The sequence below is a fragment of the Protopterus annectens genome, chromosome 7.part0 (assembly GCF_019279795.1).
Source record: "Protopterus annectens isolate FY-2018-M chromosome 7.part0, PAN1.0, whole genome shotgun sequence".
In the NCBI taxonomy this organism is placed as follows: Eukaryota; Metazoa; Chordata; order Ceratodontiformes; family Protopteridae; genus Protopterus; species Protopterus annectens.
In genome coordinates this window covers 958,130,089-958,628,833 of record NC_056739.1, presented here as the reverse complement: position 1 = coordinate 958,628,833, position 498,745 = coordinate 958,130,089, and the positions used below count along the sequence as shown (strand labels likewise).

The following is a 498,745-nucleotide window of genomic DNA, read 5'->3' as shown; positions in this document are numbered from 1 at the left end:
ATCTATTGTTTGATTGTTAACAACACATTAAAGACTGCCTTTGGTCACCGAGCTGTGATTGAACAACACAATAAGCTCTTTCTCAAGAGGCTTTTACCTTCAGGAGAGTCATCAAAATCTTCATCTGGAGTGCACTCATCTGGGAAAAGTTCCACAGAGAAGCACAAGGGGAAACAAGAGTGGTAGACCCAAATAAAAGGGCACAGAGGGGAGGAAGCAATCCCCTGACCAGTTTCCTCCTTCATTGTTATCTTTGACTCCAACTACCAAACTTTCTAACCTTCATATCCTACAACTGCTCCAAATCTGACTCCAGTACAGTTTACTACTCCACCCTTACTGGAGTTGTGGTTTTCCCCAGTTCCAGTCTCTCGTAGACTGCATTTACTCTTTCTTCCTGACAGACCCATGAAGAAAACTTTAAGGCCACTCTCCATATTTTCTTCCTTAAGGTCCATTAAGTCTGCCAGAAGCCTGACAGAAGCTGATGAGGATAGAACAGTGAGAAAGTTCCTCAGGACCCGTACTCAGTTGAGAGTTCTCCCGGCTCCATCTACCATCTGTCCCATGAGATGTAGCCCTCTCTTTTGCCTATTGCTACTTCTACTCTAGTCTGATCTCTGCATTTGGGAACACTGGATCCAAGTTTTTCTGGGTTGTCTGTGTCGTATTCAGAGTTGTGGTTATCTTTGATTTCAGCATCTTCTGTAATCCAGCCAGCTCTGATTTCATTGGGGCCGAATGGATACTCGGGGCCAAAGCTTTGGCGCCAAATCTGAGAGTAAGGATTTTACTCTGAAGCTGTTGTAACCATCCTTCCCCTTGGAAAAGTGGTGCTGGAAAGCTCGGCTCCATCTTTAGTCTTGGAGCAGAGTCGGCATGGTGGCCTCAGTCATACTAATGGGGCAACTTCGCTTCCTACTGAGGTGGTCTTGGGTTCTCCCTCGAGTTCTGTCTTTGAGGCAGATGAGATAGCTCTTTCCAAGGCTGGAGACGAATCATCTCCATCCCTCTCAGGTCCATCCAATCCATAACTGATAGTCCTGGCACTCTACCCTACCGGGACACACCTCAGACTACCATGTCCTCTACAGGCGATAGGAGGTACTGCCAGCTGTGCCAGGAGAAGTAGGGCAATGGATGTGTAACATACACCAGCACAGCTAACAGGAACTATGTAAAGAATTATATATCATTTGTATACCAAACTGATTTGTACAGATGCTTGTGTTGAAAAATATATTTGTAAAGCTGCTTGTGTTAAAAATGTAAAAACAGTGTGCCCTGCTGAGCAGGAAAGAAATGTGCTTACATTATTGTAACTATTTAATTATATATATTGTAATAGATAATGCTGGAAGAGAAGGGGTTAATCTCAATCCGCCTGACTGAGAAACAGTGAGAAAATTAAATTGCTGGGCTTGGGCCATAAAGATGTTATGTCACAGTTTGGAATACAGCGAGACACAAAAAGTCTACTAGGAAGCTTCCTGCATTGCCAGTGGAGTGAACTAATTGCTACTGTGAAAGGATGGAGGTTTGAAATTGTTTTATGACTTCCGGGAGCTACAGCAGATCCTAGCAAGGCTCTGTGTGTTTGTATTATTGACACCTATGTGATAAATCCCGACTGCTTCTAGCAGTGGGGGTTGCATGGGAACCAGAAAGCAGACGATCAGGTGTATGTATTGTCATTCTGTACAGAAATAATGTCTTAATATTAGAGGAGACTGAAGTCTTAGGTGCTGTCCATTTCTTGGAACCTGACATAGAAGGATCCCTCACCTACTTCATCTTGTTTTGCTCTAGTAAGTGAAACAGGAAATAGTAACTCTTTAGGTTAGTCAGGAAAATATAGTCACAGAGAGGGTGCTGAAGGACTAGGCTTGGACACTCACCTGAGGACTTAATCCTACAGCTTTGCTAGTGGGGAGCCTTACTGGGGACCTTGGGAGAGACAGGGAGAGGAACCCAGGCCCCGGGCTGAGTGTGTTCACTGTGTGTTTTAAGGAAAATTGTGTTTGATGCAGAGAGGTCTGCATCTGGAAATACTGAGTGTATCTGCTTGGGTCTGCATCTGGATATACTAACTGTATCTGTTTGTAATCTCAAGTGAACTTCCCTCTCCAGTGTCAGTGGTGAGGATTTAGGCTCCTACTGGCCCAGAGTGGGGACGTCACAACTTCCATCACAAAAGATGTCTGGGTGAGGACAGTTATTACCAGAGGCTGTTATACTCCCATTCTGTATCCATCCCCACTATGAAAAAAAATTATAGGGTTCCACCCTCTGAAAGAAAAGCAGCACCATTAGAGATAAAAAAAAAAAAGCTGCTAGAGAAGTGAGTCATTCACAAGATCCCAACAGGCCAGCATGGGTTCAGACTTTATTCAAGATTCTTTTTAGTACCCAAGGCCAATTTTGTACTTCAGCCACTTGAATCAATGCGTAAAGCATGCAAAGTTCTGAATGGTCACAGTACAGTCCAACCTCTCTCTTTTAGGGAGGATGATTGGATGTGCTCGATAAACCTTCAGGACGTACTGCCACATCAAAGTGGACAGACACACCAGGAGGTTCCTTTACTTCCAGCTAGCAGACAGTCATTTTTAGTTCAGAGCCATGACTTTTGGCCTAACCACAGCCACCCCCCCCCCCCGGGTGTTCACAAATTTTATGGCAGTGGTTGGAGCTTATCTCCGACTGCAAGGGTTCCTGGTTTTCCCCTATCTAAACAATTGGCTCCTTACTACTCCTTTCAGGTCTCTGCTAGTCTGGGCCAGAAACTGTTTGCTTCAGCTATGCTTCCACCTAGGAATCGCAGTGAACCAGGACAAGTCACAGTTCTCCGCAGTACAGATTCTAGAGTTCATAGGAGCATACTTGGACACAACCGTTCATATTGCAACATTGCCAGACTACAGGTTATCCACTGTATAGTTTTAGGCATTACAACTCATTTTACACCACCTACGGGACTAGTTCTTTAACTCTGATTTTGATGGTAGCTTCCATTACTTTGTTCCCTTGACAAGGTATTATATGAGAATGTTAGAGAGGACACTAACGGTTCAGTGATCCCGTCAGATCCCAGCTCCTGATCTTTCCAGTCTGCTTAACAAAATTCTTCGGAATTCCTGTAATTTGTTGGATTCAATCTCCAGAGGTATTTCAGGGCCATGCCCTTGTTCCTCCTCTCCTACAGCCGCAGTGAACACCAATGCTTCCCAACTGGGGAGAGGTGGCATTAAATCGGGAAGATAGTCCAAGGCATGTGGTCCCCATCAGAGGCCAATCTTCACATCAGTGTCTTAGAGATGAAGGCAGAAGCCTCTCCTCTAGGGGTTATTTCTGTCCATACAGGTAACATGTCAGTAGTCTAGTACATCAACAAAAAAGGGAGAACACACTCCTACCTGATGGGTTGAGAAGTAATGAGTGTGTGGCAGTGGGTGATATCTTCCAACCACTTTTTGATATCAAGGCACGTACTGGGAAAGACCAACAGTCTAGTGGAGAGTTTGAGCAGATCTGTCCTCGCAGGTAGTCTCTCAATCCAGCAGTGACAACACAAATCTGTGCTGTGATTTTTATTTTTTTTTTTGCTTTTCCTGCCATTTCCAAATACAAGCAGGTTCTTTGCTCTTATTCCCCCAGAGTGGGAGTCTCCAAGAGACACTCTGATTCATGACTGGCCTCCCGGTCTGCTGTACACTTTCCTACTAACACTGCTAATTCTGAAATTTCTGTAGAAAGCAATGCAACAGAGCAAGACTGCAGTCCAAATTGTAGCTTGCTACAGACCCCACCATCATGCCCCAGGATTCCCATGCCTCATTTCTTGATACACTGGAAAATATTAGGGTACAACCCAACACCCTAGTAATGGGCGATTTCATCTACCCCACCATTAACTGGGAAAACTACTCATGTACCAACTCATTTGCTCAACGTTTTCTGGAATTCATAAATTCCAACACCTTGGATCAACTTGTTCACACCCCCATCAGGGGCAGCAATGTCCTGGACCTGGTCATTACCAACATGGGAGACTGGTGTTCCACACCAGAGGTCAATTCCTTGTTGGTCAGATCCAACCACAAGCTAATCACCCTAGACTTCCACATCCCGCCCCCACCTCCCATTAGGGAAACCACGGTAAAAAACTTCTCCAAAGCCAACTTTGCACTTCTTAAGACAAAAGTGGCAAACTTTACACCCATGCAGACAGACAGTAGAGGTACGACTGCTGAATCCTACACAAATGCACTTTATAAGCACTTACATGAGTGCATGGACCATGCTATCCCTAACAGAACCAAGATGCTATCCTCCAAAAAAAGGAAACCAATCTGGTGGTCCCCTGCCGTAAACAAACTCTACAACAGAAGAAAGAAACTGTTGCAAAAAAGAGCAAAATCCCATGACTGGAGGAACTTCCTGGTCAGCCTCAGTAAGAAGCTGAGATCCCTCATAAAATCCTACAAAGCTAGTTACAAAAACAAAATTGCCACTGACTATAAAGACAACTACAAAGCATTCTATAGCTATGTGAAGAATCTCAATGGCAACACTCAGATCTGCTCTGAGTTACAGCACAATGACACTAAATATACAGAACCAACTGATATTTCCGACATCCTGGCAGATAGATTCAGTGATAACTTTACCCCCCCCTCTCACCCCTTAGAGGGCCCATCTCTATACTGGAAGAATGCAAAGTTCCTATAATCACGGCTGCACAGGTAAAAAACACACTCTCCAAAGCCAAGAACACAGCATCCATGGGACCTGACAATATCCCAGGCTGCGTTTCACACGAACTACAGAACAAACTGGCACCCCATTTAAGTACCGTGTTCACTCATAGCCTCACCTCAGGCTTTGTGCCCACTGAATGGCGCACCACAGCAGTTATCCCACTTCACAAAGGCGGAGCCACAATGGACCCCGGGAACTACCGGCCCTTTAGCCTGATGAGCCTGGTCTGCAAGGCCCTGGAACGTATCATCATGGAACTCATAAACAAAGATATTGGTAATCTCCAAACTCTTGACCCCACCCAGTTCGGGTTTGTAAAAGGCAGATCATGTCTCCTAAACCTGATAGACTTCTTTGAAGCAGTCACCAAAGCCATAGATGAGAGTAAGGTGGTTCACATAGCCTGTCTAGATCTCGCCAAGGCCTTCAATACCATTCCCCACTCTGCAATTATGGATAAACTCACTAAACTAGGTATAAATTCCTATTTCACAAGATGGGTTGCCAACTGGCTCACGGACAGAACCCACACTGTGAAAGTAGCAGACTCCAAATCTGACTTCAGACAAGTGACAAGTGGAGTACCACAGGGTTCAGTCCTGGGTCCTCTCCTGTTTGGTATCTACTTCTCTGAAGTACAGGCTAACACAGAAGGTCTTTGGCTAACAAAGTTTGCAGATGACTGCAAACTAGGAGTCATAATCGAAACTCCTAACGATGTGGACATCCTACAAAAGGGCCTCACCGAGACAGATGCCTGGTGTCAAAGCCATGGCCTGAAGCGCAATACCAAAAAGTGCATTGTCATCCCCTTTGGTAAAAACTCTGTACCCATGAACTACCACATAGCTGGTAGTCTACTTAACACCAAAAGTATGATAAGGGACCTTGGGGCACAGGTGGACAGTAATCTCTCCTTTGATAATTACATCGCCACAGTGGTCAGGAAGTCCTTCTACATGGTGCACCTCATCAAAAAAGGTTTCTTATCCAGAATAAAAGAGGTCATTGTTCCCCTCTACTCAGACCCATTATAGAGTACAACGCCCCTTTTGGTATGTACCTCACAAGACATCGACAACAACTGGAAAGGCCACAGAAATACCTCACAAAGAGGATTACTGGCCTCAAACAGATGCCCTGTGCAGACTGTCTCAAAAAACTCCAGCTTTACTCCGTCGTATATCGCCTACTCAGAGTCTATCTCTGCCTAACATACAAAGCTATGTCAGACTCAGAGCTGTTGGACATGCTTCACTTAAAGAAATCCCAGTCCCTCCAAGCTGCACACTCTTGGGACCTAAACCTTGTTACCACAATAAACAGAACATGCTGGAGGGATAGATTCCTGTCCCAGAGACTTCCCATTCTGTGGAACAAACTACCTATCTATAACAAACATAGCTCCTCATTAACACTCTTCAAGAAAAATCTTGATGATTGGATAGGAAATAGGAAATTCACCCTTGGTATCACTTCTGTGGCTCTGCTCGACAGGGGCACAGGAAAATATTTTTCTTGGGTGGGGAAAGCCAGGGTACCTTTTTGGCTAGGCTTATATAGGCCCTAGGGCCAATAGCCTGGTACCTACCTATGAACCTATTACAGTCATTCTTATTGCCTCTTTCCAGCCTTGACAGATGTGGACTTGAAATGGATGGGGACTTTTCATTTTCAGTTGGAAAACCCGGCAACATATGCATTCCACTTCTTGAAAGCACAAGGTGAAGATCAAGAAGACCCGGCCCAAGGGATCATCTGATATCTCCAGACTGGCCAAGGCAACATTGAGGTGCATTAGCTGGAACAATATGGCCTCTACACAATATAGCTCCCTGTTCTGTTCACAGAACAACTACAGCAACTTGCATCCAAACCTGAAAACAAAAAAGCTGACTGTCTTTGTCTGGACATAAGACAAAATAAAAAATAGTTTACCCTCCCCCCAAGGTAAAATTATCTTGGAGGGATCAAGAGAGACCAACAAAGAAAAAAATTATCAGCAAAATGGAAAAGATATCACATTTAAGGAACAGATGCCATTGCCTGCTCGGACATCTACATTTATGGTAGGTACAAAACTGTACCTTTCCCTTTCTGTTGCCTCATCTTGTACACCTCCCCTTGGGTGCTGGATCCAAATCCAGATGATCTGTGTCATCCATCCAAAGTGCCTCATCCAGACATTCAAGCCCTAAACTAACTGCATGTTTTTTCCAGTTCCTCCCAAGTGGCCCATATTTATTCTTCTTCCCAGAAGCCATCCACTTGGAAAGTTTACAAAAGTAAATGGAAAATATTTTCCATTTGAGTTTTTCAAAGAAATGTAGATCCCATTTCGGCCTCTTATTCAGCGGTATTAGCATTTCCTGCTTCCGTTTTCCATAATAGAACTAGATATTGAACTTTCAGGGTTCAGCTAGTGACAATTTCAGACTTCTCTGTTGGATAGAATCACACTTCCATAGCCTCACTGAAGTTGTGCAAAGCTCTGACTGATACTTGGCCTCCCAGTCTCCTGTATGCCTTCCCATATTAGACCCCAACTCAAGGAACCTACTCCCTCTTGACTGTCTTGCTACAAGCCTTGACCCAAGCTCCATTTGAACATGCTGCCAATGTGGATTTCAAATTTCTGACTTGGAAAACCATTTCCTAGTAGCAGTTGCTTCAACTCGAAGGGTGTCAGAGCTCCAAGCTTTGTCTTGTCAACCTGCATATATTATCTTCCACAAGAACATGGTTTCTTTACGCACCAACCCCTCATTTTTACTTAAAGTAGCTAGCTACACAGACTTCACTCAAAGTATTAGTCTACCAGTCTTCTGTCCAAATTTTTTTTAATAAGGGAGAATGTATAATTTATATTTATTTTTTGGATGTGCACAGGCAGTTGTGTTTCCATCTTCATCGAACCATATCTTTCAGAAAGTCAGACCAATTCTTTGTTTTATTTTCTAAAGCCAAGATGGGTTAAAGCATTTCAAAGGTTATCGTATCTAGATGGCTGATTGGCTGTATCTCCCATGTATATAAACAGAATAGCCCGGCCTTACATAAACCCTGAAGTACACTCCACAAGATCTGCTTACACTTATGCAGCCTTCTTTGTTAAGGATTCTTTTGATTATATTTGCACTGCTGCCACCTGGTCCAATGTTCATACCTTCATATCCCATTTCAAACTGGATTTGTTTTCCAGAGATGCAGCATTTTTCTGTTCTACCATCCTCCGTAACATCCTTACATGGGACCACCTGTTGAGTTAAGTAACTAGGGACTCTGTCCCATCAGTGGAGGAGTGGACAGAAAAGACATCAGATACAAAAGTTATATACTTAACAGTAATAATGGATCTGTGCTGTCCATTTCTGTTCTTCCTCAACCCCCCCCCCCCCCCCCATCCATTTCATGAAAATGTTTTTCCTTTGGCTTCTTCTATGGCTGTACCCTGAGTTAAGGATCCTAAGTCTGGAAAAAGTGGCCGAAGTCTGATCAAAAGTCAGAAGGATGGAAATAGACAACACAGATATATCATTATGATAAGTGCATAACTTTTGTCTACGTGATATGCAAGCTAAGTATGAATGAACCACTTCCTTACAGCTGTGTAAAGTGATGATTCAGATTTGGGGAAATGACCTTTAGCAACTGGCATCTAATAAAACAGGCTTTTAGCTCCACCTAGCAGATGGTTTGAGCTGCAAATAACTAGAAGCTGAGTCTATAGATCTGTTAAGCTTGGATATCATTTCTCCCGGAAATGGATCTATTTGTCATATACCACAGATATCAAGTCAAATTATTTTGTACCTTTGTGCCGTACAAGACTGATTGAAAGACAGGTACTTCCTCCTTTCCATGAATTTGGAGCGTAGTGTATTCTTTACTCACTTTCCTTTAATTCACAAGGTTCTGTCCCAAGCAAAACAGAACACGACCAGTTTAATTTTAATAGCCACTTTCTAGTCAAAATAGCCTTGCTTTTCTCTATAAGTAAGCCGTGCAACCCATTCTCTGTGGCTAGTACTTCTGTATAATACTTCTTTACTGAAAAGCCTTGATTATGTCAGTTTCATAGTTGTATCTTGAGTTCTAATACCAGGTTCTTCAATTCAAAAATGTTAAATATCTTAAAGGAAGATGAAAACTTGATATGGAGAAGTAAAAAAAAAAAGATTTGTTATACATCACATATTGCCTTCCATTGACTGATGCTAAGATTATTTGACTATCTGAATGGTCTTTGATTCAGTATTTGTGGTTCTGCAATCTCTGCTTCTCTTCTGTTTTCCACAGAAATCACCATCACCTTCTGTTACTTATTTCATGACTGGTGTTCTTCACCTAAGACCACCCAAAGGGCATACCCCTTCTCATGGGATCCCTATTGTAATGTTGGAGCTCAGAAAGCCAAATGCCTACAAGCAGAAAAAAAAGAGACTGAAAATGCAGAAGAGTGAACCTTGAGCATCTCTTTTTTCCTTTAAACTTCATTTTTGCAGGGCAGCCCCTCTACACCACTTGATGTGGCAGGATATCGCTCCCACACCCCAAACATATATATAGTAACTCCAAGATCTCCGTACCTCGAAGAAAAGGTAATATTCTGAGCAGGGGCCATCTCAGACTTGGTATATGTAAGTCTGTTTTTTTGGCCATTCAGTGTCCATGCTTCAGGACTTGCTCTAGTAGGTCCTAGCTTTTTGTAGAACATTGAGTTCCAAGATTGTTGTGTAACCCATCTGACTTGTTCCATTTGTGTGTCTTGGAAGACAGAGCATTTCTTTATACTAACTTGTATCAGCAGTTGCTCTAAATTGGTGCTCTTACCCACCAGTTTTCGGTCTAATTTGCTAAAATAAGACGTATCTTTTTACATTAAGTGGATGTACACAAATAGATTTTGTGCCAGGAGGGTTAAGAATGAATTTCAGGAGGACTGATTGCCTTTTCTTTCACTGAGGAGAGAAATTGGGTATAGGACATATTTAAGTACATGGTTTGTTTTGTTGCAGTCCACAGAAATGTGGATGAAAATTTTGGTTACTGCACTGTTCAGTGCATTGCTGTTATGGATTGTGTGTGTCGTATGACTAATGCAAAATACCATGTTTCTTTAACAGTATATTAATAATGTCTTAGCTGATACAGCTCTGCTGCTTGTTCTCAATGATTTGGTGACCTGTATATTCTTTAGGGCTGGTTAGCATTATCTGGAGTCGTATGTCCTGTCATCTCCCACTATGAGGGTAAGTTTCGCATTAGGAATGTACCTGAATCATAGGAGTTACTGTTGCATTGTCCCTCCTGTAAGAAGATAGTATACAGTTGTGTTCAAGCATGCTTACCATAACAGTCAGTCTTTGATTAGAGATCAGTGTTTGATCCATTCCCATAGGAATGGTTTATATAGTGTGATTCATTTAAAAATAAAGATGTTAGGTTGTTATTTAAAGTACAGTGGTTTGCTATATCAGTAGATGTTCTTCTATTCACATGTTGCAGTATTCTATACAGTTGTTTTTTCTCCTCTTGCGTCCGGCCAGTATACATACATTTGCAGTCACTGCATAATGTGTGAGACATCTGACATGACTAGCAGAGCTTGGACCATAAAAGTGACATCTCTGCGCACCAGACTTTAGAACTTCTCTGCCACCTGTCGAATGTCAGGTGTTCTTGCCTTCCCGGCCGTCAGATCTTCGAAAAACTCAGATAAGTACCCCTTTGGGGAACTTTTAATTTAGTCATTGCATGTTATTGCTTTTTCATGTCATCCAGAAAGGGCAAGTGTAAGTGCGGCCATCAGATACCCCACATAAATGCCCATGTGCTCTGTCTGTTGTGTTTAGGGAAGTCGCATGACTACAAGGCCTGATCTATCTGCCAGGTCTTTGTACCCAAGACCTTACATAGCAGACTTCACATGCTCAATCTATATCTTGAGAACCAATGTCTGAAACAGCTAGCACTAGGTATGGAGGGACCTTCTGACTTGCCTGCTGAACCGCTGAAGAAAGGCCAAGAACGCAAGGCCTGCTACTGTCAATGCACCCCCGCCGTCCGATGCTCATCATGGGGCCAACATTGACCTGGATGAACACTTGGGTTCCACCGTTTTAGGTATAAGCAGGTACAGTAACGGAAGCCACAGAACCCTGTGTGGAAGGCACGTCTTGAGAGGCTTTGTGGATGCCAGTCTCTGATGCCGAGGGTGAACCAAGGCTCTCGGCAGACCAGCCAGAACTCTCCACTCCTTCGCAGTCATCCGGTCCCAGGCCATTTCCTGTACAGATGCCTGCTAGGCCTTCTCTTAGCTGTGTCTGTCATGAACTTTAACAACAAGACTTTTTGTAGCCAGGATGAAGAGTTTAACTCATCTGCTTCATAATTAAGCTGATGTGGTCTACCACCCACCCCATAGGGGTGGCTGAACTTCAGCCAACTGCATTTACAAGCAATTGTCCTGTCCCTCAAATTTGTAAAGTAAATCAGGAATCACTCCTAATTGTCTGATAAACAGTCCTTTGTATAGTGCCTGGTATGGTACAAGCAGTAGTGGGTGCACATGGTCTTTTCCCTTTACAAAGAGGCAAAGCACATCAGTGAGTGGACCAGAAATAGTCATCACTTCCCGGCAGGTCAAAGTCTGGATGAAATGAAGGTGCTGGCAGCCTCCAAGAGCTGTTACTTCAGCCCTCTCCAATAATTGTAGGTTCAGGAGCTACAGTGGATTTAAAAAGTGTACACACCCCTGTTAAAATGTCAGGTTTTTGTGATGTAAAAAATGAGACCACAATAAATTATTTCAAAACTTTTCTCACATTTAATGTGACCTATAACCTGTGCAATTCAATTGAAAAACAAACCAATCTGTTAGGGGAAAAAATATAAAAAATAAAAAACGTACAGTAAGCTGGTTGCATAAGTGTGGACACCCTTAAATTAATACTTTGTTGAAGCACCTTTTGATTTAATTACAGCACTCAGTCTTCTTCGGTAGGAGTCTATCAGCATGGCACATCTTGACTTGACAGTATTTGGTACTCTTCCTTGCAAAAGCACTCCAAATCTGTCAGATTGTGAGGGCATCTCTTGTGCACAGTCTACTTCAGGTCACCCCACAGATTTTCTATTGGATTTAGGTCCAGGCTGTGGCCGGGCCATTCTAAAACTTTAATTTTCTTCTGGTGAAGCCATTCTTTTGTTGATTTGGATGTGTGCTTGGGGTCATTGTCGTGTTGAAAGGTGAAATTCCTCTTCATCTTCAGCTTTCTAGTAGACGGTTGAAGGTTTTGGGCCAAAAGTGACTGGTGTTTGGAACTGTTTATAATTCCCTCCACCTTGGTTAAAGCCCCAGTTCCAGCTGAAGAAAAGCAACCCCATAGCATGATACTGCCACCACCATGCTTCACTGTGCGGATAGTGTTCTTTTGGTGATGCGAGGGGTTGTTTTTGCACCACACATACCTTTTGGAATTGTGGCCAAAAAGTTCAACCTTGGTCTCATCAAACCATAATACATTTTCCCACATGCTTTTGGGAGACTTGATGTATTGTTTTGCAAATTTTAGCCAGTCCTGGATGTTTTTCTTTGTAAGAAAAGGCTTCTGTCTTGCAACCTTACCCCAAAGTCCAGACATATGGAGAATACAGGAGATTATCACATGTAGTACACAACCAGTACTTGACAGAAATTCCTGCAGCTCCTTCAGTGTTGCTGTATGTCTCTTGGCAGCCTTCCTGACCAGTTTTCATCTTGTCTTTTCATCAATTTTGGAGGGATGTCTAATTCTTTGCAACATCCCTGTTGTCCCATATTTTCTCCACTTTTTGATGACGGTCTTCACTGTCTTCCTTGGTATATCCAATGCTGTGGAAATTCTTTGTACCCTTCTCCTGATTGATACCTTTCAACAATGAGATCCCATTGATGCTTTGTAAGCTGTCTGCGAACCATGGCTTTTGCTGTAGCAGGCAACTGAGTAAATGTCAGGAAATTCCTTCTAGGATAGCTGAACTTTATTTGGGGTTAATCAGAGTCTCTTTAATTGATGGTAGGTGTGTACCCAAGAAGACTGAATGCTGTAATTAAATCAAAAGGTGCTTCAGCAAAGTATTATTTTAAGGGTGTGCACACTTATGCAACTAGCTTATTGTACATTTTTTTATTTTTTTTTATATTTTTCCCCTAACAGATTTTTTTTGTTTTTCAATTGAATTGTACAGGTTATAGCTCACATTAAAGGTGGGAAAGTTTTGAAATTATTTATTGCAGTCTCATTTTTTTAGATCACAACAACCTGGCATTTTAACATGGGGTGTGTACAATTTTATATCCACTGTATGTCTAATTTAGATCTGACATTTACCTTCTCATCATTTTGGAAAAAGCAGTGTGTATTTTTTTAGTCAATGCAGCAGAGCAACTGGGGATTTTGTGGCAGAAGTATTCTGCTGCCTGTGGCAGGGAGTGTTCTGCATTCCTTTACTCATTTCTGCTGAATCCATACCTCTTCAGAAAGTTCAGGGAAGAAAGACCAAACTAATTGTAATTATTTCTTGATATCCTAAAATGTTGTATTTGTAGTCTTTCAATTAGTGCAGCATTATTCAAGTGACACACAGCTCCTATTACAGGGCCAGATCCCGTCTTAATACCTGCTCTTCCCACCGAATCCCCTGGCAGGAGCATCAAGTGACTAAGGCTGACAGAATGCCTTCCACTGTGCTAACTCATTGTAATGAATTTAAGAGGATCTCCATTTGTGCAGAATGGTACCCATTAGCTCACTCCAGTCCGTTTGATTTTAAGATTGAGATCCTGCCTGAAGTACCTGTTTGATTTGGACCTTATTTATTCCACTGTCAAAATGAATGTCAGCTATTTCTACCCATCTTGACCTTATGGGGTCAGGATTGTGTTCCATTACTTATTGGACAATATTTTTATGTGAGTGTTGATCTTGGCTCATCAATGAAGAACCTTTCTTCTTTATGAGATCTGAACTTTGAGTGAGTGATAGACTTGACTCTCTTTCATGGTTCAGTAACACTGAAATTTGTATCTTGGAAAATGGAATTTTTTTATGGCACTCACCTTGATTTTCAGAATCCTGGAGTCCTAGACCCTTTTGCTTATGGAACCATATTTGTTCTTTCACAAGGATAAGGTAGCCCTTTAGACCACCATGTGTTTCTTCCCAAAAGTAGTGTCTGAACTGTCCATAAACCATACCATTCATCTCCTCCTTTCTTCCCTGGGGAGAAAGTAAAGGAGTAGAAGAAAACGCCTTACTCCTTGGTCAGTATGCTGTGAACAATGGTTCTACCTGAAATAGTTGCACAAGTTTATGAGGACTGAACAGCAGTCCTCCTTTATTGCTCTTCCCTCCAGTGAGGGACTAGCTTGCAGTAACCAGACAAAACATTTGCAGATAAGTTGATAATAGCATTATCTTTTGTTGGCAGGAAACTCTCCACCTTTTGAAAAGTGGTGGGGTCAAATGTCACTATTCTCAACTTTTGACTACTTGTACTACTTGTTGACTGCTTTGTAGAAACCTTCATAAGTACTACGGCCTTAGTTGTGAGTCTGTGTAACAGACTTGTTGACATTTCTGTGCTTCAGCACTCAGTCTTCAAAACATTAAACTTTTGAGTGTCTTCTTTATCCATCCATGCTGGTAGGTTTACTAGTTGGGATCAGCCCTAATGTTGATTCATCAGCGAGGATCGCTGCTGTTAGGACATGTCAGTTTTGTAATTAACAACATACTGTTTCACTCATGTCGGATTATCTGCCAACCTTCTACATAATCATATGTCATTCAAGGGTTTATTTATGCCCAGATTCTTTACCTTTACAGGCCTATCAGTGCTCGAGATTAAGACTGTATGGTTTAAATCAATCAGAGAACCACTTCCTCCTCTAATCTTCTCCTGCCACAAGCAGTGTGGTAATGTGGCGCAGTGAACATGTCACTATATTCACTTCCTCCTAAGGTGTGTGTCTGCCATTGGCGTAAATTTTAGAGGACATACACTGCCAAATGCCCAAAGCCTCTGGATTTCAGTGGTTCACCAAAGATATTATGTACCTTCTTGAGAGAAAAGAGTGAAAGCTAAAGGCTGCTTCATCTTTGCTATCCCACCTGTCAACTCTGCTAGTGGTATGGGTTTGTTTCCATAATTGGATTGCCAGCAGTTTAGTCAGATAAGCCTCCCTTATGTCTAATGCCAGTTTGTTTCCTTTGTGTTTAAAGGAAATGTGTTTGTTCAGTGGATGACTTTGAACTGGCATGGTTTGAGTTTAGAAGCACCCATATAATCAGTTTGTAACATTGTATGCAGCAGCCTTGGTCATGCATGCCCCCGAATTAAGGTTGCTTCTGAGAAACAATTGCAAAACTGGAATTGAGGATAAACTTAATTGCTGACTCTCCAAGTTGCAGGTATGTGAATACAGTGTGGATGAATTTAGTGTTTCCTTGTATAGCTGTTTAGCTTCATGTAAAATGCAGTTTTGTTTTGTATTATATGTAGTAGAATCAGAAGCAACTGTTAAAATGCATAGTCACAGATTAAGTACGTCTGTCTTTGTTGAGTGTTTATCTTTGCACATAAATTTAATTTCCTTTTTCCAGCTTGTCATTGCACCTTGGCAATGAAGTGTTCGATGTCTATAAAGCTCCACTGCAAGGAGACCACAACCATCTCTTTATTAGACAGGGTACTGGTCTACAAGGGCAAGCTGTATTCAAGACAAAGTTAACCTTTAGGTAAGTACTTTTATCTGATTTTTCTGGATGATTATATCACTGACATGCTTTCCCTTTTAAAAATGTGTACTATAAACTAAAAATGCCTCTAAAACTTTGAAATAAAGATAGCATGCTGATTTTCTCATATAAATGTCATGCAGACCAGCAGGCAGAAGTTTGCATTTGTTGTAGTGCACATGCACAGTTAGTCTTGCTAGTATGAGTGTTGCATCTAGCGAACAGCATCAGTCATCCAGTGGCTGTTCACTTTAGATGTTGTCTCACTTTATCAAAAAAAACCACAGCAAGCGGAGCAGGAAGTCAGCTATTGAAGCAGTTTAATGAAGCACAAAACAGTGGTACCTCGGCTTTTCGCTTTCTACGGATAAAGTCATCCAAGCAACAGCCATACTTTTATACATCTAAACCCGTAATCAACCAATTAAACATTTAAAGAAATAAACATGAATTTAATTCCACAATCATATAAAAATATTGTAAAGAACATCACAATGCAATTTAGTAATATATTATTTACATGTTAAATACAAAATAAGTATGTTTTATACATCTTTATTTTACAACACTAATTTAATTACCTAAATTAACCTCTAAATTATGACTCCTAGGAGATAGTGTTCTAAAATTCAGAATAAACTTACTTTCCAAAACTAAGAGTTTCCTAACAATGTCACCCCCTTTATAAAGAAAAATCTCCCTCTTTTCTTCAAAGTTAAGTTAAAAAAAAAACTTTTCTTTAAGCAGCTGTTCGTCTCCCTTGATTTGCAGAATATCTGGTCTTACTGGGTTCCCCCCATCTCTGTGACCGCAGACACTGTCGCTTCTAACAACAATAAGTCATACCTGAAACAAGGGTGCATGTGAACAAAAAATCAAGGAAAGGTTTTGCTTAAAACTAATTTTGCAGAATATCCAGTTTTACCCCCCTCCCCAACTCTGTGGACACTATCCCTTCTAACAGAAAATCATACCCGAAACAACTCCTGTCAGTTCTAAAACAGGAAAAGACTTAAAAAAGATACTAAACACCATAAAATAAATGCTGCTTAACTGTATTTCATTTCAGGTATTTAAACCTTAACCTGATCCAGGGGGAGATTCTGTGCCACTAGTTCAAGAAGGGGTACTTAAGAGCAAAACAATAGTAGGAGTTCTCTGACTTATTTTGCTTGACTTGTGCCTAGCCTTAAAATAAATCCGTGTATAGTGCTGTATGAAGAAGTTATTACAGACTTAGAACTTTGAAAAACAAATGTACCTTTATTAAAGTTGCTGATTGTTTTTTGAAATATTCCCGTACTACATCTAGGATCTTAAGTATAATCTGTGCTGATCACTTGTACCCTCCACCCTCCCTCCTGGAATTAGTGCATTCAAGATTTTAAAAGTCCTGGATGCCATGTTTGATTCCCACTGCAGATGTTCATCTCCCCAGAGTATGTTCCTGTACAAGTAAGCTTAAATATTTAGATTGGTGTACATTCTGTAAGTCACACATTTTCCTGATAGATTTCTTCACTTTTTTTTTAAGAATAATTCTCTTTGTTTTATGTACTGCACTATATAACAATGCCATTAATAAGCATATTAAAATGAATATATTTGTATCCAATGTTATATGTTTAACACAAATGTCAAGTCATGTATATGTAAACCTTGTATTTGTAGTCATAATCATTGTTACATGTTAAATGTGGAGCTTTTCTCCCTGGGCCCCCGCTGAAAAAAGATTTTTGTCCATTCGTTCTTTACCGGTAATCAAATGTAAAATAAAAAATAAATAAATTTAATATTCAGCTGGACCTTAAACAGCAAACTTGTAACAAATCCTAAAACATTCCCCATCATGCTCTTTCACACTCTCCAAACTAACTAACCCACCAATCTTCTTAAACAAAGCAGCAAAACCAATATCATATCTAATATTAGAGAACAACATACCTGTGTATAATTCTAGATCCCTCCCCTACATTCACTAAGCATAATGATAAGATTTGGTAATAAAATATTGGTCAAGTCAAACTTTCTTAAAAAACATCACATTTACTCCCCTCTGAACACAAAACAATAGCAAAAACCTACTCACTCAGAAATTGTAATATGCTCTTCAGTTGTTATCGCTACACTACATTTTACATCTAATTCATACAGGCTACAAATGGCTGTGAATAAATTATGCATATTTGCATTACTTGCACCTAACCACATGCATCACTGTGACTTTGTTAAATGACTCACTGGCTTCCTGCGCAAAGCAGATTTCCTTCTCCGCTCATTGCTTTCCAGAATTATTGTACTGTGTCAGTGCCCACCAGTAATAATAAAACTACCATTCAGAGAGATCGGTCCTACTTTCTTAGAGGAACTTATAATATAGTGCTTTCTCCTTAGTTATGCTGTGAGGAAGGGATCTAAATTTGTAATCTGAAGAGGGAGGAATAGTCAACTGGTGACGAAAGGGAAAGATTAGATATTAATCGGCTTGAAAAGTAGAGATTCCTGTAAGATGAGGCTATGAGCTGTTAATGAACTGCTTTCCATAGTCCTGTGTTTGAATCTCTCTGCTTCCGTTGGTCTACTATTTAAGTAAGCAAGTTGACTCGGTGAGACTGTGCTCCCAGGCTAAACCTGAAAAAGATCCATGTGTATCATTACTGCTTCCCAGTAAGCAAATACAACCAGGTAAATAAATAAGTACAATTTCGCAAAGGATCCAAGCACTGTCAGATAAGGGTAAATTGTTAGATGTCCTTTTACATAAAATCATGTTGTTTGGACCCTTTTCCCAGGAAATATTTTAAAAATGGAATAAAGGGGGAACTACGGAATGACTTAAGCAGCTTTTACCCTCTACTTCCCAAATATGGTAGGAACTGCTGTATAAAATGGTGTTTAATCAATTTAAACAAAAGACAAACTTGGAGAGGCAGGGATAGGCAGCAAATGAGAGGGAGGAGAGGCAGAGACAGGCAGCAAATGAGAGGGAGGAGAGGCAAGTCTCCTCCCTTTCAAGAAAAGTACTGACTCTGCAGCCACCATCTGCATCCTCCTCCATATATCTTGTGATGGTTCATCTCCAGTTTCAGGGACAATTGGCTAACAGAGACGGTGTCCCTGGGCTACAGAATATAATTGAAAGCTTTTATTCCTTTTCTTGAGGATGGTTTCCCTTCTCGTGGATCAGATGAAAGTGGCAAAACGTATCCTTACCCAGTTAATGCAATGAGGAGTGGCAAAAGCATGTTCCAGAAAAGCAAGAAAATAGTTTTATTTCATGCTTTTCCTTTTACAGGAGGAGGATAGTCCCTAAAAAAACAGTATTAAAGATCAAATGCAGTGGTCTGTGCTGCTTTTCACCTCAATCTAATTTGACTAGCCATGTAATTTCTTATTTTCTGTCATGTTTTGTAAGGTTTTAAATTAAGCTGATAGCAGGCTATGTGGAAAGCATGATAGATGCAGCTTGTATGCCATCTGGAATGCACCCTGTAATGCATGTTTGATGGACAGCTGCAGAATTGCAGCTTTCGTATTTAAATGTTAACATTGCAAGAGTGTCCATTCTGAATTTACATTTGTTGTACTGCCGCATGCACTGCATATTAAAGAAACAAGGAGCAAAAAAAAAATATATATATACGTAATGGCCTACCTGGTTTCCTACTCTGACCGAGTACATGCACTTCTGAAAGGCGAACTGGGAAAGTTCTTGGGAAAGTTCTTGGGAAAGTGTAGCTAGAAATAAAAAAATTAATGAAGTATACAACACACCTTGTGTTACAGAAGGGTGGAAGCTGCTTCCACCTCCAAGAATGTGTAATCATGTAAAGCCCATCACAGCCTTACAACAGGAAGGGCAAGGTCATCAGGATTTTGTGTGTGTGTGTGCGGTGCACGCAAATTTTTAAAAAGTATTATTTCTTGCATAAAATTACTTTATCAGCTATTAACAATTGATCTGAGTAAGGATGAAGCAGAATGCAGATGCTGCATTCTATTTTACACCGTTGCACATGATCTTTAAAGTTATTAAGGCTGAACCAATTTCTGACAGTGATCAAGTACAAAATACTGGCCCTCTAGGTGCTTATCTCAGCCCTTGTTCCAGATATACTGTTGATGATACTGGGTCGCGGGAATGACTGCCTGCATGGTGCATGGACATCTTGTGAGATTTATAAAAAAAACGTTTTGTTTTCTTGCCCTTTGGTCTTTATGCAGCTCGCAAAGTATTTGCCACATGCTTAGCACCAGTGTTCATCCACCTGAGGTTCCAGAGAATTCAATTCATCCTTACCATGAATGATGACCTGATTCAAGGGAGGAGGTACACAGTTTTGACAAGCCTTGGATGCTTTCCAAACCTACCAAAATTAGACCCGGTACCAGAAACACCAAAGGTGTTTTAGAGAGGCTGTTTTGAATACATATATGTACAAGCTGTTCAAGACTCAGAAAGGAAGTAATTCACTGGAGGAGGTTTTTTTTTTCCAGACTTGGCCTAAAATAAAGTACCACCTCAGGTGCTTCTGTAGTCCTTAGGCTGTTTGTCAGCTTCCATTTTGGTAGTCATCCGGCCAGGCTGCACATGATAAAAATCAGGAGCTTACTTAAGAACTGTGTTGGAGCAGCTCTGTCATTGGGTTGTGCTACGTTACCCCTGATCTGCAACATCAAGAAGTAGCTCATCTGGTGGCTGTATCAGGTAATAAGCAGCCAGGTATTCCCTTTATAAAACCAGACGGCACCCTTACCATGGATACCTCAGACATGGTGGCTTACACCAACAACCTCAACGTACATGGTATCTGAAGCACATAACTGCAGTGAAATACGTAAATATATTAAAAAAAAAAAAAAAAAAAAGTATAAAACAGAGAGTTTTTGTTCTTAACCCCTCTGGCCTTCAAGAGAGTCTGGCACCTAGGAACACTGAAGGTGATTAAAGATAGCGCAATAGATTTGTGGTACACAGACTAGTAAGAGCTGCTCTTTTCTATCAGGAATGCAGACTAGCTATGATAGCTTGGGAAGCAGCCTCACATCTAGGTTGTACTGCCTTAAAGTACTGTTGCTAGCCGCAGTGACGATATAAACAGTAAGGGAGAAACTCTGTCCTAAAATCTTTGTTGAAAAGCTTTGATGTTATGGGAATAAGCTTTTACTATACAGTTTTCTAATATCCTGCACTGGATGTCTGACAAACATCCCTCAGGCAACCTTCATCTTAAGTGGCCTAAATATATGCTGGCAGTCCATAAATGGCGGAAGCCCCAAAAACTATTGACTTATTTGGCTTCACTAAACTAATAAGCTCAACCACCAGAATCAACAAAAGTGCCAACAAGCAGTCCTTGCTGGGCTCGATATTGACGAACAAACCCCATAATATAAAATCTTCTGGTTGCTTGCCAGATACTGTAAATGACCACCTTCCAAACTATGAAATCAGACAACAGCATGGGTTATCCAAACAAATAATCTATAAATAAATTTAACGAAGACACATTTATTACAGCCCTGTCCCACTACAACTGAAATGTATTAAAGTGCAATGCCCCAGATGAAGCAGTTACTCTTTCCTAAAAATATTAAATGATTTAGCACCAGTTGTGACAAGAAGGATAAAAGCTAATGCCGCACCATAGCTGACAAGAGTCCAAACAGCTCATGCTGCAAAGAGATAAAGCATGGAAAGAATGGTATAAGAATAAAACAACATGCCTACCAAAGTTTTAGATATCTCAGAAAACGTAACAAGATCTTTTTCAAATCTGACAAGAAATCATACTACACTCATTAACAAAAGCACCAAAACAACTCCAAGCTTTTTTGGTCCTCTCTAAATAAACCATCACACCCTGGCCATACCACAACACCCTAATCTTCTGCTTCAAACAAGAGAGAGTCCATCACCACTCAAGTTCATATTCATTTTATCAGTACTATTACTGTTCAATGACCACTTCCCTTCACCCCTCCAGCTTCTTTCTATTCTGGAAAGCAACACACTGTCTCTTAGTTTTCAGTCCATCCAAACTTCAACCATGAATAAATTATTAGCCAGATTAAAAGCAAAAACCTCAGCTGCCGATAACATTTCCACTGAGAAAATAGGTGCAGAAGCACTAGCCTTCTATTCTGATTACCCAGTCAGTAAATCCCAGCCATATGGAAAAAAAATCTTTATTATACCCTTTCACAAAGGGGGTACTTCAGCACAGTTAACAAACTGTAGACTTATTGCTATCCATTCACCCCTCTCAATAATCCTTGAGAAATGTATTCACTGTCAGCTTATGAAAAATACAACAAAATGCAACCTCCTCTCTAACTCCCAACATGGTTTCAGGCCCAACCAAAGTACTACTACCCTCCTCAATTTCACAACATAGTGAACCAGTACAGAAATGAAGGCAACCTTGTTCCTTCCCTTTTCCTTGACATTTTCAAAGCATTTGACACAGTGTCCCACCGAAAGCACCTTTCTGAACTTGCAGTTGTAGGTCTCACTTCCCTCTTGGCTTCACAGATATTCTTTGTGTTTCACTGTTGCAGTCCTGACAATTGGGATGTCCTGCTGTGAATGCCCACGGCCAGCCTGACTACCAGAGAAACATATTTTGCCTCCCAGGCTGGCAGACTCCTTAACTGATGTCAGTACACTCTGGTATAAAAGGAGCCAGCCTGCTTCATTACTTCAGTCTTTTCTTGCCACCGGAGCCCAAAGCAGATTTCAAGTGGGTTGGTTGGACCACGCTAGAGAGATGTCATCTGAAAGGTAAGTACCCCGTTGGGGAATTCCTTTCTTCTGATAAAGTTAATAATTGTCTCCAGTGTGGTAAACAAATTCCACACAGAGACTTCCATATTCTTTGTGTAACCTGCTTAGGCCCAGACAACGATGTCCCTGACGTTTCTCTACTAGGTTTAACACTAGAACTCTTCGGCATAGAGCAGAGTTTTTAGCTTGTTTTCTGAGGCAGGAATCTGTGCAATCACATAATGTGGCATCTGCTGGTTGTCCCAAGATTGATGTACCTAAGTACAAAAAAGATAAGAAACAAAAGCCTAGGTGCACAGATGATACTCATTCACCCCCTGACTTGTTTACTAGACTTGTGATTGTTGAGGAAAGTGAGGAGCTTTCGCAGCTCCCTTCGGCCTTTAATTCACTGACCCAGGCCTGTCAAGACCCATTTGGAGTCGGATATGCCTTTGGTCCAGTCAACGTCTACAGCTCATAAATTCAGCTCATTGGTTGGGTCCAAGACCACTCATTAGGCCACAGCACAGCTTCCGACGAGCAGCTGCTAACTGGAGACTCTTCATGGCCTAAGGCCATTTCAGTGCATCTACAATCTAGAGTCAGGCATCAGGGCGTCGGGCACTCCTAGGCCTAAGACCAATCCCACACCAAAGAAAAACATTGTGGCAGGGTTTTCACCTAGGTCTATGGACTCCCATTTTCAGGGACAAAAACAAGATTTGATCAGATTGGCTGAAGCCCTCATTAACATAAGGTTCAGATCGACTTCATGGGATGTCATCCCAGGGGAAAAGAAAAAGAGACACCCACCTTGAATTCTCCCTGATCCACTGCATTCAGAAGAAGAGTCTGATTTGGAGGACTCTGCATTTGAAGAAGGCCCCACTTACACCTCTTGTGAGGAATCAGATTCAGAGGAAATTCTGCCCTCTGCCTCTGTGCCTGAAGAACTCACCTTTGGAGAGACTCTTCATGCTATGAGGCAACATTTCCAGTGGGAAGCAGAATAATACCCACAGGCCAAAAAGAGAGTCAGGGAGTTTTTAGATCTCCCTGGGCACAAACCCCTAGCAATCCCACCTATCCTGGAAGTAGTGGAAGATGTTTTTCAGGATGCTTCCTTAAATCCTGACTCCCTCTCTCCTGCACCCAGAAAGCCTTACCATTGTACAGGGTCCAGGACTCACATAAATATCTATTTAAAAACCCAATTGCTGACCCTGAAGTGGTCACACCTGGCCCTAAGGGGTCTAAGACAAGTACCTCAAGGAACCCTTTACCTATTGACAAAGAAAGTAGAGCTCTTGATAGATTTAGAAAGAAAGTATACACTTCGGCTACTCTCAATATGAGGACCCTCAATTGTCATCATATGGTCAAATACCAGCAAACCATTCTTGACCAACTAAAATAAAAGCTGTCCAGTGTAGATGATAAAAACTTTTCTAAGGAAATTTTAGATCTGTGCCATTCCAGTTTTCATGTGGCAAAACACTCCCTTCACTGCATGTATGATGCCATGGAAGCCTCCTGCGGGGCAGCTGTCACTGGCACAGTGATCAGGAGACACACTTGGCTTAGGGAGCAACCACTCCCTGACCAGGTAAAAGCTAATCTCCTGAATGCCCCCCTTGATAAAGAATGCCTTTTTGGGCCTAAAGCTGAAGCAGTGCTCAAAAAGATGGAGGACAAGGCAAAATCTATGCAAACAGTAGAGGACTTTCTACAAGTGCAACCCCCCGCCAGGTTCACCGGGAAATTTTCCGGCCAAATATTGGTCCTTTCCCACCCAGTCTAGGAGCAAACAGAGCCTGAGAGGGACAAAACTCCCAGGACACCTGCCCCTGCCAGAGAGCAATTATGACTCTCCACTTCCACCCCCCACAATCCAACCCCAAAGCTAGGAGAAAGGCTGTCCTATTTCTATCAAAACTGAACCCATATTACCTCAGACCAGTGGGTTCTAAATATTATTACTTATGGTTACAAAATCACTTTCAAAGAGCCCTTAAAATTTTCAGGATACCCAGATGTACTCCAAAATCAAAAAACTCAGGCTGTAGATCAAATTCAAATTTTGTGTTCTCAGGATTCAGTGGAACTAGTTCCAGAAGATAAAAAATAGAAATGATTTTACTCAACACTCTTCGTGGTACCCAGAAAAGAAGGGTCTTGGTGTCCCATTCTGGACCTGTCCATCTTAAATCTTTTTCGCAGGGTAACAAAATTCAAAATGCTGACCCTACAGAAACTTCTCCCAATGTTAGCCCCTCAGGCATTCATGGTATAATTAGACCTAAAGGACACCTACCTTCTCAGCCTTATCTCAGAGATGCACAGAAGCTTTCTTTGCTTCAGAGCAAGCTCCAGTCACCAGTTTTTAGCTCTGTTCTTTGAACTGTCTACTGCACCAATGTTATCACACAGTGCCTAGCTCCTGCCATTGCTTACTGCAGGACCAAAGAGGTCCAGATTTAGCCCTGGTTGAATGATTGCCTAATATAGGCCTCAGATCTGTCACAGATTCTCAAAGACCTGAAATGTAAACAGGACCTCCTAACCCCCTTGGGGTTCATTCTAAACCTAAAGAAGTCCCTTCACTGTGCCATCCAAATAGATGGTTTTCCTAGGGGCACTTCTGGACTCTTCCTTCCAAAAGGCCTTCCTTCCCCAGATAAGGTCACCTTTTTGATCAGCTACTTCCAGAACTTACAGCTCAAACTGTGCATAACAGCCAGAGAATTCCTCAGAGGTCTGGAGTACATGGCATCCTGTATCTTCATGGTGTCACTAGCCAGGCTACACATGAAGCTTCGGTGGTATCTAAAGAATGTGTAGTGCCAGAGCACTTAGCCCCTGGACACCAGAGTGCACCTGATTCCTTGCCTCAAACAAGAGCTCATATGGTGGGTACAGGCTTGCACTCAGATTGGTGGCATATTCTACCCACAAGACCAAACCCTCACCACAGATGCCTCAGACATCTCATGGGGGAGCCCATACCCAACATTTCCAAACCCACAGGTTGTGGGATTCCCAGACCAAGAACAGGTACATAAATTGGAAAGAACCCATGGCAGTTCAAAAAGGCTTACCGGCCTTCTTTGAATCAAGCAATCCATCTACTTCTTTCCAATACTTAGAACAAGGGAGAAAGATTACTGCACTCCTGGATGTGCACAGAATGTTACATTTCTACCTAGACAGTACAAAATCCGTTAGGAAATCGGATCAGCTGTTCATACCCTTTGCCCCCATATCTGAAGGAAAACGAGCTTCTAAACAGACCATTTCCAAGTAGAGTTCTCATTGCGTTTCTTTCTGCTACAGCCATCATAGTAAAAAAGCCCCAGATTTGGTTAGACCTCTCTCTACCAGGGCCATGGCTACTTCTACACCCTTCCTTAATGGGGTCTCCACCAAAGACATTCTGGAAGCAACCACTTGGTCTTCTGTGCATACCTTCACAAAGCACTACCACCTGCCAGCTTTCTCTAAATCCAGAGCAGGCTTTGCCTCTGCAGTCCTGAGATGATTTTCTCCTCTCCTGGATCACCACCCACCCTCATTTAAGCTTTGGGAATCTTCCCAACTGTCAGGACTGCAACAGTGAAACACAAAGAACATAGTACAGTTGTGTACATTTAACATAAATGTAGATGTTCGAGTGCATTCAGTGTTGCAATTTTCTTTCTCTCCTTTCTACCCTCTGGCCTACCAGGTAAGCCTAGAATTTCCAAATATGATGACCTGGGATACTTTCCCCTGGCTATTCTGAGTTACGTACCCCCTTTCTTTATTCTCTTAGCTTAACTTGGGATTCCTCTTTCATGGGGCCAAGAAAATACTGAAGTGATTACGCAGTCTTGCTCCCTTTATACCTGAGTGCACAGATGTCAGTTAAAGCGTCCACCAGCATGGGAGGTGAAATAAGTTTCTCTGGTAATTGAGCTGGCCGAGTGCTTTCCACGGCAGGAAATCTCAATGGTCAAGACTGCAAGAGTGAATACACTCTAATGTCTACATTTATGTTAAGTGTACACAACTGTACTTTATTTATGCAGTCATCAGCAGGCAACTAAATGCCAACAAAACCTTTTAGCATTTCAACCAGTCTTTGTTGGTGTTCCCCAAGGGTCCGTACTTAGTCCCGTATTTTCATAAATTAACTTCATACCTCTACAACACTTGTCACTCGTACAGTATGCTGACGTTTCAACTCTTGTCTGCTCTGTCCCATCTATAAAAGAAATTACAAGAAATCACTCAAAAATCTTTCACTGACATTGAAAATATGGCTCAGAAATTCTAACTTGCTGCTTAATGCCAACAAAACCAAGTTTATGCTGTTTACTCCAAAACAATATCTTAACTAGGAATACATATTTCATATTACCTCAGGTGATAACACAAAAATAGAAACCATAAGCCAAACTAAACTACTTGGAGTCATAATAGATGACAACCTCAAATTTGATAACCACATACTTCAGTCCATCAAGAAAACTCACCAAAAAACTCAGCTCCCTCTGTAGGGCCAAACACTACCTAACAGATCCAAGCAAGGCTTGCCTTAGCAGCAGTATATACTCCCTTCTTTCTCTACTATATGCTTCCCCAATTCTTACAAATATCAACACAATGTATAGAACTAAACTAACCTCCTGCTACTACGAAGTAGCTAAATTTGCAACCCACTAACCCTTATAAAACACACCACTGCCTTGCATTAAAACAGTTAAACTGGCTTAAATTCTCAAACCAGTTGATACACTCATAGCTATTCATTGCCCACAACCTGTTGTACTCTCCAGATAAATGCCCAACTTTACAAAATACTCTACTGTACTATTCACCCACTAGCAGTAAACTTTTACTAAGTATCAGTAAATCATTCAACAATGCTGGAGACTCTGTCTGCTCCCATTATATGTCAGAACTCTAGAATGAAATCCCTATACAGTTAAAAAACATATAGAAAATTTAAATAGTTTCAAAACTTTGCTTAAACATCCCCTATGCTAGAGATGGCTCTGTTCTTCATGTTTACTTGGCTAGCTTTACTCAGATTACCTTTCTCCAACTCTTGCGGCCATTTTGCTTCCCAGTTTTTGTACCCTATCGCTCCTTCTCTTCCTCATACTGCACTCATTTCCTTCTCTCCCATCTCACCACTAACTACATTCCTCATCTGTCCATTTGTCTTCCTGTTTACTTCATAATTTCTCCTTTCATGTCTGTTGATACCATCATTTTTAAGCTACTTTACTGTTTGTATGTCTGTAAATTATTACTAACCTGAAAAACACCCTAGTTTGATCTTCTCCCTGCAACTATCATGCTATAAGCATATTGTTTTTTATTCAGTAGTTAGCCAATTTATGTTGATTTCTCTCATGTGTTAAAATGCTGTGTTCATGTAAGAAATATTTAAAAATCATGGAAATAATCTCATGTACAAATGTTTTTACCCTGCAAATGCATCATATAGAACTTAAATGGGGAGCTTTCCTCACTGGGGCTCTGCTGAAAATTGTTTTTACCCAATCAGACTTTTCTTGGTCAGCAAAGACAAATAAGTAAACAACCTCCCATATTCATTTTGCAGTCAGTTCCCTTGTGGATAATTCAGCTGCTTTCTGATTTTTCAAGTGGTCTCTCATCTAGGTGGTGGTACAGAAGATATTTCTTCACTGGGGAGGGCTTTGCTTGACCTGTTTACATCCCTGATCAGCATCACAAACCAAAATGTTTTCCGTCATCCCTCCTCTGGAGGGAGGGTCCCTGAGATGCTGTCATCCAGAAATGTCCCCCTTGGATTCTGCCCCCCCCATTACAGTATTCTTTCAGAAATCTATGCTAAGCAAGTCTAAGATCATTTTATAGCCCATACTGGCCTTGACAGGTATGGTGTCATCTTCTGGAGAAGTCTTCACTTCGGATTCTCTCTAGAACTGTTCTGACCTACCCCCATGACACTTCTCACCCAGACTTTCATCCCCTGTATTTAACTGCATTATTACTTGAGTGCAAGTAATAAAAAGGACTCCAAATCCTCACTTCTTCTAAGTGATCCAGTATTAAAAAAATGAGGCCAAGTACTTAAAATATATATTTTTCTGTATGGGTTATTTCCAAAGGTCTGTATCCTTTTACTGCTCTGGTGACAGCAATTGTAAACTGCATTTCATTGGTATTTGACACTGGTTTCTTTATTAAGGTACATCCAGAATCAGTTTCACACTTCCATCAACGTTCTAAGTCAGTGTCACTGGCTTTCTTGGGTGTTTGAAGGATATTTTACATAACACTTTCCTTTTCTGATAATTTGTAAAGGATCCTGTAACTCCTTTAACTTTGTTGTAGTGAAAGTTTGACTTTTCCACAGTTTGAAAAAGCTGTGGCTGCAGACATAAAGCTTGTAGTCTGAAAAACTCTTCTTAGTAGCCATTAATTCTGCTAGAAATTTTGGAATAGTAAGCCCTAGTGTGTTTAAGCCTTAGTACTTTGTAATTCATAAGAATGGAGTGCCTTTGTTTAATAATACATCATTTATGTCCATGGTGACCGCATTGATGAACAGTGGGCAGTGCCTGCCTTTTCCTGATTACTCTAGCAGAGGCAAGTACTTGCCCAATGACAACTCCTCTTTTACTTGTTGAGAACCAGATCTTTCAGAAAAGATTCAGAGTTGTTCATATTATTTTCTAAAAAGAATTGGGGTTTCCGAGTCTCCAAAATGACTTTCTCCGTGTGGTTTACTGATTTGTTGTGTTTTAGAAAAATGCGACAAACCTTTGTGGTTTATTCCTGGAGTTTACTCATCCAGGGCAGCTGCTCCTTCTCAAACCTTTAAGAATCATCCTTGGGTGGGGCTTATGCAGCAGCTGCATTGACTTCACTTAATACTTTTGCAAAGTAGTACACGCTAAATGTGGCTATTAGATCTAGGTTTTCCTTTGAGGGCAAAGTTATTAGGGGTATGTTGCCATGAGGATAGCTACCCAGGAAGGACTCTGTCCTTTTGGTTGAAGAGAATGAATCTCCTTATCTCAGATATAAAAGTTATATAGTTGCCTTAATGTTAGAACTGAATAAACAGGTCCATGCGCAACATACCCACTGCTCTTCACCCTTCCTCAGTGCATATGTGGCCTAGAGGAATGTTTGATGTAATGGGATCCTATCTCGCCTACATTCATAACTGATGGGTTAGGAGCCGATCCGTCGGCTCAGACTCAGCCACTATACACTAGAACGAAGTCTCACATTGGCTGGGCTACACCTTATCCCATAATGCACCACACCTGCTTCCCCAGATCTCATTTGCCGCTTTTCAAGCCGGACGTGGTCTCGACTTGGCTGGAGCTAAGTGATTTTTTCTTGACCTTTTGGTCGTTTTTGACTAGGGTTTCTGTCAGAATTTAAACAAACAGCTGTTTTAACAGCTTTGTGAGCGTTTGTGGTCAGCTTGGTGTGAAATTTAATTTTATTCATTTTCGTGCTACTAGTGGACTGGGCAAGGCCCGTTTTAAGTTAGAGGGCCTTTGCCCTTATTGTGTATTTATCAAGTTTTCTTTTAGTGTGACTGAAATAGTTTTCGGGCTAAGCCCGTTTAAGTTAGAGGGCTTTAGCCCACGTAGTTCCTTCTCTGTGTGTTTGATCTGTTGTGTCGGGCTAAGCCCGTTTAAGTTAGAGGGCTTTAGCCCATACATTTGTTATTTGTTTTTTCCTTGTGGTCAGTTACCTGTTTTTTCCTCTGAAAATGTCTAAAGAGCAAAAGTCAGGGTTCAAAAAGTGTGCAAAATGTAATTATAAAATGTCTATTACAGACAGCCATGCTGTCTGCGTGTACTGTTTAGGGCCTAAACATTTACAGGATACTTGCAGTGTGTGTCACGCTTTTTCCTCCAGGGTTCTCCAGGAGAGAAAAAACAAATTGATACTTAGGGGTTTGATTAAGCCTTCATTTGAAGAAGCTTTGGCTTCATCTCCAGCTTCAAAAAAGAAGAGATCGTCGGCTCCGACCAGTCCGTCGGGCCCGACATCCAAGAAGCATAGATCGTCGGCTCCGACCAGTCCGTCGGACCCGACAGCTAAGAAACAAGGGTCGACTTCTTCCTCGGCTCCAATGGCTTCGGAGCCGATGGCTGAAGGGTCTGCCTCGGTGCTTCTTTCCTCGGCTCCATTGGTGTCGGAGCCGCAGGTTAGTGCATCGAGAGGCCAATCACCTACCTCGGCTCCCTTGGTCTCGGAGCCGTTGGAGGTGTGCAGCTCAGACTCTTCCCCCTCGGCTCCAGAGCCTCCTTCGGCGCCGACACTGTTGCAAACGGTCCCGGTCTCGGCTCCGATAGTGCTGGAACCCTTTCGGAGCCGATCCCCTGCTTTGTCAGAGCCGAGACAGAAGTCTTCTCGGCCCCAATCTGTTTCCTCCAAATCCTCTAGGTTATCGGATTCGGATTTGGATAGGGTTATCCAGAGGCTGTTCCAGTCCCCAGCTTTTACTAAAATGATCTCGGCTCCAACCCTCGCGGCTTCGGAGCCGACTCCACATCCCATGCATTTGATTCCTCCTCCAACCCCCTTGGAGCCGTTGGAGTCGGTGCAGGTAGAACGGAGCAGAATCGTCCAGTCGGAGCAGGGACCCCCTCTGAGTTTCGCTGCTCCGACTTTCATTCCTACTCTGTCCTCGGTGTCAGGGTTTGGTACCGGATCTTCCTCGGCGGGGGCAGAGGTCAACACTGTGGAGCTCGCCTATTCGATGCCCAGTCTTCCCCTCGGAGCATCGGCCGCAGGTATTCCCGGTACCGCCGTGGTCTCTCAGCAAGTGCCCTCTGCAGAGTCTGGAGGTCCTGCTTTTGAGGCCATGAGGATGCACTGGCCATGACCTTGCCGATTCAGCAGGTTTCTACCTCACCGTCCCAAGTTTTGGGTACTGGTGCCTCTGGAGACATTCTTTCCCACGACAGTGGGGCCCCAGGGCCTGAGGATACCCCCTTGGGGGGTTCCCTTCTTCCGGGGGGTCCTTCTGAATCTGCTTCGGATGAACCCCCAAGGAAGAAACTGTGTAAGAGGAAGCATGTTGATTCCCAGGATGAATCCGTCACTTCAGATACTGACCTCGATGATGCGGAGGGGTCCCCTAAATCGTCCTCGGATGACGTCTCTTTCTCGGATATCCTTGAGATCTTGAGACAGAGAGGCGATTGGCAATCCAAAGCCTCTACCGCTGAGGAGTCAGTTTTCCTCAAGGCCTTCGGGGCCCAGCCCTCCTCCTTCTGGGTGTCTCCACCCTTCAACGAGTTATTGGACCTAATCTCTCGGAGGGTGTGGGAACATCCTGATACGGTGGAACCGGTGCCTGCCAGGCCCAATAAGTTTCTTTCAGCCCCTCCCCAGAAGGAATTCCTCACTAAAGGTGTTGCGGTTGATGCTATGGTGGTGGCATCTGCCACTCAGCAGGACGTGGCAGAGGCTTCAACGTCTCTTCATCCTCCTAATAAGGATTCTAGGAGCATGGATAGGTACAGGAAGCGTACCCTTTCTTCAGCGACCTTTACCATGCGGTCGCTGAACTATCTTTGCCATTTTACAAGGCTCCAAAGGGACCTCCTCAAGTAGTTAGGAGAGTCCCTTGCGGGTAACCTTCCTGAGGCGTTAGCACAGACCGTAAGCGCCCAGATGACTACCCTAACTTCTATTGTCAACTCGTCCATGAGGCTCATTTCCTATGCAGCCGAAGGGGCGAGTAGAGCAGCGGGTACAGGAGTGGCTCTTAGGAGACAAGCCTGGTTACGCTTGTGTCCACTCGCGGAGGCCTTTAAGTCTTCCTTCGCCGACGCCCCCTTTGATGGGTCTTCTTTGTTTGGACCCAAGGTGAAGGACACTCTTACTCAGTGTGAGCAGGAGGGCAAGACCTTGACTGCCGTTGGGGCCCGTTTTTCCGCTCCCTCTAGACCTTATCCCAAGGCCCAGAGAGGAGGGAAAATGTGGTTCAAGAAATCCCAAAAGGTTTTCTCTACTCCACCGAGTGATTCCCCCCTCCAGAGGCAGGGGGGGGGATTCAGGAAGACGCCGCCCTAGAGGTGGCAGAGGCCCCCGTAACTCTGGAGACCGCGACTCCTTTCGTGGTTCCTCCTACCCTCAATGTCCCTAGGATGTGGCCCGGCTATGCTTCTCTGTAGCCGGTCGTGGGTCGTTTTGCGAAGCACCCACAGGCTTGGGAATCGATAACCAAGGATCAGTGGGTGCTTCGCATTGTAACCGGAGGTTACCTCATCCCCTTTTTCAAGCCCCCTCCTCCTACAAGGAGAATCCCGGATGTGCCACCCAGTCAACGGGATCTGGCAGCCATAGAAGTTTCAAAGCTGCTAAGCAAAGGGGTCATCCAGCCCGTCCCCGCCGACCAGATCGGATCAGGAACTTACTCGAGATTATTTTTGGTGCCAAAAAAGACAGGCCCATTTTGGACCTCAGCCTTTTGAATCGTTTTGTAAAGAATTCCAAGTTCCGGATGGTCACCCTTCAGTCCATTCTCCAGTTATTGGAGAAGGATGTCTGGATGTGCTCCATAGACCTCAAGGACGCTTACTATCACATATTGATAAGTCAGGAGTCCAGGAGTCATTTACACTTCCGCCTAGGAACCAGTCATTTCCAGTTTCGTGCACTGCCCTTTGGTCTCACCACAGCCCCCAGGGTGTTTACCAAGTGTCTGGCAGTGGTGACAGCTCACTTGAGAAGTCTCGGATTCCAAGTGTTTCCCTATCTCGACGACTGGCTCCTCACTGCCACCTCCAAGCATCTACTGATTCAAGTGCTGATGGCCACAGTAACCTTGGGTCTCTTGCTAGGAATCACTTTCAATTGGGAAAAATCTGTGCTGCGGCCATCTCAGCGTATCACTTTTATAGGCGCAGAGTTAGACACAAAAAGGATGTGGGCATTTTTGCCATCAGAGAGAATTCAGGTGCTACAATCACAGGTTCTAAATTTGTTACCCAAATCTCGAGTTCCTGCCAGACAGATTCTTCAGTTATTGGGTTCGATGGCTGCAACTATCCTCCTAGTACCATTAGCCAGGCTGCACATGCGGGTGCTGCAATGGCTATTATCGGTTCAATGGTCATACCAAGAACTTCCCCTGAACCACTTAGTTCTGATTATGGACAGTTGTCATCGGGACCTCCGTTGGTGGCTATGTCTGTCCAACCTGGACCGGGGGCGTCCTTTCGCCCTTCAGCCCCCTGTTGCCACAGTGACCACGGACGCCTCCCAGATAGGGTGGGGGGGTCATTATCTGGACAGGTTTGTCCAAGGCACTTGGCAGGATTGAGAAGCGCACCTTCACATCAATATCCTGGAAATGAGAGCGGTGCTTCTGGTTTTACAAGCACTTCACCATGCTCTCCCCCAAGGTACTATTGCGATTCTATCCGACAACATGTCTGTAGTTTGGCACATAAACAAGCAGGGCGGAACCAGGTCCGACGTTTCTTAGTAGCCACGCACATTCCGGGAAAAGTCAGTATGATTGCAGACAGGCTCAGCAGGACTCTCCTGTTGCCCCACGAGTGGTCCCTCAACACAGAGTGGCTGCGCATATCTTCGCCAGATGGGGCCTCCCTTGTTGCGACTTGTTCGCCAGCCCCAACAATGCGAAGTGCAGAGAGTTCTTCACTCTGACACCCTCTCAGGGACAGTCTCCCAGGGACGCTCTAGCCCACAATTGGCCCCCGGGTCTGCTTTATGCCTTCCCCCCGATTCCCCTTCTCCCGAGGGTGATTCAGAAGGCTCTTCATGTCGGGTGTCACATGATTTTGGTCGCCCCACATTGGCCCCGTCAGGTTTGGTTCCCATTTCTCCAGAAGTATACGGTACAGGGCCCCTGGATTCTGGACCCAGTGCCAGATCTGTTATCCAATCCGTCGGGACTCTCTCATCCGTCCCTCCGGTCGCTGCGACTGGCTGCTTGGTTACTCCACTTCCATCCTTAGTTAGAGATCTTTCTCTTTCTTCGGAAGTGATGCACATCTTGTCTTCTTCCCACAAGCCGTCTACCATTAAGCTGTATTCCAGCAAATGGAAAAGGTTTGTTTGTTGGGCCCAGCAGCGAGGCATTGATCCTCTTACGGCCCCAGTTCCGCAGGTCTTGGAATTTCTAGCTTCATTGTTTCATTCTGGCTCTTCAGTCTCCACACTTAAAGTTCAACTGGCGGCTATATCTAATTTTCATGTTGCTATAGAGCCTTCTTTAATGGCTAACAGACTTTGCAAGTCCTTTCTTAAGGGAGCCTGGCTCCTCAGGCTTCCTATGGCTCATCCCGTGCCCCCTTGGGACTTAAATTTGGTTCTGGCCTCCTTAACTGCCCGTCCCTTTGAGCCGGCAGCCACTTGTGATGTTAAATTCCTGTCGTGGAAAACTGCTTTTCTAGTGGCAATAACTTCTGCTAAGCGTGTTTCAGAGCTTCAGGCTCTCTGTTCTTCCCCTCCTTATTTGATCTTTCACAAAGACAGAGTTTCCCTTAGATTGAATCCATCCTTTTTGCCTAAGGTAGCATCCCCTTTATGTATTCAGCAATCATTGGAGCTCCCAGTTTTCTTTCCAAATTTTTCTAATGGAGCAGAATATACCTTCCACCAGTTGGATGTTCACAGGCAACTGCGTTTTTACTTGGATAGGACCTCTCAGACTCGAAAATCTGACCAACTGTTTGTGTCTTTTGCGGAGAATAGGTTAGGTCTTCCAGTTGCCAAAGCCACCATTGCCAAATGGATTAAGGATTGCATCTCTTTCATTTATTCCCAGTCAGGCAGAGAGTTTCCTTTCCCAGTCAAAGCTCATTCTACCAGGGCTATGGCCACCTCTATAGCTTTTCATTCCAAAGTTTCAATAGATGATATTTGTGCGGCTGCTACTTGGTCTTCTCCGCACACCTTCATTTCTCATTACAAGCTTGATGTGGCTTCCCGAGGCAGAGCTTCATTTGGTTCCGCAGTTCTCAGGAGTGTGTTCCAGTGAGCCACCCGGGGTTTTAGGTGCTAGGGACGCTGTCCCATCAGTTATGAATGTAGGCGAGATAGGATCCCATTACATCTTTTAGTTATGTACTTACCATAACTTTGGATGTATGGGATCCATCTCGCCTACATTCATACATACCCACCCTCCTTCCCCCTACCTTTTGGATTTGGAGGAAACATTGGTCTTGCTGAGCTCTTCTCTGGAAGGGCTCTAGTTAGTTACAGTTATTGGTATGTGTTCTGTACCTGTGTGTATGTATGAAAGCGAACAAACAAGATCTGGGGAAGCAGGTGTGGTGCATTATGGGATAAGGTGTAGCCCAGCCAATGAGAGACTTCGTTCTAGTGTATAGTGGCCGAGTCGGAGCCGACGGATCGGCTCAGAACCCATCGGTTATGAATGTAGGCGAGATGGATCCCATACATCCAAAGTTATGGTAAGTACATAACTAAAAGTTATGATCTATTTGTTTCTGTCCCACATTAGCACGGCATAACTGAGACTGGAGCGAAGGCTTATTGACAGAGCATTATGGGTAACACTGGAGGAGCATCTAGCATGTGAAGGTTTCTGATGCTGAGCTAACTAAAGGTCTGTGACGTTAGTCCTGTTAGCTGATGAGGATGGACTTGCAGATCTAACATTATAGTAAGTACATGACATTTGTCTCTCCCTCCCCCTCCTACAGAATAAAAATGGAACATATCATCCTCTTAATGTCTTGAAGTCTGCTGACGTAACACAGAGACACCCTGGTACATCCAAACCTAAGCAGCCTTAATTTGATTGCCTAGGTGTTAGTTCATGATCCTTCATTGGGATCATTACCCACCACAGATTTTACAATAAGTATGTAAACTTAATGCTAGGGAGTCATTTGGGGCATATGGAAAAGGTTCTCCTCATGATCTCAATCTTCCCAGATCCCTCCAGAAAAAGTCACCAGTATAGCATGTCCACAGTTATGTGACCATCTTATTTAATGCAGGCAATGCGTAATGTGCTTTTAGGAAAAATACACCATCTCAAACATTTTGTTGACCCTTCACTTTCCATTTGTTCTGTGGTTCAATTGCTCCTCAAGGGTATACTGCACTCTATGAAACTGGTTTCTCTTGTCTTGAGCCCTGAGCTTTGTAACTGCAAAGCTAACACTATTGTCTCTGACCAGGCCAGTGACTGTACAGTGATATTTCTGTTTTAGAAAACTCTTCTTTCTGTCTGTCATCTGTGCTCACAAGGTCAGTGATTTACAATTCTCCTCCCCTCACAAGATCTCTGATCTGTAAACCCTTGTGACATTTGAGTCTTGCATTGATTTTTTTCAAGATACGGTGTTTTTAAGGACTAATCACTCCTTCATACCTGAAGTAGTCTCTGAATTAGGCTGTCCAACTGACAGTTTACTTTTTAAACTCAGAACAATGAGGAAAGATTGTTGTATTTATTAGATATGCATAGATAGATCAGATATTTTTAGCCAGAACCAAATATTTTTTTGAAAATCTGACCAGCTGTTTGCTTTTCTCTGTGGAAGAAAAGCAGATCAGTGTCAAAACAAACCCTTTCCAGTTGACTAGAAGATTACATTACTTTCTGCTGTGGTTACTATAGGGAAATGCTGCAACGTTAAGTCAGGTCTCATTGTTAAGACTGCGCTATTAGCTCCGCAGATTTCTTTAGAAGTATGTCAGAGCAGTGCATTGAAGAGGCATCTATATGGATCTCCATCCACCTCTACTCAAAACACTACAGGCTGTACTCCTTTTTTTTAGTACGCCAGGCTTTTGTACTTCTGTCCTACAGGGTAAGTTAGCTCCCTCATTCTAAGACAGTGGTCAGAATTACCACTGCTTTAAAGTAGGGCAGAAGCCTATTAGTAAAAAGAACAGCGAAGTCATTGCAGAGCAGAAAGGGCCCAGATAATATTCAACAGTCCAAATGGAGAGATGATAAAATTAGCAAGCAAAGACGAGTAGTATTGTTGAAGATGGATTAATCCTCAAGTCTTGTTGAGTACCTTCACAAGGTGGACCCTGTTTTTACAAACGCTTACCAAGATGACACTGATATATGGACAGTATTTTATACAGCCTATATCATGGACAAAAGTAGGTTAAAAAACAAAAAGACAGTTGGATGACAAGTCCTCAGATAAAAAAGTACCCAATCTGTTATGCACACTTGTGCCAGGACTGGAAACATTAACAGTGTAGAACCCTCAAGAAGTGAAAACATTCCTACAATGGGGTTAGGCCAGGCTCAGGGGGAGGATGGCCCATCTGTCCACAAAAAAATCACAAAAACTGACAGGCCAAAAAAGAGCCATAAAGATGATAGTGTGGACTATTGAGAGTAAGAAAGAAATGATGTATTGCTACTATCACGCAAGAAGCCCAAAATTTCCAGATAGCAGATGTTCAAAAAGATAAAGAGAAAAGTTAGAGGAAAGAAAAATAATTGCACAAGAAAAAACTGCTGAAAGCCTCAAATGCATATTTTTGCTCAATAATACAACAGATCCATGAAAACATTATGTAGATCAAGAAACTTTGTGCTTTTTGTGAAAAGAAGTGACTGAAGAAATGTGAAAAGATAAAGAACAAAACCTAGAGATTTTTGAAAGGTGTAAAAAAGAAACATGGACTTGAGAAAGAAAGAGAGATCTGATATGGTTCAGTATTTGTGCAAAGAAGAAAACCAAACTAATCAGTACAAAAAAGTAACTCCAAAGGTATGTGAAGGAAAATGCAGGCAAAGGTACCCAGATATGGAAATTTTCACCATGGAAAAATTAAGATCACAAAGGAAGGACATAGAACAGAAGATTAGTAAAGCAGAAGTTAAACAGATAGAAGCTGAAGTTGTGTAATACCTGTGAAGTGAAGGATTAAATGTAGAAAGTCTAACAAAGGTTATGCCACAGCACAGTGGTATAATGCGACCCAAAGTAAGGAGAAACAGGTGGAGCGGAAGACATTTGAAGAAGAAATATGGAAACTGGAAAGAAAAAGAGATTTAATATGGTACAGTATCAATGCAAAGGAGAAAGCAAAACTAACTGATATAAAAAAGTAGAACAAAAGGCATATGGTTATGGAAAATTTCACAATACAAAATATAAGAAAACAAAGGGGGGAAGTAGAAAAGAGGATTAGTAAAGGAGCAGATGAAATAGAAATCAAAGTGATGAATTACCTGCAAAGTGAAGGATTTAGTGTAAAAAATCCAGCTCTGGTAACGTCACAGCATGATGGAACAGTAAGTCCCCACATTAAGGAAAAACAGGTGGAATGAGAAGCATTTGATCACTTGCCATATGAAGATACTCGCCAACCCTTAGTAGGAAACCAGTACAAAAGTTCATTTGGAGTTGCGCATCAAGGGAAGGAGCAGGAAACAGTGGCAACTCTAATGCAGTAAATGTTGTGGACTGATAGGCTAGTGAGTGCCCAATATGAAAGAGCAACACATATGATGCAGGTTAAGAGAATATGTCACAGGAAGATGTTTTTGAACTTTCTGTAGAATGCTCACAGGAAAAGGAGAACAAAGAATGTGCCCTTAGTTTAGAAGAAAATGGTCTAAGGGAAGAGTTGATTGATTTAATAAAGGTAGATATATTAAGATTGATGAAAAAAATAGATTACAGAAAGTCAGTAGGACCCAAAATGTTAGAGGTCTGAACACAGTAATCAAGACTATTAACAGAAATTCACGTGATACAACAAAAGTAAATAGGATATATTCATGTGCAGCTAATTTAATAACACCACAAAAACACAGGGCAGTAAGGGAAAGGAAAGGAAGAAATCAAATGCCATCGTGGAAGTATCGAATAGAGAAAAGTATAAAGCAATTAAGACAGTAAATGTCACTGTTAGAATAGTATAGAGGAAATAGAGCGATAAAAATATTTAGAAAGAAGTGATAAAAGGCATCAGCACAGGCAGAAAAACTTGGAAAATATGCAGATAAATATAAAGGGAAAGTACAAAATAAGCAATTCATTGATGACACAAAAAAGTTTTATAGAGAACTGGGGAACAAAGCAAAAGGAATAGAAACACTACCAAAAGAAAAAAAAAAAAGAGGAAATAGACACATTTTGGAGAAATATTTGTGGAACATAACAAAGATGCTGAGTTTTATTTTATTTTATTTTATTTTATTTATTTATTTAAGTTTGATGACTGGGGAAGTCCACTGGGTCATAAAGAGCCCGTTTTCAGTGGAGGCCTGGGGAGAAAATCTCCAAATATTGCAAGTTACATATTACATCTTACAAAAGAATAACAGGGATTTGTACAGAACAATTAAAACATTTACAGAAATATAATACATTATGTAATAAGCTTTTAGTGAGTTAACATTTAAACATAAGGTTACTAGCCCTTTTGGAGGTTGGGTAAACTGAACATTTGCAGAAAAAGACATTTTTGTCAAATAAGCTCTTTGTAAGTAAACATTAAACAAGTAGCTACTAGCCCTTTGCAGGTGAGGTGGACCATTTTGCATGGAGAGAGTACAAGAAAACTGTATTATGGAAAGTATAGTACATTAGATAGCAGAGAGAAAATCAGTCCCTGGTAGGGCGAGACTGTTTTAGGTTGAGATGAAGCAATAGAATTGGTAAATGGTAATGATTTCAGTGCAGGGTAGAAAGAGATGGGGTGGAGAGGGGTTTATGTTGGAGCGTGACATGGGCATTCCCATTTGGCTGATAGATGAGAGAATAACTGAGATTTGAAATTGGTATGGTTTGGAAGGTTGCGAAGGTGGGGGTGGGGGAGCTCCACTGCTTGGCTAAGGAGTAGGACAGTAGTAGGTGGCCAGGAGGTCGTGCTGGTTTGTGGACCTGAAGGAGATTTTGGTTTGTGGATCTGAGTTGGCGGTTGGGTATATAGGGTTTTAAGGATGTAGTGAGAGATGGGCAGTTTGTGGGTTTAAAGATGAGCTTGTGGGCAATGGTGAGTTGTAGGTAACTGAGGTAGTTGGGAAGTTCAAGCCAGTTGAGGGTGAGGAGGGAGTGGCAGTGGTGGGATGAGTTTTTTGAATTGGTTGCAAATTTGCAGATTTTGTGGTAGCAGGACTCAAGTTTGGATCTTAAGCCGAGGTGGAGATGTGTGAACAGAGGGGCACTGTACATCTGGGAGGGGAACAGGAAGGTAAATGCCAGGGTTTGACAGGTAGAGGGGCTGAGGAAGCAGTTGTGTCTGTAGAGAAGACCTATCTTTTGGTGTTTTTTTTTATTACAGAGTGGATGTGGGTATCAAATTTTAGTTCATCATCAGTGAAGATGCCGAGAAGCTTGGTGGTGGAAACAATTTCAAGGGGAGTGTTGTTCTGGCTCTGTATGGCGAATGAGGTTTTGTCAATAATAGAGTTTTTGGTAGGGGAAAAGATCATTAGTTTGGTTTTGTTTGCATTTAGAGATAAGTGGTTGGACTGCTTCCAGGTTTTGGTTGTGGAGAAGGCTAATTGGATTTTTGCAAGGAGCTCAGATGGTGAGAAGGCTGAGCAGATGATAGTGGAGTCTGCATATTGGATGACATCTGACTCTGGGATGGAGTGGTGAAAGTTGTTAAAAAACAGGTTAAAGAGTAGAGGGCCAAGAACGGAACATTGAGAGATGCCTGTGCGTGTAGGGAGGAAGGGGGAGGTTGAAGGTTTCCATTGGACAGTTTGTTGGCAGTTGGACAGGTAGCTGGAAAACCAGGCTGTGGTGGTGGGAGAGAGATGCAGGGTGGAAAGCTGGGATATGAGTAGGGTGTGGGAGATGGTGTCAAAGGCTTTTGACAAATCTAGGAATAGTGTAGATACAAGTTTGCCTGAGTCTTGTTCAGTGTTGATGGTTTCCAGAAAGGAAACAAGGGCAGTTATAGTGGAGTGGCCAGGGTGGAAGCCGTGTTGGGTAGGAGAGAGGAGATTGTTTTGGGTTAGGTGGGTCATTAGTTGTACTTGGATGGTTTTCTCTAGAATTTTAGAAAGAGGGGAAAGGATGGCAATAGGCCTGAAGTTGGTGGTGTCAGTATTCTTGCCACCTTTGTGTAGGGGGATGATGTAGGCATGGCACCAGATGGAAGGGAATTGATAGAAAAAGTAAAAGAATCAGTAAGAAGTTCAGATGTACAGCATATGAAATGAGGTGAAGTAACAGCCAGAGAAATTGAAACAAAATTAAGAAAAACTCCTAATTGGAAAACCCCAGGCCTAGATGCAATACCTAACTTCTGGCTAAAATTATTAACAACATTAGGCAAAGATTTAGTCCTAAGTAAGAACAGACACCACCTTGGTTAACAATAGAAAAATGATACTCCTCCTTAAGAGTGAACCTGCAAACTATCCTAAAAACTGTAGATCAGTAACTTGCCTTTTGATGATGTATAAAGTATAGATGGGAATTGATGGTAAAAGTTTATAATCATTTGGGAGAAAACTCAGTTGTGGCAATGGAGCAAAAGGGTAACAAAAGAAGGTCATATAGAAAAAAGGATAATTTGTTGTTAAATAAGGTTATAATAGTGAATTGTGAAAAGGAGAAGAATCTAAGTATGACATGGATAGATTACAAAAAAGCATTCAACAGCATCCCACTTCATAGATAAAGGAGTGCTTACAGATGTACAAGATAACACTCTAAATTGATCAGTTACATTCCAGTGAACACAAAACAGTGGCAAATGACTCTGCAGCTAAGCCATGATAAAGGACAAATTGTTATCACAGGGATAAAAATTCAAAGGGGGTATTCCAGGGTGACTCTGTCACTCCTGCTCTTTTATCTTGTCCTTAACACATTGAGCTGTCTACTTAACAGACTATATCATAGGTACAGTTTGGCTCCCAGAAAACAGCAACGTGTAAAGACTTCTCATCTTTCTGTGGTTGTTTTAAAATTGTATAGTTCATCAGATGAGGAGCAAAACTGCAAGTGGTCAAAGTTTTCTTGGATGATGTAAGAATGTCATTTGGTCTTAGTAAATGTACAAAAGCAACCTTTCAAGCAGGAAAGCTGCTGCACCAAGGAAAATATCAATCTGGGACAAGAATGTGATAAAAAGGAACTTGAGAGGAGGGATTGTGTAAATGTTTAGGAATTGATGAAGGATCGACAATAAAACATGAACAAATGCAAACAAAACTCAGAAATATTTTAGAAGACTAAAATTAATAATGAAAACAGTCTTGACATCAAGGAACAAAGTCTAAGCTATTAACCAATATGCTCTTCCTGTTCTAACTTACAGTTTTGGGGTGATTGACTGGCCCCAAATGGTATTGGATCAATTGGACAGGAAAACAAGAAAAGTGCTTCACACTTAACAGATGATATTTAAAATCAGTGTGTATCAAGATTATATATTCCTTGTTCTGAAGGAAGTATGGGCCTCCTCAAAATTGATTGTAGGTCTGCAGTTATGGGACTGCATACTTAATCTGCTAACCTCACCAGATCCAAACATAGTGAAAGCTTTAAAACACAAAGAAAACAATTCCAAGATGACTTCCATGTTTAGTTTAGCAGAAGCATATTGGTGTCAAGCTGGAATGGAAATCAGACCAGAAGTAGACAAAAATCAGGCAGCAACTGAATATGCCAAAAAACAAAATAAAGGATGTAAGAAGGATCAGATGAGAATACAAGAAATGTGTAAAATGCGTAAATATAGTTGCAAGTTCAGAAAACTCCTAGAACAACCTCATGTCTGTCAGAATCTGACATAGGAAATGGTTAAGGAGAGGTGAATATAAACCAGAATATGAAAGGTTAATATTAGCAGCCTAAGATAGTGGACTACATACATGTTGGTTACAAAGTCCATTGAACATGTGGGAGAAACAGACAAATGCAGATTATGTAAAACAGAACTGGAAACAGTCACACATCTTGTTGCTGGGTGTGATGTACTAATGGCAGAAGCCTGTCTGCTGAAAGGCAGAATAATGTGACAAGACTGTTGCATTGGGGATTTTGCAAACATTACAAGCATTACAATATTGAAGTAGCTGAGCAGCATTGGAAACATGAGTCACAAAGCATTGTAGAGAATGATGTTTGTATTGCACTGGATCACCCATTACCAGCAGTCCAAAAAATATATGTGAAATAACCATGTAATCCATGGAAAGTCCATGTAAAAAAGACAAAAAGTCGAATCGATCATTGAAATCGGTACATCATGTGATTACACTGTCTTGTGTACAAAGAGAGAGAGACGGAGTTGTATAACACCAGTACTTGCGGGAAGAATCCAGGGCAATGTGGAAGAAGGATATCCAGACAGTTCCAATAGTATTAGGAGCAATGGGGCTCATAAAAAAAGAATTTACAGTAGTATTTAGATATGCTACTGATACGGTGGTGCAGCGGTAGCATTGTTGCCTCACAGCAAGAGGTTCTCCCGTTCGATTCTTGGCTGGAATGCGGGGAGTGCCTTCTGTGTGGAGTCTGCATGTCCTCCCCGCGGTTGGATGGGCGTTCGAAAGACATGCGTAAATGGGCGTGCCTTCGTTGAAGGTTGAACGTCGGGCTGGCACCTCGGCGTTCGTGAAAATCTACTGCCAATCATTAGTGGACCGGAGTTCTGCTGTGGCGACCCCTAACCAGGAAAAGCCGAAAGACCACAACAAATGATACATGTAACTCCGTAGAAATTGCCAGAGAAATTAGTTTTGAGCACATTGCAATGTACTATGAAGAGCATTTTTTGCTAATATCAAAGACTGAAGCAGTACTAATTTCACAAACTTTGATCTATTGCTGTCATGGTATTAGAGACCTAAAAGACTTTAAACTGACCAGACAGGGTCCGGATAATAGTCAGCATTATTTCTGGTTCCAAAGAAAATGAAGAATAACAGATCTGTGCTTGACCTCACCATTCTCAACTAGATTGTTTCCAAATACACTCTATCCTTTCTTGTCTCTTGGGAAGGACAGAATGTGCTCTTAAGACTTACAGGATGCTTCCCTATGCATCAGAATGCTCAAGGAGTTCAGGATGTTCTTTCAGTTCAGGATGATGACCATTTATTTTAGTTCAGGATATTCCAGTTCGGTTACATTGCAGCTACTGGAGTGTTTATTAAATGTATGGCCATGGTGTCCGTTCACCTCAGACTGTGTGGGATCAGATAATTATTTTATTGGGATGATTGGCTCCTAGCTGCTCCCACTCAGGAGTTGTTAACTTGCGTGAGGGAGTCTGTTCTTCATCCACTGTGGTCCTTGGAGTGCTCTGTGAATACTGGGAAGTCCCAGACAGAGCCATTGTAAACACTTGGTGCCATTGTTTGCCACTTAGTCTCTTGCACAGCCCGTCTTCCAAATCATGGGATAGTAATGCTTCATTCACAAATATACCTTCTTCCTTTCATTCAAATAGTTACCAGAACTCTCTATCTCAAAGTTTTAAGCTTAATGGCAGCAACAGTCTTCATGGTACCACTTACAAGTGGTCTCGGTGTTCAGATCCTATGTCAGCAATGGTAAAACTGTTTAGTGCCATCAAAGTCCGTCTTCTTGGATTCAACAAATAAATTTGGAGTACAGTTGCCTTCTACCCCCATTGTGACAGTCAGTAGTAGTCCTGATGCTTCTACCATGAGAGGTATTGTTTAAGGACTTCATCATAGAACAGCTCCAATCTGTATGTCACTGTAGTGGAAATGAGAGCAGTCATGTACTTGCTGTAGATGTTCTGAGACACTTGTGTCTAGGGTGAGATTAAGATCTACTTGGGACAATGTAGCAGTGGTTTGTTACTTCAGCATGCAGGGAGGGATGCAATCCTATCCCCTGTGTCATAAGGCTGTGGGGAGTGGGCAGTCTTGTCTTGACAGTTTATCTTATCAACCCATTTATCTAGGTAGGCCAGTTGTCTGGTAGATAGGTTCAATCATTATCTACTGATACTGCGCGAGTGATCTCTCTGGCTGTGTGTGTCAAAGTCTTATGCTAGTGGAGCCCAGGTGTGCTGCATCTTGCTTGCCTACCTGACCATCCTTCATCCATCCATAGATGCTGTAGTCCAAGAATGGCTTCCTAGGTATTCTGCACACTTTTTATCCTAAATTTCTTGAAGAATGACAGCCAGAGTAAGGCCAAAGCCATTCTTGTAACCCCATTTTAGCCACAACAAGTTTTGGTCCCCTCCCATGACTTGACCTGTTGATGAAGCCTCTCTACCAGATACCATTTGAGAGTCTCCTAACATATCTGCCTGGCAAGTCTAACCTAGACCATTTCTTCCTTTATACATGTTGATTTAAAAAATAAAAAGAATTCTTTGGCCAGAGACCCTGCTTACCCACCCAGGTGGAACAAATCTTAACCTCTGTCCAGAAGCATTCCACTAGGCTAACCTAGTGGAAGGCTAGCCTATGGCTAACCTATAGAAGATAACTTTTTTGCTGCAGTCTTCAAAATTCTGACAAAGAGCTAAGGTTTCTCTTCTGCCAAAGCACATCTGATACTGGTATTTAATTATGACCTGGGATTGAGTCACAATACATAATGTCAGTAAAGATCTTTAAGGCCTTTTTGAGAGGATCCTTGCTGTTGAGACCTCCTATAAGGGAATCTATAACCCCATGGGGTCTTAATTTCATATCGGAAAATTAATGTCCCTTCCTTCAGAACCAGTATCCAGATAAAAATTTATGTTTTTGATATAAGAAAATATAATTTTTGGTGGTAGTCACTACAGCCAGAAGTGTGTCACAGTTTCAGGCTTTATCCTTAAAACCTTCTCATCTTTCTTAAAAGAAAAAAAAAAGTGTGTCTCTGCATTCTGACCAGTCCTTTATACTTAAAGTAGCCTCTGAAACAAATTTTAACTAGTCAATTAATTTACATGGATTTTTTTTTTAGTGTTGTAACCATGACTAGTATGTGTTCCACTGTCTAGAAATATGCAACTTTTTGTAGCCTATGTTGCCAACAAAATTGATAAAAATGGCCTCTACAGTCAGTCACCCCGTCTTGGTGGCTGCTTTAATGTATTGTACTTGGTTATGAAAAATATAAAACAAAAAAAGAAATTGCAAGACAAAACCTACGAGATATTCACCAAGACTGGTAACTACTCCTTGAGCCTTCTTCAAAAATGTTTTCGTTGATGATCTTTGTGCTGCTGTAATATGGGCTTCTTTGATTACTTTTACTTGATACTATGAGCTGGGTGTGATTTCCAGGTATGTGCTGTTTTGGGTCTACTGTTATGCAGACTATCCTGTTTTGCTGCCACCCAAGCGAATGAGCTGAGGACTGTATCCTAAAATTGAAGTAGTTGGATTAGATCATGTAAGGTACAAATCTGTCTGTCTGCATCAACATATACCCACTTACCTTCTTCCATCCCTTACTGAGGTGGCCTAGAGGGATTTTTGGAGGAATGTTTTCTGTGGTATAAAATGTAACCATGTGCTGGTATGCTCGTGTCTTTTATGGGCTTGCAGGTCTGGTGCATCATCAGTTTGGAGAAGCAGAGAAATGCAGTGCATTATGGGAGGTGGGAAGGGTGTAGAGTCTGAGTAAGCTTAAAGGTGCCAAACTGCCTGATATCTGTGACAACTATTCCAAACATTGAAGTGGATAAACCTGGGTTGTGAAGCTGTATTACTATGACAAGTACATATATTTTTTGTATCCAGTCATTTTCTGGAGTAGACCCAACCACTAGAACCCTGTTTCAATCAATGACATATTGGACTAGTTTAAAATTTCTTGGTTACATTTGTGGGACCATACTCCTCAGTGGACCACCTCAGTATTCTTGCTCCTAATGTAAAGGACTTGCTTCCTGCCGGTGACTCAGTTCCCTTTGTTTGTTTGTACCAGTTGGATTTTCTGTTAAAATTTGTCATAAGAAAAGTACTAAGGTTTAATTGCAAAGGAAACGTCTGTCTTTCAGACCTTCAGATTATTTTTGTAGGAGTCAGATACAAAGTCAGAATTTTTTGTTTTCAGAGTGCTGTACAGTGTTATACGTATATTACATAAGAGAGTATGTTATGTTTTTATATTGCATAAGAGAGTATGTTAATGTTTTTATATTGGATAAGAGAGTATGTTAATGTTTTTATATTGGATAAGAGAGTATGTTAATGTTTTATGTGTGTCCTGCATAGTCTTCTGCTTTATGAAGTTATCCTTAGCTTCAGTGCTAGGGGTCTCCACTGATGGTCTGGCATCAACGTTGGCTCATTCTGATAGTAAAGGAAGCCTTGAGCAGAAGTATAAATCAAATTTTACTTTATGGCTTGTTATTGAAACCCCTCAAAGCATGAGATAAAATATATTTAATTTGCTTACTGTAATCACATTTTTCAAGTTTGGAATGGAAAAGCAATTTTGTGGTACATTTGATATGAAAACTAATAGTTTCTTTTCCTTCACAGACCACACTCTACAGACAGTGCCACTCACAGGAAGATGACACTGTCTCTTGCAGATAGGTGTTCCAAGACTCAGAAGATTCGCATTCTGCCAGTGGCTGGAAGAGACCCTGAATCTCAGCGCTCAGAGATGATCAAGGTAAGGATATTACAAGCTTGTTTTCATTGGCTTTTCTATTTTTTTTTCCTTTCTAAGAAAGGATAGTTTTCCTAATAGAGGTATTAGTTACTAGTAGTGCATGTTGTTATAAATTAAAGCAATCCATGTGGCAGAACTATCGCAACACATTAGTCATTTTTATAGTTTGTTGGCCTGCAAAGCATATTGGGAATAGGTTTCAGCCTCAAAAAAAAAAAAAAAAAAAATCACACCATGGATGCTGTTCTCCCGCTTACATTTTGCTACAGTGAACCAACACCTGATACTTTAGCAGTGGCGAATGTGGTGGGCTGTTCTTATAAAGTCTGCAACACCAGGATCCCTGTACATCTAAATGGAAATGTTGGTATACTGTTATTTTTTTTTTAATGTAGGAAAACAGTTCTGTTCTCTCTTATTGTCAGTCCACTCATCAATTCTAGGGGATGACAAGTCACCCAGTTTTGAAATTTCTAGTGTCAGGAAGCATTTTATATGATGATGTCCTTTTCATTCATTGCTCAACTGATCTGTTCAGATCCAAGTCTTGGCACTGACTCGGCCACTTCTACCAGATTTGGATGCAAAACTCTCAAGCTCCCCCCTTTACCCATAATGCCCCACCAACCTAAAATACCTCAGATCTCGTTTGCTGCCATTCAGCTTCAGACACTGGGAGGGGGGAACCTCAGATGGAAGAAGCTGGCCCATGGCAGAGGTGGCCCACAGAACCAGGGATTCCAGGGTTCATTCTCGGGCAAGTCTTACCGGCCATCCTGAAGGGAGGCCCAACTATTACCCCCTGGAGGTAGTCGGGGGGGGTGTTTGTCTCTGCACCAAGGAGCCTGGCTATCTATAACAAAAGATTCCTGGGTGCAGAGAATTATATACAGAGATTATATCATACCATTTTCCAAAATCCCCCCTACAAGAATGAAAAGAATCCCCAATGTTCCACCCAATCAGAGGAAGCAGCAGCATTCGAAATAGAAAAGCTGCTAGAAAAAAGTCATCCACAAGGTTCCCCAAGACCAGATAGGTTCCAGGACCTATTTAGGATTCTTCTTAGTGACAAAAAAGACAGAAGACTTGAGATAAATACTAGATCTCAGAAAACAAAATCAGTTCATGCAGTATTCAAGGTTCCGGATGGTCATGGTTCAGTCCATTTTAACTCTGCTGCGAAAGGACAATTGGATGTGCTAAATAGATCTACAGGATGTGTACTATCTCATCAAAATCAACATGCACTCCAGAAGATATCTGCTCTTCCGTCTGGACACCAGTCATTACTAGTTTAGAGAACTGTCCTGTGGTCTCACCACAGCCCCCAGAGTGTTTACCAAATGAATGGCAATGGTAGCTGCTGACTTGAGATTGCTGGGATTCTGAGTGTTTCTATACCTAGACGACTGGCTCATAACTGGCCCAACCAGGCATTTACTTCTACAGGCAAGGGGCTACTTGCTCCAGTTGTGCCTCTATCTAGGCGTCACAGTCAATTACAACAAATCACAACTTGCATCTAAACAGAATCTGGAGTTCATAGGTGTTTATCTGGGCACAGTCAATCGGATAGCCTCTCTTCTGCCTGCTCGAATCCAGTCATTCTGTTCTCAGGTCAGGAAAGTAGTAAAAAATTATTTTTTTCCAGCATAACTAATTTTTCAAAGCCTTGAGATCCATAGCAACTGCTGTCACCTTGATGTTCTTCGTGTTTCAATGTTGCAGTCATTACATTTGGGTTATCTGCGTGCAGGTAGCCCTCAGTTGGCTTGATTAACAAAGTCTTGGGTCCTGCGTCAGTTGCTGTCTCTTCTTCCATGACTTCAGGTTGTCAGGGGTATAAAACAAGCAGACATCATCATTACATCAGTCTTTCTTGCGGCGCGGTGCCCGCAGCAGAAGCAGTTCGCAAGTGCCGGTCAGCCGACTTCTGAAATTTTCATTTTCGAGTTTCAGAACCAAAGTCTTCAACTAAAAGCTAAGTACCCCGTTGGGGAAACTTTTTCTTGCTCTAAACTGATGTCAGTAAAAGTAAATAAATTGCATTTCTTGTGGAAGGCAAATACCTCATAAAGATTCTCATTCGTACTGTATTCCTTGCCTAGGCCCTGATCACGATGTACCTCACTGTCAGTTTTGTGCCTTATTTATGCTACAAATTATCCGTCATTGGTATATTTGCGCTGATAACATTTTTTGGTGATCGGTTCAATTATCCTATGTCTTCGGTAAGCCATCCGACTACCAACATTCCAAAGAAACGCAAAGATAAAGACAGAGACAGGCCGCCCAGTTCACCAGTACTCAGTGAGGCACTTTCGCAGCCCCTGATACCAGCTACTTCAGATTCACAGGCATCTACTGAGACCCATTCGGAGTCCGGTATGCAGCGAGATGCTTCAACTGTGGAACCTGCCGATGTCTCTACCTTGGATGGGTCCGGAGCCGCTGTGCAGGCACCGGTTTCTGAGGGTGTATTTAGGCCTACTGACTTGCATATTAAACCGGTGCCATCTTCCTCTTCAAGGCCTAAAACTCGAACCATGCCTAGAAAACTGATGCCCAGACTGCATGGTCAGGCCTCTATCATATGCCTAAAGAATAAATGATAAGAATGACTGAAGACCTTATTACTTTAATCAGGGGAAGACAACCTTCCCCCTCTAAGAGACCTAGGACTGAGTTTGCTTATGATACTTCTGACCAGGATTCTGAAATTTCTGTTTCCTCTGATGACCAGGATTTACCCTTATCTACCTATGATGATTTTGATGCTGAGGACTCTACTCCCTCTGCTTCCCCCCAGAGGATTTCTCTTTTGGTGAAACCTTGCATACTCTCAGGGAGCTTTTTCATTGGCAAAGTCAGGATTTCTCTGATTCTAAAAAGAGGCTTAGGGATTTCTTACTCCTGGCCCAGCACAGGCCTTTAGCTATCCCCCCTGTACTAGACATTGTTGATGATGCCTTTTTGGAATCTAGCTTGGCCCCTTACTCTTTACCTCCTGCTTCCAGAAAACCCGATAGATATTACAGGGGTTCCTGACTCTCACAAGTTCCTTTTTAAAAATCCTACTGCGGATCCTGAAATCATTTCACAGGGACCCAAGGGCATTAAAGCTACTACTGCCAAAATCCTACCCCCTCTGATAGAGACTCCAGGGTGCTGGATAGATGAGGTAAGAAGGTATACACTTTTGCAACTTTGGCCATTAGGGCCTTGAATTGCCAGATTCATATGTTAAAGTATCAGCTGCATATTATTGGATTGCTTAAACAGAAATTCATTTTGACTCCTGATTGTGCTGAAAATAAGGATTTACAGGATTTTATGCATTCTGCTGAACAAGTTGGTAAACACACATTGCAATGTGGTTTTGATTCACTAGAGGCGTCTTGCAGGGCTGCGGTAACTGGGTCTGTACTTAGAAGGCATGCTTGGCTTCCGGAGCAATCCTTGCCAGATCATGTTAAAGCAACATTACTGGATGCTCCCTTAAATCGGGGCCACCTGTTTGGCAACAAGGCAGAAGAAGTTCTTAAAAAGATGGAGGAAGAAGGTAAATCTATGCAAACTGTTAAAGACTTTTTACAAGTACAACCTCCAAGATTTAGTAGGCATGGGCCTTCTAAGAACTGGTCCTTTCCTGCCTCTTCCAGACCTTCTCAGTCCAAACCCAGATCCAACAGAGCACCCACGCTTCAGTCCCAGGGGACGCACAGGACTAAGCAGTGGGGGGCCTCCACTTCCAAATTTGAGGGTAATAAAACTCCCCCCTATGGTAAACTGTCTCAATTACTTTTTAAAACTTCCAAGCACTTCTCAAATGACTGCCCCCTTGGGGGGAAAGATTGCACTTCATGCAAAGAACTGGGGACTCATTACCCAGGACAAATGGGTTTTAATTATAGTGTCCCAAGGATACAGATTTCACTTCCACACGTTACCAACCCCAAGCGGTTTGCTGGATCTACCTCCAAAACAGTGGGCAGAGGTCCAAAAGCAATTACTCTCTTAAGCATAGTGGCTATTCAATTGGTACCAGAAGAGAAAAGGGGACAAGGTTTCTACTCAAGATTTTTCCTGATACCCAGAAACGACAATTCATGGCATCCTGTCTTGGACCTGCTTACTCTAAACAACTTTTTTGTGATTCCAAAATTCAAGATGCTGATAATCACCAATTGCTTCCTATGCTAAGCAAAGATGCCTGTTTGGCAACACTAAATTTAAAGAAACCATACCTGCACATCCCAATAAGGGAATCGTGAAGAAGATACCTATGCTTCAAAGTAGGCTACATGCACTATCAGTTCTCTGCACTGCCCAATGGCATATCTACTGCGCTCAGGGTACTCACAAAGTGCCTAGCTCCAGTCATTGTGGAGATGAGCACTATTGGCATATGTGAAAGGCTTAAGCAATGCTAATTTAATGAACTTAAATCATACCATGACTTAGGAAAGGGGTCCATTCCTGATACAGTATTAAAAACCCCAAACATTTGCAGAAATTAAAAAGAAATAGGAACGTAATCCTAAAGTGACAGAATATTCTGTCTTAGCTTCTGTTAGGATACGTGTCCTTTAATGCACCGTGAGGGTCTTTTAGTTGAACCTGGTTATTTTGCTGCAACTTTTCTGCAGTGCAGAATATCATTATAGCTGACATTTCGGTGCTTATAGCTTATTTTTTAAACCACTAAGCCAGAATAAGGCTAGATCATTTTGTATTAGTCCCTGAAGCATATGTGTGTGAGAATCAGCTAGAAGAGTATCATGCACAAATAGAACACAGTTAATGGTGGGAAGCTCATAAACAAGGAAATAATCTTGCTAAAGAGAGAAATTAGAAGTGGGCCAAACGCACATTCCTGTGGAACCTGACTTTAACTAACTAACTAATTCCTGAAAGTGTTTTTTTTTTTAACTGGTCCTTTAAAGTTCCTTTCAAAGAAGTATCCCATTAACAATTTTTTAACAACCCCCCCCCCCCCCACCCCGCCAAGTCCCGAGCTGACCAGCACTGAATGAAAAAAATTTATTCAGCTGCATTTTTTTTTTTTTTTAGGATTAGTGAGGAGGACAACATAAATAAGATTCCTGCCCATGCTTATGTAGCTCTGGTTAGTGATGGAGTATAAAGCATCTGTAATGCTACAAGTAGACATAAAACCTTGCTGGCATTAGGAGAGAGTTAAGTACTTCTCAGTGTGCTCTAGAATCTGTGAGTATATCAGTTTTCCAGTGTTTTATCCAAAGGGCATATTTTGGCAGTTGCACAGAAGTTTGCTGGAACTGGGGTTTGAAGCATTTGGCAGCAGTACGATATGTGGACCTTAGCTCCTGGTATTTATGAATATTTTAAAACATTAGCGGTGGTGTGGTTTTCTGTACACTTTAACCAGACTCCGTTCCCTTGCTGCAAGTTACTGCCTGAGGGAGGAATTGAACTGGGTCATAGTTGCTTAAATGGGAATAGCCTTTCATGTGCGGGCAGTAAGATGTAAAAGCTTGATGAGGTTGCTAGAGGATAGAATTCAGTAAAAACTGGACTCCAGTCCTCTGCATCAAGCTCCAGTGAGAGGACGGACTCAAAAGACAAGCAGTGGAGGAACCCTGTGCTTTCTAAAGGACCAAGTGGTCACTCAGTACATTTGGAAGAACCTGGAACTGAGTGCACCTGTACAGGATATTAGCTATAAATTACAGCAAGCAGAGTGCTACCTGAGTAAAGATAAGGTGCATTGGGCTAATTAAATATCTGGGTCATTTTTTTGAGTGAAAGATTTCTCTTTAGAGAAGCCCTTTGCCTTTTCCTGCCAAATGCAGCAAGTCTTAGTAGTACAGTTTTTCTCTTAATGGTAGTGGAGGAATAAATAGAAGACCAAGTTAGTCTTTGTGACAAGAGATTGATGGTAGCTTAAAGGTACGATGAGGAGGTGGAGTATAGGGACTGCAGTTTGTAATTTTAAGGGGTTCCACACTATTAGCTGAGTTAAGCACCCAGTTTAGTGTAGACGTCGAGAAAATATTGCTTTTATTGACTGTATGTGTGTGTGTGTGTGTGTGTGTGTGTGTGTGTGTGTGTGTGTGTGTGTGTGTATGTATATGTATATATATATATATATATATATATATATATATATATATATATGTAGCTTGACATTCTTATCTAGTTGTATGCCTGACCTGTTGTCATAGAATCTGTTTTAGTTGTTACTAGTGTAAGTTGAAATACAGCATCCAGTGTGGTCTTTTCTGGCTGACTTCAACCTATGTGTTATTGGATCTGACTCTGATCTGAGATCAGCCATTTCCCATAGAGTTTAGCCCCCCCCCCCAAGCTCCACCTTCACTACCCATAGTACCCTGCTCTCTCTACAAATACCCCATATTTCATTTGCCACCTTCCAGGAGAGCAGCTAGGTCTTGAGCTCCACTTTGGGTGTATCCTTTTTGGTGTGATTTCCTATTTTTCCTGTGACCTATTCCTCTATTCTGAGTTTATGGTTGTATTTTTGATAAGCAGACAGGTAGTGGTTAGGTTTGGTTAGTTTTAGGTAGTAGATAAATGTCTTTATTGACATGGTCAGTTCACACCATTCTTTCTATTCTGTGTGTGTTTGTGTTAGTGTAAAAGTAAAAAAAAATAATAATAAAAATAAAAAGAGGTTTGTCATAGATATCCATCTTTATAGTGATGATTTTCTATGATTACTGTTTGTTTTCCATAGGTAATGGTTTTAAAAAGTATGTGGTATGTAGTCACAAGCTGTTGTCACAGGATACAGAAGACCGATGCATTTACTGCCTCAGGGCTGCTCATTTGGAGACTTTGCTCCATTTATGACAGCTTCTGCTCTGGATTGTTAATGAGAGTAGGGCTAAGCTAGCCCTTAAGGATGTTTTGTCTTCCGGAGATGCTTCTTTCTCCTCTGCATCTGCTAATAAGTCAGACAGGAGTGATCTTTGTCAGAGGAGTGTTCTAAGGACCCCAGTGTGCTTAAAGGGGATCTCAAACGAGCGAATCCCCCTACTTCCAACCAACTGCATCTGAAGGTCTAAAGACCTTTAGCTTGTCTGGTTGCATCTGCACTCATTTTGGATCAGACTCCTCAGACCTCTTCCTCTTAGGAGCAGACTAGTGAGAAGAGTTTGTCCCAGGCACTTAGTGTCCTAAGCCATTTCCTGTCCAAAGGGGCATCTTCTGGCAGGGTTCACTGTCCCTTTTTGCTTTTACCCATAGGGATCCCCCCCCCACCGAGTCCATTCCCTTCTCTGCCCCCATCTGACCCTGTCCAGTTCGGGCCCTGTCCTTGGAGTCATATACCTGCAGGCACACCTCCTAGCCCTCTCTCTAGCTTCATTAGCTTGGTCGGTCCAGCCAGTCAAGAGTATTACACCCATAGATTTGCAGCAGCTGTTGCAGTCCTCCTTGCAGGCCCGGATGCAGCTAGGTCTGATTCTGTCAACCATAGGTCCTAGACCCAAGACCTTGGCTCAGACTAGTTCGTTTCCTCCCCATGCCTTGTGGCTCTGGGGTTTCCGGAGCTCGTTGCCTTATCACCATTGGGGTCTGGTCCAATGGCATGGCTGATTTTTGGCTCCCACCCTTACTTTGGCCTTCCCAACTCTGGCTGTCTTGGAGTTGAGCCTTCAGGGCCAGGGTTTCCAGGTCAGGGTCGACACTTCAGGTCTTTGAGTTCTGTTCCACTTAGCTGTCAATGGTTTGTCTCTGATCTCAGTGTCATGGGAGACAGGAGTGGCTCCTGAGTTTGATATTTCTTTGGAGTCTTTGGTTCCCCAGGCATGTGGACTCCAGGTGGCCACCTTCAGTCTCTGCCTTTGATGTAGTTGAAAGAATGCTCTCTGGTCAGGAGACCGAGTGGTTAGCGCCAACCGGCATTCCTCCCCCTTCTTTGTCTATGCCTGAGGACTCACACCAGCTTTCTCTAGGACAGCCCACACCAATAGACCTTCAGACCACCCTAAATTCAGGGCCCCCTGCCACTTCTACCTGCCCTCTGGACTCCCCCGTACAGGAGACTCATGACAAGAGGCGGTGCAAGAGGAAGCATGTGGATTATGCGGAGGAATCTCTCATTGAGGATGCAGACTTTGAAGAAGGAGAAAGGTCCCCAAAATGCCTCCCACAATGATCCCTCTCTTCATAGATTAATAGGCTCATAGGAGGTTACTAGGCTAGCGGCCCTAGAGCCTTTTACAAGTCTAGCCATGTTAATTCCAGGTATCGTCGTTTGTTCTTTTTGGACAGTTCGCAAAACGAATTTTTGAACAGAGCAGGTCTGTGATGAACACCGAATACCCCTGTCCATGAGGACATAAGTGCTACCCTAGAGGCAAATTTACGATCTTCCATCCAGTTGTCTAGGTTGCCATTGAATAGGGTCAGTGAGGAGCTCTATTTTATGTGAATAGGAAGACTATTCCAGAGAAGCAGCCATCTCTGGAAGACGTTATGTCTCTCTCCAGCATGTTCTGTTATTGTCACAACCTAGGCTAAAGACCCCTAGAGCAAGTGACTCTTGTGCCATTTGACTTGTGGATGTGCAGCCTGTCCATGTTGATCATGGTTTGGAGTCCCTGTATTTTCTTAGTGAGAGACCTCTGAGGTCTGTCCCAACTGCTGCAGGTGTCTGGTGAGGTACATACAAAATGGTGTGTTATACTCTATTAGTGGTCGGATGAGGGTCGAGTACAGTGGAGTTAAGCATCCCTTGACCTGGATGTTATGCCCTTGCTTATGAGGTGCTCTGCATAGAAGGTTTTCCTTACCAATGTGAATACTTGGTGGTCAAAGTTCAGATTGCTATCAACCTGTGTTCCCAAGTCTCATACCATTGGGTTGGAACTTGGGGTCATGCTATTGGTATTATAATTTGTAGGGAATTCCATTTTGCCAAAGGGAATAATAATGCATTTTTTTGCATTTAGTTTTAGACCATGGCTTTGGCACCAATCATTTGTTTGTGTTAGCCCTTCTTGTAATATGTTGACATCGTTGGGGGACTTAGTGATTGCTTCCAGTTTGTAATCATCAGTGAACTTGGTGAGCCAAAGGCAGTCTAGTTTCACCTGGACTATATAGAAATAGATGCCAAACAGAAAGGGGCCCAGCACAGACCTCTGTGGTACTCCACTGGTGATGGGTCTACTGGTGGAGGTGGAGTCATCAATTTTAACAATGTGTGTTCGTCGGTGAGCCAGTTGGCAACCCATCTAGTACCATAAGGGTTAATCCCTATCTGGAAGAGCTTCACAATAATGCCAGAGTGGGAAATTGTGTCAAAAGCCTTGGAAAGGTGAAGATAGGTTGTGTGCACTGTCTTACCTTCATCCATGGTTTTGGTGACATTCTCAAAGAAGTCCACCAGGTTTAATAAGCGTGATCTACCCTTAATGGAGCTAAACTGCGTTGGGTCCAGTGTTTGGAGGTTGCCTATGACCTTGTTGACAAGGTCCATGATAATTCTTTCCATGGCCTTGCAGATCATAGCCTCCTTTTGTGCAGGGAGATTACTGTTGCTGTTCTCCAGTCTGCAGGAACATAGCCAGTTCTCAAGCTATGATTAAAGAGAATGCTAAGTGGGTCCGCTAGGTCTTGTTTTAGATTGTTTATTAAACAACCTGGGATATTGTCTGGTCCCATTCAGGCTGTGTAATGAGGGGAGAGATGACCCGTTCTTTAAAGATATGAGGCAGAGGGCTGGTTTCAGGTATGTTTTGGGATATGGTGGGTGGGGATAGGAGTAGTGAAGATTGCTCTGAATCTGTCAGCTATTCAGGTTGGTGATATCCTCCAGTGTAGTGTGAGTGATTCCATCCACAGCCAGTTTGGCACATAGCTGGGCATTCCTTTTTAGACTTCAGACATAAAGAATGTCTTATGATTATCCTTGACTGTGGTTGTGATTTTAGTTTTCTAATTTGCTTTAGAAGACTTTACAAGATTTCTGATTTCCTTGTTTAGGCTTAGGAGGGAACTCTTCCTCTGCAGAGAGATATCCCTCCTGCTTTTGGACAACAATTTCTTTCTCTTGTAATATAATCTCTTTGTACTTGAAATCCACCACCGTGGCTTGTTTTTATGGGAAGGCCTGGTTTTGATCCGATCAGGTATAGCAGAGTTTATGCAGTCACATAAATGTTTGAAATATCATTGCTACACTGATGGCACACAGCTTTACCTCTCATTCCGTCAGGAATCTGTGCCTGCCCCTTACTTCCCTTTCTCACGATTAGGAATATATCTGCAGTTGACTTATCAGGAATGGGCTTAAACTCAGCACTTCTAAGATAGTAACTTTGATGGTCCATGCTACTTATAGAAACTTTTCTCCTTCTGGTTTGATTTAAAATATTTTTGTTGTGGTGAGTAAACTTGTATTTGTGTCAAAGGTACAATATTTCAGGCATGATTTTTGATGATGGCCTGACACTTGTGGACCACATTTCAGCCTTTGTTAAATGGTCGTGCTTCCACATGTACAATATCAACCCTATCAAGCACCTTATTCCTCCCACTGACATTCCTTCTGCTGCTCATGCTTTGTATACTGGCGTGCCTGATTCAGGGATTGCTTGACTATAATTGGTGCAAAATTCTGCTGTCCATTTACTTTCTGGGCTTACAAGATAGCATCACTTTGCACCAACACTGATGGACTTGCAGTGGCTTCCAGTTAAACTAAGGATTATTTGCAAGATTCTTGTTATGGCTTATCTTTCACTCCATGACCTTGGTCCAGTGTATTTACAGGATCTTTTGCACAGCTATAACCATGCCTATACTTTGCTGTCCAGTTCAACAAGGCCTCATCGTTGTTCCAAGCTACAACCCTCAGCTTTTGTAGTTGTCATTCCTTCAGCTGCCAAGGTCCTTTTTTATGGAACCTACTTCCTGGGTGGCTTTAAAACATGCTAACTTTAGCAAGCTTTAGAAGGGGCCTAAAAGTCCATTTGTTTGAGTTAGCTGATTCTTAAAGGAAAACTCCACCTTCACCTATAGTTTAACTCATCTCTGTCTTGCTTTTCTCCCTACAGTATGGTTCCAATTTTGTATAGGTACCAGAAACCGTATTGTACTTTATAAAACTTTCATTGCCTTGCTTTGATATCAGATGATGGGAAAGAGTGCCTACTTTTTCTTTTTTAAGCTGAGCTTCTCTCAGAATTTGCAGAGGAATTTGTCAATGCCTGTATGACATACCAGAGACGCACAGAAATCTGTAGTGAGGTACTCCTGACAGTCTTATACGGGTAATTATTTATGCTGATTTCAAGAGTTCAGCAGCTGCTGAAAAAAAGACAAAGTGCGTGAGCCTATTTTCCACTGCTGTTAATGCAGCTAGGAAAAGAATGTACACTGATTCACAGCTGTTTCCAATGTAGCCATGCCATTCATAGCAAAACAGAGCAATTAGATCAGTCGGTAGTTCAAAGGCAGTTGTCACCTCATTTTGACAAATTTACGTAAGCAGCATCACAGTATTGAAGTGCTAAACTTTAAGCTTTAAATGTTTTTTGTTTACTTTACATTTTAAGATGACTTAAATGTAGTATCAAAAATGTCTGTGACATTTAGAGAAAAGTCAGAAAATATTTTTCTTGTAATTATTGTAAAGTATCTACATGTTTACCATTTTCATGTCTTCCCATCACATTAAGACAAAATTACCCAAATCAAGACTTCTCTGCAACAAGTGAGATGGGTAGCAACTCTATCAACAAGGTGCACAGATATTGTTTACAGTAAGATCTTTTATGCTTTTTTGTGACATCCTTCCAGGATGCATATTTGGTGGACAGATCCTTGGGAAGAGACATCATCCACTGACTTTGAGCAAGTCCTTACACAAGTTGACTGCATAAGCATTTTCTAGTCAACAAAAGAAATGTAGCAGTTGACAGCAACGATGATGTATAGCTGAATTTACTTTAGCTTTCATGTGCTGTGTGCCTTTTCATTAAAACATTAAGAAGTGGAAATCTGTAGTACTTTATCTATCTGTCGGTCTGTATAAGTAAATAAATGAACAAATGAAAATAAAAAATGTTTCCATTGATGGCGGTAGGGACAGAATTACTTCCAAATCCTTTCCTTTCTTTTCCATTTGGACAAAGGCCTGCCATTTAGCTACTGTTTTGGCTGCAACTTATAACTCTTTAATATATTATAGGGCCAGTCAAGAAGTAAAAGGAGCAGTCCTGTTACAGACAGTGTATAGGATGACCGTGACTGACACTAATCCAATTGTATGTCAGTAGGATGGGAATACACCACTATTTCCTTATATGAGCAGACTTGAAGTGGATTATGGGAAAGAAAAAGGCTTGAAGGAAAACAAGAGCAGCTGATATGCCAAGCCCCACTGGCAACCATTTGGCAGAAAACATGTTACAATTCTGTAAGAAGCAGCCAGAGTTATTTTGAGGTATTAAAATAGTTCAGAAAACAAAGGTACAGTGAAAAAACAGATGTTTTAGTTAGAAGGTGGGTTTTTCCTTTAACCACTAATTAACTCCTGTTAATGTTGTTGTTTTGGTCGATTTGCATTTATTTTTATGGTGACTTTATATTGTTTTACAGTACCTGGGCTCAGTCACTTTAATAAATTTGAAGTTCACTCTTCTTCCTCCTTACCTGTCTCATCCAGTTCTTGGGCTGCTATCCAAACTTCAGAGTCCTAGGTTGTAGTAATGGCTGCATCCTTCTGCATCACCAAGCCAAGCTGCAGTAAATTAGTTAAATGATTCTAGGGAGTAAGAATTGATTTGTCCAGCACAACCACCTTCCTGTCCATCATACACAACCACCTTGGAGGTAGAGCAGACATAGGTCCCAGGGCCTGAAAAGGGGAATGAAGTTTGAAAATAATAGTACCAGCTGACTTAGAAAACACAGTTTGTTGTTTTTTAAAGGCAAAAACATAAATTATGTACACTAAGGATGAACTGTACAAACTAGCAACTAGCAGGATTTAATTGTTATCAGGGACCTTCTTAGATCCCAGAAGCTTGCTTTTAAACAGTGAATTCAGCTAAATGCATTTTGTTAAATGTATGCTGAGGTTATCTAGAAAACAACAACTTTAAAATGAAATATAGCCTTTCATCAGGCAACCTGATTAGGTTTGTCAGTTCACACTTCACAGTTCCAACTTGTTACTACATAGAATTAAAATAGACGGCAGGTGCGTAGTATAAGAAACAGGAATAGCTATATATATATATCAGCAGTTTAAACAATGTAAAAATACCAGGCAACAGCACGATCACCATCAGCAAGAAAACGTGTATGTACAGTCATGGAATGTAATTGCTTGCCTCCTTAAAAGGACTGGTAAGACACATAATGAAGTTGCAGTTTGGTTGGGTCACCCTATAATAATAGCTTCTGACAGCTCAGCACTCAGGAAAGTTATTGCTCGTCCTTCTCTAGTATAGATGACAAACAGGCAGGATAGTTCATTTATATGCTTTGTTACATAAAAACACATCAGGATGGATAGCAGCATTACAAAATATAAACAAAGTGATTAACCGATCGACTACACAGACATACATGCTTACATCTCAACAGCTTACTACAAAATGGCAGTCAGGCTCGCACTTGCTCAGTATTTATACACTTGTGCAAGCCCCTAGAAAGCTTCTTAAAGGTGTACATACACATTGATCTTAATTCTCCCTCTTAAGTAGATTGCCCTCAATGCGATAACATTGGAATGAGATGTGCAATAATATTGACATTAGAAACAAACACACTGTTCATGTCGAAGTTACCGTGTATTTGTAATATGGTTTGGAAATGCGACCTGATCTAGTAATATAGTAATCAGAACTGGGTTTAGCAACTGGGACAGTCTTCAGTAACCAACTCATGTCAGGAACTTCGGGATTCATCTCTGGAACAGGGATATTTACTGGAACATCCTCTGGACTGGAACGCTGGATAACTTACTCTGAAATAGTCTTTCTCACAGGCTATGTGCTGTGGTATAGGCTCGGACACCGGCATCAAATGTTTCTGATTCCGCCTAAACTCTCCTCCTTGTTATTCAACAACGTACGATCTCAGCTCTGGGCATACAATTTTCACGACTCCAGCACAATCATAACCTTTGCATGTTTGCATTCGGTCTTTCCTCCACATAATGGATTGAGCGGTTTGCTGGATTTATCGTAATAAGACTTCTGGGTTAGGCACTTTTTTAACAGATGGGCTTTCACTGATCTGTTATTCTTAGCACTTGGAGCCAATAAACTGCTACTTATTGGAAATGTAGTTCTGGTTTGTCTTGACAGAAGTCTGTGTGCAGGTGAACCAAAATGTTTATCACAAGGAATATTTCTGAGAGTCGAGAGATTTAGGAAAACATCACTGTTAGCTTGGTTCGACTTCTCTAGTAACTGGTTCGCACTTTGAACTGCACGTTCTGCCAAACCATTTGACTGTGGGTACTCAGGGCTACTCATAACATGGATAAAGTCCCACTCTTTGGCAAATCTTTTGAATTGTTGACTAGTAAACTGTGTACCATTATCAGAAATAACTTTGTGCGGACTACCATGGACTGCAAATTGATGCTTCATCTTAGTAATGACAATACTGGATGCTAGATTAGGAAGTAGGTCACTCTCAAACCAATTTGAATAAGAGTCTACTAACACCAAGTAATATTGACCATTCCATTCGAAAATGTCAGTGGCTGCTGTTAACCAAGGTAGTTCAGGAATCTGGTTTAGCTGAAATGGTTCCTTCTGTTGATGTGGCTTAGTACTATTACATACAGAACAAGATAAAAGTACTCTCTCGTTTTCTTGGGACTTAGAAGGCCAAAATGCTAGTCCTCTCACCCCTCTTTTTGTAGAGGCAGTTCCTGGGTGGCCACGACATAAGATAGCAATGTACTGTGGTTGCAAGGACTTTGGAACAATGACATTTAGACCTTTCAAAATGATACCATCATCAGACAAAATCTCATCTCTGTAAGGAAAATAAGGTTGCGTTTCTTGAGGTAAACTAGATTGCTTTGATGGCCATCCATGATTGATAAAGTGGTAGAGCTTTTGTAGAACAGGATCTGAGACTGTATGACTTCTAAGCTCATCAAGCCGTGTGAAAGAAAGATTTCTCACTTCCATGACTTCAAAGTCATGGTTCTCATTCTCATGCTGTTCAGTGATTACTACTGGGTGATCTGAATAAAGTATCAGCCAGGTAAAGAAGTTTGCCTTTCGTGTAGACAAGATTGAAATTCTACTTCTGCAATCTCAACATCATACATTGCAATCTGTCTGGAGCTATATGTATAGGCTTTCTCAAAACAGTGACTAGGGGTTGGTGGTCTGTATTGATTTGGATAGGTCTACCATAAATATAGTCATGGAACTTTGAACATGCAAACACAATTGCCAATAGTTCTTTCTCTATCTGCGCATACTGCTGTTCAGTTTGGGTTAGAGTTCTGAATGCATAAGCAACAGGTTGGCCCTCTTGAAGAATGACTGCACCAAGACCAAATTTCAAAACATCACAAGAGAGAGTAACTTGTTTGTGAACATCATAGTATCTGAAAGTTGGTGGACTTGCAATACTGTGTTTCAGGACATCAAATGTACTTTGGTGCTGTTCTGACCATGACCAGGATACATCTTTTTGTGTCAGCTCTGTAAACGGTGCTGTCAGTTTCTTATTAATATGTCGCAGTTTCGGAGATTTACGTTACTTAGAAATTTGTTGAGTGCCTTATGAATGCCTCGTTTCATATTTTGTGAATAAAAAATGGTTTGAGCAAGTTTTAATATCTGAAATTAGTTTCCAACCTGTTTTGCGAGTTATACATGCAGTAGGGATGATCCACTCATCTATATTCCTCCAGTCTTAACTGAATGCCTTCTCGGTCTGGAATCTTGGTTTCTGGATCCCATTCTGACACCATGTCACTCATCCCTCTCTGGTATAGATCACGAACAGGCAGGGTAGTTCGTTTGTATGCTTTATTACATAGAAACACATCAGGATGGATAGCAGCATTACAAAATGTAAACAAACTGAATAACTGACAGACTACACAGACATACATGCTTATAGCTCAACAGCTTACTACAAAATGGCAGTCAGGCTCACACGTGCTCAGTATTTATACACTTGGGCAAGTCCCTGTAAAGCTTCTTAAATGTATACATACATGTTGACCTACAAAAGTGGCACCTGAAATAGCAGGGAATGGACAGTTCTTGTCATACCACCGAGCTCCAGGAGCATTACTTATTAACACCTCTGTGCTATGGAATGTCACACATGTAGCGGCCTCCACACATCCTTGTATTCCACAGCAGTTTCTGAAAAATCAAGTTAAAATGCATTAAGTCAAACAAATTTAAATACCTTGTGAACAGTAAATGGCATTGAAAAGGTACACACAGCAATGCTACCTGTAATGCATTTTATATTGATAATGTGTACACTGATATTGTAGTACATTATGATACCTCTGAATTATTATTTCCTCTAAAAGTTTTACTAACAATTTTGGAAAGTTTACAGCACAGACATATTTTTTCAGCCTGACTTGAGCTTTCATGTTCAGGTTTAATGAGATATTTACATAAATATCAAAGATTGTTTATTTTTGTAATTAGCATAAGTAGCATTGAGTATTTCTCAAGATATACAGCTTAAAGTGCAAATATTAGTGACAGTTTTTGGCTTCCTCTAAGGTTTCACTTGATATAATGCAGTCATTTGTAAGTCACTTCCTTATGGAAATATTACGGGTCTACTTCAGACTAACAAATCAAAAGACTGAAAATTCAAAATACTGAGCACATTTTTAATGCGGCACCCCTCATTGTGGCCCCCCCCCCACACCTCTTACTAACTATATATACCAACTCCAAGATTGCACAGCAGTGGAGAAGGAGAAATTTCATCATTAAGTGTTTTGAATTTTCAGTCTTCTGAAGTAGACCCAAATATTACACATCTTTGTAATTGGGCTGCGGTGGTGCAACGGTTAGCATTATCACCTCACAGCAAGAGGTTCTCCGGTTCGATTCTTGGCTTGAGTGCCTTCTGTGCGGAGTCTGCATGTCCTCCCCGTGGTTGAGTGAATGTTAGACATGCAGGTAGGTGCATGAGTGTGTGGGTGTTCCTTCTTTGAAGGTTGGGCACCGGGCTGGCAGCTTGACACCGTAAAAATCCACTGCCAATCATTAGCGGACTGGTGATCTGCTGTGGCATCCCCTAACTGGGAAAAGCCGAAAGATATTTTTTTGTAATTACTAGCAGTGTATTTTACACATGGACAGCAGCAGTATTATTCTATATCCCATCTGACCTTTCACATAATGTCCCTCAGTAACACGGAGCACACTCCGTTATGAAAATGTGAATGTCCGGGTCTATATTATGTTACCGAAATTTATTTATAACGAGTACCATATCATCGACAAATAAATAACGAAGTATGTTTAAGTCAATTTAACTATTCAACAAAAATACTTATATCGAACTGTCATAGTTGGCCCAAATGAATTAACTCCAGCGTCTGACGTCAAAGCATACACAATGTATATGTGGAGTATAGATAATTTAATTTTACGTAAATTTATTAAGAGTAACACAAAGTTATTTTCCTTATGTAAACAATGCATCATTTTTAAAGTTTGTATTAAAGTGATAAATATTTAAAAAATATAGAAACATAATATGCGTAATATAAAAACGTAATATGCGTACAACGTTAAAACAGTGAGTCACATCATACTTAAATTGCAGTTTGAGCACACGGAAGGTAAATGTATGTGATTTGCAGATGCCATCATGGCAGCAATACCGCCGTCAGCTCCTGGTGTTATAGGTAATCCCTGTAAAACTGTTAGAGCTCAGAAAGATGGAGATGTTAATTGTTGATGGATATTTGTATAACCTAGAAAAGATGATAAAAGATAGGAAGTGCTGGTGTTGTAGACTGAAATATGGACAAAAATGCAAAGGCAGGGCTGTTACCACTCAGCAGGTAGAGGAGGAAATATTGTTAAAGTCTACTCTTCATGATCATGCTTCTGATGCATCAGAAGTAGAAATATGCAAAACATGTGAAAGGTAAAAAGAATGTGCAGGGATATGTAGAGACACACCTGCTTTACTAGTTGACGATGTGGTAGCACCTCTGTTCCAAGTGCTTTGACCTTGCCTACTAAACGGTCAATGTTACAACAAGTTAACAGAGTTAGACGAAAAAATCTGCTTACTCAGTGTAGACTGTCAACTCCGCTAAGCAGAATAAGTTTAATTGACTGTACATTGAAGCAGTCTACATTTATTCAAGAAAGAAAGGTAAGTGTACTCAACAATTTACATGTTTTGGTATTTTCTGCTAGGGAGAATTTGAGAGATCTTTGCTCTTGTGATATTTGGTTCATGGACAGTGTGTTTTTGACAAAAGGACAATTTTGCCGACAGTTGTATAGCATGCATGCCTTGCTGTCAGACAGTGGAAGTGTGTTCCTCTCGTGTATTGTCTCATGACAAAAAAAAATGTTTAAAACATATAATTTCATGTGGGAATGCATGTTTAACTTGCTGTCTAGTGTCCATTTATAGCTACAGTAAAGTACTTGCTATGTGATTTTGAGTTGGCTGCAGTAAAAAATATCGCAGCTAACTTTTGTAACATATCCTGCAAAGGTTGCCTGTTCCACTTTGCACAAAATGTATGGCGAAAAGTACAGTCGTTAGGTTTGTCAATACTGTACGGAAACTGTGTACAATTTCAACAGTCTCTTAAAAAGTTGATAGCACTATCCTTTGTTAAAGAAAGTGAGGTTGTGCCTGCATTTCAAGAGTTGTGTAAATCATTCCCATCTGAAGGAAAGGAATTACTGAATTACTTTTCAGACGTGTATGTTTTGGGGTGTGCACATAAACAGCTAACACGTTTGTCAACTACTCCTCATTTTCCACCTATTTAATTTTGGAATATTTACTGTTTAAATGAGATGGCGCTACCTCAAACTCAGAATTACGTAGGCCGGCCGGCATAGGAGAATTATATGTTTGCTTGGGAGAAGAATATCTGATATTCCAGCTGTCATTTCTGTTTTAGCTAGGGAACAAAATAGAGTGGATGACTTATGGTTGCAACTTATGTCAGGATGTCCACCTTCCCCAAGAAAAAGGAAAACCATAAAATGGCAGTATCGTTTACAGACACTGTTGCAGAAGAAAGGGGAATACAGTTTGCAGGATTTTATAACAACAGTAGTGATGCTACTGAAAATGTATGGTAATTATGTTGTAAAAGGCTTTATGCATCAAACACAGACCACTATTTCTTTGAATGTAAATAATAATATGTTTCTCACATATTGAGCACTAATGGGAATTTATAACAGGTTACAAATCATAGAAGTTTAAGCAGTTTATTATGATTTCTTTACTTTGCTTGTTTTGTTTTATGTGTGGAACACTAATGGGGAAGTTATAAACATGATGGTAATGTTTATTTAGGTTAGGGAGTTGTATTTACTTTTATTCACTTTACCTACACCAGGATCGCGATGTCGGCCAACCATTGCAGTTCGACATTATGCAGCTCAATATCTATGTGTTTCGCAAATATAGTAAATCGTTATTTATTTGTGATGTTCTGGTATTCGTTATAAATAGATTTCGGTAAGATAATATAGACCCAAATGTAGATATGAAAACTTGAATAATAAGTGACAAGAAATGATATCTCAACAGCAGGAAATCCTAGAACAACCATATTAGTATATATTTGTTAGTTATACATTCCCCTTTTTATGCTGCCTGGTAATCATTTTGGAGAACCAATTAGTTAAGAAAGCCAGCCTCAGAAAACATCAAGACACTTTAAGGAGCTTATGGGTGTTACTTGAATTTATTAAAAAAAGAGCCATAGTCATGAATGAATTAGCAGGGTGAGCAGCAGGTGAAACAGAAAAATATGTAGCACCCAGGTAAGGAGGTTAGCTCGAAAAGTACAGGACTAATTTCTGCTAGCATTGTATGGTTAGGACATAGACAGCACAATGAGACTGAGGTCTTTGTCACTGTCTACAATGTAAGAATGTAATAAAGGTATGAAAAGCAGTCTGTCTACAGCATAGTAATTCAATAAAGTTTTTTTCCTTTTTGAAAGGATTCATATGTGTTTACTTTTGGTCAGTTAATTGTTTATTTTACAGTGAGAAAATTGTTCATGAAAAGTCTTCTCCACTAAACTTTTCACATTTATTTATTTAAACAAAGTTATGGAGGGGAAACAGGTTTATCCAGCACTGAACTCCTTTCTTTCTACTATGCACAAATGCCTAGGCAAGGGTGCACACGCAGGTCCCTGGTGCTTTACCTCTGCTCAGTTACATAAGCAGGGAGTGAAAATTGATTTGTCCAGCAGTAGAGACCTTCTGTCCACCACACAGGATTACTTGATGGGATACACATGCAGGTTCCCAGAGTGCAATTAAATCCAGAACCAAATAATAACATTCAAAAGGAGTGCAAGAAAAATCCAGAGATACCCCACAGACTACTCTGTTTGGATCAGAAATTAATTCTTCTTCCTCTTTTGTGCAAGCAAATATGCAGTTTCAAAAATGTTCTATGTTTCACCAGAAAAGAGAGAACTTTTGATGTCCTTCAACGATGCATCTGCAGTCATAACATATGGGTTGTCCTGCCTCAGGCAGCCCTTTGGTCGGCCGGATTCCAAAGTCTGGGTCTGGCCTCGGCTGATGTCGCACTTTCCCCGACGTCAGAGCGTCTGGGGTATAAAAGCATCAGTCGATGCCATTTTCCTCAGTCTTTCTTGCCGCGCGGTGCCCGAAGCAGAAGCTGTTCACAAGTGCCGGTCGGTCAGATCCAGTGAATTCAGCTACCGAAGACTTCGAAAAAAGCTAAGTACCCCGTTGGGGACTCTTTCTTGCCTCAGCCGATGTCAGACAAAGTAAATAATTGTTTAACTTGTGGGAAACAAATACCTCATAAGGATTTCCATTCCTACTGCCTTCCTTGCTTAGGCCCAGACCACAACGTATCGGCCTGTTTAGCCTGTGCTTCCTTCAACTGACGAACTCTTAGACGTCGGTCGGAGTTTGCAGAGGAATTTTTTGGAGCTGCTTTTGCTTATAAAATGCCGTCTGAGACTCCGACTTCGCATATGGTGAAAAAAACGGAAGGAAAAGGACCGACACTCGCGGCCCGCGGTTTCGGCTGAAACCACGGCTAGGCCTACCGCGGGTGTCTCGGTTTTGGCCGAAACCGAGTCCTCGGAGATTCCTTCTTCCGAAACCATCGGAGATTCCTTCTTCCGAAACCATACATCCGACCACCGAGGCCCCGGCTGAGTCGGCTACAGAACTTCCTACCGAAACCAGTGTTCAGGACATGTCCGACACCATAACTTTGGACATTTCTACTCCTGCACGTGGGGCAGCTAGGCCCCCTGCTTCCATGTCCATTAAGTCCTTTTCAAGGGCTAAAGCTGCCAAACTATCTAAAGCTTTGCCTACCAAAACTACCTCCCAGAGGCCTTCCTCTAGTTCACAGATCCTCAGCCTTGCTGAGGACCTTATTTCCTTAATTAGGGGTTCACAACCTCACCCAGACAGGGCCTCTCACCCTCCTCCGGACAAAAGGCCCAGGACTGACCCCTCTGACCCACACTCTTCAGATGATTCCACGGATGGGTCTGAGTTGTCAGACCACCAAGAAGGGGCTTACTCACCTTATGAGGATTCAGATGCTGAGGAATCTATCCCTTCGGCCTCCCCTCCTGAAGAATTTTCCTTTGGTGAGACTCTACACTCCATGAGAGAGCATTTTCAATGGCAAGGTCAGGATTTCTCTGATTCTAGAAAAAGATTAAGGACCTTTTTGCATTTGCCTCAACGTAGGCCCTTAGCTATACCTCCTGTTCTGAATGTAATTGATGATGTGTACAATGATGTCAGTACAGCCCCTGATACTCTTCCTCCGGCCCCTGCCAAACCTGACAGATATTACAGGGTCCCGGATTCTCATTTCCATCTGTATAAAGCCCATTCTGCAGACCCAGAAACTATTTCTCAGGGCCCTAAAGGGGTTGCTGGCCGCTACTGCCAAAAATCCTCTACCCTCTGAAAGAGAGTCTAGAGCTTTAGAGAGATGGGGAAAGAAGGTGTATACTTCTGCAACTCTTTCTGTCAGGGCATTAAATTGTCAATTTCATATGATACAGTACCAAGAGTATTTGTTAGATGAACTGAATAAGAAACTTTCTTCTCCTGAACCCATAGACCGTAAATCCCTTCAGGATTTGGTACACAATTCACAACAGGTTAGTAATCATTTCTTAAAATGTGGCTATGATGCACTGGAGGCTTCATTTAGATCAGCTATGACTGGGGCAGTTATTCGTAGGCATGCCTGGCTGAAGGAACAATCTTTGCCAGACCATGTTAAAGCTAAACTCCTGGATGCTGCAATGGAGAAACAAAATTTATTTGGCTCCTCTGCTCAGGAGATCTTAAAAAAGGTTGAAGAAAAGGCAAAATCTGTGCAAACAGTTAAAGATTTCCTGCAAGTACAACCACGATTCAGCAGAAACTGGCCTACTAAGAATTGGTCCTTTCCAGACTCGGACAGAGCCCAGAGAGGCAGGAACAGGCGCCCTAGAGGCAGAGGTCAATCGAAGGGCTCCTACAGAGGCCGTCAGTGGCAGCCTGCCAACCAGAGGAGTAGTGCAACAGCAACAACAACAACCACTGCACCAGGACAGGCTCAATGACTTAACTCTGATTCCGCCTACCAGGGATCAACTGGAAGAACCCTTGGACGGAAAGCTGGCTTTATTCTCAAAAAAACTGGCATTATATTACAAAGGATACATGGACACTGCAAATAATAGACAAAGGATACAGGTTCCACTTCCACACTTTGCCAAAAAGAAGCGGAATGCCAAACCTTCCACCAAATCAGAGGGCAGAGGCTTTAAGACAGATCAACAATTTACTTCAGATGAAAGCTATAGAAAAGGTACCATGTTCAGAACAAGGCCAAGGATTTTACTCCAGACTATTCCTTGTACCAGGAAAAGAAAATCAATGGAGACCTATTCTCGACCTGTCCGCACTGAACACTTATCTCATTGTGCCAAAATTCAAGATGCTGACCCCACAGCAACTTCTTCCCATGTTGGGCAAGGAGTCTTGGCTGGTGACTCTAGATCTCAAGGAGGCATACCTGCACGTCCCTATTCGACCAAGTTGCAGAAGACACCTCAGATTTCTTGCAGGATCAGAGCATTATCAATTCTCAGCATTGCCCTTTGGCTTATCTACTGCGCCCAGAGTATTCACGAAATGCCTGGCATCAGTAATTGCACATTGCAGACTACAGGGAATTCAAATTTATCCATACCTGGACGACTGCCTAATACAAGCGGACAACAAGGGAAATTTGATAAAGGACTTGGCCTATGCCATACACCTGCTACAGACCTTGGGATACACAGTCAACATCCAAAAGTCAAGACTAGTACCATCCCAAAGGATAACTTTTTGGGTGCAGATCTGGACACAACCACCCAAATGGCCTTTCTCACAGAAGAAAAACAAAAACAACTTCCAGATTACTTCATGATTCTGACAAGACAAACTCAGCTTACTGCAAGGAAAATCCTGCAGGCCCTGGGCTACATGGCATCCTGCATAATTCTGATACCGCATGCCAGGCTGCATATGAGGAAATTACAATGGTACCTAAGGAGTGTATGGTCTCAACACAGTCACAGTTTAGAAACCATGATACCAATCATTCCATGCCTTCAAAAGGAATTCCTGTGGTGGGCTCAGGCCTGCCAGTCCAACAGAGGGTTGCCTTTCAACAAACCAAAAACAAGGCAGACCATCACCACGGACGCCTCAGACCGAGGATGGGGAGCACACATGGAGGGCAAATGTATCCAAGGCCTGTGGCCTCAAGGACAGCTAAGCATGCACATAAACCAAAAGGAAATGCTGGCAGTGATTGCTGCAATCGAGGCCTTCAAACCCTTCCTCCAACAAGGCCACCTGTTGATAAGGACAGGCAACACCACGGTCATGTGGTACATAAACAAGCAGGGAGGCACACACTCTTCCCCTCTATGCCGGATGGCTATGAATCTGTGGGAACTATGCCTGAATCTCAATATCCAACTACAGTCCCAATTCGTGCCAGGGAAAGAAAATACACTGGCGGACAGCTTAAGCAGAACTACCATGGATGCACACGAATGGATGCTGCACCCAGACATCTTCCAACTCATAGCAAAGACATGGGGAATGCCGGAGATAGATCTGTTCGCCTCCCCACTCAACCATCAACTGAAGACATTCTGCTCAAGGACATACCACCCACAAGCTTGGAGGGTGGACTCTCTCTCTATCAGCTGGAAAGCCCTAACAGTATATGCCTTCCCACCTCTCCCATTGATGTACAAGGTTCTACTGAAGATCAGGGAGGAACAGCCAAGAGTGATACTAATAGCTCCAGACTGGCCAAGGCAACACTGGTATCCATTACTGAGAAGCATGTCTCAGGCAAAATCATGGCCTCTCCCCCTATGGCCTCTTCTTCTGACGCAGAACAATTTCACGACCCTGCATCCCAACTTGAAAACATTGCAGCTAACTGCCTGGAAAATTCCTTAAATCCCAATCCAACTATTTTATCTCAGAGGGTGAAGGACATTATCTTGGAGGCTCGCAGGCCTTCCACAAGGAAGACATACTCAGCTAAATAGAAGAGATTTCTCATTTGGAGCACATCAAAAGGCTCAGATGTCACAGTGGCAAACATAACACATATCCTAGAATACTTAGCAGAATTGTTCCACAATGGCCTGTCCTATTCTTCCATTAAGATTCATGCTTCAACAATTTCAGCAGAATACAATGTGGATCCACCTATCTTCTCGCACCCTCTCCTCAGACAATTTCTGAGAGGGATCAAAAATATTAAACCTCCAAGAAGACCCCCCTCTACCTGCTTGGGATCTCAACTTTGTGCTGGAGAAACTGACACTTCCTCCTTTTGAACCAGCAGCATCGGCGGATCTACAGTTTCTGTCTTGGAAAACTGCATTCCTTCTGGCAATCACTTCAGCAAGAAGAGTATCTGAGTTACAAGCATTAATGGCAGTGCAGCCATTTCTTATTTTCCACCAGGACAGAGTTTCACTAAGAACCAATCCTACTTTTATGCCAAAGGTGGTATCTAGGGTATCCTTGAACCAAGCTATTCACTTGCCTACGTTCTTCCCTAATCCACAGAATAGAGGGGAAAAACTTTTGCACACCCTGGATATACACAGACAACTACGCTACTACTTGGACAGAACAAAAACTAGCAGAAAAACTGACCAACTTTTTGTAGCATATGCTACTGGGGTGCAAGGAAGAGCAATTTCCAAACAGACAATTTCAAAATGGATAGGAAATTGCATTCGATTTTGCTACTCCTTTCATGGAAAGGCAGTTCCTGAAAACATCAGGCCTCATTCCACAAGGGCCACGACCACCACTACAGCCTTCCTACGAGGGGTGGCTACCAAGGACATTTTAGAAGCTGCTACTTGGAGCTCCGTGCATACATTTGCCAAGCATTACAATCTACCTTTATACTCCAGATCCAGAGCAGGTTTTGCTACTGCAGTCCTGCAGGGGATCTTAACTACACCATCCTTTTCTTAGTACCTCCTCCCCCAGATTGGCTATGGTATTCTACCCATATGTTATGACTGCAGATGCATCCTTGAAGGACATAGTACAGTTTTGTACTTACCATAAATGTAGATGTCCGATAGGTATGCATCTGCAGTCAGGATTACCCTCCCTCCTACCCCTCTGTGGTATTCCTAGGGTACTTACCCCTCTTTTAGCTAGCTGGGGGAATCTGTTATGGTGTATTTGTTTGTTTATACATGTATATAATTTTGCAAATGTTTGGAACTTTTCAGCATTTATCCAAATTTAGCCTTCCTAGAGGGCACCTGGCATCTGGTGCAAGAAAAACTGAGGAAAATGGCGTCGGCTGATGCTTTTATACCCCAGACGCTCTGACGTCGGGGAAAGTGCGACATCAGCCGAGGCCAGACCCAGACTTTGGAATCTGGCCGATCGAAGGGCTGCCTGAGGCAGGACAACCCATATGTTATGACTGCAGATGCATACCTATCGGACATCTACATTTATGGTAGGTACAAAACTGTACTATTTGCGTTCCACAGACATTGCACAGCTGTACTTTCTGAATGAAATGACTGCATCTGACATTGAGCAGGAGACTGTATTTCATTGAAGATAAATCCATTTGTGTGCCACAGTTAAAGTGGTTTGACAGTACATGGACTCTGTGGGTTATCTCTAGATGGAAGAAAAAAAAAATTACAAAAATAAAATTGCTAGCTTTTGATGAAGTCCAATTGAATGTATAGGATGAAAGTGCTTAAACTTGCAATCAAGAATAATAGTTTATTTCCTGGTGTTCAGTTTCCAGTGTGCCTGTACTATGATATACATGTAGGTTCTTGGGTGTAATTTTGTTTAAAAGAAGACAGAGTGGGAATTAATTCATCCAGCACTTAACATGTTCCTGTCCACCTTGCACAAATGCCTAGATAAGGAGGGTGTATACACAGGTCCTTTGATGCTGCAGTTTTACACAGATATTTGTTTATTTAACTGAAGCTGTGAGGTGAAATTTGATTTGTCCGTCACTGAACTCCTTCCTGTCCACTAAACACAAACATCTAGGGGCTGTATATGTGGATTCCTAGGTTCCCTGCCAGTAGCACTCTGTGTTATTGGAGGGTGAGCTCTTACTTGGTTGATTTATTGGAAAGTGATGTTTGATAGTGCCTCAGCATAAGGAGTTGTATGCAGCATCAGGCCTTTACCAGAGCACCATCATAAGGTGAAGGAATTGGTGGGTAGACATTGACTCTGCCTTCCTATGGACAGGGACACCAAGATAGTCTTGCAGTCTACATTTGCTTTGTTCTCAGTCCTAGCCAACAAAGGCTTGCATTTTCCAGCAAGAGGCCTGGGTAGAGCCCCAGCATCTATTTTGAGGTTTGTGTCTCTGAATGTAAATACTATCTATCTATGTGACTGACTTGAAACTGTAGTTTTATTGGCCAAAAGGGGTCATTTCCAAAACTCCTTCATCTTCCTCTCTTAAAACCTAGTTGCCTCGTGGTTTTGGCGTCTTTTCAGGCTTGTTGGCTGTTGGTGAAGCACCCACCAAGAGGAGAAAACGCTGAGAGAAGAAAGGAGCCACTTTTGAGATTTTAAGTATTTTTCCTGTTTATTTGATAAGTTTTTCTGCATAGCTGCCTAGTTTGAGCATTTTCTGGCTTGTTAAACTTGATTTCTGCATTAGTAGCTGTATTTAGAGCACAACCAAAAGCTGTATACTGAATTTCCTGTTTGCACTTAATTTTAAAATCGTTTTTTCTCAAAACTTGCATATTTTCTGTCTTTGACCTAGCACTCTTGTGTGGGGTCATTTACTGCACTGTTATAACTTGATATTACTTGTGAACCTCTGCTATCTCTGAAAAAAAAAACAAAAAAATCTTCCTTTTTCCCACTTTTCTGAGATTTAAAAAAGTTCAAGTTACAGGCTTGCTGTTCTTCAACTGTTTTGTAAGTTTCTGTAAGGCCATTTTTGCTTGGGCTAAAGGAAAGTCTCTCTGTTGATCAGTGGCAGTGATAAACATTGAGCTGCTTCCCTGCCCCCCGTGGGAGTGGTTACTGACTTGAAACTGTAGTTTTATTGGCTGTTTTGGGTCAATTCCTGGCTCTTTCCAGCCCCTGCTATCAAGCATGCTTTAGAGTGCTTTAGCGCGGAGTTGCCACTAGAGCAGCATCGGGCAGCGCCGGTTTAACAAGGTTAAACTTTTTCTGGCTCCATAAAGTCTGTTCTTCATTTTTTACCTTAGAACTGCTCTACTAGTAATCTAAACAGTATATCCCTTAACTAAAAAGCGCAGCACTTGTTCCTAAAAGCTTTTACTCGTCTTAAAAGCATCTTCTTTTCAGGTTTAGCACTTCTGTATTATACAAAGTCCCTCACTAGCAAAACCCTCCCCAGGAGTACCCACTTCCTTACTAAGTCCTCTCTTATTCAGTTACACCCCTAACTTCTAAATTTCTCTAGCATGTCGAAGGGCCAGATGCTGGCGTCCTCTCCTGTCCAGTTGGTGAATTTGGGAATATTGAGGCAATGTTACAATTGCCTCATGTACACTGACAACCCTCTCCTCCTCCCACATAACACAAATGCTTGCGAGAGATGCAGCTATTTAGCCAAACTGGAGGCTGAGCTCTCTCAACTCAGGACTGGCAAGACCAGACAGGAGGAGAAGGCAACTACACACACCACAAAACCCGTCTCACATAAAGCTATCACAACAATGAATCAAACACATAAACACACAAAGTTATACTCGGAGGCTCTGAGCAAAAATTTACCTAAACAGCAGAGGCCTCCAAAGCAGACATCCAAGCAACTGCCGCCTCATGACACACCACAGGCAACACATAAGCCACAAAATCAGTGTGCAAAGCAGTCACAGCCCTTAAGGCCAAATACAACACCAAACATACTTGTCATAGGTGACTCCATAGTCAGACACACTGACGTCCCACTCACCAGGCTGAACAAGGAGAGAGTCACAGTAAGTTGCCTATCGGGCGCTAGAATCCGCCACGTAACACAAGCACTCGGGTCACTCCACAGCAAGTACAAATATGACACAGTCATTGTCCATGCTGGTGTGAACGACCTGAGACGTACCTCCCTGGACTACATGAAGAGAGACATAGAGGAGCTCTCTGATTATGTAGCCCAGGCAGGTATGACCCTGACCCTGAGCAGTATCCTTCCTTCAAGAATGATGCCACAACATAGAGACAAGATGATCAGCTTTAACAATTGGCTTAATTTCTGGTGTCATTCAAAGGGGATCCAGTGTCTGTCTGCCTGGGATGATATGCTTGACAAGCCACGCTGCTTCGCAAGGGACGGCTTGCACCTGTCACCCCTGGGATTCCGGATATTGGCTAAGGCTCTTGCCACCCCCATAGTGCTTTTTTAGGCAAGGCTCAAATTGTAAACCTACCACCCTAGAAAACAAAAATGGGAAGAAACTAAGGGTAATGCTGCTCAATGCCAGAAGTCTAAATCTCAAAATGCACGCTCTCGAGGCCCTTCTCAGTATGGAGAACATCGATGTCTGTGCTGTGACTGAAACCTGGTTCAAGGCTCCTGAAAGCACCCCGGCACTATCAGGTTTTACCTCATATCATGCGTTCCGGCCCCAAAACCCGGACCACACCACAAAAGGAGGAGGTGTATCCATATTCATCAAGGATACCCACACCTCCAGGTTGGTGGCAACACCTAAGCATCGGAAACCATCCAGGTGCAATTAACCATAGGCAAAACTGCTCTACAATTTGTAGCATGCTACAGGCCACCCTCTCAAACTCAGGAACCCCACACAGCCTTCCTGAAGACACTGGAGGGTATAAATGTATCTCCAAACACCATTATATTGGGTGACTTCAACTACCCGAATATAGACTGGGAACATTACTCAAGCCCCACCTTTCTAGCCCAAAGGTTCCTGGAGTTCATAAATTCAAATGCCATGGAACAACTAGTCACCGTTCCCACAAGAGGAGAAAATATACTAGATCTCATCATCACAAACATGGGGACAAAATGCTCCACACCGGAAGTATATCCCTCATTGGTGAGATCAGATCACAAACTTATCTCACTGGAAATCCACATCCCGCCCCCACCCCAAACAAAAAAGACCACAGTGAAGAACTTCTCTAAAGCAAGCTTCACACTACTCAAGACTGGTGTGGTATCCTTCAAGGCCCCCGAGCCAGTGGAAACCACAACCCAAGCTGCGAAAGCCCTTACAAATGCCTTCTACGAACACCTCCAGGACTGCATGGATCAGGCAATCCCAAATAAAACCAAGACTCTTTCCACCAAGGGCAAACGTCCAGTCTGGTGGACCCCAGCCATAAACAAACTTTACAATAAGAGGAGAAAGCTGTTACATGATAGAGCAAAATCCATAAAAGAGAAGACACCCTTGATCATTATTAGTAAAAAATACGAGCACTCATAAAATCATCCAAGGCCAAATTTGAGAGAAAAATTGCAATAGATTCAAAAGACAATCATAAGGCCTTCTTCAGCTATGTTAGAAACCTGGGTGGAAACTCCCAGATATGTGCAGAATTAGTCCAAAATGATACAAAATTCACTGAACCCACAGTCATTGCCAACATACTGGCAGACAGGTTCAGTGCAAACTTCACCCCTCTCCCCCCCAAAAGGAGAGAGAACTATCCCAGCGGAGTGTAGCCTCCCAGACATCTCTAATGCACAGGTGAAAGCTGCTCTCTCTAAAGCTAAAAACACAGCATCAATGGGACCGGATGGTGTCCCCGGCTGTGTGCTACACGAACTCAATGAGGAACTAAACCCACATATAAGGCAGCTGTTTAATCTTAGCCTTACCACAGGATACGTGCCCAAGGAGTGGCGTACGGCAACTGTGGTCCCACTCCACAAAGGCGGTACCTCTACGGACCCTGGAAATTACCGCCCCATAAGCTTAACAAGCCTGATCTGCAAAGCTATGGAGATGATCATAATGGAACTCATAAACAAAGACATAGGGGACTTGCAGACATTGGACCCGACCCAGTTTGGCTTTGTCAAGGGCAGATCATGCCTTTTGAACTTGGTCGACTTCTTCGAAACAGTCACCAAGGCCATTGATGAGGGAAAGGCAGTCCATACAGCCTACCTTGACCTTGCAAAAGCTTTCGACACAATACCCCACTCGGGTATTATAGAGAAACTTACCAGCTTAAATGTAAACCCATATGTCACAAGATGGGTTGCAAACTGGCTAAAGGAAAGAACCCACAGGGTTAGAGTTGCTGGCGCCATGTCAGACTCCAAGCCGGACACAAGTGGGGTCCCACAGGGCTCAGTCCGTGGGCCCCCTGTTGTTCGGCATCTACTTCTCAGAAGTACAGGCAAACACAGGAGGACTATGGCTGACAAAGTTTGCAGATGACTGCAAACTGGGCGCCATCGTGGAAAGTACATCGGACACAGATATCCTTCAGAGGGGTCTCACGGAAACTCATAACTGGTGCCAGAGCCATGGCCTAAAGTTAAATGCCAAAAAATGTATAGTCATACCCTTCGGGAAAAACAAGGTAACCCCAAGCTACCATATAGGTGGCAATCCATTAAGCACAGAAGAGGTTATCAGGGACCTGGGGACCCAGGTTGACAGTGGCCTTTCTTTTGACACTCACATTGCTAAAGTGGTTAGAAAGACCTTCTACATTGCCCACCTGATCATGAAGGGATTCACATCCAGATCAAGTGAGGCCATTGTTCCCTGTACTCTTCACTTATCAGACCAATGATCGAGTACAATGCCCCATTCGGGATGTATCTCACCCGACACCTGCAGCAATTGGAGAGACCCCAAAAGTTCCTCACCAAAAGGATAAAGGGACTCCAAAATCTGTCATATGCTGCCAGACTGAAGAAACTCCAGCTCTATTCAGTCGCATACCGCCTGCTCAGAGGTGACCTGTGCCTGACATACAAGGCCATGTCCAACCTGGAATTAATGGACATGCTCCACCTCAAAAAATCCAAATCTACCAGATCCACTAGAGCAAGCGACTTAAACCTTAGCACGGATATAAATAGGACATGCTGGAGGGATAGATTTGTCACCCAGAGACTCCCTACGCTGTGGAATAAAATCCCGGTCCATGTGAGGCAGAGCGGTGGATGGGAGATAGTAGGTTTACCCCGGGAATCATCTCTGTGTCACTGCTGGACAGAGGCACAACAAACTAATGGGCACAGTATTTTTTAACATAAGGGGTGGCGTAAGCCACAAAACTTTGGGCTAGGCTTATAAATGCCTTAGGGCAGATAGCCTAGTATAAACCTATGAACCTATGAACCTATGAACCTATGTCTCTGCCAACTGGAGCATATTACTGACTGTTTTATTTTCTGGAAAGCAGTCAGTCAAGTCACTAGACCAAACAGTTTGATATTGTGTGGGGCCTGGCGTTTCAAATATGGGAGTGCATTCTTACAGAATACGACTTGTTACCATTGCAGAGCCTGGTGTATGTCTCTCCTCTCCAGTGTACCAGTGCCTCATTGCACACTTGACTCGTGCATATGTTTGGCATCTTTGAGGATGCCCAGGTTGGATCTGAGTGGAGAGAGTTCCTCTCTGCATTCCAGGTGAACTCATAGACTCCAGGGACTATTATCTCTGAAACAGATAAGAACAGTGCTCCCCAAACAACACAACACAACACACATATAGCTACCTCCTGGATGAACCCTGCTTTGTAGAAATCCTAAAGCTCATAATGTCTGCCCTAATGCCTCCATTCTTTCTCCCCAGAGATATCTGAAAGATTGTCTCATGAAAAAAGAGGAAGACACCTGGGTAATCCCTCTATATTAAACTTTTCATTAAGGATGCCTTCTTTTGTGGAACCTGAAAACATCTGGATACTGCTCCCTTAACTCTTAAAAAGGCAGCTTTTCCCTGCTGTTTCTATCTGATTGGGGTGATATTTAGGCCAGGGTTATGTGGTCTTTTAGTTGCAGCAGATCAGCATAGCATTTTGATGGCTTGCTTTCCTGATGTGGAATCTAAAGTTTTCTGCAGATTGGTCAAGATTGTATTTCTTGTAGCATGGTAGAGTGCAAGTCCCTGTCCTTTTATGTATGCTTTAACCACCCAGATTCCAGTCCAGCCGTGTTTAACAGGTGCTGGAAATTCTTTTTGACCCTTACTGAGTCTTAGCTCAGACAGAAAACTGGTCAAGACCATTTCTGCAAATTTCACAGGAAGCTATCGTGGCTTGCTACAGCCTTGACTTTGCTGATACCTTCACAAGGCTAGCTGGCCCAGTTACATGCCTGCACAAGATAGAGAGGCCAAGACTGTCCTGTCTTAATGAGACATTCTGGATGGCCTTTGTTGCGGGATCCTCTGGTTGGACCTCACAACTGTGGATGGCTTCTGTGATAACTTGTCCTTCAGCCTTCCCCAACTTCTTCTAGATGTTCAAGCTCGATAGAAGAAATTCACCTGCAGACCAAGTATGGCCCTCAAGCATCATGCAGTTTTGCCTCTCCCAACTTTACTGATCAAGTTGCACAGTGAGTCACATCACCAGACCTGTAGCAATAGTCAGCAGTCATGACTACCAAATGTATCTTTCTGTGATGGAGGTTGTGGGATCCACACTCCCTGGACTCATCATGAAAGTCCAGTAGGTTGTTCATATGATTTAGGTTTTCTTCAATGAGTGGAACACTCTGGAGGTTTACCTTATTGCAACTCAGGAGAAAGCTTTTCTACCCCTCTTCTCCTCCATGTAACAGGGCAAGGCAGAGCTAGTGGCAGATGTATTTTTCTTCCCTTTGCAAGTGATAATCCTCCATCTTCCCACCATTGTATTTGATTCTTTGTCTCATAGCAAAATTGAGAGAAGAATCTTCACAGCTCATTCTTATCACCTTGTTGGCCAAGAAGGGCACAGTTTCAAGTTAAGTTTTCAGCAGTACAACAAACCCTCCCAGGAATCTGTTGGCATACAAGTAACCCTAACCCAAGGGCATGGCTGCTAGTTTGGATCTGTTGACTTCTCCTGACCCACTAGCCTGTATGTAGGTAATTGAACCCATAAGGAAGTGTTCCACCAAGTTAATGTATTTTTTTCCAAGCGGAAGTGAGTTTGTCATGTCGGTGGAGTGGTATTCTGTGTCAACTCAGTTGATCAGTAAGCAAGAGCTTTTGGCCTGTATTCTTTGGATTTCATTTAGTTCATGGTAGATTAGTAAGCCATTTTGTCCCATCATGACTTTCTCTGGAGGGTAGGACTGTGGCCTAGCCCTGTCCAGTTAAACAGGTTTCTGCATTTCTGTCTTCCTTTTAGGAACTCCATAAATTGATGGGATTTGAATTTCATGATTGAGATGCTTTCCCAAACACTTTTTAGGCTTTCTGGCTCAGCAACCTTGACATTCATCTCTTGGTAGGCTGTGTTCCTAGTGGCGATCACCTCTGCCTTGTAGAATCTTGGAGCTTCAGTCCCTCACCTCTAAGAAAGATTTTACAGTTTTTTTTTTATAAGGATTAGTCATCCCTAAGTTCTCACAAGTTTGTTTCTGAGAATGGTATCGGAAGACTGCTTAAACCTGTCCATCCATCTCTCACTTTTATTCGCTAGTAGACTCCATCCCCTTCATTCTTTGTAGTGTTACTCGAAATGAGTGCAGAAATTCCATAATATGGAACAGCTGTTTGTCTCAGTAGGAGGCAGGTAGAAGTGTTGACAGTTGCTAAGCAAACCCTCTTCAGATGGACTTTTAACTGTATTATGTTATCTGCTACCAAGCAGTAAGCTACCCACTGGGAAAATGTAGCTAACAGGCTGTGCCTTCTTCAAGGGTTTGCTTCAAAAATGTTTTAATTGTGGACATTTACACTGCAGCCAGTGAGCCAGTCAGTTTACACCTTCACCAAGCATTCTTCTTCTTTATACACATTGACTCTGGGACTTGGACCTCTTTTGGTTGCGCTCCACTGGGAGACTCTGTTTTCTTTTTCTTTGCCTTTTGGGGGGGTGAGTTCTGGCTTCTGTCTCTCTGTGGGGGGTTTACTGCCTGGGATTACTCACAGTTGTAGTGCCAAAGAGAAGGTTACTTGATGTTAGATGTTGCACATACCTTCTTACTAAATCAGTTGATCTGTGATGGGGCCCTCTTTGCTGGGTCTGTGTTACCTTTCTACTGTCCTCCCATGGTTGAATTCCCCTGAAAGTCAGGAAATTATGTATTTATGTATCATCTTCAAAGAGTATCTCTGTAACCGTAAATGATAGAATGTGATTTTGCCTACCTCTTGCTCCCCATTTGTACAAGCAGACTTGTGTCAGCTGTACGAGTATTCCTTTTGAGGACCAACTCTAGTAACACCTACCTTGTAAAGTGCATGCATAGATGTGCAAAAAACTCATTGATTATTGTCATGCACTTGCTTCACTGCTTGTTGCCTCAGTTATACTAGATCTGAAGCCGCAGTTAACTTCATTTGATCTTCAATCTGTGGGTACCGGATCCAAGCCGGCAACTTCATTAGCATCTGCTCAGAACTCCAAGCTCCTCCCCTTACCCATAATACACCACCACTACCCTCCATCCCCCAGATCTCATTTTCCGCGGCTAGCCTTAGCAGATCAGTCCGGATTGGGCATCTACTCCAGGTTCTTTTTGATGCCAAAGAAAACGGGGGACTTAAGGGCTATTCTGGACCTATCTACTCTGAACCTGTCAGTTGCCAAAGAAAAGTTCCAGATGGTTACCTTACAGTCCATCATGCTGTACCTGCGAGAGAGCTACTGAATGTGCTCGTTCGACCTACAGGATGCTTACTATCACATAAAGATGTACAAGAGCTCCAGGAGGTTCCTCCACTTCCGGCTAGGAGCCAATCATTATCAGTTCCAAGCCCTACGATTTGGTCTCACTACAGCCCCCAGGGTGTTCACCAAAGTGATGGCAGTACTAGCGGCTCACCTGAGGTTTCAGGGGATTCTGGTCTACCCTTACCTGGACGATTGGCTCCTTACTGCTTCCACCATGTGTCTTATTTTGTTGGACCAGAGATTATTTCCTAAAGCACGAACTCCAATTGGGAATTACAATCAACACAGCCAAATCTCTCCTGAATCCTGTCTAGGTGATAGAGTACATAGGGGCATGGATAGACATGCTGCAGACAAAAATCTTCCTGACCACGGAGAGAGTTCGAAACCTAAGGATGCATGTCGCCTTCATTTACCGTTCTCACCTTCCCTCAGCAGAATTGGTTTTGAGGGCCCTAGGTTCTATGGCAATGACCATAACACTTCTTCCTTGTTACATATGCGAGTACTACAGTGGACTCTAGCGGTGCAGTGGTCCCTGTTGGATCTTCCATTGTTGCATCCAATACACCTCAGCCGAGGCTGCAGGTCATCCCTTCTTTGGTGGATACATTCTTCGGAAATTCTGGAGGGACGACCTTTTGTTCCAGCTCCTGCCCAAGCCACATGGATGCCTCCCAGCTAGGGTGGGGGGCATTGTTCGGGAAAGATAGTCCAAGGCATGTTGTCCCCTATCGAGACCAGTTTGCATATAAACCTTCTAGAGATGAGGGTGGTCCTTTTTGTGTTGCAGGCCCTTTATGCCTTTCTACCTCTGGGAACCATTGCAGTCCAGTCAGACAACATGTCAGTGGTCTGGTGTATCAACAAACAGGGAGGGACCAAATCTTACCCCGTTTGTTGTGAGGCTATGCGAGTTTGGGAATGAGCGATCTCCACCGGTCGTTTTCTGATAGCAACGCATATTCCAGGACAGTCCAACATCCTGACGGACAGACTAAGCCAGACTATTCTGATGCCTTACGAGTGGTCTCTGATCTTCCTAGAGTGGGGTCGGCCTTGCTGCGATCTCTTTCCATCTCCTTCCAACGCAAAGTGCAGCGAATTCTTTGCTCTGAATCCCCTGCTAGAGGAGTCCCCCAAAGATGCTCTAGTCCATGCTTGGCCTCCCGGTCTTCTGTATGCTTATCCACCTGTATGCTTATCCACCTGTACCCCTTATCCGAAGTTTCTACAGAAAGTTTTTCAACTGGGGAGCAAAGTGATCCTCATTGCCCCATTTTGGCCTCACCAGGTATGGTTTCCCTTCCTTTGGTCTCATCTTCTAGCTCCACCTTGGATCTTGGATCCCATTAAGAATCTCATTTCACACCCCTTGAGGGTCCCTCCTCCAGATCTGGACAATCTGAGGGTCACAGCTTGGCTGTTTCAGTTCCCTTAATTGCTAGGAATCCTGGATTGTCTTCTTCAGTCAGGTCTGTTCTGGTGGCAGCTCATAAGTCGTACACCAGGAAAGTTTATCGTAGCAAATGGAAACATTTTTCCTTTTGGGCTTCTCCAAGGAGTTTAGATCCTTTCACAGCTACTGTTCTGGCTATTCTGGATTTTCTGACAAATATTTTTCAGCAAGGGGTTGGCTCGTCTACAATCAAGGTTCAACTAGCCGCCATTACTCATTTTCATGTGGGCGAGAATTCTACTTCTTTAGCCTCTTCCAGATTGTGTAAAGCTTTCATTAAAGGTACCTTCCCATTATGTCCTCCAGTCAGAGATCCCATTCCTCCATGGGACCTTACTATGGTTCTTCAAGCGTTGGTCGCTCCACCATTTGAACCTGCAGCAACCATGGACCTTAAGTTTTTGTCTTGGAAAACAGCATTTCTAGTGGCTGTCACCTCTGGTAAGAGGGTTTCAGAACTGCAAGCGTTGTCTGTCAAGGTTCCCTACATGATTTTCCATAAGGACAGGGTTTCCCTTCGCACAAATCCTTCCTTTCTCCCAAACGTAGCATCAGAGGTTAACATCAATCAAACTATCAGTTTACCTGTTTTCTTCCCGAATTTTATAAACAAAATGGAATACAAGCTGCACTTGTTAGATGTTCATAGACAGTTACAATTCTATTTACACAGGACTAGAACCTTTCGCAAATCTGACCAGTTGTTTGTGTCCTTTTCTAAACCTTTTTTAGGTAAACCTGTCTCCAAGGTTACTATTGCTAGGTGGATCTCCTTATGTATCCTTCATATCTACAAGGATAAAATGTTGTCTCCTCCGGGTCAGGTTAAAGCTCACTCGACTAGGTACATGGCTGCTTCTGCGGCCTTTTGCTTTAGTGTATCATTGGACGATATTTGATGTTCATCGTGTTACACTGCTGCAGTCATCACACTTGGGTTATCCTGCCGTCAGGTGGTCCCACAGTCGGTCAGAGTTCCAAAGTTTTGGTCCGGCGTCAGTGCTGTTGCTTCTTCCCTGACGTCAGTGTGCCAGGGGTATATAAGATGCAACCAACGCCATTTTCTTCAGTGTTTCTTGCCGCGCGGTGCCCGAAGCAGAAGCAGTTCGCAAGTGCCGGTCGGCCGACTCCTGAGATTTTCGAAGTCTAATTTCAGATCCGAAGTCTTCAATAAAGCTAAATACCCCATTGGGGAAACTTTTTTCTTGCCTCAGACCGATGTCAGAAAAATTTAATAATTGTATTTCTTGTGGAAAGCAAATACCTCATAAGGACTTCCACTCTTACTGTATTCCTTGCCTAGGCCCTGATCACGACGTCACTAGTTGTCGGTTTTGTGCTAGATTTAACAAACGTACTATTAAAAGGCGTTTTGAATTTGCATTGCACTACTTTGGCCGAAGGTTCAATTATACAATGCCGTCGAATCAGCTGACGACCGCAGTACCGAAGAAACGCAAGGATAAGGATAAAGACAGACATCCGAGGTCCAAAACCAACGATGAAGCCTCTTCTAGGCCATTCGCTGGTTCTCAGTGAGGCGCTTTCGCAGCCCCTGACACCCGCTACCTCAGAGCCACAGGCTGCCTCCGACTCCCACGTGGAAACAACTAGGCCTCTGGATACTCACGGTATTGGGCCTATGGAAACTAACCCCTCAGATGGGTCTGGAGCCGCTGAGCAGGCATCGGCTTTTGAGGGTGTTTTCAGACCTTCTCATCTTACCATTAAAACTACAGCCAAGACAAAAGTACCACTAAAGACAAAGAAAGAAGTACAGCATTCTCCTGGACAAGCCTCCATGCCTAAAAAACAGATGCTTAAAATGGCCGAAGACAGCATTACATTAATCAGGGGTTCCCATCCCCCTCCTGAGAAAAAGGCCTAGGCAGGATACAGACTATGATTCCTCTGATCAGGTTTCCATTTCCTCTGATTCCTCTTCAGACCAGGGGTACTCTCTACTCCCCTAAGAGGACTCTGATGTTGAAGAATCTATCCCTTCAGCCTCTCCTCCTGAGGATTATTCTTTTGGGGAAACTTTACATACCATGAGGGAGCATTTCCATTGGGAAAGTCAGGATTACTCAGAATCTAAGAAAAGGCTCAGAGATTTCTTTCTATTGCCTCAGCACAGACCCCTGGCTATTCCGCCTGTGCTAGATATTGTGGATGATGAGTTCTCTGAATCTAGCTTATCTCCTTATTCCTTGCCCCCTGCACCAGCCAAGCCAGATCGTTACTACAGAGTCCCTGACTCTCACAAGTTTCTTTATAAAAACCCTTCTGCAGATCCAGAAACTATTTCCCGGGGTCCAAAAGGGGTTAAGGCTTCCGTTGCAAAATATCCAGTACCCTCTGACAGAGATTCCAGAGCTTTGGATAGATGGGGGAAGAAAGTATACACATCTGCAACTTTAGCAGTAAGAGCTTTAAATTGCCAGTTTCACATGCTTAAGTACCAACAATATTTAATGGCTCAATTAAAACAGAAAATGCTTACAAGCTCAGAAGCTCCTGATTGTAAAGAAATGCAGGATTTAGTGCATGCAATTGAACAGGTGGGAAAACATACTCTGCAATGTCGTTTTGATTCTCTAGAGGCCTCTTGTAGAGCCGCAGTTACAGGTTCAGTGATTCAAAGGCATACCTGGTTAAAAGAACAGAGTTTACCTGATCATGTTAAGGCAAAATTATTGGATGCTCCTTTACAGCATGATACCTTGTTTGGTGCTAAGGCAGAAGAAGTGTTAAAGAAAATGGAGGATAAAGCTAAATCTATGCAAACAGTCAAGGATTGCTGACAGGTACAGCCACCTCGATTTAGCAGAAATTGGCCTACAAAAAATTGGTCCTTTCCAGTATCAGGCAGACCACAGAGAGGCAGATACAGATGCCCAAGAGGCAGATCTCAACCCCAAGGCTCAAACAAATGACGACAGTGGGGCACCTCAACCCCAAAAGGAGGTGAGGACAAGTCTCAACCTTACAGGAAACAGTCACAATGACTTTCCCCTTCGTACGCCAAGCACTTCCCTTTTGGAAGCCCCCTTGGGGGGAAAACTAGCACTTTTTTCTCAAAACTGGCAAACAATCACCCAAGACAAATGGGTTCTAAATATTGTGTCTCAAGGTTACAGGTTCCACTTTCATACTTTACCAAGGCTAAAAAGAATGCCAGACCTGCCACAAAATCAATGGGCAGAGGCACAGAAACAAATTTCAGCCCTCATGGACATGAGAGCTATTCAAAAAGTACCACAGCAGGAACAAGGACAAGGATTTTACTCAAGACTCTTCCTGGTCCCCAGAAAGGACAAGGCCTGGAGGCCCATATTAGATCTTTCAATTCTAAATAAGTACATGGATTTTCCGAAATTCAAAATGTTGACATTACAGCAGCTTCTACCCATGCTGGGCAAGAACGCTTGGCTTGTTACTCTGGACCTCAAAGAGGCATACCTGCATGTCCCTATCAGACAAAATTGCAGAAGATACCTCAGATTCAAAGCTGGTACAATGCACTACCAATCCTCTGCACTGCCCTTTGGCTTATCTACTGCACCCAGGGTCTTCACAAAGTGCCTGGCACCAGTAATTGCATTTTGCAGACAAAAAGGAATTCATATATATCCATACCTGGACGACTGCCTCATTCAAGCAGAGACAAAGGACATTCTTCTACAGCATCTAGCATTTGTAAAAAGGCTGCTAACTACTCTAGGGTACACAGTAAACGAAAAGAAGTCAAAACTAGTACTCTCACAACAGATTATATTCCTGGGTGCCAGCTTAAATACAATGGCCCAGATTGCTTACCTCACGCCAGACAAGCAGGTTCAGCTAACTCAATATTTTCAACTACTGGCAAAAAAGTCCCATCTCCCTGCAAGAAAAATTCTGCAGGCCCTGGGATTCGTGGCATCCTGCATACTACTAATACCATATGCCAGTCTGCATATGAGGAAACTACAATGGTACCTAAAAAGTGTTTGGACTCAGCACTCTCACAGTTTAGAAGCAGTAATACCACTGATTCCCTGCCTGCAACAGGAGTTTCGATGGTGGCAACAGGCATGTCACCTAAACAAGGGTCAGCCTTTCACCCTACCCACAGCCAGGCAGACTCTAACAACAGATGCTTCGGATTACGCCTGGGGAGCACAAATGGCAGGAAAATGCATTCAGGGCAAGTGGACCACAGACCAGATGCATCTTCACATCAATCAAAAAGAGATGTTGGCTGTGCAAAATGCCCTAACAGCCTTCAAGGACCTTCTGCATCCAGGACAATTACTGCTAAAGACAGACAACACCACAGTAATGTGGTACATAAACAAGCAAAAAGGCACTCATTCTTACCCCCTGTGCAGGCAAGCCATGACCTTGTGGAACACAGCTCTAACGTACCAAGTTCACCTGCAAGCACAATTCCTGCCAGGAAAGAAAAATACTCTGGCAGACGATCTAAGCAGAAGTATCATGGACCCCCATGAATGGAAATTGAATCCTTAAATCTTCAGCATGGTAACGCAAAAATGGGGATGCCCAGACATAGATCTTTTTGCCTCCCCACTGAATTGCCTACTACAAAAATTATGCACAAGGACTTATCACAAACAAGCATGGAAAGTGGATGCTCTTTTGTTAGCTGGAAGAACCTAAAAGTTTATGCCTTTCCGCCTCTGCCTCTCCTTTCAAAGGTACTCCTAAAAGCCAGACAAGAGAAACCACAGATGATTCTGATTGCTCCAGACTGGCCATGTCAGCACTGGTACCCTATCTTAAGGAACCTAGCACAAGGCCCACCATGGATTTTGCCTCAAATTCCACACCTTCTGACTCAACAGAACAATCCGATCCTGCACGGTCAGCTCAAAACCCTAAACCTGGTTGCATGCAGATTTATTAGTCAAACAGGCAACACCTCTCTAAAGCGGTTATGGATGTCATTTTGGAGGCCAGGAGGCCTAGCACCAGGAAAGCTTACTCAGAAAAATGGAAGAGATTCTGCACCTGGAACCAGGCTCAAAGCCTAGATCCTCTTGTTCCAAACATTCCTCAGATTTTACAATACTTAACTGAGATGCTGGACAGAGGCCTATCCTTCTCATCAATTAAGATCCACACCTCTGCCATTTCAACACATTATAACACGGATCCTCCTTTATTCTGTCATCCCTTGCTAAAGCAGTACCTCAGAGGAGCTACAAACATAAGACTGCCCCGGAGAGCACCAACACCAACCTGGACCTCAATTTTGTTTTAGAAAAACTGACCCTGCCACCTTTTGAGCCAGCCAGTACAGCCGATCAAAAATTTTTATCATGGAAAACAGCTCTGCTCTTGGCAGTAACTTCAGCACGAAGAGTCTCAGAGCTACAGGCATTAATGGCAGTGGAACCTTTTATAATTTTTCACCAGGACAGGGTTTCTTTAAGGACAAACCCTACTTTTATGCCAAAGGTGGTATCTAGTGTGGCTCTTAACCAAACCATCCATTTTCCAACTTTTTATCCAAACCCCCAGAATAAAGGGGAGAAACTTCTGCATTCTCTGGACATACACAGGCAGCTACGCTTCTACTTGGACAAAACAAAAGCTATCAGAAAAACTGAGCAACTGTTTCTAGCATATGTTGCAAGACCACAGGGCAAGGCTATCTCAAAGCAGACAATATCCAAATGGATAGGACACTGTATTTGTTACTGCTACACACATCATGGGAAATCAGTCCCAAATAGCATTAGGCCACATTCCACCAGGGCTACAGCCACTTCAGCGGTCTTTCTCAGAGGAGTACCTACCAAGGAAATTTTGGAGGGTGCAACTTGGAGTTCAGTGCGCACCTTTACCAAGCATTACCACCTGCCTCTTTACTCTAAATCTAGAGCAGTATTTGCCACTGCAGTTCTGTAGGGTCTCATAGCCAATCCTAACTCTTTATAGACCAGCCACGCAACCTTAGCTGTGGGATTCTACCCAAGTGTGATGACTGCAGCAGTGTAACACGATGAACATAGTACAGATGTCCTTCAAGAATGCAACTGCAGTCATAACATATGGGTTGTCCTGCCTCAGGCAGCCCTCGGTTGGCCGAATTCCAAAGTCTGGGTCCAGCGTCGGCTGGTGTCGCCTCCTCTCCGACGTCACAACGGCTGGAGTATAAAGGCACCGGCCGACGCACTCTTCCCCAGTCTTTCTTGCCGCGCGGTGCCCGAAGCAGAAGCAGTTCGCAAGTGCCGGTCGGTCAGCTCCTGTGTTTTCAGTACCGAAGTCATCAAAAAGCTAAGTACCCCGTTGGGAAACATTTTTTCTTGCCTCAGCCGATGTCAGAACAAATTGAGAAAGTTAATAATTGTTTGTCTTGTGGTAAACAAATACCTCATAAGGACTTCCACTCTTACTGTCTTCCTTGCCTGGGCCCAGACCACGACGTCTCGGCCTGTGCTGCCTGTGCTTGCTTTAATAAGCGCACTCTCAGGCGCCGGGCAGAATTTGCTGAAGACTTTTTTGGCGAATCCTTTGCGTATATCATGCCGTCGGATCAACCGACAGCTCAATCTTCCAAAAAACGGAAGGACTGGGACCGGCATCCTCGGCCCGCGTCCTCTACCGATACTACTCCTAGACCCTCCGCTAGTGCTTCGGTCCCTGCAGAAGCGATAATTCAGCCGCTCCAGGCCGACGACACAACGTTAACTAGTCCTTCGGTCCCGGAGACCTCTCTGGTGCCGGTTGTTGATTTTCCTCCGGATACCGAAGTTCATGATTTACCCGACACCATTCCGGTGGACAAGGTCACTCCTGCACGTGGGGCTTTTAGGCCTCCTGTATCTATGTCCATCAAGGCCTTTGCACGTGCTAAGGCCGCCAGCCAGGCCAAGGCCCATCCTAAACCTGCTGTCCAGGCCCCCTCTTCTGATAAACAGATTATGTCTCTTGCTGCAGACCTTATTTCCCTTATCAGGGGGTCTCAGCCTCACCCAGACAGAGGTTCTCAGCCTCCTGCAGGGAAAATGCCTAGAACTGAGCAGACTGAAAACCTCTCTTCAGATGAGGCCTCTGGGGATTCTGAGCATTCAGATATTCAAGAAGAATCCTTCCAGGCCTATGAGGACTCTGATGCTGAGGAATCAATTCCTTCTGCCTCTCCTCCAGAGGATTTCTCTTTTGGTGAAGTCCTGCACTCTGAGGGAACATTTCCAATGGCAGGGTCAGGAATTCTCTGATTCCAGGAAAAGGCTCCGTACCTTCCTAAAGCTTCCCCAGCACAGACCTTTAGCTATTCTTCCTGTGATGGATGTTTTGGATGATGTTTTCTCCGATTCCAGTGCTAACCCTGACTCTCTTCCCCCTGCTCCTGTCAAGCCAGACAGATATTACAGAGTCCCTGACACTCACAAACATCTCTTTAAGGCCCACACCGTGGATTTAGAAACTATTTCACAGGGTCCCAAGGGAGTGGCTACCTCCACTGCCAAAAATCCCTTGCCAGCGGATAGGGAAGCCAGGTCTATGGAGAGATGGGGTAAAAAAGTTTATACCTCCACCACCCTAGCCATGAGGTCTCTTAACTGCCTTTTTCATATGTTTCAGTACCAGGATTTTTTACTGGATGATTTACAGAAAATGTTAGCCTCTCCTGAGCCTATTGACAGAAAGGCATTGCAGGATCACATACATAACACTCAGCAGGTTAACAATCATTTTCTTCAGTGTGGTTATGATGCATTGGAAGCTTCATGTAGGGCAGCTATGACTGGGACTGTGATACGTAGACATGCTTGGTTAAAAGATCAGCCACTGCCAGATCATGTCAAAGTAAAGTTACTTGATGCACCTCTGGAAAAACAGAAACTTTTTGGCGCTAATGCCCAAGATGTGTTGAAGTCCATTGAGGAAAAAGCTAAGTCAGTACAGGCAGTCAAGGATTTCCTCCAGGTTCAGCCACCCAGATTTAGTAGAAACTGGCCTTCAAAGAATTGGTCCTTCCCAGACTCGGACAAGTTTCAAAGGGGAAAGAACAGGCATGGCCGAGGCCGAGGCCAATACCGAGGCTCCTACAGGGGACGCCAATGGCAACCTACAAATCAAAGAAGTGCTGCAGCCAGTCCAGCTGCACCACAAGGACAATCACAATGACTTGACTTTCATACCACCTACAAGGGCTCAGAGAGAAGCACCCTTGGGCGGAAAATTATCCTTATTCTCAAAAAACTGGCATATTTTAACCAAGGACAGTTGGATTCTGGATTTAATAGACAAGGGTTACAGATTCCTCTTCCATACTTTACCTACAAGACAAGGCATGCCAAACCTGCCACATCATCAAAGGGCAGAGGCACTCATTCAAGTTTCAAAGCTATTAAGTATAAAAGCAATAGAAAAGGTACCTCCCCAGGAACAAGGCCAGGGATTCTATTCAAGACTGTTCCTTGTTCCAAGAAAGGAAAACAAATGGAGGCCTATACTGGACTTGTCTACTCTAAATACCTTTCTCATTGTGCCAAAGTTCAAAATGCTAACGTTACAGCAACTCCTTCCCATGCTGGGCAAGGGGTCTTGGCTGGTCACTCTGGACCTCAAGGAGGCATACCTGCATGTCCCAATCAGACAAAGCTGCAGAAGATACCTCAGATTTCTTGCAGGGACAGAGCACTATCAATTCTCAGCATTGCCGTTTGGCTTATCTACTGCGCCCAGAGTGTTCACGAAATGCCTGGCATCAGTAGTGGCACACTGCAGACTCCAGGGAATTCAAATATACCCCTACCTGGACGACTGCCTCATACAAGCAGGCAACAGACAGATCTTAATAAAAAACTTGGACTGTGTCATGCAATTACTACAGGCCTTGGGATACACAGTCAACATTCAGAAGTCAAGGCTACTGCCATCCCAACAGATTATTTTTCTAGGAGCAAAACTGGACACACAAACACAAATGGCCTACCTCACAGAGGAACAACAACAGCAGTTACCAGAGTACTTCAAAGGCCTAGCACAGCTGTTCCAGCTGACTGCAAGGAAACTCCTGCAGGCCCTGGGGTTCATGGCATCATGCATTCTCCTGATACCTTTGGCAAGACTTCATATGAGAAAGCTGCAATGGTATTTGAAAAGCTTATGGTCACAACACAGCCAAAGCATAGAGGACGTAATCCCACTTATTCCATGTCTGCAAAAGGAATTCTTGTGGTGGGCTCAAGCAAGTCAATTAAACAAAGGCATGTCTTTCAATAGACCTCAAGCAGGTCAAATAATTACAACAGGCGCCTCAGATCAAGGATGGGGGGGCGCACATGGAGGGCAGATGCGTTCAAGGTCAATGGACACCAAAGGAAAGACATCTGCACATAAACCAAAAAGAGATGCTGGCAGTGATGCATGCAATTGAGAGTTTCGAAAAATCACTGCAGCAAGGACATTTACTAATAAGGACAGACAATACCACTGTCATGTGGTATATAAACAAGCAGGGAGGGACTCATTCATACCCCCTCTGCAGACTAACAATGATTCTCTGGGAAAAAGCACTGAGTCTGAAGATACACCTGCAATCCCACTTTGTGCCAGGCAAGGACAATGTACTGGCGGACAAGCTGAGCAGAAATTTCTTGGATCCACACGAATGGATGCTGCATTCCCACATTTTCTCACAAATAACAAAGACATGGGGAAGACCGGACATAGATCTATTTGCGTCTCACACGAATCATCACCTGGAAAAGTTCTGTACCAGGACCCACCAGGCACTAGCCTGGGCAACGGATGCTCTCTCCTTCAGCTGGAATTCCCTAAAAATTTATGCATTTCCCCCTCTGCCACTGTTGACCAAGGTGATCCTGAAGATCAAAGCAGAACAACCAATGGGCATTTTGATAGCTCCAGACTGGCCAAAGCAACACTGGTACCCATTGCTGTTGAGCATAACTCGGACCAAACCGTGGCCTCTGCCCCTATGGCCCCTGCTCCTAACACAACACAACTACAGGACTGTTCACCAAAACCTGAGAACATTACATCTAACAGCCTGGAGGTTACTTTAACTCCTACCGCTTCCAGTCTTTCCAAGGCAGTTCAGGACATCTTATTGGAAGCACACAGACCATCCACCAGAAAAGCCTATTCAGCCAAGTGGAAGAGATTCAGCATCTGGGCTGCCAACAGGGGTCAGGATACAACAGTACTGAGTATACCTCAGATATTGGAATACTTGGCAGAAATGTTTCATTCTGGACTCTCATATTCTTCCATAAAGATTCATGCTTCAGCAATCTCAGCAAGATACAATTGTGATCCACCAATGTTCTCACATCCTTTGCTAAGACAGTTCCTAAGAGGAATAAGTAATACCAAGCCTCCCAGAAAACAACCAGTACCTGCATGGGACCTCAATTTTGTACTGGAAAAATTATCTCTGCCTCCCTTTGAGCCAGCAGCAACCTCGGAGATGCAATTTCTATCATGGAAAACGTTTTTTCTATTGGCAGTCACATCAGCAAGAAGAGTTTCGGAGATACAGGCACTTATGGCAGTACCTCCTTTCCTCATTTTCCATCAGGACAGAGTTTCTCTAAGAACAAATCCTTCTTTCATGCCAAAGGTGATTTCCAGGGTGTCTCTAAATCAAGCTATTCACCTTCCTACTTTCTTCCCCAATCCTCAAAACAGAGGGGAAAGACTGCTGCATACCTTGGACATACACAGGCAACTACGTTACTACTTGGACAGAACTAAGGCCACCAGAAAGTCTGACCAGCTATTTGTAGCCTATGCTGCTGGAATACAAGGAAAAGCAATCTCCAAGCAAACAATTTCAAAATGGATTGGACACTGCATCAGATTCTGCTATTCTTACCATGGAAAAAGTGTGCCAGCCAATATTAGGCCACATTCCACCAGAGCTATAGCCACATCCACAGCTTTCCTAAGAGGAGTGGCTACAAAGGACATTCTAGAGGCTGCTACATGGAGCTCCGTGCATACATTTACCAAACACTACAACCTGCCTTTATACTCCAGATCCCGAGCAGGCTTTGCTTCGGCAGTCCTGCAGGGCATTTTAGCTACACCATCTTTTCTTAGCTCCATCCACCCCAGCTTGGCTATGGTATTCAACCCATATGTTATGACTGCAGTTGCATTCTTGAAGGACATAGTACAGTTTTGTACCTACCATAAATGTAGATGTCCGATAGATATGCAACTGCAGTCGGATTTTCCCTCCCTCCTTCCCCTCTTCTCCTTCATTTGGGTCCATTCCCCCTGTTCCTTTTAGCTGGGGGTATCTCCTATGGTGTATCTGTTTATTACTGTTGTGCATGTCTGGAATTGTTTATCCATTCACCAAATTTAGCCTTCCTAGGAGGGCACCTGGCATCTGGGGCAAGAAACACTGAAGAAGATGGCGTCGGCCGATGCCTTTATACTCCAGCCGTTGTGACGTCGGAGAGGAGGCGACACCAGCCGACGCTGGACCCAGACTTTGAAATTCGGCCGACGGCTGCCTGAGGCAGGACAACCCATATGTTATGACTGCAGTTGCATATCTATCGGACATCTACATTTATGGTAGGTACAAAACTGTACTTTTTGTACCTACCGTAAATGTAGATGTTCGAGTGTTCACACTGCTGCAGTCCTGGTTACCCTCCCTCCATTCCCTCTGAACTAGCTGGCCTTATCTATACCTTACGATCCTATACAACCTTTGTGGTGTATTTGCTTGTGACTGAAGGTATTGTTTTTATTTTATATGTATTGCCTACCTTTTTTGGGGCACCTGACATCTGGGGCAAGAAAAACTGAAGAAAATGGCATCGGTTGCATCTTATATACCCCTGGCGCACTGACGTCGGGGAAGAAGCAACAGCACCGACGCCAGACCAAGACTTTGGAACTCTGGCCGACTGCGGGACCGCCTGATGGCAGGATAACCCAAGTGTGATGACTACAGCAGTGTGAACACTCGAATATCTACATTTATGATAGGTACAAAACTGTACTTTCTGAAGCTACTTGGTCCTCCTCTCATACCTTTATTTCTCACTATAAATTGGATTTGATGTCTAGAAAGGAGAGCATCCTTTGGTTCCACGGTGCTCTGAAATGTCCTTCCTTGAGGGCCACCCAGGTATTTTAGTGGCTAGGAACTCTGTTCCACTGGTTGAAGATCAAATGAAGTAAACTGCTTCAGATAAAGAAGTTATGCACTCACCATAACATTCCATCTGAGTAGTCCTACTTCATTTGTCTTCAACCGTCCCTCCCTCCTTCCCCCTGGCCTTACCATATGGACAGCTTTTTAGCTGGTTTTAGGTTTGTAAGGTGTTTTTTGAGGTTGGGTTCCCAGTGTAAGTTGCAGCAAACTCGATCTGAGGGATGGAAGGTAGTGGTGGTGTATTATGGGTAAGGGGAGGAGCTTGGAGCAGATGCTAGTGAACTTGCCGGCTCGGATCCGATAGTCCGGTACCCACAGGTTGAAGACAAATGAAGTAGAACTACTCAGATGGAACGTTATGATGAAGAGGTTGAAGACAAATGAAGTAGAACTACTCGGATGGAATGTTATGGTGAGTACATAACTTCTTTTTTCTTACTAGTGTCAGAGTAGTTTTGCCTGCGTAAATGGTCATGCTAGTGTAGCCATCTTTATTTTTTTCAAAAACTGCTATATATAAAGAAAAAGTGTTCATGTTCCAAAAGTGCATGTGTGTGATTGGCCATTGCTCTTTTTAACACCATAATGACCATTTCTCTTGTTTTGCACATTTATTCACAAAATGAAAAGAAAGAAATTGACAAAAGGACAATTTTATTATGTTTGGCAAAGGAAAGTCTTCAAAGAAGGCAGTAAAAGATTTAAATAAGAAATGTAAATCTTCCTGTGCTACGTATTAGAAAGCTGTCTTACTCTGGTCACTCCCAAAAACAAGGCTAGCAAGTTATCCTGTGAAGTGTAACCTTGGTGTCTTGGAAAGTGCATCCATAGGTTTTGCCTGCATAATGACTTTTACTAAAATAACTTCCATGATATATTACAGTTTTTGAAGGAAGTAAAGAAACTTCATAAAATGTGTTCATGATAGACCGCTATCCTTTCTATACCACATTAAAGCATTTTTTACTTGTTTTCCACATATTTGCTCACAAAATGAAAAGAATGGAAAATGTTAGGCAGGGCAAAGTGTATAGGATAACTGTAAATCTATTCTGCCATAGGGAACTCTTCATTAGAGGCAGTAAAAAGAGAGAAAAAGCATAAAACCTCTGGTACTGCTTACTCTCTTTAATATTGTTACCAAGTCATCACATTTTACATGACAGGAGTGCAAATAACATCATACATCAATAGAAAAGAAAACAAGCCCATCGTACCAGTTTCCATTATTTTCGTGCATTGTACATGTAGATTTTCTTTGTAACAATTTTCATTGACTCCAACATTGCATAAATTGCTTAATTCCTGGCTTCGCTTAAACCCCACTCCTCCTGAACATTATCCTGCACACGTCATTCTCACAAATTCCATTTATTTCTGCGGAATCCCTCTGGTACTGCTACCAAGGAGAGTATTTCACTGTGATGATTCTCAGAAACATGGATAGCATGTTGTCTTGTAAAACACCAGATCACCTCACTGATATGCTGGTGCCTAGGTGTTTGAAACGTTCATACATCGTATCCAGCATTATGACTCACCTGCTTCATTTCTTCCTTACTAGTGTCTGAGTAATTTGTTTGACTAGACACTTGTGCTAATGCAATGTTCATTATTTTTCAAAAGTTTTTGAAGATAGTACAGAAATATTTAAAGTATCTTTGTTATATGCAGCTGCCCTGTTTATATCACATAAAAGTATGTTTTTCCATATTTCTTCATAAAATGGCCCTAAAATGTCAAAAGGATTGAGGGGGGAAAGATCATATAGGCCTGATAAAGCAGAGTCTTCAAAGGAGGACCCAAGCATTTAAAGATCATGTGCAGTACATTTATCAACCTTAATTTGTTTTTCATTTTGTATCGACACGAAGCATCTCCATGTCCTATACTTTTCCTCTCTAGGTCTGCTAAGCAAAACTATGACTCAAGTTTCCAAATACTCTCCATTTTGTAATTTTCTTCTTCAGCTTATGCCTCTGTTTTTGCAATTAGAAGTGTGGGATCATGTATTGTACTCCATGCTACATGCTGTTTTATTGGGTCATGGTTGAAGAGGATTATAGGACTGTCTCACCTACCTCATTAACTCATTCCCTTCAGTACAGCTCTTTTAAGTGTGTACCTTTAATTCCCAGTAGGTGAAGCTTGAGCCTTTAAAAAATGAAGTTAATCACCTTACAGTTCTAACAAAAACTCATTGACAGAGGTCAAATATCAATACAATCATGTTTGCCATCATGTATGCTTCAAGATAAAATATTCTGATACCTTGTATGTAGCATGATTTTGGAATTGTTATTGCAAATATGAGCAAGCAATATTTGATACCTGTAGGCACTGTAGGAGGTAACTGCAGAAACGTCTGGAGGAGTACTCTGCTGTAATGAGTGAATAAATTAGTAAATAATAAATGAAAGTAATTTGAGTGTTAGCAAGGAAAAGGACAGATTAGGCTAGACTAAACCCTGGCACTGAAAACTGTCATTTAAGATGTGGCATTTCTCTTCACAGATTGGGAAGGAGCAGTATATTGTTTGCAACATTGAAAAGTACCATATGAATGTAGTTTTGTTTTACATTTGCAGACAGTGCTGGTTCTGAAATAGCACCTTAGTCCAGCAGTTTCTCTCTCTCCTGCTCTAGAGGTGTTCTTCAGAGGAGACTTGGAATGGTTTAAGGATATTCACATGCCACAAGTAAGAGCCGTGATACAGTTGGAGTTTGTGACAGTAGACATGATGAAAACTGCATGCTGTTTGTGCATGTGCACCTAACACTTATTCCTACTATTCATACTCTTCGGAGAATTTTGTTGCAGTACTTGATAGGCTACCATCTGCTGACTCGTTAGTTGTGCTGATGGACATCAGCACTCAAGCAGATAATGTTGGAGATTGTTAAAGGGTCCTGAATTATTAGATGACTGCGTTAGGCTTGGACTGCATGTAACATCCACCTTGTTTATGCACATGGCTGATTATAAGTATACTTGGCATGAGAGTACCTTGGGCCAAAGTTTGATGACTGAGTATTTAGTTGTCTTATCAGACCTGAGGTTGTATGTTGTAGATTCTCAGGTTAGGAAAGTTGCTTGGCTGTCATCTGATCATTATTTGAGGGTGAATTGGCTCAGGCTGGTTAGCTGACAGAAGAACAAATCCAGGAAACCCCAGCATGCTGGGATGAGGTTCATGGAACACCCATTATGAGTTTCTGTGTGGGCTGACTGCATCTTCCAGTTATGGAAGAACTTTTCCTGTTTTGTTGGAAATATTGGGATGTGATGGTCTGAATTAACCTTGTTCAGTACATCATAAGTTGAGGAGGTGACAAGGAACTGTGGTGTTGGGTGTTTGTTACAGCAGTACAGTTGGGGCTTGCTGGTAGACATTGGCATTGAGGGAAACTGTCAAGAAAGATGACTTATCTGCATTGCTAGCATGTGTGTGTGAGGGGGAGATATCTGACTGACAGATACTGATGGACAAGAAAAGCAGCAGCAACTGCAGCTGTCACTGAAGTGAAGGTTTTGTTGTGGAAAGAGCTTATCCAGGCCTTGGAGAATGACTTCCAGATGGCCATACAGAGATTCTTACCAACCATTAGATAATTTGTGATGCTGGGATGGGAAAGAAATTGCAAGGGCTGTTACTAACAAGTATAGAGAACCGCTGAGCTTGTTAAGGGGATGTTGTCAGGAAGTGATGGGAAAGCACTTTTAAGGAAATTCTGAATCCATTGGATATACCCTTTTTCAAGGATTTATTGTCAGCAACAGGTAGTGAGACTGAATCAATTTCTGTAGATTAAATCACTGTAGCATTTAAACAGTTTTGCTTTGACAAGGCTATGGTGAAGTTTATATCTGGATGAAAATGCACTGGATATTGTTAGAGTCATAAGTCTGATGTGCTTTTTTGGTTTTGTATGGAAGGCAGGGGGCAGTACATCTGAATTAGCAGACAGGTATGGCAGCCTTCATTTTCAGATGGGAGAGCAGAAGGATGTGCTCTGCTTAGAGAGGAGTCCTGTTTTTCATTCCCTTGCCCCCCCCCCCAGGAAGCCTTTGTGTGTGATAAGTAAGCCCATGAAACCACAGGAGCGGTATGTATTCTGTTCTAGCCATGGCTCAGGTCATTGCACTTGCACCAATATCGTAGTGATGAGCAAGTTTGCCACTGTAGTCCATATATGTTTTATGGACACTGAGAAAGTGCAAGTCATAGCTTAACGTGTCCTATGAGGAATGCTGCAACAGTATGTGGTTTTCGACATATGCTGCATGCCATTACTCCCAGTATTTGCATAGCATGACTAGTATTCATGCATTTAGGGTAGATGTAGAATTCTGCTAGGTTTTTTTTTATTCCTTTTTAGTTTGATTCTAATAGATAAGATATCAGAATGTAATTGGTGTTTGAGAGAGTGTCCGGGTTGGAGTGTCAGGATTGCATCTTTGTCATTTATAGATAGTCTTTAGCATAAGGTAACTGTATTATCCAGCATGCATTTGCTAAAAGCAGATCCAGATCAGAGTTTATGGTCCTGTACAAGAAAAAAATCAAATTACTTTATACAGATTAAAGGAAGGGTAGCCACCTAAAATGGAGGAGCTTCTGCTTCATTTGCTTATATTTCATATTAGAGAAGATCGGGAAATTAAACAGTGTATGGGTGCAGAGTCAGCAGGATGATAAGCATTTGTAACAAATTGTGGTGGTTGGGTAAATGCTGACTCTTTGAACAGAGGTCTTCAACATATAGGTCAGTCTGTTTTCCTATATTCCTTTGTTCATAAGCTTTGAGTAGTGCCTTAAAGGATGAGATTGCAAATGTGGATCAGGGTGGAAGTTTACCTTACAATCACAAGAAAGGCTTCTTATCTTGCATATTCACTCACCTACATCTTTAACTCCTACCTACAAACAGGCACTCTCCCCTTAAAGTGGAAATCGAACTGTTATATCCTTACCCATAGTCCTCAGTTCCTCACTTCTTGAACAGTCTGACGATGTGAGGTATTTCCAGCTATGCCAGGAGAAGTAGGGAAGTGGATGTGTAACATATGCCAGCACAGCTAGCTGGAATTTTTAAAGAATTGTATGTCATTTGTATATCAAAATGATTTTTACAGATGCTTGTGCTGAAAATGTGTTTGTAAAGTTGCTTGTGTTAAATATGGTATCATCAGTGTGTCCTGCTGGCAGAAAAGAAATACAGATTTATTTAAGACTGTACCATGGTAACTGAGAAACTGTATGTATGTTAACAGAAGATATTGGAAGAGAAGAGGTTAATCTCAGTCCAGCTAACTTTGAAAAATAGTAAGAAATTAAATTACGTAACTTAGGCTATAAATATTGTATCTTGCAGTTCTGATTGCAGCCAGAGACAAAATGTCTGTGCCAGAGAATGGTTTATTAACTCCTGTAGGAAGAGTGAAAGTGTTTTACTTTTTATGACTTCCAGAAGCTGCAACAGATCTTGGCAAAGCTGCGGGTGTATTATTGACACGTGTGAGATTCTGGGTCATTTGATAGGAAAAGGGGTAGTATTGGAAGCAGAAGTCAGATGACCAGATGTATGTGATGTCATTCTGCAATCCGGGGCAAACATGTTTTAGTACTAGATGAGACTGAAGTCTCAGAGCACTCTGTTTTGAAACCTGACATAGAAGGATCCCTCACCTACTTCATCTTGCGCTGCTCTAGTAAGTGACCAGTGAATAGTAATTCTTTCGATCAGTCAGGAAAATATAATGAGATTAGTTAAGTACTGGTTTTCTGTATCTGTGTGAATTTGTTTATCTGTGTTGTTTTAATATTTCCTGTGATTGAAACTCCTATGTGTATTGTAAATAGATATTTAGTATTTTCATGTTCTTTTATTATTAAATAAATTTAAACTTTTCATTGTGGCTGTTCCTTTAGAGAATATTTTAACCTTTGAGAGTATTCATCTCTGTGGCCACTCCCAAAAGTCTTACTGCATTGGTCAAACACTATAATTTCTATTAATATTAATTTCACTCAATATAATTTGGTACCCATATAAGAGCCTTAGAGTAGCTGGCTTTCTGTGCCAGCCTTTCCCAGGTGTGTGTGTGTGTGTGTGTGTGTGTGTGTGTGTGTGTGTGTGTGTGTGTGTGTGTGTGTGTGTGTGTGTGTGTGAAATTCAAATCTCAAAGAGTGTGTGTATCAGCTATTTGGAGCAGGGACACGAAGCACTGATTTCACAGAGAGGGTACTTTAGGACTTGGCTTGGACACCCAGCTGAGGACTCAACTCTACAGCTGTGCCAGTGGGGGGGGGTCTTACTAGGGACCTGGAGAGAGAGAGAGACAAACCCAGACCCAAGACTGATGCAGAGAGCTGCAGCTGGAAATATTGTGTGTATCTATTTTTTTGTTCAAAGTGAATGTCCCTCTCCTGTGTCAGTGGTGAGGAATCAGGCTCCCTGATTACTGGCTCTGAGAGGGAATGTTGCAAACAGGTCCACCAAGATTTTCCAAAAGTTAACATACAGATTAATTTCTGCCCACATTCAACATTTTCATTTATTAAACAGCAGTCATATGGGACAAATCTGAGTAACTACTGTTCAGCAATCTAATACCACCATTTTATAATCTCCTGTGTCACAAGGCTCAAGTCTTAGCACTAGTATTTTCTGTTGTTTTTTTAATAGATAACCTGCCAACTGAGTTTTCAACCTAAAAACTATTTCACATACTGATGATCTTTAACTCAAGGAAGGATATATCAGCTCTGACCTGCAAAATATTTTGCAAAAATCAGTTTCTTGACCTCTGTCTGTTGTTTAATAGGCAAGTTGTGGCTCGTGGTACTGCTTGCTAGGCTGTAGCCTGACGTTGAAAAAAGGGTATTTAATAGTTGACGTTTTGATTTTAAATAAGAGTAACAGTTAACTTTCTGTCTTACTGTTTTATTTTTGAGGCTCGAAACTCAGCTTATGAACAGCTGCACCTGTGTAGTGTTTTAAAGAGTTCTTCTCTGCAATTAAAAAAATGGCTTACTTCATTTGGTGAGCTGTTTTTAAAACAGACTGGCATATGCCAAATAAGGCAGTTATGCCCTATCACAGGTCTTCATGATGTTTTTGAGAACAGCAGAAGTGTCACTTAGGGTTCACTTGGCTTATGTATGTAGAATTGAGAAGCTGTTCCTGTTGGCTCAAGCTTTTTCCCCCACTTGTACGTAGGAAGGTAAGTATTTTTTAATTTAAGTATAAGAGTGTGTGTGTGTGTGTGTGTGTGTGTGTGTGTGTGTGTGTGTGTGTGTGTGTGTGTGTGTGTGTGTGTGTGTGTATTTGTATGGCTTGATATTTGCCTCATATTTTGGTCTGTTTTTTGTAAAATGTGTAGTTTTCTGACAATCAATCAATAAAGATTTGCAGTCACTAAGTAATGCAAACATTTGAGTTTCAGTGTGCACAAGGGACTATGCACTAGGTTGTTCTGTATATTTCTGATCACAGGAAGATGTCCGTTATTTATGTATTTATTCATTAATTTGATCCCAGACATCTGTAGGGTACAGAGATGTACAGTTTGCTATAATTGTTGGGTGCATCTGTGCATGTGTGGGAGGGATGCGTGAGTGGATAAGATTTTTATTTTGTCACAATCTAATACTCAAGAGAAGTATACAGTCAACAAATATGGCTGCAGTTGCTGGGTATGGAAGCTTTCTGTGGATGAAAGTGATTGCTCCCTCAGTCATTTGCTCATGTTAATCAGTTACTATTTTAGCTTTGATGAACTAGTTTGCATATGTGTGAAGCCCACTTTTTTCTGTTTTTACTACAATCAGACATCTGAAATGTGCACAGTCAAAAAAAGTGGGTGTAGTTGATGGGTATGACAGCTGTATGTGGGTGTAAAATGAGTGTTTGTGTTAAGAGGCGATGTTACAATATATCTAAAGGTTGCAAGTTGGCCATAATTTCTTTTACTTTCCATCATGGTCAGACAGTCAGCATTATACACAGCGACGGACTGTGTGTGACAGCAACTAATCATTGGAACAGGGGTGCAGTGAGTAGCAATGCCATCTCACAGCATTTGGTTTACATTTGGAGTTTTGGATGTGATTCTTTCTGTGTGGAATCTGCACATGTACTCCCTTTCACTGTGTGTGGATTTTATCTAGATGCTCTAGTTTACTCCCACAGACCCTCACCTGTACAGTGAGTGGCTGTGGCCTTTTTGTTCCTTTACTTTCATTTCAGTCTAACACTAGAGGGGGATGCTTAGAAGCTAACTCTCTTTTTTGGAAGGGGAAGGAGGCAGGCTGTGTTCCCAGATGTTTATAAGATTTATACATATGTCCTTGCAAGCATTAGTCTTCTTATTTTAATAGGAACTACTTTTTGTTAACTTTGAGCATTAAAGTTTGGACACAACGTAATTCTTCCTTGAAAGAAAAAAAAGTGCATTTCTTTTTTATACTCGTGATTTTTGTTCAGGTAATCCTTGGATCAGAAAGTTGCAAGAAAAAAACTGTAAAATGCAGCACAGAGCATCTAGAACCCTATGATTTCAGGGAGTCTAGCAGGCTCCAAATCCCTGGTTTAATATAGTTGTTTCCTCCCAGTTTCTTGGCAAGCAAAGATGTGTTAAAAGGATAGAGGAAAAAGAGAAAATGTGAAAAAAATAAAGATAATCTGTCTAGATGGTGTGGGACCTGGATGGGGAAGTGAGAGGAAGAGCACCAAGAGTTGCAAGTATACTGGTGTGCCATATAGGGAGCAGAAGTCTTTTTTTGTAGTGCTTTGTTTCTCCTAAGGCTGGCCTTGTTTGCAGTCAGACATTTGAGGCATATATCATCAGTAAAGTGGCTAGAATGAGTGGTTACTGAGGCATGTGAATGAAAGTGATTAATCCCATCTGTTATTGATTATAGGTAATAGTCTTAGACTTGTAATATAGCCCCTCATTTTCAGTTGCTTTTGCAATCCCCCTGCTTTGAAGTCGCCAGCGAGTACTGTAATAAACCCAGTTGTATTCTTAACCAGACAGACCTAATACTGTGATCTTTGAATTCTTACAGAGGTTCATAATTATGCTTATTTTACAACTCCAAGACTCTTGAGTCATCTTTTACTGATGCTTGCAAGTACTAGGGAATTATACTGGATAAGTCTGTTTTCAGTCATTGTAGAGCTCACATTTTGCTTGGTTTTAACTCCACTCAGAAGCACTTAGACATTTACCATTCTAAACTTCCCTGAGTCTCATATATATATATTGCTGAATTTCATGCTGTTGCTTAAATTGGAGTATGGTCTTGGGTAATCCCTGCAGCACTAACCTACAACAGAGCCCCAAAGAGAGTGTATTCATATCATAAACTTAATTTACATGTATGCTGAGAACGTCTTAGTACTTTCCTGCAAAAACACTCTGTCAATAACTGAACATGCCTTTTCCTTACCGACTATCACTCTCTACAAATTACTGACCTCTGATTTGTCTTCTTGTCTGCAAATTAATCATTATAACACTAAGTACCCACTTAAATCTCAATTTCCTGGCTGTATTAATTTGCAAAAACCTCCATTCACTTTAAATACCAATGGAAGAGCCTTCCACAGGCTTGATCCAGCCATTTGGAAATACGTACCCCAAGATTTTCAAAACCTGTGTAGGCTACCTTTCAGGAAACTTTGCGCAGTCTTGCCTTGTCCATTTTGCAGGGTTGTTTCTTCAGATGAACATATCTCCTCATTACCTACTCCTTTCCTTTGTTTTCCTTTCTCTACCTGATTTATCCAGATGAGTTTGCATTTTTATGGTTTGCATACAGAACATTGTTTTCCTTTCATTTCTGAACTGCACCCGGTTTGTTAATCATTGCTTTAATGCAGTTGTCTCTGGTACTACTCATTGTCATAATATACACATTTTCTCTTCTTTTGTTCAGCTGATTTATATTTATATACTCCTGTCAATTTGAATTGATTAGATCTCACACTGCTGTGGTTGTAATTTTTGCATTTTGACTTGGGTTGTGGCTGACAAGGGTCTTGTGAGCAGCCCTTTTTGTTGCATTGTACTTTCATTCAGATTTTTTAGTTTGTACAGCACTCGAGTGCACTTCACACATTTTGGCCTGGGTTGTGTCTTACACATCTTTTGAGCAGCCCACATATTATCAAATGAATAAATAAATTGCTGAGCTTGCTTTGCCAGGTGAGGAGCTTGGTGATTTAGGAGGATGTGTAATAGAGCCAATGCTGTTCTTGATTGAAAGGAATCAGTTAAGATCATTTGGGCATCTAGTGAGGATGTTTCCTTGAGCGCTTCCCACAACAGGTGGACTAGATGCAAACCTACTGGAAGAAGCTGGGGATTGTTACTAAGATGAGGAAGTTTGGTCTGCTCCATTCAGTGGCTGCCACAGCAGCCCTTACCAGAGAGAGTTTAAAATGGATCGATAGAATATTGGCCTGCATATGCAACTTGTGTACTGCAACATGTCAGTTCTGTTGATTAACCTTTTATGTAAATTTGTATTTTTAACAACAGAAAGAGGAGGAGAAGCTGAGAGCATCTATTCGCAGAGAGTCTCAGCAGAGGAGAATGAGGGAGAAACAACATCAGCGTGGGTTGAGTGCTAATTATTTGGAGCCCGATCGCTATGAAGAAGAAGAAGATGGTGATGAGGCAATTAGTCTAGCAGCTATCAAGAGTAAATTTAAAGGCAGTGGTGGAGGAAAAGGTATGGTATATAACTGCATTACTTTAATTCTCTTTAATTCTGTGATATACTTTATGATGTGGTATTTTGTTTATTTGTTTTAGCAGAACCATAATATAAGTAAAGATTATATATTTCCGGTCTGTAGAGCATTTCTGTCTTCTGTTTGCTGCTGTACTCTTTTTTTTTATTTTTTCCAGGTGGGTTCTACCCTCCTTTACTGACTCTCTTCACTTCATCCTTGACAGTTAATAGTTTGGTTGTTGTAGCCCTGGTAGAACGTATGTTTTTCTTTGATGTTCATCGTGTTACCCTGCTGCAGTCATCACACTCTGGTTATCCTGCCGTCAGGTGGTCCCACAGTCGGCCCGAGTTCCAAAGTCTTGGTCCGGCGTCGCTTCTTCCCTGACATCAGTGCGCCAGGGGTATATGAGGCATCCAACACCATTTTCTTCAGTCTTTCTTGCCGCGCGGTGCCCGAAGCAGAAGCAGTTCACAAGTGCCGGTCGGCAGACACCTGAGATTTTCAATTTGAATTTCAGTCCGAAGTCTTCAATAAAGCTAAGTACCCCATTAGGGAACCTTTTCTTGCCTCAGTCTGATGTCAGAAAAAGTTAACAATTGCATTTCTTGTGGGAAGCAAATACCTCACATAAGGACTTCCATTCCTATTGTATTCCTTGCCTAGGCCCAGACCACGACGTCATAGGTTGTCGGTTTTGTGCTAAGTTTAATAAACAAACTATCAAACGCCGTTTTGACTTCGCACGACATTACTTTGGTAGGAAATTTAATTATATCATGCCGTCGGAGCAGCCTGACGACCGGCATGCATAAAAAATTCAAGGATAAGGACAGACAGCCTAGGAACAAGCCAGACTCCGAGGCCTCTGCTGGGCCTGTCGCCGATTCTCCGGTTTTCAGTGAGGTGCCTACGCAGCCTCTGATGACCGCAGAACTGGAACCCCAGACAGCTGCGGATTCTCAAGCGGAGTCTACTGGGCCGATGCAGCCATCTTCATTAGGCCCTTCCGACACCGGAGCAGAAGTAGACCCCCTGTGCAGTGGAAACACCTTCAGTTGCAGAAGGTGTCTTCAGACCGACTACACTCACCATTAAATCTTATGCTAAGCTTAAAACTCCTTTAAAACCAAAGAAGACTGTACATCAGTCTACAGTTCAAGGCCCCATGCCTAAGAAACAGATGCTTAAGATGGCTGAAGATTTGATTACCCTAATCAGGGGTTCCCATCCCCCTCCTGATAAAAGACCAAGACAAGAGGAGGATTATGCTTCCTCTGACCAGGTTTCAATTTCCTCAGATCCTTCTGAGGAACAGGATTACACTTTTCCACCTTATGAAGACTCTGATGCTGAAGACTCTATTCCCTCAGCATCTCCCCCTGAAGATTACTCCTTTGGGGAAACTTTACTTACCATGAGGGAACATTTCCACTGGGAAGGCCAGGACTACTCTGATTCTAAGAAAAGGCTCAGAAAGTTCCTTTTACTACCCCAGCACAGACCTCTTGCTATCCCTCCAGTTTTAGATATTGTGGATGATGTTTACTTGGAGTCTAGTCTAAATCCAGACTCTCTACTTCCTGCTCCAGCCAAACCAGACAGATACTACAGAGTACCTGACTCACACAAATTCCTTTATAAAAGCCTTGTGGCTGACCCAGAAACAATTTCCCAGGGTCCTAAGGGAGCTAACGCTTCTATGGCTAAAAATCCCGTGCCCTCTGAAAGGGATTCCAGAGCCCTAGATAGATGGGGAAAGAAAATATACACCTCAGCAACTCTGGCTATGAGAGCATTAAATTGTCAGTTTCACATGCTAAAATATCAGCAGTTCCTAATGTCTCAATTAAAACAAAAAATGAGCACACATACTGAACAGTTTGAATTCAAGGAAATGTAGGATCTGTTGCATGCAGCAGAACAGGTGGGCAAACATACTTTACAATGTGGATTTGATTCATTGGAAGCTTCCTGTAGTGCAGCTGTTACTGGCTCTGTCATATGTAGACATGCTTGGTTAAAAGAACAAAAACCCTTCCTGATCATGTTAAAGCAAAATTATTGGATGCACCTTTACAGCAGGATGTATTATTTGGTGTCAAAGCAGAAGAGGTTTTAAAGAAAATGGAGGATAAGGCAAAGTCTATGCAGACAGTCAAGGATTTTTTGCAGGTACCCCCTCATTTCAGCAGAAATTGGCCAACGAAAAACTGGTCCTTTCCAGCTTCTGACAGATCACAGAGGGGCAAATACAGACGCCCAAGGGGCAGAGGTCAGTCACAAGGCCCTTACAAATCTCGCCAATGGGGGTACTGCTACCCAGAAAGGAGGAGAAGACAGACCCCAAGCTAGCAGAAGACAAACACAATGACTCAATCCTCAAACTACCAAGCAAATCTCTCCTGGCAGCTCCCTTGGGAGGAAAATTAGCATTTTTTGCAGACAACTGGCACATCATCACAAAAGACAAATGGGTCGTAAACATTGTCTCTCAAGGATACAGATTCCACTTTCATACCTTACCAAGGATAAAAGGAATGCCAAACCTTCCACCAAATCAATGGGCAGAGGCACAAAAACAAATTACAGCTCTCATGGACATGAGAGCCATTCAACAGGTACCTACACAGGAGCAAGGCCAAGGATTTTACTCAAGACTCTTTCTAGTCCCAAGAAAGGACAAAGCATGGAGACCCATTCTGGATCTTTCAATTCTGAACACCTGTCTGCAAGTACCAAAATTCAAGATGCTAACACTACAACAGCTTCTTCCCATGCTGGGCAAGAATGCTTGGCTAGTAACGTTGGACCTCAAGGAGGCATACCTGCATGTCCCTATCTCCGCTTCATTGCAAGTTCAACGCATTATCAATTCTCTGCACTGCCCTTTGGCTTATCTACTGCGCCCGGGGTCTTCACAAAATGCCTGGCACCAGTAATTGCATACTGCAGACAAAGAGGAATTCAAATATACCCATACCTGGACGACTGCCTTATTCAAGCAGAAAGCAAGGACATTCTTTTAAAGCATCTGGCATTTGTCAAACACCTTCTAAGTTGCCTAGGGTACACAGTAAACGAAAAGAAATCAAAACTAGTGCCCTCACAAAACATAATATTCCTTGGTGCCAGCTTGAATACACAACGGCCCAGATGGCTTATCTCACGCCAGACAAGCAATAACAGCTGACTCAATATTTCAAAATAATGGCAACAAAGACCCATCTCCCTGCAAGAAAAATTCTGCAGGCCTTGGGATTCATGGCATCTTGCATACTACTAATACCATTTGCAAAACTGCATATGAGGAAATTACAATGGTACCTGAAAAGCGTATGGACTCAGCACAACCACAGCTTGGAAACAATGATACCACTCATTCCCTGCCTTCAACAGGAGTTTCTATGGTGGGCACAGGCATGTCACCTCAACAAAGGTCAGCCTTTCACCTTACCCACAGCCAGGCAAACTATGACAACAGATGCATCGGACTATGCCTGGGAAGCACACATGGCAGGGCAGTGCATTCAGGGCAAATGGACTACAGATCAGAGGCATCTGCATATCAATCAAAAAGAAATGCTAGCAGTACAGAATGTCCTAACAGCTTTCAAGGACCTCTTACACCCAGGACAACTAATAATAAAGACAGACAATACCACAGTGATGTGGTACATAAATGAGCAAGGGGGCACACATTCCTACCCTCTATTCAGGCAAGCAGTGACCTTGTGGAACACTGCACTGTCTTACCAGGTTCAGTTACAAGCACAATTCCTGCCAGGAAAGAAAAACACATTGGCAGACGACCTAAGCAGAAACATCATGGATCCACACGAGTGGAAACTAGATCCACAAGTATTTGCAATGATAGCTCAAAAATGGGGACGCCCAGACATAGATCTGTTTGCAAGCCCCCAAAACTACCAACTTCAAAAATTTTGCACAAGGACATTCCATCCACAAGCTTGGAAAGTGGGACGCCCTCTCATTCAGTTGAAAAACATTGACAGTGTATGCCTTTCCTCCACTGCCTCTTCTAGCAAAGGTACTGCTGAAAGTTAGATTAGAGAGGCCACAAATGATACTCATTGCACCAGACTGGCCACGCCAGCATTGGTATCCAGTTCTAAGGAACATAGCCCACGGCCCACCATGGACTTTACCACAAATTCCTCACCTGCTCACCCAGCGAGACAATCAGATTCTACACAGCCAGCTCAAGACTTCAAACCTAGCTGCATGGCAAATTACCTAAACAACCAGCCAACACCTCTATCCAAAGCTGTTGTGGATGTCATTCTGGAGGCCAGGAGGCCCAGCACCAGGAAAACCTATTCAGACAAATGGAAAAGATTTTGCGCCTGGAACCAGGCTAAAGGCCAAAATCCCCTTGATCCAAACATTCCTCAGATTCTACAATATTTAACTGAGATGTTGCACAAAGGACTTTCCTTTTCATCTATTAAGATCCACGCCTCAGCAATTTCAGCTCATTACAACATGGATCCTCCTTTATTCTCACATCCACTCCTAAGACAGTACCTCAGAGGAGCTAAGAACATAAGACCGCCAAGGAGAGCACCAACACCTACTTGGGATCTCAACATTGTTCTGGAAAAGCTTACACTGCCACCCTTTGAACCAGCTTTTTCAACTGATTTAAAATTTCTTTCATGGAAAACTGCCCTGCTACTAGCAATAACCTCAGCTAGAAGAGTCTCAGAGCTACAGGCACTAATGGCAGTGGAGCCTTTCCTCATTTTTCATCAAGACAGTCTCTCTACGGACTAACCCTTCCTTTATGCCAAAGGTGGTATCCAGTGTGGCCCTAAACCAAACCATTCATTTGCCCACCTTTTTCCCAAATCCCCAGAACAAAGGAGAAAGACTCCTGCACTCTTTGGACATTCACAGGCAATTATGTTACTACTTGGATAAAACTAAGGCTTTCAGAAAATCTGACCAGCTCTTTGTAGCCTATACTACAGGATCACAAGGAAAAGCTATCTCAAAACAGACCATTTCTAAATGGATAGGGCATTGCATACGTTTCTGCTACACGCATCATGGGAAACCAGTACCTGCTAACATTAGGTCCCACTCCACCAGGACTACAGCTACATCAGCAGCCTTTCTCAGGGGAGTGCCAACCAAGGATATTCTGGAAGCTGCAACTTGGAGTTCAGTGCACACCTTCACCAAACGCCATCACTTGCCTCTATATTCTAAGACTAGAGCTGGTTTTGCCACTGCAGTTTTGCAGGGCCTACTAGCTTCTTCTAACCTTGTTTAACTCCACCTCCCATCCTTAGCTTTGGGATTCAACCCAAGTGTGATGACTGCAGCAGGGTAACACGATGAACATAGTACAGTTTTGTACCTACCATAAATGTAGATGTTCGAGTGTTCAACCTGCTGCAGTCCAGGTTACCCTCCCTCCATCCCCTCTGAACTAGCTGAACTTATCTATACCACTCTATCTTATACAACCTCTGTGGTGTATTTGCTTGTGCCTAAAGGTATTGTTTTATTTTTATCTAGCTATATGTATATATTTTGCCTACCTATTGGGGGCACCTGACATCTGGGGCAAGAAAAACTGAAGAAAATGGCGTTGGATGCCTCTTATATACCCCTGGCACACTGACGTCAGGGAAGAAGCGACAGCAACCGACGCCGGACCAAGACTTTGGAACTCGGGCCGACTGCGGGACTGCCTGACGGCAGGATAACTCGAGTGTGATGACTGCAGCAGAGTGAACACTCGAACATCTACATTTATGTTAGGTACAAAACTGTACTTTTCTTATACAGTGTTCCATAATTCAACCATCCTTTCAGTAATTAGAAACTTTCTGACATCTGTTTTAAAGGTATACAACCAGTGTTACCTTACAGTATAGATATGTAGATATTCCAAGGCAACAGAGTCTCATATGATCATTCTTGTCTTAGCAGTACCCTACCCCAGGCGTCACCTCCTTTCTCTGGGACTGCCATACTGGTCAGTCCTGGAATAAGTTTGTGGATACCCATCTAGTCATGTAGCTTACATTTAAAGGAAGATAGCGAGATGCACTTCTTAACATACATGGGAAATCTATTCCAGAGGTTTTGTAGGCACAAAGTAATAAACCTGTCCCTTGATTGTGTTTTATTTATCACTTGGTGAAGGTTAGGTCTCTGGTTCTAATACTGATGGAGGTATTTTGTAGCTTGGTGAAGGTTAGGTCTCTGGTTCTAATACTGATGGAGGTATTGGACTTGTGGAGAACTAGGATATCCAGGACAGTCGGGTCTTCAGTAGCATAGTAAATAAGACAGAGATTTCCCCTCAGAAATCTGTAAAACATTGAATAAAGGGATAGAGCTTGTAGCCTGTTTTGGTAGCTCAGGGTCATAGGCTTGTTATCCTTCTGCTTAGAAACTTTTGGGGCCTTTCTAATTGATATGATTAGAAAGATACATCCCAAAAAGGGATGTTTTACTTAATAATTGGTCTGATCAGTACTGAATGTAAGAGGCTGATTACCAGGTTAGACTTGAATGATATCCCTTTTGTGAATAACTGGGTTAAATAAAAGGATTTCCTGATGATCTTTGTTATGCGCTAGTCAAAAGAGAGGGAGCTGTCAAGCCAAGTGCCTAGGTCCCTTACTGGACAGAATGATGGCAAAATGGTTTTTATCAAAAGTGATGATATTACACTCTTTTAGCATTTAAATTGAGCCCATTCCAATTTACTTGCGCAAGTTCTTTTTGGAGGGTTTGGGTGTCATAGGGTTACATAACAATCCCCCCCTCCAATTTGTAGTCTTCTGCAGACTTTATTAGTTGGAGATCTTAGCTCTCTGCTTGGAAACCGAAGAAGTCCCAGCACCAGGCCATTAGAGACAACTTTGGTCACTTTCATACATTCTCTTGAAGTACTTACAACTCACCCTGTGTGTTCATAGGTTCATAAATTCATAGATTAGTATTAGGCTAACCTCCCTTGTGGGCCATTTTAAGCCTAGCTAATTACTTAACAGGAGAATCAAACCCTGCACCTTGTGTCTGTAAGGTAAGCACCTTAACCATTATACCAACCTCCCACATTGCTTTATATTTTATTGTTTACTGCTTGTTTGCTTTAAATTGAATTTTTTACTGCTGTTTTTTTCCCTGCTGTTGCTATTGTGCATTTTATATTCAGTATTTACTGATCATTCTGCTTTCCTGCACTTTAAGTACTGTTGCCGCACCTCAGGTGTGCCTCTATTGCTTATTGCACTGCTTAAACTCATTGGTTAGCATAGCCTAGATTCAGATCTGCTTAATCTATACTTGTGTGATCACCCCCAAGCTACAATTCTAGCCAGCTAACTTTGAGCCCCCAAAAAAAAAAAACAATAAACTTGTGGCTGGAGCATGCTGTAGGGACTCTTTATAGATGGAGTTAGTTGGGAAAAGACTCGGTGGGCTTTTCCAATTAGTGGTTGCTTTTTTCTTCAATTCACATTTCAGCTAGTAGGTATTTAGGTTCATAGGTAGGTACTAGGCTATCTGCCCAAGGGCCTAAGTAAGCCTAGCCAACAAGGTTCCCTGTCTTACGCCACCCAAGAAAGTTAACTTCCTGTGCCCCTGTTGAGCAGAGCCACAGAAGTAATCCCTGGGGTGCATTTCCTATTTCCCATCCACTCGTCAAGATTTTTCTTAGAGAGCTAATGATGAACTTTGCTTGACATAGATGGGTAGCTTGTTCCAGAGTATGGGAAGTCTCTGGGACAGGAATCTATCCCTGCAGCATGTCTTGTTTGTTGTGGTGACAAGGTTTAGGTCCCTAGAGCGTGTAGCTCGGAGGCACTGGGATTTCTTTAGGTGTAGCATGTCCAACAGCTCTGGGTTTAACATAGCTTTATATGTTAGGCAGAGATCTCCTTGGAGTAGACGATATGATACAGAGTAAAGCTGGAGTTTTTTGAAATGGTCCGTGTAAGGCATCTGTTTGAGGCCAGTAATCCTCTTTGTGAGGTACTTCTGTGGCCTTTCCTGCTGCTGCAGATGTCTTGTGAGGTACATTCCAAAAGGGTTGTTGTACTGTATAATGGGTCTAATGAGTGACGAGTAGAGGGGAACAATGGCGCCTCTTTTCCTGGATGAGAACCCTTTTGTGATGAGGTGTGCCACATAGAAGGATTCCCTGACTACTGTGGCAATGTGGTTATCAAAGGAGAGACTACTGTCCACCTGGGTCCCAAGGTCTCTTATCACACATTCGGCGTTAAGTAAGCTGCCATTTATGTGGTAGTTTATGGGTACAGAGTTTTTATCAAAGGGGATGACAATGCACTTTTTGGCATTGAGCTTGAGGCCATGCCTCTGACACCAGGCATCTGTCTTAGTTGAGGCCCTTCTGTAGGATGTCCACATCACTTGGGGACTCGACTATGGCTTCTAGTTTGCAGCCATCTGCAAACTTCATTAGCCAGAGGCCTTCTGTATTAGCCTGTACTTCAGAGAAGTAGATACAAAAAAGGTGAAGTCCCAGGACTGAACCCTGTGGTACTCCTCTTGTCACTGGTTTGTAGTCAGATTTGGAGTCTGCAACTTTTACAGTGTGGGTTCTGTCAGTGAGCCAGTTGGCAATGTTGTGACGTAGGGATTTATACCTAGTTTAGTGAGTTTAGCTATAATTCCAGAATGGGTATGGTGTCGAAAGCCTTGGCAAGGTCAAGATAGGCTGTGTGAACCACCATACCCTCATCTACGGCTTTGGTGACTGCCTCAAAGAAGTCGATCAGGTTCAGAAGACATGATCTGCCTTTCACAAAGTAGAACTGGGTGGAGTCCAGAGTTTGGAGGTTACCAATGTCTTGGTTTATGAGTTCCATGACGATACGTTCCATGGCCTTGCAGATCAGGCTCTTCAGGCTAATAGGGTGATAGTTCCCAGGATCAGTGGTGGCTTCCCTTTTGTGGAGTGGGATAACTGTTGCTGTGCACCATTCAGTGGGCACAGAGTCTGACGTGAGACTATAATTAAACATGGTGCTTAGGTGGGGAGCCAGTTCATTCTGAACTTTGTGTAAAACGCAGCCTGGGATGTTGTACGGTCCCATGGATGCTGTGTTTTTGGTTTTACAGAGTGCATCTTTTACCTGCATAGATGTGATTACAGGGACTCTGCATTCTTCCTGTATAGATATGGGCCCTTTAGGGGGTGAGAGGGGGGTAACGTTAGCACTGAACCTATCTGCCAGGATGTTGGCAATATCAGTTGGTTCTGTAATTTTCTTGCCGTTGTACTGTAACTCAGAGCAGATCTGGGTGTTGCCATTGAGATTCTTGACATACCTATAGAATGCTTTGTGGTTGCCCTTAAATTCAGTGGCAATTTTGTTTTTGTAGCTAGCTTTGGAGAATCTTATAAAGGATCTCAGCTTCTTACTGAGACTGACCAGGGATCTCCTCCACTCATGAGATTTTACTCTCTTTTGCAACAGTTTCTTCCTTCTGTTGTAGAGTTTGTTTATGGCAGGGGACCACCAGATTGGCTTTCATTTTTTGAAGGATAGTGTCTTGGTTCTGTTTGGGATAGCACGATCCATGCACTCTTGTAAGTACTTATAGAGTGCATTTGTGTAGGATTCAGCAGTCGTAACTGTATTGTCCATCTGCATGGGTGTCATGAAGTTCGCTACTTCTGTCTTAAGAAGCATGAAGTTGGCTTTGGAGAAATCTTTTACTGTGGTTTCCTTAATGGTGGGTGGGGGCGGGATGCAGATATCTAGGGTGATTAGCTTATGGTCAGATCTGACCAACGAGGAGTTGACTTCAGGTGTGGACACAGGTCACTCATGTTGGTAATGACTAGGTCTAGGATATTTTTACCTCTGGTGGGGGTGTGGATAAGTTGATCCAGTGCTTTGGACTTTATGAATTCCAGAAAGCATTGAGTGAAGGAGTTAGTACATGAGTAGTTGTCCCATTTAATGGTGGGGTAGTTGAACTCGCCCATTATTAGGGTGTTTGGTTGAACCCTAATATTTTCCAGTATATCAAGAAAAGAGGAGTGGGAAGGGCATGTTGGGGGATCTGTAGTAAGCTACAATTTGGATTTCCGTTTTGCCCAGAGTTAGTTGCACTTGGATAACCTCAGATGCATTATGCTGCACAACTAGCCTGGAGGTGTGGATATCCTTAATGAATATGGACAAACCTCCGCCTTTGGTGTTCTGGTCCAGGTTAGATGGCTGAAAAGTGTGGTATGAGTTATAGCCTGGTAATGCAGGGGTGCTCTCTAGAGCCTTTAACCAGGTCTCGGTCACTGCACAGATATCGATGTTCTCCATTTTAAGGAGTGCCTCGAGTGAGTGCATTTTAAGATTGACTTCTAGCATCGAGTAGCATTATCCTCAGTTTTTGCTTGCTTGTTCCTGTTACGGTGGTGAATTTGTCATTTGAACCTTGCCTAAAAAAGGCACTATAGGGGCGGCAAGAGCCTTAGCCAGTATCCAGAATCCCAGGTGCAGGCCATCTCTGGCAAAGCATTGTGGTCTGTCGACCAAGTCGCCCCAGGCAGACAGTTACAATTTAAGCCTAACATTTGTGTGGTGGGCTTGCTCATTCCACACCATCACGCACTAATGTGCAACTGCAGTTACTGTCAGCGGCTATAGAAGCAACTTCTGTTCACTAAATTCTTCATTAGTTGTGGTCTGTATTCAAATGTTGGTTATTGCGGTTGTGCTTCCTCATTCGGTTTATTGACCAGCACAGCCTCTGAGGTACCCACACTTGTTCTATTCATCTGCGCCATTAGTATACTCTCCCACAGCTCCCCTATCTGGTCATTTGTGGCCAATCTCTTTTACTGACCCCACCTCTTACCTCACACTATGTAAGGACATTTTCCCACCATTTCTCCTGCCAATTTAGTCAACTTAGGCATCCTGAAGCAATGTAGCAATTGCCTCATGTTCACTAACAACCCACTTCTTTAAGCAACTTGAATTCAACATGCAAGAGGTGCCTCTATGTAAAAAACTGAGAATCCAAGCTCCTTCGCTCAGTCAGTATATCTAACACAAAGCGGGTTGTCAACCTTCACACCTCACCACCACACAAAACACTACATATGCTGAGGTCCTCTCTAAAACCTACCAGAAGCACAGACTTCCAAACACAAGCACACCACACATAGTAGTACACATGAAGGCATACACACCAGTGTCTCACCAAACAAGCCATTAAGGCATATCACTAAACCAAATGTCCTAGTCATAGGAGATTCCACTGTGAGACGCACAGATGTGCCACTCACCAGGTTGGATATGGAGAAAGGTCACTGTTAACTGTTTGCCTTGTGCCAGGATCCGATACATCACACAAGCAGCAAGTACCATTATGACTCTGTCATTGTGTTCTTTCAGCCAGTTTACTATCCACCTTACCACATTAAATTGATTTGTAAATCATTTAGCTTTTATTTGATGCCAGCATGGGGAGCAGAGTCAGAGGGCTTAGCTAGGTCGAGATATACCACATGCACTGCATGACCACAGTCTACAGCCTCTGAAACCCTTTCGAAGACATTTACTAGATTAAATAGACAAGGATCTACCCTCCACAAATCCAAACTGTTGGGTATCAAGTTTAACAAGATTCTCTATATCAGAGTTTTTGAGATCAGTTTTAATATGTTCCATGCCTTTGCAGACGAGTCTTGTAAGGCTGATAGTTCTGTAATTACTCAGGTCATTTGTAAGGCCACCCTTAAGGAGGGGCATCACATCTACATGCCACTCATCAGGAACAAAACCGGTAGCTAAACTTTAGTCAAAGAGTTAGAGGAGCCTGTCTGCAAAGGTATGTTAAGCAAACAGGTTTATTATCATGTCCCATGGAGGAAGTATTTTTGGTCTTTGTTAGCACTTTCAGTAAATGATCTTTAGAGGTAATTGGTTTTGTTGTCCTTTGAAAATGTAATTGCATTCTGTTCAAGGACTCTTGTCTCTCCAAGGACCCTCGTGTGTTACCTTCAGCTAATATATTGTAAAGTGTTAAAGTGACCCTCACAGAGGCTGCTTTATTGGCCTTTTAGTCATTTTGGACTACTGTACATTGTAGATTGTGTGCCATCCATTCTTCAACCTCCTTTCTTCAGAGGCAATGTCTCGTAGTTTTGGCTTAATCACCAAAGCACAGGTCCTACTAATATTGTATAAAGAGTGGCATTATAATTTCTCTTGCTCTAAAATGTTTCCATCTCATCCCACTAGTTTGATTGCCTTGCTGAAGTGTAGTGGCTCAATTGTTATGAAAGATTGAAGGAAACAAAATAACATTCTGCAAAAAAATAAATCTCTATAACAGTAAAATAAATACAGTTCATAATACTGGAAAACATAACCAAACTACCCAGTTGTACAGCCATGGGGAAAAAAACACCATGCTAAACAAATCAGTTCCTCTTACCTATTTGCAACATTCCACTGCAGAAAAGATACTTATAAGCACATTTTTTTTCACTCACTCTTTCCCTCAAAACCCACTTCACAGAAATTGATGAGAAACATCTAAGAAAGAAATCCCAGTAATCATACTTAAACAGTGGTAGTCATTGTTAGTGCTTATTTATGTCAGTGGTCTGTTAATTACCAACGCTGTTACAGAGGCAGTAGTTAAGCAACTTGCTGCAAGGTTTTATGAATTGCTTACATTTTCAGTGAATTTTTTTTATCTGTGCTTTACCAGTTATTTCAGTGTAAGATTTGTGTCCCCACCCATTGGAGTTAACTTTTTGAGGTATCTGTCCTCTGCTTGTGCCACTCTACATTTTTTGGGTATATACTGGTGAAAGCTCTACTATGGACTAACTTTGAAACCATTGTAGTAGCCTCTGCAGCTCCTTCTACTTGATTACTCTTTCACAAAGTGTCATCTGTCAAAAAACATTGTGCTCACTGATTTTTTCCGTCACTGGGGAACATTTTGCATAAGAATAGTTTTTATAGAAGACATTTTTGATGTCTCCGTTTATTCTGAATTTAGTTCTGTTTACCACAGCTCTTCATGATGTGTCTGTTCCTCTTCAAACTTCATAATCATTTTAGTAGTATCATTCACTTCCTTGTTCTAAAGAAGTGAAGGAGTCTGTGGCTAGGATTCCTAAATATCAAGTGTCACTTAACTACACCAGTATGCACCAGGGCTTGCATAGTGCTGACTCTCTGAGAAAATAATTGAATTTTAAATTAGTGGAGCCTCATTTTGGGGACAAGTTGCATTATGTAGGGTCATTGGAGAAGTAACATTAGCAAAGTGCATTTGATTAAAGTGGTTATTGTCATGGGAAAGGAAGGCAAGCATGCCCGACTGTTTTAAGTGAGCTAACGTGCAATAAGGCTCCCCATTGCTGCCACGCATGCAGTGACAGACATACAAAAGAGGGGCAGCACAGCAAAGTGTCAACCCAGTTCATGATATAAATGGGGAGGAAAAGGGTAGATAGCAAAGTGTGAAGAAAATGTATAATGTTATTCATAACTATTGACTGGTGTAAGGAAGGCTGTATTTTTTTCCTCTGGGAAATGCTCCCATTTTTCAGAAGAGGAGAGAAAAGGTAACTGGGGAAGGTAGTATGTTATGTGCCAGCCATGGCTTCAGCGGCCTGAAGTTTGGGGCCTGAAGGTTGCAAAACTTAATGAACGATGCCAGGAGTCACTTCACTGTGATGAGACAGGTGTCCAGCTGTTGGCACATCTCAGATGACTCCCGCCTATGTAATCATTGCAAGAGACCACAGGAGACCTCTTTGGGCATTATCAGAAGAGGTCAGAACCTCCACTCCTGCCTGAATAGTGGCCATCAGTAAGCCCTCCAGGTCATCATCATCAAAAAGACCTCTCCCTTTACTGGGAAGCAGGCCTGATGACCACTGGCAACTCAGCACTGGGGGTGTTACCTTAACAGATTGAGGTGACCATTGCCTCTCTTTGGCCAGTGCTACAATTGGACCTGCAGAAGGAAGAGAAAACAGAGAACACATCAATACACATTCAAATGTTAAGCATACTCTTAAATCTGTACAGTGCCGTGCAGTGTTGCACATGTCATGCAAGTCTCATTTACAGGAGAGATGCTGTCAACTTCTGTGATATTCCTCCATGTTAGCTTGCTGCTCCTCAGCTGCAGTAAGGTGAAGTAGGAAGATCATAGTACAGTGATGGACCAGTAATGCTTTCCAGTGGCTAAGCAGGTCAGGGTTAGTGATGACCTGAACTGCTCACCAGAACAGGTCGTATTAGTGGTATCTGTCACCTAAGGGAATATTTGCCCAGCAAGATCTCCTGAAAGCTCCTGTTGAGGGAGGCCAAGAAAATCTTCCTCTTCCTTGGACACCATGCAGATGGTGGGATTGTCATATTGTGTCCTTGTGTCCAGAGCTCCAGAGTGGGCATGGTTGAACAGATTGCTGCTTAGTGTGGATGTAGTGTGTTAAGGTAGCAGTTCAGAGACAGCTGTAATAAATTATTTCATTAACGTAACAGCTACATTAAGAGGCCATTATGAATGCAATATAAAGAGGTGACTCCATATTTCAAGAGATCACAGTAAAGTAAGCAGCCGTTGAATCAGGAGTTCACTGAATTAAGATATTGGACTTTGAGTTAGGCATACTGAAGGAAAACCGGGGTAATGTTCACATATGCCAGGATATGTCACATGGGACATGATGTTGCCAATACATAGTGTGAGACAACGCAGTGAATATTAGAGAGGAGAGACAGGATGTGCAGAGTTTTATAGGAATTCAGTACTCTAATGTAGGAAGGGGTTTCCTGATAACATCCCATAGCTGCAGTTTGTGTAGTAAGGGGGTAATTGTCACCATATGAGGTTTGAAGAGGCAGGAAGGCAGTCATACAGGACATCCCACAGATACCTGTGCACAAACAGTGACCAATACATGTAACCTACAAGTGTACACATCTTACAATAGGTCCACAAGAATGGCAATGACCAGAAAAGTCCACAACTAGAGCACTGAGGTGTTAGTGAGGGACTTCTGCACACTCAGCATTTGCATCTTGGCAGAAGGTTATGCAAACAAGGTTTTTCAGGACTAGGTGTTGCAGACAGTGGTGCAGAACATAGTTGCTATGGGTAGCCATAATAGTAATCTACATCATCCAAGCACTTTTTCCTTCTCACTTGTTTGAATCTACATCAGGGTTGTTGAAAAGTGACTGATACGGTATTACTTGTGAAGAACAAGCCAAGGACTTGGTTATCACAGGAAGTGAATTACTAACACAGAAGTGGTTCCCAGAGGTATTTTTTTCTTTGATGATCCCTATATGGAGATGGGGAGTGAGCTGTCATACCAGCTGTCATATTAGGTGGTGCATTGATGTGGTAGCTGGGCTGGTGATGAATTTACAAATGTCTGTAGGGGATGCCCTAGGTTAGTATTAGCTTTTGCATTGCTAATATGGTGCCCTGCAAGTGAAGAAGGACTGATTCAGCAAGGAACATCTGCTTAATTATTTTCCAGCTGCTTCTGGTCTGCAACTGCATATGACACAGACTGATGGCACAGTGGCACTGTAAGTGGCACAAACTTTGGAAGACTTGCACACCATCCCCACTTACAAAGAGCTTGTGCAGGGACAGGCCAAAACTCTAGCCTTGCCAGTGTTTGGTGGATGAACTGTAACTCAGAGCCCCAGCCATGCTTCATAGGAATTCCGTAGCCCAGGTGGCATTTGTAAGCCACACTGCCTTTGTCATCTACCCAAAAGGGGAGAAGAATAGTGGTCTTTAGCACTGTCTTGACTCCAGGCAGTTCCTCACCTGTGTGCAATACTCCACATTAATCAGTGGATTTGCACATCATTCAGTCATAGACAGCAGCTACCAAAAGGGTGAGTTTGATATGTGCACTTCTGGATGATGTGCTATACTTCCTGACATTCATGATGACATCCCATGCATATGCAGTGACCTGGACTTTAGGGAGGTGGAGCAGAGAGTGCTTCTAAAGTGACTTGTTGCTTACATTACATCCATTAGTACATTAGTCCTTTGATTTTCTACTGTAGACCCTACTTTCTGTGGCTGTAGAAGGGTCTAGATGTGTGATGGCGAGTCAACAGGTCAGGCATACCAGATGACATAGGTTATTTTGGCCACAGAGGTCAACACACCTGGCCATGGGCACCATTGCATCTCAGGCTCCTCCTGTTTGGCACCTGAACAGGTTACATGCTGTCACTTCATAATTCTACACCATCGATCCCCTAATGACCAGTGGAGCGCACCACTCTACTTGTGTCTGTCATCTTAGTTATGGCCACTGTTCTACTTTTTCCTTCTGACATGGCTCACACTGCTAGAGTGCTCATGCACATTTCCATACTTCTACTGTGGCCTTGCCATTTACCGTACCAAGCCCTGAGACCTCAGGCCACTACAGTACACATTACCAACCTTTGCAGCACAGCATCTCCACCCCACCTCTGGAGGATGAGATCCCTGACTCCCCCAACCTTTGACCAGGCTGTATGGCTACTACATCCACCTTCTGTGACTCTGGTCTGTGTAATAGTGTTGCTGTCAACTGTCACTTTGTCACCTCTCACCTGTGCAAATTATGATGACTGTGTCTAGCTTTCCAACATGTCTGGATAAGTTTGCATTGACTGTTCATGCAGCTCAGCAGACACTGCCTTGATTGCCTGGGTTTCATAATACTTGCATCATTTTGCTCTGTGTTGTCTGTGCCATAGCATGCAATTCTGGATCAGACGCTACTTCTGTCAGTGTTGTGATATAGTGCCCCCTTATGTGCCACACATGGTGTCCCCCTTTTTCCTGTTCTTACTGGCTGCCATTTCCCTAGTCTGCTTCTCCAACAGGTGTGGCGGGCCCTGCTGAGATATTTCCCCACTACTAGCGCTGTTTCCACTTAACCATGTTATGTAATGTGGCACACACTAAAAATATTTGATTGACAATCTTGGTGAATACTACAGTGGCCCACTTGACACATCAAGGCAGTAGAAGTGTCTCTTAAGTCAACCAAAAACATATTCTACCACATCCTGTGTCTCTACATTCATTGTATTGTATGCCATTTCTGCCATGGTCAGAGAGGATGTTCGTGTTTCACTGTTGCAGTCATCACATATAGGTTATCCCTGCTGGCCTGAATACTAGAGATATAGTATTTTTGCGTCAGTTGCTGTCACTTGAGGACTGACGTCAGGTCGTCAGTAGTATAAAGTAAGGCAGCTGACGCCATTACATCTGTCTTTCTTGCCGTGGAGCCCGAAGCAGAAGCAGTTCGCATGAGTGCTGGTTGGCCGCTACCTGAGTTTTTGTCTACCAAATTGAAGTTGAAGTCTTCTAAAGATAAGTACTCCACTGGGATCCTTTTTTCTTGCACTAACCAATGTCAAAAAAAGTTAATAATTGTCTCGCCTGTGGAAAGCAAATACCACACCAAGACTTTCATTCTTACTGCGTCACTTATTTAGGCCCAGACCACAACATCCCCGCTGTTGCTTCTATGCTTTGTTCAAAGCCAGAACTATCCGTCGTCGGGCTCTTATTGTAGCTACATATTTTCGCTTACTATCCTCTAACTCTGATATGGCTTCAGTAAGTCATTCGACAGCAGATCTTCCAAAAAAGTGTAAAGATAAAGACAGAGACAGACCGCATAGCTCCAAACCTACCAGCGACGCTCCCATTAAGCTAGTTGTCAGTTCTCCGGTCCTTAGTGAGGAGCTTTTGCAGCCCCTGATGCCCGCTTCTGTGGATTCGCAGGCCGCTACCGGGACCCTTTCGGAGTCTGGTACGCCGCACGAGTCTTCCTCGACTAAGGATCCTGCGGTCGTCTCTACCTTGGATGGGTCCAGAGCCACTGAGCAGGCACCATCTTCCGAGGAAGTCCTTCACACTAACGATTCTTGACTCAAGCTGATGACCTTCGTGTCTACTGTTCTTTCGAAAACGACCTAGTTTCTTAGGCCCAGGGTACGAACCACACCCAAGAAACCGACGACCCAATCGCGGACACCTGCTTCCTTGCCTCAGACCAAAATGCTTAAAATGGCGGAAGATCTTATGCTGATCGGAGGAAGCCAAGCTACCCCCATCCAAATGGAAAAGAGGTCTGTCCCCTGAAGAAGATTTAGATAACTCTGATGCATCTGAATACTAAGACATACAATCCCTTTCTACTTATGAGGATTATGATGCAGAGGATTTCATTCCTTCAGCCTCTCCCCCAGAGGATTTTTCCTTTGGGGAAACCCTTCATACCTTAAGGGAGCATTTCCAGTAGGAGAGTCAGGACTACCTACAGTCTAAAAAGAGACTCCGGGAATTCTTAGATCTTCCACAGCACAGACCCTTGGCTATCCCCCCAGTCCTGGATGCTGTGGAAGATGTTTTCCTGGAATCCAACTTGACTCCTGACACCCTCCTTCCTGCACCCAGAAAACCAGAGAGGTACTACAGAGTCCCTGACTCACACAAATTTATTTTTAAAAATCCTATTGCTGACCCTGAGGTCATTTCTCAGGGGCCAAAAGGGATTAAAGCATCCTCTGCTAAGAATCCCACCCCCTCAGACAAGGATTCCCGAGCATTGGACAGATGGGGTAAAAAAGTATACACCTCAACTACTCTTGCTATCAGGGCAGTAAATTATCAGTTCCATATGCTGAAATTTCTGCAACATACCGTGGAACGTCATAAACAAAAAAATGTTTTCCTTTCCTGCTTGGGCAGAATCTAAACATTTACAAGAGTTAATGCATTCTGCAAGTCAAGTAACTAAACACACCTTGCACTGTGGTTTTGACGCCCTAGAAGCTTCTTGCAGGGCAGCAGTCACAAGGCATGATTGGCTTAAGGAACAGCTCCTGCCAGACTATGTCAAGTCTAAATTGTTGGATGCCCTCTTGCACAAAGATAAATTATTTGGCACTAAGGCAGAAGAGGTCTTAAAAAAGATGGAAGCAAAAGCAAAATCTATGGAAAGTTAAGGATTTCTTGCAGATCTAGCCCCCTAGGTTCAGCAGGTATTGTCCCTCCAAATACTGCTCCTTTCCTGCTCCCATTAAACCGGCCCATCCTAGGCCCCATGGAAACAGACCCCCCAGACAGTAGCCACAGGGAATGTAGAGATCTAAACAGTGGACTGCTTCCACTTCATAAACATGGAGTTCTAAGCCGTCCTCTTATGGTAAGAACTCACAATGACTCACCCCCTCCCTCTGCCCACCTTCACTTACCCCTAGTAGGAAAACTCTCCTTTAACTCAAGCACCTGGGTCACAGTTGCAAGGACCACTGGGTTCTGAACATTGTCTCTCAAGGATACAAATTTTCCTTCCACACCCTTCCAACCCCAAAAGGGTTCCCACATGTACCACCAAATCATTGGGCAGAGGCTCAAAAGCAAATCCTTTCCCTGCTCTCTATGAGGGCAGTACAAACGTGTTCCTGCAGAACAGCTAGGTCAAGGTTTCTACTCCAGACTATTTCTGGATACCCAGAAAAGAGGGCACCTTGCTCCCCATCCTTGATCTATCCATTCTAAACACCTTCCTGGTGATTGCAAAATTCAAAATGCTCACCCTCCAGCAGCTGCTGCCCATGCTCTCCAAGGCCACTTGGCTAACCACCCTAGATCTAAAAGAGGTCTAGCTCCACATTCCTATCAGGGAATCATGCAGGAAATATCTCCGCTTCAGGGCAGGATCTCAACACTTTCAGTTCCCAGAGTTTTCACAAAATGTTTAGCCATTGCCTTTTGTAGACAAAGAAATATTCAGATTTACCCATACTTAGACGACTGCCTTATTCAGGCAAACAGACAGGAAAAGCTGCTCAAGCACTTGGCCTTTGTAAAGACCCACCTAACCTCTCTAGGGTACACAATCAATGAAAAGAAATCCAAGCAGGTGCCTACCCAAAGGAGCAAGTCTGGACACAGCATCCCAGATGGCAAACCTGACAACCTACTTCTCTCAGCTAGCCACCAGGCCCCAGCTAACTGCAAGAAAGATCCTGCAAACTCTGGGGTTCATGGCATCATGCATACTACTCATTCCATATGCCAGACTGCATATGAGGAAACTTCAGTAGTATCTAAAGAGCCTTTGGTGTCAACACTCTCAAGACCTGGAAACTCTTCTACCTATAATTCCTTGCCTCAGAAGAGATTTTTTTTGGTGGGCAACAGCATGCTCCCTCAACAAGGGACTGCCTTTCTCCCCAACCCCCGCCGTCCAGACCCTCAACACAGATGCATCAGACTATGCTTGGGGTGCACAACTGGACAGCAGGTGCATACAAGGTCAATGAAGCCCACAGCTAATCCCGCTACACATCAATCAAAACGAGATGATAGCTGTGCAGTATGCCTTGATACCTTTCAAGCCCCTTCTCTCTCCAGGGGCTGTCCTGATCAAAACAGGCAACACCACTGTGATGTGGTACATCAACAAGTAGGGAGATACTCACTCCTACCCTCTATGTAGGCTGGCTGTGACCCTTTGGCACACAGCCTCTGCCATGCAACTACACCTGTTAGCACAATTCCTACCAGGCTCTCTCAGCTCTCTGCTAGACAAATTAAGCAGAAATCTTCTGAACCCACATAAGTACCTTCACCCTAACAACTCAGAAATGGGGAACCCCGAAAGGTTGACCTCTTTGCCTCCCACACCAACCATCAGCTCAGCAAATTCTGCACCAGGGAGCATCACTGCATGGCTTGGAAAGTGGATGCCCTGTCCTTCCCCTGGGTGAGTCTTTCTGTCTATGCCTTTCACCCCCAGGGTACTGCTCAAAATAAGTGAGGAAAAACCAAGCACCATTCTTATAGGTCCAGACTGCCCCCTGCTACACTGGTATCTCTTGCTGCACAGCCTGTCCTCGCTGCTTCCATGGCATCTTCCTCAGATTCCAAACCTCCTGACCCAGAGGGAAAGGGAATTCATGCATCCCGAATTGCAGACAGTCAATTTGGCAGCTTGGCTTATTCCCTAACCCCGGAACCAATGTGCCAACCTCAGTAAACAGGTTCTGGATTTTATCCGCAAGGCCAGACGCCCTAGCACCACAAAGTCTTATGCTGATAAATGGAAAAGGTTCTGCACCTGGATCCAGGCTAAGGGAGCCAATATGGCACAGCCCTCCCTCCCTCTCACCCTGGTATACTTAGCTTTCCTACTACACAGTGGCCTTTCTTTCTCCGCTGTAAAAAATCATGCCTCTGCTATTTCTGCTCATTTTCACACTGAGCAGCCCCTTTTTCTCCCACCCTTTGATCAAATAGTCCCTAAGAGGGGCTAGCAACTTGAGGCCACCCAGAAGGGCACCAACATCAGCTTAGGACCTTAACTTTATATTGAAAAAGCTCACCCTACCCCCTTTCGAACCAGCTTCTTCTGCAGAACTAAAATTTCTCTCCTGGAAGACAGCATTCCTTCTGGCCATCACTTCAGCCAGAAGATTCTCTGAGTTGCAAGCACTCATGGCTGTGGAACCCTTCATCATCTTCCATGCAGACAGGATCTCCCTCAGAACTAACCCATCCTTCATGCCCAAGGTGATGTCCGGTGTGGCTCTCAACCAATCCATTCATTTGCCCTCCTTTTTTTTCCTAATCCCCAGAACAAGGGGGAAAGGATTCTTCACTCTCCAGATGTGCCCAGACAGCTCAGATTCTATCTAGACAGGACTAAATCCTTCAGAAAGTCTGATCAATTGCTGGTTAGCTTTGCTACAGGGGCAGAAGGCAAAGCCATCTCCAAATAAACCTTTTCCAAATGGATAGCACACTGCATCCATTTCTGCTTCAAACAGCATGGAAAGCCTCCCCCCAAGGGGGTCAGGACACACTCCACTAGAGCAGCCTCCACCTCTGCAGCTTTCCTCAGAGAAGTCCACACCAGGGCCATCCTGGAGGCTGCCACCTGGACATCTGTTCACACTTTTACCAAGCATTACCACCTGTCTCTCCTCTCCAAATCCAGGGCAGGGTTTGCCTCTGCAGTCCGGTAGGGCATCCTAGCCAGCCCCTAGTTTCCTGGACTGCCTCCACCCTTTTCCTCAGCTTTGGGATTCAACCCAAATGTGATGACTGCAACAGTGAAACACAAAGAACATAGTACAGTTGTGTACACTTACCATAAACGTAGATGTTCAAGTCTATTCACTGTTGCAGTCCTGGTTCCCTTCCTCCTTCCCCCTTTTGCTTTTTGTTTCCTTCTTCCTTATTGTTCTCCTTTCCTTACAAGGGACTTATTGGCATTTATTTTACACTGGTGGGGTTCTTCCACCAGAGCCTGGGCTCCTGACAGGTTAGGGCAAGAATAACTGATATAATCTCATTGGCTGCCTTCCTTTATACTACTGACGACCTGACATCAGTCCTCAGGCAACAGCAACAGACTCAGAAATACTACGTATCTGGTATTCGAGCCGGCTGAGGGCTAACCTGGCAGAGATAACCCAAATGTGTTGACTGCAACAGTGAATACAGTCGAACATCTACATTTATGGCAAGTGTACACAACTGTACTTTTTAGATGTTGGTGATCATCCACTCTTCCTACACCTTTTATACCCTGCAACACACCATTATATGAGGCCTTTAGTGCCCACCTAACAAGCGGAAGACCCTTGAAGAAGTCACCCCACCCAAAACATCACAGATGGTGCTCTGGACATTTCAAGCCACCTGACAGTGAAGTGAAAGCCTTTTCTAGTGGTATGTCTGATACCTTGTGTACTGGCCGGGACATTGGTGGTATATGTTGAGCACTGATTCCCCAGGACCTCAGGGAAATGGGCAGTGGTGTAGAGTACTTGCATATTGGTGGATGTTCTTCTTGTTTCACTGTTGCAGTCATCACATTTGGGTTATCTCTGCTTAGGTAGCCCTCGACTGACCTGAATACCAGAGACTTAGTATTTCTGTGTCGGTTGCTATCGCTTGAAGACTGACATCAGGTCGTCAGGGGTATAAAGGAAGGCAACCAACGCCATTACATCAGTCTTTCTTGCCATGGAGCCCAAAGCAGAAGCAGTTCGCACAAGTGCCGGTTGGCCACTACCGGAGTTTCGTTTCTGAATTGAAGTTGAAGTTTTCGAAAGCGAAGTACCCCATTGGGGATCCTTTTTTCTTGCACTAACCGCTGTCAGAAAAAGTTAATAATTGTCTCGCCTGTGGAAAGCAGATACCACACTGGGGCTTCCATTCCTACTGCGGCACTTGTCTAGGCCCAGACCACGACATACCTCATTGTCGGTTCTGTACTTAAACACCAGAACTATTAGTTGTCAGGCCCTTATTGTAGCCAGATATTTCTGGCTTCCGTAAGCCATCTGACAGCAGACCTTCCGAAAAAACATAAAGATAAAGATAGAGATAGACCACACAGGACTAAACCTTCCGACGACGCTACCACCAAGCTGGTAGTCAGTCCTCCAGAATTCAGTGTGGCGCTTTTGCAGCCCCTGATGCCTGCTTCAGTTAATTCACAGGCCTCTACCGAGACCCTTTCGGAGTCCGGTATGCTGCAGAACTCTTCTTCGTCTAAGGATCCTGCAGTCATCTCTACCTTGGATGGGTCCGGAGCCACTGTGCTGGCACCGTTTCAGAGGCCATTCTTTGGCGCCTGCTCCCTTACCTCAGTCACAAATGCTTAGAATGGCAGAGAACCTTGTCATGCTGATTAGGAGAAGCAAAGCCACTCCCTCATAAAGAAAAAGAGATCTGTCTCCAGAAGTTTTGTCTGAACCAGAGTCAGATGAATCTGATGCATCTGACTATGAAGACATGCAGCCCCTGCCTACATATGAGGATTCTGATGCAGAGGAATCTATTCCTTCAGCCTCTCCCCCAGAGGATTTTTCCTTTGGGAAAACCCTGCATACTTTAAGGGAGCATTTCAAATGGGAGAGTCAAGACTACTCAGTCTAAAAAGAGACTCTGAGAGTTCTTGGACCTTCCACAGCACAGGCCCTTAGCCATCCCCCCAGTCCTAAATGTGGTAGATGATGTCTTCCTTGAATCCAGCTTGACTCCAGACGCCCTCCCTCCTGCTTCCAAAAAGCCAGACAGGTACTACAGAGTCCCTGACTCTCACAGATATTTTTTTATTTATTTTATTTATTTTATTTTACATTTGTTGACCGGGCTAGTCCAGCTGGATACATATCCATTTTCAGCAGAGAGTACAAAACAAAGTATGACGTTAATCAAATAAAAACAGTAAATAAAATTCACAGTTTAACAAATAGAAGTACTATATACAATTTAGCTATATAACATGCTAGAAGCGTGTTAGTGAAGTAGATTAAGACATAGATAGACATATAAGAAGAGAGATAGAAGAAGAGATAAGAGATAGAGAAAAAAAAGACAAGTTATGCTTCTGGATTCAAGTATGCAGGTGTAGATTATACAGATTTAGAGATTTAGAGAGATTTAAAGAGTTAGAGAGTTGTTAGTCTGGGTTGTGTTAAGATGTGTTTTTTTTAAGTGGTTTTAAGGATTTTTTATTTTTGATTTGTAAGTGATGGTGTGGAGGTTAGGGGGTGGGGGAGAGTTTGGGAAGAGAGTTCCAGTGTGTTAGAGAATAGAGAGTAGAGAGTCCCTGCCTTGTTTGTTGTTTTGTGTTAGTAGTAGTACTAGTTTGGTAGCTAGGGCAGGGTATTAGGTTACTGTAGGTGGGAGTGTTTGGTAAAGAATCGTGTGTTACTAGGCTGAGGTTTTTGGTTAGTATAATTAGGGAGGCATAGAGGAGGGTAGAGATTAAGTGGGTCTGGGGCAATAGTAGATTTAGCTAGTGGGGTAAGAAAGGATTTATGGTATTGTTTATGTGGGCCTCAAAGTTAAGGTTATTGTCAATTAGAAGTGACAGTAAAGTTTAGTGGTGTGTCTATGGGTGGGAAAAAAGTAGAAGTTTTTTTTTTAGGATTTAGGATAAGACATTGATGTTGTAGGCCTGAGGAATAACAGTGTACAGGTCATTGATAAAGACAGAGAATAGAAGCAAACCATTGTATAGAAAGAGTATCAAGGGACAGGTTTTTCAGTGTGTTAAAAACCCAACAGCGGACCCTGAGGTCATTACTCAAGGCCCAAAAGGGGTTAAAGCTACTTCAGCTAAGAATCCCACCCCCTCAGACAGGGATTCCAGTGCACTGGACAGATGGGGGTAAAAAAAAAACTACACCTCAGCTACTCTTGCAGTCAGGGCACTCAATTGTCAGTTCCATATGCTTAAGTATCAGCAACATACCTTGGAACTCCTTAAACAAAAAATGAGCTCCTTTCCTGCAGGGGCAGAAATTAAAGATTTACAGGAATTAATGCACTCTGCTGGTGAAGTAACTAAACACACTTTGCACTCTGGTTTTGATGTCCTAGAAGCTTCTTGCAGGGCAGCAGTCACTGGATTTGTCATTAGAAGACATGCATGGCTTAAATAACAACCCCTGCCAGACCATGTCAAATTGTTGGATGCACCCTTGCACAAAGATAACTTATTTGGTACTAAAGCAGAAGAGGTGTTAAGATGGAAGAAAAAGCAAAATCTATACAGACTGTTAAAGATTTATTACAGGTACAGCCCCCGAGTTTCAGCAGGCATTTTCCTTCCAAGCACTAGTCCTTTCCTGCACCTAGTAAACAGGGCTAGTGCCTAGGCCCCATGGAAACAAACCTCCAAGACAGCAGTACCATGGATTGCAGAGATCTAAGCAGTGGACTGCCTCCACTTCAAAACCAGGGAGTTCTAAGCCACCCCCTTATGGCAAAAACTCACAATGACTCACCCCCTCCCTACTTTGCCTCTCCCCATCATCACGTACCCCTAGTAGGAAGACTGTCCTTTCACTCAAGCACCTGGGACACCATTACCAAGGACCAATGGGTTCTGAACATTGTGTCTCAGGGGTACAAATTCTCCTTCCACACCCTTCCAACCCCCAGAGGGTTCCTAGATCTACCACCAAATAAGTGGGCAGAAGCTCAAAAGCAAATCCATACCCTGCTCTCCTTGGAAGCAGTAGAACACGTTCCTGCAGAGCGGATAGGCCAAGGCTTCTACTCCAGCCCTTTTCTGGTATCCAGAAAAGAGGGCACCTGACGCCCCATCCTCGATCTCTCCATTCTAAACACCTTCCTGGTGATTGCAAAATTCAGAATGCTCACCCTCCAGCAGCTGCTACCCATGCTGTCCAAGGACGTTTAGCTAGTCACCCTGGACCTAAAAGAGGCCTACCTCCACATTCCCATCAGAGAGTCCTGCAGAAAATATCTTCGCTTCAGGGCAGGATTTCAGCACTTTCAGTTATTTGCACTTCCCTTTGGCTTATCTGCTGCTCCCAGAATTTTCACAAAATGCCTGGCTTCAGCCATTGCTTTTTGCAGACAAAGAAATATTCAAATTTATCCCTACTTAGACGACTGCCTTATTCAGGCAGACAGCCAGGAAACGCTGCTGAAAGACCTGGCCTTTGTAAAGGACCCTACTAATCTCCTTAGGGTACACAATCAACAAAAAGAAATCCAAACAGGTATCCACCAAGAGGATAATCTTCATGGGAGCAAGTCTGGACACAGCATCCCAGATGGCATGTCTAACACCAGAGAAACAAAGTTTACTGTCAACTTACTTCTCTCAACTGGCCACCAGGCCCCAGCTATCTGCAAGGGAAGTCTTGCAAGCCCTGGTGTTCATCTTGCATACTCCTTATTCCATATGCCAGACTGCATATGAGGAAACTTCAGTGGTACCTAAAGAGCATTTGATGTCAACTCTCTCAAGATCTGGAAACTCTTTTTACCTGTTATTCCTTGCCTGAGGGAGGAATTTCTTTGGTGGGCAACAGCCTCCTCCCACAACAAGGGACTGCCCTTCTCCCTACACCCTGCTGCCCAGACCCTCACTACAGATGCATCAGAGTATGCTTGGGAAGCACACCTGGATGGCAGGTGCATACAGGGCCAATGGAACCCCCCCAGCAACTCCCCCTGCACATCAATCAAAAATAGATGATGACTGTTCAGCAGGCCTTGACAGCTTTCAAACCCCTTCTGTCTCCAGGGGTTCTCCTGATCAAAACAGACAACACCACAGTGATGTGGTACATCAGAAAGCAGGGAGGGACTCACTCCTACCCGCTGTGCAGGCTGGCCATGACCCTTTGGTTCACAGCTTCTTCCATGCATCTACATCTGTTAGCACAATACCAGCCAGAATCTCTCAACTCCGTGGTAGATAAATTAAGCAGAAAACTGTTGGACCCCATGAGTGGCAGCTCAACAGAAACACCTTCTTACTAATAACTCAGAAATGGGGCACCCCAGATGTCGACCTCTTTGCCTCCCACACCAGCCATCAGCTCAACAAGTTTTGCAGCAGGGAGCAGCACTGCAGGGCATGGAAAGTATATGCCCTGTCCTTCCTCTGGATAAACGTCTCGGTCTATGCCTTTCCTCCTGTACCTCTCATTCAAAGCCAAGGACCATTCTCATAGCTCCAGACTGGCCCAGACAGCACTGGTACCCCTTGCTGCACACCCTGTTCCCCACTGCCCCCATGGAACCTTCCTCAGGTTCCCAACCTCCTAACCCAGAGGGCAGGGGAATTCATGCATCCCCAATTGCAGAAACTCAATTTGGCAGCTTGGCTTATAAACCGACCCCCTAACCAATCTGCCCTCCTCAGTAAACAGGTTCTGGATGTTATCCGAGAGGCCAGATGCCCTAGCACCAGAAAGTCTTCTGCAGATAAATGGAAAAGGTTCTGCACCTGGATCCAGGCTAAGGGAGCCAATATGGCACAGCCCTCCATCTCTCTCATCCTGGACTACTTAGCTGATCCACTACACAGTCGTCTCTCTTTCTCCTCTATAAAAATTCAAGCATCTGCTATTTCCGCTCATTTTCTCACTGCAGCCTCTTTTCTTCACACCCTATGATCAAGCAGTTCCTCAGAAGGGCTAACAACTTGAGGCCCCCCAGAAAGGCACCAACACTGGCTTGGGACCTTAACTTTGTCTTGGAAAAGCTCACCCTACCTCCATTCGAACCAGCTTCTTCTGCAGAGCTAAAATTTCTCTCTTGGAAGACAGCCTTCCTCCTGGCCATCAATTCAGCCAGAAGAGTCTCTGAGCTGCAAGCACTCATGGCAATGGAAGCCTTCATCATCTTCCATGCAGACAGGGTATCCCTCAGAACTAATCCATCCTTCATGCCCAAGGTGGTATCCAGTGTGGCTCTCAACCAATCCATCCATTTGCCCACCTTCTTTCCTAACCCACAAAACAAGTGGGAAAGGATTTTGCACTCTGTAGATGTGCACAGACAGCTCAGGTACTATCTGGACAGGACTAAACCCTTCAGAAAATCTGATCAACTGCTGGTTAGCTTTGCTTCAGGGGCAGAGGGTAAAAGCCTTCAAGCAAAGCATTTCCAAATGGATAGCACACTGCATCCATTTCGACTACAAGCAGCATGGCAAACCTCCCTTCAAAGGGGTTAAGACCCACTCCACCAGAGCAGCTTCCACCTCTGCAGCATTCCTCATTGGGGTCCCCACAAGGGACATCCTGATGGCCGCCACCTGGACATTTGTTCACACTTTTGCCAAGCATTACCACCTGCCTCTCTTCTCCAAACCCAGGGCAGGGTTTGCCTCTGCAGTCTTGCATGGCATGCTAGCCAGCCCCTAGCTTCCTTGACTGCCTCCACCCATTTCCTCAGCTTTGGGAATCTACCCAAATATGATGACTGCAATAGTGAAACACGAAGAACATAGTACAGTTGTGTACATTTACCATAAATGTAGATGTTCAAGTGTATTCACTGATGCAGTCCTGGTTTCTCTCCCTCCTTCCTCCCCCTTTTTTTTCCCTTCTTCCTTGTTGTTCTCCTTTCCTTAGAAGGGACGTATTGGTATTTTTTCCACTGGTAGGTTCCTGCTTACCAGAGCCTGGCCTCCTACTTTGGGGGCTCCTGACCAGTTAGAGCAAGAAAAAGTGATGTAATGGGGTCGGCTGTCTTCCTTTATACACCTGACGAGCGGATGTCTGTCGTCAAGCGACAGCAACCGACGCAGAAATACTAAATCTCTGGTATTCAGGCCATCCGAGGGCTACCCCAGAAGGGATAACCCAAATGTAATGACTGTAAGAGTGAAGACACTCGAACATCTACATTTATGGTAAGTGTACACAACTGTACTTTCTCCCATCTGCAGTCCTTTGCAAACTGTGACTCTCCATATGCTGCAACATATTGTTGAGAAACTGGCATAGGATATGCAAAGCTGATGAATGAAATTCCTAACATGTTCCTTGTAGGTTTCCGAAAGGGCCTTGTAGCTTGTAGAGTTAAAGTTGCATTTGTTTCAATATCCGTTGGGGTGGGCTTTTGTTCACTTCTTTGGTTTCTCATGAGGGTGAAGTAGTTTGACAAGCTCCCATATAGTATCCTTGTCCACATGGAAATGATCCATGACCTGCTGTCAGCCAGATGTTTTTCGTGTTTCACTGTTGCAGTCATTACATTTGGGTTATCTGCTTACAGTAGCCCTCAGTCGGCCTGATTAACAAAGTCTTGGATCCTGCGTCGGATGCTGTCCCTTCTTCCATGATGTCAGGTCATCAGGGATATAAAACTTGCAGCCGACGCCATTACACCAGTCTTTCTTGCCGTGCGGTGCTCGAAGCAGAAGCAGTTTGCAAGTGCCAGTTGGCCGACTCCTGAAATTTTCGTTTTCGAGTTTGAGAAACAAAGTCTTCAACTAAAGCTAAGTACCCCATTGGGGAAACTTTTTCTTGCTCCTTACCGATGTCAGTAAAAGTTAATAATTGCATTACTTGTTGAAAGCAAATACCTCACAAAGATTTTTATTTGTACTGTATTCCTTGCCTGGGCCCTGACCATGACGTACCTTGCTGTCGGTTTTGTGCTTTATTTAATCAGCGCACTATCAGTCGGTATATTTTCGCCTATAAATATTTTGGTTCTCAGTTTAATTATCTAGAAATGTCATAGGTCAGCCATCCGACTACCAGGATTCTGAAAAAACACAAAGATAAAGACAGAGACAAGCCGCCAAGGTCTAAAGCTGCCGACGACGCTTCTCCTAAGCCAGTCGCCAGTTCGCTGGTACTCAGTGAGGCGCTTTCGCAGCCCCTTATAACCTGCTACTTCTGATTTGCAGGCCTCTACTGAGACCCATTTGGAGTCTGGTATGCTGCGAGATGCTTCAACTGTGGAACCTGCGGATGTCTCTACCTTGGATGGGTCTGGGGCCGCTGTGCAGGCACTGGCTTCTGAGGGTGTATTCAGGCCTACGGACTTGCATATTAAACTGATGCCTCCTTCTTCATTTAGGCCTAAATCTCGAACCATGCCTAAGAAACTGATGCCCAGGCTGCAGGCTCAGACCTCTATGCCTAAAAAACAAATGATAAGAATGGCTGAAGATCTTATAATTTTAATCAGGGGAAGCCAACCTCCCCCTTCTAAGAGACCTAGGACTGAAGTTGTTTATGAATCTTCTGACCAGGATTCTGATTTTTCTGATTCTTCTGATGATCTGGATTTGCCCTTATTTGCTTATGAGGATTCTGATGCAGAGGACTATTCCCTCTGCTTCCCCTCCAGAGGATTTTTCTTTTGGTGAAACCTTACATACTCTAAGGGAGCATTTCTACTGGGAAAGCCAGGATTTTTTGATTCAAAAAAGAGGCTTAGGGATTTTTTACACCTATCTCATCATAGGCCTTTAGCTATACCTCCTGTATTAGACATTGTTGATGATGCCTTTTCGGAATCTGGTTTGGACCCTGATTCTTTGCCTCCTGCTCCCAGAAAACCAGACAGATATTATAGGGTTCCTGATTCACACAAGGTCCATGCAGAAGCAATAGTGCAGGTGTTAGTGCTTCTGAGATTTTTCAAAACCGAGTCAGACCTAAAACAGAGTTGAGTAAGTAAAGTAACTAGAACATTTTTTTTTTTTCTTGCCTCAGTATTTAACGGATGTGCCGGATGATGCCCGGCGCGCTCATCCAAGAAGCGCAAGGACAAACAGTGATTAAAATGGCTGAAGATTTGATTACTCTGATTAGGAGGCTAGGTGGGAACAGGAGTTTTTTTGTTTTTTACACAGTTCACAGGCTTCAGAGTCTTCTGTGGAAGACTTACAAGAGTTTCCTACTTATTCTGATGATTCCTCCTAGCTCTCCCTCCTGAGGATTTTTTTTTTCAGAGACTCTTCACTCCATGAGATTCCAAAAAAGCTTAGGAAATTGTTTTTTACCCCAGCATAGGCCCTTAGCTATTCTAAAAATCCTCTTCTGAAAAGAAAGGAGGCTTTGGATAGGTGGGGTAAGAAAGTGTATACTTCTTCCGGTGGATGCTTTGGCGGAAGGTATTGAGTGTAAAGAATTGCTGCAGAAATTAGCTGAGCATGTTAAGACCGGATTTGGATGCTCCTTTACAGTGTTTGGACTTCTGTGGAAGCAGTCTTTAAAAAAAATGGAGACAAAGCTAAGTCTATGGAGGAAGTCTCTCTTTCAAAAAGAAAATTTTAATTAATCAAGAGAGAGATGGGTGGATATCATTCATCATCATTACAGATTTATTTTCACACAAATGCCCCTTTCAAAGGCAGAAAGGGCTCGGATTTTTATCTCGCCCGTTCCTAGTACCAAAGGTTCAAGATGTTGTTACAGCAAATTACCTCTGCTGGCAAGGATCAGGATCACTGGACTTCTTTTTAGATCTCAGAAGCTACCTTCATGTGCCTATAAGGCTAAGTGTTGCAGAAAGTTCATGGGTTTCAACTGGAGATTTTCATTAATCTCATAGAGGATAATGCATGAGAGTCCAGTTTTCCAGTGGCTTTCAAGCTTTCAAGGAGTTCCAGGGCAGGCAGCAGTTGCTGAACAAACAACAACACAACTGTCATACATCAACACAACAATCAAGGGGGAACACATTCTATATCCTATGCAGGCAAGCAATGATTTTATGGGAGACTGGCAGCTGCAACTCAACTCTCAGGGCAAGGTTTCTGCCAGAGACACAGAACTCCCTAGCAGATGTATTAAGCAGACAACTGTCTGAGTGCAGGCCCCCATGGGCAGTAGAGCCTTTTGATTTTCAAATAAAGGGAAAAAGATTTTGCACACTTAGATGTACACAGGCAATTATGCTATTATTTGAGCAGGACTAAGAATTTTAGGCAGTTAGGTGGATTGGCTTTGCATTGCATTTTGTTATTCCAGCTGGGATTAGGCCTCATTCTACTAGGGGCTACTGCACACTCAACAGCATTTAAGGGGGTGCAACTAAGGATATTCTGGAAGCAGCTACTTGGAGTTCAGCTGGCTTTCGCCACTTGTTTTACATGTTGTCAGTTGTGCTGCTACTTGCTACTTAGCAGCCCCTTACCCCTGCTTCTTTGGGATTCTTGCCATTAGGAGTGTTGCACTGCAGAAAAGAAAGAACATAGTACAGTTTTGTACCTACCATAAATGTAGATGTGTTCGGATTCCATTGTTGCAGTCCCCCAATTTACCTCCTCCTTATACATGTTTTTGTTGGTTTTTGTTTTGGGGACTTGTCTTTGGGTCTTCTGACATCTGGGCAAGAAAGACTGAGGATATGACGCCGTCATGGTCATGCGCGTGAGTACTGACGCTCACGGCGTCCATACGCCTGACCGACCAGCCAGCCTTATACTCTGTCGGCGGCCACTGGGACCGGGACTATACCCAATAGTCAGGACTGCAGCAATGGAATTTCTTTTTAAAAATACTGTTGCGGATCCAGGGACTATTTCATAGGGACCCAAGGGCATTAAGGCTTCTACTGCTAAAAATCCTACCCCTTCTGATAGAGACTCCAGGATGAATGATAGATGGGGTAAGAAGGTTTACACTTCTGCAACCTTGGCCATTAGGTCTTTAAACTGCCAGTTTCATATGTTAAAGTATCAACAACATGTTATTGACTTGCTTAAACAGAAAATTATGTTGATTCCTGACTGTGCTGAAAGTAAAGAATTACAGGATTTAATGCATTCTGCTGAACAGGTTGGTAAACATACTTTGCAATGTGGATTTGATTCATTAGAGGCCTCTTGCAGGGCTGCTGTTACTGGGTATGTGCTCAGAAGGCATGTTTGGCTTAAGGAGCAATCTGCCTGATCATGTTAAAGCTAAACTGTTGGATGCTCCCTTAAAGCAGGACCGCCTGTTTGGCAACAAAGCTGAGGAAGTTCTTAAAAAGATGGAAGGTAAAGCTAAATCTGTGCAAACTGTTAAACGATTTCTTGCAAGTTCAGCCTCCTAGATTTAGTAGGCATTGGCCCTCTAAGAATTGGTCCTTTCCAGATTTCAGTCCCATGGGACACACAAGTTTAAGCAGTGGGGGATTTCCGCACCCAAATCTGGGAGTAGTAAGTCTCCCCCCATGGAAAACTGTCTCAATGACTTGCTTTTAAAACTTCCAAGTATTTCCCAACTGAATGCTTCTTTAAGTGAAAAGATTGGTCTGCAAGCCAAAAACTGGGAACTCATTACCCATGACAAATGGGTTTTAAATATAGTGTCCCAAGGATACAGATTTCACTTTCAACATGTTACCAACACCAAGCGGGTGGCCAGATGTACCCCCAAATCAGTGGGCAGAGGCCCAAAATCAAGTTCTCTCTCTCTTAAGCATGGGGGCTATTCAGCTAGTACTAGAAGAGGAAAGGGGACAAGGTTTCTATTCGAGACTTTTCCTGGTAACCAGAAAAGGCAATACATGGCATCCTATCCTGGACCTTTCTACTCTAAACACCTTTCTGGTGATTCCAAAATTCAAAATGCTGACTCTTCACCAGCTGCTTCCTATGCTAAGCAAAGATGTATAGTTGGCAACACTAGACTTAAAAGAAGCATACCTGCACATCCCTATCAGGGAGTCTTGCAGAAGATACCTACTCTTCAAAGCAGGCTACATGCACTATTAGTTCTCTGACTGCATTTTGCTTATCTACTGTGCCCAGGGTATTCACAAAGTGCCTAGCTCCAGTCATTGCATTTTGCAGGCAAAGAAATATTCAAATATATCCATACCTGGAAGATTGTCTAATTCAGGCAGAAAGCCAGGACATACTTTTGAATCGTCTGACCTTTGTTCAAAGGGTGCTGACTTGTCAGGTGTATACCGTAAACAAAAAGAAATCACACCTGGTACTCTGTCAACAAATTATATTCCTGGGAGCAAGCTTGAATACAACTTCCCAGATGGCTTTCCTCACACCAACGAAACGGATTAATTTGACAACCTACTTCAAACAAGTGGCCACAAAAACCCAGCTATCTGCAAGGCAAATACTGCAAGCCTTGGGGTTCATGGCCTCCTGCATTCTTCAAATTCCATATGCAAGTCTACATATGAGGAAACTACAATGGTATCTCAAAAGCCTTTGGTGTCAACATTCACAGGATCTACAGGCAATGATTCCTATCATACCTTGCCTACGCCTAGAGTTCCTTTGGTGGGCAGAGGTCTGCCACCAAAACAGGGGACTACCATTCACACTACCCCCTGCCGCCCAAACCTTAACAGACGCATCAGACTATGCATGGGGGGCTCACCTGGCAGTGAAGTGCATTCAGGGCAAATGGAACCCAAGTCAAATGCACCTGCACATAAATCAAAAGGAAATGTTAGCTGTACAGAATGCTCTGACAGCCTTCAAGGACCACATTCTTCCAGGACAACTAATAGTAAAGACGGACAACACCACTGTCGTGATACATAAACAAGCAGGGGGGTACACATTCTTAGCCCCTCTGCAGATTAGCCATGGCATTGTGGAACACAGCCTTGAGCTACCAAGTGAATCTACAAGCTTAGTTCCTGCCAGGAAAACTAAATACACTGGCAGACGGACTAAGCCGAAACCTCATGGACCCACACGAGTGGAAACTGGAACCAAGGATTTTCAACATGTTGACAAGTAAGTGGGGGAGCCAGAATATAGACCTGTTTGCCTTCCCCCAGAACCATCAATTGGACAAATTTTGCACAAGGATTCCCCACAAGCTAGCTTGGAAAGTGGATGCTGTATCCTTCAGCTGGAAAAAATCTATCAATTTATGCCTTTCCTCCTTTGCATCTGCTCTCCAAGGTGCTACTAAAGATCAAACAGGACAAGGCAAGGGCGATTTTAATTGCACCAGACTGGCCATTCCAACACTGGTACCTCCTCTTGAACAGTGCGTCACTCTTGGCCCCTGGCACCTGCCTCAGACTCCTTCCCTGTTGTCTCAGCAGGCGAACCAGATTCTGCACCCTCAGCTGCAAACCCTGAACCTAACAGCCTGTCTAATTACCTAATGTCTCCTTAACCATCCTTCAGTAAATCAGTGATGGATATCATTTTAGAGGCAAGGAGGCCTAGTACTAGAAAATCTTATGCTGCAAAATGGAAAAGATTTTGTGCCTGGAATCAGTCTCAAGGGATGAGTGCAGCAGTGCCCAATTTACCTCAGATTCTACAATACTTGACTGAGATGCTTCATAAGGGCTTGTCCTTTTCCTCCATCAAAATTCATGCCTCAGCCATTTCAGCTCATTACAGTGCAGAGCCTCCCCTCTTCACTCACCCACTGCTCAAGCAGTTCCTCATAGGGGCCAAAAAGTTAAGGCCACCCAGGAGCGCTCCAACTCCAGCCTGGGACCTTAACTTTGTCTTGGAGAAATTCACTGTTCCTCCTTTTGAGCCAGCTACTACTGCAGATTTAAAATTCTTTTCCTGGAAAACAGCTTTCCTTTTAGCAATCACTTCTGCAAGAAGGGTATCTGAATTACAGGTCCTTATGGCAGTGGAGCCTTTCATCATCTTTCATGCGGACAGGGTGGCCCTCAGAACCAATCCCTACTTCATGCCCAAGGTAGTATCCAGTGTGGCTCTTAATCAGTCCATTCATTTGCCTACCTTCCTTCCTAACCCACAGAACAAAGGGGAACGGATACTGCACTCCTTAGATGTGCATAGACAACTTAGATTTTACTTGGACAGGACTAAACCTGAAAGGAGATCTGAACAACTGCTGGTGGCATTTGCTGCAGGGACAGAGAGGGGAAAGCTGTTTCAAAGCAAACCATTTCAAAATGGATAGGACATTGCATTCATTTCTGCTATAAGTACCATGGAAACCCTATCCCACATGGCATCAGACCCCATTCAACCAGGGCTGCATCTACCTTCACAGCCTTTCTCAGGGGCATTCCTACCAGGGACATCCTAGATGCTGCTACCTGGAGTTCTGCACATACTTTCACCAAGCATTATCATTTGCCAATTTTCTCTAAATCCAGAGCTGGCTTTGCCACTGCAGTCTTGCAGGGTCTTATAGCTGGTCCTAATTCTATTTAAATTCCTCCTCCCAACCTTAGCTTTGGGAATTTACCCAAATGTAATGACTGCAACAGTGAAACACAAAGAACATAGTACAGTTGTGTACACTTACCATAAATATAGATGTTCGAGTGTATTCACTGTTGCAGTCCTGGTTACCCTCCCTCCAGCCCCTTTCTTCTTTTGGCTATACCTCTACTCTCCTTTACTATGCTCAAAAAGCTTTTTGGTGCATTTGCTTTTTTGTTGGAGGTATATCCTTGTAATTATATATTTAATTGCTTCCCATTAGGGGAGGCACCTGACATCTGGGGCAAGGAAAACTGATGTAATGGCGTTGGCTGCATGTTTTATACCCCTGACGATCTGACGTTATGGGAGAAGGGACATTATTATTAAGGGTCTCCGCTGAAAATGGGCTCCTGGCCCAGTCGGATACTACCTGGTTAACAAATGAAATAAATAAATAAAATGTCATTTAGTTATTAATGTTTGTGTGTTAGGCTGGAACTGTAGCAAGAAGGTAGTATAGCTCTTTGCTACGGTTCAGGTGTTTGAACTGTGTAACAAATAGATTTTATGTATTTGCATAGGAAAGTGAAAATCCATGAAGCCATAGTTCAACTAATCTGTAACTCAACAAACTTAAACCAACAACTCCAAGAAAGGAGCATTAATGACATTTAGAATAACAGAATAACACTTTACATTAGATAAATTACTCCTTTAAATTGGAACAAATCTATGCCCTTTTCTGCTCCATGGACAGCAATGCTGTTCACTACCACGGCAATTGTGGAGTGTATCAGTGGACATAACTGTATGTGGGTTACTGTTTTTGATATACAGTGAAGATGGCACAGATCTGCACTAGTAGCCCTATATGACTCAAAATCCTGACTAATGTCCTGTATTTCTTTCTCTTTCTTTTCTCTTTACTGTTCCCATGTGTGGTTTATTTAGCCATTCAAGCATTTCTCTTATCTGTTGTTTGTGAAGTGTTATTTATTCTGTTTTGGATGTAATCTGTGTACACCATTTGTTTAGCCTTGAAAAAAACAAGGCAGTATCTTTCGTTAGTGATGATTTTTGCTAGGGTTATCCTTTAACTCTGATTTCTTTCTGTAAATGCAGTTCTAAGAATTGTTACATCTCTTGACTTTTTTTTTGCTATTGTTAACTTGGATATTATATACATAATCTCTAGATGTTCTTCTTTGGATCCCTTTTTCAGTTGTTAGGAACAAGGAGGAGGCAAAGTCCCAGATGTCTGATTCCACTTCCAGAGATTTGCACCCTTATCCCACAAACTAAGTTGACTTTCCTTTCAATGGCTTCAGCATGTCTCCAGTATAATGAGGTGTCTGTGCATGTCATCTGTTGTCAGAGACATGTAGGCAGTAAGAGAATTTGGCTCCTGTTACCTTACCAAAAAGCAATTTCCAGTCTACCCATATAATCAAAAAGAAGTTTATGTCCAAGGACTAGTCCAAAAAAGTTAGAAATTACCTCATCTGGCTGAAAAGGGGCTTTGCAGTTCATGTGTTGTGCATACTACTTTAGTTCAGTTGGGGGAGAGGTTATCTGAAGTAATTACAGAAAATATGACTCAAAAGTTTTACTAATGTCAGAGCTCCAAATAATAAAACTCCACATAAATTATACTGAGTGCTCCAGTGCACAAATAAAGGGCATTGAAACAGCAGTTTCTTCACACACTGATCAGCTAACCTAGCATGAGGAAGGGTATGCAATATTTAAGACTGTAGTCCATTGAGGCCCCTTTTGAATTCCTGGATGCCAGATTAGTTAACAGAAAATAATAATGGCTAACATCTGCTTCACTGGCATTCCTGAAAGAGTGGATAGCTAAAACTGACTGCCTTGTATGCAGACCAAGCTTTCTGAGTGGGTAGGGATAATAGAGGAGGAAATCACAGCAAAATGATTGCAGAGTTTCATACCTCAACAGCTTGGACAAAGAGGAATCATATCAGTATATCAGCATTACTTTCTGCAAATACAGTACGTTGAAAATATTTCACCAAAAGGATGGCATAATGGTTAAGGTGTTTACCTTGTAGACACAAGGTGCAGGGTTTGATTCTTACATGGGGTTACTGGCTAGGCTTAAAAATGGCCCACAAGGGCAGTTAGCCTAGTACTAACCTATGAACCTAAAAGCACTTTCATCAAACCTCAGAGTAGATCTTTTTTTACAGGGGACAGGATCTCGGCACTCCCCACTCCATGTGGAGGGATACCTCACACACCCCTGAACTTATATACCTACTCCAAAGTCACACAACCATGTAGAAATGTAATCCTCTACTATCGCTTTTGCTTTGACAAAACATTTTTGCTGAAATGGCATTCAACTAAACTGCCAATGATACATTGGCACGCCCTTGACTAAGAATGAGTAGACCTGTGCCTGTGAAGACTGCGAGTTATGCTGCTGTTCTAAGCTCTTACCGTCTTTATTGTCTTTGGGTAAAATTATTAAATGATGATTTATGCTGACTTGGAGATATGTTTTCATAGAGCTGTCTTTCCCCCTACCAAGAAAGTTTAGAACGATGGTTGGAAATTTAAATTAGCTTACCCACCAATGTTAAAAGTACATCTGCCAGGAGGACTAGATGTTCTTTGTGTTTCACTGTTGCAGTCATCACACTTGGGTTTTCTGCCTGCAGGTAGCCCTCAGTCGGCCCGAATACCAGAGTCTTGGGATTTCTGCATCAGATGCTGTCGCTTTTTCCATGACATCAGGTCCTCATGGGTATAAAACATGCAGCTGACGCCATTACATCAGCTTTTCTTGCAGAGTGGAGCCCAAAGCAGAAGCAGTTTGCAAGTGCCGGTCGGCCGACTCCTGAAATTTTCGTTTTTCGAGTTTCAGACCTGAAGTCTTCTAAAAGATAAGTACCCCGTTGAGGATCCTTTTTTCTTGCTATAACCGATGTCGGAAAAAAATAAATAATTGTCTTGCCTGTGGAAAGCAAATACCTCACAGAGATTTTCATTCTTACTGCGTCACCTGTTTAGGCCCAGACCAAGACGTTCCTTGCTGTTGATTTTGTGCCGTGTTCAACGCCCAAACTATTCGTTGTCGGGCTATTTTTGTCACCAGTCCACCGGTACTCAGGCACTTTCGCAGCCCCTGATACCCACTTCTGCAGATTCGCAGGCCTCTACTGAGACCCATTCGGAGTCTGGTATGCTGCGAGATGCTTCTTCAACAATGGAACCTGCAGATGACTCTACCTTGGATGGGACCAGAGCCGCTGTGCAGGCACCGGCTTCTGAGGGTGTATTCAGGCCTTCCGATGTTCATATTAAACCGACTACTTTGTTTCAAACCAAAAATACCAAATTTCTCAGGCCCAGAGTTCGCACTATGCCTAGGAAACCAATGACCATAACGCATTCTCAGGCCTCCATGCCACAGAAACAAATGCTTAGAATAGCTGAAGACCTTATTACTTTAATTAGGGAAAGCCAGCCTTCCCCCTCCAAAAGACCAAGAACTGATTTTCCTTCTGATTCTTCAGATCATGTGTCCGATGACTGTGATCCTTCTGATTACCAGGACATACCTTTATCTACCTGTAAGGATTCTGATGCAGAGGATTCCATTCCCTCTGCTTCCCCACCAGAGGATTTTTCTTTCGGTGAAATCCTGCATACTCTGAGAGCATTTCCACTGGAAGTACCAGGACTACCCACAGTCCAAAAAAAGACTCAGGGGAATTTTTAAACTTGCCTCAGCACAGGCCTCTAGCTATCCCTCCTGTTCTGGAAATTGTAGATGATGTCATCATGAAATCCAGTCTTACCCCTGATACTTTGCCACCAGCTCTCAGGAAACCTGACTGGTACTACAAAGTACCTGACTGTCACAAATTCCTATTTAAGAGTCCTATTGCAGATCCAGAGGCCATTTCCCAGGGACATAAAGGCATTAAGGCTACTACAGCCAAAAACCCTACCCCTTCGGACAGGGAATCTAGGGCTTTAGACAGATGGGGTAAGAAGGTATATACCTCTGCTACTCTTGCCATCAGGGCTTTAAATGGCCAGTTTCACATGTTAAAGTATCGGCAACATGTCATGGAACTAATTAAACAGAAAATGATGATGATTCCTGATTGTGCAGAACATAAAGATTTACAAGAGTTAATGCATTCTGCTAACCAAGTTGGAAAACATACTTTGCAATGTGGTTTTGATGCCTTAGAAGCATCATGCAGGGCTGATGTCACTGGGTCTGTTCTTAGAAGGCATCCTTCGCTTAAGGAACAAATTTTGCCAGTCCATGTCAAAGCAAAATTACTAGATGCTCCATTAAACCATGAAAGTCTGTTTGGCACTAAAGCAGAAGTCCTCAAAAAATGGAGGAAAAAGCTAAATCTATATAAACTGTTAAAGATTTCCTACAGGTACAGCCACCTAGATTCAGTAGGCATTGGCCTTCTAAAAACTGGTCTTTTCCAGTTGCTCCCAGATCTTCTCATTCCAAACCAAGACTACAGTCTCAGGGTATGCACAGATCTAAACAATGGAGTTACTCCCACCTCAAAAACGGGGGAGTAGTGAGCCACCATCCTATGGAAAAAGTTCACAATGACTTTTCCTTCATCCTTCCAAGCCTTGCCCAAGTACGTACACCCTTAGGAGGAAAACTAGTCCTGCACTCAAAAAACTAGGAGTACATTACCCAGGACAGATGGGTCTTGAACATTGTATCCCAAGGATACAGATTCTACTTCCACTCACTGCCAGCCCCAGGCAGATGGCCAGACCTCCCCCCAAACCAGTGGGCAGAGGCTCAAAAGCAAGTACTTTCTCTCCTCAGTATCAAGGCTACTCAGCCTGTCCTAGCAGAGCAAAGGGGACAAGGTTTTTACTTCAGACTGTTTCTGATACCCAGAAATGAAAACTCTTGGCACCCTATTCTGGATCTGTCTATTCTCAACACCTTCCTGGTGGTTCCAAGATTCAGAATGCTTACTCTCCAACAGCTGCTTCCTATGCTAGCCAAGAACTCCTGGCTAGCCACCCTAGACTTAAAAGAAGCTTATCTGCACATCCCCATAAGGGAATCTTGCAGGATATAGCTACGTTTCAGAGTAGGCTCTATGCACCATCAGTTCTCTGCACTTCCCTTTGGCTTATCTACTGCATCCAGGGTATTCACAAAATGTCTAGCTCCAGCCATTGCATATTGCAGGCAGAGAAAAATTCAAATTTACCCATACTTGAACGATTGCCTGATTCAGGCAGACAGTCAGGAGTTGCTACTTCAGCACCTGACATTTGTAAAGAGACTTGTAACTTCACTGGGGATTACATCAACCAAAATAAATCACATCTGGTACCCAGCCAAAAGATTCTATTCCTGGGAGAAAGCTTGAACACAACTTCCCAGATGGTATTGCTCACTCCAGAAAAACATATTTATTTGGCAAACTACTTCAATCTACTGGCCAGCCAAACCCAGCTATCTGCAAGAAAAATACTGCAAGCCCTATGGTTCATGGCCTCTTGCATTCTACTAATTCCATATGCAAGACTGCATATGAGGAAACTTCAGTGGTATTGAAAATGTCTCTGGTGTCAACATTCTCAGGAAGTGGAAACAATGATTCCTGTCATTCTTTGTCTAAGGACAGAGTTCCTTTGGTGGGTAGAGGCCTGCTACCACAACAAGGGACTCCCTTTCACTCAACCCCACGCCGCACAAACCCTAACAACAAACTCATCAGACTATGCATGGGGGTCTTTCATGGCAAGAAAATGCATTCAAGGCAAATGAAGCCCAAAACAAATGCACCTGCACATCAATCAAAAAGAAATGTTAGCTGTACAGAATGCACTGACAGCCTTCAAATACCTTATTCTTCCAGGACAACTATTGATAAAGGCAGACAACACCACAGTTATGTGGTACATAAACAATCAGGGGGGAACCCATTCCTACCCACTCTGCAGGTTAGCCATGGCTGTGTGGAACACAGACTTGAGCAATCAAGTGTACCTGCAAGCTCATTTCCTGCCAGGCAAACTAAATTCAATGGCAGATGACCTAAACAGAAATCTAATGGACCCACATGAGTGGAAACTGGAACCCAGTCATTCAAGCTTCTGATCCACAGGTGGGGGCACCAGAGGTAGACCAGTTTGCTTCCCCGCAGAACTGTCAATTGAGCAAATATTGCACCAGAACTCCCCACAGCCAAGCATGAACGTGGATGCCCTGTCCTTTACATGGGAAAACCTCTCAATCTATGCCTTTCCCCCTCTGCCCCTCCTCTCGAAGATTCTACTAAAGATTAGACTGGACAAGCCAAGGACAATCCTGATTGCACCAGACTGGCCATGCCAGCACTGGTACCCACTTTTGCTCAGTCTGACAGTAGTGCCACCATGGCACCTGCCTCAGACCCCTTCCCTGCTGTCCCAGCAGGAGGGACAGATTTTGCATCCTCAGCTGCAAACCCTGAACCTAGCAGCCTGGCTCATCCCATGAACATATCACCAGCAACCCTCAGTAAACAGGTGCTGGATGTCATCCTTGAGGCAAGGAGGCCTAGTACTAGGAAAACCTATTCAGAAAAGTGGATAAAATACTATTCTTGGAGCCAGTCTCAGGGAATGGACACAACCATGCCCAACTTACCTCAAATACTAAATTACCTAACAGAACTGCTCCACAAAGTCCTATCCTTCTCTTCAATTAACATTCATGCCTCTGTCATCTCAGCTCATTACAATACTGAGCCACCCCTCTTCTCTCACCCTCTGGTCAAGCAGTTCCTGAGAGGAGCCAAAAATGTAAGACCCCCCCCCCCCCAGGAGAGCTCCCATGCAAGCCTGGGACCATAACTTTGTACTGGAGAAGCTCACACTTCCTCCCTTTGAACCTGCAGCTACAACAGAGTTAAAATTCCTTTCTTGGAAAACAGCCTTACTTCTTGCCATCACTTCAGCAAGAAGAGTGTCTGAATTGCAGGCCCTTATGGCCATGGAACCTTTCATTATCTTCCATGTGGACATGGTTCCCTCAGGACTAACCCATCATTTATGCCCAAGGTGGTATCTAGTGTGCTTTAAACCAATCCATTCATTTGCCAACCTTTTTCCCTAATCCTCAGAATAAAGGGGAAAGAATCCTGCACTCACTTGGACGTGCACAGGCAGCTTAGGTTCTACCTGGACAGGGCTAAACCTTTCAGAAAATCTGACCAGCTGCTAGTCAGCTTTGCTGCAGGGACAGAGAGGGCAAGGCCATTTCAAAGCAAACCACTTCTAAATGGAATGCACACTGCATCCATTTCTGCTGCAAACATCATGGGAAACCTACCCCACAGGGAATCGGAACTCATTCCACTAGGACTACCTCAATCTCTACAGCATTTTTCAGGGGAGTCCCTACTATGGACATCCTGGAAGCTGCAACTTAGAGTAATGTACACATCTTCACCAAACTTTACCACTTACCTATCTTTTCTAAATCCAGAGCTGGATTTGCCAGAGCAGTCTTACAAGGCCTGCTAGCCAGCCCTAATGCTTCTTGACTGCCTCCACCCTTCCTCAGCTTTGGGAATCAACCCAAGTGTGATGACTGCAGTAGTGAAACACAAAGAACATAGTACAGTTGTGTACACTTACCATAAATGTAGATGTTTGAGTGTATTCACTCTTGCAGTCCTGGTTACCCTCCCTCCAGCCCCCTGAATTCTCTATACTTTCTACCTATTCGTTTTTTTTTTTTGGCCATATCTTATAACAATATTTACTTTTTACTGGGGGTGTTCCACACCATGTAATTGCTTCCTATTTTGGGAACTCCTAACATCTGGGGCAAGGAAAACTGATGTAATGGCGTCATCTGCATGTTTTATACCCCTGACGACCTGACATCATGGAAGAAGTGACAGCATCCGATGCAGAAATCCCAAGACTGTGGTATTCGGGCTGACTGAGGGCTACCTGCAGGCAGATAACCCATGTGTGATTACTGCAACAGTGAATATACTCAAACATCTACATTTATGCTAAGTGTACACAACTGTACTTTTCCTTTACACCAGCAAAGGAGACAGTATCTAAGTTATGGTAGTCTTCAACAGAGGAGAGCTTCATACCAAAGTTTGACAATCAGATACAGCAGTATTTCCTCATAGTGCTTCTAGTTCACAAAGACCGGTAGTGTTTTTCTCGTTGTTCAAAAAGAGACTCTTAGACGAGCCAAAGTGGCTCACACTGCTCCAAGTTTAGTAAAAGATTCTGTCTTCTATGCATAGATTCCAGTATGATATTATTTAATTTATTTCTTGTATGGTAATAGTTTTGGGCTTAGATATAAATCCAACTGCATATGAATGACTGGGTCCTGTGAGGCATTTTCTGTTAATTTTGATGGCAACTTTATAGTTAACAAAGATATGGTCAGCAGATTCTGTTGTTAATATGGGTTGTTTTTGTTTTTTTTTCTTTGTATCAGTTTTAAATTTTAATCACATTTTGCAAGCTCTTTTATGAATATATTACTGTACACGTTTTAAAAACAACCTTCAGTTGTAGCTTACTAGTTTTCCAAAACAGGAATCTGATTCTATCCTTGTCATTATTGACATGGATGGGTCTTGGATCCGACCTCGGATCCAAGCCGGTAGAGTAAGTGACAGTTCCGGAGCTTGAGCTCATCCCCTCCCAGGAACCCCTGCTACCCATAATCCCCAGATTTCATTTGCCACGAATCATGAGTAGACACATCTACTGAAGCTCAAACTCAGCTTTCAGGTAAGTAGCTTAAAATTGCTTTTTTTCCTCTTCCCTTTTCTTTCTGTCAGGTAGTTAGTTGTTAGGCTAGTTTTAGATGTTCTTCGTGTTTCACTGTTGCAGTCATCACATTTGGGTTATCTGCTTGCAGTAGCCCTCAGTCGGTCTGATTATCAAAGTCTTGGGTCCTGCATCAGTTGCTGTCTCATCCTCCATGACATCAGGTAGTCAGGGGTATAAAGCATGCAGCCGACGCCATTACATCAGTCTTTCTTGCCGTGCGGTGCCCGAAGCAGAAGCTGTTCGCAAGTGCTGGTCAGCAGACTCCTTAAATTTTCGTTTTCGAATTTCAGAACCAAAGTCTTCAACCAAGCTAAGTACCCTGTTGGGGAAACTTTTTCTTGCTTTAAACCGATGTCAGTAAAAGTTAGTAATTGTATTTCTTGTGGAAAGCAAATACCTCATAAAGATTTCCATTCATACTGCATTCCTTGCTTAGACCCAGACCACGATGTACCTCGCTGTCAGTTTTGTGCTCTATTTAAACAACAAACTATTAGTCATAGGTTCATTTACAGTTCTAAATATTTTGGTACTCTGTTCAGTTATCCAGAAATGGCTTCTGTAAGCCACCCGACTACCGACATTCCGAAAAAACACAAAGATAAAGACCGACCGTTTAGGTCCAAAGCTGCCGACAACCTTATTCGCCAGTTCGTCGGTACTCAGTGAGGTGCATTTGCAGCCCCTGATACCTGCTACTTCAGATTCGTAGGCCTCTACTGAGACCCATTCGGAGTCCGGTATGCTGCGAGATGCTTCTACTGTGGAACCTGCGGATGTCAGTACCTTGGATGAGCCTGGAGCTGCTGTGCAGGCACCGGCTTCTGAGGGTGTATTCAGGCCTACTGACTTGCATATTAAACCAACGCCATCTTCTTCTTCAAGGCCTAAAACTTGATCTATGCCTAAAAAAATGGCGCCCAGACTGCATGGTCTTGCCCCTTTGCCTAAAAAACAAATGATAAGAATGGCTGAGGACCTTATTACTCTAATCAGGGGAAGTCACCCTTCCCCCTCTAAGAGACCTAGGACTGATTTTCCTTCTGATTCTTCTGATCAGGATTCTGAAATTTTTGTTTTCTCTGATGACCAGGATTTCCCATTATCTACTTATGAGGATTCTGGTGCAGAGGACTCCATCCCCTCTGCTTCCCCTCCAGAGGATTTCTCTTTTGGTGAAACCTTGCATACTCTTAGGGAGCATTTCTGCTGGGAAAGCCAGGATTACTCTGACTCCACAAAGAGGCTTAGGGAATTCTTACTCCTGCCACAACACAGGCCTTTAGCTATCCCTCCTGTACTGGACATTGTAGACTATGCCTTCTCGGAATCTAGCCTGGCCCCTGACTCTCTATCTCCTGCTCCCAGAAAACCTGATAGGTATTACAGGGTACCTGACTCTCACAAGTTCCTTTTTAAAAATCCTACTGCGGATCTTGAGACCATTTTACAGGGACTCAAGGGCATTAAGGCTACTACTGCCAAAAATCCTACTCCCTCTAGAGATTCCAGGGCTCTGGATAGATGGGGAAAGAAGGTATATACTTCTGCTACTTTAGCCATTAGGGCTTTAAACTGCCAGTTTCATATGATAAAGTATCAGCAGCATGTTATTGGATTTATTAAACAGAAAATGATGTTGATTCCTGACTGTGCTGAAAATAAAGAATTACAGGATTTAATGCATTCTGCTGAACAAGTTGCAAAACATACTTTGCAATGTGGTTTTGATTCATTAGAGGCATCTTGCATGGCTGCTGTCACTGGGTCTGTACTTATAATGCATGCTTGGCTTAAGGAGCAATCTTTGCCAGATCATGTTAAAGCTAAATTGCTGGATGCTCCCTTAAACCAAGACCACCTGTTTGGCAACAAAGCAGAAGAAGTACTTGAAAAGATGGAGGAAAAAGCTAAATCTATGCAAACTGTTAAAAATTTCCTGCAAGTACAACCTCACAGATTTAGTAGGCACTGGCCCTCTTAAGAATTGGTCCTTTCCTGCCTCTTCTAGGCCTTCTCAGTCCAAACCCAGAACCAGCAGAACACCCAGGCTTCAGTCCCAAGGCACTCACAGGCCTAAACAGTGGGGGGGCTCCCACTTCCAAGGCAGGGAGTAGTAAGACTCCCCCTGTGGTAAACTGTCTCAATGACTTAACTTTAAACCTTCCAATCCCTGCTCAACTGACTGTTCCTTTAGGGGGAAAGATTGCCCTGCATGCAAAAAAATTGGGAACTCATTGGCCAGGACAAATGGGTTTTAAATATAGTTTCTCAAGTATACAGATTCCACTTCCACTCCTTACCAACCCCAAACGGCTGGCCAGAGCTACCCTGAAATCAGTGGACAGAGGCTCAAAAGCAATTTCTCTCTCTTTTAACCATCAGAGATATTCAACCTGTTCCAGAAGAAGAATGGGGGCAAGGTTTCTACTCAACTTTTCCTAGTACCCAGAAAAGACAATTCCTGGTGTCCTATCCTGGATATGTCTATCCTAAACACATTTTTGGTAATGCCAAAATTCAAGATCCTAACTCTTCATCAGCTGCTTCCCATGCTAGGCAAAAATGCCTGGTTGGCAACACTGGATTTAAAGGAAGCCTACCTGCACATCCCAATAAGGGAATCTTGCAGAAGATGCCTACGCTTTAGAGCAGGCTACATGCACTGTCAGTTTTTTGCACTACCCCTTGGCTTAGCTACTGCGCCCAGGTATTCAAAAAGTGCCTAGCTCCAGTCATTGCATTTTGCAGACAAAGAAATATTCAAATATACCCATACCTGGGCGATTGTCTAATTCAGGCAGAAAGCCAGGACATACTATTAAATCATCTGGCATTTGTAAAGAAATTGCTAACTTCTCTGGGGTACACCATAAATTAAAAAAAAATCACATCTTGTACCCCTCCATCCAATTGTATTCCTGGGAGCAAGCTTGATTACAACTTCCCAGATGGCCTACCTCACGCCAGAAAAAAAAGTTCATTTGACTGCCTACTTCAAACTACTGGCCACAAAGACCCAGCTATCTGCAAGGAAAATTCTGCAAGCCCTGGAGTTCATGGCCTCCTGCATTCTACTAATTCCATATGCAAGACTGCATATGAGTAAATTACAATGGTCTCTAAAAAGCCTATGGTGTCAACATTCTCAGGATCTAGAATCAATGATTCCTATCATACCTTGTCTACAGATAGAGTTCCTTTGGTGGGCAGAGGCCTGCCACCAGAACAAGGAACTGCCATTCACTCGACCCCCTGCCACTTAAACCCTAACTACAGATGCATCAGATTATGCGTGGGGGGCGCACTTGGCAGGGCAATGCATTCAGGGCAAATGGAACCCAAGCCAAATGCACCTGCATATCAATCAAAAAGAAATGTTAGCTGTACAGTATGCTCTGACAGCTTTTAAGGACCACATTCTTCCAGGACAATTATTGGTAAAGACGGAACAGCAGCACTGTTATGTGGTACATAAACAAGCAAGGGGGAAACCCACTCATACCCTCTCTGCAGACTAGCTATGGCTCTGTGGAGCACAGCCTTGAGCTACCAAGTGCACCTACATGCTCAGTTCCTGCCAGGAAAGCTAAACACACTGGCAGAAGACCAAAGCAGAAATCTCATGGACCCACATGAGTGGAAACTGGAACCAAAGATATTCAACATGTTGAGAAATAAATGGGGGAGCCCAGAGATAGACCTGTTTGCCTCCCCCAGAACTACCAGTTGGACAAATTCTGCACAAGGACTCCCCACAAACAAGTTTGGAAAGTGGATGCCCTGTCCTTCACGTGGAAAACCTATCAGTTTATGCTTTTCCCCCTTTGCCTCTCATCTCCCAGGTACTACTAAAGATCAAACAGGACAAACCAAGGATGATACTGATTGCACTAGACTGGCCACGCCAACACTGGTATGCCCTTTTGCGCAGTGTGTCATTACTGGCACCATGGCAGCTGCCTCAGACACTTGCCCTGCCGTCCCAGCAGGAGGGCCAGATTCTGCACCCACAGCTTCAAACCCTGAACCTGGCAGCCTAGCTAATTACCTGATCTCTCCTTTACCATCCCTCAGTAAGCAAGTGTTGGATGTCATTCTGGAGGCAAGGAGGCCTAGTACTAGAAAATCCTATGGTGACAAATGGAAAAGACTCTGTTCCTGGAACCAGACTCAGGGCATGGGCACAGCAGCACCCAATTTACCTCAGATTCCCCAATACTTAACTGAGATGCTTCAAAAGGGCCTTTCCTTTTTCTCCATAAAAATTTATACCTCAGCCATTTCAGCTCATTACAACACAGAACCACCCCTCTTCTCTCATCCACTGCTGAAGCAGTTCCTCGGAGGGGCCAAAAACTTAAGACCACCAAGGAGATCCCCTACACCAGCCTGGGACCTTAACTTTGTATTGGAAAAACTCACTCTACCTCCGTTTGAACCAGCTGCAAATGATGAGTTGAAATTCCTTTCTTGGAAAACAGCCTTCCTTTTGGCCATCACTTCAGCAAGAAGGGAGTCTGAATTACAGGCCCTCATGGCAGTGGAGCCTTTCATTATCTTTCATGCGGACAGGGTGTCCCTCAGGACCAATCCCTCTTTCATGCCCAAGGTGGTATCCAGTGTGGCCCTTAATCAGTCCATTTATTTGCCAACCTTCTTTTCTAATCCACAGAACAAAGGGGAACAGAACCTGCACTCCTTAGATGTGTACAGACAACTTAGATTTTACTTGGACAGGAAATCTGAACAGCTGCTGGTTGCATTTGCTGCAGGGGCAGAGGGGAAGGCCATTTCAAAGCACCATGGAAAATCTACCCCGCAGGGGATAAGACTACATTCAACCAGGGTCGCATCTACCTCTGCAACCTTTCTCAAAGGTGTCCCTACCAAAGACATCCTAGAAGCTGCTACCAAGCATTACCATTTGCCTATTTTCTCTAAATCCATAGCTGGCTTCTCCACTGCAGTCTTGCAGGGCCTTATAGCTAGTCCTAATGCTATTAAATTACCTCCTCCCATCCTTAGCTTTGGGAATCTACCCAAATGTGATGACTGCAACAGTGAAACACGAAGAACATAGTACAGTTGTGTACACTTACAATAAATGTAGATGTATGAGTGTATTCACTGTTGCAGTCCTGGTTACCCTCCCTCCAGCCCCCTGACTTCTATTGACTATACCTCTATTTTTGTTTACTATGCTTAAAGCTTTTTGGTGTATTTGCTTTTTTGTTGGAGGTGTAACCTTGTATATAATTGCTTCCCGTTAGGGGGGCACCTGACATCTGGGCAAGAAAAACTGATGTAATGGCATCGGCTGCATGCTTTATACCCCTGACTACCTGACATCATGGAAGATGAGGCAGCAACCGATGCAGGACTCAAGACTTTGATAATCAGGCTGACTTGAGGGCTACTGCAAGCAGATAACCCAAATGCGATGACTGCAACAGTGAATACACTCGAACATCTACATTTATGGTAAGTGTACACAACTGTACTTTTCCCTCCCCTCCATTAGTCATTGGTCCGGTCCCTTAGGGTTTTCATGCCCTTTCCCTTCTGGTTAGCCTTCTTTACTTTCCTTTCCATTTTCTTTGGGTAAGGGTGTGTGTGTGTGTGTGTGTGTGTGTGTGTGTGTGTGTGTGTGTGTGTGTGTGTGTGTGTGTGTGTGTGTGCGCGTGTGTGTGCGTGAGCGTGCTGGAGGTTTGTATTTGTAGTAAGGATATATCTGACAACCCCACAGGTTTCAGACGCTGTTCTTCATGTGTTCGGATGTTGGCTCCCACCAATACACATGAAGAGTGTTTCTACCATTTAGAGGTTGAATGTGACATTTGTGCAGAATTCAGTCCTAGGGCTCTCCTAGACAGTAGGAATAAGCTGTTGTTAAAAGGGCTGGCTAAAGGAGGTCCCCTGGTCTCCGGATCCCCCTCCAAAGCTCCATCAGAGCCCAAGAGGAAGCCCTCTTTCCCTCGGGACTCTTCTGCAAAAAGACTGAGGCTCTCTGATCCAAGTGCCCCGGATCCGAGGCCAGCTTTGGGGTCTTCGGCTCCGAGAGCCTGGACTCTCCCAGTCAGACACGAACCCTTGGAAGCTCTGAGGTCCAAAACCCCCTTGGATCTGTCGGATCCATCTTCAGGGTCCTTAGTCCGCTCGGATCCTCCTGTCCGACAGATCTGACAGCTTCCTCAGAGCCCAATTCTATAGTTGATCTTCCGGCCCCTTCCAGAATTTCAGATCTGAGGCAGTCCAGCAGGTTCTCTTCTAGGTACCACAGACCCCTCAACCCATTCAGGTCATTCTTTGGTTTCCTCCCGGTCTACCACGAGTTTGCTTCTATCTGATGTGGACCAGATGATGAGCTTTCTCAAAGCCCAAATGGAACTTGGCTTGCTTCTGTCCCCTACCCACTTGCTGAGAGACTCTTCACCCATGTCAGAACTCCTCTCTTTCCATCCAACTCATGCGAGTTTGGCTCCTCAGGGTCAGAGCTTGCCTAAGGAGAGGCCATCGGTGTCGGGTAGTGCCCCTACTCCCACACCACCTGGGTCCCAGGCTGGTTCAGCCCCCTTGCCCTTGAGGCTGGCGTTTCCTTGGCCAGGAGCGATCCACGGGGGTCACCAAGGGGGAGGATCTGGTCTGGAGTTTTTGGACTGTTCCATTCCCTTGGGGGTATCTGCCTTGGATAGCTCAGGACCAATATCATCCAGGGACATTGGGACTGTGTCAGGATCCCCCTCCCATGCCAGTCTGTCTTTACTGGCAGGGATGAGGGTGAGGCTTCTTCCAGTCCATCAGCTATCTGGGCGATAGAGAGGACCATATCCAGTTGGTCAGCAGCCTCTGTCTCAGCTCTGGACCCACCCCTGCCTGGTTCCATTTTGGGTAGAGAGTCTTCATCATTGGTTCAGGGTCAACCCTCCCAGGATCGCCTTCAGATGGTCATTACCCCCATGGGAGTACCCTCCTCCTCTGAGTCCTCCCCAGAGCCCACGGTGGAGGAACCTCCTCAGAAGAGGACGTATAAGGAAAAGGCACCTTGACTCCTCTCGAGTCCCTCACCAAGGACACAGATTTCGAGGAAGGGGACGTGTCCCCCAGACTACCATCTGAGGAGGTATCCTTTGGAGGTATACTCGAGATCCTGAAAGAGCGGGACAGTTGGTCTGCCCCCACCCCGTCCTCAGAGGAATCCTTGTTACTGAAGGCATTCGGGGTGGGCCCATCTTCCTCCTGTGTGTCTCCCCCTGAGGAAGAGCTAGTCCAGCTTATTGCCAGCATTGCGTGGAAGGAGCTGGACACAGTAGAACTGGTACCCAAGAGGGCAGACAAGTTTCTAAGGCCACCGAAAAACAAACCTTTTTGGAGTAAGGGTATCCCTGTAGATGCTATTGTGGATACCGCAGCCACCAAGAAACAGCTTGCGGAATAGAGCTCTATGGTCCACCCCCCTAATAGAGAGATGTTCTTCATGTTTCACTGTTGCAGTCATTACATTTGGGTAATCTGCTGACAGGTTGCCCTCAGCTGGCCTGAATTCCAAAGTCTTGGGTCCTGCGTCGGTTGCTGTCTCCTCTTCCATGACGTCAGGTCATCAGGGGTAAAAAACATGCAGCCGACGATATTTTCTTTAGTCTTTCTTGCCGCGCGGTGCCCAAAGCAGAAGCATTTCGCAAGTGCCGGTTGGCCGACTACTGAAATATTCGAGTTTGAGTTTCAGAACCAAAGTCTTCACTAACGCTAAGTACCACGTTGGGGAAACTTTTTTCTTGCTTTTTACCGATGTCAGAAAAAGTTAATAATTGTATTACTTGTGGGAAGCAAATACCTCATAAGGATTTCCATTTATACTGTATTCCTTGCCTAGGCCCTGATCATAACGTGCCTGGCTGTCGGTTTTGTGCTAGATTTAATCAACGCACTGTTAAGCGTTGGCATATTTTTGCATCAAAGTATTTTGGAAACGGATTTAACTACCCAGAAATGTCGTTGGATAGCAACCCGACTACCGGAGTACATAAAAAAACGCAAAGAAAAGGACAGAGAAAGGCAGTTGAGATCCAAAACCAACGACGAAGCTTCTCCTAAGCCAATCACCGGTTCACCGGTACTCAGTGAGGCGCTTTCGCAGCCCCTGATACCCGCTACCTTCGAGTCGCAGACCTCTACCGACACCCATGTGGAGTCCGGCATGCCGCAAGATACTCACGGTATTGGACCGACGGATGTATCTCCCTCGGATGTGTCCGGAGCCGCTGAGCAGGGTGTATTCAGACCTCAACATTTGTATATCAAACCGACGACAGCTGCAAAACCAAAGACAAAAGCAACTTCTAAAACTAAAAAACCAATGCATGAGCCACGTGCACAGGCCTCTATACCTAAAAAACAGATGATCAAAATGGCTGAAGACCTTATTACCTTGATCAGGGGTACCCATCCCCCTCTTGATAAGAGACCCTAGGCAAGACACTGATTATGAATCTTCAGATCAGTTTTCTATTTCTTCTGATTCCTCTTCTGACTAGGAATTATCTATACCTCCCTATGAGGATTCTGATGCTGAGGAGTCTATTCCATCTGTATCTCCTCCTAAGGATTATTCATTTGGAGAAACCTTGCATACTTTGAGGGAGCATTTTCACTAGGAGTCAAGACTTCTCAGAATCAAAAAAGAGGCTCAGGGATTTCCTCCTTCTCCCTCAGCACAGGCCTTTAGCCATTCCCTCTGTTTTAGACATTGTGGATGATGTGTTTTCGGAGTTAAGCTTGACCCCTGACTCCTTGCCTCCGGCTCTCAGTAAGCCTGACAGATATTACAGGGTCCCTGACTCACATAATTTTTTATTTAGAAACCCTGCTGCTGATCCTGAAACTATTTCACAGGGTACAAAGGGAGTTAAGGCCTCAACAGCAAAAAATCCTACCCCCTCTGACAGAGATTCAAGGGCACTGGACAGATGGGGAAAAAGGTTTATACATCTGCAACCTTGGCAGTCGGGGCCTTAAACTGTCAATTTCATATGCTTAAGTACCAACAGCATGTTATGGGATTGCTGAAACAGAAAATGATGTTGATTTCAGAATGTGCAGTAAATAAAGACTTGCAGGAATTATTGCGTGCAGCTGAACAAGTTGGAGAGCATACTTTGCAATGTGGTTTTGATTCCTTAGAGGCCTCCTGCAGGGCCGCAGTTATTGGATCTATGATTAGGAGGCATGCCTGGTTAAAGGAACAAAATTTGCCTGATCTTGTTAAAGCTAAATTGCTAGATGCACCTTTACAGCATGATTCTCTGTTTGGTATTAAGGCAGAAGAGGTTTTAAAGAAAATGGAAGGCAAAGCTAAGTCTATGCAAACAGATGTCCTTCAAGAATGCAACTGCAGTCATAACATATGGGTTGTCCTGCCTCAGGCAGCCATCGGTCGGCCGAATTCCAAAGTCTGGGTCCGGCTGGTGTCGCCTCCTCTCCGGCGTCACGGCTGGAGTATAAAGGCATCGGCCGGCGCCATCTTCTCCAGTCTTTCTTGCAGCGGTGCCCGAAGCAGAAGCAGTTCACAAGTGCGGTCGGTCAGCTCCTGTGTTTTCAGTACCGAAGTCATCTAAAGCTAAGTACCCGTTGGGAACATTTTTCTTGCCTCAGCCGATGTCAGAACAAATTGAGAAAGTTAATAATTGTTTGTCTTGTGGTAAACAAATACCTCATAAGGACTTCCATTCTTACTGTCTTCCTTGCCTGGGCCCAGACCACGACGTCTCGGCCTGTGCTGCCTGTGCTTGCTTTAATAAGCGCACTCTCAGGCGCCGGGCAGAATTTGCTGAAGACTTTTTTGGCGAATCCTTCACGTATACCATGCCGTCAGATCAACCGACAGCTCAATCTTCCAAAAAACGCAAAGACCAGGACCGGCATCCTCGGCCCGCGTCCTCTACCGATACTACTCCTAGACCCTCTGCAAGTGCTTCAGTCCCTACGGAAGCGGTGATTCAGCCGCTCCAGACCAACGACACAGCGTTATCTACTCCTTCGGTCCCAGAGACCTCTTTGGTGCCGGTTGTTGATTTTCCTCCGGATACCGAAGTTCTTGATTTACCCGACACCATTCCGGTGGACAAGGTCACTCCTGCACGTGGGGCTGCTAGGCCTCCTGTATCTATGTCCATCAAGGCCTTTGCACGTGCTAAGGCCGCCAGCCAGGCCAAGGCCCATCCTAAACCTGCTGTCCATGCCCCCTCTTCTGATAAACAGATTATGTCTCCAGCTGCAGACCTTATTTCCCTTATCAGGGGGTCTCAGCCTCACCCAGACAGAGGTTCTCAGCCTCCTGCAGAGAAAAGGCCTAGAACTGAGCAGACTGAAAACCTCTCTTCAGATGAGGCCTCTGGGGATTCTGAGCATTCAGATATTCAAGAAGAATCCTTCCAGGCCTATGAGGTTTCTGATGCTGAGGAATCTATTCCTTCTGCCTCTCCTCCAGAGGATTTCTCATTTGGTGAAGTCCTGCACTCAATGAGGGAACATTTCCAATGGCAGGGTCAGGAATTCTCTGACTCCAGGAAAAGGCTCCGTACCTTCCTAAAGCTTCCCCAGCACAGACCTTTAGCTATTCCTCCTGTAATGGATGTTTTGGATGATGTTTTCTCCGATTCCAGTGCTAACCCTGACTCTCTCCCCCCTGCTCCTGTCAAGCCAGACAGATATTACAGAGTCCCTGACACTCACAAACATCTCTTTAAGGCCCACACCGTGGATTTAGAAACTATTTCACAGGGCCCCAAGGGAGTGGCTACCTCCACTGCCAAGAACCCTTTGCCAGCGGATAGGGAAGCCAGGTCTATGGAGAGATGGGGTAAAAAAGTTTATACCTCTACCACCCTAGCCATGAGGTCCCTTAACTGTCTTTTTCACATGTTTCAGTACCAGGATTTTTTACTGGATGATTTACAGAAAAAGTTAGCCTCTCCTGAGCCTATTGATAGAAAGGCATTGCAGGATCACATGCATAACACTCAGCAGGTTAACAATCATTTTCTTCAGTGTGGTTATGATGCATTGGAAGCTTCATGTAGGGCAGCTATGACTGGGGCTGTGATACGTAGACATGCTTGGTTAAAAGATCAGCCACTGCCAGACCATGTCAAAGTAAAGTTACTTGATGCACCTCTGGAAAAACAGAAGCTTTTTGGTGCTAATGCACAAGATGTGTTGAAGATTTGAGGAAAAAGCTAAGTCAGTACAGACAGTCAAGGATTTCCTCCAGGTTCAGCCACCCAGATTCAGTAGAAACTGGCCTTCAAAGAATTGGTCCTTCCCAGACTCGGACAAGTTTCAAAGGGGAAAGAACAGGCATGGCCGAGGACAATACCGAGGCTCCTACAGGGGCGCCAATGGCAACCTACAAATCAAAGAAGTGCTGCAGCCAGTCCAGCTGCACCACAAGGACAATCACAATGACTTGACTTTCATACTGCCTACAAGGGCTCAGAGAGAAGCACCCTTGGGCGGAAAATTATCCTTATTCTCAAAAAACTGGCATACCTTAATCAAGGACAGTTGGATTCTGGATTTAATAGACAAGGGTTACAGATTCCACTTCCATACTTTACCTACAAGACAGGGCATGCCAAACCTGCCACACCATCAAAGGGCAGAGGCACTCATTCAAGTTTCAAAGCTATTAAGTATAAAAGCAATAGAAAAGGTACCTCCCCAGGAACAAGGCCAGGGGATTTTATTCAAGACTGTTCCTTGTTCCAAGAAAGGAAAACAAATGGAGGCCTATACTGGACTTGTCTACTCTAAATACCTTTCTCATTGTGCCAAAGTTCAAAATGCTGACGTTACAGCAACTCCTTCCCATGCTGGGCAAGGGGTCTTGGCTGGTCACACTGGACCTCAAGGAGGCATACCTGCATGTCCCTATCAGACAAAGCTGCAGAAGATACCTCAGATTTCTTGCAGGGACAGAGCACTATCAATTCTCAGCATTGCCGTTTGGCTTATCTACTGCGCCCAGAGTGTTCACGAAATGCCTGGCATCAGTAGTGGCACACTGCAGACTCCAGGGAATTCAAATATACCCCTACCTGGACGACTGCCTCATACAAGCAGACAACAGACAAACCTTAATAAAAAACTTGGACTATGTCATGCAATTACTACAGGCCTTGGGATACACAGTCAACATTCAGAAATCAAGGCTACTGCCATCCCAACAGATTATTTTCCTAGGAGCCAAACTGGACACACAAGCACAAATGGCCTACCTCACAGAGGAAAAACAGCAGTTACCGGAGTACTTCAAAGGCCTAGCACAGCTCTCCCAGCTGACTGCAAGGAAAATCCTACAGGCCCTGGGGTTCATGGCATCATGCATTCTTCTGATACCTTTGGCAAGACGGCTGCAATGGTATTTGAAAAGCTTATGGTCCCAACGCAGCCAAAGCCTAGAGGACGTAATCCCACTTATTCCATGTCCAATTAAACAAAGGCATGTCTTTCAACAGACCTCAAGCAGGTCAAATAATTACAACAGACCTCAGATCATGGATGGGGACATGGAGGGCAGATGCTCAAGGGCAATGGACGCCAAAGGAAAGACATCTGCACATAAAGCAAAAAGAGATGCTGCCGGTGATAGAGGCAATCGAGAGAGAAAAAATCACTGCAGCAAGGACATTTACTAATCAGGACAGACAACACCACTGTCATGTGGTACATAAACAAGCAGGGAGGGACTCATTCTTACCCCCTCTGCAGACTAACAATGATTCTCTGGGAAAAAACACTGAGTCTGAAAATACACCTGCAATCCCAGTTTGTGCCAGGCCACACGAATGGATGCTGCATCTCCACATTTTCTCACAAATAACAAAGACATGAGGAAGACCGGACATAGATCTATTTGCGTCTCACACAAATCATCACCTGGAAACGTTCTGTACCAGGACTCACCATGCACTAGCCTGGACAACGGATGCTCTCTCCTTCAGCAGGAATTCCCTAAAAATGTATGCATTTCCTCCTCTGCCACTGTTGACCAAGGTGATCCTGAAGATCAAAGCAGAACAACCAACAGGCATTTTGATAGCTCCAGACTGGCCAAAGCAACACTGGTACCCATTGCTGTTGAGCATAACTCGGACCAAACTGTGGCCTCTGCCCCTATGGCCCCTGCTCCTAACACAACACAACTACAGGACTGTTCACCAAAACCTGAAAACATTACATCTGACAGCCTGGAGGTTACTCTAACTCCTTCGGCTTCCAATCTTTCCAAGGCAGTTCAGGACATCTTATTGGAAGCACGCAGACCATCCACCAGAAAAGCCTATTCAGCCAAGTGGAAGAGATTCAGCATCTGGGCTGCCAACAGGGGTCAGGATACAACAGTACTGAGTATACCTCAGATATTGGAATACTTGGCAGAAATATTTCAAACTGGACTCTCCTATTCTTCCATAAAGATTCATACTTCAGCAATCTCAGCAAGATACAATTGTGACCCACCAGTGTTCTCACATCCTTTGCTAAGACAGTTCCTGAGAGGGATAAAGAATATCAAGCCTCCCAGAAATCAACCAGTACCTGCATGGGACCTCAATTTTGTACTGGAAAAATTATCTCTGCCTCCCTTTGAGCCAGCAGCAACCTCGGAGATGCAATTTCTGTCATGGAAAACGGTTTTTCTATTGGCAGTCACATCAGCAAGAAGAGTCTAGGAGATGCAGGCACTCATGGCAGTACCTCCTTTCCTCATTTTCCATCAGGACAGAGTCTCTCTAAGAACAAATCCTTCTTTCATGCCACAGGTGATTTCCAGGGTGTCTCTAAATCAAGCTATTCACCTTCCCACTTTCTTCCCCAATCCTCAGAATAGAGGGGAAAGACTGCTGCATACCTTGGACATACACAGGCAACTACGCTACTACTTGGACAGAACTAAGGCCACCAGAAAGTCTGACCAGCTGTTTGTAGCCTATGCTGCAGGAATACAAGGAAAGGCAATCTCCAAGCAAACAATTTCAAAATGGATTGGACACTGCATCAGATTCTGCTATTCTTACCATGGAAAAAGTGTGCCAGCCAATATTAGGCCACATTCCACCAGAGCTATAGCCACATCCACAGCTTTCCTAAGAGGAGTGGCTACAAAGGACATTCTAGAGGCTGCTACATGGAGCTCCGTGCATACATTTACCAAACACTACAACCTGCCTTTATACTCCAGATCCCGAGCAGGCTTTGCCTCAGCAGTCCTGCAGGGCATTTTAGCTACACCATCCTTTTCTTAGCTCCATCCACCCCCAGCTTGGCTATGGTATTCAACCCATATGTTATGACTGCAGTTGCATTCTTGAAGGACATAGTACAGTTTTGTACCTACCATAAATGTAGATGTCCGATAGATATGCAACTGCAGTCGGATTTTCCCTCCCTCCTTCCCCTCTTTTCCTTCATTTGGGTCCATTCCCCCTGTTCCTTTTAGCTGGGGGTATTTCCTATGGTGTATCAGTTTATTACTGTTGTGTATGTTTGGAATTGTTTATCCATTCACCAAATTTAGCCTTCCTAGGAGGGCACCTGGGGCAAGAAACACTGAAGAAGATGGCGTCGGCCGATGCCTTTATACTCCAGCCGTTGTGACGTCGGAGAGGAGGCGACACCAGCCGACGCCGGACCCAGACTTTTGAATTCGGCTGACCGAGGGCTGCCTGAGGCAGGACAACCCATATGTTATGACTGCAGTTGCATATCTATCGGACATCTACATTTATGGTAGGTACAAAACTGTACTTTAGACTTCTTACAAGTGCAGCCACCAAGATTCAGTAGACACTGGCCTACAAAAATTGGTCCTTTCCTGTGTCAGACAGAGCTCAAAGGGGCAAATCCAGACGCCCTAAGGGTTCCAGATACCAGGTGCAAGATTCATACAGGTCAAAGCAATGGGGCACTTCCACCTCCAAATCTGGAGGAGATAAAGCGCAAACCTACAGAAAGCAATCCCAGTGACTTCCCTCTGCCTACACCAAGCACTTATCTTTTGGCAGCACCCATAGGGGGAAAATTAGCACTTTTTGCTCAAAATTGGCAGTTAATAACCCAGGGCAAGTGGGTACTGAACATTCTATCACAGGGATACAGATTCCATTTCCACACTCTGCCAATGGCAAATGGTTGGCCAGATCTGCCAAAAAATCAATGGGCAGAGGCACAGAAACCGTTACGTCCCTGATGGATATGGGGGCCATTCAGACAGTACCAGAATAGGAAAAAGGACAAGGTTTTTACTTGAAGACTGTTCTTGGTAGCCAGAACGGACAAGGCCTGGCAGTCAATACTGGATTTATCGATTTTGAGCACATACCTGGACATTCCAAAATTCAAAATGCTGACGTTGCAGCAACTTCTGCCCATGCTGGGAAAGAATGCTTGGCTGGTGACTTTAGACTTAAAAGAGGCATACCTGCATGTCCCAGTAAGACAATTGTGCAAAAGATACCTCAGATTCAAGGCTGGCCTAATGCATTACCAATTCTCTACACTGCCCTTTGGCTTATCTACTGCACCCAGGGCCTTTACAAAGTGCCTGGCACCAGTAATTGCATTTTGCAGACAAAGACGTATACAAATATATCCTTACTTAGACGACTCTCTCATTCAAGCAGAGAACAAGGACACTCCTCGACACCTGGTGTTTGTGAAAAGGCTTCTAACATGCCTAGGGTACACAATAAACAAAAAGAAATCACAACTGGTACCCTCTCAAAAGATAACATTCCTGGGTGCAAGCTTGAATACAACTGCCCAGATGGTTTACCTCACGCCAGACAAGCAAAGACAACTGACTACTTACTTCAAACTGATGGCAACAGAAACCCAGTCTTCTGCAAGACAAATTCTGCAGGCTCTGGGCTTCATGGCATCCTGCATCCTACTGATTCCATATGCAAGGTTGCATATGAGGAAACTTCAATGGTACCTAAAATGTTTATGGAATCAACATTCTCACAGTCTGGAAACAATGATTCCTCTCATTCCCTGCCTGAAACAGGAGTTTCTATGGTGGGCAAAGGCATGTCACCAAAACATGGGACTGCCATTCACTGTACCCCCTGCCAGCCAAACCTTAACAGACTCATCAGATTATGCCTGGGGGACCCACATGGCAGGAAGATCCATTCAGGGCATATGGTCACCAAAGCAAATGCATCTGCATATCAACCAGAAAGAGATGCTAGCTGTTCAAAATGCCCTAACAGCTTTCAAGGACTTACTTCATCCAGGACAACTACTGATGAAGATGGACAACACCACAGTCATGTGGTATATAAACAAGCAAGGGGGCACACACTCATACCCCCTTTGCAGATTAGCCATGGCACTGTGGGACACAGCTTTGACCTACCAAATACATCTTCAAGCTCAATTCCTGCCAGGAAAACAAAACACTCTGGCAGACGATTTAAGCAGAAACCTTATGGATCCTCACGAGTGGAAACTAAATCCACAAGTCTTCAGCATGAGAACAGAGAAATGGGGGAGCCCAGACATAGATCTATTTGCCTCTCCTCAAAATTATCAATTGAAAAGATTCTGCACAAGGACTTATCACAGACAAGCATGGAAAGTGGACGCCCTATCCTTCAGTTGGAAAAACCTATCAGTTTATGCCTTTCCTCCTCTGCCTCTTCTCCCCGAGGTCCTCCTAAAAGTCAGACAAGAGAAACCAAAGATGATACTAATTGCCATGGACCGGCCCTGCCAATACTGGTACCCAATCCTAAGGAACTTGTCTCAATACCCAGCTTGGACCTTGCCTCAAAGACCACAACTACTGTCCCAGCAAAACAATCAGTTCCTGCACAATCAACTACAGACTCTGAACCTGGCAGCATGGCTGATCATGTAGTCATGCAAACAACATCTCTCAGTAAAGCTGTGATGGATGTCATTTTGGAAGCCAGAAGGCCTATTACTAGAAGATCTTATGCTGACAAATGGAAGAGATTCTGTGCTTGGAGTCCAGCAGAAGGAACTGATACAGCAGAACCAAATATTCCTCAGATATTGCAATACTTAACTGAGATGCTTGACAAAGGCTTATCTTTCTCATCCATTAAAATCCATGCCTCTGCCATTTCGGCTTATTACAATACAGAGCCACCAGTCTTTTCTCATCCTCAAAAAATTAAGGCCTCCTAGAAGATCACCATTGCCTCCTTGGGACCTCAATTATGTGTTGGAAAAGCTCACCCTGCCTCCGTTTGAACCAGCTGCTACCGCTGATATAAAGTTCTTATCATGGAAAACAGCTCTGCTACTAGCAGTAACTTCAGCAAGAAGAGTTTCAGAGCTACAGGCCCTCATGGCTATAGAGCCTTTTATCATATTTTACCCAGACAGGGTATCTCTGAGGACAAATCCTACTTTTATGCCTAAGGTGGTTTCCATTGTGGCTCTTAACCAAACAATTCATCTGCCAACCTTTTATCCAAATCTGCAGAACAAGGGGGAGAGAATTCTGCATTCCTTGGACGTACACAGACCGCTAAGATTCTACTTAAGCAGGACTAAAGCTCTAAGAAAAACTGAGCAATTACTAGTGACATATGCTGCAGGATCAGAAGGCAAGGCTATTTCAAAGCAGACAATTTCAAAGTGGATAAGCCACTGCATCCGTTTCTGCTACTTACATAATGGTAAACCTGTGCCCAAGGGCATTGGGTCTCATTCCACCAGAGCTGCAGCTACTTCAGCAGCCTTTCTAAGGGGAGTACCAACCAAAGACATTCTAGAGGCTGCTACTTGGAGTTCTGTTCACACTTTTACAAAGCATTACCATTTGCCTCTCTACTCTAAGTCCAGGGCAGGCTTTGCCATTGCAGGTCTGCAGGGCCTTATGGCCGCTCCTAATGCTGTTTAGCTCCAGCCCCCCAACCATAGCTTTGGAATTCTACCCAAATGTAATGACTGCAACAGTGAAACATGAAGAACATAGTACAGTTGTGTACACTTACCATAAATGTAGATGTTCAAGTGTATTCACTGTTGCAGTCCAGATTACCCTCCCGCCATCCCCCTGTCATTCTGGAGTTTATCTTTCCTTCTCTGTCTCCTACAACCTATGTGGTGTATTTGCTTGTAGATGAAGGTAAAGTTTATATTGATGCATGTGTGTATATATATATATATATATATATATATATATATATATATATATATATATTTTTTTTTTTTTTTGGCTACCTTTTTGGGGGCACCTGACATCGGAGGCAAGAAAAACTAAAGAAAATGGCGTCGGCTGCATGTTTTATACTCCTGACGACCTGACGTCATGGAAGAGGAGACAGCAACCGACGCAGGACCCAAGACTTTGGAATTCAGGCCGACTGAGGGCAACCTGCCAGCAGATTACCCAAATGTAATGACTGCAACAGTGAATACACTCAAACATCTACATTTATGGTAAGTGTACACAACTGTACTTTGTGGGCAATTGACCGTTTTGGGAAGCGCATGTATGTCTCAGCTACCTTCAGACTGACGACTTTTAATTATATTGCACATTTCACACGGCTGCAAAGGGATTTAATGTCAGAGTTTTCCTCTTCCCTTTCAGAGTTGTTGCCTCCGGAGAACCTTAAACTGGTCTCTCTGAAGCTTTCCAAACTCGCATCCCTTGCTAATGCCTGGATGAGGTTCATCTCGAATGCAGTCAAGGTCACCCATCAAGCAGCAGGTACAGGCACTGCTGTTAGGCGTCATGCCTGGCTTCACCTTTGTGGGTTAGCGGACAATTTCAAGGTGTCTTTTACTAATGTCCCGTTTGACGGATCTACTTTGGTCCTTCAGTCAAGGATGCACTGACCCACAGTAAACAGGAGGGAGAGACCTTGTCCACAGTAGGGATCAAGTTTTTCTACTTCCCACCGTTCCTTCTTCAATACTCTAGAGGGGTAGTAAGAAGCAATGGTTCTGCAGGGCTCAGTCTTCCTTCCAAGATGCTCTTCAGGAATCCTCTTCTTCCGGTTGGGGAAGGAGATTTGATGGCAGATGCCCTCCCAGAGGCAGAGGTGGTCTGCAAAATCAGGATTTCCAAGAACCCTTCTCGGACAAGCCCCCACAGTGCCCATGAAGTGCTGCCTGACTGCCCTGCCCTGTTGGCAGTCGGGAGCTGTATATCTTTGCACCCTTTGGCTTAGGCTGCTATTACCTCAGACCAGTGTTTGCTAAGCATTGTGTCCAGGGGATACTTATACCTTTAGTCAACCCCCAATCCAAAATTCACTACCGGACGTCCCACCCTGCCAAAGGAGTTAGATCTTGGAGAGGTTCAAGACCTCCTTCAAAAAAGAGCCATCCAGGAGGTCCCAACAGGACAACAAGGATCCGGTACTTACTCTCGCTTCTTTTAGTGCCCAAAGAAACAGGGGGCCTGTGTCCTGTTCTGGACCTCAGCAAGCTGAATTTATCAGTCAAGAAGTCGAAATTCCAGATGGTCACTGTTCAGTCCATTCTTCTGCTTCTGCACAAGGATGATGGGATGTGCTTGATAGATCTCAAGGATGCGCATACTATCACATAAAATTCGACAGGCACAACAAGAAATTCCTGCACTTCTGGCTGGGGGGCCAATCATTATCAGTTCAGATCCCTCACCTCAGTCCCCCGGGCGTTCACCATATGTATGGCATTGGTAGGAGCCCATCTCCGGCTGCAGGGATTTCAGGTCTTCCTGTATTTGGACAGGTGGCCCCTTACAGCTCTCAAAAGTCATCTTCTTACTCTAGCTACCGATTACTCTCTCAGCCTATTTTGAAATCTAGGCATTGCTGTCAACCTTCCCAAGTCACACCTTCCCCCATGTCAGAGTCTGGAATTCATAGGGGTTCGATCGGGCGCGATCCGGGAGCAAGTCCTCCTCCTCCTCCTCCTGGATTGGGACAGTGCCCCTGTCCACCTAGTACTTCAAGCCCTTGGTTCTATGGCAGCGGCTATTCAGCTGGTTACCCTTACCAGGTACCACATGCGGGCACTCCAGTGGACCCTTACGGTACAGTGGCCAGCTCATCTTCAGCCTATGTCCATGACAATCCTGATATTTTGTGTCTGCGGCGTCACTTAGCGTGGTGGTTCCAGGCCAAGGATTTTCTGCTAGGGAGACCCTTTTGTCTTCCGCAACCCCAAACCTCAGTGATCAAAGACGCGTCCCTGTTGGGGGTGGGGGGACATTTTCAGGGAAGTTCAGCCCGAGGCACGTTGTCCCCCTCGGAGACCAAGTTGCACATCAGTGTCGTAGCGATGAGAGCTGTCGTCCTATCACTGCAAGCCTTTCAGGACCATCTCCCTCCTGGAACTGTAGCAATTCAAACAACATGATGGTAGTATGGTACATCAACAAGCCGGGGGGGGGGGGCACCATCATATCCACCCTGAATATTAGATCCAGCCCAGGATCTCATTTCCCATCATTGGAGACTTCCTCCTCCAAACCTTCAATCCCTGAGGCTGACAGAGTGGTACCTCCAGTTCCAATGATAATTAGGTTAAGCTGCCTTCTCTGGTGAAGGACATCATTTTGGCATCTCAGAAACCTTCTACTAAAAAGGTGTAGTCCTGTAAATGGAAGAGGTTTTCTCTTTGGGCTCGTCAGTGGGACATTGATCCTGTTTCTGTTCTTGTTCAGGACATTTTATCATTCCTTTCTTGTCTGTTTCAGCAAGGAGCGAGTTTCTCAATGACTAAGCTTCAATTGGTGGCTATTTCTAACTTTCACCTAAGTAATAGTCCCATGTTTTCTTCTAGGCTCTGCAAGGCCTTTTAAGGGTATGTTCTTTTTAAGCTTCCTTTCAAAGATCCCGCTTCTCCTTGTGGTCTTACTTTGGTGCTGTAGTCCCTGATACATACTGCTCTTAGTTTCACCGAACACTGGAAGTTAGAAGTTCAGTCTAGTAGTAGAACAGATTTTGGCATGGCTGTGCTGCAGGAGCACCTGTAGTAGTCCTCCTCCCTCGAGTAGTCAAGCACATGTTATGTACCAATATGTAGTGATTTAATGTTGATTGTTAGCCTCCCCAAGCTAAAGGTTTCATCCCTCTTTTCTTTCTTTCTTTTTTTTTTGCCTCCTCCCAACCCTTCCTTCATTGTTACTGGCCTGGCCCATTTGCCCAGTCCATGCTAGTCAGAGTTAGCAGGCTATTGGCCTACCTTTATTTCCTCTCTCCCATTATGGTATTATACTACTGACTGCGGTGGTGGTGCTGCGGTAGCATTGTCGCCTCACAGTAAGACGTCCTGTTCGATTTTCAGCTAAAGCGTCTTCTGTGTGGAGACATGCGTGAATGGGCTGCCGTTGAAGGTTGTGCGTCAGGGCTGGCAACTCGGCATGTAAAAATCTACTGCCAATCATTAGCAGACCGGAGTTCCGCTGTGGCGACCCCTAACCGGGAAAAGCAAAAGTCGCAACAACTACTGCCCTTGAGGGGAGTGGTGCAACATGAGGATCTGTGGCACATTGCCATGCCTCCACAACAGCTCAGCCAAGCCCCACTGCCCATGCTGACCACACCTCTTCTAGTGATGTCACTAGCCTCCACCAGGGATCATCATATAGAGATGCCCATGTACCAATCTACTATTGGATGGGCATGTATCTCTCTCTCTCTGCTGCTCCGTCAGCCACCCAAGACTATAATTTAACCAGGGTGAATTGTAGTCAGGGCTTTATCCATCTGTGGCACAGAAGCGGCTCTGTTTTAACTTAGTAATGCTTATAGTTATGGTGCCACTTATACTGTGTTTCTGTGAAGTTCTTACTGATGTCATAATTATCTTTATAAAAACTTAACATAAGGGCACTCCACCAGTATCTACTACAAGAGCACTTTTCCCCTGCAGGGATATTAAAGAACTGAAGAGAGTGATTGCTAGAGCTAGTTTTATATGGAAATTGTATGCTGCTTATATCAGTGCTTTCACTGGTACAATGCCAACAGCATTTAAGATTATTTCCAAAGGATTCTGGCTAGAGTAAAACACTCTTAACTGAAACTCAGCACATCTTTCTGCTGGCAATCATGTATTTATAGTGAAACAGTTTTTCTTTTCACCTTGGGTGAAAAAATTAACTTCTAAAATCCCTGTGGCACAAAGAAGTCCAGTTGGAATGCATACCATTACATTATGTCTTAGCAGGGGCATTTACTGCATTTTCATGAGTTATGAAAGTCCCTAGTGTTTCTATATGTGTGTGTGTGTGTGTATATATATCTATATATATATATATATATATATATATATATATATATATATATGGGTCTACTACTAATTACCGACACGACGATTCCCCGACGGAAAACTCCCCGACGCCAGATGACCGACATCACACAAACCCGACAATGCAAAACACCGAACACCATTACACCGAACACCATTACACCGACACACGGAACGTAAACAACACGCGACACTACATAGCATACACACTAGCCCTGACCCAAACCCTAACCCTAAGGTCCGACACTATCGCACACTTCACCTACCTGCACCCTAACCCTAACTCACTTAACCCACCCCTAGCCCAAGCTCCGACACTAACGCACACATCACCTACCTGCACCCTAACCCTAACTCACTTAACCCACCCCTAGCCCAAGCTCCGACACTAGCACACTTCACCTACCTGCACCCTAACCCTAACTCACTTAACCCACCCCTAGCCCAAGCTCCGACACTAACGCACACATCACCTACCTGCACCCTAACCCTAACTCACTTAACCCGTGCCTAAACTACAGTCCCTCACTAGCACACACTTACCTTACCCGAACCATACCTCCGACACGAACACACACTCACCTTTCCCACAGCCTAACCCGACATCCCACAATCTCGAGCACTTACCTGACCGCTCCTAACTCCGTCACCATTGCACACTTACCGCGTTGCGATCGCACATTCCCTTGTCTGTCTTTCCGCTGTCGGCAAATCACCCTGTCGGTAATACTTCAAGGATGCTGATGACGTGGATAAAAAGAGTTTGGGAAAATAACTAGATTAATGCATTTGGTGAGTAATCCCAAATGTAATAATTTACAGTTGCAGTGAGGTAAGTATACTTGCACACTTTTACTTTGATCTGTTTAAATCTTTATAAATCTGTGTAGGAAAACCATGCTAATATTTATTTCTCTTTTACAAGGTAATTTTTAGGAATGTCAGATGTTTTTTAGAGAGGTGACACTAGGTTTAGAACATTGCCTTGCATACAGTAATACAGCTTGCAAGAGAAAAGAAAATCAGCCCTCGTTCAGTTGTGCATCCTATTCAGTGTTATGCTACTTTTTCTACTAAATTATATGCCTTGTTATGCAGTTTTTAAGACTGCTATACATTTTTTAATGTGTCCCCTCCACCTTTTATTTTTCTTCTGCAGAGGAGCGTCCCAGAATTTATTCTTCGGACAGTGATGAAGCATCAGATGATGATAAAGCACAAAGGTTGCTGAAAGCTAAGAAAGTCACCAGTGATGAGGTTTGTACAATAGTTCTTAAAGACCTTTAATGTATATTTAAAGATTCATGAGTCCAATGACCATTCACTGTTTCCTGGTAATCTCCTTTAGACTATACCACCTTTCTCCAGGAGGGCCATTCCAGTCAATCCCAGAGTAAACTTGTGGATACTTGTCCAGTAATCTATTTTATGTTTAAAGGAGGATAGCGAGTCACACTGCTTAACATACAGGGGAAGTTCATTCCAGAGGTTTGGGAGGTGCTGAGTTATACACCTGTTCCTCCGCAATGTTTTATTTACCTGTTGGTGTAGGTTTTGTTCCTTGATTCTGTTATTGGTAGAGATGTTGGATTAGTAGAGAAACAGGAGGTCCAACACAGTCTTGTCTCTAATGTCATGATACACTTGAGTGTTTTCACTTTATTCTTAGTGAGTTCACTATAGTACATTAAGGTAGAATAATAAGCCTGAAAATAAAGAGTCAGACTTGTGTTTTCATGTGTGCATTCAGTTTCAGGGAAAGACAGCTCAGTAGAAATTGTCAAAGTTCACAAGTAAATAAGAGTTCTATGTTTTAGTCTTGAGTCCAGAATAATACTTCAGAATGTGGAAAGTACTGGTTTATTCTGTAAACAGCGCAAGGAGACTGCCTACCTAGGATTTTTAAATCAGTCTCTCAGAATAAGGAAAATTTCATATTTTATAAATTGTCTTATCCTTTTCATGCATGCAAAATTCTGACACTATGTAGTTTTTAACAAAAAATACATTTTTTAAATATTTTATTCCCTTGTGATCCTTGATTAGGGCTTCATGTGAACGCTTGACAGATACGCCTTTTTAAAACATAGACCACCTGGTCTAAGAATTTATCTTTTGACCTTGTAGCATTGAGTACCAGTACATTTACTGTCTTACAGACATCCTTGCAATGATTCATCTCCCAGCCTGTGGTATATCCGAACACACCCAACAGTTTGTCACATTTAAGTCCACAATATATTATCGAAGAATCAACAGAAAACTATTTCTCTTGACCATTTTATAAAAGGAAATAAAAAGAAAGCAAAAGTACCTGCTGTCACTGGATTCATCAAGAACTGCTGTCTGAGTTCATTTTCTCTTTTAATCCTTTCTGGGGCAGATGATTCGTCCTTTGCACTTAGATCTTCCTTCGCTGACAAAATGATTCATTTGCGGCTCCCACACGGCAAGTCTTCTTGCAGTGTAAAGAATGTATCCACATTGGTAGTCCTGCACAGCGGATGGCAGTGAAAGCTGTAAGTAGCACCTGGAAAGGGCCTTTCCACTTTGGACTCAAACAGTTCTTTCTTTGGAAAGTTATAATATAAGCGCAATCATCGGACCGCAGTTGTCACAGGGCTAGTCAGGAGTTGAGGAAGATCTTCTCGTATAGTTCTGTGGTACTGCTGCAAGAAATTAATAAGTTTTGTGCAGTAAGATAATATAGCATAATCCGTTAGAGTTAATTCTTCATCTGACACAGGGGCAGTAGCTGGAAGAGCTATGGGTCTTCCCATTAATATCTCATAGGGACTCAATGTCTTTGTAGTATTTAATGCACTCCCCATACTCGTTAGTGCTAAGGGAGGTGCCTCTGGCCATTTAAGGTTTGTTTCAGCACAAATCTTTGAAATCTTATTTTTAAGGGTCTTATTCGCCCTTTTTACTAATCTAGATGACTGTGACAGTGATAACTCAGCTTAGTATAAAAAATCTTGAATAGCTCTGTAGTCAGGGAATTGTTGACTTGAGTTCCCTGGTCACTGTTGATAGTATAAGGTACACCATATCTAGGTATACATTCAGATTCAAGTTTTTAACAACTGTTACAGAAACTTTGTGACATGGGAAAGCTACCACCCATGCAGAAAACATGCAAATTGTAAATTACGGATCTTTGACATCTTGTCAAAGTCTGCCTGCATATTAACAAAAGGTCCCCAAGGTGGTGTTTAAGCATGCAGCTTTAACATTCAAGTTTTAGCTAACATATGTCAGACATACTGTACAGTTATTAACATACTGAAGTATCAAAGAAGAGACATGAGGGGCATACCGACTTTGGGTAGTTTGATTAACTATCTTACCTGCATGGGCTGGTAAATGATATGCCCTTTACCAGGTAAGATAGCATGGAGGCAGACACCGCCAGTCAGCCATCTAAATGTCCCAATAAAACATTGGCAAATTTACTGCATGCATTTTTAATTCACCTCTGAACTTCTCCCTGTGATACTTCGGCTTAAAAAGCTGATACTCTGAAATCAAACACATCATCACTGTTCGAGTCTTGTAGTAACATCACAGCTTGATCTGCCAAATTATTTCCCTTTGAAACAGTATCTATACCCTTGTGATGGGCACTACATTTAACTACTGCTAATTCTTTAGGTAGAGAGAGACTAACAAAGCATTCTCTAAAAAAAATAATAATCTGAGTTCCTGATTAAGTTAAGCTTCCTCTCTGCTTCCAAAGTTGCCCAAAATCATGTATTACACCAAAAGCATAACAACTATTTGTGTAGATATTGGCAACTTTGTCTTTGGCTAACTCACAAGCCCTTTGTAGAACCACTAACTCTGCTACCTAGGTAGAATGAACACCATCTAGTCTGTGTTGAAGCAAAACATCATTATTGATGTAGACAGATATTCCTGCAACCAAATTTCCATTTCGATTTCTTCCACAGGACCCATCCATAAGTAGGTCTAGTTCAGCATTGGGTATAGGAGTGTCCTTTTAAGTCATTCCTAGGAGAAACCAGATAATTAGTCTCTCTCACACACACACACACACACACACACACACACACACACACACACACACACACACACACACACACACACACACACACACACACGCACACACACACACACACACACACACACACACGCATGCTCTTCACCATCATGCAGGATTTAGAACAGGACAGCGTATGACAGAAATAGATGGATAAGAAAGAAGTGTAAGTTCATATTTAGTTAGACATGCAGTCGGGGTGGGGGGGTTGAGTTTTTATTTGAAGTCAGAGAGATGATACAGAAAGAGGGACAGCTACTGTAAGTCATGCCCTTGCACCAGTGATTGCTCAAGATAGACTAGAATGGCGGCAACAGCCACCGCCTTTAAACATGGTGGGAAATCCCTTTGCAACAGAATCAAGTGCTGTACTATAATAAGCTAATGGACGATAGTTTTCCCCATGTTTCTGTGCAAGCAGTGCCTGAGCAAAGCTATTCCATTCATGACAAAATAAAATGAAAGTCTTTCCATAATCTGGTAACCCTAAAGCTGGGGCAGTAACTAAAGCTTGTTTTGCATTCTGAAATTAATTTTCCTCTTCACTATCCCAAGGGAGGGACTCTGGTGTATCTTGCTTTAAAAGATTTGTCAAAGGTTTAGCAATTTCTGCATAGTTAGAAATCCACTTGTATCATAAGTTCCATTTAACTAATTCGTGCCAGTACAGCTGTTTTGAGTGTGTATCTTTAACTCCCAGTGGGTGTGGCTTGAGCCTTTAAAAAAATGAAGTTATCACCTTAAAGTTCTCACAGATACTCATTGATGGAAGTGAAATATCAATACAGTTGTGTTTGTCACCATGTATGCTTCAAGGTGAAATATTCTGATACCTTGTATGTAGCATGGTTTTGGAATTATTAATGCAAATATGAACAAGCAATATTTGATGCCTAGAGACGCAGTAGGAGGCAACTGCAGAAATGCTTAGAGGTGCACACAGCTGTAATGAGTTAATGGAAATACATCACCAGGGCAATTTTTAAGTGAGCTAAAACCAGACATTTAAATACTTATGATTTTCTTTTCCATAATTGTGATACATAAAGTATGCAGGTATTCCATTTGTAGAGATTTGATTCTGCTTGCTTAACTTTGTTCCCATTTTCCCTATTAAGACTTACCTTGCAGATCCTGGATTCTGGTAATTCACAGGAAAAAATGACTGCATCAATTCAGACACCATTCAGGGAGGAAAGGGTAGGGACTCTGTCGTGCAGTGACAGAGGAAGGGTTTTGATCAGCACCCCTTGCGTTTGTCCCATCACAAACTCAAAATTTACAGCTCCAGCATTGTGATTGGGATAATTGAGTGGATAGGTACTATGTCCAGAACTGACCATTTTTTCGGACCCTCTGAGGGTACTTTCACACAGTCACCCCTATGTTCCAACATGCTGTGGGCTCATGAACTTAATTTACCAGCACGTACACCTATGTCCCAGCATGCTATCGGCTCAAGAACTTGATTTAACAACTTACATCTATGTCCCAACATGCTATAGGATTATGAACTTGATTCAACACACACATACACACACACCAGTGTCCCAACATGCTATAGGCTGATGAACTTGATATAACATTAACTTTTTTCTCTCTTTTCACTCTTGCATTAAACAATACAAAACATCTTTCATGCCTCTTACCTTTTAGTCTTGAGAGTACTGCTCTCGACACAAGATGCCGCCTTGTGTTCATTTTTCCATATACCTAATAAGCAAACTCAGTCATTCAACCAAACAGTTATTCACTCATTCCACTTTTTTTTAACAACAATTATTTAAAAGAGAAAAATAATTTCCACAAATCCTTTTTTCCCATTTAGTCTAGCAGCAGTTTGCACAACCTGAATCGTTGGGTATCCGAACCTCTAACTATCCCATGCAAAACAGAGTGGAATTTACAGAAAAACTTTGTGTGATGGGCCCTTGTAATTTATTCCACACTGCCCTGCAGCAGTACCCAAGTTCAGAATCCAAGTCACAGCACCAAATGTTAAAGTTCACAAATAAGTAACAGAGTTTTCCCTTTAAGTCTTGAGTCAATAATAACACTTCAGGACATGCAAAGTACTGGTTTATTCCATAAACAGTGCTGGGAGACTTTTTCAAATCAGTCTCCCAGAATAAGGAAAGCTGCATATTTTATACTGTTTCTTATCAATTTTATGCATGCAGAATTCTAATGGTACACAGCTTTTAACAGATAACATTTTTAAATATTTTATGCCTTCGTGATCCTTGCTTAGAGCTTCACGTGAACACTTGACAAATATGACTTTTAAGACATAGACCACTTGGTCTAAGGATTTACTTTTTAACCTTGTAACATTCAGTACCACTACTTGTTCATACTGAGCTGAAAGGAGGAGAGGCACAGCTACAACTCTCTAATGAGATTTCAGACTAGAGGCTTCTGAGCTTCCTAAAAACCACAAGGTGCCTGTTTTCTTGCCTATTTTTTTCTATTTATTGCTTATTCTTACCATTTATTGCACTTTTTATTGTCTGTTGCCAAGTTTTTTACTGTATTTTATTACTACAACAAACGACACTGTTGTACAGCAACTGCCTGTCTTCCTGGGCCTGTTAAATCATTTTAGTTACTGATGTTCTTCGTGTTTCACTGTTGCAGTCATTACATTTGGGTAATCTGCTGGCAGGTTGCCCTCAGTCGGCCTGAATTCCAAGGTTTTGGGTCCTGCGTCGGTTGCTGTCTTCTCTTCCATGAAGACAGGTCGTCAGGGATATAAAACATGCAGCCGACGCCTTTTTCTTCAGTCTTTCTTGCCGCACGGTGCCCGAAGCAGAAGCATTTCGCAAGTGCCGGTAGGCCGACTACTGAAATATTCACGTTTGAGTTTCAGAACCGAAGTCTTCAATAAAGCTAATTATCCCGTTGTGGAAGCTTTTTTCTTGCTTTTTACTGATGTCAGAAAAAGTTAATAATTGTATTACTTGTGGGAAGCAAATATCTCATAAGGATTTCCATTTATACTGTTATTCCTTGCCTAGGCCCTGATCACAACATGCCTGGCTGTCGGTTTTGTGCTAGATTTAACCAACGCACTATTAAGCGTCAGTATATTTTTGCATCTAAGTATTTTGGAAACAGATTTAACTACCCAGAGATGTCGTCGGATAGCAATCCGACTACCGAAGTACATAAAAAATGTAAAGAAAAGGACAGAGAGAGGCAGTCGAGATCCAAAACCGACGAAGCTTCTTCTAAGCCAGTCGCCGGTTCGCAGCCCCTGATGCCCGCTACCTTCGAGTCACAGGCCTCTACTGACACCTATGTGGAGTTCGGCATGCCGCAAGATGCTCAAGGTATTGGACCGACGGATGTATCTCCCTCGGATGGGTCCGGAGCCGCTGAGCAGGCACCGGCTTCTGAGGGTGTATTCAGACCTCAACATTTTTATATCAAACTGATGAAATCTGCAAAACCAAAGGCAAAGACACCTTGTAAGACTAAAAAACCGACGCCTGAGAGACCTTATTACCTTGATCAGGGGTACCCATCCCCCTCCAGATAAGAGGCCTAGGCAAGACACTGACTATGAATCTTCAGATCAGGTTTCTATTTCTTCTGATTCCTCTTCTGATCAGGAATTATCTTTACCTCCCTATGAGGATTCTGATGCTGAGGAGTCTATTCCATCTGCATCTCCTCCTGAGGATTATTCATTTGGAGAAACCTTGCACACTTTGAGAGAGCATTTTCACTGGGAGAGTCAAGACTTCTTAGAATCAAAAAAGAGGCTCAGGGATTTCCTCCTACTCCCTCAGCACAAACCTTTAGCCATTCCCCCTGTATTAGACATTGTGGATGATGTTTTTCAGAGTCAAGCCTGACTCCTGACTCTTTACCTCTGGCTCCCAGTAAGCCCGACAGGTATTACAGGGTCCCTGACTCTCATAAGTTTTTATTTAGAAACTCTGCTGCTGATCCTGAAACTATTTCACAGGGTCCAAAGGGAGTTAAGGCCTCAACAGCAAAAAACCCTACGCCCTCCGACAGAGATTCAAGGGCACTGGACAGATGGAGAAAAAAGGTTTATACATCTGCAACCTTGGCAATCAGGGCCTTAAACTGTTAATTTCATATGCTTAAGTACCAACATGTTATGGGATTGCTGAAACAGAAAATTATGTTGATTTCAGAATGTGCAGAAAATAAGGAATTATTGCATGCAGCTGAACAAGTTGGAAAGCATACTTTGCAATGTGGTTTTGATTCTTTAGAGGCCTCCTGCAGGGCCGCAGTTACTGGATCTGTGATTAGGAGGCATGCATGCCTGGTTAAAGGAACAAAATTTGCCTGATCATGTTAAAGCTAAATTGCTAGATGCCCCTTTACAGCATGATTCTCTGTTTGGTATTAAGGCAGAAGAGGTTTTAAAGAAAATGGAAGACTAAGCTAAGTCTTTGCAAACTGTGAAAGATTTCTTACAAGTGCAGCCACCTCGATTGAGTAGACACTGGCCTACAAAAAATTGGTCCTTTCCTGTGTCAGACAGAACCCAAAGGGGCAAATCCAGACACCCTAAGGGTTCCAGGTACCAGGCTCAAGACTCATACAGGTCAAAGCAATGAAGCGCATCCACCTCCAAATCTGGAGGAGATAAAGTGCAAACCTACAGAAAGCAATCCCAATGACTTCCCTCTGCCTACACCAAGCACTTATCTTTTGGCAGCACCCATAGGGGGAAAATTAGCACTTTTTGCTCAAAATTGGCAGTTAATAACCCAGGACAAGTGGGAACTGAACATCGTATCACAGGGATACATATTCCATTTCCACACTCTGCCAATGGCAAATGGTTGGCCAGACCTGCCAAAAAAACAGTGGGCAGAGGCACAGAAACAGGTTACGTCCCTCATGGATATGGGGGCCATTCAGACAGTACCCAGAACAGGAAAAAGGACAAGGTTTTTACTCAAGACCTTTCTTGGTACTCAGAAGGGACAAGGCCTGGCGGCCAATACTGGATTTATCGATTTTGAACACATACCTGGACATTCCAAAATTCAAAATGCTCACTTTGCAACAGCTTCTGCCCATGCTGGGCAAGAATGCTTGGCTGGTAACTTTAGACTTAAAAGAGGCATACCTGCATGTCCCAATAAGACAGTCGTGCACAAGATATCTCAGATTCAAGGTTGGCTTAATGCAGTACCAATTCTCTGCACTGCCCTTTAGCTTATCTACTGCGCCCAAGGTCTTTACAAAGTGCCTGGCACCAGTAATTGCTTTTTGCAGACGAAGAAGTATTCAGATATATCCCTACTTGGACGACTATCTCATTCAAGCAGAGAACAAGGACACTCTTCTACGACACCACGCATTTGTAAAAAGGCTTCTAGCATGCCTAGGGTGCACAATAAACGAAAAGAAATCACAACTGTTACCCTCTCAAACGATAACATTCCTGGGTGCAAGCTTGCATACAACTGCCCAGATGGCTTACCTCACGCCAGACAAACAAAGGCAACTGACTACTTACTTCAAACTGAAACCCAGTCTTCTGCAAGACAAATTCTGCAGGCTCTGGGCTTCATGGCATCCTGCATCCTACTAATTCCATATGCAAGACTGCATATGAGGAAACTTCAGTGGTACCTAAAAAGTTTATGGAGTCAACATTCACACAGTCTGGAAACAATGATTCCTCTCATCCCCTGCCTGCAACAGGAGTTTCTATGGTGGGCAAAGGCCTGTCACCAAAACATGGGACGGCCCTTCACTCTACCCCCTGCCAGCCAGACTTTAACAACAGACACATCAGATTATGCCCGGGGGGCCCACATGGCAGGAAGATGCATTCAGGACATATGGGCACCAAATCAAATGCATCTACATATCAACCAGAAAGAGATGCTAGCTGTTCAAAATGCCCTAACAGCCTTCAAGGACTTACTTCATCCAGGACAACTACTGATAAAGATGGACAACACCACAGTCATGTGGTATATAAACAAGCAAGGGGGCACACACTCATACCCCTTTGAAGATTAGCCATGGCACTGTGGGACACAGCTTTGACCTACCAAATAAATCTTCAAGCTGAATTCCTGCCAGGAAAACAGAACACTCTGGCAGACAATTTAAGCAGAAACCTTATGGATCCTCACGAGTGGAAACTAAATCCACAAGTATTCAACATGATAACAGACAAATGGGGGAGCCCAGACATAGATCTATTTGCCTCTCCTCAAAATTATCAGTTGAAAAGAGTCTGCACAAGGACTTATCACAGACAAGCATGGAAAGTGGACATCCTTTCCTTCAGTTGGAAAAACCTGTCAGTTTACGGATTTCCTCCTCTGCCTCTTCTACCCAAGTTCCTCCTAAAAGTCAGACAAGAGAAGCCAAAGATGATATTAATTGCCCCGGACTGGCCTTGTCAATACTGGTACCCAATCCTAAGGAACTTGTCTCAATACCCAGCTTGGACCTTGCCTCAAAGACCACAACTACTGTCCCAGCAAAACAATCAGATCCTGCACAATCAACTACAGACTCCGAACCTGGCAGCAAGGCTAATCATGTAATCATACAAACGACACCTCTCAGTAAACCTGTGATGGATGTCATTTTGGAAGCCAGAAGGCCTAGTACTAGAAAATCTTATGCTGACAAATGGAAGAGATTCTGTGCTTGGAATCAAGCACAAGGAACTGATACAGCAGAACCACATATTCCTCAGATATTGCAATACTTAACTGAGATGCTTGACAAAGGCCTATCTTTCTCATGAATCAAAATCCATGCCTCTGCCATTTTGGCTCATTACAGTACAGAGCCACCAATCTTTTGTCATCCTTTACTAAAACAGTATCTTAGAGGAGCCAAAAACTTAAGGCCTTCTAGAAGATCACCATTACCTGCATGGGACCTCAATTATGTGTTGGAAAAGCTCACCCTGCCTCCATTTGAACCAGCCGCTACCGCTGATATAAAGTTCTTATCATGGAAGACCGCTCTGCTGCTAGCAATTACTTCAGCAAGAAGAGTTTCAGAGCTATAGGCCCTCATGGCTGTAGAGCCTTTTATCATATTTTAACCAGGCAGGGTGTCTGTGGGGACAAATCCTACTTTTATGCCTAAGGTGGTTTTCATTGTGGCTCTTAACCAAATCTGCCAACTTTTTATTCAAATCTGCAGAACAAAGGGGAGAGAATTCTGCATTCCTTGGACGTACACAGACGGCTAAGATTCTACTTGAGCAGGACAAAAGCTCTAAGAAAAATTAAACAATTGCTAGTGTCATATGCTGCAGGATCAGAAGGAAGGGCTATCTCATAGCAGACAGTTTCAAAGTGGATAAGCCACTGCATCAGTTTCTGCTAATTACACCATAGTAAACCTGTGCCCAAGGGCATTAGGTCTCATTCCACCAGAGCTGCAGCTACTTTGGCAGCCTTTCTCAGAGGAGTACCAACCAAAGACATTCTAGAGGCTGCTACTTGGAGTTCTGTTTACACCTTTACAAAGCTTTACCATTTGCCTCTCTACTCTAAGTCCAGGGCAGGCTTTGCCACTGCAGTGCTGCAGGGCCTTATAGCTGCACCTAATGCTGTTTAGCTCCAGCCTCCCAACCATAGCTTTGGGATTCTACCCAAATGTAATGACTGCAACAGTGAAACACGAAGAACATAGTACAGTTGTGTACACTTACCATAAATATAGATGTTCAAGTGTATTCACCGTTGCAATCCAGGTTACCCTCCCCCCCATCCCCCTGTCATTCTTCAGTTTATCTTTCCTTCTCTATCTTCTACAACCTATGTGGTGTATTTGCTTGTAGATGAAGGTAAAGTTTTCCTTTTTGGGAGCACCTGACATCTGGGGCAAGAAAAACTAAAGAAAATGACATTGGCTGCATGTTTTGTACCCCTGACAACCTGACAATCATGGAAGAGAAGACCGGAACCGACGCAGGACCCAAGACTTTGGAATTCAGGCCGACTGAGGGCAACCTGCCAGCAGATTACCCAAATGTAATGACTGCAACAGTGAATACACTCGAACATCTACATTTATGATAAGTGTACACAACTGTACTTTCTCACTGTTTGTAAAGCTTTTCTAGGCATTTTCACTGTTTGAAAGGTATTAACTGGAAATTGTCTCCATTTGGTAAGCATATGTTTGTTCTGATTTTCCTGCCAAGAAGTGTATCATACAACTGATTTGTTTGTAGTTAAAAGCATTCTCTAGATTCTCCTTGCTCTTTTTTTTAAACTTTTATTTAGTATCTCACTGCTGTTTTTCTGCTGTGGTAAACATTTATGTAATATTTTCTGCCTAAAATAGTGTCGCTGGTAGCTGTAGCATAGTCCAGGCTCAGGATTGCTGTTTCTGGGCCTGGTTGTTTGTTTGTAGTGGTTGTTTGTTCTGAGAACATTTTCCAGGCCATCTTGGATTAGAAAGGGACCCTTTTGCACTCTAGTGAGAGGATTGTGCTGATTGGTCCCTGGCTGGTAAAGGTTGGCTGGTCTAGGGCTTGGAGTAAGCACCCCATTGTGGCTTTGAGCTTTTTAAGTTCTCTTAGGTTTTAACCTTCTGGTATTTAATCACCAACCCTTGAGTGGGTTTCTGCTTGTTTGCTTATTGTCCAGCACCACAGACTGCCAGGCAGTTGTGCGCCACAGCCGGACAGATAATTTCGACAATATTTTCCCTTAGATACAGCTGTATCACAACAGTGTAGTTCCTCATCTTTAGCACATTTATGGGCAAAGAGGCTAGATTTCTTTGTTACTAGAATCTTCTATTTTTTATGGTATTCAAACCCCCCATTTTCAGATGGTTTGGGCTTGTTTGTACATCATGCACCACAATTGCACTGTTTTTAACCCACTCCGAGGTATTCCAGCTACAAATTTTCCCTTAGTAGCACTTGTGTGATCACATAGTAGTCCTCCTCTTGACATTTCCACACTTTACTCCCTTAGCTCTCTCTGGCCTCTCGCCCTTGGTTTCTGACAAATATGGATGGACAATTCCCTACGGTTTCTCCTGCTAGTCTGGTTGATATGGGCATCCTGAGACATTGTAGCAACGGCCTCATGTACACTGACAACCCTGTACTACTACCACCTAATAACACAGATTTTGAGAGATGCAGATGTTCATCGTGTTACACTGCTGCAGTCATCACACTTGGGTTATCCTGCCGTCAGGCGGTCCCGCAGTCGGCCAGAGTTCCAAAGTCTTGGTCTGGCGTCGGTTGCTGTCGCTTCTTCCCTGACGTCAGTGCGCCAGGGGTATATAAGAGGCATCCGACGCCATTTTCTCCAGTCTTTCTTGCCGCACGGTGCCCGAAGCCGAAGCAGTTCGCAAGTGCTGGTCAGCCGACTCCTGAGATTTTCAAATCGAATTTCAGACTGAAGTCTTCAATAAAGCTAAGTACCCCATTGGGGAACCTTTTCTTGCCTCAGTCCTATGTCAGAAAAAGTTAACAATTGCATTTCTTGTGGGAAGCAAATACCTCCTAAGGACTTTCATTCTTATTGTAGTCCTTGCCTAGGCCCAGACCACGATATCACAGGTTGTCGGTTTTGTGCTAGGTTTAACAAATAAACTATTAAACGTCGGTTTGATTTCGCCCGACATTATTTTGGTAGGAAATTTAATTATACCATGCCATCGGAGCAACCAACGACCGGAATGCATAAAAAACGCAAAGATAAGGACAGGCAGCCGAGACCCAAACCAGACTCCGAGGCCTCTGCTAGGCCAGTCGCTGGTTCTCCGGTTTTCAGTGAGGCGCCTACGCAGCCCCTGACGACCGCTGATTTAGAACCCCAGGCAGCATCCGATTCCCAAGCGGAGATTGCTAGGCCTCCACAACTTTTACCTTTAGGCCCTTCCGACTCCATGGCTGAAGGAGATTCCGGTGCAGTTGAAATGCCTTCAGTTGCAGAAGGTGTCTTCAGACCGACTACACTCACTATTAAATCCTATGCAAAGCTGAAAACCCCTTTAAAAACAAAGAAGACTGTACAGCAGTCTCCAGTACAAGGCCCCATGCCTAAGAAACAGATGCTTAAGATGGCTGAAGATTTAATTACCCTAATCAGGGGTTCCCATCCCCCTCCTGATAAAAGGCCAAGACAGGAGGAGGACTACGCTTCCTCTGACCAGGTTTCAATTTCCTCAGATTCTTCTGAGGAACAGGAATATTCCTTTCCCCCTTATGAAGACTCTGATGCTGAAGAGTCTATCCCTTCAGCATCTCCCCCAGAAGACTACTCTTTTGGGGAAACTTTGCATACCATGAGGGAACATTTCCACTGGGAAGGCCAGGATTACTCTGATTCTAAGAAAAGGCTCTGAGAGTTCCTTTTACTACCCCAGCACAGACCACTTGCTATTTCACCTGTGTTAGACATTGTGGATGATGTTTATTCAGAATCTAGCCTTAACCCAGATTCACTACCTCCTGCACCAGCCAAACCAGACAGATGCTACAGAGTCCCTGACTCACACAAATTCCTATATAAAAGCCTGTTGCTGACCCAGAAACCATTTCCCAGGGTCCCAAAGGTGTTAAGGCCTCTATTGCTAAAAATCCTGTACCCTCTGAAAGGGATTGTAGAGCACTAGACAGATGGGGAAAGAAAGTATATACCTCAGCTACTCTAGCTATGAGGGCCTTAAATTGCCAGTTTCACATGCTGAAATATCAACAATATTTGATGTCTCAATTAAAACAAAAAATGATCACACATACAGAACAGCCTGATTACAAGGAAATGCAAGATTTGTTGCATGCAGCTGAACAAGTGGGAAAACATACTTTGCAATGTGGATTTGATTCATTGGAAGCTTCTTGTAGAGCAGCAGTGACAGGGTCTGTCATACGTAGGCATGCTTGGTTAAAAGAACAAACTTTACCTGATCATGTTAAAGCAAAGTTATTGGATGCACCTTTACAGCAGGATGTTTTATTTGGTGTAAAAGCAGAAGAGGTTTTAAAGAAAATGGAGGATAAGGCAAAATCTATGCAGACGGTCAAGGATTTTTTACAGGTTCAACCCCCTCGTTTCAGCAGAAATTGGCCAACCAAAAACTGGTCCTTTCCAGCTTCTGCCAGACCACAGAGGGGCAAATACAGATGCCCAAGGGGCAGAGGTCAGTCACAAGGCTCTTACCAGCCTCGACAATGGGGTACCACAACCCAAAAAGGAGGAGAAGAAGGTCTCAAACTATCAGAAGACAAACACAATGACTTACCCATCAGACTACCAAGCAAATCCCTCTTGGCAGCTCCCTTGGGGGGAAAACTAGCACTTTTTGCAAACAACTGGCACATCATCACAAAAGACAAATGGGTCCTAAATATTGTATCTCATGGATACAGATTCCACTTTCTCACTTTACCAAGGATAAAAGGAATGCCAAACCTGCCACCAAATCAATGGGCAGAGGCTGAAAAGCAAATTTCAGCTCTCATAGACATGAGAGCCATTCAACAGGTTCCTACACAGGAGCAAGGACAAGGAATTTACTCAAGACTCTTTCTAGTTCCCCGAAAGGACAAAGCCTGGAGACCCATTCTGGACCTCTCAATTCTAAACACATATCTGGAAGTACCCAAATTCAAGATGCTAACACTACAGCAACTTCTTCCCATGCTGGGCAAGAAGGCTTGGCTAGTAACGTTGGACCTCAAGGAGGCATACCTGCATGTCCCTATCAGATACCTCCAATTTTTAGCAGGTTCAACCCATTACCAATTCTCTGCACTGCCCTTTGACTTATCTACTGCACCCAGGGTCTTAACCAAATACTTGGCACCAGTAATTGCATACTGCAGACAAAGAGGAATTCAAACATATCCATACCTGGACTGCCTTATTCAAGTAGAAAGCAAGGACATTATTTTAAAGCATCTGGCGTTTGTCAAAAACCTATTAAGTTGCCTAGGGTACACAGTAAATGAAAAGAAGTCAAAACTAGTGCCCTCACAAGACATAATATTCCTGGGTGCCAGCTTAAATACAACGGCCCAGATGGCTTATCTCATGCCAGACAAGCAAGGACAACTGACTCAATACTTTAAAATGATGGCAACAAAGACCCAACTCCCTGCAAGAAAAATTCTGCAGGCCTTGGGATTCATGGCATCTTGCATACTACTAATACCATTTGCAAAATTGCATATGAGGAAATTACAATGGTATCTGAATAGTGTATGGACTCAACACAGCCACAGCTTGGAAACAATAATTCCACTCATTCCCTGCCTTCAACAGGAGTTTCTGTGGTGGGCTCAGGCATGTCACCTCAACAAGGGTCAGCCTTTTACCTTACCCACAGCCAGGCAAACTATAACAACAGATGCATTGGATTATGCCTGGGGCACGCACATGGCAGGACAGTATATTCAGGGCAAATGGTCTGCAGATCAAAGGCATCTACATATCAATCAAAAAGAGATGCTAGCTGTACAAAATGCCCTAACAGCTTTCAAGGACCTCCTACATCCAGGACAACTCCTAATAAAGATGGACAACACCACAGTGATGTGGTACATAAACAAGCAAGGGGGCACACATTCCTACCCCCTATGCAGACAAGCAGTGACCTTGTGGAACACAGCACTGACCTACCAAGTTCAACTACAAGCACAATTCCTGCCAGGAAAGAAAAACACATTTGCAGACTATCTAAGCAGAAACATCATAGATCCTCACGAGTGGAAACTAGATCCACAAGTATTCACAATTATAACCCAAAAATGGGGGAGCCCAGACATAGATCTGTTTGCTTCCCCCCAAAACTACCAACTACAGAAATTCTGCAAAAGGACATACCACACACTAGCTTGGAAAGTGAACGCTGTCTCATTCAGTTGGAAAACATTGACAGTGTATGCCTTTCCTCCACTGCCTCTTCTGACAAAGGTGCTGCTGAAAGCCCACAAATGATACTCATTGCTCCAGACTGACCACGCCAACACTGGTATCCAATACTAAGGAACATGGCTCAAGGCCCACCGTGGATTTTACCTCCAATTCCTCACCTGCTCACTCAGCAAAACAATCAGATTCTACACAGCCAGCTCAAGACTTTAAATCTGGCTGCATGGCAAATTACCTAAACAACCAGTCAACACTTTTCTCTAAAGCTGTGATGGATGTCATTCTGGAGGCCAGGAGGCCCAGCACCAGGAAAGCCTATTCAGACAAATGGAAAAGATTCTGCGCCTGGAACCAGGCTAAAGGCCAAAATCCCCTTGCCCCAAATATTCCTCAGATTCTTCAATATTTAACTGAGATGTTGCACAAAGGACTTTCTTTTTCATCTATTAAGATCCACGCCTCAGCTATTTCAGCTGAATACAACACGGATCCTCCTATATTTTCACATCCATTACTAAGACAGTTCCTCAGAGGGGCTAAGAACATAATACCGACCCGGGGAGCACCAACACCAACTTGAGATCTCAACTTTGTTTTGGAAAAACTTACACTACCACCCTTTGAACCAGCTTTTACAGCTGATCTACAGTTTCTATCATGGAAAACTGCCCTGATGCTAGCAATAACTTCAGCACGAAGAGTCTCAGAGCTACAGGCCCTAATGACAGTGGAGCCTTTCATCATTTTTCATCAAGACAGAGTCGCTTTACGAACTAACCCTTCCTTTATGCCAAAGGTGTAGTATCCAGTGTGGCTCTAAACCAAACCATTCATTTACCCACCTTTTATCCAAACCCCCAGAATAAAGGGGAAAGGCTCCTACACTCTTTGGACATTCACAGGCAATTACGTTTCTACTTGGATAAAACTAAGGCTTTCAGAAAATCTGACCAGCTCTTTCTATCCTATGCTGCAGGATCACAAGGAAAGGCTATCTCAAAACAGACCATTTCAAAATGGATAAGACATTGTATCCGTTTCTGCTACACACACCATGGGAAACTTGTACCTGGTAACATCAGGCCCAATTCCACCAGAGCTACAGCAACATCAACAGCCTTCCTCAGAGGGGTACCAACCAAAGATATTTTGGAGGCTGCATCTTGGAGTTCAGTGCACACCTTCACCAAGCACTATCACTTACCCCTATACTCTAAAACCAGAGCTGGCTTTGCCACTGCAGTTCTGCAGGGCCTACTAGCCTCTCCAAACCCTGTTTAGTTCCACCACCCATCCTTAGCTTTGGGATTCAACCCAGGTGTGATGACTGCAGCAGTGTAACACGATGAACATGGTACAGTTTTGTACCTACCATAAATGTAGATGTTCGAGTGTTCACACTGCTGCAGTCCAGGTTACCCACACTCCATCCCCTCTGACCTAGCTGAACTTTTCTATACCTTTTCTATCCTGTACAACCGTTGTAGTGTATTTGCTTGTAACTGAAGGTATTCCTTTTATTCCTTTTACATGTTTTATTAGCAATATGTATTGCCTACCTACTTGGGGGCACCTGACATCTGGGGCAAGAAAAACTGAAGAAAATGGCGTCGGATGCCTCTTGTATACCCCTTTCGCACTGACGTCAGGGAAGAAGCAACAGCAACTGACGCCGGACCAAGACTTTGGAACTCTGGCCGACTGCGAGACCGCCAGACAGCAGGATAACCCAAGTGTGATGACTGCAGCAGTGTGAACACTCGAACATCTACATTTATGGTAGGTACAAAACTGTACTTTACATTAAGAACCTAGAGTCTATGCTGTCTCCCTCACAAGCCAGTATATCTGGCACTGAGAAGGTTGTCAGTACAAACACCACACCTCAAACACCACCCACACCTACGCAACACACACACGCGCGCGCGCGTGGAGGTCCTCAACAAAAACATACCCAAACAAAAGAGATCTCCAAGGCAAAAAAACACACCCGAATTCCATTGCCCACTATACCACATCAGTCCACACACCTGTGTCTCACAGCCACTAAGGCCTAAACATAACCCAACATATTAGTCACGTTGTGAAAAACACAGATGTGCCCCCTCACCAAGCTGGATAAGGAGAAAGTCACTGTTAGTTGTTTGTCAGGTGCCAGAATCAGCCATATCACCCATGCACTCAAGTCTCTCAACAACAGGTACTGTTATGACTCTGTTGTAGTCCATGTTGGTGTGAGTGACTTGAGACGTACCTCCCTGGACTATATGAAGAGACACATGATCAAGCTCGCTGAATGTGTGTCCCAGGCAGGTATGTTCCTAGCCTTAAGCAGCATTCTACCATCACCCAGATTGATGCCTCAATGCAAACAGAAAATTATTGACTTTAACAATTGGCTTAGTTTCTGGTGTCATTCCAAAGGAATTCAATTCCGGTCAGCCTGGAAGACATCTACAGACCACGATGCTTTGCCAGAGATGACCTGCATCTGTCTCCCTTGGGCTTCAGGCTTCTGGCAAAGGCTCTTGTCTCCCCCATAGTGCCTTTTTTAGGCAATGCCATGAGATCAAAACTACCAACATGAAAATTTCATCAAAATGCAAATTCAGGGTCATGCTGCTAAACACTGAGTCTAAATGTGAAACTGCACTCACTGCAAGCTTTCTTAATCCTGGAAGATGCTGACATTTGTGCAGTCACAGAAACCTGGTTCAAGGCTGCGGAGAGCACCCGAGCCATACCATATTACTCATCCTATCGTACATTCAGACCCCAAACCATGGGCAGCAAAGCAAAAAGAGGTGGAGTTGTAATATATATTAAAGACATACACACCTCCAGGCTGGTCAAACAGTATCACGCTCAGGAGACACTCCAGGTGCAGTTAACCATCGACATGACCCCTATTCAAATTAGAGTTATCTACAGGCCCCCAAAGTTGACTCAAGATGCCCACTACACCTATCTGGACTTCTTCGAGTCTATCAATATTCAACCCTTTACCCTGATCCTGGCCGACTTTAACTTTCCAAAAATAGATTGGAAGAACTACTCATGCCAAAACACAAATGCCCAAAGATTCCTTGATTTTATCAGTGCAAATGCCTTGGACCAGCTGGGCGACACCCTCACAGGAGGTGATAATATCTTGGACTTGGTGTTAACCAACATGAGCAACCACTGTAGCATCCTTACAGTGTCATCCTCTCTGGTAAGATCCGAACACAAAGTAGTCACTTTCGAAATCACCATCTCCCCTGACACTGCCCCAGCTAGAGTCAAACAAAAAACGTTTCCAAAGCTGATTACAACCCCCTGAGTATAGGTATAAACCGTTCACAGCCCCCTCCCCCTCCATAGGAACTGGCACATACATTCAAACCTGCACCAAATTACTATATCCTCCTCCTCAAGGAAGAGTAAACCTGTCTGGTGGACATCAGCAATAAATAAACTCTATAATAATAGGAAAAAATTGCTGTCCAGGACAAAGGAGGAGCAGGTGCCTAATTGGAAGCAATCTTTCCATAGCTTGAACAAGCAAGTAAGAGCACTTGTGAAATCCTGCAAAGCAAACTTCAAGTCCAAACTGTCCATATCTACTACAGACAGTCATAAGACCTTCATCACACATGTCCGCAATCTCAAAGAAATCAAAGGAAGCACTCATATCTGCTCAGAACTGGTGGTCAAGGACACCACATATACAAGCGCTGCAGATATAGCCAACCTGCTGGCAGACAGGTTCAGTGAAAACTTCACCCCTCAGTCCCACCCATCAGTAAATCAGGTCATCCCCAGCATCTTCACCCTCCCCTTATCTCTAGGGAGCAAGCCATCACTACCCTCTCAAAGGCAAAAAAGTACAGCCTTCATGAGACCGGATAACATCACAGGCTGCATCCTACATGAACTCAGGCAGGAACTTGCAGCAACATTAGGCACCCTGTTCAACCAAAGCCTGAGTACCAACTTCGTCCCAGCCAAATGGAGGCCAGCCACTTTCATCCCTTTGCACAAAGGTGGAGTATCCACCGATCCAGTAAATTATAAACCCATCAGCATAACTAGCCTGATCTGCAAGGCCATGGAAAGGATTGTCATACACCTCTTTAACAAGGACATTGCCAACCTCCAAACACTCGATCCCACACAGTTTGATTTAGTCAAGGGGAGGTCATGCCTGTTAAATTTGATTGACTTCTTTGAGACAGTCACCAAAGCTATGGACAAGGGGAAGATGGTGCACACCACCTACCTTGACCTGGCCAAAGCCTTTGATACTATTCCCCATGAATATAATAAATAAACTCTTTCAACTAGGCACCAATCCATATGTTACCAGATGGGTAGCAAATTGGCTCACTGATAGAACCCACCTAGTTAACATTAGGCAAGCCACCTCAAGTAGTAGACCCATAACAAGCGGTGTACCCTAGGGATTGGTCTTGGGGCCTCTCGTGTTTGGGATATACTTTCCTGAGATGCATGCCAAAACCAGTAGGTTGTGGCTGACAAAGTTTGCAGATGACTGCAAGTTGGAAGCTGTCATTAATTCCCCTAGTGATGTGGACATCCTCCAAGAGGGTCTCACCCAAACAAATGACTGGTGCCAGAAACATGGCCTCAAACTGAGTGCCAAAAAATGCATCATCATCCCCTTTGGGGAGAGTGACGTCTCCACAAACTGTCACATTAATAACAAGGTCCTAAGCACGCAATCAGTCGTGAGGGACTTGAGCACCCAGGTTGATAGCAGACTGACTTTTGGCAACCATATTGCCTCCGTTGTATGGAAAGCTTTCTACATGGCCCACCTCATTAGTAAGGATATCTCATCCAGAGACAAGGAGGTTATAACATCCCTGTATTCTTCCCTTATAAGACCCATTATTGAGTACAACGCCCCCTTTGGCATGTACCTCACAAAGCACATGCAGCAGCTGGCGAGACCACATAGGTCTTCACCAGGAGAATTCAGGGCCTCAAACATCTACCCTACACAGATAAGCTAAAAGCATTTTCTCTCTCGTCAGTCTCATACAGACTCCTCAGAGATGACCTCTGTCTGGCATACAAAGCAATGTCAGACCCCCCTTGATGGGACTGCTGCATATCCGCAAGTCAAGGTCCATTCGAGTAACCTGCATGTGCAACCTCAATCTGGTCTGTGATATCAATAGGACTTGTTGGCGGTACAGATATGTGTCCCAGAGACTCCCTTTCTGTTGAAGAGACTCCCTCTCCATGTCAAGCAAAGTACCTAATTAACCCTTTTTAAGCACAACCTGGATAACTGGATGGGGAACAGAAAATACACCCCTGGGATTCCACCTGTGTTCCTGCTGGATAGGGACATGGGGTGCTGACTTGTCGGAACATGGGCTAAATTCTTGGCTAGGCTTGTAAGGGCCTCAGGGCCAGTAGTCTAGTAAGTTCCTATGATACTATTTTACAGGCATCCTTGCAATGATTTGTCCCCCAGCCTGAGAAGGCCAGAGCGTACTCTGTTAACATTCTGAAATCTGACTCTTTAAACATAGTATCACTTCATAGCATCCCTGAACTCCTTCAGCACTTATTGCCTTCAGTTACCTGTCAGTACACTATAACTTGCTAATGAAGCAAATGCAGTTGTAAGGCACTTAAAATATAAAGCTACAACCTATGTGAAACTATATTTTGCATAATCATGCATCGATTGTACCTTTTGATTTTCAGTAAACATATTATAAACATTTTGATTCACATGTGAAGAAACTGCAAGTTGATATGTATTTTGTGAATAATAATCATGAGATACAGCATTTTCCATAACAAAAGGAAAAGATAATATTGCTGGCTAGGCCTGAAATGTACAGAAATAACAGTTTTCAAGGAAAGCTACAGAATGTTCCTTTCTCAAGAGAAGGATATGTGTACTTGCAATGGAATGCTAGCTAAGGAGTAGACAGTTAGGCACTTTGAGGCACATGCAAGAAGAGGCTTGAAAACCAAGGCTAAAGAGGCATATAAAACATTACATGGTTTTGGTATTATTAGGAAATACTTCAGACATGGTCAGTTGAGTCATTTAAGTTAGTTTTGGACTGATATGCAAAAAATCTCTGTAGTACAGACATTTCAGCCTGAGTACCGAAGTCAGGACAAATGTCCAGCATTATTCAGGAGGAAAACGTTGTTTCAGTGGTATTATTCAGGAGAATCCGAATATATGTGTAGAAACTTTGGATGTATTTATCAACACTCTTACATGTATCAGCACTGTAATTGTAATCCAGCATACTAGAATTTCTACAGACTGTTATTAATCATTAGCACTGTTATTGGAGACAGTATCTGGATATTGTTAACATCTAATAAAGCATTCTTAACCAAACTACTGGGTGTGCAGAATTAATTAAGTACAGAAAGACTTGTCCCATAAAGGTGAGACTGGCACCTGTTCAGCACAAGTTTTGGTAATTAGCAGATAAAGACATTCATTCCAGTTAATTCCAGTATACTACATTGTTATCAATTCTTACAGAAATCACCTCTCAAATGTTTATAAGACACCAAATAAAGGGATCATTTCCAGCCTCTCTTGGTAGTTAAGGGACTTTTGACCAATGATTTTTTTAAACACCTTTATTAATTTTTTTTTTTTAAATGATATGGGTATACATATCTTAGTAGAAAAGAAAACAAGCCATTGTAAATGATGCCCTTCCATATCACTGTTGCAGTATTCCTTACATTTGGGATTCCCTGCCTAGGGCAGCCCGATGTCTGACTAGTATATCAAAACCATAGGTTGCTTTAAGGTACGCTGTATGTCACATGTATGCTCATTGCGTAGCATAGGGCATAAAAGTGACCTCTGGACATACCATCCTTAAAACAACTCTGCCACCAGTCTGACCACGTTCTATTGATCATCAGTCTGAATGCTTACATATAGGTGCCCTGTTGGGGTTTCTTTTTTTCTTGTCTTTTGGTTGCTTCTGGGGTTTGATGTCATTCACGAAGGGTAAATGCCATTGTGGGAGACATATTCCCCATAAAGACAGCCATGAACAGTGTTTGTTTTGCCTTAGCACCTCACATGACCATATGTCCTGTTCCATCTGTTAGGCTTTTGTGCCAAAAACTCTGCGTAGTAGCTTTTCTTCCTTAGAATTGTATGTGGAGAATCAGCTACTTAAACTTCTCACTAAAGATACTATGCAGGGAACTTCCCACCCTGAGGTTCAGCCAGCCATCAGGGAAGAAGGTGGCTAAGAAGCCCAGGCTGGAATCTTCCTCTCTCCAACCTCTGCCGGATATTTCTCCTGAGGTGAGTGAATGCCCTGAGGGATTCGTCTGCCATGACCGGGTTGGAGGCTGGCAAGGATCCAGCTTTAAGCACATCTGATGAGTCTTTGCAAACGTCTGATGTAATGTGATCCTATCTCGCCTACATTCTCTACCGACTCGGCCACTATACAATAGAATGCAGTCTCTTATTGGCTGAGTCACCTCGTATCCCAGGATGCACCACTACTGCTTCCCCAGATCTCGTTTGCCGCTTCTCGAGCATAGACGTGGTCTCGGACTTGGCTGAGCTAAGTACCTCTTAGTGACATATTTTTCTGTCAAATTTTCTTCAAAAACTGACCCAAAAGCTGTTTTAACAGCTACTTGTTGTTGTGTGATTGTGTATTTACGATTATTGTGGTAAAATTTATATTTTTTGTGGCAAGGATTCCGTTGAGTCAGTGGGGCCTTGCCCTGTCCTGCGCTTTTGTTAGTTAGAGTTGGTAGTTTGTGTAGTTTTTTTGGTGTACTCTTAAAAGTTTAGACTGTTTTAACCATGTCGAAGGAACATAGGCCATCAGGTTTCAAAAAATGTTCTAAATGCAATTACAAAATGTCCATTACGGACGACCGTTCCTTGTGTGTTTATTGTTTGGGCCCGAAGCACCTCCAGGAATCCTGTAGCATTTGCCACGCTTTTTCCTCTCGCGTACTCCAAGAGAGGAAAAATAAGTTGATTTTGAAAGGGCTTATTACCCCTTCTTTTGAGGAAGCCCTATCTTCTTCTTCTTCCCCTTCGAGGAAGAAAAAGTCTTCGGCTCCGACCAGCCCGTCTGATCCAGCAGCAAAAAAGTCAAGGCAGGCTTCTCCGTCGGCTCCACGGACTTCGGAGCCGAGGGCGGAACGGTCTGCCTTGATGTCTCCAGCCTCGATTCCTCTGGCTTCGGAGTCGAGAGCTCGGGCGTCGAGAGGCGAGTCATCTCCATCGGCTCCACTGCCTTCGGAGCCGATGAGGGTTGCCCGCTCAGACTCTTCCCCTTCGGTGCCGAAGTCCCCATCGGCTCCGAGGGAAATTGCAGTGGTAATGGAATCTCCCTCGACGCCGATACTTCTCGAAACCATACGGAGCCGGTCCCCCATTCTTTCGGAGCTGGCGGAGAAGTCTACTCGGACCTGGTCGGTCTCTTCTCGGTCGTCGAGGATGTCTGATTCGGATGTAGACAGGGTGCTTCAAAGGCTTTTTCAGTCTCCGGTCTTTCAAAAGTTGGTCTCGGCTCCAGCCCAGTCGGCTCCGGAGCCGGTTTCCCACCTTGCTATCTCGGTTCCTCCTCCAACAGCCTCAGCGCCGTTGGAGTCGGTGTTGGTGGAGCCGGTGGAGGTTGTCAGGTCGGTTCCGACCCTAACTCCAACCCCGCCCTTCGGGTCGGGGTTCGGTACGCGGACCTCCTCTGTCGGCCCCGGGGGGGATGCTTTGGGACCGATCCTTTCGGTTCCGAGCCTCCCTCTCGGTGCGTCGGCGGCGGGAGTTCTGACTGCTGTTGTGGCCTTGGGGGTTGAACCATCCCAGGACTCTGGGGGTCCCGCCTTCAAGGCCATGAGGAGTGCCTTGGCCAAATCCTCTCTGGCCACTTCTACCATCTCACCACCACCTTCCCTTGGCATGGAGACTGGCTCCTTTACAATCCCCCTGTCTCACGACAGCGGAGCCCTTGGGCCTGAGGTTACCCCCATCGGGGGTTCCCTTCTTCCTGGAGGTCCCTCCGAAACGTCTTCGGAGGAACCTCCGAGGAAGAGACAGTGCAAGAGGAAGCACGTCGACTCCCCTGATGAGTCTCTCACCTCGGATACCAACCTCGATGATGCGGAAGGGTCCCCCAAGTCATCCTCGGAGGATGTAGCCTTTGCGGACATCTTGGAAATCCTCAAACAACGAGGCGACTAGCAGTCCAAACCCCCTTCTGCTGAGAAGTCGGTGTTCCTCAAGGCCTTCGGGGCTCAGCCCTCCACCTCCTGGGTGTCTCCGCCCTTCGATGAGCTTCTGGATTTGATCTCTCGAAGGGCGTGGGAACACCCGGACTCTGTTGAACCGGTGCCAGCTCACCCCAATAAATTCCTTTCGGCACCCCCTGATAAGGACTTTCTTTCCAAAGGTGTGGCTGTAGATGCCTTGGTGGTGACCTCTGCCACCCAGCAAGATGTGGCAGAGGCTTCAACGTCTGTCCATCCTCCTAATAAGGAGTCTAGGAGCATGGATCGGTACGGGAAGCACACCGTTACTTCAGCAACCTTTACATTAAGGTCTCTGAACTACCTGACGCATTTCACGAGACTGCAGAGGGATCTGGTCAAGGAGCTTTTGGATACCCTCTCCGGTAACTTACCTGAGCAGTTAGCCCTGACGGTTAACTCCCAGTTGGCTACCCTGTCCTCGTTATCCAACTCGTCCATGAGGCTCATTTCGTATGCAGCCGAAGGAGCGAGCAGAGCGGCGGGCACAGGGATTGCTCTACGGAGACAAGCCTGGCTATGCCTGTGTCACTTTGCGGAGGCCTTTAAGTCTTTCTTTGCCGACGCCCCCTTCGATGGGTCCTCTCTGTTTGGACCCAAGGTAAAGGACACTTTAACTCGCTGCGAACAGGAGGGTAAGACTTTAACTGCCGTAGGGGCCCGGTTTTCCACTCCCTTCAGACCTTATCCCAAGGCTCGAAGAGGAGGGAAAATGTGGTTCTGTAAGTCTCAAAAGCCTTACTCGTCGCAGCAGAGCGATTCCCCTTCTAGAGGCAGAGGAGGGGGAAATTGTTCAGGGAGACGCCGTCCCAGAGGCGGCGGAGGCCCCCGCAACACTGGAGACCGCGAGTTCTTTCGTGGCTCCTCCTCCTTCCAGCATCCCTGAAGGAGTGCCCGACTGTGCAGCTCCGGAGCCAGTCTGGGGTCGTTTTTTGAGGCACCTAAAGGCCTGGGAAAGTATCACTCAGGACCAATGGGTGCTCCGAATCATCGCCGGAGGTTACACCATTCCCTTCTTTCAACCCCCCCACCATCCCAAAGAATCCCGGACCCGCCACCCAGTCAACGGGATCTGGCAGCCAGCGAAATTTTGAAGCTGCTTCAAAAAGGAGTCATCCAACCTGTCCTCGCAGATCAGGCCGGATCAGGGACTTACTCAAGATTCTTTTTGGTACCAAAAAAGACCGGGGACTTGAGGCCCATTTCGGATCTCAGCAGGTTAAACCGATCAGTGAAAAAGTCCAAATTCCGGTGGTCACCTTGCAATCCATTCTCCTGCTTTTGGAGAAGGGTGTTTGGATGTGCTCCATAGATCTCAAAGACGCCTATTATCACATTCTGATAGATCAGGCATCAAGGAGACACTTGCGCTTCAGCCTAGGAGACAGTCATTTCCAGTTCCGTGCACTGCCCTTTGGTCTCACCACAGCCCCCAGGGTGTTCACCAAATGCTTGGCAGTGGTGACTGCTCACCTGAGAAGTCTAGGATTCCAGGTGTTTCCATACCTAGACGACTGGCTCCTAACTGCCACCTCCAGGCATCTACTCTTAAAAACTCTAGCAGCCACTATCTCCATAGGCAACTCCTCAGGAATCAAGTTCAATTGGACAAAATCCGTATTGCTGCCATCACAGCGTATTCTGTTTATTGGTGCAGAAGTAGACTCAAGGCAGATGCGAGTCTATCTTCCTGCGGAAAGAATAGCAACACTGCAGTCTCAGGTTCGGGCGTTACTCCTCAGACGTCGCACTCCAGCGAGAATGGTCCTGCAGCTGTTGGGTTCCATGTCAGCCACCATTCTTCTCGTCCCTCTGGCAAGGTTGTACATGAGGATACTCCAGTGGCTCCTCTCAGTCCAGTGGTCTTATCAAGACATTCCCCTCCGTCACCACATATTGATCACAGAGACGTGAAAACAGGATCTTCGTTGGTGGCTTCTTTCCTCCAACCTGGATCAGGGGCGACCCTTCGTTCCCCCATCCCCTCGGCCACGTTGACTACGGACGCCTCCCAGACAGGGTGGGGGGGGCATTATCTGGACAGGTCGGTCCAAGGCACGTGGCACTCCGACGAGAGTCTTCTCCACATCAATATCCTGGAAATGAGGGCGGTGCTTTTAACGTTGCAAGCACTGCACGATCACCTCCCCCAGGGTACGATTGCCATTCAGTCCGACAACATGTCGGTAGTCTGGTACTTGAACAAGCAAGGAGGGACCAGGTCTTACCCCCTTTGCAGAGAGGCCATGAAGGTATGGGATTGGGTGATTGCTACCAAACGTTTTCTAGTGGCAACACACATTCCGGGGAGATCCAATGTGATAGCCGACAGACTGAGCAGGACTATTCTCTCCCCTCACGAATGGTCCTTGAACGACAGAGTGGTAGCACAGATTTTCACGAGATGGGGAGCTCCATGTTGCGATCTTTTCGCAACTCCCCTCAACGCAAAATGCCAGCAGTTCTTCTCTCTCACCCCAGTTCCGGGGGAGATTCCCAAGGATGCTCTGGTCCAAGCTTGGCCCCCCGGTCTGCTATACACTTTTCCACCGGTTCCTCTTCTCCCCAAGGTGATTCAGAAGGCGATTCGCTTGGAAGCAGAATGATTCTAATCGCCCCATACTGGCCTCGTCAAGTCTGGTTCCCCTTTCTTCACAAATATGCATTGGAGGGTCCCTGGTTCCTGGACCAAGTTCCGGACCTCTTGACGCATCAGTCAGGACAGCTCCATCAGTCCCTCCATTCATGGAAGCTAGCAGTTTGGCTACTCCTCTTCCGACCATAGTTAGGAGCCATTCTTTCGACCCTGACGTCATGCATATTTTGTCCTCGGCCCACAAGACTTCTACTAAAAAGATGTATAGCAGTAAATGGAAGAGGTTTGCTATTTGGGCCCAACTCCGAGGATTAGACCCTATGACAGCCTTGGTGTCAGAGGTTCTGAAGTTTTTAACTTCCCTGTTCAACCAGGGTTGTTCGGTGTCTACCATCAAAGTTCAATTGGCGGCTATTTCCAATTTTCACGAGAGCGTAGAACCACCTTTAATGAGCAACAAGTTGTGCAAAGCTTTTATTAAAGGAGCTTGGCTTCTACGACCCCCTATATCTCATCCCGCACCACCGTGGGACCTTAACGTAGTGTTAGATGCATTAACCACACCTCCCTTTGAGCCGGCAGCAACCTGTGACTTAAAATTTCTTTCTTGGAAGACTGCCCTTCTAGTTGCTATTACATCAGCCAGGCAAGTTTCAGACCTTCAAGCCTTATGTGTCAAACCACCATACCTGGTATTTCACAAGGACAGAGTATCTCTTAGACCAAACCCATCCTTTATACCAAAGGTTTGTTCTAACTTTTGTTTGCAACAATCACTGGAATTACCGTTTTTTTTCCCTAAGTATTCAAACAGAGCTGAGTATACCTTTTACAGCTTAGACGTGCACAGACAATTACGTTTCTATTTGGATAGGACACACCAAGCACGAAAATCAGATCAACTGTTTGTGTCCTTTTCGGACAGTAAATTGGGCAAAGCCGTCACGAAAGTCACTATTACCAAGTGGATCAGAGGCTGTATCAGTCATATTTATCGCATTTCAAATAAGGAACTTACAGTTCCAGTGAAAGCTCATTCTACTAGGGCTATGGCCACTTCGGCAGCCTTTCATTCCAAGCTCTCTATTAATGACATCTGTGCGGCTGCTACGTGGTCTTCTCTACACACCTTTATTTCTCACTACAAATTGGATGTGGCATCTAGGGGTCGAGCTTCCTTCGGTTCCATGGTTCTCCGGACCGTTTTCCAGTGAGCCACCCAGGAATTAGGTGCTAGGGACGCTGTCCCATCTGTAGAGAATGTAGGCGAGATAGGATCACATTACATCTTTTAGTTATGTACTTACCATAACTTTAGATGTATGGGATCCATCTCGCCTACATTCCTAATAACCCACCCTCCTTCACCCTACCTTGTAGGTCAGAAGAGACCAGACAATCCGAATTCAACTGTTTCCTCTCTTGAAACACCTGGCAATGTTATAACAACAGTCTATGTGTGTGTGTATGTGTGCGGAGAAACAAGATCTGGGGAAGCAGTAGTGGTGCATCCTGGGATACGAGGTGACTCAGCCAATAAGAGACTGCGTTCTATTGTATAGTGGCCGAGTTGGAGCCGAGGATCGGCTCCGAACCCATCTGTAGAGAATGTAGGCGAGATGGATCCCATACATCTAAAGTTATGGTAAGTACATAACTAAAAGTTTCAGATGTGCAGGGGAAATCACAGTTGAGTATTTCCAAGTGGCCTATGGTTGTTTTTCAGATTTTAGTCATGGAAGAAGTCCCTACTACTGTTATTGAGTGCTGTTCTGGGTCAGAGTCTTCCAAGGTTTACAAGGCAGACATCCCGTTAAAGAAAAAACAAAAAACTAAACCTGTTTCTCCTGCCCCTAGGGATCCACAGAGTGAGTGGCAGGCCTCCATTCAGGGTTTGTTTAATGCTTTGATGGCATTGTAACCTCCTCAGGGGGTTTCTGTTCCATATTCCCCCTTGGATGTCCTTCAAGGATGCATCTGCAGTCCTTACAAATGGGTTGTCCTGTCAAAGTCTGGGTCTGGCCTCGCATAGCTGCAGTTCTTGGGTATAAAGGCATCAGCCGGCGCATTTTCCTCAGTCTTTCTTCTTTCTTCAGCGAAACCATGCGGCCTCTTCTAACCTGGTAGAATAACCTGCTGTTGTGGTTTCTCAGGATTTATCGGACACTATTCCCTTGGATATATCTACTCCTGCACGGAGCTGCTAGGCCTCCTGCAGCCATGTCCATTAAGGCCTTTGCCAGGGCTAAAGCAGCTAAAGCTTCTAAGACTGTGCCTGTTAAGCCCCCTCTCACAGGCCCAGCTCCAGTTCCCAAATGCTTGGCAGAGGATCTCATTTCTTTAATTAGGGATCCCAGCCTCATCCAGACAGGGCTTCTCATCCACCTCCAGAGAAGAGACCTAGAGCAGAGCCCCCTGAGCCAGTATCCACGGATGATTCCTCGGATGATTCAGACAATACAGACCCTCCAGAGGCTCCTTATTCTCCTTACGAAGACTCTGATGCTGAAGAGTCGATTCCTTCTGCCTCTCCACCTGAGAAATTTTCCTTTGAAACCTTACATGCCATGAGGGAACAATTTCAGTGGCAGGGCCAAGATTTCTCAGACTCAAGGAAAAGGCTTAGGACCTTTTTGCATTTACCACAACATAGGCCTTTAGCTATACCTCCAGTTCTTTCTGTTGTAGATGATGCATTTAATGATGCTTGTACTGCTCCTGATTCCTTACCTCCAGCCCCTGCTAGCTGCGAGGGGTTCTACAGGGTCCCGGACACCCATCACCATTTATACAAGGCTCCTTTTGCAGATCCCGAGACTATCTCCCAGGGGCCTAGGGCAGTAGCATCTACCTCTCCTAAAAATCCCCTCCCCTCTGAAAGGGAATCAAGGTCCTTAGAGAGATGGGGTAGAAAAGTATACACCTCTGCTACTCTGTCAGCTAGGGCCTTGAACTGCCAATTTCATATGATGCAATATCAGGAGTTTATGCTCGATCAGTTAACTAAGAAACTGTCCTCTGATGAAACTTTAGATAAGAAATATGTTCTGGAAATGGTGCACAACATTCAGCAAGTTAGTAACCATTCTTTAAAATGCGGCTATGATGCACTGGAGGCTTCCTTTAGATCAGCCATGACTGGCACAGTTATCAGAAGGCATGCATGGTTGAAAGAACAGGCCTTGCCGGATCATGTCAAATCAAAACTGTTAGATGCTCCCATGGACAAGGTCAGTTTATTTGGTTCTCCTGCACAGCAGGTACTAAAGAAAATGGAAGAGAAGGCAAAATTTGTCCAAACAGTGAAAGACTTCTTACAGGTCCAACCTCCAAGGTTTAGCAGGAACTGGCCCTCCAAAAATTGGTCCTTTCCAGACTCCTCTAAAGCACAGAGAGGCAGGAATAGGCGTTCAAGAGGCAGAAATCAATCCAGGAGGCACAGACACAACCACTACCACTGCAACAGGACAATCACAGTGACTTGGCTCTGGCAAGGTGGAAAGCTAGCCTTATTTTCAAAGAACTGGCATTACATCACAAGGGACAAGTGGATTTGGCAAACCTTCCACCAAATCAAAAGACAGAAGCTCTAAAACAAATAGCTCAATTAGTAAGAATGAGAGCTGTGGAAAAGGTACCATCTATGGAACAAGGAAAGGATTTTACTCCAGACTCTTCCTGGTACCCAGAAAAGAAAAAATGGAGGCCTATTAAACACATTCCTCATTGTTCCAAAATTCAAAATGCTGACTCTACAGCAGCTTTTCCATGCTGGGCAAGGAGTCTTGGCTGGTAACTCTAGATCTCAAGGAGGCATACCTGCAAATTGCAGAAGATACCTCAGATTTCTTGCAGGATCAGAGCATTATCAATTCTCAGCATTGCCCTTTGGCTTATCTACTCGCCCAGAGTGTTCAAATGCCTGGCATCCATTGCAGAGTTCAGGAATCCAAATTTATCCCTACCTGGACGCCTGGATACAAGCGGACAACAAAACAAGCTAACAGAAGATTTACAAACAGTCATTTACTTGCTGCAAGCCCTGGGATATACAGTCAATATAAAAAAGTCAAGGCTGATACCATCCCAAAGAATAACCTTTTAGGTGCAGAGCTGGACACATCAAAGCAGATGGCATTCCTAACTGTGGAAAAACAAGAACAACTCCCTCTCTATTTCTTGGCATTAACAAAGCAGAACCATCTAACAGCAAGAAAAGTACTGCAAGCCCTGGGCTATGGCATCCTGCATAATTCTGGTCCCTCATGCCAGACTGCATATGAGAAAACTACAGTGGTACCTGAAGAATTTATGGTCTCAACACAAACACAGCCTAGAAACCAAAATTCCACTAATACCATGCCTGAAGCAGGAGTTCCTATGGTGGGCTCAGGCCTGTCAATCGAACACAGGTTTGCCCTTCTACAGCATTCCACCAAGCCAAACCATCACAACGGACGCCTCAGACCTCGGTTGGGGGGCCCACATGCTGGACAAGTGCATACAAGGCTTATGGACTCAAGATCAGCTGCGCCTACACATAAATCTAAAGGAAATGCTGGCAGTAAAATTGGCAATCCAGACATTCAGACCATTCCTCCAAGAAGGACAGTTGATGATAAGGACAGACAACACCACAGTCATGTGGTACATCAACAAACAGGGAGGCACACATTCATACCCTCTATGCCGGATGGCAATGGACCTATGGAATGTGGCTCTGAGCTACAACATTCAGTTGCAAGCAATTTTCATTCTAGCAGACATACCAAGCAGAACTACCACGGATGCCGATGAATGGAAGCTGCACCCGGACATCTTCAAAGCCATCACAAGAAAATGGGGACTACCACAAATAGACTTATTTGCATCCCCTCTCAATCACCAGCTAAAGAAATTCTGCACAACTTGCATGGAAGGTGGACTCCTATCTTTCAGTTGGAAAAACCTGACAGCATATGCATTCCCACCACTTCCTTTGATGCACAAGGTGCTTTTGAAGATCAAGGATCATTCTAATAGCTCCAGACTGGCCAAGACAACATTGGTACCCATTATTGAGGAGCATGTCAACAAATGTGGACACTACCTAATCCCATTGCTGTTAACTCAGAACAGCTACAATATCCTGCATCCAAACCTGAAAACTCTGCAACTGACTGCCTGGAACATTACATAAGAGCAACTAACCCAAATTTATCCCAAAGGGTTAAAGACATTATCCTTAGACCTTCAACAAGAAAGAATTATGCAGCAAAATGGAAAAGATATCTCATTTGGTACTGCAAAGGGAAAGATGTGTCTCTGGTAAACATAGCCAACATCCTGGAGTACTTGGCAGAGCTCTTCCATACAGGCCTGTCCTATTCCTCCATCAAGATCAGAATACACCTGGGATCCCCTGTCTTCTGTAAAACCTCCTAGGAAACCACCATTGCCAGCATGGGACTTGAACTTTGTGCTAGAAAAATTGACACTTCCTCCTTTTCGAACCAGCAGCAACAGCAGAATTACAATACTTATCCTGGAAGACTGCTTTCCTGCTGGCAATCACCTCAGCAAGAAGGGTTTCTGAACTACAGGAACCCTTCCTGATCTTCCATCAAGACAGAGTGTCCATGAGAACAAATCCTACATTTATGCCTAAGGTAGTATCCAGAGTGTCTTTAAACCAGGCTATCCACCTTCCTACATTCTACCCCAACCCACAGAACAGGAGAAAGACTGTTGCATACCTTGGATATGCGCTACTACCTGGACAGGACCAAGTCAAATAGAAAAACTGATCAGCTTCTGGTAGCATATGCAACAGGAAGGGAAGGAAAAGCAATTTCAAAACAGACAATCTCCAAGTGGATAGGAAATTGCATTAGATTTTGTTACTCCTTCCACGGAAAGAAAACTCCAGAGAACATCAGGCCTCACTCCACAAGGGCTACAGCCACTACTACAGCCTTCCTACGAGGGGTGGCACCAAGGACATTATAGAGGCTGCTACTTGGACCTCCGTGCATACATTTGCCAAGCATTATAATTTACCATTATACTCTAGATCCCGAGCAGGGTTTGCCACTGCTGTTTTGCAAGGGATCCTAGCTACACCATAATCTCTTTTCCTCCTCCCCTTGTTTGGCTATGGTATTCTACCCATTGACTGCAGATGCATCCTTGAAGGACATAGTACAGTTTTGTACCTACCATAAATGTAGATGTCCGATAGGAATGCATCTGCAGTCAAGATACCCGCCCTCCCCTCTGTGGTACTCCTAGGGTACATGCCTCCTTTCAGCTAGCTTGGGGGGGATCTATTATGGTGTATTTGTTTGTATATATGTACATACATGTTTATTTTATGTGTTTGCTCTCTACTATTTGGCAACATTGGCATTTATCCAAATTTAGCCATACAAGAGGGCACCTGGCATCTGGGGCAAGAAACACTGAGGAAAATGGCGTTGGCTGATGCCTTTATACCCGAAGCACTGCAGCTATGGGTGAAGTGCGACACCAGCCGAGGCCAGACCCAGACTTTGGAATCCCCGACCCGAAGGGCTGCCTGACGACAGGACAACCCATTTGTAAGGACTGCAGATGCATTCCTATCGGACATCTACATTTATGGTAGGTACAAAACTGTACTTTCTGTATTCCACTTAAAAGACCCAGGGAACATGATTCTTCTGATGAGGAGTTGGATTCTGATGAGGAATCCCTTGCTTACACTTTTCAAATAACTTCTCCTTTGAACTATGGGTCAGAGGAAGAGGACTGTACCAGTCCTGATACTCCCTTTGAAGAAATTTCTTTTGGGGACACAGTCTCCAGGATGAAGGAGTTTTAAATGGGATGCTCAGGTCTCTGAGATCCATAAGAGGTACTGTGAGTTGCTGTAGATGGAATCTCCTAAACCTTTTGCTATTCCTCCTGTTTTGGCTGCTTTTTTGGTTGCATTTTCCAGTGCCTCTAAAGTTCCTGATTCTCAGCCCCCTACTCCCAAGAACCCTGATAGGTTTTATAGGATGTCTGAAGACTAACTTTTTGTTCAGGTGTCCTGCTGCTGACCCCTCTGTGGTACCTGTAGCCTCTGAGAAGCCCTCTCAATTGCTTCCTTCTGATAAAGATAGCAGAACCATGGAAAGGCTAGGTAAGAAGGCTTACATCACTGTTTTTTTTTGCTTTTAGGGCTATTAATTATCAGACCCATATGTCCAGGTATGTGTTGGCTCTCCTGTGTCAGGCTTGTCAAGTTATTTCTGATCTCCCAGACTCTGATGGTAAAACTTCTGCGCTTACCTTGTTAAGAACTTCCTCATAGGTGGTTCGTCATTCATTGTCAGTGTAGTCATGTTGCAGCAAATGCTTCTTTTAAGGCTGCTGCTTTTAGATTAGTAATGAGGAGATGGCATTCTCTTTGGCTTCTCCCTTTGCCTGATGATATCAAGGCTAAGTCGATGGATGCCCCTCTTGATCATAAACATTTGTGTGGGGAAGCTGCTGCTGATTTAAGTCCCTTCAGAATAAAGGGAAGGCTTTATAGGAACTCAAACGTGTTTGTTTCTCCTGTTCCTAAATTTCAGAGAAACTACCCCACTAGGCTTTGTTTGCAGGCAATCTCGGCCTCCTGCTAAGGGCACAAAGAGTGGCAAGCAGGCTTCTCCTGCTAAGGCTACTCGTATTCTTTCCAGATAAACTACGTACTGCCTGACTATCCATCTCTTCCCAGCTGCATTCCTGTTTCTTTTCGCCTCTCTCTATCTCTCTCTCCCTGTTTGGCTTCATATTACTCAGAATTCTTGGGTTCTGGCCATTATTCACCAGGGGTATTTCATGGTGTGGAAATCCCTTCCCACTTTTATGGGCATTCCACAACTCCATTCAGGTACAACTCCTTTTTTTCCAGAGGTGCTTCGAGAACTTTTGACTATGGATACTATTCAAGAGGTGCCTGTGTCCCAAAGGGGAAGGGTTTTTTACTCCAGGATGTTTTTAGAACACAGAAAAGAGGATACATGGAAACCTATTCTAGACCTCTCATCTGAATACTTTTCTGAAGGTGCCTACTTTTCAAATGTTGTCCCTTCAGACTCCGTTCCCTCTTCCTGAGCTTATATGGTGTTTCTGGATCTCAAGTATGCTTATCTCCATATTACGATCCATCCCCTTTTTAGGACTTTTTCCATTTTTCTGTTGCTTCCTGGCATTTTCAGTTCTCTGCTTTGCCCTTCGGCCTTCCTACTTCCCCAAGGGCATTCACCAAATGCCTCGCTCCTGCGACTGCTTTTTGCAGGCTTCAGGGGATCCAGATATTTCCCTACTTGGATGACCTGCTGTTTCAGACATCCTCTCCAGAGATCCTGTTGCAGAATCTCCATTTTGCCATCTCTCTCTCTCCATTTTGCCATCTCTCTTCTTCAGAGCTTGAGGTGTACATTAAATTTCAAAAAGTCTTCTCTTTGTGGTTTGCAGGATTCAGAATGTGCCTATGCAGGCATCCCTGCCTCCTCCCAAGGGCTTAATTCTCATTTCCTTCTTTCAAGCCCTTCTTCCTCTGGCCTTCATTACAGCCAGGAAGTTTCTGAGAGCTCAAGGATTCATGGCATCCACCATCCCTGCTCTCCTTCTGGCCACACTCCCCATGAGAAAGTTTCAATGGATGTTCTTCGTGTTTCAGTGTTGCAGTCATCATCTGTGGGTTATCCCTGCTGTGGTTGCCCTTGGCCAGCCCAAATATCAGAGTCATTGTTTTTCTGTGTCATCTGCTGTTGCCTTTAGTCTCACATCAAGCCGTCAGTGCTATAAAGCAAGGCAGCCGACGCCATTACATCAGTCTTTCTTGCCGTGGAGCCCATAGCAGAAGCAGTTCGCAAGTGTGCCGGTCGGTCGCTACCAGACTTTAAATTACAGCTGAAAACGTCTAAAGCTAAGTACCCCGTTGGAGATCCTTTTTTCTTGCACTAACCGATGTCCGAAAAAGTTAACAATTGTCTCGCCTGTGGAAAGCAGATCCCACACAGAGACTTCCATTTACGCTTGTTTAGGCCAAGACCACGACGTCTGCCCTTGCCGGTTCTGTGCCCTCTTTAACGCGAGAACCATTCGCTGTAGATCTCTTATTGCAGACAGGTATTTTCGTCTTCACATTCCGAAATGGCTATTGTCAGCCAAAAATCCATATGCATTCTGAAAAAACGCAGAGATAAAGATAGAGACAGACCATACAAGGCTAAGCCTTCCAACGACTCTACCGCTAAGCAAGTTGTCAGTTCTGTGGAATTCATTGAGGTGCTTTCGCAGCCCCTGATGCCCGATATGATATTAACACAGCTCTCTACTGAAACCCTTTCAGAGTTCGGTATGCCGCAGAAATCTTCGTCTTCCGTCCCTTTGGCTGTCTCTGCCTTGGTTGGGTCCGGAGCCATGATGCAGGCACTGGCTTCCGAGGAGGCCTCTCGCACTACTGAATATAGACAAAAACTGACGTCTTCTCATCCAACTACAGTTTCTCTCAGACCGATGGATACTGTTAGCCCTAGAAGCCAGGCCACTCCTAGAAAATCTGCCTCTAGCCACCATCTTGCTCCTGCTCCACCACTGCAAGCACAAATGCTTAAAATGGTGGAGGATCTGATCTCCCTTATCAGGGGTAGTCAGGCCACAACTTCTAAAAGGAAAAGACACCCTTCTCCTGAAATTATGATAGAACAGGATTCTGAGGAATCTGATTGTTCAGATTTTGAAGAGGAACAACAACCTCTGACTGCTTATGAGGATTCAGATGCAGAGTAATCCATTCCTTCTGCCTCCCCACCAGGAGAACTTTCCTTCGGAGAAAACCCTTCACACCCTCAGGGAACATTTCCAGTGGGAATCTCATGACTTCCCCAGTCTATGAAAAGACTAAGAGAGTTTCTGGACCTGCCCTAGCACAGACCCCTGGCCTTCCCCCTATCTTAGAAGTGGTGGATGATGTTTTCCATGAATCTAGCTTAGCTCCTGATGCCCTCCCACCTGCTCCCAGTAAACCTGACCGGTATTACGGAGTACCGGATTCTCACAAATACCTGTACAGAAATCCTCCTGCAGACCCAGAGGTCATTACACAGGAACCTAAAGGAGCTAAGACTAATTCTGCCAAGAATTCTATTCCTTCTGACAAGGATTCCAGAGCTCTGGACAGATGGGGTAAAAAAAGTAAATACCTCTGCAACCTTGGCTGTCAGAGCATTCAACTGTCAGTTCATATGTTAAAATATCAACAACACACTTTGGAACTATTAAAACAAAAGATTTCTTCATTTCCTGACTCTGCCAATTCGAAAGAGTTAGTAGATTTACTGCACTCTACTTGTCAAGTGGCCAAACACTCATTACACTGCGGATATGACACCCTAGAAGCCTCAAGCAGGGCAGCAGTGTCAGGATCTGTCATCAGGAGATGTGCATGGCTGAAGGAACAACCTCTCCCTGATCATGTCAAGTCTAAATTAATTAATGCACCCCTGGATAAAGACTGCTTGTTTGGAGTAAATGCAGAAGAGGTGCTTAAAAAGATGGAAGACAAAGCAAAATCTATGCAAACAGTAAAAGATTTCTTTCAGGTTCAACCTCCCAGGTTCAGCAGAAACTTTCCCTCTAAGCACTGGTCCTTCCCTGCACCTAGCAGTCAGGAGCAAGGTAAGCCCCGCAGGGACAGACCACCCAGGCCCCTATCCCAGGGGCAGCGGAGAGCCAAACAGTGGACCACTTCCACCCCAAAGGCAGGGAGTTCTAAGCCATCCTTCTATGGCAGGAACTCTTAATGAATCCCTCTCCCCCCTCTGCCCTCCTTTCACTCACCAAAAGCTAGGAGGAAGGCTCTCCCTCTGCAAGTAAAATTAAAGATTATTTTTCAGGGATACAAATTCTCTTTCAAAGAACTCCCATTTCCAAGAGGGTACCCAGACTTCCATCCAAATCAGTGGGCAGAGGCAGTGAAACGGGTCCAAACTCTCATATCCCAGGGGGCAGTAAAACCTGTCCTCTCAGATCAAACAGGCAAAGGCTTTTATTCCAGACTATTCCTTGTTCCCAGAAGAGGGCACTTGATGCCCCATCTTGGATCTATCCATTCTGAACACCTCCCTGGTGGTCCCCAAGCTCAAAATGCTAACTTTGCAGCAGCTGCTGCCTATGCTGACAAAAAATGCCTGGCTAGTAACCCTAGACTTAAAAAGATGCCTACCTCCACATCCCCATAAGGGAATCCTACAGGAAATTCCTGCGCTTCAGAGCAGGCTCACAACACTTTCAGTTCTCTGCGCTACCCTTTGGCTTATCTACTGCACCCAGAGTATTCACCAAATGCTTAGCCCCACCCATAGCATTTTACAGACAGAGAAATGTACAGATTTACCCTTATCTGAACAACTGCCTCATTCTGGCAGAGTGCAAAGAAAAGCTGCTCCAGGACCTTGTCTTTGTCAAAACCCTGTTAACTTCCCTAGGGTTCACCAGCAACGAGAAGAAATCAAAGCAAATACCCTCCAGGAAGATCATTTTCTTGGGAGCACTGCTGGACACAGCATCCCAAATGGCCTTCCTATCCCCAGAAAAGCAGAGCTTCCTGCCTTTCTGCTTTACCCAGCTGGCTTCCAGAAGTCACCTCACTGCGAGAAAGTTTCTGCAAGCCTTGGGGTACATGGCATCTTGCATCCTTTTAATTCCTCTGGCCAGGCCTCACATGAGGAAACTTCAGTGGTATCTAAAGAACCTTTGGTGCCAGCACTTTCAGCCTCTAGAGACCTCTCTCCCTCTGATCCCCTGTGTATGGGCTGTGGCCTGTGCCAAGAACAAGGGTCTTCCCTTCATCCTCCGCCCTACCAGGCAGACCATCACCACCGATGCCTCAAACATTGCTTGGGGCGCTCACCTAGCAGGCAGGTGCACCCAAGGTCTTTGGGATGCCCAGCACCTTCCCCTACACATCAATCAGAAGGAAATGATGGCAGTACAAAAGGCTCTGACATCCTTCAAACTCCATGTCAGACAAGGGGTTCTCCTTATTAAAACAGACAATACCACAGTAATGTGGTACATCAACAAACAGGGAGGAACCCAGTCTTACCTTGTGTGCAGGCTAGCCATGAACCTCTGGCTGACAGCCTCCTCCATGGGATGACACCTAATTGACCAGTACCTACCAGGGATCACCAAACCCTGGCAGACCTCCTAAGTAGAAACTTGCTGGACCTCCACGAATGGCAGCTCCACAGAAAAATCTTTTTGCAAGTCATTCAGGAGTGGGAACTCTGGAGGTGGATCTCTTTGCTTCGCACCTCAACCACCAGCTGAAAAAAAATCTGTACCAGGGAGTATCACCCCGTAGCGTGGAAGGTGGATGCCTTGACCTTCCCCTGGAACTTCCTCTTTGTTTACGCATTCCCTCCTCTGCCTCTTATTCCCAAGGTACTGATCAAGATAAGGGAGGAGAAAACGAAAGGCCATCCTCATTGCTCCAGATTGGCCCAGACAGCATTGCTACCTCTTACTGCACAGCCTGACATTACAGCCTCCCAGACAGCTTCCCCTGATCTCAGATCTCTTGACCTGGGGGGGGGGGGGATGCTGCACCCAGACTTGCAGACTCTCAAACTGTCAGCATGGCTAATACTTTAAAAGCAAACAAGGGGCTCCTGTTAAGCAAACAGTTCTTAGACATTATCACAGAGACCAGAAGGTCATGCATCAGAAAATCTTACACAAGGAAATGGAAAAGATTATGCTCCTGGAGCCAGTCCAGAGGGGGCAGTACCTCACAACCTTCCATCCCTCTTGTCCTGGACTACCTAGCCGAGTTGCTCAATAGTGGCCTCTCCTTCTCTTCTATCAAACTGCACGCCTCAGCCATTTTGTTTAATTTTGATACAGACCAGCCCCTCTTCTCACATCCTTTGATTAAACAATTTCTCAGAGGGGCTTCTAATATCAGACCTCCTAGAAGGCCACCCACGCCAGCAGCTCAGATACTACCTGGACTGTGCTAAACCTTTCAGAAAAACAGACCAGCTTCTTGTCAGCTTTGACCCAGGGGCAGAGGGGGGAGCCCATTTCTAAGCAAACCATTTCCAAATAGATATCACACTGTATTCATTTCTGCTACAGACTACATGGGAAACCTCCCCCTAAGTCTGTTCGTACCCATTCCACTAGGAGTAGCCTCCACTTCCACAACATTCCTCAGAGGAGTTCCCACCAGGGACATCTTGGAAGCTGCCACCTGGACCTCTGTCCATACCTTTACAAAGCATTACCACCTACCTCTTTTCTTTAAGGCTAGGGCAGGGTTTACCTCTGCAGTTCTGCAGGGCATGCTGACCTGTGCCTAGGTCTCCAACTAATCCTTCCATCCCTCTCCTCAGCTTTGGAAATCCTCCTACAGGTGATGGCTGCAACAGTGAAACATGAAGAACATAGTACAATTGTGTACACTTATCATAAATGTAGATGTTCGAGTGTATTTACTGTTGCAGTCCTGGTTTTCCTCTCTCCTTCCCCCTTATATCCTCTTTCCGTAGGGGGGCATAAGCTTGTCACTGTGACTTTTAGCCACCAGGATCACTTTACCATATTTCCTTGTGTTTCTGACGGGTTAGGACAAGAAAAACTGATGTAATGGCGCCAGCTGCATTGCTTTATAGCACTGATGACCTGATGTCAGACTACAGGAGACAGCAGCCGATGTAGAAAAACATTGACTTTGGTATTCGGGCCAGCCAAGGGCTACCACAGCAGAAATAACCCACAGGTGATCACTGCAACAGTGAATACACTCGAACATCTACATTTATGGTAAGTGTACACAAGTGTACTTTCCTGAAATCTGTTTGGCTTTAACGTGCACATCCTCTAGATTTTGCAGTTCATCATCTACTTTTTATCAAGAAGAAACTTCAGTGGTGGATCCAACAGTTGTCTCTAAATCCAGTGCTCCCTTTTCATCCCCTTCTTCCCTCTCAGGAGCTGTTCACAGACGCTTCAGACATGGGATGGGGAGCAACTTTTGCCTCCCTAAAGTTGCAGTGGGTCTGGTCTCCTTCGCAACAGAAGGAGCACATCAGTGTCAAAGAGATGAGAGCCCTTCTGCTGGCTATTCTGGCTTTTCATCCGCTTTTCTCCCCAGGACCTCTCAAGGTATTTATAGACAGTGCCATAGTGATGTATTATATAAATAAACAGGTAGGAACAAGATCTTATCTTTTTTGCCGGTTGGCACTGCTGGTGTGGGATCTTGCTGTCCAGTGTCAAGTGACTCTTTAGGCAGTTTACATTCCTTCTGGTGAAAACATTGCAGCAGATTCTCTGAGCAGGTCCTTAACTCAATCCCACAAATGGATGCTTGACATGGATGTGTTTCTGGACATTGTCCACCAGTGGGGTGCTCCTTAAATAGATGTGTTTGCCTCACCTCTGAGCAGGCAAGTGTATCTTTTTGTGTCAGAGTGCCAGGTCCTCTGATGTGGAAGGTGGACACCTTCTCTTTTTTTTGGAAGGGGATGTTTCTTTATGCTTTCCCTCCCCTTCCCCTCATTCCAAAAGCCATGCTCAGAATTCAACAGGACACTCCCAAAATCTTGTTGGTGACTCCCTTTTGGTCCCTCTTTTTCTGCATTTAGCCAAGGGTAGTCATCACAAGTTACCTCACATGGTGCCCTTCTCACATAAGACAAGGGATTTCTCATCCATTCCCTCTTGTCTATTCTTCAGTTGCCTCTGTGAGTGATAGGATTTTGATTCCAGATAGGCACCTTTTTTTCTGAGAACATGCTTAGGGTCCTGCAGGAGTCCAGGAAACCCAGTACTAGGAAATCCTGCTTATCCCAATGGAAGAGTTTTTTTGTTTGGTGTGTATGTCATAACCTGGATCCACTTTCTGTGGATGCTCCCTTGTTTTTTTTTCTTATTTGTGTGAATTGCTCAATGCTGGTTTGGCCTGTTCTTCTGTTAAGGCCCACTTATCAGCTATCTCTGCTTGTCTGCAACACGGCATGGAGCGGGAGAAGGAGATGCAGTCTGGTAACGATGACTGCAGCCAGACTAAGAGATTGATTGGGCAACTCACAGCCCTAGTTGATCTGTTGACGCCCCTGTGTGAGTCCATGGTGCGACGCACTGAACGAGCGGAACAAGCGGAAGTGAGAGGAGCTAGAGTGGAACAGGGTGAATGTCAACCATTACCGAGACGGAAAAGACCGCGGTTTGGCGTGGAAAGAACCGAATGGTATGGGGATGATCCGAATGGACCTACCTTCAACCCGGACACTACACCCAACATTTTCAACGAAGATGAACAGGATGAGGACCGAGATGACGCCAACACCATATTGGACTCGCAAGCACAGGGGCAGTCACTCAAAGGTACCGCTTGCATTCAAAACAGTTTTGGGATGAGCAACTGGCTCAAAGAACGTTTTATTTTTAATCCGGATGATATTGGTTACCAACGGCATGCAAACAACAATGACTCTTTTGACACAAAAGTAATGAATGCTTCTAAACTTATGTTTAAATACAAAACTATTACTATTGAAAATAGTTATTTAACGGAATGTTTAAAACGTGGGATAGTACCAAAAGGGTTACGGACTTGGAAATATCCCAATAATGTTCAGATAGGTTCAGTGTTTCACACAGAACTTATCAAAGTCTTCAATAGATGTGGTTTGGACATAGTCAAGTGTATAATAGAAGAAAATGATAGAAATCTAGAAAATATTAACGAGCAAATTCAAATGTTGGATACAGTTATTAAGGATGATTTAATTTTTGGGATTAAAGAAGAAAGGCAGAAACATTTTCAACTAAAGGGGGAAATTGACCTAAAATGTAAGACACTAGTAGAGAGAAAAATGGTAAAACTCAAAAGGGACATGGCAGAATACGAAAATCAAACATGTTACCCAAAACCAGCCAGAAACAGTATACCCTCCTACCAAAAGTACAATAATAGAAAAGGAGGGGAAGGAGCTTCAAAGGTATGGACAAAACCAAGGGAAGCCTTTGAATATAGGCAATTTTCAGATTATGAAGAAGATTTTCCTCCCTTAGAAAGGCAATACAATAGTCCCAATAGAGAAAATACTGGAAATTTTTACAGGCGAGGGGGGATAAGGGGAAGGGGGAGGTATATGCAATAAACCCCCTACCTGACAACGGAAATAATAAGGGAAATAACATTGAAAAGATAGGAAACAAGTATACACTGGAAGGGTTCAGTATATACAATTTCAGTAACATTGAACTCAAGAAAGAACACTTTTCTTTATTAGAAAGAGGCTTCAAGTTTATTCCTATGACTAAAGGGAACAGAATACAAACAACCCTAGATATAAAACTGTTTATAAGAAAAATGAACATTGAATTGTTATTTAAGAAAGAAGAATATGGTTTTGATAGGGAGAAATTAAATGTTACAAAAGAACAAAGAATATTAAAAAGAAAATCCATATATAATCCACCCATTCATGCACAACTTAGAAATTTTGAACAAGTCATGGAAAAAGGAATTAAAAGATGTGACAAAAGAGTGAGATACAAAAACAACTTAGACAAAAAAGAAAAGGAGACCTTGGAAGAACTTAGACACAATGAAAGTGTTAGGGTTATGAAACCGGATAAAGGTGGGGGAGTGGTTATAATGGAAGTAATTGACTATGAAAGTAAAATGAATGAAATCCTAACTGACGAAACAAAGTACAGGATAGTCTCTAGAAATGAGATAAATTTAGCCTATCACAAGATAGATATAATGTTGAATGATATGGCTATAGAATCAGTTATTGATGAAAAAATACTCTTTTTCTTGAAAGTTAATAAGCCAAAAGTACCTGTTATTTTCGGTATTCCAAAAATACACAAGAACATTACCGACCCCCCCTTTAGACCCATAGTGTCAGCCGAAGGATCCAAAACAACACCCCTGGCTGTATTTGTAGACACAAAAACAAAACATATATGGATTAATAAAGAAGCCATACTGAGGGACTCATGGGATCTACTAAGACAATTAGACCCAGAGCTACCGTACAAAGATGTATTATTTGTGACCATAGATGTGGTGGACTTATTTGGATCAATACCATACGAAGAGGGTATGAAAATGTTCGAAGAGGAAGTATTCAGGGATGACAAAATGACACATGAGGACAAAATAGCGTGCACAGGCTTGATGGACATCATACTAAGGAACAACTTTTTAGTTCACCAAGGGGAGTTTTTTCAACAAACCCAGGGAGTAGCAATGGGTGCAGCCTGTGCACCTACATTTGCTAACCTGGTCCTCGCTAACTGGGAGGAAAAGTTTGTATTTACATCAGAATACTTCAAACTTTGTATGTTGTACAAAAGGTTCCTTGACGACATTATTATTCTTTGGACTGGGGACTACGATAAACTTGAAGAATTCATATTATATATAGGAGAGACAACAGATTTCTTGAAATTTACATATACCACATCAAATACAAACATTGCTTATCTAGATATAGAAATTATTAAAAATTTGAATACCATAGAAACAAGAGTGTATAGAAAAGATACGTATGTTAATTCTTTTCTCCATTTTCAAAGCGGACACCCCAACCATTGTAAAAGAAACTTAGTGAAGGGACAGTTCGTCAGAGGTTCCAGAATGACCAGCACTGATTATGAATTTAATATGGAATGTGATAGATTAGAACGAATGTTCCTGGATAGAGGATATCCCAAGGAATTTATCATGGAATACAGGACTGAGGTGTCCAAAGCTAGAAATGGGAGGTTCAAACCTATATTGGGACTTAAAGAAGAAACAGAAAACCCTTATAAAAATACTCCAGAAAAGAAAGACAACTATCAACAAGCACTCATTCTAGAGTATAATGCACTCAATAGTAAAGTAAAAGACTTGTTTCATAATGAATGGGAGAAGTTCAAAGCCTTCACGGATTTGGAAGGATTACTTGATTCTAACCCAAAAGTAGTGTTTAAAAATTCATTCAACATAAAAAATTTATTAGAAAAAGGAAATTTAGGACACAAAGGTGAAAGGGGCAACCCTGGTAAAATAGGCACATATAAATGTGGAAGATGCAGACAATGTGAGTATATAACCAACCAAGATAAAATTTACTTGGAAAGTAGAAATATCTGGTTATATAGCAAAGGATACTTTAATTGTGAGTCTAAGGGATTGATTTACCTAGCGATTTGCAAGGAATGTACTTCTTACTATGTAGGTAAGACAGAGCGTAGCTTGAAAAAGAGGATTTACGAACATAGTTATGAAATCAAAAAATGCAAGGAAACCAATGCACTTTTTAAGCACTCACTTGTCTGCAAGGAATATAAATATAGATTTTTTGTATTAGATCAAGTAAAAATTGATATAAGAGGGGGTCCCTGGGAGGAAAATATAGGCTTCAAAGAATTGTGGTGGCAACTGGCCCTGGAAGCCAATAGACCCCCAGGTTTAAATGAAAACATATCCATTTTACCATTTTTAAAGTTAAAAGCTGTTAAAATATAATCATGTAAACTATAACAAATAAGGTCAGTAGATGGCAGTGTTCACTGCATATTGAAAAAGTAAGGTTACTCTAGAGTAAACCTTTTGAAATGCTTAACAAATTCATAAATCTTTGAATAAAGCAATTTCTACAAACTAATGAAAGTTTTTTAACAAATATTTATTTTAAATTAACATTTTAGATAATGGAATTTTTTACATAAAATGAATATGAATGTACTATTCAGTACATTGTAAAATGCTGAAATCAATTGGGACTCTTTTTTTCAATTAGAAGTGAAACATGATTGGTCAATAATAATATGTATTATGGTATAAAAGCTTTGATTTTAAGTATGTATTTTATCTGATGAAGTCTTTTGGACGAAAACGCAATATTGAATAAAGCGTTCATTTTGTTATTATAAGTGAGGTCGTGCATTGAATTCTCCCAGCACCTTTTCTTTCCTTTTTACTGGTTATCTCTGCTTGTCTGCCTTTATATCCTCTTTTAACTTCTAGATTTGAAGCTAAACAACTCCTTAAAGACATCATTCATATTAGGCCTCCCAGGAAGCCTATTCCTCCTCCCTAGGATCTTAATTTTTGTTTTGGAAAAATTGACTTGGGCTCCTTTTGACCCTGCTGCTTCAGCTTCCTTGCAACATTGCTCTTGGAAGACAGTTCTTTTGTTGGCCCTTACTTCTGCCAAATGGATGTCTGATCTTCAAGCCCTTATGGCTTGTCCTCCTTTTTGGTTTTTCATAAGGACAGGATGTCCTTGCGTACTAATCCTTCATTTATGTCTAAGGTGGTTAATGAATTGTCACAGTCTATTCATTTGCCTTTTTTCCCCTCTCCACAGTCTGCCAGTAAACGGTCCTGCACACTTTGGATGTGCGTAGACAACTCAGATTTTATTTGGATAAGACCAGGTCTATTAGAAAATCTGATCAGTTGTTTCTTTTCATCCTAGGTCCCTAGGATTAGCTGCATCCAAGCAAACTATTTCTTCTTGGATCTCTAAAGCTATTTCCTTTTGTTATTCTTTTTATGTTAAGAGCTTTCCTTCTTCTGTAAAGGCTCATTCTGCTAGGGCTGTGGCGTCTTGTGGTGCTTTTTTCAAGGGTTTGGTTACTAACACATTATTCTTGGGACAGCTACCTGGACTTCTGCGCATACTTTTACCAGGCACTGCAAGTCAGATGGAATCTCCATAGCTAGAGCTGGTTTTGCTAGGGCCATCCTCCGTGGCTTTCTAGGGGGCTGTACTGGTCCTTCTTCCTCCCAAGTTTCTTCTAGACTTTGGCACTCTCCCAAATGTAAAGAGTACTTCAACAGTGATAGGGAAGGATATAGTACAGTTGTATAAAATCTTACCATAATGGTAGATGTCATCTTCACTGATGCAGTATTCACTCCCTCCCTCCTCACCCTGGTCCATTTTTCTTCTGGATGCACTGATTATCTCTTGGTTTTCCTTGGACTGGCGTTCATACTGGGGCTTTCATTTCTTAGGATGGTACATCTGGATGTCACTTGTATGTCGTGCGTTATGTGAGGAGCATGTGTGTGACCTTAATGCAACCTAAGGGTTTGGTATACTGGCTGGGCATCGGGCAGGGAATCCCAGTTCTAAAGAATACTGCAGCAGTGAAGGGAAGAACATCTACTGTTATGGTAAAATATTACACAACTGTGCTTTCTTTTCATTTTTTCCTATATTATATTTGTGTTTTACTAATTATCATTTCCTCCAACATTATATAAATTGCTTAATTCCTATTTTCCCTTAAATCTCACTCCTCCTGAACATCATTTTGCAAGTATTCGCACAAATTCCATTTATTTATATGTAATCTGCTCCTTCCCTTTTCTAAAGATCCCACCTCCAGTTCTTAGATCTCCTTTACAGTCATCAGTACTTCAGTTACAATTGGATGAATTTGATTTTCACTCTGTAGTAATTGCTTTTCTGGCAACAATTAGCATTAAACTTAGTAAGGCCTTACTGTGTCTGGGCAACTTAGATCCACTCTGTCTCAGCTTAAAAAAAATACTTCCTTAGTTGACAACCATTTTCTCCTCCAACATTCTTGAAGTACCCTGTAGGGAATGTTGAACATCTGTCACTGCCTTACATTCGCTTCTCTGTTTCCCATCACACTTCCAGCATTTGCTGTCTGCATGTAGAAAAGTACCTGTGCAAACCTTCCAAGCAAAAATCCTAAACCTTCAGGATTTTGTTTTTAGTTATTTGAGAGCAATACAGCTGTCTTCTCATTGTTCCTTTGTATATTGCCTTTCCATTCTCTTCCTTTCTTTTTCTAACCTCTGCTGATTAAGCATTGCATGATAATTATAAGAATCATGTGCCTGACCAGGTAACCCAATTTTTACTGCAGCTTCTGTTCTAAACTCAGTTAAAGACTAATATCAGAGCTGGTCTTTCAGTTGGGACTCTCTTGCCCCTTTTTCTTTGCCAATACTTTTATTTTCAATCCCTGGTAGGGAAGGCATTCCCTCACCTGCAGTCTAGACTTTTGATTGGCCTCACCCATTCCATTCCCTTTCTAATTATTGGTTCTAAATGCCTTGGTTCTTTTGCTCATTTTCCCCAGTAAATCCCAGCCCCTTCTTGACTGTTTTCTCTACCTCTATTTTTACATATCCTAATTGATAAAATCTCCTGTTTTTTTCCATTCCGAGGTTGGCTTAGTTCGTAGAAAATGTTATGATGTTCTTTGTGTTTCACTGTTGCAGTCATTACATTTAGGTAATCTTGCTAGCAGGTTGCCCTCAGCCGGCCTGAATTCCAAAGTCTTGGGTCCTCCGTCGGCTGCTGTCGCCCCTTCCCTGACGTCAGGTTGTCAGGAGTATAAAAGAAACAGCCAACGCCATTTTCTTTAGTCTTTCTTGCGCGGTGCCTGAAGCAGAAGCAATTCGCAAGTGCCGGTCGGCCGACTCCTGAGATTTTCATGTTCAAGTTTCAGATCCGAAGTCTTCAATAAAGCTAAGTACTCCGTTGGGGAAACTTTTTTCTTGCTCCAAACCGATGTTAGAAAAAGTTAATAATTGTATTTATTGTGGGAAGCAAATACCTCATAAGGATTTTCATTCTTACTGTATTCCTTGCCTAGGCCCTGATCACAACATTTCTGGTTGTCGGTTTTGTGCTAGATTTAACCAACGCACTATTAAGCGTCAGTATGATTTTGCTTTAAACTATTTTGGACGCCAGTTTAATTATCCAGAAATGTCATCGGATAGCCATCCGACTACAAGAGTTCACAAAAAACGCAAAGAAAAGGAAAGAGATAGACAACTGAGGTCCAAATCCGACGCCGAAGCTTCTCCTAAGTCAATCGCCGGTTCACCGGTCCTCGGTGAGGCGCTTTCGCAGACCCTTACGCCCCCGCTACTTTAGAGTCGCAGGCCGCTACCGACCGAGTTGGCCATGCCGCTGGAAACTCAAGGTATTGGAGCCTTGGATATTATACCTTCAGATGGGTCCAGAGCCACTGAGCAGGCAGCGGCTTCTGAGGGTGTATTCAGACCTAAACATCTTTACATCAAACCGACTTCAGCTTCAAAGGCAAAGACTAAAGCACCTTCCAAAGGAAAGAAACAAACTCAAGAGCCACGTGGTCAGGCCTCTATGCCCAAAAAAACAGATGCTCAAACTGGCCGAAGACTTGATTACCTTGATCAGGGGTTCCCATCCCCCTCCTGATAAGAGGCCTAGGCAAGAGACTGACTATGAATCTTCAGATCAGGTTTCCATTTCTTCTGATTCCTCTTCTCATCAGGAATATCTCTTCCCCCCTATGAGGATTCTGATGTTGAAGAATCTATACCTTCAGCTTCTCCTCCAGAGGGCTTTTCTTTTGGGGAAACCTTACATACCATGAGGGAGCATTTCCACTGGGAAAGCCAAGATTTTTCAGAATCTAAAAAGAGGCTCAGGGATTTCCTTTTACTACCTCAACACAAGCCACTAGCCAATCCCACCTGTGTTAGACATTGTAGATGTGTTTTCGGAGTCTAGTCTTACCCCTGACTCCTTACCTCCAGCTCCTGTTAAGCCTGACAGATATTACAGGGTTCCTGACTCTCATAAATTCCTTTTTAAAAACCATGCTGCAGACCCAGAAACTATTTCTCAGGGTCCCAAAGGAGTTAAGGCTGCCACTGCAAGAAAACCCTACCCCCTCTGACAGAGATTCTAGGGCACTGGATAGATGGGGAAAAAAGGTTTACACATCTGCTACCTTGGCTATAAGGGCCTTAAACTGTCAGTTTCATATGCTCAAATATCAGCAACATGTCATGGCATTGCTTAAACAGAAAATGTTGTTAACCTCTGAATGTGCAGAAAACAAGGAAATGCAGGATTTATTGCATGCAGCTGAACAAGTTGGAAAGCATACTTTGCAATGTGGTTTTGATTCTTTAGAGGCCTCCTGCAGGGCCACAGTTACAGGTTCTGTAATTAGGAAGCATGCTTGGTTAAAGGAACAAAATCTGCCTGATCATGTTAAAGTTAAATTATTAGATGCACCTTTACAGCATGATACTTTGTTTGGTGGTAAGGCAGAAGAGGTGTTAAAGAAAATGGAGGACAAGGCTAAATCTATGCAAACGGTCAAAGAGTTTTTACAAGTACAGCCACCTAGGTTTAGTAGACACTGGCCAACAAAGAATTGGTCCTTTCCTGTGTCAGACAGACCTCAAAGGGGCAGATCCAGACACCCTAGAGGCAGACCCCAGGCACAAGGTTCATACCGCTCAAAGCAATGGGGGGCTTCTACCTCCAAAGTTGGAGAAGACAAATCACAACCATACAGGAAACAGTCCCAATTACTTCCCCCTGCCTGCACCAAGCACTTATCTCCTGGCAGCAACCTTAAGGGGAAAATTAGCACTTTTTTCTCAAAATTGGCACATTATAACCCAGGACAAGTGGGTCCTAAATATCGTGTCACAAGGCTACAAGTTCCATTTCCATACCCTGCCAAAAGCAAACGGCTGGCCAGATCTGCCAAAAAGTCAATGGGCAGAGGCACAAAAACAAGTCTCATCCCTCATGGACATGGGGGCCATTCAACAAGTACCAGAGCAAGAACAGGGACAAGGATTTTACTCAAGACTGTTCTTGGTACCCAGAAAGGACAAGGCCTGGAGGCCAATACTGGACCTATCTATTTTGAACACATTCCTGGATATACCAAAATTCAAGATGTTGACTTTGCAGCAGCTTCTGCCTATGCTGGGCAAGAACGCTTGGCTTGTGACTTTAGACTTAAAAGAGGCATACCTGCATGTCCCAATCAGACAAATATGCATAAGATACCTCAGTTTCAAGGCAGGCTCAAAGCATTACCAATTCTCTGCACTACCATTTGGTTTATCAGCTGTGCCCAGGGTCTTTACAAAGTGCCTGGCACCAGTAATTGCATTCTGCAGGCAAAGAGGAATACAAATATATCCTTACTTGGACGACTGTCTAATTTAAGCAGAGAACAAGGACATTCTTCTACAGCATCTGGCATTTGTGAAAAGACTTCTAACATGCCTAGGGTACACAGTCAACGAAAAGAAATCAAAACTAGTACCCTCTCAAGAGATAATATTCCTGGGTGCAAGCTTAAATACAACTGCCCAGATGGCTTATCTCACGCCAGAGAAACAAAGGCAACTGACTACCTATTTCAAAATGTTGGCAACAAAGGCCCAGTTATCTGCAAGAAAAATTAAGCAGGCTTTGGGCTTCATGGCATCCTGCATCCTACTAATTCTGTATGCAAGACTGCATATGAGGAAACTTCAATGGTACCTAAAAAGTGTTTGGACTCAACATTGCCACAGCCTAGAAACTATGATTACTCTTATTCCCTGCCTGCAACAGGAGTTTCAATGGTGGGCAAAGGCTTGTCACCAAAACAAGGGACAGACATTCACATTACCCCCAGCCAGGCAGACACTAACAACGGATGCATCAGATTATGCCTGGGGGCCCCACATGGCAAGAAGATGCATTCAGGGCACATGGACCTCAAACCAAATGCATCTACATATCAATCAAAAAGAAATGCTAGCAGTTCAAAATGCCCTGACAGCCTTCAAAGACCTACTTCATCCAGGACAACTACTGATAAAGAAAGACAACTCCATGGTCATGTGGTATATAAACAAGCAGGGGGCACACATTCTTACCCCCTTTGCAGACTAGCCATGACTTTGTGGGACACAGCATTGACTTACCAAGTACATCTGCAGGCACAATTCCTGCCAGGAAGGAAAAATACTCTGGCAGACAAACTAAGCAGAAACCTCATGGATCTCCATGAGTGGCACCTGGATCCACAAGTCTTCAGCATGATAACAAGGAAATGGGGGTGCCCGGACATAGATCTATTTGCCTCCCCTCAGAACTACCAACTAAAAAGATTCTGCACAAGGAGTTATCACAGACAAGCATGGAAAGTGGAAGCCCAATCTTTCAGCTGGAAAAACCTATCAGTATATGCATTTCCCCCTCTGCCTCTCCTCCCCAAGGTACTCCTAAAGGTCAGACAGGAGAAGCTAAAGATGATACTGATTACCCCAGACTGGCCCCGCCAGTACTGGTATCCAATATTAAGGAGCTTGTCTTAATGCCCAGCTTGGACCTTACCTCAAATACCTCATCTACTGTCCCAGCAAAACAGATCCTGCACAGCCAACTCAGAACTTTAAACCTGACAGCATGACAAATAATGTAGTCATACAAAACACACCTCTCAGTAAAGCTGTGATGGATGTCATTTTGGAAGCCAGAAGGCCTAGCACTAGAAAATCTTATGCTGGAAAATGGAAGAGATTATGTGCTTGGAACCAGGCACAAGGAACTGATACAGCTGTGCCAAATATTCCTCAGATGTTGCAATACTTAACTGAGATGCTGGACAAAGGCCTATCTTTTTCATCTATTAAAAGTCACGCCTCTGCCATTTCGGCTCATTACAATGTAGAGCCACCAATCTTTTCTCCTCCCTTATTAAAGCAGTACCTCAGAGGAGCCATAAATTTAAGACCTCCAAGGAGATCACCAATGCCTGCATGGGACCTCAACTATGTCTTTGAAAAACTCACCCTGCCTCCTTTTGAGCCAGCTTTTATCTTGGAAAACAGCTCTGCTCCTAGCAATAACTTCTACAAGACGAGTTTCAGAGCTACAGGCACTCATGGCTGTGGAACCTTTTATCATTTTTTATCCAGACATCGTCTCTCTGAGGACAAACCCAACATTTATGCCTAAGGTGGCGTCCAGTGTGGTTCTCAACCAAACTATTCACCTGCCAACCTTTTATCCAAATCCACAAAACAAGGGGGAGAGAATTCTGCATTCTTTGGACATACACAGACAGCTTAAATTCTACTTGGACAGAACCAAAGTTTTCAGAAAGACATAGCAATTACTAGTGACATATGCTGCAGGATCACAAAGAAAGGCTATCTCAAAGCAGACTATTTCAAAGTGGATAGGCCACTGCATTCGTTTCTGCTATGTACACCATGGCAAGCCAGTACCTAAGGGCATTAGGCCACACTCAACCAGAGCTGCGGCTCAGCAGCCTTTCTCAGGGGAGTACCTACCAAGGACATTTTAGAGGCAGCTACTTGGAGTTCAGTGCACACCTTTACAAAGCACTATCATCTGCCATTCTACTCTAAATCCAGGGCAGGCTTTGCCACTGCAGTTCTGCAGGGCCTCATAGCCGCTCCTAATGCTGTTTAGCTCCAGCCTCCCAACCTTAGCTTTGGGACTCTACCCAAATGTAATAACTGCAACAGTGAAACACGAAGAACATAGTACAGTTGTGTACACTTACCATAAATGTAGATGTTCGAGTGTATTCACTGTTGCAGTCCAGGTTACCCACCCACCATCCCCCTTTTCTTCTGATGGAACCTATATTTCCTTCTCTGATTTATACAACCTATGTGGTGTATTTGCTTGTAGATGAAGGTAAATTTTATATTGGTGCATGTAATTATACATATCTAAATTTTGGCAACCCTTTTGGGGGGCACCTGACATCTGGGGCAAGAAAAACTAAAGAAAATTGCGTCGGCTGCTTCTTTTATACCCCTGACGACCTGACGTCAGGGAAGGGGTGACAGCAGCCGACGCAGGACCCAAGACTTTGGAATTCAGGCTGGCTGAGGGCAACCTGCCAGCAGGATTACCCAAATATAATGACTGCAACAGTGAATACACTCAAACATCTACATTTATGGTAAGTGTACACAACTTTACTTTTTTTATGAATACAGTATTCTATGTGGTGGTGGTTACTCTCCTTACGGACTTGCATCCAAAATTTCTCTCCCTGTCATCATCATCCCTTTCCACTTTGATTTATAACCTTCTGCTTCTGTTATGTGCATGAGCCTTAACTGTGTAGCTTTAAAATATCCATTCAAATCAGATGATCCTCAACAGCTTTGCTCTGTGGTGAGAACCGGCTTATCCCACTTAACATTTGCTTGCTTCACCTCCCAAATAAAATTCTTGAACTCTTTGTTAATTATGGTCCACAACTACTCCTCTGGTTGATAAAAATACACCTGTAATACTAAAGGGGCAGCAAACATTTTCACTGCTTCTTTCTATCCACATCCATAATCAGTAGCTTCCAACTTCTCAGTTTTTGTATTCTATTAATCCATTGTCAATTTGTGTCCATTCAGATGTGTGTTTTCGGATCTAATGGGGTCCAACCTCGGCACCGATTTCGCGCTAATCAATTCCAGAGTTATGACTCCTCCCCTACCCATAATACCCTAGGTTGAGCTACAGATACTCAGATTTCATTTGCCACTCGAACTGTTCAGATGAGCAAAGAGCTTTCTAATATTTTATGAAACTTTACCTGTCATGCCTTTCACTTTGTATTTAAAAAAAAAAAAAAAAAAGTTTCTTGTGTGTGTGTGTGTGTGTGTGTGTGTGTGTGTATATATATATATATATATATATATATATATATATTATATAAAAATGTGTGTGTGTATTTAATAGCAGAAAACCCTTCTATTATCTTGCTGTTTAGTCTGCACTACTATAACTGTTTGTAAATTCTGCAATTATGGCTAGTGTACTGTATTTTCTATGATCTTTCTTATTTTTTTATGCCTCAACATGTCAGAAGTGTCAGGCTTCAAAAAATGCTTGGAGTCTGGGCACAAGTTGCCCTCTCTGGACCCACTCACGATGTGTGTCTACTGTCTTGATATGGCTCACCTAGTGAGGAAGACTGCCAGTCTTGTGCAGCCTTCAGTGTCAGGTCTCCTCAAACACGGAGAGAAAAATTAATTCTTAAGGGGCTTCTTCCAGCTCAGACAGGAGCTACACTTTCACCTTCTCCTTCTAACTCTTCTAGCAAATAGAAAGAAAAACACTAAGACAGAGCCTCACAACAATCTCCATCCAAAACTTAAAAAAATAGATCACTGGAACTGACCATGTCTGTCAGTCCTGACCCCAAAATCCCAAAAAGGATGGACCTGATAACCCCTCAGTTCCATACTCCTTCTCCATGGACTCATTTTTCACTGGAGCCAATGACATCTAGGCTTCACTCTCTAATACTTCAAGAAAAGAGATGCTCTGAATCCTCCTTTGTAGCATCATCCTCTGTCATCTAGAAGCCTTACTGAGATGGACATCGGCAGGGGTTGTCCTAGCATCATTCCCTGGAAGATGCCAAACATTGGCCATCCTATCCCCTCCATGTAGGATTCAGCACCAATCCAACCTTTGGCCGATAGGGACTGATTGAAACCATAGCTCTTTTGTTAAGGGACTGATTGAAACCATAGCTCCTTTAAGTGCCAGAGCTCTTGTCATCTTTGATACCAACTATATCCCAATTTCTCTTGATGAGACTTGGAGCTGAGCTTTGGAGGAGTTATTTGATACTTAGGTTCTCAGAGCCATCTCTTTTCCTCGGGGTCTCAGCTGTATATAACTCGGGACTGTGATTTTCTTCAGAACTAAGGCTTGTCGGTGCAGAGATTTGTTTTTCCTCCTCTGAGCAGAGGAAATCACTGGCATCAATAGCAGCCTTGGCTTTTGAAGCTTTCGAAAGGATTTTGGTGGCTTCCAAAGACAAGGCAGCTACAACTACTACAGTTCCATTCAAAACCCACTTGCAATCTGCTGCTTCTCCTCTACATCCATTCATACAGGGACAGTTGATACCAAGAGCTTCTGAGGAAATCTGCTTTGTCAATTCCCCATCTTACACTGACCCTTCTACTGAAGCCCCCAGAAGGTGTTTCCAGAAAATGGATGCAATGATACTGACTTAGAGGAAGGAGAAGGTTCCTTGCACTCCCTCTCTGAAGATGTCTCCTCTGGAGACATTCAGGAGTTATTGAAACAGAGAGGGGTTGGTCATCCCAAGATCCTTCTTTGGATAAGTCGGCATTCTTAGAGGCTTTTGTTTCTGGACCAACTTCATCCTGGGTGGTACCACCCATTGGCCCCCTTATAGACCTAATGGCTCAATGAGCATGGAAGGACCCTGATGTGGTGGAGCCCATTCCATAGAAAGCTGATTGCATACTGTTTGCCCTGACGTATAGGAAGCAGTGGAGTCAGAGACCACCTGTAGATCCTGCGGTGGTGGCAGCAGCCCCTAAGAAAACTATCAGAGGAAAGCTCTTCAGTCCATCCCCCTAATAGAGAGTCTAGGGCAATGGTTAGATATGGAAAGCAGACTTGCTCTTCAGCAGCTTTTGACCTTAGATCGCTGAACTACATTGCTCATTTTACAAGATTCCAAAGTGACTTGACAGAAGAGAATCACCTAGTCTGTCTCAGGAATACTGCTGGCAGGTGTTCAAAAAACAGTGGACTTTCAGCTTTTGGCCCTTCATTCTTCTTCTGTTGTGGCTATGGGTCTGCTCTCTATCACAGCTGACCATACAGCCAGAGCAGCAGGCACTGGCATCAGCATGAGCTGTCATGCCTGGAAGTAACTATATGACTTTGTGGAAGGCTTTAATTCACCCTTCATCTATGTCCCTTATGATGATTCCACCTTTTTTGGACCTAAAGTCAAGTATACAACTTCCCAGGAGCCAACAAGATGGCAAGACGGTCTCTTCAGTAGGAGTATGCTTCTCCACCCCACAAAGAACATTCTCCAGAAACCAGAAGAAGATGTGGTTCCACAAATCAGAGTTCTTTCCATGACTTCCAAAGTGAAGGACTTTCCCATGGTGAGAGGGAGGCAATTTTAATGGACTACACCCAAGAGGAAGAGGTGGCCCGCAGAATCAAGGCTTTCAAGGTCCATTTTTAAGGAAAGCATTTCACCTCCCCTGAAGGGTTGCCTGATTGTTGCACACTGGATGCAGTTGGGGAACATCTCTCCTTGCACCCTCTGGCCTGGCAAACGATAACATTAGATTAATGGGTGCTAACAGTAATATCTAGGGGTTACTCTGTTCCCTTTTTTCTTCAACCACAAAAGAAAAAGAAAGTCTCCGATGTTCCACCAAATCAATGGAACCTTGGCACCCATAGAAATTTTCAAGCTGTTAGAAAAAAAGAGTCATCCAACTGGTTCCCCACAAGCAGTTAGAATCCAGAGTCAATTCCAGTTTCTTTTTTGTACCAGAACTAACTGGAGATATAAGATCCATTTTTGTTTGTAAGTCACTTGAACAACTTCGTAAAACAGCCAAAATTCCAGATGGTCACAATTCAGTCCATTTTACCTTTACTGAGGCAGGACGATTGGTTGTGCTCAATAGAACTCCAGGATGCTTACTATCACATCAAAGTAGCAAACACTGCAAGAGATATTTCCACTTTCGTTTGGAAGCTAGTCATTTCCTATTCAGAGCTTTGCCATTCGGTCTATACACAGTCCTCAGGGTGTTCATCAAGATAATGGCAGTTGTAGCAGCACACCTGTGTCTTCAAGGGATCCATGTCTTTCCATATGTAGACAGTTGGCTCCTCACTGCCCCCACAGAGTATCTCCTTTGCAGACATCAGGACCATGAATTCCAGTTGCTAAAGAAACCTAGGAATTTCATTAAATCTTCCAAAATGCCAGTTAACTGCCAACACAAATCTTAGAATTTGTAGGATGCCACCTGAATACAAAGCTTCAAATAATCAGCCTCCCTCCAACCAGAGTTCAGTCACTGCGCATGACCGCTCTAGTACTTCTTCACCATCCAAGACCACTAGCAAGGATGATCCAACACCTCTTAGGTGTCATGGCATCTACGGTCCTTATGATTCCCCTTGCAAGATATTTTATGAGAGTAATTCAATGGACCTTATCAGTACATTGAATATAATTTATTCACCCTCTGCATGGAAAATTCAGAATTACTCAGGTGTGAAGAAACCATATCTCATGGTGGGTAATCTCCCCATTGGTGGCCAATGGCTGTCCTTTCCAGATGGATCCTACAACAGCAGAGGTGACCACGGGCACTTAACATCTAGGATGGTGGGGCCTTTCTAAGGGAAGATGGTCCAAGGTACATGGTCAACGACAGAGGCCAGCCTTCACATCGATGTCTTGGCAGTGAGGTTGATCCTCCTCGCATTGCAGGCATTTCAGGGCCTATTGTCCAAGAGTGTGATATCCATTCACACAGACAACACGACTAGTATGGTATATCAACAAACAAGGATATACCCATTCTTACCGCCTTTGTCAGGGAGCCATAAGGGTTTTGCAGTGGGTGATGTCTTCACAACACTTTGCAATTGCAATGCGCATCCTGGGAAGTACCAGTGTACTTGTGGACAAATTGAGCAAAATGCTTTTAATGCCTCACAGGTGGTCCCTCAACCCTGCAATGGAACAAACGATTTTCAACCACTGGGGCCAACCTGTCTGGGATCTCTCAGCCTCTTATCTGAACAGCAAATGCAGCAGGTACTTTGCTCTGATCTCCCCACTGGGAGAGTCACTGAGGGATGCTCTGGTTCACAATTGGCCCCCAGGGCTCCTGTATGCCTTTCCTCCATTACCCCTAATGAAAATTTCATACAGAAAACACAGTGCAAGGCCACATTTATCCTCATTGCACCATTTTGTCCCTGAAAGACTTGTTTCCCCTTCCTGTAGCCTCTTCTAATACTTCCACCATGGATGCTAAATAATTATCCAGATTTCCTATCCCTTTCCTCCAGACTGCCTCCTCCCGATCACATGTCCATGAAGGCAACTGCATGGTTCCTCCAATTTTGACATTAGCCAGAGATGCCAGGCTTCCTCTTGCAGTGGTCAGCATTCTGTCTGCATCTCAGAAACTGTCAACCAGGAACATTTATTACAGCAAATGGAAGAGATTTTCAGGTTGGGCCCATTCTAAAGGATGGGAATCCTTTTTCAACACCTGTACAATCTGTACTTGAATTTCTGTCTGATCTGTTTGAAAAAGGCTCCAGTAACATTACTGTCTAGATTCAGTTGGTGACTGTTTCCACTTCTCATGTTGAGGTTAATGATACATCTGTTGCATACCTTAAGATCTCCAAAGCATTCCTTAAGGGCGCATGTTTTTACTAAGACTTCCCATTAGGGACCCGGCACCACTATGGGACATTACCATTGACCTTCAAGCACTCACTCAACCTCCATTTGAACCAGCTAATAAGTTGGACTTAAAATTTCTCTTTGAAAACTATTTTTCTAGTTGCAGTAACTTCAGCCAGAAGAATCTCAGAATCACAAGCCCTTTCATCAAATCCCCCGTATCTGATTTCCATAAGGACAGGGTTTCCCTCAGAAGTAATGCATCCTTTATCCCAAAGGTGGCATCGGATACTAGCCAAAACCAATGTATACATCTCCCAGTATTCTTTCCAAGATTCTCCAACAAAGGGGAATACTTGCTACATTTATTGGATGTTCACAGATTAGATTCTATAATCATAGGACAAATGATTTCAGAAAAGATGACCAATTATTCATTCGCTTTGTTGGGGATAGCAGATTCTAAAGTAACCCTATCAAGATGGCTTTCAGATTGTATGTCCTTCGTGTAATAAAGCAAAAACTTGTCTTTAGCCAGTAAACCAAAGGCACACCCAAGTGCAGTTTCTACTTCTGCAGCCTTCAGTTTAGGATTGTCAGTTGATGACATTTGTGCAGCAGCTACTTGGGCAACAGTACACACCACTGTGTCCCACTGTAAGTTGGATGAACAGTCAAGATCAAGTTCATCTTTTGGGTCCACCGTACTCTGGAAACATCCTTCCTTGATACCACACAGTTGATAACTTGGGATTCTGGCCCACATGTAGGAATGGACGAAAGTAGACAACATTAGATACACAAGCTCCCCCCTCCCTGCCACTTCCATATTTGTCACCTTTAGCTTCTAGTTGACTGGGTGGAGATTAATTCTTGTCTGAGGACAGTCTCATTAGACTGAGTTCCTTTCAACAACCACTGCTAATATTAGCTTGTTTCCCTTGTATCACAATTTTTTTTTTCTTTCCTTAGGTTGTTCAGTATACTCTATATTCTCACGCACACACACACACACACACACATATTTATGTACAAAAAGTTTGAAATATAAGAAGGGTGTTTTTACTTAATTTAAACCACATCTGAAGAAGTCTTTTATATGGACGAAAAAATGGTGATTCATTAAGGCGTTTATGTGGCTCTGGCTACATTTTGTATGTGATTGTGCTTCGTTTTGGAACATGAAACTATATCCTGTTAGTGTTCGTTGTCCTCCATAGTGCCTATCCTTGTGATTAATAGTTTTTTTAATTGGGCACTTTCCTCCATTTTGCATTGGGTACAAGTTTGAAATCCTGCGCCAATAAGAGCAAATTCAGTCTGCGTATTTGTAGCTCAACCTAAGGTATTACAGGTAAAGGAGGAGCCAGAAATCTGGAACCAATAAACTCAAGATCAGTGCTGAAGGCAGATCCCGGCTGATCCAACAACCCACATGTTTGAGGCTGATGAAAATGAAACAACGTAGATCTAATGTTATGGGAAGTGCATGACCTTTGTTTTGGCCTCTTCCCACATATATTTGGCTGCAGTAATGCAACCCTAAATAATTAATCCAGCAAAAATCATAACACATTAATTAACTTTCATTCATATTTTACGCCCCACTCTGGACTTCATCTCTTAATCTTATCATGTCCCCATATGTATGTGTGTATATATATATATATATATATATATATATATATATATATATATATATATATATATATATATACATACATGCGTTCATATAGCCTTTGTTTTATCTTCATTTATTGTATGTCCTAAAAAGACTTGAAACTGTCTCATAATATCTCAAAATGTTTCACAGAAATGAAATGTCCTTTTCTAGATTTATCACGTACGAAATAATATTATCAGTGAGTAAAGCTAATTTCTCTTGGCTACCTTACCAGTTATGTCCTTGAATTTCAGAGTCCATTATTTTTTTCCTTAGCGGTTCTAAATATAAAGCAATTAGTAAAGAGGACTTTGTCCTATTATTCTGTCAGGGAATGTAACATAAAATCCCAGCTGACTCTATCAAATGAATTCTTGTCATCAAGACCCACCAGCCATAGTACTGTTTTTCCACTCTGGTTGGAGCTTGGAAGTGGATGACATGAGGTAAGGGGGAGGCTGGACATGTTATGTATCCAGGAGTCAAGATGGAAGAACAGTGCAGCAGAGCCACTTGGCTTGGAATCCGGAGTTTACTACTTGGAAGGGAGGGCAAGCTATAAATGGTGTGGGGTTTGTAGTAAGGGAGAAATGGTGTGGGAATTGTTGTGAGGCAGAAGCTTCAGAAGACCATGAGGGATGTCATCAGAATTAGTGATTGGAGTCTGTCTGCCATGTGTCAATGTGTAATGACAGGGCGTTATTCATAATCTCTGCCTGTGCCACACAGCAGGGCTGTGACACTGAGGAAAAAAGTACATTCAGACAAGAGTTGCAGGGTTTGCTAGATAAAGCAGGACAGTATGAATTGGTGTTGATAATGGGTGACCTGATTGCAAACACTGGGGCAGACAAAACAGGATATGAGGACTGCCTGCATCCACATGTGTGGGGTGACAGGATTAAAGGAGGAGGGGCCATTCTAGACTTTTCTCTGGCAAATGACTTGATGGTGACCCAACACATGGTTCAGCAAGAAAAGGCAATGGGGTAGAATCAGTGTTTGCAAATCATCCCCAGTGAAACAGTCAGCTTACAGCATAAACTACTGTTTGCCACAGTCAGCTGCAAGCAGTGGTCAGAAAAGGCTCTAAGGTCAAAAGAGACTAGGCTGAAGATCTGGAAGTGGACTGGAGAGAAAGCACAACAGTTCAGGGAATTGCTCAGGGCTATAACACCTCAAGAAGAAGAGGAATTAGCTGGAGTTGAAAAGAATGGCAGCACCTCAGAACTGCATGTGTGAGGACTACAGAACAGATATGCAGCCAAAGCACCTATAGAAATGAGGTAGATAAGGAAAACCAGTGTGGAATGCAGAAGTGTAGGAAGTCATCAAAAGAAAAAAGGAGTGCAAGTAAAAGAGGGAGATAGAAAAGACAGATCAAACTGGTTGACTAACAAAGAGGCTAAGAGAACAGTTGCAGTAGCAAAAACCAAGGCATCAGAAGCACTGAATCAATAGATGGCACAAAGCAACTATTTCAGGCTGTTAGGCAAAGACATAAATATAAGAAAGATAGTCAAACACTCTTCATCAGGGATGCCAGCAACAACCTGCTCACCAGTCTACAGGACATCATAGGCAGATGGAAAGAGTATTCCCAGCAGCTTCTCAATGAAGAAAAACCCCACAAAAGCTGGATTGCCCCAGACACAGCCTACATGAAAGAGGAGGAGGAGGAGCCCACCATAGAAGAAGTTTAAACAGCACTAATGAAAATGAAGTCAGGGAAAGTGGCAGGCTCAGATGAGATCATTGCAGATATGATCAAAATGTTGTGTTAAGATATGTAGAAATGGCTCTTGAGGGTGTTGAAAGCAGTGTGGAGAGAAAGGCGTATCCCAGATGACTGGAGAATAAGCATACTAGTGCCAGTATTTAAGACCAAAGGGAACATTCACAGCTGTGGGCAGTACAGTGGTATCAAACTTCTGTTGCATTGCATGAAAGTTCTGAAGAGGGTGATAGATAAACAAATATGCAGAGTAGTAAAAAGTAAGATGGAAGGTGTGCAATTCGGATTCCGATCAGGATGCAAAACAACTGACCTAGTGTTTACAGTTGAAAAGAAGCTAGAGATGAGGAAAGAGTCCAACTGGACATTCCTACACTTGGAGAAAGCATATGACAGGGTCCAAAGAAATCTGATTTGGGCAGTCCTGCAGTGGTTAAAAGTTCCAGAACCATTAGTAGAATTCGTACAGGCTATGTACAAGGACCCAGTGACCCAAGTGCAAACAATGTTTGGTCTCACAGAGCGGTTCCCAGTAGGAGTGGGTGTGCATCAGGGTCATACTGTTGGTCATACATTAGCTAGCAGGTCAAAGGGGAGAGATCGACAGAGTTGCTGTATGCAGAAGATGCGGCATTACAGGTAGACTCTGAATAAGAACATCAGCAAAGGACAGGCGAATAGAATGCAAAACTGTAGGCACTTGAGATGAAACAAAGTACAGGTAAGACAGTTGTAATGGCAGCAAATGGGAGAAATCAGAAGAAAAAGAAACTGAGAATTGAGATAGAAGGGGAAAACAGTTTCAAGTATCTGGGAGGGGTGGTTGAGGAGTAGGGAAGTCTGATTGAGGATGTCAGCGTTAGAATCAGAGGGGCTACAGCTGAAAAGCAAGGCATACAAAACAGTGGTGCTACCAGTACTACTGTGTGGTACAAAAACCTGGGCAGGAAAGGGAAAGGAATTGAAAAAGCTAGAGGTGATGACGGAGTGCCTGAGACTGGTGGTAGGATGGACACTGTGGGACAGACAAAGAAATGAAGACATAAGAGCAGAAGTCAGAGTAGCTCCAGTTGCAGAAAAGGTGAATGAGAACAAATTATGGTGGTTCGGGCACTTGAGCAGAAAAGCAGAAGACAGTCTGGTGAAGAAGATTTGGGATAGACAGAAGGAGGGCAAGAGGAAATGAGGGCATCTACAAGGATGTGGATGGATTGTGTGAAAGAAGAGCTGTGACAGTCAGGCATCAGTGTCGAAGAGTGTAGGAGTTTGGCATTGAAAAGGATAGTGACAGTTAAAATAACATCCCAACCCCATGAAGAAAATGGGGAAAACGGGGGGGGGGGGGTTGATGATTGTAGAATTTCTTCTCTTGTTCTGTGACCCTTGTTCTGCAATACTTCAACCATTGCCGATTCATGTACAAAAAATTCCCATTAATTGCTTCCCATATTTCTTTCTTCTCTTATTTCTACCATGTTATCCCACTGATACCTATCCCTTCTGAAGAAGTTCCTCTATTCCCTAATAACACTCTAATCATTTCCACACCCATTTCTTAAATTCCCCTCTCCTTAACAGATAAGTATGAAAGTGCCATTGTCTCATTTTATTTCATTTCTCTGCATCTTTTATTCGTTTGTATTGATGTATGATCTGAAATATTTATTGGATATGTGTCAAAGCTTTCACTTAAGTACACATGCTGCTATGAAATTACATTTTTCTCAAGTCTAGCACAGTTACTATACCAAGGGGAACAATATACAATTTCTTTCTGGGTTCCTACTACTGAATTCACATCTTCCATACCAAAAATTCTCATGTACTTGCTATATTTTCCTTATAGGTCCTACTGATACTTTTCCACTATTGCAAATCAGGTTCCAGTCCCCTGATATAACTAATGTTCTCTACTGAAAAAGTATCATTTCTCTCAAAATTCTCATAAGCTCCATAATCACAGTATTAGGAGGCTATCAGTACATGCCAGCATAATATTCCTTTCTTGCCAGTAAACTGTTACTGCCCCAAAGCTGACATTAGTCTTTTTTCCCTTTTTCTGTCACTATCGGAACCCCTGTAGCAGTCAGTATTACTCACCTTTTTTCTTTGTCCCTGACATTCTGCTGAATATTCTCCCTGAAATCTTTCCTTTGTCAAATTCACATACTCATTTTTATTCAAGTGTATCTTCACAAATAATGCCGTTTGTATCTTACATTTCTTACTGTTATCAAGTGCTCTGCTTTTTGTCCATACCTATAAGGCTATTTACATTGCATGATTCTTTGGATAGAATAGCCATTATGACAAAAAGCCATTAAAAATAACAGTTGTTTTGTATGTGTTTTTCCAACTTTTAGCTTGCATGGTTACATTAATATTTGGCAGGCTGATCTCTTACATAGTTGCTCCTTCTCATCTCCATTTGAGCCATATTGGCTGCACCCATAGGGATTATCAAATATAAAATTAAGGTTACCCATTCTAAAGTGCATATTACAGCTTCTGTTTTTGCTGTACTGATTGCTGCCCTTCCATTATCTCTTTTGCCTTCCCATATGTGAAAAATGAAGACATAAGAGCAGAAGCCAGAGCAGCTTCAATTGTAGAAAAGGTCAAAGAGAACTGATTATGGTGGGCAGAAAACAGTCTGGTGAGGAAAATTTGGAATAGACAGAGGGAAGGCAAGAGGAAACGTGGGCATCTAGCAAAGAGGTGGGTGGATGGATTGTGTGAAAAAGAGTTGTGGCAGTCAGACATGAATGTTGAAGAATGTAAGCATTGAACAAAGAAAGATGTTGAGAGTTAAAACAACATCCCAACCCCATGTAGAAAATGGGGGAAAGGGGGGGTTGATGATTATGGAATTTCTTCTCTTGTTTTGTGACCCTTATTCTGCAGTACTTTAACCATTGTCAGTTCATGTAAACAATTCCCATTACTTACTTCCCATATTTCTTTCTTCTCTTATTTCTACCATGTTATCCCACTGATTCCTGCCCCTTCTGAAGTTCCTCTGTTCCCCAGTAACACTCTGTTCATTTCCACACCCATTTCTTAAATTCCTCTCTCCTTAACAGATTCATAGATTAGTACTAAGCTAACTGCCCTTGCGAGCCATTTTAAGCCTAGCCAGTTATCCCTTGTGAGAGTCAAACCCTGCACCTTGTGTTTTTAAGGCAAACACCTTAACCATTAGGCCACCCTCCCACCAGATAAGTATGAAAGTGTTTTTGTCTCATTTTATTTCATTTCTATGCATCTTTTTTTGGTTTTTAATTGATGTATGATCTTCAATAGTTATTGAATATGTGTCAAAGCTTTCACTTAAGTACACATGCTGCTATGAAAGTGCATTTCTTTCCAGTCTAGCTCAGTTACTGTACCATGAGGAACAATATGTAATTTCTTTCTGGGTTCCTACTACTGAATTCACATCTTCCACACCAAACATTCTCATGTACTTCTACAGAAATGTACCTTCTTTTATTATGTTCTTCCTTCTAGGTCCATTGACACTTTTCCACTATTGCAAAGCAGGTTCCAGTCCCCTGCCATAAATAATAATCCCTATTGAAAAATTATTATTTCTCCCAATAAATTCTCATAAGCTCTGTAATCACAGTGTTAGGGGACTATAAATACATATCAGCATAATCTTCCTCCCTTGGCAGTAATCTCTTACTGTCCCAAAGCTGACATTAATCTTTTTTCTCTTCTTCTGTCACTATTGGAACCCTTGCAACAGTCAGTATTATTACTCACCTTTTCCTTTGTCCCTGGCATCTGCTGAATATTCTCCTGAAACCTTTCCTTTGTCAAATTCACATACTAATTTCTATCCAAGTGTCTCTCCAAGAACTATACTATTTGCATCCTACACTTCTTACTGTTATCGAGTACTCTCTGCTTTTTGTCCATACCTGTATGGCTATTTACATTCCATGATTCTTTGGATAGAATAGCCATTATGACAGAAAGCCATTCAAATGACAGTTGTTTTGTATGTGTTTTTCCAACTTCTTACATGCTTATGTTAATGTTTGGCAGACACTCTTTCATATAGTTGCTCCTTCTCATCTCCATTTGAACCATTGTTGGCTGCACCCATAGGCATTACCTAATATAAAATTAAGGTTACCCAATTAGCAGTCATCAGAAAACTGTGTTAGCCAGAGGTCTTGGTTCACTGCTTAGAAATCTGAGAAATAAATAACAAAAAGAAGTCCCCGCACTGAACCTTGAGGGACACCACAGGTAATTTTTCATCCTTTTGATAAGACACGTGTAACATTCTCTTTGTATGGGTCCTGTCTTTCAGCCAGTTTGCCGTCCATCTTAACACATATGGGTAAATTCTTCTAGTATTCTAGCATGGGGAATGGTGTTGAAGGCCTTTACCAGATCAAGGTATGTGGTGTGCACTGCATGGCCACGATCTATAGCTTCTTTATCCTTGTCAAAGAAGTTTACCACATTAAATAGACAGGCTCTACCATTCACAAAGCCATACTGTTGGAGTCAGTTGTAATAACTTTCTTTGTATCTTAGTTCATGAGGTCAGTAATAGTATGTTCCATGGCTTTGCAGATGTGGCAGACGTTTGCAATTACCCATATCAATTGTTGGGCCACCTTTCTGAAGGGGCAATCACTACTGTAGTGCTTCACTCATCATGGACAAAACATGTACTTAGACTTGGGGGTTAAACACTTTGGTGAATTTGTTTGCAAGGTTATATTTAAAGTCATTAATTAAGCAACCAGATATATTGCCAGGTCCCATGGGGGGGGGGTAATTTTTGCCTTGGCTAGCACTTTCAGTAAACACTCTTTAAAGATAATTGGGGAGTAAGGGATTTGGATATTTTGGGGATTTACATAGAAGTCTTGGGGAACAGTTGACCTGAAATTTGTGTGCAGAAATATTGGCACTGGCCTTTGTGTCAGAATAGAAGGCGTCATTATGAAAAAGTTTTGAGCAGTATATTTTTTAGTTTTCTAACATAGCTAAAGAAGGCTTTATCTTTGGCTTCAGCCTAAGTTCATGGGCTCCTTTAGTGGACCTGATGGTGTTTGTCAGTTTTTTTCTTTCCTTTTTAACATATTCTCCTTGCCATCCTCATTGCTCTAGATTGGCCATATTATTCTTTGCCTCTACTAAGTATTTTATTGTATAGGATGGTTTGTTTTTAATTTCCCTTGATACTTTGTTTTGGTAGGGACTGCTAGTTCTATACATGTTTGTAGATGGGTGTAGAATTTCTTAGCGAAGTTTACTACTGATTAAGGCTAGGTTAGATATTGTCATAAGTGAATCTGAAACTCTCCAATCTAGGTATCCCCCCAACTCTAAACTGGTTTGCTATTACAAAAACAGGCAGCAATCTACTAAATGGCTCAACTCTTTCTCTCCATTTCTTGTGTCCTCCACAGGTGTTCCCCAGGGCTCCATCTTAGGACCCCTTCTTTTCAGTATTTTTATAAGTGACTTCAATTCCGCTCTTAAAAATTAATATGTTGTACAATATTCAGTTGATTCAACTATTATTTGCTCTTCTAAATCAACAACAGAACTTCTGCTAATAACCCAGGTTGCTTTTACAGCTACTGAAACGTGGATGGCCAGTAATCATCTAGCTCTAATCCCTGACAAAACCAAATTGTTACTGTTTATTCCTAAAAAAAAAAACTCTCTGTTAAAAAGACAGAGTTCACCATTCATTCTGAAAACACCACCACTATAGAGGTCATCTCCCACATGGAATTACTTGCAGTTATTATAGATGAAATCCTGACATTTGACCTCAATATCCACAGTAATATCAAAAAAAATTAGGCACCCTCTACAGACATAAACACTTTCTTAACTGTGCTGTAAAGCACACTCTTGCCTTAACCTTTCTCCTACCTTCTCTCCTGTATGGTGCTATGGTGCTCATGTCCTCACCAATATCCAGCCCTCTCTAAAAACCAAGCTTGAGTCCTGTTGCAACAAGGTTGCCAAATTTGCATCCAATGCAAAATACTCATCCCATCGCTGCATCTCCCTACAATTGCTTAACTGGCTCAAACTTCCACATTATCTAACCTACCTACAACTAATCACAGCACACAAAATCATTTACAAACCAACTGACTGCCCAGCCCTTTCTTCTGTCTTAACCCACTGCCACTCAAACAGGCCACTCAGATCCAAAAATTAACTTCACCTGGAAGTAGACAAACCAAAACTCCCAGCTGGTGATGTGCTCTATTCTTTTTCCATTGCCAAGCTGTGGAATTCTCTCCCAGTATCTTTCAGAACCTCCAGCAATATTTCCTCGTTCAAAAAAATCTCAGTGGCAACACCTCTTCACCCTATGGCAGTGTGGATGCCTCAATTCTCATCCATCCATAACTTGATTCCTCACTCCCTAAGTCACATTCACCTTAATTGACATCCTCACCCCTTCAAATCATCCTTTATCACTACTTAAACACATATAAGGTATCTAACTATGCCTTCCTGTCAGTTTATTAATCAATTCACATTGCCTGACAATATTGTGCTGGTTGATGTTCTTGGTGCACCTTGTAAATATTTCTATATGACTGCTTTTATCACCATTATATCTCTAAATGTATAATAATAATATTGCTTAATTTGGTCTGTATCTCAAACTATATTACTCTGTAGATATATGCTTAAGTGCATCCAGTTCTGTTTTTGTATAATATCTTCTGTCTTTGTATAATACTGTGCCTGCATCTACTAATTATTTTGAATATTATGTACTGTTATGCTAACTGCCTTGTGGAGCTTTTCTCCCCGGGCCTCCACTGAAAATGGGCTTTTTTGGCCCAGTGGACTTTCCCGGTAAACAAATGCCAATAAATAAAATAATAATAATAAGTAATTTTGTCATACAGTAGTTTCAGGTTGGCATTTTTGTAATCCTTTAATCCGTTGGAGTTTGCTGTAGGAGCTTTTGGGAGTTTGACTTCACTGGAGAAGGCGATACTAGAGAAGTAAAGCAAGTGATGGGCCATATTTGCAAAAATAAGGTCAAGAGTGCTATGTCCTCTAGTATTTTTATTTACCATCTGCTGAAGGGAATTTCTATGTATTTAGTTTAGGCATTTTTGAACATCTCCTTCATTGGAGATGCAGTTGTCCCAGTTTATTGAAGGGGAGTTAAAGTTACCCAAAATAAGTGAGTGTTTGGTAATAGGGAAATCATTTAGAACACCAAGAAATCTTACATGATCATCAGAGGCCAAAGAAGATGTTCTGTAACAACCTGTTGGTTGATTATCACATATCAAAATTAATCTATATATAGTTCAATTAGTCCACTTTGAGTACCTAGGGTTCTGCCTGGAGGTTAGTACATTCCTTGACAAATTTGGAGACTTCACCACAGATGTTCATCGTGTTTCACTGTTGCAGTCATGACTGTTGGGTTCTCCCCTGCCGGCAGGCAGTCCTCGGTCGGCCAGAATCCCAAAGTCTGGGTCCGGCGTCAGCTGTTCAGCCATGCTCCCTGACGTCAGAGCGCCAGGAGTACAAAGCTGACAGCCGACACCATGTTCTCCAGTCTTTCTTGCCGTGCGGTGATAGCAGTTCGCAAGTGCCGGTCGGCTGACTCCTGACACTTTTTTGTAAACAAACTTCAGTCCGAAGACTTTCTTCTCCTACTCAAAGCTAAGTACCCGTTGAAACTTTTTCTTGCTCCAGTCCGATGTCAGAAAAAGTTAATAATTGTATTTCATGTGGGAAGCAAATACCTCATAAGGATTTTCATTCTTACTGTATTCCTTGCTTAGGCCCTCACCACGACGTAGCTAGTTGTCTGTTTTGTGCTAGATTCAATCAACGTACTATTAAACGAAGGTACTATTTTGCATTTCATTACTTCGGTAGGCGTTTTAATTACAAAATGTCGTCGGATGCGGTTCTGGCTACCGGAGTTCACAAACGACGCAAGGACAAAGACAGGCCTCCGAGGTCCAAATCAGACGATATTGCACAAGCAGAGCCAGCTTCAGGTTCGGCCGTCATCAGTGAGGTGCTTTTGCAGCCCCTGTCGTCGGCCATTTCGGAACCGATAGCCGAAACGGACTCCCACGAGGAGCCAACTAGGCCTTTGAATATTTCTGTTACAGGACCTTCGGACAATGCTCCTTCGGATGGGTCCGGAGCCACTGTGCAGGTACCGGCTTCCGAAGGGGTTTTCAGGCCTACTCAGCTTCTAATAAAGGCAAAGCCAAAGACAAAGGCAAAGACTCATTCCAAATCAAAGACTGCAGCCCAGGCCTCTTCTGATCCGGCTCCCAAGTCTCAGAAACAGTTACTTAAGATGGCGGAGGACTTACTTACTATGATTAGGGGTTCACATTCCCCTCCAGATAAAAAGCCAAGGCAGGAAGTTTATTATGACTCCTCTGATCAGGCTTCTGTTTCTTCAGTTTCTTCTTCTGACCAGGAATATTCTTTCCCTCCTTATGAGGATTCTGATGCTGAGGAATCCATTCCTTCAGCTTCTCCCCCTGAGGCTTTCTCTTTTGGGGAAACTTTGCATGAAATGAGGGAACATTTCCACTGGGAAGGACAGGAGTATTCAGAATCTAAGAAAAGACTAAGGGATTTTCTTCTTCTTCCCAACATAGACCCCTGGCTATTCCTCCTATTTTAGATATTGTGGATGATGCTTTTTGGAGGCTAACTTAACTCCTGATTCTTTTCCTCCAGCTCCTGTTAAGCCAGACAGATACTATAGGGTTCCTGATTCCCACCAGTTTTTATACAAGAACCCTTCTGCTGACCCTGAAACCATTTCTCAGGGTCCTAAGGGCGTAAAGGCCGCTTCTGCTAAAAACCCCATTCCCACTGAGAAGGATTCCAGATCTTTAGAAAGATGGGGCAAAAAAAGTGTACACTTCTGCTACTTTATCTATTAGGGCTTTAAACTGTCAGTTTCATATACTGAAATACCAGCAATTTCTCCTGTCTGATCTAAAACAGAAGCTAACTTCCATTTCCGCCTGTGCAGATGATAAGGAGTTACATGACTTACTGCATGCCACTGAACAAGTTGGAAAGCATGGTTTACACTGTGGATTTGATGCCTTGGAGGCTTCTTGTAGGGCTGCTGCCTCTGGCACAGTAATTAAAAGGCATGCATGGTTAAAGGAACAAAATTTGCCAGATCAAGTAAAAGCTAAATTATTGGATGCTCCTGTTCAGCATAATGTTTTGTTTGGATCTAAAGCTGAAGAGGTGATTAAAAAGATGGAGGACAAGGCAAAATCCATGCAAACAGTGAAAGATTTCTTACAAGTACAGCCACTCAGATTTAGTAGGAATTGGCCTACAAAAAATTGGTCCTTTCCCAATTCAGACAGGCCTCAGAGGGGTAGATACAGACGCTCCCGAGGAAGGCCTCAAACGCAAGCCTCTTATAGACCAAGACAGTGGACTGCTTCCACCCCTAGGGGAGGAGAGGACAGGTCACAAACTCATAGGAAACAGACTCAATGACTCCCTCTGTTGGGCTGCAGGAACTTCTTGCCTGGAAGCCCCTCTCGGAGGAAAACTTTCTCTTTTTCTCCTAAATTGGACTCATATAACCCAAGACAAGTGGGTTCTGGATGTAGTTTCAAGAGGTTACAAATTCCATTTTCATACCCTACCAAGGCCAAGCGGATGGCCAGATCTTCCAAAACATCAATGGTCAGAGGCCTTAGACCAGGTGGAAGCTCTCTTGGCTATGAAAGCCATAGAACTAGTTCCACTTTCAGAAATGGGACAAGGTTTTTACTCAAAGCTCTTTCTAGTCCCCAGGAAGTAAAATTCATGGAGACCCATTCTGGATCTGTCAGTCTTGAACACTTTTCTAGAGATACCAAAATTCAAGATGCTTACTCTACAGCAGCTACTTCCAATGCTGACCAAAAATGCATGGGTGGTGACTTTGGATTTAAAGGAGGCATATTTACACATTCCCATCAGGCAGGAATGCAGAAAATACCTCAGGTTCAAGGCCGGATCGAGGCACTATCAATTCTCTGCGCTGCCCTTTGGATTGTCTACTGCGCCCCGGGTCTTCACCAAATGCCTGGCTCCAGTAGTAGCTTATTGCAGACTCAAGGGAATTCAAATTTACCCTTATCTGGACGACTGTCTTATTCAGGCAGACAGCAAGGATGTCTTACTCGAGCATCTAGAGTTTGTTCAGAATCTTCTCAAGTTCCTGGGATTCACTGTAAACATAAAAAAGTCAAATTTGACACCCTCACAACAGATAATTTTTCTGGGCGCTTCTCTAAACACAACAACCAAGATGGCATTTCTGACATACGAAAAACAATTACAGCTGGCCTCAACTTTCAAAACCTTGGCAACTTTAACTCAGCTATCTGCAAGGCGATTCCTGCAGGCTTTGGGTTACATGGCCTCCTGCATCCTTCTCGTATCATATGCAAGACTACATATGAGGAAAATACAGTGGTACCTAAAAAGTGTATGGTCTCAGCATTGCCACAGTTTAGACATACTGATCTCCGCCCTGCCTTGTCTTCAAAAGGAATTCCTTTGGTGGTCCAAGGCATGTACTCTAAACAAAGGAAAACCCTTCCGTCTGCCTCCTACCACTCGGATACTGACCACGGACGCCTCAGATTATGCATGGGGAGCCCATTTTCAGGGCAACTGTCTGCAGGGCCTTTGGACAAAGGATCAGAAGCACTTGCATATCAACTTAAAGGAAATGTTAGCCATTCAGAAAGCTCTATTGGCCTTCAGGAATCTTCTACAACCAGGACAACTACTGATACGGGCAGACAATACCACAGTTATGTGGTACATAAACAAGTAAGGGGGATCTCACTCCTATCCTCTTTGCAGACTAGCCATGGATCTTTGGAACACAGCTCTAGCTTGCAATCTGGACGTTCAAGCACAGTTTCTACCAGGGAAGCAAAACTTCCTGGCAGACAGTCTGAGCAGAAACCTTTCAGACCCTCATGAATGGATGCTGGACACTGAAATATTCAAGATGATTACTGCAGTCTGGGGATGTCCTCACATAGACCTCTTTGCATCCCACCTCAATCATCAACTACAGATTTTTTGCACCAGGACTTTCCACGAACAAGCTTGGAAAGTGGATGCACTATCATTCAGTTGGAGAAACCTCTCGGGATATGCCTTTCCGCCTCTTCCTCTTCTTCCATGAGTATTATTAAAGATCAAACAGGACAAGCCCAAGATGATAATCTTGCTGGCCCCAAATTGGCCTCGACAGTTTTGGTACCCAACACTGAAAAACCTTTGTCTGGAGCCCCCATAGGTTTTACCACAGACTCCGAACCTTCTGTCCCAACACCAGGGTCAGGTTCTACACTCCCATGTCAAAACTCTCAGCCTGGCGGCCTGGTTAATCCAGGGTCTTTGAATCATTCTCTCCTACCCAAGCAAGTTATGGATGTCATTTTAGAAGCCAGACGTCCTAGCACTAGAAAATCTTATGCAGGAAAATGGAAAAGATTTTGTTCCTGGATGCAGGCTCAGGATTCTGATCCTCTTATTCCTAACATTCCAAAGAGTTTACTTTACCTGACAGACCTCTTACATAAGGGTCTCTCTTTCTCTTCCATAAAGATTCATGCCTCTGCTATTTCTGCTCATTATAATACAGACCCTCCAATCTTTTCCCACCAGCTCATGAGACAGTTTCTCAGAGGAGCTAAGAACTTAAGGCCCCCTAGATCTCCTCCCATTCCTGCTTGGGATCTCAACTATGTTTTGGAAAAGCTCACCTTACCTCCTTTTGAGCCTGCTGCCACATCTGACATCAAGTTTTTATCTTGGAAGACAGCCATCCTGTTAGCTCTGACCTCTGCCAGGAGAGTTTCAGAGTTGCAAGCTCTTATGGCTGTAGAACCTTATATTATTTTTCATCAAGACAGGGTGTCTTTAAGGACTAATCCTACTTTCATGCCTAAGGTGGTTTCCAAAGTGGCTTTAAATCAAACTATTCACTTGCCAACTTTTTTCCCCACTCCTCAAAATAAAGGGGAAAGGATCTTACATTCCTTGGACGTACACAGGCAACTACATTTTTACCTGGACAGAACCAAGGACATCAGGAAATCAGAGCAATTGTTTGTTTCTTATGCTTCAAGTTCCCAAGGTAAAGCCATTTCAAAACAGACCATTTCTAAATGGATTGTTCATGGAATCAGATTTTGCTATTCACACCATGGAAACCTAATCCCAGGGAGTATAAGGACTCACTCTACCAGAGCTGCTGCCACTTCAGCTGCCTTCCTCAGGGGAGTTCCTACCAAAGACATTTTGGAAGCTGCAACTTGGAGTTCAGTGCATACTTTTTCCAAGCACTAAGTCTAGGGCAGGCTTTGCTTCTGCAGTCTTGCAGGGCCTTATAGCCGCCCCCTCTACTTTATGACCACCTCCCTTTCATTCTGCTTTGGGATTCTACCCTACAGTCATGACTGTAACAGTGAAACACGATGAACATAGTACAGTTGTGTACACTTACCATAAATGTAGATGTTCGAGTGTCTTCACTGTTGCAGTCTGGGTTTCCCTCCCTCCTGTCCCCTCTTATTTTTTCTTTTATGTGGTTCCTTTTTTCACCCTTCTTCTGAGGTGTAATTGCAAAGGGTATGGGACCTTACTCATTTTGGAACTTCTGACATCTGGGGCAAGAAAAACTGGAGAACACGGCGTCGGCTGTCAGCTTTGTACTCCTGGCGCTCTGACGTCAGGGAGCATGGCTGAACAGCCGACACCGGACCCAGACTTTGGGATTCTGGCCGACCGAGGACTGCCTGCCGGCAGGGGAGAACCCAACAGTCATGACTGCAACAGTGAAGACACTCGAACATCTACATTTATGGTAAGTGTACACAACTGTACTTTGCCATTCAGTCTGAAGGCATAAAAAGCACAAAACCCTGGTACAAAGGGAATGATGTCTTTACATTTAAACCATGTTTCATTAACTATACACACGTGGATGTTTTCAAAATGCATGAGTGCCTCAAAGTCAGGCAGTTTATTTAGACTTCTGGCATTGAGGAGAACCACGTTAATGTGATCTGATTTCTGGAGTGATATGTTAACTACATTGGGATGCCCATCAGTGGGACTGGTGAAGAAGCAGCACAGGTCCATGCTTAAGATTGCAGCGCTTTCTGAGCTTGATGGCTGCCATAATCTTCTTGGTGCCTTTTGTATGTGAGTAGCGTGAGAGCTGCCACAGACTGTCACCTTGTCAGCAGGTCCTGGAGTGTAGGGTAATCTTGACAGCTTGGTAGTACATTTTCCTTTTCTGCCCATCTATGTCTTAGCAAATTCTGTTGACAGATGCTTTGCTTGTAAGCTGGAGAGCTCATCTTGGCTTCCACACACTGCATATAGCATGATGTTTTTGCAGGAGTGCTTCACATCATCTGTTTTGAACTGAGACCAGAGCTTTTGGCCCTTAAGGCATTTGAAAAAGCTTTTAGGGCCCTCCTTTTCACTCGGACAACCATCTCATTTTGTGGTACCTAAATAAACAAGAGGGCACAGTGCCTTACCTCTCTTGTAAAGAAGCAATGATGTCCTTCCTCAGGTCACTATTGGGTTATCTCGCTAAATAACTTGCACATCCGGCCAGGATGCAAAAGCCAAAACCGTAAATAGAGCAGTACATCTGACATATGACCAAAGCCTACAGGTTTAAAGGTATGTAGGTGGACATATGAACTTGCTGCCAGTCTGAATGCAGGTCTTGCACTTGTTTTTCTGTTCTAAGCATGGTTGTTGGTATCGCTGGTCTTCATCGAATCAGATAAGTGACCCTTTGGAGAATCTTCCTTGTTTTTTCTTAATAACTTTGGTGTTTGCTATTCTGTTTGATGTCAGCTAGGAGGGGAAAGTGCGATTGTGGTAGGCAGATTCCCTACCAGGATCTCCACTCCCAGTGCTTTGTTTATGTGCAGTGCAGAACACGATTGTAAAAATTGCAGTATTTGACATTCCTTCAAACCTAACACCTTTTATGTGCGACTTTCATCTCTTAACATTTACTTGGAGACTCAGAGCCGTAAGTATCTCACCCAAGTTAAGTTGGCGTATCTTTCCACCCCTGGTTTCCTGCTTATCCCAAAGAACTTCTTCAAGAAGTCTAGGCCTAACATTATGCCTGCCCAGTTGGACTTGGATTAATCCTCTGAGGTTTCAGAACTTGTAGTATGCCCAAAATCTTCACAGATGTCCACTTTCATGACTTTGACAGAACCAAGTATGGCATCTGATGTACACACATATCTGAAATAACTGTTATTACCAATACTGGTGAGAAGGGGGAACCGCCCAAAGTTATTCCACAAATATTAGTAAGAGAAGAGATAGCTGGGTCACTAATCAAGGTATGTCAGTGGTCATAGTCTCAGCATCTTGTTTAAGAGGGCATCACTCCTAAAAAGAAAGGGCAGAAAACCAAAAATGTTTCTTGTCATAGGTAAGTAATAGGCTAGCTGTCCTTGCATGCCATTTTATGTCTTGCCAGTTTCCCTTTTTGTTCTTGAAATAACCTCTCCCATTGTTGATAGATTGGCCTTGCTCATCCCATGGTTGATAACTGTATGATGTTCTTCATGTTGCTCATCCCATGGTTGATAACTATATGATGTTCTTCGTGTTTCACTGTTGCAGTCATCACCTGTGGGTTATCCCTGCTGTGGTAGCCCTCGGCTGGTCTGAATGCCAGAGTTAATGTTTTTTTTGCGTCGCCTGTAGTGTGATGTCAAGTCATCAGTGCTATGAAGCAAGGCAACCGATGTCATTACATCAGTCTTTCTTGCTGTGGAGCCCATAGCAGAAGCAGTTTGCACGAGTGCTGGTCGGTCGCTACCAGAGTTTGAATTTCAACTGAAAACATCTAAAGCTAAGTACCCCGGTTGAAGGAACAACCTCTCCCTGATCATGTCACATCTAAATTAATTGATGCACCCCCGGATAAGGACCACTTGTTTGGAGTAAAAGAAGAAGAGGTCCTTAAAAAGATGGAAGACAAAGCAAAATCTGTGTAAGCAGTAAAAGATTTCTTTCAGGTTCAACCTCCCAGGTTCAGCAGGAACTTTCCCTCTAAGCACTGGTCCTTCCCTGCACCTAGCAGACAGGCCCAAGGTAAGCCCCGCAGGGACAGACCATCCAGACCCCTATCCCAGGGCCAGCAGAGAAGCAATCAGTGGACCACCTTCTAAGCCACCCTTCTATGGCAAAAACTCCCAATGACTCCCCTTCCACCCTCTGCCCTACCTTCACTCACCAAAAGCTAGGCGGAAGGCTCTCCCTCTTCAAAGAAAATTGTCTTTCTGTAACAAAGGACCAATGGGTCTTAAAGATCATTTTTCAGGGACACAAATTCTCCTTCACCAAACTCCCAATTCCAAGAGGGTACCCAGTCCTTGCCCCCAAATCAGTGGACAGAGGCATTGAAACAGGTCCAAACTCTCATATCCCAGAGGGCAGTAGAACTTTTATCCCCTCTATTCCAGGTTATTCCGTGTTCCCAAAAAAGAGGGCACTTGGTGCCCCATCCTGGATCTAGCCATTCTGAACACCTCCCTAGTGGTCCCCAGATACAAAATGCTAACTTGCAGCAGCTGCTGCCTATGCTGACAATACAATGCTTGGCTAGTGACCCTAGACCTAAAAGATGCCTACCTCCACATCCCCGTAAGGGAATCCTGCAGGAAATTCCTGTGTTTCAGAGCAGGCTCACAACACTTTCAGTTCTCTGCGTTGCCCTTTGATTTATCTACTGCTCCCAGAGTATTCACCAAATGCTTTGCCCTGGACATAGCATTCTGCAGACAGAGAAGTATACAGATTTACCCTTACCTGGACGACTGCCTCATTCAGGCAGAGTGCAAAGAAAAGCTGCTCCAGGACCTACTCTTTGTCAAAAACCTCCTAACTTCCCTAGGGTTCACCATCAACGAGAAGAAATCAAAGCAAACTCCCATCAGGAAGATCATTTTCTTGGGAGGAGCTCTGCTAGACACAGCATCCCTAATGGCCTTCCTATCCCCAGAAAAGCAGAGCTTCCTGCCTCTCTACTTTACTCAGCTGGCTTCCAGAAGTCCCCTCACTGTGAGGAAGATCCTGCAAGCCCTGGGGTACATGTCGTCTTGCATCCTTCTAATCCCTCTGGCTAGGCTTCACATGAGGAAACTTCACTGGTAACTAAAGAACCTTTGGTGTCAGCACTCTCACTCTCTAGAGACCTCTCTCCCTCTGATCCCATGTATAAGGGCCGAATTTCTCTGGTGGGCAGAGGCCTCTGTCAAGAACAAGGGTCTTTCCTTCAAGCTCCGCCCTACCGGCCAGACCATCACCACTGACTCCTCAGACATTGCTTGGGGCCCTCATCTAGCAGGCAGATGCACCCAAGGTCTTTGGGTTGCCCAGCACCTTCCCTTACACATCAGTCAGAAAGAAATGATGGCAGTCCAAAAGGCTCTGACATCCTTCAAACCCCATCTCAGGCCATGGGTTTTCCTTATAAAAACAGACGACACCACAGTAATGTGGTATATCAACAAACAGAAGGGACCCAACCTTACCCTCTGTGCAGGCTAGCCATGAACCTCTGGCTGACAGCCACCTCCATGGGTCTACATCTAGTTGCCCAATACCTACCAAGGGTCAAAAACACCCTCCGAAGACCACATAAGCAGAAACTTACTGGATCCCCACGAATGGCAGCTCCACAGGGAAATCTTTCTGCAAATCAGAGGGAGGGGATTCCAGAGGTGGATCTCTTAGCTTCGCACCTCAACCACCAGCTGCAAATGTCCTGCACCAGGGAGTATCACCTCCTAGTGTGGAAGGTGTATGCCTTGACCTTCCTCTGGAACTCCCTGTTTGTGTATACGTTCCCTCCTCTGCCTCTTATTCCCAAGGTACTGATCAAAATAAGGGAGGAGAGACCAAAGGCCATCCTCATTGCTCCAGATTGGCCCAGACAGCATTGGTACCCCTTACTGTGCAGCCTGACTTTACAGCCCCCCAAGCAGCTTCCCCTGATCTCAGACCTCTTGACCCAGGAGGGGAGATACTGCACCCAGACTTGCAGACTCTCAATCTTTCAGCATGTTTTATACTTTAAAACCTAACAAGGAGTCCCTGTTAAGCATACAGGTCCTAGACATCATCACAGAGGCCAAAAGGCCCAGCACCAGAAAAATCTTATGCAGGGAAATGGAAAAGATTCTGCTCCTGGGGCCAGTACTTCACATCCTTCCATCCCTCTTATCTTTGTTTTCCTAGCACAGTTACTCAAAAGTGGCCTCTCTTCTCTTCTGTTAAAATCCATGCCTCAGCCATTTCAGCCCATTAAAATTCAGACCTACCCCTCTTCTCTCATCCTTTGATTAAACAATTCCTCAGAGGGTCTTCTAATATCAGACCTCCCAGAAGGCCTCCCACGCCAGCTTGGGACTTGAATTATGTTTTAGAAAAATTAAGCTTACCTCCTTTCAAACCTGCTGCTTCAACAGAATTGAAATACCTCTCCTGGAAGAATGCCTTCCTACTAGCTATCACCTCAGCCAGATGGGTTTCAGAACTTTAGGCACTCATGGCTGTTGAGCTCTTTATCATTTTCCATGCATATAGGGTCTCCCTGAGGACTAACCCCTCCTTTATGCCCAAGGTGGTATCTGATGTGACCCTCAACCAGGCCATACACCTACCCACCTTCTTTCCCAACCCTCAAAACAAGGAGGAAAGAATTCTGCACTCGCTAGACATGCACAGACAACTCAGATACTATCTGGACCATACTAAACCCTTAAGAAAAACAGACCAGCTGCTTGTCAGCTTTGCCCCAGGGGCAGTGGGGAAGCCCATTTCCAAGCAAACCATTTCCAAATGGATATCATACTGTATGCATTTCTGCTACTACAGACTACATGGGACCCCCCCCCAGAGTCTCTTCGTACCCATTCCACTAGGGCAGCCTCCACTTCCACAGCCTTCCTCAGAGGAGTCCCCACCAGGGACATCTTGGAAGCTGCCACCTGGACCTCTGTCCATACCTTTACAAAGCATTACCACCTACCTCTTTTTTCTAAGTCTATGGCAGGGTTTGCCTCTGCAGTTCTGCAGGGCTTGCTGACCCATACCTAGGGCTCTAACCTATCCTTCCACCCCTCTCCTCAGCTTTGGGATCCTCCCACAGGTGATGACTGCAACAGTGAAACACGAAGAACATAGTACAGTTGTGTACACTTACCATAAATGTAGATGTTCGAGTGTATTCACTATTACAGTCCTGGTTTCCCTCCCTCCACCCCCTTATAGCCTCTTTCCCTAAGGGGACATAAGCTTCCCATGGTGGTCTTTAGCCACTCTGACCACCTTACCTTATTTCCTTGTGCTTCTGACGGGTTAGGGCAAGTAAAACTGATGTAATGACGTTGGCTGCCTTGCTTTATAGCACTGACGACCTGATGTCAGACTACAGGCGACTGCACGCAATGCAAAAACAAAATTGACTCTAGTATTTGGGCTGGCCGAGGGCTACCACAGCAGGGATAACCCACAGGTGATGACTGCAACAGTAAATAGACTCAAACTTCTAAATTTATGGTAAGTGTACACGACTGCACTTTACCCCTAATGAAAATAATCAGGATCATACCCCCCCATGGATGGGATAAAGCATTTGGAAGCTGCCTCTAACCATTGTTTGTACAAGGGGCAGTCCTGGGGTAGGTATTCTGTTTCCCATCTGTAGATCTAAGTTATGCTTGAATATGGACAGAGATGAACTTTGTTTTATGTGGATGGGGAGTTTGTTTCAGAGCAGCTGTATCCTCTGCGAGGTGTATCTTCCCCTCCAGTCTCAATCCAGCCTTCCTTCAGGAAATTACTAAGATTTTCAGCTTGTTCATCACACTTGCAATTCTCTGCTTTGCTTTTTGGACTTCCTACAGTCCCCCAGGGTTTTCACAAAATGTGTGGCACTTGGCATAGTCTTTTGCAGTACTGGGGGAGTTCAAATAGTGCCCTTTTACTTCAGTTTCACTGTTTTCATCCTCCAGAGTCTAGAATTCACAATCAACCTCAAAAATTCCACTCTGACATCCACCCAAGACCTGTTTTTCTTGGGCTGCAGACTAGATGCTAAACTCACACAGGCCTTCTTTAGACAATGTACAGAGTTGCTCCATCTTCTTCCAGTCTTTTCTACCTCTTCAAATTTGAGTTGCAAAAGAAATTCTCAGAGCTCCAGTATTCATGGCCACAACCATACCCATGCTCTCCTTTGCCAGCCTCTGTATGAGGAAGATTCTCACCCTCTGGAACTCATTCCCCTCCTTCCCTGCGTAAAGAAAGAAATTCAGTGGTGGATATCAGAGGTAAACCTTAATCCAGGCCTAATTTTTCAGAGTGCAGGTACTACAACAAGAGTTAAACACAGATGCTTTACACATTGAATAAGGGGCATGGATAGGCTCTATGAGAGTCCATGGCTAATGGACCAACAAGTCAAAGGTCAGAGCAGGCACTAATTCAGGCCCTGCAGCTCTTCTCCCACTCCTGGGCCCTCTCAGAATTTTCATGCACAGCACTACAGTCATGTGATACATAAACAAGCATGGGGAACCAGATCTTACCAGCTATGCAAACTAGCTCTTATGACTTGGGGAAAAAGCAGACTTGGTTTACCAAATTGCTTACATTCCCTCACAGGGCAATGTCCTGGCAGGTTTTTCTAAGCAGATCAAGAGAGGGTCGTTCTAAATGGATGCTTTACATTGAAGTCTTCCTAGACATAGTCCACAAATGGGGTATCTCGAGAATAGACTTATTTGCCTCCACCCACAACAAACTGCTACTCCTTTTTTGCTCCAGGGCACCTTGTCCTCAGGCATGGAGAACAGATGCTATGTCCTTTCATTAAAAATGGAGATTTTTTTATGCCTTCCCTCCTTTTCCAGAGTTCTGCCCTATGGACTCACCACAGCCCCCTGGGTGTTTACCAATTGTATGGTAGTAGTGACTGTATCTCAGACTGCAGGGGGTTTAGGTGTTCCAGTACTTGGACAATTGGCTCCTGACTGTTCTGACCAGAGATCTAGTAATCCAGCAAAGGGACCTTTTACTTCAGTTACTTCATAACTTGGCGGTAACTGTAAACCTGACAAAGTCCAGATTGAGTCCAGCCAGTCCATAGAATTCACTGGATGCCACTTGGGCGCAACTGAGCTGGCTACCTTATCACAGCCTAGGATTCTTTCCATTTGATGAGCAGCAAACCAAGTATTTTCTCATTAATCATCCGCAGTAAAACTAATTCTAAAGGTTATAGGGCTTACGGCTTCAGAGATCACCTTGACCCCCCCTTCCTTTCCAGATTTCAGTTGACCCTCTCAGTTCAATGGTCCCAGCCTTATCAGTCAGTCAACACCCCAGTCAGACTAACAGCCATGTGCGGAACTCACATCAGATGATGGATCACATCCACAGAGTTATTAGAAGCATGTCTGTTCTGTCTTCCAGTTCCAGTAGCTGTGGTTACCACAGATGCTTCCCTTTTAGGGTGGGGGCATTATGAAGGAAAGAGTGACGTCCTTCCATTTCACTGTTGCAGTATTCTTACTTATGCACAGGGAGCAAACGTGTGACATACTGTGTATCGTTAACCTAAAGGCTTTGGTATACTGGCCGGACATTGAGCCACTCTTGGCAGGGGATCCCCTATGTTAAGAATACTGCAACAGTGAAGAGAAGGACATCTACTCTTATGGTAAGGTTATCCACAACTTCACTTTCAAGGTACTTGGACACCAATAAGGGCCAACCTTCACCTCAACTTCCTGGAAGAGAGAGCAATCCTATTTGCATTGCAGGCTTTTCAAGATTCTGTCAGTGGGTGTGATTTCACTTCATACGGACAGTATGTTGGTAGTCTTGTATGTCAACAAGCAAGGAGGAACCAGACCTTATTCTTTATGTTGAGAAGCCATGTTAGTGTGGCAGTGGGGGATGTCTTCCCATCTCTTTCTTTTAGCAATGCATATCCTGGGGATTCCCAGTGTACTAGTGGGCTGGTTAAACAGATGCATTCTTCTGCCTCATGAGTGGTCCCTCAATCAGACACTGGCAAACAAAATTTTCTGCTGCTGGGGCCACCTTTGCTGCAATTTTTGCTTCCTACTTGAACAGCGAATGTAGCAATTACTTCTCCCTAATCCCTCCTCAGGGTCAGTCACAGAAGGATGCTCTGATCCACAGTTGGCCCCAGATCTCCTTTACTTCTTTCCCCTTTTTCTGTTTATCATGAAATTCATTAACCAGAAGGTGGAAAGCAAAAGTAATCATCTTCAGTTCCTCATATTGGCCTTGACTAGTCTTAGTCCCATATTTTTGGTCTCGCTTTCTACATCTTCCCTGGATGCTGGCTTACAGCCCAAATCTTCTATTCCATCCACCAAAGCATCCTCTTCTGGACCCAGAAACTCTGAAGTTAACTGCTTGATTCCTCTAATTTTAACAGTGGCTAGATATGCCAGGTTTTCGGACAACATAGTACATATCCTTATGACTTCACAGAAGTCTACCACCAGGAAAGTATTATTCTGCATCCCTTCCCTCCATTTTAGAGTTTTTGTCAGAATGGTTCCAAAAAGGTTATAGCTTTTCCACTGTCAAAGAACAGCTTGCAAGTATCTCATATAGGGCACAATGAGAAAAGTCTCTAAAGCTTTTCTTATGGGTACTTTCTTTCTTCAACCTCCTATAAGGGGCCCATTTTCTCCATGGGATATTACAGCGATGCTGCAAGCTGTTACCTAACCCCACTTTGAACCAGCATCTTCTGTAGATTTGAAATGTTTAATGTGGAGGACAATCTTTTTGGTGGCAGATACTTCGGCAAAGAGAATTGCAGAGTCAAATGCACTTTCATGCAAACAGTCATATCTTTTTCATAAAGACAGTGGTTTTCTAAAATTGTATCCCTCCTTTATTCCAAAGTTGGTATCCAAATTCAATATAAACCCGTCCATTAGTCTTCCAGTGTTTTTCCTGACATTCTCAAATATGGGAGAATATACATTGAATTTGCTTGACTTAGGATTGTCTACATAGAAGTAAAGATTTCAGGAAGTCAGATCAATTGTTTGTTGCTTTATTCAGTGCTAAACTGAGACATGAGGTTTCCAAGGGCACACTTTCAATATGGCTTTCGAACTGTATTACATTTATTTATAACAAATTAGGTATGTCATTAAACAAGAAACTGACACCTCATTCAACAAGGGCAGTAGCAACTTACGCAGTTTTCCAGCATAGCTTTCCAGTTGTTGAAAGTTGTGCTACTACCACCTGGTCTACTCTCCATACCTTTGTGCCTCACTATAAGTTGAATGTGCTGTCCAGATCTCATACCTCTTTTGGCTCTGCTGTTCTCTGTAATATGCCGCCCAGGCAAATTGGTAGCTAGGGAATCTGTCCCAACAGTTGAATCAAATGAAAATGGACAGCATCTGATAAGAAAGAAAATGATAGATCCGTGTTATCCTATTTTCATGTGGTTGAACATATTCCTCCCTCCCAACAAATTGATACCATCTGTACCTTGAAGAATGGATAGTACACTGTGGGAGTCTTGTAGACATAAGCCTCAACAGGTTGGCTCCTTTTCTTTCCATGGGAATTCTCTTTTCTATGAAACATAGTTTTTAACTGGCACTCACTATACTTATCTTACATTAGGCAAACTTGATCTGAGGTAGTCTGTGGAGGGAGAGGGAATTATGGGTAGGGGAGGAGTCAGAGCCCTAGGTCCAAAGATTTAAAGGTGCCAAGACCAGGTCACAGTCCCAACAGGATGAAAATAGCACAACACACATCTGTCATTATGGTGAGTATGTAACTTTCATTTTTATATTCATACATCCACGTGTGTACCCTTAACACCCATGGGCTTAAATCATACTTTGGATGTATAGCTCTGTGGAAGGTTTTGGCTTTGCTACCCCAGCCAGACATCCAGGTTATTTGGTGAGATATCCCAAAAGTTCCAAGTACTGCAACAGTTCTTGCACAACTGTGCTTTCGTTTGGCAATAGACCATTGAGAGGGGGGCATCACTGTTACAACAATTCATACCACTTTGGAAGTGAAAAAGCTGCCAAACTCTCTGCTACTTTTCTGTTTTGGAGCTGGGAATTTAGAAGTCGTGCTTTTTCATGGTCTTCCAGGAGTAGGGAGTGTACACCAGAGTTCAGCCACTTTGCCACTAGGTGAATCATGATTCATCCCCCATTCTGCTTGGTACTGCAAGGTAAGAGGAAGCTAGCAGAAAACACATGTGGCATTGTAGATTCTTGTATGCATTACTGCTGTTCTGGTGATTCCACATTTTGTTACAAAGTTCAGCAAAGAAGACCAAAACTCATTACTTCTTGAAAACAAAGAAAGGTGTATTTTCAGATTTTCAAGTCCCTTTTGGTACATAAAAATTCTCCTGCTCACACCATTGTTGAATGGCAGCCTACTGCACCTCAATAAGTCACTTCTTGTGCTGAGACTACTAGGAAGCCTTCCACCTAGCAAGGTTATTTTTCCAGTTGGAAACTATTCTCAATTTGGACATAATTCCTGGTCTGAGTCTGAAATATACTCGTGGATCAGTATTCTCTCCCCACGTAATAAATACAAATAAAATAAATGTATCTTCTTTGTCATCTTTGTAGCGATCATGACTTACTTCAGAAACCTGCATGACCTGGGCTTAAGTTTTATCCCATCATCAGATTGTTGTAGGTTGTAAAGGCACATCATGACTTTGTGGATGTTAAGATCGTGGTGCAGCATTTCTTGATCAAGCAGTTGCTTAAAGGAATGTTATATCCCAGAGCTCCTTTAAAGAAACCTTGACATCCCTAGTGTAGTGAAATCATGTCCTCTTTACCTGGGTTTAGCACATGTCTTTTATTCACACACACTGGCAAAGAAAGAAAGAAGTTGTGTCAGTATTTATTGTGAAAACCATTACCTCAAGGCTAATCAGCTTCATAATAACATTGAATTCCTGGATATTGTGATATCAGTAAACAAGTCCAGTTACCATATAATTGGTAAGTACAGAACCTCTTCTATGTCTGTTGTTATCTATAACACCCCTAGATTGTGTAATGTAGTGGTTATCACTTCTCCCTAACACACAGGAGGTCTTGGGTTCAATCTCCAGTGAAGCCATTCTGTTAGTGAAGGATAAATAGGGGTAGGAAGGTTTTTTTGTATGAAAAAGAATGTCTCAATTGACTCTAGCTAAAATTCATAAAATTATCTAAAAAGATGTGCTTGTAATATAACGTGTATGAACACCTTTGCTGACAACTGAAGCATGACATCTGTGATTTTTGCTTCCAGTACATGTCAATCAGAGTTGCACCCCTGTCATTGTGAGGGTGAACATAGATAATTGGATGGGCAGCCTTAAATTCTCTTGTCTTGCCTTCCTTCAGCCTAGAGGGAATTTTTGAATGGGTCTTTTGGGCTAGGCTGGTAATGGTTTGCAGACTGCCTGGTATTTACGTATGACCCGTCCAACAAATTAAAACCCTTAAAGTGCAACCCCATCCTCAGTGACTTCAACTACTTGTCCATTAGCTGGCAAACATACACCACAAGCAGCAGATATGAACAGTGAGTGGTTCTGTAACTAATGTCAACTCCTGTGACCAGCTAGTACCATAGCCTTTCAGGGAATGCTGTCATATTTCCGTAAGAACTCAAATGCTGTCATATTTCTGTAAGAACTCAGTTCTGCAGTGCATCAAACCTCACTGTTCAAGGATTACTCCATGATCAAACCATTTAGCAGTCTCAGACAGCCTGAGGATGTTGAAAATCTCCCTTCCCTTGATACCCAAAGCAGCTGCTTATTGCCACCACTTTACTCCCACCTTAACTACTGCATTGAAGCATTTTTCCCCATCCATCACCAGTAAATTTAAGAACTAACCCTTTTGGGGGAATCCTTGTGTAAACAAACTCTATATTAAAAGAACAAGGCTTCAGCACTAAGGAATAAGCCAGCACCTATCATTCTACATGTGAACTCAGAAAAGTGTGTAAACAGCTTGGGCACAAGATGAAAATGTGTAGAACCCACCTCTTCTTATCTTGAAGACATTGCCAGTATACTAACAGATACATTTCTTTTTTAAATTCTGCCATCACCACCACCCCCTTATTAAATCTGTGTTTTCTCATGTAACTCCGTTACAGACACTCTCCAAAATAGAGGTATAGATCTGTGGGGCCCGCACAACATGCCAAACTGTCTAGCCTCACTAGTCTTTTAAACTAGCCTTAGTCTTTTCACTTGATTGTGCCTGAGACGTGCAGAATTGCCAGGATACTAACCTTAGGAAATGCAGACAAATAACTGTCACCAGTACTGTTTGTAAAGTAATGGAACATATTAATGGGGAACTTATAAACAGAGATGTTGGCTTCCTACAATCTCTCAACCCTAAAAGTGTCAATTTATGAAGTATAGATCCTGTCTACTAAATATGGCGGACTCGTCGAAAAGGCAGCTGAAGCATTGGATAATGGCCATTTGGTGCACACTTCAGACATTGAACTAGCAAAACCCTTTGATGATATTCCACATGCTATTATCAGAGTTGTCTGCATGGATATTAACTATTGTGTAATTGGCTAGATTATCCAGCAAGCTCACAGAGAGAACCGATGCAGTCAGGGTTGGGTGAATGTTTTCTTCTGAAAGGGGTGTCATCAGTGGTATGCTACATGGTTCTGTTGTAGGTCCAGTCCTCTTCTGCATACACTTCTTTGACATCCATGCTGAGATTTTAAGGTCTCTGGATAACAAAATTTGCTAACGACTGTAGACTTTGTGCTGTTAGCTGTCCAGAGAATACCCTTATCGTATAGGAATGCTTAACCTGTATTTAATTACTGGTGTCAAGACAAGGGACTTTAGTTTAACAAAATGTATGCAGTATTGTATAGTAGAGAAAATGGAACACATCTACATCTACCACCTAAAGGACAAGGTTGATAAGAGACCTAGGCATGGATAATGAACTCTCTTTTGACCACAGTGTATCAGCTGTTATAATTAGATTCTTCTGCTTAACCCAACTAATTATTAAAAGTATGGCCTTGATGTCCAAGAAGTTATTATGTCAGTCTGCTGTTCCCATATCAGGCCTGTAACTGAGTACAGTGCAGTCTTTGACATGTTACCTGTCCAAGCATATTACTCAGCTCAAGAATCCACAATGATTCATGACAAAGACAATGTGTGGCATGAGCTGCTTAAGTTACAAATAACATTTGAATGCCCTGTCACTGCACTGTTGTCTCCTACAGACTCCTGCATGTCAACCTCTGTTTGGCTTACAAGGCAGTAAAACACCCAGTCATGCTAGAGTTCTTTATTATTCAGAAAATATGAATATCAGCAATACCGAATAAAAGCTCCATGTCTGCATCACAATATAAACAGAACCTGTTGATAGAGTACATATCTCTCTCACAGGATGCCTCACACATGTAATAAATTCCCTCTGTGTGTCAGAAGTAGCTCTGCCTTTTTAAAGATAACCTTGATGAGTAGATGAGAATCTGTAAGTTCACCTATGACCTGTATACTGTGGCCCTTATAGGTAGGGGAAGCAAGAAGTTGATGTTATGTAAGCTTCTAATTCTGTACTGGGCCAGTTTGCCTAATCCAGACCCCTTTAACTTATAAACCCCTACCTTCCATGAAGCACAAACATTACTGTTGGTGAGCCTGCCTAACTGCCATCTGAGCCTGCTCACTTTATGGTGTTGTTATACATTTTCTGGTAGCCATCACATCTGCTTCTGGTCTTGAAGCTTCATGCATAGGCAACCCTATCCAGTGTTCTGTAGTGATGAAGTGTTCCTCAGGATTAAACACGATTTCCATTTAAAAGTGTTTTTGGAATCATTTCTGATCCAGTCTATTAATCTTCTGTTTTTTTTTTCCGTGCAGAAATCAAAAGAGAATGACCTCTCCATACCCTAGATGTGCACAGGCTGCTCATTGTTAGTTGAAACAAGTGCACGAGTTTAGCAGCAGAGACTGTTTTGTATTTTTGTGCCAGGTCAGGAAGGGGTTGTAGTTAGAAAGCAGTTTCCACATCACTTATTTCATGCAGTTAACCACCCATTGACAAGTGCTGCATTCAAAGCTCACTTCGCTGGGCATGTGTTTACCCCCAGTTCTTGCTTATTGAATATTTCCATGGCAGACGTCTGTTGTACCCACTTCACTGTACACATTGGCAAAGTGTTTTTTTCCTTTGACCCAAACTAGGGGAGCTGAGCTACATTTGAGATGTCAGCACTCAAGTACTCTGTTATCTCGAGGTCTTTCCTTTTGTGATCCTCTGGCTTATTCTGCCCTGGTGGTTATTTGAGACACAGCACAATGACTCAGGAAGGGAGTGTCCTCAATGGTAATTAATTTGCACCTGCAACCCTAGTTCACTAACCATACAGCATGTTAAAGACAGACTACACACATTGCATTTGCACTAATCTACCTTAATTGTGTTACTGAAGTCATGGCACTCAGTACCAAGGTTGAGCAGTTTAAGAGGCGACGTGGTGGACCATAATAAAAGTATTGAAAGAATTGATTTGGGAGGGGGAACAAGGCAAGAGTTAATTGGGATACGTTGATTCATCCACTGGAACAAGTTAGTTTGGAATTACTTGATTTGAATGTATATTTAGAGCTGTGTAGTTAAGGCTGACATGTATAATACAAGTGAAACCTTGTACATCAAAGTGGAAAGGGATGTTGATGAAACAGGTTAGTACCAGAAATAAGGAGAGAGCAAGATTTTGGAGGCAGCTCCTTAAGTAGAATAACAGCAACCATACAAAATATTTACAAAGTAGCAAAAAGTATTCTAAGAACTAAGATAATGTGGGAATTGAGAAAGGAGATTTTACCAGTAGGGATAACTGCGAGTAGTAATGTAGAAAATGGGTTAGAGGGGTCTGCTATTTATGGAAAAGTAGAATGGGATGAGGCCAAGCAGAAATCTTGGACTGCAGGTTAAAGGACTGCCTTATCTTCAATGGTTTAGTAACAGAGTTTAAGCAAAGAGAAAGGAATTGGAGAGTGCTAAGTGAAAGCCCAGCTCTGGTAGAGTTTTTAGATGTTCATCGTGTTTCACTGTTGCAGTCATTACAGTTGGGTTATCCTGCTGGCAGGCTACCCGCAGTCGGCCCGAGTTCCAAAGTCTGGGTCCGGCGTTGGTTGCTGTCACCTCCTCCCTGACGTCAGTATGCCAGGGGTATAAAAGATGCAGCCGACGCCATTTTCTTCAGTCTTTCTTGCCGCGTGGTGCCCGAAGCAAAAGCAGTTTGCAAGTGCCAGTTGGCCGACTCCCGAGATTTTCAAATTAGAATTTCAGATCCGAAGTCTTCATTAAAGCCAAGTACCCCGTTGGGGAAACTTTTTTCTTGCTCCAGACCGATGTCAGAAAAAGTTAATAATTGTATTTCTTGTGGGAAGCAAATACCTCAAAAGGATTTTCATTCTTACTGTATTCCTTGCCTAGGCACTGACCACGATGTTGCTAGTTGTCGGTTTTATGCTAGATTTAACCAATGCACTATTAAGCGTCGGTACAATTTTGCATTTCATTACTTTGGCAGAAGATTCAATTATATAATGCTGTCGGATCAGCCGACTACTGGAGTTTATAAAAAGCACAAAGAAAAAGAAAAGGACAGGCATCCGAGGTCCAAAACCGACGACGAGGCTTCTGTTAGGCCTGTCGCCAGTTCACCGGTTCTCAGTGAGGCGCTTTCACAGCCCCTGATGCCTGCTACCTCAGAGTCACAGGCCACTTCCGACTCCCACGTGGAGCCGACTAAGCTGCTGGAAACTCAAGGTACTGGACACTCGGAAACTATTGCCTCAGATGGGTCCGGAGCCGCTGAGCAGGCATCGGCTGCTGAGGGTGTTTTCAGGCCTACACAGTTATATGTAAAGCCATCTTCAGCTTCAAAGACAAAGACTAAAACAGCTCTAAAGACAAAGAAACAAGTACAGCATTCTTCTGGACAGGCCTCCATGCCTAAAAAATATATGCTTAAAATGGCCGAAGACCTAATTACCTTGATCAGGGGTTCCCATCCCCCTCCTGATAAGAGGCCTAGGCAAGACATAGAATATGAATCTTCAGATCAGGTTTCCATTTCTTCTGATCCATTTCTTCTGATCCCTCTTCTGAACAGGAATATTCCCTTCCTCCCTATGAGAATTCTGATGCTGAAGAATCTATTCCTTCAGCCTCTCCTCCTGAGGATTATTCTTTTGGTGAGACCCTGCATACTATGAGGGAGCATTTCCATTGGGAGAGCCAGGATTACTCAGAATCCAAGAAAAGGCTCAGAGACTTCCTTTTATTACCCCAGCACAGGCCCCTTGCTATTCCTCCTGTTTTAGACATTGCAGATGATGTATTTTCAGAGTCCAGTCTGTCTCCTGACTCTTTACCACCAGCTCCTGTTAAGCCAGACAGATACTACAGGGTTCCTGATTCTCATAAATTTCTTTACAAAAACCCTGCTGCTGACCCAGAAACTATTTCTCAGGGTCCCAAGGGGGTCAAGGTTTCCACTGCAAAAAACCCTATCCCCTCTGATTGGGATTCAAGGACCCTGGACAGATGGGGGGAAAAGATTTATACTTGTGCTACCTTGGCTGTAAGAGCTTTAAATTGTCAGTTTCATATGCTTAAATATCAGCAATATCTTATGTCACAGCTTAAACAGAAAATGTTGACAAATTCAGAATGTGCAGAAAACAAAGAAATGCAGGATTTAGTGCATGCAGCTGAACAAGTGGGAAAGCATACTTTGCAATGTGGTTTTTGATTGTCTAGAGGCCCTCCTATAGGGCCGCAGTTACAGGTTCTGTCATTAGGAGGCATGCTTGGTTAAAAGAACAGAATCTGCCCGATCATGTTAAAGCAAAGCTTATAGATGCTCCATTACAACATGATTCCTTGTTTGGTGTTAAAGCAGAAGAAGTGTTGAAGAAAATGGAGGACAAAGCTAAATCTATGCAAACAGTGAAGGATTTCTTACAGGTACAGCCTCCCAGATTTAGCAGGAACTGGCCTACAAAGAATTGGTCCTTTCCAGTGTCAGACAGGCCACAAAGAGGCAGATACAGACACCCCAGAGGCAGATCACAGCCCCAAGGCTCATACAGGCCTATACAATGGGGTCCTTCTACCTCCAAAAGCGGAGAGGAAAAATCTCAGCGATACAGGAAACAGTCTCAATGACTTTCCCCTGCCAGCACCAAGCACTTATCTTCTGGCAGCTCCTCTGGGGGGAAAACTAGCACTTTTTTCCACAAAATTGGCACATGATCACCCAGGGCAAATGGGTCTTAAATATCGTATCTCAAGGCTACAGGTTCCACTTTCACACCCTGCCAAGGCCAAATGTTATGCCAGACCTGCCACGCAATCAATGGGCAGAGGCACAAAAGCAAGTTTCATCCCTCATGGACATGAGAGCCATTCAGCAAGTACCACAGCAAGAGCAGGGACAAGGATTTTCTCAAGGCTATTCTTGGTACCCAGAAAGGACAAAGCCTGGAGACAAATACTGGACCTGGCTATCCTAAACACATTCCTGGATATTCCAAAATTCAAAATGTTAACTCTGCAGCAGCTTCTGCCCATGCTGGGCAAGAAGGCTTGGCTTTTGACTTTAGACCTTAGACCTAAAAGAGGCATACCTGCATGTCCCAATCAGACAATCATGCAGAAGGTACCTCAGATTTATAGCTGGCTCAACGCACTACCAATTCTCTGCAGTGCCCTTTGGCTTATCTACTGTGCCCAGGGTCTTCACAAAATGCCTAGCACCAGTAATTGCATTTTGCAGACAAAGAGGAATATAAATATATCCTTATATTACTTGGACAACTGCCTTATTCAAGCAGAGAACAAGGACATCCTACCACAGCATCTGGCAATTGTAAAAAGATTACTAACAGGTCTAGGGTACACAGTAAACGAAAATAAATCAATGCTCGTACCCTCTCAAGAGATAATATTCCTGGGTGCAAGCTTAAATACAACTGTCCAGATGGCGTATCTCATGCCAGACAAACACAGACAACTGACTACTTATTTCAAAATGTTGGCAACAAAGACCCAGTTATCTGCAAGAAAAATTCTGCAGGCTTTGGGCTTCATGGCATCCTGCATACTGCTAATTCCATATGCAAGACTGCATATGAGGAAACTTCAGTGGTATCTGAAAAGTGTTTGGACTCAACATTGCCACAGCCTGGAAACAATATTACCCTCATTCCCTGCCTGCAACAGGAGTTTCGATGGTGGGAAAGAACCTGTCACCTTAACACGGGACAGCCATTCACCTTACCCACAGCCAGGCAGACATTGATAACAGATGCATCAGATTATACCTGGGGCGCCCATATGGCAGGAAGATGTATTCAGGGCACATGATCCGCAAGTCAAAAGCATCTACATATCAATCAGAAAGAGATGCTAGTTGTTCAGAATGCCCTTACAGCCTTCAAGGGTCAACTTCATCCAGGACAACTACTGATAAAGACGGACAATACTACAGTCATGTGGTACATAAACAAGCAGGGGGGCATGCATTCCTACCCCCTCTGCAAACTAGCCATGAACTTGTGAGAAACAGCACTGACTTAGCAAGTACATCTGCAAGCACAATTCCTGCCAGGAAGGGTAAATACTCTGGCAGACGAAGTAAGCCGAAACCTAATGGATCCCCACGAGTGGAAATTGGATCCACAAGTCTTCAGCATGATAACAAGGAACTGGGGATGCCCGGACATAGACCTATTTGCCTCTCCTCACAACTGCCAATTACAAAGATTCTGCACAAGGACTTATCACAAGCAAGGATGGACTGTGGATGCTGTATCTTTCAACTGGAAAAACCTGACAGTATATGCCTTTCCTCCTCTGCCTCTCCTCCCCAAGGTACTCCTCAAGGTCAGACAAGAGAAGCCAAAAATGATACTGATTGACCCAGACTGGCCCCGCCAGCACTGGTACCCAATCCTAAAGAGCTTGTCTCAATGCCCAGCTTGGACATTACCTCAAATTCCTCACTTATTGACCCAACAAGACAGATACTGCACAGTCAAATCATGACCTTAAACCTGGCAGCATGGCGGATAATGTAGCCATTCAAGGCACACCTCTCTCTAAAGCAGTGATGGATGTTATTTTAGAGGCCAGGAGGCCTAGCACCAGAAAATCTTATGCAGAAAAATGGAAGAGATTCTGTGCTTGGAACCAGGCACTAGGTATTGACACGACTGTTCCAAATATCCCTCAGATTTTCCAATACTTAACTGAGATGCTGGATAAAGGCTTTTCCTTTTCATCAATTAAAATTCATGCCTCTGCCATTTCAGCTCATTACAATACAGAACCACCTATTTTTTCTCATCCATTGCTAAGGCAGTACCTCAGAGGAGCCAAAAACATAAGACCTGGGCGCCATAGTAGAAAACACATCTGACACAGATATCCTTCAGAAGGGTCTCACAGAAACGGATAACTGGTGCCAGAGCCATGGCCTAAAGTTAAATGCCAAAAAATGCATAGTCATACCCTTCGGGAAAAACAAGGTTACCCCTAGCTACCAAATAGGTGGCAATCCACTGAGCATAGAAGAAGTTATCAGGGACCTGGGGACCCAGGTTGATAGTAGTCTGTCATTCGACACCCATGTAGCTAAAGTAGTTAGGAAGACCTTCTACATTGCCCACCTTATCATGAAGGGATTCTCATCTAGATCAAGGGAGGTCATAGTCTCCCTATACTCATCACTCATCAGACCAATGATTGAGTACAATGCCCCATTCGAATGTATCTGACCCGACACTTGCAGCAGCTGGAGAGGCCACAAAAGTTCCTCACCAAAAGGATAAAGGGTCTCAAACATCTGTCCTATGCTGCCCGACTGAAAGAACTCCAGCTCTATTCAGTCGCCACCGCTTGCTCAGAGGTGACCTTTGCCTAACATACAAGGCCATGTCAAACCCAGATTTGATGAATATGCTTCACCTCAAAAAATCTAGATCCGTCAGAGCCACAAGGGCGGAGACTTAAACCTCGACACGGCTATTAATAGGACGCGCTGGAGGGATAGATTCATCACCCAAAGACTCCCTATGCTGTGGAATAAAATCCCGGTATATGTGAGGCAGAGCACCTCGCTGGCCTTGTTCAAGAGAAATCTTGACCAATGGATGGGAGATCGCAGATATACCCCAGGGATTACCTCAGTGTCACTGCTCAACAGAGGCACAGCAAAATAATGGGTATAGTTCCCCATACTAAAGGGGTGGCGTAAGCCACAAAACTATGGGCTAGGCTTGTAAATGCCCTCGGGCAGATAGCCTAGTATGAACCTATGAACCTATGAACCTCCAAGGAGAGCTCTAACACCTGCTTGGGACCTCAACTGTGTCTTGGAAAAACTCACACTGCCTCCGTTTGAGCCAGCCTCTGCAGCTGATATAAAATTCTTATCCCGGAAAACAGCTCTGCTCCTAACAATAACCTCCGCCAGACGAGTGTCAGAGTTACAGACACTCATGGCTGTGGAACCTTTTATCATTTTCCACCCTGACAGGGTTTCTCTGAGGACAAACCCTACATTTATGCCTAAGGTAGTGTCCGGTGTGGCCCTTAACCAAACAATTCATTTGCCTACCTTTTACCCAAACCCACAGAATAAGGGTAAGAGACTTCTGCATTCTTTGGACATTCACAGGCAGCTACGCTTCTACTTGGATAGAACTAAAGCTTTCAGACAGACTGAACAACTTCTAGTGGCATATGCTGCAGGATCACAAGGAAAGCCCATCTCAAAACAGACTATTTCAAAGTGGATAGGCCACTACATTCGTTTCTGCTATTCACAGCATGGCAAATCAGTGCCTAAGGGCATTAGGCCACATTCAACCAGAGCAGCAGCCACTTCAGCAGCCTTCCTCAGAGGAGTACCAACCAAAGACATCTTAGAGGCTGCAACTTGGAGTTCAGTGCATACTTTTACAAAGCACTATCACTTACCTCTCTACTCTAAATCCAGGGCAGGCTTTGCCACCGCAGTTCTGCAGGGCCTGGTAGCCTCTCCTAATCCTCTTTAGCCAGCCTCCCCACCTTAGCTTTGGGATTCTACCCAATTGTAATGACTGCAACAGTGAAACACGATGAACATAGTACAGTTGTGTACCTACCATAAATGTAGATGTTGAGTGTATTCACTGTTGCAGTCAAATACTCCACCCACCATCCCCCTTTTCCTTGCTGGGACTTATCTGTACTTCTCTATTCTATACAACCTATTTGGTGTATTTGCTTGTAGATGAAGGAAAAGTTGTTTTTTTGTGTATGCATGCTTATTGGCATAATTTAGCCTACCTTTTTAGGGGCACCTGACATCTGGGGCAAGAAAAACTGAAGAAAATGGCGTCAGCTGCATCTTTTATACCCCTGGCGCACTGACGTCAGGGAGGAGGTGACAGCAAACGACGCCGGACCCAGACTTTGGAACTCGGGCCGACTGCGGGTAGCCTGCCAGCAGGATAACCCAATTGTAATGACTGCAACAGTGAATACACTCGAACATCTACATTTATGGTAGGTACACAACTGTACTTTGTCTAAAACAGAAGTTGTTAAAAAAGGAATAATTAGTAAGGCATATGACTATTGCATGGCAGCTGTAAGAATCAGTCGAAGGAGGATAGAAAAGATTAGGAAGAGAAAGAATGGAAAGGCGATATACAAAATAATAGAATATTTGTATTGTCTCGCAAATATGCAACAAAGTCTTGAAGGTTTAGGATTTTTGCTTGGATGTTTTTTGTACCCCAAGCAGATTTAAGGTATTTTTTTCCTCTGGTATATAGCACAGATTGAAAGTGCAACTGTAAAGAGAGGTAATCAGAAACATTTTTTGTGGCAGATTTTAAAAATTCCCTACTGAGTACTTTGTTAGAAATGTTGGGGAAGCAAATTAGTTATAGCTAAGGAAATGATTCTTTTATGCTGAAGTATAGGATCTGAATTGCCCAGGCATTGCAAGTCCTCACTAAGTTAAATGCTGTTGGCTGCCAGAAAAGCAATTACTAGAAAATGGAAATCAAAATGTAAAATAGCTGTTATTGAAGTACAGTTTGTGTAAAGGAAATAGGATCTTTAGAAAAGGGAGAGAACAAATTGCATAGAAGTCAACAGAATTTGTTGGAACAAATACATGCATAACGTTCATGAGGAGGAGGAGGAGGAGGAGTGAGATTTAAGGGAAGGCAGAAATTGAGCAATTTATATAATGTTGGACTGAAAGAAATTGTTAGTGGTGTGTAATACATGAAAATAATGAAAATGTATCTGATGCATTTTTCTAATCTGTTAATGCATTGTAAAATGTGGGTATTTAATAAAGTTATTAAAAATATTTAAGATTTTAAATGCAACATTTGTTTTGTTTAATGAACAACTAAAGCAAAGGGCTGCATTTTAAGTCTGTTTTCTCATTTACACTCATTACCACCTAGCCTGAGTGGAATGTCACGGTTTATTATCAAAATTTAGAATGTAGGTTCAGTGAACACGGAAATATTGAACAGCAGTTGACCAATTTCATGTTGCGAGCAATCGTATGAGAGCGAGTACATATCAGTGAATGCAACTGTGCATTCTCTGATATGTACTTCGATGTTATGACTAGAGATCGCAGTACAGTCGGATTGGGAAATGTATCCCTTTCCTTGATCTCAGAGTTGGAATATATAGTTTGTGGGGGTGCAGAGGGTGCTCCCCTGCAAAACATGAATTTGCAGTGTAGGAGTTACTTACATTTGCTCCTATATGGACTTCATGTTCAGTATTCGACGAAAATGTCGAATCTGCTGAATTCATTCATCAGATTCAACATTTTCAACTACTTAATATGCAGGCATTTGACTTTGATTTTAAATACTTTTTTGTGTTTTACTTCGAAATTTTGATAGTAAACCAAATGCAACACCTCCTGACACCTGCAGATTTATGGCTGGGCAACTTTTGCCTGAACTAAATTCCAAAGAATGCAGTTGTACTGCCAGCATGTAAACAAATGTGTATGTGTCATGAACTGAACAAGCACGCAACTTCTCAATGGTGATATTAATATATCAGCCAGTCATAATGGTGATTTTTTTTATTGAAAAGATAATTCATAAATTGCATTGCTATAGTTATACAAAAGAATAGTAATATCTTTCTAATTATAGTAGCTAAATCCTGTCTGTATGACTTTTGTTTATCTAGATGTGATCATCAGTTCTGTGCAGTGCAGTTTTGTAGATGTCACTTGATTTATTTTTCCAGTGAAACTTTATTAGAAAACCATACATGGCAAAGAGTTTTCCAAAATGGCCTGTCTTCTCCCCCAAAAGATTTCAAGAATTTTAAGAAAAACAGGACCCCATCCTAACCTTACTGGTTTTTTTAGAAATTTAAAAATTAAACCAAAAGGAAACCAATTCCCACGGGGATTGAATTTTGTTGAAAATTACATTTTGAACCAGCAAAAGCAGTTACAGCTTTTTTAAAAATCTTCCTCAAATTCAGAGAATTTCTTTAAGGCAAATGGCTCAGTTCCCTTACCCAAAGGGAATTTTTCCTAAACAACCCTCCAGCCAAAGGTGGTCTCCAGGGTATCATTAAACCAAGCAATACACCTACCAACATTCTTCCCCAACCCGCAGAACAGGGGAAAGATTGTTGCATACCTTGATGTACACAGACAATTGCGCTTACTACCTGGACAGAACCAAGAACAATAGAAAAACTGACCAGCTTCTGGTAGCATATGCAACAGGAATGGAAGGAAAAGCAATTTCAAAACAAACAATCTCAAAATGGATAGGAAATTGCATTAGATTCTGTTACTCTTTTCATGGAAAGGCAACTCCAGAAAATATCAGACCTCACTCCACAAGGGCTACAGCCACTACTACAGCTTTCTTACGAGGAGTGGCTACCAAAGACATTTTAGAGGCTGCTACTTGGAGCTCCGTGCATACATTTGCCAAGCATTATAATCTACCTTTATACTCCAGATCCCGAGCAGGTTTTGCCACTGCTGTTTTGCAAGGGATCTTAACTACACCATAAACTCTTAGTGCCTCCTTAGTGCCTCCTCCCCCAGTTTGGCTATGGTATTCTACCCATTTGTTAGGACTGCAGATGCATTCTTGAAGGACATAGTACAGTTTTGTACCTACCATACATGTAGATGTCCGAGAGGTATGCATCTGCAGTCAGGATTACCCTCCTTCCCTCTGTGGTACTCCTAGGGTATTTGCCCATCTTGTAGCTAGCTGGGGGAATCTATTATGGTGTATTTGTTTGTATATATGTATATACATGTTTATTTCTATTTGCTCTCTATTGTTTGGAAACATTTGCACTTATCCAAATTTAGCCTTCCTAGAGGGCACCTGGCATCTGGGGCAAGAAACACTGAGGAAAATGGCGTCGGCTGATGCCTTTATACCCGCTGAACTGCAGCTATGACGTCGGGTGAAGTGCGACATCAGCCGAAGCCAGACCCAGACTTTGGAATCCGGCCGACCGAAGGGCTGCCTGAGGCCAGGACAACCCATTTGTCAGGACTGCAGATGCATACCTCTCAGACATCTACATTTATGGTAGGTACAAAACTGTACTTTTCATCCCTCATGGACATGAGAGCCATTCAGCAAGTACCACAGCAAGAGCAGGGACAAGGATTTTCTCAAGGCTATTCTTGGTACCCAGAAAGGACAAAGCCTGGAGACCAATACTGGACCTGGCTATCCTAAACACATTCCTGGATATTCCAAAATTCAAAATGTTAACTCTGCAGCAGCTTCTGCCCATGCTGGGCAAGAAGGCTTGGCTTTTGACTTTAGACCTAAAAGAGGCATACCTGCATGTCCCAATCAGACAATCATGCAGAAGGTACCTTAGATTTATAGCTGGCTCAATGCACTACCAATTCTCTGCAGTGCCCTTTGGCTTATCTACTGTGCCCAGGGTCTTCACAAAATGCCTAGCACCAGTAATTGCATTTTGCAGACAAAGAGGAATACAAATATATCCTTATATTACTTGGACAACTGCCTTATTCAAGCAGAGAACAAGGACATCCTACCACAGCATCTGGCAATTGTAAAAAGATTACTAACAGGTCTAGGGTACACAGTAAATGAAAATAAATCAATGCTCGTACCCTCTCAAGAGATAATATTCCTGGGTGCAAGCTTAAATACAACTGTCCAGATGGCGTATCTCACGCCAGACAAACACAGACAACTGACTACTTATTTCAAAATGTTGGCAACAAAGACCCAGTTATCTGCAAGAAAAATTCTGCAGGCTTTGGGCTTCATGGCATCCTGCATACTGCTAATTCCATATGCAAGACTGCATATGAGGAAACTTCAATGGTATCTGAAAAGTGTTTGGACTCAACATTGCCACAGCCTGGAAACAATATTACCCTCATTCCCTGCCTGCAACAGGAGTTTCGATGGTGGGAAAGAGCCTGTCACCTTAACACGGGACAGCCATTCACCTTACCCACAGCCAGGCAGACATTGATAACAGATGCATCAGATTATACCTGGGGTGCCCATATGGCAGGAAGATGTATTCAGGGCACATGATCCGCAAGTCAAAAGCATCTACATATCAATCAGAAAGAGATGCTAGTTGTTCAGAATGCCCTTACAGCCTTCAAGGGTCAACTTCATCCAGGACAACTACTGATAAAGACGGACAATACTACAGTCATGTGGTACATAAACAAGCAGGGGGGCATGCATTCCTACCCCCTCTGCAAACTAGCCATGAACTTGTGGGAAACAGCACTGACTTAGCACGTACATCTGCAAGCACAATTCCTGCCAGGAAGGGTAAATACTCTGGCAGACGAAGTAAGCCGAAACCTAATGGATCCCCACGAGTGGAAATTGGATCCGCAAGTCTTCAGCATGATAACAAGGAACTGGGGATGCCCGGACATAGACCTATTTGCCTCTCCTCACAATTGCCAATTACAAAGATTCTGCTCAAGGACTTATCACAAGCAAGGATGGACTGTGGATGCTGTATCTTTCAACTGGAAAAACCTGGCAGTATATGCCTTTCCTCCTCTGCCTCTCCTCCCCAAGGTACTCCTCAAGGTCAGACAAGAGAAGCCAAAAATGATACTGATTGACCCAGACTGGCCCCGCCAGCACTGGTACCCAATCCTAAAGAGCTTGTCTCAATGCCCAGCTTGGACATTACCTCAAATTCCTCACTTATTGACCCAACAAGACAGATACTGCACAGTCAAATCATGACCTTAAACCTGGCAGCATGGTGGATAATGTAGCCATTCAAGGCACACCTCTCTCTAAAGCAGTGATGGATGTTATTTTAGAGGCCAGGAGGCCTAGCACCAGAAAATCTTATGCAGAAAAATGGAAGAGATTCTGTGCTTGGAACCAGGCACTAGGTATTGACACGACTGTTCCAAATATCCCTCAGATTTTCCAATACTTAACTGAGATGCTGGATAAAGGCTTTTCCTTTTCATCAATTAAAATTCATGCCTCTGCCATTTCAGCTCATTACAATACAGAACCACCTATTTTTTCTCATCCATTGCTAAGGCAGTACCTCAGAGGAGCCAAAAACATAAGACCTCCAAGGAGAGCTCTAACACCTGCTTGGGACCTCAACTGTGTCTTGGAAAAACTCACACTGCCTCCGTTTGAGCCAGCCTCTGCAGCTGATATAAAATTCTTATCCTGGAAAACAGCTCTGCTCCTAACAATAACCTCCGCTAGACGAGTGTCAGAGTTACAGGCACTCATGGCTGTGGAACCTTTTATCATTTTCCACCTTGACAGGGTTTCTCTGAGGACAAACCCTACATTTATGCCTAAGGTAGTGTCCAGTGTGGCCCTTAACCAAACAATTCATTTGCCTACCTTTTACCCAAACCCACAGAATAAGGGTAAGAGACTTCTGCATTCTTTGGACATTCACAGGCAGCTACGCTTCTACTTGGATAGAACTAAAGCTTTCAGACAGACTGAACAACTTCTAGTGGCATATGCTGCAGGATCACAAGGAAAGCCCATCTCAAAACAGACTATTTCAAAGTGGATAGGCCACTACATTCGTTTCTGCTATTCACAGCATGGCAAATCAGTGCCTAAGGGCATTAGGCCACATTCAACCAGAGCAGCAGCCACTTCAGCAGCCTTCCTCAGAGGAGTACCAACCAAAGACATCTTAGAGGCTGCAACTTGGAGTTCAGTGCATACTTTTACAAAGCACTATCACTTACCTCTCAACTCTAAATCCAGGGCAGGCTTTGCCACCGCAGTTCTGCAGGGCCTGGTAGCCTCTCCTAATCCTCTTTAGCCAGCCTCCCCACCTTAGCTTTGGGATTCTACCCAATTGTAATGACTGCAACAGTGAAACACGATGAACATAGTACAGTTGTGTACCTACCATAAATGTAGATGTTCGAGTGTATTCACTGTTGCAGTCCAGGTTACCCACCCACCATCCCCCTTTTCCTTGCTGGGACTTATCTGTACTTCTCTATTCTATACAACCTATTTGGTGTATTTGCTTGTAGATGAAGGAAAAGTTGTTTTTTTGTGTATGCATGCTTATTGGCATAATTTAGCCTACCTTTTTAGGGGCACCTGACATCTGGGGCAAGAAAAACTGAAGAAAATGGCGTCGGCTGCATCTTTTATACCCCTGGCGCACTGACGTCAGGGAGGAGGTGACAGCAACCGACGCCGGACCCAGACTTTGGAACTCGGGCCGACTGCGGGTAGCCTGCCAGCAGGATAACCTAATTGTAATGACTGCAACAGTGAATACACTCGAACATCTACATTTATGGTAGGTACACAACTGTACTTTGTCTAAAACAGAAGTTGTTAAAAAAGGAATAATTAGTAAGGCATATGACTATTGCATGGCAGCTGTAAGAATCAGCTGTAAGAATCAGTCGGAGGAGGATAGAAAAGATTAGGAAGAGAAAGAATGGAAAGGCGATATACAAAATAATAGAATATTTGCATTGTCTCGCAAATATGCAACAAAGTCTTGAAGGTTTAGGATTTTTGCTTGGATGTTTTTTGTACCCCAAGCAGATTTAAGGTATTTTTTTCCTCGGGTATATAGCACAGATTGAAAGTGCAATTGTAAAGAGAGGTAATCAGAAACATTTTTTGTGGCAGATTTTAAAAATTCCCTACTGAGTACTTTGTTAGAAATGTTGGGGAAGCAAATTAGTTATAGCTAAGGAAATGATTCTTTTAAGCTGAAGTATAGGATCTGAATTGCCCAGGCATTGCAAGTCCTCACTAAGTTAAATGCTGTTGGCTGCCAGAAAAGCAATTACTAGAAAATGGAAATCAAAATGTAAAATAGCTGTTATTGAAGTACAGTTTGTGTAAAGGAAATAGGATCTTTAGAAAAGGGAGAGAACAAATTGCATAGAAGTCAACAGAATTTGTTGGAACAAACACATGCATAACTTTCATGAGGAGGAGGAGGAGTGAGATTTAAGGGAAGGCAGAAATTGAGCAATTTATATAATGTTGGACTGAAAGAAAATTGTTAGTGTGTAATACATGAAAATAATGAAAAATGTATCTGATGCATTTTTCTATTAATGCATTGTGTAAAATGTGGGTATTTAATAAAGTTATTAAAAATATTTAAGATTTTAAATGCAACATTTGTTTTGTTTAATGAACAACTAAAGCAAAGGGCTGCATTTTAAGTCTGTTTTCTCATTTTACACTCATTACCACCTAGCCTGAGTGGAATGTCACGGTTTATTATCAAAATTTAGAATGTAGGTTCAGTGAACACGGAAATATCGAACAGCAGTTGACCAATTTCCATGTTGCCGAACGCTATGAGAGCGAGAGTACATATCAGTGAATGCAACTGTGCATTCTCTGATATGTACTCGATGTTATGACTAGAGATCGCAGTACAGTGCGGATTGGGAAATGTATCCCTTTCCTTGATCTCAGAGTTGGAATATATAGTTTGTGGGGGGTGCAGAGGGGGTGCTCCCCCTGCAAAAACATGAATTTGCAGTGTAGGAGTTACTTACATTTGCTCCTATATGGACTTCATGTTCAGTATTCGACGAAAATGTCGAATCTGCTGAATTCGTTCATCAGATTCAACATTTTCACCTACTTAATATGCAGGCATTTGACTTTGATTTTAAATACTTTTTTGTTTTTTACTTCGAAATTTTGATAGTAAACCAAATGCAACACCTCCTGACACCTGCAGATTTATGGCTGGGCAACTTTTGCCTGAACTAAATTCCAAAGAATGCAGTTGTACTGCCAGCATGTAAACAAATGTGTATGTGTCATGAACTGAACAAGTACGCAACTTCTCAATGGTGATATTAATATATCAGCCAGTCATAATGGTGATTTTTTTTATTGAACAGATAATTCATAAATTGCATTGCTATAGTTATACAAAAGAATTCTTCTTCTTCTTCTCTTTTTTTTCGTTTGAAATTAAGCCATGGATGCCCGGTTTTCAGTGGAGTTGAATCGCATGTGGAAGCAGGGCCCGGTTTTCTTATTTCCACAGAAACCACACACAAAGGCACACCACATGCACACCACCATAGAGCCACCTAGGGCCAATTCCACCTCTTTGGATGTGGGAGGGGATGGGGGGAGGCCGGAACCGGGAGGACACCGGACCGACCAGGGGAGGACATGCAGACTCGCAGAAGAAGGCACCCCAGCCGAGGATCGAACCGGGGAACCTCTTGCTGTGAGGCGGCAATGCTAACCACTGCACCACCGTGGCCGCCCATACAAAAGAATAGTAATATCTTTCTAATTATAGTAGCTAAATCCTGTCTGTATGACTTTTGTTTATCTAGATGTGATCATCAGTTCTGTGCAGTGCAGTTTTGTAGATGTCACTTGATTTTTTTTTTCCAGTGAAACTTTATTAGAAAACCATCGAACAGAGTGGGATGCAGAAGCTTAAAAAAAAAGACATTTAATGACCAGTACTATAATCAGCATGCAAACAACAAGGCATACAGTGTTAGAAATAATAATAATTTCCAGGCTAGCCCTCCAAAATGAGGTTACAATACCCACTGGCATATCTTTGTTGACTGGTTAGCTGTTCCTCTAGTACTTACCATTCAATCTGTATTTTCTCTCTGTACTGTGGGTAAAAGTCAACGTTCTCCAGTCACCTCAAATCCAAGAGTAAACCCTTTACATCTACTTATAACTGTGGCTGACTGTTTCCATTTTTATGATGCATTTTTTTTGCCAGCAAAACTGTCATATTTAGAGCTATCAACTCGGTCTGCATGTAGTACCTCTCACCCACACCAGACAAAGTAATTTAATTTAAATGTTAGAATGAGATGAGGGCCTCATACTTTCTGCAAAAGGGAGTGTATTTGAGCTTTAAATAGTGTCAGACCCTGGCAATATCAGAAAGTATGTCAGCAGTCTCCCTCGGCACCTTGGCCACATTTCCAAAATGCTGATACTTGTAGGAAGTATCTAGCCAACTGGTGAAGTATAGAAATATTTTTAAATACATTGCCAGCAAAAAAAAAAAAACAATAACATCTGGATTTGGTGGCATATCAGGGAGCCAGCAGAAGTTAAGACCATTTTTCAGTAGTGACAAGCTGTTGATTATCCCTCTTCTATGACGGTCTGTAACTCTCGGAAGCAGAAAATTCTCTCAGATGAGTATCCTTTATAAAGAACCCACGTATGTTCAACAAATACTCTGCCTTACTAGCATAGGGGTAATAGTGACCTGCTACCCTCCCTTTGTCAGTCTGTCAGATCAGAGCTCATCACACTGCCTGTTTGTGAGAGTGAAGAACCAGTCACCTAGCAGTACCAGAACAACCCTTTACACTCCGACAGAATCCTTTCAGTTTTCTTGTGCCACAGTCTGAGAAGTATCTCTTGAGATGTTGCTTCCCTCAGACTGGATGACGTGAGCTGCAGATCTCTGACAAGAAACCCGTTTTGGGTTTTTATTTCCTCCCTCTACCTTTTTCTACCAGTGCTTGAATAGTGTATTCTACTGCCTTGACTAGCACAGTTAGGCTTGTTGTTCATTTGGAAGTTTTCACAGAAAAAATGTCTGACAGTGCATTTATTTGTTTAGGGTTATAATTATTTTAGGCAACTGAGTAGGATTATAGCATTTTATTTTTTTTTTTCATTTAAATTGTGATTTGGCACCATTTCGTGTGCTAAACATTTCTGACAGGAATTATTGGTTTATGATTTATTTTCTTGTCTAATACTGTTTTAGGCAGTATCCATTAATTTTGACTGAAAGTACCCACCTTAACAAAAGTAGGGGCCTTTTTTGCATGCATTTAGTGCTTGGAACTGGCTAAGAAACTGTCATCTTATTCAGTGTACTTTTTAGAATAGAAACCAATGCAGAAATAGACTTGTTTGCTTTTGGTGCCATTTTGCATGTTAAATATTTTTGCCTGAAATTTTTAATCAGTTTATGATTTATTTCTTGTTTAATACTGATGTTCATCGTGCATACAGCTGCAGTCATAACAGATGGGTTATCCTGCCGTCAGGCGGGTCCTCGGTAGGCCGAATTCCAAAGTCTAGGTCCGGCGTCGGTTGTTGTCGCTTCTTCCCTGACATCAGTGCGGCAGGGGTATAAAAGAGGCAGCCGACGCCATTTTCTTCAGTCTTTCTTGCTGTGCAGTGCCCGAAGCAGAAGCAGTTCGCAAGTGCCGGTCGGCCAGCTCCTGAGATTTACAAGAGTATTTCAGCCGAAGTCTTCTTGAAAGCTAAGTACCCCGTTGGGGAAACTTTTCTTGCCTCAGACCGATGTCAGACAAAGTTAATAATTGCAGTTCATGTGGGAAGTAAATACCGCATAAGGATTTCCACTCTTACTGTATACCTTGCTTAGGCCCAGACCACGACATCTCAGCCTGCCGTTTTTGTGCTAGATTCAACAAACGCACTATTAAGCGTCGGGCGGAGTTCGCCCTTCACTTTTGGCAAAAAAATTAATTATATTATGTCGTCGGATACTCCGACTCCAGTTTTGAGCAAAAAACGCAAAGATAAGGACCGACGTACGAGGTCCGCACCACCTACTGATACCACGCTAAGGTCGACTACCGGTTCTCCGGTACTCAGCGAGGTGCCTACGCAGCCTCTGAGTACCGATGACAATGCATTACCGGTGTCTTCAGTACCTGAGGTCGCAGGCTCCTCGGCCCCCATTCCTATACACCACTCCTGGCGGGGAAACTCAGAATTTAGACAGGCCTGCCATTTCTCAAGGGGTCTTCAGGCCTTCCTCCTTCTCTATTAAAGCCTTCACTAAATCTAAAACAGCCATGAGAACCAAAAAACAGGTTCCTCAGACACCCTCTCAAGGCACCATGCCTAAAAAAACAGATGCTTAAAATGGCTGAGGATTTGATTACTCTTATCAGGGGTTCTCAACTCCCCTCTGACAAAAGGCCCAGATTAGAGGAAGACTACCCTTCCTCAGATCAAGCTTCTATTACCTCAGAACTATCTGAGGACCAGGATTGTGCCTGTTCTCCATTCGAAGACTCTGATGCAGAGGAGTCTATTCCCTCGCCCCCCCCCCCCGAGGACTTCTCTTTTGGGGAAACCCTGCATACTTTGAGGGAACACTTTCACTAGGAGGGACAAGATTATTCAGATTCCAAGAAAAGGCTCAGGGAATTTCTTCTACTCCCCCAGCATAAGCCTCTGGCTATCCCTCCTGTTTTAGATATATTGGATGATGTGTACACAGAAGCCAGCCTTAATCCTGATTCTTTGCCTCCAGCTCCTGTTAAACCAGACAGGTATCACCGGGTTCCTGATTCTCACCAGTTCCTATATAAAAGCCATACTGCTGACCCAGAAACTATTTCACAGGGTCCCAAGGGAGTTAAGGCCTCTACTGCTAACAATCCATTACCTTCAGAGAGAGACTCCAGATCTTTAGAAAGGTGGGAGAAAAAGGTGTACACCTTGGCCACTTTAACCATGAGGGCATTAAACTGTCAGTTCCATATGTTAAAGTATCAACAGTTTTTGCTATCTCAGCTGAAAAGCAAGATGACACAACCAGAACAACCAGATTTAAAAGAGTTGCAGGATTTGTTGCATGGTGCAGAGCAAGTGGGTAAACATACCTTGCAGTGTGGTTTTGATGCTTTAGAGGCCTCATGTAGAGCTGCTGTTACGGGGTCTGTTATACGTAGGCATGCTTGGCTGAAAGAGCAAACCTTACCAGATCATGTCAAAGCTAAATTATTAGATGCACCTCTTCAAAAAGATGTATTGTTTGGTGTTAAAGCAGAGGAGGTACTAAAGAAAATGGAGGAAAAAGCAAAATCAATGCAAACAGTTAAAGATTTCCTGCAGGTACAGCCTCCGCGTTTCAGCAGAAACTGGCCTTCAAAAAATTGGTCCTTTCCAGCTACGGACAGACCTCAAAGGGGCAGATACAGGCGTCCAAGGGGTAGAGGGCAACTGCAAGGATCTTTCAGAGCCAGACAGTGGCAAGCACCAACCCCAAGAGGTGGAGAAGATAGATCACAGTCTTTTAGAAAACAGACACAATGACTTCCCCTTACACCTGCCAAGCAAAGCTTTAATGGCAGCACCTTTGGGTGGAAAACTGACATTATTCTCAAAAAATTGGCATATTGTTACAAAAGACAAATGGATTCTAGACATTATAGACAGAGGCTACAGGTTCCAGTTTCACACCTTCCAAAAATGAGAGGCATGCCAAACCTGCCACAAAATCAAAGGGCAGAGGCACAAAAACAAATTTTAGCTCTCATGGACATGAAAGCAATTCAAGAGGTACCTGCAAAAGAACAAGGTCAAGGGTTTTATTCCAGACATTCCTGGTACCAAGGAAAGAAAAAGATTGGAGACCTATCTTAGACCTATCCATACTAAACACATATCTACAGGTGCCAAAATTCAAGATGCTCACATTACAGCAGCTTCTTCCCATGCTGGGCAAGGAGTCTTGGCTGGTAACATTGGACCTCAAGGAGGCATACCTGCATGTCCCTATCAGACAAGATTGCAGAAGATACCTCAGATTTCTTGCAGGTTCAACCCATTACCAATTCTCTGCATTGCCCTTTGGCTTATCTACTGCGCCCAGAGTGTTTACAAAATGCCTGGCATCAGTAATCACCTTCTGCAGACTACAAGGGATACAAATCTACCCATATCTGGACGACTGCCTGATCCAAGCGGACAGCAAGGACATACTACTTCAGCACCTGGCATTTGTAATAAAACTGTTGAACTTCCTGGGATACACTGTCAACAAAAATAAATCAAAACTAATACCCTCTCAACAAATAATTTTCCTGGGTGCCAGCTTGGATGCAACCACCCAGATGGCCTACCTCACGCCAGACAAGCAAGGGCAACTGTCTCAATACTTCAGAAATATGTCAACTTACACCAGGCTAACTGCAAGAAAAGTCCTGCATGCTCTGGGATTCATGGCATCTTGCATCCTACTAATCCCATGTGCAAAGCTGCATATGAGGAAACTTCAATGGTACCTAAAAAACTTATGGTCTCAACACAGCCACAGCTTGGAAGCAATTATACCACTCATTCCATGCCTTCAAAAGGAATTTATGTGGTGGGCTCAAGCTTGCCAAAGAAACACAGGTCTTCCTTTCTGTGTACCTCAAGCAACTCAAATCATCACAACAGACGCCTCAGACTACGCCTGGGGAGCACACATGACAGATCAGTGCTTTCAGGGAAAATGGGCAGTAAGAGAAGCTCCTTCACATCAACCAAAAGGAAATGCTAGCTGTGCAAAAGGCTATTATGACCTTCAAAGACCTACTGCATCCAGGCCAGCTGTTGATAAGGACAGACAACACCACAGTGATGTGGTACATAAACAAACAGGGGGGAACTCATTCATACCCCCTGTGCAGGCAAGCCATGACCCTTTGGAACACAGCACTGGAACTGAAAATTCAATTACAGGCACAATTCCTGCCAGGGAAGGAAAACACACTGGCAGACAACCTAAGCAGAAATATGACAGATCCACACGAATGGAAGTTGCATCCTCAAATTTTCACAAAGATAACTCGGGCATGGGGTCAGCCAGACATAGATCTCTTTGCTACCCACAGGAATTGCCAGTTGAAAAAATTTTGTTCAAGGACCTATCACCCACAGGCCTAGAAAGTGGATGCACTTTCCTTCAGTTGGACAACATTGACCGTCTATGCCTTCCCGCCTCTTCCTCTGCTGCCCAAAGTTCTATTAAAAGCCAGAGCAGAGAGGCTGAAAATGATTCTCATTGCTCCAGACTGGCCAAGGCAACAGTGGTATCCGCTCCTGAAGAGCCTGACACATTCCCCACCATGGATCCTACCTCTAGTCCCTCTTCTGTTGTCCCAGCACAACTACAAAACTCTTCACAGCCATCTCAAAACTCTAAATCTAGCTGCATGGAGAATTCCTTGATTTCCCAGCAGTTTCTCCTCTCCAAGGAGGTGCAGGATGTCATCTTGGAGGCCAGAAGACCTTCTACTAGAAAGGCCTACTCCGCCAAATGGAAACGATTTTGTGCCTGGAATCAAAAGAAGGGACAGAATCCTTGGGTAATAAATATACCTCAAATTTTACAGTACCTAGTTGAGATGTTAAACAATGGACTTTCCTTCTCCTCCATCAAGATCCACTCTTCAGCCATTTCTGCACAATACAACACAGATCCTCCTTTATTCTCTCATCCTCTCTTAAGGCAGTTCCTCAGTGGGGCAAAGAATATAAAACCCCCAAGGAAACTACCAGTCCCTGCTTGGGACCTCAACTTCGTATTGGAAAAGCTGACCCTTCCTCCCTTCGAGCCAGCTTCTTCATCAGAGTTACAGTACTTGTCATGGAAAACAGCCTTTCTTCTGGCTATCACCTCAGCTCGCAGGGTTTCGGAGCTACAGGCCCTCATGGCTGTGCAACCATTCATCATTTTCCATCAGGACAGAGTTTCCTTATGAACCAACCATACCTTTATGCCAAAGGTAGTATCCAGTGTGGCTTTGAATCAGACTATCCACTTACCTACCTTTTATCTTAATCCACAAAACAAAGGGGAAAGACTACTACATTCCTTGGACATTCACAGACAACTTCGTTATTATTTGGACAGGACAAAGCCATTCAGGAAATCTGAGCAACTCTTTGTGTCCTATGCTGCAGGTGCTCAAGGAAAGGCTATTTCCAAACAGACAATTTCAAAATGGATAGCCCACTGCATACGCTTTTGTTACTCATTTCATGGAAAAACTGTGCCTGCATGCATCAGATCCCACTCCACCAGAGCCACAGCTACCTCTGCAGCCTTCCTCAGGGGGGTCCCTACCAAGGATATTTTGGAAGCAGCCACTTGGAGTTCAGTGCACACTTTCTCCAAGCACTATCACCTCCCACTATACTCTAAATCTAGAGTGGGCTTTGCCACAGCAGTCCTGCAGGGCATCCTAGCCCCTCCTAGTTCCACTTAGTGCCTACCACCCTTACTTAGCTTTGGGATTCTACCCATCTGTTATGACTGCAGCTGTATGCACGATGAACATAGTACAGTTTTGTACCTACCATAAATGGAGATGTTCGAGTGCTCATACAGCTGCAGTGCAGGTTTCCATCCCTCCTTCTCCTCTTAGGACAGGCCTTATGACAAACACCTTTCATATAACCTTTTTTGGGGTATTCTTTTATGGTGTATTTGCTTGCAACTACTGTTTTTGATTTATCAACATTGCATTTTTGCATAACATTATGTTTGCCTTCCTTCTGGGGGCACCTGACATCTTGGGCAAGAAAAACTGAAGAAAATGGCGTCGGCTGCCTCTTTTATACCCCTGCCGCACTGACGTCAGGGAAGAAGCGACGACAACCGATGCCGGACCTAGACTTTGGAATTCGGCCAACCGAGGACCCGCCTGACGGCAGGATAACCCATCTGTTATGACTGCAGCTGTATGAGCACTCGAACATCTGCATTTATGGTAGGTACAAAACTGTACTTTTTAGGCCGTATCCATTCATTTGGACTAAAACTAATCCCCCCCAAAATCAGGACTTTTTTGCATGAATTTTGTGCTTTGAACCGTGCTAGTGAAAATCCTGTCATTTTCTTAGTGTAATGTTCAGAATAGTATCCCTACAGAAACAGCCTTTAGATTGCTAGTTAGTAGGAAAATAGTGTGATTTGTCCATCTTCTTACTAGACTGATCTACATCCAGTATTTAGCATTGTTCTGGCTAGATGTTCTTCGTGTTTCACTGTTGCAGTTATTACATTTGGGTTATCTGCTTGCAGTAGCCCTCAGTCAGCCTGATTAACAAAGTCTTGGGTCCTGCGTCAGTTGCTGTCCCTTCTTCCATGATGTCAGGTCGTCAGGGATATAAAACATGCAGCCGACACCATTACATCAGTCTTTCTTGCTGTGCGGTGCCCGAAGCAGATTCAGTTCACAAATGCCGGTAGGCTGACTCCTGAAATTTTTGTTTTCGAGTTTCAGAACCGAAGTCTTCAACTAAAGCTAAGTACCCCATCGGGGAAACTTTTTCTTGCTCCTTACTGATGTCAATAAAAGTTAATAATTGCATTACTTGCGGAAAACAAATACCTCATAAAGATTTTCATTTGTACTGTATTCCTTGCCTAGGCCCTGACCACGACATACCTTGCTGTCGGTTTTGTGCTTTATTTAATCAGCGCACTATCCGTCGTCAGTGTATTTTCACCTCTAAATATTTTGGTTCTCGGTTTAATTATCCAAAAATGTTGTTGGTTAGCCATCCAACTACCGGGATTTTGAAAAAAAAAACGCAAAGCTAAAGACAGAGACAGGCTGCCGAGGTCCAAAACTGCCGACAACGCTTCTCCTAAGCCAGTCGCCAGTTCACCAGTACTCAGTGAGGCGCTTTCGCAGCCCCTGATACCCGCTACTTCTGATTCGCAGGCCTCTACTGAGACCCATTTGGAGTTCAGTATGCCATGAGATGCTTCGACTATGGAACCCGTGGATGTCTCTACCTTGGATGGGTCCGGAGCCACTTTGCTGGCACCGGCTTCTGAGGGTGTATTCAGGCCTACGGACTTGCATATTAAACCGACGCCTCCTTCTTTTAGGCCTAAATCTCAAACCATGCCTAAAAAACCAATGCCCAGGCTGCATGCTCAGGCCTCTATGCCTAAAAAACAAATGATAATAATGGCTGAAGATCTTATAACTCTAATCAGGGGAAGCCAACCTCCCCCTTCTAAGAGACCTAGGACTGAAGTTATTTATGAATCTTCTGACCAGGATTCTGTTTTTTCTGATTCTTCTGATGATCTGGATTTGCCGTTATCTATTTATGACGATTCTGATGCAGAGGACTCTATTCCCTCTGCTTTCCTCTCCAGAGGATTTTTCTTTTGGTGAAATCTTACATACTCCAAGGGAGCATTTCTACTGGTAAAGCCAGGATTGTTCTGATTCAAAAAATAGGCTTAGGGATTTCTTACTCCTGCCTCAGCATAGGCCTTTAGCTATTCTTCCTGTACTAGACATTGTTGATGCTTTTTCGGAATCTAGTTTGGCCCCTGATTCTTTGCCTCTTGCTCCCAGAAAACCTGACGGATATTACAGGATTCCCGATTCACACAAGTTCATTTTTAAAAATCCTATTGCGGATCCAGAGACTATTTCACAGGGACCCAAGGGCATTAAGGCTTCTACTGCTAAAAATCCTACCCCTTCTGATAGAGACTCCAGGGCGCTGGATAGATGGGGTAAGAAGGTTTACACTTCTGCAACCTTGGCCATTAGGGCTTTAAACTGCCAGTTTCATATGTTAAAGTATCAGCAACGTGTTATTGGATTGCTTAAACAGAAAATGATGATGATTCCTGACTGTGCAGAAAATAAAGAATTACAGGATTTAATGCATTCTGCTGAACAAATTGGAAAACATATTTTGCAATGTGGATTTGATTCATTAGAGGCCTCTTGCAGGGCTGCTGTTACTGGGTCTGTGGTCAGAAGGCATGCTTGGCTTAAGGAGCAATCTTTGCCTGATCATGTTAAAGCTAAATTGTTGGATGCTCCCTTAAATCAGGACCGCCTGTTTGGCAACAAGGCTGAGGAAGTTCTTAAAAAGATGGAAGATAAAGCTAAATCTATACAAACTGTTAAAGATTTCTTACAAGTTCAGCCTCCTAGATTTAGTAGGCACTGGCCCTCTAAGAATTGGTCCTTTCCAGCCCCTTCCAGGTCTTCTCAAGCCAAACCCAGACCCAGCAGAAACCCCAGGTTTCAGTCCCAGGGGACACACAAGACTAAGCAGTGGGGGGTTTCCGCACCCAAATCAGGGAGTAGTAAGACTTCCCCCTATGGAAAACTGTCTCAATGACTTGCTTTTAAAACTTCCAAGCACTTCCCAACTGAATGCTTCTTTAGGCGGAAAGATTGGTCTGCAGGCCAAAAACTGGGAACTGATTACCCAGGACAAATGAGTTTTAAATATAGTGTCCCAAGGATACAGATTTCACTTCCATACCTTGCAACACCAAGCGGGTGGCCAGATCTACCCCCAAATCAGTGGGCAGAAGTCCAAAATCAAGTACTCTCTCTTAAGCATGGGGGCTATTCAGCTGGTACCAGAAGAGGAAACGGGACAAGGTTTCCATTCGAGACTTTTTCTGATACCCAGAAAAGTCAGTACATGGCATCCTATCCTGGACCTTTCTACTCTAAATACCTTTCTGGTGATTCCAAAATTCAAGATGCTGACTCTTCAGTTGCTTCCTATGCTAGGCAAAGATGCATGGTTGGCAGCACTAGACTTAAAAGAAGCATACCTGCACATCCCTATCAGGGAGTCTTGCAGAAGATACCTATGCTTCAAAGCAGGCTTACATGCACGATCAGTTCTCTGCACTGCCCTTTGGCTTATCTACTGCACCCAGGGTATTCACAAAGTGCCTAGCTCAAGTCATTGCATTCTGCAGGCAAAGAAATATTCAAATATACCCATACCTGGACGATTGTCTAATTCAGGCAGAAAGCCAGGACATACTTTTGAATCATCTGGCCTTTGTTCAGAGGGTACTGACTTGTCTTGGGTACACCATAAACGAAAATAAATCACACCTAGCACCCTTTCAACAAATTATATTCCTGGGTGCAAGCTTTAATACAACTTCCCAGATGGCTTTCCTCATGCCAGAGAAATGAACTCTTTTGACAGTCTACTATAAACAAGTGGCCACAAAAACCCAGTTATCTGCAAGGCAAATACTGCAAGCCTTGGGGTTCATGGCCTCTTGCATTCTTCTAATTCCATATGCAAGGCTGCATATGAGAAAACTGCAATGGTATCTCAAAAGCCTATGGTGTCAACATTCACAGGATCTAGAAGCTATGATTTCTATCATACCTTGCCTACGCCTAGAGTTCCTTTGGTGGGCAGAGGCCTGTCACCAAAACAAGGGACTACCATTCACACTACCCCCTGCCACCCAAACCTTAACAACAGATGCATCAGACTATGCATGGGGGGCTGACCTGGCAGGAAGTGCATTCAGGGCAAATGGAACCCAAGTCAAATGCACCTACACATAAATCAAAAGGAAATGTTAGCTGTACAGAATGCTCTGACAGCCTTCAAGGACCACATTCTTCCAGGACAACTAATGGTAAAGACGGACAACACCATGGTAATGTGGTTCATAAACAAGCAGGGGGGTACACACTCTTACTCCTTCTGCAGACTAGCCATGGCATTATGGAACACAGCCTTGGGCTACCAAGTGAATCTACAAGCTCAGTTCCTGCCAGGAAAACTAAATACACTGGCAGATGGACTAAGCAGAAACTTCATGGACCCACACGAGTGGAAACTGGAACCAAGGATTTTCAACATGTTGAAAAGCAAATGGGGGAGCCCAGATATAGACCTGTTTACCTCCCCCCAGAAACATCAATTGGACAAATTTTGCACAAGGATTCCCCACAAACTAGCTTTTAAAGTGGATGTTCTATCCTTCAGCTGGAAAAAACTATCAGTTTATGCCTTTCCTCCTCTGCCTCTGCTCTCCAAGGTACTACTAAAGATCAAACAAGACAAGCCAAGGACGATTTTAATTGCACCAGACTGGCCACGCCAACACTGGTACCCCCTCCTGCGCAGTGTGTCACGCTTGGCCCCATGGCACTTGCCTCAGACTCCTTCCCTGTTGTCTCAGCAGGAGAACCAGATTCTGCACCCTCAGCTCCAAACCTTGAACCTAGCAGCCTGTCTAATTATCTAATCTCTCCTTTACCACCCCTCAGTAAATCAGTGATGGATATCATTTTAGAGGCTAGGAGGCCTACTACTAGAAAATCTTATGCTGCAAAATGGAAAAGATTTTGTACCTGGAACCAATCTCAAGGGATGAGAGCAGCAGTGCCCAGTTTACCTCAGATTCTACAATATTTGACTGAGATGCTTCATAAGGGCTTGTCCTTTTCCTCCATCAAAATTCATGCCTCGGCCATTTCAGCTCATTATAGCACAGAGCCTCCCCTCTTCTCTCACCCACTGCTCAAGCAGTTCCTCAGAGGGGCCAAAAATTTAAGGCCACCGAGGAGAGCTCCAGTTCCAGCCTGGGACCTTAACTTTGTCTTGGAGAAACTCACACTTCCACCTTTCGAAACAGCTGCTACTGCAGATTTAAAATTCCTTTCCTGGAAAACAGCTTTCCTTGTAGCAATCACTTCTGCAAGAAGGGTATCTGAGTTACAGGCCCTTATGGCAGTGGAGCCTTTCACCAACTTTCATGCGGACAGGTATCCCTCAGAACCAATCCCACCTTCATGCCCAAGGTGGTATCCAGTGTGGCTCTTAATCAGTCCATTCATTTGCCTACCTTCTTTCCTAACCCACAGAACAAAGGGGAACGGATACTGCACTCCTTAGATGTGCACCGACAACTTAGATTCTACTTGGACAGGACTAAACCTCAAAGGAAATCTGAATCGGGGACAGAGGGGAAAGCTATTTCAAAGCAAACCATTTCAAAATGGATAGGCCACTGCATTCATTTCTGCTGTAAGCACCATGGAAAACCTATCCCACAGGGCATCAGACCCCATTCAACCAGGGCTGCATCTACCTCTACAGCCTTTCTCAGGGTCTTTCCTACAAGGGACATCCTAGAAGCTGCTACCTGGATTTCTGTACATGCTTTCACCAAACATTATCATTTGCCAGTTTTCTCTAAATCAAGAGCTGGTTTTGCCACTGCAGTCTTGCAGGGCCTTATAGCTGGTCCTAATTCTATTTAAATTCCTCCTCCCAACCTTAGCTTTGGGAATCTACCCAAATGTAATGACTGCAACAGTGAAACACGAAGAACATAGTGCAGTTGTGTACACTTACAATAAATGTAGATGTTCGAGTGTATTCACTGTTGCAGTCCTAGTTACCCTCCCTCCAACCCCCTTTTTTCTTTTGGCTATACCTCTACTCTCACTTACTATGCTCAAAAAGCTTTTTGGTGTATTTGCTTTTTTTTGTTGGAGGTATATCCTTGTATTATAGATTTAATTGCTTCCCATTAAGGGGGCACCTGACATCTGGGGCAAGGAAAACTGCATGTTATATACCCCTGACAACCTGACATCATGGAAGAAGGGACAGCAACCGACACAGGACCCAAGACTTTGTTAATCAGGCCGACTGAGGGTTACTGCAAGCAGATAACCCAAATGTAATGACTGCAACAGTGAATACACTCAAATATCTACATTTGTGGTAAGTGTACACAACTGTACTTTTCTTATACCCTGACTTGATGGACTCAGACCCTAACCCCAACTACCTTCCCCATCTGCACCTAAAAAAACAAAAGAATAAATCAAACGTTATGCTTCAGCCTACGGGTTTGATTCTGCAACAGACTTAGCTTCAGGCACGCTATCAGACCACTTGCCTTCTGTTACCTCTAGGTCCCTACGGGTGGCCGTAGTACCACAGCTGTGCTTGACGCAAGGGTCGGACATAGCCTCCATGGCTGTACAGCTGCATGAGAAGACCAAACCCTTTAGGTGCAGGGGAAATCAAGGGTGCAGAATCTGTTGCCAGAATTGATACTTTTTTTCAGGTGATTCTTCCACTAGTGTAGTGTATGCCAAAAAGGGAGAGAAGTCCCAGTGGGTGGTGGGACAGCAGTCTCTTGAGTTTTCACCTGAGATGATAGCTATGGCTACATTTATTGTTCAAGCAGTTGACTGTGCGATGCATATGTAAGATACAAGTAACTCTGGCACCTAAACTCCTAATCAGGCTGTTAAGAATCCTCCTTGAAGGAGATTCTGTGTCTAAGGACTTTGACTTGAGTCAGATCAGTCAGGTTCCTCTGATAACGAACAGGTACCCATCCAGTTGTTTATTTTTCTCAAATGTTAACTTCATTTAAAGGTGTATTCAACAGGGAGCCATTTCCGGCTGCTTCCTGAGATTAACAGAGCTTATGACCTCTTTGAGGATGAGGCTGCAGACATTGGGACCTTTGGTCAATTAATCCCACTGTTGGAGGATGTCTTCAAGAAAGCTTGTAGTTCCAGTCTCTTTACTGAGACTGTGTCTGAGAAAGTATTTAAGAAATGTGAGGTAAGATCTTTTGTTTGTGGACCCTGCTTTGGTGTCCCCATTGAATTTTGCTAATGAGAAGGCAAATTAGACAAATGGCTACAGTATCAGGGAAAGAAGCTGGCCCCAGTCTAGCACAGTAGCTTTTAAAATGTTTAACAACCAATGTTTAATGTAGAAGTTTGTGTTGAGATGCATGTACCTGCAGTGCAAAAGGTCTGTGGTATGCTTGGTTGCACACACACAATTTTTCTGATGAGCTAAAAAATTAGATTTTGAATGCTCCTCTTTTTGTATGTTTGGTACAGCAGCTAATCAGATCCTTAAACACTTTGATGACAGAGGTAAATTGATAGAAGGAGTGTCAAAAATGTTCCATGTTCCTAAGTTCTCTTCCTTTAAGCATGATAACTTTCAGCAGTCTAACAACAGAAGTCCCAGACAATTTATATTGTTTTATTTTATATTATATTATATTACATGATATTATATTTTTATATTATTTTTCTTTTGTTTACTGGGATAGTCAGACTGGTTGAGAGCCTATTTTCAGCAGAGGCCCAGGGAGAAAAGCTTCAGAGAAGAATTATAGAAAAATGTTTTCAATTAAAAAAAAAAAAAGTATTAACAGTTTGTCAATTTAAGTGATGCACACAAATATAACATGATTTAGGATGCATACAATAATTAAATAACAATGTAATGTTAATAATTTCTAGCAAATTTGAAAGGATAGCCACAGATGTAACAGAACATAAAATGTTCTTCATGTTTCACTGTTGCAGTCATTACATTTGGGTTATCTGCTTGCAGGTAGCCCTCAGTCGGCCTGATTAACAAAGTCTTGGGTCCTGTGTCAGTTGCTGTCCCTTCTTCCATGACGTCAGGTTGTCAGGGGTATAAAACATGCAGCCGACGCCATTACATCAGTCTTTCTTGCCGTGTGGTGCCTGAAGCAAAAGCAGTTCGCAAGTGCCGGTCGGCCGACTCCTGAAATTTTCGTTTTCGAGTTTCAAAACCGAAGTCTTCAACTAAAGCTAAGTACCCCATTGGGGAAACTTTTTCTTGCTCCTTACAGATATCAATAAAAGTTAATAATTGCATTACTTGTGGAAAGCAAATACCTCATAAAGATTTTCATTCGTAATGTATTCCTTGCCTAGGCCTTGACCACAATGTACCTTGCTGTCGGTTTTGTGCTTTATTTATTCAGCGCATTAACCATCGTCTGTATATTTTCGCCTCTAAATATTTCGGTTCTCAGTTTAATTATCCAAAAATGTCGTTGGTTAGCTGTCCGACTACCGGGATTCCGAAAAAACGCAAAGATAAAGACAGAGACAGACAGCTGAGGTCCATAACTGCCAACAACGCTTCTCCTAAGTCAGTCGCCAGTTCGCCAGTACTCAGTGAGGCGCTTTTGCAGCCCCTCATACCCACTACTTCAGGCCTCTACTGATGCCCATTCGGAGTCCGGTATGCCGCGAGATGATTCAACTATGGAACCCGAGGATGTCTCTACCTTGGATGGGTCCGGAGCCGCAGTGCAGGCAACGGCATCTGAGGGTGTATTCTGGCCTACGGACTTGCATATTAAACCAATGCCTCCTTCTTTACTTGGGCCTAAATCTCGATCCATGCCTAAAACACCGAGGCCCAGACCACATGCTCAGGCCTCTATGCCTAAAAAACAAATGATAAGAATGGCTGAAGATCTAATAACTCTAATCAGGGGTAGCCAACCCCCCCCCCCTCTTCTAAGAGGCCTAGGACTGAAGTTGATTATGAATTTTCTGATCAGGATTCTGTTTTTTCTGATTCATCTTATGATCTGGATTTGCCCTTTTCTACTTATGAAGATTTTGATGCAGAGGACTCCATTCCCTCTGCTTCCCCTCCTGAGTATTTTTCTTTTGATGAAACATTGCATACTGTAAGGGAGCATTTCATTTGGGAAAGCCAGGGTTTTTCTGATTCAAAAAAGAAGCTTAAGGATTTCCTTCTCCTACCTCAGCATAGGACTTTAGTTATTCCTCCTGTACTAGACATTGTTGGTGATGCTTTTTCGGAATCTAGTTTGGCCCCTGATTGCCTCCTGCTCCCAGAAAACCTGACAGATACTACCGGGTCCCTGAGTCCCACAAATTCCTTTTCAAAAATCCTATTGCAGCTCCAGAGACTATTTCACAGGGGACCAAGGGCATTAAGGCTTCTACTGCTAAAAATCCTACCCCTTCTGATAGCGACTCCAGGGCGTTGGATAGATGGAGTAAGAAGGTTTAGACTTCTGCAACCTTGGCTATTAGGGCTTTAAACTGCCAGTTTCATGTGTTAAAGTATCCTGTTATTGGACTGCTTAAACAGAAAATGATGTTGATTCCTGACTGTGTGCAGAAAATAAAGAATTACAGGATTTAATACATTCTGCTGAACAAGTTGGAAAACATACTTTCCAATTTGGTTTTGGTCATTAGAGGCCTCTTGCAGGGCTTCAGTTACTGGGTCTGTGCTCCAAAGGCATGCTTGGCTTAAGGAGCAATCTTTGCCTGATCATGTTAAAGCTAAATTGCTGGATGCTCCTTTAAATCAGGACCGCTTGTTTGGCAACAAGGCTGAGGAAGTTCTTAAAAAGATGGAAGATAAAGCTGAATCTATGCAAACTGTTAACGATTTTTACAAGTTCAGCCTCGTAGATTTAGGCACTGGCCCTCTAAGAATTGGTCCTTTCCAGCCCCTTCCAGGTCTTTTCAAGCCAAACCCAGACACAGCAAAAAACCCATGTTTTAGTCCTAGGTGACACACAGAACTAAGCAGTGGGGGGCCTCAATTTCCAAATCTGGGAATAATAAGTCTCCCCCCTATGGTAAACTGTCTCAATGACTTCATTTTAAAATTTCCAAGCACTTATCAACTGACTGCCCCTTTGGGGGGAAAGATTGCTCTTCATGCAAAGAATTGGGAACTCATTACCCAGGACAAATGGGTTTTAAATATAGTGTCCCAGGGATACAGATTTCACTTCCACAGGTTGCCAACACCAAGTGGGTGGCCAGACCTACCCCCAAATCATTGGGCAGAGGCCCAAAAACAAGTACTTTCTCTCTTAAGCATGGGGGCTATTCAGCTGTTACCAGAAGAGGAAAAGGGACAAGGTTTCTACTCGAGACTTTTCCTGGTACCCATAAAAGACAATTCATGGTGTCCTATCCTGGACCTGTCTACTCTAAGTACCTTTTTGGAGATTCCAAAATTCATCTGGCCTTTGTAAAAAGGGTTCTAACTTGTCTGGGGCACACCATAAATGAAAAGAAATCACACCTGGTACCCTGTCAACAAATTATATTCCTGGGAGCAAGCTTGAATACAACTTCCCAGATGGCTTACCTCATGCCAGAGAAACAAATTAATTTGACAACCTACTTCAAACAAGTGGCCACAAAAACCCTGCTATATCTGCAAGACAAATACTGCAAGCCTTGACGTTCATGGCCTCCTGCATTCTTCTAATTCCATGTGCAAGACTGCATATGAGGAAACTACAGTGGTATCTAAAAAGCCTATGGTGTCAACATTCTCAATACCTAGAAACAATGATTCCTATCATACCTTGCCTATGCCTAGAGTTCCTTTGGTGGGCAGAGGCCTGCCACCAAAACAAGGAACTACCTTTCACACCACCCCCTGCCGCCCAAACCCTAACAGACGCATCAGACTATGCATGGGGGGCTCACCTGGCAGGGAAATGCATTCGGGGCAAATGGAGCCCAAGTCAAATGCACCTGCATATCAATCAAAAAAAATGTTAGCTGTACAGAATGCTCTGACAGCCTTCCAGGACCACTAATGGTAAAGACGGACAACACCACTGTTATGTGCTACATAAACAAGTACGGGGGTACACATTCTTACCCCATCTGCAGACTAGCCATGGCATTGTGGAACACAGCCTTGAGCTACCAAGTGCACCTACAAGCTCAATTCCTGCCAGGAAAATTAAATACACTGGCAGACGGACTAAGCAGAAACCTGATGGACCCACACGAGTGGAAACTGGAACCAAGGATTTTCAACATGTTGACAAGCAAATGGGGGAGCCCAGATATAGACCTGTTTGCCTCTCCCCAAAACTACCGATTGGACAAATTTTGCACAAGGACTCCCCACAAACAAGCCTGGAAAGTGGATGTTCTGTCCTTCAGCTGGAAAAACGTATCAGTCTATGCCTTCCCCCCTCTGCCTCTGCTCTCTGAAGTACTACTAAAAATCTAACAGGACAGACCAAGGATGATTTTGATTGCTCCAGACTGGCTGTGCCAACACTGGTACCCCCTCCTGCGCAGTGTGTCATGGTGATCTTCATGGCACCTGCCTCAGACTCCTTCCCTGCTGTCTCAGCAGGAGAACCAGATTTTGCACCCTCAGCTTCTAACACTGAACCTTGCAGCCTGGCTAATTACTTAATCTCTCCTTTGCCATCCCTCAGCAAACCTGTGATGGATATCATTTTAGATGCAAGGAGGCCTAGTACTAGAAAGTCTTATGCTGAAAAATGGAAAAGATTCTGTGCCTGGAACCAATGTCAAGGGATGAGCACAGCAGCGCCCAATTTACCTCAGATTTTACAATAATTAACTGAGATGCTTTACAAGGGCCTGTCTTTTTCCTCCATTAAAATCTATGCCTCAGCCATTTCAGCTCATAACACAGAACCTCCCCTCTTCTCTCATCCACTGCTCAAGCAGTTCCTCAGAGGGGCCAGAAATTTGAGACCACCCAGGAGAGCTCCAACCCCAGCCTGGGACCTTAACTTTATCTTGGAGAAACTCACTCTACCTCCTTTTGGGCCAGCTGCTACTGCAGACTTAAAATTTCTTTCTTGGAAAACAGCTTTCCTATTAGTAATCACTTCAGCTAGAAGGGTATCTGAATTACAGGCCATTATGGCAGTGGAGCCTTTCATCATCTTTCATGCAGACAGGGTGTCCCTCAGAACCAGTCTATCCTTCATGCCCAAGGTGGTATCCAGTGTGGCTCTTAATCAGTCCATTCATTTGCCAGCCTTCTTTCTCAATCCACAGAATAAAGGGGAACGGATACTGCATTCCTTAGTTGTGCACAAACAACTTAGATTCTACTGGGACAGGCCTAAACCTAAAAGGAAATCTGAACAACTGCTGATGGCATTTGCTGCAGGGGCAGAGGGGAAGGCTATTTCAAAGCAAACCATTTCTAAATGGATAAGCCATTGCATTCATTTCTGCAATAAGCACCATGGAAAACCTATCCCCCAGGGGATCAGCCTTCACTCCACCAGGACTGCATCTACCTCTACAGCCTTTCTCAGAGGCGTCCCTACCAGGGACATCCTAGAAGCTGCTACCTGGAGTCCTGTACATACTTTCACCAAGCATTATCATTTGCCAATTTTCTCTAAATCCAGAGCTGACTTTGACACTGCAGTCTTGCAGGGCCTTATAGCTGGCCCTAATGCTATCTAAATCCCTCCTCCCAAACATAGCTTTGGGAATCTACCCAAATGTAATGACTGCAACAATGAAACACGAAGAACATAGTACAGCTGTGTACACTTACCATAAATGTAGATGTTTGAGTGTATTCAGTGTTGCAGTCCTGGTTACCCTCCCTCTAGCCCCCTAACTTCTTTTGGCTATACCTCTACTTTCCTTTACTATGCTTAAAAGCCTTTTTGGTGTATTTACTTTTTAGTTGGAGATTGTACTTTTATATTGAATTGCTTCGCATTAGGGGGGCACCTGACATCTGGGGCAAGAAAAACTGATGTAATGGCATCGGCTGCATGTTTTATACCCCTGACGACTTGACGTCATGGAAGAAGGGACAGCAACCGACGCAGGACCCAAGTCTTTGTTAATCAGGCCGACTGAGGGCTACCTGCAAGCATATAACCCAAATGTAATGACTGCAACAGTGAATACACTCAAACACCTACATTTATGGTGAGTGCACACATCTGTACTATATGTGCACTGTGATTTGAAAAGAAACCCATAAATATGCAAGGTCATAAAGTACACTCAATAGGAGGTATACAAGGTCATGAAATACACACAATAGAGAAAAGTTTGTTTGCAGTGTATAACAGTGCAGAACAACCCAATTAGGAAGCCTGCTGTGGTGGGAAGTGTGTGGTTACAAGAATGAATTACAAGTTGGTAGGATACAGAGTGTGGAATCATGTTGGCAGACCCACTAGTGGAAGCTCAAAGCAGTGGTATTCCAGGATCTAATCCAGATGTGGGAAATGCCACAAACAAGAAGCAAGGTAATAAAGGGAAACAACAGGAGGGAAACTCCACCAGACCAAGCAAGAAGGGTTCCTTTCCTACAAAGGATGCCTTCTGTCCCAGCTTATGACTATGCTATGGCACGGCACTCACATTTATCAAGTTCCTCATCAGGTGACTCATCTCTCAAGTTAGCTGTCAGCAAGGCAGCCTGGCTATCAGTGGTTTCCAACAAGTGGATGTTGAACATTGTTGACATGTGTTACAAATGGCAGTGGAAAGACCATCCACTTCTGTTCAGGGTAGGGGGGCAGTTCTCCCTCATCCTCCGGACCAGACTTTATTTCCTCCTATTCTCCAGCAAATGATGAACTCAGGGGATGTCCTTCAAGGATGCATCTGCAGTCCTAACAAATGGGTTGTCCTGCCTCAGGCAGCCCTTCGGTCGGCCGGATTCCAAAGTCTGGGTCTGGCCTCGGCTGATGTCGCACTTCACCCGACGTCATAGCTGCAGTTATCCGGGTATAAAGGCATCAGCCGATGCCATTTTCCTCAGTCTTTCTTGCCGCGTGGCGCCCGAAGCAGAAGCTGTTCGCAAGTGCCGGTCGGTCAGAACCAGAGATTGCTACTACCGAAGACTTCTAAAAAGCTAAGTACCCCGTTGGGGACTCTTTCTTGCCTCAGCCGATGTCAGAAAAAGTGAATAACTGTTTAACTTGTGGGAAACAAATGCCTCATAAAGATTTCCACTCTTACTGCCTACCTTATTTAGGCCCAGACCACAACGTAGCAGCTTGTCTAGCCTGTGCTTCCTTCAACCGACGGACACTTAGACGTCGGTTGGAGTTTGCAGAGGAGTTTTTCGGCTCCGCTTTTACTTACAACATGCCGTCGGAGACTCCGACTTCACAATTAGCTAAAAAGCGTAAGGAAAAGGACCGACACTCGCGGTCCGCGGTTTCGGCCGAAACCGCGGTTAAGTCAACCGCGAGTGTCTCGGTTTCAGCTGAAACCAAGTCCTCGGTTCTTCCTTCGGCCGAAAGCTTGCCTCCTACCGAGGCCTCATCCAGCATGGCTGAATCTGCTACTGAAATTCCACCTGCTCTTACAGGTTCACAGGATTTATCAGATACTATCCCTTTAGATATATCTACTCCTGCACGTGGAGCTGCTAGGCCCCCTGCATCCATGTCAATTAAGGCTTTTACCAGGGCTAAAGCAGCAAAATCAACCAAGACCGTGCCTGCTAAAACCCCCTCTCACAGGCCTAGCTCTAGTACTCAAATGCTTAGTCTAGCAGAGGATCTCATTTCTTTGATCAGGGGATCCCAGCCTCACCCTGACAGGGCCTCTCACCCCCCTCCAGAGAAGAGGCCTAGAGCAGAGCCCCCTGAGCCAGTTTCTACAGATTACTCCTCTGATGATTCAGAAAATACAAACCCTCCAGAAGGCCCTTATTCTCCATATGAGGACTCTGATGCAGAAGATTCAATTCCTTCTGCCTCTCCTCCTGAGGAATTTTCTTTTGGGGAAACCTTGCATGCTATGAGGGAACAATTTCAATGGCAGGGCCAGGATTTTTCTGACTCTAGGAAAAGGCTTAGGACCTTTTTGATTTTGCCACAACATAGGCCTTTAGCCATTCCTCCAGTACTTACAGTTGTGGATGATGCATTTAATGATGCTTGTACTGCTCCTGATTCACTTCCTCCGGCCCCTGCTAAGCCCGACAGATACTACAGGGTTCCGGACACACATTATCACTTGTATAAGGCTCCTTTTGCAGATCCTGAAACTATTTCACAGGGCCCCAAGGCTGTAGCAGCTACCTCTGCCAAAACCCCCTCCCCTCTGAAAGGGAATCTAGGGCCTTAGAGAGATGGGGTAAAAAAGTTTATACTTCTGCTACTCTTTCGGCTAGGGCCTTAAACTGTCAATTCCACATGATTCAGTATCAGGAATTTATGTTAGATCAGTTAACTAAAAAACTGTCCTCGCCTGAACCTTTAGACCGAAAGTCTCTTCAGGAAATGGTACATAACATTCAGCAGGTCAGTAATCATTCTTTAAAATGCGGTTGTCAGGGGTTATAGAATCTGTCCCTCCTTCAGAAAGAATGAGAGATTTCTACTCCAGAATTTTCTTGCTTGCCAAAAAAAAGCAGGCATAAAGGCTGGTCTTGGACCTTTCCTTTCTGAATACATTTGTCAATGTCCCCAAGTTCAAGATATTGACCCTGTAGACAGTCTTTTCTCTGTTGCAGGATAACTGCTTTATGGTAACCCTGGAGTGGAAGGATGCCTATCATCATATCCCCACTGGTCATTGCTTTGGGAGATATCTGAGATTTGTTGTGTCTGGTTCATACTATAGTTTTCTGTCTTGTCCTTTGGGCTATCCACTGCACCACGGGTGTTTACCAAGTGCCTTGCTTTGGTAGTGGTCCACTGTCAGACGCTGTGCATTCACATCTTTCCATACTTGGACATATTGATCTGTGCAGAGTTTGTGTCCAGGTATTTGGAGTCACCAGAGACCGCCTTACCTTATTCTCCCATCTAGGGTTCATGTTGAACCTCCAAAAGTCATGTCTTGCACCCTTGCAAAGACCCTTCTTTCTGGGGTGATTGATTGATTGATTGATTGACTACAACAAGAGAATGCCCTTTCTGCCAAAAGACAAATTCGTATCTGAAATTATGGAAGAGGAATATCACCTCAGTGAAAAGATTTTCTATAAATTGCTGGACTGATGGCTTCCATGATATGATACCATTGGCTCCCCTTCACATGAGAAAAACTCAGTGGTATGTCCACAGTTGTTGGACCAAGCACCTCCATTGCCTGGAATCAAGCACCTCCATTGCCTGGAATCTCAGTAGCTGGTATTACCCTTCATCAGACCGTTACAGTGGTGGAAAGATTGGTTGAGTATCAGTTAAGGGCTTGCGTTCTCTCCCTCGAGCCAGTACATTCTCTCCAGACAGAGTTTGTCCAGTTTCACCTAGGGAGCTGTGTTGGGAGATGCAGGTGCAAGCCACTTGGAGGCCCAAGGACACATGGAAGCACATTAGTATCAAGGAGAATGTTGGCAGTGATTCTCACCTTGAAAGTCCTTCACCACCTTTAGACTCCAGGTCCTCTATTAGTGGTTGCGGACAACACTGCAGTGATGTGGTACCTGAACAAATATGATGGTACAAAGTTTCCTTCTGATTTGGCAGTGATAGCCTGGGTGCAGGGTTCTCAGTACTCTGTGACTCTTCAGCCATCATAAATAATGTCAGAGCAGAAGATTGTGGCAGACAAATTAAGCAGATACTGGGCAGAGGCACATGAGTGGAAGCTCAAAGCAGTGATGTTCCAGGATCTAATCCACAGGTAGGAATGCCCCAAATAGATATGTTTGCCTCCCTTCAAAACAGCTGAAGAAATTCTGTTTCAGACATTCTTGCAGCCATGCTTGGAGGACAGTAGCATTCTCGTTCCCTTGGATGGGAACGTTCCCCTCTGTGTTGTTTCTACCCTTTCCACTGACCCACAGGGTACTTCTGAAAGCTCAAAGAGAAATGCCAGAGATCCTTGTGTGATGCCCTGTTGGTCCAGGCAGCCTTGATTCTCCCTGTTAATGGTATTGGCCAGGGGAAATTACCACAGACTTTTTCACCTGCTGGATCTGCTTACACAGTCTCTGGGTCGACTGATGCATCTCGAATTAGTGAAACTTCATTTTACAGACTAAATTATTCAGTCTTGACTCTGTTTAGGCATTTTCTTCATGTGGATGTGCAGCAGGTGTTAAAAGGAGGTCAGAAATCCTGCTACTAGAAAGTCTTATTTTTACAAATGGTTGATCCATTGAGGTTAATATTCCTCTGGTCTTAAAGTAGTTGTGTGAGCTACTTCAGGATAGCTTACTGTATGCATCCATTAAAGTGCATTTAACAGCCATCTCTACTTGTCTGCCACTGGATCCTCCTCTTTCCTCTACTCTTTTGGTAAAACAGTTCATGAAGGGAGTATTGCATATGAGAACGCCTTGCAAACGTATTCCTCCTTCTTGGGACCTAAATTATGCTCTTGAAAAATTGACTTTAACACCTTTTGAACCAGCAGCTCACTCTGCCCTCGTGGTGGGACAACCTTACCCAAGTTGCCTTCTTTCAGTGGCAAAAGTGTTCTGAGAATTCACTCTGTCAGTCTATTAACATCCCTATGTTATTTATGCAATCTAAGATTGGGTGTATGTTAGGTGGGTGTTATTGCCTATGCGCATCTTATCAGAACAAAGCCCTTTAAGAATACCAAAAGGCTTTTTATTTCCTTTTCTGGAGCAAAGAAAGGTCAGCTTGTCTCTAGACAATCCGTCACACATTGGTTGTCATCTGGCATTGATTTTTGTTACACCCACAATTGAAAAGCGAAGCCAGGCAAGGTAAAGTTACATTCCACCAGGGCCTTTTCCTCTTTTGTTTAATATTGGAAAGGAATGGACTCAAAGTATTGTCGAAGCAGCAACTTTATTTTCCATCTATACCTTTATGAAACATTATAAACTGGATGCTTTTAGTAGATCCAGAACAGGCTTCACAAGGACTGTTCTCCAAGAGCTCATGGACTATTATCCTTCCTCCTCCCAGGTGGGATAAGCCTTGAGAAATCTACCCATATGCCAATAAGGGTGTTTGTGTGTGTCTGTGTCTCTGTGTGTGTGTGTGTGTGTGTGTGTGCTGTGTTGAACATAGTACAGTTACTTAAGTTCCACTTGCCTGTAACAGTAGATGTTTGTAGAACACACCACCTTACTGGTAGTACCCAACCACTATATCCCCTTTGTTGTGTGTATGTAGATGGCTGTTGGAGTTCCTTTTGTGTTTCGGTACAGCAACCTTTTTTGTTGGGTGTGTCTCGTTTTTTTTTTTTTTTTTGGAACAGTAGGTGTTTGCAAATGCAATCTGCTCTTCCTGTTGAATCCTACAAAACTGAAAGGGTTCTGCTGTGAGTTTGAGGGCTGCCTTGGTCTTGCCAGGCAGTTGGTAATTCACCCTCACAGGTAGGCAGTGGAAGGAGTTCTGAGCTTTGACAGACTGCTAGAGGGAGGGCAGTACTACACTAGCCTTATGCCATTAAGACAGTGTGTTCTATGAATATCTACTGTTACAGGTAGGGGGAACTTTCCCAATCATGCTTTCCAACTGAAGAGCCATTATTGAACTTGCTTACATAGACCCAAGTGATGAGTGAGATGCAGCAACATCTCTAGTCAAATTCAACTGAAGTACTTCCCTGTCCTCAGCCATGTGAAGAGTGCCTTTGTATGCTCCATGACATAAAACCTCGCAAGGAATGAGTGCCACAACAGGACAGAGCCATATCTGTTCCCAAAACTGAATATCAGAGCATTTCATTAGTTTCCTTCTTTTAGAGACATCAGTGAATTGAAATGAAGTGGAGTATTTGGAGACTATATTCAAGCTCCAAGACTCTAAAGCTCTTGTGCTCGGGGGCCTAGTGATAAGAATCAAACAGACCCTGTGGTGTTGGAGGGTGATGACTTCTTGCCTCCTCATGCTCCAGTCTGCTTTTCAAACACTTCTCATCTGCCACCTAGTCTTAAGAGAATAATTCTTTTCCAAAGAAGGATGTAGTCTGCCTGTGTTAAACCCCCAAATCTTTTGAATTCAGGGACTCTGACATACAATTAAATGTCAGGGAGACCCAGGTCCCCTCTTTGGGAGGAATTGTAAGAAGATGCCAAGACATCTTTTGCCTCCTCTGATCCCATACAGATGATGTTCCATTTTTCAGATATTAGTACAATTATGATTTGTGTGCATATTTGCAAATTTAATGGGAAAATAAATATCTGCAAAGCAGTGTCAGACATCGTGTCAGTCCAAAGTTTTTTCAGCTTTGTGCATGCCTTCATTTGACACCATGGATTATCATGTAAACACTTTCTGGTTCAAGCTGTTAAAGTAATTAACAACACATGGCATGTATTCGTAATACCATCAGAAAATGCTATTCTAGTGAAAAGTAGAAGTGTCAGGAAAAATGTTGGTCATCAAAAATTTCTATGATTTTTCTCTGCTTAGACTGTAGTACCTTGGTACTCAGTCAGACAAAGCTGAAAAAGCTAGAAGTTCAGATTGATTACACAACTCCCTGGAAAAGCAAAACAGCCAAATTTTACATAAATTAGTGTTACATTTTGCCTTTCTAATGAAAGTAGATACAAACAAAAAGGCGAAAGGAGCAAAGCAGTCCAGAGATAAACCACACAGTGGTAAGTGGTAGTAAAATTAACGTATCACAAATTTATTTGCGTAAAACACGTTTTCGTCTCACCAACACGGGAAACTTCTTCAGAAAATAAATGTTAAAACATAGAAGACAGGATGTCACTTGAATCTTATACAATTCAAAAAGTTCCGCCCATAAGCAATTCTGTGCTGTTAGCCAATCAAGGGTTCTCACAGAGTTTAAGATAAAGACAACTGTGAGTACTTAGTCGAACTAACCTAATAATTCAAATAGATGGTACAAGAGAGTACGACATAAGTAATACATAAAACAGTACATAAAATATAAAACGAGCATTTTACAATTCACTAAAATAACTAAACTCCAATACATACAGTGATCACAGTACTGATATTAAAGCTCATCGTATAATTGATCAATGTATGATAAACATAAATAATAAATCAATAAAAATAGTGAACAACTTATATGCTAGTTATTAAATATTCACAGTATTTATTAATTGGTTGGTTGACTTGAGACAAATTAATTATCTCAAGACACTCCTCAGTTTCAGTAAACATGAGATATTACAATTATCATTTAATCCTGGTACACTGAAGGCATTCAATAACAGCTGCCACTCCAATGTGTGGTTTATCTCTGGACTGCTTTGCTCCTTTCGCCTTTTTGTTTGTATCTACGGAGTTTTGCCTGATTCTTTTTGCTTACTTTCTAATGAAAGAACATTACTTTTTCACAACTTAAGAGCATGGGTGTAGGCAGAAATGGAAATGGATGGATGTCTCAAAACAGTATTCAACATTGTCTCAAAACAGTATTCAACAGTTGGTAGTTATACTACTCATCTAAAAAAAAAGCTGTAGTTAACCCCCGACCTCGAGGAATCGGAGGGGTCCCCCAAGTCATCCTCTGAGGAGGTTTCTTTCTCTGACATCCTAGAGATTTTGAAACAAAGAGGTGACTGGCCATCCAAAGCCCCCTCCGAGGAGGAGTCGTCTTCCTGAAGGCCTTTGGTGCTAATCCCTCTGCCTCTTGGGTATCTCCACCCTTTGAGCTTCTGGATTTGGTTTGTCGAAGGGTGTGGGAAACCCCTGACTCTGTGGAACCAGTCCCCAGGAGACCCAATAAATTTTTGTCTGCTCCTCCTGATAAGGAATTTCTGTCCAAAGGAGTCCCTGTGGATGCCATGGTGTTGGCAGCTGCCACTCAGAAGGAATTAGCCGAGACTTTTTCCACCGCCATCCCCTTAACAAGGAGTCTAGGACCATGGACCGGTACAGGAAGCGTTCTTTTTCTTCAGCGACCTTTACCTTACGGTCATTGAATTATTTATCACACTTTACACGGCTTCAGAGAGAGCTTCTCAAGGAGTTTGGAGATACTCTCACGGGTAACGTTTTTGAGGCGGTGGCCCAGACGGTCAATGCTCAGATGTCTACCCTCAATTCCATTAGCCATTGGCTAATCTCCTATGCAGCCGAAGGAGCAAGTAGGGCAGCAAGTTCAGGAGTTGCTCTTAGGAGGCAGGCCTGGATGCGCCTTTGTCATTTCGCAGAGGCCTCCAAGTCTTCATTCACCGACGTCCCTTTTGATGGTTACTCTTTGTTCGGAACCAAGGTGAATGACACTCTCACCAGGTGCGAGCAGGAGGGAAAAACTCTGTCTGCCGTAAGAGTCCGTTTTTCCCTTCCCTCTAGACCTTATCCCAAGGCCCAGAGGGGTGGCAAAATGTGGTTCAAGAAATCACAGAGGTTTTTTCCTGGTGCACAAGGTGAGCCCCCCTCCAGAGGCAGGGGAGGGGGTGGTTATTCATGGAGATGCCGCCCTAGGGGCAGAGGAGGCCCCCTGCAACTCGGGAGATCGTGATTCCTTTCATGGTTCTCCCTACCGCTTCAGATGGAAGGCACGACTGTGCATTTCCGGAGCCAGTCGGGGGTCGAATCTTATTATACCCAGAGGCCTTGCAAGACATCACCCAGGACCAATGGGTTCTACGAATAATTTCCGGAGGATATGTCATCCCCTTCTCATCAAATCCCCCTCCAATCAAGAAAATCCCGGATGTTCCACCCAGTCAAAGGGATTACGCAGCTTCAGAAGTTTCAAAGCTGCTAGAAAAAGGAGCCATCCAACATGTCCCCTCAGACCAGATCAGATTAGGGACTTACTCCAGATTATTTTTGGTGCCGAAAAGGACAGGGGACCAGAGACCCATATTGGATCTCAGTCAATTGAACACCCATGTGCAAAAGTCCAAGTTCCGAATGGTCACATTGCAGTCCATTCTCCCATTGTTGGGAAAAGAAGTGTGGATGTGCTCCATCGACCTCATGAATGCTTACTACCACATAAAGATGGACAGGGCATCCAGACGTCACCTACGCTTCTGGCTGGGAGCCAGTCATTTTCAGTTTCGAGCCCTGCCCTTTGGTCTCACTACAGCCCCCAGGGTGTTTACCAAATGCATGGCAGTGGTGACTGCTCACTTGAGACATCAGGGATTCCAAGTGGTTCCATATCTGGACGACTGGCTCCTTACTGCCACCACCAGGCATCTACTACTTCAGACCAGGGACGCTACTATCAACCTGTGTCAACAGTTGGGCATCACATTGAACTGGGAAAAATCTGCCTTGTTGCCCTCACAGCGTGTCACTTTTATAGGTGCCAAACTAGACACTGTCCTCATGTGGGCGTTTCTACCACAGGAGAGAATCAGAGTCCTACAACAACAAGTTCACGCCTTGCTCCCTCTGAGGAGAGTGAAGGCAAGATGGGTCCTCCAACTGTTGGGGACAGTGGCTGCTACGATTATATTAGTCCCTCTGGCAAGGTTAGATATGAGGCTCCTTCAGTGGTTACTCTTTGCCCAGTGGTCTCTTCAACGTCTTCCACTTTCTCACCCTATTCTACTCACAAACAGGTGCAAACAGGATCTCAGTTGGTGGCTTTGCACCGACAACCTGAATGTGGGAAAGCCCTTCGTTCCTGCGTCCCCAGTTGCCACGGTGACCACGGATGCCTCCCATCTGGGGTGGGTGGGCATTATCTAGGCAGGGCAGTCCAAGGCACGTGGCAAGAGCACGAGGTGCATCTGCATATCAATGTCCTGGAGATGAGAGCTGTGCTACTAGCGTTGCAAGCACTTCAGAGTTTTCTTCCTCTCGGGACTATTGCAATCCATTCAGACAATATGTCAGTTGTGTGGTATCTGAACAAGCAGGGAGGAACCAAGTCTTATCCCCTTTGCAGAGAGGCCATGCGAGTGTGGCAGTGGGCAGGGTCTTCCCAACGTTTTTTGGTGGCAATGCACATCCCGGGGAAGTCCAATGTGATCGCAGACAGGCTATGCAGAGCTACTCTGATGCCTTTACGAGTGGTCCCTGAACTGTCAAGTTGTGGAACAGATCTTCTGCAGGTGGGGTCAGCCTTGTTGTGATCTTTTTGCCAGCCCCCTCAATGCCAAATGCAGCAGCTACTTCACGTTGATCCCCCCTCAGAGGGAGTCACCCAGGGACGCTCTAGTCCACGATTGGCCCTCCAGTCTGTTATATGTCTTCCCTCCAGTCCCCTTACTGTCAAAGGTTATTCAGAAAGCGCAATCCTTGGGAAACAGAATGATTCTGATTGCACCACACTGGCCTTGTCCAATTTGGTTCCCCTTTTTCCATCCCTATCTCATGGACGCTCCTTGGATTCTGGACCCACAACCAGACTTACTGACACACATGTCAGGGCAGCTCCATCCCTCTCTTCGGACCCTCTGGTTGACAGCCTGGCTACTCCACTTCCATCATTAGTTAGGCTTTATCATTTTTCGCCGGAGGTGGTTCATATTTTATCTTCCTCTCATAAGCCGTCGAGCAGGAAGATTTATTACAGCAAATGGAAGAGGTTTTTAATCTGGGCACATGCCAAAAAGATGGACCCTTACACACCTCGAATTTCATCTGTATTGGAGTTCTTGTCTATGCTCTTTAACCAGGGTTCAGCGGCCACAACCATTAAAGTCCAATTGGCGATGATTTCTACCTTTCATATCGCAGACGAGCCTAGCCTGATGGCACATAGACTCTGTAAGGCTTTCCTGAAGGGCACTTTGTTACTTCGTCCTCCGGTATCGGAACCTGTTGTGCCTTGGGACTTGAACTTTGTTCTACAGGGTCTTACTTCACCCCCCTTTGAGCCTGCAGCCACTTGCAATTTAAAATTCTTAACTTGGAAGACTGTCTTAGTAGCCATCACGTCAGCCAAGCGCATTTCGGAGCTTCAAGCTTTATCAGTCAAACCCCCTTATTTGATTTTTCATAAGGACAGGGTATCTCTCAGACCGAACCCCTCTTTTCTTCCCAAAGTGGCATCAGTCAGTAACCTTAACCAATCTATTGAATTGCCAGTGATGTTCATCGTGTTACCCTGCTGCAGTCATCACACTTGGGTTATCCTGCCATCAGGCGGTCCCGCAGTCGGCCTGAATTTCAAAGTCTTGGTCCAGCGTCGGTTGCTGTCGTTTCTTCCCTGAAGTCAGTGTGCCAGGGGTATATAAGAGGCATCCAACGCCATTTTGTTCAGTCTTTCTTGCCGTGCGGTGCCCAAAGCAGAAGCAGTTCGCAAGTGCCGGTCAGCCGACACCTGAGATTTTCGATTTGAATTTCAGTCCATAGTCTTCAATAAAGCTAAGTACCCCATTGAGGAACCTTTTCTTGCCTCAGTCCGATGTCAGAAAAAGATAACAATTGCATTTCTTGTGGGAAGCAAATACCTCATAAGGACTTGCATTCCTATTGTATTCCTTGCATAGGCCCAGACCACGATGTCACAGGTTGTCGGTTTTGTGCTAGGTTTAATAAACGAACTATCAAACGCTGTTTTGACTTCACACGACATTACTTTGGTAGGAAATTTAATTATATCATGCCGTCGGAGCAGCCGACGACTGGCATACATAAAAAACGCAAGGATAAGGACAGGCAGCTTAGGAACAAGCCAGACTCCGCGGCCTCTGCTGGGCCTGTCGCCGGTTCTCCGGTTTTCACTGAGGTGCTTACGCAGCCCCTGATGACCACAGAACTGGAACCCCAGACAGCTGCAGATTCTCAAGCAGAGTCTACTAGGCCGACGCAGCCATCTACCGACACCGGAGCAGAAGTAGACCCCGGAGCAGTGGAAACACCTTTGGTTGCAGAAGGTGTCTTCAGACCAACTACACTCACCATTAAATCTTATGCTAAGCTTAAAACTCCTTTAAAACCTAAGAAGACTGTACATCAGTCTACAGTTCAAGGCCCCATGCCCAAGAAACAGATGCTTAAGATGGCTGAAGATTTGATTACCCTAATCAGGGGTTCCCATCCCCCTCCTGATAAAAGACCAAGACAAGAGGAGGATTATGCTTCCTCTGACCAGGTTTCAATTTCCTCAGATTCTTCTGAGGAACAGGATTACACTTTTCCACCGTATGAAGATTCTGATGCTGAAGACTCTATTCCCTCAGCATCTCCCCCTGAAGACTACTCCTTTGTGGAAACTTTACACACCATGAGGGAACATTTCCACTGGAAGGCCAGGACTACTCTGATTCTAAGAAAAGGCTCCGAGATTTCCTTTTACTACCCCAGCACAGACCTCTTGCTATTCCTCCAGTTGTGGATGATGTTTACTTGGAGTCTAGTTTAAATCCAGACTCTCTACCTCCTGCTCTAGCCAAACCAGACAGATACTACAGAGTACCTGACTCACACAAATTCCTTTATAAAAGCCCTGTGGCTGACCCAGAAACAATTTCCCAGGGTCCTAAGGGAGCTAAAGCTTCTATGGCTAAAAATCCTGTGCCCTCTGAAAGGGATTCCAGAGCCCTAGATAGATGGGGAAAGAAAATATACACCTCAGCAACTCTGGCTATGAGAGCATTAAATTGTCAGTTTCACATGCTGAAATATCAGCAGTTCCTAATGTCTCAATTAAAACAAAAAATTGAGCACACATACTGAATAGTCTGAATTCAAGGAAATGCAGGATCTGTTGCATGCAGCTGAACAGGTGGGCAAACATACTTTACAATGCGGATTTGATTCATTGGAAGCGTCCTGTAGAGCAGCTGTTACTGGCTCTGTCATACGTAGACATGCTTGGTTAAAAGAACAAACCCTTCCTGATCATGTTAAAGCAAAATTATTGGATGCACCTTTACAGCAGGATGTATTATTTGGTGTCAAAGCAGAAGAGGTTTTAAAGAAAATGGAGGATAAGGCAAAGTCCATGCAGACGGTCAAGGATTTTTTGCAGGTACAACCCCCTCGTTTCAGCAGAAATTAGCCAACAAAAAACTGGTCCTTTCCAGCTTCTGACAGATCACAGAGGGGCAAATACAGACGCCCAAAGGGGCAGAAGTCAGTCACAAGGCCCTTACAAACCTCGCCAGTGGGGTACTGCTACCCAGAAAGGAGGAGAAGACAGACCCCAAGCAAGCAGAAGACAAACACAATGACTCAATCCTCAAAACTACCAAGCAAATCTCTCCTGGCAGCTCCCTTGGGAGGAAAATTAGCATTTTTTGCAGACAACTGGCAAATTATCACAAAAGACAAATGGGTCCTAACATTATCTCTCAAGGATACAAATTCCACTTTCATACCTTACCAAGGATAAAAGGAATGCCAAACCTGCCACTAAATCAATGGGCAGAGACACAAAAACAAATTACAGCTCTCATGGACATGAGAGCCATTCAACAGGTACCTACACAGGAGCAAGGGCAAGGATTTTACTCAAGACTCTTTCTAGTCCCAAGAAAGGACAAAGCATGGAGACCCATTCTGGATCTTTCAATTCTGAACACCTATCTGCAAGTACCAAAATTCAAGATGCTAACACTACAGCAGCTTCTTCCCATCCTGGGCAAGAATGCTTGGCTAGTAACGTTGGACCTCAAGGAGGCATACCTGCATGTCCCTATTGGACAAAATTGCAGAAGATACCTCCGCTTCATTGCAGGTTCAACGCAATATCAATTCTCTGCACTGCTCTTTGGCTAATCTACTGCGCCCAGGGTCTTCACAAAATGCCTGGCACCAGTAATTGCATACTGCAGACAAAGGAATTCAAATATACCCATACCTGGATGACTGCCTTATTCAAGCAGAAAGCAAGGACATTCTTTTAAAGCATCTGGCATTTGTCAAACACCTTCTAAATTGCCTAGGGTATACAGTAAACAAAAAGAAATCAAAACTAGTGCCCTCACAAAACATAATATTCCTGGGTGCCAGCTTGAATACAATGGCCCAGATGGCTTATCTCACGCCAGACAAGCAACAACAGCTGACTCAATATTTCAAAATAATGGCAACAAAGACCCAACTCCCTGCAAGAAAAATTCTGCAGGCCTTGGGATTCATGGCATCTTGCATACTACTAATACCATTTGTAAAACTGCATATGAGGAAATTACAATGTTACCTGAAAAGCTTATGGACTCAGCACAGCCACAGCTTGGAAACAATGATACCACTCATTCCCTGCCTTCAGCAGGAGTTTCTATGGTGGGCACAGGCATGTCACCTCAACAAGAGTCAGCCTTTCACCTTACCCACAGCCAGGCAAACTGTGACAACAGATGCATCGGACTATACCTGGGGGAGCACATATGGCAGGACAGTGCATTCAGGGAAAATGGACTACAGATCAGAGGCATCTGCAATTCAATCAAAAAGAAATGCTAGCAGTACAGAATGCCCTAACAGCTTTCAAGGACCTCTTACACCCAGGACAACTAATAATAAAGATGGACAATACCACAGTAATGTGGTACATAAGCAAGGGGGCACACATTCCTACCCTCTATGCAGGCAAGCAATGACCTTGTGGAATACTGCACTGTCTTACCAGGTTCAATTACAAGCACAATTCCTGCCAGGAAAGAAAAACACATTGGCAGACGACCTAAGCAGAAACATCATGGATCCACGAGTGGAAACTAGATCCACAAGTATTTGCAATGATAGCTCAAAAATGGGGACGCCCAGACATAGATCTGTTTGCAAGCCCCCAAAACTACCAACTTCAAAAATTTTGCACAAGGACATTCCATCCACAAGCTTGGAAAGTGGACGCCCTCTCATTCAGTTGGAAAACATTAACAGTGTATGCCTTTCCTCCACTGCCTCTTCTAGCAAAGGTACTGCTGAAAGTCAGATTAGAGAGGCCACAAATGATACTCATTGCACCAGACTGGCCATGCCAGCATTGGTATCCAATTCTAACGAACATGGCCCACGGCCCACCATGGATTTTACCACAAATTCTTCACCTTCTCACCCAGCGAGACAATCAGATTCTACACAGCCAGCTCAAGACTTTAAACCTGGCTGCATGGCAAATTACCTAAACAACCTGCCAACACCTCTATCCAAAGCTGTTGTGGATGTCATTCTGGAGGCCAGGAGGGCCAGCACCAGGAAAACCTATTCAGACAAATGGAAAAGATTTTGCGCCTGGAACCCAGGCTAAAGGCCAAAATCCCCTTGATCCAAACATTCCTCAGATTCTACAATATTTAACTGAGATGTTGCACAAAGGACTTTCCTTTTCATCTATTAAGATCCATGCCTCAGCAATTTCAGCTCATTACAACACGGATCCTCCTTTATTCTCACATCCACTCCTAAGACAGTACCTCAGAGGGGCTCAGAACATAAGACCACCAAGGAGCGCACCAACACCTACTTGGGATCTGAACTTTGTTCTGGAAAAGCTTACACTGCCGCCCTTTGAACCAGCTTTTTCAGCTGATTTAAAATTTCTTTCATGGAAAACTGCCCTGCTACTAGTAATAACCTCAGCTAGAAGAGTCTCAGAGCTACAGGCACTAATGGCAGTGGAGCCTTTCCTCATTTTTCATCAAGACAGAGTCTCTCTATGAACTAACCCTTCCTTTATGCCAAAGGTGGTATCCAGTGTGGCCCTAAACCAAACCATTCATTTGCCCACCTTTTTCCCAAATCCCCAGAACAAATGAGAAAGACTCCTGCACTCTTTGGACATTCACAGGCAATTACGTTACTACTTGGATAAAACTAAGGCTTTCAGAAAAACTGACCATCTCTTTGTAGCCTATGCTACAGGATCACCAGGAAAATCTATCTCAAAACAGACCATTTCTAAATGGATAGGGCATTGCATACGTTTCTGCTACACGTATCATGGGAAACCGGTACCTGCTAACATTAGGTCCCACTCCACCAGGGCTACAGCTACATCAGCAGCCTTTCTCAGGGGGTGCCAACCAAGGATATTCTGGAAGCTGCAACTTGGAGTTCAGTGCACACCTTCACCAAACACTATCACTTACCTCTATATTCTAAGACTAGAGCTGGTTTTGCCACTGCAGTTTTGCAGGGCCTACTAGCTTCTTCTAACCCTGTTTAACTCCACCTCCCATCCTTAGCTTTGGGATTCAACCCAAGTGTGATGACTGCAGCAGGGTAACATGATGAACATAGTACAGTTTTGTACCTACCATAAATGTAGATGTTCGAGTGTTCACCCTGCTACAGTCCAGGTTACCCTCCCTCCATCCCCTCTGAACTAGCTGAACTTATCTATACCACTCTATCCTATACAACCTCTGTGGTGTATTTGCTTATGCCTAAAGGTATTGTTTTATTTTTATCTAAATGGCGTTGGATGCCTCTTATATACCCCTGGCGCACTGATGTCGGGGAAGAAGCAACAGCAACCAACGCCGGACCAAGACTTTGGAACTCGGACGGACTGCGGGACTGCCTGACGGCAGGATAACCCAAGTGTGATGACTGCAGCAGGGTGAACACTCGAACATGTACATTTATGGTAGGTACAAAACTGTACTTTTTTTCCCCGGTTCTCAAACAAGGCAGAATTCCAGTTTCATCAATTGGATGTGCACAGACAATTACGTTTTTATTTGCACAGAATGAAAGACCTCAGATAATCTGATCAGTTTGTTTCCTTTTCAGAAAACAGAATTGGGTCTCCTGTCTCCAAAGTCACATTGTCCAGGTGGATTTCCAGTTGTATTTCTTTCATTTATTCCTCAGGGGTAAAGATTTACTGTTCCGGGTGAGGGCTCACTCTACTCTGTATCTACATCTACAACTTTTCAGGCCAGATTGTCTATGGATATTTGTGCTGCGGCTACTTGGGCATCTCCTCACGCCTTTGTTACTCATAACAAGTTGGATGTGGTATCTAGGGGCAGGTCTTCCTTTGGTTCCACAGTGCTCAGGAGTATTTTCCACTGGATTTAGGTGCTGGGGACGCTGTCCCACGGGTAAGAATGTAGGCGAGATTGGACTACATAAGGTGCTGGGGACGCTGTCCCACGGGTAAGAATGTAGGTGAGATTGGACTACATAACATCAAGAATTTATGTACTCACCATAACGTTCGATGTATGTAGTCCATCTCGCCTCACATTCTTACGTACCCCCCCTCCTTCCTCTGTACTGGAGGATCTGGAGGGTAGGTCTGGTTTCAGAGCTCCCTTCATTCTTGGTTTGTTCTTCCTTTCCTTAGGTGGTGTTATGCATGGAGAATGAGTGCTGGTGCTTGCAGCAAACTAGATCTGGGGATAGAGAGCAGTGCAGCATGGAATACCATCTTAGCCCAGCCAATAGAAAGACTTTGAGCTAAAAATGTTTGGCCGAGTCTGAGCCGACATTCGGCTCCGAACCCACAGGTAAGGATGTGAGGCGAGATGGACTACATACATCGAATGTTATGGCGAGTACATAACTTTTTGTTCCATATGTAAAGAAAATACCAAATGTATAAGACAAGTGTGCGCACACATGCATGTACCTTTATTACTGCATTGAAAGTATTTTTTGACCAGTCCATTTAAAAAAAATATGCAAAATACACATGCATGTGTTTTAAGTATGCACAGTTTTAGACATAAACATGACATATCTTAACTACTACTATTCCTTTCGGCTTTTCCTGGTTAGGGGTCGCAAAGTGCAACAGCGGTATCAGAATGATTGGCAGTGGAGCTTTACTGTGTTGAGTAGCCCAGCACCCAACCTTCCACAGAAGGCACACATAAGCACAAACTCACACCTAGGGCCAGTTTAAAGTGTCCAGTCCACCTACAACATGTCTTTGGGATGTGGGAGGGAAACCCACACGAAAACAGGCAGGACATGCAGACTCCGCACAGAAGGCACCCCAGCCGGGAATCAAACTGGAGAACCTCTTGCTGTGAGGCAGCAATGGTAACCATTGCACCACCGCCGACCATGACATCCCTTAACTATGTAGTTAGTATTGCGATGCATCAGACCACTAATAATTCATGAGATTGATCTCTCTCTCTCTCTCTCTCTCTCTCTGTCTGTTCAAGTGCCTTCACATGCCACAGTAGCATACCTCTCGACCTATTAGAGCAAGAAATCTGGACAAAGCCATAAATAATGACAGGCAAAGTCCAAAAATAAGGACAGTTTCTAAATATTGCTCTTACAAATTTATAAAGTTGATAGAATAACAGGATTTGAATTTGCAACATTTTTTGAAGGGTGTAAGGTCTGAAAGTCAAATGTCTGTCATTATATTCTGACTTGAGTCTTCAATTATTTGCTAGAAAACCACAATTTTATGAGAAACAAGCCAAAAATATGAGGCAAAAATCTCGACATTCTGCGAAAATCTGTACAGTTGAAAGGTATGCACAGTAGTAAAGCTGGAAAAACTAAGAGTTCAAGTAGATCAGTCAACTCCATGGAAAAGTAAAACAGCTGAATCATTTATTACATATTCACACTTGTATTTCAGTTTACTTATGTTTGCAGTTAAATAATAGACATTTCAGTTCCAGATGTCATAGCCTTCAGAAAATGCCTGGTATTGCAAAATATGTTCTAGCAGTTTTATAAGTGAAATAAGAGCAATGTTTAAAATCTGTCCCTGATTATAGAAGCTAAGAAGTAAAACAAACAAGCACACCAGAAACTGCTAAATGCAGCTTGACCAAATAAAGAAGTCGGACAGGTACAGAGTCAAATGTTGCAACCACAAGGAGGGTGATATATTCAGATTTTAATAACAAATATAAAACACAAAATCGCAGATAAAGTATGTAAAATCCTAGAGCTCAAAGATAAGCTCTTCCAGCATAATACCTTCTTCAGATCTCTTGAGAGCATAAAGAAACTGCATTTAAGTAATGTAGGAACTTCCTTGTATCTAAAGGAGCCAGTACAACTGAAGTATGATCTCTTTAGTTTCCACCTTTTTTAATAGGGGTTTTAAAGGAGCCATCCCATTCAGTCCTGGTTATTTATCACCTTTGTAGTTCTGCCATCCATCTTAGTTCAGGTATTTCAGTTATGTTGACTAGGTTACCTCTCCATTATGATTTCCAGTACCATAAAACAGAATTTATGGCCAGGGTGAGCAAAATTCATTGGCCTAAGGCATTAGTTTTATTATGAAGTCTTATGTCAATTAAATGATGTAGAATTCGGGTCTATATTACCATGTCAAAAGACATGATCACTGAACACGTCTTAATCAACATGGAAATATCGACTTGTCAGAAACCCGAATGGCCGCATTAGCATCGCTCAGCCATATAGAAAAGAAAACTCCACACTTTCAAACCCTACAACGTTGGGAGGCTTCAACCCCCCCCCCCCCAAACTAAATATACCAACTCCGAGATTGCACTACAGTGGGGAAAAGGGCAAATCTTCGATGATGGCCGAGCAATTTTTTTCCCCTGGGAAGAAATTTGCTACCTCGATCTTTCGGGTTTTTGACGAGTTGATATTTCCTATCGATTAAGACATGTGCAGTGAACATGTCTTTCGACACGGTAATATAGACCCTTGAATTCTATCCTCAAGAGGTCTTTTATTCTTTCCAATATTGAAACCAGTGCATGCACTACAACATGCAATGTATATGACATTTTTAGTATTGCAATTTGCATATGTACCAAGCCTATGTTTTCTCACGGTAACTGGATATTGAAAACAATTACTGAGTCATTGTATTGCACAGACTTTACATCTCTTGCAGGGGAATGTACCATTGTGTGTGGTGGTTGAAATAGTTCTACTTCTATATTTCTATTGGCATACTAGCCATTTCAAGTCCTTTCTATTCTTGAAGCAAAATCGTGGTTTATCATTTACAATACACTTGATATTTTTTCTGCAGTGAGTATCTTCCAGTTGTTCCTTATAATGTGACATACCTGTTTTGCATAAGTACTGTATATAAATAGACATCTCATTCCTCTGATGCAGTCTATATTCCTTATTGCTTTCTTAGTTTCATCTCACATACTACCATTCGTAAAATAAGACTGGCCCCTAGTATGCCTAAATCCCCTGTTTTCCAAAATTTTTTCTTGGATTTCTTCATCTTTATAGCCTCATTGTCTGAAATCTTTTCTCTGACGATGTTCTTCATGTTTCACTGCTACAGTCCTAACCATTGAGTTATCCATGCTGTGATAGTCCTCAGTCAGTCCAAATACCAAATTCAAGGATGTTCAATAGTCCTATCTCACCTTCATTCTTTACATATGGGATCGGAGCCGATCCTTGGCTCCAACTCGGCCTATTTACAAGCTGGAAGACTTCTGGTTGGCTCGTGGTAGGTGGGTATCCCATGGTGCACCAGTACAATCCCCAGATCTCGTTTGCCGCATCGAGGAGTTCGGTTGTGCTTCTCTTTGGCTCTGGCTAAGTGTTTGCATATTTTCCACTTATCAAAGTTTTCTTGACTGTTTAGTTTAGAATAGTTCAGTATAGTTAAAATATGTTATTGTTTGTAGTATTCGGTTAGCGTAGTTGTTAAGGTTATCATCTTCTATTTGCGCAATTTGGTGCAATTTTTGGCCTTTGGACTTTACTGCTTTCTTGGTATCACATGTACCGGGTGTTTTTTTTTGGATTAGAGTAGGCGCCTTTTGCGCACTGTATTCTGTGTGTCTGATAGAGTTTGGCGGTTTTCCGCTTGCTATTTCGTTTATTAGCTTGTTGTTAGCATAGTTTTTTGCTGACATTTTTAACAGAACCACGTTCTGTTTGTGCTTCACATAAGTTGAATTTGTGTCATTTTCATTCTCTACTGTTCTGTTGAGTGTGATATTTCTTCCTTTATAACTGTTGGGTCTGTTTAAGTTAGAAGACCCTATCCCTTCCTTGCCCGGGCTAGGCCTGTTTAAATTAGAGGACCTAGTCCTCCTCCTCTCTCTGTGTGTGTGTGTGTGTGTGTGTGTGTGTGTGTGTGTGTGTGTGTGTTATACGGATAATCAGAATGTCTAAAGAGAGTAAGGAGCATAAGCCATCCAGCTTCAAGAAATGTAAGTGCTCCCAAAAGATGTCCTTAATGGATGGTCACGGTAACTGCGTTTACTGTTTAGGGGCTATCCATTTACAGGAGACCTGTTTATTTTGTCGTGCATTTAGTCCTAGGGTGTTGCAGGAAAGGAAGAACAAGTTAATCCTAAAAGGTCTTCTTAAGCCTTCCTTCGAGGAAGATTTGTCTAGTTCTTCATCATCCTCTAAATCTACCAAAGGAAAGTCAAAATTTGCCAAGAGGCCCTCCCTGGCACCAACTGGTGTCTCTGAGCCACCTCTTAAAGTTGTGAAAACTGGCTCTTCGGCTCCACAAACCTCGGAGTCGACTGAGAGTGGCATTGTTGTTGCAGGATCAGTTCCAAGTTTCTCAGAGCCGACCACTGAGACAGTTGAGACTGCTTCTCGGAGCCAGTCTATGGACCCTCTTCCGGTCTCCTTGTTAGTGAAGTCTCCTGTACCTTCAAGATCTCTATCTCGTACTATGTCATCCAGGTCTTCCAGGAGTTTATCGGAAGAAGATGTGGAGAGGGCAGTGCTGAGACTTTTGAAGTCGTTTGCTTTGCCTTAATTGTTGTTGACTCTGACCCAGCTGGCTCCGGAGCCACTCGAGCCTGTTCAGCCCTCTAAGTTCATTCCTCCTTCGAGCCATGCTGGTCTTTTGGAGCCAGAGTGCTTGGTACTACCGGTGGAACCTTTGGCACCAGCTCCCATTGTGGCCATTTCGGAGCCGAGTTCTGCTCCGACACTTTCGGTGCCATCTGTAGTGTCCAGGGGTCGAAGCTCTGCGGTCGGCCCCGACAGGGATGCTTGGAACCGAACTTCGGTTCCGGGTCTTCCTCTTGGTGCATCGGATAGTGTGAGTTCGGACCCTGCATCTATCTCGGAGCCGATGGCTCTGGCACCGACGGCACCCTCAGTTTCCTCTGAGTCTTAGAGGTCCTCGGAAATGGAGAAGTCGGCTTTCGAGATGATGAGGAGTGTGCTGTCCCGACCGTCAGCTCCTACCAGAGGTACCGGCACTCTTCCCCCCATAGCACCTACTTCTGTCTCGGCTCCTACTCCCTCCAGTGGCAGCAGAGATCCCCAGCCTCAGGAACCACCAGCCGGTGGCCTCCACTCTTCCGAGACCTCCCCGGAATGTCCTTCTGAGGAGCCTCCATGGAAGAGGACTTGAAATAGGAAGCATGTTAACTCCCAGGATGAGTCTTTGGCATCTGGCATTGACCTCGAGGAGTCGGAAGGGTCCCCCAAGTCGTCCTCTGATGTCTCCTTCATAGACATTCTGGAGATCCTTAAACAGAGGTGCAGCTGGCCCACTGCCACCCCTTCTGATGAGGAGTCGGTGTACCTGAAGGCTTTCAGGTCTCAATCTTCTGCGTCTTGGGTGTCTCCACCCTTCGACGAACTGATGGAGTTAGGGATACTCCTGATGTCATGAAGCCAGTCCCCAGGAGACCAGACAAGTTCCTTTCTTCCCCTCCAGGAAAATACTTTTTATCTAAAGGTGTGCCTGTAGATGCCATGGTGGTGGCGGCAGCCACTACAAAGGAGTTAGCTGAGACGACTTCTTCTGTTCATCTGCTGAGTAAGGAGTCTCGAACGATGGACAGATACAGGAAGCGTATTTTTTCGGCATTTACCCTTTGATCGCTCAATTACCTTACCCACTTTACGAGGCTCCAGAAAGATCTCCTTAAATAGGAGATTCTCTACAAGGTACATGTACTGAGGGAGTCCCTGACAATGTTTCTACCCAGTTGTCTACCTTGACCTCTGTCATTAACTTCTCTATGCGGCTTATTTCGTATGTGGCCAATGGCACGAGTAGAGCAGCAGGTTCAGGAATTTCCCTGCGGCGTCATTCCTGGATGCTTTTGTGTAACTTTACAGAACCGTTTGTCTACCTTTACCAATGCACCATTCAACGGTTCCTCATTGTTTGGATCCAAGGTAAAGGACACTCTCACCCGGTGCGAGCAAGAAGGAAAAACATACTCTGCCGTGGGAGTACGTTTTACTGTTCCCTCTAAACCATACCCGAAGGGTCAGAGGGGCGGTAGGATGTGGTTCAAGAAGTCCCAGTGGTTTTTCCAGGAGGCACAGGGTGACTCCTCCTTCAGAGGCAGAGGAGGAGGCGGAAATGGTAGACGTCTGCAAAACCAGGGAGGTCGCGATTCTTTTCGGGGCCAGCCTTACCAGTGCTCCTGATGTGGGGCTTGACTGTGATTCTCTGGGGCCAGTCGGGGGTCACATTTCTTTGTATCCAGAAGCCTGGCTAAGTATCACTCAAGATGAGTGGGTGCAAAGAATTATTACCAGAGGTTATGTAATACCCTTTTCTCTTCCATCTTTTGTTCCCAAGAAGATCCCAGATGTCCCACCTAATCACAGGGATCAGGCAACTGTGGAGGTCAACAAGTTGCTGTCAAAAAGAGTCATCCAAACCGTCCCAGCAGACAAAATAGGATCCGGAACTTACTCCAGGATCTTTTTAGTGCCACAACGTACAGGGGACTGGAGGCCCATTCTGGACCTCAGCAGATTGAACGAATCAGTAAAGAAGGACAAGTTCTAGATGGTAACACTGCAGTCTATACTCCCATTGTGAGGGAAAGGCAGTTGGATGTGCTCAATAGATCTCCAAGATGCTTACTACCACATAAAAATGAACAGGGTGTCAAGGAGTCATCTACGCTTCCAGCTGGGAGCCAGTCACTTCCAGTTCCATGCTCTGCCCTTTGGTCTCACCACAGCCCCCAGGGTGTTCAAATGTATGCCAGTAGTGACAGCTCACCTGAGACATCGAGGATTCCAGGTGTTTCCATATTTGGACGACTGGCTCCTGCCCACCCCCTTCCAAGCATCTACTCCTTCAGGGCAGGGACAATACTATTCAGCTTTGTGCCCAACTGGGAATCTCTATAAATTGGGAATAGTCTGCTTTATTGCCCTCTCAATCCGTGATTTTTATAGGCACAGAGATAGACACAGTAAACATGGTGGTTTGCCTTCCTGCCAAAAGGGCACAAAACCTGGTGCTTCAAATTCAGCTTCTTCTCCCCTTGCGAAAGGTCAAAGCTAAGATTGTTCTGCAGCTCCTTGGGACCATGGCTTCCACCATACTATTAGTGCCACTCGCCAGGTTACACATGAGAATTCTTCAGTGGGTTCTGTCATCCCCAATGGTCCTTTCAGCACCTTCCATTATCACATCAAATTCTACTGACAGAATCTTGCAAGAAGGATCTCTTTTGGTGGACATTACCCAATCAACTGATCACGGGCGCTTCAATTGTTCCTCGCCAACCCGTTGCCACTGTGACCATGTATGCCTCACAGATGGGGGGCATTATCTAGGCAGGACTGTCCACGGCATATGGCAAAACCATGAGGCCCACCTGCATATCAACGTTTTAGAGATGAGGGTGGTGCTCCTGGCGTTGAAAGCACTTCACGACTTTTTCTTCCTCTAGGGACTATTGCAATACAATCAGACAACATGTCTGTAGTATGGTATATCAACAAACAGGGTGGAACCAGATCATACCCACTCTGTCGAGAGGCCATGCGAGTTTGGGAATGGGCGATATCTTCCCAGCACTTTCTGGTGGCAACGCACATTCCAGGGACGACCAACATGATAGCTGACAAGCTCAGTCGGGTGACCCTGATGCCTCATGAGTGGTCTCTGAAACAGGAAACAGTTGGAACAGATTTTCCGCATGTGGGGACAGCCTTGCTGTGATCTCTTTGCCAACCCAATCAATGCCAAATGCAACAGCTACCTTTCCCTCATCCCCCCTCTGGGGGAGGCACCCAGCGACGCATTTGTTTACGATTGGCCCCATGGGTCTCCTGCATGCTTTTCCTCCCTTTCCTCTCATTCCCAAGGTGATTCAGAAAGTGAAACGGCTGGGCAGCAGATTGATCCTCATTGCTCCTTACTGGCCTCGTCAGGTTTGGTTCCCCTTCCTCGGGCCTCTTCTCCTGGATGATCCTTGGATTCTGGACCCACTTCCAGACCTGTTGACTCGCATGTCAGGTTTGCTTTACCCCTCTTTACACACCCTCAATTTGACAGTGTGGCTGCTCCATTTCCATCCCTAGTCAGGCTTCACGACATCTCGCCTTCCGTGACTCATATCCTTACGTCTTCTCATAAACCTTCCACTAGGATCTATATTCCAGTAAATGGAAAAGATTCTCTCTTTGGGCAGAGAAAATGGATGTTGACCCCTTCACTGCCTCCATTCCAGTGGTTTTGGAATTTCTTTCTGAACTGTTTCACCAAGGATCTGCGGCTGCCACTTTTGGGTTTTCCGAATTCTAACTTGATGTCTCATACATTGCGCAAAACCTTCCTCAAAGGTACCACTTTGCTCAGACCTCCTGTTCAAGAGCTTGTGGCCTCCTGGGATTTAAACTTTGTGTTATCAAAATTAACATCTCCTCCCTTTGAGCCTTCTCATTCATGCTTTTTTAATTTTTTGTCGTGGAAGACGTTTTTGGTGGCTATCACGTCTGCCAGACGGGTGTCAAAATTGCAAGCTTTGTCTGTTAAACCATCTTATCTGATTTTTCATAAAGACAGGGTGTCCCTTCTTACTTAACCCTTCCTTTATCCCAAAGGTCTGTTCCCATGCCACATTGAATCAGTCCATAGAACTTCCGGTTTTCTTTCCAAATCACTCCAGTGCAGCTGAGTACAGGTTTCATCAACTGGATGTCCATAGACAATTATGGTTTTATTTGCACCGGACTAAAGACATTAGAAAATTGGATCAATTATTCATTTCATTTTCTGAATCCAGGTTGGGCTTACCATTTTCCAAAGTGACTCTCTCTAACTGGATCTCTAGCTGTATAGCTTATGTTTACAGTTCTGAGGATAAACCTTTACCCTTTAAAATCAAGGCTCATTCTACCACAGCTCAATCTACCTCTGCAGCCTTTCAAGCCAGGGTTCCACTTGACAATATATGTGCAGCTGCTACATGGGCTACACCTCACACTTTTATTACTCATTACACATTGGATTTAACCTCCAGGAGTAGAGCATCTTTTGGTTCCAGGTACTCAGGAGTATTTTTCCTTGAGCTGCCCAAAAATAAGGCGCTAGGGACACTGTCCCATATGTAAAGAATGAAGGTGAGATAGGACTACTGAACATAAAGAAGTTATGTACTTACCATAATGTTCCATGTTAGTAGTCCATCTCGCCTTTCATTCTTTCGAACCCGCCCTCCTGCCCCCATCCTGGAAGCACCTGGAGACAGAAAAAATGCTAATTTCATTATTTATGGAGACCTTTTAGTATTGGCTTCTTCTGTAGGTTGTTATTATTTCTTCTAGTCAGCAGCAAACAAGATCTGGGGATTGTACTGGTGCACCATGGGATACCCACCTAGCCGCGAGCCAACCAGAAGTCTTCCAGCTTGTAAATAGGCTGAGTCGGAGCCGAGGATCAGCTCCGATCCCATATGTAAAGAATGAAGGGTGAGATGGACTACTAACATGGAATGTTATGGTAAGTACATAACTTTTTTTTTGTGTGTCGGCTGCTGTTGCTTGCTGGGTGATGTCAGGTCGTTCGAGCTATAAAGGAGAGCAGGTGATGCCTTTACCTCAGTCTTTCTTGCCATGGAGCCCATAGCAGAAGCAATTTGCAACAGTGCCAGTCAGCTGTTTCCAGATTACGAACTTCAGCTGAAAACGTCTAAAGCTAAGTACCCCGTTGGGGATCCTTCCTTTTTCTTGCACTAACTGATGTCTGAAAAAGTCAACTGTCTCGCCTGTGGAAAGCAAATACCACACAGAGACTTCCATTCTTACTGCGTCACTTGCGTAGGCCCACATCATGACATACCCCACTGTTGGTTTTGTGCCCTCTTTAATGCTAGAACTATTTATCATAGAGCTCGGTTTGTAGACCGTTATTTTAGTCTTCCTTCTCCGATTACCGATATGGCATCCATCAGTCAGCAAACTGCAGATCTTCCGCAAAAAATGTAAAGATAAGGATAGAGACAAACTACATAAGGCCAAACCTTGCAGGCCTCTACTGAGACCCTTTCGGAGTCCTGTATGCCACAGATGTCTGCATCGTCTGAGCCTTCAGCTATCTCTGCCTCCATTGGGTCCAGAGCCGCTAAGCAGGCACCGGCTTCCGAGGATCCTTCTCGCACTTCGGAGTTCACTTCAAGACCTTCGCCCTCTCTTCCGACTAGCACACCGACAGCAGCGAGGGATACTCTTCAGGCCAGACTTAAAGCTACACCAAAGAAAACAGCAAAAAGTCTATATTCCACTACTCCTCCCCCTCCTCTCAAGCTAGAATTCTTAAAATGGCAGAGGATCTCATCACTTTATTCCGGGGTAATCAGGCCACTCCAGCCAAAAGGAGAAGGGAACCTTCTCCAGACATCCAATCAGATTTGGACTCAGAGGGAGCTGACTCCTCTGTTTTTGAAGAGGAAAATCCTCTTACTGCCTATGAAGACTCGGATGCAGAAGAATCTATTCCTTCTGCATCACTTCCGGAGGACTTTTCCTTTGGGGAAACCCTCCACACCCTCAGGGAACACTTCCAGTGGGAATCAATGGATTTCCATCAATCCAGGAAAAGACTTAAGAGAGTTTCTGAACCTACCCCAGCATAGGCCTCTGGCCATTCTACCCATCTTGGAGGTGGCAGATTATGTTTACCAAGAATCCAGCCTTACCCCTTACACCTGCCCCCATAAAACCTGAGGTACTACAAGGGTACCTGACTCACATAAATTCCTCTACAGAAGTCGTATAGCAGATCCAGAGGTGATTACTCAGGGACCTAAGGGAGTTAAGCCTACCTTTGCAAAGAATCCTACTCCCTCAGACAAGGAATCCAGGGCCCTGGACAGATGGGGTAAAAAAGTATATACCTCTGCAACTTTAACTATAAGGGCTCTCAACTGTCAGTTCCATATGTTAAAACATCAACAGCACACTTTAGAACTTTTGAAACAGAAAATTTCTGTTTACCAGATTTTGCCAACAGTAACGAGATAGAATTACTGTACTGTTCATCTCAGGTGGCAAAGCACTCCTTGCACTGTGGATTTGATGCCCTAGAAGCTTCTAGCAGGGAAGCAGTGACAAGACCTGTTATCAGAAGACATGCATGGTTGAAGGAACAACCTCTCCCTGATCACGTCAAAGCTAAAATCATGGATGCACCTCTTGACAAAGACCGCTTGTTTGGACAGAAAACTGAAGAGGTACTTAAAAATGGAAGACAAAGCAAAACTGATGCAGACTGTTAAAGATTTTCTTCAATTACAACCTTCTAGGTTCAGCATAAATTTTCCCTCTAAACACTGGTCCTTTCCTGCACCAAACAGGCAGGCACAAGGCAAAGCCCATAGGGTCAGACCCACCAGGGCTCAAACTCAGGGCCAGGAAAGAAATAAACAGTGGCCCCCCTCAAACACTAAAGCAGGGAGTTCAAAAGCAACCCTGTATGGAAAAAACTCTCAATTACTTCCTTTTCCATCTCTGCCTGCCTCCACCACACCAAAAGCTAGGAGGAAGGCTATCTCTATGTAGAGAAATTTGGAAATCTATAACAAAAGATCAGTGGGTCTTAAAAGTCATTGCTCAGGGGTACAAATTCAATTTCCGAGAACTACCACCTCCAAGAGGGTACCCAGACCTACCTCCAAACCAGTGGGCAGAATCACTAAAACAAGTGCAAAACCTAATATCCCTAGGGGCAGTAGAACCTGTCCCGCCAGAACAAGTTGCAAAAGGAATTCTATTCCACACTATTCCTTGCTCTCAGGAAAGAGGGAACTTGGCGGCCCATCCTGGAACTATCCTTTCTCAATACCTTCCTGGTAATCCCAAATTTCAAAATGCTTACCTTTTAACAGCTTCTACCAATGCTGCCAAACAAAGCTTGGTCACCTTAGACCTAAAGGATGCTTACCGGCACATCCCAGTAAGGGAATCATGCAGAAAATTCCTGCGCTTCAGAGCAGGATCATTACACTTTCAATTCTCTGCTTTGCCCTTTGGCTTATCTACTGCTCCCAGGGTATTCACCAAATGTCTAGATCCTGCCATTGCCTTTTGCAGGCAAAACAATGTACAGATTTAGCCTTACCTGGGTGACTGTGTCATCCAGGCAGACTGCAAGGAACTGCTCCTGCAGCACCTTTCATTTATAAAAACCATACTCACCTCTCTATCAACTAAAGGAAATCAAAACAGACACCTACCAGGAAAATCATATTTCTGGGAGCCTTACTGGACACAGAACAGAAAATGGCCTTTCTGTTCCCAAGTTTCCTACCAAAATACAACCCAGCTTTCTGCCAGGAAATTCCTGCAAGCTCTAGGATACATGGCCTCATGCATCCTCCTGGTACCCCTGGCCAGACTGCACATGAGGAAAATTCAGTGGTACCTAAAGAACCTATGGTGTCAACACTCACAACCTCTGGACACTTCCCTGCCTGTGATCCCTTGCATAAGATACAAGTTCCTCTGGTGGGCCCAGGCCTGTGCTCTGAACAAGGGACTTCCATTCACCCTCCGTCCATCAGACCAGACCATAATTACAGGTGCTTCGGACATAGCCTGGGGTGCCCACCTAGAAGGCAGATGCGCCCAAAGTCTCTGGGATGCACAAATACTACGCTTTCACATCAACCAAAAGGAAATGATAGTGCAAAACTCTCTGGCATCCTTCAAACCCTACCTCAAACCAGGGGTGGTTCTCATAAAAACAGACAACACCACAGTCATGTGGTACATCAACAAACAGGGAGGAGCTCAATCTTACCCCCTGTGCATACTAGCCATGAACCTGTGGCTAGCAGCCTCATCCATGGAGAACTACATCTTATATCCCAATACCTACCGGGCATCAACAACACCCTAGCAGACCACCTAAGCAGAAACCTGCTGGATCCACATGAATGGCAAATCCACAGAGACATTTTTCTGCAAATTACGCACACATGGGGGGCCCCCAGGTGGACCTCTTTGCCTCTCATTTAAATCACCAAGTACAGAAATTCTGCATCAGGGAGTACCATCACCTGGCCTGGAAGGTCGATGCCCTGACCTTCCCATGGAATACCCTATTTGTGTATGCATTCACACCTCTTCCTCTCATTCCAAAAGTATTAATCAAGATAAGGGAGGAAAAACCAAGAGTAATACTCATTGCCCCAGATTGGCCCACACAGCAATGGTACCCACTTCTCCACAGCCTATCTCACCAGCCCCTCTGGCAGCTACCTCTGATACCTCACCTGCTATCCCGGGGGGGGGAGAGACAATGCTGCACCAAGACCTTCAGACACTAATGCTCTCAGCATGGCTTATTGTACCATAACCAACAAGGAATCTATACTAAGCAAGCAAGTCCTTGACATCATCACAGAAGCCAGAAGGCCCAGCACCAGAAAATCTTGCACTGGAAAATGGAAAAGATTCTGCTCCTTGAGCCACTCCAAGGGGGCAGACATACATTTGCCCTCCATTCCTCTTATTCTAGATTATCTTGCTGAGCTTCTTAGTAAGGGTCTCTCCTTCTCCTCTATAAAGATCCATGCATCTGCCATCTCAACACACTTTGATAAAGAACATCCATTGTTTTCCCACTCTCATCAAACAATTCCTTCGAACAGCCTCTAATATCAGGCTTCCCAGAAAACAGCCCACCCCAGTGTAGGACCTGAACTGTGTTTTAGAAAAGCTTACTGTGCCTCCCTTCAAGCCAGCAGCATCCTAAGAATAAAAGTACATCTCTTGGAAGACTGCCTTTCTCCTGGCTATTACTTCAGCCAGGAGAGTGTCAGAGCTTCAGGCTTTAATGGCCATTGAGCCATATATCATCTTCCATGCAGACAGGGTATCCCTAAGAACCAATCCCTCCTTCATGCCAAAGGTGGTTTCAGATGTTACCCTCAACCAGGCCATCCACCTGCCACCTTCTTCCCTAACCCTCAGAACAAGGGGGAAAGGATACTGCATTCTTTGGATGTGCACAGGCAACTCATATTTTATCTGGATCGTACAAAGACGTTTAGGAAAACTGACCAGCTCTTGGTCATCTTTAAAACAGGGGCACAGGGAAAACCAATATCCAAACAGACCATTTCAAAATGGATAGCACACGGCATCCAATTTTGCTACTCCTTGCATGGAAAACCACCCCCTAGGACCAACAGAACCCATTTCACTAGGGCAACCTCTACTTCCACAGCATTCCTTAGAGGGGTACCCACCAAGGGCATCCTGGAAGCTGCCACATGAACTTCAGTCCACATCTTCACCAAGCATTACCATCTGAATCTATTCTCAAAAGCTAGGGCTGGGTTTGCCTCTGCAGTTCTGCAGGGCATGCTCACCCAATCTTAAGTTTCTATCAACTTTCCACCCTTCTCCTCAGCTTTGGGAATCTTCCCAGTGGTTAGGACTGCAGCAGTGAAACACGAAGAACATAGTACAGTTGTGTACACTTACCATGAATGTAGATGTTTGAGTGTATTCACAGCTGCAGTCATGCTTTCCCTCCCTCCTTCCCCCTGATATCTTCTGTCCTTAGGGGGAGACATTTCTATGGGGGTCTCTGACCCTAGGACTACTAATAATTATTAAAATTGGACTTCTTTGGTTGGTTAAGTCAAGAAAAAATGAGGTAATGGCATCGCCTGCTCTCCTTTATAGCTCAGACGACCTGACGTCACCCAGGAAGTGACAGCAGCTGACCCACAAAACTTTGACTCTGGTATTTGGACCGACTGAGGGCTACCACAGCATGGAAAATCCAATAGTTAGGACTGCGGCAGTGAATGCACTCGAACATCTACATTTATGGTAAGTGTGCACAACTATACTTTGTCTCCTCATCATAATTCAGCTCATTAGTACATATCCTAGAGATTCTTAAAAGTTGTCTCTTAATAACATGTGGATAAATATGTCTTTGATTAATGCTGGTTCTATGCAACAGATGGTTCCTCCTGTGATGCCCCACCACTGGACCAGTAATCAAGGAGCCTCAATCCTCACCACTGGCACCAGTGGGGAGCGTACACTGAGAGGATGACGAGTACACACACACACACAGTATTTCCAGATTCAGCGCTCTGCATCAACTGCAATTTCCCTTAAGAGCGCACAGAGACAACAGTCACTCCGGGGCTTTCTCCAGATCCTCAATAAGACACCCCATTGGCACAACTATAGAGGTGAGATCTCAGCTGAGTGGCCAAGTCTAGACCTCCAGCATCCTCTCTGTCCAACTAGTGCTTCGTGTCCCTGCTGAAGTAGGTATCTCACACACACACACACACCTGGGAAAGGCTGGAACAGGTTTACTAGCTATGCCCCCTTTTGCCCAGACTATAAGGTTGTTATCACTGCCACCAACCAACTCATCAGCTACTTTAAGGCCCTTAACAAAGGGTACCCATCTTACTGTGTAATATTAATATTAATACAAATGGTAGTTTGACCAAGACCAAGGCTTTTATGAGTGGCCCACACAGTGTCACCAAATAAATTTGCAAGTACTCTCAAAACTTAAATATCTCTAGACAGATCAGCCACAGTGAAAAGTTTAAATGTATTTAGTAATAAATAATACAAGAACAAGAAAATAGTGTATAATCACAGTGACAGAGTTCAAAATCACAGGAAATATTTAAAACAACATTGCAGGACAGTCTCAAATAAATAAAAATACTAAACTAAGCTTTGCTATATTCCTGACTATTTCCAAGAGAATTATACTGTTCCCTAGTAAAGTGCTTCATCAGAGCAAGACAGATGTGTGATGAATGGTTCCTGTTGTTGTCAGGTGCAAGACAGAATACAGAATGCACGCTCTGAGAGACTTTTTAAATTAATATCTCAAATATTACTACTGCTTGCAGAATGACATAATTTCTTGTCATCTGACTCTATCCCAGGTGAAACCCCGACTGCTGGAAACTGTCAGTATTTAGCATCTGTCTGTGAAAATACATAGACCTCAGATCTTTGGCAGGTGCTAGAAGTCATAAAACAATTGCATTCCTTCATACTTTCAGGGATAGTAATTAGTTCACTCCAAAGATGATACAGAAAGCTTCTCAGCACAAACTGTTTGTCTGTAACTGCGTCTGTAACTGCAAGGAAAACTAAAATATACCATCTTTTTATTGCGTAGCCATAAAGTAATTTAATTTCATCTGTTTTTCTGAAGTTAACCTCCTGTATTCTAGTTCCCACTGTTAAAATATATACATTTAAAGAGTTACAATGGTGCATGTACATTTGTGTTCTTTTCTAGTAGGGCACACTATGGTTACATTTCAGACAGCACTTTGCAAAAACCTTTTCAGCACACACTTCTGTACCAGCAGTTTGATGTACACATGACATACAGTTCTAATACATTTGTAACACAAGCATCTTATAGACGTCATGTTGATATTCACAAGTGACATAATTATTTACAAAATTCTAGATAGCTTTGTCACACTTCCAACAATCCTTCTTGTACATATATGTATCACTGCTACCATCTGAGCCTATTTGAAGTGTAATGTCCATAAAGTTCACTTTGTTATTGGAGCTATTGACTTCGTATTGTAGGAAGGATGTGGTGCTGCTGAGGTAGCCTATGAAATCCATAAATTGTTGTGCAACACCACTATACAGAAAAAAATACATCATCCACAAATCTTTTGTAATAAGGTATATATTTCAACCACTGATTTATCATATTGGACACATTAGTAGATTTCCACTGGCCATAATTTTACTGGAGTGGAATAACTGTTGTCCCATGGTATGCCTATCCCAACTCCCCACTTCTGCAGGTAATACTTATCGCCATAAGTGAAAACATTATTCTGCAAAATTGTCTCTAATAGAGAACAAATTTGAGAAATGGTATTGTTGTCAAAGATGCTTTCATTTCCTAAAAACTGTCAGACCACCTCATTCTAAAAGTCATAGGGAATGACAATGAAGAGAGTTTTTACTTCCATTGTCACCATCCTTATGTTAGTTGTCTTGTCCAAAGACTTAAAACTATCAGATAGTTTTCTGAGAAAATGTGAGGCATCAGTAAATACTGTGGCTGCTTTAGGAATCTCCATCTTCAGTTTGTGTTCCTCAAAAATAGAACAGATTCTGTTAGCCATTATCCACCACCATGCTCTCAAGAGATCTGAAGTGAAGAAGGCATTATGCCAAAAGCGCTTATCTTTGAACTCTAGGATTTTACATGCTTTATCTGCGATTTTATTTGTGTTTTATATTTGTTATTAAAGTCTATACTTTGTTTTGTCTGAATATATCACTCTCCCTGTGGTTGCAATGTTTGGAACTAAGAAGTGTGGAAGTTAATTGTAAGATCACCTAGAAAGAAAGGCAGCATAGGCATTGGCTTGAGGTGATTCGCTGCTAAGAGATGTCTGGATTACAGGAAAAGGAGCACTAAAGCTTACAAAGCATATGCTGTCAGTATGTGAAGAAATAGTGAAAAATAAAAGAGTTTCATGCTGCAGGACATTTAGTGACTTTGCTTTTGTATGTGTAGATGAAGCATAAAGCATAACAGTTTTATTTGAATTTTGGAGCTGAGTGCTGCATTGTAGACATTGTACAAAACAGGGGTGAGTTGATACTAGAGCTATAGGTTTGAGTTGGAGGCTTAGAACCAAAAAACTGGAGCTAAAGAACCAACCTTAAAAACGACAACTCTCTCAACAAAATGCATGGGAATCAAAAAAGGGGAACCACCTCTGTGTATACCATGTGCATTTCTGATGAAGTCCTTTTTGTCGGCAGACAAAAGCGCTTAACAGTTTTGCTGTATTAAAGTGTACAATGGTTTATACAACAGTGGTTGCTTTTTTTTTTATTTATCCCAAGCATTTTGTTCAGAGATAAGTTGGAGAGTCAAAGAAATGGCACTGCAGGCGTTAGAGTTATGAATTCCTTAAGAGTTTTGCCTGATCACTGCTCAGTCTTCTAGCAGTTATTTCAATCCTCATTCCCACAAATAATTACATGCATGAATGAATCATACACACACATTCTTGTCTTATCAGTTGATCTCCAAATGGATCCACAATGATTGTTCCGAAATGCCCTTCATCCATCCAACTGTGGTTGCATGCCTCATCCATTGGCCTTTGTCATTGAAGTTTTCTTGCAAGTTGGGCAGGTATTTACTTCTATATTACCTGTTCAATAATGTTTCTGTAAAATCTTCATTGTTATTTCATTTTCATGAAGGTGCTGACTAGTTTTCTGAGGCAAACTAACAAGCTTGTTAAAAATTAGCTTATGTAGTCAGAGCTTTTCCACACTACAATCGTCATTATGGATGTGTAAATATCTCCAAATGTCGAATATTAAAAGAAAAATGCTGAATTTATTTTGATGGAGAAGCTATACCCAAACACAGATCCATGAAGGAAAATCCTTTTATAGTGCAGTTGTTACAGTAATAATGTATCTAAACATGATATATTATGTCATTTTGATATATTATGTCATTTATTAGGGGCTGCCAAATTTAAATCAGGAATTAATCACATGAATAATTCTGTATTAAAACATGACATTTGTTCCTAGATGATTTTGTATTCAAAACTTTATTTTGTGCAGCTGTGGGGTGATATTTAGGCCAGTGAAGTTTTTCTGCTATTGCAACTCTTTTGGTCTGACAGTCTAACTTGTACACTGTCACTTTGGCAGGTTATTTCAAGATTCTACTTTGCATTCTGTTAAGAAAATGGACTTAAATCTTCACCATTCCATTTGTGATGTATATCCCCTTTTGTTATTCATATTTACTCTACCACCTTTCATTTGGCAGTTGGGAGTGCTTTCACACACTAGTTGTGTACCAACAACCTAGGTTTACCTGAAGTGGGTGCATCATTTTAAGAAGACTGAATACTCGTATGCCCTTCCATGTCACTGTTGCTGTATACATAACCCGAGGGATTTCCTGCTAAGGATAACCCAACATCCAGCCAGTATACCAAAGCTTTTAGTACTTATAGGTGTTGTGCATCACACACATGCTTCTCACAAAAGGTGTAGGTCATAAAGGTGAAATACAGGTGCACAGAAGCTGAACTTCTTGGCTGCCAGTTCAAATGCCATTGTTTGAATGTTGGTCTGAACCCCCTTCCTGCTGTGCTGGTTACCAAGCTGTGTTTCAAGTAAGTGTCCTATTGGGGTTTCCTTTTTCTTTTTTATTTACTTCTTTTGGGTTCATGTCATTTAAACTCACAAACGAATGCTTCACAGAGATGTGTTCCTGGACATTGTCCATCTGGGAATTCCTCAGGTAGGTCTTTTTGCCTCCCCTCTGAACAGACAACTTCCTGCATTGTGTTCCGGAGCCCCAAGATGTTTTTCATGTTTTACTGTTGCAGTCATCACATTTGGGTTATCTGCCTGCAGTTAGCCCTCAGCCAGCCTGAATACCAGACTCTTGGATTCCTGCGTCGGATGCTGTCTCTTCTTCCATGACGTCAGGTCGTCAGGGGTATAAAACATGCAGCCGACTCCATTACATCAGTCTTTCTTGCCACGTGGTGCCCGAAGCAGAAGCAGTTCACAAGTGCCGGTCAGCCGACTCCTGAAATTTTCGTTTTCGAGTTTCAGAACCGAAGTCTTCAAAAAAGCTAAGTACCCCATTGGGGATCCCTTTTCTTGTTCTTAATCGATGTCAGTAAACGTTAACAATTGTATTACCTGTGGAAAGCAAATACCTCAGAAAGATTTTCATTCGTACTGCATTCCTTGCTTAGGCCCAGACCATGATGTCCCTCGCTGTCAGTTTTGTGCCTTGTTCAACCCCCAAACTATTCGTCGTCGGTCTATATTTGCAGCAAATTACTTTGGTACTCTGTGTAACTATCCAGAAATGGCTTCGGTAAGCCATCCGACTATCGATATTCCGAAAAAAACGTAAGGATAAAGACAGACCGCATAGGTCCAAAACTGCCGACAATGCTGCCGTTAAGCTGGTCACCAGTCCGCCGGTACTGAGTGAAGTGCTTTCGCAACCCCTGATACCCACTACTTCAGATTTGCAGGCCTCTACTGAGACCTATTCGGAGTCCGGTATGCCGCGAGATGATTCTTCGACTATGGAACCTACTGATGTCTCGACCTTGGATAGGTCCGGTGCCGCTTTGCAGGCACCGGCTTCTGAGGATGCATTCAGGCCTACAGACTTGCATTTTATACAGACGCCATCTTCTTCATCAAGGCCTAAAACTCGACCCATGCCTAGAAAACTGGCGTCCAAACCGCATGCTCAGACCCATATGCCTGAAAAACAAATGCTTAAAATGGCTGAAGACCTTATTACCTTAATTAGGGGAAGCTAGCCTTCCCCCTCTAAGAGACCTAGAACTAATTTTTCTTCTGATCAGGAATCTGATATTTCTGTTTCTTATGATTACCAGGCTTTGCCCATATCTACCTATGAGGATTCTGATGCAGAGGATTCCATTCCCTCTGCTTCCCCTCCAGAATATTTTTCTTTTGGGGAAACCCTGCACACTCTTAGGGAGCATTTCCGCTGGGAAAGCCAGGATTACTCTGTCTCCAAAAAGAAGCTTAGGGAATTCTTACTTCTCCCTCAACACAGGCCTTTAGCTATCCCGCCTGTTCTGGACTTCTTGGAATCTAGCCTTTCCCCAGACACTTTACCTCCAGAAAACCTGGCAGGTATTAGAGTACCTGACTCTCACAAGTTCCTCTTCAAGAATCCTACTGCGGATCTAGAGACCATTTCCTAAGGACCAAAGGGCATTAAGGCTACTGCTACCAAAAACCCTACCCCTTCTGATAGAGATTCTAGAACCTTGGACAGATGGGGTAAGAAGGTATATACTTCTGCTACTTTGGCCACTAGGGCTTTAAATTGCCAGTTTTATATGTTAAAGTACCAGAAGCATATTATGGGACTACTTAAACAGAAAATGATGTTGATTCCTGACTGTGCTGAACACAAAGAATTACAGGATTTAATGCATTCTGCAGAACAAGTTGGTAAACATACTTTGCAATGTGGTTTTGACTCTCTAGAAGCATCTTGCAAGGTTGCTGTCGCTGGGTCTGTACTTAGAAGGCATGCTTGGCTTAAGGAGCAAAATTTGCCAGATCATGTTAAAGCTAAATTACTGGATGCTCCCTTAAACCAAGACCGCCTGTTTGGCAACAAAGCAGAAGTCGTCCTTAAAAAGATGGAGAAAAAAGCTAAAGCTATGCAAACTGTTAAAGGTTTCCTGCAAGTACAGCCTCCCAGATTTAGTAGGCATTGGCCTTCAAAGAATTGGTCCTTTCCACCCTCTTCCAGGCCTTCTCAGTCCAAACCCAGGAACAGTACACCACCTAGGTTACAGTCTCAGGCTACGCACAGGCCTAAGCAGTGGGGGGCTCCCACTTCCAAAGCAGGGAGTAGTTAGACACCCCCTACGGAAATATGGCACAATGACTTAACCTTAACCCTTCCAAGCCCTGCTCAGCTACCTGCTCCCTTAGGAGGAAAGTTCGCCCTGCATGCAAAAAATTGGGATCTCATTACCCAGGACAAATGATTTTTGAATATAGTTTCCCAAGGATACAGATTCCACTTCCGCACCCTACCAACCCCAAACGGTTAGCCAGACCTACCCCCAAATCAGTTGGCAGAGGCTCAGCAGCAGGTTCTCTCTCTTGTAAGTATCAGGGCTATTCAACCTGTTCCAGCAGAAGAAAGGGGACAAGGTTTTTTTCAAGACTTTTCCTGGTACCCAGAAAAGACAGTTCCTGGCGTCCTGTCCTGGACCTCTCTATTCTAAACACCGTTTTGGTAATCCCAAAATTCAAGATGCTAACACTTCAACAGCTGCTTCCTGTGATAGGCAAATATGCCTGGTTGGCAACCTTAGACTTAAAGGAAGCTTACCTGCATATTCCAATAAGGAAATCTTGCAGGAAATACGTACACTTCAGGGCAGGCTCCATGCACTTTCAGTTCTCTGCACTTCCTTTTGGCTTATCTACTGCGCCTAGGGTATTCACAAAGTGTCTAGCTCCAGCCATTGCATTTTGCAGGCAGAGAAATATTCAAATATACCCATACTTGGACGATTGTCTGATTAAGTCAGAAAGCCAGGAATTGCTATTAAAACATCTGGCATTCATAAAGGAACTTCTAAACTCACTGGGGTACACCATAAACAAAAAGAAATCTCACCTAGTACACTGCCAATAAATCGTATTCCTGGGAGCAAGCTTGAATACAACTTCCCGATGGCTTTCCTCACTCCTGGGAAACAAGTTTGTTTGACAACCTACTTCAAACTACTGGCCACAAAGACCCAGCTATCTGCAAGGAAAATTCTGCAAGCCCTGGGGTTCATGGCCTCTTGCATTCTACTAATTCCATATGCAAGACTGCATATGAGGAAACTGCAGTGGTATCTAAAAAGCCTATGGTGTCAACATTCTCAGGACCTGGAATTAATGATTCCTATCATTCCTTATATAAAGACAGAGTTCCTTTGGTGGGCAGAGGCCTGCTACCACAACAAGGGGTTCCCTTTCACTCTACCCCTTGCCGCCCAAACCCTAACAACAGACGCATCAGACTATGCATGGGGGGCTCACTTGGCAGGGCAGTGCATTCAGGGCAAATGGAACCCGAGACAGATGCACCTGCATATCAACCAAAAAGAAATGTTAGCCGTACAGAATTCCCTGACAGCCTTCAAGGACCACATTCTTCCAGGACAATTATTGGTAAAGACAGACGACACCAGTTATGTGGTACATAAACAAGCAAGGGGGAACCCACTCATACCCTCTCTGTGGAACACAGCCTTGAGCTACCAAGTGCACCTACAAACTCAATTCCTGCCAGGCAAGCTAAATTTACTTGCAGACAACCGAAGCAGAAATGTCATGGACCCACACGAATGGAAACTGAAACCAAAAATATTCAACCTCTTGACCCTGGAGATGGACTTGTTTGCCTCTCCTCAGAACTACCAAGTGGACAAATTCTGCACAAGGACTTCCCACGGTCAAGCTTGGAAAGTGGATGCCTTGTCCTTTACCTGAGAAAGCCTCTCAGTTTATGCCTTTCCCCCTCTGACTCTCCTCTCGAAGGTTCTGCTAAAGATCAAACAGGGCAAACAAGTACAATACTGTTTGCACCAGACTGGCCATGCCAGCACTGGTACACCTTCTTGCGCACTATGACACTGCTGGAACCATGGCACCTGCCTCAGACCTCTTCCTTGCTGTCCCAACAGGCGGGCCAGATTCTGCACCCTCCACTTCAAACCCTGTACCTTGCAGCTTGGCTAATTCCTTGAGCTCTCCAATAGCATCCCTCAGTAAGCAGGTGCTAGATGTTATTCTGGAGGCAAGGAGGCCTAGTAGTAGAAAATCCTATGCTGAAAAGTGGAAAAGATACTGTTCCTGTAGCCAGACTCAGGGGATGGGCACAACGGTGCCCAGCTTACCTAGTATTCTTCAGTACTTAACAGAAATGCTCCACAAGGGCCTATCCTTCTCATCTATTAAAATTCATGCCTCTGCCATTTCAGCACATTATAATACTAAACCACCCCTCTTCTCTCACCCCCTGCTAAAGCAATTCCTCAGAGGGGCCAAAAATTTAAGACCCTCTAGGAGAGCCCCTACTCCTTCCTGGGACCTTAACTTTGAATTGGAAAAGCTCACTCTCCCTCCTTTTGAGCCAGCTGCAACTGCAGAGTTGAAATCCCTTTCTTGAAAAACAGCCTTCCTTCTAGCCATCACTTCAGCAAGAAGAGTGTCTGAATTACAGGCCCTCATGGCAGTGGAGCCCTTCATTATCTTCCATGCAGACAGGGTTTCCCTCAGGACCAATCTTTCCTTTATGCCCAATGTGGTGTCTAGTGTGGCCCTTAATCAGTCCATTCATTTTCCTACCTTTTTCCCGAATCCACAAAACAAAGGAGAATGAATACTGCACTCTTTGGATGTACACAGACAACTTAGATTTTATTTGGACAGGACTAAGCCTCTCAGAAAATCTGAACAGCTGCTAGTTGGCTTTGTTGCAAGGGCAGAGGGGAAGGCCATTTCAAAGCAAACCATTTCTAAGTGGATAGCCCATTTCATTCATTTCTGCTATAAGCACCATGGAAAACCTACCCCACAGGGGATAAGATCACATTCCACCAGGGCTGCATCTACCTCTACAGCCTTTCTCAGAAGTGTTCCTACCAGAGACATCCTGGAAGCTGCTACCTGAAGCTCTGTACATACAGTCACCAAGCATTACCACATGCCTATTTTTTTCTAAATCCAGAGCTGGTTTTGCCACTGTAGTCTTGCAGGGCTTAATAGCTGGCCCTAATGCTCTCTAGCTTCCTCCTCCCTCCCTTAGCTTTGGGAATCAACCCAAATGTGATGACTGCAACAGTGAAACACGAAGAACATAGTACAGTTGTGTACACTTACCATAAATGTAGATGTTCGAGTCTGTTCACTGTTGCAGTCCTGGTTACCCTCCCTCCAGCCCCCTGACTTCTCTTGGTTCTACCTTTCCTTCTTGTTTGGTGTATTTGCTTTTTGTTGGAGGGAGTACCTTAACATATAATTGCTTCCCTTTGTGGAGGCACCTGACATCTGGGGCAAGAAAAACTGATGTAAGGGCGTCGGCTGCATGATACCCCTGACGACCTGATGTCATGGAAGAAGAGAGAGCATCTGACACAGGAATCCAAGACTCTGGTATTCAGGCTGGCTGAGGGCTACCTGCAGGCAGATAACCCAAATTTGATGACTGCAACAGTGAATACACTCTAACATCTACATTTATGGTAAGTGTACACAACTGTACTTTCTCTAGCTTGGAAAGTGTACACCCTGTCTTTTCCTTGCAAGGGGATGTTTCTGTATGCCTTCCCTCCCCTTCCTCTGTTACCATGAGTCGTCTCTTCCCAAAATCTTGCTAGTGACTCTGTTTTCGCCCAGACAGCATTGGTTCCCCCTTTTTCATCTGACCAGAGGCAATCACCACAAGTTACCTCACTGGGTGGATTGTCTCACACAAGATGAGGGGTCTCTTACCCATCCTCAGTTGTCCACTCTTCAGCTGACATCGTTGGTAAAAGCGTTTTGATCCCTTTTAGGCACATCTTTTCTGAGGACGTGCTTCGGGTCCTGCAGGAGGCCAGGAAACCCACTACCAGGAAATCAAATATATCCAAATGGATAAAATTTTCTGTCTGGTGCCTCTTACACCATCAGGATCCCCTATCTGTGTTGGTTCCTTTGGTTCTGTCTTATTTGTGTGATCTGCTTCATGCTGGGTTAGCATATTCTTCAGTTAAAGTTCACCTGTCAACAGTTTCTTCCTGTCTGCCCTTGACTCCTCCTCTGGCATCTAAATTTGAAGTCGAGCAGTTTATTAAATGCATCCTTCATATCAGACCTCTCAGCAAGTGTATTCTGCCTTCCTGGAACATCAATTTTTTTACTTGAAAAGTTGACTCTGGCTTCTTTTCAGCCAGCTTTTTAAACTTCCTTACAAAATTATACTTTGGAAGACTGTTTTTCCTTTTGCTCCCACTTCATCCGAGAGTGTCTGAATTTCAGGCTGTCATGGCTGTTTCTCATTTCTTAGTTTTCAACAGACACAGGGTATCTCTTAGTACTAGCCCCTTTTTTTATGCCCAAGATGATAAGTAAGTGGTCCCTTAATCAGTCTGTTCATTTGCCAGTGAGAAAGTTCTTCACACCTTGAATTATGCATATACAGCTCAGATATTATTTGGCTAAACTAAAGGTTGTCTGCATATCTGAGCAGCTTTTTGTTTCTTTTCATCCCAGGACTTGGGTTTGTTTTTTTCTAAGTAAAACTATCACTTCGAGGATTTCTAAAGCTAATTATTTTTGTTATTTTTTTCATGGTAAATGTCTTTCATCATCAGTAATGGCTCATTCTACCAGGACTGTTGTCTATTCTGATGCTTTTTTCAAGGGGCTGGGTACTAGTTCTGACCTTGAGGCTTCTACTTGGTCCTCTGCTCATACTTTGAGGCTGCTACTTGGTCCTCTGTTCATACTGTCACTAAGCAATACAAGTTGGATGCTATTTCCAGGGCCAGAGCTGGCTTTGCCAGGGCTGTCCTGCGTGGGTTTCTAGAAGACTATTCTGTGCCGTCCTTCTCCCAGGCTTTCTCTTGTACTTTTGTACTCTCCCTTAGGTTATGAATACTGCAGCAGTGATATGGAAGGACGTAGTAAAGTTTAAAATCGTACCATAGGTATATGTCCTTCTCTTCACTGTTGCAGTATTCACTACCTCTCTTCTGTCCTCACTGCTCTATCCTGTTCTTTCTTGCCCTCCTGGCCGAGGGGCTCTTCTCCTTTTTATTCTTCTGGATGCACGTTTTTCCTTATCTGCAGGGGCATTCTTTTCCTCCTGGGGCCTTTTCAGTTCTGAGTGTGTGCATCTGTGTGTCACATTTATGCCCTACATCTTGCACGAGGAGCATACATCTGACGTACAACACCTATACCTACTAATGGCTTTGGTATACTAGCTAGACAATGGTAGGAGATCCCTTAGGTTATGAGTAGTGCAACAGTGAAGAGTACAACATCTACTGTTATGGTAAGATTTTTACAGAATTGTACCTTGTCTCCTGTGCTGTGAAGAGAGATGGGCAGGCAGTCACCAAGCAAAACCTTTTGGCATCAGGGTTTGATTGCCTATTTAAATGCTGCTTGTCTGATCTCTCATGGGCAGGGTTACCCTGGTTAATAGAAATTTGATTCCATTCCAGCCATGCATCTGCAGCTACCACCACTAGGGTGTGCATACTATGGTGCCTGCACCATATTTCTTTGACTTAATCAGCTTGATCCTTCACCCAGCCTAACCAGGGAAAGCAAGCCATAGAATCATTTGGCCATGTATTGGGGTACTCTTGAGCAGAGGCTTCTTCACCTAGGGCTTCCCCTTCTGGCCCAGATGGACTGGATGTCCCCTGATAGAGGAGCCATAGGGTAAGTTCTCACCTCCTTGTTTCATATCTCAAGAGCAAGATAAGAGGATTCTTGCCTTGACTCTTCTTGCGATCTAAAGTATCAGTTGTGGTATTTCACCAGAAAGGACTTTGGTGGTAGGATGCCACTGCCTGGCCCATTGCAGACCTCCTCTGATCACACTTAGATGTCATTCAGCCTGACTCCTTGCACATGGCTTTCATGTTCTTGCATGAGCCATCACAAGATGTTGTTTCCACACTTAGGGCCTGCCTCCCTTGTTGACTCCCTGGAGGTGGGGTAGTTAGGAGTAAGGCTCAATTTCTGAGACAACCAAAGCTTCAGAGTGCTCGAGTTCCACCAGCTCATCTTGGGAGGAGACCTGCTCAAGAAATATATTGTACTGTATGGTGGCTTGTTTGTACCTGTGCACAGCTGGGCATGAGGTATATCATCACTATTTTATCTGGTTGTCCCTTCCCTGTTGCCAGTCTTTGGTGATCGCATTTCAGAATCTGGTGGCATTTTCACTAAGCTGCTGCAGCCCCATCACAGGAAGAACAGTAGTTGGAGTGATACACTGTTGCAATCCTCATCTGTGGGATTTCCTTCCTGCAAATAGCCAGAGGTTGGCCTGACTTCCACTGGTGTTGGTTGAATCCATCCCACTGCTGTAGTGGTATAAGTATACCTCTGAACTATCCAGTATTTTTCCAGATGTCCCTGATTTTATATCATATTTTTGCCTGTCCCTTGTCAGACTTTTGATTTTCTGGTCAATTACTAAAGATTACTCAGTAATTCCAGACATTAAAGTATCGTACTTGGTATTCAGAAAATGTATTTTGGTGTAAAACCTGTTCTGTTCTGTTACTGTTGAAGAGATTTACAATAATCGTTAAATTTTCCCTGATTTTGAACCTTACCCCCTTTTTGGTTTTGTCCAGAATTCTTGAAGGAAAGAAGTTGAAAGATATGGATAAAAGGGGGTATCAGCAGCATATTTGGATCTTTCTTGAAGTTCCGTATGGCTGCCTTAACAGTGTCGGTCTAGCACTTCGACCTGCTTCCAGAGGAAAGATAACTAAAATTTGTTTAGGTGTCTGTGCTTTTCTTCCTTGAAGAATTTGAGGAAGTGCATGTGTTCCCCCTTTTGAAATACAGTTTGAAGTGTGTGTGTGTGTGTTTTCTGGAAAAGAGAAGTGGGCAGTGTGCTCAATTTTCTCAGTATCTGTTTTAACAGTATTTGAGTAATAAATGTTAGCTTTTGTGCATTTTTTTCTTGTCACTGATTTCTGAGGCTTCTGTGCCAGTTCATCGGGCAACTGTTGTTCAAATATCTTCTTTTCCGGCCCACTTTGTTGGCACTATGGCTTCACTCTCATCCGTGGAATATTCTATCATACTTCCTGGGCTTCCTGTTTATACAGCAGTGTTCTCCAGTGCAGTGGCGTTTTTATTGTTTAACCAGGTTTCACATCTCCCATCCTTGCCACCTTGCCCCCCTGTTAAGGTACATAACCAAGTCCAAGAACACCAGTAGAGACAATAATTCGACTGCAGCAATGTGAGGATAAAAACAGGTTTAATTCCAACACAAATCCTTAAGCACGAAACAAAAGCACAGTGAGGACAAGCGCTTTCGCCTGGACAATTCCAGGCTTTATCAAGTCAGAATGGAAAACAACAAGGAGAACACTTTTTAAATAGTTTCAGCTTCTTGGTCACATGATCATTTGATTGTTAATTAAAAACTAATACATCACAACTAGTAGGAATTAAATCTTTGCTTATATGCGTACATCCTGCTCATTTATAGCTTGTTGCTAAAGATCTGTTACTATACATAAAGTTATACAGAAACTAATTTCTGTTTACTTCTGTAAAATTGTGTGCAATTTAGCAAATAATAAAAAGCATTATGTTTTAAAAAATTAAATACCATGTTCAAACATGAAAAATTACCTAAAACTTCTATAAAACATCAATATATAAACTATCAAACAACAGGCCAGTAAATCAACAACAACATTTATCATTTAAAATGTGCCATATCAACTAATATTAGGGAATGTCATGTTACAAGTTATAATCTGGCTCTTCTAAGTTTAAGAACTGGGCCTATGCTCATTGTCTCGTTCATACCAGGTGTGCTACTCGCATCAAGCCTAAGCTGCCAGATTAATTCCCTAAATTCCAAGGTGGATTCCCAGTCTCCACCTCTAATACTGGGGTGAACTTGTTCAAGCACCATAAAGGCGAGTTTAAAGTTGGAACAAGTAAGGGAGTGTTTATAGAAAGCGTTGTTGTCCTTCATTTTACCTATATCATAAGTATGTTCATATATTCGCTTCCTAAGCTCCCTTTCAGTTTTTCCTATGTAAAACGCGCCACAGGTGAGACAGTAACCAATGTAAACGACACCTTTCGTGTTACAAGTGTAGTACCCATGTGGTTTCAGATTAATTCTGCGCTCTTTTAAATAGATGTGATTACTATTAATGATAAGAGGGCATTGTTTACACATACCACATTTAAAGGTGCCGTTCCTATGTTGGGTTGTCCTACGGATGGTATTATGTCTTTGCTCAAACAACTCCTTTAAATTACGGCCTCTTTTCCTGACAAAAGCTGGTTTTTTGGGAATCAAATTCTTGAACTGGTCATTGGTTTCAAGTACAAACCAAAATTTATTGATTGTGTTCTCAATCTCTCTAGAGTTCTCTGAAAAAGTATAAATAAAATTACTAGAGTTCTCTGGTACTTGTGTGTTGGAAGTCTTTAAAGTGGGGATGCAAGTGTTGTTATTCCCGAACAATGGTGCATATACCGAATCCCTTTTACTGAGAATCTCATGGGTAAGGTTATTTACCAAATCGTCTGGGTAACCCCTCTCTGTAAACATCACTCTGAGATTGTTTGCTTCGGCAATAAAGTCAGACTGCCTACTACACATGCGAGATGCTCTAATGAGTAAACCCTTAAGTATTCCTTTTTTTTTGATGGAATGGATGCTGACTATTGAAGTGTAGCAGAGAGTTGGAAAATGAGGGTTTTCTATAGACCTTGGAATATAGTTCCAGTGACTGAGCATCCCGAAGGATTGCTACATCCAAATAATGGAGCTCTTTCTCACTGATGTCATGTGTAAATGTTAAAAAATCAGTTGTAGAGTTTATGTATTCGAGAAACCCTGTGACTTCTTCTCTTGTGCCATCCCAAATGATACAAATATCATCAAGGTAACGGCAGTAAAAAGTAATGTGCCGTGCCCAAGAAGATTGAAAAATGTACGCCTGCTCCCATCTGTGTAATACCGCATTTGCATACACAGTGGCGCAGGAAGCACCCATGGCAACTCCCTTTGTTTGCTTAAACAATTCCCCGTTAAAAAACACATAACTGTTATTGAGAACAATATTTAACATGTCAGAAGTTAAATTGATGAGATTACTACTAAGCCTGGTTTCATGCTCAAGAAAATCAGTAAACCACTCAACACCAATGCTGTGAGGGATACTAGGAAATAATTCCTTAATGTCCACAGTAATCATTAATGAAGTGGTGGGACATTTTTCTTTTGGAAAATGTTTGAGAAACTCCCAAGAGTCTTTAACCACATGTGTCATGGCCGAGATGTATTGTTTGGTGATAAAGTCGATAAATTTGGATATAAACAGAAATTAGTTTCTGTATAACTTTATGTATAGTAACAGATCTTTAGCAACAAGCTATAAATGAGCAGGATGTACGCATATAAGCAAAGATTTAATTCCTACTAGTTGTGATGTATTAGTTTTTAATTAACAATCAAATGATCATGTGACCAAGAAGCTGAAACTATTTAAAAAGTGTTCTCCTTGTTGTTTTCCATTCTGACTTGATAAAGCCTGGAATTGTCCAGGCGAAAGCGCTTGTCCTCACTGTGCTTTTGTTTCGTGCTTAAGGATTTGTGTTGGAATTAAACCTGTTTTTATCCTCACATTGCTGCAGTCGAATTATTGTCTCTACTGGTGTTCTTGGACTTGGTTATTTGCTGCTCTGCACCTTCTGTGAGCCCCCTGTTAAGGTACACCTTGAAATGACCAGACTGCTAAGAGGCTTTGTTTTCAGAGAATTAGAGCCTTCTCTCATTAGAAAGACAAGCAGATGTCTCCATTTACTTTTTCAAAGAGAATCTTCTAGTTGTAGGTTCTTACTGTCAAGCCACTTAACCTCATATTTTATCAGGAGCGGATTTTTGTGCATGTCAACCATTCATTTGTGTCTAAGGTAGCCACTGAACATAATCTGAACAAGTCAGTTTATTGTTTGCATTTATTTTCTTGGGGTTTAAGTAAAGGAGTTTATTTTCACTGCATGGATATTGACATGTAGCTCAGCTGTTATGTGGATAGAACCAAGTCCTTCTTAGTACAGCCAGCTTCCATTAACATTTGTTAAGGTCTTGAAGGGAAGAAATCACTAAACAGAGTCTACATGGATGGCTTTCTAAATGTATGCTTTCAGAAAACACTGCTTAGATGATATGTGCGCAGTCTTAACTTTGTGGTCCCCTGTGAGTACCTTTATAAGTGAGGCATCACTTTCAGATCTAGATTTTCCTTTGCGACCACATTGATTGTATATCCACTTAGGGCAGCCACCCAGGTGTGTAAGATGGGAACTCTGCAGCCAGGGCTGTAAACATGAGATGGACTCTTATTTTAATTCTCAGTCTGTTAGTAGAGCTCTAGTTTTAGGAACCATCCATTTCTCCACTCCCACCTTGTAATGCAATATTTTCTTAATGTTGCAGGAGCAGTCATTGCAGTATGGGATGGGGTGGACTCAGCAGTCTGGGAAAGATTTGTGTGCTTAAACAGCCTTGATGCTGTGGCGCAAGTACTAGCTGTTAAGGCAACTGGAAATCTCACAGCTCTAAGTGTTATGTCCAAACCAAAAGATAAAAAGGTCATACAGACAAACCATCCAGTAAAAACTGCTTTATTGGCCTGAATATACCTATAAAGACTTAAAAAGTAAACATTCATGGGCATGCATAAGGCATGTGTAGCTGCAGTGTCAGTTGGAGGTCATTTGCATATATCACATGGAACTGCACTACAGGAGGTTTAAGGTGTGTTACACAGTGGCTCTAACTTGGCCAACTCTATAATTATACATATATATCCATAACTTTACATTTTCTGTTCATATTGTAGCTATTAGCTTTCAGATCACATCATTTTTTGCTGTAATCCTAAAAAGAAACACATTAAAGGTCAGAGAAGAGCTTGTAACAGTCACCCTTGTGCTTCCTTAGTTTTTCTGTAAGGAGAGCATGGCAGCATCTCTGTGGATATGAGCTGGTCTTCAGTTTTAGTAGACATTAAAAGTCAGATGTCCGTTGTGAGGCTGGAAAACATTTTGCCTCTGCATTGGTTCAGGGTATGCTAAAAGATGCTTTGTTTTCCCTATAGGACCCCTTGCTTCGGCTTCTATCCTAAATTGATTGATACTAAAAAAGTAGGAAAGGAAAGAATTAATGCAATGCTGTTGCATAACGTATTCAGCACAGTAGTGGTTTTCTTTCTGTATTTTTGGCATTAGAACCCTTCCTGTTCTTCATCCTTATTTTTCTTTTACTTTGGCTCTTGTTTTGTTATTTTTCTTTATTGTCATATCTGCTCTGTTGCATAAATCAGTGGGAATATTAGAATATGATGTGATGTTAAAATGGTTTATCGCTTGCATCTTTCCTTTTTGAGAAGAGGCAAAAAGTAGAGGATTCTCTTTTTCACTTGAAGTCAGTAGAAAACCAGCTGTTGTTGATCCTTAAAAAACAGAGTAGGCTTCCCACTTGTAAACATTGCCTGGTAGGTGTCTCTTCTTCTCAAGAGTCTGACTATGGGTTGCTCTCCATTGGCCTGTCAGAGAGTTGTTTATGGGTGAGGATTTACTATGACAGCACTACTGAACCTGTGCTGGAATGGGGGTTTCTCACTGTGTACCAAAGTTATTACGCTGTCAGGACATACAGCTTCAGCCTTATTCTGTACTGCCTACTTCCTGTAAAGGGGCCACTAACATGGGAAGTACCAGCAGCAAGCAGTAGAGAAAACGGGCATTATTTTTAATGTTGCACTGACAGAAGAAGCAAATTGCGGGGATACAGTCCAAAGGTGAAGAATTACCAAATAAGAAACAAAATCAACCATCTGCTGTTGCTGTGCGTACCTCATCCAATTGTATTATCTCTGGCATAATGTTTTAGTTATTACAAGATTGAGATTTTCTGTGTGAAATGTGGTGCTATGTTGGTTTGTTGTGCACTAAAATGTCTGCCATATGACTATCATTGATTATTATGGTGACAGAGGGCAACATTAAAGGTACTTATATTGATGAACTAGCTAGTCTGAAATGGCCCATTCACGCATATATTACTGGTAGTGAATAGGATTTTTTTCTGAAAGTGCTTTTCATAATTTGTGCCTTTTTATAGGAAGGAGATGTTTACAGAAAAAGAAAATCAGATGATGACGATGAACCAGTCAGCAAAAAGCACAAAAAGTATGTGATAAGCGATGATGAGGATGAGGAGGCAGAAGATATGGATGCTGAGTAATTCACTTTTCAGTTACATTACTTAAGGACTGCAGCAGTTTCCATACAGTGGGATGAACTGTAATCTAGTCAGTTTGTCTTTTTGTTCTGCTGATCACTGTATGTGGACCCCTTGTACATAAACTGTAAATAAAATTCAGAAAAAAAAATGATTTTTTTGTAGATATGTTCAGGAAATCCAGAGAAAGCTTGCTCTTGCCATAATCATGTTTGTATTCTGTATCTTGGAATTTAAACAGAAGCATATCGTAATTTGCTTAACTACGCTCAGAAGTACCCATTGTATTTGCTGAATGTGTGAAATGGGTGAAAATAGAAGGGTGAGGAACCACCTTCCTTCCTTCCTTCCTTCAAACATTATTACCTCTTCAAGAAGACCCTTAAGCAGCTGCAGTACTTAACTGTTAAAGGTAATTAAGTCACACTACTTTCCACTTAAACAGGGGATCTGGTTTTGACCAGACTTATTTTTCTTATAATGTACTTTTATACAGTGACTGCATTACTGGTTAGGATGTGTTTAATGTGATGATAGTTTATTATATATTGTCATAAGTCCTTCAGCTGTTCTTGAGATGTCCAGTGCATTGTGTTTTTTCTAACCTTTGGAAATCAGCATTGACCTCCTTTATGTAAGATTACTCATAAGATAGCTGTGAAAAACTTTAGCACTAAAAAAAAAGATCTTGTAGTCCCAATGGTATTGTAATGCATTGGTTTCTCTAGTAGCTGCCATTTTCCCCATCTTGAAACCGTTTAGGTACAACAGCTAGCATGTGGTACAAACATGACTTTTGATGTTGACAAGTTACTGTTGGAAACATCACCTATAGACTCCATTAAGTTAATTTTATAGTATTATGAAAACTGAGATCTGTGTTTGTCAGCTTTGCACTTGAACTGAAAGTGACAGCCCCTGTAATGAAAGTATATTCTTGAGAGGTAAAGAATTTTTAGTTTTTCCAATGCATTGTCAGTGTATAAGGTGTGACTCAAAGCTGCTACACCAGAAAAATCTGTTTACTGCGGAATAACATTTAAAGTAAACCCACGATGAAATTTACTGTGGTATGTATACGTTATACATACAAGTGCTTGTGTATATATTTATATTGTTCCTTTTTTGTAAATACTGCCATAAGTACAATATTATGTCCAGGTTTTCTGAGAGCTAGAATTGTATATAAAAGTTAAAATGTGTGTTTAAAAGATTTCAGGAGAAAATATTAGACACAGTTTCATGCAAGTTGATTCAGAAAACTGTATTGTATGGATGTCATGATAAGGTTTGTGCAGACTTATCTATCCTTTTCCAGAGTAATATGCATTCCAGACAGGGCAGAAGCAAAAAGCAAGCTGTTTTTTTTTTTTTTTGCTGCAAGGGAGTTTGTCATTTCAGTTGTGATGAATGCTGAGTAGTTTGCTGCATCAAAACTGTTGCAGCCTTTATGCAAAGTTATTGCATAATGTGCTACTTAAAAGTATAGCAGTTCTTGTCAAGTTCTCCAGAATGATAATGGTTATGTTTGAGAATTATCTTTGGATTTGGACATTAATACAGAAGCATTTATTTTGTAAATATAAATATGCCACAGGGTATTTTGACAGAACTTAAGATTGTGAGGGTAAGAACCTTCTAAAATGATGCTTTTGCTTTTTTTTTTTTTTTGTAATTGGAAAAGTGGAAAAACTGTTCACAGATATGTTGTCTCTTCACGGGAGAACTGCTTTTGGTGTGTGGAAATTACATTTGCGTAACAGTTCTCAGAACTCTGTTTTTGCTTTCTTCTTGCTGCCTTGCCATTGCAGCTTCACAGTCCTTTGGTTGCTTCTTCCTTATTGATAGTTGAGGCATTAATGTGTTTAAGTTCAGTATGCTTTTATTGGCAGTTTTATTTGATCAGGGGTGGGATATACAGAACATTTTGTGACACTGAGTCATATAACTTAAAACTTAGTCCCGCCCATCTCATTTTTTTTTTTTTTTTTTTTTTTTGCCACATCATTGTTATGCATCTGAGAAGTGCACAGCTTATACCATTGATTGTTTTGCATAAAAAGATGAATCAAGAGAGTAACAACAAAATGATGCCTTTAAGAAGCAGTGAATGGGGCAAGACTGCTACAGCAAGTATGATCTTTGGTCAAGAATAAGCACTGGCTTCTGCAACCTTTGCTTTGCCTTCCTCCCCACTACTAGATGTCAGAACAGAAAGTGCTGAATGGTCTGCGTGCTCTAGAATAAATCCATGGTAGAGAAATCCTTCAGTTATCCACCACAGGGCAAATTATTCTGTCCTTCGTACACGCATAAAGATGAAAAAAATGATAATATATGTGCCCAAACAACAACACCTAGTCAGATGGGTTTGTTTCTCCTTTCTTTTATCTGTATTTCACTAGCTGCAGCAAAAGCAGTGGAGCCACCAGCAGATCTGTGGCCAGGGAACCAAACAAGTTTTTAGACTGACTGGGATTTCAGCTACACCATTGGCTTTAATCTGGATGTAATTCTTATGCAGTACAACACACAGAAGAGTTGTAAGTTATATAAAAAAAAGTTATGAAATCCATATTCTTGTTCACCAAATTTCAGGGTGTACCTGAACCTTCAGTTAAATCGGACACAGTTTGTTGTTTCCTTTTTAATTCTGCATCAGGACCTGTCCTGCTTTCAGTTTATGCCACCAGGCAGATTTCTGTGAAGCTTTAACACATGATGGCTGATGCATTTTTTATTATAGTGCAACCATGCTGTTTTCTGGTCATCTTGCTTGAACATACAACACCCACACAATTATGTGTATCACAGTCTTTTCTGAATGTTACCATGCAGGTAAAAGAACAACTGATTATGGCTCCATCCAGGGTTGTGTATTCCACTGTTACGTGTCAGATTTCTGCATTTAATCAGACTTTCCTTATCCTTCAAGGAGACTGGTAGGTAATGGCCAAAAGCTCTTTCTGTCCAGTATTCCCATTCCTCTGAATATTTCACCTTTACTGAGGTTCTTATCCACTTGAAGCACCTTCATATGACATGTAAAGGAGTAAGATTTACTTGTGATTAAATTGCATCTGCTCTTTGAAAAACACTTCACATTTTGGGTGTTCCATCTCTCTTGGTATTCTTCATGGAAATAGCAAAAGTACCTTGACTTCACTGCTCCAACACCAGGGAAGGTAGATTGGGTAAATAATAGAGGCTATGTAAATTTAGTCTTACTCAGACATCACAGGTCAAAGGATTCTAAGCTATGCATTGAAAATTGTGTCTTAATTCAGAATTGTTTTTGATGCTGTTGTTTTAATACTTTAAGCTTCTCCTGTGGTGAAACTCTTCAAAAGTATCAAGTGTTTTGAATTCAGACATCAAGAACTCTCTAAACACTGTTGACTGTGGCATTAAAGGTTGCCCACCATGTTGCATGGAGAATGTATTGTGTCACTTGCTGTGTTAATGGTAAACAACTTCTTGTACAAATTTTTCTGGCTTATTTTACTAATTTCCAGGAAGACATAAAATGTTGCATTACGGACATCCTGTTATTCCCCATCTGAAGCACATGCATATATGGACTTCAGGTTGATATATCCAGACTGCCAACAGAAGGCAAAATAAATCATGTCTGCCCAGGGCTTCTTAAGAAAGCAGAGTACCCCAGGCCAAGATGAACTGTTATGATGCCTTGTCCATCTACTGCCTCTTTTCTTGTTTCCTTCTGGCAGTAAGTCATGCTTTTTTCCTCTCCTAGTGGTATACAGTCACCTAGGACCAGTGTTTTTGAACATGGTGTCCAGAAGTCATTCTGTGAAATTTTTGGACTTGGACTGTGCATCCTGTGTCTCTGTGATCTCTGTTTACTCTGTCCTCTTCATTCTTCTGGAGTGATCATAGGTAACCACTGTAAACATGTAAGGTGCATATTTTAGTTGTCCTTCCACACACAGTTCCAACCCCTTCATGTAGAGAAGGTCTAGTAGCCATGTACTAGGTCAGTGACTTTGTTGGCTTGTCTTATTTCCAGGCTATTCACCAAATGTCTGAGTCATAGCGGAAGCCATTTAGCTAATGTTCCCATGCTCCTTTTCAGAAAATCAGCAAAGTTGGACTTCTGCGGATTTTTTGATGGACTAGTTCTTCATTTCTCTGGACAGAACATTGGTCTTTTAAAACATAACAGAGGAAGTGCCATGCCTGTTGATAGTCTAAACAAGAAGTCCTTTTTTGAGATGATGGGTCCTGTGCAATCAGGTTTATTTTGTGGTAATGTGGAAATTAGTTGAAACTTTGGATATGTATCCTTCATTGCTCAATGGGTGTTACACTTGGGAGTGGTTGACATTACCTCAGTGCTTCTACGCCACATTTGTTGTGTTGGTTGCCCTTTGTTAGTGGCAGGGCTTGAACAGCCTCTTCTTGCATGCACTTGTCCCCCCCACCCTTTCATCTACTCATTTCATGACAAGAGATTCCTCCTTTGTAGGTTGCTAGGGTTAGTGGGCCACCATTCCATTCAGGGTTCTTAATATCTGTTCATATCACTGCCCTCCTCTCCAGACATTACTTTTTGCTGTGCCTGTCTAGACTCCTGCTAGAAACTGGATCATACTGTCATAAAACTGGAAAAATGACTGTAGTATGATTGAGCAAGCAGTCTTTAAAGTTGTACCATCTGTGTAAGAAGGCTTTTTGACTGCCATGTAAATTTAAGCAGAGATCAGTTTAGAAGTTGTGCATGTATCAAATGACAAGTACCCAATAGATGTTATTTTCAAACTATGAAGGCAAATCCAGCCAGTTTTCCTAATTCTTGTGGAACATGAGACTGGAATGGTTTTATTCTGTCCTCAAACTCAAAAAAAAATTTTTGTATGGATACTTTCCTTTTCTGTAGGGTAGCCATTTTCTTTACTAGTTTCCTGCGTTGTGCAGTTCTGGAACCCTAAACAAGGTACAAAGATTTTTTTCCTGAAAACCTGCATTAGCTGAGACAGTCCTGCTTGAATCTCTCTCTCTGTCTTTGATGTGGGGGTCATTTGTTCTCTTGAAAGAGATTTTGTATAGTTTTCAGCAGGAAATCTATTCATTTTCTTTGTTGTCAAATGGTGCCCACAAAGGAAGTTGAGAAAGGCTTACTAATGTGGGACAAACTAATTTGCCTCAAACTTATCCTGAATAATTAATCGGGTGTATAATTTCACATGTACAAGTTTTCTTACTTTTGTGTTATATATTTATTGTTTAGGACTGTTTCTTAGATGGTGCAAAATGCAAAACTTAATGCATACCTTGCCCTCACTTTCATTTCAAGCCACACTTCTGTTATGGACCTCTGCTACATAAGGAACAAATTACATACAGAAGATTGTCCTGTGAAGGTAGATTTGTCAGTGAAGTAAGTTATGTGTGAAAGAATGGCTACAGAGATGCCACAAGCAAAAAGAAAACGGATGCTGCAGTGAGTTAAATCTAAAAGTTTGCAAATTAAGCAGGTTGCTACTGTTACTAATTTGATGTAATATTCTAAATTTTTCAATCATTTTACATCCATTAATATGGTGGAAGAAACTGTATGCCCAGATTTTCCAAGATGATTGAAAGTAAGGTGTATGAAACCTTATTGTCTCTAGTTGAAGTGCAAGTAGACCCACCTGCACTTGACACAAAATTTACTGCTGTTACTTTCACTGAGATGTGCTGTAGTTCCGTAGCCAGAAGCTCCAAGTATATATTGCCCCATAGTAGAACATTGATTGTCAAGAGATTAAAAATGCAGCTGATCTGCTTAGAAAGGAGAATGTGCATAACATATTTTGAAAGAGCTAGTATATGTATTTTAACATCTATAATTTTCACTTTCAGATCAGTTAGGATTTCATCCATATGTTTTCATAATGTTACTATCCAGAATCCAGTGCTGACATCTAGTTATGTTTCTTTTTGTATCTCATGAGAGCTGTGCCTTCATTGGCTGGGGCATCCAAGTACTTGCTGTGGAATAATGTGATCAATGATGTCAGACCGTTTAAAAGGTTCAGGGATAACTTAACTAGATATCTCGGAGACGTTAATTCAGTTAATAAAACACTGGTGCAGATATATTGCTACTATTTTTTAAGAGCTGTTGACAATATTTGTAGCTGTTTGATACAGCACAGTTTGCTCTTTACTTTAAAGGGGGTTTTCCATATGGAACTTTTGTCTTTATTACGCACAAAAATGGTAAAGTGTATCGCATTTTGATATATTTTGCATTTATCTATTGTTACTTAAGAATAAAATTATAGTGTGTTTTCCTCTTGTATGCTTTCGTAATCACCATTTATTTTGATGATTTTAGAATTGGAAAATATTTTGGAATAAAATATAATTACCTTACCAAATTTAGTAGTAAAGCTGGACTGCAAAACAATTTTTATTTAAAAGTGTTTGCAGTCGCTGTGTGTTAGTCTTCTCATTAACTGCAAAATTATTTTTTGTTAGAATATTTGCAGTAGTTGTGTTGCCTTTCTCAGACAGTGACTGTAACTACATTTTAAAATAGTATTTCACTGTTGGGTGCTTGGGGTGCATTGTATAGAAAATGTATTTTGCAAAATGTACATTTTTACACACCTCTCAGGTGTCAGTGCTAAAAGTTTATCGGCAGTGTTTCAGTATCAAAACACTGTCCGTTGCAAACATTATACATTACAAACCATGCTGACATAATTGTAGCTGCAAACATACATCACTTAAAATATATCCAGTCATTGTCAAACATTACATAGCTCATTGAGATATTGCCTTCTTTTAAACCTCATTCCTCTTCTGCATGTATTGATCCCACAATTCCCATTTTCCTACATAATTTGCCCCTAACCTTTTCTAAAGATCCCAATTCCAGTTGTTCTATCTCTTACTGTCTTCGCTACTTCTAGTAAAGTTGATTTAAACTTCAGTTTCCATTTTTTAGTAATCGCTTTTTTGGCAGCCATCATAATTAGACTCCGCAAGCTTACTATGTCTAGTTAAGTCCAATTCAGTATCATAACTCAAAAAATCATTTCCTTAATTACAACAGTTTGCTCACCCAGCATCTCTGACAGAGCAGTCTTCAGGGAATCTTTAAAGTCTGCCAACTCATTACACTCCCAGAAAATATGTTCCCAATTACCTCTCTCTTCCCCTTCACACTTCCAACATTTGCTGTCTGTTTGAGGAAGAATTCTCTGGAGTCTCCCTCGGCTATAAAAATATACATGTAAAAATTTCCAATGAAAGCTCCTAAATCTTACAGATTTAGTTGCATATTTTGGAGACATACATATATCCCCTCATTGTTTATTTGTGAATTGCTTATTCAGTCTTTCTTCCCAAGCCTTTCTAGCCTCCTCTGGTTGATTCTTATAGTTATCGTGCAATATTGTATATGCTTTACTAGTTATAGGTTCATAGGTAGGTACTAGGTTATCGGCCCTAAGGCCTGTACAAGCCCAGCCAAAAAGATACCCTGGCTTTTGCCACCCAAAAAAATTATTTTCCTGTGCCACTGTCGAGCAGAGCCAAAGAAGTGATCCCCGGGGTGAATTTCCTATTTCCCATCCAATCATCAAGATTTTTCTTGAAGAGTGCTAATGAGGAGCTTTGTTTGACATAGATAGGTAGCTTGTTCCAGAGTATGGGAAGTCCCTGGGACAGGAATCTATCCCTCCGGCATGTTCTGTTTATTGTGGTGACAAGGTTTACGTCCCTAGAGCGTGTAGCTCGGAGGGATTGGGATTTCTTTAAGTGGAGCATGTCCAGCAGCTCTGGGTTTGACATAGCTTTGTATGTTAGGCAGAGATCACCTCTGAGTAGGCGATATGCGCCGGAGTAAAGCTGAAGTTTTTTGAGACTGTCTGCGCAGGGCATCTGTTTGAGGCTGGTAATCCTTTTTGTGAAGTATTTCTGCAGCCTTTCCAGTTGTTGTAGATGTCTTGTGAGGTACATACCAAAGGGGCATTGTACTCTATAATGGGTCTAATGAGTGATGAGTAGAGGGGAACAATGACCTCTTTTTTTCTGGATGAGAAACCTTTTGTTATGAGGTGTGCCATGTAGAAGGATTTCCTGACTACTGTGGTGATGTGATTATCAAAGGAGAGACTACTGTCCACCTGAGTCCCAAGGTCTCTTATCACACTTTCAGTGTTAAGTATACTACCACTTATGTTGTAGTTCATGGGTACAGAGTTTTTACCAAAGGGCATGACAGTGCACTTTTTGGCATTGAGCTTGAGGCCATGGCATTGACACCAGGCATCTGTCTCAGTGAGGCCCTTTTGTAAGATGTCCACATTGTTAGGAGTTTCGATTATGGCTCCTAGTTTGCAGTCATCTGTGAACTTTGTTAGCCAAAGACCTTCTGTGTTAGCCTGTACTGAACCTTGTGGTACTCTACTTATCACTGCTCTGAAGTCAGATTTGGAGTCTGCTACTTTCACAGTGTGGGTTCTGTCAGTGAACAGTTGGCAACCCATCTTGTGACATAGGGATTTATACCTAGTTTAGTGAGTTTATCTATAATTCCAGAGTGGGGGATGGTGTTGAAAGCCTTGGCAAGATCTAGATAGGCTGTGTGAACCACCTTACCCTCGTCTTCGGCTTTGTTGACTGCTTCAAAGAAGTCTATCAGGTTTAGGAGACATGATCTGCCTTTTGCAAACCCGAACTGGGTGGGGTCCAGAGTTTGGGGATTACCAGTGTCTTTGTTTATAAGTTCCATGATGATACGTTCCATGGCCTTGCAGACCAGGCTCGTCAGGCTAATGGGGTGGTAGTTCCCGGGGTCCATGGTGGCTCCCCCCTTGTGGAGTGTGATAACCGTCACTGTGCGCCATTCAGCGGGCACAAAGCCTGAGGTGAGGCTATGATTGAGCATGGTACTTAGGTGGGGTGCCAGTTCGTTCTGTAGTTCATGTAGAATACAGCCTTGGATGTTGTCTAGTCCCATGGATGCTGTGTTCTTGGCTTTGGAAAGTGTGTTGTGGTTTTTACCTGTGCAGCCGTGATTACAGGAACTTTGCATTCTTCCGGTATAGAGATGGGCCCTTTAGGGGGTGAGAGGGGGGTAAAGTTAGCACTGAACCTATCTGTCAGGATGTTGGCAATATCAGTTGGGTCTGTATATTTAGTGCTATTGTGCTGTAACTCAGAGCAGATCTGAGTGTTGCCATTGAGATTCTTGACATAGCTATAGAATGCTTTGTGGTTGTCTTTTGTTTTCGTAACTAACTTAGTCCTTTCTTAATGTCAACTTGTGTTCTAGATTGTATTAAAACTCTACCAGTGCTGGTCTTTCATTTATCAATCCTTAATAGGGAAGACAGTCTCCAACCTGCAGTCCAAATAAGTTCTTGGTGTCTTCCCATTCAATTACCTTTTCCTCTCTAGTTATTTGCTCCCAATACCTTGGTTCCTTTGCCAGTTTTCTCCAATAAATTCCAGCCCCCTATTGTCTGTATTCCTAATTGCAGTCATCCCTATTGGCAGAATCTTCTTTCTCCATTTGTGTGTTGGCTTAGTTCCTAGAGTACTTTATGAATGTAATATTCTATATGATTATTGTTGTTCTCTGTAAAGGTCTGTATCCAAGATGAAAGTCTATCCTTGTTTCTTGAGCTTCCCCCCTGTTTCATCACCTCTTTCCACTTTGAATTATAGTTTTCTTCTTGTGCTGTGTATAGGAGCCTTAACTGTGCTGATCTGAAGTACCCCTTTAAATGGGGTAATCCCAAACTGCCTTGTTGGAAGAATACTCTTAAGCCACTTCACTCTTGCTGTCTTTCTCACCCAGATAAAATCCTTCAGCTTTTTAATTGCTATCCACAACTTCTCCTCTGGTTGATAAAAATATGTTTGAGTATAAGACTAAAAGAACTAAAAGCATTTTAACTGCTTGTATCTTAATATTGACATCCATATAACAGAGCTTCCATTTTATTTTCAGGTTTTGTATTATCTTTTGTTTAGTCTCGTCCCACAAATCCTTAGCTGCCACATCAGATTCATTTTTAATACATCCGCCTAAGCACTTCAATCTGATATTGTTAATTTTCATTTTGTCCTCAACTGATGGGTTCAGATCCGAACCATCAGATCCAACCCGGCTATTGCAAAAGCACATGGTAACTTAGAACTCTCAGGCTTCTCTGTTACCCAGAATGCACTAACCCCAATTACCTCAGATCTCATTTGCCGCTTCCAGCAAAAGACATGGTTCCTAGTCTCTTGAGTTTGTATTTAGATAAGTGAATTTTGTCTTCATTGTACTGTTGTTTTTCTTGATTGTTTCTATCCTTTTATCTTTCTGTCTTTCTTGTACTAGAGTACGCTGTAAACTATAGTTAGTATTTTCTTTTCTCCCTTTCCCTTGTATACTCGTCATAGCTCTTCACTGCCTTTGTAGGTAGCCCTTCTCTTCTTTACCCTTTGTTTAAAAAATAAATATGTAACATTTGGGTGGCCATGGTGGTATAGTGGTTAGCATTGTCTCCTTCACAGCGAGGTTCGCTGGTTCGATTCTCAGCTGGGGTGCCTTCTATGCAGAAGTCTGTATGTCCTCCTGTGGTCACGTGGATTTCCTCTGGGTGCTCCGGTTTCCTCCCACATTCCAAAGATATCCAGTAGGTGAATTGGTTACTCTAAATTTCCCATAGGAGCAAGTGTGTGTGTGAGTGAGTGGTATGAATGAATTACTGTGGCAGGGCTAGCCACCCAACAGTGTAAACCTTGGCTCGAGGTGATTGTCACTGTTGAAGTGACACCCTGAACCCATGTGCAAAAATGGGAAAAGGGGTTGAGGATGGATGGATATATATATATATATAACCTTTGTAGTTAGAATCTTTACAGTTAACAGTTTTTCTTTGGATTTGTTGAGTGTGTCCCTGTCATTGGAATTGGTTGGTTGTTACTGTTTGATAGTAGTTGTCAGAATATCTTCCTAAAATGTCAGAAAAAGATAAAAGCCCGGCAGTGTTTAAAAATTATGGAATGCATTTTATCATGTCCCCATAAATATGGATATTACTGAACCAATTTGTGTGTGGGTACCTAATTTACTGCTATTGTTTTTTTTAGCTTCATTAATTTTGTATCCCGAAAAGAATTAAAACGGTCTCAATATGTTCCAGAACACAGTATGTCCCTTTTTGATTTTGTTAGGTATAAACTAATATCATCTGCAAATACAGCCAGCATTTTTTGACTACCATGCCAATTGTATCCTTGAATTTCTGAGTCCCTTATTTTCTTTGCCAGTTGTTCTAAATATAATGCAAATAACAAAGGGGAGAGAGGACACCCCTGCCTGGTTCCTCTGCTCAAGCAGAAATTATCAGAGAGGACCCCACCCACTTGATCCCTCATATATCCTCCTAATCAACCCTATAATTTTATCAGGGAATGCAAATGCTTCCATTGCTCTGCTCATAAATTCCCAGCTTACTCTGTCAAATATTTTCTCTGCGTCAAGACCCACCAACAATAGTGGTATTGTCTTACATTCTGCTTCCCTCTAGATCATCAGTGTTTTGCTAATGTTGTCAAATGTTTGCCTCCCCTCCACAAAACCACACTGATCCATATCTTATCAATTTTGGCATCACCTTTGCCATTGTTTTAGCCATTATAGACATAAGCACTTTGTAATCATGGTTTAGTATTGAATTGGGCCTGTATGGCTCTGAATCTAACAGATCTTTATCCTCTTTAGGCATTACAGCTACCACCACTTTTCCTCTAGGATGTTGGTGCTTCTCCTGCTAAAATACTGTTAAACAAAACCTTTCAAATCTTTATCAGTTTTTTCCCTCCTGGCTTCCAAACTTCCTCAGGAATGTCATCTATTCCTGGGGACTTTGCTGTAGATTGGTTATACGTCACCATTTTTATGTCCTCCTGTCCTGTTAGTAATTGAGCCTCCTCTGCCTCTGGCTTGACATATTTAATTCATTCATAAACATTTCCATTTGTACCTTTTCTTGATTACAATATTCCTCTGCTTTATACAGACATTCATAGAATTTCCAAAATTGTTCTAATACTTCTACATGATCCCTTGCTATCTTCCTTGTTAGAGGCTTCCTAAGCTTGGTGACAGCCCTTCCTACTTTCCGTTGCCTGAGTTGTGCTAATTTTTTTTTTCTTCCAAACATCTTTATTAAATTTTCACATAGACTTGATGGTTTATAAGTGATGTATAATGTTTACAACTACAGTTGTTTCAATGGTGTCTGTGATGTAAACTGTTTGCAACTAAAGTGGTATCATTTTGTATGTTTTTCATTTATCTAAATGTGCTAGAATTATTATCAAAAAACAGTTGCTTAACAGCAGTCTTTCTAAACTAATGCATATTATCGAGGTAATCCCGTTTCTGTTTATCATTCTGCAGATGTTCTTCATGTTTCACTGTTGCAGTCATCACACTTGGGTTATTTGCCTGCAGGTAGCCCTCAGTCGGCCCAAATACCAGAGTCTTAGGATTTCTGCGTCGGTTGCTGTCGCTTCTTCCATGACGTCAGGTCGTTAGGGGTATAAAACAGGCAGCCGACACTGTTACATCCATCTTTCTTGCCAAGCGGGAGCCTGAAGCAAAAGCAGTTAGCAAGTGCTGGTCGGCCGCTACCTGAAATTTTCATTTTCGACTTTGTAATCCTGAAGTCTTCTAAAACGAAGTACCCCATTGGGGATTCTTTTTTCTTGCTCTAACCAATGTCAGAAAAAGTTAACAATTGATGTTCATCGTGTTTCACTGATGTCCTTCAAGGATGCAACTGTAGTCCTGACATATGGGTTGTCCTGCCTCAGGCAGCCCTTCAGTCGGCTGGATTCCAAAGTCTGGGTCCGGCGTCGGCTGATGTCGCCCTTTCCCCGACGTCAGAGCGCCTGGGGTATAAAAACGTCAGCCGACACCATCTTCTTCAGTCTTTCTTGCCGCGTGGCGCCCGAAGCAGAAGCAGTTTGCAAGTGCCGGTCGACCAGCTCCTGTGTTTTCAGCTACTGAAGTCTTCAAAAAAGCTAAGTACCCCGTTGGGGACCTTTTCTTGCCTCAGCCGATGTCAGATAAAAGTGAAAAAGTTAATAATTGTTTAACTTGTGGGAAACAAATACCTCATAAGGATTTCCACTCTTACTGCTTACCTTGCCTAGGCCCAGAACACGTCTCAGCCTGTGCCTCTTTCAATAAACGCACTCTTAGGCGTCGGTCTGAGTTTGCACAGGATTATTTTGGGGAAGATTTCTGTTATATCATGCCATCGGAGCTTCCGACAGCACATTTACCTAAAAAACGAAAGGATAAGGACCGACACCCGCGGTCTCGACCGACACCATGCTTAGGCCTACCGCGAGTGTCTCGGTCTCTTCTGAGCCGGTTTCGCAACCGCTACAGACCGACGACACCGCTCCACCAGTTACTTCGGTACCGGAGGCCAGCTCGGTGCCGGTTTCTGTGCTCCCCTCTGAGACCGTAGCCCAGGATTTTTCTGACACCATTTCAGTGGATAAGACTACTCCAGCACGTGGGGCTGCCAGGCCTCCAGTGTCTATGTCCATTAAGGCCTACACACGTGCTAAGGCTGCCAAACAGGCTAAGTCTCTCCCTCCAAGATCTGTTTCTCTGGGATCCACTTCTGGTTCTCAAATTTTAAGTTTAGCTGAGGACCTTATTTCTTTGATTAGGGGTTCTCAGCCTCATCCAGATAGAGGCTCTCAGCCGCCTTCTGACAAGAGGCCTAGGGTTGAGCAGGTAGACTCCAAGTCCTCCGATGAGGCCTCAGGTGATTCTGCACATTCAGACTACCAGGAGGAGGCCTTCCCAGCCTACGAGGATTCTGATGCGGAGGAATCTATTCCCTCTGCTTCTCCTCCTGAGGAGTTTTCCTTTGGGGAAACGCTTCATTCCATGAGGGAACACTTCAAATGGCAAGGCCAAGAATACTCTAGATTCTAGGAAAAGGTTAAGGGAATTTTTAAAGCTACCACAGCATAGACCCTTAGCTATTCCTCCAGTTTTAAATGTTTTGGATGATGTGTACTTAGAATCTAGTGTTTCCCCTGACTCCCTCCCCCCAGCTCCTGTCAAGCCAGACAGGTACTACAGGGTCCCAGATACACATCAATTTCTGTACAAGGGCCATACTGCTGACCCTGAAACTATTTCTCAGGGGCCTAAAGGGGTTTCCTCCACTACTGCTAAGAACCCACTCCCTTCGGAAAGAGATTCTAGGGCTTTAGAAAGGTGGGGCAAGAAAGTATATACATCTTCCACCCTTTCTATGCGAGCATTAAATTGTCAATTTCATATGATTCAGTATCAGGAATACATGTTGGATGACTTGCAAAAGAATCTGGCTTCCCCTGAACCATTAGATAGAAAGGGGTTACAGGAATTGGTTCATAATACTAAGCAGGTTAGCAGCCATTTCCTTCAGTGTGGATATGATGCATTGGAAGCTTCATGTAGAGCAGCAATGACAGGTGCGGTCATACGCAGACATGCTTGGTTAAAGGAACAAACATTGCCAGACCATGTGAAAATTAAGCTTTTGGACGCACCACTAGAGAAACATAAGCTATTTGGTGCTACTGCACAAGAGGTTTTAAAGAAAATAGAGGAAAAGGCAAAATCAGTGCAAACAGTCAAAGATTTCCTCCAGGTACAGTCTCCAAGATTCAGCAGGAATTGGCCTTCTAATCATTGGTCCTTTCCTGACACAGACAAATTTCAAAGAGGCAAAAACAGACATGGCAGAGGTAGAGGGCAAACTCGAGGCTCCTACAGAGGACGTCAGTGGCAGCCTCCGAACCAGAGAGGTGGGGCAGGACCTTCCACTGCTCCGCCAGGACAATCTCAGTGACTTGACTTTGACTCCGCCATCCAGGGCTCAATTAGAAGCACCTTTGGGCGGAAAGTTATCTTTATTCTCAAAAAATTGGCACAATATTACAAAGGACAAATGGATACTGGAGATAATAAACAAAGGATACAGATTCCATTTTCATACACTGCCAACAAGACATGGCAGGCCAAACTTGCCACAAAATCAAAGGGCAGAGGCACTCAAACAAATAACAAACCTACTTCAAATAAGAGCAACAGAAAAGGTTCCTTCTGCAGAACAAGGACAAGGATTTTATTCAAGACTGTTCCTTGTTCCAAGAAAAGAAAACCAATGAAGACCCATTCTGGACTTGTCCACACTGAATACTTACCTTATTGTGCCAAAATTCAAAATGCTGACTTTACAGCAACTCCTTCCCATGCTGGGCAAGGGGTCTTGGCTGGTAACTCTGGACCTCAAGGAGGCATACCTGCATGTCCCAATCAGACAAAGTTGCAGAAGATACCTCAGATTTCTTGCAGGCTTAGAGCATTATCAATTCTCAGCATTGCCCTTTGGCTTATCTACTGCGCCCAGAGTGTTCACAAAATGCCTGGCATCAGTAATTGCACATTGCAGACTTCAGGGGATACAAATATACCCTTGGACGACTGCCTTATACAAGCGGACAGCCAATAAGCCTTGTTAAAAAACTTGGACTATGTCATTCACCTACTGCAGGCCTTGGGATACACAGTCAATATTCAGAAATCAAGTCTCGTACCATCCCAGCAAATACCTTTCATGGGTGCCACACTGGACACAAACACCCAGATGGCTTTTCTGACAAAAGAAAAACAAAAACAATTACCAAAATACTTCAGAAGATTGGCAACACACACCCAGATGACTGCAAGGAAAATCCTGCAGGCCCTGGGTTTCATGGCATCTTGCATTCTTCTGATTCCACATGCAAGGCTGCATATGAGGAAACTACAATGGTACCTAAAAAGTCTATGGTCTCAGCACAGCCACAGCCTGGAAACATTGATCCCACTCATTCCATGCCTTCAAAAGGAATTTCTGTGGTGGGCTCAAGCAAGCCAGAAAAACAAAGGTCTGCCTTTCAGCAAGCCTCATACAAGTCAAACTATAACAACAGACGCCTCAGACCATGGATGGGGGGCGCACATGGAGGGCAGATGCATTCAAGGACAATGGACACAAAAAGAAAAGCACCTGCATATCAACCAAAAGAAATGCTGGCAGTGATACATGCAATCAAGGCCTTCGAAAAGTTCATGCATCAGGGCCATCTACTAATAAAGACAGACAATACCACAGTTATGTGGTACATAAACAAGCAAGGAGATACCCATTCCTACCCTCTTTGCAGACTGGCAATGAATCTCTGGGATATTTCCCTACAATTGAAAATAGAGCTACAATCCCAGTTTGTACCAGGGAAGGACAATGTTCTGGCGGACAGCCTAAGCAGAAACATCATGGATCCACACGAATGGATGTTGCATCCAGACATTTTCTTACAAATAGCTCAAGCATGGGGAAGGCCGGATATAGATCTTTTTGCCTCCCACTTCAATCACCATCTGAAAAAGTTTTGCACAAGGACATACCATCCTCGAGCATGGAAGGTGGACGCTCTCTCCTTCAGTTAGAACTCTCTAACACTATATGCCTTCCCACCTCTTCCTGTGATGACCAAGGTGTTATTAAAGATCAAGACAGAGCAACCGAAAGTCATACTGATAGCTCCAGACTAGCCAAGACAACACTGGTACCCACTGCTACGGAGCTTGACACACACCAATCCGTGGCTCCTTCCTCAATGGCCACATCTTCTGACACAGCACAATTACAGGACACTACACCCCAGCTTGAAAACATTGAAGCTGACAGCTTGGAAGATTCCATGACTATTACTCAGGATACACTTTCCAAAAGGGTAAAAGATATCCTGGAGGCGCGCAGACCTTCCACTAGAAAAACATACTCAGCAAAATGGAAGAGATTTCTTATCTGAACAGCAAAAAGGGTCAAGACCCATCAGTGATGAGCATTCCAGTTGGGAGGATGGCCTAATGGTTAAGGTGTTTGCCTTACAAACGCAAGGTACAGGGTTTGAATCTCACAGAGGATAATTAGCTTGGCTTAAAATGGCTCGCAAGGGCAGTTAGCCTAGTACTAATCTATAAATGCTCCACAATGGCCTTTCATATTCTTCCATAAAAATACATGCTTCAGCAATATCTGCCAAATATAACACTGATCCGCCTGTATTTTCTCACCCATTGCTAAGACAGTTTCTAAGAGGTATAAAGAACATCAACCCTCCAAGGAAACCACCAGTGCCTGCATGGGACCTCAACTTCATGCTGGAAAAATTAACTCTTCCTCCCTTTGAACCAGCAGCATCTTCAGAGTTGCAATTTCTGTCTTGGAAGACAGCCTTCCTTCTGGCAGTAACCTCAGCAAGAAGAGTCTCTGAGCTACAGGCCCTTGTAGCAATACAACCACTTCTCATTTTTCACCAGGACAGAGTTTCTTTGAGAACCAGCCCGTCATTCATGCCAAAGGTGGTATCCAGGGTGTCCCTGAATCAAGCTATTCACCTGCTTACCTTCTTTCCCAATCCTCAAAATAAAGGAGAGAGACTTCTGCACACCTTGGACATGCACAGACAGTTGCGCTACTACTTGGACAGAACAAAGTCTTTCAGAAAATCTGACCAGCTTTTTGTAGCTTTCGCTGCTGGATTGCAGGGAAAAGCAATTTCCAAACAGACAATTTCTAAATGGATTGGAAATTGCATTCGATTCTGCTACTCTTTGCATGGAAAAACTGTGCCAGCTGACATCAGGCCACATTCCACCAGAGCTACAGCCACCTCCACAGCCTTTTTAAGAGGAGTGGCAACAAAGGACATTTTAGAAGCTGCTACATGGAGCTCCGTGCATACATTTTCCAAACATTACAACCTGCCTTTATACTCCAGGTCCAGAGCAGGGTTTGCCTCTGCAGTCCTGCAGGGCATTTTAGCTACACCATCTTTGTCTTAGTGCCTACCACCCCCAGGTTGGCTATGGTATTCAACCCATATGTCAGGACTGCAGTTGCATCCTTGAAGGACATAGTACAGTTTTGTACCTACCATAAATGTAGATGTCCGATAGGTATGCAACTGCAGTCAGGTTTTCCCTCCCACCTACCCCTCTGTGGTATACTTTTGGGTTTCTACCCCTCATTTTAGCTACCTGGGGTAATCTTTTATGGTGTATTTGTTTTTATGCTCTTGTACGTGTCTGGAATTTTTCTCTATTTTTCAAAATTTAGCCTTCTTTAGAGGGCACCTGGCATCTGGGGTAAGAAACACTGAAGAAGATGGCGTCGGCTGACGTTTTTATACCCCAGGCGGTCTGACGTCGGGGAAAGGGCGACATCAGCCGACGCCAGACCCAGACTTTGGAATCCGGCCGACCGAAGGGCTGCCTGAGGCAGGACAACCCATATGTCAGGACTGCAGTTGCATACCTATCGGACATCTACATTTGTGGTAGGTACAAAACTGTACTTTGCAGTCATTACTCTAGGGTTATCCTGCTGGCAGGCTACCCTCAGTCGGCCAGAATTCCAAAGTCTAGGTCCGGCGTCGGTTGTTGTCGCTTCTTCCCTGACATCAGTGCGCCAGGGGTATAAAAGATGAAGCCGACGCCATTTTCTTCAGTCTTTCTTGCCACACGGTGCCCGAAGCAAAAGTTCGCAAGTGCCGGTCGGCCGACTCCAGAGATTTTCAAATCCGAATTTCAGAACCGAAGCCTTCATTAAAGCTAAGTACCCCATTGGGGAAATTTTATTCTTGCTCCAGACCGATGTCAGAAAAAGTTAACAATTGTATTTCTTGTGGGAAGCAAATACCTCATTAGGATTTTCACTCTTACTGTATTCCTTGCCTAGGCCCTGATCACAACGTTGCTAGCTGTCGGTTTTGTGCTAGATTTAACCAATGCACTATTAAGCGTCGGTTCGATTTTGCATTTCATTACATTGGCTGAAGATTTAATTATATAATGCCGTCGGACCAGCCGACAGCTGGAGTTTACAAAAAACGCAAGGACAAGGAAATGGATAGGTATCCGAGGTCCAAAACCAACGAAGCCTCTGCTAGGCCAGTCGCTGGTTCACCGGTTCTCAGTGAGGCACTTTCGCAGCCCCTGGCGCCCGCTACCTCAGAGCCACAGGCCACTTCCGACTCCCATGTGGAGCCGACTGGGCCTCTGGAAACTCAAGGTATTGGACACTCGGAAATCATTCCCTCAGATGGGTCCGGATCCGCTGAGCAGGCATCGGCTTCTGAGGGTGTCTTCAGACCTACACAACTATATATTAAGCCATCTTCAGCTTCAAAGACAAAGACTAAAGCAGCTCTAAAGACAACGAAACAAGTACAGCATTCCCCTTCTCAGACTTCCATGCCTAAAAAACAGATGCTCAAAATGGCCGAAGACCTAATTAGTTTGATCAGGGGCTCCCATCCCCCTCCTGATAAGAGGCCTAGGCAAGAGACAGAGTATGATTCTTCTGATCAGGTTTCTATTTCCTCTGAATCCTCTTCTGAACAGGATTACTCCATGCTTTCCTATGAGGATGCTGATCCATTCCTTCAGCCTCTCCTCCTGAGGATTATTCCTTTGGGGAAACCCTGCATACCACGAGGGAGCATTTCCACTGGGAGAGCCAAGATTGTTCTGAATCAAAGAAAAGGCTCAGAGACTTTCTGCTACTTCCCTAGCACAGACCCCTTGCTATTCCACCTGTCCTGGATATTGTAGATGATGTATTTTCAGAGTCCGGCCTGTCCCCTGACTCTTTACCCCTTGCACCTGTTAAGCCAGACAGGTACTACAGGGTCCCGGATTCTCATAAATTCCTATATAAAAACCCTGCTGCTGACCCAGAAACTATATCTCAGGGTCCCAAAGGGATTTAAATTGTCAGTTTCATATGCTTAAATATCAGCAATATTTAGTGTCACTGCTTAAACAGAAATTGTTGACAAATACTGAAGGTTCAGAGAACAAGGAATTGCAGGATTTATTGCATGCAGCTGAACAAGTGGGAAAACATACTTTGCAATGTGGTCATGATTCACTGGAGGCCTCTTGCAGGGCCGCTGTTACAGGTTCTGTTATTAAAAGGCATGATTGGTTAAAGGAACAGAATCTGCCTGATCATGTTAAAGCAAAATTATTAGATGCACCATTACAGCATGATACTTTGTTTGGTACTAAAGCAGAAGAGGTGTTGAAAAAAATGGAGGATAAAGCAAAATCCATGCAGACAGTCAAGGATTTCTTATAGGTGCAGCCACCCAGGTTTAGCAGGAACTGGCCTTCTAAAAATTGGTCCTTTCCAGTGTCAGACCACAAAGAGGCAGATACAGGCGTCCCAGTGGCAGATCTCAGCTCCAAGGCTCATACAGGCCTAAGCAATGGGGTGCTCCTACCTCCAAAAGCAGAGAAGACAAATCACAACCTTACAGGAAACAGTCCCTATGACTTCCCTCTACCAGATCCAAGCACTTTTCTTTTGGCAGCCCCCTTAGGGGGAAAACTAGCACTTTTTTCATCAAATTGGAAAATGGTTCCCTAAGACAAATGGGTCCTGAACCTAGTGTCCCAAGGCTACAGGTTCCATTTTCACACCCTACCAAGGTCAAAAGGTATGCCAGACCTGCCACACAATCAATGGGCAGAGGCACAAAAACAAATTACAGCCCTCATGGACATGAGAGCCATTCAGCAAGTACCACAACAAGAGCAGGGGCAAGGATTTTACTCCAGACTTTTTCTAGTACCCAGAAAGGACAAAACCTGTAGACCAATATTGGACCTGTCAATTTTAAATGTTTCTGGAAGTTCCAAAATTCAAGATGTTGACTCTACAGCAGCTACTGCCCATGCTGGGCAAGAAGGCTTGGCTCGTAACTTTGGACCTAAAAGAGGCATACCTGCATGTCCCAATCATTCAATCTTGCAGAAGATACCTCAGATTCATAGCTGGCTCAATGCATTACCAATTCTCTGCACTGCCCTTTGGCTTATCTAATGTGCCCAGGGTCTTCACAAAATGCCTGGCACCAGTAATTGCGTTTTGCAGACAAAAAGGAATTCAAATATATTCCTACTTGGACGACTGCCTAATTCAAGCAGAGAACAAAGACATTCTTCTGAAACATCTGGCGTTTGTAAAAAGATTACTAATTGGCCTAGGGTACACAGTAAACGAAAAGAAATCAAAACTAGTGCCCTCTCAAGAGATAATATTCCTGGGTGCAAGCTTAAATACAACTGTCCAGATGGCTTATCTCAAGCCAGACAAACAAAAGCATCTGACTACTTACTTCAAGAAATTTGCAACAAAAACCCACTTATCTGCAAGGAAAATCCTGCAGGCCTTGTGTTTCATAGCATCTTGCATTCTACTAATTCCATATGCCAGACTGCATATGAGGAAACTACAATGGTACCTAAAAAGTGTTTGGACTCAGCATTGCCACAGCCTGGAGACAGTATTTGCACTCATTCCCTGCCTTTAACAGGAGTTTCCATGGTTGGGCAGAAGCCTGTCACTACAAGGGTCTGCCATTCAGTTTACCCACAGCCAGACAGACACTGACAACGGATGCATCAGATTATGCCTGGGGGGCCCATATGGCAGGAAAATGTATTCACGGCACAGGGCCTGCAAACCAGATGCATCTTCACATCAATCAAAAAGAGATGCTAGCTGTTCAAAATGCCCTGACAGCTTTTAAGGACCTGCTTCATCTAGGACAGTTACTGATAAAGACAGACAACACTACGGTCATGTGGTACATAAACAAGCAGGGAGGTACACATTCCTACCCCCTCTGCAGACAAGCAATGACCTTATGGGACACAACATTGGCTTTTCAAGTTCACCTGCAAGCACAATTCCTGCCAGGAAAAACAAATACTATGGCAGGCAAACTAAGCAGAAATCTCATGGATCCCCAAGAATGGAAACTGGATCCACAAGTCTTCAGCATGATAATAAGGAAATGAGGATGCCCAGACATAGATCTATTTGCCTCCCCTCACAACTGCCAATTGCAGAGATTTTGCACAAGGCTTTATCACAAGCAAGCATGGAAAGTGGACGCCCTATCCTTCAGCTGGAAAAATCTAATGGTATATGCTTTTCCCCCACTGCCTCTCCTTCCCAGGGTACTCCTAAAGGTCAGACAAGAGAAGCTAAAAGTTATACTGATTGCACCAGACTGGCCATGCTAGCACTGGTACCCAATCCTAAAGAGCTTGTCTCAAGGTCCAGCATGGATATTGCCTCAAACTTCTCACTTGCTGACCCAACAAAACAATCAGATCCTGCACAGCCAACTCAGGACCTTAAATCTGGCAGCATGGTGGATAATGTAGCCATTCAGAACATTCCTCTTTCAAAATCTGTTATGGATGTTATCTTGGAGGCCAGGAGGCCCAGCACCAGAAAATCTTGTGCAGAAAAATGGAAGAGAGTCTGTGTTTGGAACCAGGAACAAAGCATTGACACGTGTGTACCAAATATCCCTCAGATTTTACAATACCTAACTGAGATGCTGAACAAAGGCCTTTCCTTCTCATCAATTAAGATTCATGCCTCTGCCATTTCAGCCTATTACAATACGGAACCACCTACCTTCTCTCATCCTTTAATAAGGCAGTACCTCAGAGGGGCCAAAAACATTAGGCCTGCAAGGAGAGCACCAATTCCGGCCTGGAACCTCAATTATGTTTTGGAAAAACTCACACTGCCTCCTTTCGAGCCAGCATCAACAGCAGATATAAAATTCTTATCCTGGAAAACAGCTCTGCTCCTAGCAATAACCTCTGCAAGGTGAGTCTCGGAGTTACAAGCACTCATGGTTGTGGAACCTTTCATCATTTTCCATCCAGACAGGTTTTCTCTGAGGGCAAACCCTACATTTATGCCTAAGGTGGTGTCCAGTGTGGCCCTTAACCAAACCATTCACTTGACAACCTTTTATCCTAATCCACAGAACAAGGGTGAGAAAATTTTGCATTCTTTGGACATGCACATGCAGTTACGCTTCTACTTGGACAGAACTAAAGCTTTCAGAAAGACTGAGCAACTTTTAGTGTCATATGCTGCAGGATCACAAGGAAAGGCTATCTCAAAACAGACTATTTCTAAATGGATAGGCCATTGCATCCATTTCTGCTATTTTCAACATGGCAAATCAGTGCCTAAGGGCATTAGGCCTCATTCCACCAGAGCAGCAGCCTTCCTCAGAGGAGTACCAACCAAAGATATCTTAGAGGCTGCAACTTGGAGTTCAGTGCACACTTTCACAAAGCACTACCACTTACCTCTTTACTCTAAGTCCAGAGCAGGCTTTGCCACTGCAGTTCTGCAGGGCCTCATTGCCTCTCCTAATCCTATTTAGCCCAGCCACCCTTCCTCAGCTTTGGGATTCAACCCAAGAGTAATGACTGCAACAGTGAAACACGATGAACATAGTACAGTTGTGTACCTACCATAAATGTAGATGTTCGAGTGTATTCACTGCTGCAGTCCAGGTTACCCACCCACCATCCCCCTTTTTCTTTGCTGGGACTTATCTGCACTTCTCTATTCTATACAACCTATTTGGTGTATTTGCTTGTAGATGAAGGAAATGTTATTTTTGTGCATGCATTTTTATTGGCATATTTTTCAGCCTACCAATTTGAGGGCACCTGACATCTGGGGCAAGAAAAACTGAAGAAAATGGCGTCGGCTGCATCTTTTATACCCCTGGCGCACTGACGTCAGGGAAGAGGCGACAGCAACCGACGCCAAACCTAGACTTTGGAATTCTGGCCAACTGAGGGTAGCCTGCCAGCAGGATAACCCTAGAGTAATGACTGCAACAGTGAATACACTCGAACATCTACATTTATGGTAGGTACACAACTGTACTTTTTGCCTGTGGAAAAGCAAATACCTCACAGAGATTTTTCATTCTTACTGCGTCACCTGTTTAGGCCCAGACCACAACATCCCTCGCTGTCAGTTTTGTGCCTTGTTTAACGCCTGAACCATTTGTTGTCCGGCTATCTTTGTCTCTAAATTCTTTCGCTCTCATTCTCCATATTCTGAAATGGCTTTGATAAGCCATCTGACTACCAATCTTCCGAAAAAACATAAAGATAAAGACAGAGACAGACTGCATAGGCCTAAAACTGCCGACGATGCTTCTGTTAAGCTAGTCGCTAGCCCGCTGGTACTCAGTGAGGTGCCTTTGTAGCCCTGATGCCCACTTCTGCAGATTTGCAGGTCTCTGCTGAGTCTGGTATGCTGCAAGATGCTTCTTTGACTATGGAACCTGCAGATGTCTCTACCTTGGATGGGTCCGGAGCCTCTGTGCAGGCGCCGGCTTCTGTGGGTGTATTCTGACCTACCAATGTTCAAATTAAACCAACAACTTTGTTTTTAGCTAAAACTACTGAGTTTCTAAGGCTCAGAGTACGTACTACGCTTAGAAAAGCGATGACCAAAGCGCATGCTCAAGCTCTCACGCCACAAAAACAAATGCTTATAATGGCTGAAGACCTTATTACCCTAATTAGGGGAAGCCAGCCTTTTCCTGCTAAGAGACAAATAATTGTTTCATTCTTATTCTACAGACCAGGAGTTCGATGACTCTGACCTTTCTGATTATCAGGACATGCCCTTATCAACTTATGAGGATTCATATGCAGAGGAATCCATTCCCTCTGCCTCCCCTCCAGAGGATTTTTCTTTTGGTGAAACCTTGCATACTTTAAGAGAGCATTTCTGCTGGGAATGCCAGGACAGTCCTCCATCCAAAAAAGAGACTCAGAGAATTTTTAGAGTTGCCTCAGCACAGGCCTCTAGCTATACCCCCTGTCCTGGATGTTGTAGATGATGTTTTTATGGAATCCAGTCTTACTGCAGATACTTTACCCCCGGCCCCTAGGAAACCTGACGGGTACTACAGAGAGTACCTGATTCCCACAAATTTCTCTTCAAGAATCCTACTGCGCATCCAGAGACCATTTCCCAGGGACCTAAAGGTATTAAGGCTACTACAGCCAAAAATCCTACCCCTTCAGACAGGGATTCCAGAGCTTTGGACAGATGGGGTAAGAAGGTATATACCTCTGCAACTCTTGCCATCAGGGCATTGAATTGCCAATTTCACATGTTGAAGTATCAGCAGCATATTATGGAACTAACCCAACAAAAAATGGTGTTCCTTCCAGATTGTGCAGAAAATATTTACAAGAGCTAATGCATTCTGCAAGCCAAGTTAGTAAGCATACTTTGCAGTGTGGCTTCGATGCCTTAGAAGCATCTTGCAGGGCTGCAATCACTGAGTCTGTACTGAGAAGGCATGCTTGGCTGAAGGAACAAACCTTGCTAGATCATGTCAAATCCAAATTACTAGATGCTCCTTTAAATAAGGACTGTTTATTTGGCACCAAAGCAGAAGAGGTTCTTAAAAAGATGGAAGAAAAAGCTAAATCTATGCAAACTGTTAAACAATTCTTACAAGTGCAGCCACCTAGATTCAGTAAGCATTGGCCTTCTAAAAACTGGTCCTTTCCAGGCCATCTCAGACCAAACCCAGGGGAAACAGGCCACCTAGACTACAGTCTCATGGTATGCAGAGATCTAAATAGTGGATTGCCCCCACCTCTAAAACAGTAAGATGCTCCCTTATGCAAAATGTTCACAATGACTTGTCAGTTATCCTTCCCTGCCCTGCCCAATTACTTGTGCCCCTAGGAGGAAAGCTTGCCCTGCATGCAAAATACTGGATGTCTATTACTCAGGACAGATGGGTCCTAAACATTGTATCCCAGGGGAACAGATTCTACTTCCATACACTGCCAACCCCAAGCGGGTTTCCAGACCTACCTCCATACCAGTGGGCAGAGGCTCAAAAGCAAGTACTTTTCCTGCTTAATATCAGAGCTATTCATCCTGCTCCAGTAGAACAAAGGGGCAGGGTTTCTACTCCAGACTTTACCTGGTGCCCAGAAAAGAGGGCTTTTGGTCCCCAATCCTGGATTTATCAACTCTCACCACCTTTCTGGTGGTCCCAAAATTCAAGCTACTTACCCTGCAACAGCTTCTCCCTATGCTAGCCAAGGATGCTTGGTTAGTCACTCTAGACTTAAAAGCTTATCTGCACATCCCCGTAAGGGAGTTGTGTAGGAAATATCTGGGCTTCAGGGCAGGCTCTATGCACTTCCCTTTGGCTTATCGCTTGCATCCAGAGTATTCACTAAGTGCCTGGCTCCAGCCATTGCATACTGCAGGCAGAGAAATATCCAAATTTTCCTATACTTGGATGACTGCCTGATTCAGGCGGACAGTCAGGAATTGCTATGTTAGCACCTGGCATTTGTAAAAAGCCTTCTCACTTCGTTGGAGTTCACCATCAACAAAAAGAAATCACAACTGATGCCCAGTCAAAAGATTGTATTAATGGGAGCAAGTCATGGACACAACTTACCCAGTGGCATTTCTCACTTCAGAAAAACAGGTCTATCTGACAAACTACTTCAAACAAATGGCCACCAGAACCCAGCTATCTGCAAGCAAAATACTGTAAGCCCTAGGGTTCATGGCCTCATGTATTCTGTTAATTCCATATGCAAGACTGCATATGAGGAAACTTCAATGGTACTTAAAAAGTCTTTGGTGCCAGCATTCTCAGGACCTCGAAACAGTCATTCCCTTGTCTAAGGGAAGAGTTCCTTTGCTGGGCAGAAGTATGCAACCACAACAAGGGATTGCTTTTCACTCAACCCCTCGCTGCCCAAACCCTGACAACAGATGCATCAGACTATGCATGGGGGCTCACATGGCAGGCAAATGCATTCAGGGCCACTGGAGCCCAGCCCAGATTCTCCTGCACATCAATCAAAAAGAGATGCTAGCTGTACATAATGCTCTAACAGCCTTCAAATACCTAATCCTTCCAGGACAACTGCTTATAAAAACAGACAACTCCACAGTTATGTAGTACATAAACAAGCAGGGGGGAACCCATTCTTACCCACTCTGCAGGTTAGCCATGGTCCTGTGGAACACAGCCTTGAGCAATCAAGTGCATCTACAAGCTCAACTCCTGCCAGGCAAACAAGGTTTACTGGCAGACAACTTAAGCAGAAATCTCCTAGACCCACACGAGTGGAAATTAGAGCCCAACACCTTCAACCTTCTGATCCAGAGGTGGGGAACACCAGAGGTGGACCTATTTGCCTCCCCGAGAACCACCAGTTGAGCAAATTCTGCCCCAGGAACCCTTACAGCAGGGCCTGAAAGGTGGATGCCCTATCCTTTCAATGGGAAAGCCTCTCAATTTATGCCTTTCCCCTTCGGCCCTTCCTCTCAAAAGTACTACTCAAAGTAAAACAGGACAGGCCAAGGGCAGTTCTTATTGCCCCAGACTGGCCACGCCAGCACTGGTGCCCACTCTTTCGCAGTCTGAAACAGTGCCACCCTGGCACGTTCACCAGTCTCCTACCCTGCTGTCCCAGCAGGAGGGACATATTTTGCATCCACAATTGCAATCTCAAAACCTTGACGCCTGGCTTATTCCTTGAATACTCCACCAGCGACCCTCAGCAAACAGGTGCTGGACGTCATTCCAGAAGCCCTAGTACTAGGAAATCCTATGCTGAAAAGTGGAAAAGATACTATTTTTGGAAGTGGTCTCAAGGGAAAGACACAGCAGTACCCTCCTTACCTCTGATCCTGGATTACCTAGCAGAGCTACTCCACAGAGGCCTACCCTTTTCCTCCATTAAGATTCATGCCTCTGCCATCTCAGCTCATTATAATACTGAGCCACCTCTATTTTCTCACCCTCTCATCAAACAGTTCCTGAGAGGGGCTAACAACTTAAGGCCTCCTAGGAGAGCTCCCACCCCTGCCTGGGACCCTAACTTTGTACTGGAAAATCCCCCCCCCCCCCGTGAACCTGCAGCTTCAGCAGAGTTAAAATTCCTCTCTTGGAAAACAGCCTTGCTTTTAGCCATAACTTCAGCTAGAAGAGTGTCTGAGTTACAGGCACTAATGGCTGTGGAACCCTTTATTATTTTCCATGCTGACAGGGTTTCCCTCAGGACTAACCTGTCCTTTATGCCTAAAGTGGTGTCCAGTGTGGCTCTAAACCAATCCATTCATTTGCAAACCTTCTTCCCTAACCCTCAGAATAAAGGGGAAAGGATCTTGCACTCTTTGGATGTGCACAGGCAGCTCAGGTTCTACCTTGACAGGACTAAACCTTTCAGAAAATCTGACCAGCTGCTAGTCAGCTTTGCTACAGGGGCAGAGAGGGTAAGGCCATTTCAAGGCAAATTATTTCCAAATGGATAGCTCACTGCATCCATTTCTGCTACAAGCACCATGGAAAACCTACCCCACAGGGGATCAGACCACATTCCACTAGGGCAACTTCCACCTCTACAGCATTTCTCAGGGGAGTCCCTACCCAGAGACATTCTGGAATCTGCAACCTGGAGTTCCATTCACACCTTCACCACGCATTACCACTTACCAATCTTTTCTAAATCCAGAGCTGGATTTGCTACAGCAGTCTTGCAAGGCCTACTAGCCAGCCCTAACACTTCTTGACTGCCTCCATTCTTCCTCAGCTTTGGGAATCAACCCAAGTGTGATGACTGCAGCAGCAAAACACGAAGAACATAGTACAGTTGTGTACACTTACCAAATGTAGCTGTTCAAGTGTATTCACTGTTGCAGTCCTGGTTTCCCTCCCTCCAGCCCCCTGGCTTTCTCTTTCTACCTCTTCTCTCTATGGCCATTCCTAATGGCATTGGTATTTACTTTTTACTGGTGGTGTTCCCCACCATATACTAGCTTTCTGTTTGGGGGCTCCTGACATTTGGGGCAAGAAAAACTGATGTAATGGCGTCGGCTGCTTGTTTTATACCCCTGGCGACCTGACATCATGGAGGAAGTGATAGCAACCAACGCAGAAATCCTTAGACTCTGGTATTTGGTCTGACTGAGGGCTACCTGCATGCAGATAACCCAAGTGTGATGACTGCAACAATGAATGCACTCTAACATCTACATTTATGGTAAGTGTACAGAACTGTACTTTGTTTTTCTTGTTCTGTGAGATTCCCCCTGGTTTGCAGTACTTTAACTTTTTCAGTCCCTTTAGATGATTCTTGTTAATTCTTAACCATGTCTCCCTTTCTTTTATTTCTACCCTCTTTTTAAACTCCACTTTACTTGTACTGGGTGCGTATCAAGACCTTCAATTAAAAATGCATGTGTTCCTGTGAAATGTAAATTTTGTCTAGCCTACTTTTTGTATCTTGGGGAATAAAATGTTAACACACTCTGAACTTCTAGTACTGAATTTGCATCTTCCATGCCAAATATTTTCATAAATGTCTTTAAAAAAATCTACCCTTCTTTGTTATATTTTCCCTTCGGCCCCCCAGACACATTTTCACTGTTGCAGTTCAAATTCCAGTCCCCACCTATAAGTGATATTCCTTGCTGAAAGCTCATTAGTTCTCCCAGAATTTTATTAAGCTCCATTGTAGCAGTTTTCAGTGGAATATAAATACATGCCAGTGTAATCCTCCTCCCTTGCCAGCAACCCCTTACTACAAATCTACCATTATCAGTACTTAAACAGTACCTACACAACAACTCTACCTGTAACCATACCACCTAACTCCTCCTATGTCACTGCTCTCCCCTCTACTAAGACCCTACTTGCTAACACTTTGTATGACTCTCTTATATTGACTGTTCACTTGCTCAAACTCAATTTTAACTTCAGGCAACTGTCTTCCATCCCACTAATTACCAAATCTTTCTTGGTTTCCTATTTACTTGCCAACTGTTAATCCTCTGTCCCAAGAAACCAATTCATCCTATCTGAACTTGTAATTCACTTAGAAAGTGATTTCTAGAATGACCTACTAGACTTGGCTAATGTCAGATTTTTGTCACTAAATTGTAGCTAGAGTATTTTGAGCTTCAAGGAAGTATGAACTGTTAGACTTGCCGTACTGAACTGACACATGTAATTCTTTGTTAGTGTAGTCATTTTTTATGTTATTTACTCGTATTTCTGTGGAGATTTTTCTCCCCGGGCCTCCACTGAAAAAGGGCTTTCTCTCAGTCATATGCTTCCAGTTAACACATATCAAACAATTTATTGTATTTTGTATCCTCTTCTGTTAGCATTGGAGCTCATGTTGCAAATAATGTAAGTATTCCTCTCTTCCTTTGCCTCAGGTATTCTGAATAAACATCCTGAAAACCTTTCTTTAGCAAATTCACATGTTCACTTCTTTCTATGTTTGTCTTCTGTAGCATAGCTGTTTGCACTCTACATTATTTAAAATAGTTCACTACTCTTTCTTTTTTGTATTTTATCTGTGAGACCATTACCATTTAAAGACATTACAGAAAGGATCATATTATTTCCACCTTTTATGTATGACAGCTTTTTTATTAAATGTCTAGTTACATCTTTTGTTTTACATGCATGTACTGTCTGGCAGGTTAATCTTTTATACAGTTGTTTCTTGTCATCCCCTTTTGAGCCTATGTCACATCTTACAGAACTTTTTGTTTTTGTTTTTGTTTTATTGAAAACCTTCAAATATACAAGCACCCCCAAAACCTATTAACTTAACCATAACACATACAGCTATGTACATCTTCAAATATTGAAGTTTTACCCTCCTAATAGGAGTAAATGTTCCAAACTGGCACCCATACAGACCTGAGATAACGTAGAAGATGCATGGTACAGCCTGTGGTTCCATTAAATGATGGCTGGCTTTATCTGATCTTTATAGCTCTCAGCTGGAAAAATACTTGAATGCTTTCAGAAAACATTTTCTTCAATCCATTTCTGTCATATTGTCTGCTAGAGACAGGAGAACCAGACACAAAACTATTTATTACAAAAATAAAGCCTTATAATATTCAATATTCTTATTAAGTTATTTATTTGTTTTTACATTTGTTAACCAGGTTAGTCCGACTGGGCCCAGATAGCCATTTTTAGAGGAGACCAGAAGAGAAAAGCTCCAGGAAAATAATTACAAAGTAAAAAAAAATAATTCAAATTGTAAGATACTTAGTACAAAAACAGAGAGAAATATACAATACGAATATATACAAGGCAAAAGTACAGTATTTTGAGAATGCAGTAAAAATATGTTTGAGATATTTGGTTAGCATTAAGTTATTTACAAGGAATGTAGCAATGCTTAAAATAAAAAAAATTCAGAGTAACATCATGAACAAAGATGCATTTAATAGGTACTAACTGCAGAGAGAGTAATATATGCAGACAGTTTAAATAGATACCAGGCAGATATGTTAATTGAGAGAAGAAGAAAAAAATCATTAGGTAATTTCCTGACAAGTACAGATCCATGCATGTTGGAAATTAATTTTTAGTTGCTTTTTGAATTCGCCACTTTTGGTAGTGGAGCAAAGGGACAATGGAAGTTTGTTCCATAAGTATGCAATTAAATGACTGTAAAGTATTTTTCCAATATTTTTGTTTGGCTTGGTCACCAGCAGAAGGTTACGTTGTGTGCTTCTGAAGTCACGATTGGGTGTGTAGGGTGTAATTATGGATGTATGGGCAGGCAGGAGTTGGGGATATTTAGGATGCTCTATGCAATTTGTAATTGTGTTGTTTGAAGCATGTGGGGGAGCTCAGGCCATCTTAAGCTTTTCAGGGGTATACAATGATGGGATTTGTAGCTGTTATTGGGTGCAAATCTTGCTATCTTAATCTGTCTAGTGTAGCACCGCAACACCAGTGATGCAAAAAAGATGGTAACCTCACCGTCACTGTTATGTTGAAGAAAGTAGCTGCTGGCTCACTCGAATAAGGGGTCAAACGAAGATCTTATTGTATGAATGTAGAGTTTAATAAACTACAAAATTGCGAAAACTCTCCACCACAAACCAGTAACACAAAAAATATATGCAAATTCCCTCAAAAAAGTCTCCTTAAAACACTTAGATTGCACCATTTTTTGGCTCGTGGTGCAATCTAAGTGTTTTACGGAGACCTTCTTGAGGGAATTTGCATATATTTTTAGAGTTTAATAAACACCAACCACAAGAAAAATGTACACTTTATAGTATTTGTTAAGTGCTTTCATCTGCTTATCGCAGACTTCGTCAGAACAGCTGATCAGTACGCTTAGCAATCCATTTAAAAACTTTTTGGCGCCAATCTGATCACCATTTTTAAAGAGCCCTTACACCATTATACTCTATGTACAAAATTATAAAATATATAAATCTATAATAGCTGTAAACCCAAGATCACATAATTATAATACATTTCACAAACACTCCTAGCTAAAGTATATTATTAAAACCATATTTTTCTATATAACAACTAATATAAATTTCAAACACATATCAAAAAATGTATATATAAAATTATAAATTATATTGCTAATAAAAGAAAGGGTTTTGTTGAAATAGATTCATTAATACCCGGTTCCCTGGTTGAATCTGTTAATACTTGCCACATACTTTCTTTTTTACTTAAAAGTGCCTTAAAATTACCTCCTCTGTTGGATGTAACAATTTTGTGTATAATGGCAAACTTAAAACTATGTTGTTCACCATTCTTTTCAATATACCTACATAGCGCATTTTTATGATCATGTACCCTAATTCTATACATATGCTCATGCATTTTTCTCTTAAATTGTGTCTCAGTTTTGCCTATATAATAGGCTGAGCATAATATACAGCTAGCCAAATAAATACTATTTTTACTATTACAATTCCCCTTTCTAAATCTAATATGTCTTATTTATATCTTGTAGTCTAATTCCATCATTTTCATTAATCAAACAACACTGATTACATGCTCCACATTTAGTAGTAGCTTTGCTATCATGGGTTCATAAATCATTCTTATTGTTCCCTATTTTCAACAACCTCTTAATATTCATGCCCATTTTGTACACAAAACATGGTTTCTCACCTAGTATATCTTTAATCTCCTCTGCAACTATTAAATTGTTCCAATATCTATAAATGATATCCATTACATTTTTCACATGGGGAGAATATGTTAATGTGCAAACTCTATTTATGGGTGCGTTCTTCAATTTTCCTTCATTCTGTTTAATAATATCTTGTCCAGTTCCTAAGACGGGTATGTACTTTTTGCTCCATTCTTTAATAACATATTGTGAAACATCCTTAAGCATCCCCTCAGGGTAGCATCTGATGTTAAGTTGTCAATCTTGCCTTCATTCTTGCTGGATGGGCTCGGAGCCGAACCTCGGCCTATTACTAAAGCTCGAGAGCTATTTTTACCGGCTTGAGGTTATCCTATGTCTCATAATGCTAGGCATCATATACTCAGATTTCGTTTGCCGCTTCAGCTACAAGGTTGCGTCTTTTTGCTGGCTCCAGGTTGTACTGATCTTTTTCTTGTATTTAGTCAGTTTTTTTGGTTCTAACCTTAGTGATAGTTATTCCTAGTTCCTACCCTATAGATCCCTGTTTAGAATCCCCTCTTAGATAATTTTTTTCTTCAGTTTTCCCCTCACTGAATAGTTAGGCCTTTGGCTAAACTTGTTCTATTACAGTTTCTGTAGCAGTAAATCCCTTTGGATTTTTTCTTGTATGTGTGTGCCTAGAGTTAAACTGTATTAAAAAGTGTTGTTTTTTTTGTTTTTCTTGGTCTGTTACAAGCTCTTTGTGTGTGTGTGTGTGTGTGTGTGTGTGTGTGTGTGTGTGTGTGTGTGTGTGTGTGTGTGTTGGCTGATTGTGACTAGACCGCTTAGAATTGTCTTTTTCTGCCCGTCATCCTTGTTTCAGGATGTCGAAAGACACCAAGGTCTCGGGCTTCAAGAAGTGTGACTCGTGCTGTCAGAAGATGTCTCTGACAGACTGTCACACTTCTTGTGTAAATTGCTTGGGCCCTCTGCACATGCAGGACTCTTGTTCTGTCTGCCATGCGTTCAGTCCCAGAGTCCTGCAGGAATGCAGAAACAAACTTATTTTGAGAGGCTTGTTGATGCCTGAAGGTTCCCCGGCTAAGCCTTCTTCAGGTAAACCTTCCAAGCCCGCCAAACTGTCGGCTCCATGTTCGGAGCCATCGCTGAGCGGCGCTACTACTACCTACCTCTGCATCGGTTCCGGCCAGAACCGATGATTCGAGGACTCAGTCGGCTCCGACTCTGCTGTCGGAGCCATCTTCGAGCAGAAAACGTTCCAGGTCTCCTTCCCTGGAATCTGTCCATTCGGCTCCAAAGTCTCTCTTGTTATCGGAGCGGAGTCACAGGTCCCATTCCTCTCGGTCTTCCAGGCTCTCGGATCATGACCTCGAGAGGGTGGTTAGCAGACTACTTAAGTCGCAGGCACTGGCCCAAATGTTGCATAGCCCTCCTCATCAGGCAGTGGCTATCACTACTCCCTCTTCGATTCCTCCTCCGACTCTTCCTTTGAGTTCGGAGCCGGAGATCGTAGGGGTCGGGACAGTCGGAACATCAGAGCCGATACCACTCCTTTCAGCGCCATCGTCTGCTCTGATCTCTTCCTTGGTTCCATCCTTGGATGGATCCAGGCACCAGGACTTCCTCGTCTGTTCTGAGGGGGCGAGTGGCATCGGACCCTTGTCCGACCCCGTTCTCCCTCTCGGAGCCTAGGCGCAGGTGAGTTCGGCCCCGACATCGGCCTCGGAGCCGTCCCTCTCGGTGTTGGGAGGAGTCCTTGTCTCTTCGGAGCGGGGACCCCCTTCCCTGCCTGATAGGGGAGCCTTTAAGGTCATGAGTGTGCTGGCCCCTGTGCCTGCTCCATGGTCTGCTCCTTCGGCTCCTCCCTCTATGGTGCCTGCTTCAGTCTCTATCCGCCATTTCGATCCCGAGCGTGGAGAACCGAAGCTACAGGTAGCCCCATTGGGTGTATCCTCCTCTTCCAAGGCCTCCCCTGATCCTTCAGGGGAGCCCCGTCAAAAGAGAAAATGCAAGAGGAAGCATGTAGACTCCCCTGAGTCAGTCACGTCTGACACCAACTTGGATGAGTCAGAAGGGTCCCCAAGGTCCCCCTCTGAGGATGTCTCCTTTTCTGACATCCTGGAGATTCTTAAGCAGAGGGGAAACTGGTCTGCCCTTAACCTTTCCGAGGATGAGTCGGTGTACCTGGATGCGTTCGGTTCTCGCCCTTCCACCTCCTGGGTGTCTTCGCCTTTCGACCCACTCATGGATGTGGTGGCTCGAAAGGCATGGATAGCTCCGGATACTATGGAACCAACTCCCCGGAGGCCTACTAAATTTATTACAGCCCCTTCAGACAAGCAGTTTCTAACTAAGGGTGTCCCTGTTGATGCCATGGTGGTGGCAACCACTAAAAAGGAGTTGGCTGACCCTTCAGTACCTGTCCATCCTCCTAATAAGGAATCTAGGACTATGGACAGGTATGGCAAGTGGATGTTTTCTTCAGCGACCTTTGCTATGCGGTCACTGAATTATTTGTGCCATTTCACCAGTCTCCAGAGAGACCTTCTCAAAGAACTGGGTGATACGTTACAGGACCCATTAGCTGCGGGGTCTCAGGAAAAGATCAACTCCCATCTGGGGACCCTGAACTCTATTGTCAACTCCTCCATGCAGCTCATTTCCTATGCAGCCGATGGAGCGAGTAGAGCTGCAGGCACGGGCGTTGCTCTAAGGAGACACGCCTGGATGCGGCTTTGCAATTTTGCTGACCCCTTCAAGGCGTCCTTCACTAACACCCCCTTTGATTGTTCTGCCTTGTTTGGACCTCAAGTGAAGGATACGTTGACCAGGTGCGAGTAGAAAGGCAAGACTCTCTCTGCTGTGGGAGTCCATTTTTCTACCCTTTCTAGACCATACCCTAAGGGTCAGAAGAGTGGGAAAATGTGGTTCCGCAAACCTCAGGGAGTACTGCCTGACGCACGTGGTGAGCTTCCCTCCAGAGGCAGAGGAGGGAACAATAATAGATGCCGCCCGAGGGGCAGGGGGGTCCGCAGAATCAGGGTAGCAGAGAACCCTTCTCTGACAAACCCTTCCAGCACCCCTGAGGAGCTGCCCGACTGTCCACCTTCGGAGGCAGTTGAGGGAAGTCTATCGCTGTACCCAGAAGCCTGGGGTTCCCTCATACAAGACAAATGGGTACAGTCGATCATATCCGAGGGTTACAGAATTCCCTTTATTCACACCCCACAACATTCAAAAGGGACCCTTCCAGACATTCCACCCGGTCTGAGGGATCAAGCAGCACTAGAAATTTCAAAGCTGCTAGAAAAAAAGAGCCATCCAGCCAGTCCCAGCAGACCAGCAAGGATTCGGAGTCTACTCCAAGTTCTTTTTGGTACCAAAAAAGATGGGACTGGAGACCTATTTTGGATCTCAGCAGGCTGAACAAGTCTGTTCAAAGAATGAAATTCCGGATGGTCACGCTTCAGTCCATTTTACCCTTTCTGGGTCAGGACAATTGGATGTGCTCTATAGACCTTCAGGATGCATACTATCATATCAAAATGAACAGGTGCTCCAGGAGGTTTCTCCGCTTCCGGCTGGGAGCCAGTCACTACCAATTCAGAGCCCTGCCCTTTGGCCTCACCACAGCCCCCAGGGTGTTTACCAAATGCATGGCAGTGGTTGCGGCTCACCTGAGATGACAAGGATTCCAGGTGTTTCCACACTTAGACGAATGGCTCCTTACTGCCACCACCAAGCGTCAGCTACTCCATTCCAGAGATTATACCCTCCAAATATGCAACAAGCTAGGTATCTCTATAAACTCCGAAAAGTCTGCCTTGTCAATCTATTACCTTCACAGGTGCCATTTTAAACACTGTGGAACTGTCAGCAAAACTGCCTGTACAAAGGATTTCAGACATTCGCGATCATGTTTAAATCCTACTACAAGAGAGCAGAGTCTAGGCCAGATTTGTACTAAAAACCCTAGGTCTTATGGCAGCAGCCATCACATTACTCCCCCTAGCTTGCTTTCACATGCGGATCCTGCAATGGATGCTGTTTTCCCAGTGGTCCTTTCAACAGCTTCCAATGTCACACAGCATTCTAATCACTCAGTCATGCAAAAGGCACCTTTTATGGTGGATGGTCTCCCCTCAGGTTCTTCAGGGCAGACCATTTGTCCTTCCTCCTCGTGTTGCTACTGTGACAATGGATGCCTCCCTGATCAGGTGGGGGGGGCATTTTCAGGGCAGGACAGTCCAGGGCACATGGCAACCTTTCGAAGGCCACCTGCACATAAATGTCTTGGAAATGAGAGTGGTAGTTTTAGCGTTGCAGGCCCTTCAAGACTCTCTACCCACCGGGACTATTGCAATTCAGACAGACAATATGTCTGTAGTGTGGTACATCAATAAGCAGGGCGGAACCAGGTCCTACCCCCTATGTCGGGAAGCACTCAGACTTTGGCAGTGGGCGATCTCTTCTCAACAGTTTCTGGTAGCAACGCATATCCCTGGGAAGTCCAACGTCATAGCGGACAGGTTGAGCAGAGCCATTCTCATGCCCCACGAGTGGTCTCTCAACCAGCTAGTAGCAGAAAAAATTTACAGAACGTGGGGTCAGCCTTGCTGTGATCTTTTTGCAACCCCTCAAAACAGCAAGTGCCAAGACTTCTTCACCCTCTTCCCTCTCCCAGGTCCTTCCCCCCAGAGACGCTCTAGTCCACGATTGGCCCCGGGGTCTTCCGTATGCTTTCCCCCCCCTTTCCCTTAATTACTCAGTTAATCCAGAAAGCAACTGCTTTGAGATCCAGAATGATCCTTGTTGCCCCTTACTGGCCTCGACAAATTTGGTTTCCGTTCGTGCAACGTCATCTACTAGATCAGCCGTGGCATCTGGACCCAGCGCCAGATCTTCTGACACATCAGTCCGGCGGGCTGCATCAATCTCTCAACCTCACAGCTTGGTTGCTCCACTTCCAACCCTAGCCAGGCTTCCCTCAATCTCTCATTCAGTTCGTGACATCATCCTCGCAGAAGTCTACTACCAGAAAGACTTATGCTAGCAAATGGAAGTGTTTCTCTGTTTGGGCAGGGGAGAAACAAGTTGACCCTTTTATAGCTCCTGTCCATACAGTTTTAGAGTTTTTGGCAGAACTTTTTCAAATGGGTTCTTCTTCAGCCACCATCAGAGTTCAGCTGGCAGCTATTGCAAATTTTCATGTTGGATTGTCAGAGACCAGCATTATGTTACACAAACTTTGTAAAGCCTTTCTAAAAGGAACCCTCTTACTTAGGCCCCCGGTAAAAGATCCTCCCCCACCATGGGACCTAAATTTGGTGCTGTTGTCCTTAATTCTCCCTCCCTTTGAGCCTGCGGCTTCCTGTTCGTTAAAGTTGCTCTCTTGGAAAACTCTGTTCTTAGTAGCCATCACTTCAGCGAGAAGGGTATCGGAACTTCAAGCCCTTTGTGTTCACCCTCCTTACCTTGTTTTTCACAAAGATAGAGTGTCAATTAGGACTAATCCATCCTTTTTACCCAAAGTACTCTCTGAAAAAAATCTGAATCAGACCATCGATCTTCCTGTCTTCTTCCCACTTTATACCAATAGGTCTGAATGGAAGTTACATTGTCTGGACGTTTACCGTCAATTACGCTTCTACCTGGATAGAACCAAGCAGACAAGGAAATCAGAACAGCTCTTCCTGTCTTACGCGGAAGGGAAGCAAGGCCTGTCAGTTTCCAAAGTAACCTTGTCCAGGTGGTTGACTCTGTTATCATGTTGATTTACCAACTGAGGCATAAAGAGCTCCCTATTAAGCACAGAGCTCATTCAACCAGAGCATTAGCTTCTTCAGTAGCCTTTCAGGCAAGATTGCCAATGGATTCCATTTGTGCAGCGGCCACATGGGCCTCTCCTCATACCTTCATTTCTCATTACAAGCTGGACATGACCTCTAGAAGTCGGGCTGATTTTGGTTCCACTGTACTCAAGAGTCTGTTCCATTGAGCCACCCAGGACTAAGGTGCTAGGGACGCTGTCCCATCCAGCAAGAATGAAGGCGAGATTGACAAGTTAACATTGAGAAGTTATGTACTTACCATAACATTCCATGTTAAGTTTTCTTCTCGCCTTCTTTCTTGTGTCCCACCCTCCATCCCCCTAGCCTGGCAAGACTGAGAGTATCTTCTGAGATGTGTTATCACAAGAGTTATCTCCTTAGCTACCTCTCTTCCTTTTCTTGGTAACTCTTATAAGAGTTTTATATATGTGTGTGTGTGTGTGTGTGTGTATATATATATATATATATATATATATATATATATATATATATATATATATATATATATACTCTGTCATGGTGGGGACATGTATGTCCATATTGTTAGCTATCAAATGAGATCTGGGTATATGACGCCTAGCATTATGGGACATAGGATAGCCTCGAGCTGGTAAAAATAGCTCTCGAGCTTTAGTAATAGGCCGAGTCGGAGCCGAGGTTCGGCTCCAAACCCATCCAGCAAGAAAGAAGGCGAGAAGAAGACAACTAACATGGAACGTTATGGTAAGTACATAACTTCTCATTCCTGAACATTGACGTTATAAATTCAATTTCTTCAACCATCGTGTTATAATCTGAGGACATTCTGGTGGCTCTTATGCATTGTCCCTTGACAATATTTTTTAACATATGTCATGGGTGTTGACTAGTAAATTCCATATATCCATTTGTGAAGGTTTTCTTTCTATAAATCTCTGATTGAAACTCCTTCTCTGTATGTCTGATAAATGTATCCACATATGGAATCCCATCATAACTTACATTATAAGTGAATTTTAAAAAACTACTGGAATTATTCAAATAATTCATCTATCATATTTTCAAGACCCTTCCAAAGGACAAATATATCGTCCAGAAATCTTGTATAGTAAGAAATATATATGAAATACTTGCTCGTAAATAAATATATATTCTCCCACTCTAGCATAACCATATTAGCAAAAATTGGGGCACATGATGCTCCCATAGCTACCCCCCTCTTTTGTTTGTAATATTCACCTTCGAAATATATAAAGTTATATAATACAATTCCCATCATATCTGTAATAAGATTTATACGGTCCCATGTCATACCTGAGTATTTTCTGAGACTACTACAAAAATCTTCCAGTCCCTGATCCTTGGGAATGCATGAAAAAAGATCCACTACATCGATAGTGATATATATTAACTTATCTTCCCATTTGTCTGAGGTCAACTGAGCTAAAAATATCCAAGAATCCTTAATAAGGTGGGAAATGTTCTTATAGATGGGTTTAACCCAAGTATCTATTACAACACCAATTTTTAATGTCTTGGACTTACTCCCAGATATGATGGGACGAAAAGGGGGTTTATTAATATTTTTATGCACCTTAGGTATGCCTACTATGGTGGCTAGAGTGGGATATTCTACCTTCATAAACTCATAAATGTCCTCTGTTATTCTTATAAATATATGTTAAATTCTTATAAATATGTTATAAATACAGATTCAACCAGGGAACCGGGTATTAATGAATCTATTTCAATAAAACCCTTTCTTTTATTAGCAATATAATTTATAATTTTACATATACATTTTTTAATATAAGTGTTTGAAATTTATATTAGTTGTTATATAGAAAAATATGGTTTTAATATATTTTAGCTAGGAGTGTTTGTGAAATGTATTATAATTAAGTGATCTTGGGTTTACAGCTATTATAGATTCATGTATTTTATAATTTTGTACATAGAGTATAATGGTGTAAGGGCTCTTTAAAAATGGTGATCAGATTGGCGCCAAAAAGTTTTTAAATGGATTGCTAAGCGTACTGATCAGCTGTTCTGATGAAGTCTGTGATAAGTAGATGAAAGCGCTTAACAAATGTGTACGTTTTTCTTGTGGTTGGTGTTTATTAAACTCTACATTCATACAATAAGATCTTTGTTGGACCCCTTATTCGAGTGAGCCAGCAGCTACTTTCTTCAGCATAACAGTGACGGTGAGATTACCATCTTTTTTTTGCATCATTAATCTTGCTATCTTGTTATAGCTGGTTTCTAGTTTGGTTAATAGATTATTTTGGAGGTTTATAAGTATTGGAGCAGCATACAGCAGGGATGGTAGAATAAATGTTTGAGCCAGTATAGGTCTAGATTTGTTAGGTATATATTTGTGGTTGTGGTGTAGAAGACCTAGTTTTTGATTGGATCTTTTGATACAGTTTAAGATATGTAGGTTGAATTTTAATTGGTTGTCTATAGTAATGACAGTTGCTTTCTTTCTCTTAAAACTTGTTATTAGATTAAGCCAATGGCCTTAACCCAATCATTTCCCTTTGCAAGAATGAGAAAAAGCATTCTATTTTTTTGTCATGCTCTTTTAACCCGATCTTTTTACAGTCCAGTGCCTACATTTCTTCAAGCTGAATAAAACTGAACAAAGAGAAAGGAGAAATAAAAAACAGGAGCACCTATATACATTAGTATCCCCATTACACTTAAAAATAACTTAAAAAAACTTTATAACATGCAAAGAAAATAATGCACTATTAGAATAGTACTATTAAGAAAAAAATTTGTTTTACTTCACTTAACTTTCTCCCTCCTCTTCCCCTCTCCTGAGTATTTTTCTGAATATTAATGACATGAAGTAGGGCATATGCTTTAGAGCCCCCTACAAGTTTAATGAAGTCCAAAAAAGTCCAGTATTTCCAGAGTTTCTTGTGTCATGTTTCACAGATATAATTATTGCTTTGTAATCCCACATTTGTCAATTTCCAAGTTACTGATTTTATTCTCCAAAGGACATAAAGTAGGGCATATGTTTTAGAGTCTCTACAAGTTTAAAAAGTCCAATATTTCCAGATTTTCTTGTTCTGCTCCTGTTCACCTTCATCTCCCAAACCTTGTCTCTGCTTCCTTTCCAACATACTCTTAATTCTTCTAGTCAACTCTTGACATTTTCCCCCCTCTGTGAAGCATTTTCCATGAAACACTGGAAGAGGTTTCATTGGCAACCTGTGCGGTCTTTTATTACCAGAAAAACAAGAAGTAGAATCTCCTCCTGATGTTCGTGTTTCACTGTTGCAATCATTACTCTTGGGTTATCCTGCTGGCAGGCTACCCTTGCTCGGCCAGAATTCCAAAGTCTAGGTCCGGCGTCAGTTGCTGTCACCTCTTCCCTGATGTCAGTGCACCAGGGGTATAAAAGATGCAGCCAACGCCATTTTCTTCAGTCTTTCCTGCCGTGCAGTGCCCAAAGCAAAACCAGTTCGCAAGTGCCGGTCGGCCGACTCCTGAGATTTTCAAATCTGAATTTCAGAACCGAAGTATTCAATAAAGCTAAGTACCCCATTGGGGAAACTTTTTTCTTGCTCCAGACTGATGTCAGAAAAAGTTAACAATTGTATTTCTTGTGGGAAGCAAATACCTCATAAGGATTTTCACTCTTACTGTATTCCTTGCCTAGGCCCTGATCACAACGTTGCTACCTGTCGCTTTTGTGCTAGATTTAACCAACGCACTATCAAGCATTGGTTCAATTTTGCATTTCATTACTTTGGACGACAATTTAATTATATAATGCCGTCGGACCAGCCGACAACCGGAGTTTACAAAAAATGCAAGGACAAAGGAAAAGGATAGGCATCCAAGGTCCAAAACTGACGAAGCCTCTGCTAGGCCAGTCGCCGGTTCTCAGTGAGGCGCTTTTGCAACCACTGGCGCCCGCTACCTCAGAGCCACAGGCTGCTTCTGACTCCCACGTGGAGCCGACTGGACCTCTGGAAACTCAAGATATTGGACACTCTGAAATCATTCCCTCAGATGGGTCCGGAGCCGCTGAGCAGGCATCGGCTTCCGAGGGTGTCTTCAGACCTACACAAATATATATTAAGCCATCTTCAGCTTCAAAGACTAAAGCAGCTCTAAAGACAAAAAAACAAGTACAGCATTCTCCTTCTCAGACTTCCATGTCTAAAAAACAGATGCTCAAAATGGCCGAAGACCTAATTAGTTTGATCAGGGGCTCCCACCTCCCCTCCTGATAAGAGGCCTAGGCAAGAGACTGAGTATGATTCTTCTGATCAGGTTTCTATTTCCTCTGATTCCTCTTCTGAACAGGATTACTCCATGCTTCCCTATGAGGATTCTGATGCTGAAGAATCCATTCCTTTAGCCTCTCCTCCTGAGGATTATTCCTTTGGGGAAACCCTGCATACCATGAGGGAGCATTTCCACTGGGAGAGCCAAGATTATTCTGAATCTAAGAAAAGGCTCAGAGACTTTCTGCTACTTCCTCAGCACAGACCCCTTGCTATTCCACCTGTCTTGGATATTGTAGATGATGTATTTTCAGAGTCCGGCCTGTCCCCTGACTCTTTACCCCCTGCACCTGCTAAGCCAGGCAGGTACTGCGGGGTCCTGGATTCTCATAAATTCCTATATAAAAACCCCGCTGCTGACCCAGAAACTATATCTCAGGGTCCCAAAGGGGTTAAAGCCTCCACTGCAAAAAACCCTGTCCAATCTGATAGGGAGTCTAGGGCTCTAGACAGATGGGGGAAAAGTCTACACTTCTGCTACCCTGGCTGTAAGGGCTTTAAATTGTCAGTTTCATATGCTTAAATATCAGCGATATTTAATGTCACTGCTTAAACAGAAATTGTTGACAAATACTGAAGGTTCAGAGAACAAAGAATTGCAGGATTTATTGCATGCAGCTGAACAAGTGGGAAAAGCATACTTTGCAATGTGGTTATGATTCACTGGAGGCCTCTTGCAGGGCCGCTGTTAGAGGTTCTGTTATTAGAAGGCATGCTTGGTTAAAGGAACAGAATCTTCCTGATCATGTTAAAGCAAAATTATTAGATGCACCATTACAGCATGATACTTTGGTACTAAAGCAGAAGAGGTGTTGAAAAAAATGGAGGATAAAGCAAAATCCATGCAGACAGTCAAGGATTTCTTACAGGTGCAGCCACCCAGGTTTAGCAGGAACTGGCCCACTAAAAATTGGTTCTTTCCAGTGTCAGACCACAAAGAGGCAGATCTCAGCCCCAAAGCTCATACAGGCCTAAACAATGGGGTGCTCCTACCTCCAAAAGCAGAGAAGACAAATCACAACCTTACAGGAAACAGTCCCAATGACTTTCCTCTACCAGATCCAAGCACTTTTCTTTTGGCAGCCCCCTTAGGGGGAAAACTAGCACTTTTTTCATCAAATTGGCAAATGGTTACCCAAGACAAATAGGTCCTGAACATAGTGTCCCAAGGCTACAGGTTCCATTTTCACACCCTACCAAGGTCAAAAGGTATGCCAGACCTGCTACACAATCAATGGGCAGAGGCACAAAAACAAATTACAGCCCTCATGGACATGAGGGTGATTCAGCAAGTACCACAACAAGAGCAGGGGCAAGGATTTTACTCCAGACTTTTTCTAGTACCCAAAAAGGACAAAACCTGGAGACCAATACTGGACCTGTCAATTTTAAATACGTTTCTGGAAGTTCCAAAATTCAAGATGTTGACTCTACAGCAGCTACTGCCCATGCTGGGCAAGAAGGCTTGGCTCGTAACTTTGGACCTAAAAGAGGCATACCTGCATGTCCCAATCATTCAGTCTTGCAGAAGATACCTCAGATTCATAGCTGGTTCAATGTATTACCAATTCTCTGCACTGCCCTTTGACTTATCTTCTGCGCCCAGAGTCTTCACAAAATGCCTGGCACCAGTAATAGTGTTTTGCAGACAAAAAGGAATTCAAATATATCCCTACTTGGACGACTGCCTAATTCAAGCAGAGAACAAAGACATTTTTCTGAAACATCTGGCGTTTGTAAAAAGATTACTAATTGGCCTAGGGTACACAGTATACGAAAAGAAATCAAAACTAGTGCCCTCTCAAGAGATAATATTCCTGGGTGCAAGCTTAAATACAACTGCCCAGATGGCTTATCTCTCGCCAGACAAACAAAAGCATCTGACTACTTACTTCAAGAAATTGGCAACACAAACCCACTTATCTGCAAGGAAAATCCTGCAGGCCTTGCGTTTCATGGCATCTTGCATTCTACTAATTCCATATGCCAGACTGCATATGAGGAAACTACAATGGTACCTAAAAAGTGTTTGGACTTAGCATTGCCACAGCCTGGAGAAAGTAAATGCACTCATTCCCTGCCTACAACAGGAGTTTCGATGGTGGGCAGACGCCTGTCACCACAACAAGGGTCTGCCATTCAGTTTACCCACAGCCAGACACTGACAACGGATGCATCAGATTATGTCTGGGAAGCCCATATGGCAGGAAAATGTATTCAGGGCACATGGTCTGCAAACCAGATGCATCTTCACATCAATCAAAAAGAGATGCTAGCTGTTCAAAATGCCCTGACAGCTTTCAAGGACCTGCTTCATCCAGGACAATTACTGATAAAGACAGACAACACCGGTTATGTGCTACATAAACAAGCAGTGAGGTACACATTCCTACCCCCTATGCAGACAAGCAATGACCTTATGGGACACAGCATTGGCTTTTCAAATTCACAGGCAAGCACAATTCATGGGGACGCCCAGACATAGATCTATTTGCCTCCCCTCACAACTGCCAATTACAGAGATTTTGCACAAGGATTTATCACAAGCAAGCATGGAAAGTGGACGCCCTATCCTTCAGCTGGAAAAATCTAACGGTATATGCTTTTCCCCCCACTGCCTCTCCTCCCCAGGGTACTCCTAAAGGTCAGACAAAAGAAGCCAAAAATGATACTGATTGCACCAGACTGGCCACGCCAGCACTGGTATCCAATCCTAAAGAGCTTGTCTGAAGGTCCAGCATGGATATTGCCTCAAACGTCTCACTTGCTGACCCAACAAAACAATCAGATCCTGCACAGCCAGCTCAGGACCTTAAATCTGGCAGCATGGCGGATAACGTAGCCATTCAGAACACTCCTCTTTCAAAAGCTGTTATGGATGTTATCTTGGAGGCCAGGAGGCCCAGCACCAGAAAATCGTATGCAGAAAAATGGAAGAGATTCTGTGCTTGGAACCAGGAACAAGGCATTGACACGTGTGTACCAAATATCCCTCAGATTTTATAATACCTAACTGAGATGCTGAACAAAGGCCTTTCCTTCTCATCAGTTAAGATTCATGCCTCCGCCATTTCAGCCCATTACAATATGGAACCACCTATCTTTTCTCATCCTTTAATAAGGCAGTACCTCAGAGGGGCCAAAAACATTAGGCCTCCAAGGAGAGCACCAATTCCAGCCTGGGGCCTCAATTATATTTTGGAAAAACTCACACTGCCTCCTTTCGAGCCAACATCAACAGCAGATATAAAATTTTTATCCTGGAAAACAGCTCTGCTCCTAGCAATAACCTCTGCAAGGCGAGTCTCGGAGTTACAAGCACTCATGGCTGTGGAACCTTACATCATTTTTCATCCAGACAGGGTTTCTCTGAGGACAAACCCTACATTTATGCCTAAGGTGGTGTCCAGTGTGGCCCTTAACCAAACCATTCTCTTGCCAACCTTTCATCCTAATCCACAGAACAAGGGTGAGAAAATTCTGCATTCTTTGGACATACATAGGCTGTTACGCTTCTACTTGGACAGAACTAAAGCTTTCAGAAAGACTGAGCAACTTTTAGTGTCATATGTTGCAGGATCACAAGGGAAGGCTATCTCAAAACAGACTATTTCTAAATGGATAGGCCATTGCATCCATTTCTGCTGTTTTCAACATGGCAAATCAGTGCCTAAGGGCATTACGCCTCATTCCACCAGAGCAGCTGCCACTTCAGCAGCCTTCCTCAGAGGAGTACCAACCAAAGATATTTTAGAGGCTGCAACTTGGAGTTCAGTGCACACCTTCACAAAGCACTACCATTTACCTCTTTACTCTAAGTCCAGAGCGGGTTTTGCCACCGCAGTCCTGCAGGGCCTCATAGCCTCTCCTAATCCTATTTAGCCCAGTCACCCTTCCTTAGCTTTGGGATTCAACCCAAGAGTAATGACTGCAACAGTGAAACACGAACATAGTACAGTTGTGTACCTACCATAAATGTAGATGTTCGAGTGTATTCACTGTTGCACTCCAGGTTACCCACCCACCATCCCCCTTTTCCTTGCTGGGACTCATCTGCACTGCTCTGTCCTATACAACCTATTTGGTGTATTTGCTTGTAGATGAAGAATATGTTATTTTTGTGCATGCATTTTTATTGGCATATTTTTCAGCCTACCAATTTGGGGGCACCTGACATCTGGGGCAAGAAAAACTGAAGAAAATGGCGTTGGCTGCATATTTTATACCACTGGCATACTGACGTCAGGGAAGAGGTGACAGCAACCGACACCAGACCTAGACTTTGGAATTCTGACCGAACGAGGGTAGCCTGCCAGCAGGATAACCCAAGAGTAATGACTGCAACAGCGAATACACTCGAACATCTACATTTATGGTAGGTACACAACTGTACTTTTCACAGCTCACTTTTTGTTGGGCAAACTTTTGTATTTCTTCCTTAGCATATTCTTCATCAAAAAATGATTTTGTTCCTCCAGGGAAAAATATTTTGAAGATAGCTGGGTATAGTAGTGTGAATCTTATGCCTCCTCCTCGACATTCCCTGAATAATGAAATACATTTACTGCTCTTCTGCATAGAGTATGAGTAGTCATTCTCCACACTCTACTGTTTCCCAATTTTAGTTATTTGTCCTTTTAACACAGTTTTGTCGGAATCAACTCCTGCTTTTAAAATTGAATCCTTATTATTAAAGGGCTACGTTGTTTTCTCATAGCCAGGTTTGGAGCATACACATGATGTGCCCTTTCAATTAATTCCTGTTGTGGAATACCAGTCTAGTTGCTTATTTGTGTTTTCATAAAATTAATACAGACAGTTCCTTCCAGCTTCTCGGGTACAGCAGAAAGTCTCAAGATGTCCTTCAAGAATGCAACTGCAGTCATAACATATGGGTTGTCCTGCCTCAGGCAGCCCTCGGTCGGCTGGATTCCAAAGTCTGGGTCCGGCGTCAGCTGGTGTCGCCTCCTCTCCGACGTCAGAACGGCTGGAGTATAAAGGCATCGGCCGACGCCATCTTCTTCAGTCTTTCTTGCCGCGCGGTGCCCAAAGCAGAAGCAGTTCGCAAGTGCCGGTCGGTCAGCTCCTGTGTTTTCAGTATCCGAAGTCATCTAAAAGCTAAGTACCCCGTTGGGGAACATTTTTTCTTGCCTCAGCCGATGTCAGAACAAATTGAGAAAGTTAATAATTGTTTGTCTTGTGGTAAACAAATACCTCATAAGGACTTCCATTCTTACTGCCTCCCTTGCCTGGGCCCAGACCACGACATCTCGGCCTGTGCTGCCTGTGCTTGCTTTAATAAGCGCACTCTCAGGCGCCGGGCAGAATTTGCTGAAGACTTTTTTGATGAAACCTTCGCTTATATCATGCCGTCGGAACAACCGGCAACACAAATTTCCAAAAAGCGTAAGGACCGGGACCGACATCCGCGGCCCACGTCCTCTACCGATATTTCTCCTAAACCCTCCGCGAGTGCTTCGGTCCCTTCAGAAGCGGTAATTCAACCGCTCCAGGCCAACAACACAGTGGTAGCACGTCCTTCGGTCCTGGAGACTACACCGGTGCCGGTTATTGATTTTCCTCCAGAAACCGAAGTTCTGGATCTACCCGACACCATTCCCGTGGACAAGGTTACTCCTTCCTGCACGTGGGGCAGCTAGGCCTCCTGTATCCATGTCCATCAAGGCCTATGCACGTGCCAAGGCCGCCAGCCAGGCCAAGGCCCATCCAAAACCTACTGCCCAGGCCCCTTCTTCTGATAAGCAAATCATGTCTCTTGCTGCAGACCTCATCTCTCTTATCAGGGGGTCTCAGCCTCACCCAGACAGAGGTTCTCAGCCGCCTGCAGAGAAAAGGCCTAGAACTGAGCAGGCTGACAACCTCTCTTCAGATGAAGCCTCTGGGGATTCTGAGCATTCTGATACACAAGAAGAATCCTTCCAGGCCTATGAGGACTCTGATGCTGAGGAGTCAATTCCCTCTGCCTCTCCTCCAGAGGATTTTTCATTCGGTGAAGTCCTCCACTCTATGAGGGAGCATTTTAAGTGGCAGGGTCAGGAATTTTCTGATTCTAGGAAAAGGCTTCATACCTTCCTCAAGTTACCCCAGCACAGGCCTTTAGCTATCCCTCCAGTTATGGATGTCTTGGATGATGTTTTCTCCGACTCCAGTGCTAACCCTGATTCTCTCCCTCCTGCTCCTGTCAAGCCAGACAGATATTACAGGGTCCCTGACACTCACAAACATCTCTTTAAGGCCCACTCTGTGGATCTAGAAACTATTTCACAGGGCCCCAAAGGAGTGGCTACTTCCTCAGCCAAGAATCCACTGCCAGCGGATAGGGAAGCAAGGTCCCTGGAGAGATGGGGTAAAAAAGTTTATACCTCTACCACCCTTGCCATGAGGTCACTTAACTGCCTTTTTCATATGTTTCAGTACCAGGATTATTTTACTGGATGACTTACAGAAAAAGCTAGCCTCTCCCAAGTCTATTGATAGAAAGGCATTGCAGGATCTGGTCCATAACACTCAGCAGGTTAGCAATCATTTTCTACAGTGCGGTTATGATGCATTGGAGGCTTCATGTAGGGCAGCTATGACAGGGGCTGTTATACGTAGACATGCTTGGTTAAAAGAACAGCCACTGCCAGACCATGTTAAAGTAAAGCTACTTGATGCACCTCTGGAAAAACAAAAGCTTTTTGGTGCTAATGCACAAGATGTGTTGAAGTCCATTGAGGAAAAGGCTAAATCAGTTCAGACAGTCAAAGATTTCCTCCAGGTTCAGCCACCCAGATTCAGCAGGAATTGGCCTTCAAAGAATTGGTCCTTTCCAGACACTGACAAATTTCAAAGGGGAAAAAAAAGGCGTGCTCGAGGTAGAGGGCAAAACCGAGGCTCTTACAGGAGCCGCCAATGGCAACCACCAAATCAAAGAAGTGGCGCAGGCAGTCCAGCTGTACCACAAGGACAATCACAATGACTTGACTTTCATGCCACCTACCACAGCTCAAAGAGAAGCACCTTTAGGCGGAAAATTATCCTTATTCTCAAGCAACTGGCATATTTTAACCAAGGACAACTGGATTCTGGATTTAATAGACAAAGGTTACAGATTCCATTTCCATACTTTACCAATAAGACAAGGCATGCCAAACCTGCCACATCATCAAAGGGCAGAGGCACTCATTCAGGTTTCAAAGCTGCTAAGCATAAAAGCAATAGAAAAGATCCCTCCTCAGGAACAAGGCCAGGGATTCTACTCAAGACTGTTCCTTGTTCCAAGAAAAGAAAACAAATGGAGGCCTATACTGGACTTGTCTACTCTAAATACTTTTCTCATTGTGCCAAAGTTCAAAATGCTGACGTTACAGCAACTCCTTCCCATGCTGGGCAAGGGGTCTTGGCTGGTCACTCTGGACCTCAAGGAGGCATACCTGCATGTCCCAATCAGACACAGTTGCAGAAGATACCTCAGATTTCTTGCAGGGACAGAGCATTATCAATTCTCAGCATTGCCGTTTGGCTTATCTACTGTGCCCAGAGTGTTCATGAAATGCATGGCATCAGTAGTGGCACACTGCAGACTCCAGGGGATTCAAATATACCCCTACCTGGATGACTGCCTGATACAAGCAGACAACAAACAAACCTTGATAACAAACTTGGACTATGTCATTCAATTACTACAGGCCTTGGTATACACAGTCAACATTCAAAAATCAAGACTACTGCCATCCCAACAGATTATCTTCCTGGGAGCCAAACTGGACACAAAAACGCAAATGGCCTTCCTCACAGAAGAAAAGCAACAGCAGTTACCAGAATACTTCAAAGGCCTAGCAAAGCTCTCCCAGCTGACTGCAAGGAAATTCCTGCAGGCCCTGGGGTTCATGGCATCTTGCATTCTTCTGATACCTTTGGCAAGGCTTCATATGAGAAAGCTGCAATGGTACTTAAAAAGCTTATGGTCACAACACAGCCAAAGCCTAGAGGACGTAATCCCACTTATTCCATGTCTGCAAAGATAATTCTTGTTGTGGGCACAAGCAAGTCAGTTAAACCAAGGCATGTCTTTCAACAAACCTCAAGCAGCTCAAATCATTACAACAGACGCCTCAGATCATGGATGGGGGGGCGCACATGGAGGACAGATGCATCCAAGGACAATGGAACCCAAGGGAAAGGCATCTGCACATAAATCAAAAAGAGATGTTGGCAGTGATACGTGCAATTGAGACTTTCGAAAAATCACTTCAACAAGGACATTTGCTAATAAGGACAGACAACACCACGGTTATGTGGTATATAAACAAGCAGGGAGGCACTCATTCTTATCCCCCTCTGCAGACTTACAATGATTCTCTGGGAAAAATCCCTAAGTCTGAAGATACATCTGCAATCCCAGTTTGTGCCAGGCAAGGACAATGTACTGGCGGACAAGCTGAGCAGAAATTTCTTGGATCCACACGAATGGATGCTGCATCCTCACATTTTCTCACAAATAACAAGGACATGGGGAAGACCGGACATAGATCTCTTTGCTTCTCACATGAATCATCACCTGGAAAAGTTCTGTACAAGGACCCACCATCCTCTAGCCTGGAAAAAGGATGCTCTCTCCTTCAGCTGGAATTCCCTAACAATTTATGCATTCCCTACCACTGCTGACCAAGGTGATACTGAAGATCAAGGCAGAACAACCAACAGGCATTTTGATAGCTCCAGACTGGCCAAGGCAGCACTGGTACCCATTGCTGTTGAGCATAACTCGGACCAAACCGTGGCCTCTGCCCCTATAGCCTCTGCTTCTAACACAATACAATTACAGGACTGTTCATCAAAACCTGAAAACATTGCATCTGACAGCCTGGAAGTTACCATAACTCCTTCCGATATCTCTCTTTCCAAAAAAGTTCAAGAGATCTTACTGGAAGCACGCAGGCCTTCCACCAGAAAAACCTATTCAGCCAAGTGGAAGAGATTCATCATCTGGAATGCTAACAGGGGTCAGGATACAACAGTATTAAGTATACCTCAGATATTGGAATACTTGGCAGAAATGTTTCATACTGGTCTCTCATATTCTTCCATAAAGATTCATGCCTCAGCAATTTCAGCAAAATACAACTGTGATCCTCCTGTGTTTTTGCATCCTTTGCTAAGACAGTTCCTAAGAGGGATAAAGAATATCAAACCTCCCGGGAAACTGACAGTACCTGCATGGGACCTCAATTTCATCTTGGAAAAATTAACTCTTCCTCCCTTTGAACCAGCAGCAACTTCAGAAATGCAATTTCTCTCATGGAAAACGGTTTTCCTATTGGCAGTCACATCAGCAAGAAGAGTCTCGGAGATACAGGCACTCATGGCAGTACCTCCTTTTCTCATTTTTCATCGGGACAGAATCTCTCTAAGAACCAAGCCTTCATTCATGCCAAAAGTAATTTCCAGGGTGTCTCTAAATCAAGCCATTCACCTGCCTACTTTCTTCCCCAATCCTCAAAACAGGGGGGAAGCACTGTTGCATATTTTGGACATACACAGGCAACTACGCTACTACTTGGACAGAACTAAGGCCACCAGAAAGTCTGACCAACTGCTTGTAGCCTATGCTGCTGGAGTACAAGGAAAAGCAATCTCCAAACAATTTCCAAATGGATTGGACACTGCATCAGATTCTGCTATTCTTTTCATGGAAAAAGTGTGCCAGCCAATATTAGGCCACACTCCACCAGAGCTATAGCCACATTCACAGCTTTCCTAAGAGGAGTGGCTACAAAGGACATTCTAGAGGCTGCTACATGGAGCTCCGTGCATACATTTACCAAGCAATACAACCTGCCTTTATACTCCAGATCCTGAGCAGGCTTTGCTTCGGCAGTCCTGCAGGGCATTTTAGCTACACCATCACTTTCTTAGTTCCAACCACCCCCAGCTTGGCTATGGTATTCAACCCATATGTTATGACTGCAGTTGCATTCTTGAAGGACATAGTACAGTTTTGTACCTACCATAAATGTAGATGTCCGATAGATATGCAACTGCAGTCGGATTTTCCCACCCTCCTACCCCTCTGCAACCTTCTTTATGGGTCCACTACCCCTACTCCTATTAGCTGGGGGTATCTCCTATGGTGTATCTGTTTATTACTGTTGTGCATGTCTGGAATTGTTTATCCATTCACCAATTTAGCCTTCCTAGGAGGGCACCTGGCATCTGGGGCAAGAAACACTGAAGAAGATGGCGTCGGCCGATGCCTTTATACTCCAGCCGTTCTGACGTCAGAGAGGAGGCGACACCAGCCGACGCCAGACCCAGACTTTGGAATCCGGCCGACTGAGGGCTGCCTGAGGCAGGACAACCCATATGTTATGACTGCAGTTGCATATCTATCGGACATCTACATTTATGGTAGGTACAAAACTGTACTTTGTCCTTAGGTGCTGTGGCCTCTAATTCTATTATTTTTTTGAAACATCTCTTATGCAGTCTGATATTCAGCCTTTTCTTCATTTTGACTTCTGAGTTTTGCAGTTTTATCACCTTATCTGAATATTTGTTTAAAGTGTCTTCAATTTTTACAGCCTTTTATTGAGATATGTTCCTCCAGTGTTTAACTTATTTTAGTTGTGTGCAGATGTTCTTTGTGTTTCACTGTTGCAGTCATCACTCTTGGGTTATCTGCCTGCAGGTAGCCCTCAGTCAGCCCGAATACCAGAGTCTTAGGCTTCCTGCGTCGGTTGCAGATGTTCTTCGTTTTTCACTGTTGCAGTCATCACACATGGGTTTATCTGCCTGCAGGTAGCCCTCAGTCGGCCCAAATACCAGAGTCTTAGGATTTCTGCGTCAGTTGCGGTCTCTTCTTGCATGACGTTAGGTCGTCAGGGGTATAAAGCAGGCAGCCGACGCCATTACATCAGTCTTTCTTGACAAGCAGGAGCCTGAAGCAGTTTACAAGTGCTGGCAGCCACTACCTAAAATTTTCATTTTCGAGTTTGTAATCCTGAAGTCTTCTAAAGCTAAGTACCTCGTTGGGGATCCTTTTTTCTTCCTCTAACCGATGTCAGAAAAAGTTAACAATTGTCTTGCCTGTGGAAAGCAAATACCTCACAGAGATTTCATTCTTACTGCGTCACCTGTTTAGGCCCAGACCATGACGTTCCTCACTGTCTGTTTTGTGCCTTAACACCCAAACCATTCGTCGCCGGGCTATCTTTGTCACTAAATTGTTTCGCTCTTATTCTCCCTATTCTGAAATGGCTTTGATAAGCCATCCGACTATTGATCTTCCAAAAAAACGTAAAGACAGAGACAGACCCCATAGGTCCAAAACTGCTGACGACGCTTCCGTTAAGCTAGTCGCCAGCCTGCTGGTACTCAGTGAGGTGATTTTACAGCCCCTGATGCCCGCTTCTACAGATTCACAGGCCTCTGCTGAGACCCATTCAGAGTCCGGTATGCCGCAAGATGCTTCTTTGACTATGGAACTTGTGGATGTCTCTACCTTGGATGGGTCCGGAACTGCTGTGCAGGCACCGGCTTCTGAGGGTGTATTCCAACCTACCGATGTTTGAATTAAACCAACAATTTGGTTTTTAGCTAAAACTACCGAGTTTCTAAGGCCCAGAGTACGCACTATGCCTAGAAAACCGACGGCCAAAGCGTATGCACAAGCTCCCATGCCACAAAAACAAATGCTTAGAATGGCTGAAGACCTTATTACCCTAACTAGGGGAAGCCAGCCTTCTCCTGCTAAGAGACAAAAAATTGAGTTTCATTCTGATTCTACAGACCAGGAGTCCGATGACTCTGACCCTTCTGATTTTCAGGACAAGCACTCATCAACTTATGAGGATTCAGATGCAGAGGAATCCATTCCCTCTGCTCCCCTCCAGAGGATTTTTCTTTTGGTGAAACCTTGCATACTTTAAGAGAGCATTTTCGCTGGGAATGCCAGGACTACCCTCAGTCCAAAAAAGTCTCAAGAATTTTTAGAGTTGCCTCAGCACAGGCTTCTAGCTATACTCCCTGTCCTGGATGTTGTTGATGATGTTTTTATGGAATCCAGTCTTACTCCAGATACTTTACCCCTGGCCCCTAGGAAGCCTGACAGGTAATACAGGGTACCTGATTCCCATAAATTTCTCTTCGGGAATCCTACTCTGGATCGAGAGACCATTTCCCAGGGACCTAAAGGTATTAAGGCTACTACAGCCAAAAATTCTACCCCTTCAGACAGGGATTCCAGAGCTTTAGACAGATGAGATAAGAAGGTATATACCTCTGCAACTCTTGCCATCACAGCATTGAATTGCCAGATGTTCATCGTGTTTCACTGTTGCAGTCATTACAATTGGGTTATCCTGCTGGCAGGCTACCCGCAGTTGGCCTGAGTTCCAAAGTCTAGGTCCGGTGTCAGTTGCTGTCACCTCTTCCCTGATGTCAGTGCACCAGGGGTATAAAAGATGCAGCTGACGCCATTTTCTTCAGTCTTTCTTGCCGCGCTGTGCCCGAAGCAAAAGCAGTTCGCAAGTGCCAGTCGGCTGACTCCTGAAGTTTTCAGATTCGAATTTCAGATCCAAAGTCTTCATTAAAGCTAAGTACCCCGTTGGGGAAACTTTTTTCTTGCTTCAGACCGATGTCAGAAAAAGTTAACTATTTCTTGTGGGAAGCAAATACCTCATAAGGATTTTCATTCTTACTGTATTCCTTGCCTAGGCCCTAACCATAATGTTGTTAGCTGTCGGTTTTGTGCCAGATTTAACCAATGCACTATTAAGCGTTCGTACAATTTTGCATTCCATTACTTTGGCAGAAGATTTAACTATATAATGCTGTTGGATCAGCAGACTACCGGAGTTTACAAAAAACGAAAAGAAAAAGAAAAGTACAGGCATCTGAGATCCAAAACCAGCAAGGCTTCTTCTAGGCCTGTCACTGGTTCACCGGTTCTCAGTGAGGTGCTGTCGCAGCCCCTGATGCCCGCTACCTCAGACCCACAGGCCACTTCCGACTCCCACGTGGAGCCGACTGGGCCCCTGGAAACCCAAGGTATTGGACACTCGGAAATCATTCCCTCAGATAGGTCTGGAGCCGCTGAGCAGGCATCGGCTTCTGAGGGTGTTTTCAGGCCTACACAGTTGTATGTAAAACCTACTTCAGCTATAAAGGCAAAGATTAAAGCAGCTCTAAAGACAAAGAAACAAGTGCAGCATTCACCGGGACAAGCCTCCATGCCTAAAGAACAGATGCTTAAAATGGCCGAAGACCTTATTACTTTGATCAGGGGTTCCCATCCCCCTCCTGAAAAGAGACCTAGGCAAGAGTTAGAATATGAATCTTCAGACCAGGTTTCCATTTCCTCTGATTCCTCCTCTGAATAAGATTACTCTATTCCTCTCTATGAGGATTCTGATGCTGAAGAATCTATTCCTTCAGCCTCTCCTCCTGAGGATTATTCTTTTGGGGAAACACTGCATACTATGAGGAAGCATTTTCACTGGGACAGCCAAGACTACTCAGAATCCAAGAAAAGGCTCAGAGATTTCCTTTTATTGCCCCAGCATAGGCCCCTGGCTGTTCTGCCTGTTTTAGACATTGTAGATGATGTATTTTCAGAGTCCAGTTTTTCTCCAGACTCTCTACCACCAGCTCCGGTTAAACCAGACAGATACTACAGGGTTCCTGATTCACATAAATATCTCTATAAGAACCCTGCAGCAGACCCTGAAACCATCTCTCAAGGTCCCAAAGGGATCAAGGCTTCTACTGCAAAAAAACCCTATCCCCTCTGATAGGGATTCTAGAGCCCTAGACAGATGGGGCAAAAAGATTTATACCTCTGCTACCTTGGCTGTAAGAGCCTTAAATTGCCAATTTCATTTGCTTAAGTATCAGCAATATCTTATGTCTTTGCTTAAACAGAAAATACCAGCAAGTACAGAATGTGCAGACAATAAAGAAATGCAGGATTTATTGCATGCAGCTGAACAAGTTGGAAAGCATACTTTGCAATGTGGTTTTGATTCTCTTGAGGCCTCCTGCAAGGCCACTGTTACAGGTTCTGTCATTAGGAGGCATGCTTGGTTAAAAGAACAGAATTTGCTGGATCATGTTAAAGTAAAACTATTACATGCTCCTTTACAGCATGACACTTTGTTTGGTGCTAAAGCAGAAGAGGTGTTGAAGAAAATGGAGGACAAAGCTAAATCTGTGCAAACAGTCAAGGATTTCTTGCAGATTCAGCCAACCAGATTTAGCAGGAACTGGCCTACAAATAATTGGTCCTTTCCAGTGTCACTTAGACCACAAAGAGGCAGATACAGACGCCCCAGAGGCAGATCACAGCCCCAAGGCTCATACAGGCCTAAACAATGGGGTGCTTCTACCTCCAAAAGTGGAGAGGAAAAATCACAGCCATACAGAAAACAGTCTCAATGACTTCTCACTTCCAGCACCAAACACTTATCTTTTGGCAGCCCCTTTGGGAATAAAACTAGCACTTTTTTCACAAAATTGGCACATGATCACCCACGACAAATGGGTTCTAAATATAGTTACACAAGGCTACAAGTTCCACTTTCACACCCTGCCAGGGCAAAATGGTATGCCAGATCTGCCACACAATCAATGGGCAGAGGCACAAAAACAAGTTTCATCCCTCATGGACATGAGGGACATTCAACAAGTACCAAAATAAGAGCAGGGTCAAGGATTCAATTCAAGACTGTTCTTGGTACCCAGAAAAGACAAAGACTGGAGACCTATACTGGACCTATCTATTCTAAACACATATCTGGATATTCCAAAATTCAAAATGTTGACTCTACAGCAGCTTCTGCCCATGTTGGACAAGAAGGCTTGGCTTGTGACTTTAGATCTAAAAGAGGCATACCTGCATGTCCCAATCAGACAAACGTGCAGAAGATACCTCAGATTTAAAGCTAGCTCAATGCACTACCAATTATCTGCACTGCCCTTTGGCTTATCTACTGTGCCCAGGGTCTTCACAAAGTGCCTGGCACCAGTAATTGCATTTTGCAGACAAAGAGGAATACAAATATATTCTTACTTGGACGACTGCCTTATTCAAGCGGAGAACAAGGACATTATACTACAGCATCTGGAATTTGTAAAAAGATTACTGACATCTCTAGGGTACACAGTAATCGAAAAGAAATCAAAACTCGTACCCTCTCAAGAGATAATATTCCTGGGTGCAAGCTTAAATACAACTGCCCAGATGGCTTATCTCATGCCAGCCAAACAGGCAACTGACTACTTATTTCAAAATGTTGGCAACAAAGACCCAGTTATCTGCAAGAAAAAATCTGCAGGCCTTGGGTTTCATGGCATCTTGCATTCTGCTAATTCCATATGCAAGACTGCATATGAGGAAACTTCAATGGTATCTAAAAAGTGTTTGGACTCAACATTGCCACAGCCTGGAAATGATAATTACCCTCATTCCCTGCCTGCAACAGGAGTTTTGATGGTGGGCAAAAACCTGTCACCGCAACACGGGACAGCCGTTCACCTTACACACAGCCAGGCAGACCTTGACAACAGATGCATCAGATTACGCCTGGGGGGCCCATATGGCAGAAAAATGTATTCAGGGCACATGGTCCGCAAATCAAAAGCATCTACATATCAATCAAAAAGAGATGCTAGCTGTTCAGAATGCCCTAACAGCCTTCAAGGATCAACTTCACCCAGGACAACTACTAATAAGGACAGACAATACTACAGTCATGTGGTACATAAACAAGCAGGGAGGCACACATTCCTACCCCCTCTGCAGGCTAGCCATAACCTTGTGGCACACAGCATTGACTTACCAAGTACATCTGCAAGCACAATTCCTGCCAGGAAGGAAAAATACTCTGGCAGACGAACTAAGCAGAAACCTCATGGATCCCCACGAGTGGAAATTGGATCCGCAAGTCTTCAGCATGATAACAAGGACCTGGGGATGTCCGGATATAGACCTATTTGTCTCCCCTCACAACTACCAACTACAAAGATTCTGCACAAGAACTTATCACAAGCAAGCATGGAAAGTGGATGCACTCTCTTTCTGTTGGAAAAATCTAACAGTATATGCCTTTCCTCCTCTGCTTCTCCTCCCCAAAGTACTCCTCAAGGTCAGACAAGAGAAACCAAAAATGATATAGATTGCCCCAGACTGGCCCCGCCAGCACTGGTACCCAATCCTAAAGAGCTTGTCTCACTGCCCAGCCTGGGCATTACCTCAGATGCCACACTTATTGACTCAACAACACAGTCACATACTGCACAGCCAACTCAAAACCATAAACCTGGCGGCATGGCAGATAATATAGCCTCTGAAGACACACCTCTCTCTAAAGCAGTGATGGATGTTATTTTTGAGGCCAGGAGGCCTAGCACCAGAAAATCTTATGCTGACAAATGGAAGAGATTCTGTGCTTGGAACCAAGCACAAGGTATTGACACAATTGTTCCAAGTATTACTCAGATTTTACAATACTTAACTGAGATGCTGGATAAAGGCCTTTCTTTTTCATCAATTAAAATTCATGCTTCTGCCATTTCAGCTCATTACAGTACAGAATCACCTATTTTTTCACACCCCTTACTAAGGCAGTACCTCAGAGGGGCCAAAAACATGAGACCTCCAAGGAGAGCACCAATACCTGCATGGGACCTCAACTATGTCTTGGAAAAACTCACACTACCTCCTTTTGAGCCAGCCTCTGCAGCTGACATAAAATTCTTATCCTGGAAAACAGCTCTGCTCCTAGCAATAACCTCCGCTAGAAGAGTCTCAGAGTTACAGGCACTCATGGCTGTGGAACCTTTTATCATTTTCCATCCAGACAGGGTTTCGCTGAGGACAAACCCTACATTTAGCCTAAGGTAGTGTCCAGTGTGGTCCTTAACCAAACAATTCATTTGCCTACTTTTTATCCAAACCCATAGAATAAGGGTGAGAGAATTCTGCATTCCTTGGACATTCACAGACAGCTACGCTTCTACGTGGACAGAACTAAAGCTTTCAGAAAGACTGATCAACTCCTAGTGGCATATGCTGCAGCATCACAAGGAAAGCCTATCTCTAAACAGACTATCTCAAAGTGGATAGGCCATTGTATTCGTTTCTACTATTCACAGCATGGCAAATCAGTGCCTAAGGACATTAGGCCACACTCAACCAGAGCCGCAGCCACTTCAGCAGCCTTTCTCAGAGGAGTACCAACCAAAGACATCTTAGAGGCTGTAATCTGGAGTTCAGTGTGTACCTTTACAAAGCACTATCACTTACCTCTTTACTCTAAATCCAGGGCAGGCTTTGCCACTGCAGTTCTTCAGGGCCTTATAGCCTCTCCAAATCCTATTTAGCTCCAGCCTCCTAACCTTAGCTTTGGGATTCAACCCAATTGTAATGACTGCAACAGTGAAACACAATGAACATAGCACAGCTGTGCACCTACCATAAATGTAGATGTTCGAGTGTATTCACTGTTGCAGTCCAGGTTACCCTCCCTCCATGCCCCCTTTTCTTTGCTGGGATTTATCTGTACTTCTCTATCCTATACAACCTATGTGGTGTATTTGCTTGTAGATGAAGGAAAAGTTGTTTAATGTGCATGCATGCTTATTGGCATAAATTAGCCTACCAATTTTGGGGCACCTGACATCTGGGGCAAGAAAAACTGAAGAAAATGGCGTTGGCTGCATCTTTTATACCCCTGGTGCACTGACGTCAGGGAAGAGGCGACAGCAATCGACGCCGGACCTAGACTTTGGAGCTTAGGCCCACTGCGGGTAGCCTGCCAGCAGGATAACCCAGTTGTAATGACTGCAACAGTGAATACACTTGAACATCTACATTTGTGATAGGTACACAACTGTACTTTTCATATGTTGAAGTACCAGCAGCATATTATGGAACTAATTAAACAAAAAATGGTGTAACTTCCAGATTGTGCAGAAAATAAAGATTTACAAGAGCCAATGCATTCTGCAAACCAAGTTAGTAAGCATACCTTGCAGTGTGGCTTTGATGCTCTAGAAGCATCTTGCAGGGCTGTAGTCACTGGGTCTGTACTGAAAAGGCATGCTTGGCTGAAGAAATAAACCTTGCCAGATCATGTCAAATCCAAATTACTAGATGCTCCTTTAAATAAGGACTGTGTATTTGTCACCAAAGCAGAAGAGGTTCTTAAAAAGATTGAAGAAAAAGCAAAATCTACGCAAATTGTTAAAGACTTCTTACAAGTGCAACCACCTAGATTCAGTAGGTATTGTCCTTTTAAAAATTGGTCCTTTCCAGCCATGTCCAGGCCTTCTCAGACCAAACCCAGAGGAAACAGGCCACCAAAACTACAGTCTCAGGGTATGCAGAGATCTAAACAATGGAGTACCCCCACCTCTAAAACAGGGAGTGGTAAGCCGCCCCCTTATGGAAAAAGTTCACAATGACTTGTCAGTTATCCTGCCCAGCCTAATTATTTGTGCCCCTAGGAGAAAAGCTTGCCCTTCATGCAAAAAACTGGAGGTCTGTTACTCAGGACAGATAGGTCCTAAACATTGTATCCCAGGGGTACGGATTCTACTTCCATACACTGCCAATCCCAAATGGGTTTCCAGACCTACTTCCAAACCAGTGGCAGAGGCTCAAAAGCAAGTACTTTCCCTGTTCAATATCAGAGCTATTCAACCTGTTCCAGTAGAAAAAGGGGGCAGGGTTTCTACTCCAGACTTTTCCTGGTTCCCAGAAAAGGGGGCTCTTGGCACTCAATCTTGGAAAAAGTAGAAAAGATACTGTTCTTGGAATCAGTCTCAAGGGAAGTACACAGCAGTGCCCTCCTTACCTCTGATCCTGGATTACCTAGCAGAGCTACTCCACAGAGGCCTATCCTTCTACTCCATTAAGATTCATGCCTCTGCCATCTCCGCTCATTATAATACTGAGCCACCTCTATTTTCTCACCCTCTCATTAAACAGTTCCTGAGAGGGGCTAATAAATTAAGGCCCCCTAGGAGAGCTCTCATCCCTGCCTGGGACCTTAAATTTGTACTGGAAAAGCTCACGCTCCCCCCTTTTGAACCTGCAACTTTAGCAGAGTTAAAATTCCTCTCTTGGAAAACAGCTTTGCTTTTAGCCATAACTTCAGCTAGAAGAGTGTCTGAGTTACAGGCACTAATGGCTGTGGAACCCTTCATTATTTTCCATGCTGACAAGGTTTCCCTCAGGACTAACCCGTTCTTTATACCTATGTCTAGTGTGGCTCTAAACCAATCCGTCCATTTGCCAACCTTCTTCTCTAACCCTTAGAATAAAGGGGAAAGGGTTCTGCACTCCTTGGATGTGCACAGACAGCTCAGGTTCTACCTTGACAGGACTAAACCTTTCTGAAAATCTGACCAGCTGCTAGTCAGCTTTGCAGCAGGGGCAGAGGGTAAGGCCATTTCAAAGCAAACTATTTCCAAATGGATAGCTCACTGCATCCAATTCTGCTACAAGCACCATGGAAAACCTACCCCACAGGGGATCAGACCACATTCCACTAGGGCGACTTCTACCAATATACAGCATTTCTCAGGGAGTCCCTACCAGAGACATTCTGGAAGCTGCAACCTGGAGTTCTGTTCACACCTTCACCAAGCATTACCACTTACCAATCTTTTCTAAATCCAGACCTGGATTTGCTACAGCAGTCTTGCAAGGCCTACTAGCCAGTCCTAAGACGTCTTGACTGCCTGCACCCTTCCTCAGCTTTGGGAATCAACCCGTGTGTGATGACTACTACAGTGAAACATGAAGAACATACTACAGTTGTGTACACTTACCATAAATGTAGATGTTCGAGTTAATTCACTGTTGCAGCCCTGGTTTCCCACATAGTACAGTTGTGTACACGTACCATAAATGTAGATGTTCGAGTGTATTCACTGTTACAGTCCTTGTTTCCCTCCCTCCAGCCCCCTGGCTTTCTCTTTCTACCTCTTCTCTCTATGGCCATTCCAAAAGGCATTGGTATTTACATTTTACTGGTGGTGTTCCCCACCATATACTAACTTCCTATTAGGGGGTTCCTAACATTTGGGGCAAAAAAACTGATGTAATGGTGTCGGCTGCCTGTTTTATACCCCTGACGACTTGACGTCATGGAAGAAGCGATAGCAACTGATGCAGAAATCCTAAGACTCTGGTATTCAGGCCGACTGAGGCCTACCTGCAGGCAGATAACCCAAGTGTGATGACTGCAACAGTGAAAACACTCGAACATCTACACTTATGGTAAGTGTACACAACTGTACTTTGTCTTATACTTTTCTGTAGGTTACTGGCAGTCGTGTTTGTAACTTGTACTGCTTTTTGCTGAACAGCTGTAGTTCTTTTCCTAGTCTGTGTTTTGTTGTCACAATTTGTATCCAATTTTTCTTGAGGTTCTGATGGATGGGTCTCACTTCTGTCATTGGAACCAACTCGGCCGATATAACAAGCTCACACCAGCTAAAAAACTCTCGAGCTAAGATTACCCGTAGTGCCCCTCTCCTCAGATCTCATTTGCCGAGTAGAGTTTCAAGACACATTAGGTCAGCTCTCAAGCTAAGTGTTTCAGTTTTTATCTAAATATTTACAATTTGCCTATATAATCACCTATAATCCTTTTATTTCTTAGTTGTTCATACTTAGTGACGTTTTCCTTCCTGTGTGAGTGAAATTTTCTTTCTCTTTTACCTTACTAGTATTTCTTAGTGCCACCGTTGGTACAGGCCCCTCCCTTTCCCTTACCCTTTTGTGATTCAAACACCATCATTGGTATTTTCCTTTTTCCTTTACCCTTTGTGTATTCTTTCTACTTACCATTGTTGGTAATATATTAAAAAAAATCCTTTACTTTTCTTTGTGCATGTGTCTGTAGCTTATCGAGACAGAATATCTCTTCTGCTTTGTCTACCATTTAATTACTGTTTTTCATTGCTGTTTGTCTACTGTTGAATGGATATTTTATAATGGCAGACAAAAAGGGCACTACAGGTTTCAAACAATATGATAAATGTGGCAGGAAATGCTAAACTCTGATGGGCATCTATCCTGTGCCTATTGCCTAGGAGTGCCACATTTAGAGGTTCAACCGCCATGCAAGCTTTGTAAGGGCTTTAGTGCCTGCATCTTAGCTGAGTGCAAGAACAAATTAATCTTAAAGGATCTTTTAAAACCCCCTTTCTTGGAGGCTTTATCTGAGGTGGAGGTCTCAAGCCCTCCTAAAAAAAGAAATGAATGAGGAGCCAGTCAGTACCATCATTTACTCATTCTCAGGAATCAAAAACTACTAAAGCCCAGGTTCACACGGAATCAAAACCAAAACATGCAAAAATGACTTTGACACCTATCTCTGCACCAGAGTCTAAAACTCCATCCACGGTGCTGTCCTTGACCATGGAACTGACAATAACTACTACTCCCATGGTACTGACATCTTTGACGGTACCAGAGACCCTCTCTGCACCAAAAATAGGTTCTCCATTAAAACCAGTCACTTCCCCCCCATCATCACAACTTTCTGGTCTTCCGACCACAGTGCTAAAAGTTGAGACATTAGCCAGAACCTGATATTCTCCCTCAATTGACCCCTTTGTTGGACAGCAACTAAGTCCATTCCTTGTTTGGTCTGAATCTCCATTGGGGATGTCAGCCCGTTCCACCAGGAGTCTTTCGGAGCTCAATGTAGTGAGACTTGTGGATCAGCTCCTAGCGACCAAAGGCATCCCAACTCCATCTAGAGCCTCCCTCCCACCTGGAACCAAGGATTATTCTCCACAAACTCCAACATATATTCCTCCTTCAACCTCCCCTAAGGTATTGGAGCCCTCAATGCCAATGCCTATCCCAGTGCCAGCTTCTTCAGTTCCACTGGTAGATCTTACCATGGTTCTGGAGCCTACCCTGTGGTCCACGATTCAATCGGAGCCAACCCACCCTCAAGACCTTGACTGGTCTGTCAGCACTGTGATCCCTAGTACAGCACCGATTTTTTTTTCTACAGCGCCGTCTATGGTTCTGGTTGCTTTGGCAGCTCTGAGTCCACTTGCTGCTCCTTCCCTAGTTGTGGGCTTGTCAGAGCGAGGTATGACCCTGGTTCTGAGGTTGTCTTTCTTGGTTCTGGGCTCTCATCCCTGTTTGGGTGGGCCTGCCTTCCAGGTTATGGAGATGGCACTCGCCTCAGCAGGTTTGTAGTTGGCCCCTTCAGCACCGGAATACCACATATATATACATATCCTCTGGTTTGCAGCTAACACAGTCCACTATGATGGGACATTGGGCATGGGAAACAGCTAGATACCCTAGCACAGGACACCCTCTCTTCGGAGTCCTCTTCCAATGTTCCCCCTGAAGAACCCCGTAAGAGATCGTGCAAGAGGAAGCACATTGATTCCCCTGAGGAAATCCCTCACCAAAGATACGGATCTTGATGAGGGGGAAGGATCCCCATAGTCGCCCCCTGAGGATGTTTTCTTTGGAAACATATTGGAGATTCTCAAATGGAGGGGTAACTGGAAGCCCACCAACCCTTCTCTGAGGAATATGATTTCAGTGCTCGACCTTCTAATTCCAGGGTGACCCCACCTGCAGATGAGTTAGTCAAGCTCATTGTTTGCACACTTGGAAGACTCCTGACACCATTGAGCCAATCCCCTGGAGACCGGACAAAATGCTCTTCCCTCCAGAGGATCACCCCCATTGGTCCAAAGGCTTTGCTGTAGACACTATGGTGGTGGTGGCCACAAGGAAATAACTCATAAAGGAAAGTCCTGCTGTCTATCCTCCAAACAGGGAGTCTCGGACAATGGACAGACTAGGGAAGTGGGTTTATGCTTCATTGACCTTTGCCATACGGTCATTGAACTACTTGGCACATTCTACCCATCTGCAGAGGGATTTGATCACAGAACTCTCATGAAACTTGTCAGGAGCTGTTTCTGATGAGGTACGTGACAAAGTTGCCTGACAGCTTGCCACCCTGGAATCCATATCTAATTTGTACATGTGGTTGATTTCACATACAACCGAAGGGTCGGCCAGAGCAGTGGGTGCAGGCATTGTCACGAAATGTCACACCTGGCTGTGCTTGTGCGACTTTGCAGACCCTTTCAAGTCTTCTTTCATCAATGCTTCCATTGATGCTTCCTCTCTTTTCGATCCAAAGGTTAAAGACACACTAGCCAGGTGTGAGAAGGATGGCAAGACCCTATCTGCTGTGGGCGTACATTTTTCCACTCCCCAATTATCCTACTTTAGGAATCAGAGAAGTTGAAAGATGTGGTTCAGGAAATCCCAAGGGCCTTTCCATGAAACACGTGGTGAGCTTTCCCCCAGGGCAGAGGGGGGAACTCATCAGGAAGATGCCCCCCTGAGGCAGAGGGGGGTCTGCATAACTAGAGGTCCAGAAATTCCTTTTCTGGGCACCCCTACCAGTGCTCCTGAAGAGCAACCCATTTGCTTGCCTCTGGAAGCAGCTGGGAGAGGATTCTCTCTGCGCCACTTGGCCTGGTGTTCCATAATGACAGATTCTTGGGTGTAGACAATAATTACCAGAGGTTATTACATCCCCTTCAATCTTTACCCAAGGCTGCAAAGGTGAATCCGCGACATTCCACCCAGTCAGAGGGATGTAGCAGCACAAGAAATATGAAAGCTGCTCCAAAAAAAGAGTCATCCAAACAGTCCCACCAGACCAGATAGAATTCGGATTTTACTCAAGGTTCTTTTTAGTGCCAAAAAAAGATGGGACTTGAGGCCAAATTTGGACCTCAGCATCCTAAACACGTTCATCAAACAGACTAAATTCTGGATGGCCACAGTTCAGTCTTTCCTCCCTTTTCTGGAGAAAGATGACTGGATATGCGCGATAGATCTCCAGGATGCATATAACCATATAAAAATAGGTAAATGCTCCAGGAAATAGCTCCGCTTCTGGCTGGGAGCCAATCACTACCACTTTCAAGTGCTGCCCTTTGGTCTCTCCACAGCCCCCAGAGGGTTCACCAAATGTATGGCGGTGGTAATGGCTGTCTTAAGACTGCAAAGATTCCGGGTGTTTTCATATCTAGATGACTGGCTCCTTATCACCCTCACCAAGCATCTACTGCTTCTCACCTTGCAGTACACCCTACAGTTAGAAATATACTTAGGGCTCTCAATAAATGAAGAGAAGTCAAAACTAGTACCTACTCAAAGCCTAGAATTCATAGGAGCAACATTCGAAACAAAGTCTTACCTGGTCACCGTTTCACTTCACAAACTTCAGAGACTAAAATTTCAGCTCCGAGTGATACTCTCTCAGGGCAAATTCCCAGCTCGTTCAGTCCTTCAACTGCTATGATCAATGGCAGCAACAATTAATAGAGTTCCTCTAGCAAGACTACACATGAGATTACTACAGTGGCTCCTAGCATCACATTGGTCCCTATTAACACATCCTATGTTTCACCCGATCCACATAATGAACCGCTGCAAGCAAGATCTGCATTGGTGGATGAAGCCAGAAATGGAATTATGGAGTCGTCCTTTCTCACCCTCTTAGCCCAAGGCCGTAGTGACTATGGATGTATCCCGGATGGGGTGGGGGGGTATTTTCAGGGAAAGACTGTACAAGGCACTTGGTCACCAATGGATGCCAATTTGCATATAGTTTTCCTAGAACTGAGGGCACGGCTCCTGGCATTGCAAGAATTCTAGTCTGCCCTCCCTTTGGTTACAATTGCTATCCAGTTGGACAACAGGTTGGTCAACTTGTATATCAACACAGGGGAGGAACCAGATCCTACCTGTTGTGTCGGGAAGCCATGAGAATTTGGCAATGGGCGATAGCCTCCAACTGCTTTCTGTTAGCAATGCACATTCCTGGGAATTCCAGTGTAATTGTGGTCAAACTGAGCAGATGTTTTCTCCTGCCCCATGAGAAGTCCTCAGTCCCCAGCAATTTTCTGTTGTTGGGGTCTGCCTTGTTGTGATCTATTTGCCCTGATCCCCTCGGGGGAGTTGCAGAGGGATGCTCTCATGATTGGTCCCTGGGACTACTTTATGCCTTTCCTCTGATTTCACATTTTTTAAAGAAAGCCCTTCGGTTGAGAAGCAAAGTAGTCCTCATTGCAGCCTATTGGCCCCAACAAGTCTGGTTCCCTTTCCTTTGGCCTAACCTTGTTCACCGACCATGGACTCTGGATCCAACTCCAGGACTACTGTCACACCCGCAGGGGTTGATCCATCCAAACCTATTGAGCCTCAAGCTGACAGCTTGGTACCTCCACTTCTGGTAATTGCCAAGCAAAATAACCCAACTTTCCCTGTATGAAAAATGCTTCTAGCTTCCCATAAACCATCCACCAGGAAAATTTATTATAGTAAATGGAACATATTTAGGTTTTGGTCTCAAGAAAAAGGGATAGACCCCTTTTCAGCTCCAATTAGTTTGGTTTTGGAGTATTTATCAACCTTACTCCATTCAGGACCTTCAGCTTCTACGATCTGGGTCCAGTTAGCAGCTCTCTCAAACTTCCACAACGGTTTCCAAGATTCTTCTTTAATATCTCTCTGCCTCTGTAAAACCTTCTTGAAAGGGGTTATATATATAAAACCCCATTGAACCTTGGAATTTGATGCTGGTCCTACAAACTTTGACTAGTCATTCCTTTCAGTCTGCTGCCACTTCGATATAAAATTCTTATCTTGAAAGACTTTATTCTTGGTAGCCATTACCTCAACAAGAAGAATATCAGAATTACAGGCCTTGTGCGTAAAATGTCCTTACATAGTGTTCCACAAAGTATCACTTCGGACTAACCCATCCTTTCTACCTAAGGTTGTCTCTGAGTTGAGTATTAGTCAATCCATTGACTTGCCAGATTTTTTCCCAAATTTTTCAAATAAAGAAGAATATTACTTGGATTTATTGGATGTACACAGACAATTAAGCTTCTATTTGGATAGGAATAAATCTTTCCGAAAATCTGACCAATTATTCCTGTCTTTCTTGAGACACAAGTTGGGAAATCAATCTCTAAAGTCACCTTGGCAGAATGGCTGATAGAATGCATCTCTTTTGTCTACCAACAGAACCAAATAGTTTTAACAACTAAAATCAAGGTGCATATAACCAGATCAGTTGCTACTTTAGTGACTTTTTATTCTAGAGCTTCTATGGATGACATTTGTGCAGCTGCCACTTGGGCTACCTCTCATATCTTTATCAGTCATTACAAATTGGATTTGTTCTCCAGGGGGAGAGCATCTTTTAGCTCGATAATGCTCTGGAATATCCTTCCATAGGGCCTCCCAGGGCATAAAGTAGCTAGGGACTCTATCCCCATCTGTCATGAATGAATGAAGATTAACAACATCAGATAAAGAAGTTATGTTCTTGCCATAACGTTCCATCTGTGTTGTTGATCTTCATTCATTCATTCATGACATCCCACCCTCCTAGCCCCTCCAAAAGACTCCTGGAGGTTTAGACTAGGTCCTGGTTTCACGATAGGGCATTTTCTCAAAGCCTCCACTTTCTTTCCTTACGGGCAAACTTGATCTGAGGAGAGGGGCACTATGGGTAATCTTAGCTCGAGAGTTTCTTGGCTGGCGCCAGTTTGTTATATCAACCGAGTTGATTCTGAGGACGGAACCGAGACCCATCCATCATGAATGAATGAAGATCAACAACACAGATGGAACATTATGGTAAGAACATAACTTTTTTTCACACTGGGAGACCTCAATTTGCAGCCATCTTGGAAGTCTTTATGGGCAGTATTTTAATCCACTTCTGTGGCATAGAAGGATAAATCCATGTATCTTAGATGCTTTTGATTGATTTGTGGATTGACAGCAGCAGGAGCTAGTGAGAAGATAGAGTGAATGAGATGATGCTTGCTTGTTTGTCTCTGGGAGGATCAGGGGCCCATATCTGTAGTGTGTGGATTCAGTTCTGAATCCCTGATAAGACACTAGGGACCAATAGATGCACTTGCTTTAAGTGGGGGTTGATGGGGCAGTGTTGTAGCAGAAGTGGGAGATGTACCCTTGTAGATACCCACGGCATTTCAGTACCTTGGGCCTCAAGTAGGCATCTTTAGATAGGAAGCAGTTGGACTAAACAAAAAACATCTGATCCCTGCAGATGATGGCAGCACTGCAGTTATTTATCCATTGTCCATACAGGAGTTAATAAAGGGAATCTGGGGAATGAAGGGATTAGTAGAGCATACAGTAAGGATGAGACATGTTACAGGGGTCAGGAGCAAATACAAAAAGTGTATTAAAACTTAAAACTAGAGCCTATCTCCACAGACTATATCAAATCTTCACTTGAAAAATTAAAACCTACCACCCTTGCAGCCGACCAACTTCCCACAGAATTCCTACAAAAGGCCACTAAAGTAATAGCATACCTTATCTCCATCTTAATCAATTGTACTATCCAAGAATCCTACATCCCCTCCAACTGGAAAATCTCACACATTCTTCCACTTCACAAAGGAGGGAACTCCATAGAACTCTCAAATTACAGACCTATTGCAATTCTATCTCCCCTAGCCAAAATAATGGAGAAATGCATACAGAAACAACTATTAGCCCACCTCACCCACAACTCTCTCCTAGCCTCATCCCAGCATGGTTTTAGACCAGCCCCCACAGTACAACCACTGCCCTTCTCTCACACAATAAATCACAACCGTAATCAAAATCTGCTCTTCTCTGCCCTCTTCCTCGATCTAAAGCATTCGACATGGTCAATCACAGCTTACTCTTAGACTCCCTCAACTCACTGTCCATAGATAAATCAGTATGTAACTGGTTCCACTCATACCTAAATGGTCGACAACAAGCTGTCTTGTGGAAAGATAATCTATCCCCCCTTCTACCTGTGACCCCCGGTGTTCCCCAAGGCTCCATTCTAGGTCCCCTTCTTTTCTCTATATTCATCAATGATCTACCCAAAATTATACCACAGGCTACCTCCATACAGTACGCAGATGATTCCACACTAATCTGCACTGCCTCTACTCCAACAGAATTACAATCCCTAACCCAGTCTACCTTTAACAAAGTATAATAATCGTTTACTCCTACTGAACCCACATAAAACCAAACTATTACTTTTCTCCCCCACCCAAAAGCAAACACCACCAATATTTACAGTCTTTTCAAACAATGGGACCACAATTTCTCCTGAACCGAACACCAAACTACTAGGCATAATCATTGACAACAATCTGAATTACAATGCCCATACAGACAAAACCATAAAAACAGTAAATAAAAAAATAGGATCCATGTATAGGATAAAGAAATTTCTAACCCCAACTACCAGAACCACCATAGCTCGCACACATCTTCTCTATGCTTCACCCATCCTTACTAATCTATCTAAATCAAACCTAAACAAAATCACCAGCTGCTATAACAATATAGCTAGATTCGCAACAGGCTCCACATACAGAACCCATCATTATAATCTTCACAACCTAGGTTGGCTAGAACTACCCAATCAAATGTACTATAACCAACTCATAGTTGTTCATAAAATCCTCTACCAACCTACCAGTACCCCAATTCTAACTAAAATTATCACCCCCTATAACAACCTAACATCCCTCTGCTCATCCAGCAGAATGCTAGTACAAACAACCAAAGCAAACAACTCAGCTGGAGATTCTTTGTTCTCCAACTCTACTGGGAAAAAATGGAACTCCCTTCCTCCACATATAACCTCTAACAGCTCCTTGCCTCATTTCAAAAAAAGCTCTAAAGACACACATGCACAAACTCTGGCTATGTCCATGTCTAAACCCTGACTAAACTAAACAAAAATTACACTGAGCCAGTAAAATTAGTTGTGCTCCTATCAAAACCCCAACTTACCCAAAAACATAGTAACTAACTTATTAATCCTATCAATACCCCAACCAACCCAAGAACATAATAACTAACTATTAGTCTTAACTCACAGATGTGTCTACCAACTCCTCCCTCTACAACCTATTTTTTCAGCCCACACTAAACAAATCACACCCTAAATACCCTTTTCTTTCTTATCTTCCTTGCTTTCTATCTGAATATGCTTAACAATCAGACACACCCCTACTAAAAGAAAGTCTTCTCTGAATTCATTGCTTCAAAGAAATTGTTTTCTATGTCTCACCTATTAGTAACCTACAGATGGCTTTTATCTTTGATCTATTGTTAACTTCCTAAACACATTACAAACTGCATTTTCCTCTCCTTAATTTAACTAAAACTTTATAAATAGCTGTATTGCTACATTTTAAACATATTGTAACCTACATTATTATTTGTTACTAAATATCAACACTGTTATGCTGTTGTTACTAAATGCTTTGATAACATGGAGCTTTTCTCCCAGGGCCTCCGCTGAAAATGGACATGTATCCAGTCGGACTTTCCTGGTTAACAAATGTAAAATAAATAAAAAAATAAGCAGTATTTTGATTTTGAGGTTTGATGTTGGCTAAAATTAGATTGTTGTTCAGATATCCGGGACCCTGCTGGATTTATCATCAGTAATCACAATTCAGCATTTTTTTCTGTAAAATCCTACATTTGTGGAGGTCATTGTGGTCATACCAGCATACCTTGACATAACTGACCAGCAGTAAAAAAAACTGTATCCCTCACCCCATTCCCACTTTTTGTGCCACATAGACTGGATCTTGATCCTTAATCCAAATTCTTTGCCATCTAGCTTCAACCTATGCATTATCAGATACAGAGCTGGCCAAATCCTCTAGACTTCAACTTGCCAGGCTCTGTCTGTCTGACCCACAATCCCTCATTTCCCATCAGATATTCAAGATCAGGTTTGCCACCATTCCACTCAGCAGCTCAATCCGTGGCTCCACAAAAATGTATCCCTTTTGATGGTTTTTGTAGTGTTTATTTTCCCCCCTCAGTTTAGGTGAAGTAGTTGTATGATAGATTAGGTAGCTTAGCTAGGTTTAGATGCTAGGTTCTCTTGTAGAATTTGTAACTTTTTAGTGTGTGTGTAGTTAGCTGTGGGCGTTTCCTGCATCTTTGAGATTTTTTTACCTGCAGTGTTGAGACACAGTTTCTTCATGGGGTAGATTTTTCTCTAGTCCAGTGTATATTTTACCATAGTGTTTTGTACTGTTTAGTGTGTTGTGGTTTGTCTAGGGTTCTTCCTTATCCATGGATAATGTGATTCAAGAAATGTGTAGCTTCTGAGTACAAGTTGCCCTCAAAAGATACTCAGAAGTGTCTGCATTGCTTGGGGACTTCCCTCCTTGATTCACCATGTTCCATTTGTCAGGGGTTTGGCTCCAGGACAGTTAATGAATGGAGAACTAAGTTAAGCTTCATGGTTCTTCTTCCTACTAGTTCTTCATTTTTGGTGCTGATGGAAGATTCCAACAAATCTCACTGTCCTTCTGAGGACTCCAAGACTTCTAGAGTGGATTGTAACAGGTCCTCCTCTATCTCCACACCTGGACCCTCTTATGGCTCACCAGTCTGAAGGGGCCAAGACCTTTGCATGCCCCGGTGGCCTCAGCACTAGCATCAGCTCCTACTCAGAGCTGTTCACCCTTGGTGCCCAATGCAAGCAAGGCTCTGTCTCCAGTCCTAAGTATGTAGAGCCCTTTTTGGGTGCAAGGGGCTCCATCAGGTTGAGTAGCTTTTTCCTTCCACTCCACTACAGATGTTACTGGAGTCTTACCCTTCCCCACCTTACTTCTGAGTCTTTCCAGTTTGGATGTGACAGGCAAGTTCCTTATCTTCTAAGCAACCTTCCAAGCCCCCATCAGTGGCTTCATCCACCTGGTCATCAAGTCTGGTGGGCAGTTTCGAAGCTTCAGACTAGGAGCAGCTAATGAGGTTCTTCTTGCAAGCTTAGATGCAATTAGGTCTTATACCATCAGGTCTGGGAGCCCTTCCCAGAACCTCTGCTCTGTCCCCCTGGTTTTCTCACTAGGCCCCTATAGATCCAAGGTTTCTGGGCCCGGCTGTATTTCCATCTTTGGGGTTGGATCTGACATCTTAGACATGTTTGGCTCCAACTCTCACCTTTGTCTCTCTGACACCGGCTGTGTCATAGTCAGGTGGACCTTAGAGCTTTGGAGTCAAGATGGGCATTTTCAGGTCAGATTCCGTGATCCCAACTTCAGATTCATCTTTCTTGCTTGGAGCATCTGCCCTTGATATCTTGGCACTGATTTTGACATCAGGGTGAGGTATAGCTTCCTCAGGTTCAGGCATATTGAGGGTTTCTTTGGATCCTGGGACTGTTGCGCCACGTTGCTAGCTTCCACCTCTGCCTTTGATGTCATGGGGAGGATGTTCTCTGTTCAGGAGATGCATCAGTCTTCCTCAGCTAGTGTCCCATTCCTCTTCTCATCTGTACCTGTGGCCACTAATCAACTTGTTCTTGGGCGGCCCATGCTAGTTGGCCTCCTATCCACTCCCCTTGCTGGTCTTCCTGCTTCTTCCCCCTCTCCTCTGGCGCCACCAGAATGGAAGGTCTCAGGTAAGAGTTAGTGCAGAGGAAGACTCCCCTATGGAGTCCCTCTGCAAAGATGCTGACCTCAAGGAACCAGAGAGGTCTCCTAAATCACTGTGGGATTATGCCTCCTTCGGCTATCTGTTGGACCCTCTTCATCACTGTGGGGGCTGGACCAACAAAGCTTTTTCTCCAGAGAAGTCAGTATTTTTGGAGGCCTTTGATATGGGCCTAACTACACCCTGGGTGGTTCTAACCCCTGGCACGCTCATAGATATAGTGTTTCAGAGGGTATGGGAGGAACCTGGTGGAGCCCATTTCTAAGAAGCCTGACAAAATTCTTTCTCCTCCCAAGGATCAGCTGCACTGGAGTTGGGGTCCAGATGTGAATGCAATTTTGGTGACAGCCCCCAGAAAGAAGGAAATCTCCAAGGAGAGTTCATCGGTCCATCCCCTAAACACAGAATCTCAGGCCCTTGACCATTTTGGGAAGTGATCTTATGCCTCAGTGACATTTGCTTATCACACTTGACAAGGTGATCTTGTGCCTGAAATGTTGAATAATATTAAGATGCAGCAGTCTCTGGAGGTTCAGAAGACAGTAGAGACTCAACTGTCTACTCTTCTGTCCATTACCAATGTTTCCATGTGGCTCATTACTAACACTCTGCCAATGGAGCAATACCAAGCAGCTGGCACCGGCATTGCCATGCAGCATCATGCTGAGATGCGGCAGTGCAACTTCACAGACTGCTTCAAGGCATCTTTATAAATGCCCCTTTTGATGACTTCTCCCTGCTGGGCTTAAAATTAAGTGCACCCTTAATAAGAGCAAAGTAGATGGGGAAAATGCTGTCTGCCATAGTAATGCATTTTGCTGTCCCTCAGCATACTTTCTCAAGGAATACAAAGAAGGAAAACTTCTCCTCTTCAGAAAATCTTAGTAGCCTATCCAGGACACTACTGAGGGTTCATTCTGCAACCAGGGGGACCATAACAGCTGCCACCTATGAGGCAGTGGAGGATCGCACAATCAAAGCTTTTGCAGAGCTTTTTCCAGCTGACCCTTTCAGTGATCCCAAATGGTTGCCCAAATGTCCTGCTCTACAGGCAGTCAGGGATCACTTGGCTTTTCACCTGAAGCTAGGGAGGCCATTACCTTGGATGCATGGGTGTCATATCCTCATATCTTGAGTTATACCATTCCCTTTTAGAAATCTCAAAGCTCAGCCTCAGATATAAATGTCTCCCCGATGTTCCACCCTATCAGAGACTGCTGGCAGCAGTAGAGTTTCAGAAGCTGCTTGCAAATCAAGTCATCCAAGCAGTCCCACCAGACCAACAAGGATCCAGGGTCTACTCGAGGTTCTTTTTTGGTGCCAGAGAAGAACAAGGACCTCAGGCTGATTTTGGATTTGAGCAAATTGAATCCCTTCATGGGTCAGACCAAATTCCAGATGGTTACAGTGCAATCTGCCCTACATCTGCTGAGGAAGGATGATTGGATGTGTTTGACCATCCTTAAGGACACCCACCATCATATCAAGATAGACGAGCACTTCAGGATGTTTTTGTGTTTCCTGCTGGGTGTTGATCATTACCAGTTCAGAGCCCTGCCACTCAGTCTAACCATCGTCCACCTGGTGTTCAAGTGCATGGCAGTGGTTACAGTCTGGTTCTGGCTCCAGGGATTTCAGGTATTTCCAGAGTGGCTCCTCACTGCTTCCATGAAAGTGTCACTAATCACAGCCAGGGATACCTTACTCTAGTTGTGTGGCCATTTAGGAATAACTGTCAGTTATCTAAAATTGAGTATACAACCATTCATAGGTTGCTACTTGGATACCATCAACCAAACTGCCAAGCTCCCAAGTTCCAGAGTAAATGGCCTTTGATCCCAGGCAGTATCAGAGCTTGCCCTTTCAAAACATCCAGCTCACACAGTTTTGAAGCTATTGTGCTACAGAGCTGCTTCAATAGGGTCAGTCCTCTTAGCAAGGTACCACTTGAAGGCTCTGCAGTGGACTTTTATAGTGCAATGGTTCTGTTTGTATCATTCCAATGGAGTTTTCTATTAGGATGACAAAGGTGTGTCACAATCATATATGTGGTTACAGTTGTCCTTGGTGACCAGTAGGACACGGTTTGTTCTTCCCCATCCCATGGCCACGGTCAACATGGAGACCTCCCTTTTTGGGTGGGGACATTTCAAAGGGAGGACAGTTAAAGGGTCCTTTTCTTCTGAAGAGGCCAACACTCACATCAGTGTCCTAGAAAAGAGGGCTCTCCTCCTTGTGCTGCATGCCTTTCAGGATGTCCTCCAAAGTAGTGTGATTTTGATCCAGATGGAGCAGTATGTCTATTGTTTGTTTTCTGAACAAGCAAGGGGATATGCATTCTTATCCTCTTTGCCAAGAGGCCATGAGAGTTTGGTAGTGGGAGATTTTGTCTCAACGGTTTCGGATTGCAATACACATCCCTTAGAGATTCAACAGTCTGCCTGACAGTTTGAGCAGGAATATTCTTCTTCCTCATGAGTGGTGTCTGAATCCAAGGGTTGCAGCTTGGATCTTTTGGTGTTAGGCCACTCCATGATGTCCTTCAAGAATGCAACTGCAGTCATAACAAATGGGTTGTCCTGCCTCAGGCAGCCCTCAGTCGGCCGGATTCCAAAGTCTGGGTCCAGCGTCGGCCGGAGTCGCCTCCTCTCCGACGTCAGAATGGCTGGAGTATAAAGGCATCGGCCGATGCCATCTTCCCCAGTCTTTCTTGCCGCGCGGTGCCCGAAGCAGAAGCAGTTCGCAAGTGCCGGTCGGTCAGCTCCTGTGTTTTCAGTACCGAAGTCATCTAAAAGCTAAGTACCCCATTGGGGAACATTTTTTCTTGCCTCAGCCGATGTCAGAACAAATTGAGAAAGTTAATAATTTTGTCTTGTGGTAAACAAATACCTCATAAGGACTTCCATTCTTACTGCCTTCCTTGCCTGGGCCCAGACCACGACGTCTTGGCCTGTGCTGCCTGTGCTTGCTTTAATAAGCGCACTCTCAGGCGCCGGGCAGAATTTGCCGAAGACTTTTTCAGTGAATCTTTCGAGTATATCATGCCGTCGGATCAACCGACAACTCAATCTACCAAAAAAATGAAAGGACCGGGACCGACATCCTCGGCCCGCGTCCACCACCGATGCAACTCCTAAACCCTCCGCTAGTGCTTTGGTCCCTTCGGAAGCGGTAATTCAACCGCTCCAGGCCGACGATACAGCGTTAACACGTCCTTCGGTCTCGGAGACCTCTCCGGTGCCAGTTGTTGATTTTCCTCTGGAAACCGAAGTTCTGGATCTACCCGACACCATTCCTGTAGACAAGGTTACTCCTGCACGTGGGGCTTCAAGGCCTCCTGTATCCATGTCCATCAAGGCCTTTGCACGTGCTAAGGCCGCCAGCCAGGCCAAGGCCCATTCTAAACCTGCTGCTCAGGCCCCTTCTTCTGATAAACAGATCATGTCTCTTGCTGCAGATCTTATCTCTCTTATCAGGGCGTCTCAGCCTCACCCACACAGAGGTTCTCAGCCACCTGCAGAGAAAAGGCCCAGAACTGAGCAGGCTGACAACCTCTCTTCAGATGAAGCCTCTGGGGATTCTGAGCATTCAGATACCCAAGAAGAATCCTTCCAGGCCTATGAGGACTCTGATGCTGAGGAATCAATTCCCTCTGCCTCCCCTCCAGAGGATTTCTCATTTGGTGAAGTCCTGCACTCTATGAGGGAACATTTTAAATGGCAGGGTCAGGAATTCTCTGATTTCAGGAAAAGGCTACGTACCTTCCTCAAGCTTCCCCAGCACAGACCTTTAGCTATTCCTCCAGTTATGGATGTGTTGGATGATGTTTTCTCTGACTCCAGTGCTAACCCTGATTCTCTCCCCCCTGCTCCTGTCAAGCCAGACAGATATTATAGGGTCCCTGACACTCACAAACATCTCTTTAAGGCCCACTCTGTGGATCTAGAAACTATTTCACAGGGCCCCAAGGGAGTGGCTACTTCCACTGCCAAGAATCCACTGCCAGCGGATAGGGAAGCTAGGTCCCTGGAGAGATGGGGTAAAAAAGTTTATACCTCTACCACCCTAGCCATGAGGTCACTTAACTGCCTTTTTCATATGTTTCAGTACCAGGATTTTTTACTGGATGATTTACAGAAAAAGCTAGCCTCTTCTGAGCCTATTGATAGAAAAGCATTGCAGGATCCATATACATAACACTCAGCAGGTTAACAATCATTTTCTTCAGTGTGGTTATGATGCATTGGAGGTTTCATGTAGGGCAGCTATGACTGGGGCTGTGATACGTAGACATGCTTGGTTAAAAGATCAGCCATTGCCAGACCATGTTAAAGTAAAGCTACTTGATGCACCTCTGGAAAAACAGAAGCTTTTTGGTGCTAATGCACAAGATGTGTTGAAATCCATTGAGGAAAAAGCTAAGTCAGTACAGACAGTCAAGGATTTCCTCCAGGTTCAGCCACCCAGATTCAGCAGAAACTGGCCTTCAAAGAATTGGTCCTTCCCAGACTCTGACAAGTTTCAAAGGGGAAAAAACAGGCATGCCCGAGGTAGAGGACAATACCGAGGATCCTACAGGGGCCACCAATGGCAACCTCCAAATCAAAGAAGTGGTGCAGGCAGCCCAGCTGCACCACAAGGACAATCACAATGACTTGGCTTTCATACCGCCTACAAAGGCTCAAAGAGAAGCACCTTTGGGCGGAAAATTATCCTTATTCTCAAAAAACTGGCATATCTTAACCAAGGACAACTGGATTCTGGATTTAATAGACAAGGGTTACAGATTCCACTTCCATACTTTACCAATAAGACAAGGCATGCCAAACCTGCCACATCATCAAAGGGCAGAGGCACTCACTCAAGTTTCAAAGCTGTTAAGTATAAAAGCAATAGAAAGGGTTCCTCCTCAGGAACAAGGCCAGGAATTTTATTCAAGACTGTTCCTTGTTCCAAGAAAAGAAAACAAATGGAGGCCTATACTGGACTTGTCTACTCTAAATACTTTTCTCATTGTGCCAAAGTTCAAAATGCTGATGTTGCAGCAACTCCTTCCCATGCTGGGCAAGGGGTCTTGGCTGGTCACTCTGGACCTCAAGGAGGCATACCTGCATGTCCCAATCAGACAAAGCTGCAGAAGATACCTCAGATTTCTTACAGGGACAGAGCATTATCAATTCTCAGCATTGCCATTTGGCTTATCTACTGCGCCCAAAGTGTTCACAAAATGCCTGGCATCAGTAGTGGCACACTCCAGACTCCAGGGATTCAAATATACCCCTACCTGGATGACTGCCTCATACAAGCAGACAACAAACAAACCTTAATAGCAAACTTGGACTATGTCATTCAACTACTGCAGGCCTTGGGATACACAGTCAACATACAGAAATCAAGACTACTGCCATCCCAACAGATTATTTTCCTAGGAGCCAAACTGGACACAGAAACTCAAATGGCCTACCTCACAGAGGAAAAACAACAGCAGTTACCAGAGTACTTCAAAGGCCTAGCAAAGCTCTCCCAGCTGACTGCAAGGAAAATCCTGCAGGCCCTGGGGTTCATGGCATCTTGCATTCTTCTGATACCTTTGGCAAGACTTCATATGAGAAAGCTGCAATGGTACTTAAAAAGCTTATGGTCCCAACACAGCCAAAGCCTAGAGGACGTAATCCCACTCATTCCATGTCTGCAAAAAGAATTTTTGTGGTGGGCTCAAGCAAGTCAGTTAAACAAAGGCATATCTTTCAACAGACCTCAAGCAGGTCAAATGATTACAACAGATGCCTCAGATCATGGATGGGGGGGGGGCGCACATGGAGGGCAGATGCATTCAAGGTCTATGGACACCAAGGGAAAGACATCTGCACATAAACCAAAAAGAGATGTTGGCAGTGATACATGCAATCGAGACTTTCGAAAAATCACTACAACAAGGACATTTGCTAATAAGGACAGACAACACCACTGTCATGTGGTATATAAACAAGCAGGGAGGCACTCATTCTTATCCCCTCTGCAGACTAACAATGATTCTCTGGGAAAAATCCCTGAGTCTGAAGATACATTTGCAATCCCAGTTTGTGCCAGGCAAGGACAATGTACTGGTGGACAAGCTGAGCAGAAATTTCTTGGATCCACACGAATGGATGCTGCATCCTCACATTTTCTCACAAATAACAAAGACATGGGGAAGACCGGACGTAGATCTCTTTGCTTCTCACATGAATCATCACCTGGAAAAGTTCTGCACAAGGACCCACCATCCTCTAGCCTGGAAAACGCATGCTCTCTCCTTCAGCTGGAATTCCCTAAAAGTTTATGCATTCCCTCCTCTACCTCTGCTGACCAAGGTGATACTGAAGATCAAAGCAGAACAACCAACAGGCATTTTGATAGCTCCAGACTGGCCAAGGCAACACTGGTACCCATTGCTGTTGAGCATAACTTGGACCAAACCGTGGCCTCTGCCCCTATGGCCCCTGCTTCTAACACAACACAATTACAGGACTATCCATCAAAACCTGAAAACATTGCATCTGACAGCCTGGAGGTTACCATGACTCCTTCCGCTATCTCTCTTTCCAAAAAAGTTCAAGAGATCTTACTGGAAGCACGCAGACCTTCCACCAGAAAAACCTATTCAGCCAAGTGGAAGAGATTCAGCATCTGGAATGCCAACAGGGGTCAGGATACAACATTACTGAGTATACCTCAGATATTGGAATACTTGGCAGAAATGTTTCATACTGGACTCTCATATTCTTCTATAAAGATTCACGCCTCAGCAATCTCAGCAAAATACAATTGTGATCCACCAGTGTTTTCACATCCTTTGCTAAGACAGTTCCTAAGGGGGATAAAGAATATCAAACCTCCCAGAAAACACCCAGTACCTGCATGGGACCTCAATTTCGTTTTGGAAAAATTAACTCTTCCTCCTTTTGAGCCAGCAGCAACTTCAGAAATGCAATTTCTATCATGGAAAACGGCTTTTCTATTGGCAGTCACATCTGCAAGAAGAGTCTCGGAGATACAGGCACTCATGGCAGTACCTCCCTTCCTCATTTTTCATCAGGACAGAGTTTCTCTAAGAACCAATCCTTCATTCATGCCAAAAGTAATTTCCAGGGTGTCTCTAAATCAAGCTATTCACCTGCCTACTTTCTTCCCCAATCCGCAAAACAGGGGGGAAAAACTGCTGCATACTTTGGACATACACAGGCAACTACGCTACTACTTGGACAGAACTAAGGCCACCAGAAAGTCTGACCAACTGTTTGTAGCCTATGCTGCTGGAGTACAAGGAAAAGCAATCTCCAAACAAACAATTTCAAAATGGATTTAGACACTGCATCAGATTCTGCTATTCTTTCCATGGAAAAGGTGTGCCAGCCAATATTAGGCCACATTCCACCAGAGCTATAGCCACATCCACAGCTTTCCTAAGAGGAGTGGCTACAAAGGACATTCTAGAGGCTGCTACATGGAGCTCCATGCATACATTTACCAAGCACTACAACCTGCCCTTATACTCCAGATCCCGAGCAGGCTTTGCTTCGGCAGTCCTGCAGGGCATTTTAGCTACACCATCCCTTTCTTAGTTCCATCCACCCCCAGCTTGGCTATGGTATTCAACCCATATGTTATGACTGCAGTTGCATTCTTGAAGGACATAGTACAGTTTTGTACCTACCATAAATGTAGATGTCCGATAGATATGCAACTGCAGTCGGATTTTCCCACCCTCCTACCCCTCTGCAACTTTCTTTATGGGTCCACTACCCGTATCCTTATTAGCTGGGGGTATCTCCTATGGTGTATCTGTTTATTACTGTTGTGCATGTCTGGAATTGTTTATCCATTCACCAAATTTAGCCTTCCTAGGAGGGCACCTGGCATCTGGGGCAAGAAACACTGAAGAAGATGGCATCGGCCGATGCCTTTATACTCCAGCCATTCTGACGTCGGAGAGGAGGCGACTCCGGCCGACGCCGAACCCAGACTTTGGAATCCAGCCGACTGAGGACTGCCTGAGGCAGGACAACCCATATGTTATGACTGCAGTTGCATATCTATTGGACATCTACATTTATGGTAGGTACAAAACTGTACTTTCTGACTTTTTTACTTCCCCCTCCAACATCAAATGGAAACAACTATTATGTCTTAGTCCCTCCTCAGGAGCAGTCATCCAGGGATGTTCTTTTATGCTTGGCCCCAGGTCTCCTATATGCATATCCTCCATTCCCCGATTGTTACATTTTTTCAGAAGGCAGCCCATTGCAGAGTGACAGTGATCCTTAAAACTCCCTTCTGGCCCCATCAGGTGTGGTTCCCCTTTCTGTGACACCCTCCTTGGGTTCTGCATCCCACTCCAGATCTTATTTATCATCCAGTGGATCTGGATCTTCTCAGTCTGTAGTCCCTCGAGGTAACCACATGGTTTCTCCAGTTACCTTGACAGCCAGGAATTTTAAGCTGTCTGATATATTTTTTTCCAAGCATCTTTATTAAATAAATGTACACACATGACAAAGGCAATCTTACATTTATATAAATGAAAAACGTACAAAATTATATCACTTTAGTTACAAACAGTTTACATCACAGACACCACTGAAACAACTGCAGTTGTAAACATTATACATCACTTATAAACCATCCAGTCATTGTCAGTTAAACATTCTATATGTCATTCAAATCCTGCCTCTAAAACCTTATTCCTGTTCTGCATATATTGTTCTCACAATTCCCATTTTTTCCTATGTAGTTTGCTCCTTCCCTTTTCTAAAGATCTCAATTCCAGTTGTTTTATCTCTGCTATTATATTCACTACTTCTACTAAAGGTGGTCTAGACTTTGATTTCCATTTTCTAGTAATTCCTTTTTTGGCAGCCACCATAATTAAACTTGGTAAGGCTTTACTATGTGTAGGCAATTCCAATTCTGTAGCATAACTCAAAAAAAAAAAAATCTTCCCAGTCAGTCCAATCTGCTCACCCAGCATCTCCAACAGAGCAGTCTGCAGGGAATCACAAACATCTGCCAGCTCATTACACTCCCAAAAAATGTGTTTCCAACTATATCTTTCTTGTCCATCACACCTCCAACATTTATCCACCTGAGGAAAAATTCTTTGGAGTCTACTTGGGGTATAAAAATACCTATGTAAACACTTCCAGGCAAAGATCCTAAATCGTCTAGACTTTGTTGCATATTTGGGTGATATACGTATATCCTCCCATTGTTTCTTTGTGAATTGCTTGTCCGGTCTCACTTCCTAATCCTTTCTAAGGTCTTCTGATTGATTCTTATAATTATCGTGCAATATTTTATATACTTTACTAATTATTCCTTTTTAATGGCAGTTCTCTTCTAGATTCTGTTAAAAACTCTACCAGCGCTGGTCTTTCATTTAGGAGCCCCCTATTTTTTTCTCTTTGCCTATACTCTGATACCAATTCTTGATAGGGAAAGTAATCTCTAACCTGCAGTCCAAATAAATTCTTGGTCTCTTTCAATTCTATTACCTTTCTTGTGCCAGTTAAATTCCAGCCCCCTCTTGCCTATTATCTGTATCCCTTACCACAGTCAACCTTATTGAATCTTTTTTTCTCCATTCTCATGCTGGTTTGGTTCTTAGAATACACCCTGCTATTTTATGAATATAATACTCTGTATTATTTTGGTTGTTCTCCTTAATAGTCTGCATCCAAAATCCCAATCTCTCCGTATTTCTTGAGCTTCCTTCCTGTGTCAGCATCATTCCTTTCCACTTTGAGTTATAGTTTTATGTTTGTGCTATGTATAAGAGCCTTAACTGTGTTGCTCTAAAATACCTCTTCAAATTAGGTAATCCTAGTCTTCCTTGTTCTTTTGGTAGAATCAGTTTATCCTGCTTGACCCTTGCTGTCTTCCCTTCCCAGATAAAATCCTTCAACTCTTCTTTATTTGGTATCCACAGCTTCTCCAGTTGATAAAAGTATGCCTGACCTGTGTATAAGACTAAAGGAATTAAAAACATTTTAATGGCTTGTATCTTAGTATCTAAGGGGTGGTGAAAACCACACACACTCTGGCTAGGCTTATAAATGCCCTAGGGCAGATAGCCTAGTATGAACCTATGAACCTATATAACAAAGCTTCCAGTTTCTCCGTTTTTGTATTATTTTCCGTTTAGTCTTTTCCAACATATCCTTAGCTCCCACCACAGAGTCATTTCTAATACATACTCCGAAATGCTTCATTTTATCATTTCCCCATAAATATGGATATTGTGTCTGGGTACATAATTTACCGATATTGCCTTTGTTTTAGCTTCATTATCTTTGTATCCCAAGAAGATTTGAAACTGTCTTAAAACATTCCAGAACACTGTAATGTCCCTTTCTGGTTTTGTCAAGTATAAAATAATATCTGCAAACAGAGCCAGCTTTTCCTGCCTACCATACTAAATATATCCGTGAATTTCTGAGTCCCTCATTTTCTTTGCCAATGTTTCTAAATATAATGCCAACAACAAAGAGGAAAGCAGACAACCCTGCCTGGTACCTCTACTCAAGCAGAAATTATCGGGGAGGACCCCACCCACTTTAATTCGCTCCTCTAATCCCTCATACATTCTTCTAATCACCCTTATAATTGTATCAGGGAAAGCAAATGCTTCCATTACCTTGCTCATGAAATCCCAGTCTACTCTGTCAAATGCCACCAAATAAAAGCTGTCTGATAATATTGGGCATATTTTGTCATTATCCTAAAAGCTATGTACTAGCAAAGTGTATTCAAGTGAATGGAAGAGTTTTGTGATGTGGACGGAATCTTGAGGGTTTGACCCTTTTTCAACTCCCATAGAGTCTGTTCTAGATTTTCTTGTCAAATTGTTTAATTCAGGCCTCAGTTTTTCTACAAATAAGATACAATTGGCAGCCATTACTAATTTTCATGTTGGTAGGGATAATGTTCCCTTGGCTGCTCTGAAAATATCCAAGGCATTTCTGAAGAGTGCAATTCTTCTGCATCCTCCTGTTTGGGATCCCATCCCTCCTTGGGATTTGGCTTTCATATTGCATGTCCTTTTCTCTTCTCCTTTCAAACTCTCTGATACTTCACACCTAAATATGTTATCTTGGAAAACATGGTTTCTGGTGGCTTATACCTCATTCAGCAGAGTTTCTGAGCTACTAACTAGATTATATTCCTCAGCTGGTGTTTCACAAAGATCGAGTTTCACTCTGCACCAATCCTTCCTTTCTCCCCAAGACAGCCTCCAAGAGTAAACTGAATAGTTTTATTCACCTTTCTGTGTTTTTTCCTAATATCTTGAGCAAGGGCGAGAACTTGCTGCATTGTATGGATATACAGAGACAACTGAGATTTTACCTGGACAGGGCAAAAGCCTTTAGAAAATCCAGTCAGCTGTTTGTTTCCTGCTTGAAATCTAGACTGGGGAGACCTGTCTAAAGTGGCATTATCCAAGTGGCTATCAGACTGCATTTCCTTTGAGTATATTTTGAGAGGCAAGACTTTGCATGGTAAACCTAAGGGAGAAACTACTACAGCTATGGCTACTTCTACAGCTTTCTTTTCCAGAACTTCCTTGTATGATTGTGCAGAAGCTACTTGGGTGGATCATTATACCGTTGTTTTTCACCACAAGCCGGACATTCAGTCTAGGTCCAGGGCTTCCTTTGGCTCCTCCATGATGCAGAATATCCTTCTGTAGATCCTCCCCAGGGATATTTACATGGTTTGGGACTCAGTCTCACAGGTTGAAGCCAGACAAGACAACGTTGGATACAAAAGTTATACACTTGGCATAGAAGTAGATCCATATTGTCTGCCTCCATCCAGCTCAAACTTCCCTCTCCTGACTCCACTTTTTGGCTAGCTACTGTGCATAAGATAACTAAGTGGAGGAGGGTCAGTTGCTGTTCTTTTTTTTTTTTTTGGTGACCTTTGTCTTTTTCCCTTTATGTGAAAGGAAAATTAGAGCTAGTTTAAGGAGTGGCAAACTCAATATGAGGTATCTGCTGAGGAGTGGAGGATTGTGAGTAAGAGAAGTGGAGCCCAGTGAGTTGAAGTCCAGAGGATTTTGCCAGTGTCTGATCCAATAAACCCACAGGTTGAACAATATGGAAATTTGTACATCTAGCAGTGTTTATTTGGCTCCTATCTTTAACAAATGCTTGTTTTTACTGTTTCTGAGGAAACTTTCACTATTTCTGTCAGAAGTGCGGTATGTACACTTGCTGTTAGGCTAAGGGCTGTCTCGTGTAGTCAGAACTGTGAATTAATCATAGCATAGTTGTTACTCTGCTTTCATTTCATATTTTGCCAAAAAAATAGTACAGAACTTGGATTCTTTTCAGCATTTATACACAATTTACTATATGTATGACTGCTCTGTGTTTTTAACAATGAATTGCAATGTTGCAAATTGTTTGAATGTACTGTGGAGATTCTATTCTGACAAGAAAGTAGTGTTTAAGTTGCTGTTAAGCTTATTTTATGGCAGTTTAAAAGTGGTTAAAGTGTGTGGAGCTAATTTTTAACAGAGGCTTTGCACATTGGTTGCTTTGGTGTTTGGAACTTGTGTACTGGAAATTCTTTAACTTTTGTCAGTTTTAAAGAATTCTGAACACATCTCATACTGTTTTTTGTGATAAGAGGAAAGTTTAGTAGAGTTTAGTTGTGTTTTGACATACTTATTACTAGAAACTTTAAGTACTTATTGTGATACATTATCCAGTGCCATCAGTTTATAATTCTGCAGGGGTTCGCTCCCCTGACTTGATGGATCCCAACTCTAGTACCCTCCACATCAAATCAAGTTGTACCTAAAAAGATAAAAAAAATGATGCCTCAGCCTATGGTTAGCAATTCTGTCTGGGCCACTACTCAGCCCACAGACCACTTAATTTTACTCTATCTCCCTCAACTGTAGCTTTGACATCCACTATGGAGCAATGTTTAAACCATCCTTTGGGGCTGTTCCACTACCTGGCACAAGTATGTGAGAAATAAATCCTTTAGGTGCAGGAGTACTCTATCCCCGGACATTTTATCTAGTACTGAAGTCCAAAGAAGAAGAAACAGAAACTTCATCATGCAACTGATAATCAGTTTATAGCTGTTTATAAGGCTCATGTTATTTCTTTAGATACAAGTGTTCTTCATGTTTCACTGTTACAGTCATCACATTTGGGTTATCTGCTTGCAGTAGCCCTCAGTCGGCCTGATTATCAAAGTCTTGGGTTCTGCGTCGGTTGCTGTCTCATCTTCCATGACATCAGGTAGTCAGGGGTATAAAGCATGCAGCTGATGCCATTACACCAGTCTTTCTTACCATGCAGTGCCCAAAGCAGAAGCAGTTCACAAGTGCCGGTCGGCCGACTCCTGAAATTTTCGTTTTCGAGTTTCAGAACCGAAGTCTTCAACTAAAGCTAAGTACCCCATTGGGGAAACTTTTTCTTGCTCTAAACTGATGTCACTAAAAGTCAATAATTGTATTTCTTGTGGAAAGCAAATACCTCATAAAGATTTTCATTTGTACTGTATTCCTTGCCTAGGCCCTGACCACAATGTACCTAGCTGTCGGTTTTTGTGCCTTATTTAAACCACAAACAATTCGTCGTCGGTACATTTTCGCTTCTAAATATTTTGGTACTCAGTTCAATTATCCAGATATGTCTTCGGTAAGCCACCCGACTACCGACATTCTGAAAAAACACAAAGATAAAGACAGGGACAGGCTTCCTAGGACCAAAGCTGCCAACGCTTCTCCTAAGCTAGTCGCCAGTTCGCTGGTACTCAGTGAGGCACTTTCGCAGCCCCTGATACCTACTACTTCAGATCCACAGGCCTCTACTGAGACCCATTCGGAGTCTGGAATGCCACGAGATGCTTCAACTGTGGAACCTGTAGATGTCTCTACCTTGGATGGGTCCGGAGCCGCTGTGCAGGCACCAGCTTCTGAGGGTGTATTCTAGCCTACTGACTTGCATATTAAACTGATGCCATCTTCTTCTTCTAGGCCTAAAACTTGAACCATGCCTAGGAGACTGACGCCCAGACCGCATGGTCATGCCTCTATGCCTAAAAAACAAATTATAAGAACGGCTGAAGTCCTTATTACTTTAATAGGGGGAAGCCAACCTTCCCCCTCTAAGAGACCTAGGTCTGAATTTGCTTATGATACTTATGACCAGGATTCTGAAATTTCTGTCTCCTCTGAAGACCAGGATTTACCCTTATCTACCTATGAGGATTCTGATGCAGAGGACTTTATTCCCTCTGCTCCCCCCCCCCAAGAGGATTTCTCTTTTGGTGAAACCCCGCATACTCATAGGGAGCATTTTCACTGGGAAAGCCAGGATTACTCTGATTCTAAAAAGAGGCTTAGAGATTTCTTAACTCCTGCCCCAACACAGGCCTTTAGCTATCCCTCCTGTGCTGGACATTGTTGACAATGCCTTTTCAGAATCTAGCTTGGCCCTTGACTCTCTACCTCCTGCTCCCAGAAAACCTGATAGATATTACAGGGTTCCTGACTCTCACAAGTTCCTTTTTAAAAATCCTACTGCGGATCCTGAGACCATGTTACAGGGACCCAAGGGCATTAAGGCTATTACTGCCAAAAATCCTACCCTCTCTGATAGATATTCTAGGGCCCCTGGATAGATGGAGTAAGAAGGTATACACCTCTGCAACCTTGACCATCAGGGCCTTAAATTGCCAGCTTTATATGTTAAAGTATCAGCAGCATATTACTGTGTTGCTTAAACAGAAAATTATGTTGATTTCTGATTGTGCTGAAAATAAGGATTTACAGGATTTAATGCATTCTGCTGAACAGGTTGGAAAACATACTTTGCAATGTAGTTTTGATTCACTAGAGGCATCTGGCAGGGCTGCTGTCACCGGGTCTGTACTTAGAAGGCATGCTTGGTTTAAGGAGCAATCTTTGCCAGATCATGTTAAAACTAAATTGCTGGATGCTCCCTTAAATAAGGACCGCCTGTTTGGCGACAAAGCAGAAGTAGTTCTTAAAACGATGGAGGAAAAAGCTAAATCTATGCAAACCGTTAAAGATTTCTTACAAGTGCAGCCTCCTAGATTTAGTAGGCATTGGCCCTCAAGAAATTGGTCCTTTCCTGCCTCTTCCAGGCCTTCTCAGTTCAAACCCAGAACCAGCAGAACACCCAGGCTTCAGTCCCAGGGTACGCACAGGACTAAGCAGTGGGGGGCTCCCACTTCCAAATCAGGGAGTAGTAAGACTCCACTCTATGGTAAGCTGTCTCAATGACTTAACTTTAAAACTTCCAAGCACTTCTCAACTGACTGCACCTTTAGGGGGAAAGATTGCTCTGCAAGCAAAAAACTGGGAACTCATTACCCAGGACAAATGGGTTTTAAACATAGTTTCCCAAGGATACAGATTTCACTTCCACATGTTACCAACACCAAACGGTTGGCCAGATCTACCCCCAAATCAGTGGGCAGAGGCTCAAAAGCAAGTACTCTGTCAGGATTAAAAGCTATTCAGACTGTACCAGAAGAGGAAAAGGGACAAGGTTTCTACTCAAGACTTTTCCTGGTAGCCAGAAAAGACAACTCATGGCGTCCTATCCTGGACCTATCCTAAACACCTTTTTGGTGATTCCAAAATTCAAGATGCTAACTTTTCATCAATTGCTTCCAATGATAGGCAAAGATGCCTGGTTGGCAACACTGGATTTAAAGGAAGCCTACCTGCACATCCCAATCAGGGAGTCTTGCAGAAAATACCTATGCTTCAAAGCAGGCTGTATGCACTATCAGTTCTCTGCACTACCCTTTGGCTTATCTATTGTGCACAGAAAGTGCCTAACTCCAGTCATTGCATTTTGCAGATAAGGAAATATGCAAATATATCCATACCTGGACGATTGTCTAATTCAGGCAGAAAGCCAGGACATACTTCTGAATCATCTGGCATTTATACAAAAGGTGATAACTTGTCTGGGGTACACCATAAACGAAAAGAAATCACATCTGGTATCCTGTCAACAAATTATATTCCTGGGAGCAAGCTTGAACACAACTTCCCAGATGGCATTCCTCATGTCAGAGAAGCAAATTCATTTGACAACTTACTTCCAACTAGTGGCCACAAAAACCCTGCTATCTGCAAAGCAAATACTGCAAGCCTTGGGGTTCATGGCCTCGTGCATCTTACTAATTCCATATGCAAGACTGCATTTGAGGAAACTACAATGGTATCTAAAAAGCCTATGATGTCAACATTCTGAGGATCTAGATGCAATGATTCCTATCATACCTTGCCTATGGTTAGAATTCCTTTGGTGGGCAGAGGCCTACCACCAAAACAAGGGACTACCATTCCCTCTACCCCCTGCCGCCAAAACCCTAACAACAGACGCATCAGACTATGCATGGGGGACTCACCTGGCAGGGAAGTGCATTCAGGGCAAATGGAACCCAAGTCAAATGCACCTGCATATCAATCAAAAAGAAATGTTAGCTGTACAGAATGCTATGACAGCCTTCAAGGACCACATTCTTCCAGGACAATTAATGGTAAAGACAGACAACACCACTGTTATGTGGTACATAAACAAGCAGGGGGGTACCCATTCTTACCCCCTCTGCAGACTAGCTATCACTCTGTAGAACACAGCCTTGAGCTACCAAGTGCATCTACAGGTTCAATTCCTGCCAGGAAAACTAAATACACTGGCAGATGAACTGAGCAGAAATCTCATGGACCCACACGAGTGGAAACTGAAACCAAAGATTTTCAACATGTTGATCAACAAATGGGGGATCCCAGGTATAGACCTGTTTGCCTCCCCCCAGAACTACCAATTGGACAAATTCTGCACAAGGACTCCCCACAAGCAAGCTTGGAAAGTGGATGCTCTGTCCTTCAGCTGGAAAGATCTATCAGTTTATGCCTTTCCTTCTCTGCCTCTCCTCTCCAAAGTACTACTGAAGATCAAACAGGACAAACCAAGGATGATACTGATTGCACCAGACTGGCCATGCCAACACTGGTACCCCCTCTTGTGCAGTGTGTCACAGCTGGTCCCATGGCACCGACCTCAGACCCCTACCCTGCTGTCTCAGCAAGAGAGCCAGATTCTGCACCCCCAGCTTCAAACGCTGAACCTGGCAGCCTGGCTAATTACATAATCTTTCTGTTTTCATCCCTCAGTAAACAAGTGTTGGATGTCATTTTGGAGGCAAGGAGGCCTAGTACTAGAAAATCTTAGGCTGACAAATGGAAAAGATTCTGTGCCTGGAACCAAACTCAAGGGATGGCTGCAGCAGCGCCCAATTTACCTCAGATTCTTCAATACGTAACTGAGATGCTTCACAAAGGCCTTTCCTTTTCCTCCATCATAATTTACCCCTCAACCATTTCAGTTCATTACAACACAGAACCACCCCTCTTTTCTCACCCACTGCTCAAGCAGTTCCTCAGAGGGGCCAAAAACTCAAGACCACCCAGGAGAGCCCCAACTCTAGCCTGGGACCTTAATTTTGTATTGGAAAAACTCACTCTTCCTCCTTTTGAGCCAGCTGCAACTGCAGAGTTAAAATTCCTTTCTTGGAAAACAGCTTTCCTTTTAGCAATCACTTCAGCAAGAAGGGTATCTGAATTACAGGCCCTTATGGCAGTGGAGCCTTTCATCATCTTTCATGTGGACAGGGTGTCCCTCAGGACCAATCCCTCTTTCATGCCCAAGGTGGTATCCAGTGTGGCTCTTAATCAGTCCATTCATTTGCCAACCTTCTTTTCTAATCCACAGAACAAAGGGGAATGGATACTGCACTCCTTAGATGTGAACAGACAACTTAGATTTTACTTGGACAGGACTAAACATCAAAGGAAATCTGAACAACTGCTGGTAGCATGTGCTTCAGGGGCAGAGTGGAAGGCTATTTCAAAGCAAACAATTTTTAAATGGATAGGCCATTGCATTCATTTCTGCTATAAGCACCATGGAAAAAGTACAGTTTTGTACCTACCATAAATGTAGATGTTCGAGTGCTAATACAGCTGCAGTAATCACATATGTGGTTCTCTGCCATCAGGCGGGTCCTCTGTCGGCCAAATTCCAAAGTCTAGGTCCGGCGTCGGTTGTTGTCGCTTCTTTCCTGATGTCAGTGTGACAGGGGTATATAAGACACAGCCGACGCCATATTCTTCAGTCTTTCTTGCCCCAGATGTCAGGTGCCCCCAGAAGGAAGGCAATACATAAATTATATATATAAATATATTCAAGCAATGCAATGTAATCAAAAAACAGTAGTTGCAAGCAAATACACCATAGGAGGATAACCCAAATTAGGTTGTATGAGGAGGTGTTAGCCACTAGTCCTTTACCAAGAGGGGAAGGAGGGAGGGAAACCTGTACTGCAGCTGTATTAGCACTCGAACATCTACATTTATGGTAGGTACAAAACTGTACTATGTTCATCGTGCATACAGCTGCAGTAATCACATATGGGTAGAATCCCAAAGCTACGCACAGGGTGGAAGGCACTAGGTGGAACTGGAATGAGCCAGAATGCCCTGCAACACAGCAGTGGCAAAGCCTGCTCTAGTTTTGGAATATAAAGGCAGGTGGTAGTGTTTTGTGAAGGTATGCACAGAACTCCAAGTGGCTGCCTCCAAAATATCTTTGGTAGGAACTCCTCTGAGGAAGGCTGTAGAGGTTGCTGTGGCCCTGGTGGAGTGGGATCTGATGCCTGTAGGGACAGATTTCCCATGATAGGAGTAACAAAATCGTATGCAGTGGCCTATCCATTTTGAAATTGTCTGTTTGGTAACAGGCTTCCCTTGAGCTCCTACAGCATAGGACACAAAAAGTTGTTCTGATTTCCTGAAAGGCTTTGTTCTGTCCAAATAATAACATAGCTGTCTATGGATGTCTAAGGAATGTAGAAATGTTAGGTATACATCACTGTTCCAGAATGTAGAAATGTAGCAGCCTTTCCCCTTTGTTTTGAGGATTGGGGTAAAAGGTAGGTAAGTGTATGGCTTGATTTAAAGCTACCCTGGATACCACTTTAGGCATAAATGACGGGTTGGTTCGAAGGGAAACCCTGTCCTGATGGAAGATGAGAAAGGGCTGCACAGCCATGAGGGCTTGTAGTTCCGAAACCCTACGAACTGAGGTAATGGCCAGAAGGAAAGCTGTTTTCCAGGACAAGTATTGCAAATCTGTTGAGGCAGCTGGTTCAAAGGGAGGCAATGTTAATTTTTCTAGAATGTAATTAAGATCCCAGGCTGGCACTGGTTGTTTACTTGGTGGTCTTATATTCTTAGCCCCTCTGAGGAACTGTCTTAAAAGTGGGTGAGAGAATAACGGTGGATCCGTGTTGAATTCTGCAGAAATGGCTGAGGCATGGATTTTTATGGAGGAAAATGAAAGTCCACTGTTCAGCAGCTCAGCTAGATACTGTAATACCTGAAGCAAATTCAGTTTTCTAGGGTCCTGGCCTTTTTTCTCATTCAGAGAGCAAAACCGTTTCCATTTTGCGGAGTAAGCCTTTCTAGTAGATGGCCTTCTGGCCTCCAGAATGACGTCCTGCACCTCTTTGGGAAGTAGGGTCTGTTGTGGTGTTAAGGAATTTTCCATGCAGCGAGATTGAGTGTTTTCAGCTGACTGTGAAGAGTTTTGTAGCTGTGCTGAGTCAGCAGAAGAGGCATTAGAGGTAGAGGCCAGGGAGGAGTATGTGTTAGGCTCCTCAGGAGTGGGTACCAGTGCTGTCTTGGCCAGTCTGGAGCAATCAGTATCATCTTCGGTCTGTCTGCTCTTGCTTTCAAGAGCACCTTGGGCAGAAGAGGCAGAGGTGGGAAAGCATACACTGTCCATGCTGTCCAACTGAATGAAAGGGCGTCCACTCTCCAGGCCTTTGGATGAAAGGTCCTTGAACAAAACTTTTCCAATTGATGATTCCTGTGGGAGGCGAAGAGATCTATGTCTGGCCTCCCCCACGCTTGGATTATCTTTGTAAACACCTGAGGATGCAACTTCCATTTGTGCGGATCTGTCATATTTCTGCTTAGATTGTCTGCCAGCATGTTTTCCAAACCTGGCAAGTACTGTGCTTGAAGTTCGATTTGCCATTCCAGAGCCAAGTTCCAAAGTGTGCTAGTCTGCACAGGGGGTATGAATGTGTTCCTCCTTGTTTGTTTATGTACCACATTACTGTGGTGTTGTCTGTTCTTATCAATAATTGTCCTGGATGCAGGAGGTCCTTGAATGCTGTAATTGCATTTATCACTGCTAGCATTTCTTTTTGATTGATGTGAAGGTGCTTTTCCTTTTGGGACCATTTGCCCTGAATGCACCTGCCTGTCATGTGCGTCCCCCAGGTGTAATCTGAGGCATCTGTTGTGATGACTTGATTTGCTTGAGGCTTGCAGAATGGGAGACCTGTGTTTGTTTGACATGCTTGGGCCCACCATAGAAATTCCTTTTGCAAACATGGAATTATTGGTATTATTGTTTCCAAATTGTGGCTGTGTTGAGACCATAGGTTTTTTAGGTACCATTGAAGTTTTCTCATATGCAACTTTGCACATGGGATTAAAAGAATGCAAGATGCCATGAAGCCCAGAGCCTGCAGGATTTTCCTTGCAGTAAGCCTGGTACAATTTGCTAGTATTTTGAAGTACTGAGTTAGTTGCCCCTGTTTTTCTGGCGTAAGGTAGGCCATCTGGGTGTTTGTGTCCAAGTTGGCACCCAGGAAAGTTATTTTCTGAGATGGTGTTAGCCTGGATTTCTCTTTGTTGATTGTGTATCCCAGAGAATTCAGTAACCGTGTTGCATAAGCCAGATGTTCCAGAAGTATGTGCTTGCTGTCCGCTTGGATCAGGCAGTCGTCCAAATATTTGTATCCCTTGAAGTCTGCAGTAGGCAATTACTGATGCCAGGCATTTTGTGAATACTCTGGGCGCAGTAGATAAGCCAAAGGGCAATGCAGAGAATTGATAGTGGATTGAACCTGCAAGAAATCTGAGGTATCTTCTGCAGCTTTGTCTGATTGGGACATGCAGGTATGCCTCCTTGAGGTCCAATGTTACCAGCCAAAACTCCTTGCCCAGCATGGGAAGAAGCTGCTGTAATGTGAGCATCTTGAATTTTGGTAAGAGTAGAAATGTATTTAGGATGGATAAGTCCAAAATGGGTCTCCAGTCGGTTCCTTTCCTTGGTACCAGAAATAGTCTGGAATAAAAACCTTGACCTTGCTCGTGAGTAGGTACCTCTTGAATAGCTTTCATGTCCATGAGTTTTGAAATTTGTATTTCTGCCTCTGCCCTTTGATTGTGTGGCAGGTTTGGCATGCCTCTCATTTTTGGAAGAGTGTGAAAATGAAATCTGTAGCCTCTGTTTATAATGTCCAGGATCCATTTGTCTGTTGTGATAATATGCCAATTTCTTGTAAATAATGCCAGCTTTCCTCCCAAGGGAGCTGCCAGCTGGGACTTGCTTGGCATGAAAAGGAGGAAGTCATTGGGTTTGTTTTCTGTATTGTTGTGCACTGTCTTCACCACCTCTTGGTGCTGGAGTTTGCCATTGTCTACCTCTATATGATCCTTGAGATTGTCCTCTGCCCCTTGTGTGCCTGTATCTACCTCTTTGGGGCTTGTCCGTGGCTGGAAAGGACCAGTTTTTAGAAGGCCAATTTCTGCTAAAACGAGGTGGTTGTACCTGTAGAAAAGCCTTGACAGTTTGCATAGATTTAGCTTTTTCTTCCATTTTCCGTAGTATCTCCTCAGCATTAGTACCAAATAGTACATCCTTTTGTAAAGGAGCATCTAGTAGTTTAGCTTTAACATGATCAGGCAGGCTTTGTTCCCTAAGCCAGGCATGTCTACGAATGACTGATCCTGTAACAGCAGCTCTACTTGAGGCCTCTAAGGCATCATAGCCACATTGTAAGGTGTGTTTACCCACTTGTTCTGCACTATGCATCATATCCTGCAATTCCTTCAAATATGGTTGTTCAGGTTGAGACATTTTATTTCTTAATTGTGATAACAGAAACTGCTGATATTTAAGCATATGGAACTGACAATTTAAGGCCCTCATGGCTAGGGTGGCCGAGGTGTATACCTTTTTTCCCCACCTTTCTAAAGATCTCGATTCTCTTTCGGAAGGTAGTGGATTCTTGGCAGTAGAGGCCTTCATTCCCTTGGGGCCTTGAGAAATGGTTTCAGGGTCAGCATTATGGCTTTTGAAAAGAAATTGGTGAGAGTTAGGAACTCTGTAGTTCCTATCAGGTTTGACTGGGGCAGGAGGCAGGGAATCCGGGTTAAGACAAACCTCCGAGTAAACATCATCAAGTATGTCCAAGACAGGAGGTATAGCCAGAGGTCTGTGTTGAGGTAACAAAAGAAATTCCATAAGCCTTTTCTTGGAATCAGAAAAGTCTTGGCCTTCCCAATGGAAGTGTTCCCTCAAGGTGTGCAAGGTTTCCCGAAAAGAAAAATCCTCTGGGGGAGATACAGAAGGAATGGACTATTCTGCATCAGAATCTTCATAAGGGGAGTACGAGTGTTCCTCTACATCAGAATGTTCTGAGAAAATGGAGCCCTGTTCAGAAGAGGGAGAATCTTCCTCCACTCTGGGTCTCTTGTCTGGAGGGGGTTGGGAACCCCTGATAAGAGTAATTAAATCCTCAGCCATTTTAAGCATCTGTTTTTTAGTCATGGGGCCTGGGGATGGGCCCTGAGCAACAGGCCTCTTGGGATGCATGGCTGATTTGGACTTAGTAAAGGCCTTAATGGAAAAGGAAGATGAGGGTCTAAAGACACCCTGGGTGGAAGTGGACCTGTCCACATTAGGAGGCTCAACACTCACAGTGGCTTCGGTGGTTGTAGTCTGAGTAAGGGCTGAGGCATCAGAGGTCTCGGTTACAGAAGACACCGCCAAGGAAGTGTCGTCGGTAGTCAGGGACTGCATAGGCGTCTCACTGAGAACCGGACCACGTGCAGCCGGTTTTGGTGTGGTGTCGGTGGAGACCATGGACCTCGCGTGTCGGTCCTTGGCCTTACGTTTTTTGGACAAAACGGTAGTTGGAGTCTCCGACATTTTATAATCAAAGGCTTTACCAAAATAATGTTGGGTGAACTCCGCCCGACGCTTAATAGTGCGTTTATTGAAAGTAGCGCAAAAGCGATAGCCCGAGACGTCGTGGTCTGGGCCTAAACAAGGTATGCAGAGGGAATGGAAATCCTTATGCGGTATTTGCTTCCCACAAGAAATACAATTGTTAACTTTGTCTGACATCGGTCTGTGGCAAGAAAAGTTTCCCCAACGGGGTACTTAGCTTTAAAGAAGACTTCGGTTTCCAATTATTCGTAAATTCAGGAGCTGGCCAACTGGCACTTGCGAACTGCTTCTGCTTCGAGCACCGCACGGCAAAAAAGACAGAAGAATATGGCGTCGGCTGTGTCTTATATACCCCTGTCGCACTGATGTCAGGAAAGAAGCGACAACAACTGACGCCGGACCTAGACTTTGGAATTCGGCCGACGAAGGACCCGCCTGACGGCAGAGATCCCCATATGTGATTACTGCAGCTGTATGCACGATGAACATCCTATCCCACAGGGGATTAGACCCCATTCGACCAGGGCTGCATCTACCTCTACAGCCTTTCTCAGAGGTGTCCCTACCAGAGACATCCTAGAAGCTGCTACCTGGAGTTCTGTACATACTTTCACCAAGCATTACCATTTGCCAATTTTCTCTAAATCCAGAGCTGGCTTTGCCACTACAGTCTTGCAGGGCCTTATAGCTGGTCCTAATGCTGTCTGAATTCCTCCTCCCATCCTTAGCTTTGGGAATCTAGCCAAATGTGATGATCGCAACAGTGAAATATGAAGAACATAGTACAGTTGTGTACACTTGCCATAAATGTAGATGTTCGAGTGTATTCCCTGTTGCAGTCCTGGTTACCCTCCCTCCAGCCCACTGACTTATTTTGGCTATACCTCTATTCTCCTCTACTATACTTAAAAGCATTTTGGTGTATTTGCTTTTTTGTTGGAGGTATAACCTTGTGTGTATATATATATATATATATATATATATATAAACATATATATATATATATATATATATAAATATATATATATATATATATATATATATATATATATATATATATATTTAATTGCTTCCTATCAAGGGGAGCATCTGACATCTGGGGCAAGAAAAATTGATGTAATGGCATCAGCTGCATGCTTTATAACCCTGACTACCTGACGTCATGGAAGATGAGACAGCAACCGACGCAGGACCCAAGACTTTGATAATCAGGCCGATTGAGGGCTACTGCAAGCAGATAACCCAAATGTGATGACTGCAACAGTTAATACACTCGAACATCTACATTTATGGTAAGTGTACACAGCTGTACTTTCTGCAGATCACTTATTCTGGTGGTTGTGTTTCCATACATGACTCATGCTAGTTTGGCTATAGACCTTTCTGTTGTTTTAGAGAATCATGAAGAATCTAATGAGCACAATGGTGATTTCCTAGATTACATTAAGTGTAGTCGCTCTGATTCTTCAGAAAATAAACCTGAGCTTAAGTCCAAACAAGTGTTCACTCTTCCTCTGATCACTAGATTTAATGATGTTTTTGCTTGGGAGCAGTATGGAACTTCCCCAGAGCTAGGCTGGTTTATATGTTCAATTCTGTGGCTATTCCCCGCTTACTAACCTTTGGAAGATGTTTATAAAGCTGCCTTTAGTACACAAGTATCTCTCCCAGAAGTCCCTAAAAAAGGCTCAGAGAAAATATAGGGTCTCCTCAGATATGGTAGGTCTCTTTTCACATTTGACTGCTGATTCAGCTGTGGTCTAGCCACCTGTCTGCTGAAATAAAAAGTATTTGTTTTCATCTAATCCAACACCCCTAATAAGGAGGGAAAATGGTTAGATCTCTGTGGCAAAAGGATGTCTCTTTCTGTTATTAATCTATCCTTTAGAATGTTAAATTATCAAAGCTATATATGTAAATTTATTTTACAGTGTACATACAGTTTGGATGATTTTGCTACTTATTTGTCTGCAGTGAAAAAGTCTTATATGAATGAAACTTTATGTTTTCACTCAGGTTTCGAAATATGTTTTGAAAGGTATGCCTGAATGTGCAGATATAGTCTCAAGAAATGTGTTTTTAGTAAGACAGTGTGCTTGCTTATGTAATCAGAATTTATTTGTTGATTTAAAAGCTGAAATTTTGAATGCACCTTCAAGTTTGGACCCTTTGTAACACAGATTCTCAAACAGTGGGATGACAGAGGCAAATTAATACATGAGGTATATAGAATGTTTCATCTACCCAAGTTCTCACCAAACAAGTAATCTTCCTTCAGAGGACAGAACAAAGAAAAATTCCAGCCAAACAAAAGTCAGGAATCCAGGGTTCTATAGGAAATAGCAAGAGGATAATTATTTAAAACCAAACAAGAGAGGGGTTCCTTTCTGGAAAAAGATCAATCCTATATAAAGAAATGACAATACCAAGTCACACAGCACTCTACGCCCCACCCATCCTTCTCTTCTTCAAGTTTCTCTCAACTCTGAGCCTGGCCAGAAATACTCTCAGACAAATGGGATTTGAGAATAAATCAGGGAAGATACACTTGACAGTAAATAGAAAATCCTCCCCATTTCAGGGGAATCCCCACATATCCACCAGACAGAACTGTTTTTTTTTCTAGTGCTCCATCACATGGTAGAAGTAGGAGTCATAGAACTATTGCCTATGATATACAAAGGCACATTACATTACTCAGAATCTTTTTGGTACCAAAAAAGAGCATGCCTTTGTCCTAATTCCAAAGTTCAAAATGCTCACCTTAAAGTCTGTCCTAGTGTTGTTTCAAAACCACAGCTCCCAATTTTAGGAAATTTGTGAGATTTGCTGTGTCTGGCTTATGTTATCAGTTTTCTGCATTACTCTTTGGGCTATTTACTGCATCACTGGCCCCAGTGGTTGTCTACTGCAGAACTCTAGGCATCCACATTTTTCCTTATTTAGACAGCTTGTGGATTTGTGCAGATTCTGTATCCAGGTGCTTGGAGTCCTTAGACAAGGTCTGAGCTTCAAATTCAACTTTCAAAAGCCCTTCCTCACAACCTGTAAATGAATTGTTTTCCTGGGATGTTGTAATGACACAGCAAAAAGGTTGGCCTTCCTGCTAGCAAAGATCTGTCTTATCAGGGCATTTTCTTGGATTTCTGTCTTCTACATTTACTTCAACAAGAGTGTTCCTCAAAATTCTAAGCTTCATGGCATAATTGATCTTCATGATACCACTAGTCATATTACACATTAGGAAATTCAATCATACTTGAATTGTTGGACCCAATACCTTCATCTCTTGGATTTCCATGTACTAATACTTTGATTTGTAAAACTTGAATTGCAGTGGTGGAGGGATCAACCGTCTCTGAAACCAGGACTCCCTTTCTGTCTTCAGACCCCAGTCCAATCTATTCAGATAGACTCTTCAGATTTTATGTGGGGAACAGTGTCCATGGGAGTTCAAGTGCACATAAATGTAAAAGAGATTTTAGCAGTGATTCATTAAAAGTTCTTCGTCACTTACGGATTCTGGGTCTTCTAGTTGTCACAGACAACACAAATGTGATGTAGTACCTAAACAAGTAAAGGGGGTACAAGGTCATATCCTCTTTGCCTTTTGGCAGTGATGGCTTGGAAGGTGGCTCTGCAGCATTCCCTGACTCTTCAGGCCTCATACATTCTGTCAAGCAAAACACTGTGGCAGACATACTAAACATATCCTGGATAGAGCATCACAAGTGGAAACTCCATATAGAAGTCTTCCAGGACTTCATCCAGATGTGGGGAACATCCCACATAGATCTGTTCACTTCCTTTCAAAACAGTCAACTAAAAAAAGTCTGTCCAAGACATCCTTACAGCCATAATTGGAAGACAGATGCTATATCATTCCAATGGTTGGGAATGTTCCTGTATGCATTCCCACACTTTTCATGATTCCCTTGTTACTTCTAAAGATTCAGAAATCATTACCAGACATCATTATGGTAATTGGTAACCCCCTTCTGGCCCAGGCAAAGCTAGATCTCCTTATTATTGGAATTGACCAAGGGCAGTTGCCTCAAACTTCCTCACAGACTGGATCTGCTCACACAGCATTAGGGGTGGGTAGTATACCCCAACTAAGATCAATTGCAACTGACAGCCTGGGAGATTTATTTTGATATCTCTTAGGCACTTGCTCCATGAAGATGTGCAGTAGGTATTTAAGGAGTCAAGAAAATCTGCAACTAGAAAATCTTGTGTTTACAAGTGGAAGGGGCTTTCTTTGTGATGTATCACCAGTAACAGAGGTCCTGAAATGATTAGGGGTTCAAATACTTTTTCTGTCCTTTGTGAAAGTGAAAAAGCCTGAATATTCATTTCTTGTGGCAGCTGAAGGCTTCCCTCTTAGGATATGCTCAGCCAATCAGCTGTCCCAAGAAGAGACAGGGAGGGTAGTCAGATTTTGAAAGCAAGCCAGTACTGGGTTACCATGGCAGTTAACCCAAAATGCCACTGAGGCAATGAGGAACTTGAACATCTACTGCTACAGGCAGATAGGACTTATGCAGCTGTACTTTCCTCATGTGGACACTGATGAGGGTTTTCATTGCAGCCACAGGGCACTGTCACAAGGGCAAACACTGAAGAATAGCTCAAGACCTGACCTTCCTAGAGGTAAGTCCAGTGCTCGGCTACCCCCCTCTGTCCCTGCAAGTGATGAGTGCATCATTGGTTAGAGAATACTGAAGCTGCAACCCATCAACTTCTTCAAGGACTGCGAGTGTGGCCCTCACGTCCACCCTTGGGAGAGTTCATCCTATGGTTCTTGTGACACCCTGTCCACATTCGATCAGTTGGAGCCTAAGGACAGTCAGCTTGACACCAGAGCGGTCACTTGAAACATCCAGTCACAAGTCACTGGTACTCTTCACCAAGAACTCTCCTCTTGACCAAACCACCTCAGCCAAATTTGAGCCTGCAGTTCCCTTATGAAGAGGAGTCATTAGGTTTTCCCATGCCAGGGTCCACATCTTGACAATAAAACAATTAGACTGTTTATTGATATCTAGTGACAGCTTGAGTTCTGAGTGCATGATGGTGTCCCTAGAAAATCTGATAATAATGTCTGTACAGTACCCAGAAGGGTCTCTCTGCAGAACTTCTTACCCTCTGCTAGAAAATGACCAATACCGTTCCCCATTCCCCAACACCTAGTGCGTTTCAGCCAGATTGTTGCCTTTGTACTGGGCCACATGTGAGCTTAGCTTGCTCTTGTGGTCAGTCTGAGGTTCCTGTGGCCATTGTGTGTGAATAGGATACGTCCATCCTTCAACCACAGTACCACCAGCTAACCCCTCTTTGGTGTGGCCTGTAGGCTTATAAGAACAGCTCATACTAGTTTTGAGTCTGTATTCTTTCCTCATAGAAATATCCAGTGGAGTTTCTTATGAAGAACTGTGAGAAGATGTAAGGTTATCCTTCCCCTGGAGCCATTCACAAGATATGTTAATATGTCCTGCAGGCACCCTGCTTCTGACCATTTGGCCCTAAGATGATAGACACCTTCTGCAAGCCCAGCATGGATGAGTAGAGCAGTTCACTCAGCATTACTTCTGCATGATCTCTTTGGTCCAGTATGGTGTCCCAGAGTCCACAGCATTTTGTCACCTTGCCAGCTGAAGAGTAGTCTACAGCTGAAAACAGGTACGGCAAAGTGTATTACTCTGAAGATCAAAGGCAAGAAAAAACAAACTGCTACTAAACCAGCACAGCTCCTGATGCCAAACAGCAGGACTATACGCCTCCCAAACACACGTATGCTTGTTCTGGAAGTCAAAGGCAAAAACAACAAGCTGCTACTAAGCCAACACAGTTCCTAATTCCAAGCAACAGAACTAAACACCTCCAATAAGCACAGTCAGAGAGGTGAAACTCATCAAAGATAAACTCAGCCAGATAGCCAAACTCACTGAAGCAGGTCTTTTTAAATTCCAAAGGGATAAGCAAACAAGACGCCAATAAACGAATAACTTCAATTTTATTAAGCACCACAATACTGCTTTTTGTCGGTGCCCTGCACCAACTTCTTCAGACTTTGAAAAATAACAACTCCCACTTACGTGCTGCTGCATTTAAAGCCATTGCAAGCAATGTCTATTACAAAACACACCCTCCAATTACCTTAAAGGAACAGGAACAAATAGCTTCAATCTAACTAAAATGTTCCTATCCCATAAACACACAATATAAAAAGTTGTATGTGAAATAAAATATACAACTATAAAACTAATAATTTGGGAGGGTGTGTTTTGTAATAGACTGGCACATGGCTGTGTACTACATGAACTACAAAATGAACTGGCACCTCACCTAAGTGTCATGTTTAATCATACCCTCACCTCAGGCTTCATGCCCACTGAGTGGCGCACAGCTACAGTTATCCAACTCCACAAGGGGGGGGATCCACCTTGAATCCCAGGAACTACCGCCCCATCAGTCTGATGAGCCTGATCTGCAAGGCCATGGAACGTATTATCATGGAACTTATAAACAAAGACATTGACAACCTTAAAACACTGGACCCCACCCAGTTTGGGTTTGTGAAGAGCCAATCTTGTCTCCTGAACCTGATTGACTTCTTCGAATCAGTCTCCAGAGCTGTGGACGACGGTAAAGCAGCCCACACAGCCTATCTGGCCTAGCTAAGGCCTTTGACACCATTCCCCACTCTGGAGTCATAGATAAACTTACTAAGCTGCACATTAATCCCTACGTCACTTGATGGGTTGCCAACTAGCTTACTGACAGAACCCACACTGTAAAAGTAGCTGACTCCAAATCCAGCTCCAGAGCAGTGACAAGTGGAGTACCTCTGGATTCAGTCCTGGGACCTCTCTTGTTTGGCATCTACGTCTCTGAAGTACAGGCAAACACTAAAGGACTCTGGCTAACAAAGTTCACAGATGACTGCAAACTGGGAGCCATTATTGAATCCCCAAATGATGTGGATACTCTACAAAAGGGCCTTACAGAAACAGATGCTTGGTGCCAGAGCCATGGGCTCAAGCTCAATGCCAAGAAATGTATAGTTATCCCCTTTGGGAAAAACATGTACCCATGAATTACCACATAGGTGGCAGTACACTAAACTGAAAGTGTGATAAGAGACTTGGGGACACAGGTGGATAGTGGTCTCACCTTCAATAACCACATCACCACAACAGTCAGGAAATCCTTCTATGTGGCACACCTCATCACTAAGGGCTTTTTATCCAGAAAAAAGGAGGTCATTGTCCCACTGTACTCATCCCTCATTAGACCCATTATAGAATACAACACCCCATTTGGTATGCACCTCTCAAGACATCTGCAACAACTGGAAAGGCCGCAGAAATACCTCAATAAAAGAATCACAGGCCTAAAGCAGATGCCCTATGATGACCGCCTTAAAAAACTCCAGCTATACTCTGTCGCATATCGTCTACTCTGAGGCGATCTCTGCTTAACATACAAGGCCATGTCAAACCCAGAGCTGTTGGACATGCTACACTTAAAGAAATTCCAATCTCTCAGAGCCACACGCTCTAGGGATCTAAACCTTGTCATCACAATAAACAAAACATGCTGTAGGGATAGGTTCCTGACCCAGAGACTCCCCAGTCTCTGGAATAGACTGCCCATACATGTCAAGCAGAGCATCTCTTTGGCCCTCTTCAAAAGGAACCTTGATGATTGGATGGGAGAAAGGAAATTCACCTGAGGGATCACGTCAGTCGCCCTGCTAGACAGGGGTCCAGGGAAGTAAATAGTGTGGGAAGAAATAGCCAGGGAATTGTTATGGCTAGGCTTGTATAGGCCCTAGGGCCGATAGCCTAGTACCAACCTATAAATCCCCAGTAAATGTTAGAACACATTCATATATGTTCAAAATGTACATTGTGGATTTCTGAAAAAGGAAGGGAATATGCAAAAATTAACAAATTGTATTTTAATAATTTTGGCATGTTTGCACTATGCTTAATTGAAAATAAAAAAATAAAAAAAAGGAAAAAAAATCATTTTATGATATTTTTCAGAAATGTTTTATAAGACTTTGCATCGAGCCCATACAATGGTACAATGGTGCTGTTGCTCAGCTCATATGGCTATGAACCATGTAGTTTCCAGGCTGTCAGCATGGATATGTATGCAAATGAGGTGGATGTCCTGAACAGGAAAAAGGAGTAAGCATGTCCGCATATCCACTTCGTGTAGGCTCCCACACCATGTTGATAGTTCCACTGGATGTGGATGCCAGCAGGGAGGGTTTGTCCCATTACCTTTAGGATTTTTTAATCCCCAGTGCACGTGTTTATGCTGAGTGTCTCATAGCTGAGCGTGTTCTTGTGGAAAGACCACCCAGGTCATAGTGATGACATAGGCAGCACGTAATTAAACCAGATATATTCAATTATTGATATTTGGACTTTTTTTTATAAGCCATGCTACACTGTGCCATGCAATAAAGTATGGCCATTAAATTATGTCAATTACAATCTGGGCAGGAGAAATGCATAACAATTAGCCAATCACACATGGTGGACCTACAGCAGACCTGTATAAAGCATTTTTGATTTTTCTTCAATACTCTGGATCACTGGAGTACAGACTTGGGAATTTGAACTGAGATAATGCTAGGGGCTGCTGTAGGTCTGCTACATCTGTATGTGCTAGATACTGAAGTCAATGCTGCTGGTGCTGCTGACAATAGGCCTAGGCAGAGAAAGAGAAGAGTGTTCAGGCCCAGGGTAACCTTCCAGGAGTTACATGGGTTGGAGATTGTGGAGCGCTACAGGGTGGACAGGGACATATTACAAGAACTCACTGAGCTCTACCACAGTCAATGCAGAGCCAACAGAGGGGAACCCATCCCAATGGAAACAAAGGTATGTGTAGCCATAGGATACTAGCTACAGGTACTTTTCAAAGACCAACTGGGGACATGATGTGGGTGTCACAGGCATCTGCATCCAGGATACTCCACCAGTTCCTGGATGCTATGTTTCCATATGCCAGTGAGCACATATATTTTCCCCTCTCCCCTGAGGCAAGGGACAGCAATATGCAACACTTTTACCATGTAGCACACTACCCTGGGTGTCATAGATTGCACTCATGTACACATCAAGGCACCACCTGGTGACCAGGGTAGAATCTATGTCAACCACAAGGGGTACCACTCCATCAACTGCCAAGTCATAGGCAATGCCCAGGGGATTATTCTGAATGTGTCTGCTGGCAGCCCAGTCAGTTATTATGACTCCCGTATCTGGCACACATCACAGCTGTACCAGATGTTTGCTAGGGGGACATCCCACATGGCCATTTACTGGGGGATGCTGGCTCCACCCTGGAACCATGGAAGATGAAACACATCAGAAATGCACACACACCCACAGAAGAATGCCATAATGAGGCACACGCATGACCTAGGAACATCATAGAGAGTGGGTTTGGGCTTCTTAAGTCACTGTTCCAGTGCCTAGATATGTCTGGTGGAGCCCTGCAGTATTCTTCAGCCATGTGTTCAAATATTCACAATATGTGCTATGCTACACAATATGATCCTGCAGAAACAGTTGCAGCAGGATCAGCAAAGGGAAGGGATACACAGCCCCCGCAGCAGTACCTAGGTCCCCACAGCCACAGTCACAGGCAGACTCAAAGGAGGAACCCCCTGCTGATGTCCCTGTAGGCAGACATGGGCATGCTCAGTACACCATGGTTTTGGCTAACAGGCAATCCATAGCACATTCACTGACAACCTAGGGACCGACACCTTACTCCTACTCATATACAGAAATTAAAAGTGATGACAGGCAGCCCACACATCCTGTACCTACCCATGTATTGCTGTGTACTGCTTGAATGTGACAGCATCAGCCCTGAGCTACAGTTATTACCTGCTGCATTTGCAAGGTAAGTCCATAACCTACACAGTACTTGTAAGGATTATTGTGATATGGCATTGTACATATGGATCTGCTGCATTATGCAAGTAAATATAGTGGGCTACTTGGACATAAATAACATCCACATGGGACTACAGATACCCATTCCACTGTCACGTTTCCATTACTGTTCACTAGGCCTCATGCATAGAAAGTTCATGCAGTCCTATTGTAACAGGTCATTGATATATCAGTCAAGGGAGATGTTACACAGTGAGGTGACATGATAGACTATTCTGTATCCCAGCAGAACATGTGGTAGTGTTCCACCACCCCCAACACAGCAGTGTTCCCTTGTAACTGCTGTAACAGAAACTCATCAATGGTATATCAGCATTCCAGGCAGTCCTAGGACAGTAACATAGAAATTGACCATGCATTTTATATCTTACTTAAATCAGGAATAACAGTGTACATATTTATGCAGTTGATTGTGTGATGAATGATCCCTGTCTGTCAAGCAGCTTGTGTGGCTCAAAGGACTTGGGCAGTTAGCTTGTGTGATGGTGTTTATAGTTCTAATCTAGAAGTATCCACTTATTTTGGATGTGAGGTATAGTGTTACAGACTGTCAGTCTGTGTGTGGTGTAATATTATTAACCTCTGTCAAATGCTAATTACATCAGACAACTTTAGAAAGTCATACCCAATGTCAGTGGCATGCAGCAGTGCAGAAGCAGGGACATATATCATTTGGTGTAACACACAAATCCCAGATTGAAGTACAAGTAGGTGTGGGCTGGAGTCAATTTATAACTATCAAAAATCCCATTGCGCATGCTCATACACTTAGTTAAGCAGAGTGCAGTTATGTTGCTCCCTGCTCAAAATGACGTTTTATATATAGCTATATCTACAGATGCATACATATCTGTCTGTCACTATCTCTCTCTCTCCCTATATAGCTCTCTCTCTCTCTCTATATATATATATATATATATATAAATATGAAAAAACACATACAGTCCTGTCTCTTTCCATATATCTACATAACACACACACACACACACATATATATATATATATATATATATATATATATATATATAAAATACACACACATCTCCATTTATATATACATACCTGTTATAAACATAAATATATATGTTTATATGTTGTCTATGTCTGTGTTATCCTACATACCCTGATAATGGTGATTAAAGCTCACATGACACATATATAATGTTGCCCAAAGGAGCAAAAATAAGGGCTCAACAATAGATAATGCATTTACTTACAGCACCCTGTGCCTGCTGGATGTCACCACACATACACCAACTGGTAAACAGGTGGTATTATGTGTCATGTTGTGTATGCACGCATTAACAGGGCACATTGTTTTTGCACACAGGCTTACCCATCAAATTCAAACATCCATATACTGCCAAAATGGCTACTGTAGCCAGGATGAAAAACAGTTATCTGACTGCTAGGCTACTAGATGCAGAGAACAGTAAGAAGCAATGTCACTCTGCAGGCTACACATGCTATTCAACACAAGCCTAGTTTATGTACTCCACAAGCAGACGCCTGCACTCATGTATAAAACAGACAGTTATGGTGCATGTGATAAGTATTGTGATTTGTAGTGTGTAAGACTAGATAGGTAGGGGTTCTAATCTCACTCAAGGCTACTTGGTGTGTTTGTGTGTGTGTGCACGTGCATGCATCTCTCTGCAAATCAAATGGGAATCCCACATTGACTAGCAAACTTCAATGGCTTGGAACTTTTTGGCCCTTGCAGGTGATGCTGGCCTCCAAACTCCTGTCTGCTTCAAGGCCTGCTGATGTCATGTATCTTAAGACTACCAACTGCCATTGTAATGTCAGACTTCAGCTGTGGCATGTGTGATAAGTACTGTGATCTCTCGTGTGTAAGACTAGATAGCTAAGTGTTCTAATCTCACTCCAGGCCACTTGGTGTGTGTGTGTGTGTGCATGCATCTTCCTACAAAATAAATATGATCACCAAACTGACTTAGAGGTGAGGTTTTGCAGTATTTTGATTGTAGCAAGTAATATGGGCCTCCAAATTCCTGACCATAACAAGGCCTGCTGATGTCATCTAGCATACCATTACCTAAAGAGATGTTAATAGCATACCTTAATAGCATACCTGAGCTGTAGCACATGCATTAAGTATTGTGTACCATTAGATAGGTAGGAGTTCTAATGTAACTGCACCCAACTTGGAGTGTGTGTGCTGTGCAGTGTTCTGCAAACATTAATTGGTAGTGCTACTATTCTTACTGTAGCCAGGTTTGTGTGTGTGGATGTTATACAATTTTACATCAGTGTATGTGATCATGGGATCATTGGAATTTAGTAGCCTAATGGCCCTAGGTCCCTTACAATCCTAGTCAAGTTCTTACTTTACATGATCAGCACATATTGCCCCTGTCCACGAGGGACAGAGGCAGAAGCCCTATGGTGAAATGACGGTTGTCCAGGCACTCACACAGATTGCATTTGAGACGGTCAATGAAGTGCACTATTTGCCATTAGGTGGGAGTCTGTTTCAAGTGTTTGTAAAAGTCTGGTAGACATATCTCCCCCACCAGCATGTATTAATAATGTCACATACCAGGTTAATGTCCTTACAGTGAGTAATCCATGTACCATTCCACCTACAAATATGCAGCATTTCCAATACAGCAGGGTCAGACATTGCCCTGTATGCAAGGCAGTGATCACTTCTGAGAAGTCTATATGACACAAGCTACAATTACAGTTATTTCAGACGATCCCCATAGGACAGACACTGAGGACTTGAATTCCCTTGTGAGCAACCTTTGTGTTGTGTGCAATTGTGACTGGTGCTTGGAAAGGTACATGACAAAATGGCCATTGCAGTCAAATATTGGCAAACTGAGGGAAGAATACAAGGAGGTTATAACTATGTCATTAACAGGTGACGGTGTACTCAGTAATGACATGAGCATGATATACTTCCATTCATACCACTGGGGAGACATGGTGATCTACGGTAAAGTAGGTGCAAACCTGTGTGGCCAGGTCTATCACCCCTGAGTATGTACATCAGATGTTGCTACTGATGTGCTACATACCAGTTACACTGGTGTTACCTATGGAAATAATACTACATGCACATTTGCATGGGGTTTATGGCCTTGAGTATGTCAACAAGCATTTGTTCATGATGACCTTCTTGTAGGAGATTGAAATAACGGGGATTGTATGACTGCTCCCAGTTTTCTGTGCCATGAGAACCTTGTTTTCCTCCTGTCTGGTACAGTCGAGTGTATGCAGCTGTATGTGTGCTTGCATTGGTGTAGAGCCCAGTATAGTTCACTATCCCATCTGAGGGGGGAGGTGCAGTCAAGCTATTTATACCATCCCATAGGCAGTTATAAATTGCTTTGCTGAAGTTTAGTACTGTGCTTGCTGCAAGGGGGGTTTCAGGTGTGAGTCTTACTTTTCAGGAGACCAATTTGTGGCCAGATCGCACTGGGGAGGACCTTACAGTGGAGGTGCTAGTGGTCACCCCATATTGGTAAGCATCTGATGGAGTACATCAGCTCCCCTTGTAGGGATGTCACTCCATTGGTTCAGGGCATTCTAGTTAAGGATATGGACTAACCTTTGGGCAAGTGAGTTTGAGCATGAATAACCAACACAGTTGGTGGGTAGTGAAAGTCAACCCACACTATGGTGTTGTGATGTATCTTGATAGACACAAGTAGATTCAGATAAGAACAACAGGTGTCCTGATTCATTCAGCTGCTCCTGTAGCTGACAATGGCTTGATTAGGTGCCCTACCAGTAGTGAATAGCACCTGCAATGTCTCCAGGGAATCACACCGTTTAACCAATCTGGATATGTACCTATCTTTAACAAATATGGATACACCACCTGCATTACCTGGCACACTTTCAGTTTGAGGTCTGAACATGTGGAAGAACATGTAGACTGCTATGGCTGTGGTGCTGTCCAAAGCCTTTAAACAGGTGTGCATGACTGCACAAATGTCTGCATTTTCCAAGGTGGGGGCACCTTCCAGTGAATGGAGTTTAGTGTTGGCATTCCTAGCATGTAGCAGAATAAACCTTGATGTTGTCGGAAGATGGCATTTTCTCATTGTAAAGTTTTCACTTGAGACACTGCCTATAAGATGCACTATGGGGATGTCCGCAGCCTTGGCCAGTACACAAACTCCCAGGGGTGACAGGTGAACACCATCTCTGGCTAAGCATCGAGGTCTGTTGAGCAAGTCATCCCAGGCTGACATGTACTGGATGCCCTTACAATGACACCACATGATAAGCCAATTATTGATTTCAGTCATTTTCTGTGTGTATTGAGTCATCATCCTAGGTGAAGGTGAAATGCAGCTGAAGGCTATGAGCATACACAATGGAGACATAAAGTCTGTAAGCTCAGTCATGTGTCTGCATACAGTCCATTGAGGTATCTCTCAAGTTGTACACAACAGAAACAATAAAGTCATTATAATGTTACCTGATGTTGACAGACCTGCATGCATGTGTGGTATAGCACATCCTGGCACTTCACAGACAGCAAATTGTGACCTTTCCCATATGTAGCCTCATGAGAGGGACATCAATGTGTCTCATGACGTAATTGCCTATGAATAATAGGTTTGAGTTTGTGTTTTGTCTCAGGTGTTTGACCGTTGAGAGAGTGGTGCAAACACTATTATGTGTACTGTGTCCTGCAGATGTATGATTATGTGTAGTGAACTTGCAATTGGGTTTCTGAGGTGTCTGATTATGCATCTGGTAAGGAGCTCCACACATGCAGGTGTCTGTGATGGGAGTGTGGGTGGAGTATGTGGTGAGATGTGCATGTAGGCAAACTGCTCATTGTTATATGTACTGACCAGTGTGTGAGACAGCAATAAATCAAGGTGTGCAATGTAATCACATCTCTCTCATGTTGTGTTTGTGTGGCAAAGGAGTATAGGGGTAGGGACACTTTCCACATCTAAACAGCAGCCATTGATAATGCCATTAGCAATAACGTCTTGTTTGTGTGTACGTCACAGCAAGCCATCTTTAGGCAGTGGCCTGACAGATGGTGAAATGTAACATGTTATCACCTTTATGTAGTTCTCCTAAGGTAACGCAGCACCTGACAGTGTGCCATAACATGGTTGAGTGAGTATAATGCTTTGCCAGGCATGTGGCCCTTGGATTAACCATAATCCTGCTATTAGGCATAGTTGCAATAGCATACCTACAAATGTGACAGTGTACAACTCCATCTAAGTTAGGGTCATGCTGCTACACCCTTGGGGTTGACAGCCTTAAACATACTGTCTGTAGTGGTCTGGATTATATAATCGAAAAGTCAGTTCAGTGAATGGCACTTACATCAAAAATGCCATTTGGCAAATTGTTCATAGTGAGATAGCGGTACAGTGAATACTGGAAAATTTGCCCTTTCCTCACTGTAGTGCAATCTCAGAGTTGGTATATATAATTACCGAGGGGGGGTGTCACCCCCCACACAAGAGCGAATTTGATGAACAGCATTTTCGATGTCAGTGCCATTTGCTGAACTGACTTTTCGATTATATAATATAGACCTGTCTGTAGGCACTCCTTGCAGTGAAGATGTGGATAAACGTGCATGCACAAAGAACTTTTTCAACTCTGCAGTCATGACTTTGTTCTTGCTAGTCTATACTGCCTGTCAAGCAACCAGACAGCAAACTGAATGTTGTATGATAAGATGTGGGAACACAGATGTGTTCCGGTTACGTAAATGTACAGTATACCATACCTAGGACATGTGTGAGGAACATACACTTTGGCCAAACGTGGCCACTCATCTACAGTAAGCCTCAGATCCATGTCATGCAGATGTGCACCATGAAGCTGTTGAAGGTCAGGCTGCATGAACTGCTGTGAAACTGTCACCTAACAGGGATCACTGCTGCTGTGGTGTTTGTTCAAGCAACCTTGGACATCTATGTCACCGGACATTGAGCATTATATTGTGACACTGCAGCTGTGCTCTGACTCACCATCCTAACAACGCTGGAATACAAGGCATAATACATGCCAAACTCAAATGATTGCTCTGGTTGCTAATCAAGGCATCTACCTGGAAAATGGTATGTCAAGCCTACAGAGCCTTGCCTGATGTGGGGCAACTATATGGATGAACAAACAGGCTGTGGCCTGCTGCTCATGTTGAGCTTGGTACTAACATTTTGCTTCTGGTGACAAAGTGTAGGAACATGGTATCCCAGCAGACAGTGGTTGTGGTGAGATCAGCAGTAGTAATAGCTAGGCAACAACATTTAAGAGGAGTCCCCTATTGTCAGCATTCCTCTCAATGTATTTGTGCCATTTCGGTAAACACTGCTTGAGTACTGTCCAACTGAAGAATAACTGTGTAATTACTTCCTACTTACCTTCACACGGTGTATGTAAGACTTCCCCCTCCATTGTTTGCCTGTGCTCTGTACAGACACAGGCATCTTGAATGACTATCTTCATGGAAACCATGATGGAATTAACTGCAATACAGGACAACTAGCATCCATTGACATACACTGTCCCCAGATGTCTCATGTAGTCTTATATTTAAAGCCATGAAAAGATATCATGGAAATGATCAGTAACAATTTAGTACACCTGCGGACATTGGCCCAGACCCAGTTTGTTTTGTTAAAGGTCAGATCATGCCCACCCTAACCAGTGGACCTCACTGACTGTTAAACTATGCAATGGATGAGGGGAAAATGACTCACTCGACCTACTATGGTCTGAGAAGGCATTTGACAAGATTAGGCCAACAGACATTGTTGAAATGCTGTACAGGTTATTTACAAACTAGTATGTCAGCCAGTGGATAGACAAGTGTCTGACAAGTCATTATCCAGGATGATAGCATTGGGTACTCCACCGCTACAATGAGGCCAGTCACCAGTGGACTTCCCTCACAAATCATTCCTGGGACTACCCCTCCTAGTCGTTCCCTTCTCTGCAGTCATGGCCACTGTCAATGACCTCAGAATTAGTACATTTGCAGATGACTGCAAATTAGGAGTTGTCACTGAATCCCACACAGAACCAACAGTTATCCAGGATGGGCTGACAAACACATTCAGTTGTCAGAGCCATTGAGAAATATTAAATGCCAAGGAATGCACAATACTATACTTTTGGAAGACATCCACCCTTGGAAAATATTGTATTGTCTGCACACCTCCAACAGTTGACCCATTAGTCAGGACTTATGGACACAGAGAGTGAGCAAGCCATTGACTTTCACTGGTTGATAAGATGTGGAGATTCATTCAATGTTGCACAACCTGTGGAGAAAGGTATTGCATGTAAATCCCAGAATGTCACTGTTATACTGTATTTGGCACTCATCACACCTATCATTGAGTGCAGTGTCACCTTTGGTATATAACTACACAGGCATATTCAGCAACTGTAAAAGCCACAGAGGTTCCACAGTAAACCAATACACAATGTACATAATATGTCCTATGCAGACTGTGTCAAGGCTGTAACTGTGTATTCTGTCTCCTACATGCTTTGGAGGGGAGGTGTCTGGCTGCCATACAGGGAGGAGTCAGATCCCACTGTGTACCTCCTGCATGTCTAAGAAAGGACTAGGACAAGAATTACCTGTTCTACACAGCTACACTTTGACTGTGGTATAAATAGGACATGCTGGAGAGACAGATATGTAACCCAGACACTATACCCTATATGTAACAGACTCCCCATCTATGTGAGGCATACTTCTGCTGTAACACACATCATTTGCAAGTTACACAATAAGATGTGGAACAAGACAATAAGTGGTTTAGGACAAAAGTCTGTAATGGACTCAGGGAAATTGTAGATAGTTCATCTCGCATGCAAAAAGCTTGTACATGATTCAAATCCCAAAACCCTGCTTACACTTATCAAGGGTACCAGACCATGCCAGAGATTAGGGATGCATGACTAGGCTGAAAGAAGCCATTGTTTTTGTTAGCTTGTTATATACATATGAACCTCTGGAGCCATTAACCTAATCTACTTTACCTTTCTGAAGACATTTTTCTTCTGTGCTGACATTCCATCCTGTGCTCTGTCTTTTATGGGTTTATTGTAGCCGTGTACCCATAGGTGTGTCCTACACAATCCTGAAACTGAAACATAAACAGGTCCATGAGACACCTTTCATTGTGTAAGTATACAGACATTACATCATCCAATGTAATGTACACAAAATAATGTGGTTTTCTCATTACAAATGGCAGCATACAATATCCGTCAGTGACCAGTAAAGTGGCATGTCAAAAGCAACAATGGATGAAACAAATACATAGTAATTTAGTCACCCTGTACATTAGACACATAGCTTCATTTCCTTGCATCGATAACAAGGATGACAGGGATGTGGCACAGGTGTCATCACTTGCACAGGCTGTTGTTTGGGGTTGCAGGAGGTCTAGGCTGACCCAATAGATTGGCAAGTGTGTATGTGGGTCAGGAAGGGAAGCAGACAAGATGGGCCATGGAAATGTGTTGCGTGTGTCTGTAGTGACCTGATTGTGACAGTGGTGTGTGAATATCTGCGTGAACACAGTCAAGCTCAGTGCTAGCCATACATGGCTGTATATTGGACAGCTTTGAACCATGCATGGTAGAGCTGACAGTTCACCACCTCTGCCCCCTGGCTCTGCCAGGAGTTGCACTCGCACCTCCATGCCCAATGTCAGAAGTGGGGCTACTACCTGAGGGTGACTGCTGTCTGGTGGGACCGTGTCCTCCATGGGAACATCCAAGACCATGAGCCCATGGCCTGCCATGTCTTGGTGTGGACAGCACACTCCCCTCTTGAGCGCTGGATGTACTACCACTACAGGAGTGTGATTGTGCATGGCAACGTGGACTCTCAGCAGATGTAGTTGCTGACCTGCGTCCATGAGTCTGATGCTCAACTCCAACCAGAAGTTCCATCACAGACAATGTGCATAACAAGACAGATATTCTGTAATTTGTCTCAGACCAAAATCTTTCCACTGCATCAGTCAACCGATCCAGGGTATCAGCAATGCAGTGGAGGCAGTCACGGATGTCAGACTGTCCAGCATCCATAACCACGAGTATTTGTCTTGAGTTCCTTTCGGAATATAATTGTGCCTCCATGATGGCCCTAAACATACACTGAGTGACACGTGACAAGACATCTGCAACAGGTCATGGAAGGACAGCAGGCCTTCTACAAGCACCCCTATCAATCCACCTGTGTGGAACCTCACCATCTCTTTGGCTACGGCCAGTATTGACACTCAGTGGAGCCATAGTAGCCACACTTTCCTGTTCAATGTCCCCACCCTCTGACTGTCCAACATCTGTAGCCTCAGAGGACTGGGTATGCATAGGCATAATGACTGTGTATGGTGATGATGAGGGCAGAAGAGGGATGTAAACATCTGTGACAGATTCAGCCCCTGCAACCCCCACCTGTGCCTCACTTTGGTCACCATCACCATCGGGGTCTGAAGAGACACTGACATAAGGTTGTGAAGGGGAGAGAGACCAACCCCCCTGGTCACCTGTGGTAAAAAAGAGAAAAGCAGTACATTAATACCTGCAGTACTATGTTCTACAGTACTATCTTGCGATATATGTTAAGCTGTATATAGTGCTGTCAGTATTACAGACTTGTTTAACCCCCAACCTCATATACTAGGACACATCATTTTCTAACAAACATCTGTAGTTACCTGCAAATAAAAAAGCTTTTTAATCAAGAATCTCATGAGCAACAATGATGTACACTGTTGACATTTGGCAAATCTCTGCACAGTTGACACATATGGCAATCTGTAATGTCCTGAAAATACTGTCAAATCTATCAGTCTGGTCACACCTACAAGGCATAGGTATGACTCTAAACTGTGTTCAGCTGGAAAATAGCTGTACAGTTGGCAATCATGCAGACAGTACATCAATCCAGTCAGCAGGCACGGGGTGACACTTACCGAATTCTTTGCACTGAATCTACATCTCTAGTGCAACAGTGTTGTACTTATCAGGAGCAGGAGCATGGTCACGTCTGATTCCTGATGGTCCTGTGAAATTTTAAGGGAGAGGTAATGTACACACCACCACATGTTGTACTATAATAGGCTAATATATCCAAATATCTCACATTTACAGTAGCTACTATGTTAATTGGTATGTTGGTCACAATCTGAGCATGAGATTCAAACTGCAACTAACCTCCTCCCCAGAAAATACCTGACACTCACATAAAACTATGTACACCCTCACACACTGAATGCTACAATAGTGCAATGCTGATCCAACTAAGCATATCTGGATGCTACTCTTGCATGAAAATGGTGGCACCCACATCCACGGCATAAAGTGTGATGGATGCCTGGGAGCTGTCCTGCATTCATAGGTTCACCAGGAATTCCTCAGTGGCTGACAGTGGTTGTTCCACTGCAGGCCCTCCATTGGTGACATCACAATGCCTGGCCATGTCTGCTGCTCTTCTGTGTGGGGAATTGATCGGTGGCACGGTGTCACACCTGTCATATGCCCTGCTCTAGTGACCAATAGCATTCACATCATGAACCAGGTTAGTCCACAATGCTGCCTACTCTTCCCTGTTTGGCCTCCCCCTGGGCAGCAGGAGTTGATGGTGTTGATGCAAGGCCTCCAGTATGATGTCATTTTAAGCATCTGTAAAAGGGCCCTGGCATGAGGGATATATATTTCCTGAAAGACAACAAAATGGGAACATGACATGATCACATACATGGGAGTACAGTATGTAGAGATACAGCAATAACAGATGGCTACCAGTATGCACTGCTTGATTACATATCTCATATTCAGCACTATGCAAACATAGTAAGGGTGTGGATACAACTAGGATAGTACGAATAGGCAGCTATTCCTGTTTGTGCCATAACAGATACTTATGTATGATCACACACCCAACAGAGGAGTCCATTAAAGTGTGGCCCCTAGGTGTAACCCCCTTATAATATATAAACACAACAGTGCCAAACAAACAGCAGTGTAGTATTACAACTGCTATCAAGGGAAATTTCCCAGAGACCAGTTTACCTAATTAACAAAAAGCATTCTACCCTTACTGTACTGTAGTTCCTCTGTAGGTGTAAGACATATTGGGGTCAATGACATGTCATCATAACAGTTCTAAGAAGGGCTTAATGATCTAATCCCCATTCCCCCTAAGTATACTGAAACATATTCATCATGTTGGAAACAAAATAGTTATATACCTGATGGAGTACAATACTCTTCTGTTGAAAGGTACAGACATATAAATGTACCGAGACGAGTGCATCCTGTCAAGTAACTCTCATACACAATGGTTTAACTAGCTAGCTGTTTGCCTTTTTAACATGGTTATCATTCGCAAGTGTTTGCCTCTGAACCAATCTGTGCTTCTGAAATGACAATTGCAGCCAACACAGCTGAATTGCAGTATAATCAGCCAGTCCCATTCAACCACTGAACAAGATATAAGGCGTCAATGAAGATTACATCCCCCTTCTCATACGTTGGGTTGGAAATTAATGGGGTACAGATACTATGTCATGGCAGAGAGAATGTCTGTAGTAGCTACTTTTTCAAACAAATGTGTGTGATACAGGCTGAAGTTGAAGGTGATGCTGCAGGTAATAGGCAGAGACAGAGAGAGTGAACACTTTGCAGGACAACAAGCGTTAAGAGTAAGTGTGGGACCTGTGGCAGCCTTGTTGTATAGGCAAAGCCAGATTGAGGGTACCCATCACACTGGGAATTAAGATATGTATTTCAGGTAAGCATGTCAGCCAAAGTACAGTTTTGTACCTACCATAAATGTAGATGTTCGAGGATTCCATTGCTGCAGTCCTGACTATTGGGTATAGTCCGTCAGTCGGCCCGAATACCAGAGTATAAGGCTGACGCCGGTCAGGGCGATTAGACTGACGTCAGTACGTCAGGGTACTAACGCGCATGACCGACGTCATATCCTCAGTCTTTTCTTGCCCCAGATGTCAGAAGACCCTAAAAAGACAAGTCCCAAAAAACCTGCACCAAAAACATGCACAATATATATACAACAATATATACAAAAATATAAGCATGTAAACTCACCTACACAACCACCCCTGAATACAGAGGGGAAGGAGGGTAAATTGACTGCAGCAATGGAATCCTCGAACATCTACATTTATGGTAGGTACAAAACTGTACTATGTTCTTCGTCTTCCATTGCTGCAGTCCTGACTATTGGGTAGAATCCCAAAGCAGAGGTAAGGGAGGCTGGCAAATTATAAAGAAGTAGGAGCTGACAACATGCCTTGCAAAACAGCTGTGGCAAAACCAGCCCTAGACTTAGAGTAGATAGGAAGGTGATAATGCTTAGAGAAAGTATGCACTGAACTCCAAGTAGCTGCTTCCAAAATATCCTTAGTTGCCACCCCCCTTAGAAATGCTGTTGAAGTGGCAGTAGCCCTAGTGGAATGAGGCCTAATCCCAGCTGGAATCTCCTTGCCATGATGGGAATAACAAAATGCAATGCAAAAGCCAATCCACCTAGAAATAGTTTGTTTTGACACAGGCTTGCCCTGTGAACTCAAAGCAAAAGAAACAAACAACTGCTGAGACTGCCTAAAATCCTTAGTCCTGCTTAAATAATAACGCAATTGCCTGTGTACATCTAAAGTGTGCAAAATCTTTTCCCCTTTATTTTGAGGGTCTGCAAAAAATGTAGGCAAATGAATAGTTTGGTTTAAAGCCACACTAGAAACCACCTTAGGCATAAAAGAAGGATTAGTGCGTAATGATACCCTATCCTTATGGAAAATCAAAAAGGGCTCTACTGCCATAAGGGCCTGCAACTCAGACACCCTTCTTGCAGAGGTAATAGCCAACAGAAAAGCAGTCTTCCATGACAAGTATTTCAATTCAGCAGTAGCTGCAGGCTCAAAAGGTTGTAGAGTAAGTTTTTCCAACACAAAATTGAGATCCCAAGCAGGAGTAGGAGCTCTATGGGGTCTTATATTCTTTGCCCCTCTAAGAAACTGCTTGAACAAAGGATGCGAAAACAAAGGTGGGTCACAATCATAGTGAGCTGAAATCGCTGCAGCATGAATCTTAATGGAAGAGAAGGACAAACCTTTGTCCAATAATTCAGTAAGATATTGAAGAGCCACACTCAAATTAGGCTCAGAAATCTCCAAATTCTTTGCTGTACTCCAAAATAAAAATCTCTTCCATTTTTCTGCATACACTCTTCTTGTACTAGGTCTTCTAGCTTCCATAATCACATTTAAAACTTGTTGAGGAAGTTGAGACCTGCTGTGTTTCAACACAGAATATGCCAGGCTGTTAGATGAAGAGAGTGAAGCTTGACATTGAGCAGATGACCGTCCTTCTGAGATAACAGATGAGGAATCAGAGGTAAAGGCCATGGAGGCTTCTGTACCAGACTCCGTAGTAGTGGGTACCAGTGTTGCCGAGGCCAATCTGGAGCTATCAAAATCATCCTTGGCCTGTCTTGTCTGACCTTTAACAGTACCTTTGAAAGAAGAGGCAGAGGTGGAAAGGCATACACATGAAGATGTTTCCAACTGAAAGACAGAGCATCCACTTTCCAAGCTGTGTGATGAAACCCCTTTGTGCAATACTTTGGCAGCTGGTGGTTTAGTGGAGAAGTTTAACAGTTCTATGTCTGGGGTCCCCCATGACACTGTCAGTTTCTGAAATACATGAAGATCCAGTTTCCACTCGTGGGGATCCATGATTTGTCTGCTTAACACATCTGCTAAGGAGTTCTGTGCTCCTGGCAGAAACCTTGCCTGAAGAGTTAGTTGCAGGCTTAGCGCAGTCTCCCATAAAATCATTGCTTGCCTGCATAGAGGATAAGAATGTGTTCCCCCTTGCTTGTTGATGTACCACATGACAGTTGTGTTGTCTGTTAGAATCAACACCTGCCCTGGAAGAAGTAACTCCTTGAAAGCCATTAATGCAAACTGGACTGCTAACATCTCTTTCATGTTGATATGTAGATGCTGTAGTCTGGCAGGCCACTTGTCTTGTATCCACTTTCCATTTAGATGAGCTCCCAAGCAATGTCCGAGGCATCTGTCGTTAAGATCTGACTTGCCTCTGGCCGGGTCACAGAGAGTCCCTTGTTTAGGTGACATTCCTGAGCCCACCACAAGAATTCTTTTTGAAGGCAAGGTATTATTTGAATGACAGTGTCCAAATCCTGGCAGTGCTGTGTCCATACATTTTGAGATACCATTGTAGCTTCCTCATATGCAGTTTGGCATTGGGAAGCACCAGAATACAAGATGCCATGAACCCTAATGCTTGAAGGACTGTCCTTGCAGTCAGCACGGACTGATGAGATAGTTGATGGAAGTAAAGTGACAGACTCTTTTGTTTGTCCGGGGTTAAAAGGCCATCTGGGCTGCTGTATTCAGTCTCACACCCAGAAAGCACATGTCTTGAGAGGGTACTAGACTGGACTTTATTTCGTCACAGAATACCCTAGGCATCTTAGCACTGCGATAACATATTCCAGATGCTGTAGAAGATCTTCCTTTTCTTGAGCCAGAATCAGGCAGTCGTCCAAGTAAGGATAGATTTGAATTCCTTGAAGCCTGAAGTAAGCTATCACTGGAGCCAGAACCTTTGTGAACACTCTGGGCAGTAGATAAGCCAAAGGGCAATGCAGAGAACTGATAATGAGAATTTCCAGCTCGAAACCGCAGATACTTCCTGCAACTTAGTCTTATAGGCACATGAAGGTAAGCTTCTTTGAGATCTAAAGTTACCATCCAGTGATCTTTGCCCAGCAGAGGTAAAAGCTGTTGTAACGCCAACATCTTGAACTTGGGAATGTCCAGATAAGTGTTGAGGAGAGATAAATCCAAAATTGGTCTCCACGTGTTCCCCTTCTTTGGTACTAGGAACAGGCGAGAATAAAATCCTAGGCCCCTTTCTGATACAGGGACTGGCTGAATGGCCCCTATGTGAAGTAACTGAGAAACTTGCTTGTGAGCCTCTTTTCTTTGTGGAGGAGGAACATCTGGCATGCCTTTGAAAGGGGCATTGTATGGAAATAAAATCTGTAACCGTGGTGAATGATATCCAACACCCATTTGTCTTGAGTAATTAAATCCCAATTTTCTTTGAAAAGAGACAGTCTTCCTCCCAAAGGAGCTGCCAAACGTGAATCTGCTGGCAGCTGAAAAGACAGGTCATTGGGTCTGTTTACGAAGGACTGACCCCTGCCCTCACCAGAAGTCTGAGCAGGCGAACTCCTGTTCTAGGCCTAAAAGAACCTTGAGCCCTGCCCCTACCACGTCTAGACCTACCCCTAGACTGGGAATCATAAGCAGGATATGTCCACCCCTTAGCAGGCCAATTTCTACTAAACTTTGGTGGCTGCACCTGCAAAAATCTTTAACAGTTTGCATAGACTTAGCTTTGTCCTCCATTTTCTTTAAAACTGCTTCCACAGGCGATCCAAACAACACATCAGACTGTAAAGGAGCATCCAAAATCCTTGTTTTAACATGCTCAGCTAAATTCTGATCCTTCAACCAGGCATGCCTGCGAAGAACAGAACTGGTAGCAGCCACCCTCGAGGAGGCCTGTACAGCATCAAAACCACATTGCAAAGAATGCTTACCCACTTGTTCAGACACATGAACCAAATCCAGCAACTCTTTACACTCAATACCTTCCGCCAAAGCATCCACCTTAGATTTCAATTGTGAAAGGAGATAATTCTGATATTTTAGCATGTGAAACTGACAATTCAAAGCTCTCATGGCTAGAGTGGAAGAAGTATACACTTTCTTTCCCCACCTATCCAAAGCCCTTGCCTCTTTATCAGTGGGAACAGGATTTTTAACCACAGAAGCCTTTACACCCTTAGGCCCTTGAGAAATAGTTTCTGGGTCCGCCCTAGGACTCTTAAACAAATATTTATGAGCTTGGCACCCTATAATACCTATCAGGCTTAACAGGAGCAGGAGGCAAAGAGTCAGGGTTCAGGAAGCCTCTGCAAAACATCTTCCACCACATTCAGCACAGGAGGAATAGCTAAAGGCCTATGCTGGGGTAAAAACAAGAACTCCCTAAGCCTTTTCCTGAATCAGAGTAATCCTGGCCTTCCCATTTAAAGTGCTCCCTCATGGAATGCAGAGTCTCTGAAAATGAGAAATCCTCAGGCGGAGAAGCTGTAGGAGTGGAATCATCCACATCAGAATCAGAATAAGTAGGATACTCCTGCATATCTTCCACAGAAGATTCTGAAGCCTCTGAACACTGTTCAAAACTATCAAACTCCGGTTCCACCCTAGGCCTCTTATCAGGCGGGGGCATAGAACCCCTAATCATAGTAATTAAATCTTCTGCCATTTTAAGCATATGTTTCTTAGGTACAGAACCCGAAATGCTAGGAGAAGCCCCCACTGAAGCTGAACTAGGCCTACCTCTCAAAGAAGCTTTGGCAACAGAAGGAGAGGCTCTAACTACCTTGGGAAGAGAGGGAAGAACAGTTACCTGAGAAGCCCCCTCAGCCTGGCCTACCTCCTGAGAAGGCACATCCTGTAAGAGTATAGTTTCTGCCTGGGACTCCATGGAAACTCCTGGCAAAACCTCCGCTCCACTGAGTTTTCCAAAGAACCGACGTCCGGGACTGCCGGTTCCACAATCCTAGGCTTCACAGATTTATCCTTGCGCTTCTTGGAGGCGGGCGGCGGAGCATCCGACGGCATTTTATAATTGCAACGCTTCCCAAACACTAACCTGGCACAGTCTAACCTCCTCTTAATAGTGCGTTTGTTAAACCTAGCACAAGAGCGGCAACCAACAACGCCGTGCTCAGGCCCTAAACAAGGTATACACAAGGTATGATAATCCCTATGAGGTATCTGTTTCCCACAAGAAATACAGTTATTCACTTTTTCTGACATCCGGTAAAATACTGAGGCAAGAAAAACCAAAATGTTCCCCAACGGGTACTTAGCCAACTCTGTTTCGGTCTGAAACTCCGGTTTCGGAAATATTTCAGAACGCCAACCTGCACTCGCAAAACTGCTTCTGCATCGGACCATGCGGCAAAAAAGACTGAGGATATGACGTCGGTCATGCGCATTAGTACCCTGACGTACTGACGTCAGTCTAATGCGCCCTGACCGACGTCAGCCTTATACTCTGGTATTCGGGCCGACTGGACGCGGACTATACCCAATAGTCAGGACTGCAGCAATGGAAGATGAAGAACATCAGTATCAGCAACACAATACAAGGCAAAATGCTTGGTGTATCCTAGAAAAAGGTAAGGGGTACATACATTAACCATGATGTTACAGAGTTGGACAACTGCCAAGTCAAGTGTTATGTCATGGTAGTCCCCTGTTAAGTGTGTGCTGGAACCCTGGCATCTAGCTCAACCTCAATATATGTATGTTACTTGTGCAGGTGTGGTTGTGTGCGATATCACCAGCAAATTATTGTGGGATGCAGTCTGGTATTACTGGGCCACTATTTCAGTACACACTTCAACATCCTCTGGGAATTCTGGCTAATGCATTACCTGACATTGTCTGTACTTTCTAGTTTCATACTAGGACTAGTAAGGAGAGGTCCTATCTGTAGGCCTATGATCTCTATTATTTATATGCAGATATTCTAACTGTACTGCTTTGGATGGATAAATAGGCAATAAGACAGACATACATGTCACAATGTATAATGCTAATGTTCACATACATGTATTTTCATTGTTAGAGGCAGCTGTAATTGAACCCAGGACCATGTATACCAAAAAGTAATGTTCTCAATGCATTTTACAGACTGAGCTAGAGTCACTGTTATAGCAGGTGTATTTTTACATGGTGTAGTTATCATTACACAGTTATCTGCTGTTAAATACTGCACTTACATCTGTTACTATGTGTATAGCTTTAGGGTACTGTATTTGTATACCGGAGTCCCAGTTAAAATCCTATTTTCCATTAACATTTTAGCAAGTGTATTCTTACATGTTGTACATATAATATACATGTACATATAGTTGCATGGTCACCTGCTATTAGATACCTCACTTACATCTAAGCTTAGTGATGTATTTCTCTACTGCAGTGCCACATACAGTACTATTTTTCTATTAATCTCTTAGTGGATTTGTGCAGTGCGACACAATAAGCAGCAATGCTTCAACACACTTAATGATGGGAACTTGAGCATTACTCTGTTTTGATTAAAACACCTGGATTAATTAGCAGCTGTGTGGCTTGGCAGGTTGATCCACTGCTCTGCAGGTGTGATGGTCCAGGGTTCAAAATAGGGTGCAGGTGTACCTTCTGAACGTGATTAATATTGTTTCAAATGCATATATCAATGTAGCACTATTTAGCATAGTTAAGTGATATGGTGCGCTACGCTGTGGCATGCAAAAAATCTTTAAAGAAAAGAAAAATGTGGAGACAGGACAGTGGTGAAATGGGGTACAAGCAGGGGGGAAAACATAGTGAAAGACAGGTAGGGATGTGCAGGAATGGTGTAGGATAGAACCATAGCTATCCATTTCTTAAACAGCAGCAACTGTGCACTTTCACAGATTTTTTAGCTGAATTTGGAGTGTCACCCCCAGAGAGGGATGATGACAACATAAGTGCGTTGTCAAGCCAATTGGACCAAATTAAGTGTGTTCAGTTGGCACCTGTGTGAAATGGATAGCTATGTATGGGACAATTTTTTTTTTGGGACAGGTGCCCATTTTTTTAAGGTGAGAGTGCAATGTTGGGGAAGGGACATAGGTACATGTGGGGGAGGTAAGTTGGGAGGGTGAGGAAGCTTTTGCAGACAGACAAGACAGCAGACAGGGCTGGTGATGTGTGAAACAAGTGGGGGGTGAACACCTTGGATAGGGATGGTGCTGTGGAATCCCAGTCCCATGAGCATCACACACAGTAGCAGTGCGACTCAAGTCCTCACTCATGGGACTGTCAGCACTGCTCTTTCACTGCCCCTATGGTGGCAGTGGTGGATGCTGGTGTCCAGGGTGAGGCTGCCCCACCAGGATGGACAGCATGCTCTCCATCTGGCATAGGTGTGCACAGACAGTTCGGTGCAGCAATCCATGCACCATACCTGGCAGTTCCTCATGGGTGACAAAATCACCCCCTCCACCTTCACTCCCAGAGGGGGGCCCAGTTCTAGCCTGTGGGGCAGAACTACTTGATGCTGCAGGTAGTGTAGGGACAGCAGAGGGGTCACCACCAGGCTGCAGCCCAGATGTGCTGGGCCCCAGTGCCACGGTTGGGGGAAACAAGGTAGGTGGATCGCCAGAAACAGGCATACCTTGTGGCGCTATAGTAAATTAATTATAAACATAAGATAAAAAAAGAAATAACCAAACAAATGTTAGTATTAACATAATGGAAGGTAACACAAATGACATATAAAAGAATATTATGAGGAACACAACAATAAATATCATTAAGGAAAGTATTTTAACAGCAAACCAGTATGAAATAATATATAAGGCCAATATAACAGTTGGTTACATATTAATATCAAGTCATAATAATAATAATAAATAACATTAATAAATTGAAGAAGATAAGGGATGGGGACAGAGAGAGAGAAAAACATACCAGTAGTAACTTCCAAGTAATATTAATACACAGACTACTAATATATACTTCTACAGATGTGCAATTTCGGTTGTGAGTACAGTGACTGCAATTCCTGTATAGATGATGTTGCACATACATACCTCTCAACCTGTTAGCTTGGGACAGTATGGGCCAGCACTAACAAATGCTGGTGAACAGGCACAACTAAAGGGGACTGTTTTACATAGTGTGCTCATACATTACTACCAAGGTGTTCTGTAAATGGATTTGCCAATAAATTGCATTCCAAGTAATGTCATGTATCTGCTAATCAAGGGCCAGTCATATGGGGGCACTAGTCATTATATTCTTCAAAAGCATGACAGTTGCAAGGTATATTTGTGAACACTAAGTACACTAGATAGCTGGTTGTCAGCTGGCTTCCATGGGATTAGAACCCACAAGCAGTGAATGTAGGAATTTTGTGCAGTTTATTTCAATATCATGAATTCTCAAAACATATTCTCCTTTATGACTTTTATTGCAACATTTTGTGTGAAATCCTACATTTACACACACCCATAGCTGTGTGTGATATGACACTGGAAACCAAATGCAGTGAACACATGAATATTGAACACTTTAGTTGAATACAGTAGTTATCAAAGTACCATCTACTTTCACACTCTAATGATTAATGTCACATGAAATCTGGCAGTTACACACACATGAATGGCTGGGTAGGTCATCTGTTGACCTAACCATATACCCTGTTCATTTACTGAGTGCTATGTATAGTATATTTCGGGGAACTTATCTGAACTGGGGCTTGACACTTACTCTGGGTACAGCAATGCATGCATATCTGAAATTTGATGATACCTTATTTCTTAGTTAATATGTAACAGTTGACTGGTGTCTGAATGGAACACACATGCAGTGACTACAGGAATAATGAAAACTTATTTGAAAAGATTAGTTATAAAAGCAAAATCATGTTTTAAATTTGATTGATAATGTTCTTTTAAATCGAGCATTTAGATACATGGATAGCAGTCCAGGACTTCAGTTACCTTACCCATATACTGTGTTAATTGCCTGGGTAAAATACACAGCATTATTTCAGACAGAATGAGTAGAACCTTACTCTGGTTATTGCACCTCATTCATTTCAGACATTTGTGGCTACATTCTTTATTCATTAACATTTAACAGTTGACTGGTGTCAGATTAGATCACACGTGCAGTGAATTCAAGAATAATGAACACTTATTTGAAAAGATTACTTATCAAAGCACATTCCTGATTTAAACTGTATATTAAAATGCTTCCTAAAATCTGCCATTTTGACACATGGATAGCAGTCCAGGACTTTAATAACCTTACCCATGTACTATGTTCATTGCCTGGATGGAATATACAGCAATATGCCAGACAAAGTGAGCAGAACAGAGGTGTGAACCTTACTCTGGGTAATGCACTACATTTATTTCAGACAGTTTTGCTGCATTCTTTATTCATTTACACTTCACAGTTGACTGATATCAGATTAGAACACACATGCAGTGAATACAGGAATAGTGAACACTTTTTTTATTAGAAAACATTACATATCAAAGCACCACCACCCTTTAAATTGTACTGAGTAATGTTGCTTCAAGTCTGGCATGTACACCATGTAAAGCTGTGTAAAACGTCTAATAAATAACCCATATACCCTGTCCATTAATTGAGTGCAATCTACAGCATATTTCAGAAAATGAGCAGACCAGAATAGTGACTCAACACTGGTAGACCACAACATTAACTGATGTTTGGAAGCTATACTACACAGTACAGCATGTTTACCTGATTTAACTTGCTTTACCATTTCAGGTAGGCAGTGATTCATTGCTAAACATATTACATGTCCTAGGTATGTTGTACCTGACTGTTAAGACTGCAAACTCTGTAACTAATTTATTATAAAATTATGTCATGCAATATGTTATTACTTTGATGTTTCCCAACTTACCACACTCTCACCTCATCCTGGCCAAGTGCCCTGCATGGGAATGGATATTATGAGTGAGCCCTCTCATCTATAGCTGCTGAAAGAGAAGCAAACCATTATGCATACCAGTTTTGCACAGATTCAGCTTGGATATTTCTAAAGTACTGGCAAACATACATATTTTTTGGGGTCTGCCCAGCCCAAGCTTGTTGGTCCCAGGTGTTCAAGGTTCCCCTCTTCCTCCTCTTCAAGCCATCATAGTGGTGATGACACTGCTTACCAGTGTGAGGCACACCAGTAGCACTAGTAAGTTCCCTAGCCAACCAATCCCAGCCTCAGACTTACACTCTGAGCCCTGATAATCACCCTGCAGTAGCCAGGGTTCATAGTTCTTCACCAGGAGTCGAACAAACACTTTGGAGTCCTGCACACCCTACCTCTTTTCCAGAAAGCACGCTCCCCCTCCAACACCACCAGGCATATCAACAGCCAAGTGAAGACTCCAATGAATGGTGTGAAATTCCTGCATATTGGCCTTTATATAGGCTGCAATCCCGCTCTTACATGTCATACTGTGACTTTCAAAAAAAGCGCCGTGTCCCTTAGCTTTGCAAAAACTCACACAAACCATTTCAGTTAAGCCGAGCATCATGCAAACTCACACAAGCCATGTTTAAGCATAGCTTAGCAAAATGCGCAAACACTGTAGACCATTGACCATGTTTAAGAGGTGCTTGGCATCACTCAGCTTTTCTAAATGTAACACTTTTTTAATTTTAAATTGAACTGATGTTTCAGTCAACTAACAGATTTTCATAGCAATAAATGTAAAGCATATGACTGGACTGTAGGTCATGACTCAGCCTAGTTACTTGGATAGTACAGGGAAGCATTATATCTTCACATATGCTATTAAGATGCCTGTTAGCATTGCGCAGTGAAGCTGCACGGGTTTGCGCATTGGTAAGCACAACACAAATACAACAATTAAATACATCAGGTTTCTATTTTTAGATGTCTGATGGTGCCATTCTACACAAACAGGGAGAGACAAAAAAAAATTACAACTGATTACATCCTGTTTCTATTTTTAGATATATAGCAGGTACATGCATCAGCGCAGCTCAGCATCACTAAGCATTGAGCTACACCATGCAAACAGGGAGAGCCAAAAAAAATTACAACTGATTACATTCGGTTTCCATTTTTAGATATATAGCAGATGTTAGGTGTATATGTATAAGCGCAGCTCAGCATCACTAGGCACCATGCTGCATGGCACAAACAACACATAAAAATTAAAAACAAAATATTATTCTGTGCTTACCACCTGTCCAGACATTTTCTGGACAGTCCACAAGTACAGGACAGCATCTATACTACTGCTCGCATGGATTCAATATCCATGTTACTGTGATCTCCCTCAGCAGCATGCCATAATTAATATGTATGGTACACTGCCAGTGTGGAACTGTGGCTGTGTAGATGGATACATTCTGTGTAGGCTCTACACGGAGCCTACATGGATTTTTATTGAATCCTAGACCCTCAACATAAACTAGACAAATGTCTAGAATCTCAGGGAAAGAAGCTGGTGCAGTCCAGCACTGCAGTTTTTAAGGTGTTTAACTGCAAGTGTTTTATGTGCAAGTTTGTGTTGAGGTGTCTTTTTTGTTATTACAAGCTCGCTGTATTGTTACCTGCTCAGCAGAAAAAATATGTGAAAGAGATTGTTTCCAGTGTTTATCAAATATCTAAATATAATTTAATTAATGTATTGGAGGGGGTCAATACTGTTTCTAGAAATGCAGCACTTTTGGTTGTGGTAAGGAGGTACCCTTGGTTGCACAACCAAAACTTTTATGATGATCTTAAAAATGAGATTCTGAATGCTCCACTTAATGCTGATTGTGTGTTTGGTACAGCAGCCAATCAGATCCTTAAACACTGGGATGACAGGTAAACTGATGAAAGGGATGTCTAAAATGTTCCATACTACCAGGTTTCCTTCCAATAAGCAAGATCAGTGGCCCAACAAACAGTACTCCCAGCCAAACAAAAACATAGCCAGTAAAAATAAATGACAGGATGAGAACTCCGTGAATCTAATGATGGGTTCCTTTCCAAAAAAAGAATAGCCCCCCCTCCCAACTTATTACTACGCTGAGGCTTGGTACCCATCATTCCCAAGTTCCCCTCCAGGCTTCCCATCACAAAAATTAGCTCTCAACAATACGGCCTGGCCTTCAGTGGTTTCTGAAAATGGTTGCTCAACATTGGTGGCAGAGGTTACAGGTGGCAGTGGAAGGAGCATCCACCTCTGTTCAGGGGGTTCCCCCTTATCCACGTGACCAGACTTTATTTCCCCTTATAATTTGCCACATGGTGGAAGCAGACTTCATATAGCCAGTCTCTCCTTCTAAGAGAATGAAAGGTTTCTACTCCAAGAATCTTCCTGAGTCCCAAAAAAGATGCCATGGAGACCAGTGCTAGACCTTTCCTTTCTAAATACTTTTGTCAAGTTTCCTCAAGCTCAAGATGTTAACCCTGCAGATAACGCTTCCTCTTCTGCCAGACCACTGTTTCATGGTGACCCTAGATATGAAGAATGCATATCATCATATCCCCATTACTTATTGCTTGGGGAGATACATGAGATTTGCTATGTCTGGTTCTGATTATCAGTTTTTTGTATTGCCCTTTGGGCTACCCACTGCATCTCAAGTTTTTATGAAATGCTTTGCTCCAATACTGGCCCACTGCCAGACTCTTAGCATTTGCATTTTTCCATGCTTGGATGAGTTGTTATTCTGTGCAGAGTTTAAAACCAGGTGTTTGGAATTGCTAGAGAATGTCTCAACCTTACTCTCCCACCCAGGGTTCAAGTTGAAATTGTACCTAACACCCTCACAAAAACTCATTTTCTGAGGTGCTTAATCAACACTGACAGAAGAATGGTATTTCTTCCTGAAGACAAGGTCCTGTCCTATTAAATGATCTTTCAGTTATTCTCCATGAGGAACATCACTTCAGCAAGACAATTCCTAAAAATTCTAGGATTGGTGGTGTCTATGATTTTCATATCAGCGCCATGTCTCCACACATGGAAAATTGAGTGGTGTGTATGAAATTGTTGGACCCAGCATCTACATTCCCAGTTTCCAGTGCTGCCCTTCATCAGATGAGAGTTACAGTGGTTGAGAATACAGCTGATTATCAATCCAGGACTTCCTATCCCACCTGTTATGATGCAATCTGTTTAGATTCATCCAACTTTTCTTGGGGAGCTATGTCAGTAAGAGTGCAAGTGCATGCCACTTGGAGTCTCAAGGATGCATGGAACCACATCAATATCAAGGAAATATCGGTGGTGATCCACACCATAAAATTTCTTCACCACCTATGGACTCAGTGTCTTTCTTTTGTGATTACAGACAACACCACACTGATATGGTACCCGAACAATCAAGGGAGTACAACATCCTATTCTCTTTGCCAATGGACAGTGATGGCCTGGGAGCTGGCTTTTTACAGCATGTTCTGACTCTTCAGGTGTCATATGTCCCATGAGAGCAAAACTTTGAGACAGACCTGCACAAGTGGCAACTCAAGGCACTGGTGTTCTAAGATCTACTCCAGATGTGAGGAATGCCTCAAATAGATCTGTTGGTCACCTTTCAAAACAGTTGGAGAAATTCTGTTCCAGACACCCTTGCAGCCATACTTGCAGGGCAGATGCATTCTTGTTTCCTTTCTTTTCCAGGCTTTCCTCTAATTCACAAGATACTTCTGAAGATTTAGAGCATACCTCTCAAGCGTACTTCATTATAAGGAATGTTCCACCTTTTGAGTAAAACTCCTTGTTCCTTATTGTTCCACACTGAAACAGTCTGGCACACATTTAGTGTTAAGCATTTGTTTTATCTGATAATCATGGTAAATGCTGAATTATATTAATTCAGCAACATATTTTATAGGAATAAAGTAACACATTTTAATCATCCTGTGAGCTTCCTAGATGAAGTTGTAAGCTGTTTGCCAGTGTTCCACATTTTACCCATTTGTTCCATATTATGAGGTAGTGCTTCGCATTCTGAAGATGGAAGGTTGAGAGCTATGATTCAGAGAGAAACGCCAAAGATCATTGTGGGTGACCTCCCTATTGGCCCACATAATCTTCATTTTCCTTTATAATGATAGTGGCCAAGGGCACTTACCAAAGATTTTCTCACACTGGATCTGTTCACACAGTCTTAGGGCAACTGGTACGCTCTGATTTGGAGCAACTACAACTGACAGCCTGGATGATTCAATCTTGACTTTGTTTAGTACTTGTTTCATGAAGATGTTCAGCAGGTGTTTAACGAGACCACAAAACCTGCTACTAGAAAATCTTATGTTTACAAATGGATGAGGTTTTCTAAGTGGCACCTACATGGGAACAGAGGGTCCTTTGAGGTTAACATCCCTCTGGTCTTAAAATATGTGTGAACCACTTTAGGATGGCCTATTGTGTGTATCCACTAAGGTGCATTTAGCATCCATCTCTGCTTGTCTGCCAATGTATCCTCCTCTTTTTTCTCTTTTGGTAAACAGTTCATGAAAGGAGTATGGCACATGAAACCCCCTCACAAGTAAATTCCTGCTTTGTGGGATCTCAACTATTTTCTGGAAAAATTGATCCTACTACCTTTTGAACCTACCACTTAGGCTGATCTGAAGCTCTTTACATGGACAACTGTTTTGCTTATTACTCTGACATCTGCAAGGTGAGTCTCTGAGTGAGCTTTCATGGTGGGACAACTTTACTTCATTTTCCACAAGGATAGAGTTGTGGTACACACAAACCACTCTTTCATACCAACAGTGGGCTAAGAATTCACTCTCATTCAGTCTATAAAACTCTCTGAGGTCTTTCAAGAACCTAAGTGTAAGGGAGAGAGGATACTTCATAACTTGGATGTGCACTGGCAACTCAGGTGTTACCTTGATAGAACTAAACCCTTCAGAAGGGCTGAAAGACTTTTTATTTCCTACACCATGGCAAAGGGTAAACCTGTATCTAAGCAAACCATTTCACATTGGTTGTCTTTTGGTATTGTGTTTTGCTACACTCACCATAGCAAGGCAAATCCAGGCAAGGTAAAAGTGCATTCCACCAGGGCCTATATTGGAAAGGGGTGGACTCAAAGTATTGTAGACAGAGCAGCTTGGTCCTCTGTCTATACCTTTATGAAGCACTACAAGCTGGACATCTTTTCTAGATCCAGAGTAGGCTTCACTAGGACCATTCTCCAAGGGCTCCTTCCCTTCCCAAGTTGGGTAAGCTTTAGGAATCTAACCGAATTCCAGTAAGGTAGTGTGTTTGTTGAACATAGTATAGTTTGGTAAGTCCTACTTTACCTGTTAATAGTAGATATTAGTAGAATGCACTCCTTACTGGCAGTACTCACCCACCATTTCCAGTTTTGAATGTACATAGTTTGGTGTTTAGGTTTGTGTGTGGTTTTTTGGTACTGGAACATGAGGTATTAGCAAACTTGTGTTTCCATCTTCTCTTCCTGCTGGACCCTAGGAAACTGAAAGGAGCATATCTCTGTGGGTTTGTAAGGTAGTCCCTGTACTGTCAGATAGTTGGTCCATCTCACTCACAGAGTGGGAAGGAGTCTGAACTTTAGTAGACTGTCAGAGGATGGTAGCAGGGGACAATGACCTGAATACCAGTAAAGCAGTGCTTGCTATGAACATCTACTATTACATGTGATTAGGATTTGTGCAATTCTCCATTTTTTGACTGTGTTTTCTACATATTTATGTAAGTGAAATATGCTAGGGGCATAAAATTGTGCTTTTGAAGACTGTTAATGGTTTTCTTTCCTCAGAATCACCTTTTTCATGTTATAAGGATATGGACTCTGTTAAGTTGCACTACCTGTTCTCAGTGCTTCCTTTTCAGCTGAATGTATGAAGTAGGTACAAATCTCCTTGGATGTCCTTTCTTTGGATCACTGTTTCAGTATTGCTAATAGACAGGATGTACTGATAAGGCTAGGTGTATGTCTTGCCAGTACACCAAAGGTTAAAAACCTTCCTCTTCTGCCATACATTCAATGTGTGCCCTCATCCAGAAGGAGGCAAGAGGTACATAAAGGACTTACATGAATGAATTACCTCAGAACTTTCTTGTCAGCAGCCAAAGTTGCTTCAACTTTGGTCTGTTAGACATATAATTAATTTCTGTTCCTTTGCAGTTGGGGAGATAAGCATTCCTGTTGGGGACCCTTCCTCTCATAAATGTTTTGCACATGTCATCAAAGAGATGACAATGTGATTCTGGGGGGCAGATTCCTCACAGAGACCATCATTTGAGGTGTCCTTTTTGCTTAAGTATTGAACACCATTAATGTTCCCAAGCCATCCATTTTCTAAAATTTACCGGGTACCTGTTATTTAATTGACCGTCTTAAATGTCAAATGCTGGAAGTTCGAACGGGGAAGTTCGAAAAATAGAAATGTCGAAGCCGCGGAAATTCAAATTCTTTCCCAGGGAAAGAATTTGGTTGGCTGTTTCAGCGGCTTCAACATTTTCTGTAGTGTGGTGTGAAAGGTACGGACCGGGTTAAGGTAAGTGTGTGAGTGTGACGGACATTGGGGTTAGGGTGTAGGTAAGGTAAGTGTGCGAAAGTGACGGACTTTAGGGTTAGGGCTCGGGTATGGTAAGTGTGCAATAGTGACGGACTTTAGGGTTAGGGCACGGGTAAGGTAAGTGTGTGATAGTGACAGACTTTAGGGTTAGGGTGCGGGTAAGGTAAATGTGCAATAGTGATGGACTTTAGGGTTAGGGCGTGGGTAAGGTAAATGTGCAATAGTGATGGACTTTAGGGTTAGGGCGCAGGTAAGGTAAGTGTGCGATAGTGACGGACTTTAGGGTTAGGGTGCGGATAAGGTAAGTGGGTGATAGTGACGGACCTTAGGGTTAGGTTTTGGGTTAAGGTTAGTGCATAGATAGTTGTGTATGTAAGGTGTAGTGTAGGTTTATAAGTTTTTTGGTGTGCCTGTGTTGGGTGTGTGTTTTTCAGAACAGCAAATTTTTTCCCTGTGAAAAAATTTGCTGTTCTGGGGTTTCATTGTTGTCATATTTCAAACTTCCAAGTTCGAACATATAGTCTTTGAAATTTTGGATGTTCGATTATATGACATAGACCCAATTTACCTTGAGAATCAAAGACTTAAGGAGCGTGTGCAAAGTAAAATAGCCTCTGAGTCTTTGTCTACCAATGTCCCCTCAGTGTTGAAAAAGAAGTCTAAGAAACTAAAGCTCAATGCTTCTGATGTCCCGTCAGACCCGAAAATCTCCATTGTGTGTAATGATGAGACTTCAGATGGTCTGTTTTTTGTAGCTTCTACCCCATCATGATCTCATTGGAAGTGAATATGATGCAGCTGTCTCACACATCTGTCATGTCCAACTAGCTGTCCACTTCTAGTGAGAAGGGGAAACCTTAGCCTATTATTTCAGAGGAGGTCATAACTCAGATCTTAGGGAAGAATTTCTCAATTCCTTGATCGATGTCAGGGCTTAGAGCCACTAAGTTCTGCTCAGATATCCCACTTAAGAAACATTGTTTCCCCTCAGATGTCTAAGGAACCTCAAAAGGAATGGCAGGATTTTACACAGAGGCATTTCAAAGCCATTATGTCCATGACGCTTTTGTCTTTTTTTCTGCTACTAATCCCTCTTCCCCTCCTGCTTTTAAAAGGCAAAGAGAGTATTTTGAATCTGACAGGGATGATTCCCTGACTTGTTCTTCCTAAATCAGTTCCACAGTAGCTTATGCCTCTGATGACGATACCTTGACTCCTGATTCCCCTCTGGAAGCACTTTCCTTTGAACACACTATTGTTATACAGTGTTTTCAGTGGAAACGTTCCAAATTATCTGATGTCCAGAAAAGATACTATGCTGTTTTGGAAATGGGGATGCCTAAACCCTCTGCCATTCTTCCTGTCTTGGAAGCTTTATTTGAAACATTTTCTACTATGTCTCTCTTAATCTGGAGTCTCAACCACCTGCCCCAAAGAAACCTGATAGATTTTATAAGGTTCCACATACTAAGAAGTTGCAATCACCTGGAAATTTAGTTAGCCACAGACCACCGACATTGGCCTTGACTTTAGAGAACTAAATGCCAAAAAAGAGCAGTCCAAAGATTGATCCCTGATAGACTCCACTTGGGACTGGTCTCCTTATAGAGCTGGACTCACCAATTCTAACTTCCACAGACAGGACCCAAAAGTTAGAATTGGGGAGTCTACCTCTACAAAGAAGCCAGTCACAGTTGGAGTCCCTCAGGGATCAGTCCTTGGACAGCTCCTTTTTGGCATTTACTTTTCTGAAGTCAAGGCCAATGCTGGTGGTCTGTGGCTGACTAAGTTTGCAGATGATTGCAAATTAGGAGCTGTCATTGAATCCCACACTGACACTAATATTCTCCAGCAGAGGCTGACATAGACAAACAACTGGTGTCAGAGCCATGGTTTAAAACTAAATACCAAGAAATGCATAATAGTATCCTTCTGGAAGTCATCCACCCCTGGTAACTATCAAATTGACAACACACCCCTTAGATTTGACCCAGTAGTCAGGGAACTAGGGATACACATAGATTGTAATCTGGCCTTTGACCATCACATGTATACAGTTGTTAGAAAACCATTCTATGTTGTGCAAATTATAAACAAAGGTATGGCATCTAAATCCAAAAAAGTCATTGTTCCACTGTATTTGGCATTCATCATAGATATCATTGAGTACAATGCCCCCTTTGGTATGTACCTAACTAGGCATATCCAACAATTGGAACATCCACAGAGGTTCCTCACTAAAAGAATACAGGGCTTAAGTAAAATGTCTTGTAAAGACCGCCTCAATGTTCTATCCTAGTATTCTGTCTCCTACAGGCTTTCGAGGAGAGATCTATGCCTGACATACAGGCATTGTCAGACTTGGCTCTAATGGACATCCTGCACATTCGCAAAACAGTCAGCACCAGAATTACCTGTTCTGAAGACATAAAGCTTGCCTGTGATATAAATGGGACCTGCTGGAGAGACAGGTATGTATCCCAGAGATTACCCTGTCTCTTGAACAGGCTCTCCATCCATGTGAAACAGAGTTCCTTCTTAACCCAATTCAACTGCAACCTGGACAGCTGGATGGGGAACAGGAAACATCCTTGGTTTGGCACCTATGTCTCTAATGGACACAGACAACCTGTAAATGGTTCATCTTCCAGGCCCAAGCTTGTAAATGTTTCATATTCCAAGCCTCTGCTTACACTTATCAAGGGTATAGAACTTGTCAGATATTTGAGATGCATGGCTAGGTTTAAAAAGACCCTTGTGGTTGTTCGCCTAGTAAACACCTATGAACCATACATAAGGATCTGTCCTTGGATACAGCTATTTCCCTTTCCACTGAAAAGCCTTCAGAACTGCTTCCTTCCTCTAATGTTTTGCCAACAGACAAGGACAGCAGAGTTTTTTTATAGATATGTCAAAAGGTGTATACCTCTGATACACTGTTTTTTTGGGTTATTAATGATCAAACCCATATAATCATATATCTTTTGCCTTTTTTAAGGAATATGGGCAATGTCCTGTCAGATGTAAAGGACTCTGACACAAACTTCTGCATGATCACTTAGCTGCTTCTGAAGTTACTAGGCATTCTTTTAAGTTCAGCTATAATTCTGCTGTTGCTGTGTCTGTTCTTCACAAATTTTCAAGGCTTCACCCTTTATCTGAAGATGTCAAAGCTAAGCTGTTGGACCCCCCTCTGAATAAGCAACAATCATTTTGGCTCTGCTGCTGCAGAAACTTTTCAAGTATCTACAAGAGTAAGATCATGCAAAATACTAACATAATATTCTTTTCTCCTGTTCCTAAATTCCAGGGAATCTACCCTACTAACGCTGGCCCCTTTATTACAAGGAATAAAAAACATCTCAGAACAGTAAAAAAAAATAAAACAATAAAAAAGCATTTCAGAAAGAGTCTCAGCAAGCCTGCTTTCCAGACAAACCAGCTTCCGTATGACAATCTGCCTTAAACTCCCCCAACCCCAGGTTCCTCTGTCTGATAAGCTGTCTCTATCCTTCTCTGTCTGGTAGTCCATAACTTCATAAAAATGGGCTCTGTCCATCATCCATAATGGTTACAAAATGTCTTAGTCCTCCTCACCTCTCAAGTGTTCTCCAGCCTCTTTCAAACCAAATACACATTACTCTCCCTTTTCTTCAAGATTTCTTTACTTGGGGGAGTAATATAATGTGTGCTCCCTTATCTAGTTAGAAAATATTTTTATTCAAGACTGTTTCTAGTTCCTAGATAGTGCAGTTGGAGATATATTTTGGACTTTCTTTTCTCAACACCTTTCTCAAAATTCCCAATTACATGATAGTGACCCTGTAATCCTTATTTCTGATAATCTTTCCATGAATCTGTCATTGACTCTGTATTCAAATGACAATTGCCTTCATATTCCTATTAATCCAACATGTAGGAAAGTCTTAAGGTTCTGTCTCTCTTAATATCACTTTCAGTTATCTGCTGTACCCTTTGGTCTTTCAACTACCCCAAGGGTATTTACAAACTACTTAGCACCTGTCATTGCCTTTTGCAGACTTCAAGGAATTCAGCTCTTTCCATATCTTGATGGTCTCCTGATTCAGTCTCTTTGCCAAAAGATTTTACTAAGGGACTTTGATTTTTTTATGAATCTTCCGAGTGATCTGATGTTCAACCTGAACCACAAAAGTCTTGCTCAAGTCCACCCCAGCATCTGATTTTCCTGGAATGCAGACTCAATACTATGCTTAAGACAACTTTCCTTCCTGAAAATGTGTCTTCCTCCTATATTACTTTCAAAACCTTCTTGCCTTGAATTTGACCTCAACAAGAGAGATTTTTCCCTTCTATCCCTTTTTCCTTTCCATTCACTGTCCTTCCAAACATAATGACGTGAAGTGGGGTGTACACTTTTCAGTCCCCCAGAAGTTTAACAAAGTCTACAAAAGTGCAGCCTTTCTCACTTTTCTTGCAAAACCACATTTCACTAATGTGATTATGCTTTATAATTTCACGCTGATTCACTAATTTCAGTGTTGCTGGTCTTCTTCCTATTCATGTCCATCTCCCAACCCCAGACTCCAGTTCAAGTCCAAGGAACTACCAATTCCTACTCAACTCCTGTGTTTTTTTCTGTCTCTGAAGCATTTTCCTTTGGAACATTAGAAAAGGCTTCATTGACAGTCTCTATGAGCTTTGTTATCAGAAAAATGAGAAGCAGAGTCACCTACTGTTTATTGACTTACTATTTGTTGTATGAACTATTGTATTTCCTCCTTAGCCTATTCTGCATCAGAAATGACTGTGATCCTCCAAGGAAAAATATTCTGAAAAGAGATATAATAGCTTGAATCTCACACCAGCCTCTTGATATTCCCCAATTGTTGGAATAAATTTACTTGAATCTCACAACAACCTCTTGACATTCTCTGATTAGTGGGATAATTTTATTTCTCTTCTGCCTAGTGTACAGTGAATAACAGTCTTTCAAAAATATAGTACTCTCTCCAAGTTTTAATACTTTGCCCTTCTGCCACAATTTTTTCAGGATCAATTCTTTCTGCTGGTATGATTGCATCTTTACTAATACAAGCCTTGGCTGCTTTCTCATAGCCAGATTTGGAGCATATACACAATGTGCTTTTCAATTAATAAATCCTGCTATGTAATATCAATTCAGCTGCTTATTTTTGCTTTCATAAAATTAATGCAGTCTGCTCTTTCCACTTTCTATGGTACAGCAAAAAAAATCTCAGTTTTCCCTGTGTGCTCTGTCTTCTAACTCTTCTTACGCAGTTTTGTAATCATCTATCCTTGTCTTCATTTCAACCTCTGATTTTTGTAGTTTTATCAGTATATCTGAATAGCTGTTTTAAAGCTTCTTCCATTTTTCCAGGCTTTTGATATCTGAGTTGATGTACTCCAATGTTTTGTTTATTTTAATTAGCTCTGAGCAGATCTATTTTCCCTCCAGATTACTGGAAGCCATGTCTTGCACCAAAGCTAAAGCTTGAACTGGTTTTGCCAAACAGCTTAAGAATTCTTCCCAGTCAGTGTTTTCTTTTCACCTTTTCTATATGATTTTATTTTAGGCTCTGTAAGTTTCTTCTTTGCTGTAATCCAGGCAGTATACTTACTAGCCAATAAATGAATTTACTAAATTTGGTGGCGTTACCGTTCCCTATCTCTGTTTTTTTTTCACACCAAGAAAACTGAAATTGAGCTGTTGATCAGTGTGCATCTATCTTGGAAATCAGCAAGAGAGATTTTGAGACCCCTGTATTGCATGGCATCAACAACTTTTTTGGTACCTTATCCCAAACTCCAAATGAAGAAGATACAGTGGTATTTCAGCTCTGATTGGATTCAACACTGCCACCAGTTAACATACCTATTCCATTCTTTCCTTCATTAAGAAGGAATTTCTTTGGTGGATCAGTCAGATTTCATTCAACCCAGGAGTGACTTTCTGGCTTCTTCCTCTTGCCAGGAACTATTCAGAGATGCTTCAGATTTGGCATGTACAGCTAGCTTCAGAACATCAGGATACAGGGGAGTTGATAACCCAAACAGAACAAGAACCAGACTAACATAAAGGAAATGAAGGTTCTTATCCTAACTTTTCAATCCCTGCATTATTTCTAGACTCCAGGTCTCTTTTGGATTTACAAAGACAATACCATATTTATGCAGTAAATAAACAACTGCCTCTGTAGTCTAATCTTGATTGCATCAGATACAGCAGTTCTACACATTTTCCTTCAAAGTGTGCATATGCCATTGGAAAAGAACATTTTGGCAGACTTTTCTTGAGTAGGTCATGAGCACACCATGGGTGGATGCTGAACAGAGAGGAGTTTTCTGGACACTATCCAACAGTAGGGTACTCCCGGATGGATTTTTATGCTTCTGCACACAAAAGACAGCTTACGTTGCTCTGCTTCAGATGTTTAGGCCTTCAGGCTTGGTGAACAGATGCCATTTTTTTTCTTGGATGGGGAAGTTCCTTTATATATTCTCTGTACTTCATTTGATTCCCAAAAAATCAAGAAGGAAAGGTCCAAAATATTAGGGCTCCCTTTTGGGCTAGCAACACTTATTACCCTTCTCTTTGCCTTGGCCTGGGGCAATCATTACAAGTTACCACATAGGATGGACTTACCCATACAGTACTAAGGCTCTCTGCTTCACCCCAACCTACAGATCTTGAATCTGACTGTTTAGGTGACAGAATTTTAATTAATTGTAGGAACCACTTTATTGAGAATGTGCTTAAGGTTCAACAGGAGGCAAGCAAACCAAATACTAGGAAATCTTATGTTTTTACATGGAAAATATTTTCCTTATAGTGCCATAAAAATAATCAAAACCCTTATTAACACGGTATGCATAATTCTTTCCAACTTGTGTGAGTTGCTCAAAGCTATATTGGCAGTCTCTTCTATCAAAGTGCATTTGTCAGACATCTTTGCCTACCTGTCTCTGTATCCATCACTTTCTTCTCATTTTGAAGTCAAACAGTTTTTGAAAGGTGTCCTAGACATTAGATTATTGAGGAGTGTCATTCCTCCTCCCTGGGATCTGAACTATGTCCTGGATAAACTTACCGTATCTGCTTTTAAGTCTGCTGCATCTTTGTCTCTAAAATTCTATATTTGGAAAACTATATTACTTGTAGTTTTAACTTCTGCTAAAAAGGGTATTAGAGCTGAAAGCAGTGATTTCCATTCCACCCTTTATCATTTTCCAAAGGTTAGGTTTACTCTTAGAAATAACCTTTCCTTTATGCCTTAAGTTGTCAGTGAGATCTCTTTGAATTGGATTGTCAACGTGCCTACTTTTTTGCTTCTCAAAATAAGAGCGAGAGAATCTTGCATTCCTTCTCTGTACATAGATCAGATGTTATTTACCTAAAATCAAACCTATTAGAAAATCTTACCAGCTTTTTGTACTTTTCCATATACACATGCATACAGTTGTCTCTACTTTTGCTTCAGTTCTTTGATCTGAACATGGAAGTCCTGAGGTAATTTGTGCATGTTCTTCCATTATGTATCCCTTGCCTCTTTTGAGATGAGGTCATATATTGGATATATGGCATAAGAGGAAGGAGCCCAGGCTTTGTCATAGTGGTCCAATATATGGCTGTCCTTGGCAGGATATCCCATCTTTTAAGTAATACTGGAAAACTACTGTTATGGTTAATACACAACTGTAGTTTTTTTTCCCCATATGCAAGAGGAAATTTGGCATGGAATAATTGAGTGTCAGGCTGGTTCTAGTTATTCTTTACCCACCAATGATTGATTCTGTTGTGACCAGAGTTGGATCCTTGGAATGTTCATCATTTTCTTCCTGTGTGCCTTGATGTAACACCTACAGTGTCTAAGGACTGCAGTTAGACACATCCTCTGTGGTTACAGGGTTGCACTCCACAGACAAGGGAGAACCATTCTTGTCTGTCTCAAGGAAAAGGGTGGGTGAAGGTCAGCTGCATAGCCAGGAAAAGGGAGTCTGAGCTGCAGGACAATATGCCTATTTTCAGTTTGTCTTTTTCCAGGGCGTTTCCCCAGGGGAAGAAAACAAGAAAAAAATTGACTTTTCCAGTATAACTTTCAATAGACAGAAGATTTTTCTGGGATTTGCTAGGAAGTTAATTTCTGCTTTTACTTCACCTAGTACTCCTTCAGGAAAGAAAAGACAAAGAGATGTTCAATACAGAGAGCACTACTGCAGTAGCCTACGTTAACCCCCTGTACTAGCCAGCTTCCTAGACCTTTGTGCGCTCTCCAGATGTTTCAAATGCCTGGAGAACAAGACACACCTCTTATAAAAGGCAACTGGAATGCTAAAAAGCTTCAGAGCTTTTTTTTGCTGCCAAAGTGAAATCATGTTCAACAGGCCCAGTTATTCTGTAAGTCATTTAGTGATCATTCAGGAGGGAAAATGCCTTCCTATTTTAATTACCTTTTAAGAGGAAAAGGTGTTTTTTTTTCTGTCAAAAATTATAACTTGCTCTGAACACACAGAGAATTAGGACCGTCATTTTATTTTGAAGGGAACTCTCATGCCATTGCTTTTTAAACCTTTTGTGGGGAAATGTTTATTTTTAAGTAAAAACATATTCTTTTAGTGAGGTTTTATGTGTTGGACATAGGATACTGTGCTTGTGGGCACCACTGAAACAGACTACTGACTCATCAAGGCTGTACTACCCACATGCCAGAGCTCTTTCTCAGCTTTCTGATGGAGTAGTATGTTTGGTGATGGTACCATCCCATCGTATAAAATGAAAAAAATGTACAAAGAGTCTTTAAGGGTCAGACTAGCATCTAGTTTTCCTCAGCCACTCTTGGGTGACTATTGTGGCTACTTTTTGTTTCTCTGATACTCTTTTTGTTTCTTAATCCTCTTGATGTAGCCATCCATGCCACAAAATACTGGGCATAGCCACGTCTTCTGTGGCTGTAGGGATGCCCTTAGAGGGTAGTGGACAGCCACCATTATTGTCTGGGGAAGGTGCAGTTCAAAGGTCTTCATTTGGCCAGGATCGGTTTTTATATGCTAAGTCCAGTGTGCCTAAAGGTGAGGCTTTGCTCAGGGAAAATGTGCTTAGACAGAAAAACTATTTCCATGAACAGGGCATATTTACATGGATTTGCCAAGGAACTGATTACTGCTTTTTTTCTCATCTTCACAATCATCTGGTAAAAAAATTAAGTGTTTTTTCTCATGCAGAAAATTCCTTTCACTGACATTTTATCTAATAATAAGGGGGTGTTTTAGTAGGATTATAATGATATTCCCATGACACAGACAATATGACATTTTATCGAATAATAAGGAGGTGTTTTAGTGGGATCATAATGATATTCCCATGACACAGACAATATACTGTAATTTGTTACAGCTACAGATGCCTAAAGCTGCACTTATCCATCCTGTAATGCCTAATCTAGATATTATTTTTCTCACTGCATTAAGCCTGATAG

The 498,745-nt window shown here is 43.3% G+C and overlaps 1 protein-coding gene across 1 annotated transcript; it reads left to right on the top strand.

The window, feature by feature from the left end:
• Nucleotides 1–15,408: 15,408 nt before the first annotated feature.
• Nucleotides 15,409–359,570, top strand: LOC122806800 (RNA polymerase-associated protein LEO1-like). Its single transcript, XM_044077517.1, has 5 exons — nt 15,409–15,545; nt 47,750–47,885; nt 107,678–107,870; nt 176,637–176,734; nt 353,141–359,570. The coding sequence occupies exons 2-5, from the start codon at nt 47,784–47,786 to the stop codon at nt 353,261–353,263; spliced, it is 516 nt and encodes a 171-aa protein (XP_043933452.1). The 5' UTR covers nt 15,409–15,545; nt 47,750–47,783; the 3' UTR covers nt 353,264–359,570.
• Nucleotides 359,571–498,745: the final 139,175 nt, after the last annotated feature.

Excerpts from the sequence above, each read along its gene's own strand:
- LOC122806800 (XM_044077517.1), top strand. The coding sequence starts at position 47,784 with ATGACACTGTCTCTTGCAGATAGGTGTTCCAAGACTCAGAAGATTCGC. Across the intron at positions 47,886-107,677 it reads AGCGCTCAGAGATGATCAAG|AAAGAGGAGGAGAAGCTGAG; the intron begins GTAAGGATATTA and ends TTTTAACAACAG. Across the intron at positions 176,735-353,140 it reads AGAAAGTCACCAGTGATGAG|GAAGGAGATGTTTACAGAAA; the intron begins GTTTGTACAATA and ends GCCTTTTTATAG.